At 34.2% G+C, this 472,254-nt stretch overlaps 14 protein-coding genes and 1 long non-coding RNA gene across 19 annotated transcripts; 7 read left to right on the top strand and 8 right to left on the bottom strand.

Annotated features, from left to right (window-relative positions):
- Nucleotides 1-3,446: 3,446 nt before the first annotated feature.
- LOC112637613 lies at nucleotides 3,447-6,160 on the top strand. Its single transcript, XM_025407667.1, has 8 exons — nucleotides 3,447-3,632; nucleotides 3,787-3,881; nucleotides 4,025-4,198; nucleotides 4,390-4,616; nucleotides 4,829-5,046; nucleotides 5,602-5,852; nucleotides 5,967-6,087; nucleotides 6,152-6,160. Exons 1-8 carry the CDS (start codon nucleotides 3,447-3,449, stop codon nucleotides 6,158-6,160), a joined length of 1,281 nt encoding a protein of 426 aa, XP_025263452.1.
- LOC105248784 (probable 39S ribosomal protein L45, mitochondrial) lies at nucleotides 4,880-12,823 on the bottom strand. 2 transcript variants are annotated; one of them, XM_025407403.1, is made up of 7 exons: nucleotides 12,621-12,823; nucleotides 11,898-12,218; nucleotides 11,507-11,658; nucleotides 11,294-11,342; nucleotides 11,049-11,198; nucleotides 10,657-10,967; nucleotides 4,880-5,040 (listed from the first exon to the last, which is right to left on the bottom strand). In XM_025407403.1, exons 1-6 carry the CDS (start codon nucleotides 12,666-12,668, stop codon nucleotides 10,671-10,673), a joined length of 1,017 nt encoding a protein of 338 aa, XP_025263188.1. In that variant the 5' UTR covers nucleotides 12,669-12,823; the 3' UTR covers nucleotides 4,880-5,040; nucleotides 10,657-10,670. The 2 variants fall into 2 exon arrangements, with proteins under 2 accessions (XP_025263188.1, XP_025263185.1); XM_025407400.1 differs by lacking the exon at nucleotides 4,880-5,040 and having other exon boundaries at nucleotides 10,656-10,967.
- On the top strand, nucleotides 7,354-10,175 carry LOC112637608. Its single transcript, XM_025407661.1, has 6 exons — nucleotides 7,354-7,509; nucleotides 7,806-7,900; nucleotides 7,993-8,069; nucleotides 8,747-8,964; nucleotides 9,090-9,343; nucleotides 9,883-10,175. Exons 1-6 carry the CDS (start codon nucleotides 7,354-7,356, stop codon nucleotides 10,097-10,099), a joined length of 1,017 nt encoding a protein of 338 aa, XP_025263446.1. The 3' UTR covers nucleotides 10,100-10,175.
- A 313-nt stretch (nucleotides 12,824-13,136) lies between the features above and the next one.
- LOC105248792 (tRNA pseudouridine synthase A) lies at nucleotides 13,137-15,530 on the top strand. The gene is made up of 6 exons (XM_025407393.1): nucleotides 13,137-13,272; nucleotides 13,569-13,946; nucleotides 14,228-14,564; nucleotides 14,644-14,902; nucleotides 15,132-15,277; nucleotides 15,375-15,530. Exons 1-6 carry the CDS (start codon nucleotides 13,206-13,208, stop codon nucleotides 15,466-15,468), a joined length of 1,281 nt encoding a protein of 426 aa, XP_025263178.1. The 5' UTR covers nucleotides 13,137-13,205; the 3' UTR covers nucleotides 15,469-15,530.
- Nucleotides 15,531-15,919: 389 nt separating this feature from the next.
- Nucleotides 15,920-20,762, top strand: LOC105248783 (modular serine protease). The gene is made up of 8 exons (XM_011253767.3): nucleotides 15,920-16,064; nucleotides 17,152-17,191; nucleotides 17,287-17,676; nucleotides 17,766-18,175; nucleotides 18,346-18,567; nucleotides 19,333-19,631; nucleotides 19,721-20,051; nucleotides 20,327-20,762. The coding sequence occupies exons 1-8, from the start codon at nucleotides 16,019-16,021 to the stop codon at nucleotides 20,566-20,568; spliced, it is 1,980 nt and encodes a 659-aa protein (XP_011252069.2). The 5' UTR covers nucleotides 15,920-16,018; the 3' UTR covers nucleotides 20,569-20,762.
- Nucleotides 20,763-21,150: 388 nt separating this feature from the next.
- Nucleotides 21,151-23,263, bottom strand: LOC105248782 (charged multivesicular body protein 7). Its single transcript, XM_011253766.3, has 4 exons — nucleotides 22,642-23,263; nucleotides 21,634-22,411; nucleotides 21,370-21,562; nucleotides 21,151-21,311 (listed from the first exon to the last, which is right to left on the bottom strand). The coding sequence occupies exons 1-4, from the start codon at nucleotides 22,923-22,925 to the stop codon at nucleotides 21,223-21,225; spliced, it is 1,344 nt and encodes a 447-aa protein (XP_011252068.1). The 5' UTR covers nucleotides 22,926-23,263; the 3' UTR covers nucleotides 21,151-21,222.
- A 2,719-nt stretch (nucleotides 23,264-25,982) lies between these two features.
- On the top strand, nucleotides 25,983-29,024 carry LOC112637522 (modular serine protease-like). Its single transcript, XM_025407427.1, has 5 exons — nucleotides 25,983-26,107; nucleotides 27,143-27,182; nucleotides 27,291-27,680; nucleotides 27,769-28,199; nucleotides 28,365-29,024. The coding sequence occupies exons 1-5, from the start codon at nucleotides 26,062-26,064 to the stop codon at nucleotides 28,787-28,789; spliced, it is 1,332 nt and encodes a 443-aa protein (XP_025263212.1). The 5' UTR covers nucleotides 25,983-26,061; the 3' UTR covers nucleotides 28,790-29,024.
- A 200-nt stretch (nucleotides 29,025-29,224) lies between these two features.
- On the top strand, nucleotides 29,225-33,492 carry LOC105248781 (flap endonuclease GEN). Of its 2 annotated transcripts, XM_025407417.1 has the most exons (8): nucleotides 29,225-29,510; nucleotides 29,600-29,713; nucleotides 30,618-30,796; nucleotides 30,929-31,208; nucleotides 31,287-31,570; nucleotides 31,663-31,824; nucleotides 31,907-32,072; nucleotides 32,156-33,492. In XM_025407417.1, the coding sequence occupies exons 2-8, from the start codon at nucleotides 29,678-29,680 to the stop codon at nucleotides 33,320-33,322; spliced, it is 2,274 nt and encodes a 757-aa protein (XP_025263202.1). In that variant the 5' UTR covers nucleotides 29,225-29,510; nucleotides 29,600-29,677; the 3' UTR covers nucleotides 33,323-33,492. The 2 variants fall into 2 exon arrangements, with proteins under 2 accessions (XP_025263202.1, XP_025263208.1); XM_025407423.1 differs by lacking the exons at nucleotides 29,225-29,510; nucleotides 29,600-29,713 and adding an exon at nucleotides 30,452-30,527.
- Nucleotides 33,493-38,407: 4,915 nt separating this feature from the next.
- On the top strand, nucleotides 38,408-84,603 carry LOC105248780 (D(2) dopamine receptor A-like). 2 transcript variants are annotated; one of them, XM_025408580.1, is made up of 7 exons: nucleotides 38,408-38,801; nucleotides 77,921-78,146; nucleotides 78,446-78,583; nucleotides 78,963-79,075; nucleotides 80,065-80,401; nucleotides 83,196-83,496; nucleotides 84,234-84,603. In XM_025408580.1, the coding sequence occupies exons 1-7, from the start codon at nucleotides 38,776-38,778 to the stop codon at nucleotides 84,356-84,358; spliced, it is 1,266 nt and encodes a 421-aa protein (XP_025264365.1). In that variant the 5' UTR covers nucleotides 38,408-38,775; the 3' UTR covers nucleotides 84,359-84,603. The 2 variants fall into 2 exon arrangements, with proteins under 2 accessions (XP_025264365.1, XP_025264360.1); XM_025408575.1 differs by having other exon boundaries at nucleotides 38,409-38,801; nucleotides 84,183-84,603.
- A 2,808-nt stretch (nucleotides 84,604-87,411) lies between these two features.
- Nucleotides 87,412-89,499, bottom strand: LOC112637829 (pheromone-binding protein Gp-9-like). Its single transcript, XM_025408414.1, has 5 exons — nucleotides 89,380-89,499; nucleotides 89,065-89,161; nucleotides 88,365-88,480; nucleotides 87,925-88,036; nucleotides 87,412-87,667 (listed from the first exon to the last, which is right to left on the bottom strand). Exons 1-5 carry the CDS (start codon nucleotides 89,416-89,418, stop codon nucleotides 87,477-87,479), a joined length of 555 nt encoding a protein of 184 aa, XP_025264199.1. The 5' UTR covers nucleotides 89,419-89,499; the 3' UTR covers nucleotides 87,412-87,476.
- A 2,409-nt stretch (nucleotides 89,500-91,908) lies between these two features.
- Nucleotides 91,909-96,804, bottom strand: LOC112637929. Its single transcript, XR_003122839.1, has 4 exons — nucleotides 96,735-96,804; nucleotides 96,442-96,539; nucleotides 95,165-95,280; nucleotides 91,909-93,431 (listed from the first exon to the last, which is right to left on the bottom strand). It is a non-coding gene; the product is annotated as an uncharacterized LOC112637929 (long non-coding RNA).
- A 2,837-nt stretch (nucleotides 96,805-99,641) lies between these two features.
- Nucleotides 99,642-101,361, bottom strand: LOC105258433 (pheromone-binding protein Gp-9). The gene is made up of 5 exons (XM_025407646.1): nucleotides 101,258-101,361; nucleotides 100,841-100,949; nucleotides 100,473-100,588; nucleotides 100,035-100,146; nucleotides 99,642-99,778 (listed from the first exon to the last, which is right to left on the bottom strand). The coding sequence occupies exons 1-5, from the start codon at nucleotides 101,297-101,299 to the stop codon at nucleotides 99,642-99,644; spliced, it is 516 nt and encodes a 171-aa protein (XP_025263431.1). The 5' UTR covers nucleotides 101,300-101,361.
- A 3,444-nt stretch (nucleotides 101,362-104,805) lies between these two features.
- Nucleotides 104,806-106,803, bottom strand: LOC112637306 (pheromone-binding protein Gp-9-like). Its single transcript, XM_025406710.1, has 5 exons — nucleotides 106,683-106,803; nucleotides 106,351-106,462; nucleotides 105,680-105,795; nucleotides 105,269-105,380; nucleotides 104,806-105,011 (listed from the first exon to the last, which is right to left on the bottom strand). Exons 1-5 carry the CDS (start codon nucleotides 106,719-106,721, stop codon nucleotides 104,902-104,904), a joined length of 489 nt encoding a protein of 162 aa, XP_025262495.1. The 5' UTR covers nucleotides 106,722-106,803; the 3' UTR covers nucleotides 104,806-104,901.
- A 2,664-nt stretch (nucleotides 106,804-109,467) lies between these two features.
- LOC112637387 (pheromone-binding protein Gp-9-like) lies at nucleotides 109,468-111,271 on the bottom strand. The gene is made up of 5 exons (XM_025407059.1): nucleotides 111,173-111,271; nucleotides 110,761-110,863; nucleotides 110,387-110,502; nucleotides 109,935-110,049; nucleotides 109,468-109,667 (listed from the first exon to the last, which is right to left on the bottom strand). The coding sequence occupies exons 1-5, from the start codon at nucleotides 111,212-111,214 to the stop codon at nucleotides 109,528-109,530; spliced, it is 516 nt and encodes a 171-aa protein (XP_025262844.1). The 5' UTR covers nucleotides 111,215-111,271; the 3' UTR covers nucleotides 109,468-109,527.
- Nucleotides 111,272-117,290: 6,019 nt separating this feature from the next.
- LOC105258434 (protein slit) lies at nucleotides 117,291-447,766 on the bottom strand. 2 transcript variants are annotated; one of them, XM_020029755.2, is made up of 30 exons: nucleotides 446,425-447,766; nucleotides 147,595-147,666; nucleotides 147,167-147,310; nucleotides 140,382-140,453; nucleotides 139,881-139,952; nucleotides 139,562-139,775; nucleotides 139,059-139,222; nucleotides 138,500-138,571; nucleotides 138,316-138,387; nucleotides 138,168-138,239; nucleotides 137,747-137,890; nucleotides 137,425-137,588; nucleotides 133,855-134,005; nucleotides 131,507-131,653; nucleotides 130,641-130,712; nucleotides 130,479-130,550; nucleotides 130,223-130,386; nucleotides 129,593-129,794; nucleotides 129,443-129,514; nucleotides 129,284-129,355; nucleotides 128,817-128,888; nucleotides 128,578-128,741; nucleotides 127,761-127,980; nucleotides 126,019-126,328; nucleotides 123,658-123,871; nucleotides 122,872-123,333; nucleotides 121,794-121,994; nucleotides 121,269-121,427; nucleotides 120,929-121,068; nucleotides 117,291-120,471 (listed from the first exon to the last, which is right to left on the bottom strand). In XM_020029755.2, the coding sequence occupies exons 1-30, from the start codon at nucleotides 446,715-446,717 to the stop codon at nucleotides 120,385-120,387; spliced, it is 4,536 nt and encodes a 1,511-aa protein (XP_019885314.2). In that variant the 5' UTR covers nucleotides 446,718-447,766; the 3' UTR covers nucleotides 117,291-120,384. The 2 variants fall into 2 exon arrangements, with proteins under 2 accessions (XP_019885314.2, XP_025265577.1); XM_025409792.1 differs by having other exon boundaries at nucleotides 137,431-137,588.
- Nucleotides 447,767-472,254: the final 24,488 nt, after the last annotated feature.

The following is a 472,254-nucleotide window of genomic DNA, read 5'->3' as shown; positions in this document are numbered from 1 at the left end:
AATGCATAAATAAAAATAATGTCTAAATTACTTGTATATATACATCTTTATATGCATATTAATAATCACATATATTCTAAGCTTAAATATTTAACTTAATTTAATCTGCTCATTTGAAGACATCATGAGGATTTGTGAGTTTTATATATCAATAATATTTTTAACATTAATTTTTATTATATTCTTAAATATAATTTTAATATTTTGAATATGATTTATTACAAATAATAGCTTCTAATATTAAATAATTTATAGAAATACATAACAAATAAGATGTTATTATATACAGGGTGTATCTGAAATGATGCACTAAACTTTAGGAGCGTATTCTAGAGATCCTGCACCGGTGATTTTAAAATGTTTTTCATTATGAAGTTACACAGCGTATTACAGAGCATTGATCTGTAGAATACACAAATATATTTATTTAATTTAAATTAAGAAAAGTTCAAACTATATTTAATATTTCAAGAAGTAATTATTGCGTGCATTAAAATTTGTCTTTTATCGAATATTTTATAAAAAATAATAAATAAATAATAAATTATTCACCTCATGATTGCTTTGTTGTTATCATTACAGCTTGTTATCATTACAACTCCTTATTCCTTTTCTCTTATTTTACTTGTCACTCCTTTGTGGCATTAAAAAAATAATTAATTACAATTAAGCATACATTCGCAAAGGAAATTAATTAATTATGACTACACTGATCACATTCGAATATAATTTATGCGCACGCGGCACTTTACACAAAACTTCCGATTTTAATGGCAGGTGCATTTAATTATGTCGAGAATGTAACGCGAGAAAAAACGCTCGTTGTATTTCACGGTTATCCGCGATATCTTTAAAAAGATTAACCTCGCATGCGCACGAACAATAGAGATTTCAATAAATCATCGATGGTCACACAAATATCATATTTATACGCTACGCAACAGAAAAGTATTAAAACATAATATTATTACATGACATTCATTGGAAATATATATTATGAGATAATGGTTTATATAGATATTTTGCATTGATATTTATTCAAATACATAAAGCACACGAAATATTTTATATATTTATATATATTATATATATTTTTTTCGATAAACAGCTGTCGCTGTGATACATTAAATCATTATAAGTAATTACGCCCCGATTGATACTCATTACTTGTACATCATGATCTTCGACAAGATTTATCTTTTTGCAATTGAATTTTTTCTTTTGTTGTATCACATAGCAGAAGAACCTAATTGGCGTATGTTTTATAACATTTTAGTGATATATATATATATATATTATATATATTATATATGTTCTAGTTACTTGAATAAGTATCGACGTGATATATATATATATATATATATATATATACACATATATATATATATATATATGTTACATCGATACTTATTCAAGTAACTAGAACAAAATTGTTAAAATATAATTTCATTATACATAATAATTATTATAAATATAAATATATAAGTTTATATAAATAGTTTATATAAATTCCTATCGCATCGAAATCCACTTTATAAGCAATACATAAGAAATACATAACATACAAAATATGCAAAGTATACACATAAAAACATGCAACACATATAAAATATGCAAAGTATTTACTTCGAAACAAAATCGTCTTCTTGATACACTTATGAGTTAATTCATCGTATAAATTATATAATTGTGATATAAAGTAAAATTAACATAATTGTAATATAAAAGTTATAATTTCGCATTTTTATAAATATTATGTGTCACACAAAATTTGACACAATATAATCTTTAAAATCTTCATATAAAGAAAAAAAATAATATAAAGAAAACAGATACTTTGAATACATTTAATAAAATACATTTAATATATTTTAATAAAAAAATATATAAAAAAACATAGAGGTCCACTCAAAAAATAAATATGTTTCACGCGCAACTGAAGTTACGATAAGATGTATTATAATCTATATTTTGTTATAGATTACATATCTAACTTTTTAGAAGTTCAAGAAAGTTTGTATAATTATTCATGTTGTATTTGTATTGAAAATTACGACATATAAAATTGACTTCTATCGCCTTCAATACACGCATTAAAGTTTTGTAATAACATATTAATGTGTCTTTAAATCCAATCGAAGCAAAATTCTGCAAATCGTGATAACGATTAAAATTAATTAGTCATGATAAATAGATTATATATAGATATAATATAAAATACTCGATTTTTGTGAGATATTTCTCCCGATCAAAAATAAAGATTTTAAAAGTAATAATGAATATTTTTATACAATGATTTTATTTTACTCATTGTTATTACTTGTTTTTATATATTTGCAATATACAACTATTTTTGCATATATTTAATAAAATGTAGAAAATAGAAATATATAGATAAAATAATCTAAAGAATATGATTTGACATGTACGCATAACGCAATTTTTCAAAAGAAATAGATCTTATCTAAAATGACACACTGACATACCTTGCTTCACCTATCACAGAAAATCGACCTAATGGGTCACTTGGTCACTTTTTTCTTCGATATTAATCTTGAATATTAGTGGACATGTAAATTGTAATTCTGCCTTGATACCAAAATAAGAACTTTAAATTTTGTAAACGTTAACAATATTTTTTTATGAAATCATTATTATTTCTTATATTGTATAGAATTCCATCGTCTAAGAACGGTATTATTTGGAATAAAATCCAAAAGACTTCTGTGCCGATGTCCAATGTACCGAATTTTGCAATGATAAAATAAGAACGTCACAGAGTCGAGCACGCAAGACCCACAATTTTTAACTGTAAAATTTAACTATAAAATACAAAAATATATATACTTTTCATTAATATTATTTTTTCAATATTTATTAATTAATAAAAACATAATAACTTATTCTATTTTTATGTAAAATTTTTGAAATTATAACATTTGAAATTGCAAATTTATATTGTCTTAAATCTCGGTCTTAAATGACATATTACTGAAAGAATTCTGTACATTTCTGAAAGAACCAAATTGTGAAAGATTAACATCAATCATTTTGAATATTTATAAAAAAATAAATTTTTTAAAGTATGTTTATAAAAAAATAGCAAATATATTTGATTGAAAGACAAAATAAGACATTACTGGTCACGGTGAATACCATTAAAATAAATTATTATCGATGAATGCGATTAATATCTGACATCCATTAATCGAGAAAAGTGATTACGTGATATCAATTTTCGACGATCTCGTAATAACTATGCATTAAAAGTTATATGAAAGGAAATAATAAACCGTATCGTAATATCTTGTTAAAAATTGCAACTTAATATATTCTCAGTTATGTTTATAAGTTTAGTTTATAAACTTCATGTTGCATGATCAACATAAAATTGGATTAACGCTTAAAAATTTACGAAAATGATTGAGAAATGCATATTAACAATTATGGTTTTTCAACTTGCAATCATTGGCTGTTGTGCTGTGAGCGGAATAATTTGGTTGAAACAAAAGCAGGAATTTGTGCAGTTGTTTAGTATCCCGCAATTTGCTGCTCTTCAAAAGGAAAATTTAGCCAAACGTGAAATAATAAGTGATATGAAAAATGAAATAGTAAGAGCTGTATATTATGAGGTGCGAAGTGATTCTAAAGACATCAACAGTACCAAAATTCGCAAAGTTTTATTTCTTTATGTTATAATATTGTAATAAGAGTATGTTACAATATTGAAAAAACATATATTTATAATAATGTCTTTCTATTATAAAAAAGTTTTTTTGATTATAGGAAAAAAATATGGTAATGTTTTATGACAATGACACGAAAGTTAATGGTATTTGTGGCGAAATATGGTATCTTCTTGCGGATTATCTCAATTTCACGTATATAACGATACATTTTTTTTCATACATCATTGAATAAGAACAGTACACTTATTTTTGAAATATTGTGCATTCATTTAATTGCACAATGGAGAATTTATTAATCATGAATTAATCATTAATTAAATTATCGCATTTTTCAGATTTATTCCAATGAAAACGACTAATCGAAATTTTGGTGAGAGGCTTAAAAACGGCAATTATACCGGCATAATTGGTATGCTAATGAGAAATGAAGCACAGGCAATCATGAGAACTGGATATTTTATAAATCGTATGGATCTCTTGGATTATACAGTACCTCTTTGGATAAGCGAGTGAGATTTTACAATATGTATTTGATAATAAATTACTGAGAAATTATTTTCAATGCGCATTTCTAAATTATTATTTGAAGTTTTCTTGTATAATCGAGTGAAAAACAAAATGATGTAAAAAGAAATATTGTTTTATATTTTTTTTATTATCTGCAGTATAATAATGAATTGTTGATGAATTGACATTTCAGATTTCACATTTATACTCAACCGGAATTGCAATTTGATAATACATGGGTATTTACGCTATTTTGCCCAAAAACATGGTATTCTATAATATTCCTGTTTATTATCCTAAGTTTCATTGGTTATTTTCTGCAAAAATTACTGATGGATTACAAGCTCAAAAATAAAATTTCCATAAATTTCAGCCTAAATGATCATTTTTTTCATTCTTTCGCCATGATGTGCGCACAAGGTACATAATACAATTAAGAAAATTAAGTAAAAACGCATTAATCTTGTTGACAAAATAATTTTATCAAAACTTTTTATTAATAGAATTTTTTAACAACGTAAAATGTAATAAAGTAAAACGAAACTTCCAGTTATAAATAATTATGCATTACAGTTTACAGAACAATTAATGCTACAGGAAGATGAATTATGATAATATATGTTTTTTTATAGGATACATACCTGATGCTTTTTACAACAAATTTAAGATTTTGTCAATATCAAAAAGTATATTCGCATGGCTGGTATTGTTAGCTTTTAGTTCTCATCTCATATATCGCATGACGGTTAAAGAAACGATACTACCATTTAAGGATGTAGATACTCTTTTTTCCAATACAAAGAAAATCCTGTTAGCATTTCGTGGCTCCATCATTTACTATGATCTTAACGTAAATATTAAAAATTATTTACATAAATTTTTTTTCGATTCAAATGTAGGAATTTTAATTAATAAATATAATCTGTTAAACATCTGTAGCAAAATTAATTTTCGTACGATATCGAAAGAAATTTTCATATTATAATCATTCGAGAGTTTATTTATATTCTAACAGATAATATATATGTATACACACACACACACACGCACACACACGCACGTACGCACACGCACGCACACGCGCCACCACGCCACACACCACACACGCCACACAAAATTTGGTAGACATATATATTATATGTTATATATATATATATATATATATATATATATATATATATTTGTAAAATATAATATAAATATTTTGCAAAATGATTTTTAGAAAATATTATATAATAAATTATATAATTATATAAAAAACATTTAGAATATTTTATTATATGCGTGTTAATATTTTCTACAAGAATATTTTATTATATGCGTGTTAAATATTTTCTACAAACCAATTAAAAAATAAATTAGGAACAACAACATGTACATTTTAAATTATCACTTATTATTTTAGAATAAATATGGAAATAATGTGAATGGTAAAAATCTACTTGAGCGTGTTCAATTCATAGATATTGCAGAGGATATGCATAACACAATTTGCAGTAATATAAAGAAGTATGCAATGTTTGAGATTGACGATCGATTTATGGCATTGAATAAAAAAAACGATTGCCCGCTCATAGCTATTGGTAATTACAACAAGACTTATATATCATTTGGATTTCAGAAGCATTATCCTTACAAAAAAAATATAGATTATGCGTAAGTATTGCACAAATATAAACGTTAGAATTTTAATACATTGATCATTTAAGGAATTATTAGTCTAATTAATAGATATCACATGTTTTTTCATTGTCAAACTGTATTTTCCAGACTCATCAAATTTAATGAAGTTGGATTAATGGACGCTCTTAAAGATCGTTGGATGGATATAAGAATGGAGGAATATAAGAATATAGAAGAAATACAGTTCAAGACGATCGACTTGCATCAAGTTTATCTAATTTTTCTAATACTCTGTTGGGGAACGCTTATATCATTTGCGATACTCCTTTTAGAAAACATAATGTACTATTATGAAATAAAAAATGTTTTGCATAGACGTACGTAAATAAATTTTGGATACACTTAGAATAGAAAAAATATATTACATAACTAGAATTTAAAAAAAAATGAATAATATGTGTATAACTTTTTCAATAATAAAAATTTTTTTCTTCTTATATCTTTTCAATTAATTAATTTTTCTTCTTTAATTTCATAATAAATAATAGTTTCTAATATCAAGTAGTTTATAGAAACATGTAATAAATAAGATTTTAATATTGCATTTATATTCATTGCAAATTTAAATGCAAACTTTTATATTAATAAATATTAATAATAAAAAGATATGATTATATAAGAAACATAGACAGAAACAATAATTATGCATCAAGCAATTGAAATTACGCGACAAAATGTATATGTCATAATTTATGCTTTTTAATAAAATATATATCTAACGCTTTTCACAATTCAAGATTTTGTATGTATATAATTATTCATGTTACATTTATATTGAATATTTCGATACGTAAAATTGATTTCTTTTATCTTCAATGTCCGCATTAGACTTTTATGATAACATATTAATGTGTCTCTTTAAATGCAATAGTCGAAGCAAAATTCCGCAAATCGTAATAACGATTAAAATTGATTAGAAAATTGATTGATATCACGATAAATTATATAGATATAATATAAAATTCCTGATACAAGACCTTTTTTCCGATCAAAAATAATGATTCTAAAAGCAAATATTGAATAGATTATGTATTTTTATACATTGATTTTATTTTATTTTATTCATTGTTATTATTTCATTTTTATATATTTTCACTTTTTATATACAACTATTTTTGTATATATTAAATAAAATATAGAAAATAGAAATATAGATAAAAATAGATAAAACAATCTAAAGATTATGTTTTGACATGTACGCATAACGCAATTTTTCAAAGAAAAAAAAAAGAAAAAAGATCTTATCTAAAGTGACATAATGACATACCTTTCATCTATCATGGAAATCAATCTAATAATGATCATTTTTTTTCTTGGATATTGATCTTGAATATTAGCGGATATGTAAATTGTAAATAATTCGAGTCTTGCTACCAAAGCTGAACCTTATAAATTTTGTAAGTGTTAACAATATATTTTTATGAAACGGCTATTGTTTCTGATTATATTGTATAAAATTCCATCGTCTGAGACAATGAATGGTATTATTTGGAATAGAATGCAAAAGACTTTTGTGCCGATTTCCAGTATACCGATTTTTGCAATGATACAACAAGAACGTTACAGACAGAGCCGAGCACTCGAGACTCACAATTTTCAACTGCAGAATTTAACCGTAACATCTTACAAGGTATAAAAAGAAAAAATATATATGTATACTTTTGGTTAATATTATTTTTTCAATATTTTCTAATTAATAAAAGCATAATAACTTATTATTATTTTATCTTCATATAAAATTTTTTAAATTATAAAATTTTAAATTGCGGTATCTTAAATTCCAGTCTTAATTGAGATTGTAAAAATTTACGTGAAAGGATAAATAATTGATAACAGAGATTGCTTGTAGCTTACTAAATAATGACCTATTAAGAAGTATGAATTAACGACAGATTGAATGATAATTTCATCGATTATATTTTTCAGGAAGAGTATTTTTTTGATTTTTACGATAATGATACAAAGATTACAGGAATTAACGGTGAAATATGGATTCTTCTTTCCAAATTATTGAATTTTACGTAAGCACGAATTAGATCACAAAAACAGATTTTCATGTTATGAAATCAAAACTAATAACAAACAATAATCAAATGATATTTCATTCTTTTAGATTGCAGCCAGTGAGAGTAAACGTAGACGGCATGGGTGTTCCAGAGAAAGACGGAATTTATAAAGACGGATTATTAGGTATTATTTCTCGCAATGAAACGATTGTAATACCAAGGGTCGATACGTTTGTTGAGCGACTTATGGTTCTTGATTTTACAATACCTTTTGGAATAAACAAGTATATCAATTTAATTTATCAAAGTTCTTAAATTTTAGTTTTTCTTTGTTTTTTTAATTCATTGTTATAAAATGTATTATAAATGTAATATAAACTACATTACATATAGATAATTATAATAATTTTAAAATAATTTCATAGTTATCATTTCTATATTCGTCGTGAAATAATACATGACAATGAATGGATGTTAAGAGTTTTCTCTTGGCAAATATGGTTCACTATATTAATAATGCATATACTAATAAGCGTATGCACCTTTTTAACGCAAAATATTTTTGCACGGAATAAAGATAAATACCGAAACACGAGTTTCAACGAACATTTATTTTATAACTTCGGAAATCTCTGCAATCAAAGTATGTAAAAATGATTGATTAATACGCTGTAATTTAAAAAAAAAAATAAGTTAATACACTATAAAATAAATATATTATTTAATCATAACAATGATAAAATAAGAAGTCATTATTAATTTGTAATATAATAATAATAATTTATATAGTGATATATAATAATATTATTTAATTTGTAATAGAATAATAATTGTTATATACATGTATATTTATATATGAAGGTTACATTCCCGAATTCTTAAATGGAAAATCAAAGATATTAGAAGTATCACTAGGTCTTTTTTGTTCTTTAATATACATAGCATTTGGTGCTCTATTATTCATTTATATGGCGAGGAATGTTTATGTATCACCATTCGATAGTTTCACTTCTTTAATAGCTAATACTAAATATAGCGTTGTCACTCTAAAAGGTTCTACTGGAGCTATGATGTTTAAGGTATTTTGATAAATATATGTTTAATAATATTACATATGTGTGTATTTAAAAAATATTATTTAATGTTTTAGAAATACGCCGTTGAACATTTTATATATTAAATGTTTACTATTTAAAATTTATAGGGACACTCTGATCCGCGAATTGTGCAAGCAAGAAAGATAAAACGCTTGTTTATAATATCAACTATTGGAAAAATGGAAAAAATGGCATGTTCCCTGCAAAAAAACAAATATGCTATATACGAAAGTGAAGATGATCACAGAATGAGAGAACATACTATGTGTCATTTAATTCCGACTGGTAGACCTTTAGTAAAAATATGGATTGCTTCCGGCATTGTGAAAAATTTTAAGTATAAAAGGACAGTGGATCTTGGGTAAAGAAATATCTGCATAAGATAATATTTTAGACAAAGTTTCAAAAATTATAAGAATCAGCAATAAATCCTTATAGTATCATAAATTCTTCAATAAAATAATATGTGATAACATGATTTGCCCAAATGTATGCAAAATTACTTCTATTTTGTAATTTCCATTATATGAATCACTATTTCCATTATGTGAATATTTATCTAACTTGGGTTAAATCGAATAATAGAAAAGAACTATTATACATGTTTGTTATTGTAATTAGATTTCTTAATTTTCTAAATCTATCTAAATAATTTTAAAATAAATAGAAACAAATAGCATATGGACATAAAGTTAAATAAGTTAATTATTGATTTGATTAAATTTATTTGTTAAGAAAAGAAATTTATTTAGAAAAGATCAATGCTACGATTTCATTTTTCAAAATATTCGGTATATTGTTTATTTTATAGTTTTATAAAGCAACTTTATAAAGCAATTTTATAATCATAATCACATATTACAGTAATTTGACACATAAACAAATAATATTTATGAATAGGATTCTCAAGTTAAAGGAAGTTGGACTGTTGAATATATTAAGAGATCGTTGGTTGAAACAAAAAGATAAACAGAATTACGATGACAATACGCCGCAACCAATTGAAATATATCAAGTTTGTTTAATAATTGCAGTGTTGTGCTGTGGGATGATAATTGCTTTTATTATCTTCATAATCGAAAAAATCGTATTCATTTATAAACTCAAGCAATTGTGATTAAATGTGTTTTTATATCTTTGTGAATATGTGTAATCTACAAAAGATTTATTCACAAGTAGGAATTTAAACACATGTATTTTATAAAAATTATTTATCATTAATGATTAAAATTTTAATAAATTTACAGTAATACTGTGAAGCATAATGATATAAGTAACTACATATGTATGTGAGTAATATCAAAGAAAACTTTTAAAGAATATTTTTTGTATTCTGAAGTGTTATTATTGATTACCCCCCATTAATGAAAATTAAAATTTAGAAAAAAATAATGCATGTATTTTGAATATATTATCAAATTTTGTTGGAATACAAATACATTTTGATTATTAGTATGCCTTCTATTAAATATAAACATTTTAAAATGTTTCAAACGTATTATTAAACGATTAATTTTTTTTAACGGTCATTATAAATCTTTTTCTCCAAAAATGTAAATTTTTGTTTTGTTTCCTGTATTACAATCACAAAATAATCCCAAATGTATTTTGATATATAAATTGATATATTTTTACTTTATCAACAATATATAATACAATCATTATCTAGCATACCTATTTATTATAATTCATGAAGATTGTGCACTCGTCACATTTTTCGTATCCTTTTCTTCTACTAAGGTAGTTTCCACAGGATGAGGTTCACTAGGTTCAGGATCATATTTTTCTTCCGAATTTTTCAAAACATATGTGCTTTCTGCTATGTCTGTCGGAGTCATCCAAGATGGTATAATTTTACCATGAATCCGCCATGCGCCATATTCATTAGCTAAATGCTTTTCAAATACTATGTATTCTAATACATCTTTCCTCAGAATCTCGCTTCCTTGTATTAAACGACCAAATCTATCATAAACAGCTAATATCTGCAAAGAAAGAGGAGCTTTTTAGTTTAGAAATCATTAATATTTTATGAAAGAAGTAAATTACAAAGAGTAATATGTTACCTGTTGTGTGTGGAATCGAACAGTAAGTTGTGCAAAAACATTTTCCTTTGTTATCACATCTGTAGTCCTTGCATGGACAACACGAGCTGGTTCTAAAGATTCTAAAAACTTCCAATGTATAGTTTTATCCATCAAGTTGTGTATCATTTTCTAAAAATGTAAAAATTATCTTAATATATATTATTATGACATAGATTTGTGTTTATTCTAAGTTAGGAGCAATATAAAATAAATTTTGAACTTACAGGATATGCTGATTCTGTAACATATTTTATTAACATTCCTTTCTTTTTTCTGAAATTAAAACAATTATTTTATTTAATAACGTTACTCTAAATAAACAAAGACAATATTTATTGATTTTTCATAATTTTTTAATTTTATTTTTTCATAATTTCTTTAATTTTTAATATTTGTATGATGGAAATTATAAGAATATTATATATATTGTGTCTTACGCAGCTAAAGCTTCATGTGCTTTTTGATAAATTTCTGTAGCCTCTTCTAGAAAATATGACGTCTTAAATGTATCATCAAATGTTTTAATTTTTCTAATAGCCATTAAAGATTTGCCCTTTTTCTCCAAAAATGTAAATTTTTGTTTTGCCCCCTATATCAGAAAATAATAATTTAAAAAATTCATATATATATAAAATTTTTATTATATATATTAATTATTATATTAAAACTCAGCAATTAATGTTGGTGAAAATTTTTTAATAAAAAATTAGAAAATAAACATGTATTTTATAAAACATGTACCTTATGTATTTTATATTTTCCAAATTATGTTATATAAATTACTGAGATGAATAATATTACTGAGTTAAAAAAAGGGAAAGAAAATACCTCTTTTGTGATGGCAGAATATTTTCCATCTCCTTCAGGAGCAATATAAGCTTCAAAAATCGTAGGAGTAGAGGTGATAAATGTTGATCTCTCTTGCCAAGTTTTTTGGGGGATAAAACCAAACTCTTTCATACGCGATCGTATTTGTTCCTTATACATTTTCATAGGATCATCATTATCTTTATTAAAATTTGGAAGCTTTATTTTAATAACTTTTTCTCTTCTTAATTTCTTAAATTTTGGATTCCAATGCTTGTTGATATGTCTGACTTGTATAAAATCATTAGGATAATTAATAGCACTAAATAATGATAGTTTGTTCTGAAACAAAATTATATCCGTTTAGGTATCTCACCATTTAATACACTTGTATTACAATTTCTTGTACTTGAATAAATGATTCTTTTATTATATGAAATATATTATATAAAAAAAAAAAAAAAAAATATATTATATCTATATATAATATTTAAAAAATGCTTTAAAAATTATAACTACCTATATATTTAAGTTAATATAGACAATTTTTAAAACAATTTTATATATTTCACAAAAGAAATCAAATAATTTGATTATTATAGTAATGTTCCTTTAGAAGAGTTATCTTAATATTTAGAGAGATTCTTTATTAATTTATTAAATTTCATATTATAATAATTAAGTAATAAGAATCAGTTATTGCAAATTTTTTAGTTCTCTAAAGAAAAAGATGCTGTATCTAACCTGTATAAATTTTCCATAAGTAAATACTGAATTTACATATTTCAGCATTTTTAAAGACTTTATTTATTTATTAAGAATTGTAAAAGAGAGAAACACGATCACGTAAAACTTCGTGTTTTTATTTTACGTTTCAGAGTTATATCGCATCAGCGCGAATTATAATCAATTCTAATCAAATAGAATCCCAACACATCACAAGCCATGATAATATTGTGAAAATGATATTGCCGACGAAGTGGTTATCCTCATAAAAATAGATGGCGCGATCAACTCGCTGCGCTGTTGATAATTTTACCAATGATTTTATCGGTAGAGTAAATGATTCCACTCTCAAAAGTGAATACGATAACGCGGCTTTACGAGGAATTTAGGAAACAAAATCTCGTATTAGGTTAATTTATATGTATATATTGTGGATTTTTAAAACTCGTACATTTTTTCTAAAGTGATATATACTATAAATGACGTGAATTTCAATTAATTAAAGGATAAGAGAGAGAGAGAGAAAGAGAGAGGAGAGAGTTTGAATTTATTCTAATATAGAATATATATAATTTGTAAAATAGAAGAATTAAGAGATTGCTAATGTTGTATAAGACAAAACATTGTCTCTTAAATAATTCTGCACTTCACTGGTTAAAGATTCAATTAGGTATACGATATTTATTTATTATTATTATTAATATTTACTTATATGATATACAATATTAAATAAAGATATATATAAGCAAGATGATTTTATATAAAATAAATTTTTGAAAAATGTGTGCATATATATATATATATATATATATATATATATATATATATAAAAACAAATATGTATAACATATATACAGACTTGAAATTAATGAAATGTTTGTGTCATTTTATTTTTTTTTTCATTTGAATCATGCTTTGACTACAGTATTTTATCATTACCTAATGTTTATATAAATCTTTGTTTAGAAAACACTTGTCATAGAATTATGTCGACTACAGTCGATCCTATAGCTCAGCCTGATATAAATACTATGCATGGAGAGAAGAGACAAATGTTAGATGATGGCAATGAGACTGAAGCCAAAATACAAAAGACAGAGATAATGCAAAAGATTAAGAGAAAAAATCATGCTATATTGTTAGGTTATCTTGGTAAGGATTATTATGGCATGCAAAGAAATCCTGGTATGAAAACTATTGAGGAAGATTTGGTTACTGCCTTATTGAAGGCAGACTTAATAACTACAGAACATTTCAAAAATATACGTTCAATCAGTTTTCAAAGAGCTGCACGTACAGACAAAGGAGTATCAGCAATTAGGCAAATTGTTTCACTGAAGCTGCGTAAGACAGATTTTTAATAATATTAATCTATAGATTTTTGCCTATAGATTTTTTACAAAAATTTTAAATTAAATTCCTTTTAATTTATGTTTACTATATTATTTTATATTTTATTTTATATTTTAATCTAATATCTTCATGATAATACTTTTTATTAAGCTATTATTCATAATGAAATTCAGATTTTTGTTATTAAATTTAAAAATAGTTGAAATATCTTTTTTTATTTAAAGTATTAAAAAACTATTATTACACTATTAAATATTAAATATATTTTACAGCGGAAAAGCCTGACAAAACAGTAATAAATAAATTTTTACCTGATGTAATCAAAATATTTGGAATAAAGCGAGTGACAAAAGGTTTTAATAGCAAAAACCAATGTGATGCGCGTACTTATAGATACATCATTCCTACTTTTGCATTTGCACCAGAGGATTTGACATTGTTAAAAATCGGAGAAGAAATTAATGAAGAAGAAAGAATCAAACAATTATCAACTATAGATGGAAAGTCATATGTTGACTACAGATTATCTCCAGAATCTTTAAATAGATTAAATTCAATTTTAAAACTTATGGAAGGCACACATAATTTTCATAATTTTACATCTAAAGTGTAAATAGTATTATTTTGATAGTATTTTTTTATTTGTCTTTAATATTCAAAACTAAAGCACATGTTCTGTTTTATTCAGAAAACCATTAGACCCACGGGCCCAACGTTACATAATCAAATTTCATTGTGTGGAAACGTTTATTTCGAATGGTATGGAATTCGCAATATTAGAAATTAAAGGACAAAGTTTCATGCTACATCAAATTCGAAAAATGGTCGCAGTTGTAGTTGGGATTGCGAGGAATATTATATCTGAGGAAATAATCAATGAAGCATTTAAGACAATGGATAGGTTGGAAATACCGATTGCACCTAGCTTAGGATTATGTCTATGTCATGTAAGAAATTTTGTTATATATTTGCAATATTATGTTTAAAATATAGAATTTATATTATTTATCGTTTGCAGTTAATATAATATTAACAGGAATTATAAATCACTATTTCATAACTTATTTATTTAAACATTAAATTGTCTAAAACATCCATTATCCAAGAAATATATATATTATATAAATATATATATATATATATATATATATATATATATTATATGATTATTGACAGGTGCACTATGATTATTATGGTAAGAGATATGGTGCAGATGGTCTTCATGAAACATTGGACTGGAAAGAATGTGAAGATGAAGTAGAAAAATTTCAGAAGGAATATATTTTGAAATATATGGTGGATACCGAGATTACAGAACAAACGTATCCTTTTAAATGTGAACAATATTTTTTGTATAATTTTATTTTATTTTTGCATTTTCAAAATTTTCTTTCATTTGCCTTAATCAATATTATGTAGAACATTAAAATGGATAGCAGGTCTTCCCTCTCATTCATTCAATAATAGAGAAGAACTTCCTATGGAAGATAATGAAGACCAAGAAGGACAATAATATATAAAATATATAGTTTTGTCTCTGTACCAAAAAAAAAATACAATAAAATATTCAAGGAGAAACAAATATTTTTATTTATCAAACGAAAATTTTTAATTATTTTTTATTCAAGACTATAATTATAATTTCGCGTAAGTATAATTTTTAATTAATATAAATATAATTATAATTTCTTGTGCAAATTTTTGAATGATTCTATGCAAACCTGGAACACACACAGAGAGTAATAATTCTTCAGTCGTGTATTTTCATATACATATCATCTTTTTTGTACGAGTTCTTTGAACTAAATTGTGAAAATGTGTTCACATACATCATCGTTGTGTTGATGCTTGTTGATTTATCTGTAGCATATTTTAACACATACATACTTTCATTGTGCATCCCCGCACATTTACGCACACACAGAGCTGACGCGCATGTTTTGCTTGGGTTATCCCCAGTCATCTCAGTCTTGTAGCAACAGGTTGATAATCGCAGTTAGTGATCCAGCGTCTTATAAGAAGACGCAGATCAACAATTCTCGGTCTTTCACTAGTGCATTATCATGCAGATTATTAAGCACGTTTCTGCACTACTAACGATTGCTTATGGTAAGTAAGAATCTTATTACATATTTATGAAAGTAAGAATATTACGAAACTGTAACTGTAAAACTATAATGTTTTAGAGAAATTATTAATTTAATTTTTTTCTCAAAGTTTTTTATTTATTAGTATATGATAACAGCATAATATATAAAATAAACTTAAATTACATTAAAATTAGGCTTATGAGAAATCTTTTGAAGCATATTACTTTAAAATAGCATTGAAAAACTATCTGAGAATGCATAAAAATATGGTTGTTTTTTCACTGATGCCGATTGATATTATCTTATATTCATTAATGAACTTCTAGACATTCCATAGTAATGAAATCATATTAATAAAAAATAACATCACATATAACATAGAAGTTTTGAAAAAATATTAAATATATTTCAAAATTGTTTAAAATTATTACATATTTGTATACATTTATATATTTTCTAATTTTAATTGAAATCAATGAATTATATTATTGCATGTATATAACTGATTGATTGAATAATTTCTTGTGGAGAGACAATTAATAAAAAAAATTTATTTCCATTTATTTTTATTTATTTTGCATTTATTGGGACGAATTTTATGCATATATGCGCTAAACTTTGTTTTATAATAATTAAGAATCTGCAACAATTTAACTCAAATGATTTGCAAAACGTTGTCGTAATCTCAGCCAGTTTTATAAACCAGTTTGATGTCCTTGACCCTCCAGTAGAGGAATTTATATGTTTATATATAGTAGATAATAAACGAAGAAAATAATCGCGAAAACGTGATGTGTGTTATCTCTATCATGCGCATATCTCTGTCACGTTTATTAAAATTTTGCTTTTAAAGATAGAAGTCGACATTATTGTAATTGATTGATTTTGTCATAAAAAAATTTATAATCATCAAACAGGATTTTGCATGCATATTAATACAAAAATTCTAATAATATTTATAAATTTTTTAAAATGCAATTTTCATTTATATATACACACACGTATAATTAAAAAACGCATGTAGTAAACGCATGTATATAATGTGTATAATAAAGAAAAATTAAATTCTCATTATCTAATAAAATTGTTTCTTGGATTTTCCATAGTGTATATTGATTCCGGGTATGCACAAACTAATAATTGTGGGTGAGTTCATGATTACATAATAAAAAAATCACTTTGATATATACATAATACCTATATACAAATAAATAAATATTTTTATTCCACTGTTCAAATAGGTACGGGAATTTTCAATGTCGCAATGGAGAGTGTATATCAGGCGAATTGTTATGCGATGGTAAAGTGAACTGTAAGGATTCGTCCGACGAGACACAGGCCGAATGTACGAAATCGGAGATTTTATGTCCTACATATGCTTTTCGTTGTAAATACGGTGCGTGTATAAATGGAGACAACGTCTGCAATGGCATCCAGGACTGCGTCGACAATAGCGATGAAACGCAACCTGAGTGCACGAGAAATAATCAAACATCAGCAAGACCTCTATGCCGATATAATGAATTTACATGCACTGATGGACAATGCATCAGTAAGAGTAATCTGTGCGATGGAAATAAAAACTGTATGGATGGCTCCGACGAGACGTCAGTACAATGCGGGTCATTGAAGTAAGACAATTTTTCTTTTTTTTTTTTTTGCTAATTCTAGGTCAAATAATAAGCAAACAGATATTTTACAATCGACAATTTCTTTGCAGTTGTCCACCGACAGTTTTCCAATGCGATTATGGAGCTTGCATCAACGGTGATCTACGATGTAACGGAGAAATTGATTGCATCGATGGATCAGATGAGACTCCAAAATCGTGTGCCGGAGCACCGCCGGTACGACCAACAACACAACCAGTACAGACACCAAGGCCTTCACCTTCTGTTCCATCAGGCACAAAAACTTGCAAAACTCCACCGCAACCGCAAAACGGTCATTGGAAGTTGCACCGATCGCAATGTTCAAACTCTGAACAGGACTGTGATATTTCGGAAGGAATGAACTTAGGACCAGGCTCTCATTTAATTTACTCCTGCAATTCGGGATATGAGATAAAAGGTTCTAAGGATGTAAGCTGCAGTATTGAAGGAAAATGGCTTAATATACCACGTTGTAAAGGTATGATAATAATAATTACACACATACTTGTAAAATATAAGAAAATATGTAGAAAAAAAAAATGTTTAGAAATATGATGGTCACAATGTTGAAATATTATAATTTAATATAACAGGTATTTTTCATGTGCAATTATGTATTAATTTCATGTTTAAAATATTTTTTCAAAGAAATACGCTGTGAACCTTTAAGTACAGCATCAATTAATGCCGAATGTACATACAACAATGAGTGGGTGTCTTGTGACTCTCCAGTTTTACCTGGAACAAGTGCCAAATTGTCCTGCCGAGACAGTTATCAATATGAAAGCAGTACACTTTCAATACGAAACAATTTGGTGAAATGTAATGAGAATGGTCAATGGGTACCAAAGCCTATACGATGTGTTCCAGGTCCGCTCACAATAAATATTTATCTTAATAATACTAATATTGCGTTGCATACCACTTTAGATAGGAAAAATGTAACATTTATTGAAATTTGGAATGACACAGTTATTATACATACAGATACTAAAGATCCAAATTATCCAAATATAGATGTTAGGATGTCAACATCAAACAATGATTTAGCAAAAGAAAAGCCTTGGACATAGTCTTAAAATTATGAGAAATAATAATAGACTATAAATAGTAATTTTTAAATAATTTTGTTTCTGTAGCTAGCATATAATCATATTATATTCATATTATAATCATATAATCATATTATATTCATCGCTCTCATTGAGATAATTCACACACAAATGTCTTTCTATTTTATAATTCCTATTTAAGTTATACTTTGAAAATGTTTCCTAATGAACCAAAGCTTTAATGAAGTATTATTAAACTATACTCTATTTTTCTAGTATATAATGCACAAATTTATATATATATATACATGCATATATACATATATTTATATATTAAAATTATGCTATAAGCTAAGCAAGATATATGCAATAAATTTATTCAATAAATTATTTTTTTTTACAAATTTTACATTAATTCCATCTTTTCTTTTCCTTATCCTTAATTGTAGAACTATATGTCAATCACATTGATATGCAATAGAATTACAGTTACTGTGAATTATCTGCTTTTATAACGTAAATACTCAATTTACTTTTTTGTTTTATGCTAAAACATCTGTTTCAATTAAAATATTTGTTATAGTTTGCGGTATACCGCCCCCCAATGTTACACCGCTCATTGTAAACGGTCTTCCAGCCTATAATATTACGGAATTTCCATGGCATGCCACATTGTACCTCGATGTACAAGGCAAGTCAAAGGAATTCTTTTGTGGAGCATCAATCATTCAAGAGAATCTCTTGATAACAGCAGCTCATTGCATATATGAGGAAAATAGTAGACAAGTGATTAATCCCAAGAAGATTTACGTAGCAACGGGAAACACTTTCCGTGATTATGAATCTAGTTATCACAATCCACAATATGTTAAAAAAAATCAGGTTTGCAAATTTATATATCACCTAACTAATTTATATGTAATATTATCAGTTTACATATTTGAATTGTTTACATGTATTTTTTTTTGTAGGTGAAACATATTTACATTGTATGTAATTATCTAGGCCTTGCAGGAAATTATATCAGGGATATCGCAATATTAGAACTCATGCAACCATTTGTATTGTCATCTACGTTAGCTCCTGTGTGTATAGATCTTTCCAGCGATAAAGCTGTGTTGGAAGCAGGTGCGACTGGAAAAGTTTGGGGATTTGGTAGAACTGCAACTGGTGAATCCAGTGCATTCTTACAGGCTTTGACAGTACCGTATGTTCCATTCAGTCAATGCAAGTCTGCAAGTCAAGATGCCAATACACAACCATTTCTTACTCTTGATAAGTTTTGCGGAGGCTATACCAATGGTTAGTCAAAGAACAACTAATGTTAGTTCTTAATATTATCCTATATTTTCCATAAAATTGATCAATAATATATAAGTGAAATATGTATACATATACATATATATATATATATATATATATATATATATATATATATAATTTTCAAATTATATAAAATAAGGAAAAGGGAGGAAAGTATAATTATTTTTCAATCATTTGTAATAATTATTATTCTATAAAATTGTAAGAAGTAGAATAATTTTTTAGTTATAAGCATTATAAGCGTTATATTTCAGGTTCTGCCGTTTGTGATGGTGATAGTGGTGGAGGATTAGTTTTTAAAACTAATAATCTGTGGTATCTCAGAGGTATTGTTAGCGTTTCCCTTGGCACGATATCAGAAGGTGGAACTGGTCATTGTAACAATAATTTATATACCTTATATACACAAGTATCTTATTATATTGAGTGGATACAAAATGTAATTGCTAATATAAAAGATAATCAGCCATATACTTTATGCACAACGAAGACTTGAATATTGTATACTTTTTCAAATTTATTAATGGAACTATTGAGATTATTATAGAGAATTTAAAGAATCTTAATTTTATGCCATATAATACTATATCATTGATAAGTATGTCTGCTTTAAGTGATACTTAATGTAATTATGTAAGTATGTCTGCTTTAAGTGATACTTAATGTAATTATGTAAAGAGAGAAGTTGCATTTTATTGAATAATTAAAAAAAATAATTTTTTTATATATATAATAAATATTAAAATTATTTTCACAAATTTAAGAAGTGTTTATTATTCCAGCGTTATATTAATTTATTGATTTTAATCCTTTTATTATTTTACAATAGAAATATAGATATTGTGTACAAAAAATAGACTGGAATATATAATATAAATGAACTCTAGTTGCTTTATATACATATATATGTATATTTTTTATTTTTAATTTCAATTATACTAAGTCACAAAACAGTTTTGATAATTTTCGAAGTCGCGTTTTTATTTTCCATATATTTAATTTTATTTATATACATAATATACATGTATTCTATTTTTCATTATGTGACAATAAATGCAGTAAAATGTTTAAAAGAATAGAAAAATAGAATCTCTTTAATAAATTGGTTTCATAGAGTTATTATATAATTACATGTTTCTCGTTGTAACGATTATGAACATTGAGATGCTTTTAATATCTTTTCCTTGGGGGATGGCACAATTGGTAGTACAGATGTATTTTTGTCAGATTGAACTATACCTATATTATAAATATCCCATTAGTTTATATGAAATATAATAAATTACACAATATTTACCTTCCATGTGCAAGTCTTTCAAACGTTGCTCTAATTTTTTAAATTCTGGATTTGATTCAAAAATTGCATTAGAATTATCTACATTGTCTTTATTCAATAATTCTGCTAATTCCTTTTCCAACTCGGCATCCGAGTCTGTGAGATTCAATGTTTCAGATAAAACTGTGTCTATCTCTTGTTTCTCTTCTAAAATCTGATTAACCGATAATAAATATTAATATATCTCTCTTGTTACACAATCATTTACAAATACAAAATAATTACCTCATTAATATCATCCATAACATCTCTAACATTGTATTCCGTTAAATCATTTTGCCCTATTTTCTTTAATACATCAGAACCAGTCTTGTAAGCAGATAATACAGCAGAATTAGAATGTGCATCTTCAATATTGGTAATTAAAATACGTAGGTTTGCAAGAGCTTGCGCACGTTTTTCTATGGTCTTTTCCAATTCGATCTTTCTTCTTAAGCGTGTCTTTGCCATCTGACGCAATTCTTTTGTCAAATATGATTTTGCTTCATTGATAATATTAAGTTTCTCTTGTTCCATAAGTTCTATCTCCTTAATCAATTCATTTTCCTGCTTGATCAATTTATACATGCCTTCTTCTACTTCTGTAATTTCATTTACTGTTTGTGTAGAAATTTTAACTAATAATTCATTATTTGAATTGAAACTTTTCCTGAAAGTAACTTTTTTTCTACGCCTCAGCCACTCCAAAACTAATCTCACTGTATTGTCCGAAATCTTCTTCTTAGTTTTGCTCTTGCAATATTCCACTATTTCAGAAATCAGGAATAAAACATTGTCTTTTTTAATATCAACAATAGAAAGAATAATGTCACCCAATTCCTGAACAATTCGCAAATGTATGTATCTCACTTCTAAATTATTTACATTCTGACCTACTATATAATTTTTCACTTTTGAGAAAGACCAGCTAATTGGTTTTTTTATAAATATATCAATTGACCATGCTGTCCATGTTTCACATGGTTCTTGAAAAAAATCAGTCTCTTTAATTATTTCATTATTTCTGGAAAATTTTATAAAATACACATATTAAGATATAATATTAAAGACCATATCAAATTAAATAATATATATTTTTTGAATTGATAACAGATATACAAATAATTATTTTTATTATGGTAGACAATCATTGAATATAATAATGATTAACAATTCACTAATTAATTCATGACTGATTAGTTTTTACTAAAATAAAAATATTTAATCAATGTGCTATATAATAGAGAATAATACCTGAGAAGTTCTTCAATAACAGTAACTAGACAAAGGGGTGTACAACCTCTTCTTTTAAAAGCTTCATTTAAATCGATGATAGAAAAACTGCATTGCATGGTATATTCCAGCCATTCATATATTAAATTATTCCAGAATTTGTACTTAGAAATCCAATCTTGTGGATTGGCAGATTTACTGCGAAATGGTGAGAACAATGCACTCATTCTTTCTTCTTGATTCCAACATTCTGGTAATTTTTCTGCTGGTAGCAGAAAATTGTCACTGATGTTTTTATCAACCATCTTATTGTTAATGCTAATTTTCTAAAGTTAATTATATAAAATCTCGTGTAGTCTCTGCTTCTCAAGTTAGGTTATAAAGATTACTTGGCTATAATGAAGGCCTTCTATTTTTACATATGCAAATCTTTTCTCTGCTCCCTCCCCATTTCCGTTCAATCTAAATGGCGAGATTTATGCTATACAAATAAAAAAATACAACTTTTTGAAATGTAAAATAAATGACTAACTAATAAACACTGAATGTCATTTCAAACTCAACATTTTGATAAAACACTTGCAAGTTACAAATTACTTTAAACGATGCTTTGTCGTGAGAAATCGATGAACTCATAACCAGAGTCCGGCTTTAAGCCGAATCTACATTGGTCGTATCAAAACGTCGCAAGTCGTAAGTCATTAGCAAATTAACCAATCATGGTTGATTATTTTTGAAATACTCGACTATGGTTGGTCAATTTGCCAACGACTTACGACTTGCGACGTTACTATACGATCAATGTAAATCCGGCTTAAGATCATCTTAAGCTCTCATTCCACCAATCAATGGCTGCATTGTAGCTATTTGATTGGTTGAATGAGTTCTGAAATGTGAGACCGGACTATGAATACCGGCCTTAGCACATTCGCGAAAAGCAGTATCATCTATACCGGTTTAGTGACGGTAGCAAAGAGGGCACCGTCGCGTAGAAAAAAAATATGTATATATTAACATAGAAAATATGTTTATTTAATATTATACATAAAATAATATAATAAAATAATATATATACAGGGTGTCCCAAAACTCATAATCAATCTTTCAAAGACAGATTCCTGGGATCATTTGGAGAAGATTTTTCCTCAGCGAAAATGTCGATGAAGGCCATCATTTTTTGCATGTTCCCGATTTTTCATATATCTCATAGTCATCATATATCTTTGCAATTAAGTCTTAAATTAAAACTCAACTAAAGTAAACTCTATTTAAAATTAATCGAAGAATATAGTTTTGTTAATATTTTATTTCTGCAAAGCTTAGTTTACGAAAAACCCCTTATTTCCAATCACTTATAATTCGAAAATTATTAGTGCCTCGACATTTTCGTTGAGGAAAAATCGTCTTCAGATGATCCCAGGAATCTGTCTTTGAAAGATTGATTATGAGTTTTGAGATATCCTGTATATATATATATATATATATATATATATATATATTATATGAAATATAAAATAATATAATAAATTATTATATTTTCTTTTTCTACGCGACGGTGCCCTCTTTGCTACCAGCACTAGACCGGCATAGACAGTACTGCTTTTCGCGGCGCTCGGCCACTAGCACTTGGAGTGGGGAAAACGGACTCAAAGTTAGCCCCCACTTTCACTATTGGAAATTTTTTTTACCAATCGTTTGGTGATTGATTGGTAATATGTGGGCTTTCTAAAATTCACTGCCAATACTCAAAAACCAAAGTGTACGTCATGTAAGCTATAGATTTTCAGTATTGGCAGTGAATTTTGGAACGCAGCTGATATAATATTCAAAATTTTTGGTAATCTTTCGTTTTTTCAGAATATCATAAACAAATTTTTAATCTTCTTTTAGCCCCATCACTTTGACTATTAAGCATTTTTTTTTATCAATCGTTTGATTATTGATAAATAGTGTTTGGTATTCAAAACGGTTTATAGGAAAAATCTTACGAAACACTAAAATTAACAGTTTAGGATCAGGAAACTTGTCATACCGACTACATGTATTTATTTGTCACCAGTAGAGCGCATGAAATTTGAACTTTATAATACTAAAAATGATAGATATCGAGAAAAGATTAACGAGGATCTTACGCAAGGGAAAATGTATTATAAATTTCGCACTGAAAGCACAAGGCGGTGTGGATTGAACCTTGCTTCGTGTGAAAAATTGCAAATCTATGTGGAACCGTACAATAATTTAGTTATAAGCATTATAAATAGTATATTTCAGATTCTTCCATTTGTGATAGTGACAGTGGTAGAGGATTAGTTTTTGAAACTAATAGTCTGTATATTTCAAAGGTATTGTTAGCGTTTCTCTTGGCGCGATAGTAGAAGATGAAACTGCTCATTGTGACAATAATTTATATATCTTATATAAACAAATATCTAGTCATATTGATTGGATACAATTGCTAATACATATATATATATATATTCATCATAGTGTACCTGTCAATATATATATATATATATGATTTTATATATGATTATTGACAGGTACACTATGATTATTATAGTAAGAGATATGGTGCAGATGGTCTTCATGAAACATATTGAACTGGAAAAAATGTGAAGATGAAACAGAAAAATTTTAGAAGGAATATATTTTGAAATATATGGTGGATATCGAGATTACAAAACAAATATATCCTTTTGTGAATAATATTTTTTGTATAGTAATTTTTATTTTATTTTTGCACGTGCAAAATTTTCTTTCATTTACCTTAATCAATGTTATGTTAGAACATTAAAATGATTAGCAAGTCTTCCCTCCCATTCATTTAATAATAGAGAACTTCCTATGGAAAATAATAAAGAACAAGAAGGAAAATAATATATAAAATATATAGTTTTGACTCTGTACCAAAAAAAAAATACAATAAAATATTCAAGGAGAAACAAATATTTTTATTTATCACACGAAAATTTTTAATTATTTTTTATTCAAGACTATAATTATAATTTCGCATAAGTATAATTTTTAATTAATATAAGTATAATTATAATTCCCTGTGCAAATTTTTGAATGATTCTATGCAAACCTGAAACACACACATACATACAGAGAGCAATGATTCTTCAGTCGTGTATTCTGATATACATATATATCATCTTTTTTGTAGGAGTTCTTTGAACTAAATTGTGAATGTGTTCACATACATCATCGATGTGTTGATTCTTGTTGATTTATTTAGCATATGTTAACACTTACATACTTTCATTGTACATCTTCGCACATTTATGCACACACAGAGATAACGCCGTACGTTTTGCTTGGGTTATCCCCAGTTATCTCAACCTTGTGGTAACTACTAACTAGTAGAAGATCGCAGTTAGTGATCGAGCGTCTTATAAGACGCGGATCGAACAGTTCTCGGTTTTTCGCCAGTGCTTTATCATGCGGATTATTAAGCACATTTCTGCGCTACTAACGTTTGTTTATGGTAAGTAAGAATCTTATTACATATTTATGAAAGTAAGTTAAGTAAATTATTATTAATTTAATTTTTTTCTCGAAGTTTTTTATTTATATTAGTATATAATAACAACATAATATATAAAAGAAACTTAAGTTACATTAAAATTAGGCTTATGAGAAATCTTTTGAAGCATATTACTTTAAAATAACATTGAAAAACAATCTGAGAATGCATAAAAATATGGTTCTTTTTCACTGATGCCGATTGATATTATCTTATATTCATTAAGAAACTTCTAGACATAGTAATGAAATCATATTAATAAAAAATAACATCACATATAACATAGAAGTTTTGAAAAAATATTAAATATATTTCAAAATTGTTTAAAATTATTACATATTTGTATACATTTGTATATTTTTTAATTTTAATTGAAATCAATGAATTATATTATTGCATGTATATAATTGATTGATTGAATAATTTTTTGTGGAGAGACAATTAATAAAAAACAATTTACTTCGATTTATTTTTATTTATTTTGCATTTATTGGGACGAATTTTATGCGCTAAATTTTGTTTTATAATAATTAAGTATCTGCAACAATTTAAGTCAAACGATTTGCAAAACGTTGTCGTAATCTCAGCCAGTTTTATAAACCAGTTTGATGACCCTTGACCCTCCAGTAGAGGAATTTATATGTTTATATATATAAAGATAAATAATAAACGAAAAAAATACTCGCGAATACGTGATGTGTGTTATCTCTATCATGCGCATATCTCTGTCAGGTTTATTAAAATTTTCCTTTTAAAGATAGAAGTCGACATTATTGTAATTAATTGATTTGGTCATAAAAAAATTTATAATCATTAAACAGGATTTTGCATACATATTACTACAAAAATTCTAATGATATTTATAAAATGCAATTTTCATTTATATATACACATACGTATAATTAAAAAACGCATGTAGTAAACGCATGTATATAATGTGTATAATAAAGAAAAATTCTCATTATCTAATAAAATTGTTTCTTGGATTTTCCATAGTGTATATTGGTTCCGGGTATGCACAAACTAATAATTGCGGGTGAGTTCATGATTACATAATAAAAAAATCACTTTGATATACATAACTTTGATATACATAATACCTATATACAAATAAATAAATATTTTTATTCCACTGTTCAAATAGGTACAAGAATTTTCAATGTCGCAATGGAGAGTGTATAGCTGGCGAATTCTTATGCGATGGTAAAGTGAACTGTAGGGATTCGTCCGACGAGACACAGGTCGAATGTACGAAACCGGAGATTTTATGTCCTGCATATGCTTTTCGTTGTAAATACGGTGCGTGTATAAATAGGGACAACGTTTGCAATGGCATCCAAGACTGCGTCGACAATAGCGATGAAACGCAACCTGGGTGCACGAGAAATAATCAAACATCAGCAAGACCTCTATGCCAATATAATAAATTTACATGCACTGATGGACAATGCATCAGTAAGACTAATCTGTGCGATGGAAATAAAAACTGCGTGGATGGTTCCGACGAAACATCAGCACTATGCGGGTCATTGATGTAAGAGAATTTTTCTTTTTTTTTTTTTGCTAATTCTAGGTCAAATAATAAGCAAACAGATATTTTACAATCGACAATTTCTTTGCAGTTGTCCACCGACAGTTTTCCAATGCGATTATGGAGCTTGTATCGACGGTGATCTACGATGTAACGGAGAAGTTGATTGCGTCGATGGATCAGATGAAACTCCAAAATCATGTGGCAGAGGATCGTGGTTTTTACGATCAACGGTGCGACCAACAGCAGAACGATTACCAGTACAACCTTCATCAAGTCCTTTTGTTCCAATATCTGGCACAAAAACTTGCAAAGCCCCACCGCAACCGCAAAACGGTCATTGGAAGTTGCATCGATCACAATGTTCAAACACTGAACAGGACTGTGATCTTTCAGAAGGAATGAACTTAAGACCAGGCTCTTATCTTATTTACTCCTGCAATCCAGGATATAAGATAAAAGGTTCTATGGATGTAAGCTGCAATATTGAAGGAAAATGGCTTAATATACCAAGTTGTATAGGTATGATAATAATAATTACACATATATTTCTAAAATATAAGAAAGTATGTAGAATAAAAAAATGTTTAGAAATATGATGATCACAATGTTGAAATATTTTAATATAACAGACATTTTTCATGTGCAATTTTGTATTAATTTTATGTTTAAAATATTTTTTAATAGAAATACGCTGTCAAAAGTTAAGTACAACATCAATTAATGCCAATTGTACATACAACAGTGAGTGGGTGTCTTGTAATTCTCCAGTTTTACCTGGAACAAGTGCCAAATTGTCCTGCCGAGACAGTTATCAATATGAAAGCAATATACTTTCAAGTCAAAGAAATTTTGCGAGATGTAATGAGAATGGTCAATGGGTACCAGAGCCTATACGATGTATTCCAGCTCCGCTTACAATAAATGTTTACCTTAATGATACTAATCTTGCGTTTCATACCACTTTAGATAGGAACAATGCAACATTTATTGAAATTTTGAATGATAGAATCATTATAAATACAAACACTAAATATGCAAATTATTCAAATATGGAGGGTGCCAACATCAACAATGATTTAGCAACAAAAAAGCCGTGGACATGGTCTTAAAATTATGTAAAATAGTAATAGATTATAAATAATTTTATTTCTATAGCTGGCATATAATAAAAAATTAATTTCAAAAAAAGAAAAATTATTTTTTACTCTTAAGCACGTGGAGTTTCGAGGCTAATATTTTAGGGAATTGTAAGATCTACCGATAGAAACTTACAAAAAAAGAAAAAAAAAATTTCAGCCCTATACCTGCGGAGTCCGATTGGGCATGCTTATCCGGCTACGGCCTTTATTCAATAAATTAATTTTTTTACAAATATAACGTTAATTCCATCTTTTCTTTTCTTTATCCTTAATTGTAGAATAATATGTAATCATAATGCAATAGAATTATAGTTATTGTGAATTATCTTCTTTTATATTGTAAATATTTAATTTACTTTTTTGTTTTATGCTAAAACAACTGTTTCAATTAAAATATTTATTATAGTTTGCGGTATACCTCCAATGTTACATCGCTCATTGTAAACGGTGTTCCAGCCTATAATGTCACGGAATTTCCATGGCATGCCACATTGTACCTCGATGTACAAGGCAAGTCAAAGGAATTCTTTTGAGCATCAATCATTCAAGAGAATCTCTTGATAACAGCAGCTCATTGCATATATGAAGAATATAATGGACAAGTGATTAATCCCAAGAAGATTTACGTAGCAACGGGAAACATTTTCCTTGATTATAAATCTATTTATCACAATATGTTCAAAAAAATCAGGTTTGCAAGTTTATATATCACATAACTAATTTATATGTAATATTATCAGTTTACATATTTGAATTGTTTACATGTATTTTTTCTTGTAGGTGAAACATATTTACATTGTATGTAATTATCTAGGCCTTTCAGGAAATTATATCAAGGATATCGCAATATTAGAACTCATGCAACCATTTGTATTGTCATCTACGTTAATTCCTGTGTGTATAGATCTTTTTACCGATAAAATGATCGACTGTATAATTAATTGATCGGTGCATAAATGTCAATTTTTTTAATCAACCGTATCGAATATAATGTGTACAATAATAATAATAATAATAGTAAATACGTAGCTATAATAATAATAATAATAATAATAATAATAATAATAATAATAATAATAATAATAATAATAATAAATCCCTACTATATAAGTTTAGCTTTTAATTTGCTTTAATTTTAACACATTATATTCGAGCTTTTGATACAGTCGATCCAAATAATTGACATTTATGTACCGATCAATTTATTATGCAGTCGATAATCTCCCACATAATAAAAAGGTTGAGACGCGAAATAAAACTCACCCCTGTATATATATATACACACACACACACACACACACACACACACACACACACACACACACACACACACATATTTTTAATTTTAACTTCAATTATACTAAGGGCCGGTTGCACCAACGTTATTTCAGCTTTAAGCGAAACTTAAATATATGTCTATCTTTATTTATTTAGAAAGAAAGATAAAGATAGATATATATTTAAGTCTCGCTTAAAGCTAGAATAACGTTGGTGCAATCGGGCCTAAGTCATTTTATACTAAGTCACAAAACAGTTTTGATAATTTTCAGAATCGCATGTTTTTTACTTTTTACATATTTAATTCTTTTTATATACATAATATACATGTTAATTACTTAAAATGAACTCATAATTGTCTATTTATTCTCTCATTCACTCTTCACTGCCTCAGATGATCGATAAATGTAATCACTTTTATCTATTGCAGGTAAGAATGTAATTTGACTATTGTATTAGCTATATTGATAAGATGTTAGATGGCGATGTTGTAAATCCTTTTGAAAACATACGTTCACAGATTCAAAATACTTTATACAAGATGGGTGTGAAGGATTTATGGAATATTTTATCGCCTTTATGCGAAAGAAAACCGTTATATGAATTACAAGGAAAGACTATTGCGATTGATTTAAGTGGATGGGTCGTTGATAGTCAGACGATCGTTGACAATGCAGTACAACCAAAGATGTATCTCAGGTAAATTTATTCGTATTACATTTTCTACCTCGAAATGGAACGCACGATATTAATTAATATATAGCATACTTTCTTCGCCGAATTATGTTACAGTTAATAAGATGTTAATTATTGATTTAAATTGCATTGCAGGAATCTATACTTTCGTACAGCATTTCTTCTTATGCAAGGAATATCTCCAGTATTTGTATTGGAAGGAAAGGCTCCTACTCTAAAACATAAAACTATTGCACGAAGGAATGATGTTCGTAGTGGATTTCAGGAAAGGAAGGAGGCTGCTAAAAAAGGAGGGAGAACACAGTTTAATCGAGTTTTAAATGAATGTAAAGAAATGCTAAAATTTATGGGTATTGCTTGTGTACAGAGCTATGGTGAAGCAGAAGCTATGTGTGCATATTTGAATGAGAATGGGGTACATATAACTTGATTTTCTTTGATAAAAATTGACAAATTACTGATAATCTTAGTTGTAAAAAATATATGTTTTTAGCTTGTAGATGGATGTGTAAGTCAAGACAGTGATTGCTTCTTATATGGTGCAAAAATAGTATATAGAAATTTTTGTACAAGTAAAGGAAACAATGGAGCTACTGCAGGTTCTATAGATGTCTACAATATGGAAAAGATAGAAAAGACATTAAACATAGGACGAAATAAAATGATAGTATTGGCTTTATTGTGTGGTTGTGATTATAGCGAAGGAGTGAATGGTGTTGGAAAGGAGGCTGCGTTAAAATTTTTCAAGACTGTAGATGATGAAAATGTTTTACAAAGGTTAGAATATTAGATATATTAAAAGATTATGTACTAATCAAACTTATAAAATTTATTTATTATAACTAAACCATTTTTTCCTCTCTTTTCAGGATTCAAAATTGGAAAACTGACACAAGTTTAGATAGAATTGAATCAGATTTATTAAATCCTAATTTATGTACATCATGTGGTCATCAAGGTAAACTACAAAAACATAACAAATCAGGTTGTGATGATTGTGGTACTGTTGAAAAATGTAATGATAATTTCAGGTAAATTATTAGTGCATTATGTGTTTTTGAAATGTATATTGTATTTAATAATTTAATATATTATGCTTTATAATATATGCAGAGAAAAGAGAGCACTAATGTTAAATGAAATATCATTGAGAAGAAAAATACTCCATGATAAAAATTTCCCTAATCAAGAGTTAATAGAAGAATTTCTTAACAAAAAAGATCTGATTTCATCTAAATTGGATATAGGTTGGAAGCAACCCCAAGTCTATCAATTTATTGTAAATATATTGTTACATATACATTATAAAATAGTCTTTTTATTAAATATACTATTAAATATATATAATCTTTTTTGTATTAGGATTTTATGGAGAAACATTTATGTTGGGAACCACAATATGCATTTGAAAAAATATTCACATTAACTACTAGATGGCAACTTTTACATCTGTCAGATTTTACACCTGCTGAACGTTTGTCTATGTCAAATTTATTTATTCCTGATCAAATAAAAAAGATACGTAATATCAGATCTATAGCCAGTTATGAAATTATTTGGAAGAAAGAACATAGTGTAATAGAAATGTTGAAAGAGTACAAAGAACAAATAGAGCTAAATGATAATGATATAGAAGGCATTTTACTAACAACTATTGAGCCACAAGACTTGGTTTTAAAATGTTATCCAGAATTAGTTGAAATATTTGAAAATACTAGAAACGTAAAAACGAAGAAACGAACTACTAATTCTCGCAGAAAAAAGGTTACTACAAATATAGAAGAAAATAACATTGAAATAACAAATATCGCAAAATCAAGACAAAAGAAAGCAAAAAAGAAAACATTAGGAAGCAAAAATAATAGAAAGATTGAAGATTTTATATCTAGAAATCATTCTATGTCGTTAGAAGAATCCTTTGAGGACATGGCAATAACACCAAAAAGATCAAAGCAGAAAAATGCTTTGAGTAACATAAATAAATTAAAGAATGTATCTGAAAATGTTGCAATGGACATAAAACAAGTAAAACGTGGGCCACAGTTTAAAAAAATTTTGGAAATGGATAAGATAGATTCAAAATTGAATAATACGATTGATAGGATATTTAATGAACTTTCTCCTAATGATTTTATGAGTGAGAATGAAGACAATGATTTAAATGTGACAAACATAATAGATAACATATGTGGCAAACAAATTTTTCAATTTAGCGTAAAAAATTGGCAGTCCATTGAATCTACTAATCAAGGAAATGCGGAAAATTTTCTAGAAAATAAAATTGATGAATGCATGATACAGAAGGAAGAATATATTTATGCCGAAAATGAAAAACAGAAATTAGATAATTCTGATGATGAATTTGGAGATATAAGTGAATTGTATATCCCAATTAATCGAAGGATACAGGAAAAGGTAAAAGTAAGTAAGGAAAGCAAGGAGGTATGCAATCAAATAAAAAAATGTAGTTGTGCTTTTGAAAATGTTATGGACGAAACTGATAATGAAAGTATACATTTAGACACGTGATACTATATAAAATACTATTTTTAAAAACTGTAATTACTAAATGTAATGGAAAGTTTTATCATATATGAAGTTTTACAATATAATTCAGTTTTATATTATATTTGTCAAATTCAGGTTTTTAAAATAAGATGTATGATAAAAAAATCAATGTTATAATACATGATAGTGGCATGTGGATCACATTACATTATTCTTAGATTAATTTTTAAATATATTATATCATTATTGTATTTTTTAAAATTATAATTAAAGATATAATTCTATTAAGGAGTAAATATTTTAATTGTTTATAATTGTAATTATAATAAAAAAAATATAATTTTTCAATATATATTTATATTATTATATATTATTTATATACGTGTTTAATTCGCATATAAGAAAAAATCTGAAATATATAAAAATTCTGCAGTATCTAATATGGTTATCATATTTGATAAAAATTTGTACATGTTAAACTTTATAAATTATGTAATAATTTTTTATTTTTATATACGCAATGTGCATGAATCTGGTTCATATTTGATAATATAACTATAAAATGATATATTTTATTTTTACATATTTATGACGTGTTAGATTATTTCAAAGGTGCGTATATAAATATCTATATACATTTACACGTGTAATATCTCAAATATTATTTATATGTGCATCAAATACATTATTTTTAATAATTTAGATGCAAGATTTTTAATATTCTGAGAAACATTTTATTTTTTTCTCTTTTCTCTAAAAATTATTAAGAAATAACTATTTTTAATTATCTTTATTTTATGTTTGTTCTTTCTGTCGTTTGACCAATTAGAACAAGGAAATTTTATCTTGGTTATATCATATCCGCTTGCGCATTGCGCGTTATGACTTCCTATTTCTTTTATCGCGGGACATCACATGAAGCAAAGCATTGAAGTTATGGTATTGTCGGAATAAATAAGTTGAAAAAGAAAAATAATTGAGCTAATATATAGATATGATAATCAGCGTCTTTTAAATTGTGAGATTATTAAGTATAATAATTTTGTGACATATTTGATCAGAATTTCGAAATACGAAAATCGAGCAAGTCTTCGGTTCGAATAACTGGCCGTTTTATCAATCTATATCAATTGCGAATTCTTTCAATCTTTGCTTTCAACAATAGAAATCGTTCATTAATATCGTTTTTATTAATCTTTTGCATCCTTTATAAAAATTCTATCCATTTGATTTCGTTATATTTCGACGGTAAAGATTAGGGTTATAATTATATAAAAATCTTCGCGATTATCATCTACTATTAGCTCAGAGATAGATTGAAAAATAATGGTTGCCTCGATAGATCAAAATATATCTAATAAATATATTTACAAATATTTCTTTTATTATTTACATTGCTGTACAAATGTTTTGAATATCGAAAAATGATCGTCATCGCGTACATCTTAATAATAGTAATAATAATAATAGTACTTTGCGACGTGAAAAAGAATTCGATATTGGGAGAACCGTTGTCATTCTCTCGCGTAATCCTTTATTGATTACTTTTTAGCATTCCCCACATTTTTTATTGTTGGAATAATAAAAAGCTTAATTCCATTGTCATCTCACAGTTTATGCAAATGTAAATGTAGAAGAAATAAAGTTATTAATAATATTTGACATAAATATCAATTGATATTTTTAATTGTCGAGAAATTTATCGATCATGCTGTACGGACGAACTACAGGCGAATTTTACATTGATGTTTGATAATTTCATATTTCGTTATAAGAAATATTATTTGTTGGATTTCCACGGTTTATAGTCTTAATAATTTTGATAAAATTTTTATTGATTTATATTAGGTTGCTGTTTGAATCTTTGTAATGAAGATGATCAATCTGCTTTTAATACATTTATTTGTACAAACTGTATTTGTGTATTATACAAACAATAGCTCTTAGAAAGAAATTTATCTTTATAGCAAGTAAAAAGATCAATTAGCTAAACACATTATTAAACTCTTAATATTCTTCGTGCATCTATCCCTTTATCAGTCAATAACTTCTAGAAATGCTTTACCTTATTAAAATTATATCAAAGCACGATAGCATCCTAATTTAGCATTAAATAGGTCAAGCATGGATCTGGAAATTTCGACAAAATGTTTATATTTGCATAAATTAGATGGCGATGATATTATAAATTTCAATATTACTAACAATATATATATATATATATATATATATATATATATATATATAAATAATATAATTTTTATACATTGATAATCGCCATAATCTGAAGAATTACGAAGAAATTATGGGCAAAAAACACAGCTGTTTCGATATTAGATTCTTTGTGATACAAAAAAATACAGATGATGATCATAAGATAAAAAATAACGAAGGAAAATTAAGACATTAAAACTAATTGTACAGTTTGAATGATCTGAAATATAATTTTAAGATGCAATTATAAGATTTTTACTAAAAGAAAAAGAGAAAGAAAGAGAAATGGGTTCTAATTCAATTTATTTACACGAGTATGTACGAAAGTATGTAACTGTCAATATAGTAGTCAGAGTAGTAATCGGATTTTACGAAGTTTTAAGCAGGATACTAGTATTGATTTCCGACTATGCAACTACTTGTGCGATAGTTCGATTGAGAACTATCACCATTGAGAGAACCAATCATCGTTTAAAATATATTTACCGTCTTATTGAAATTGAGAAATGTCTATTTGTCGATAATTATATATTCTTATAATAACGTATTATGATTGTACAATCAGAAATTAGTTTGAAAAATACAACTGCGAATGATTGAAACACGAAATTAGAAATAGATAGAATAAATTAAAGGCAAGAAGATAAAATCTTATTTTTCAGGAGAGAATAAAATTTTATTTTTCAAGAATATAATAATGTTTCGCAAAAGTGAACTGAAAAAGTGAGAGAGAAATACTATTTATGATGTTTTCTGTAGTGATTGTTAAATTTTTAAAAGTCTCTCTCTCTCTCTCTCTCTCTCTCTCTCTATATTATATACAGGGTCTACCAAAAGTGTGGAAACCCCTAAATATCTCGGAAAATATACGTTTTACAGAAAAGTGTTTCCAACAAAAGTTGTAGGGTTTAAGAAGATCTATATACTGATTCTATCAGTTTGACCTTGGATGGCGTCGTCAAGGTCAGGTCAAGGTCACATTGACTTTTTTAAATGACACCCCCTACATTTGATTGCATATTCTTATAGCTTAATTCAAGAGCTTTCCAAAACACTATAATAATGTTCATTTTTATTAAGTACTTTGCGAGTTATGAGGGTTGAAATAATTTCTTAATTTTACATAAACCATAAAATATCTAGTAAACCATTCATTTTTCGATTATCTTACCTTCATACTTTTATGTACAAAATAATGAAGGAATCAATTGGTGTAAAGAAAACATACAGTTGTTTTTAAGAAAAAATATGGAATTGTTAATTGCAAATTACATATTTTTTCTTAAAACAACTATGTTTTCTTTACACCAATTGATTCCTCTCATTAATTTGTACATAAAAGTATGAAGGTAAGATAATCGAAAAATGAATGGTTTACTAGATATTTTATGGTTTATGTAAAATTAAGAAATTATTTCAACCCTCATAACTCGCAAAGTACTTAATAAAAATGAACATTATTATAGTGTTTTGGAAAGCTCTTGAATTAAGCTATAAGAATATGCAATCAAATGTAGGGGGTGTCATTTAAAAAAGTCAATGTGACCTTGACCTGACCTTGACGACGCCATCCAAGGTCAAACTGATAGAATCAGTATATAGATCTTCTTAAACTCTACAACTTTTGTTGGAAACACTTTTCTGTAAAACGTATATTTTCCGAGATATTTAGGGGTTTCCACACTTTTGGTAGACCCTGTATATATATATATATATATATATATATATATATATATATATATATATATAATACAATATATAAGTACATCTAAATTTTTTAGATTTTTATTTATGCATATTCGTGAAACATGTAGAGTGCATGTTTTCGTTTAATTTAACTTTCAACAATTTAACGGTGAGTAGTTCATTAACTAGTGCGTAAACTGATGCATTTAATATTCGAATCACTGATGCAACTCAATCAACGCCTAATTGAAGTAGGTGACATTATATTTTCTGAATGAGATATGTATAGAATAATTTACAATAATTTTTACAAATTCTTGAGCCTCTCAGTACAATTGTCATAATCACGAATAACAATCATATGCGCATTAATACATTTAATTTTAATATAATCTTTCAAAGTTTTAAATTTATTATTAATTGAATAATTAATCTAAAAATAGTTTATATATTGCATACATATATGCAATTTTATGCATATTTAAGCAATATATATATATATATATATATATATATATTGTATTATATATAATTAATTATATAATTATTATATATAATATTAATTTGTTGATTGTTTCTTTTTTCGATTCAATGAGCAGCAAATATTGCCTTCATTAATATTTAATAAATATTAAATATGTGAACACAATACTAAACTGTATAAAAATTATCGGTACCAATTTTAATAATTAAAATTCTTAACTAACTTAAATCGCCTACAAATACAATAACCACTCCTCGAAGTTTGTGTCTAATTTAATTCGTTTTAACGGATAATTAAAAATAATTTATATATTATATGATATTTTTTTAAGTATAAATTATAATATATTATGCTTTCTCTCTCTCTCCCTCCCTCTCTCTCTCTCTCTCTCTCTCTCTCTCTCTATATATATATATATATATATATATATATATATATAGAGAGAGAGAGAGAGAGAGAACATATATTATAATTTATACTTAAAAAAATATTATATATATATATATATATATATATATATATATATAGCATAATATATTATATTTTATACTTAAATTAGACAAATAATTTACCGATATTAATAATAGACCGATAATTTTTGTACAGTTTATTATTGTGTTCACATGTTTAATATTTATTAAATATTAATGAAGGCAATATTTGCTGCTCATTGAATCGAAAAAAGAAACAATCAACAAATTAATAAACAAAATATTCGTACAAGAAATACTACATTTTACGGAATTATTATAATTGCATTCTTGCTCTTGTTCCACATGAATATGCAGCCCATGCGTTTTACACGTATTACGTATACATCGTTGCCTGTATTGGAACGGGGGCGGACAGCGAGGGTCGATGGGGGTGGTTGCTGGGATTTTCAGTACGCGCGCGATCTCCGTGCCGAAAACATGGTTCTTCCTGAATATTTGTATCTTGAAATCCGCGTGTGCGATTTATGACTAGTTGCTAATAAAATAATATAAAAAATGATATCCGATGATACGCATTGTACTTAACGTATTGAAAGTGTGTAAATTTTGTGAATTGAAAAAAGGATAACTTCAGTAATCATGTGTCTTTAATTCGAATGCAAGTTGGAACAAGCATTATAAAGTAAGATGCATAAAAAAATTTTATTTTTAATTAATTTTTAAAGACATTGTAATGATTGCATGTGAGATAAGATGATAAAATGTGATTTTGAATGTTCTTCAGAGGACAATTAGCTGCATATCTACATACTAATGAATTAATCACGCCAACAGTTTCCGTCTAAACTCCGCTATAAATTCAGCAACCTGATAATAGATCGAATAAAACGATAAATAAATTTATCATAGATAATTAGAAACGCTGTAAATAATGCTGTAATAAATTAATTATTAAATATATCACTAGATAAATTATTATATTTATATATACTTATATAAAATTCTTTATTATACATACTAAAAAATACGCACTACAAATAACACTAACATTTTACATTGACGATTTTACAAAATTGATAATGCAATTACTTATTTATGAAGATGTGAACGAAAGAATTAAGAATTTAATAATATTTTTAATAATATTTTTAATACTTAACATATACAAAATTATATCATATTTATTACAAAAATAATTAAGATATATAATTAATAATAAGAACATTTATTTTTATTTTTATTTTGTTTTAAACGTGCAAACATAACAACTTTTTTAAGTATTACTCATAAATCTATTTTAACTACAGTTACATCTAAGTATATAGTTTTTTCATAAGCTAATTTTTATAAGGTCCCGGATATTGTATATTATGTGCACATAATATATGCACATGATACGAAATATGCAACATTATATAAGACTATATTTTATAAGCGACATACGACGTGCTTGATGTTGGTTTTCGAGCACTTTGCTATATTGCAAACACTTTAATTAATAAAGTCTTGTAAGACGGGAACACAAATAATTAATGGGATGCTATGTTAACACTTGTATCATGATAGTATAACTCATAATGTTATATTTATATGTATTTCATTATAACAATAATTGCACGAAACATGTTAAACAGATTATTTATGTAAATTAATGACTGATATATTAATAGATTATGTATTTAATTGTTATTTATATGTTAGTAATGATATAATTAATTGAGCAAATTGAATTTACATTGTGAGATAAATTTTGATTGATACGTATGAATTGCTACATCTGGTTGTTAATTATTTGGTAAGTTATATATATTTAGTATTAATATTTTAGTATTAATATTAATATTTATTCAATCTAATTAAAGTTATATAACAGGCTATAATATTACATTGTTGACTTTAAAAAAAAATATTTTAAAGAAGCATAATATATATAAAAAGACAATTTTTAACCTATAATAAAAATATAGAAATTATATTATGAATTATACTATTAATTGTATAAATCTTAAAAGCAAGAAAATGGAGGAAAATGATCAAAGGTTAGCTTAAATAAGATAACAGTTTACAAGTTATGATAGGCACAAAAGCAGTGTCAGAATCAAAATATCAAACATATAAAAAATCTTAAAAAAAATTATTTTTTAGATAATATTAAGTTACTTACCAATATATAAGAAACGTTATCTTAAGCCTTTTTTATCAAGATATTAATATAATATAAAATAAAATTTTATATATAAATTAATGTAAAATTTAATTTTTTATGCGCTAATTTTAATCCTAATAAAATTTTAAATTATTAATTGAGAAATTTTTTCATAATTATTTAAGAATTTTTTTTCATAAATATAGATCCATAAAACTTATGTGGTAACAGCTACTACAGATGACTTATTAAAATAGTGTTTAAACTTTCAAAATCCGGAGAAAAGATCATGAAGATTGAAAGAAACTACAATCTAAAAACTTAAAAATATAGATATTTGACAGATCGAAACCACGATGAAGATATGGTGTATTTGGTAGCCGCTACTGGAGAGTGTAAATTCTCAGAGATATTTCAAGATTTTCACAATTTAATATAAAATTGAATAAATAGTTTTCCAATGCTATTTTCTTTATATTTGACAATATTAATTTTTATATTCTCTTAATTTTCAAAAATTAATATTTTGTGCTTTTATACAAATTCAACAAGGCAAAAGTTAATTTGACATTAAATTTTTTTGACATTTTTTATAATTTTTTAGTTAGATAGATAGATAGATAGAGAGAATTTTAGAGAATGAAAACATATATGGGATTAAACTGCACTACTAACAAACTTCTTATTGAAATGCTGACCATAATTATGCGCCCTTCATAATTGCATAAATTAAATTAGTTTGAGCTTATGAATAACTGAAGCAACTCGGGGGAAATCATATTAAAGTATTATATATAATATCTATAGTTTTTTCGTAGATGCATCGTTAGCAAATTTACTATCTTAATTAATATCGAAAGTACAATAGTATTTAACAACATACTTATTCTATAATTAATAGTTTTATAAATAAGAAAATTTAAAACAGAAGTCACATAAATAAAATTGTAATCTCTATTAGTTTTGTGTGAATTCAAAATAAGTAATTGTATTTCAATATTCAAGGAATTTCTCTGTGCTGTGTCTATTATTAAGAAAGTTGATTCTAGTATTTTAATTTCTTAGAAAGAATCAAAATGATAAATTAAATTATGACTATAATTGGAGACTTCAAGAATAATTATTTATTAAAAATAATTATTATAAATTGATTTGTCTACCCAACTTTACGTGTCAAACAGCTAAAATAATTTCATAAATCAGTGTTGATATAATACTAATGTACAATTATTTTTAAAATAATCGGATAGGATGTGTTTAAAATTTCATGAGACAATTCATCATTAATGATACAATTTTACAAGTAAATTTGTATTAAAATCAATGCGCAAGAGACTTGAGTGCAAAACACTATTTACATTTACATGAACGACGTGTTTTTATGCAAAATCACCGCATCCTTGTCAAGTATATTTGAAGAATTATTGTAAATTTATTATTATTGTTTTTGTAATGTCGGTATTTGAATATTGTGTCTTCAATTGAAAAAATTTTAACTCAAATTATTACTCTCAAACTATAACTGCGTATAATCATTTAATTTATTTTCTCTTATTCTGCTATTCACTTCATCACTTGCACTGTTATTTAATCAAAAACATTACAAGTTTTATTCATTAATCGATTAAAAAATTTAGTTAATAGAAATCGAAGATTTTTATTTAAATTATATATTGATAGAGATAATTGAAAGAGATAGAGATAATTGAAAGACATATAATTATAAGGTTAAGATTATATATATATATATATATATATATATATATATATTTCTACGAACTAAACATTAATCGATTAATAAATAAAATTTGTCCTGATTTATATGTATATTTAAAAACATAAATGATACTACAAGTATAAAAGATAAAGAAATAATTCTACAAAATTATTCTTTTTGTGTCATTTTTTAATATGAGAATATGTGTTTTCTTATTGTTTTTATGCTTTTTTTATTTACATGTCATATATAACGCACTTTCAATATTTAATATCAAATAACTTTAATATTAAATAACTTTATTTATTACTTTTGTATTGAAATATTTTATTGACAAGTATATAACATAAAAAAGATAAATAACTTTGCTTGCTATTTTTTTAAATTACCCGAATAATATAAAATGCTTGATGCGCTATTTTGATAATTAATATTTATTATTTAGTATTTAAATATTAATTAAAAATTAATTATTAAATATATTTCATTTTAAATGTTTCAAATTTGCCACACATTTTCTGTTTTTTAAAGAATTTAAACAGACTTCTTCAGTAAAATCTGAAAAATGAAAATTTATTTTATTTACACTTATTAATATTTTAAAATTAGATACTCTTGTATCTCTATAAATTAAATCACTGTTTAGAGAATCGATAAAACTGTGAAAAATAATGCTATTTAACAATAAAAATAATTCATTATTAGTTATATCAAAACATTTTTAATCTTTTAGACTTAATCTAGTACTTGTTAAGAAAATAGTAGAAGTATCATAGAAATAGTAATTTGTTTTTTCTTATTTTAATGTAAATATAAAAACTGATGTGTGGTATATCACGTGCAAATATTTAATGTTTTTTCAATAATTTATATATTAATAGTTATTACAGTTTTTGTAAATAATATATTTATAAAAAAATTAATTTTGCATTGGATAAAATATATATGACAATGATATTACTCAATTTGAATTTTATTTGATTCAATTTGCATTAAATACTTCGATCTCGAAGATACGTTCTTGCATATCAGATAGATCGATTTCAAAAACAAGCTCTTCAGGGCACCTTGTATCTTATAACAAGATCGCCATTTTTATCTGCATTATATATCGATTGCAATTTCCCATAAGATCTCTCATCTTATCGCTTTAAACTGACCTCAAATTTTTATATCACCAAGAAATATGTATTAAACTCGCTATACTAGATACAATTATTCTTTCTGTTTTCATAGTAAAAAGAATGATGTGATGAGATATTTAATTGTTAGTTTAATATTAATTGACTAAACACGGTCAGTTTCGCTTTTCAAATGAGAGCAGTTGTATTATTGATAAATCCAGATTATGCTAATCTTTTGTTATACTAGAGCAATCTTACAGTACACTTTTCAGCTTTTTAATATTCTTGTGCTGATTTCTGGTTTCTTGCATTGTTGAATTGGTTTTAATTCGCAGTCACTGCATATTTTTTACTGCACAAGCAGTGCATCTCGAATTAGTAGAGTGCATATAGTTGTTTAATGAAAAGTCTCATCTTAAAATGGTGACGATACTCTTGGGAAGAATCGTTGTTTCATTTGAAATACAGTAAATATGCATGCATCCAATACACTTTCAAGTTTTTCGAGGTATTTTCTCAAAGATATTAAAGCAAAGATGATGTGATAAAAACAAATAAGAAATGCTTATTCTCATTTTGTGATTTATTCTGTATTAGATCATTGTGTATTATTTTATATTAGATATATTTAATAATTTTTCAAGGAATATCAATTTTTTCAAATTAAGTTTGAATCATAAGAATGATTTGGCTCAATTTATTTCGATAAAAGGAAACATGCATTTAAAATTAATTGATAAGAAATTAATTGTTAAGAAATTTATTGTTTTTATATATTTTGATAATTTGGACTATTTTTGATAAAATAGAAATAATTAAATAATAATAATTAAATTTAAAAAATTCAATTTTAAACTTAATTATTGTTACTTAATTAGAAGAAATAATTTATTAGAAGGAATAACAAGAATTTAATTAATGAAGTAAGTGATTTCTACTCATATGCATAAATATAACATATAATTTACTTTGCTCAACACATACTATAATGCAAATATAATAAATAATTCCAAAATTTTTCTAGTAACTGCATCAATTATTAATTGTAGCATATAATGTTTTAATTTTATAATAACGTTTAAGGACATAAATTGATTTATCAGTATAAATTGTGCACCAATACAGTAAATCTGTTATTGAATTAAGTTAAACCAATTGGCGGGTGAGTTAATTAAACAAATAAAAAATTATTTTTGATGAATTAGTCTCTTTTCTAATCTATGCGTTGAAGAGCTTTATCGAAGTATTTTTCAAGTTATTCTTAGATTAAGTTATATTGATATTAAATGTTATTAATATCTTATTAACTTTAAAAGGAAAGACTATGATGTTATAGAATTTTGTTATAGAATTTATATAGAAATTGTTTAAAGGAAATTTAGAAAACGAATCGAGAGATAGTGCCTATGTTGTGAATGGAATGTTAATAAGTGCAATTATCCTGTCGATAAAGCTCTTCAATCGATTTCCGTTCATAAGTAGTAAAAGGTTGGTGCAGATTTGTTCCAAAAAGTAATTAATAATTAATTCGAGTATTTTATTAATAACCAATAGTTTCAATTGCGTAAAGTCCTATGATTGCTAAAAATTTTAATATATATTGCATATTTATCGATACATCTAGAATTTTTAAACAATATATTAACATCAAATGGAATTATTTCGTCAAAGAATATTTAATAGCATTCTGCAAATTATGTAATTATTCACTGATTATTAAAATCAAATATATAACAATTTTTTTTTGAAAATATTTTATGTGTGTAGTTAAATTTATTTTATGTGTGGCTTTCTCTCAAAAATACTTATAAAAGAAGTTTAAACAAGATGTTTGATTTCTACTTTTTTTGGAATACTCAAAGTTTTGCTACTGTAGTGGCCCACTGCTATTTGATCGGAATATATCACAGTGGAACTCAATACTCATATTCACATACATTGAAAACGCATTATCTTTATTGCCAATTGTTTTGAACGAGCAATTTATATTCCTAGACAATGAGATAAATAATAGCAACTATACAATGTCTAAACAGATGCTGTAATACAGTGAATAAAATAAATCTATATTATAAATATAAATAATTATGAATGACATACAATACATATTTATCTGAAAAGCAGAATAAGATTCATTATTAATTGATTTGTAAGAATGATAAAATATATGATAATAGAGGAAAATCTAATGAGCAGAGAAAGAGAAAGCATGAAAGAGAAAGAAAAGAAAAAAAATATAGATAAATGAAGATAAGTTACAATAAAAGGAACCAGTCAGTATAATTGAAGCAAAGGAAGGATTTGTCCACTCAAGTGTAAACTATCTTTGTGATAGTAGAAAAATTGTCTTGAATAAAAACAGCGCTTATTATAAAAGTGAAAGAAGAAGCTTCACTGTTCATTAAAATGCTTTAATAATTCCTTATTTAGCTCATCGTGAGTCATTACGGATCACATTAATCTTTTCTAAATGATTCATGAATTATTAATAACGGTTCTCCTCATATTTCATAATTAATAAAGAAATGAAAGCTATTTCAAATCGTTTAAGTTGGAATAGCTAGATAAATGCAGATTTATTGAAAAAATTTAATAATTTATGTCAAAAATGTAATTTATATAGAATTTGCATAATAATATGTATTTAAAAAATTATATAATAAAAATTATGTAATAAAAATATGTAAAAAAATATAGGCATATTATTGTATAAAAATGTAATACAAATTATTTTGTAATCATGCATTATAATTATAAAATATATCCTTAATAATTGTGATAGGAATATTTTCGTATTGTGCACATGCACAATGTTTTGTCAAATTTCAAACATAATATCTTATCTTTGAATTTATTTAAATACATAAATAAGGCAAAATGCAGAAGATAAAATAGATACATAAGCATTGATAGAAAAGAAGTTTATACAATAATAATCCTGATTTTTCCTTAAAGCTAATAAAACAATTACAATCGAGAGAAATTTATTGGAGACATTTATTATCAAAGAAGTTTTTAAAATACTGCCAGAAGCGGTAGTATATATATATATATATATATATATATATATATATATATCATATGTGTACTAAATATATTGTTGATACATAAAATTAGAAATATACGTTAAAATTACAGAAAAAGAAATATAATTGAAAGCGAAATCCTAAAATTTCATACGAGTGATTTATATAACATATCAAGACGTAGCGTATAAAAATAGACATATAAAAATATATAATCTTAGAAGTCTTAAAATATTAGATAGAAATCTTCGCAAAATTTTAAATAAATATCTAAAAATTTTTTCATTAACATTATCGATTTTTTTTTTATAGTTAGACCATCAGATTTATATATACACTATATCATCATTCAAAAGATATAATTATTATTTAGTTAATTTTAATATTAATAGGATCTCATTTTTTTATATTCGACTATTTAACTTTAATACTGCCAAGTGATAAATGAAATTGACTATTTATAATACTATAAAAAAATTGCGAATATATTTATATCGCATGATTATATGTACTTTTAAAAAAGCTTGAATAGCTTATTTTACACTTTCTATCACTGAAATTCTGAGCATATAACATATATAATGCAATTAATTAATGAATAATTAGGCAATGAGTTTTATAATTATATAACAAATGTTTCACAAGGGCATTATAATGAAGAATATAATCATGATTATACATTTTGATTTCCATTTTAATTAACTGTTTATTATTTTACGCATCTATTAACTTTTGAAGAGAAAATTTAGGATTTAATCGATCGCTATGGTCGTAATTAAAATTTAAAATGCGTCATAATGTACATATATTTACATAATAATTTATACATTGTACTTTTCTGTATTGATATTGAATATTAACTAAATGAATTGAATATATTTAGTATTAATCTAAGAATTTTTAATAAAAAATATATTTTTTACTTTTTCTATCAAATAAAATAATACGTCGCGTATCTCATATTATAGAGTATCAACTACATATTTATATTATTTTTATATATTAATGTATATATTTATATGTATGTAAATATTTGATAAAATACAACTTCTATTATAATTATTTTTCATAATATTTTGTGGAGAAAAACTTATGTAATATTAAGATAATTATGTGTAAAAGTTGGGAAAATATGGAAACATATAAGAATTTTATTTTTACTGACTTACATCATTATTTCGTTCAATAGCTTATTATATTCCTTCAAAGTTGATAGTCAAGAACTGAGACTTAATCAAGAAAAAGTTATTAATGAGATTTGGATTTTCATCTATTGCACTGACTTTTTAAAAAAAAAATCTGTAGATGCTTTTCCTTATACTAAGTTTTTCAGTCTCCGGTTGGGTGATATAATTTATGAATCTACAACACGCGAGAGAAATCAACAAGCAGTGAGTTTACTATTGCAAACGTAATTTCCATCGTATCTATACTGAATCATTGACATAGCATAATCATGTTATATTCACGTTTGAAAACCTCGTTCGCTTTTCATAAATATGATTCCAAATATTTCGTGAATTTTAATGTCAAATTTTTATTTATAACTAAATAACGTGTGTTTATTGCTCTGTCAGGTGTAATTGACATAACTTATGTATTTTCCTTATACGTTGAGCATTGATATGAAATTATAACATATGCAAGCTAAAAAATAATAAAATACTAATTGTTTTATTTATATTAAGATATGTTTCAATTGATTATATACTTTCAGGTAAATACATAGTAATTATACACGCTATTCAATTTTCTCTTAATACATAATTTTTACTGTAACTTCGAAAAGCAGGTGCAAATTAGATAAGTTTGCGGTAATACGTGCGCGTCGGTTTCGCTATATCGTATTGTATCATATAGTATAGTAGAAATCGTTTCTCTGTTGGTTACATCATTTGACTGTGAATTAATGTGTTGTGCGTGACAATTGCTTTTGTCGATAGCGAGTTTAGTAGAGCACAGAGAAGAGTTCACGAAGTTACGTATGACATGAATAGATCGATGAATACATGTCATCTATAGTGAGAGACTTACACTAAAAATATTCTATAGTCTATTCTTTAAAACAAAATTCTATAGTCTATTCTTAAAATTTATTACAATTTTTTGCAGAAAATGATAATTTATAATATATATGATGACATAATCTTCTCTTAATAAAACTTGATAATACTAAGCTTATATATTCCTTCTTATCTTACTATTTTACGTATACTACTCTTTTTTATTTACTTCTAAAAAATAATTGTTAGCTAGTAATATCTCTTATAATTTCTGTTCTGTTATACTTATGTTCGAAAACACATTGATCTATGTACAATGAGATCGATTCGATTATCAGATTAGATAGTAATTATTTTATACTTTACTTCTTTTATACAGTATTTCAATCATTTTAAATCGACCAATTTTATTAAAGAAGTGATATTATTATGAATAATATTTCTTGGAACTTTTGTAATAGGTAGAACATAATAATTTATCTCATTGTATAGGCTTATATAGCGACCTGATAAGATAAATAAAATAAGAGATAATGCACATAAAAAATTATATCAAATATAGGAAAGAAAATTGCGAAATATATTCTCTAATAAAAAAATTTTTGGAAGGAGAAATTTAAGAATGCAAATTTAATAAACTTGATGAAAAGTATCAATATGAGACTTTTTTATGAATATAAAACGACAAAGAAGCAGAAAGAGAAAATAAAGTGCTTTTTTTAATTTTGGAATTAATTATATTCAATCTTATTCTCAATAATAATATTCGTATAATATTAGATTTTTAATATCTGCAATATAAATTATAAATTTGTTATCTTCCTCTTTTTTTCTTATTTTATTCTTACTTTATTCTTTCCTTATTTTTTTCTTATTTTATTCTTATCTATTTGATAAATATTATTCTAAAATAAATTAAAGAATTAATTTTAAAGAAATGTCATGTTATTGTCTATATTTATTGTATATAGATTTTTATAAACAAACAATAGAAAAGACAAACATTCTCTTTTATTGTCCAAAGATAAATTTTTAAAAAAATTTTTATTTTATAGTAATTTATTATACAATTTTCATTATTTATATATAAAATAAAAAATAATTAAAAACAATTTATCTTTTGCAATGTTCTTGTTTATATTTTGATATCTTATATGCTTTCACACAGACACACACATACAAACATATTTTATGTTCTTTTTTGATATCTTATTTTTTAAATATATTCTAATTTTATCTTGAAGAATTTTGCTCGAGATTAAGTTATATTATTCAGATTTTTGCTCGAGATTAGGTTATATTATTCAGATATAAGCAAATACTTGGCATTTATTTCGCGAATGTATTTTTTGAAAAATTGCGATCATAAATGATTATTTTAATATTTTCTAAATTAAGTTGGATTATTATATTTTATACTTTTTTCAACTTTACATATTTGCGCAATAATTTTAAAACTTTCCTATAATTATTCATCTACAAATTATGAAACTTTCTGCTTGATATCGAATTGCAATTAGTACTTTATGTCATATCCAGTTGCTTTCATTTAAAATGTATTTTTTTCTCGTTTTGGAATTCTCTGAATTCTAATTTCGAAGTTCTTTGCCTCGGATTAAAATATATCCAATATATATATATATATATATATATATATATATATATATATCTTTTTATTTTATGGATATATATATATCCAAAAAGACATTATGAATATTATACCGAGTTGATATTTTCATATGAGAATAGTATTATATAGTTCTAAAAGCAAGTGATTACAAATTTCTATATTTACCTTTTCTACAGAAGAATATATTTTTAACAAGTAGGATCTTGTATGACTAAAATATATAGAAAAATACAGTAAATTATGTGAGATTCTATATATTTCTTTTATCTTATATCCGTATTTAAACTTGTTACAATATGTCAATATAAATTGTATAGTCATGCGTAATATAATTCTACTATTTATATTTGCACAGAAATGTCAATAAGAGTATAATGAGGATTAAATCAATAAAAGAACGTTTATTATATGTATACCATGTTGAATTTTAGTAGAACTAATTAAAAATTTGACCGAAAAAATGAAAGAAGCATTGATCTCTCGATTTAGATGTCTGACTATTTCGATTCTATTCGAAATGTGTTTTAATTTTTGCACGCTTAATTGCTCATGGATCAAATTGAGTATGGTAATAGTTTAGCAGACTTCCGTTTGTTTGGATTCGTCTGCATTGCGGAATATCACACTAAAGTGTCGATGAAAAACAAGTCAATACAACCAATTTTCAGTAAAAATACATCAGGCATAATTGCTCGCAATTCTGAACTATAAAGGGCGATTCGATTAAAAAGTTGTTGCTTTAATGCATTCAAAATGCATGTTAATTTTGCAAATTTTATAAATTTAACAAATTGCCAATTTTGCAAATTTTCCTGATGTATATTTATACTTTTAGAGACAATTTGTGACAACTATTTGGGATTATATAATCATATATTTGCCGAAGTAAAATAGGTACTTTCAAAGAGTTAATTGCGACTACTGACAGCTGTTATAATATACAAATGTGTGTTGTAACTTATCGCATTTTTACAAACGTGTTGCACGCGCGGTGTTGCTAATTAAATTCGATAATTAAAGACTTGTGGATATTAATTCTCTTTATTTTTCTTAGAAAATGTATAACAATATAAAAAATTATTGAGCATTAATTGATCTTATTAGCTTCTTTATTTAACTTTTACATTAATTAATGAAAATTCTTCAAATAAAAAGTTCAATAAAATCTATTTATATATTATATAAGAAATAATAATAAATATAACTATCGTTATATTTATCGTATAAATATAATTATCGTTGTATATTATAATCTTTACAATATTTATATCTGATATAAATATTTAATGGATAAGATTGAATTGAATAAGACAATATATAATATTGATTTTTGATGTAGTAGTTGTATAAATTTTATCACTATCTAGAAAGTGCAAAAACACTTTAAAAACTATTAAAAAAGATAGAAATTGTATACTTTGTATGCAATAATCGCGTCACTGTTGAATGCAGGATTACCGTCGTTGCATGTTTCTGCGCTTTATTTATGTCATAATGGGATATGTAGAACTTATACAGTAAAATATACATACGTACTCTGCATACAGGATACCCATTATCGGCATTTTGTTTCTCTAGAGAATGTGAAATGCTCAAAAGTCTACTTTTAATGGTAAAGATTGATTCACGTATTATTATCAGGAATTAAACGGATTACCATCGACTAATCGGATAAAATTTTAATTAATATACAAATATATATGTTCGATGTTAATTTTATCTTTCTTTAATTAAATATTGTTTTGCAAATATAAGAATTATCATTCATGATCTTTTATTTTATATTGAAAAATTGAATACTATAAACAATATAAAACTTTAACCTTGATTAATTATATATATTTATATATAGAAAATATATCCTTTTCAATCTTTTCATTGATAGTTTTTTGAATGGGGCATTTATTTTTCCAACAAAAATATTTATAGCTTTTTAAAATTTTTTAAAAATATTTTAAATTATTCAAAAAATCACTTCAAAATCTATTAAAATCTTACTATAGAAATGTCATGTTTCAAACTTATCACAGAATATGTACGAATTGTAAAGAAAACATAATTAATTATAGAATGAAATAAGTTGAATTATTTCTTTATGTTGAACTATCTGTTGAAAATTTAAATTGCTAAATTTGTAAAAAAGATTCTATGACATTAAAGTATTATTCCGGATTAATATTATTATTCTGAATCATTCTGACTTTGATTCTTTGCTTTTCCTCTTCGCAGATCGTGGAAATTCGATGATATAGAAAGTTCAACAAATTTTATTACGGTATTGAGATATTGACAAATGACTTAAAGCATTGATTGACCTATATTTTCGTATAATTTTAGAATTTTTTATCGTAATAACAATGTTTCAATTTTTCTCTCAAATAATACAAACTGTAATATATCTCTCTGATTTTATTACGTAATATTCAATAAATATTGTTTAAAAAGTTAGAAAAAAATTTTTTTTAAAGAAGGAAATAATATTAACTACATACATGTAGTTTCTACTTTTTTATAAATTAAATTTTTATTTATATATTTCGTAAAATAGTAGAGAATGAAGGAATATCTGCATAATGCAATTGCATAATTGAATTGGCAGACTTGTTATTTTTAATCTGTAAGGAATGTAATTAAGTAAAATAGGTTAAAATATAATTGATTAGCATAGATACAATATTTTCAGATAATTAGATTTTATATTAAAAAAGCTTTTTTTAAAAAAATATTGAGTTTATTATTGGTAGCACATCATGGCATAATATTAGGTTATATTATATGCTCTTATATTGTACGGTTTATAAAGGATATCGTAGTTATAGAGGATTAAGAACACTTTATCATATCAATAACGATAAGATATTATTTGTATTAGGCATAAATGGAAAGTTACTTAATTATTTATAAGTGATAAATTCAAGTAATAAATGTATAAATTTTTAATGTTATTAAACTACGTAAGAAATAATTGTCTAGCTGCTATTTGCCATATATGTGCATTAACCGGCAAAATAATAACTTGTAAAATATGATTTATACGGTTCTTAATTAACTAGAATTGCATTCTTTGTCATCAGCATTACTAGCAACCGTCACAAAGCGACTAACTTTCGCTGAAATGCATCAGATGTTATGGCAAAGGTTATAGCGACAAAGGATATGACATATAAATGCTTTTGATTCTCATACCATAGATAGCAGAATCGTTTTATCTATTAGGCACTATAGGTTGCCTAAGGCTAACAAAGTGCTTGGAATTCAAAAGGAATATATTAAAGTTGAGAAATAAAAATCCGAATTAAAAATTGCAATATAAGAAAATTCATAAAATTATAATTATCTGAGAATAATAAGTTTCTTTAACTCTTTAAAAAAATTAGAAAAATTATTTTAATAAAAATATAAATTATATACTTAATAGTTTAATTTTTGTTGTAAAATTTTTGAGTGAAATCTTTTAAAAGTTAAACTGCTGAAATTTACAAACAAATCTACTTGAGCTCTTGTAGATCTTTAATTATTGATAATAAAATTATGTATACACTGAATAATTTAATTTAATTTCTGATTGTGTAATGATTAAATATAAAAATAATTATTTATGCAAGATATAACTATAACATTTTAATTATATCTTAGAACAGAATAATTAAAAATATGAATGATTATTGTAAAGAGCAGAGAGAGAGAGAGAGAAGAATAAGTAATGGCATAAAAAAGATCTTCGTTTTCTTTTTTATTTCTTCTTTTTCTCTCTTTTTCTCTGTGAAATAATAAAAGAGGTTTATATAAATATTTTATATATTAATATTTTGTGTTTTTTTTTAAAAGATATAATATTTTCTGCTTTATACATATACATATAATGATTTATTGTGTTATTTCTGTTCATGTAATATTATATTCAATGGTTGTTTATCTTTTGAAACCTCAAATTCTTGAATTCAAGTGGAGAAAATAAAGTATTATAGATCTTCCGTCGGGAGAGATAGAAGAAACATTTGCAGGAAATATCTCTGAGATATATTTCATGTATAATACATGTTGTGGTAACAAGTCTATAAAGTTACATACACAAAATTTTTTTTCTTTTTGAATATTTTATTAAAATTCTACGTTGATCAAATGCTAAATTAAATATTAATAAATAGTAAAAATAAAAGTGACTGTAGATATAAAGAATGTAAGATCTAAATATAATATGTGACAAAGAATAAATCACGCTTACCATAAGAATTGTGATGCCTTACTATGATGTAAATTACTATTCTCTCAGCTATTATCTGCGAAAATAACATCGCACGATGACACTGCGTAGTCAGAATTTTTATCGTCGCGTGAACGAAAGCCCGGCGGGGAATTTTATTTTATACTGTTCCTCTATATACAATTTTTACATGCTGATCTGTACCAACATACAGCGCCCAAACGTTGCATTTGACGTTCGGTAGATTTTTCATTGAAATGTTTCGCGCACCGCATATATGTACATATACGTTTGATGAAAAAAAGAGAGAAAGCTTTTAGAATAAATATTATAAGAATAGTCTAATTTTTCCGTCCAGTAATGCAAAGCGTAAAATTTCCATAGATTTCATGTTGAAATACATAAACTTATATGTGATGTACATATATATCCTTTGTATTAAAAGAGAATATTTTGCGAATGTGTGAATGTGAATATTCATTTAATAGCGGAAAGTGTACAGAGAGCGTGGTATTTCTGGCATATACTTCCGTATTCTGAAATTCTGACAGCATCGTTTCCATTCGAAAGAAAAAGCTATCATAATAGAGGAACTATGCTTAAAGATTTAAAGAAACCATAGTTGTACAATAATAGTATTATATCGAGTGTTTTATATAAAAGCTAATATTGCTTGATATTAGATTTCTATGTAAATTTTCATTCTTGAAAGTTCCTTCATTTAACGTTTACAAAGAAGTAATTTCTGCTAAGAAACTCTGACGCGGTATGGCAGGATATTAAAATGCTCGCGGTTACCTAACATTGAAGTATGTGTATACACATATATGTATAGGTGTGTGTGTGTGTACAGAATTTTTTAAAAATTTTATCGTCAATTTCTATTATCAATTATTCTTAAATATTGAAAATTAAAAAGCAAACTGTATTGAATAAAATTAATATTATATCTAATATGTACGTGTAAATATATATTATATTTATAAATATATTATAAAATATAAATATATTATAAAATATAATTTTATAATAAATAATTAAAATATTATATAATGGCATAGTTTATTGTAATTAAATTTTGAAGAGAACATAACGAAGCATCATGAATCGTAGTTTCTTTGTAATACGAATCGGTTGCTGATTACGTGTCTTGGGATGCGTAAATTTGTATGAATTGCTAATAGATTTTATGTTAACAATTTTATCAGTTTAACATGCATTTTATGTTAACAATTTTAGCAGTTTAACATGCATTAAAAAAATGGTTGCTAAAAAAATTGACAAATAAAACATAAAAAGGAAAAATGTAACGGCAAGAAAAAATAAATTATATATATTATAAAATAAAATACAATATAATATCTCAAATCTCAGAGATATTATTGGGGAATCTGGCGAGACTTTCGCTGATTCTAATTAATTACTATGTCGTCGCTTCTTAATCCTATCATATGTCATAAATATAATTGATGTTAGTCTCTGAATCCCAAATTGATAGTCTCTCAAACTAATATTGACAATTTAATATCGAGCAATTACATAAAATTAAAAAATGGTTTATATTTGATACACTGAAACAAATTAAAAACTAAAAAATATAGAAAAAAGTAAAATATAGCCTAAATTTCGCAAATTATAATTTGTTTTAATTTGCTTTTTTCGATGTTAATTGATTGATTGCTAATTATGCGATTGATGTGAACGAATCCTGCCTGATAAAAAGTTCCAATATTGATAATTCAATATTTATATGTGAGGAGAAATGATTGATTGAAAACAAGTAATGAAAGCGAGACATAAAGTGCACGATAAATATAAAAGCAAATTAAAAATAAAGTAATAAAATATATTTTATAAATAAAATAATAATATATGTTGGAAGAAAAAAGTGTTTATATAGTTTAATAAGTGGATTTTCATGTCCTCGTTTATCATTACATCGTATTATTTTAAAATTTCTTATAAGATTTATATCTTAATCAAATTCTTCAGATGCAATACAAGGAAGAAAGGAAAATAAATTCCGTGAAAAATAATTTTAATTTATATAGATATTAATATATAATTAATGTAACATATTCACAATATCTAACAATAACAGTAACATTCAAGTTAATGCTGCTTCCGTTTCATCGTTTCCGTTTCGCCTCAACCATTTTGCCCCTCACCTCTTTCATCGCATCCAATTTACCGCAAACCAGTTTCTGTCGAGTACACGTGGCATACCTTGTATTGTTGTCGTATGCATTAAACATCTTGTACCTGTAGGGAATAGTAAGTAATGCTAAGTAGACAGAATAGGAGCAAAAGTGTAAATTATTGAGCCAATTCAAAATTTATATTTGATTTAATAAACTTATTACAACACAGTACGTTTCAAAATATTAAAAATTTTAATTTTTTAAATAATAAACATGTTATTAAGGCCTTTTTTAAGGCCATCCTTTTAAATTATCTTATTTTGCAATTCTTAATTAAAAAATAATATTGTTTCGAATTGCTCTTTGTAGCTGCATAATTTTAAAATTATGATAACTTCTTGCGACAATATGATATAAAGAATGATAAATACGTCGTTTACAAATAGGAAACAATTAGATATTAAGATTGTTTCTGCATAAAATAAAAATGAATATTTAGGCTTTTCAAGAATTAATATCCTATCTATTTCTTTAATATTCATTTAGGAAAGCTTGTATATTACTTTACCTCCTGTAAATTAGGTTTTTGCGAAGAAAACAGTTTTGTATTTTACTCTATATGCTAATTTTAATGATATTATAACGTTAAAGCATAGATAGATGTTGTTACATATAATATGCAATTGTATGAGTATACTTCATGGTAACTACTCGTACGCCCGTAATATGTAAACTTATAAGAAAACACAAATTATTCGATATACAATTCAAATCATCACTACTTGATACACATTTATGTATATTATTATAGAAAAAAATATATAATTTTTTCAATAATATATATAAATACGTATCAAATAGTAATGATTTGAATTGTATATATGTATATGTGTGTGTATATGATATACATATAGAAACTCCTTATAGTATGTGTCAAGTTGATTGTGATATACATTAACATATGTACACTACAAAGTTTATATCAATTTATCATCATAATGCTACTATTATGTTAACTATATGATAATGTGACATGTTCATAACACATCGTAAATATGTTTTGTTTATTATGTGAATATTGAATAGAGTAAATGAATATTGATTAGAAATGCTATGATTGATAATAAATTTGAACATTTAATTAACATATAAATCAAAGAAAATTTAAGAATATGTGAATAATTGAGAATTTTTTTTTTCTTTGTAGATGCTAATAATTTTACTATATCAAATTATTTTCATCATTATATTATCAAAACTTAAGATTTTATCTATTAATGAACAAAAAAGAGGGAAAGATATTTTAATTTTTTGTGTATAAATAATTTCTACATACATTTAAGAGAATTACGGTATATGCTTTCATTTTACATGTGTAGGAGCTTTGTTACGTAAGCTGGTAACAGATCTGATATGTAGAGAATAAACGTAGACTGGTATATACTCGAATTTCTCACGCAGTGGCGAAAACAAACACAACAAAACGGCAAAGGAGAATAGCTTTATTTAGTATTAAATGCGATGTAGAAATTATATGTTGTATATATAGAATGTTTTATTAGATATATTGCTCTTTAACAACAAATTTTTCGATTAATTAAGCACTCGATTTTTTCTTATTATAAATTTAATTTACAAATTTAATAGAGAGCTAAAATGTGTCAATGTATAATAGAAATTTTTATCATAATTTTTTTAATCAATAACGTTTACAACTTAATTAAAATTTAATTAAAATAAAATTAATATAAAATTTAATTAAAATAAAATTAATATAAAATTTAATGAAAAATAAAACATTTATTTATTTCAGTTTTAATTATTGATAATTTTAATCATTAATTTTAATCATTTATAATAATCAAAATATTTCTATTAAAATGAACTGATGAGACTTTGTGTAATTAATCATCTTTATAGCAAAAGGAAGGAACTTTACGGTTTCTACAAATGTAAGAATCTCACGAATCTCATAGCTAGTCTGAAAGTCGGTCAATTAGACACTGCTAATTTTATACGAAAAAAGTGTTGCAGACAAGACGCTCTTTAGGCCTGCAAACGCGATGTATCGTCGTAATCGTCGAGTTCTATTTAGAGTTTTTTGAAATAAATTCGTGAATTTTTCGACTTATTTGTCACAGAATTTTAATGATATGAGAAGCATTCGAGATTTCCTTATTGTTATTCAACTGCGATATTTCGAACAATGCAGACATAAGAATATGATACTAATCAGGAACATGTAATTTAGCGATGTTGAAAATTATCCAAGTGTAGAACACTATTACGTACGTAAGTAATTTAATTCTTTTCTTCGATACACAAGCGTGAACGCAAGCTACGTGAAATTCAAACTCGCTTTTTACTACGAATAGAAGCGATACGTGACGAAAGTGAAGAACTGATTAATTCGTATAATGTATAGAGAACGTCCAATCGAATTTTAAAAGCTATTACCAACTGCAATTTGTAAGAGAGTAATTTCCTACTCTTATAAAATGCTTTTCAATCGACTTTATACTTCTGTTGCTCTTATTTCTTGTTCCTATTTAATTTTTACCGCGCGTAACGCATTTTAATATTTTTGAACTGTAAATCTCTATTTAATGTTTTAAAATTTGTTGCCTGTATATAACATAAAGGAAAATGCGAGCTTAAGCAAGATCTCAACAATACTTTTTTTAAAATTGTGGTGCAAAAAAATTTTAATCTCGCACGATGCATACTCTTACTTTTCATGAAATGAATGTCGCAACATGTCATTATAGATACAACTTTTCTGTTAATATTGCATCTGAAATTTTTTTATATTACAGAATTTTCTCTTTTAGAAGTTTTCAAGAATAGCTTTTAAAACGTAGAAACTTGCTGTTGAATAAAAGTAATATCATTATTTTTACGTTGTTTACAAAGTATATGACTATGAGAGGGAAGTAAAGAACTGATTAAATCAGAATATCGATAAAAACATTTAAACGTGATCAATTTTTAAAAAAGCTATTGCCATTATCACGACTTGTAAGAAAGCATTTTATTATTTTTGTTAGTTATATTTGAATTTGTACACTTCAGAATATTTCTTTTCAAATGTTGCTTTTTATATATGTATAATACATTTTAGTGTTCTAACATTAGATATCTCTTTGAAGTCTCGAAAAGTGCTGACTGTGAACAAGCGCATAAAAAGAAATGTAAGACCAAGGTCTTCAGAAGTATTTCTTTGTGATAAAAAAAGAATGTCTAGCACATTGTCCTTATATTATCATTGTTTTAATAATTTAAAATTGAAATTGTTAAATATAAGCAACGTTATTATTATATGAAAAAAATGTTATTATTATTTTTTAACTAAATTTTTTAACTAAATTTTTAATTAAATCTTAATTTATATTAATGTTAATTACGTACGTATATATATTTCTTTGTACGAAATATTTTATTTTATACTACTTGTATATAATAAATTTGTATAATTTATATATCTTAAAGATGATGTAAGAATTGCTTAACTTTTTGCTTATCTTTCCATTTTTTAATTAACTGAAAAACACAAATAAATAAAAAATAAAGTAATATATGTAATAATAATATATTATAAAAATATAACATAATAATCTAATATAAACAAATTGTATGTTAAAAGATTATATTACAAGATAAGTGAGTAAGATTAATTAGCTATATAAATTAATATTAGTATAATTAACACACTCTGAAATATGTGATGCATGTCTTGTGTTATAATATCCTTCAGACTATAGTATATTACATGTGTACATTAAGAAAAATTAGAATCTGTGTGCATAAATGTCATTATGTGCTTTACAAAATATGAAAAATGGGTTTGCGTTTGTTTTGTTTCTTCATTGTTGTGCTATTTCATGCATTATATTTTTTGAATGTAGTGATAAAACGCGGTTATTTGGCGCACTCACTTTTTTTCGCAACACGTTTGCAAAAGGGTGCAACGCTTGCAAAATAAAAACTATTGCACAGTCGAGATGAGCGATAAGCATCAAGATCATAATCGTGGAAGCTGTTTTATGCGATATAAAGCGATGAATAGTAATACCAAGCAAAGCGAGCAACTTTTAAAATTCTAAAAGTTTACTAGCTTAAGAAAAAAAAGGTGAAAATTTATTCTCAAATTGTGCAAATACGAGGCGCGTATCCAGCAAGAAATATTAAATAAGTGTCAGATTAAAGACGAAAGCGATAGTAAGTGTTATGTTATATAAACATGCAGATTTATTTGCACAATACATTTGTGTAAAAAGGAAACATTTTTAGGAAAAATTACATATATAATTCCATATATATGTAATTATATATATTTTATTAATTATATATATTATATATATTAATTATATATATTATATATATTATATATATATTAATTATATATATTAATAATTATATTTTTTGATCTCTTTCTCCTATCTAAATACTATATATTTTTTTATTATTTTAGAATGATCAATCAGGAATCAAGATATTTAAAGCAGTAAAACGTATGTTGAAAATAATAAATATTATTCTTATTATTATTTACATATAATAATAATAATTATTATTATAATTATTATTATAGAAAGATATGATTTTGTTTGTGATATAATATTTATAAAATTTATTTATAAAATTATTTCTTTTTTCCAAAGTTAGTTTATGTTACTTTCAAGAATAATCCTTCCCCTTTAAAAAGTAGACATGTAGCATTTGTAAAATCGATGCCTCCGATTAAGAGTCGACTAGTTTTATGTTGAAATTCCGTTCCGATATCCGTATACATAAATATATCATCTTATTTATATTCCATTTTTGTATTATACTTGTCGATACAGATTAAAAATAAAATCACATTGTCTAATTTTGCATTTGCGAATCTTTGATTAAAGAAATAATTTGTGTACATTTATTAAGGGAATTAACCAAGCTCAGATAAAAGTAGATAAAATATCTTTGATAAATTATCTCGTATTTTTTAAGTGATAAAAATATAGCAACGGATAATCACAAAGGTACTCAATTTTCATTAAAAGATCTGACATTTTTGGAATAAAGTTTTGAAATTAAAACAGATATTATGTTTAGATTAATTTTAAGCAAATTTTTTTAAAAATAGATTATACATATATACATATATATATATATATATATATATATATATATATACATATATGTGTGTGTGTGTGTGTGTGTAGTAAATGGAAATTGCTACATATTTATAATACTATAAAAATGGTGAGAACAATATAATAAACTTAAAACAACTTAAACAATATAAGTAAACTTTGTTTAAAAATATGATATTATATAAAATAAAAAAATAAAAATGTATAATTAAAAATATTATTATTAAATGTGTTATATATAAAATAAAATAATAAATACAATACAACAATAAATATATTGGAAATATATTAAATAAAGAAAGAAAATTTACTATATAAAATAATATCGTATACATATATATATATATATATATATATATATATATATATATATAAGAAAAACTAGAAAGTGTCTGTGTGTTATACATATATTAGATATTGAGCGTGAACCGCAAGTGCACAAGAAATGCTCTGAATTATTCAAGGAATCTTGCTATATGGTATGCGAACGCAGATTTACGATCATTCTGTATATAAATTGGAACTGTGTATCTCCTTTCGTGCAGTTATGTAAGCAGAAATCCTTCGTTCTATGCATTTATATGAACGTTCATCTGGCAGTTAACTATAATATCATTCATTTGCAGTTTGCCATATGTCAATCATGCAGTAATCAGGCTTTAGTATTTGCACATACATTGCTGACGCTTAAATGCTATCGGTTAAACATGCAGCAGCACATACAGCTGCCACACATGCGAGAACACACATCGTATTAATACTCGACTACTGGTGTCGTGATACTGGTGTCAGAAATATGTAGTTCACATCTGATATCTCATGCATCTTGTCAGCTTGCAAATTCTATTCACTTTCTATCCAATTTATTATTATAATCATAATTAAATTTTAAGAGAATAATCAGATTATACGGGGTTTACATTCTTTTTAATATAATTTAATTGTATATTTTAAATTATAGATATAAATTATTTTAATTTTTTAAATGATCAAATTATCAATTCAATTACATATTCTTCAAAAATCTGTGAAATATTAATACATCTTAATATTAATACAATACAATATATATTATTATGTAGTATTTTAATTTTAGAATAACTTTTGTTATTTTAAAAAATATGATCATAGAGAAAGAGAGAGAGAGAAAGAAGTTTATATATAGAGTGAGTTTTATTTGGTTGGAAATACTGCAACTACCTAGAGAAAAAGTTTTCTCATACTATTTCACCCACAGATGTTAATCAACTAAAGTGAATTGAACTTTATAATTTATACAGAAACTTTTATAAAAAAAGCGGCTTTACCACATTTTAGTTCTGTATGTAAGTCTGTATATTTCAAATATATATGTTCAATCAGATTAAAATCGACAAAAGAAGAATATAAAATAATTCAGTTTTAATTGTAGCCATTTTATAAATAAGAGACTGCATAGTGCATTTTTGAATGAATATCTTTTATATGTATTCGCAAATATATATATTTGAAATATAATCCTTAATTTTATAAACCAAATGTACTAAACTTACCAGGAACTTATCATAAGTTTCAACTATGTTAAAGTAATCTACTCTTACTCGAGTAATGTATCTGCTGTAACATAATGTGACAATATTTCTATAGACTATAATAAAACGTTACGCGCTTTAAACTTTTACACAAGTTATCAAAATTTGAACATTAATTTAAAAGTAACTGCCATTTGTGGTTTACGTTTAATATGAATCTGATATTATAGAAAGTTTAACATTTTTTAACTTCTTTTATTAAACGTGTTATGTATATTTGCGCGTATAATACATATATACATATATTTGTATACATAACAATTTTTCATAACAATTTTTCATTTTTATTTTTATATCTTCCATATTTTATTAAATAAAATTTTCTTTTATTTTATATCAGATGTTTCATTATAAATTTACAATAACATTTTAATTAAATTTTATTTTATAAAATAATATAAGCCGGTAAACTGCGATAACACAAAATAATAGATAAATGATTATGCTGAAAAATATATAAAATGTATTAATAAAAATATTTATATTATATATATTTTCTTTCTCGATTTATACTTTAGTTTTAAATATTGTACATATTATTGAATAATTCCCTTCTATAAAATCGAAATCTTGTCTGGTAAAAAATATTGATTTTTTATTTAAAATGTGTGCGCCATAAAAAATTCTCTCCCATTTTCTTTTTTAGCATCGCGATCGTATCATAATAACTGCACATATGCAGGATATAGACGTGATATACTGTCGCTTCATCCATTTTCGATAGTTTTGTATCGATTAGCTTAGTAATCATTTTTATATCGCACTTTCGTGATTATATATTCTTTTGTATATATATATATATATATACATATATATATATATATATATATATATATATCCAATAAATAGTTTATTTTACACGATTTATTTCGATAACTGCAATTTTTATAAAAATATTTTTTATCTATAAAAAAATTTATTTTGAACTTGCAATATTGATATATATATATATATATATATATATATATATATATATATCAATATTGCAAGTTCAAAATAAATTTTTTTATAGATAAAAAGTATTTTTATAAAAATTGCAGTTATCGAAATAAATCGTGTAAAATAAACTATTTATTGGAGATACCTAAATTATTTGGATTATTCCGTGTATATTTTTATGCATAAACTTTTAAACGTTTAAAAATTTCAATATTATCGATGTTTTATGTTTGCATATAAAAAAATATCTTTCCACAAAATATTCAATTCATGCTTGATTGGTCTTTAAAGTAATAAATAGATAAATAAATCTTGTTCTTATTAGAAAATAATATACAAATTTGTGAACAAACATTATCATTAATAGTTTTTGTTGACAGGATTTTCAACTATATGTTTGTATGTGTGTTTGTATATATGTCTGCAATATATATATATATATATATATATATATATATGTATGTATGTATATTGCATACACATATATACATATATATATGTAACATGCCAGACGATTTAACAGCTCGGTATGAGCTCGGTAGGGAATACTGTATTTCCGTGGTATTTCCTTGGTATTTCATATCTATTCTGAGTAGTTGCTGCTGCAGTGTCTACGAACATGGAGCAGTAGCATATGTAAATATACCTTACAGTGTATATCCAATTATGTCCATGATGAATGCCATTCTTAACGACTGTAAAGCTTAGGATGCTAGCCACTTGACATTTATACGCTTGGAAGATTATTTCAGCCGTGAAATTATCCTTATAGTTGAACGTTATATAGATAGTTAAGCATGCATGTCACACGGCCCATTTGGTATATTTTTCTTCGCTTGATTTTAAGCGAAATTTGTTAGAAAGATAAAGAAGAAGAGAAAACGTATATAGAAATAGATAGAAAATAAATTATATTAATAAAACGTTAAAACTTGGCTTATATATTTTAATTTTCCATTTTTACGTGTTAAATTTATTTTTATTTTTAATTATGGTTTTCATCAAGATTTATATTATATATATATATATATATATATATATATATATATATAGGGTGTCCCAGTTATCTTCCGTCATCTTTCGAAGATAGATTTCTGGGATCATCTGAAGACGATTTTTCCTCAACGAAAATATCGAGGCACTAATAATTTTCGAATTATAAGTGATTGGAAATAAGGGGTTTCTTGTAAACTAAGCTTTATAGAAATAAAATATTAACAAAACCACATTCTTTGATTAAATTTAAATAGAGTTTACTTTAGTTGAGTTTTAATTTAAGACTTAGTTGCAAAGATATATGATGACAAAAATCAGAAACATGCAAAAAATGATGGCCTTCATTGACATTTTCGCTGAGGAAAAATCGTCTTCAAATGATCCCAGAACTCTGTCTTTGAAAGATGAAGAAAGATAACTGGGACATCTTGTATATAATATACATTATTCCAGACAATTCTTTGAATATAATATTACTTTTAATATTATTTATTTTGTATATTGCTCATGCATAATCGTAAATTTTTCATAAAATCAAAAAATATTTATGGGCCCATTATTCTTGATACTTTAACAAAACTATATGATTTTTAATAGAACTTATCATTAAAGAATATCCGAGAAAGAGTTTTAATTATTACCTTCTTGCATAAATAGAAAACTAAAAAATTTAGAAATATTTGTGAATTATCTTTCTCTTGTTGATGAAACTATTTATGTTATTTTTTTAAATGCAATGCATGATTTGGCGATTACAGCACGAGCAGAACAATTACGAGTAGTATAGTTCTGCAGAAATATAAGAGATTAGTCCGCCGTCACCTTAAACGCTTGAATAGATCATACATTTATAATCTGTACGAAGATATGTACTTAACTGTGTAACTCACCTAATATTTAAGAGAAACATTGCACCTACTTCCACTTCATGTAACATAGATACCGTGACCCTTTAAGCTTACTACCCTTATTACTCTTACTGAAAATATATTCTTTCTGTATTACACATGCAGATAATATAATATTTATACTCGTATAAAAAATTTTGATAAATATTAAAGTTAACATAAATATTAATGCGCCTTTTTTTATAAATATATTTTTAAAAATTTATGTAATATATACACACACACAATGTTTATATGTAATGCATTTAAAAGTTAAAGTCATTGATCTGATGGAGAAGCTATTCTTAGGCATCAGATGAAAAGCTATATATATATATATATATATATATATATATATATATACATATATGTTAAATATTGGAATACGTGACATCACGTTTCCATTTGCACCAAAAGTATCAAGGGAATCGAATTGCATAGATTTTTAAAATGTCGAAATCTCTTCTCCCAAGTCGTGGAAACTTTCATGGATAATCACAAATTTGAATTTTTTTAAAAAGTTTTATTCTATAAAGATTTATAATATATTGCTTGCAAAAATTATATATATATATATATATATATATATATGTATATATATATATGTGTATATATATGTACATATATAAAAATCAAATTTTATAAATATTAATTATAAATTATAATATATATTATATTATATATTATTAATTAACGTAATAATAAGAGTATGATTTTATACACATAGACACACATACATGTAGAAAAATATTGGAATTGTGTTAAAAAGATTATGTAATTCTTATATACAATATATAGAATCAGTTTTTCTTTTGATAAATATAATATTGTAACATTTTAATAATAAAACATTTTATATTTTGTAACATTTGAAAAAATTAGAAACGTGATTTTTAATACATATTTATAATGTGCAAAATGCATGCAGCGTATATTAAGAAACATTTCTCCCTTCCTCTCTCTCCCTTTCTCTCATATAAATATATTTACGAGCAGTTAGTCTATATCTGCAAGGATGTTGTACATCCTTTTTCGCTATGTGATGAATTACTGAGATAACAGCTTACTATAATTGAGTATTGAATAACACATGTAAAGCAATATATATTATACAATAGATAAAGGTTAATCGTAGCACGTAAGCACTTCTGCTAATCACTACTAATGATGCAGGTAATTCAATTTCATCATTAATTAGTTAGTATTATTGACTCATTATGTAATCACGTCGTATTACATGTCGCGCATTATTTTCCATTGGAATTCTTCTCATTTCAATTATATATTTTCTTTCATCTCGTAATTTATTTTACCATATAATTTTAAATATTAAAAAGTAACATACTATTGCAAAATTGGCACGCGGCTCAATCTAATAACATTATCGAAAATGCACGTATTGATTTTATATGAATAAAATTTCGCGCATGAGCTAAATAATATAAATTGCACTAAATAAATTGCGAAATTTATTAAATGGAAATAAGGTTCGTTTAATAACTATGTTCCGGGCAATTATGACTTTTCGATGAAAGACTAATAACTATCCAACTAATATCCGGTTTGCTGCTGGCACTGAGGAAGTAGAATCCCTTAATGAGGAATATTCGTTTTGGTTTAATCTTCGATGGTACCGACCACTTGCGGAAAAATTACGGACTGCAATGAGAATTGCGAGCTTTCAAAGTGCCAGCAAGATAATTCCCTTAGTACTTAAAGAAATGAATTAAGAAATATCTCTGCTGACCTAAAATATTATTTTGAGGTGGCATTTGGCTGTGTGCGGTAATTAATTTTTTTCGAAAGGTCTTTTTTCTTAAGATATTTTTTCGAAAGGCCTTTTTTTAAGATATTACACACACACATATACACGCACACATGCACGCATATACACATACACGTACGCACGCACGTACATACGCATTCACATATATATAAAATGTAACATTTTACATTTTAATATTCAAGATTTTCATTTTACATTTACGTGTTTTTTACCTAACCTATTTTAAAATACACATATGCAAAAATAAATAAGTATAAGATATAAAATTTGAAATATTACAATATATATTTATAGTTAAAATCGATTTGTAAATAAGATTTTTATGAAATATACCGATCGCGTATATATTTATCAATATATATTTCCTTTCCATTGCGGTCAAAACTGCGGTCAAAGTTACCTTATCTATATTCTGAATTGCGGCGAAGCAAAATGCATTTAATGGTCAGTTGCATGCGCTTTCAACAAATTCTATTCTGTGATATCAGGCTGACTAAAGTATCGTATGTAAAGTTTATAAATAGCATGATAAACACAATATTACGTTATAAAAAAGATTAAAAAGTATTCGAAGATTAAAATTATATTTGAACTTATCGCATGACAAATAAAGCAAATGTACTATATTTTTGTCATAGATGGATATTTTTTTACATATTATATATGTATATGTAATACGGTAGAGAGGGAAGGGAGGAGAGAGAGAGAGAGAGAAAGAGAGAGCTATTAATTATGTTCAGATTTGTTTTTAAGGTGTCAGCCTTCATATTGTTATGTATATTACCTTGATTTCAATAGAATATAATATTTTTGTATTCATTGTTTGTAATATTATTGGAAAACAACATCAATTATGTCATTCCTGATGCATATAGAGAAAAGCAGATATATATACACATATTGTAAAGATAATTCATATACCTGGAGCACTACAACGTGTTTAGCATCCTCGAAGCTACAATAGAATAAGACGAGAATTATGCTGGGAGTTGGTCGTGTTATTTATCAGAATCTCTAGTTTTGCTATTTCTAAGACGCAAAGCAGTATATATATATGTATATTAACTGTACAGAATATCTTGTTTTTAGATTGAATCTTAAATAAAAAATTACGATATAAAAATGCACATTTTTTAAAATTTATTTATCCAATTATAAAATCTAATTAATCCTAATGATCTCAAAAGGCAGTTACGAGCAACTATTATTTGCGAGCATCCATGCTTGCTGCCATGAACTGCTGCTTTTGAATGCAGTCTTTTCAAAACAAAGAATCTTGACGGTGGATTGATAAAAGTCCTTAATTTTTACATTTACGGGAAATTCATTACAATTGAATCCGCATATCTGCAGTTCCGATGTTATAACATGCGTACAATGCAGTTTTCGTTTCTGTTATTAACGTTATTTATATCATCGACAGATTTCCGATAAAATATATATAGATATAGAAATAATTCTTCAATTATATAACTAAGATACGTCGTATTTTATTAAACTATTTATATGATATTTCTAAAAATATCGTGAAAACCTTAAAAAAATATAAAAGTTAATAACAATAGTAGCGGTAATATTATTTCATGCACATATGCATCTGTAAATATTTTATGTATCATATATTCTCTACTTTTATTAAAATAAAAGCGCAGTGAAATCATAAAAGTAAAAGTGTTTGTAAAAAGACAATATATTTAAAAGTAAATCTATTCAATAAGAAATTAAAGAATATAATGAGTTCTAATTAAAAGATGGAAGAAAAATTATATAATTCGTTATATTACTAATTAAATAATTCATTATATTTATCATATTATTCATTTCAACTGTGAAGTTGAAATAAATATATAAATTCGATAAATGTTTAGGTATCAATATTATAGATATATGAGAAAAGGATGTTTTATTTTTATTGATAACAATACATGTGTAACAATGGAACAATTAGTGATAGGTATATTTTATCATGGAAATCAATCAACTATGGAAAATTGAACGATTTTTAATTTCTGTTTAATTTCAAATAAACAAACAAGGATGATTGTTTAATTTGCAAGTTATCCCAGGAATTTTCTTTTTATGGTAAACATAATTAATAAAAAATAAAAAGATAAGGATTGTGATTAAAAAGTCAATCTTTTTTCTCACAATATTTTCCTATTTTTTATGTATATCTTATTTTAAATTACATTTTTTAAATTATATAAATTCAATAATTTAAATTTTTATTGAGTTTTAAAATTTTTAGATAGATATATTTCGCTCTTTTTTTTTAAATTTACATACATATATATTAAAAAATTAATTTTAACTTTTTATGTTATTTTCATTGAGTATATATGTTTGTATGAAATTTATTAAATAATATATTAAAACAATATAGCAAATGAAATAAATATCTATATTATTTATTCCTACATTTAAAAACTTTTTAAATAAATTTTATACAAGTACATATACTTAAAACAAAATATTATAAAATTATAAAATACAAAAGATGATAAAGTATTAAAAATTTGGATAGTTAATAATTAAATGTAATAATAATTTAATTAAATCAAATAATAATATAATGAAAATTTGTTTGTATGCTGTACGTAATTTAAATATTTGATCAGGTACATAAATGAATAAATATTAAATTCAAAAATGTTTATAAAATAGTAATTATTAATATTATTACACGTTTAATATTTACATTAAAGAGAAAGATTCACAATGAAAATATTTTTAGAACAAAGATTATTAGCAGCATTTTTTGTACTTTCTTTTTTTATTAGGATAATAGGCAAAATTGTTGAAGAACTCTATTTGCATTAAAATTGTTGTAGCAAAAACTTTTGAAATTTTTGCGTGTTTCTTTCTTCTTTCTCTCTCCTCTTCTTCAGATTTTGCGTACAGTTGAGCGAGAAGTTGCAGCAAAACTTTTTCAGAGTAGTTAAATATTCTTTCTTAAATATTATTCAGAGTAGTTAAATATTCTTTCTTAAATATTAGAGGGAAAAGGAGAAAGAGTAAAAACGTGAACATATGCATTGATTCGCTACATTTTACACATTCAATTATTCATTTATATGATATACATTCATAAAACATTATTATGTAGTCATTATATTATGTAATAAATATTTAACTTGTATCTATAATCTTGAAACTTTTAGACATATGTCTGTTTAGATTGCTCTACTACATTTTATCTTGTTCCTTTGCATTTGCATGTTATCTGTATGATATGCTAGAACAAAATCTGAGAATAATCGACACATCGAAAAATTCACACGAGCAATCCGAGCAATACAATTGTGGTCAACCCAAACCATTTGAAAAGATTCTATTCATGTTTAATGCAATGTAGTTCTAATCGTAACAATGAATATATCGAATTCTTTTTATACACGTGTGCCAGATAGGATTAAATGTTAATATAATAGTATTGGTTATTGTGTATATTTCTATAAAAAGTGAACATTGACAAAAGTGGAGAGATAAAATATATATCGTGATACGCAAGATTCCATTTCTCTTTTATGAAATAGATAAACCCACTCATTGATTGCAACGTTCTAAACGTATTAAATATTAAAAATGATATTTTGCACAAAAGAAATGGCAAATATTTCAAAACCTTTATAGTATTTGACCATAATTAGGAGATATGCATTATGTTAATGTAAAGCTGCTAATATAATATAATTTAATTTTTCTAATTGATACTTATATTTTTTTAGATAACCTGATTTCAATACATCTTAGTTATCTTAGTACATGTAGTTATAATGTAGTTCAGTAAAATACTATATATCTGAGTTTTTAATTTATATAATATAAAATAAGGAAGTAATATTTTAAGAAATAAAAATTTGACTCGAATTATATATATTTTATTATATTCTTCTTCTCGTGAAGATAATGCATCTTGTCTCAACACAATACACTACCACACAAAGTCTCTGCGAAATATTTTATTACCTCAGGAAATAGAATGGATTCAGAATTTCTCGTAGTAATCCATCCTATTTTATCCTTCAAGGTCGATAATGATCGTGTGCAATTCATCGGTCTATTCATCTTATATATCCGAGTTTCACAAATACTATCACTCAAGTTTTATATAATAAATTATTCCCTTGTTTGCGTGTTATTGACGATTATTTATGGCTGTGTGATTTCTCCCATTGTTCCAAGTGAGATTATTCTTATCAAAAATTCATTGATCGACCTAATATTTAAATTGTTTTCCAATGCAAGCACATATCTCGATATTTTCACATATAAATATTTTTTTATATAATTATAGCATTTTCATATATAATTTCTTTTATTTTTCTTTGATATCTCATTATAAACGTGATTTTTACAAAACTATTCGATAAAAATTCAATATCTTTAAACGTTTCTTATGTTTTAAAGGTTGAATAAGGTGTGAATATACAGATATAATAGATGCAGTATTGTTATTGTATGTACATATAGAAAGTGCATTTCGTTCTTATACTTGAAATTAATTAAAAATCCACTTTAATAAATAATTTTTAGTTTATCAAAATGGCATTTTTATATGAAATTTTTATAATAGTAACGTACTCTCCTATTCATAGATACAAATGTGATAGAGTTTAAAAAATGCAAAGACATACATTTTATGTGTTTTAATAAATAATATATATAATTTTTGTAAAAGCCGAGAGAAAAAAAATTACGAGTCGCAGTTATTTAAAATTTTCACTTGCATATAACTAGAATATTATCTGAAAAATATTGGATGTATGTTAAGAAATATTATATAGTCTCTTTAAGCTACTTTATATTGACGCATGAAAGACACTATTTTGCATTGCATGTTTTTTTTTATTTCTTACGATTAATTTTATTTTTTACAATTTAAAAATGCTTGAAAGCTTGACGACTCGAGATATAAAGAGAAATAAAGAAAAGGAAATTTGCAGTTAAAAAGCAACTAAAATTTACAAATTTAACAAATGCAAAGAATTATAATGCTCATTAAATAACATCTTATAATCTGACATTGCGTTTGTTACTGATGATTATTCGAGTTAAATAAAATAGTTATTAGAATTAAGTGCTTGGAATTTCATTTTCTTTAAATTGCTTTTTACTTCAAGTTGCTATTATTCAGTCACGCCGTGGTAGCGGAAACATCGCTATAATTTGCTTAATTCGACGAACCGATGAGAATTCTATTTGTTGCTCGAACCTAATAATAATAATTGGTTGTTGATTATAAAAGATTAGAAATATTTTAGAAAAATCAAAAAAATAATAAATGATTGAATTATCGCAATATTATTAATTATTAGTCAATTCAGAAATGTAATTTTATTAATGCAAATATTATATTTTCCAATGTTTTCGATCATGCGGTTATATTAATAGCCTTTGAGTATATCAATGTGATTGGATATTATTGTAATTACAATTTAAATAAATTCAAGATTATTAATCTCTTTATATGTAAAAAGCGATAATTTGTTTCTTTAAATAATACAAAAAATGTCAATATCTCTCTCTATTAAAGAAAATATACAAATATAATATCTTGAATACATAACTGTAACGGCACTTTATTTTCAATTATAAAGAAGTAAGAAAAAACATTACATATTTACGGCTGTTGTCAGTGCAAGGAAACTGTTTTAAAACAATATTATTTTAATTAAAATGAAAATCGTAAGAAATAATATTGTCACAAAAAACTATTTTACTGTTTAAAATAATATTATTTTAATTTCTATAAGTAATGATATCACGCACAATTGATAAATTAATAAATAATGGCTTTTTAAATTTTCCTAAAAATAAATTTATTTTATTTTTTTTTAAATAATTTAAATTTAATTTTTTAAATTTTCTTATAAATAAATTTAAATTTCATATTATTAATATATTTAAATTTTATTTCTAACATTATTGGTATTCTAATAGCTCTGATATTTCTGTGTTAAGAAAGTTGTAATAATCTCAATAGAACAATCTCTTACTTGCTGTCTAAGGCAGCGGGAAACCGAGATTTGGAGAACGTGACCTAATCTCGTGAGCTAGTTGCATGCTCTAATAGCATATCCTAATCAAATGCGTTGGGAGTATTTCATGCTATTACATGTAATAAAAAATATGTTCTCCAAGATATGCTTCTGTTAAAAGTTTTTTTCATATCTTTCGCTATGCATTCTAGCCAATATTTGCCACCTATTCTTTGCATAGCTTGTATCATTTTTTCAATATTGGATTTATCCTTTATCTTTCCTGACTACGTTTGCTTTGACTACATCTTTTTTTTGGCTACATTTAGCTATTTTGCCTTCTACTAAAACTCAAGGTTGGAAAAAATTCTCTTTCTAGCTCATTACCGTTATCGATAGATAAGCATAAACATTTTAAGCTTTACGATCATGTGATCTTACGATCATGTAATCTTATGATGATTGTTCATTGAATATCGTTTTCATGTAACTTTGTTTTAACTGATGTAAAGCCAAACTATCAATTTCAAAATTGATTAACTAAAATTCTTATATTAAAATATATAATATAATTTATAATAAAATTTAATATAATTATAATTATAATTTATAATTATAATTTATAATTATGATAAAACAAAATTAATTAAATTTTTCTATTATTTATTATCACATTGCATGTAATTTAATTAATTGATAGCTTACTTTTATAATAATTAAGATAATATTTTTAATATGTGAATATAAACGAATAAACTATAAAAAATTAGAGTCTATACAATCATTAATACGTTTTTTATGAAATAAATTAAGTAAAATTGATTCATTAAAAAATGTTTTCTATTCTTTATCTATTATTTTACTTTTGAAATACATATAAAAAATCTATATTAAAAGTTATTCAATCTAATCTGTTTTATCCGTTGTGGGATAATTGATCTAATCTAGAATATATATCTATATCTATAATTTCTATAAATCCATTATCTTAAATAAAATAAAAACTGTCACTCACTAACAGATGTACAACAGCGGAATTAATGATAGTTGATGGATTGAAGTAAAGCTACATTGATTTCTAATATATAAATAGAAAATCTAAATTGTTTAGTAACATCCAAAATAATTAATATTTTAAAAAATCATTGTACAAATTGAATTTTATAATAAATAATTAATTTTATAAATTCTGAAATGATTCTATTTCTTATTAAAGTAAAATTTTTAAAGAATTATAGCTTTTATATGTAAGATTTTTTTTCTAATTCTTTCTCTCTTTTTAAATTATTTAAATAAACAGATCAAATTCGCTATTAATCATAAAATTCAAATCTTATGTGCATGCAATTAATGTATATAATTAATATGCAAATAATAAAATATTCACCTCAGAGTTACTCTGGTACACGATGCCTTTCCTAGACCGGCTTTTTCTCTCAAGTTATCAAGATTGTCAAGATTGTCAAGGGTAATTCACACTACACGATACTTTAAACAGCACTCCCGCATTTAGATGCACGATATTTTGAACGGCATTCCCGCACTTAAATGCGACACTTTGCACAATCTCGAATTCTGCAATCATTTGAAGCAATATGTTGTTTCGCACGAGAATCACACTTCGAATCGATGAAACTTCGAGCAACAATTTTAATCGATTCGGACCAAACCGCGTTGGAATAGAGCGTGCTCTCATTGAGCGTTGCCAAGCAATATTTTAACGAGATATGCCATTCCCTTAGCACTGAAAATTATTGGCGATGGTTACAAATGCAAAAAGAGTTCGATAAAATAATACTTGCAAAATTTAAAAACTATTAACTGCGTTTGGGTATTTAAAGGAGAGGGACGATAAAACTTTTCAGGTATTAAAACTTATTCCCACTAACAAGATATCGTTGACAGGATTATAGTAAATAATTTTGTAATATACAATATATGTAAAACATATATTTTTTATAATTTGTTTTACAATAGGGAGATTGTATACCTATATTCTATTTTAACATAAGTGAATAAATTTATAAATTAAAATGATAAATATTCGTATTATAATATTCAGGAATATAATTAAACTTGCTGATTGTTTATACGATAAATTACTCAAATAAATTTTGCGAGAAATGTTACATGCATATTATAAGAAAACATGCATATTATAAGAAAATGAATATATTATATATTGTAAGAAAATGAGCGTATCAAATAAATAAATTCGTTTTTATCATAAAATATTATAACGCAATACAAAACAAATTTATGCATCGAATTATTATTCTATGTATAGAGAATTATTTTTTTGAATTTCAAATTAATTGTTAAATGATTATCATATTACTACCATTTATATTAATACATTTACTTTAATTACTTTAATCGATTTTGCAATTTATATTTTATACAAGCTCGCTCTGAATCACAAATTACATTTAAATCAGTAAAAAATTTCAACATTGCATGAAATATATGATTTTCTTTTTAAGCATCATTATGAAAATAATTATTGTCAAAAATCGTAAGAATTAGAACAGTTTTAAAACTTTTATAGTTTTTTAATAATTTTATAACATAATTTTTATAAAAAGATTTTATAATTTTTATTCCTATCGCTTAAATTTTGAAAGAATAAATAATCGCACGAAATTCATATTTTGATAAAGACCTGTTGCCGAGATACAATTTCATATTATTTATAAAAGTTAATCAATTATTAATTATAATAAATATAACATATTATTTTGTAATATTTGTCGCAATTGGAAAAGAAATTCGATAATTTACGAAGTATTTCACATTACTTTACTAGTTGATAGTCGCAGTGCGAATGATAAGAAGCATGTAAATAAAAGCTAAAATGTTATCAAGGTCGAACATGATATTATTATTAATTCTTATTAACAAAATATTTTATGCATTATAAAAATATATATATATGTATGCGGATTACTATATTTTCAATTATAGATTATATGTATGATTATTTATTAAACGTGATTAATGTATCAATTATAAGTTCTTTTGTTATGTTAATTATTCGATCCTGCGATTTGTATTTTATATAATATATTGTGTTCATAATTCGAATTATAATTAATTTAAATCATTAAAAAATCGAATGATGTAGCTTCGAATGCAATATTTAACTTTAAGCATCATTAGAGAAATAATTATAATCCATAAAAATTGCACAAAACAATAATATATAATTTTCAATTCTTTATTGCTTATAATTGAAATTATAAATGTAGTGAATAAATGACGAGAAATACGCACTTTGATAAAGGGTTGTCACAATATATCTACATATAATTAATGAATCATCAATTGAATATAGTGAATTATTTTGAGATATTTCGCACAATCGCGTTTCAAAAAGAAATTTAACTTTAATGTATGGAGCGTCTCGTACTACTATTGCTCGAGTGTCGCCGCGTGACTGACAACACATTGAGTGCTTGCGATAACAATAACAATATAATAATATGATACATATAACAATATAACAATATAATAATATATTATATGCCGTAAAGATTGAATATATATATATATATATATATATATATATATATATATATAAAGATTGTACGTAAAGATTGAATATATATATATATATTCGATCTTTACGGCATATATATATACATTCTAAAAAGGTATGTCAAAAATTTAAGGATATATTCTTCACACTTGAAGGATGAAAAAATGTTATATGAACATAGATGCAGAAATGCTTATTTCAGGAGTTATGTTGAAAATATTGTTAGCTGTATTACTTACACAAGGAAAAATTTAGGATTAATTATTGTAGACGACAATTGCTTATTTACATTTGGTTTTAATATGACCTTGAGTATGTTACAATAAATGTTGAAAATATTCACCATTTTCCTGAATACAAGCAATGACACGTCGACGTATCGATTCATGGACCCGTTCAAAAATGCCATCAGTACGTGATATTCAAGATCTTCGTGACCGTATCACTGCAGATTGCGAGATAATCCGCTGTATGCCAGGCATTTTTGAACGTGTCCGTGAATCGATGCGTCGACGTGTCATTGCTTGTATTCAGGAAAATGGTGAACATTTTCGACATTTATTGTAACATACTCAAGATAATATTAAAACCAAATGTAAATAAGCTTAATTATACGATTGTCGTCTACAATAATTAATCCTAAATTTTTCCTTGTATAAGTAATATAGCTAACAGTATTTTCAACATAACTTCTGAAATAAGCATTTCCGCACCTATGTCCATATAACATTTTTCATCCTTCAGGTGTAAGGAATATCTCCTTAAATTTTTGACATACCTTTTAGAACACTCTATATATTTATATTTATCAAAATAATATTTATTAATAAGGATAAAATTAAAATAACAATACTGTAATATAATACTGTAATATATAATATACTGCATATATTTTACCTAATTTTTTTTATTACACAAATTGAACACAAAATGCACAGTATCTTATGTGTCATATTTAGGATATAAATTTTTCTTAGAAATCATCATGTATCAAAGTATACGCACCGCAAAACAGAAATTATCATCTATGGATCGAAGGTAAACGTCATGGCAAATCAAACAGCTGATTACCATGGGGACATTTGGAACCAATGGAATCGCACAGTATTGGCGGACGAAGAGGATGCGGAAACGGAATATCTACCCAATTGGACCGATCTTGTTCTGGCAGGATTATTTACAATGCTGATTATTGTTACCATAGTGAGCATAAGCATCATCTGATATTTTAATTTTTATAAGTATTTCTATATCAAGATATTAATGATTAAATTTTATTAAAGTGCAAAGCATTAAAATATAAAAAATAAAAAGTGCAAAGCATTAAAATATAAAAATTCGTGTTTAGAATTTTACATACAGAATAGAGTTTAAACATTGAAAAACTTCCTGAAATATTGTATATGGAATCTCAAATATGTAATAATTAAAAAATTTTTAATATTGTCTAAACTTGCGTACATGTTTGCAATAATTTAGACTTTTTCTTTCTATTATTACAGGTCGGCAATACTCTAGTGATCGCGGCTGTAATTACTACTAGGCGATTACGGTCCGTAACTAATTGTTTTGTATCCAGCCTCGCAGCAGCAGATTTATTAGTCGGTCTAGCTGTGATGCCACCAGCAGTTCTGTTACAGGTACATTTGTTGTTCAAGATCTAAATAAATGTTCAATTACACAAAACATTTATCTTTAATGCTAAGCTATGAGCTTTCATCGAACCATTATGATAAGATTTTATTTAATATGTTGCAATTGAGACACATACATTATTGACAAATTGCGTCACGCATATTATTGTGACGATATTTAGAGCATTTAATTACTGTTGTATTGTTTGTAGCATTTAATAACCCTGCGGGCAAATGCTTGCAATGTTGTTGACTTTGACTTTTCATCGTCGATATTATTACTATGTAACAGAGAGTAGAGAGATATCGTTTGTTTTATGCAAATTTTTTTACCGTGAAAAAATTAATTACACTTTTATTAAATAAAATTTCTTCTTTAATGAAGCTTACAGGAGGTACTTGGGAATTGGGCGAGATACTATGTGACTCATGGGTGTCCCTTGATATTCTACTCTGCACAGCTAGTATTCTCTCGTTATGCGCCATATCTATAGACAGGTAAATTTGGTAGTGAATTTTGGTATGAATTTTCAAATCTCATCACGTAGATAGCGATATTATTGGAGAATACCTTTAGCCGTATTACCTTTTGTGAATAGATTTTCACGTCATTAGAAAATAAAATTTCACGTATAAATTCTCCAACATTCACGCTTTACGAGTTTTCATGCGAGAAAACGATGATGGGAGCAAACGAATCTTTTGGTTGATAGAAAATTTGTTCCAGTAATTTATTATACTTTTATTATACTTTTGTTAGTTTATCGTTATAACCAAACAAGTCAATATTGCTCGTTGAAAATGATTATCCTCTTATATCCTTTTATCATTTTCTATTTTCTTTATATTTTTTATAGTTATATGCTCTTTTTTAATAGATATTATATTTGATATTTTGATAGATATAACATTTAAAATATAATAATATATACATACATATATGTGTATAACTATGTATTATTTTATTTTTTGTATCATATTGCAAGATAATGAAAAATAGATTTAATATGAAAGTTTACAATTAAATCAAATTTTTAGAAGTAAAGGAATTACTTAGAATTGAAGTTTTCTTAGTTTTTTCTGCAGCTTTTACTTTAACTTTGAGTTAATTCTTGTATTATATTTTGTGCATGATGAGATACTTCTAACTTTATATGTATATTACTTTAATGGTTACAGACTAAGTAATTTGTTCAAGAAGTTAAAATTACCATACGCAATTAAAATTGCATTTCTCAGAAATATAATTTTGAATACGCGTTTCTTTTTTCTGCAATATAACTTTGGAAATACAATGCTCCAAAATGCTATAAGAATTCTGCTCCAAAAATTCTAGAACAACAGAATAATTCATTCGACACATCGTTAATAAATCATATCTTTTTTAATATTTACGATATTACATTTCCGTGTATTTTTGATCATTCAACATAGATATCTGTTAATAAAATTATGCGAAATCCATCACGTCATATTCTTTGTTCAAGGTATTTGGCCGTAACTCAGCCATTGATATATAGCCGTAGACGCAGGAGTAAAAGACTGGCCGGAGTAATGATCGTGGCGGTATGGATAATGGCCGGTGCCATAACAAGCCCACCTTTATTAGGTTGTTTTCCACGTGCAACGAATCGTGATGTCAAAAAGTGCTCCTACAATATGGACTCCTCGTACGTGATATTTTCAGCGATGGGCAGTTTCTTCTTGCCCATGCTGGTAATGCTATATGTATACGGCAGAATTTCGTGCGTCATAGCGAGCAGACATAGAAATTTGGAGACCAGCAACGAGGTGGAAAATGTTCGTTCACGTCGTAAAATCACGGTGAGAATTACATGATTTAGTCTTTCCTATAGACGCGATCGAAAATCATCAGTGTATGACCAGTGATATTTCTTGTTATGTGTAATAGCTTTTTATTAAATATATTTAATTTGATAAAATCTAATACAGTGGCATCGTATTTTTTATTTGAATAAATAAATTTTTATAATTAAAATAGTGAAATTCATCTGGAATTAATATTTTATGCGAAATATCGTGATACGATTGATTATGTTTATCTTATGTTCCTCTTACTTTTTACAATTTTGTAAACAATAGTATTATTATTTATTTGAATGAGAAAATTGAATTCTATTATTATATAACAAAAATTTTTTGATATAATATTGATAAGATTAAATTAAATTTTCCTATGTTTACACCTGCCTATGCATTAATCTTTCTAATATTATGCTTTGTTTGTTGGTTCGATGGATGATATTGCAGGCTCATTCTGACGGCAAGATATTAATCATTCATTGCTGAGATTCTGTTCAATCAATATTTGAGTTTATTATATACCTTCGAAAGATAAGTGAATAAAATAAAACTTTTAAAATATAAGAGTAAAGATTTGAATTATTATATATTAAAAATATATAATATTTAAACAATATTAAATATTCATTGAAATCTACATATACACGTAATATGAAAATTTGTATGCATAGTCTATTTATGTGTTCCATGCATAATTGAAAAGAAACTTTCTTTGTTTCTTGAAAAAACTCTTAATTATCTGAAATGTTTTTTCGTTCTTGAGAAATATCTTTCTACGATGTTCATTTTATAGATAAAATATGATGTCTTTTCATTTCTATAATTAAATTTTAAAAAGAATACTGCAGCGTTTGTACAGAAATAGGATAAAAAGACAGCAAAATGAAAAATAGACTAAAGTGCTTGCTATGACAAATGTAGCAGCAGAGAGTTAAACGTGAATACGAAAACGACAAATTTGTTGAGTTATGAGTTTGTTCCAAATTTAAAGCTCACTTTTAATCAGAAAAAAATCATTGCAGAAAGAAGATTTAGCTTGCTTTTAATGCAAAAGATATCGTGATTTGTGCAATGACAATATCATTCTCACAATTTAATTGAAAAAAAGATTAGAGAAATCAATTGCTCTTTCACGCAAGCGATAGAGTGGTCCATGCTTTAAAAAAAATGCGAGACGCGGATTTCACACATTATCCGATCTTATGCAATTAATATATTATAAATTATTTTATACAACATATCTCATCTGGATTTCATCGTCGGACTTGATTTATAACGATCTATAAAATTTCTTTACAAACAAATACCTATCATTATTTTCATAGAAAATATATAAAGAGATATATAAAGATTATACATAAAATCTTATTGTTACGTTGATAATAAAATCATTAAAAATATACAATTGGATCATGTGATATTATTTATATTTAAATTTTACTATTATCTTTTCCTATTTTATAAACACGAATATACATAAGAATATATTTAATTTATGTAGTATTTCTAACTTTTTTATTATTGTTTAAATAATAAAGAAATTAATTAATATTAGCGATATATATATATATATATAAGATATTTTAATAAAAAAATTTATTTATAATAATATTTTTGAGTGAATACTTGACAGCTTAATAAAAAGTTTTAATTACAATAAAAAGGGAATTAAAATCTTTTGTATATAATTATAAAATATTGATATAATTTGTGTAACTTCAATACGGGACAAAATTCATACATTCAAATATATACCTTTATTTAAACGCCAATAAATTTTTAAATATTATCTTGTTTGTTTTATTCAAGCAATTATTGTTAAAATAATTAATAAGAATTATATGTATATATCTTTTAGGAAATATATAATTTATCAAATAAATTTTGAAAAGTAAAATAATATAATATTATGAAAAATTACTTTGATGCTTTTGTGTGTGTAAAATTGCTTATTCTCTCTTCCTCCGCTCTCTCTCTCTCTCTCTCTTATAGTTCTCTTAATTCAAAAAGAATTTGATTATGTCTGAAGTAAATATTGAAATTGATTTAATATAAAATTATATTTTTGTTATATGTATATGTATTATATGTATATTATATGTATTATATGTTATATGTATTTATATAGCAATATTTAAAATTTCGAGATATTACTTTTATATTTATTATTTTATTAAATAGAAAATAAGAAATTAATATACAAAAATATATGTTTTCTATGAAAGCATATTAAATTCAAAAATTGATATTGATTGTTATATTGATAACATTTTGTATAAATTAATTATATTTACTGTTGTTTATATTTTCAATACATATATAAAGTTATCTATAGGTTTTGTAATTATTAAATTATTAGAAAATTTTCTTCTTGCGTGATATTTTTGTAAAAAAATTAATATTTTATTATATAATATAATATTTCTGATTTATAATTAATTTTTTCCTAATCTATATAAAATTTAAAAGACAAGAGATAGCAAATTTTGTAAACATTAATGGAACAACATATCAAGCAAAGCGTAATGATAGTTTTCTTATCTCCAGTGAAATGATAATTCTGCTATTAAGTATTTAAGTCGTCTAAACGATAAAGCTAACTTATATGATTTTGCTAGTCATTTTGAAAAATTTGCATATATTTACTTTAAATATTTACTTAAAATAAAATATGTTGTAATTAATATATATATATATATATATATATATATATATAGATTAGAAAAAAATATAAATATAATAATTAGTTACATACAAGTGTATGTGCGGAATTCTCGGAATTATTTTTTAATAGCTTGATCGTGGGAAGAGTATTAAAGTGCAACGTACGGATTGTGCCGAGAGAAACGAGACTTGTAGCAAGCCATCCGAAGAAACCGAACCAACGAGCATGTGTAAAAAGTTGGGCACAATTCGAGGAAATCAACAGAGCTGCATTAACAAAGTCGCTAGGGAAACGAAAACTGCGGGTACCCTGGCCGTAGTCGTGGGTGGTTTTGTTGCATGCTGGCTGCCATTTTTTATTCTATATCTGGCAACACCTTTTATACCTGTGCAGCCGCCGGATATTCTTATGCAAGCTTTGACGTGGCTAGGTAATTTCTTTTTTTACACATACATACATACATATATATATATATATATATATATATATATATATTTATATATATATAAAATATATATACATCAAATAAAAAAAACAAACATACTTCAAAATATCTATCTATATAGCTATCTATATATCTCTATATATGTATATATATATATATATATATATATATATATATATATAGATAGATAGATAGATAGATATATAGATAGATATTTTAAAGTATGTTTGTTTTTTTTTTATTTTATGTAAATCTCTCTTGACAGATTTAAATTCATGTAAGACTTAGTAAATTATATGTTTTACGTCTAAATCATATGTACATCTAAATCATATGTTTTTAATAACAATCACATTTTTCACATTAAATTTTTTTTTTATATAAAAAGAATAAATTTTTTTTTATATTTAAATCATACATTAAAATTAAGAGAACAGTTTTTATACGTATTAGTTTTTTTAAAATTGAAGTCGGAAATGGATATAAATTGAATAAAATCTAACACAATTTCATTTATGTTATGTTTGTATTTTTAGGTTTTAATTTATTTCTGTAATTTTTAACTTTTGAAATCATAATATAAATCATAATATAACAGCAATCAGTTGATAATTATTATTCTAATATTTTTATGGGAAATAAAATGATTGGAAGTGATTTTATATGTTTAGGGTGGATCAATTCGGCTATCAACCCGTTCATTTACGCTTTCTATTCAGCAGACTTCAGGCTCGCTTTCTGGCGACTAACATGTCGGAAATGTTCAAAGAGTAGACTAAACTTGGATGGTATGAATCGGAAATTACCCGCTCCAGTTAACTGGAAGAAAGATACGTCGAGAACGTGAAGATCTCCGCACAAGAGTTTCAAACTTGTTCAATTATGTGGCATCTCCGGTATTAGAATGACTATGGTTGAGTTGCGTTTATTCATAATCGCGATACACTAATGAAGAATGACGTGTATCAAGATTAAACGTGTATAATTTCAAGTATGTATGTGCTTATAATCAATAGCTATTATGTGATTTTATAAAGTATAAATGTTTCACTACGCACAATACATTAGAATACATATTGAAATAGTTATTCTCAAAAGTCATATAGATATATGTATATAAGTTATTCTTTTTGTGTATGCAATATAATTAGTCTTCATAGTTTTGTTCAATGTCTATTCATATTGGAATAATTTTGTGTGATTATGTTTAATTATAAATTAAATTTTAAAAAAAATTTAATTTATTTAATTAATTTTATACATATGTATCAGAAAGTAAAATATTAATATATTATAAAATGTATTTTTTAATATGTCCATCATTTAATTTTTTGTTCTCCTCTTTATTAAAGATTTTTTAATATTGCGTATATACAATTTATTGACTGACATATATTTGTTGAGTGATTTAAATTAAATGCACGTGAATATAAGTTAAAATGCAGTAAATTCGTAGCATGTAGCAGATTCTCTTAACGAAAACATTTTAAAATAAAAATAGGAAATATACATGAAATGAATATAATATAATGAGATTAATTTCGCAAGAAAAACAATGTACAATGGATTATACAATTATATGTACGACTGATAGCTATATACTTAATCTGTGATTGATATCGATGTCGCGTCATCTTGTTGCATTTATTCCTGAAATCTATTTACACACGGAATAAAAGATTGAAAATTTTCTTCTTCCAGTTTCTCTTCATATCAACGTGTATATGACATTTTTACGTACATTTTACATCCTTTTCCAGGAAAGCTTGCTACATGCATCGAATTTTTAATAATAATTTTATACCGCAAAATGTGTGCAAAATTATTTTAAAATATTTATATATTTTATTTTATTTATAATATTTTATTTATATTTATTTATATAGATTACATATATAAGAAAATAATAGCAGGACATTATATATACGTATTAAAATTACAAGTTTATAAATTATGTAAAAGTAAAAAATTATTTATAGATAGATACCAACTTAAATAACCAAAAAGTTATTTATAAATAGTTTAGGGAATATTAAATTATTTTTTAGAATTATATAAAAAATATCTAATACTATTCATTAAATTACGAATGAAAACTTTTACGCATATTTAAGTGAGAAAGATATTAGTTAACTGAGAGAATATTGATATACGTAAATTTCATATGTTATTAAAATTCATCAACATTCTAATTAAAGACTGTAAGTAGATATTCTACATAATGTATTTTAGAAAATAGGGAACTCTTTGATGAGGAATATATAATCTATTTTTAATCTGTTATTAAAAATAGAACTGGGTATAATATTTTATATATTTTCTAAATTTTATTTCCTATTGCGCAATTAATTTTTTAAATTCTTTTCTATATATTATTGCTAAACGTATCATTTATTCTAGTCAGAAAAAGGTTTTATATTACATAAGTCGAAGACGCATAAGTATATAATTAATAAGCCAAAATTAATAAATGATTTATTATAATTTTCAATAATTCAGTATATATTTTGCTTTATTATATTGATATTTTTATAATAGTAATTAAAATAAATGCATATAAGTGTGTGAATTTGATGCACTAACAAACAAAATAACTTATTTACATATTGGTTGTATGTATTTAAATAATTAATATATAATTCTGAAGAATACTGTATAAATTATGAAAATATTATATTTTATAACTTGCATTTATGAATTAATTTATAATTTATATATAAAATATAAATAAATATTATTAAGTATAAATATAAATATTTTAAATTTTAAAATGTACATTTGTAACATATATGATAATGCAACAGTTATTAATTTATGTGCAGATTATTAATAAAAATATATACTTTATACGTAATTACATATAATTAGAATCTTTTGAACAATGTTATATTCGTGAGAATCAATAATTGAGAATTAATTGCTATTATTAAAATCGCAATATTTACTAACATTGCAATATTTTTGATTAATACATTTAATAGTTATATTTTATTCATTATTTCATAATGCCATCAATTAAATAAGTAGTTATATATAATATGTATAATAAATACATTAAAAAATGTTCTAGTGTCACATTTACCTAATCTGTTATTTTTATTTTATTATAATGTATTGGAAAATGTCTATATAAAATATAAATATAAATCTCTATTATATCTTTATGTTAAATATAATTTTTATTGTGAGTAGAAAAATTATTCACGGCTGTATTTTTTCATTTACAATTTTTCGATTAATATTCTTGTTTTGCTTTTCTAAAATATTTCAAACATTGATAAAACAATATCAACAATGCTATGAAGCTAATAATAACAGGCGTATTGGCTTAATTTCTTACAAATATTGCAGTTTTTAATTTATAGATATAATAATTTTTATATGTTTAGGATTTTCATATGTTAAAGTAAAATGAGATACAAAAAGTTTAAAAAAATTAGTCATTATAAACTATATGTTTAAATATGGATACAGATGTGTATTTCAAATAACGCGAATAACAACAATTACATAAGTATAAGAAATACAAATATAATTCACAAATCTATGCATTTAATTAATCTTACAATTTATATTTTAAGATAAAAATACAGACTTATATCATAAGAAATAATCTTAATGTGACATGCATTACATATGATTACGTATTCTTATTAATCTGTGAAAACAATAATTATAAAACAGAAATCATAATAATATAATATAATTATAAAAAGAGAAATAAAAAAGAAGATATATACTCTCTCTTCAATTATATTTTCATGTATTTATATAATTGTCTTCTTATTTAAATAATTGATTTATATGATATAAATTTTAAAAACATGTACTAATTTTTTTTAATAATTTTAATTTTAAGATAATCAGCATTTTTATTTTATTAAATTATAATATACACATGAAATTCTGTTTTATATAAAAAGTTAAAAAATAATTCCAGAAAATCCAATTATTGTTAATTGTATTTACTGTTCATGCTCATGATCATGTTCATGATCATGTTCATGATCATGTTCATGATCATGTTCATGAACATGATGATGTTCATGTCCCTCGTGATCTCCATGTTCTTTTTGAGACAGAAACCTTTCTTTAGCTTTGAAGTAACACGTCACTAGACCAAAACTTTTTTCGCATTTATCTGTAATATCTTTTACTACAACACAAAAAAATTAGTAAAAGAGAGGAAAAAGTAAAATATATATTGTAAAATATAAAGTATTATATACATTTAAGTATTAGATGCATGTTATGCATTTTTTGCTAGAACATTAAATTAGCAAAATGTAAATTAATTAACCTATTCTGTTTCTGAATTTATATAATGAATAATATTATAAATATTTTTCTTTAACGTAGCCAATAACTTTATTTTTATTACAAAATTAGAATATACATATAATATTGCTTTACCTTCTTTTATGCAATCATCCAGAGCTTTGTAAAGAATGTGTCCTGGTTGGATATTTGTTTTTTCAGTAAACTTAGTATGTATTGTTTCTAGGTTTAATTCCGATTCTCCTATCTAACATTATTTAAAAAATATAAATGAGAAGATTAAAGTATCAATAAAAATTAATCTTTTTCTTAATGTTCAAGTAAAACATGAAAAGTCGTCCTAAAAGTCTCAGTTTATTATTATTTGAACATTATTTATTGAACGTACTATATAATTTCTAGATAAAGTTAATAATTAATATACTGACTTAAAAAAATAAAAATATTATAAGATTATTAAATAAAAATATTATAAGATTATTACATTTATATATTTAATAATTTTTTATTATTTAAAAATATAGTTTGCAATTTTGAACATCATATGTTATAAAAAACTATCTCAAAAAACTTACCATATTCTCTTTTTGAAACATGCAATAGATTAAGCAACTATTCTTTCTTAGTTTTTCTTGATTTTCGGATTGTTTATGCCTCTCCTGTATTAGATCTCCTAGTGTGAATATATCATCTGTAAAACAAACATTCTAGTAATTAAAAAAATATATATTATCCATTATATATTATAATATCTATACAATAACTATAATTTGCTATGCATTTTATAAAAGATTTAAATATTTAAATAAAAAAATATCTAAAACATAATACGTATTTTTAATATTATATGTATTAGTATATAGTATTATATACTATTAGTATAGAGTAATTAGTATAGAGTATTAGTATATAGTATTATATATATATATATATATATATATATATATATATATATATATATTATTTTAACAGAATTTGGATTTCGAAATGCAAATAACTGCGCTTTTTTATTGAATTTTTAATAAACATTAAAGGAAAGTTTTTAAATAATATTTTAATATATATGAAAGAGTAAATCTTGGTTATATATTAAAAATTGTGTGAGAGATTAAATATAAAAATAAAATTTATTTTAAAAATTCGTTGGCTTAATCACACAATTCCTAAAAATGCAAGTTGAAAGAGAGAGAAAGAGAGAGGGGGGGGGAAAGAGAGAAAGGGGAAGGAGAGAGAGAGAGAGAGAATAATAAAGTGTTGTATAAATTAATAACTTACTATCAGTGGTACCGGTTTCAATCAGGCAAGTATTGTAGTAGTTTTGGTCGGATGCTAGTTTCTTATTCACATCTAAAACTCTAGCTAAGATAGCAGGCTAAAATATGTGCAATTATATTTTGTATTATTTTCATTAATTTTACCTTCTTATTCTACATTATTCTACATTATTTAATTATAGTATATTAATTATAATCTAGTATATTTATATATTAATTTTAATTTTAATTAAAAGTTCCCATTTACTTTAAAAATATTTTTAAAAAATCTTTTTTACTTTTAACACTTTCTTTTATAACAAAATAAGATATTTACAATGAATGCGAAAACGATAATGTAAAATCCACGCGTCATCTTGCTTATATAATTACTCTGTATCTAATTACACTTGTTCAAGTACTGTGCGGAGCATAACAGCATCATTATATTTATAGGCTGCAAATATAAAATGCGTAGATAAAATCGCCGAGGTCATACATTATATAAGCATAAAACATATGATGTAGAAGAAAACATATTGATAACATATTTTTCCGACTGGTGTAGATATGATATAGTAGAATATGACATGACATATACATACATGTTATCAAAGGTCAATGTACGGTCACTTCTTACTTTGACTAGTCGATCTTGAGAATTGACTAAGTCCCTTAGTCAATCTTCGAAATATTTTTATATTTTGGCCTTTGACCAGGACGTTTTCTGTTGATTCTAGAATAAATTAGCCTGGTAAAGGAAGAAAATAAAAAAATATTTTGGATCTTGCCTGTCAATCCTAAGTATGCTTTTATTCGGAATTTGATTAATAAAAAAAATTATATTTCTGATTATTATTTTTATCTTTTTCTTTGTTTACTTAATAAATAGTTACAATTTTCGTTCTTGAATTTTCAACTACCGACAAAACGATTATATTTCTTTTATTTTCGATAATATAAAAAGTAAGTAACTTGTAAAACTAATGGACAGGCTTATTATTAAGTAATCTTTTGATACATATCTTATTAATATCTAGTAAGTAACTAGTAAATAACTAGTAATACTAGCTAATATCTAGTAACTAATATTAGCTAATATCTTATTAACAACCTTTACGTCTTATTAACAGCCTTTATATTTATTAACAAAAACTTTGTAGTAATAATTGAAATCACATCAAATAAAGTAATTATAAATAATAAAATTAATTAAAATAATAAAATTAAAATAAACATATTTTTATTAAATGAAATTTAGATATCTTTTAAAAAAAACGTATTAAAATGATATACTGATATAAAAAAGACATAACATGTACGACAAACAAGATATCACGATTTGTCTACCTTATTCCAATTTCACCTAAACTAGTCAAAGGATGAATTGGATTATTTTAATTTCTATCTTTGACCGGCCTGTTTATTCTTTCCTAGGATTGACTAAAAACATATCAATCAAAGGTCAAAATTTAAATCTAATTCGGATTTTGACCAAAGCCGTTGGTCGGATTGACTAGTTATTAGTTTAGTTATTCCAAGAAGGACTGTGTTTCGCGAGTTTTACCTATACATATATACAGGGTGTATCTGAAATGATGCACTAAACTTTAAGACCGTATTCTAGAGGTCAAAATAAGATTACTTTTTTTCTTATGAACATGGGTCCGCAAATTAACTCCCCTCCCAGCTAAAATTCGAAAATGTGTGAAATTAACCAAACATCCGTAACGCAAATTTATTTATCTCTCAAAAGAGAGTAATAGGTAACGTCAAAACCTTTTTTTTCTGAAATACAGCCAATTTTTAATTTTTTCCCTAAACTTTAGGGACTTCTAGCTCGGAGGGGGTTTATTTGCGGACCCATGTTCATAGGAAAAAAAAGTCTTATTTTGAATAAGACCTCTAGAATACGCTCTTAAAGTTTAGTACATCATTTCAGATACACTATATATATATATATATATATATATATATATACATATATATATATAAAATATATGTATATATATATATATGTATATAAAGTACAAATTATTTTATTTTTGTATTTAAAAAAGAGGGCGAAAAAGAGAAAATTATTTTTTATTCTTTTTATATTTAAAAAGAGAGAGAGAGAGAAAGAGAGATAATTATTCGATTCAAATATTTTATACATTTTTTAAATAATATAAATTAAAATTGAATGAATTTGGATTGATAGAGTTAATCTAAACGGATAAACACTCTATTTGCATGTTTTTTTTAAAGAAAATAATTATAATTTTTTTTTAATATTTGGTATTTTGAAACAGTTTGTGCGTTAATGCAGCAATCTTGCAGTAATTTATTCTAGGAAAATAAAAATGTAGTAAACAATAATGTGATAAAAGAAACATGAGATTTTTGCAATATTAATTAGGGGAATTGTGAAGAGATTATATTATTATACACACACGCAAATTACATATACTAAAATACACAAATACATACAGTTCTATCATTCCAAATTTAAATGTATCATTACGTCTCAATAAAAATATCTAGGATATAATAGTTTCTAGAAACTGAAAGACATTTTTATTCGCGTTTTCCTTTATTTTCTTGTGTGATGAAGTTTATCAGTACTATTAATGGGTTCAATCATGTCAAGATTATCTATTCGTGTTATCAGCACAAAAATTCAATAATTAGAAGTATAAAATTTAAACAATAATTATCTAGCTCTAAAATATATTACATTTGCTTTCTTATCTTTTATATAATATGTATCGACAAATGCAACTTAACTTAATTAAAATATTAACTTAAAGGAATTTTTGAAAAATGTTGAATTTCTTCTAATTAAATCTCTTATGGTTAAGTTTTCTACAGAAATACACGGTTTTAAATCATCAAAAGTATTAGAATTTTATTCATGAAATTGTTGTTAATTTTAAACAACTTCATATAAAAACTGATTTTTAAATATTTTTATTGTTATTCATTTATTTATGAAATTTAAAATATTAGAAAAAGTAATATTGTTTTTATATTTGTTGCTATTTTATTGAGGAGGGCTTCAGATGCCTACATTGCCGATTTTACCAACTGCTTCGTTTTCGCACAACATTTTGCAGCTTTTTTGTCAACATTCCCGATTGCCTACACCCCCATTGCCTACATGTATTATTGCACACAGGAAAAAATAAAGAAACGAAAGTACGATTGTACACATGACATTATTGCGCACATATTGCACACATAACATTATTACACACATACACATTACATACATGACATTGCTCACATGCACATTGCACACATAACATTATTGCACACATATAATAAGAAAATGACTTTGCATAATTAGAATCCACGATTAAAAGTGCAGACTGATACTGGATTGCTTACACAATCCCATCTTAAAATCTTTAATCAATTTGATGATAAGATTTCCGTATGCGTCCCATTTTCGAATTCGATGAACTTTTACAAGCATATAGTACTAAATAAAGTCGAATGTTATAAGAGCGAATGTGCAGAAACGTTTATTTTTGATATTTTAATTTTAATTATCTTCTTAAATAAATAATATTTAAGATTTCCATATAAAAAGAAATATTAGAATTCAAAAATATTTTGGACTTAGGACTATACTTAAGAAATAGAAATGAATCTCGCTTCGCGTGAAAGTCAATAACTCATGTGAAACAGAACAATTATAGATTTCATTTCAGGCCGCATTATGTTCAATGACCCACTAAGTTCTCCAAAGAACCGACTTTGCGCTTACAATCGAAAAATTCAACATAATATAAATAACATAAAAAAGTATAAAAATAATAAAAATTTGAATATCTTAAGAACAAAACGTTTCTGCCTATTAGCCTTTGACTTTATTTAGTACTGTATGTCCGTAAAAATTGATCAAATTTGGAGATGAGTCGCATACGAAAATCTTACCCAAAGCATTTAATTATATTTTTATTTTTTACATGAAATAATGTCATGTGTGTAATCGTACTTTCGTATTTTTATTTTTATTTGTGTGTGCAATAATATATGCATGCAATCGGGATGTAGGCAATCAGAAATGTTGACAAAAGAAGCTGTTGGCAAAATCTTGTGCGCAAACGAAGCAATTGGCAATCGGAAAGGTAATAATAAAACGGGACTTCTCCTACATACGCATGAATATTACATAAATATATTTTATTAATTAAAAAATTTTGTTTTATATAAAAAATAAAAAAATAATTCTAGAAGATTCCGAATTATTGTTAATTGTATTTATTGATGTTCATGTTCATGATGGTGTTCATGTCCCTTATGATTTCCATGTTTTCCTTAAGAAAGAAGTCTTTCGTTCTTTGAAGAAACACATCGTTAGAGCAAAACTTTTTTTGCATTTATCTCCAATATCTTTTACTACAACACAAAAAGAATTAATAAAAGTGAGGAAAAAGTAAAATATATACAGGGTGACCCATTTTAACTTAGGCAGCCAAATAACTCGAAAAATAAGCACACTACGAAAAAATGGTTAGAATCAAAATTTCGTCATTTCGAGGGGGACGTACAATGACGTTAAAATCAGCCCCCCCACCCCTCCCCCTGGGCGGTGAGGGGGGGCAAGTTTGAAATCTTAAATGGGAACCCCTATTTTTGATTGTATATTCTTATAGCTGACCTCGAGAGCTTTCCAAAACACTATAATAATATTTTTCCCTCAAGCATTTATCGAGTTATGAGGCTTCAAATCATTTCTTAATTTTACATAAACCGTAAAATATCTTGTAAAATATTCACTTTTCGATTATTTTACCTTAATACTTTTATGTACAAAATAATGAGAGGAATCAATTGGCGTAAAGAAAACATATAGTTGTTTTTAAGAAAAAATATGTAATTTGCAATTAACAATTCCATATTTTTTCTTAAAAACAACTGTATGTTTTCTTTACACCAATTGATTCCTCTCATTATTTTGTACATAAAAGTATTAAGGTAAAATAATCGAAAAATGAATATTTTACAAGATATTTTACGGTTTATGTAAAATTAAGAAATGATTTGAAGCCTCATAACTCGATAAATGCTTGAGGGAAAAATATTTTATTATAGTGTTTTGGAAAGCTCTCGAGGACAGCTATAAGAATATACAATCAAAAATAGGGGTTCCCATTTAAGATTTCAAACTTGCCCCCCCTCACCGCCCAGGGGGAGGGGTGGGGGGGCTGATTTTAACGTCATTGTACGTCCCCCTCGAAATGACGAAATTTTGATTCTAACCATTTTTTCGTAGTGTGCTTATTTTTCGAGTTATTTGGCTGCCTAAGTTAAAATGGGTCACCCTGTATAAATATAAAGTATCATATACATTTAATTTAAATATTATATCCATATTATGCATTTTTTGCTACAACATTAAATTAGCAAAATGTAAATTAATTAACCTATTCTGTTTATAAATTTATATAATGAACAATATTATAAATTTTCCTTAACGTAACCTAAATAATTTTATTTTCATTGTAAAAATTAGAATATGCATATAATATTATTTTATCTTCTTTTATCCAATCATTCAGAGCTTTGTAAAGAATGTTCTGGTTGGATACTTGTCATTTCAGTAAACTTAGTATGTAATGTCTCTTGTTTGAATTCCGATTATTTTATCTAACATTATTTAAAAAATATAAATGAGGAGATTAAAGTATCGATAAAAATTGATTATCTTTAAAAATACAAAAATTTTACTTTACATTATGTTTAAAGTAAACCATATTTTTACATCAATATAAAATATGATATATAATTATATTATTAGACTATATAGCATATTATTAGAATATTAATTAATGTTATTAATGTTATTAATTAATGTTATTATTAATGTTCAAATGAAACATGAATTAAAAGTTGTTCTAAAAATCTTAGTTTATGTTATTCTTTTAACTTTATGTTATTCTTTTACTTATTGGACGTACTATAATTTCTAGATAAAATTAATAATTAATGTGCTGACTTTAAAAAAATAAAAATATTATAAGATTATTACATTTATGTATTTAATATTTAATAATTTTTTTGTTATCTAAAAATATAGTTTGCAATTTTGAACATCACGTGTTATACAAAATTATCTCAAAAAAACTTACCACATTCTCTTTTTGTAATATGCAATAGACAACACAACTATTTTTTCTTAGTTTTTCTTGATTTTCAGATTGTTTATGCCTATCATGTATTAGATCTCCTATTGTGAACATATCATCTGTAAAATAAATATTCTAATATTTAAAAAAATATATAATATCCATTATATATTATAATCTATACAATAACTATAATTTTCTATTCATTTTATGAAAGATTTAAATATTTAAATAAAATATATCTAAAACATAATATGTATTATTTACGTATTAACAATAATACGTATATTTTAATATTATATATATACTAGTATATAATATATAATATTGTATATATCTATATCTATATATATATATATATATACAGGATGGAGCATCTAAAACAGGTCACCTAAATAACTCAGCTGCTTTCGATGAGGTAGAAAAAAATGCTTTAGACCACATTTGCTTGGGTTTACGAGAACTATAATCTAAGATGGTTTTTTTTGTAGGTGAAAGGGTGGAGAAGGTCTACGAAGGTCAACTTTGATTTTTTAAATGGAACCGCCTACTTTTTATTGCATATTCTTGCAGCTGATCTTCGAGAGCTTTTCAAAATACTATAATTAAGTTAATTTTCATTAAGTACTTTCCGAATTATGAGCTTGAAATCATTTCTTAATTTTACATAAACCGTAAAATATCTTGTAAAATATTCATTTTTTGATTATCTTACTTTAATACTTTTATGTATAAAATAATGAGAGAAATCAATTGGTGTAAAGAAAACATATAATTAGTTTTAAGAAAAAATATGTTAATTGTTAATTGCAAATTACATATTTTTTCTTCGAAATAACTATGTGTTTTCATTATATTAAATTTTATATTAGATTATAGTTCTCGTAAAACCAAGCAAATGTGATCTGAAGCATTCTTTTCTATCACCGAAAGCAGCCGAGTTATTCAGGTGGTCTGTTTTAGATGCTCCACCCTGTATATTATTTTAATAGAATTTATAGATTTCGATGTGGAAATAAGTAACACTTTTCTTATTTAATTTTTAATAAACATTAAAAGAAATTTTATTTAAATAAAATTTTAATATATATGAAATAGTGATCTTCGAATCTTATGATAGATATTAAAAATTAGGTAAGAGATTAAACATATAATAAAAGAAATATTTTTAAAAATCGTTGGCTTAGTCATACAATTCCTAAAAACACAAATTGAGAGAGAAAGAGAAAGAATAATAACATCTTAATATAAATTAAGTCATGTATAAATTAATAACTTACTTATGGTATCAGTTTCAATCAGGCAAGTGTTGTAGTAGTTTTGTTAGATCGGATGCTAGTTTGTCGTCCATTTTAAAATCTTTAGTTAATATAGCAGGCTAAAATATGTGCAATTATATTTTGTATTATTTTAATTAATTTTGTCTTCTTTTTCTACATTATAGTAGTTAATTATAATTTAGTATATTTATATATTAATTTTAATTAAAAGTTTCAATTTATTTTAAAAATATTTTTTAAAAATCTTTTTTTTACTTTTAACTCTTTCTTTTATAGCAAAATAAGATATTTACAATAAATGCGAAAATGATAATGTAGAATCCGCGCGCCATCTTGCTTATATGAATGCTCTGTTTCTAATTATTATACTTGTTTAAGTACTGTGCGAAGCATAACAGCATCATTGTATTTATATCGGCTGCAAATATAAAATACATAGATAAAATCGAGGTCATACATTATATAAGCATAAAATATATGATGTGTAGAAGAAAGTATATTGATAATTTACTTTTTCTTACAGTTGCAAATATGATATACTAGAATATGACATGACATATACATACATGTTATGGTCAAAGGTCGTAACACGATCACTTTGAGTCGATTCTGAGGATTGACTAAGTTTCAATCTTCGAAACATTTTTATATTTTAGCCTTTAACTAGGCCGTTTTTGTCGATTCTATGATAAACTAGCATACCTGATCAAAGGCATGCTTTTATTCGGAGTTTGATTAATAAAAAAAAATTATATTTCTGATTACTTTTATCTTTTTTTTATTTACATAATAAATTGTTACAATTTTCGTACTTGAATTCAAATATCAAAAAAAACGCTTATATTTCTTTTATTTTCGATATAAAATAATATAAAAGGTAAGTAACTTGTAATAGACTTTTAAAAAGAGGTATTAAATAATCTTTTGGTACATTCTAATATCTTATCAATTTTTACATTTATTAACAAAAACTTCGTAGTAATAATTGAAATCATATTAAATAAAGTAATTAAAAACATTAAAATAAACAAATTTTTATTTAATAAAATATAAGTATCTTTTAAAAAAACGTATTAAAATAATATACTGATATAAAAAGAACATAATATGTACGACAAACAAGATGCACATCACGATTTGTCTATCTCATTCATGCAGTCATATCTAAACTAGTCAAAGGAACTGGATTATTTTAGTTTCTATCTTTAACCGGCCTGTTTATTTTCTCCTAGAGAGATTAAAAACACATTAATCAATGGTCAAAATTTAAATCTATTTCGGATTTTGATCCAAGCAATTGGTAAATCTACGGATTGACTAGTTATTCCTAGGAAGGACCGCGTTTCGCGAGCTTTAATCATATCACATACACACACACACACACACACACACACACACACACACACACACACACACACACACACACACACACACACACACACATATATATGTATGTATGTATATATGTATACAATTTTTTTATATATACATATTTGTATTTTTATTATCTTGATGTCTATTTTTGTGTTAAATTTTAATAAATTATAGCTTTCTATTCAATAAATTTCATTTAGCTTTCTGATACGTTGGAAATGTTTGAAGAATAGATTAAATTCTTGGATGACACATATCGGAAATTACCTGTTCCAATTAACGGGTAACAAAGATGCATCTGAAACTTTCATGTACATGAGTTTCGAACTTGTCCAATTATGCCGTCATCAAAATTACATTTGTGATCAACTTACATTTTCTTGTTGTCCATAAACTTTATTAAAGGATGATATATATATATATATATGTGTGTGTGTGTGTGTGTGTGTGTGTGTGTGTGTGTGTGTGTGTGTGTGTGTGGTGTGTGTGTGTGTGTGTGTGTGTGTGTGTGTGTGTGTGTGTGTGTGTGTGTGTGTGTGTGTGTGTGTGTGTGTGTATATAAAATATTTGTTCGATTTATAAAGAAATAGCACAAGTTATTTTATGATTATTTTTGTACTCAAAAAGGAGAGAGAAAGAGAGAGAATTCTATTTAAATATTTTATATATTTTTTTAATAAAGTTGAGTTAAAATTGAATGAATTTGGATTAATATAATTAATATAATTAATCCAAATAGATAAACATTCTATTTACATGTTTTTTTCAAGAAGGTAATTATAAATCTTTTTTCTTTTGGAAAAATATTTAGTATTTTGAAATATTTTATGCTTTAACGTTAATGCAGTAATCTTGCAGTAATTTACTCTAGGAAAACAAAAATGTAATAAACAATAATGTGATAAAATAGATATGGAATTTTTCCAATATTAATTAAAGAAATTGAAGAGATTATATTATTATATACACACACACAAATTACATGTACTAAAATACACGAATACATACAGTTTTATCATTCCAAAGTTAAATATATCATTGAGCATAAAAAAAATCTCTAAAACATAATAGTTTCTGAAACTAAAAGACATATTTTAAAAGAAAATCTAGAAACTGAAAGACATATTTTATTCCTTTTCCCTTTTTACTTCTTGTATGATAAAGTTTATTTTATCAGCACTATTAATGAGTTTAATCATGTCAAGATTATCTGTTCTTGTCATCTTAATGTCACAAATTCAATAATTAAAAGTGTAAAATTTAAATAATTAAGTTAGGTTACCTAGTTCTAAAATACTTTTGCTTATTTATCTTTTATATAATATGCATCGACAAATAATATATTATATATATGCAACTTAATTTAATTAAAATATTAACTTAAAGAAATCTTTGAAAACTGTTCTCTTAAAAAATGAATCTCTTTTCGTTAAATCTCTTATGATCAAGTTTTCTACAGAAATACACGATTTTGAATCGTTAAAAATATCAGAATTTTATTCATGCAACTGTTAATTTTAAACAACTTCATATAAAAACTGATTTTCAAATATTTTTATTTTTATTCATCCATTTATGAAATATAAAATATTAGTAAAATTAATATGTTACTTAAATTAAATTAAAAATTAATAATTAATTATTTTACATTTGTAGCTATTTCATCATCAGAATTATTATAGCAGAATTCATTATATCAGAAAATCAAGAATATAATTCAAGAGAAAAAATATAATTGTTTATTTAATATATAATTGTTTATTTAATATATTTTGTTGCAAATTTATATTAATAAAAACACATAAATAATGTTCAATTAATGACATTCAAATAGTTTGTTCTGTTTCTTCATTTTCATCAATTTCTGGTCTTTCATGTCCTTCAAGTATCAAGTTATGTATAGCTTTTACAGTACAAGTAAATAGAGAGAAGCACTTTTCACATTCTTCTGTAATATTTTTTACTAGAATATAAATAAAAATAATATAAATATAATTAAAAACTGTCGAAAAATTTAAAAATATATATTTTTTTATTCTTTATATTATATTTTAACACAAAATATAAGATCTGTTTTTATTAGCTTATTTAAAGCTGAAGCAAAAATTAGTGCAAGAATATACACATATCGTGAAACTGAGTTTGTTTTCTCTTATTTCCTATAATATTTGTAATATATAAAATTTCTTATGTTTATAATAGAAATAATAATAAGTTACCTTCTTTTATGCAATTACGTGCAATCCTTTGTGCTTCGGCATTGCGAGGATGACCAATAGATATTATATCTATTATTGCATAAGCTTTCTGCTCATTCTTTGAATCTTCCATCTATATTATAAATAAAATTTGTAAATAAAATAGGAAAAACAGAAGAATATAAAGTTCTGAGTATTTTTCTAACTTAGATATTCATAAAAGTAAAGTAAATTCATAATTACATGTATGTACTATTAATAATGTATAAAATATCGATTTTTATATTACTTTATAGTGAAATAATATTTTATTACATATATTGATGTCTTTATATCATCTTTATATTATTAAAAAATTCTTTAGTTTTTTTAAATTAAAAAATTTTATAACTAACAATAAATATCATATCATCATGTATTATACACAGAGAATAAATTTATATAGTACAAAAAATTTACCAAATCCTGTTTTTTTAAATAACAAGCTAGGATGCAACCTAGTTTTCGTGACTTTTCTACATTTTCAGGTTTTTTATGCACGTTAATCAATATTTGTACCGCTTCGGACCAAGCATCTAAAAAATAAATTGTAGAATTGCAAGAAAAAGTGCGTATATTGCTTATTTTAAACTTACTTTAAATAGATTGAGTAAATATAGAAATTCTATTAAATTAAAGAGAATTAATTAAATAAAACACTAAAAAATTATGTTAAAGAAATATTTATAAATAATGCAAAGCATAATTTGTTCAAAATTGTTAAAAAAAATTTAAATAATGAGCTGTAAGACAATTCTCCAATATATACTATATATTATTATAGTTACCGAAAGTTACATTATTTTCTGTCATACAAGTCTCCAATTTTTCCCTTAATGCACCCTCTGCTTCCTCTGCACTTTGTCTTATTGTTTTATTTCCAACTAAGTCGGATAACTAAGAAATAGTCAATTTTATTTTATATACTATTTTAAATAATTCGTTTTCCTAAATTGTTATATAATCATGTAAAATTACATTAAGTATACCTTAATTAAATATAATATTTTTATAATTTATTTAATTTATTTTCTTTAAATAATAATTTTTTTTCTTCATATATATCTGGATATTATATTATTTAATATATCAAAATCTATAAAATAATGTATAAAATAATAATGTATTAAATTATTTTTACTATTATTATTATTATTATTACTATATTGTTATAATTTACATTAAAATAATATTAAAATTCTTACAGCAAATCCTAAAACACAGACGCAAAGCACAATAATCTTCATTTTGCTAAGATTATTTCACTTTATTACACACAATTTTGTAGAATATTTGTAGCCATTGGAAAACATCGTATTTATACTGATTGCAAATATAAAATGTGTGGGTTAAAGATGTAAGTATATAGATTATATATTAAGTGTAAACTATGCAAAGCAATGATAATTTTCCGTTATTATTTTACTGACTAATGTTAGTAAAGAACAAAATAAACGGCAATAAAACTATTGCTCTAAATTATACAATATATTATAATACATCATAACTACATATTTTAATCACAATACAGGCCCTCACTATAGAGATTTTCAGAAATTAATCCTATATTTTGATCGTTTCAACAAGATTTTTACACAGTATAATTTCCATATCCTAGCTGGAAAACACTCTATATTAATACGTCTATGATTTTCATACATTCATGCTTTGCATACATTTATTCCTCGACTAAGATGTATGTCGTGCACGACGTTGTGTTCTACGCAACACACTTCCCTCGTTGAGAGGGTACCGATCAACTACGTGTTCGTTGATCTCGCATGAATATAACGTTACGAATGCTTATATTATAATATATATGAATAACAATGTTCTGGTAATAGACATAGTTTTTGCAGCTCTCTTTATTTCGTTGGTGGCAGTTTTGACAGTAGCAGCTCGAATTACTCCTTTTTCGCCTGGATGTATTTCCTTAAGGATTCTTAAGGACTCTAAACAGCCAAAAAAAGAAGCAGATTTTTGGAATTTTTTTTAAAGAAAGTATTTAGTCAAAGTATCTCAAGCTTTAGTAGTGTACTTTACGTAGTACTTTACTTAAGAAAATAAAATATAAAAATATTTTTTTTATTAAGAAAAGCATGTATTTAAATATAGATATCGACGCCCGCCTTCAGCGCCTTTCGGCGTCGCAGACGGTGTGCAATCTAGCATCCGCTGCAATAGTCTAAAATAGAAAAATAAAAATTATTTATTAATTATAGATCATTACGCATCGCTTGAACCTGATTGAGCAAGAAAGAAAACTAAATTGAAAAAAATAGCGATATTTGAAAAAAAACTTGCAATTTTTCCATAAAAATTTTCATCTTTATTGTAAAATAAAAATTATTTACTTTAAAATTTATGTTAATTTTTGTGGTTCATTTGATGAAAAATATAATTTTCTACATGTATAGTACTGGAAGAAACCAATTGGTCAAATATTTTTTTAGTTATCCTGCACACAGTTTGAAAAAAGTGATTTTGAAAAAAACGCGTTTAAAGTTTTTGGTTATAAAAAGTAATACTTTTTAATACTTACAGCCCTAATCGACGATTCCAGGGCCATATAGTTGGCCTTCCACATGTATTAGAATTGATTTAAGCAGAGAAAAAAGAAATCGATTTTTTTAACTCGTTATATGAGAATCCTCCCTTAATCCTGCCCAATGTCTGCTGTGTGCATGGCAGATTTTTTCCTTTATAAGTATGACGGTACCAACGTCTAAATTTGATCCATCCTTTTGCCATTTATTGCGCATCTGAAGTTCATTCAGATATTCTAGGTTCCATCGCTTCCAGAAATCCTGTCGTATCTTAGTAATGTCGCCAGGTAAACATTCGATTGACTGGAACAGACGAAAGGTCAGTTTCTGGTAGGAAGGTTATCGGTTTGTCGATCAAATAATGAGACAACATCATCAGGTCATTTGGATTGAACGAAATGGTCGTAATGAGTCTCGATGATTCAATTCTTCGAAAGTGAATAAAGTATATCCTATCACCTGTTTAAAGTGATGCTTGAAGAGTTTTACTGATGATTCCCACCTAACCTATCGAAATGGGGTGCGACTGGTGATATAAAGTGCCATGTAATTCTACATGGTACTTTATATTTGCTCGAAAAATTGTCTATGATCTCCTTATGCTTCTCAGAATTGAATAAGGCGTACATTTCCTTTAATTTATTATTCGCGCCTACAAAATTGGATCCGTTGTCCGAATATATATGTTCTGGTATGCCACGTCTCGCTATAAACCGACGTAATGCCGCTATAAATCCATTAGTTGACAAATCGCTTACGATTTCAAGATGTATAGCCTTGATTGCCATACATACCAACACACATACATATGTTTATGTTTTAATCCGCGTTCGATTACGGTATTTCTTTTCTTTAATAAAAAAGGGGCTACAAAAATCAATACCCGTATTAGTAAACGGTACAGAACTGCATACGCGAGTCGGAGGGAGATTGCCCATTTTATAATCGATGGTATTTGCCTAAAATCGAAAACAACGCAAGCATGTACGCACAATTTTCCGTACCTGATTCCAACCATCTGGTAACTAAAATTTCTGTCTTAGTAAATATAATGTAGTTTGTATACTTGTATGATGATGTGCCTTATGGATTTCGCGAATAATGTGATCGATTAAACGATGACTATTAGGAAGCAGTATCAGATAATTTTGACCGAACGTTAGACTCGATATTTGCAATCGGCCTCCTACACGAATTAAATCATTGTCATTTAGAAACGGGTTTAAATTCTCAAATCTACTTTTAATCACTGATATTTTGCCCTTTAATCTTTTGATTTCGTTGGGAAATCTTTCAGCTTGAAGCATCTTTATTATTCGTATTTCTGCTTTATTAATTTCTTCCGCGTTCAACGTTCCAGAATGCTTGTTCCTGGCTAAGACGCGAAAATAATATGCTACTATTCTTAATAATTTTGAATAGGACGAGTATTTATCAAAAATTTTAAAATCGTTATCTTTGATCGTCATGCAGGCATTCTTTTTCAGTTCTGGTATCTCTGTTATTTGTGTAATTTCGTTGGGCCAATCAGTCTCATTCTTCACTAACCACGAGGGTCCTACATTAGATTTTGCAAGAAAACGCGAGGTAACTGACCTCTCGAGATCGCATTCGCTGGGTTATCCTCCGACCTAACGTGTCGCCACTCTATCGAATCGATGATTTCTGTTATGGCTATGATGCGATTTGCTACATAAATCTTTAATAAATGTGGAAACATTTGTAGCCAGTAAAGCACAATCGAATCGCATCAAAATACAACTCGGTTGTGTACAATCTCTGTTGTGCCGCTTTATTTCTGATTATTATTTTTATTTTTTCCTGTGTACTTAATAAATTGTTACAATTTTCGTTCTTGAATTTTCAACTACCGACAAAACGATTATATTTCTTTTATTTTTATATGTTTAGGGGGATTTTTATATGTTAAAGTAAAATGAGATGATACAAAGTTTAAAAAAATTAGTCATTATAAACTATATGTTTAAATATGGATATAGATGTGTATTTCAAATAACGTAAATAACAACAATTATATAAGTATAAGAAATACAAATATAATTCACAAATCTATGCATTTAATTAATCTTACAATTTATATTTTAAGATAAAAATACAGAATTATATCATAAGAAATAATCTTAATGTGACATACATTACATATGATTACGTATTCTTATTAATCTAAAAACAATAATTATAAAACAGAAATCATAATTATAATAATGTAATGGTATTATAAAAAGATACATGTTCATGATTATGAAGATCGACTTCCTCGTGATCTCTCGTGTCCCTCTCCTCTAGGAGATCTCCTCTCTATGTTCTCTTTGAGAAAGAAACCTTTCTTTAGCTTTGAAGTAACACGTCACTAGACCAAAACTTTTTTCGTATTTATCTGTAATATCTTTTACTACAACACAAAAAAATTAGTAAAAGAGAGGAAAAAGTAAAATATATATTGTAAAATATAAAGTATTATATACATTTAAGTATTAGATGCATGTTATGCATTTTTTGCTAGAACATTAAATTAGCAAAATGTAAATTAATTAACCTATTCTGTTTCTGAATTTATATAATGAATAATATTATAAATATTTTTCTTTAACGTAGCCAATAATTTTATTTTTATTACAAAATTAGAATATACATATAATATTGCTTTACCTTCTTCTATGCAATCATCCAGAGCTTTGTAAAGAATGTGTCCTGGTTGGATATTTGTTTTTTCAGTAAACTTAGTATGTATTGTTTCTAGGTTAAATTCCGATTCTTCTATCTAACATTATTTAAAAAATATAAATGAGAAGATTAAAGTATCAATAAAAATTAATCTTTTCCTTAATGTTCAAGTAAAACATGAAAAGTCGTCCTAAAAGTCTCAGTTTGTTATTATTTATTAACATTATTTATTAAACGTATGCTGACTTAAAAAAAATAAAAATATTATAAGATTATTAAATAAAAATATTATATAAGATTATTACATTTATATATTTAATAATTTTTTATTATTTAAAAATATAGTTTGCAATTTTGAACGCCATATGTTATACAAAACTATCTCAAAAAACTTACCATATTCTCTTTTTGAATCATGCAATAGAATAAGCAACTATTCTTTCTTAGTTTTTCTTGATTTTCAGATTGTTTATGCCTCTCCTGCATTATATCTCTTAGTGTGAATATATCATCTGTAAAACAAACATTGTAGTAATTAAAAAAATATATATTATCCATTATATATTATAAATAAAATATATATTATCCATTATATATTATAATATCTATACAATAACTATAATTTGCTATGCATTTTATAAAAGATTTAAATATTTAAATAAAAAAATATCTAAAACATAATACGTATTTTTAATATTATATATATTAGTATATAGTATTATATACTATTAGTATATAATATTAGTATATAGTATTATATATATATTATTTTAACAGAATTTATGGATTTCGAAATGCAAATAAGTACGCTTTTTTTATTGAATTTTTAATAAACATTAAAGGAAAGTTTTTAAATAATATTTTAATATATATGAAAGAGTAAATCTTGGTATATATTAAAAATTGTGTGAGTGATTAAATATAAAAAAGATTTTACAAATTCGTTGGCTTAATCATACAATTCCTAAACACGCAATTTGAAAGAGAGAGAGAGAGAGAGAGAGAGAGAGAGAGAGAGAGAGAGAGAGAGAGAGAATAATAAAGTCTTGTATAAATTAATAACTTACTATCAGTGGCACCGGTTTCATTCAGGCAAGTATTGTAGTAGTTTTCGTCGGATGCTAGTTTCTTATTCACTAAATCTATAGCTTCATGTGGAACTGTAGCTAAAATAGCAGGCTAAAATATGTGCAATTATATTTTGTATTATTTTCATTAATTTTACCTTCTTATTCTACATTATTCTACATTATTTAATTATAGTACGTTAATTATAATCTAGTATATTTATATATTAATTTTAATTTTAATTAAAAGTTTCAATTTATTTTAAAAATATTTTTAGAAAATCTTTTTTTTACTTTTAACTCTTTCTTTTATAGCAAAATAAGATATTTACAATAAATGCAAAAATGATAATGTAGAATTCGCGTGCCATCTTGCTTATATAATTACTCTGTATCTAATTACACTTTTTCAAGTACTGTGCGGAGCATAACAGCATCATTATATTTATAGGCTGCAAATATAAAATGCGTAGATAAAATCGCCGACGTCATACATTATTATATAAGCATAAAACATATGATGTAGAAGAAAACATATTGATAATTGACTTTTTCCGACTGGTGTAAGTATGATATAGTAGAATATGACATGACATATACATGTTATCGTCAAAGGTCAACCATGTACGGTCACTTCTTACTTTGACTAGTCAATCTTGAGAATTGACTAAGTCTCTTGGTCAATCTTTGAAATATTTTTATATTTTGGCCTTTGACCAGGACGTTTTCTGTTGATTCTAGAATAAATTAATCTGGTCAAAGGAAGAAAATAAAAAAATATTTCGAACTTTGCCTAGGTCAAGGTCCTAAGTGTGCTTTTATTCGGAATTTGATTAATAAAAAAATTATATTTCTGATTATTATTTTTATCTTTTTCTTTGTTTACTTAATAAATTGTTACAATTTTCGTTCTTGAATTTTCAACTACCGACAAAACGATTATATTTCTTTTATTTTCGATAATATAAAAAGTAAGTAACTTGTAAAACTAATGGACAGGCTTATTATTAAGTAATCTTTTGATACATATCTTATTAACTAATATCTAGTAATTAATATTAGCTAATATCTTATTAACAACCTTTATGTCTTATTAACAGCCTTTACATTTATTAACAAAAACTTTGTAGTAATAATTGAAATCACATCAAATAAAGTAATTATAAATAATAAAATTAATTAAAATAATAAAATTAAAATAAACATATTTTTATTAAATGAAATTTAGATATCTTTAAAAAAAACGTATTAAAATGATATACTGATATAAAAAAGACATAACATGTACGACAAATAAGATATCACGATTTGTCTACCTTATTCCAATTACACCTAAACTAGTCAAAGGATGAATTGGATTATTTTAATTTCTATCTTTGACCGGCCTGTTTATTCTCTCTTAGGATTGATTAAAAACATATCAATCAAAGGTCAAAATTTAAATCTAATTCGGATTTTGACCAAAGCCGTTGGTCGGATTGACTAATTATTAGTTTAGTTATTCCAAGAAGGACTGTGTTTCGCAAGTTTTACCTATACATATATACAGGGTGTATCTGAAATGATGCACTAAACTTTAAAAGCGTATTCTAGAGGTTAAAATAAGATTACTTTTTTTTCTTATGAACATAGGTCCGCAAATTAACTCCCCTCCGCGCTAAAATTCGAAAATGTGTGAAATTAACCAAACACCCGTAACGCAAATTTATTTATCTCTCAAAAGAAAGTGATAGGTAACATCAAAATCTTTTTTCTTTTTGAAACTCAGCCAATTTTTAATTTTTTCCCTAAACTTTAGGGGTCTCTAGCTTGGAGAAGGTTCATTTGCGGATCCATGTTTATAGGGAAAAAAGTCTTATTTTGACCTCTAGAATACGCTCCTAAAGTTTAGTGCATCGTTTCAGATACACTGTATATATATATATATATATATATATATATATATATATATATATTTTCTTATATATACAATTTGTATTTTTATTTTTATGTCTATTTTTGTGCTAAATTTTTATAAATTATAGCATAGTTTATATTTATTTGCGCTTTCTATTCGATAAATTTAGCTTTCTGACACATTGGAAATGTTTGAAGAATATATTAAATTCTTGGATGATACATATAGGAAATTAACCTGTTACAATTAACGGGCACAAAGATGCATTTGAAACTTTTATGTACAGTGAGTTTCGAACTTGTCCAATTATGCCGTCTCCAAAATTATATCTATGATCGACTTATATTTTCTTGTTGTCCATAAACTTTGTTAATAAAGGACTATATATACATATATAATATTTGTTCGATTTATATAAAGAAATAGCACAAGTTATTTTATGGTTACTTTTGTACTCAAAAAAGAGAGAGAAAATGAGAGAATTATTCTATTTAAATATTTTATATATTTTTGATAAGTTTAGTATTTTTGATAACTTTAGTATTTTTGATAACTTTAATAAAGTTGAGTTAAAATTGAATGAATTTGGATTAATAGAATTAATCTAAATGGATAAACATTCTCTCTCTCTCTCTCTATTTACATGTTTTTTTTAAAGAAGATAATTATAAATCTTTTTTCTTTTGGAAAAATATTTAGTATTTTTAAAATAGTTTATGCTTTAGCGTTAATGCAATAATCTTGCAGTAATTTACTCTAGGAAAACAAAAATGTAATAAACAATAATGTGATAAAATAGATATGGGATTTTTGCAATATTAATTAAAGAAATTTTGAAGAGATTATATTATTATACACACAGGGAGAGTAGAGGAGACGGGAGCGTAGAAGATGGAGAAAGGGAAGAAGAATGGTGGAAGATGGTGGAAGAGGAAGAAGAAGAAAGAAGGAAGAGGAGGAAGACTGGGAAGAGAAGAGGAGAGGAGAAGAGAGAAGATGAGGGTTGAGGAGGGGGGGGAGTAGGGACAGAGGAGGAAGATAGGAGAGGGAGATAAGGGAAATGGAGGGGTCTCTCTCTCGTTTAGCTAGGTTAAATGGGGTAGTTCGTAAGGTAGAATGTAAGGATGTATTTGTTTTTTTGTTGTAAGAGGTTCGGGTACGCTTCTCGAAAAAGCGCTTTCAAACCCCAAGAGGACGAATAAACATTCTATCTATCTATCTATATTTTGTTGCAAATTTCTATTAATAAAAATACACAGATAATGTTCAATTAATTACATTCAAATAGTTTGTTCTGTTTCTTCATTTTCATTTATTTCTGGTCCTTCATGTTCTTCATGCTTCTGTGATTTATGTACAGCTCTTACAGCACAAGTAAATAGAGAGAAGCACTTTTCACATTCTTCTGTAATATTTTTTACTAGAATATAAATAAAAATAATATAAATATAATTAAAAACTGTCGAAAAATTTAAAAAATATAATTTTTTGTATTCTTTATATCATATTTTAACACAAAATATAAGATCTGTTTTTATTAGCTTATTTAAAACTGAAGTAAAAATTAGTGCAAAAATATATCGAGAATCTGAGTTTGATTTCTCTTATTTCCTATTATATTTGTAAAATTTCTTATATTATTTATATATTATTCTTAAATTATTTATAATACAAATAATAATGTTACCTTCTTTCATGCAGTCACGTGCAATCTTATGTGCTTTGCCTTCGTCACGAGAACCATCATATATTTTATTTATTTTTGCATGAACTTTCCCTTCTTTAATCTTTGAATCTTCTATCTATATTTATAAATAAAATTTATAAATAAAATAATAAAAACAGAAGAATATAAAGTTCTGAGTATTTTTCTAACTTAGATATTCATAAAAGTAAAGTGAATTCATAATTACATGTATGTACTATTAATAATGTATAAAATATCAATTTTTATATTACTTTATAGTGAAATAATATTTTATTACACATATTGATGTCTTTATATCATCTTTATATTATTTATATATTATTAAAAAATTCTTTAGTTTTTTTGAAATTAAAAAGTTTTGTAACTAATAATAAGTATCATATCATCATATATTATACATAAAGAATAAAATTTTAGTATAAAAAATTTACCAAATTTTCTTTTTTTAAAAAACAAGCTATGGTGCAACCTAGATTTCTTGTCTTTTCTTCATTTTCAGGTTTTTTATGTACATCAGTCATTATTTGTTCCTCTCTGTACCAATCATCTAAAAAATAAATTGTAGAATTGCAAGGAAAAGTGCGTACTTTGCTCATTTTGAACTTACTTTAAATAGATTAAGTAAATATAAAAGTTCTATCAAATTAAAGAGAATTAATTAAATAAAACACTGAAAAATTATGTTAAAGAAATATTTATAAATAATGCAAAGCACAATTTGTTCAAAATTGCTCAAAAAACCTTAAATAATGAGCTATGAGATAATTCTGCAATATATACTATATATTATTATAGCGATAGTTACCGAAAGTTACATTATTTTCTGTCATACAAGTCTCAAAATTGTCCTCCCTTGATACTGCACTTTTGAATTGTCGTTTTATTTCATCTTCAATTAAATTGGATGACTGAGAAATATGCAATTTTATTTTATATACCATTTTAAATAATTTTTTTTACTAAATTGCTATATAATCATGTACAATTATACTAAGTATACGTTAATTAAAATATATTTTTATAATATTAATTTATTTTCTTTAAATAATTAAAAAAAATATTTTTCTTCATAAATATCTGGATATTATATTATTTAAGATATTATAATCTATAAGATAATGTATAAAATTATAAGATATTAAATTTTTACTATTATTATTATTATTATCATTACTATATTGTTATAATTTACATTATAATAATAATAAAATTCTTACAGCAAAACCTAAAACACAGACGCAAAGCACAATAATCTTCATTTTGCTAAGATTATTTCACTTTATTACACACAATTTTGTAGAATATTTGTAGCCATCAGAAACATCGTATTTATACTGATGATAAATATAAAATGTGTGGGTTAAAGATGTAAGTTCATAGATTATATAAATATTAAGTACAAACTATGCAAAGCAATGAAAATTTTCCGTTATTATTTTATGACTAATATTAGTACAGAACAAAATAAACACTAATAAAACTATAGCTCTAAATTATACAATATATTATAATACATCATAATCATATTTTAATTACAATAGAAGCCCTCTCTATAGAAATTTTCAGAAATTAAACTTACACTTTGATCATTTCAACAAGATTTTTACACAGTATAATTTAGCTGTATAATTTAGCTACACAGTATATCTTAGCTGGAAAACACTCTATATTAATACGTCTATGATTTTCATACATTGCTTCTTCAAATGCTGTCATAATTTCCTGTACAGTACACAAGCTTGCAACAACATTGGTGCAATATTACATCATAAGATTGGAGAAATATAACACTATAGAATATGGAATATAATATTATAACATATTTTTATATTTCTTAGAAATTTAACAAAAATTTAATTACATATATAAAAATTAAATTCATATATAAATATATTTCTATTGTATTTATATTTTAAAAATGTACAATTTTAATTCTGTATAATTTTATTATGTTAATCAAAATGTATAAGAGTGCAAAAATGTATATAGATTTATGGATGTAGATTTATTTTTCCTTCTTGTTAAATTACAGTTTATTTTTACAGAATAATATCAATTATTAACATATAATATTTAGTTATTGAAATTCAATCCTGTTCTCCAAATATTAAGGATTGTGATTTTCATCTATACCTTTTACTACATATCATTGCTGTAACGCCTTTTTCACATTTTTCTTGCATAATATTTTTTATTAGAATATACGAACGCAATTAAAGAACATTAGAGGAAGTAATGCATTACTTTTAAAATTTTTATTATAAAATTAATGTGATAATTAGGATAATCAATTGCTTTGATGTTAAGATGAGAAAATTAAAAAATTATTTAAAAGTAAAAAAGTAAAAAATTAAACATTTATCACAAACAATTTTGTTAAATATATAATTAATTATGTACACTTTTAAACTTATAATAAATATAATAATAGTTTACCCTCTTTAACAATTACGTACAGTTTTTTGTGCTGTAGTTTAAAACAGATAATTTCGTTATATTTGCATAAATTCTTTCTTCCTTAAGTTCTGTTCCTTCCATCTTATATTAAGAAAAAAAATAATATTTTAATAAGTACAATTAATTATATTTCGTAAAATTTAGCGTTTTCTCATTTATATTGTAATAAATTTGCATTAAGTAAATGCATAAATATAATGTTATTTGTGACGAAATCAATTTTTAAATATTTATGATAAAACAATTTACTCTTAGAATATTAGTGATTTTTACATTGATATTATTAAACTTTTAATGATTTAAAATTATATTATTATTTGAGCAAGTTATATTGTCGAATATTGTTATGCAAATTATACAATAATAGATTTTAAAATTGTAAAAAATAATGGTATAAAATTTTACCCAGTCAAATTTTTTTAGAATGCATTCAATTGCACAACCATGTTTTTTTCTTTTTTCTTTCATTTCATGTACGTTAATTTGCTCATGTATAAAAATTTTTATTTCAAATATCTTCTATATTATAGGCCTGTTCTGAAAAATAAATCGTATTTTTTATAATACATTTAATAAATATATATAATACACTTTATTTTATATATTTTATCATATTTTTTCATTTTTAACAATCTTTCTTAAAGTACAAAATGCAATTTATTTATTTTATTCTAATTTTTATTAAATTTTAGAAATAAGATTCCTTTTTCACTTAAAAATCAGTTAATTTATTATGATAGAAAGATATTTACAACACATTGTAATATATAGGTGCAGAGTATGAAAGCTTTTATTTTACTAAGATTATTCTTGTGTATGAACAGTATAAACACTTTTATGAAATCTTAATCGCGGTTATTAGATGCTATTATATTTATACGCATTGAAAATATGAAATGCGTAATAAGGTCAAAAATATAAGATTACAGAATCATATTTTATGAAATTGTAAATCTGGATTTACGATTACTATTCCTTATCATAATCTAATTATCTTATATTATCGTATCACAGTAAATAAATGAATCATTTAATAATAAAATCATAAAATTAAAAAATTTGATATATTGTCAAATAAATATTTGATTAAGTTTTTATGGTGAAAAAACAATAAAGAATAATGAAAAAGATTGCTTTGCTATTATGTTTTAGAAGAAATTGTTACATCTTCTAATAAACATCTTAAGTTCTTGTGCTTTAATTTTTATTTTATAGATAATTCAACTCACGAAAAGATGGGTAAAGTTTTAATAGGTTAAGCGTTAAGCCAATAGTTCATTAAAAAGATAAATCATGGTAACTTTAAATTTTATATACAAATGTGGACAAATAAAGATCGCAATACTTGATTGCGACACGCGTAATTTCAATCATTGCGATATATAATTAATATTATTGCTCTATATAACAATAAAATTGGTTTGATAAACAATGAGTATTTTTTTATAATTGCATCATGTTATTATAATATGCATGACGAATCAAACGTAAAAAAATATAGGTTTTAATATAAAAATTAAATGTGAAAAAAATTATTTTGTAATATGCTATTTTATGTAAATTTCTCGTAATTTAGATAAAATATTAATTAAAAGATAAAATATTTTAATTTACGAATTTGATGATAATAATTTAATCACAGATCAAGGTTTTTTTCGGATGGCACGCCTCTTAATATTCGACATATCGATACATACATATATACATATATCTTTGATATCTTTTAAAAGTCTTTTAATATAAATTTAATATTATTGTAACACACTTTTAGTGCTTCTTTGATTATTAGTCTTTAACAATATATTTTGAATTATGACAATAAAAATATTCAAAAAGAAGTTAATATTTATAATAATTATCTTATAGTCATTTTTTCTTTAAAATCTACTGAAAAGCTTAGAATTACTATATGTATTATATTTTATATATGTATCATATTTTACGTCATACATATAATATTTTGATCGTAAAATGCATTTTGTTAAATATGAAATTGGCAATATACCTAATGTAGATAATATTGTGTATTATTGATAAAATTGGATGTATAAATTATTACATATTAAATATAAATATATAAATTTGCTTATTATTGCAAGTATTATTAAAGGAATATTTAATAAGAATATTTTGAAGTACGCATATACATTACAAAACTCCAAGATATTAATGTACTGTTCGACTCTTTCACATTACCAGCTGAGTAAAAATACTGCTCCAAACTCCTTTCTCTTTACAGTATACGATATAACCAAACTTAGAAAATGTAGTGGTATAACACAATGCAGTTTCACGCCCTTTGGTACAGATGGATGAAAAGGATTTGTATCATACAAATATAAGCTATTTTTAAAAATATAAATAAATAAATAAATAAATATATATATATATATTTATATTTATATATAGTTAAATAAAATTATATATCATAGCGAAAAAAGCTGCAGCAAAATATAAAAAAACTTTTATACATTATATAAAATTACTTGTGTAATACAAATGATTGTGTAATGATAAATATAAAAATATCATCATCAAAATGAATAATAAAGAAACTAATCTGTTTATAATTGTTTTTATATAAAGAAGATGTTTTATGTATCTTGAAAATTTTTAATATAATTCGATATAATTTCGATATATTTAATCTCTCTGTATCTCTCTGTATCTCAATAAAACTTTTTCCAATGTTTAAAATAACATACGAAAAAAATATTTTATAAATATTATATTTAATTAGTAAGTCTCGGACACTCTTAATTACGTACCTATTATATTATAATTATAGCAAATGTTTGTTTCGATTTAATTTTCACACATATATGGGACTATTAATAGCGAAACGTTTGTTAAACTTTACATACGTTTATTTAATAGCGTTCATATTTCGAGAATTTATTACATTATATAAACATAGACATTTTGCTTTTTTACGCTAATTATCTAATTTGATATACCTATGGTATAGAGTTAGAGTACTTCTAGGCATGCAGTATTCCATCATTATTTAGTAAAACGTGCTTGCACGGTAAACACATTTATACTCATTGCCTTGCACACTCCCTAATACCTTGGCATACTCATTTGTAATATTTTTTTTACACTCATATAGTATTCACTGACGCATACATTTTTTCGCACTGTTCATTTATTCTCATCAATTCATGCCTCGACGATATTATCGAATATATATCCAAAAATGTCGCTAAAGTTTTCATTAAAAACGAAATGTCAGACTTTCACTGTGGCATTGCATTGTAGCATAACCTTGGGGAGTTTGAAAATAAACTTATTGTAATGTATTAAAAAATTTTATCACAAAAACTTGTAACTTTTGAAATTTGCAGAGTCGATATAATCAGATTAAGATACCCGTAAGTATACAGGAAACATAGTTTTCATAAAACAACATTTATTATCTATTATTCATAAAGTTAAAAATTATTCATCATATTTTTATATAGTTGCAATATATGAAGTTAAAATAAATTTAATAATTTCGATTATCATCTTACGATTATATTACGCTTCCAAAAATTTTCTGTTTCCGTAAATACTAAAAAAAAAAGAAATTACACGAATCAAATTTATTCGTTGTTAAGATGCAATACATATTCCTTTTAATTCATATCTGCATTCTTCATGTGGAATGTTATATCACCTTTGTGCTCGCATAAGTTCTCTAAAAACTTGAACTAAATTCAAATTAAGTAAAGATTCTACAAATGGAATCTATAAAATAGAATTTATAAGATATATCCATCGCATGTAAGATTACGTATAATTTGAATTATCACATGCATCTAATGTTAAATATAGCTGCTTTGAGAAATATAATTATATATTAATATTTTTATATATTAATATGTCTGTGCATTTTCAAATATTGCAAATATTTTCATATTGAATATTGACATAAAATATGAAAGTTCAATCACATTTAGTCAAATTTGCACTGCAAATAATATTACATAATTTATGTAATGTCAATTTTTCTCTACACTATATTTTGTTACGAACTAAAAATAAATAAATTCATATCAATAAATTATGTATTAATAAATTATGTATTATCAATCGCAGATTTATTTAATCCCGAAATAGTTTAGTAACAAATCTTTTCTACTTGATCTGATGCTTGTTATCTATAATTTGTTTCTCTTTGATTGTTCGCGTATACGATTTAATTAAATTCTCGTAAGAGATTTACGGGCGACAAAGTAGTTTCGTCGATTCCTGCATCGACTATTTTACAAAGCATCAAAAGACAAAGTGTCTTAATGCTAATGTATCTTTCGTTGAGTGAATCGGTGCGCAAAATTCACGGAAGCGAACAACCCGATCTCGATAAAGAGGTGCTTTCCGAAAAGACTTTCCTTCGTAAAGTCAAGTGAAAGATTTCGTTCCCATTGCTAATGTCTGGCAAAGCCGAGGCATGTATGTGTCCTTCGAAGCGTATGATTCGATAACTCGACGTAAAAGTGTTCACTACGAGAATAAAAGTCAAATGGTATGCGTCGGTCGCATGCGCCAGTCAATCGATCACAAAATATACATGAAACATTTTCGTCAAATAAATATACAAATACACAGTTATACACAGGAATTCCGAGGCGCACGGCATGAAAATATATTACGATATTACGAGCATTCCCGCTTTTATTATTGTCTAATATATAACTGTATGCATGGAGAATTCGTTATAAATATTTCTCTACATTATAATTTCATATGACATAAACATGTCACAGATTTTCCGTAATGTAATGTAAAGTCATAATAACAATTTTGCGTTTAAGCACTGAATCTGAATATTAATTTCAAGCTGAATAAGATGGTTTCTTTATATAAATAATATATTTTTACATATTTTATATATTTCGTCCAAAATGTATTCGTATTTTTTAGAGCCCGTAATAATATTTATTAATTGTACTTTTATAACTCTTCACTTTAATGCTAAATGCATAAGCGATTAAATCATATGTTGCGATGGATTATTGATACGACGAGTCACGTATGCTTGCTTGCGTATGTTTATTTATATTTCGTTGGACCAAATGTACAGAATCGTGTTACAAAAATCTGTTCGACATGCGCCAGTTTCAAATGTTCCATAGAAATTAACTGCGTGAATTAACTGAATACTGACAACCGAATGATTCGTAAACGTAACGGCACAGAGAACTTATGCGATTACTAACACTATCAAATTATATTTTATATTATATCATACGATCATGATACACCTACCTTTTCATTATGTCATATAAAAAAATAAAACGTAAAGACAAAGGATGATCTTCAGTCCTGTCTATCAGTATGATGAATACCATCGTCCACGTTTATACGGTTCTTATAAATCTTTTATTATTCGTCTCTACTTTCGCTTTGCATCAAAATAAATATATCTTTCATACAGTATGAAATTAAGTAAAAAAAATGTAAAAAATATGTCAAAAGTCTCCTGTGTGTCTTTAAGTCGACAGATAATTTGTTTATCGCATTTTCTCATATATGGCCAGATAAATACGTGGCAGTTGTTAAGCATAACAGTCGTATAAACGGCAGTATAACGGCAGTGAAATCCGAAAAAGATACACTACAATCGTGTGACCGTTGAATGTTTAGCGACCAAAGCTATGTCTATATAAATCCTACGATTGGTACTTTCTCGCGAGGCGCACGCTAGATGATAAGATCGCGTCGATATCGTGAAGAATGATAGCGAAATACGTCGAGAGATATTCGTTAGGTGTACATTTAAAAAAATAGTTTAACACACAAATGTTATCAAATAAAAGAAAGAAACGGAATAAATACATATAAATACTGGCAGTGGAAGATGCGATGCAGTTTCCCGGGATGGGAGAGGCTGGGGGATTGGGATAGATATAAATAGATATAGCATAGGTACGTGATACGACATACATTAATAGAGGCTTACGAACGAATTACGCTCCTTGATTAAACTAATAGCAAATTAGCTTAGATATAAATAATCCGCTTATACAAAAATAATTACGCGGTTTTGTATCGGCGAATGCCGTTTCGAATTTACTGATCTATATAGTTACATTCGTCTCGCGATCGGCTAACCAAATGTTTATACGCAGGTTCTCCATAATTTGTTTTCCTATTATCGATCCGTAACGCTCGCATGCGACTCTTCCGTTGCTCTATGCAGCTTACAGGCTGCATCTCGTACCTCGAAACGTAATATTAGGCCGTAAAGTGAAAAATTCGAAGCGCGCCCTTCGAAATTCGCGATGCAGTCTGTCTCGGCGATTTCGTCGCGGCATGATCTCTTGGCTTTTTCAAAAATTAAGCTACATTCCCACTGCTGCTGTCGGTGAGGTGAGGTAAGAAGATGTCGACGGCGTGACTTTCAATTAAATGTTCCTGCCACGCTTAAAATATAGTTTACATTTAATTAGACATTTATCAGTGATTTATATTCACACACTTGTGACCCTACATGACTTTTTAATGGCATAACTGCTTGTCTTCTGATTATCGTACCATTTACAAACGGTCTAATATGCTAGCTAAAGATCGTGCAGTTAAAGTGATAGCTGGAACGCTAAATTAGCAGCACTGTAACTAAACTCATGAAAAAGACAAGAAACACGTCGCTATTCGTGTTATTATTACACGTCGCCGACTCATTTAGATTTATTGGCTATTATAACGATGTTACTCGCATGTGTATGGTACAAGCGAAATGTCGATCGCCAGATCAAACAATCTGCAGTAATAGCAATATTGGCAATCATTCGCGTCATTCGCACAAACATTTTTCTCTCTCTTTCTCTCTGTTTTTATTTCGCTATTTTTCACGTATTTATAGATCTTTTTTTTTTGCAAAAATTCAAAGACCATTTGCTCCGTGGATAGAAATAGCTATGCGGTCGAAGATTCGCGTTTAGTGTAAAAATTCGCTGGGAGGAAGGTAGACCTAACGTGGGATCTAGGCTTCGCGATATAAACACTTATAAAACTTGTTCGAGAAATTACGATTGTCAATAATTTTCATTAAATATGATACTTTCATATATGATATTAATAAAATTGATATCTTGTTTTTCACGAATAATTTAAATAAACGTATCACAAATATATTACTCTTTCTTTCAGATATTTTCAAATATCCTCATATACCGTGATGAAGGATAAATAATATATTTTTTAAGCGATGACTTTTAAAAGAAGCGGACCGATTACATTGGTATATTACATCAGACTTTCAAGGGAGATTATAATCACCATCGAGGGGGAGAAATGTATTAAACAAAATGCGGTGCGTATAGATCCTATAAGAAGATTACGGAAGCCTGTTTACACGCCGCCGCGAATCCCCCATTACCAGTTAGGTCCATTCCGCGCTAAATCAACGACGTAATCGCACGCACTCGTGCGTACGATGTTACGAACACGCAAGCGCCCGCGTGCGCGGTCCGCGATCGCAAATGTTGCGGACACGTTGTCCGCGCGCGCGCGCTCGCGTCTCACCCTTTCGTTCATTTTATATTAACTATATCGGATCATTATATACGAATAATACCTAGTATACGTTTAACTGCTTCGATATCGATAGAGTCCGTAGCTATATATACGTACAATATAATCTTGCTTCTTCTTTCTTTCTCTTTCTTTCACTTTCTCCTTTCACCCTTTCTCTTTTTTTTCTCTTTAATAATACATATCACACTGAGCCGGCTATGTGTGTGTCCATCTCGTTTTGGCCTGCACTTCGTCACGCGCTCCCTTGCGTTTCGCGAAGGGACGACGCGTAGGGATGTCGTGGACGCGTGGTAGCTCCTCGGTCCTCGTCATCCCGCTGCCGCTCCCTTCGTCATCTTCGCATGGAAGCACGGGCGGTGGCAGTGCTACGGATCCGGGGGTTTCTTCTCGGTCTCGTTTCACGTCTCGACGCGCGTCGACGAGACTCGGGCCGCGATGCGTCGACTGGCTAGTAACATTTGCGGGTGCACGTGCACTTACGCACCAGGTCAACGTCCTTGGTGTACCGCATGCCATCCGTGCAAATTAATCGCACCTGAAATTAATATGTAATTGTTTGTAATGGCCACATATTGGTATCATTGCATAACCATTATCGGCAAATAACTGCAGCGAAATCAACCAGCTTGATGATCATAATTGCAGTAATTGACGCGGTTGCTTCGATCGCGGTTCATTGCGCGATCGATCACTTTGGAAGACGTGACATCTAGTCTACTTCACCTCGCGCCGCGGAATTTGACACCAATTAACAAGAATAAGAGCGATTTGGGCTTTAATATTCAACGACGTTGCCCATTGTTGACCGGAATAATAGTAGGTCTCATAATATGTAAATGTTGATGCAACATTAATTTACTCCGAGATTTCACGTTATGCAGGGAGAATATCCCCAGACAATTGAAAATTATACAATAGAATCAATGCATTGTAGTGTATTTCGCGGAAAACCATATCGCGAATTTCAATCGATATATGAATATCCTATGTACCTTGCGCCGCTTAGTCTTCCGCGGTAAACAGCAGGAATTGCCGCAACTTCCCCAACATTTAGCAAGCTTCACCGGTCGCCGACTTCGACAACCATTCTCACTATAGTACTCCCTTGTATGCTCCTTACGACAGGTCGGTGCTGCGATAACAGTGTCAATTATTTTTATTTCGAAAGACGCATGCACGATATTACGAATTAAATATATTATATTAATAATAATAAAAAATATCTTAAATAATAATTTATAATATATTTATACATTATTTTTTTATTACATAAATGTATGCTTATCCTCTATATTTTTATATTCATAAAGATAAAGGATGCGTGACATGTACCTTTCTCACAGTATCGTCCTTGCCAACCAGTTTGACATCGGCAAGAATAACTGGTGCCGAACGGTGATGGTACGCATTGCGATCCTTTTCTGCACTCGTGTCCGACACATGCGTTCGACACATGCGAAGACATCAACCCAGTTACCGACATGAAGATATCTATAATTAACATAAATTATTTTTCCAAACAATATCAAATGTGATAATTTAAAAACAATATTTCAAATTATAATTTATTAATTTCTTATTTTAATTCTATTTAAGATGTATAATTTCTCGCGTTACATAATCAATTCAACATATTTTATAAATGCAATATCGTTAACAAATATGATAAGCATGTTGATTAAAAAAATTATATAATGTCGTGATTATGAAATAATTCAAATTTTTTTAAGCATATGTTTTATAAGTTGCTTTTTTAAAGGAATATTTCTTAGAATATTTTAGAAATTTGAGGATCCAAATGTACTCGATTTTTAAATTTAGCAAGTTGTATCATTAGCAATTATATGTTTAACATACCAGAATGTTCGCGAGGTATATGTTCTTGCGGCATGGATTCCTCATTACTACCGCTATTGTTAATTCCCTCAGCTACAACAATATCTCTCGCCTCGTCGGCCTCCTCTTCGCTAGCAGCACATCCGGGAGTAACGCGATGCATCTTTGCGGCGTTGCTGAAGTCTACCAACTTATGATTGATCCACATCTCGGAGATGCATCCTGAGATAAAGCAAGAAAACTTTTAATGGATCTGGCGAGGGAGAAACTTTTGCTTTATCTTATATAAAGAGTGGCGGCACGAATGTGTACTGGACGTTATATCATGCAATTGGGTAAGATAATAAGTAAGCATGTATTCTGCGTGTGTGTGCATTTACATAAATTTTTATGTAAAGACTACGTCACACGTGTAAGATCAATGCGATTGGTAACGATGATGTTGATGTATACTTTCTCTCACTATTAATAACAATATCATTATATTAATATCATTATTTTATAATAAAGAAGAAGTTTAAAATACAATTATAATGTAAATTTCGCTATATAATATATTCCACATGTGTGATTACAAATTGCACATATCGTATTGTTACAAAACTTTTCAAATCTAGCTTCTCTCTTAGTTATAAATACCATGCTACATATTATTTCCTACACCATATGCAAACATAGTAAATCAGTATTGCGCCGAGGGACATCAAAAATGTAACCGAATATTAAATGAGATCTCCGCAAGTTGCAAATTTGTGGCTGATATTCCGAGTTTGCGACAACTATCGTTTCCCTGAGGAACCGCAGGATATTGGTGTTGGAACTAGCAGTGGCGGAGAGCACAAATCAACTGTGAAATCTTCGAAATTCCCAACTCGATGGTTTTGTTAGAATATTATTATGACAGTTTTTTTTATAACTGTGTAAACATAATTTAAAAAATAATTGTGATAATTCAATAAAGATGATTATCTAAAAAGACTGATCTAAATAAGAAATTGATGAATATTCTATTTTTAAATCTAAATATTATGGTAACTTTATAAGGATAATGCAGAATTTCATCAAAATTTGATACGATGTTTTTCAGAAAAGAATTTACCTTGGAAGCTCGTAGTGTTCCTTAGGTGAAACTCGGTAAATGCGACTTTAGCAACTTCCGGCGCTACGCCACCGATGAACATCGGCGTGACAAGCTTGAGATACTCCTTTGGACCGTCGTTGATGATGCTCCTGGCGGGGCCCCTGTCGACGCTCATTGTGAAATTTTTCTTGATAGCCAGCAGCTCCGCCATGTGAGGCTTGCCATCGGCCACCATCTCGTAACTGTACATCGTCGAGGTAGGATAATTACCCACGTCGTATGAAACCCTGACCCGCCCATTAAAGAGCTCGACGGCGATGTGCCCGTCGCTTTGCCCGTCATAGAGAAGAACCCCGTTTTCCTGCGTGGTCGTGAATATGATGGTCACGTTCGCCTCGGGCCTCGTGCGTAGCGGTTCCAGCTCGACCAGCGAGCTATTGTCCACGAAGCTCAGACTCGTCAGGTACTCGCATCGTTTTCCTGAAATGATAGGTGGTCTCGCTTGTCACGCAGTTTATCGTGAAACGCCACGCATGACACGCAAGAGGTAATAGAAAATTATCTTGAAATCATGAAGAAACTAAATTGATTCTGGATTTTAAAGAGAATATATCAAATTTAATTTATTAGAAAAAAAATATTCGTATAGAGAATATTTTACGAGAATAATTTTAAAAAAATCTTGCTTTATCATTGTTCAAAATTATTATAATATTTATAATATATATTGTATTGGGGTTTTAAAATGAAATATATGATCATGTTATCTATATATTGAGATGAACTTTTTCTTGAAAGACTTACCGGTGTAGCCGGGGTGGCACTGGCAAAGATAGTCCGCGGCGGAGGCAGGAGCTGGCTGGAAGCAGGCACCGTGCTGACAGTCGTGGTGGGCACACGGACTGGTCTGTGGATACAGCATGGCTGTCGAGGGTGCAGCCTCGCAGTATCTCCCTGTATACTCCGCCGCGCACTTACATTCATAATTATTTATGCCGTCAATGCAAGTAGCACCGTTCTGCGAAGCAAATAATTTATAGTTTGCAAAGATGCAAATTTGTCGATAAAAGTTTTTAATTAAAGCTCAGAGAGAGATAGAGAGAAGAATAAATTTAACTTAAACCTTAACTTCATTTATTATAACATTTTATCATTCGAGCATCTTTTTCGATATTTTTATGTTTTCAATATTATTTTTAAGAAAGCTTTGCTTTTTTAAAAATAAAGAGAAATAAAATATAAACATTGAATAAATTAAAAGGTATTTAGATATAGATATTATGTTTTTGATAGATTATGCTTCTAGATAAACTATATTAATAAAAATGAATTATAAATGGGTTATTAATTTATAATAAAAAATTTCTTAAAATTACTATACCTAGAGATAAAACATCACAGAGAAAATAAATAGAAATAATAATTTGGTTATCGATGCATTTCTAATGTAGCCGTGTAATTAATGTCTACTAGTAACTTTACGGATAAGATAGGAACGCGCGCGCAAACTGTGTGGATGCAGCTAACTACTAGCAGAGGGTTACAAATCATCGAGCAGACCGCCAGTTTCACATGCCTGGTCTAAAGTCTCAAACTAAAGGCCATGTATTCCGGCTTAAGTCACATATGTGCAATACTATATCCCCTCTGCGAGTTACACGTGCTAATCTTATCAATAGCTGAATCCTGTTTGAACCAATGGAAGCAATTCGAAAGTTTGACGTTATATAATGTTATAATATAAAGATCTATAAGCGTGTCGATCACAATGATTACAATTGATATAATTAAAAATTTAATGTAATAGGCTTTGCAATTAACTGATATATAAATAATATATCGTAAATTTGGTCTATTAAGTTATGTTAATTAATATGCAAGATCGATATACGCAAATGGAAGATTTAATGGAAGAGCCTCTGTAGGTCAATTTTGCGCCATTCATGAAAGCTTAGGAAGCTTGAAACGTGATATAGTATCGTGGCTTTAGAGCTAGCACCACAAAACCGAAAACTCCACACGGGCTTCCGCTATTCCAAAACCGCGCAAACACTCCGATGAAATTTGGCTAGTATTATAACAGTGTGAAGAACTTTCGCGTAAAATTTTATGCGCCAACTTTGCTTCTAGGTCGTGGATCTTGTAAAGTTTCTTTCGGTCGGAAGATCATATCTATTCGGCTGAGATTCTATTTAAGAGTCGATAGTCAAATAAAAGTTTGATTTTCATGAAAGTCAAGTTATGTCGCTGTTTGACTTTTCATGTTGATACTGTGGTGAATTAAATTGATACTACGTTAAGTGATTCAGCCAAGAAATACGTTTCAAAATGTAATTTAAAGAATAACATGTCGATGTATTAAATGTCATCAATATACAACGCAATTAAAAAAATAATGATTATAAAATACATATAATGTCACATAATTAAAATATTTCAAAGTAACAAAGAGCACTATATTATTACAATTGCTACAAACATAAAAAGGAACTGATAGTGTGACAGCGAGAAATTAATTGCGATTGTCGCGACTGCTAGCGATATGAGAAAATAAATTTGTACGATATACTGTAAATGAAACAGATATCATCGATCTCATGTAAATAGGCACCGTCGTGCACGCGATTTCTCCAGTAATAGTACAATTACTTATTTTAATGAATTTTACATTGAATAACACTGTGATCATGTATTTATAAATGTTTAGAATTAATTGCACATAATGTAAATTAAGAAAATATTAAAAAATGTATTAAGTATCCTTTGCAAAATTTGTCATAAAATCTAAATCTGTTTGTTAAAATCGCGCTCGGTATCGACATTTAAAAAATGGCGTAAGAGAAGAAACATGAGAAAATATTGCTGCAAAATTAAATTGAAATTATTCAATATTTCGTGACACTTGTTAGTAGAAGCATATAACAACACGCAAAATATTATGTACTTTTGCCAAACAATCGTCGTACACTCGAATGCGGCACAGAATATATAACAATCCGATAATCGATATATTATTCCAACAAAGCACGTTATGTTATATGCTACGTATAATAGCTTCATCGCACGGAAAGACTAGGAAACGACATTAAATTGGCACAACGCGCAGAGAAATTAAATCCGGCAATCGATTGAACGCAATATTATTGAAAGATATCACGCACATACCTGGCACATATGATCGACACAGTCATCCAGGTTTGTGGAACAATTGAGGCCGGCGAAGCCGACTGGGCATTCGCAGCTGTAGTGGGTCTTGTGGTCGACGCATCGGCCTCCGTTCTCACAAGGGTCGTGCCCCTTTGTGCAAAAGGGTATCTTCTCCTCGCAGTATTCTCCCATGAATCCTGGGGCGCAGTCGCATCGATAGGCCTGTATGAGGTCGACGCAGGTCGCGTTATTAGCGCACCTGTTGTTGGCACAGTCGTCGACGTTGCTCTCGCATCGAAGTCCCTTGTACCCGGGGGCGCAGTCGCAACTGTCACACACCGACTGAACGTCAATCGAGACATTGAGCCCGACATGCGATCGCGGTAAATCCGCCAAACGTATACCGCGGGCGATAAACTGCCGATATATTTGCGCATCTCTTTTCTCTTTGTCGCGCGTTTCCAACGCATTAAATTTGACGATTGAATGCTTATATTGTGACATGATATACGAAAAAGAGAAATTCAAAAATATTCGTAAATTTAATGATATATATTGAGCGCTTCGAGAAAAAATATATTAACTTAAAAAATTTGTAGTTTCATGAATGTAATTATTATTACAAATTTATATGTGTGTGAATTATTATTTTTATTATTATTGTAAGCAATAATATGTATACAAAAATAAACTTGTTTAGAAAAACAAATTATTTTTTTATCAAAAATATCGCGTGAATTTTACGCAACATTTTTAATTTGAGTTTATATTGAGCACACATGATACACACACATTGAAAATAGCAGACGTGTAAATTTGGTTCTTTGATTTTTCGATAATTGTAATAGCCTCTTTGTTGAGCAGGTTATTGACAGCGCTGTCGGCAGTTTATAGCCGGTAGTCGTCACTCCTCGGGGCTCATGTGCAGAAGGTCCCGTTTATTACGCGTGTTGGGAGCTGGAATTTGACGAACGCTTCGATCGGATTCTACTCCAGGCGGCACTTTAGCAACACGACGCATTGAAGTTGTCAAAATAGCATAGCGACAGAAAAACGATTTTTTTATTGCTTTCTCACGAGCCAATCAAACTCGAGCTACGATATACAATCCATCTATATAAGCGTTTTCTATCGTGCATATTTAAGTCTACTTTGATGTCCACACTATTTATGATAATCTCAAAGAACTATTTGGCATACTCTGATGTGAAATGATGTTGATAACGTGCAAGTTCTACTGATATAATATCTACGATCATATCATCGCGATGACATTGTGTTTTTTTTATACAATTTTTTATACAAATTTATTTTATTATGCAAATCTATTTTAAATATTATTCAATAGTTAGGCAATATTTAGATAATTTATTTTGATTATTGTCTTAAAAAATATATGTCCTTATATTTTTTATACGATAGATCTATTTTGCAGTGTTATTATTACTTATTTGATTTTCTTTGAAAACAATAATCAAAGTAATAAAATTCGAATGTCATCAATTTTTCGCTTAATTATGCGTTTGATTATACATAGTGAAAATTCTACGTACTTTTGTAAGAGCAAAAGGCGCTAATGCGAGAAAGAAGAAACAGCTGTAAGGCATTACGCAAGAGAATCTCGAAGCAAGTCAGTTCCGTCTGGATATAATACGATATAGCAAACGCTGTCTATGGGTACCACTGAACGATCAACTCTAAAGTCAGCCCGACGAGCCACTACTTTGATCAAGACTCGGATTGTCGCGTTTGGTAAGTACCTGAATCTTCCTTCCTCCAGTACTTTGCAAGTTCCGGAGTTCCTGCAAGGATTTCCATAGCACGCGTCAATTTTATGCTGACACCGGTCCCCGTGATATCCTGGCGCGCACTCGCAACGGAATTGCCGGTCCGGAAGCGCCTCACAAAATCCTCCGTTTTCGCATGGCGAGGTGTAACACAGGTCGCACTTGGCCAAGACTTCGGCTGGCTGTTGCTTGGCTGCGCGGAAGAAAGGTCTACGATTAATGAGCAATTTTAGTACCCTACCGTGATACTGGGCCAAAAAACCACGAACTAAACAGACTGCGTCGCGTTGTACTACGAAAAATTAAAAACATCATCACGTGCGACAATCAATAAGCGATCGCGGATCAGTAATGGCCAAGTATTGAAAAAGCTCTCCTCTTGCCTCTCTTACAACATTGTATGACTCTACGTATCGACACACCGTCAAATAACATTATTAACTAGAACGAAAAGTCATGTATTTTTCAGTTCTAATGGAAAATCGATACTCAATGGTCCGTTTTACAACACAGCTATTTTACAATGAAGCAGAACAATGATCTGTATTTTCGCTTCTAGTGCTAAATATTCTATTAAACAATATTAATGAGCGTCACTGTATACTTAAACACAATAGAAAGTTAGAGTAGCAAATATGACGTAAATGATCGTTGGTTTCTATATTATTTGTATCAACAAATGCATATTGTTATCGCATTATTCATGAGTAACAATTAATTAATTTGATGGCAAGCGAAGTCTCTTGGCCATTCTGCTCGCAATCGAGATATATGTTTATAAAATATTTACTTTTGCATTGAAAGGCACTAGCCGGTGTCGTCAAGAGCAATTTGTCTCTCATTGCAGGAGGCTCCATGCACCTGGCTATGCCAGGCTCCACGTAATCTTTCTTCACCCATTCGGCCAACCATCGCATACTACAGTCGCAGTAAAGCGGGTTGGACCCTAGGGCGCTGTAAATATCGTCATCGATAAATGGCTGGTGTCGAAAATCGAGTTCATGTGGTTACGAACGAAACGATACTTACAGATGCGTTATAGACTTGAGGTCTTCAAAAGCTCCCTCTGGGATGACTGATATATCGTTGCCGTGCAGTGAACTGAAAATGAGATTATCGTGCACTTTTTGCATTATCGGTAAACATTAAATTTTATTAGATTCAGATATCGATTAATAATTTGAGACTTTTAACATTATGCAATTTTACTTTATCAGGATTAATGGCTCTATTGTGTTATAACGAATCAAATTAAAAGTTTAATATAAAATTTTATTCGCATTTTAATGCAATTAGGAACGTTAAATTTTATTTCTCCCCTGTTAATAGATTCGTTATAGAGAGCTTATTAAATGGTATCCGTTTAGTATAAAATATCGATCCGACAATTGCGACGTAAAGTGCATGAAAGCGTGTGCATAAATCGTTTTGCGACGACAATAAAAGAGGCACGTCACGATAAAAACTTTCGCCGAGTGTTTGTAGATGTAACTCACATTATTCGCAGGTTTTTCAATCCCGCGAGGGCATTTCGCTGCACGCATTGCAGTTTATTGTAACTGATGATTCTGCAAAAGAGATTCATACATCGTACATTACATAAATCGCTTCGCGGGTCTCACGAGAACTTTCTGCGAAGTAAATATTCGACTTACAGGTGCGACAGGTTCGTGAGATTCCTAAAGGTATCGTTGGACAGCATTCCGATCTGGTTGTTGCTCAGATCCCTAAAAACGAAGCGGACGTTAAAACATGGCGAAAGCCGCTCGAAAGATATACGGACGGTTCATGCGTGTTTTATTTACAGTCTGGTGAGAATCCTCAGGTGGTTCAGCCTCTCCGGCTGGATCGTCTTGATGTCGTTCACGTCCAAATACAGCTCGGTGGTTTCTGGTGGAATCCCGCGCGGAATCTCTGTAAGCTGAGACCTCGAACATCTCACCACCGAGCCCGCGCAATTACATTGAGGCGGGCAGTAATCGTCGCCTAGGCAACCCACGCTGTCGTCTGATGGGTGTAAAACGGTTGGTGGATCGTTAACGAGGATTTGCAATTCAGATCGCGAATATTATTTTATCGAAGCGAATAAAGATGCGCGGTGTGAAAGTAATTGGCTTATTTCTGAAATTTCTTCGCGATCGCCATCCGAATGACATGTAAATCGAAGACACAAACAAATTCGTTAAAAGTTCAAATTTAATTGATATGCAAACTGATATCGATTTTGTAGGACGTGTCCGAATCAGTTTGTATTCAAAGCTATATACATCGATTTTACGGGATACCTATCATATTTGTATTCTATTTTAAATTCATAGCGATCTGATGGACGATAAAACGCGACAGTACGAATTATACACGAAGATGGATGTATCTATTTACAATTGCACAATATTCAAATGCGATTAGACAATAATAAATTAAATAGTACGCACTGTTGCATTTAAACTCATGATGGGGAATGTCTTTAATGATGGCGTCCTTTAATCGTGGCGGATCATGACAACGGCCAGTGATTCCAGCTATATCTCGTTTCCTTAGCCATCCGGCAAACCACGCGAGATAGCAGTTGCATGATAGCGGGTTACTTTGCATGTTGCTGCACCGAGAAATATATCAAACGAGACAGTAGCAAAATAAGAAATAAATTATACTTTTAAATGATTTTTTTACCGATAATTGTTTACTTACATAGCGCGTATATGCGGCATTCCATCAAACGATCCTGGCATAACGCACGTAATGGAATTACCGTGGAGATTCCTACGCAGAGTGAATTATACGAATCACCGTTTGTATTACATGTAGCGTTTTATCAACAAAGACGATATGTTGTATCAACGAGGCACTTACAGCGTTTTAAGGCTCGACAGGCCGGCGAACATCTTATTGTGTACTTCTCGTAGCCTATTCTCAGACAGAAGCCTGCGAAAAGAAAGCTCGTCACTTCGCGAAACGAGGCATAATGAGAAAAGATTGCGAACTGAGTTGTGCCGCAAATTACAATTTGCCGTCGTTACTTTTATGAGTCGATAAATATCATACAACGCGTATGAACATTATGAAAGATATGAAGGTATGCGAAACATTTCGAAGATAATATCACGCGTGATATGCGCATGCTTTAAAAATATATATAGCTATTAACTATGAAGAATTTATGATCCTTGCCATCTATTGAATTATAAATTGTACGTAATAAATGTCAAGAAGGGCTAATATAGTATCTGTAATTTAAATTCTTCCATATTATTTACTTTTTCATAAGACGCGATAAAACAATATTTAGATATTATTAAATTAATTAATATATATTATATTTATAGATCAATTGTGACTACCTTTGTGACATTGTAATGTAATCAGTATCAGATATATAAACCACGTTTTGGAATAAAATTTCACAACCCGTTAAATAGATACTCAAGATACCACTCTAATCTTTAATGGAAAATCGTCGGCATTGTTTTAATAATTTTCTCGAGGACAATGCAGCCTTCGAAAATTCGCCAGAAGGTCGCTTCTCTAAAGTTGAAAATATCGACTAAGAAGGTCGCGCAAAGAAAACAATCCTGGTGTTACACAACGGTACTTTTAGAATGACTTCTATTGTGCCAGCAAAAGCGAAGTTTTCCGGAAAGACAACGACGACGACGACGACATCGTGAAGAAGAAGCCGGCTTCTTGTACGAAAGCGGCGTAAATTCGGGTTGACTTACAGGTCGGTGAGATTGTGAGCCCCTTGAAAGGCGGACGCCTCGATGCGAGAGATTTTATTTTTCCTGAGGTCCAGATGCTGCAACTCCGGCAGCTTCTCGAAGAGGCCGTCCGCTTTGATCTTGTCCAGCTCATTGTTGCTCAGCAGTCTGGCGCAAACACACAAGCGGAAAAAGATATATGTAGAGCAAAGTCGCGACAACATGATCGCGCCGAAATGCTTGCGTGTTTTGCGGTATGTATGTATCGTTAGTCAAACAGCGAATAATAAAAAAAAGAGAGAGAGAGAGAGAGACCGAGAGAGAAAAGAGCGAAATTGGTACTTGCCGTTCGTTACTCCATCACTTGTTTTCGACTACCCGCCGAGCAATTTATTCTCTCTACCGCGTTATAACAATGCACCGCCCAATAAATTTTGCGAATTGCACGCTGGAATAACTCTCGTGCAGAAATTGGTGTGTTGCAGAATTTTCGTGCGATATACCGGGCAATAGTGTAACTTGTGCAGTTGATTGTTTTGCTTCGTTCGTAATTAATACGTTCTAACGTATAGCTACAACTATTAACTTGGAACCTATCGGGATACAAAAATGTACGCTACGCGCACATGTGAAATAAAGTAAAATGATAAACGCAATTCCTATAACAATTATTACCAGCGTTCGTTGTTTAATTTTCGAATATATAAAATTTTAAAATTTTTCAACGCGAAAATATCTGATTGCAAGAGAGTAGAGATAAATCGTTCATAAATATATATATCAGATATATATTAATAAATTTTAATGTATAAGCAATACAAATAAGATAATAAAAGAAAATTAAAAGGCTATATATACATATTAGAAAAATAATTTGACGAATATTTTTATTTTTAAAAACTGATATATATGCACGAATCTCTCTCTCGTTAAATAGTATCGAGAAATTATTTTCCAAATCCGATCCATTAAACGGGCAGGATGCATAATTTACTGGGAATAATAGTCGGATCTCTTCATTGTCTTTTTTCCATCGCATTCCACGATTTAATCAGGTGATTATCTGGTTCAACGATCGAATTAATATTCGAACGAAGCGACGAGGAATTTTCTACAGACGAATGATATTCATCCTAACCACTCAACTGGACCGTCCCGACCGATCGATCGACTTGTCCGACACTCGAAATAAACATTTCCTCATAAAAAACTATTCCAAAATTATCTAGTAAAATGTGTATAATGTTAGATGAAGCATTTTTGTCAATCATGTTATATGAAACATTATTAATTATAAATGACAATCCTCAATATTTTATTATCTATTTTTTATCATTTTTTATTATCATTTTTGTTGCTAAATATATTTTATCATACATATTTGAACGGTTTAATCAATTCTTTGGTTTACTTCAATTTATTTTCCTATGTGTACTTATATCGTTTTGCAATTGCAATCTGCAATTTATACTAGGGATTATTAATGCACATATATGTTCGTATTTAACACGTTAATTGTTGCCATTAGCTAAAAATAATTATCATTCTGGTTGACGCGCCAGTTGCATTTAACACCCATATTAATTACTTTTATAATTTTGCCCTTTAATATTGCTAATAATATTATGGCTCATGTGTATTCATTGCACGCTTAAATATGATGTCATTATTTATACTTATCGCGAATTTCTGTGTTCAATAGATAAATTTTACATGGTAGATATTATGATAATATAATTATATTACACTAAATATATATTATAGCATATCATTTTTGTTATCTATTATTTATTAAAAGCATTTTGTTATAATTTTAATTCTGAGACAGAATTGTCTGGCAAAGGTAAATATAACAAAAATGATAATAAATTGCGCTATTATTTTTACCTTAAATAACAAAATACTTGATGGCAATATCTCTCTTATTTTAGATCGACCAACTACCTCTTTATCAACGCGATGTCATATAGTATTTCGGGAGACACTAAAAATGTTCGCGATGCAAGTGCGTTCAGCGTGACAAACATAACTGCATGAAATATATTGCGGATGCTGCTACATCCTGTATGACATAAATTGAGTTTGCCTTTGGTTCTTTCATTTTATACGCCTACGTTTGTCGCTCTCGCGATGTAACGACAAGTAAAATATTGTTAGAGGAAGCTTTAACGGAAATTAACTGGTTTTTTATCTGTCAAATTTTTCCGTTATCAATGGAATTTTTATTTATCAAGATATAAAAGAAAGTAATTTATAGAGTTTTCCGATAAAAATCTTTTGACGTTGTTTATAGCCAATTGGAAGGATTTAACCACAAGTGTTGTCTTATCGCGCGCAAGTTTAACATGTCGATTAAGAGATGTACTTACAGAGTCGACGTGTAAAGCGGCAGATCTTTCGGTATCGCAGTTAATCTCTTATTGGAGCAATCAACCGTTGCACCGTTGCATGTGCAGGGCGCGGGACAGGCACCAGGCAGAATACACTCCCCGGCCCTTTTTGTTAACAGCTCCTCATCACCTGCGGACAAAGTTTCGAAATAGAGTCGAACTCGAACAATCGCGCCTGAGCAACACTTCCGCACTCGATCACGATCTTTCTCCGGGTTAAGACGCGAATAATGTATGTACACGTGTCGCTCGAAGAGCGTCATTTCATATTCCGGTCACGAATGAATGAAAATTCGATCAAACGCAATTATACGATAAACGTGATGATGATGATGATGATGATGATGATGATGATGATGATGATGTCGATTCATTAACGATAAATTTTGATAATGAACAGTGTAATTAATGACGTCGTTAAACGAACCACTCGTACGCGTGATGCCGTATGTGCTTGCACGTTAATCGAGTGTTTAACGTCGTGCGTTAGTGTTGAGGACTAAATATGTTTATGTATGAATGCGGCTACGGCAGAAATGATTTATCATCATATTATACACCACATTACAATTTGCCGGGTGTGATGTACGCATACGTAATTATATTGACGATACACATTGTATAATGCAGAGTTATATGATGTATATCGATTGTGCTCTCTCTACGGTAGTCAAAATACAATAGCAATTTTTATTCGTTAAGACTGTTAAAAGAGAAGAAACCAAGAATTGATTTTTCTCCCTTCCTGTATTGATTTCACACACATGCTTATTTTCTTTGTCTTCGATGGCGCATTTTGTAAACGAATAGAATCACAGATTAAAAACTGATATTTAATGATGTCAATTGAAAGAAGGAACTATCAATTATTTTTCACACACGCACATCAATATAATATAATATATAAAAATAAAGCAATTATCATATAATAAATTTATACTTGTTCCGCATGAAAATGTACATTATTTTATGTATGTAATTAAGGAAAATAAAAAGCGTAAATCTGTTAAGTTACAATTAATCGATTAATCTCCGTTTTTTGATTCACCTTTCGACCATTTCTGATGATATTCTTATAGAGTGCTGTTTACGGAGCGACATTCGTTTCCTTCTGCAAAGACTAAAAGCACTTTTCTCCTAATTCTCGCGAAATCCTTCGTAAAACAGAAGCAAGGGTATTGTGTAAATTTTTGCCGTAGCCAGCGGCGCGCAAGTTGCGAAAGTTGTATACAAGTTTTACGCTAGCAACGTAAGTTCTTGTTTGCAGAGCTACACGTAGCAGTTATGCGCGTTTATACTGGCATATATGTGTGCACATATGTGTGCTACCAACATGTTTGTTTTCCACTAACTCTGAATTGAGTTTTGTATAAATACATACGGGGTAAGTCGTCAGAGATGGATATCATCTTTTCTTCCAGTAGCATTAACTGTGCTCGCATGTTGCTTGAATAATGCAACGCAATCTGTTTTATATTCTTTCTTGAAATGTGAATAAATCAATATAACAATATAAACAATATAAAATTAAATATCGTTTATTTTTGAAAGGCAAATTTCTATCTTCAGCGATATCAATTTTTAAATACGGTTATTGTAACGCATATTAAAGACTAATTTTAAATTTTGATTATATTAATATTTATGACGAGCATTTTATACCAATACTTATGCAAGGATGCTAAATTTGTTTTTTAAAAATATATATTTACATTTATGTTTAAATTTGTATTATATATATATATATATATATATATATATATATGCATAAATTGATTAATATCATAACTCGTAAGACAATTTCTTCCCAACGATACTATATCAAATTTGTTTGCATTTAATTATTTGATACATGCTCAAGACGTTAACAAGCAAGATATTACACAGTTCTCAGTTTTTGCATTTCACATCTATATAACTGAATATATACTTCATACAGCGGTATATGTATATGTACGTTTTTTTGGAATTATGTGGCATACAAGGAAAATGCATCCGAGCGAAACATGGAACCGCAAGTAGAAATGTTAGAAACTTCAAGATATTATTGTCAAACTATGTAGCGTATAGCAAAACACGAATTGCTTGGTAAAAAATGTCTTATATGCTGCATTTCACAGAAATGTGATGACATTCGTATACTTTCAATAAATTTCTTTTAAATTATAAAAGTCACGGAAAGACGAAACAAATGTGAACGACTGCGTGATGGAAAAGTAACCGAGATATAAAATTCTTGTAATTCCAGAAGTCACATATCAAAATTTGTGAATTGTGATATGATGATAAGAACATTGTAAATCATGTAGATATGTGTGTGTATATTTCGTAAAATTTAATATTCATCGAAGATATAAGTGACTTTAATCATAGAAAATATAAATTTGTCTTATATATAAGATTGATGCAATATTGTTGAAACATTTTTAACTGTCTTTTTAAAATGCGGAGAATATCAAAATGACAATGTATATTAAAATTTCACAGTTATACATAAATTATAGTTTCCTTATCTACCAACAGCATCGTTATATCTAACAGTATAACGTGCTGGAATATTTTCTTATGATTTTCTTCCGTGAGCTCAAACATAAAATTTCATGTCAACAGACAGATAAAATGTCGAAAAATGCAACCTTTCTATGGCACGTTTATCTACATCTATCATTTGTATGCAGCTTTATTTCGGTAAATGATTATCGTCCGTACGAGCACGAACGAAACGAGTTTGCGAGCGTGCCTGCAAATGCACATAATAACATCGGCTGACATTAATGCATACCTACCGTGTTATATTAGATTAGCGAAATACATCCATCGGCAATTACATACGCCCGGCAAAGTGACCGGCATTTATCAAGGGATCCTACTGTGAGAGAACACCTATATAGATCGTCTGGTCACCTGTTCCGGACGTGTCGACAAGAACGAAGAAGAATCGAGACAGAGAGAAAGGAGAAGACGTACGTGTCTGGATATGGGATGCAAGAAGCATTGGAAGTAACGGTGGGTGATTTCACACGAGCGAAAATGGAAACCGAGGATCGGTTCGGAAATGGCACACCGTGTGTTATCATCCATCGAGTGATTGATAATAAAGTAATACGATCGATCAATTTCAACGATTCGCGTAGACTTTCAATATCCTCTTTCAGCAAGAAAAGAATATTTACATAGATCTTAAATTAATTTCAGAGAGATTTTTTTCTTCTAATCTCATATTTGCATTTTATATTTGCTTTCTATTTAAGATAAGTGCACGTTTCTGATCTTAATGAGTCAAAAGCTAAGATGAAATGAATAATGACAATATTCACCTAAATTGTGTCAATGAAAAGATGATTAAATCCACACAGATACATATATATATATATGATAATACGAAAATTCGTGAAGATGTGTGAAATGTAAATGCAAGTCTGAGCGGATAATAGGGGCCTATTTACATTCATCGTGCAATATATCTTCCTCCATATAGACTACCGACCTGTATACTATCCTGCCGAAGTGTTAAGAAGAGATATACCGGAAAAGTCGAATTGTGCTTACCCTTACATTTGAACTTGTCGTCCCGCATCGAATCGATCTTCCGTTTCTGCGCTCTTTTTGGCGTTTCACATTTAGCGCCGGATGTCTCTATAGGGTGCGCGTGAAGATATGCGCTCAGCCATCGTAGATTGCAATCGCAGATGAATGGATTCCTCGCCAAGTGTCTGTGGGAAAAGAATAAAGTTACTGGAAAGGTGCTATAAAAATTGCAAGAAAAATACTTTCTTGATCAATTATTTTAAAAATAATGCTTTTACAAAGGGATGTTTTTAACATACTAGTGAAAATATTAGTAAAAATATTTTTCATTAATAATACGAACAATGTTTTAATGCTTCGCAGGTTGGCAAAAGTCCCATTAGCTAATGAACGTATATTGTTGTCGTATAGAGACAACAAGGTGAGACTGGTTAAGTCTTTGAACAGGTCTGTTCGTATGCATGATATCTCATTGGCATTCAGCAACCTGAAACAATAAGTTTCGCCATAATTTCCAACAGTTGCTTCGTTGCAATACCTCACGGGAAAGCGAGAACAATACGTAAGACCATGAATAAAAACATTTTCTTCAGTAGTTATAATATGAATTATTAATTCTCCCGCTTTCTTAAAGTTGACCTCGCTTCATGTGAAAAAACTATCTATATATACTTTAAATTATTAAATTTCGACAAGATTTTTCCATGCAATTTTCATGTTTTGGTTCTAAACTTTATGTTTTGTAATTTTCTGTATCTACTCACAACAATTGCAAATTTGTCAAGCCTTGGAAAAGACCAGCTGGTAGCTCTGTGATTTTGTTGCCGTACAAAACTCTGCAACGAAATACATCGCCGGTTATTATTGTATAAAATAGGAGATTTTTAAAGGTATCAATAAAAAAATACATACAGAGATTCGAGTGACTTCAAACCGTGAAAAGCGTCGGCTGCTACTTTTTTTATCTGGTTGTTGCTCAAGTCACTGCAGACGAAAAATCGGAAACATACAAAATACAAACATACAAAATTAAACGTTTCGTGCATGATTGAATAATAGTGTGTAAATATATGTGTTAAAATAGGCAGTCACTCACATTCTTCGCAATTTTCTATATGGTGAGAAGGCCTTGGGTGGAATTTCCGTAATACTATTCTGTTCCAATCGCCTGTATGAATAAAAAGAAAATGAATTACAAAATTATATTGACAAATTTATACATTTATGTTAGCGATTCCTTAAAACATCGGCTATAAATCGTTTCTTGTCTATTCGTATTATTTTAGGTTTCATTAATCATTTTAATTTTCCACAGGTATGTACAAAGATAAATTTCTTCTTATGCACTTTATATGTATTATTAATGTATTATTGTATTAAGATTTCATCTGTGATTGTCTTTATGCAAGATTACGTGGAAATATTATTAATAAATTAATTATTAATCATGAATTTAAAAAATTACTAGTATTATTTTTTGTTATCTTTTGAATAAATAATTACAAGCGTCCAATAAAAAGAGAAATAAAGCAAGTTTGAGATATAAATCTGTTGAATCTCAACTCGTGTTATCGATAATATTCAAACAAGAAACAAATTTCAGACAAAGAGGAGATACACACAATGCGCGAACATGGTATGACGGTTTTACTTACAACTCAGTGGTGTCCTCGGGGAGGTGGGTTGGCACTTTCGTCAAGGAGTTCTCCCTGCAATCGACGATCCCATCAGCGCATTTACAAGGATGCGGGCACTGAGGTTCAGCGCTGCATTCCGATCCCGTTCGCTCAACCAGGCCCGAACACTTGAACTCGTGCTCCTGCAAACAATAGGTTTATAAGTCGTATCAAGTATGAAGTAGGTTAGCAGGAGTATCGATAAATTTAATAATTGTTAAAATATACTATTGAAACTTTTTTCTTATACAATTATATTTGGTTAATAATAATAATTAGACTATTCTGTTTCATTAGAAAGTTTGACAGTTATGGACATGTAAATAATTTAATAATTTATAAAGTTGCATTTTTGTACTATTATTTGTCATATATTAATATATCAAAAATATATGTAGATCAGAGTATCTATATAAATTCTAATGAGAAATGTTTGTAGATTTTGCAAACTAAAGTTTAATCGTCTATTTAATCAGTCTCACCTGTAGATCGGCCAGATTGCGATCCTTGAGATGAGCCGGAGATGCACATCGTGTGTGTTGCCCTAGGCGAGGATAAGTTCTCAAATGACGCGATAGCCATGCTAAATGGCAATCGCAAGCGAGAGCGTTGTCCGCAAGCTTTAAAGTTCGCAAATGCGACAAGCCGTTCAGCATCTCCTTGCCAAGTGTTACGAGTTTGTTGTTATTTAGCATTCTAAAATGGATATTGACCACATGTTTATCTTCCATCACAAACGCAAAATTATTTCTATAAAATATCCACTCTAAATAATCTTGACAGACACATTTATGTACTTACAATATTTCTAAATCTTTTAATTCTCGTATCGAAGCTTCATCCATGCAGGTCAATACGTTGTTGTCAAGTAATCTGGAAAAGAAGTAACAATTGATGTTTGCCAAATAAGTAAAATAATTTAATACAATGTAAATAATAAACTTTTAAAAATATACTTGTATCTCAAAGTTCTGTTTCTCTGATTTTGTTTCTTTGATTTTTTCTGAAATTGTCTGATCATATGCAGAATGTTACTACTTAAATAAATAACAATGAAACAGATTTATAACGTAGGAAAGCTGATACTAATATTTCTCGACATATATATTTGAAAAGTAGATTCAATCGTAGATTTTATCTAGATTTTTGTTAGAGAACATTAGTTGCATAATGTGAGTAAAGTCGTTATATATAAAATATCTTAGTTTATAATGGACTAGTGGACTTTGACTAAATAGCCTGCAGAGAGATTGTCACGAAACAATCTGTCTTTGTAGCAAGTATGTCTGATAAGATACTTACAAATGTCTAAGAGCGGACACTCCTCTGAGTGTCTTTGGTCCTATAGTGGCAATCTGATTGTGACTGAGGTCTCTGTAATATAAAACACAATAATTTTTCTAAACGTCAGATTTTAATCTATCAATTAAATCATTTAGTCAAATTCAATAATTATTATCTTGAATATTAATCACGTAGTTATATTATTATTAATTTTCATTAATATAATTTTTAAAAATGTCAAATACGCAAATAAAATATACAAAAAAATGTTTCGTTAACTTCGACAAGCGCAATTCAGATTTTTTTCTATCGAAGAGATATTAATAGAAATATTAAAAACTTTTTTTCCTGTCCAATTTCGAAATCCATTAAAAAAGAGAGTTAGAAATTAAAAACTTAAATATATTTTTATACAATACATTTTCCAAAATACATGCTGTGCAATGTAATACACATCTATGTATACATGTGTGTATACGAGTCTGATTCTTTTTTTAATCAAATTAAATCAAATTTCAAGCATACTCGAATTCAATAGTGCTTTGCCCTAATTTCTCGTACACGTGTATGTAAAAACTACCAAAATCCATCAGCGTCACGTTCGCCGGAACCACGTTACAAACTCGCGACTGTCCATTGACCTCTCGACCTATACGTTCTCGAAGGCGGATGACCACTTTCATCATCGGTGCAACACCCGCCCGTTCCACTTTATTGCAGCCATAGTCGCGAGTTCGTCCTACATTTTCGATCAATTATTCAAGAGCTTTGAATGCCGCGGCAAATGTACCTTCTCCGCGCGCCTTCGATTATCCCACGGAAAGTTGACGCTAGTGCGTGTGACCGGCCACGTGTATCAGACTGTCACGTGAGTGACTATAGACTTACTCTTCATCGCGGCTGGACTCATTACGCGTGTAACGAGAAACCATTTCCACGGTCTCACGCGACAGCCGGCTTCTTACAAGTGTCTTGACGTACTTCATAATCATACGAAGTTCAAAGTTACTTTCACGTTACGTTAAAATCGATTCACAGGAAGAAGAGAGATTTAAATCTAAAAAGGACTGTATTATATTAATATAAAAAATACTATATTGATATAAAAAATATCGGTTGTTACTCCTCTTTCCAAGAGATTAGAAATTTAATCTTTTTTTTGTGTACATTTTATTCATATTACATGTCTTATTAATTACATGTTTTTGAATCAAACGAAATGGTATATCACAAACATAGAAAAATAATTATACGTTATACTCAATACTCATTTATGATTAAATACTAATGAAACAAGGAATAAGGGTTAACAAAATAATTGAATCGTCTCCCACTGATACGAAAAGACACCTCTGAACCGATCATTAGACAAATGGCGCGGTTGGAACCTCTCGAAAAGCACGCGAATATCGTGGAACCTCGAAATCTCTCCTCCAAGTCCGAGTTAACCAGAGGCTTGTGATGATAGGTTAGTGGTCTCGCAGTACGGCTCTTGCCATTGACCATCCATTGGGTTGGAACTCGTAATCTGTAATTATGTTTGCGAGAGAACGCGAGGAGGGATCGTGGGGGATGAGCGAGAGGAAAAGGGGGAACAATAAAAATGCGAAACAGAGAACGGGATAGCGATGGTAACCGGGAGAGAGAGAAAGAAAGACGACGGGGGGAATGTAAGGTGAGAGTGTGAGACTGGGAGATTGAACTCCCAGTTCGCTCGAGCCAATCCAGAAAGTAATTACCGAATTTCGACGCGCGGCCGCGTCTGCACCGAACGCACAAAGGGAACTCGCGTCATTCGCGTTCGAGTTCGATCGGCGCGAAATATTATTGTCCCCGTAGAGTTTGATCGTGCCATCGAATAAACGTTTGTCACACGCTGCGCAATAAAAGTTTGTCTCTCTAGAGTTCTACTTCGCGGAACTGAAGCAAATTAAAAATTGTATAGCTATCGATTATAGGTCAGAAATTATATATATGATATCCTTTTCATGCATTTTTCATCGGTAAAAATATTCGTCTAAATTATTTTGAGTAACGAATATATACATTTGCTAATGAACTAGAAATATTCTACGATATGTTTAAAAAAATTGGAAAGATGCAAGAAGAAAAAAATACGAGAAATATGATAATAAAAAGTTGGAGTATTTTATATAAAAACTTGGAATATTAAATTCTCAGTGCGCTCGGTCCAATCGCAAAAAGCGATATTCGAATTTCAAAATGACTACGCTAATTCGACAAAGAGAGCCAAAGCCTCTGTTTTATTTCGAAATACCATTCGTTATTTCAAGCGATTAATTACGAGGATAAAAACAAATCTGGTCATTACACATATATATAATTAGAGAAAAATTTTAGATAAAAAAAGTTAATTTTAGATAAAAGAAGTTAATTAAATACAAATCAATTTACATTTACGGAAACAATGCAAATGAAGACTTAATCATCAAGTAATCAAATAACGTAAAATTACAAAGGTAAAGCTTGATAAACGCGACACTCCATGTTTGAAATTCACAGAAGAATGAGACATTATTCAAAATAAATTCATTATGTACGGCATCGCGTCTTCTCAAGCTGGGCGAACTCAAAGAATAGACGACGATAATGAGCTGCGACAATAATCAACAGCGAAAGCGAGCATATCGAGCATTCGCTTTGTGCACTTTCGCGTCGTGGCATGTAAGACGAGGGAGCTGGAATAACTCCCAGTTCGCTCGGGTCAATCCAGAAAGCAATTACCGAATTTCGACGTGGCCGCGCCCGCGCGAAATTAACAAAAGGACCTTGGTGGTCCTCGTCTCTCGCGACCAGTCTGTCCAATTCTGAATGTTGCCGGGACCGCTAACTGCGTTACCGCGATAAGAACGGGACAAAACGAGATCCAACGAGAAATCTTGCTTCTGTTCGTAACAGAAGACCCGCGCCTTACAATCTTTTCCTATGGCCGATGTGGCATAATCGCCTTCTCACGAGGGATTGCGAAATTTCGAGGGAGAGACGTCGACGCGCCGAGAATTACAATCGACCGCGCATTCCTCCGATGCTTAGAATGTTACGCAGAAGCATTCCTGCGTATGCGGTTTTAATGATCTTTATAACGACATTCAACGTCGAGTCTTGGTATTTTTTGCTTAGCATATTTGCGACTTGCGAGTTGGACAGCAGTTTGAAAACTTTTCATTCTCTCGAGTAGACACTCCAACTCGTATATATTCGTCTCCGTAATATGGAGAATCGAATAAAAATGAAGCAACAACGAATTTACGATGCGTCAGCCGATATAATTACGCGTTGAAGAATATATGAAAATGTCAGATGAAATTAACGCGATTTTACATCCGGCTCATATATGATATAACACCATACGTCAGGATGAGAGGGATTTACTGCAAGGGCCATGAAGGCTGCATAATACAGCGTATTACGATCGTCGGGATACACGATAACAACTGTACGATAATTATTACAGCCGCTCGAGCGATAAACCGGGAGTTGAGTGCACGGCTCCTTGTATGACGGGCCTATAATTTGTCGACGCTGAAAAGCACCGCGGTCTCTTCGGGTTCTCGAATTTTGTCCTCTAAATCATTCGCATGGTCGCGCGACTTCGGTTCCATTTGGAATCGGACGTTTGTCCTGGTTATTATCACGCTTAAACATAACAGTGGACAAATGTTTTGCAACGTCGTAAAATATAAGCTTGCACGTTGCTGCATCGCGTTACAAGCGCCACAAATACGACCGTGCGACGGAGTGATACTAATCAGCGAAGTGCCCGCGCCCCTTTCCATTGTGTCAAACCATTTATTACCACGTAGGTTTCATCCTCTTATCGTATGGAATACCGTATCTTTTTACGTTTGCGCGATGGGTTAATCATATGTTACGTTCGCCGCGATCTGCCCACATCCCGGCGAGTCAACATCGAATTTACGAGACGAGCACATAATTAAGTCCACGTGGCTTTCGACCGTGTATCAAGGAGGGTTTAATTAATTGTCTGTCCATTTATCGCTCAATTATCAGGCTCAAGATTCTGTATCCCGGCGATGATTTTCTATAAATCGCGATTAATTGTAAAATAGTTTAATTATACATTGAGAAAGTATACACAAAAAAAGGAATTATATATATGTAAATAATGAATATAGTATGTAATCAATTTTATCTTAACATTACAATATTGTGTAAGAAGAAAAGGTACAAAAATAATACTGCAATATGACATTGCTTCGTTGATTCTTTCGACAAAAAGCGGAGAATCCCGTATTTAGAATCTTCACAAAGAGAAAAGGAAAGATAGAGCGAGTTTTGTAATGCGGGAGGGTCTGATTTAATTATAAATTAGAGAAATATCTTGGAGAAGGTCTGCAAAGCAAGCTGTCGCGGAATTACGAGTTTCTGAGAGTTTCTGAATAGCGGCCGGAGCAATGCGCGAATTAGCATCTTCCACTTTACGATTTTAACGCCGATTTATCCGCGCCGGATGAAGGATTATCGGGCATCCAAACGCTCGTGGGAATCTTGCCGTAAGGTCGTAACATAATACGTCCTTTTGTAAGGTGGCTGATCCAGCCTTATCGTCAGAAACTGCAGGTTATGCCCGAGCGAAGCGCAGCCTCCAAGAGGGAGACGGGAGGTTTCGAGTCCCGTCCATCTTGCCCACTTTGCAGGATGATAGATGAACGATCTCCTCCTCTCCTTTTTCCTCATATTTTTTTCTTTTTTCGCTTTCTGCTGCCGCTCCTCTTGTCTCTCTTTTTTTTGCGCCTCGGCTCTCTTCCCGGATCCCGTCGTCCTGTCATCCACGACGAGAGGAGAAGACTCGTGCACTTTTCGACTGCGTGGTTGGCAGCTGCCGGGAACACCAGGAATCTCGGAACGGAAACGGTTCGTGCCCCTCGCTCCATCGCGATAAAGACGCGATATCGTTGCTCGTCGACCCGGCCTGTCTCTATTTTGTTTTTCTCTACAACCGAGGTAGCGTCGTGCCGCGTTTGATTGAGATTCCGGATCGTGAAGAATGTTACGGCGCGCGCGTTCAGAGGAAAAGCATCGAAGGCGGGACAGCGTAATCACGCGGGATCGGTATTTCTTATGAACGTCAAGGTGGCTGTTCTCGTTAGTGAGAGGCGAACCGTATGTCGGATACGGGGAGGACCAGTCATGTCGTTGGAAAAAAGTCGGTTCGCTTTCTCGATGGATACCTTATGGATGAGCATAATTTGTGTGTACAGAACGGTCGCGTGTTCTTTCGATATAATCACTTTCTGAGATCAATAGCCAAGAGTGGAGTATCTTTAATAAATTGAAAATAAAATTAATGATCATGAATCAAAAGTACAATATTTTTTTAAATATAATTTTATAATAATTATTTCTCTCGTGTGTAATATTCATAATGATTGAATATAGAGTTTATTCTCTTTTAATGCGCCAAAATTAATGAGTTTTTTGTGTGCGTATTAAAGATTCATATATAAAGTTGCATGAGAGAGATCTAAACTAGTCTTGATATTATTTTATTTATTTTATTATTTTAGTCTTGATCTTATTTTATTTCGAAATTCGAGACGAGATTTTGAATTAATTGTCAAAACAATAAAACTAAGATTGTAAGATTAAATATTGTTTTAAACAGCTGTTCGATATTGAATAAAAATTGTCTATAAAATCGAAACAAGACAAGATGAGAGTTTTGCTGTAAAGGTTTATTTAAGATCAAGATAAAATTCAAGTTTTAAAAACTTTTCAATACTGATGTAATATTTTTCCAAATATTATCCTGGCATGAATCACGCGCAACCATATATGAACAACGCGAGGCGATCGATTTTATCATATCTAACTAATGACTTCATCAATCTTTGTACATGGCAAATGTCTAAAATTGTGGACTCTCTCCCGTCTATTCATTTTGCCCTCCTCCAGTTATCGAATCAGGCCTCGCTAATAAGACAGTCGGTGAGCGATAGCGCACCCCGTACTCAAGCAACTGGTCACGGAAGAGTGAAAACACTTTAGAGCGTCGCGTGCAAAGACGAAAGGCAAACGTCGGGACGGCGGGTTACATATCGAACGATCACCTTTAAGAAACTAAACCCCGGGGTGAAAAGTCGCGTATGCAGCGTACATTCGATCGACTCGCGGCAGGTTACACAGGCTTACCGGCTTGGCTTGCCTCTCGCAGTACATACGTACATGTACAATAGGTATGTAGGCCGTCGTCTGAAAAGTTTATGCGATAAACCTCGTCGTCGCGCTTAACACAATGACGGGAGAGAAAAAGACAGAGAGAGACAGAGAGACAGAAAGGGATGTAGAGGCGGCAATATGTACGTGCGTATTGTGCGTATATATCTGGTATATGAAACTTGACATTTGGACTGATCTCACATGTAATTATTCTCCCGAGATTTCGCTTCTCGAGAAATACGCGCGCACAAAATACCGGCGCGGATGTTGCTACGATATTACGAACTTTCATGACGTTGTAGACTCGTTGCAACATCGCTCGTATCTCGCAATGTTGCTGCGCTATTTAGTCGCACGTTATGTACCGTATACCACTGACAGATTGCATAAACCCAACGACATGTTACCGGCTCTTAACAAATTCTGCTGTACTTGTTTGTTCGTCGATCTTTCACACATGAGATGTCTCGAATTTGCAAAACTAATGCAATAATGCAAGTCTGTTAACAAGACGCTAAAGTCTAACGTTAATAAATCATAAATGTCAAAAGATTTATCATGTAATTATATAATATAGATGAAATTCATAATATTGTACTCACAGGCGTTTTAAGTTCATCATATTGCTAAAGAGAAGATCGGGCAAATGGCGTATTTGATTGTTATTTAGACGTAGTTTTTCCACTGCCACCAAATCTTGAAAAGCCCCTCTTTCGATGGTGTGAATTTGATTGCTAGATAGCAACCTGTAATATAAAAAATCCTAATGTACAATACCAATCGAAAAAAGATGGTTATTGCAATGCGAATATAATATAAATGATTTTCTATATATTGATATAGAAAAATAATATACCACAACGTAATTTTTGCATTTTATGATTAACGTTAATTAGAAATTAAATAGATATATTTCTGAAATAGTTTTTTTATGTTCAACAATAAAAATTAATACAATAATATAATTAACAGTTTATATTAATTTGACAAATAATTAAAGATTTGATCAAAGTAAAAGATTATTACTTACAAAACGTGGAGCGTTGCCATATCTTCAAAGTCTGTTTTGAATATCACCGATATATTATTTCCTTGAAGGTCTCTGCAACAAGAAAAACAAAGCCAATATAAATATCAGTTCTTAACAAGTAAAAAATTAAATAAATTAATGATAATTGTTAAAAAATTATTTGTACGATAATACGATAAATCGACATGTCATTTCAGGTGTACATGGCATATCGTGCAAGAAAAAAATAAACAACTCTTAAACAACTCTTCTTTCTAACATAATGCATCGTCATTGTTATAAGATTCTTTAACAGGTAACTATCGATTCAACGAATCTAGTTCTATACCTCGTAACCCTTGACGCAGAATAAAAGGCGAACAATTGTACCACGAGGGAAAGAGAGAGTAAGAGAATGAGTACACGGTATCGCTGTTCTGCCAATAAAGGGTTATACCACTCCGTTACGAGGAAGCGTGAATTTACTCTTCACATCGAAAAAGAAGAAGACCGTGAAGTAGCCGTCAAACACAGCCGTACGCCAAGCGTCTACCTCTCTCGGGGAAGTTTTATTAAGGCCTTATTAAATTGGTTCCTTTTCCCGGGGAAACTTTTTTACCTGACAAAAAGCTCAGGATAAGAACGAGTAACAAAGTCAGCCTACGAACGCTTTTTCCCCTCAACGCAGATTTCTCCTTTCTGGCCTGACGACTGGCGTAAATTATTCCCTCGTTTTCGCCCACTGACGTGTAATTCTCTACCGACAATAAAATGGCAGAAATGTACATTCGAAATCTACATCTCGCATATAAGATTTAATTCCTGAGCGAATACTCAATGAAATTATTCTCATCGACTTTCATCATAATATTCTTCTTATTTGTAATTATATCATATCTTTGGTTTTTTCATTTCTTATCTCAATATTTATGTTTTTTATCATGTACGATTTATTTTTTGTATTTCTACAGAATTTCGCCAATATAAATATAGTAGAAAAATATTTGTCGAATGACACGATACATTTTTAATTCTAAAAAATTCTTGTACAAGCATAAAAGTTTGAAAGTGAGGGGAAAAAAATCACTCCCGTTGAGTCGTTCGCGAGCTAGTTAATTATAATACCCTAAGATAACGACTACGAATACTTCCCGCTAACTTTATTAAGATATTAAACGCCCTCCTTAATACGTTGCAGGTAATATCTAATTACAAATCATTATACTTGAAGGAAGCTGAAAATACCTCCCGCGGGAAGAGCATGGCCAATCGCATTATAGAATCGAGGCCCATCGAACCTCGACGCATAATCCACTTTATCGACGATTCGATTAATTCTCGACGGGATAAAACGGTGACGGCTACCCAGCGTCTAACGAGAGCTTTAGGAGCTACCTAACGAACGATGTCACTTTTCCTGTTAACGTTGTCACTACTCTTTCCATGGTTCTCTTGTAGAATGAGTGTGATGAATGCCGTTATGATGAACAAACAATGTCATCGGGAGAATAGATGACAATATTATTTTAGTTTCGAGTTTCATGTAAAAGTTAATTTGATTAAGTTCTCTTAATCTTAATAAAATTATATTTTATTTAAAAACTCCCGATTTTTTAATATCGATAATTAATCGATTAATTTATCTGATTTTTTTCTAATTAAAATATCAAGGCTTTACGCGCTGTCTAATATATGTGTGTGTATGAGATAAAAGCTACATTATTTGATCATGTACGATGAATGGTCGCGAACGCAATAGAAGTTTAAACCGCTGTCTCCGTTATTACTACGATTATTCAAAGTCGTCGACGACATCCTCTATGCGAAATATCGTGGTTCATGAACTAACCGCCAGCTCGCAGAATAAGATAGAAACTTGGCGTGTGCCGTTTGCACGACAGATTTGCGCTTCTAGGAATTCTAATGTGGCCTTTCGCGGAGAGTCTTGCCATCTTATGTAGTGTTACGCTCAATTAAAATAGCGCGATATCTTCTCGGAAAGCAATAACGGCGATCGTTCGGGATAATCGTCTTGTATGGAGAACCTTTGCTCGACGAACTGAGAGGAGTGTCTGAGCGATGCAAAGGGTCGATCGCCCGAAGCGACAGTTCGTAATTCGTCGTTACGATGAGACAAAACTTCGCAATATGCCCACGTTCGTTGTGCTTGTTCTATAAATATCTTAAGTTCTTTTTGACAAAGTTTTTGATGAGGGACGTTTGTGAAATGTCACCTAAGAGCAAACGTCAAGACTAATTTTTGCGCGGTCTTTAAAATAAAATGACACTTTATTTATAAAATATAGTCACTTGAAATTAATATGAATGTTTAATAAAAGATCTCTTAAATCAAACATTGAAAATCTGTTTGAAGCGCAGTGATATTTAAAATTGATACATCGCTCGATAAAATGAGAATGCATATTACAACACAAAAGTCGTTAAATGAACGCGAAATAATTTGAATTTTTAAATTTATGTCACATTTATATCGCGCGATGGAATAAATTCCATAAAATTTGAGTCGCATGCATCATTAAATGCGCTTCGCGTTCAATGAAATAAATTGTCAGTCCAAATTCACAAGTAATTACAACAGTTTAGTAACATGGTAGACCGTCCAACAAAAATGCATAACGATTTAGAAAAAAAATAACTAATTCTGAAAGATATACTCGCCGCTGCGATGATAAGTGCTTATCATTGCGGTTCTACGATTCAAGTCGTATGGCTTGTCGTTGATTCGATTCGATCGCTACAACGACGTCGTAAATCCAATAGCATTCTAGAAGACGCAATTTTCATCTTGCACTTTTGCCAGGCGACTCACGTAGCGGCTAACGAAATTAGATCTCGCGTCGTCGACCGGAACATCCGCTAAATACGTTTCCATGGGTTTTCGCGAAGACGGGAGGACAGAAGCGGCGCAGAGAGGAATGAAAATGGCGGGAGAGTCCTCGAGAATGGTAAATCTGGTGGGACGAGGGATAATGGTGTGGGAATCTGAAAGAACAAAAAGGGGCAGTTACACAGGGTGACGCGGGCTTGGTAGTCAACGTCCAAGAATAAGGTGTTGGTAGTACATGTCTATATTTGAGTTGTGGCGGGATGAGAAAGCATAGAGGGATGGGAGGACAGGCTGCTGGCAGATGTAATCAAAGTTTGCAGACAACCCCAACCCGAAGGAGAGGCTCTGCGAGAAACAGAATAGGGGAAGGAACGTAAGGGATACCGCCGCGGGATCGGCCGGATATCCGATCGTATCTCACACGCCGCACGTTGTCGATACGCCTGCTTAATGTCGTAGAAATGTCGCGGGTGGAAATAAAGGAGAGAAACCGCGACAGAGTAAGACAAAGGATCGACGCTGCGCGATTCCTCTTGCCTCATCTTCTTGCCGAGATTTGAGAATCGAATAATTTATAGGCGATGATTATATTCAGATTATGCATATGCTTGCTGATACCATGTGTATTTGTATATTAATAATTTTAAAAATGCTAGAAAATGACATGATGTAATTTGTCATATGAGCGTGTGCATATATATCATTCTAATTATTTCAATTTATCCGATACTGAATAATGTAAAAATTCGCGCAATAATGTACTTCAATTTGTTTATGTCTGATTGTAAGTCGTACAATTTCCCATGAAGTTAGGAGGATCTATAATGTACACCTTGTGGTAGTAATATCCGCTTGCAGACCGATTTATTTTCCCTGAGAAAATATAGTCTGCTCGCCCGAATAGATCGCATTCTCGATTTTTCCAGCGCATTCGGAGCGTCTAAAATCGCAAATCTAGATAAGTTGAATATTGCATTTAGAGCGACTGTTCATTTCTGCGATCGAATTCATGGGAATTTTGCAGCAAGTTAGATAAAGGATGGACGGAGATAGCTGCGCAATGAAAATATCGTGTCAGATAAGAAAGAAAGCTGCCGTGATAGGAAATATAGTCTTCTACATGTCAGCGTAGAAATGCAAATGGAATCTCTTGATTGAGTTTACCGTTGAAATATCAACGCCTTTGGTCTCTTCAACAAGAGTGGAAAAAAGCAAAGGTATCGAATTGATTTGATATATCGACGGCTTTTCGTTCGACTTGCTACTCTCGAATAATTGTAACTAGGAATGACAGGAATGTGAACGGTATGCAATGATTCATTCTACAAACGAACAGTTAAATAAAAGTTAGTATTCAGATTACTTATAATTAAAATCTCTCTTTTAATACTATTATTTTTTATATTAATATAATACATATTTATTATCTTATAGACTTGTTGACTCTATGTTTTTCAATAATAGATAATAATTCACTACCACTATTCGCTATCATTATTTTGCAAAATAACAAGTGATACTTAGTGTCTGTGTATATTTCGAAGTAATGGTAGCAAATTGAAGACAGAGACAGTTAATTCATGGTATAATAGTTTGACATAGAAGGCAGATGGCTTTTACATTACTGTCGTTTCCTCTTCCGTCCCAGAACAATGCAATTAACAGTTTAGTGTTTAAACTTAAGCTTTGTCCGCATTACCGTGAAAACTTATTGCGGCGAGGAAAGTTGTAACGCAACAAATACATGTTGACTTCTAAAACATTTAAACGGGATTCTATGCTGTAATATAGTGTCGCTCAGTCTATGCTTGAATTTATCAAGCTGGCATACATCCAAGATGAAATTTCTTTTTTGTTTCGTGGCGAACAGTCGTTCCTCACCTCGCGCCGCGCACGTGTCAACTCAGTAAAATCAAATATTAACGATCGCCGGGATGTAGAATCGCGCTCATATGCTGCGTATTTATGGTGCGATATGGTGACGCATCAACTGTGCTACACCAGCTATGTTTTATGCGAGATGTATGATAAAATAAAGAGTCTTAGAAATACGAAGAAACTGTCTGACAGATGAAAAATGCGTAAAAATCCAAGTGTTTAAAATATAACATTTGTCATAATGATATTGAGAGATCGATTTTAGCTCAGTTTTTTATCCGGCCAGATTTAATCAGACAGGAAGTCTATAAAGGTAGGAAAAATGTTACACTGTTATTATATTAAAATGTTACGACTGCTCGTTGTTACGTTGAATAATTAATAATTCATTGATTGATTATATTTGTCAATTCTCCGTTTAATCATATTATTTCAAATTTATTTTGCTTAAACTTTATCTTTGCTTTCTACAATATCTGTTGTGCGAGGAAAAATTAAATAACAAAATTAACTTACATTATTCTAGTAATTTCAATATTTGAATAATTTAAAGATATTAATATATATAACATTTCTCATTATAATACGTTAGCATATATACACAAACGCATATATATACCTCATGTATTCAAATATAATTTTCAAAAAATTATACATTGTATGTCAATAAAATATAAGTATATTATTTTATTATATTATTAATATATTATAAAAACAAATAATAGAAGCATAATTTTTTAAAACATTTTAAGGGTAAATATATATGCATATATATTTCTTTTGCATTTGGATCAATGAAATTTTAACCGACCAATCTTTCCATGACCAATAATATTGCCTTCGTCATGACATCAATTTACAAGCGGTCATTGTCTTCAACAAGAGAATCGTTTGAGTCTTCGAACAGTGCAATTCAAAGCAAATGTCGTGTTTCTTAGACGCAGTCCGGAGCAGTAATAACAATCGCTGCTTTTGTAGCGTAGAAACGTAGACGGTCACTGAGTCCGCTACATGCATTTTAGCATTTCTCCACCAGCTGCGTATGATGGTCTGTTAGCAGAATCGATACTAAACATCTCTGGTTATGTATACGAGAGGAGCGCCAAACTATTGTTTCACTTCCGCGGCTGTCAAATCGGGATTCGTTTGCCGACGCAAGTAGTTCAGCAAAGATAAATGCAGGGTCGCGTATAAAGGAGCTACCTGAACTGACCTAAAATACGGCGAAGAAAAGCTCCTTGGAGTTTGCGCTAAGAGTAGTAATTGATCGATCGATTTGTCATTCGGGCGGCAAATTACTTCCTAGTGTATTTCTGTGTTCAGAGTCTTGAACGAAAACTAATAGCAAACATTTCATGGAGATTATAAATACATTCTCTTGCTTTAAATTACAGAAGGTGTTTTAAATATTATTGCTTCACGTATAGACGGAAATAAATAATTTATAATTATAATTATGATTGCAAATGTTTCGAAAATGCAGTATGCGTTATTAAATATGTAAATATGTTATTTATATTGTTATTAATTCTGTGACTGTGCAAATATGACAGCTATTTGTATCAAAATATATAATTTTTTATGATACTCTTCTGATATAATCTTATTATTGAATATGTAATAATCTTAAACATTTTTTATATCATTTATATCAATATTTGATGCCCTACAAATGCTTTGTTGGCGCTAAGATATTCATTCTTCATTATTTTAAGTAATGACGGTAATAGTTGCAATGTAACCGAGAGCAGTAAAATATCGTTTCGCTTGGAGGATATATTACACTTTTAAGAATTTCCGACAGTGTGGGTGGTTCGTTAGCGAGTGTAACTAGTCAAGCAAAACCTACAACCTTTTTACAATTTAGATAAGCGTTTATTCGAATCGGCGATCAGTCGTAGATTCAACTATGTGCGACGAGAATTTATATCGGCAATGTTAGATAATACATATATTACTTCATAAATATTTAATGTCAAATACCATAATAAAATTAACGAAATCGATCTCTTATTTATCTTTTATTAACAGATCCTAGAAATAAATTTACGTTATCGAGCAGATATTTCGATTGTATTATCTGTGTGTGATAAAATGGATGCATTGATTTCTGTTCGCGTATAAATATGCAAAGGTAATAAGATTTGAAAAGACATTGTCAATAAATATGCAAAAGCAATAAGATTTCAAAAGACATTGTCGATCATATAAAATATAAAATTTTTATATTTGTAACATGCAGTTATGTATAATTTTAAAATCGCTTATGTAGACCTATTTCATGGATATATATGTATTTAATCTAACTATATTTAAATAATCTATACATTTCACAATTTCGAAAAAATTCAAGATAAAGTTTTATTTACAATTTTATGCAATGTATTATATATAATATACATATATATATATATATATATATATATATATATATATATTGATATGCAACGAATTGCAAAGTGTCTACAACAAGTACAAGAGAACGATTTTTAAATGGAAATAAAAAAACAAGTATGGATTATGTTACAATGAATTATAAATAATTCATATTTTTACTAAACTAAGGAATTGACATTAATTAATACATTGATAATAATTGATATATTTCGTTAATACATTGTATAAGAAACGTGTGAATTAATTGATAATAAATATTCAAACGAAAAAATATGTGAAATGTCGCACATTATTTTTTCTATTTTTCGCTTTCGTGACCTGAAATGCTCCAAAGCAGTAATTTTTATCGTTTTATCCAGCGAAAGCGCATGCATCTCCTTCAAGATTCCCTGACACTCGTATCTTGGCCAGAGCAACTGGTTCAGAAAAGATAAATGCACTAGTATGTATAACAACCGACATGGACTCGCTATAATGCAGGAGAAATTACGTAGAGACTCTTATGTTAGATAATTCTTGTATGATTTTTCTGTTCTTTCTCCAAGTAGACCGACCCCATATCGCGAGAACATAAAGCGGCCACGATGGTCCATGCGAGTTTTATCGCGATAGCATGCATCTCGCGAGCAGAGCATCCTCTCGTGCTGTAAAACAGGATGTACGGTGCGTCTATTACGCTGTTCGTGTAATCCAGGAATGAGATGGAATGCGTTAAGAGTTGAACGTGAACAAGATAAAATCTGTGTTTCTGCATCAGCAAAAGTAAGAATATAATGCGTCTTTCATATGCATTATATGAACAAAAGAAGCAACAAAAGAAAAAGTGAAGTTTAGTAATTGTTGAGAACACGGTTTTTTCTTTTATACAATCTTATTAATTTATTCTTTTGAATAAAATTATGAAGTTTATTTATGGAACCCGACAATTCCATTGCGTTAATTTGCTTTATAGCCATCATAAGAATTATATTTTTTTCCTATATACACGTCATAATATAATAAAGTATGTGCCATATCGTATATATATGTATATTATATATACATAATATTCCATTTAATGGATTTATGAAAAATTGTATTACGAATAAATATACATATAACGTTTTCTTTCATAGATATACTGCCTTAAGCAGTGGAAAAATAATTAAGAACTTTGGTACGAGGATCAAAGGGCCAAGTTCGTTAAACGACCTCGACGGTACTTTTACCTCCGCGCAATCAGCGAATCGCGAGGCAGCATTGTAATCAAGATAATTAAACAACGCCGCGTACACTCTCCGCGGGCTTACTGAAATATTAAAATCGCTCGAGCTCCTTTTCGTTCTTTTGCGTCAAGGCTCGTTGTTACGTGCCACAATATTCGATAAACAGAGTGCGTTGTTCTTTTTCCAATATGATATAATTGTATCGTAGACGATGTTCTCCGGAGGTTTGCGAATATCAGCGTTTCGCATTTTCCAATGCAATGTCCAACACAGATGCATGCACCAGTACCGAGACATTCACGACTATTTCTACCAGCTGTTACAGTCTACGAAACGCCAACTGTTGATGTGAATCATGCATCACAGTGGTTTCGAGATTCTGGTAATTCTCAAATCATTTTTATCTTGATGTTAAAATAAAATATATGTATATTTGGGAATATCGGTACTTATACATATATATATATGTATATATATATATATATATATATATATATATATAAATTAGGAATTTTTTAAAATTAGTTTAATGCATAAAATTAAAAAAAATAATTAAAGCATAACATAAAAATTTATATTTTTGAAAAATATTTGTTATTAGATTGGCTTTAATTATATTTAACCAAAAATAAACATTTCTTGTATGTGTATATATATCTAAAGAACAAATAAAATAAAATAAAAATCATTAATGTTTCAATTTATGTGATTATATAAATCGTGACTCGTTAAAAATATGTGCGTTTTGCATGTTAATTAATAAATTAATAAATTGCCAAAATAATTATAACAAATCTAATCTCTATCAGTATTTATAATAGTACAATTTATTACATTTTCACAATATTCGTATTATTTTCAATTTTTCAAATAAATAGAATTTATATCTGTATATATTCTGTTAGCTCTAAACTGTATACTCGCAATTCGTTTATAATTTGTGAATAGTGTGTAGATAGAAGATTCATCAAAATTTGATTAATCAGATTTCTTTATATTATTCATGTATCGGGAAACACGAATCGCAAATACGCGAATAATCTGATGCTAATATTACTGATTACTCGATATAAAACCAGCAATGAGAATATTTTAAAATTTTGCGTAATTCCATAATTTGTTTTTATATTTTCTGTTAATACCGATTTACATTCATTTTTACTATCTCAAAAATATTACGAGAGAAATATTTTTGTACGAGAATTAAATTAGAACATTGCATACAATAGAAATAGTCTGTAATATTATTTTAGTATTTGATATAAAGCAAATATGGCTAAACATACTTCTCGTTAGTGCTTCAAAAAAATTCAGCTTGAAAACTTCATAAATGAAAAGCATTGTTGATGAGAACAAAATTTAAAAAATTCTGGATATTTATCTATAAATAGATATATATCTAAAAAATTTTTTAAATATATTACACGTTAATAAATAGTGTTGTAACAGCCAATATTTTGATTAAAATATATTTAAGTAGAGTTATAATAATTTCTTATAAATGTGATTATTGTAATTTTACTTCTAAATTAATATTTAGTATATTTTTATATTTTTGGAAAAAGAACACTATTGTGTTGCTCATAGGAACTGCAATTATTTGTGTAATTAAATATGTATAGCTACGACTTTTTAGCTTTTTGTTATATGTAAATTGAATTGAAAGACACCAATTATATAATGTGTTTAATTTTAATCTATCTAATCTATCTAATCTTACTATAACAAACCTTTTGTAAATCTTTTATTTGTAAATACTTTACATGTTATAATTTTGAATGAATATTTTTGTTGGATGACATCGTCATTGTGTTTTCTTTTGTGAAGAGTTTCTATTAAATTTACAAATAATTTCCCAGCTTTTATTGTATAAAAGTCAACGTGCAATATTGACGTTGAAATATATACGAAAAGCGCAATAACTATCATTTTTTTATTTTTTGAAGAACACACGTAGCAATTAACGAAAAACGTCTCGAGGCGGAAGTGCCTGTCAAAGTCGTGCATTTTAGCGCTTCTGTTGATGCTATTTTTTCCGCATGGAAGAGCACCCGGGAAAAAATGCTTTTGCCTTTACGTCATTTTTTTCGTTTTTGCTCTTTCGTCGTCACGTCCTTCGTTTATCGTCATACCGCCATTCCGCGTGCTCATTATAAACGTACATTCTATTACGCTTACCTTTCTTAATTACAATGTTCAAAACGCAATGCAATTTTTATTATTCTTATCCTCAACGTGAAGGCATAATGTAGTTTTAATTATTGCGATTTCGCGAAATAATTTTGGAAATTACAAATTTGTGCAAATTTCTTTTAAACAAATATATATCGAATGTTCATTCATAAATACGATTTTTGCAAGTGTGATTATTTTTAAATAGTAGAAGAAAAATGTGACGTAATTAAAAAAAATATTTTTATGTATGTGATCTGTTATTATCGCATCACATTTATCGTATCATTATCGAATCATTTTATAACTAAAAGTGAATGGAAAAAAAATAAAGGATAATTAATGTCCGAAAATAATTGCGATAAAATACGAATAAAATACGTAGCCTTTATGATAATACGATTATAATTCCCAGACAGCTCGCTTTTATATTTTGCGGAGTTAAATCACGGACGATGTATATGTCGCTCATCGGCTATGAAGTTACACGCATGCTCACGCGTACATACATGAACGCAACGTGCACGTAACACCGCGAGCCAAACTTGAAAGGGTGTATGAGCGATACACGGAGAGAAAGAAAAAGAAAGTAAATATGCGGCGTGCTTTCATGCTTGGAAATCAGGCGTCTAAATCTAAACGGCGTCGCAACACGACGCCTCTGTTTCTCCTCTCTGGGCGACGACTAATTACCGTTAACGCGAACCGCGTAATTAACGTCAACATTAATGCCGTCGATTTCCATGAGCGATGCTCATTTCAAGCTCTCATTCAATCGCTGTCTGTTTGAGAATTTATTTTACTGATGTTTCAATCAAACATATTTCATTAAAGATAAATCGCGAAAATCAACGAGAAATCAAAAAGTTTTGATAAAGATCGAATGATCCTAAATTTTTCATTTGTTTCGTTATTATGCCGTTATAAAATATCGTCATCATAAAATATAAGTTATAACGGAGCTAGCGCATTTTGACTGCGTAATTTGTCGGCGAATGTACGGAATATATCATATAAATTGCGTAGCCGTAAAACATTTACATATTATTTTTTAAGAATGTGGTCATAATACACAGAAGCAGGAAGAGGAAAACACAATTGGTTACGTGAGCAATGGGATTATTTCGCCAGTCGATTTCACGATAAACCAAAAATTGAGCTCGCGAATAATTGAAACGCAGCGTCGAGGGCTTATGTATTTTTATGTTGTTAACGGCACCCGGATAAAATTCCGCGCGTGAAGAAGCGTGGAGGGAAAATGCACCGGATCAGTCAATAAATATGGACGTATCGGATTTTTGTACATTTTTGCATGGGGAAAATCCGCTGCCTCTGGAAATAAAAGAAGTGACAATGCCAGATTTTTGCCGGAGGTTACGATGGATTTGTATTTCAATTTAAAGTTGAAATTTCAATTCACAGATGCCTGTGTATTGTTTGCAATAACGATATATTGCAACTTTGCAGTGTCGTCCTCTCGATATGTAAGGCAAATCGAACACAAAGTTTATCACTTGCTATTGACATCCAGTATTGGATGTGTGCGTGTATGTGTGCGTGCGTACGTGTGTGAATGTGTGTATGTGTGTAAGAAAAATCTCTCTTTTTGAATATAGTATTGATCTGGTAAAACAAAATGAATAAATAATTCAACAACTTGATATTCGTGCGCACGTTGGTACTAATTTTAAAATAAACGATGTATTTTTTGCAATGTACATTTTTCAGAATTATGTGCGCGTACCTCGTCTCTTTATATATATCCTTTTATATTTTGCACGAAATCCATGGAAATAACGTCATAATCCTTCTCCGCAACTGTATGTACAATTTAAACAAGAAAGCGAAACTCACGTGTCTGAGTATAATCAAACTTGGTATTGTAGAGGATTCAGTAATTAAGGAAAATTGTCCGCTACTACTTGAAATGCATGCTCGTGTAATTGAGCGTATGTTTGCGTTTTTCTCCCTGTCGTGTGACGTTTCACGAACGTTATCAAGATGTTTTTCCAGCACGAGAGAAGGATTAATGTCCTTCATATTATATGAAAGGCTAATCCTCAGGAAAATGATATCTTTTTAAAGGAGAGTTCTTAAGTTTTTTTTTACAATTTTAGATATCGTAACATTAATACGTGACCAATAAACTTAATTATATTTTAGAATATTCTTTTGAACTAAAATTTAAGTATTTCTTGCTTAATACATTATAAAAAGATAAGTCTAAAATTAAAATTTTATATTGTTTTTTAAGTAACCAAAAAAATTTTTAATTTTAAAAATGAAATTTTTTTAAAATTAATTTGAAGTTTTTAAATTTATCTAAAATTATCTCTGTAGTAATAATATTACAAATATACTTATTAAAATGTTATGAATATCAAATGTACATGATCGGAAAAATATTTATATAAAACTGAAATGCTGATTGACATTAGAAGGCCTGTTTAGTCTAAAATGATTCTCCTGAAATTCTCGAGCATTTCTCGAGTAAAATAAATTATAAATTATTATATAAATAGAATTCCAAACTCTCATTTCATTACGTTAAAAATGTGACGATAGGTTAATCGAGTAAGGTAAATTAATAAAAAAATTATTTATCGCTGTTGATTAGAATTCTTTGAAAAATGAAAGAAATGCTCAGAAAATATATATTTGTGTATTGTGCTATTTGTCTTTATTTATTAAAAACTTTTATTAATTTTATATATTTTATAATATTATATAATAAATTATATTATGCTGGAAAGAAATATTTATCTTTCTGATGAATAATTGGCCTAAAATCCAATGTTACAATTGGATCATAAAATATTAATGCATTTGTGGAATATCCATCTTGATTTACCGGAACTTAAAACATGATACATTCGTTGCAACGTTATATTGCGAATGCTGCGTTGCACTATTAATAGCTATATTTATAGTTCGTGCTGCTTGTGCTTTGTGAAATATAAATCTCTGACGATCCACGCTTGTAATATCACGGTAATGTTACACTGTATAACGTATAGTTAAAATTGTAATATCATGTTTTTATGACATGCGCAGCTACATACCAAGCGCATTTCTCTAATATAAATTTAACGCATTATCATAAATATCATCGCAACCGATCGCGCAGCTTCAGTCGAATATTTGTCGCTGATGACTACAAGCATTTTGCAGTTTAACATTTCGATGACATTTATTTTAGCATTTGTGCGCATTTAGATGCCTATCTTTAATAATAACGCAATTGCATAAAATCGCAATTAAATTTTACGCAAAAGTTTTAATTTATTCAATATCTCTTTCTCTCTTTAATTATAAAGTAATTAAAAATATTACGGGAATTTATATCTACAATAGCACAAACATTAACACGTTATAAATTTCTCTCTATAATGTTATAAATTTTAATAATTATTGTTTTGAAGTGTCGCAATTTATTCGACAAATTTACAAATGGCATTTAATCATTATGGCCAAAAGCAATACATAATCTGCATGCGTAAGACTATAAACGCCGTGCGAGAGAAAAGCACATGGGGTAAATATGCTTTGATCGAGTCGCGGTTCAAACATTTGGGACGGTATTTGCGCACAAAGAGACGTGGAGAACAGGAGGTTGAGGCATGCACAATACATCTATTTTTCGCGCTGTTCGCACTATTGATTACTCTTTCCCCCCAACATGTATACGTGATCGGGTAAACTACGTTGTTCATTTTGCGTTTATTTTGTCACGCGATATCGTGTCATCGGCTCGCGCCTAATTGCTATTCTAGCGAGCTTACAGCATTGTGGTAAAATACGATTTCAGATATCTATCAATGAATTAAAAACGTTAAAAGATATTCCAAGTCGCGTTTATTTAATATTATTGTGATTATTATCGGAAAATCCACATTTAATAGGCAATTTTATTTTAATAACAAAAATATTCTCTTGAAATATATAATAAGTTAAAAAATAATCTTGTAAACGCGACAATTTTACATATAGAGCTATTTCTATACTTATATACTTATTTATATATTATTTATATATTTCTATACTTATGTACTTTAAATCACAAGCACTTAATTCCAGAACATAATCAATTATACGTGTCGTATCGTAAGGGAAGCTGGCCAAAACGGAATAGTTATTAACCTAATGCAATAAGCAATGCATTGTCCTTAGTAACCAAGTTTCAGTGGTTCTGTTATATAATGTTCTCCGCAACTCGGGTAATATGAATTTCGCACCGGTGCCATTATTGAAATTGCGGTTTAATTCCACATACCGCACATTATATATGACGCATATATATTACGAAAAATAAATTATAGAAAAAAAAATATATACATACATGCGTATATATATATATATATATATATATATATATATATATGTATGTATAAATATATTTATATATAATATAATATACGTCTCATGGTTTATATATTGTTTGCATCCCCTCTAGCAAATGTTCTAGCTACCGCATCGTTGCGTTATCACTTTTAATTTTAAACTCCACCGTTTCGGAAGTTTTAAAGCGGATTTCACGATTTATGAGTTTATGCGCGCATACACACCGAAAGCACGGCCCTCTCTTGTACACGTGTCACCGAGTAACAGGTACACATTTTATTATTGCGCATCCCCGGAAATAAATTTCGCGCCACGCAACAGGAAAATTTGGCTTTTCATAAACGCGGCAAATATTTATGGATAATAAAATTTTCCGGGTTTCTAGTCATGTGTGCATGCGCGTGAGAACAACTCTTGCCGCTTTTTTTTCATTTTACGCGTTACTAATGTAAACGCGTCGCTCTATTAATTCCGGTCCTTTGCGCGCGACGGATCATTTGTTTCGCACTCGTGTAATTAAAGTAAACGACTCGTCGACTGCACGCGTCGAGCCGTCGACGGAACGGAAGACGGAATAGTGCGATGCCGTTGTTTTCTCCGAGAAATCGCGAGCGCTAACGAGCCGGGAATGCCTTCAATAAATATCAACGTTTTAATTAACATAATGCGGCGGCTTTATTGCCCGACATTTATCGTTGTCGCGTAAGATGAAGCACGTCGCGTTTTAATTGCACGGTATCATTATAAAAGCCACTACCGTCATATAAGACTGATCAGCTGATAGCAAACATTTGAAAATGTCTACAAAGAACTGATCATAAAAGAGCTCTTATTTTATATTTCTCGAGCGGATATCGCTTAAGACTCCATCAAGAATTAAAATATTTACAATATGGATTAAAACGAGAATTATTCCCATAAATGTATAAACATCGATATAAATTCACATATAATGTCTGATTATTAAAGCAATTAAAACTAGAGGAGATATTTAATAATGAATCATAAAGAATAACAATCAATCATCCCTCGTTATCTCGTATTTTCAGCGCGAATGACATTATTAGATAGCGTATCGAAGAAATGCATTGACTCTCTCTGTCCACAACAAGCTGCACCTCGCGTTATAAAAGATACAAAGTAGGGACGCCCATTAGAAACATTAAGGAATATTTCAACCTCATCTAACCGTTCCTCGCTAATGGATTCATAATCTTAATACAAGCTAATCTCGCGTGTCTATGCTCGATTCGATATTATCTTACCACAACTGCGGCCGGTCTCTTTTCATTCGCTTTTTCTTACCCTTGCGGGTTGCACCCTTCCCCTCATCGTTTTAAGATACTGCTGGGAATTAATCGCGATGGTCTGAGCACTCACGTCCAACGATGGATAAAACCTTTTTCCGCGCGCGTGACGCGACTATTACCATTGGCTCGAATCCGCTCGGTAACGAATGTTCAGGAATTAATAATACATGCACACGTAGCTCCACTAGCATGAAAAGTCAAGAGATAACGTAGAAAGTCCATCTGTTCCAAACTCCCATCAGCATAAAGCATTTTTATAACGGAAAAAGACGGAAGTGTCGCTGAGAGAGATTGCTTAGCATAAATAAATTTATGTATTAAAATGTCTATATATAATTATTAATTCATAAATTTCACTCGATTATAAAATAAGAAATCATTAATTACAAAGAGATAAAAATAACAAATCATTAATTATTAATTATAAATCCTGTAATAAAGATATTTTTTATATTATACATATATATAACAAATATTTAATATGTATCTGTATTATTTTTTAATTACATATTCTAATTAGAAATAACAATTATAGAGTGTTGATTTGAATGTTGTTTTACAAATCGGAAAAAGCCTTATTTTTCACAATTGCTCAGCCCGTCACATGTAAATGCTGCTGAGGATAGAGTTAATTAAAGGTTTTACACCACCGTGTACACGATAAACCCGCAATATCGAATTGATATTAATTAGCCGCGAGGAACCACCATAAAGACATTACGATGGTGTACCGCGGATCGGCGGGTAATTATTGCCGGTTTAATACCCCATCGACCGAGAACCCCATGGAATATCGTGTGTGAAGCGAGAGCCTGTTGTTTCCCAACAAAGATACCTAGTTGGAGGATATCGTTACATGCTTTATCATTTTTATTCTCTTTTTTTAAATGGTATTTGTTATATGCCATTTTAATGAGCGATATGCGACATCGATTTCGCTGCAGCATCCTGCTGGCTTTGAAAATATCTCAATCAAACCTCTCTTCGCGTTTAATAATTTTGTCGCGAAATATTACAGCGTTGCTGAAATTCTTCAAGTTTTATTAGTGCTTGTACTTGGATGGACAGATTGCGATGTTGGACGGAATTTTCATTCTTTCTGAGCTACGTTTATATATTAATAAGAAAAAATTGAGTCTTTACGAGTTAGTTTTGCTCCTATTACCTTTTACATTTTTATGAAATGTTACTTCATGATAAAACTCCGATAAAATTTAAATACGAATTTATATTTGTACATATATATATATATATATATATATATATATATATATATATGCTATACAAATAATAGCCTTTCTTGTAATTTTATTAACAAAATTTTGTTCAGAAATACGTGGTTCGCGTTAAATCTACAAACGTGAGAAAAAGTCACTATTTATGCACTCGCTTTTTATCATCGGCCGCATAATTATGGTAACAGAGCTAGCGGTAGTCCATTAACCGTAATAATTCCATAAAATCTGCTTTGCTAGCGCAAAAAAAAGCAGAGTCCTGTTCGTTGCGAGTTTTATCGCCGGTTATTCCCTACCTCCCTTCTTTTTTTCGGATCTCCCTTTCCTTCCATGTCCAGAAATTTGCGGTCCGCGTATCGTACTCTACTATCAACGTGACGCGTTGGTTTTATAGCGTCTGTTGAAACAGATAGTGGGCTGTTATGCCAGCGGGTGCCATACCGGTGCCTGTAGCCGCATTTACTTTGTGGTATGTGGGAATTCGATACCTGCCCCGTTTGCACTTGATCCATACCTATAGGTCGTACGTGCTGCGAAGGATTCCGATAAGATCGTTATTACGCGTAACATGTAGGGGCCACGTCGAGACTATGAATCTTTTGCCAAAATCATTTTCTATCATCTATCCTTGTTGATATCAATCATTTTTCCGAGTTGCACAAATATTCGTATTCTTCCACCAATGGTACAAGATGGAAATAATGATAATAATATTCAATTTTGATTATAGGAATGATTCTTTCTCGGTAAATACAAATTATATGCGATAATAATTAATTTCCGCATAGAGCACGCATAGATCACACGCACGTAGAAACCGCATGCTCGGATATTCCTGTCCCGGCATGCGATAATATTGGCTCGCATGGAGAGTCTGATACGGTTTTGGTGGTAACCCCTGGGACACGCTATTACCGGCTTGATACACCGTAATAATTTAATGGCGCGAATTGGGTCAATGCCGGTGAGACGACAATATTGCTTTTATGGCCGTGCTTTCGTGCGAGTACCATGACAACGCCTGGCCAAGGAGATTTGCATTACAAAAGAGAAATCTGTTTCGGTCTTATCGCAAGTCGAAGCTCGTGAAAATCAGCGCGCCGCGTGCTACCTAAGTTATTCCATCAAGCGAGCCACTTTTGTGTGTGACTTCATATTCAAATTGAAATTAATTGCTTTCTTTCTCTTTTTTTTTTTATCGAAATCGCCTTAAGTTTACGAGTGCTAATCTTGAAGAAAAGTACGCCACAAATGGAATTCGCAAAGTGAAACTTGGCAATCGCTCAGGGTCGCTCGATAAGCTTTCCGAGCAAATTGTATTCATGCATTTGCGTGCTATTAGGGAGTTAGGACGATAATATGATAAGTCACATGATGAAAAACTTGTGGCAGGTCTGCTGATCTATATTTATTTATAGCTTTAAATGTATAGACTCTATTTTAAAATAAATCTTGCGTTCTCTTTGCATGAATTATATATAATCGATTAAAAAGTAAATTATCGAAAGTTAGACCAAGAAGATAGCTAATTCTCATTACTGATTGATAGATTCTTTCTAAATAATTTTAAACTTTTTACGGAAATTTTAATTAACGAACTGCATATTTTTCTTTAAACTGTGTTTGTACTGCAACTCTCTCGAGGCAAAACCGCGCAAAAAAAGTCTCTACATCGGACATCTCGAGAAATACGAAGAGCATTCTATCGGTTTCGCTTTTTCGCGCTTAAACGGCTAAAGGAAGCTCTCTGGCCTCGTTAAGTGTCGATTTTACGGTTTTCTAGGAATCGCATGCACGTGCAAAAGCCACGGCTTCTCGGCCCAGTCACCGTCGTAGGCGACGTCGCATTTAAATATAGAGTCTCTAACGTCTCGTTGCATCTCCTTTTCCATTCCGCGGCATCCTCGGGATGACACCCGCACGCCAGGGTAGGATAAGCACGACTGAGCCGCGGCACGGTTATGGCGTTATGTCACGTTAATAACATCCCACGACACGGCCGCCCTTCTTGATCTCGTGTTCGCTATCCGCGGCATTCGCGGACGCGACTTTGAAGCTTTTATTAATGACGCGCGGCGGACAGGCACGCCGAAATTGCGTCGGTCCTTCTCATTTGCACGATGGCGGCAGGCATGTCAGAACGCACGACAATAAATAATCCTCGCGGTCGCGAGGCATAATCGTTGTTACGCCGTCGGTCTCGCTACCGATCGCTGTCCAATCCCGGAGTAACGAATGGCCATTTTCGCGATTCAGCTCGGCGCACTGTTAACTCCATCAATAGAGCACTTTGATTCATGGTTACGTCGTAGTTTGTGAATTCTCGCGCAAAAAAACGCAGGCTTTATTGATTTTTTTGTTCCTTTTTTTTAAATTTTGTACATTATTATCTAATTTTCATAATTAAAATATGTAGAATATATCCTAAACTTTTTGCAGCGTTTTTCGATCGATAGATTTTTAATTAATTTAGAAATTAATTTTAAAAAATTGTTTTTTGAGCGGAAACATTGTATGAATATCACTTTTGTATGTTTCAATTTTAAATGCTTTTAGCAATAATTTTTAAAATTTAGCAAATTTAATAAATTTCTGCACTTAGCTATTTTGATGTTAACTAACAGTTTTGATAGAAAATACGATATCTATTGAATTATATACAGTAATATATAATTTTGCATGTTCGCGCGAAAGTGTTGTCAAGATTCCCAGGACACCCGGTGGATTTCGCGTACAGCCAGACTCTCAGGCACGATAATCGATGGTGATCGACCTCTCGCAGCCTCGAGAGCCGCCCTCTCAGAAGTTCAACGAGCCGGTTGTTCACGGATAGGGACGAAGAGAAGCCACGTGCAATTCGCGAAAGATGGTCGACCGAGTCGGTATTTATAAACAGCGCACTCGAGAACTTCCCAGCCGGCGCGGAAGATCGGGTCGACGAGGGGGTGAGAGGAGGAGAGGCGAGGCGAGTCGGACCGACGAGTAAAAATGAAGGAATGAAACGGCGCGGCCCATCGAACGAGAAATCATCGACGTGCTCGAAATCGCGGCCGGATGCGCATGCAAATCTTTACGGGAGTCGGCCGCCGAACGAAGGAACCCGCAATTTGCGTCCCGGCTCGGGAACGTCTGCCTCAAACCGAGTAATTTCGCCATGAAATCGACATTGTGTTCGAGAGATTAAAACTTTCCAATTTTCAACGGGGTTCAACGACTGTCGAGACTTTACGAGGATATATCTCGTTATTGAATGGTCGTTCGCTCGCTTGCTCGCTCGTTCGCGCTTATATTGCCGCGCCAATTAAAAAGTATTCGTTTTTCAAAGGGGCTGTCTGCAATTAGAATAAATCTGTTCTCTTCATAAATCGTCATTCTGCCGCTTGATTTGTCCCCGTGGGATTGAGGATGATACGGCATGAACGTTTATCATCACGTTTATCTAAAAACGGAAGATAAACATTCATGCATTCGGTAGTTTTCAACTTTTTATTTTAAAGACTATATATAAATTATTGCACGGGTGTAAAAATACAAAATGTTCTCTTTTCGTAAATTCATTCTTCATTTTGCTTATATTTTATATATCTGCTTTAATAAAAGAGTCGAGGGATGATTATGTATTACGCGATATTCATGAAGCACGCAATATTCATCGCGGTAATAATGCGCGTCGGAATAATCGTCGCTTATGCTTCCATGTAGTTTCGTTTATTGCCCTTCCTTGTAACAAACCAAGTGTTTCGCACGTGATTCTATCTACTGCCTTGAGATCAGTCGAAAACCACGTACCACCGTATTGAGCACGCGATTACAACGAGGCGCTATAAGAATACGGCTTAACCGAGACGAAGGGATTCTGTAATACCCCGCTGTATACTATGTAAACACGAATTACTGTTCCCCATCGATGCGCGCTATTTTCACGGCTACCGAAGATGAGATATAAATTGGATGCAGATATCGGTATTAAGAGATTTACAATACTTAAAGGTATATTGAGAACTATGATTGTATCGCAGAAAAACCAATAAGCTCAAACAAAAGCCTGAAATGATTCTTTTTTTTTTTTTTAAGTATTAGATCATATTATTTCAAGAATATATATTATCGGTTTTTTTTATCGAAAAATATTAAAGTACTTCTAATATAAAATAAAAATTAGTATTGTTGCACAGTTAGCTAATAAATTAATTTTATAAAATATTTTATGAATACGCGCGTGGCCACGAGGAAGATACGATAGAGCCTTGCATTTCGTTTTTCTTTGTTTTTTTTTGCTTTTAACATTTTTTATTTCTTTCTAAATTTTTAAATTTTTTGTATTTTTTATAATTTTATAATTTGTTAAAATTCATATTTTAGTTGGCTTACGGTATGATAATCTTTAAAATATGATTTTGTTCATGACGCATATATGCGTCAACTACACTAGGAGCTCACCTTTCTCATGCATATGTGCGTCATCTACAATGTTAAGAGGGGGGGAAGGGGTTAATATAAGAAAAACAAACTCAAATTTAAAATGCGAATTGTATAAACAATTAAATTCAAGAAAATAATTTATTCTTAATATCGTTTCTAAAATATTTTTATATGAAAAGTGCGTCTATCTTAATTTGAATTTTTATCATAATTTAGCATTTCAGCGAGTCAATTATGTATGAGCAATACAACGAATATATTCAAATATTCGTTATACAAAATCACCACCTTAAGTTTCATGCAGCCTCGCGTATAGGATTTACAATTCTCGGCGGATTTAAGCGTTATCCGGCTGCAGTTTGGAAGTAAATGCGCACGACTTTAATCGAGCATAAAGTTTAAACGGGGCATAAACTCGGCCGCCGTCAAGTCGATATTATACGTAAGCCGACGAAGAGGCACGATTCGCGTTTCCAAGTTATTTTCGGTCCCGACGCACGCTGTGGTAACCGTATGAATTATTATTATTCGCATGCCCTTGGAAGGAGAGCAAATTGAAACGCGCTAACCAGGTGGTTCGAATCTTCTTCCTCCGACCATTCGCTACTTATTTTCGAGCGAGAAATTTTTCTTTTCTGCGAGCATTACTTTCAAGCGGCAGCCTTCGAGAAGTAAAAGTTGGCTTCAACACTTCAGAGAGGTAAAAAGTAAAAGGATGTGTCCAAATATTGATACTACGTCAACTTTTAAAGTCATTTTAGTACCTTTTCATTCAATTGTCAAATGAAGGAACTAGACATAAAATGGAATAACGAACTTTTATATTGATATTATTTGATTATGCATTTCGAAAATTTGGAATCTTTTATATTTAAATCAATAAATTTGTTCGCATAAGTTATTTTTAGCAGAGCATATCTATGAGATTTGACTTGAAAGTTATACTAAAAAAGATAAATTCAATAGTTATTTTTATAACAGAGAATCAAAGTAATAAAATCACACAAATCGAGAATAAAAACCGTGCACTTTTGCCTTTGAATTTAAAGTCGCTTCATCGAGAGAATATTCCTCATTAAAAATATGATATTATTGAACGATGTTTTAATCAATCTGCAAATATACGATGACAAAGCGTAGTGAAATTCACCAATAGGAGCAAAATGCGATCGGATTTCATTCGAAAGTTACATTGTCAGTAAAGCAAAATGCGTCTGGTCGTCACACATGCACTGGGGGACTGCGACTTGATGATTTTATCAGCTAATGCAAATTATAAAAGACGATAATTTATTCGGTAGAAGTCGGTCACGGTAGCGTGGAAAGGAACGTAGTAGCGCTTATGTGTAGACGTATATTTTTGTCCGCGCCTGTTAGTTGTTCAAGTCATCCAGACGACAGCTCTGTCAGACGGGTGCAGCTTTTCAAAGTCAGCTGTCATACCACGAAACGACGAAGAATAGAAGATCCGAGATCCAAACATCGAGCATGCGTGATCGTTCTTTGATCCGGAGAGATCTTATCGTTTCGTTTTTTTTTTTCTGATCTAGGTCGCGCGATGAAATTAATTAAAAAGAGCGCAGTAAATGAGAATCAAATATTGTTAAACGTGTATTAATCGTGTTATTAATTTAATGCATTGATGACGATGACAAAGTACATATTGAAGAGTTAATATTTGAAATCTTCGCAGAAATAACATTCCTTAATTATTCAGGATCCAAGCTTCAAAACAAAATTCTTGCTGATATATATAGAAGAACACTTTTAATCTTTGCATATTTGATTAAAATACAAATTACATTTACATTTTATATAAAATATATAAAGATGACATTTATAAAAAAAATCATTAAATATCCTGTATAAATATTCTTTTGAAGGAAGATTATGTTGCAAGTAATAAAAGAGTTTTATAATATCAATAATTATTAATTATTAATAAGTAATTCATGTAATGTATCTTCTTATATTTCCATAATTTGCAATAATACTTTAATTTCACATCATACATATTTCCTATTGTATAACTGTGATATTTAATACAGTTCTTCTTTCTCTTTATACAAGTGGAGCATTGAAATAATATTGCTCTTTGTTAAGCTGCATATATATATATATATATATATATATATATATATAAAACAAAGAATGATAGTTATTTTATTCAATTAATTCTCTGTAGAGAGAGGGATGCGAGATCTAACTTTTCAGCGAAGCATACGGCCGTTCGAAATTGAATTTTTTTCGCACGTTTATCTTGCGCGAAAAGTGGCGATTGCGACTACGTAAATCAGTTTATATAAAAGCACGACAGTTCAGCGACAGTTCAAATAAATATTCTACCTCAAAAGTTGCGTGTGCAAAAAACAAGCGTGTAAAAACGCCCGGGCGAAATTTAGCGGAGGCAAAACTTAACTTTCCGCCTCCTCTCTTTTTATCGACATTCTACTTCCAAGTCGTTCGGTTAAGCGGGCTCATTTCATTTTGCCGGCTGATTAAAAATCACGATATTAATGACCCGCTCCGAGAGTTAATATACATGCCGGAGAATTCTCGCTGACGGGATCGCCCTCCAGCGAGTTGCGGGCACAGACGCCGTTTAATATAACATAGACGATACCAGTCGCGCACCACGTAAATCACTCTGATGATTGTTAATTACTCGATTAATCGGCTGTACTCGTTGAAACGTAATAATACCCTTATTTAATTACGAGCGAAAATAGATCCTGTTTGCTTGTGTAAGCTTTCCCCTCGCCATTGATAACTGCTAGCATATTGTGTATCATCGCGTTTGTTAAAGTAAAATATCCGATGTAACTATAATTCAAATTTTGCATTGTGTACCTCTGTCACTTTCGTGACGGTTACTACAAAAATTGAAGAATATATATAATAATTTAAACTCTTTTCACGAGATTAAATAGTTTTGTATCAACACTATAATAAATTAAGTAAAATTAAATTTTTATGTTTGTGTTTTTATGTTATGCGTAATCTCCCAATTTCCAGTTAATCATAAACTAATTCATTAAGCAAAGTATGCCTATCGGAATTAAATGTACTTCTGACGAATGCCGTAATTTTGCCTTTTTTTCCCGTATATTAAAGTAATCGCTTCTTACTTTGGTATGCTTTCCTTAGAGATTAAATATCAGGATACTAATAGCGCCCGCGTACGGCTGACGTAGGTCTTACCATACCTACTCCGACAGGATCGTCTTTCAATGTGCGCAAGATGTAGTTTCTTAAATCTGCATGCAACGTAGCAACGTGTCGTGCAAACGAAGCAGCTTATAATGCTTCCTGGCAACATATTTTTTGCATACCTAAGAAAGCAATCCTTTATCTACAAAGATTAAGTTAAAACAGTGACTTACAGAGCAAAATTTATAATTGTGAACGCTTTATGTAAACGATAGAAAGAAGATTATCATCATGAATATTTGGAAGTTAAAAAATAAAAAAGAATTGAAATAAGAAATATTTAAATTTAGTATAATTAAAATAGTGATAAGTGTAAAAGTAATAGAAAAATTACAAAAGATTTGAAATATTGATAGAAATGCAGACTTTATAAAATAAAATGCAAAAACGTGTTAATGTAAAATACGCTTAAGGCTGTACTATAATCCTCTACAAGTCTCTCTGATGGACCATTATAGTATACATTGCAATTTTCAAGAAATGTGCGATATTGAAGCACTCTGCTGGAAAATGATACTGCGTGTATAGTGGTCCATAACGTAAAATCGACAGTGAGATCGTAATATCTACACGTATAAATACAAAAGTATACAAAAGTATACAAAAGTATATTTTTGAAAACCGCGTTTCACTTTTCGAAATAAATAAATAGTGATATTTGTTCGATTGATACATATAAAGATCGTTTTTTTTTTTTTATATATTTTACTATTATTCTTTTCACATCTGAATGTAGATATATCTCTAGGTAAATAATTAATGTTCAGATCTACTCTATTTTTCGAAACAAGCAAGATAAAATATAAATATTACATGTTTACTAGAAATTATGATATTAAATGCTAATCTTCTTTAATAACTGAACATGATAATTTAATTAATATGTTAAAATGTTCTCCGGAAAAAGAGAGAAACAGCTCTTTGTATATTAATTATTTCATATTAAATAAAATAATTGATAAGTATCTTTTTACATTTTAGATATTATTAGCATTATTAATAATTTTACAATCTAATTAATCGGATTGCTAAGTTAATTTCTGGATGCTTTTCGTAATCTAACGCAAGTTCTTTTCTCTGCAGTGAAAATACTCGGATCTTGTCTGTTCCGGTCAGAGGTAATCCGACCGTTCTGAGAGATACGGAAGTCCGTGGGAGGAAACCAGAAGTCGATAGTTTCCGCGAGGTAACGTTTCCATGCACTCACCGCGTATTAACCGTTGGGTTATCGGGGCTGAAAGCAGGAGCTGCAATCGTAACCTCGAAATACCGGGATAGCACGTCGGCAATAAATGCCGGTTGCAATTATGGTCCGATAGGTCGTATTTTTATTGATCTTCGCAAGCGCACTCAGTTGCTGACAATCGTTACATTCGCCGCGTAATTCAGTGATTGCCATCGCGATATAATATGTCATCCGCGATCGCAAAGCCAGGTGGATTCTACGTCCAGTGGATTCATCTGGTAATGGACCGATTATCGTAGCTACTTTCGATGGGAGAGCTCGTTGGGATTGATCTGTCACAATGGAGTCGATCGACGGGCAAATTCGCAGGGCGATTGATGCGTCCTTTGTTTCGTAATGCGTGCGCTATAGTAGCTACCAGATTGTTGTGAATCAGTGATAAGGGAGACTGCGAGAATCGAGTAATTATCTACTGCGCGATATTGCAAAGAGAATTTTATCGAACATGCTTCATGTCGTAATTTCTCGGTGTAAATCGTAGTTAGATGAAATAATACAAGAGTAATAATATAAAATAACGAGTGATAAGAAATTGATAAAATTTCGCTGAGACTTGGATATTTAATTTTAGAAATTAAAAACCTATAAAAAATTAGCTTTAATTTTTATTAACTAACAATGAATATAAAATTTTATTACAAAAATTTGTCAAGAGCTAAAAAATACATGAAAAATCTATTAAAAAATCAGTAAAAAATATAATATCTGCTTGTATAAAATTCTTGTTCAAAATACGTGTTGCTATATGAGCGTCGCGAATAAGTTGGCTACGATAAGTTCCATCTTGCCCCTATAAAGACGAATGTGCGAGCCGAGATTTGAATACACATGAAGTATAAAACGAGCGCGAAAAGTTCGCGTCAAAGAGACTTTCCGCCCACGGCCGGAATAAAACCGAGATTGCCGAAGGTGAACTCGTTCGATCGGTCGATCTCGCCGTACAAAGTACTATAGACTTTATTAAAACCGTTTTGCTCTCTTTAGACGAGGCCGTCAACGACGTTAGTGACGACGCCGACGATAACTTAATGTATTTTTCGTCTCTGAAAAATCAGATAAATACGTATAAGGTGGAACAAGGTGCCAGGTAAAATCACGAATTTATCGCGAATTTATGTCGAGCGATGATTTATACGCTTTGCATAATAAACAGCTTGATTTAGTCGTACAATATGCTAGTGATGGATGCATTAAATTCCACGAATTGTCATGATAAAAATGATATATGATTGCAAAAAGTTAAATTTACTCTTGCTTTGTAGGATAACATCTTTTTGTATTAAACGAATATATAAATTCTATGCAAGAGACTTTAATACATATAAACGCGCGTAACTATTATCTGAATTATAAAGCTATCTTTAAACAATGTTAATCTGGATTAATGGATGTTAATGGATTTTAAAAATTACTCAGTAGTGTGGAAAGTATATTAAAAATGAAAAAGTGATTCATCGATTCCGACGAACTTATTCTCGAACTGAGAATAAGAAAACATTGGGATTACTTGCTCGAGAGGATTCGAGGGTAGAATGACAAGGGTTCGTGCTGTCCGTAGGGTGAGAACTAACGCGAGAAAAGTGATAACGATATGTAGATCAGATCTTAGCCATCAGTTACCTCCTCCCCGATTATATGCTATTCATCGAAGCGATAGAGCGATAAATCGTGTTCAGAGAAGCTGACATTACCGTACTCCTACAACGGTGTGCTTTGTTTTACGTCGATATAGTTCGAATCGATTAGTTTAAGTATTTGACAAATTTATTTTTAATAACATTAATCTTCACGTAAGATCCGGTCAATATTGCAATAAAACTTAACTAGGCTATACGGAACGCAATGATGGTGCGAGCAAATTTACTTTGTCAAACGATTTATCACGCTGGATAGTACGTTTACTCTGAAATTACTTTTTGAAAGCAACCGTGCAATTAATTATGGGAAATCGATCGCGGGTCTATAGAAACCGCGGTAACTTACAAGTAAATTAACGATAGCTTTTGCAACAACTTTCTTTCGTTGAACTTCATTCGCCCTGAAACAGTTCCTCTATTGGCACGCGATGCAGAAATTAATTTAATTAAACATCGCAAAGAAAATGAATTGTGATGCAATTACAAACTATAATTACTCAGTTTCATCCCTCTCTCTGTCATGCTACGTCACGGGGCAACAACTAAAACGTGATACAGATAATGGAAGGAAAGAGGGGGGAGGGGGGCATGAGAACCGCTGCTTAAGTAATGAGTGTGGATAAAAGAGATTAGACGGTCGAGCGGTTCTATGCTTCGAAGGCATAACTAAGGTTTATTAACGGCCTCCCCGTCCTCTTCTACAACCGGACTCCTTTCTACTCAGTTCATCGTACGATATTCATCTACCTTCTTCTCGCCATCCTGAGTGCCACCGCTCGCGCGACTTTTCGTCATTTCTCGTTTCCGTCCGGCTTTTCTTCTATTTTTTCCCTTTGACAGCCTTCGCTCTTAAAGGCCGGCCAACAAGATCGTTATATTACGACGGTGTCATCGGTTTCCGGGCATGTGCTAAAGCCGAGCGGAGCTGGCAATTTCGATGCAGATTTTGCGAGCTTCTTTTGACATGCGGCACAGAAAAAGGCAAAGATCGCATGATGAAGAATCATGATTTACGAGGTTTGATGCATTTTAGTGTTGAATAATTTTAGCTATTTCGTATTTCGTGCATAAACTATGACACACTTATATAGATATTTATTTCTTCCGGGTTAGCAAGAATTAAACTGTTAATGAAAATATGATTTGATAAAGAGAGAAAAGAAGATATACTTAGCACTGATCAAAAGTATTGCATCACTCTCAAAAAATACAGAAAACACAAGTAAGTGAATAAGTTTTTTTATTTTTTTCCTTATCTATTTTACTTGTTCATAAAATTATTAAATACATAAAAATTAGAATATTTCATTTTCTCAGATAGTTTGAAATTATTTGAATAATACTACATGATAATATCAAATCGGTTTTTTTACTAGAACGATAGACCTAGTTGTATGCAAGATTTATTATACATGTATATATCAAGAGTTATAATGAAGTTTATGTATCTGTAATGATCTATAATAGATCCGGGTTATAAACTATGGCACACCTATATAAATAATTATTTCTTCCGAGTTAGCAAGAATTAAATTGTTAATGATAAATATGATTTGATAAAGAAAGAAAAGAAGATATACTTAGCACTGATCAAAAGTATTGCATCTCTCAAAAAAATACAGAAAACACAAATAAGTGAATAAGTTTTTTAATTTTTTTCCTTATCTATTTTACTTATGTTCATAAAATTATTAAATACATAAAAATTAGAATATTTCATTTTCTCAGATAGTTTGAAATTATTTGAATAATACTACATGATCATATCAAATCGGCTTTTTTACCAGAACGACCTAGTTGTATGCAAGATTTATTACATATATATATCAAGAGTTATAATGAAGTTTATGCATCTGTAATGATCTATAATAGATATCATTGTGACGGTATAAAGCAGGGTGAAAGAGAAGCACGATAATCAGATCTTGAAACGTCATAGGCTGATATCTTGGTAGACCGGATTACGTCGTACTTGGCAACGTCTATCCGCGTAACAAGTAGTCGGTGCGCGACTGCCATGCCGTGCTATTGTGATGCGAAAGATTCTGATGCACGTAAGCGGCAAGGTGCACCTGCCGTGTAAAGGAGAATCGTTGCCGAGCGAGGGCTAGCCCGTCTAACCGGTACTGCCCTGTAAAATTCTCAACTATGCACTTAGTACGGTCGAACGATCTATAGGGCGGTTTAAAATAAATAGCTGGCGCAGAAGGAATCCGGACACGTCGTGTTGCAATTCGTATTTTTTCATATTCTCTGACCTTTTTATTTGCGTGATCAGAAAGTGAAAAAAATTTATATCTTCAAATGAATCTGAAGTTTTTCAGGTGTATCGCGACATCAGATATCTTGTAATAAATAATAACGTTGGCGAACAAAGACTTCTCGAGACGGTTTTAATCACTTTTTAAATTACTTTGTAGAAATTCAAGAAACTTATTAGCAAGTAAAATATGAAATTTAATTCGATATCACACACACATTTAATAATGTCTCACATTTAATAATGTCTCACAGTCTTTTTTATACACATCATAAATTCTCCGTTTAATTCTTGAACATTGCTTTAGAACATTGAAACAATCACTAAGTCAAATCAATAACTAAAAATAAATAAACGTAAAAATAAAACTATTAACGAGGCAATAAAATAAATAATTGTGCTTTAAAAAATTATTGCAGGTCTATATGTGTGTGGATATTTCAGTTTTCTTAATTCGTCTTTTCCGAACTATATCCCCAATAAGACTTGGTTTGTTCAATTCATCAAGTTCAAAAATATTTGAAGAAAGCGTTAGACTGTGATCAATCGCTTTCGTTTATAAACGTCCACCGGTAATTCGTACTTTTCAGACGCAGACGTCGTTTCGTCAAAAATACGCGTCTGCAAACTTCGGTGAAGTGTTTTCCGCGGCATTCGAGCTCGTATTATTAATGCGCGATAAGGAGTAAACGGAAACGCGGTAGAAACCAACCGAAACTTTTGGTGCGCGTGTTAAAACATTCATCAGTTATCATCGTTCATGCTTTGTGGAACCGCTCGCGGACTCCCGATTGGATTAATTCGGGTACCGGCGAATAACGGAATGAGAAATTGTGCCCGACTAGTGGCGACGGTCGTCTTATTTTCTTGTCGGTGTCCCGCAGTCTCGCATTCAAAGGAGTTAACGGAAACCGCGTGCAAGCAGACGGAAGAGGTTGTCTTGAATGGACGCCATCCTCCCTCGTTGCCCGCAACCGATGGAGCGCCAACGCGCTAGGTTTGCGTTTGTAATTAAATATTTGCCGGTGGTTAATTGAGTCGCGCTGTGCTTTTATTCCAATTTCCGGTTTAAATGAAACGGCACGGCCGTCCATGGCGCAGACATTCTACCGGGTGTCTCGTACTTTCCTTACTCGATCGTGTAATTAAGGGACTCAAAAATTCGCGGGACAAAATAGACAAAGCGCCTTTAACGCCAAATGTATTGCAAATCTGGTTTTATAAATTTTTTGCATTCGGTAGAAATAAAAAATGTGTCATTAAACTCTATAATTATATAAATGCATCTATAAAATGGTATCAATTTTCACATATTAGCACATTAGTAGTTGAGAAATCAGGAAATGTCAGGAATATAAACCGGTATAATTTGAAATTCATGCGTTTGACATATATTTTAAAATACATGGAGGATAATTTTACTTAATTTACTAATTATTCTATTAATGTTAAAGAACATAAAATAATTTCGAATCATTAATTTTGTCTTTCTGTCTTTTTCTTTCTCTCTTTCTCTCTCAGATATACTAAAGCTGATTCGCACAATTTGAACAAATGTTTGTTTCGAAGAACTAAATCTTCTCAGGCGAATCTGGCTGCATTCTGGCTAACGTGGTCAAACACGCTGTAACTCACACAGAATTGTATAGTTACGTGAAATTACTTGGAGATCAACGAGTCTTGACGTGCCGGACATTGCGAAGCTAACTCGTGCAGCGAAATAGCGTTTGTTTCGAAGAACTAAATGTTTCGAGCGGATACGGATGCTTTTGCGGTTGAACAAGCTGTAATTTGCTCAGAACTGTTAATTGACGCGAAATAACTTGGACGTTAACCAACGTTCACGCCTAACTGCATGGAAGTTGATTCAATGTACAATGAAATAGAGTTTTTGTCTTAAAAGTATTTTCTTATTTTCTTCTCGGGCTCCAGTTCTTCTTGTTTTCGACCAAAGCTTGACGTGACATATTTATTGCAATGAAAAGACCATGATAAACAGATTTTATTCATATCTTCTCATTTTAAATAAAACTTTCGAAAGATTCGAAATCTCAGAAGATATGTTAAAATTAGAAGATCGATAAAGAGCCAACGTGTCACGATATTTAAAGAGATTTATTTGCAATAAGGAGAAGAGTTTACATTATCGTAGACGATTGTCCGATTCTGTCATAAATCGCGATTCCCATCGATTCACTCGAGATCGCGGAGTCGCATGTCATGTATCTTCGATCTCTCTCGTGGGACCAACCCTGATCGATATGCGCGATCGATATGTACGGAGGAGATGGAGCGAGCAATCGGATGCAATCGCGCGGGTATAATTTGCAAAACGCGATGCGCGCGTCTTATTGTGATATCTCAATAAGGCCGACCCGTCATTATCTCGATGCGCCATCCTCCCGGACTTGTGCATGTGCACTTATGCAACGCGACCGGATCTCCGCGCCCTCGAGATAGATGCGATCATTGAATCAAGCGCTCGCGGAAGCTGCGCGTGTAAAAACATCAACGTCCGCTACCGTGTAACATGTTGCAGCTTGCGAAGGGAGGACTTGCATGGCTCGCGGCTCCACGTTAAACGTGTTTGCTATTAGATACGCCGGCTTCTGCGAATAAAGCGACGAGAGTGCTTTTACTTAGGCTAATCGAGATAAATGCTCGATGCCGCACGTGTGAATACATTTAATTAAGCAGGCTGTTCATGGTCGAGCGCGAGCATCTTTTGTACGGTATACAGTATAACGTGTGTCCAGGATATCAAGATATACTGATACGTGTGGTATAGCAATAAGCTACTGTAAAGTAAATCGATTGGTTGGTGGCGTATATAAAATGCCCCGTTTATTTTTGCAATGAAATAGCGTACAATGTGACTTTAATTCCTAAATATCGAAGAGAATATATATACAGGGTGTCAGGGTAATCTCTTATCAAAAAAGCTCTTGTAGCTTACCTCGAGAGCTTTTCAAAACACTATAATCGAGTTATGAGGCTTGAAATAATGTCTTAATTTTTACATAAACCATAAAATATCTAGTAAAATATTCATTTCTCGATTATCTTACCTTAATACTGTTGTGTATAAAATAATGAGAGTAATCAATTAGTGTAAAGAAAACACGTAATTGTTTCAAAGAAAAAATATGTAATTTGCAATTAACAATTACATATTTCTTTTTCGAAACAATTATGTGTTTTCTTTACACCAATTGATTCCTCTCATTATTTTGTACATAAAAGTATTAAGGTAAGATACTCGAAAAATGAATATTTTACTAGATATTTTATGATTTATATAAAAATTAAGAAATTTTTAATTGCAAATTGCATATTTTTTCTTCGAAACAATTATATGTTTTCTTTACACCAATTGATTCCTTCCATTATTATGTATATAAAAATATTAAGGCAAAATAATCAAAAAATGAATATTTTACTAGATATTTTATGGTTTATACAAAAATTAAGAAATTATTTCTCATAACTCGAAAAGTACTCGATGAAAAAATACTTTATCATAGTATTTTGAAAAGCTGTCGAAGTAAGCTACAAGAGTTTTTTCAGGAAGAGATTGTCCTGACACTCTGTATATATAAATTATTTATATAAAATTTGTAATTATATGATGACATGTTCTCTCGAATAGAAATGGAATGACGCATAGAAACGTGCGTTTAATTTTTCAGATGGATAATGCGGGTTCCCATTATTTTCGTATTCACCCTAAGCGATCCATTAACGCGACCGGAAAAATGGTGCATTTGCCAGCATTAATAACGAAAGCGATGTACCGCAGAGTGGTTCTTACACCGTTATCGGAACAATGTCTCCGAATAAAACAATTCGCGGTGTGCATCGACAAACGTGCACTCGGATAAAAAAAAAAAAAGGAGAAAAAAAGGTAATATCCGCGGCTATCTGCGAATTAAAGTATTATGAGCTGCGACATCAAAGTGAAAACTGTAATTTCATAAAACCCTCTTCAGACTTTGCGCGCTACATCGTTGTAACGGTAAATCGTGCCGAAGTAATTGTATGGATAAGTGAAAAAAAAGAAGAAAGAAAGGGAGGGATGAAGGGGAGGCGAAGGAGAAGAGGGACGCGCGTTCGTCGACGATAATTAACGGCTGTTGCGACGCGCAGCCATTTTAACAAATCTCTACGACCGTAATGACCTCATCAACTCCGTTGACGCGCTAACTCGGCGTTATCGCGAAAACTCGGCCGCGCCGGCAATTGCTGTTTCATGCATAGCGAAGCGCGCGCAACCGTGGACCGCAACGGCAAACATTTTCGTCATTCTAACGTCGTATAATCCGCAATTTGATATCGCGTCGTGTGTACCGGCACGCGCTAGCTGCTGCTTTCAATTCCCCGACAATTCTCGCGATAATATCGCTACGGAATAAGCAGGCGGACGTACGACGGAGAGAAGCGTAATTAGCGATTAGTTAATAGCACGACGTCCAGGGTTACCGCCATAATCGATGTAGCTGAGACCGGGGATGCGAACAGATGAGGTAGTTTTAAGACAGAATTTTAGATCCGTAAATGAAAAAAAAGGATCTTAATTGATTATTATTTTAGACATTTGACAGAGGACAATTTTATACATAAATTATATATCAGTATGTGATGCGAATTGTTTCCTTTAATTAGGATACATTTCATCTTCATGTTTTTTAATTATATGATTTATTATTATTATTATTCTCTTTAATAACGCGCGCGGTTTTTTCCCAATTTAATATAGAATCCGTAGAATATGTTCGTCATCATTTTTCGACTGGTGAAGCATTATCGCTTGCAATTCCGCGAAATCTCGAGTCCCGTATGTCGTCCGTCATGACGGAGATATTTCCATCAGCGAGGGTAATTTCCCTCGCTCTCGTGGTGCACGTCGAGAGGCACGTGCAGACGTCACGCCGTCGCGCCGTACCGACCCGAGGATCGCGCACATGCCGTCTCATACTTGCGCCGACTTATATATAAGGGCGCACGTAAATGCGGCAAATTGCTCGTAAAACGTGCCGAGTGTGTTAATTCGCCCAATAACATCGAAATAAATACGAGATTACTTTTCGAGCATAAGTAATACAGATATGGCTGTGTGCGTCCCGTTAAGAAAGTCGTCGAAATACGGTTGACTAATTAAAATGTAAGGAGTAAAATATTTTGCATTCGAAGTCGTCGAAATACGGTTGACTAATTAAAATGTAAGGATTAAAATATTTTGCATTCGAAGTAATGATGTCCGTTAACGCGAACATTAATGAGATGACTGAAAATGATTAAATATAACTATGCACAGTTAATTCTCGTTTCTTATTAAGAATTCGTAATTCTTTTTTGAATGAAAATCTGCAGACATTCGTAAATTTGAAGTTGAAAACTAAGTTATTGAATAATTTCTGGCAATTTACTCCGTTAAAAGTATTTTAATCGATGTATTCATTATTAATTTAAATTGAATTCTCGGTGTTTTTTTTTTATTGAATTTTTTAATAATTTTTTAATGATTAAAATTCGTATATTAACGAAACGTTAGAAAAAATATGATTTCATATTTTATTTAATTAATCTGTGATATACCTGTATGCAGAATATTTGACAATCAAAAGATTCCTTAATACAAATAATCGCATTCCGTTAGAAGCAGCGAAGGAAAGAATTGTTAAAAAAAAAACTGTACTGAAACTGACGTTTATGACGCGCACATTCAACCCTTGATATATAATGTCGAAAAAAAAAAAAAACTGCAAAGCCGCGTAAAATCCACGCGTCAGTTTTCGAAACGAGAAAGTTTTAATCCCCGCCACAATTAAAGCCCGATCGATGTGCTGATCCTTCGGTGATCAAATTGCACATCGCAGAAAGCGAATTCTGCGATCGACATTTGATGTTCGCGATTGTGAAACTTTCACGTTAAAAAATGATTGCGATCCATACATAATATTACTATATGCGGTTGTAAACAATACATCATGTTATTTCGAATATGTTGTAAAAACATAATCCGTTATGACGCATTTCATTAATCCTTAGAATAATTGACTAATGGACAAATATTTTTGTTCTCGTACAAATCTCATATAATATACATGTATGGAGCGTAATCAGCTTTGCCAAAAAGCGCAATTTGCACGCTTTCTTTTACATTTTGTATTTTTTTCTTTACAATTAAATAAAAAATATTTAAATGCAATTACAAAAGTTTTACGCGGCCAAAGAATTAATTGCCGTATTTCTCGTGTATTACAAAATTTCAGGGACACGCGCACGCGCAAAAATATCAACTGCTACGTAGAAATAAATTACCTGGCAACGCAGTTTTTCGTTTTTATCTCCGCACTTGACACCGTACGTGACTCGCCAAGTTTGTCGACCTTTATCTCGTTTTATTTCATGTGTCGCTGTACGTGTTAAAATCGTGGCCCGTCGGACGGGGAAGTCAGGTCGCGGCGAATAAAAAAAGCTTGATGGGGAGAAAAAAAAGCGGAAGGGTGGATACACAAGCCGCGCGGAATCCTCGATAAGTATCGCGAAGCGCACAATATCGGAGCGAAATCGTATGCACGCTGAGAATCTGAGAGTCATTGTCGATTAGGGCCTCTAAGAACGATAACTTTCATATAAAGCGGTACTTTCATAAAGTCGTTCGATAATGCTACGCTCGCTAATTGTCATATTTTAGCAGCGAGGGTGCGAGGCGAACAGTCTTGCGAATCTCTCCAAGGCGACCTCGTTCGTATCTTCTCAAGGTATATTTAAACGGAACAATATTTCACCGATATTGTGCAATAGCGAGCCGTATGCACATACAACTCGTAACTCTCGCAGTTTTAAAATTTCACATCGCGTCGTATCTTATATACATATACCTGGGCTTGCGTGGCATTAACATAAATTACATCTCTCGCGATACAACGAACGGGAAAGCCTTTCGTGGATACAAGATTTAATCAATCGACGGGACCGCCTCTCTGTCACCGGGATCGATCAAAGAGCGATTTTCGACGGCGATTATGACAACATATCCTTTAATTATCCACGAGCGACGGACTTGCTGGCGAAAAAAGAAGGCGACTCTTCGCGAAGCGTATTATCCATTCAGGCCGCACAAGAGCTCGTTTCCTGTTGAAATCGCTATCTATCACCGAATCAATTAGTGACTTCTCGATTACCACCGACTCACCGTCCGCCGTGGTGATGGCCGTGCAAAATTATGCGACGGATCGATGATCGAACGATGAGTCGTCGCACACAAGATCGAATTTACGAGCGAGACGCGTTTGATTTATGGGACGGCGTTCTTGCTTGATCTACGATCGATCTACGAGAGAATCGAGGAAGGTAGCAGTGCCACAGACAACGTAGTACACGAAGTTAATCGTTATTCTTGTCCGGGAAGCTACGTCGATAATTAATAGCCAATCAGCGGGCATGTTGAGCTGAATGTTAAGTAGAAACGCACCGCCGCTTCCTGGATTCGCTCCGTGGTCGGTATAAATGCCATCGATATCGATAACGATCCGTATCCGAAAATCGCCGATCGTGCAATATCGCGCCATGCCGTTTTGCGCGACGACCGTGCAAAAATCGAATAAAAATAATCGCGCGTGATACCGTCGCGCGCTCGCAGAATAATATTTTTGCGCCCGCGGGTCGGTGTAACAACTTGTATTCGCGAGTTTATTTGCAAAAACGCGACGGAGATAAAATTCATATATACCCGGTATATACGCATCGGCCTCCGCGCTCTGCCTACATTATAACTAAATTCCATGAAATAATTAAATTTATACAAGTTTGTTAATTGATGCGTTATGTATGCTCGCTCCAAGTTAAAAATTCAAAAGGCTGCCGCATGTAATCATTCTTCAAACATGATTTACATTTTTGAATATCTTCAACGTTTGTTCCCACACATTTCCCCCCCCCTCCCCTCTCCCTCCTCCTCGCGCTAAATATATTCCAAGGTAAAGGGCTCTTTTCAAAATAATCTCATATTAAAAAGTCTAATGGTATATTTCATTCTTTACACTTTAATATGCCATCGCGAAAAATTAAAATTTTAAAACAAGATTGCAATTTAAATTGGCAAAAAAAAAATTAAACCACTCGATTTACAATCTCTCACTGGTGTCATGTTTCGCGATATTGCCTCGTAACTCCGTAAGGAAGGAACTTCGTGAATATAATCATCGATTTTGATTTCGCGTCACGTCATACGGCTCCGTCTTAGCTATGTGGTAGGTGTAATTTACCAAATCGAGCTATCTGGGCCACAACGGTATCTGAGAGAATATCTGAAGGGCTCGCGTCACATTAAGGTCCCGGGTGTCGCAAGAGCGTCTTCGGAGATGGAACGTATCGTTATCGCGACGATCCCTTGGAGATTTTAGCATTTTATCAAGATGTAGCTTAGCTCACGTCGCTCTTTCGCATGGTTGGCTATTTACGGTCGTCGCGACAATAATGCCGGCACGGTAACGACAAGATGCACCACGACTGCATATTCCGGAGCAGATAGAGGTGCTCAGGGAGCAGGGGAAAATTCTCAACGAGACTAACGTAATGTACGCCGCAAATAATTTCGATGTGCACAGGGCGTCTTTTCGCATGCAGCCGCCTCTTTCCTCTCCGTCTTATTTCCCAACGTCTTATTTTTCGCACGGTGACCCTATTACGTATGTATACTCGAGTAAGCATACGCCTCCGACGCGAACGTTGCACTGTTCGGGGCTCGTCTCGATGCGCCAGATACGGAAATACTGCGATATTATTCAGCGATATGATGATGCACCGAGCATCCGCGGGTCGGTCTGTCGGGAATCATAAAGCACGAACTTATGAAATTACGAACTATCTTGGCTGCTTTTAAAATCCGATTTCGTATTTTTCTGCATGCTTACAGCGACGATCAAATCTTGAACAGGATCGATATATTAAAGTGTACCATACCTTGTCTGCATATTAAACTTTATCGGAAATAATCGTTTATTTCTATTCAATCTTTAGTTAACTTGTTTTGTACAAAAGATGCGTTTTCTGCGATTATTTATTAACAATATTGAGTGTATATAATTTATCTTTTTCTGGGTAATTATTATTTAAAAATTATACATAAAACTCAGAATATGTATCATAAATTGATACAAAAGTGCCAATTGATTTTAATATATGTTTGCCCGTTTCAAATTCAGAAGAAAAATACACACATGATAAGAAACCAGAAAACAGCAATACTTGCAATATTTTCAATCTAAATTCAAAGTTGTTTCTTTAACTTTTGGTTTGGCGGAAAGAGGATGTTGAAATTTTTGTTTCTTATAACAAAAAGAAGATAAGTTTGTAGATTCGCAATTCTTGCAATTTCAAATTATCATGCCAGAAATAAAATCGAGGACTGCGAAAACGCAGGATTCTCAAGCGTGTTTCACACTGACGTGTGTAAAACGTAAATGCATCCGCGGAAGATATCACAATTTGTTACTTTTGAAATATTGCCTCTCATAAGGAGTATCTACACTCGCAGCGACTTTTATGCAGCGTAATAAATCTGGAGCTAGCGCATTTTATTCAAATTTACTTCACTAAAATGATCTCACCTACCACGTAATTTGGTTTCGCGCCGGTCGATTTCATGGAAAAAAGCGCCTCGATTCTCTAAAAAATTTTAAAAATATTCGCACCAGTAGATTAATAGTTAATAAATTATATCCTCTTCTTTAAAAGATATATAATATCAGTAATTTATATATATAATTATTTATATACATGGCTTCCCCTGTTTCGTCTATATATACACGTTATGTGTGCAATTGTAGACAATTGCATTTGGTACAATATCTGTTACGATATCTGTATTATCTCCTAATGCCATTAATGCGAATTGCAAGTAAAGTTCTTCCTGCGCGACTATCAGTGAAAATGGATCCCTAAGGAGGTACGCGTTTAATGATAACGCATTTAGCTGGCAAGAACCGGCATTTCTCTCGTCGGCATGGATAATGATCCCTCGAGCGGTACTCGGCACTCATTTAATTCCGAACTTTTCCTTTCACGGTCAGGCGAGTAACGCGTAAGGAAAGACATCCGGGGGAGAAAACGAGAGGGAGAAAGCGGACGAGTAACGAAAGCGTAGAGGAGGATTCGAAAGCAAGGACAATACCGATCCGATCTCCAGGGTCGAGACCTTCGGATAAAACAAGAAGAGGAAAGGGAAGGGGAAAATACAGGACGAGAAAAAAAAAAGAACCGCGGGAAGAGGATCGAGAGGACACGAAAGACAAGCAGCTCGGCAAGGCGAAACGGGTCTGCCAGGAATAAAGTTTCCTGTCGAGGTGAACGGGCCCTCGAGAGACTCCAAACACGAGGCGAGTTTCGACCCACCCTCCCCCTCATCTCGATCGCACGGGGCGCCACCAAACTAGCAACTCGCCCTTTTCACATCGTCCTCCCCATCCATCCCCATCCAGCGTCAAGTTGCCCTACACGGTAGTTGTTGATTGTTTCCGGTGTAATTATAACTTCGACTTCGGCGGACTCTCCTCAGATATAATTATTAATTACCGTGTTGGGTGTCGTGCGCGTCGAAGGCACTTGTGGTCGCAAAGTGGGACGAGAAATAAACGCGTGGGTGGAATTACATAACATTACTAACATCAAGGATACTAACAAAGGATCATTGTGTGTCGTAAAACCGATCAGACGTCAAAAGCCGAACAAATTTCAAACACGACGAATAGATTTCGTGTCTTAAGTAAGTATTATTTACGTTTGGCAAATATATGATGACTATCGGAAAAAAAAATGTTTTAAATATAAATTACGTTTCTTTTTTTTATTTGTAAAATTGATATTGATTTATTTGTTTCATTGATAAATTAAAACAAAAATCTTTAATTTTGAGAAGAGGAGACATTTTTAATATATTTAACAAAAAATTTTAGGACAAGCATACATTTTTCATATTTATATCAAGTTTTTTTTTAAGATTCTTTTATTCCGCGCTACTATTATTTTCGAGATCTCGAGGTGAAATTGAATAATATAATAGACTAGATAGATTTCTTATCTCCATTTTGTCAGTGAAGAAAAGTGAGTTCTTTAGTGTGAAAGAGCTCCTTTAAAATTCATAGAATGGTGGTGAAAGTAAAGAGGGGAAACTTATTCCTCTCTCAGGCGTTGATCTGGAATTGAAAGGTATGATTCCAAAACTCGCTCCGTCCATTTGTGGAAGCTTTTAGATTCCATCACTTTTGTTTTGGTAAATATCCACACACGCACCTATCTTTCAAATATAAAAATGTATATATTTGCTTATCATATTGCAATATCTTTAAATAATTTTATTAATAAATATCAATATAAATTTCGAGATAAGCAAGAAAATTAAAAATTCGATTAATCCAATAAACAAAATGAGATTCAAAGTTAGCTCGAAATGTATATAAACAAATCACAAATATATACTGATAACATGTAGAGATAAAACATTTTAAATTATTCGATAATTTTGGCATCTCTCCGCCATGATTGTACAAATCGATGTAAACTCTCTCTCTGTATAATCTCATTATTTCAATGTGCCTGCAAAAGGTTGTCGCGAACGCTTGAAATATTACAAAGGCTAACCATGATTTATAGAAAACCATATAAAAGCACGCGGGATTCCCGCAAAATTGTCGCTCGTTAGAGCACGCGTGCGATGGCACACGTACACACATACATACGTATCTAACGCGTCATTATGCACGTCGCCGTGCTAGGTATTCCGGGAAACGCTAATGAACGTGTTGCGTCGCGAAAACACCCACGGATACTCACAATCGTAATCAAACAGCGATCAGCGGCGCGTTGATGCACTACCGCGCCTGATTAAACAACGAATCGCCCCCGTCCGCAAAATGCAAATACCGAGTCCGAATCACTCGAAGACGCCCACTAGTACGTGAGCTTCGTGTACCGTGCCATATGTTACAATATTCTGCGGTTGAATTTGCACACATAGCAACCGCCTGCTTGCCCACACGCAGATGCGTGTACCCGGAGATGTGTGTAGTGCGTACGCGCACGGCTGGCGACGTCGGAGCGTCTCTGAGGGTTCGCCGTATCTGCATGAGCAGTAAGAGCATCGATCACACACCGGGGACAATATTGGCATGATAATCGGAAGGGATTCGGCACGGTTACGTAGTAACACGGGCCAAGGGAGAACGGCCCTTGTCAGTGCGCGGTTATGATCGCGGAGGCTGTTTACTCCCCGGTAATTATTGTGAAATATGTCGCGGCGGATCGACCGTGCCTGTGCACCATGACGTGTAAATTATTGCTGTTGTAAACGCATACGTGTGCACTTTCGCGCGTATTGATTGAAAGAGAATAATAGATTTCTCAGTCTTCGTCGAATGGACAATTCAACTGCGATTAAAATCGATATTATTGAAAATAAAAAAATAAAAAAATTGAACGTGTGTTACTTTCCAATTATCTTAAATAGCTGCTTTTATATCGCAAGATACGAAATATCTTCAGCCGGACTGGAGATTTGAAGATTCTAATATAACATATATCTTAAAGAAAGAGAGAGCGGTTATCTGTATCTTTTGTAAAGCTATCTTTTATAATCATTATTTGACAGCAGAGAATTTCCTGGATTTTGCGATAGCAAAATATCCTTGCCCTTTTCCAATCTTGTACCATCTTGATATTTTAGCGAAACCCCTCGATAAAGGGTCGCGTATATCGAGACACGCATTTCGTACACATCGACACGCGGTTCGATGGCGTGTACACCCCGCTGTCACATAAGCGCGCGCGGTGCAGCGAGCGTTGTGGCGGGAACGGGGTGTATGTGGCGCGATGTGTTGTGTGGTGAATCATGTACTACCCTCGAGGGATCCATCTACGATTAATTCCATCACTTGACACGCTCCTGCGCTCCAACGTTCTCGCGCGCACCCCACTTCCGCGCTCGGCAAACATTTAAGCGGGGCATAAATGCCACGAGCGGAGTGGAAAATGAAGAAAGGCGATGCCAAATGCACCGTGAAGCGCGGAAGAATTAGATGATGCCGCGAGAGCGGCTCAATGAGACGTGGAGCTGATTCGCTCTAATGCACGCACTTGATCCCCGTGACGTTTCCCATTTTCTCAAAGTTCGTTTCCGTCGCGATACCCTCGTAAGAGTTACCCCTCTTATCGTTCGACGGAAAATATCTTCGCGAAAAAATGCTATAATAGAGAGTAGAAGACGTATTGTTTTTCAAGATATGTTGGATTCTTTTCTCATCTCGTCAAGTGTCGAGAAAATATTTATGATTATATTTACAATTAGTATTTGTAACTATAAAATATTCTACAAGGATTATCCCTTATCATTCGACGGAAAATATCTTCATGAAAAAAAATGCTATAAATAATAGAGAGTAGAAGACGTATCGTTTTTCGAAATATGTTGTTCTATTCTTATCTCGCCAAGTATCGAGAAAATAATAAAATATTCTACAAGTAGAATGTGCTAACAACAAATTGAAATATTTTCTCTATACGAATGTTTATCAAATGCAATCGTAAATGCTTTCAAACGCTTTTCAACAGCTGTACGGTTTTAATGCGTCTTTTTATACATTTTCTTTATCCTCAGTTCTTGCAATTATATTTTCAATATTTTTTTATTTCAACTTGTATAATCGCTAGTTTTATTTGGAAAGATATGACGAAACAGCGCAAAACCATTTTATTTCTTTATAACTTGCTTCCGCGCGGCTTATTTTTTATTTAATCTCCGGTAAAGCAAAATATGGTGGAAAGCTCTTTGCTAAAATGCAACATCGTGAATAACTGTTTCTAAAGGTGCGTATTATTTTTTCTCGACGTGCAAACCAATTAGCGCACGGAGGCGCAAGGTACCAACTAGTTAACGCGGTGCAGGTGTGCTCGCGCTGCTTACAATTTAAACTGATCTTAAACTAGGCTTTAGTCTTAACTTAAATTAAGCTCGTGCGGGGTAGAATAACAGAACTAATTGGATGGACGAGCTCGCCCGCTCTACAATTAGCGGGGGTAAATCATAAAACGTTCTCTCGCGTAATTCATACGGTTTTATAAATCTGTACTCGTACTTGCTATTATATTAATCGCTTGTTGTGCGAAAATTGGTCACGAGAAACGGAAACTGTGTAAGCAACTCAAGAAAATTAAACGATAGTGGAAATAAACAGTACAAATATTTGCAACACGCTTATTTATTCGCAAAGCTACTCCGGATATTTTTATTTTTTATTTGTTTTTATTTCTATTTATTCAATTAAAACAAATCAAATATTAAGCAATCAAATAATTATAATAAAATAAAGTGAAAAAAATCGATTCCTCACGTTCATAATTTAATTAATATTTACATCAATCAGTAAAACGGTAAGGTAAAAGATTACTTTACACCCGCTAATTAATATCAGCTATGCGCAAAAAATAATAAATAGCTGCAATTTGCAAATAATATGCACATATTTTTCCATTTATTCATTTATTCTATGTACATGTTCTTATATATGTAAGTATTTTTCACTCAATTTATTAAGGACGAGACAGCCTGATATAATAGTAACTCGAAAATTGAATAAAATGTATCAAATTATTGATATCAAAAGGGAGAGATTCTCTCAAATAATTCAAATAAAATTATTCTCCTAGATCACATACACTTGTATCTTCAATAACAGCGCTGCAAATATGAAAAAAATTGTAAAAGAGAAAAAAATTTTAATTTGTACTGTGTTTCATAATTTCTCCTCTTTTGATGCATATCTACAAAATTTTATTCATCGCGATTTTACCTCTTAAAGGAAGTTACAATAAAAGTATATTAACATGTTATTTCCCTCGAAGAAATATCAAGTAATGTGCCTCGACAGTGTACGTGCGAAAAATCACATTTATCCATTCTTATTCACAGTTTCACCGTGACGCAATTTTTTTTTGCTCGACCACGCCGTTACGCATCGGGGCACGTGCTGTTTTACGACTGCGCGCGTAACGAGCGAGACGCGCGCGAGAAGATCGAAAACGAGCGGGTGGATGGGCCGCGCTCGGATATCGAAAATACGAAATTGGCCGGTGGTTATAAATCACTCGGTCGGTCGTGTTCCGTTTCGTTCTGTTCCGAGGCCACCCTGAGCGCGTTCGCTGCCTAATCAGTTTAAGTGATTTCGAAAGGCGCTGCCGCTGCTGCACCTCTCTCCGTGTAACGACCGGTTACGCGTACGCGTCCCGTGGTGGTCCACGTGCGTGGGCGGATGCGCTGCACCGTGTTACGCGCACGCATACACACGCGCTCGCACACACGTGTCTGTTCCATTCAATGACAGCTCCGACGTTTTCTGTCCTCCTCACGCACGATACGTCTGTGTTCCCCTCTCCTGCCTCCTCTCATTACCATACTAATTGCAGTCAAAGTACTAGCCAACGATTTATCGGAATGTCACTGGTTTACTGTCGATGAAACCTTTCTGCCTCGATGCATCGCAGTGCATATGCAAGTACCTGCTGCGTTGCAATCGTCAGGCTAATGTCATTTCGAATTGGGGACAAGGCATTCTTTTACAAGCGAGAAATTCTATGAAATAATTTCTATGATGCAATTTTTTTTCACTGGTGTATTGAATTCTCCTTTCTTTGCATTAAAAAGTTTTAGAAGAGATTACAATAGACACTCTGTTACTTTCGTAATTAAAACAATATAAATAATTGAATAAACATTTATTTAATGTAATCCGATGTTGTGAAAATTAAAAACACACAAATGTATATCATCGGATATTTTGTATGCAATATTAATGCATGAATCACCGAGTGTATGATATGCCAGACAATAGCGAGTGAAAAAAATAAGGGGAGCAAGATAGAGCTTACCTATCTAAAGTGCGAATGTGTAGAAAATCGAACGCGGAGCGAGTACAAAAGTACATTAAGAAATGAAATTCGAAGGAGAAGCCTCGACAAGGATCGATAATGCGGAATCACCGGAGGCATTCTTCAAAAAGAACTCGCGCGCCCTATTGTCACATTGGATTCTGTCTGTGCGCGATGCAAAAATTCCCCAGCGAGGCGGATCGCATCCCGAGGGAGGAGTTTCGTGCAAGCTTCGCACACGCGGGGAATTAGATTAAAGACATTAAAGTCACCCTCTCACGCACGACATGTAAGGCCACGCAATGCTATTGCCCCGCCAGTCATTCCGTGATTGCCTCTCGGACGGAATGAGTGCCCGCTGGACCGCGAAACGAAATTAGAATCTTAATAATACGCGGAATTTAAAGTCGCACGTCCATGTATGAATAACGAATGCAGCGGGGTGCGTTGCTGTTGCTCATTTTGCTCCTTGTATGTACAAAGTCAATACGCGTGATATCGATGCGATGATTATGTGTAAAGAGATTGCCTGTCATGATTATTTATGCAATATGCGCTGTGTCAACGGTGAGCAATAAATTTATTTTTGGCTATCGAAAGCAAATAACACGATCATCGATCGATAAATGTTTCATCATTCGATTTATACGAAAAAGGAATTTTATATTCTACATTATTTTAAAAATTTGACGTGTTTTTAGATTGTAAATTTAAAATTTCTGCTAGTATAAAACAGATTTGAAAACATGCTCACATATAAATTTAAAACCATGAAATGAAAATAAAATAAAATTATGTGTGAAAATATAAAATTCAAGTAGATAAACAAAAGAGTTAAAAACATGAAGATTTAAAATTTCTACCAAAAATCATAAAATTTTGTATCAAAAATGAAAAAATTATGATATTCACATTTTTTATGATATCTCATAATAAAAAAAGATAAAATAATATAATGTTAAAATTTCGAAATATCTCTTTAACAGCTCATTTTCTCTCTCTATTCTCATTCGTGCGTGCATACAACGGTTAAAAATTTTTAGTTGTTCTCTTTGCATTTTATATTAAAAAATGTAAATATCAAAATTTTTAAAAATTGTTTACGATTAATTATAAACTACTTACATAAAAGCGGAAAAATTTTGTCTTTAATTTAAAATTTGATTTTAAATTATGATCTTTTTAATTAAATACCTATTTAAAGATTAAAAGATTAGCTTTCTGTAATAATTATTTTTCGATATATTGACTATATTGACTATTTGTTTTATATAATCATAATACATTTTATATAATAAAAAGTTTTACATAATTATAATACACTTGTATTTTACAAATCACGTTACTATATAATCTCATTGTTGTAATATATTGTAACAATAATTTTTTATTTTTATTTCAACGTAATTTACTTATGCATATTATGCTACTCCGAGTTTTTACTTTCTTTTTATTTTCTGCTTTTTCATGGCATTATAAGTTATAATTAATTAAATTATAATTTTCTTACCTTACAGTTGATTTGGTTGCCTCCTCCTCCTTCCTCTTGTCCGTCGTCTCCTTCATGGCACTTGCACACACTCGCGAAATTACATTAATTAATCGCACGGCATTTTGCACGGCACTCCCGATAAATCGCGCATTTTTGTACAGAGAAAATATTGCGAGAACTATAGGAAAATTATACATAAAATTATGATTTACTTAGCAGACGACATTCACACATCGCTCTTTGCGACAACGCTATATTTGTTGCTAAATAATAGTATATTTTATTACTTCATGTTATCATATAACAGTGACCAAACACACAAATTAAAATTGAAGATATAAACATTCGCGAACTGCAATATATCTGCAAATATGTTTAAGTCTGTCGATTATTTCCACGACATATATTTTCAATTAAATAAAATCGCTCTGGCAAGATATACATTTTGATAATTTACAACGATATATAAATCCCGATTTTATGGTATACGTTGTTAAATTTTGAAATCTTGATTAATAATGATTGTAATAAGATTAATTTAATGCAACATGTCGCTTTATTATCGTTTTATTATAGCCGTCTCTTATTTATGACGTTCTTTCATTGACTGAGAAATTGGAACTGATACTTGTGAGTAATAACAAAATATGTCCTTGGTACACGTAGTTATATTATGACGTAGGCATCGCGAGAAGGGGAAAGAGACTAACGCGCGGAGACAAAAAAAATGGTTATTCTCTCTACCAATACATTTAGGATATATTGTTATCAAAATTCTTGTTCTTTGATAGTGGCCTTCAAAATCCTTTCGTAAGATTAACTTTTCATACATATTGATATCTAAGCATTATTAAATATAATTATTCTTTCTCGTAAAAATTATATAAAATAAAATCATAATTTATATTTTCCCGTTATTTCATACTCGGAATTTATACATTTCACACGAAATACTTGGTTTGATAAATGCTGGTTGTTTCGATTTGCTGACGATCATCGTTAATCGTTAATAAATTAACGCAGGTTAATAATCGTTAATTTTAATAGTCGCATTTGGTATTTCTTGATATGATCGCGTGTTAAGAGATAATACGATACAAGAGTGCGATGCGTTATAACCTTATTACTCGCTCCATGTGAGATTTATAAATACTTTAATCATTCGGAAAGATTGGAATAAAACCATAATTCATAGTTTTTGTTCTTGTTTCAAACGGGAATTGAACTCGGATTGAAAACGCAATACGCGAGTAATTAAAATAAAATCATAATTTATGTATAATTTTCGGTTTTCGTTGTTATATATTTGAAATGTATATATTTAAAGAGGCACGATATATCTCAATTTCGTTAATGCAAAATCCGATAAGAGTTCAGCGAATAGAATATCCCGTGTGAATTCATTTTATAATGTATTAAATATTACGAACTTTAATAACTCTCAACGAGAGAGAGAATCACTTGCTCGCGTAGCGCGATATTGTTTACATTCCGCGGCCTTGTATGAAATACTACGCGATCCACTTGTACGAAGTACGCCGCGCGACGCGACTCGTGACGTCAGCAGTGACGTACGTGCTCCGAGTGTCGTCGTATTATCCTTCGAGGCGCAGTCGCGTCAAGAAGTGCCGAGCGCGATCGTTCCTGTCACGATTATAAAATTAGCAATTATCAACTTGCGTGATTAATTTATTAATGATTAAGCGATGACGAAACGACGAGTATCTTTTGAAGCAGGTATCTCACGTAATGTATTCCAGACGTGAAACAACGTGAGGAGAAATGATCAATTATATTTTTATTCCGATCTTTACGGACGATAATCAATTAGGTTAAAATGAGTTTAATACTTTACAGTCGTCATTAATCAAATATGTTTGTCAAGCATGTTATAAAATCGGGATTTGTATATCATTTTAATTTGCCGAAATGCGTATATCGCGAGAATTATAGCATACGCTTCGTTTGAAAGACTATTTTCACTTCAAAGCGGTTGATGAATCTAACCTAATCTGAGCTTCAAGGCGAAGATTTGACGCTTAAAATTAGAAGGGAACGTAGCGTTAAGCGGAGTGCACCTTTAATCCATCAAAATCTATACCGTGAAAAAGTCGGTAAATCTTGAATATTATCGTGGATATTTGTATTATAAAGAGAATGAAATTATCCAAATATATATACTATTTCTCAGCAACAAATGTAACGTCGTGGAAAATAGTGCGTGAATTTGCCTGCGAGAGAATCATAATCTTATTCTCGCCTTGTCCTTCTCCTTCAATATAAATGCGCGATTTATCGCGAGTGCCGTGCAAAGTATCGCGCGATCGTAATTAATGTGTTTTCGCGAGTGTGTGTGAATGCTATAAAAGGAGCAATAGAGGGACAAGAGACAAAGAAAGAGGAAGAAGAGGAGGAGCAGGAGGAGATCCTAATCCAGGAGGGACGACGACGAAACAATTGTGAGGTTAGATAGATAATTATAACTTATTTAACACGTTGAATGCCGGCTCTAATTCGCTTATCTTTCATTTACATCAGAATGAAATTTTCACTGTCAGATCTCGACAAAATATTACACGATATAATTGATTTCTGCAAAATTATTATTCGTATGATATTTATCTTTCTATCAATCATCGGTGATCGATGCAGAATGGTTAAAAGTATTTCACGTTTATTTACGTTTATTACGTATATCTTTCTAGCAATCACTGGTGACTGACGCAGCATTCAACGTATTAATATAATTATTTGTAAAACTGATTGCTCGTCTTTTCATGCACGAGATAGTGATCCATTTTATTTTATTGCAATGCAATGTATGTAAAATATTCCTTTATTTTGAAATGCTTAAAATATTTATTATAAAATATACATACGGCAAAATTAATATTTAAAATATATTTATAAATATAAATCAAATATTTCGACATTGTATCTAAGATTTAAATTATACAACAAATGAAAATTTTTGCTTTTTATCACGTTTATTAAAAATGAATATCTCATAAATCCATTGCTTTAAATAAATAAAACAAAATAGATAAATTAAAGTCGAATATCTCATATTGCCTTAAATAAATAAATAAAATATTTCGACATTGTGTCTGAAATTTAAATTATACAACAAATTATAAAATTTTTTATCACGTTTATTAAAAATGAATATCTCATAAATCCATTGCTTAAAATAAATAAAATAAAATGGATAAATTGCAGTTGAATATCTCATAAGTCCATTGCTTTAAATAAATAAATAAAATGGATAAATTAAAGTTGATCTTTGTACAGATCTCTCATTTAGACTGTCACATATGACGTATAAAATATAATAAGCAACCATCTTTTACCGTGCTTACCGCATATGCACATATATTAATATCGGCGTCGCAGTATGACGCATGAGAGCGAGCCACGTGCTGTACGAGAAAGGGACACTTAATCTTTTCGTAGATTCCCCGTGGATTCCGTCGGGACCCCTGAATATTTTCACACTCCCGCCCCCGCAGTGGTATCCCCCCCAAAGAATCGAATGCGGCTTCTCTATCGCGCTACCGACCCCCGTGACGTCTGTTTTGTAACTATTTTCCGCCACCTTTCTTACCCCCCGAGTGCCCCCTCATCCATGACTATGCGAGATTCGTAACGAGGGAGTCCACTTGCCGCATCTCATATATGAAGAAGGAGAGGGAGGGGGAGGGGGCAGCATCCATACAAGATGTAGGAACATACGCGTCTATAGGATTAAGCTGGGGGGTTCGTATGGTTAATGGACAAAGGGGGAATACGCGTCTGCGGATCCAATTTCGAATTCTATGCTTCGTGAAATTGACGGGTGCGTTTGTGCGGGCGAAACGCTATACTTTTCCTTTGTTGCAATGCGGTCTGCGGATAGACAATATGGGAAACATCTCGGTCGCGCGCGTCCGAACCTAATACGAGTAAAGTAGAAGAACGGGATGCTACGTAAAAGAGAGAGAATCGGTAATTTCTATCGAAAGATGATAATTTGCACGATACTCGACGCTTGCAAAATTTTATATAATCTATTTACATTTAGTTTTCTTGTTAATACCACACGATGATAAGAAAAAAGAACTCTCAACAGGTGTTTAAAATTAGCGAAACAAATGTATTTAAATTTATACCGGATTCTTAACCAACGATCATTTAATCCTCTTTACTTGTATCTCAATGGAAAGTTTTTATTTAAGATATAGAAGATATTGACATGAGATAAAAATATTTCAATTCGTTAAATTTTCTTAATAAATTTTTTTATCTAAACTTTTAATATCTTTTTTATTATTCGGCTTTAAAATCTGTTTATAACTTTTAAGGTTTTTGTATAAATTAAATTGCTTTTATTATCATCTTCAAAATAAATATAATTTTCATTCACTCTTGCACAATTATTGAAGTAATTTGCCAAAAAGCATTCAAGATTTTTGCGAATTTGCAGCTTTCTTCAAGTACGCTGCATAGAATCGGAGCAATAAAGTGCAAACTAGGAAGTTCACGTTCCGAGACCATTAAACGCGATGAGCTATTGAATCATTGACGGCACTAGCGCAAAGATCAGCAGTAATCGGCGGGAGGAGATGAAATTTTCTAACAAATAGGGCATCCGGAATTTCACGATTCGCCAAAGCGAGAATCCTGAGGGCGATAACATCGAACGGCGCTTAAATATCGTTTCCCGAGCGAAAGACAAAAGCGGCACCTGCCCCTTCCCACGACTCGTACCGCGCATCTTCCCGAAGTGAAGGACGACGGAAGATGTGTGGGAGGAGTAAAGTGGTGCGCGCGATCGGTCCTCTCCTAATTCAATCCCGTGGGATATCGGCAGCCCTAGGGCGAGGTATCGTGCCGAGGCGTGAATCAGCACACCCGTGAATTATCCACCTCGTTTATCGAGAAAATTGTAGCCCAGAAAAGATACCGGACGAGTCCCATTGTGTCTCGTAACTACCGCGCGCGGGCCTATGCTATTGCATAATACTCACAATTCAACGGAGATGCGTGTTCCTGATGTCGATGCACCGACTCGGGAAACTATAGTACACGGCCTCTTAATGCCGGCCCGTAACTCTCGTCCGTCGATTCTCGATTATGCGTGATTAATCACTCGCTTCGATCGCACTCTGACATCTTTGGTAGGCAATTACGCAGTCTTAAGAGCAAGATGCTAATAATTCAACTCTGCGTTAACGTGAAAAATAAGAGTAACACGAACTCGAGCGATATTAAATTAAATAACAAAATTCGGATAAAGCTATCGGGCAATAATGTAAATATTTAATAAAATTAATCCAATACCAGATAGGCAATTACAAAGTCTTAAGAGCAAGATGCTAATAATTCAACTCTGCGTTAACGTGAAAAATAAGAGTAACACGAACTCGAGCGATATTAAATTAAATAACAAAATTCGGATAAAGCTATCGGGCAATAATGTAAATATTTAATAAAATTAATCCAATACCAGGTAGGCAATTACGAAGTCTTAAGAGCAAGATGCTAATAATTCAACTCTGCGTTAACGTGAAAAATAAGAGTAACACGTACTCGAGCGATATTAAATTAAATAACAAAATTCGGATAAAGCTATCGGGCAATAATGTAAATATTTAATAAAATTAATTCAATATCAGGTAGGCAATTACGAAGTCTTAAGAGCAAGATGCTAATAATTCAACTCTGTGTTAACGTGAAAAATAAGAGTAACACGTACTCGAGCGATATTAAATTAAATAACAAAATTCGGATAAAGCTATCGGGCAATAATGCAAATATTTAATAAAATTAATCCAATACCAATCGTGACATTTATATAAAATGCAATTATAAGATTTGCAATTTATAAAATACGCAAGTCCACATATGTCAAGCGGATATTATAATGTAATGCAAGCTTATCAATTTATCTACATGCGATATTATTTTAATATCGTATTTAGAATTAATGGAAATCCTACGTTTATAGTTAATCATATGTTTATCTCAGCGAGCTTTCTTAATGCCTTGCAATTTCTAGTTACTCCGCACGTTATCTAAAGTATGCACATTATGCATGTTGCTTGCCGTATAGCTGGTTGGACTCGATAGATACCGGTATTCATATATTCATTGAATAATTGCGGGATATGCGTATCGTTTCGCCGCAGAAGAGGGTCCTCTGTGTCGTTCCCGTAGGACGGCACGCCCCGGCGATCAGACACGCGGCCAGAAGGTAGGGTTACTTGGTGAGAAGAACGACTTTCACGGGTCGGCGGACACCTACGGAGGAGGGCCCTTTAGGGCGTGAAAATCAAACTAGCACCTGTTACCGGTAAAACACGCGTTTCACGACGATATTCGCGCGCGTTCAAGTGCGATTAATTTTTACAGGCGCGACTTTCAGCGTCGTGTTTCAAGCGTATACCTGTTTACGACGAGGGCGTGATAATGTTTAATTCATGAAACATCCTTTAGCAAGAACGAGAATGACAAGACATAGCGCGCGGAATATTGAATTATAAATTAATTGAAACAAATTGATTTCATTATAAATATATTTAATGGCAGAGAGTAGTCTATTATATATAATCAAACTTTTTCTACTCTGCAAAATCTTTAATCAGTTTTCCTAGATTAAATCTATACAGCACAGAACATTGTTGTAACATTGCAGTAATATTGCGGCAATATTACAATGTTGCCGGAATATCCGTGCGCTTGTATATGTGATATGATGCAGCACATTATCTTAAAATTTAATAAATTCAATTCAATTATATACCCTCGTTACTGATGCATGGATCGATATCGAGACTTTTTTTATCGTACAAATGATTCTTAAGATAATGAAAATGCTCTTGAATTCGAAATTCTTAATTTGACTTTTGATTTTGCGACAATAACGTAGCGGAAGTTAGATTGTATGTCGGGTGGAATGTATCTCGATCGATTTGACGAGAGGCCTCGCTACGCATCGGCATTAATTTTGGCGACGGTGCTTCATTATCATATAGACGAGTGTTTCGTCGAGCGTTATTGGATCTCTCGCGTCACGACGGAACGACACACGCACGTGCGTATACGTGCTTAGGGTAAACGCGCGTAAGGTTGCCTGTTCATGGCTTCCGGCCAAAGAATAACGATCGCTGCGGATGCCAACGTCGCCCGACCAACTATGACGGGCGACTCTTTGTCGGGTTAACTCGGCATAGTAATCACGCTCCGATCCTCGCCAGATATGTCTTTTATCGCGCGTTTTGCTGACGGTAAATAATTATGACCCGTGCGTATCTTCGCTTTATTCGTTATAATAACGTTGCATCGTAGTTTCACGGTACTCACGATGCAACGTTATGCGCTTTAACTAAGTAACATCAACGACGAGGCGATTTCAACCGACCAGGTTCACGTTTGACATTCATGTCACCCTCGTTATAGCATAAAGCACGTGTCATAAAGATCGTGTATTGTAATAAGAGTGCGTAATAATTCCTTATATATATTTTCGTTATAATCTTCATGTATCTTTTTGTTACCTTCTCATTTCAACGTTAATATCAAAGTACAAAAGCGTATCGTTTTTCGCAAGTATGTCATCATCCGATGGGTAAAAAAGAATAATGTTGCCTCCTAAAACTCACCGTTGATGTATTCCCGACTGATATCTGCCTTTATATGCCTTCCTCTTTTCCGTATAATATCAGCGATACATCTTTCCGCTTGTTCAATACTTTTTACAAGATGATCAATTCCACGAGCACGATCTACATCTCCGCCACTGTCCGGGCCAAAGTTCACGATCAAAAAGAGCATAGATTATAAAGCAGCAGTTCGATCACCGTTACTGGCGTCGAAGCATATCCGGCTGTCAGCGGGTATCACGATCTCGAAAAGGGCATAGATTATCAATCGTTTCGATCAAATTTCTCTGTAACGGGGCTCAAGGGTGCCCGCTGGGACTCAGCCAACTCGAAAGACTCGGTGCGTTACGATATACATACGAGCACTTTCGTAGGCCCATGTCGGATGGACCAAGTGTAGGGTGGACTCCCTGCATAGGAAAGTGGAAAGGCACTTACACCATGTTTCCTACGAGGGAACGATCCTCTGCGCGCGAGCGTCCCGCGAAAATCTATGACATTTCCTCCTGAGGTGTAAGTCACAGTCGCCTCCGCAACAGGAACCTTATGAAAGTCAAAGCGCGTTTCGTGTTTGCGATCGTCTACGGTTCGCAACTTGTTGCTGAATTGGCTTGGTTGTCGAGATAAAATCGTCTCTACGTATCACCTGAGTTGAATATTTACTCGAGATTTCATGGAGGACGCGATTAAAATATAATTGGCGGAATTTTAACAAACAAATGTTGCGCTTCGGAAATAAAAAGTAACGGTGCGAATCGTTTCCAGTGACCCGGGGTATCTTTGAAATTACAATTTGCGCTACGGTATCTTCTTCTGATGAGAATCTCATGAAATTCAACGAGCGCTGCGATCAAGTCGCATGCAAATTTGCGAGGAAATGAAGCGCGAGATTTTTTTCAAAGTCCAAAGTTGACTCGCGTTAGCAATATATTTACGGCGCACCGTATGTCTTTATAAAATCATGGCCGGTTGTCGTCGACGTTGGTCGTATGACGTGATTATTTCCTACCGCAGGATGCTCGTGATTGTTGTCATCCGCGTAGGCTGCTTATGACTCATACTACTTCAGCTTATTCCGCGTTATGATTATAGTTCTGAAAGAGCGACAGCGCGCTTTGTGATTCGTTAACGACGTGAATAAATCGCGCGGCAAACCGTCGCTTCTTTCTCCTTTCGCGTGAATTTCTTTTCAATTTACGACAATGGGTTATGATTTCATAAAAATATATTATCTGTGAGACATTAATATTTAGTTATGCAAAAACGATCTGCAAAATCACGTATATGAACGTAATGCGCGATTAATTTATATTCTTTCATGAAGTAAAAATAATTTAATACGTAATCAAAAATCATCGCGATAGAAGCGTTTTCAAAGTTGATATTTTCTGCATCTCGTAAAATGCTGATTGTCTATTTTCTATGTGAAAAGTGTTGCGCAAGTATTGGCAAATATAGTCCATAAATATGATCGTAAATCAGTTTATATGCGAAAAAGATGTAATTAAAGTTAGTACATATTGTAACAGTTATAGTTTCCTGGTGAAAAGTTAATTATTTTTTAATATTTTCTTTAAATCTGTCTTTTATTTTCACGCTTCTTATTAACCATAAAACCGTTGTTTATGGGAAAAATATAATTACTTTTGGAATTTTGCTTTTAATTCTTCTTATTTAAACTATTAAATTAATATAAAATAGAAGCATATGTTTAAAATAATGCTACGTTTTCTGTGAAGCTTTCTATAAGACCTTGATGTTTAATAAAACTTGAACGTGTCGGGAGCGAAGGTACCAGGTCACTTGACCTGATTTAAGAGGACCTCGTATACATTGATGAGAAACGTGACATTATTCAAGTCCTAACTGGAATTTTCAGTGATAATATATCAGAAGTAGCGACACACTTGACAGTAATGTCGTTAGTAGTGACGGTTTAACTATGTCAAATACTAAAGTATTTAGCGCGTCTCTCCTCCTATGTGCAATATAACGTGATCTCGCGTATCACAGCAATTATCATGGCAAAGATCAATTTTATATAATGTACGTGCAATGAGAGCTGCGACAATTTATGATCCCACAAAGCATAAATCTGTCCAAATTAATCATTGAATATTTATGGTTTCATCTTCAAAACATGATTCGCTAAGCATTGTGCACGTGTACCACTTTAATTATTATGCTAGTAAACTCAAATATTAATTGGCAATTAAATATAGTATATCAATGCCAACTAATTGTCAACTGAATGTCAACGAATCATAATTAATTAAATCTTTGTTTATTTAGAATCAATATTAACATTTGAAACGATATTGATCTGAACTTCTAGAGTTATTTGGTGAAATCGGAACTTGGCGTTGCATTTTCGCAAAGTATAATTTTCAGCTTCTACCATCTAGAAAACGCTGTAAATCTCACGTATTACACTAGAATCGTATAGTAGCGTTGCAAATTGCATTAGCTCGGGCTATTCATGCACACGTGTATCAGTATATCTCCCATATCTTACTTAATGTAAATTATGACTTCCGTGTCAGACCTATTGAGACGTCTCTCGCACTTCCACACTGGGAACGCACGGAATTTGTTAGCATCAATTTTTGTATTAGAGAAATAGCCGCGCGCACACTTGAATAATCCCTCTGATTACCTTTAACGTCCGCATCTTGACGCGTCAAAAGGAAATTTAATTTCACGCCGCACGGCACTCTGAATTCAGCTACATCAACAGCTTGATTCCTCGACGCGTTATAAACGGGCAGTCCTTTAGTAGCTTCCGGGAAACTGAGATTGCGAATACTTGCCAACAATAAGAACGTAACATATTGCCCTCGTCGAGAAGTCCGCGGTATTACAATGGCTCACGTAATCGACTAGCAACGAAGCGTACATAAACAAATGTAATGCGATATACGGGACCGCATTCCTGGGTGCGATATACCTACCACATGTGATAACGGCCACCGAGGGATCCAACATAAGCGCGGGGATTGAATGAGCCGGCGAAACATGCTTGAACGAGACGCTCGATATATATTTTACGTAACGCTAAAATGGTACACGACATCACAAGGGGATTATGTAACTTACGTTACACATACTTTCGCGCGGCATTTATCGAGCGAGGCATTACCTAATTCCCATTAGCGTAACTCTTATTTCTAATCTGCTTGATTTACTGTGCATTATACTGATTGACGCGAATAACGAGAGAGCGTGTGCCTCATTCTTTTACGAGCGTTTAACGTAATATCGTGGCCAGAGATAAATGACGTTTAAAATTCGCATACGCCGATAAAGCACTTGCGTATATACACAGAAAAAAAGTAAGTATCAAATGAAAACTTACATACTTAAACTAACGCGTTCATTGTTTCGTATATACGCGACAATTTATAATCTTCTTAGAATTTAATAATTTTAAATTTCAATGATATTATAGTATCTTAATTTAATATTGTAATTGTCACTTCAAGAATATATAATTATTTAATTCTACTTTAAGAAAATTATAATCTTTGATTTAAAAATGTTATTTTCTATCTAACATTCTTTTCCATTCAAGAAAATTAAATCTTAAATCATAGGAATATATTTTTCTTGACTGAATTAAAATGGCTTCATTCAAATAAGCAATTATATTTTTTCTTTAATTAACGCAATATAATCTCATTTCAAGATTTCCATGTTAAAACTAAATATTTTCAAGACAAGAATGTCCTTTTTTTCTGTGTAGGACCTGTGAACGGAAATTAGCAATGCTATTTAAATATCTAAGTTCGCTCCAAGAGCTTTCTCTCCTATCTGATTGCTTTCTATATAACATTCTTATACAATACACGAAGATATAAATTTAATGGAGAAATAGATTGTTAATATCACCATTGTATGATATCTCTTGTATAAAAATAAATCATTATGAATAATTACATAAAATACAGAAACGACATGACGTAAATCAGGAATATATTTCGCATTCAAATCTTTTCTCCATAAATAATACACTTATAGTGTGCATAGTTTATCTTGAAATTTAATCAGTGCACGCGCAATTGCAGACGAATTAATGTCGATTTGCTTCTTTTTGCGATACGCCCCGCAATGCAAAATACAGTACCGGCCAAAAATAATCACCTTTATGTTTTTTAGGATAATTATTAAAAACTTAATTCAAAGTGTATATATTTGATTAATTTTTCTTGAGTTGCTGTTTTCATTATTGAATGAAAAGTTTATTGTTCAGTAACTTACATACTTAGTATAAAACATATTTGACTAGACAGAAATATATGTATTTTGAATTAAGTTACCCTCAAAAAACAAAGATATATTTTTGATATATTTATTTTTGATATATTTTTATTTTGATATATTTTTGATCCACACTGTACATATATTTAAATATACCGAGCGTCGGCCCAAAACGGCTCTTTCCAGCAGCACGCTCGGGGAACAACGTAGATGCAGAAATTAATGTCGCCTTGTCACGGAACGATCGAGTCGTTGACGGCAGCCGACGACGACGAGTCGATCTCGCTCACGAGACGACGTCTGGCGCCGCGAGAGGCACCCGCGGATATATCCCCGGCTCTCCTCTCAATTCAGAATTATTCCCGTTATACCCGCGCGATATACCGTGATGGAAATTGTTGGAGAACTTTGCACGCCGTCGGACGGGGACTTGAAATTCAGTTGTGTTAATTCCTACGAATTTTCGAGCACCCTCCGGGCCGGGGATCGGCGCGCTTAGTGCATTTTCGCGATTAGTGCGTACACGTCAGCGCGACAAACACTCGTCCTCCTCCCCCGCGTGTACGTTTACGCGGTCGGCCGACGCGCGAAGGTCGCACTCGCTGCACGCGCGTGTGAGTGAACACGGCTCTTTGCGAATCCATTAGCCGAATCCTTGCTCGGTCGTTTCCCTTCGGGCAGCCTGATGATTGAGAGAGAAAAAGAGAGAGAGAGAGAGAGAGAGAGAAAGAGAGAGAGAGAGAGAGAGACACTAATGCTCCGATTTCCAAGCTCGAGCAAGCAGCACGCGATTAGCCTCCTTGAAATTCAGATCCGTATTCGTGGAAAATACTGTAACAATTTTGATTCCGGATGTTATTCTGATTCAACTTTGGCAGTTATGTGTCGAAATATAGGCCATGGCGGGCAATAACGATGTCTTTCGATAGTGCTTGCGCGCGACTTTAACGATCAGCTGTTGTATTAATTACGAATAATTGATATATATAGCGAATATTTGATATATATTTGATATATATATTTGATATTTGATATATATATGATATATATAGTCTTCTTTTATATAGAAACTACACTTTTATTGAATATTACAAAGATAATATTGAAATCTATCTTATACGTGAAATTATTCGGTTTTAATTAATTCTCGAGCACTTTTTATCAAAGGATTTATATTTTTTTCCCCTTTACTTTATAATCTCTTCTTTGTAAAGGAATCTGACGGAAGATAATATTGCATCGATAGATAAAGGAAAGAGAAACGGAACAAAAAAAATATTATTGCTATAGGTTGCCGTGGAAAATTAATAACGAAGGGTGAAACGAAATTGACAGCAATTGGAGTAAGCCAACCGCAGTGTGGTTATGACCGCAGTAAAGTTTTAGTGCGTCGGTAAAACTTTTATTTACGCGTGCTCTTCTGCCATTTTATCGCTGTAAGAATATTTTGCTAATTGGAACTATTTTATCCGAGTGATCGTGTCGCTTTATCGTTATCGTAGTGAAATTGCAATTTCACTTTTATATCACCCGAGAGAAATATGAAAAACAATTGCGCCGGTAAGCCAAAATCCATTTTCCTTCCTCTTCTCTCGCTTGCTATTATTCGAGCTCACTTACCTGAAACAAAAATAAAACAAGATTAATGCTAGAGAAATTACATGAAATGTTTCGTTTTATTACAAAGTCATTGTCTAAGATATATATAGATATATATAGAAATGCATATATGTACATGCATTTCTATATTTTTATTACTAGTTACAGTACATTTCGTTTGCAAACCGTCTGCTAAATGTGTGCAAATATATAGATAGTTTTCGCAACCGACGATTGATGCACGATTTTCGTAATTAAAGGATTAATTTATCAATTTTTCGATGCAACTTATGAGAATTTATATATATATATATATATATATATAAATTCTCATAAGTTGCATCGAAAAAAATATATATATAGATGAATATATTACAGAAAATCGTGCCATCATTAGAAAGTCATAATTGAAAAAAATAAGTTAGATTTATTACAAGTCAAGCTTGTTCACACAATGGAATTATACAAACGTTGGCTATTCATGGTATATTTGATCGGACTAATTATATTTGTGAACTCGAAAGTAACTTTGTTGGTTAGCTGGAATCTGAATGCGGTGAAACGCGTCGAACTAACTTGCATGTTACATATTGATTGCCCGACCAGTCTACGTGTATGAGTTTCCTACAAACTTATTCGACGCCAAATAGTATTCAACAGGTTTTCGTGTATCGCGTGTAAACGTTAGTTTGTTCATGTTTCGCGAACTGTTGATATCAATGTGAATGTTGCGTCTCGATGTTGGCTTTATTAAAACAGAACTAACGAGGGACGTTCGAATATTTGCATATTCATTGTGTTCCTATACCATATATAACGGCATTTTAATTTGCGTTACTTATGTCGACGTTACTTTTTGCATCCCATCATTCGTTAATTATTAAACTGTCTCATTATAACTTTGAAAAATTCGCGGGAATGTGAAATATTTATTTTAGCAGAAATGTGAGATTAAATTGAAAATAAAAAGAAATAAGAGTTTTTAGAATTTCACTCAATACTTTGCGCTAGTAAATCGCATAAACAAACTAATTGCACTCAGAAATATTTATTTAAAAAATGTTCAAAAATATTCTTATTGTTATTTTTAATTTATTGTATTTTTTTCCTTTCACATGATAACTTTGAAATAATTATGCAATTAACAATTGTAGCTCAAACAGTTCAATCATTGACATAATCATAATAAAATTGAAATAATAAAATATTTGTATGCAATTAATATTATCAAATATTTTTCGTAATTTCTCTGAAATAAACATTTTGAATTAAATATTGTGTATTTTAAAATGATACAATTACTATAAAGTAATTGCATTCATATAGAGTTTTCATCCATATCATGTTAATGAACGGAATAAATTTATAATTTTATTGCAAATATATATTCTAATCGAAAATTTTATTTTCCAAAAAATTTGAATCATTTCTATAAATAATTTATTATTCCCTTTAATCGTGCGATTTGAATTACTCCGACTCCAAAACTCGCCTGTGGAATTGCGATATTTGAAAACAGTCGTTGGAATCTAGAAGATATCGTCGCATATGACGAATGATGAATAAATACCGCATAAATCACACAGTCACTCGGAAGACGCCGACAGCGCTGAAATAATCGTTATCGGCTACCGACAGCGTGGAACGCCTGACAATGAGACGTTGTCTCCGATCTGATTGGTGCTGGCACAGAGAAACGATGCACACATGCGCCTATCGCGATATATCAGCCTGTTTACCGAGCGGTTAACGAGTATAGCTCGGCCCGTGCGCCGTGAACGCATTATCCGGTGAATGAGGCACCAATCTCACCCCTGGATCTCGAAGCGCGAGCAGACAGCGAGCGAACAGTCGTTGGGCATACAGCGCTTTTCAAGGCCTACGCAAAGGAAACTTATCGTCCCGACCTGGTCCGGCCACGGAAGACTCGCCACAAGTGCGAGACACATTTGCATTTCATGAACACGACGTGTTCAGTTTTTGTGGCACTAAAAAGTAAAATTCGTCTAACCCGATAACTGAATGATTTATGCAACACAAATTATCCTTAAATATTTTGTTTTGGTAATTATTCACTGCAATTTTTGTTTTATTTCTTGATACTGATAATTTTTTTTTACATATATATAAAACCGAAAATTAATATATTTAAATACGTTTAATTTTTTCTCATCTGTATATTCATTTGACAATTATAAATAAGATTTCACAGCATTTAACCTACTTCATTGATGAAAAACGGAATCTTTGATCTTACCAGTTGCCTTGAAAAAAAGAAAGAGAGAGCGATTTTTTGTGCGATGCGCGGAAATTATTTTATAATACGCAATTGCACGCTTTTACAAAAATGATAAGAATAACAGATTTCGTAAAAAAGTAAATAAATCTTCATTGCAGGTCTAAAATCCGGACAGTGTCGCAATTTGCAAAACTTTCGTGGTCAGTATGAAATTAAAACATTATACGACAAGCGCAACTTAAACTACTTCACAATTTACGTTAAACGGGATATAAATCTGTACCGAAAATTGTATTGAATGAAAAAAAATGTTCTTTAAGCTCGTTAGAAAACTCTCTACGTATATTTAATCACGTGAGCAAGCTAAAAAAATTAATTCTGTTTCAATGTCTGCAATTCTCGAGAAAATTCCGGTGTACTTTAGTCGTTCGATATAACCGAGGATTAAGTCATGTCATCTGCGAGATTAATGTAATTTATATTTGCATAGGGTATATATACGCGGACATAACTGCTCGGATTTGAAACGAATATGTACCATACAAATATCGCGATGATTTCGCGATTCAACGTGCGCTGCTCTCGTAGAATTTTGTACGAAATACATCTATAGCTCGAGTCGCATTTAGATTATGAAGATCCCTTGATGAAATTCCATTCATGAGTGATACATCATTTCGGCCAGGAGCTAGACCACGGGAGATCAGATTACGGAAAGACACTTTCCTACGATTGTTTGGCAAAGTTCCGTGCGGACGATTACCGGGCCATTTCGAACGACAGAGAGAAAGACGGAGGAGAGAGGAAGAGAGAAAGAGAGAGAGAGAGGGAGAGAGCACGTTCCTCGCCTCTCGATATATCGGTGCGACTATTTAGCGCCGCTAACGAGTGCGGACCGTGCGGACCATCTACACGTATAGCTCGTTCTCCCATGAATGGAGCTCGCAATCTCGCTTGTGGATCTCCCAGCCCGACCGCCGGGACCGGTGAAGTGAACAGTTGGTCGACGTCGGAGAGCCTGCTCCACTCGCGGCGATGCGAGCTACCGTTTGAGATTAGCATCTTTTATGCATATACATGGATGATCTGCAGGCGGCTTGCATATAGATATAGGCGCGCTACCCAATTCCGCCTCGTGCACCGAAGAAGGGGAGTACATCTACGCGCGTACATATGTATGTATGCACGCGCGAATGCACACAATCGCGAAACTACGCTCGCGAAGGGCCAGAAAAGCGCGAGCTCTTTCTCTTTCTCGGCTCTCTTTCACGACCTCGCTTACGCCGGTCGAGTCCCTCTCTCGCGCGGCCCGACATCATCGTACCACGACCAGGGGAATCTCGGCCTTTATGTGCCACGCCGGTCCATGCCTTTGGCAAGTGGCCTCCGATCTTATCTCGCGACTCGTCTCCTTCGAAGTGGAGTCCCCTCGATTTAAATCCAGCTGCGCCTCCGATCGCACTTTCCTGTGGCAGTGCCACAGTGGAAGATGCACGCGGGACGCCTTCCAAGGGTGACGGGATAATTACACGGGTTTCACCCCGGGGAGAAGTTGTCGTCGCGCTCGCTCGCGAAAGGAATCGTCGAAAAGCCATCTAGCATGGTTGCCGGCTGCCGCAGCTAATGACGATTCCGCTCGATCGGCATTCCGCGATTAATTATTGAACGATTAGTCGCTAATTAGAAGGGCGGGATCTCCAAGGTTCGGAGGCTCCATGAAATATGTAAATCCGAGAACATCAAATATTCATTCACGTTTAGGCAAGCGGTAAATTGGTATAATGAGCAACGTGGAAATTTTTTTAAAGGTTAAAGAGCTAAACGATGTAAGTTCTTGTGCCAGTGAAATTCATGGATTCGTAGAAACGTAGGAGAAATTGAATAATTTTGATGATACAATCTGCATTATACGATGAAATTGAAAGCCGCAATTTGACTTTCATACCGTCATTCATTCGCAGCCACGAAAGCGATTGTGTATCGCCTGCAACGTGCAATAAGGCTTAAGAGCGTTCCTTGTTAAAATGCAATTATTCCGGCGCGTATCCAGCGTATTCGTATTGTTAGAGCTAGCGTTGCGTGCGAGCGAGATTCTCGCCTGCTGTGAAAATGATTTGTGGGCCTGCACCTATGATAAATTCCGTACACACTATCGATAAAGGCTCGCGTGGGCGATCGAAGGTGCTTTCCAGACACTTTGGGTGTTGGAGTAATCGTGCAGAACACCGGGGAAATGTTGTCGTTGAGCGTAGGAGGCCGTCGAAGGAGACGGTAGCCATTGGTAGCTTTTTAGATCATTGCCTCATTCATAGATTCGTGCTCGATTGAACAGCGAGCTTTTCGCGTAATCGTTTTCACTTTCGAGATTTAATCTCAAAAAAGCCGAGATATCGAATAAACTGCAATTAAGATGAAACCGCGCGCGTTATATCGTCCGAGAGGATTCTCGGCCGATCTCGGTCGATTTAGTTTATTGAAGGGAGAGTATCGCGTCATATCGTCTGCATAAAAGTTGATAAGACAATTTAGACCGCATATTTTAGCATACAGAAAATATAATTGAATTTAAAAGGACAATCATCCGAGAAAATCGCGCGAGTCGTCTCGATTTGGCGCTGTTTATGTACCTATAAAGTATCGTCGGTAATGATAGGCGTGCATCGAGGTCTCTTTGTTTGCCATATAATATCAGCGATACATCCGCGTCTTTATGCGGCACATGAGGGCGCTCATATAAAAAAGCATTCATGCACAAACCGCGATTATCTCGCTCGAAGTGCGCCCTGTACGAATGGCATTGTCGAGACTGAAATTTGTACGTACGCGCGGCAACACGACGATGACATTCGCGTGCCTGGAAATATGAAAGTTTTTCTACTGCTCAGACACACACAGGCCGGTGCCGTAATCGTATTCACGGTATTCTGAGCGTACTTTGAATACCGGTTTCCCGTTTCTCGACATGCGTCGACTGTGAGCCAATTTATATGCAAAATTATCTCGCGCGGTAACACATGTTCAAAAGGCATGGACGGCCATAAAAAATTACATTATCACATCGTCACGCGGAAATTTGTATGCAAAAACGTACAAACGCGATATCGCGCCTACAGATAGGAAGCATCGCGCGGACCGAAAAATGCTGCATTTATTCGTATCTATCTCTTTTTTTCGGTTGACCAAAAAATTTAGACGGAAACAACGCGAGATGCTCCGCGGATGCGTCTTAAACCGACAGACGCACACGATGATACGCTAGACATATTACACGTACGATAAGTCAAATTATTTATGCACGTCTTTTGCTTTATGCCCCAACATTTTCTTTATGCATTCGTTAATTATTCCGTTTTGCGCGTCTGCATTCTACCGTAATCGCATGAAATTGGCGACTTAATTAGAAATCTAGTAGAAAGAAGGCGCGTCCCACCGACGTAATAATTGCGTCGTCGAGTTAATGAATCCCACGATCTCGGTGTGGGACATCAAAGCAGCGGCAAGCGAGTCTCGTCCGACCATATGTCACGATTGATTCGTTGAAGCGGATTGTAATTATTTTCGACGTCTAATTCGTTGATTCACTATTGATTGTCGTTCGCGCGCGAAAATCCAGTTTGTATTGTAATTTAACGAAACTGATGATTAGTAATAATGATGATAGTAATAATGTTACATAACAAGATATATCGATTTGAAAGAATCCCTTTTATATCCCTGCCGCATAATTTTATCTTACAGAGCAAGAGTCACATGCTACATGATTGATATTTCGGTCTTACGTTAAATTATTATATAATACATATTGAAAAATTAAAAATGTTAATAAACCTGGTCTTTCGATGTTAGCCATAAGATGAGAAATTGGACGAGATTTGAGTCCAGTCTTGCCTCTGACTACGTAACGCTGACAGCGGTAAATTGTAATTTTTTATTCCGATTAGAATTTGATAAATAATCGTTTCGTAGAAATGGAATGCTCAGATTGCCAATTATTACGCCAATATTTACGTAATATTATTTTCTTGGCGCGATATTTTTTAAACTTATTCAAAAACAACTTATCATTACGTAAGTTTGCAAATAAATGGCCGATAAACTTCGATCGTACGTTCGCGCCAAGTTCGTGTGTACCTTGGAAAGTTATCCGCTTATATTATGCGTCCGCGAAAAAAATATGAAAGTTTGCCATCGACGAAAGTAATTCCGTCGCAACAACGCGAAGGTAGACGTTATGTAAATGAGTCGGCTTTATTAAACGAATCGACAGGATCGAGCGAAACGGGCCGCCGGTACTCGTCGTTCGTTTGTTCATTTTTCGGTGGAATCGCAAAAATAGCGGGATTATGCAAATACGGCGTTTATCCGTCCGAGACCCGGCAGCGCTCGTCGATCTTCCACGGTCGTTATAACGCGAAGATGTTCAGCAAACGTCGCGAAAATCGCACTCGTTAATCTTCCGGAGCGTTCTTATCGGTCTGGCGTTATGAATTAAAGCCAGTCGCCGTCGGGGTGCAACCGGCCGATGCAGGAGTTTAAATAACGAATGTGATCGCGTAATAACAGGTCGATCGGCTTCTGTAGGCCGGCATAAACTCCTCATGCACACACGTAGCTATACGTATATTATCCATGGAGATGAAAAAGCGTTTCAGCGAAGAACACCTGATTGCGCGAGGATCTATCGAGGGAGAGGATAAGTTTGCCCGTGATAGGTTTATGTACCACATTATTATTTGTATTTTTTCTTGACGGTAATAACGAAAACCATGTCGCTATTGTATCGTGATTGTCGCTTTTGATCGTCTATTTATAGCTGAATTGTCTAATTTATTATATGATGTGCATGTATTTTGATTAATGGAGAGGGAACTATCTATTTGTTCGTTGAGATGGCAAATTACTATAATTAGCGTTGCGTCTGATCTCGTATGAATTTATTACAGCTGTGTTTTATTGTAAACGTCAAAGGCATTCCAGTATTCAAACGTTGATGTAAGTACCACCGGAATTTCCGTTTAAACGGCTACGAGGTAAACCACCTACTATAAAGAGAAGCAACATAAAGCGATAGACTGAAAGTTCTATCTTAAAGTGAAGCATCATATTTTGTGGGATAATGTAAAATTCTTATACATATATAAATAACATTCTAAAGATTATTACAGTTATAATAATACATATATATATAAATCTTAATATTATAAAAATAAGTAACTGGAAAGCACGGTGTAAAATTTTCCAATTTAAATTTTTGAAATTGTAAAATGTTTTTTTAATCTCAAAATTTTGAAAAACATATGATGTCTATATAAATATAAGTTATATGTGTGATTTCCTCTAATGTAGAATTTATTACACACAAAAGAAATTTATGACACACCGACAAACTTGTATTTAAAAACTTAAAGATTCATAATTACTTTAAACTTAGAATTTTTTAGAATTTTTAGAAAAATGTTTTTTTTATATTATTGCATATTACGAAAAAGTACGAGAAAAATAAAGATATATCATATACATATTGAAATATACATATTGGATATCATATTGAAGGAGTAGCGGAATTGCGTTGATTGCTTCTTTCTAGATTTAATTTTATTGTGTATCACTAAAATGATAATTCACATTGAGAACTCTCGACCTATGAATATTTTATAAATATTCATTGAGCACATATTAGAATATCGCCAGGATATTCTCACAGGTACTCGAATATTTTTAAAATGCATATAATCCATATAATATCCAAATATGACGGTCAATCATATGAGGCATAAAATTTCGAAAAAAGACCAAACGACATAAAAAGGAAGAAAAATCAATACATATGTTAAATATACTGGAATACGAGTTAAAATATTGACTACTAAATCAATTACAGACAATTTTAATACAGTTTCCCTTTACTGAATTAATAATATTTGTACAATATTCCTATATTATGCAATATTCCTATAATATTTCTACACATTACAGTATAAATTTTAAAATTGAATTGAAATTTTATTCTTGATATGGACAAATAAATTTAGTGAAATAAATAAAATGATTACGCTATATTTATCATTTAGCAAGACGTTTGTCATAAAATTAAAAAATTGAGCACTCGTTCAGAAAAAAGAACCTAAGAGCGCGACGAGAGGTTTTCTCGTCGTAAATAAATAGGGTTGAATCCTTCTATCCTTCTACGCGATCACGAGAAGCTGTCAGCTCGATGAAACGTCAGCGTAATCAAATCGCGGGAGCTGAAAACGTCAGGCGGCGACGTATCGTCGCGTTTCGGGGGTCCAATCAAGGTGGCATTGAATGCGTTTGTTACGATGCTTCGCTTGGTTCGCCCCACGGTCTGGATAAGTGCATTATCGGGGCCCACGAATGCCGGCGACACGCACACGCATTACGAGAGACGTGCGCGGGCGTACGAATGAACGCCCGAATGGAAAATCCATAGGCGTCGCCGCTGTTTTCGCGCGTATTCTGCGATTCTAATGAGGCGTACAGTCGTCGTCATTTGCCGAGATTGGCGCGAAGAGACGGAAGGAGAGGGGAGGATGAATGATGGAGCAAAAGGAAGATCAGGCATCATGAGTGAGAATTTAATCTCGTAAAGTCGCGGCATAATAAGCAATTACGTTCCGTAGGAATCACGCATGGCGCCATCAGGATGGAAACTGCATTTGTGGAATCTCGATTAAATGCATGTTAGATACCATTAACCCTTTCAACCTGGTAGCATTAAGGCGTGTAGGGAAGTCTACGTTATAATTGTCGCGATCCTCCTCCGAACGAAGGTTGTTGATGCTATTCAAATCGAATTTGGGATTGTGTCTCATGGCAAGACTCAAGCCGACAGATAGTGGTACGAGTTGCCGTATAATTATTCTTCGAAACGCGGTTGCAACAAATAACAGAAAACGCAATTATTCCCTACAAACAATTTTAACTCAGTTCACATGATTATTAAACTTGTATTGCTTATAATTTGTAAACATATTAAAGCGATGGCTATTTATTGTACAAACATTTATCACGAGCAAAATAACAATCGATTCATCAGATTAAATAATATTTAAATAGAAAACACTTGATAGGCTGTAGAATAATACACGAATTATAGAATTGAATGTTTTAAAAAAGCCATGATATCCTAATTTGTTTGTTTGCGTTATAATTAATCAAATGCGAGAAATATAAGTAAAATTATTTTATAAAGCATGAAATATTTGATATACAATAATGTTTTGGAATGATAACAGTTCAGTTGGCACATGGCTGTATAATTTGTCTACGCCTACGCTATGTATGCGTGCTATAATGTTCGTATAATAAAACTCGAGTCAGCAGGTAGTAACATGCAATTCGCTTCATATCCCATTTATCAAAATGCAATGATAATTAATTGTCGATTATATGATTGATTATTTAACCTATGGTTAAAATTCTACGATTAAAAATTTATCAAAATATATCAAGAATGCTACTCTTTACCGAAACAAATACTTCGCACAATTTATTAAGTAGAATTCGATGTAATGGAGAATGGAAATTGTAAATTACCGTTCTATTTCGATATATTTACACGTAATAATTATTTGTTTAATAATTACATTATAATGATTACATAATTACATTATAATGATTACACTACCTATACATTTCTTATACTTGAATATAATCGAATTATGATATCGAATGTGATTGATAATCAATTTTTAATGTTAAACATTTTAAATCGCATTCGATATCTATATTGTATAATTGGACAAAATATATGACACATCCTGTAATTTAAATTATGTAATTAATTTTATTTATATAATTTAAATAAGGCAGAATTAGAGAAAAATAGTCTTATATAAAAAAGCTATAATCTTGCAAAAATTTATATTTTTAGAGGATTATAACTTTATAGAGTTATTAAAAACTTATTAGTACTCTCTTTCCAAAATTTATAAAATTATTTCACTAATTTGTTTATATTATTATATGCGTCAAATACAAAATTGAATGCATATAATATTAATTTTAAAATATTAATTATTTTATGCTACTGCAATTTAGAATTTATTTATGTTACAGATCAATGTAGCTGACGAGCTTGATAACCTAAGAGGAAGAGGAGGCTTAGAAGAGGCATCCGGGCATCAGCGAAGCTGAGAATTTTGGGGTGAGTAATTTATTTTTTTTTCTTTGTATTAATCGCATATCCATGAGATTTAAACTACGATATTGTATTGTAAATAAGTCCATTGTCTTAAAAAATGGCTGGGCTACAATGAATTAGGCTAAATAATTTTTAATAAACTCTTTTAATATGCATGTAAATGTATTAAACACAATACAAACACAAATAAATTAAAATATAAATTATAGAAATATAAATAAAAAATATAAATTTAGATTTATTTAATAAAGAACGCGTTAATAATTTTATTAATATTATTTGTAATAATTTATTTTTATAACGCATGCTAATTTTATTCTAATTTTTTGTAGTCCATTCTTTTATTATGTAGCGTGTAATGTACCAAAAAACTTTGCTTTAATTAATGCAAATCCAAGTTATCGATCAATCAAAGTTAAATCATTTATTATATTTAAAGAAATATGTCATTTGTTATATTTGAGCAATTAAAGTATAAGTGAATGATATTCTCTGAAGTAATGATTCTAAAATATAATGATACAAATTTAAATAAATGTTTAATTAATTTTTTATTATAAAGTTTATTGTATATAATATTATATATATTATTATAAAAATATCAAATAATAAATTTTAATTGATAACTTGGTATTATATTAATTAAAAAATTTATATTAAAACATATAGAAAATATCTCAAACGTCTTATATAATCACAGAAATATGAAATTATGGTCATGTTCCAATGATATTAATTGCCTAGTAACGAAAATAATTTTTCTTCCTTATTGATTTTTATATTACTAAAATTCCACTCTTCAGTAAAATTTTAGTAATATAAAAATTACATATACATATATACACACACACACACATATATATATATATATATACACATATATATATATATATATTCAAAACCTTATATATATAAGGTTTAGAACATCTCGCAAAAAGAATAATGGAGTTTAGGTTCTGCATTTTATGATCGATCCATTTCATATGTATATCGACATATATACCGTTAGTGCGACATCACGATACATCTACGATCGAGGTTGCAAAGGTATCGACATGGTAACATCACCGATACTATTGAAACCGGATACTCTTGTTCGTTGAACAGAACGATCTCTGAAAAATCCGGCTATCATTGATATCCCTACAGCTGGATCGCGCTTGCGTTAATAACGGGGAGCGTTTGGTTAAAAAAAAATAACGAGAAACGTATCGCATATATGCCACAGGTAATACGAACCTGACGCATGGATACGCAAAATCTGTCTTCGATGAACATTGAAATAGTTTGGAACGATGGTACATTATACTTCTATGTGTCTCTATAATTTTTTTTATATATAGTATAAATTTTATGTCAAGTACATATAAAGTATGTAAAACTAATCATTAACATATAATTTATAAAATTATTATAAATTTTAACCAAAATTTTGATTTATTCGTTCGCAAAAATCTCGGATCATGAATATGAATGAATTTCGGGATAATGTCTTTTCTAAATAAAGATTTAAAAACATAATTCTATATAATGTATCATACGTTACTTAATTTTAGTAATATTCTTAATGGACGATATTAAGAGTTAGGTAACTATCTTGCCTTTTATTGCAATTTATTGCGAATTTACGAGTAGCTAGACTACTTAAGTTTTAACAATACTTGCAAGACTTTTAATTATTTATCATCCGTGTCAACTAACTCGTGAGTTTCATCAAAACAGGCATAAATTTTAAACGGACACGCGAATTAGCAGAGTTTTCTTTAGCATTAAAGAAGTTTGACGGATCGCCATACTTTCTTCGCGAACTTTTAAATCGCGTCGTTTTATGTCCAGGCCTTGTACCGTCTTTCGAAATTTAAAGTCTGCCTGTCGTATTTCGACTTTGTGTGGGTGAGGCGAGAATTTACAACCGGGTTTGGCAATGCACACGTATGGGTATAAGTCTGAAATATGTTTTGAAGCTTATCCAATGTCACAGCCGACCAAGAAACATGCGTGCAAAGCAATAACGCGATTCGTCTCTTTTACGTTCATACTTTTCGATATAATACCACCCGTTGTTAGATTACGAAATCCACTTTAGTTTTACCGTTATTTCATAAATATAAACGGCCATATAATCTATGCATTTTTTGCGAACATTATTTTATATATAGAAAAAACTAAAGTCGAACAATTTTTTTTATATATTGTATTGAAAGTTTCTTTGCGATATGTACATTCTTGGAAATTTTTCTCGGAAGGAAAAATTTGTATTATACATATATAAAAATTGGCAGATACATAATGATGCGTAAAACAATATATATACGCACGTGCGCGCACTCCTGAGTTGGTTAATGTACCGCATTAACTTAATGAACTTTTCCTCCCTCTCGCGAGAGAAAGCGAGTTATCTCTGAATTACATAAATCGATATGCATCCGTCCAGGCCGTAAATCAATAAATTCTTGACCCTCCGCTGTGCGTCGACAAACAAAACACCCCATTTCAGGTTCGCGCATATCTGCACACACAGTGCACACAAATATACGCCCATCCCCGGGTTTCTCCTCGGAGCTGAATATGGCCTTAAGCAGCCGTTTTTTACTCGCGTTAAAATGCACCCCTGGTAGGAAGCTACGGCGCCCGGGCGGCGACAGTCACCCTCACCTCCTGAGCGACTCGGCCCCCATACCGTGTACCGTAGAGGGCAGGGGTACCAGATAATTCTGTTTTAGTTTCGCATTACAACACGAGGCACGGCAGCGAGACGGACTTCTCGTCCCATCAGGGCGACACCCTCCGCTCCTCGCAGTCGCCCCCTTTTTCATTTTCTTCAGGGGTACCGCGAAGAAAGAAATTCTTGTTTCCTATCCTTCTTTAACGTAATTCTCGCTCCCTGTTTTTAACGTTATACACTTCTGTCTCCCTACACCTTTCTCTCTCTTACTTTCCCCGCAGCTCAACGCAAAAGTTCTCGCGAGAGGTAGCTGCCGAATAAGAATTTGACTAATGTAATCGCCGATGCTAAGAAGCCATTCTCGTCGGCTATTGTGCCACGTTATCTCCTTACTTTTACTCCTTACCTTCTTCTTCATCCCCTATGGCAAAGAATAGGAAGGTACGAAGAGGACAGTGAGCGGGGGAGGACATTTTGTCGAAAGTATACTCGCGCACTTTGTTAGGGGAAGTAGAGAATTGCCAAGGGAACGAGATTTTTAAATGTTTACATTGAATGGCGACTCTCGCGCGAAGATAAGAATATGTTCCTTTTATGCCATCCATCATTTTCCCGCGCGTATGATAATTATAATAATTTGAATATGTAATATTTTTAAATTTCGGAGGAGGAGAGCAACAGCGGGGCCATCACTTTTTTCGGTGAATTTCTGTTTAATCATTTTTTATTTTTAATATATATATATATATATATATATATATATATATATAAATTATGTGTCTGAATAAATTCAACGTGCCTTCCGTACATTCGTGTTGAATAATAGATGACAGATCGGTGCACACGTGTTATTGCAACACGCGCTTTACGTATATACGACTATCAGGAGTTAGTTGGACCAGTTTATATTTTACTTCAAGCATTTTAAATCTAAATCAAAATGATTAAATAATCGAGTCGATGGCATCTACAATTGTGCTATTATGAAGGGTGCTTTCTCGATTTCTGACCTCGAGATGATATTAAACTGAATTCCACGTTCGCCCAGGCGCATTCCACAGTCCATTCCGAAAACAAAACTCGCTTTTCAATTAGTAGGCGAGACAAACGGAAGCAATTTCGAGTTTACGCCTCGACAAGGCTTAGCGCGCCAGATGCGCATCTCATTTCGCAGCAGTTAAAACATTTTTCTTGAAAACGAGCATCTACGAATTAATTCGCGGAAATCGAACTACGCGTTGCATCCGAGAGTTAAATCTTTGACAATTGTCAAACGAACTACGTGTGAATTTGTTACGCATTTGAAGAGTCGGATAAAGTAAATCTCTGACAGTCAGCGTGATGCATTCCGCCGATTCGTCCAAACGCGAATTGTCTACCTATCGGTGAGCAGGAATCAATTCCAAACAAACAACGAATGGCTGACTGCGTTTTAAATATCGCAGCTCTCTCGGAATCCTCTTTTGACAGCTCGCTAGAATCTGAAACCATCGCAACGCCATTCTCCCGGCGTTACGTGCGCGTGCATTCGCACGCCGAAACGTTCATCGATTTCGGATTCCTTCGTGTATAGAATGAAACAATCGAACGATCGAAATAATAGCCGTGCCATCCGAAGGTGAAACGGCCTGTGCATGTTACGTAATAGAAAAATCGTAGTTTATGGCGCCGCATTGTCGGTCTCTGTCGTCGCGACATTACATGACCTAAATAACTGCCGAATCGACCCACGTAAGCATCGAGTATAAACCGTCTTTCTTGGATTTCTGACCTCGGCACAAAATTAATCTGGATTCCGCTCGCACTGGCACGCGGCGCGATTTCACTGGCGATATTTCGCGCGCGGTCGATACGCGCGGCAAATGGAACCAATCCCGAGTTTAACTCCGATAAATCGTGACGCAAAATACTGCTCCTCCCGTCGCGGAAAACATGAATTTCGCTGCTGAATGCGACGATGTTTCTTGTCCAAAGTGACATACCCAGAATAAAGCAGTAAATTTAGAGTTACGTAAATGAGAATGCATGTCTTTTATAAATCTCGAGCAGTTAGTATTTTTTCAAGACTACTCTCCTCTGGTTATGTAATATATTTTTCTTTCTTGGAAATTATGCTTCTAAATTAAAATATACAAGTATAAATTGTAACAAGCTCCAATTTATACAGCCCAGTTTCTTGATTTTCATAATTTATAACGTTTAGACGTTTATTACTTTAACATTTGATCGATAAGATTGAATGACATTTAAAGCATTCTTAAGATAAAATGACTTTTGCTACGAAAATCTAATATATAATAATGTAAAAAATCTCTCTTCGATGATAAAAATTCTATCGCAGGAAGTGAACTAGCTTGGTCGTTACTTAACAATACGAGAACGATTTCCAACATCATCTTCGGCGCGCGTCTCATTCCACCGCGAGCGGGTTTCTAGATCCCTGGAGTCGTGACGGCGTTCCTTCCGCAATGCGGCCTGCGAGGGGGTGCAGCCCGGGTAGAGGGTGGTTAATCCATCCCCCGCCGTGAGTCACGCGCCAGCGTGGAATTTACGAGGCGCGTCGTCGCCGTCGCTCCTTGGCTCCTCTGATCCGTAGGATTATCTACTCGGGCCGACTGCGCCCGGCGTGTCCCCGACACCGACGCCCGATGATTATTATGCGATCAAAATGTGGCGCCTAGTTAGGAGGCCCCTTAATTATAAGGGGCTGATCGATCCAATAGATCCGACCGAATGTACCTCATCTCCCCCACCGAGCGAGAGAGAGAGAAAGAGGATATCTTTCGTCCTATGCGCGCGCGCAATCTACTGTACACGATGATTATTCGACCTCGGGTTCGAATCTCATTATGGGGACCCAAAATTCGCACATTTATTGGGGAGAGAGCCTTGTTCTGCCTTGTTATTTGTTACGACAGCGCGTGAGCATGTGTCAAGAGTTTCGTGTATCGCACATTTTGCACGTTTCGATATGATTGATTCGCACGCGGCACGAGTTGCGGATACATACGCGGCTTATGATACAGTTGACTCGATCAACTGAATTCAGGTGTGTTGATTCAGCGAGATTTGACGTGCATGTCAAGATATACATGCATCATCCTATACCTTGATGTATATGATGGGAGATATGATACCTCTCGTTAACTCGATAACATCGTTTTAATCAGTGTGTTCAAATTATCCCCTAATCACTGTCAAATAATAGTCGTGAATCACAATCCTCGTTAAGAAGATAAGTTTGTCGTGCAATTTGAAGCCTTAACGACAACGTAACATTTTTCCTTAGAATCTACTCTATTTTTTACGATAATTAATGAATTTATTACTGAAAAATCCTTCCGATTCTATTTGATAATTGACTTTTACTGGACAATTTACATTATTGCACAGTTTCTCGTTTAACAATTTCGAATAGTCTGCGTGTAACTTGCGCATAAAATCATGCTGTACATTTTCGTATTACGCAAATGCACGCGCGGCACCAAGCTCAGCGAAATATTACGAGATGGGAAGACCGCGATCATTTAATTACTGGCAATCAATCTTTGTAGCTATCGCCATCCCTGCTGCTAGTGCCACCCACAAGGTTATCTATTCCGAACCCGCTATTCTGCCCTTTCCTCCACGCGGGTACAACGATCGATTATTACACCATTGCATCGGAATACGGCGCCTTGTTTATCCCCCTTAATTACGTCGCGTGCTGATCAATAGAATCGATTTTCCTAAATTTATCTCACAAAATTGTGAACGACCTGCGGTCGCCTCTGTATTATCTGCAAGTTTGAGAAGTACCGGACACCACTGCACCGGGATAGATAAGACTTAGGAATTGAATAAAATTGAATAAATAATTACACGGATTAAATTAAATAATTAACTTTAAATTTAATTTAATAATTAAATAATTAAATTAAATAAAAATGATTAAATAATTAACGAACTTCTTTCGATTTTTCTTTCCCTTTAGTAAAAAGATGTGATAGTCTCATGGTCAATTAAAACTATTTAGTACTACTAATAATATACAAAAAGATAACGTATGAGTAGATTTTAAAAATGTCCCCTGTTTCATAATCGTAATAATTTTTAAAAAAGTACAATACTTGAGTATTTAGTATAAAATTTATTTAATATATTTCGAATTTTTTAATGAAGGAGTATTAATTTCGAATAGCGTGTCGACGTCTGCAGAGAAAGGAACAAGACATCTATCTTGTCGGGCAGGCATTAATTTCCGCGGTTTGTTACAAAGCGTTGCGAATCAGCATCATTCTGTGTCTGTTATCAGTCTCCATTACTGTTTTATTACCTTCCGCGGAAATGAAGGAATGAAATTGCATCGCGGCGATCACGCGTATCTGGCGTGGTAAAGCTGTATGCAAATTGATGAGCTTGTCGGTGACATTTCGATTGATTCATCAATACCTAATGGTAATAATAAGCTTTACCAAGTAATCTATCATGAAAATAGTATTAATGCATGATTTGCCGACAAAGATGTGATACAGAGCAGGAATGAAATATTTCATGAGCTGAATATTCTAATTGCGTAAATCCGTGGCACATTATCGCGAGCATGGCAATAGAGATTAATAATTGTCAAAATGAAAGTATTTATTTCAATCTATCGACTCGTGAAATAAAATCTGACTATTCTAACAGATTACGTCATTTACACAGTTTTCGAGAATAGAGAGGAAAATGTGTGAAATGCCATTCACATGTTTTATAGCATCTCATATCTAAATTAATTATTTTATCAAAGCTTAGTAAAATGTAATTCTGCTCGCTTGAAGCTATAGATATAACTCATTAACTCGTAATCAACCGTGAAATGAGCGACTCTATGCAATCGAAGGTGCATCGAGGTTTTCCGATTAAAGAGGACGACATCGTGATTCTACGAGCTCAACCTGTCGCTTCGCGCGACTTAGGAAATATATTCAACCAGGATTCCTCTTTTTCCCTTCCCCTGAGACTTCCCGAGGGAATATGTGATCCCAAGGCACGTCGTATAATGCGTCGGAGTGACGCATCGGTGGAGTCTGCATAACTGCATATATATCCCCATAGCGATTCGCATCATGCAACCGGGGAGCTTCGTTCTTGCTCCTCGTCCATCACCACATCCACCCTCGCCCGCGTCTAGTCGTTGCACAGGCAGGGAGGGTGGTCGCGCAAAAAGGCGATCAACCCCTGACGAGATAAACGGCAGCCTGTTCAATTGTTAAATTCTTGACCCTACGTGAGGGTAGCGCGGAGAACGTGAAGTCATTTAATGTTGAAAAATGCCCGGCTCCTCTTAGGAAGGGGTATATGTGTACTTGCTGCGTGATTAATGTTAATTGCTCAAGTGCTGATAATTGATTTGGGAATAAAGTGAAAGCATAATATTACGCGCTCGCGCGAGTAATATTATCTTGAATCTGGCGATATAAAAAAAAGTTGTTTAATTCCTTGAAAGTTTCTCGTATTACTTTCCGCGATAACTCTTTTAAAAGCATGGTTATTATGCGCTACTGATGTAATAATTAAAAAAATTTGAGACCGTATCTTGCGTCAAATTGCATGTTGAAAGTTCAATATTTACAACTCAATATTAAACTAATACTTGCCAAACGAAATTACCGCTTTATGTAAACGATATTAACTTCCAGGAATACTTATGTACGAGAAGGTGTCACAACGTTTACGTCACGACGCGATAATAACTTTACATTGTAAAACTTGCGAGCCAATCCTTTTAATTTGCCTCGGTCACGGCATTAGAATGAGGATTTCTGTTTTTGCGACGTGAATACCGAATAGCGTGTGTCGTTTTCATAATTGCACGAAATACAAATGTCTCCGGGTCGTTGACTCATTTTAGATCTGAATTACGAACAATGACACATAATATCAGTGTAGCGTCATGATACGCTCACGGAATACGGATTTTGTTCCATTTTTTTTTAGCATGAAAATCCGACGCGATATTATACGACAAGGATCTTAATTTCTTGAAAAAGCTCAGTATTGCGGATGACATCGCGATTTTGTAAGATTTCCGTAATCGAGTACCGCAAAGTAAGTACTCGGCCATAGCTCGTTTTTCAGGGCACTCTTGCGGAAAAAGACATCGCTCCGACTTTCGGCCGAGATTAGACGCATTTTTAGTCGTTATCTTTTTGCGCAATTTATCCGTCGCCGGGATACATAGACAGTGGCCATCGTGTAAAAACATGCGCACGTTGATGTGCGTGCATGCAAGATAGACGTAGAAAAAAGGAACGAATGGCCGGGTCTGCAGAGCCCACGTAATCCTGTGACTGATTGTAGGTAATTACGCCACTCTGGTTGGCTCCATGCCGCCACGCGAGCGTCATGAGTTGAGGGTGTTATCTCGGGCGGAAATAAAATCTCAAAGACTTCCACCCGACTACCTTGCGGTCGCGCGATTTCTTGCTTCGAAGTCGTGTTAACATTTTCTCGTTTGTCCGCTCTTCTTTAAGATCTGCACATTTTTCTCCTCCCGTTACATCCCTTTCGCGCATGATTATATTTCACACCCGGTACGACTGGTTACTATTATGTCGAGAGATATTTTCAGAAATATTTCAGTACATTTTTACCATTACTTTAATTTTGTTCTTTTAAAATATATTATTCTTAGTACAATCAAAAAATTAACGTACATATATATCTATTATGTATGATTACACGTGTCAAAGAAATCTTATATTTTAATTTAATCAATGATAAGAACTCTCTAAAAGTGAATCAGTGAAAATATCACTAATTTAAACAGTAAAATAAGATTTCACTGAGAATCAGTGAGTATTTTACTGATTTTCAGTGGAAACGCTTATTTTTTGTTATTTTAACTTATATCTCTCTGATTATGTTAAAATAAAATTCACTGTAAAATCAGTAAATTTCACTGTAAAACCAGTAATCGCTAGTTCATTCATTTACCGCTACGATCGCTATTTCTTTCATATTTAATTTTACTTATAAGAGTTATATAAAGTTTGCAAAGAGCGACATTTAAAATTAGAAGTATTATTTCGATTTAATTTCTGACAATCTCATAGAGAGGCTTTAGATATTAAATCGATAAGTCGGACAAATAAATGTCTGGCGACTTAATGAAAATTATTTGTTCGTTATCTATTTAAAATAACAAGTTCAATATGCATGTAATATAAATAAAATAAAATTTTTAATATAATAAATATTTAGTAAATATAAATAAAATTTTTAATTTTATATGAAATAGATAGAGAGATGAATTATAGTTTAATATTACTGACAATAACGAAAGAAATATTACTGATATTGAGAAATATTACTGATTGAAACAGTCAAAATTATTAACTGATTCTTTCAATAAAATATCACTGATTTACTTATAACTGCTGTAATCAGTGACTATTTACTGTTTTTTGATATTACACTGATTTGATATTTCACTGATTCACTTTTAGAGAGAATAAATAATATCTACGCGAAAGGTAGATCTGATTTAATTAATAATAACAAGAAATAAATAATATCTACGAGATATTGAGCTTAATCCTGATAAAAATGGAAGCTAATAATAATAATTCCAGTTAATTCAGACATGAAACTGATATCTGATTCTCGTCTAAACCAAACGCTTTTGTCTTTTTTAACTAGTATCCACCGCGAAAAGTTCAAAAAGCAAAATTCAATTCACGCAGACGAAACAAACGACATTGCGCGATAGCCGCCCGTTCGTTCGTTCGTTGAACCTCCGCGTATTGAAAAAAAGAGTCCAATCGCGCACGGAAATAACTTTGACCGGCACGTTTCGCGCTTCTGCTATTCTCGCCACCGTCGATCCATCTTGCTGCCTCAATTTCGTCCTAGTCGGGCTTCAAGGCGAAATGACTCGCGCGCCTGCGAGTCATTCTCGTTCCTGCTGGTTTTGACAAACTAATTTGTCGCGAAACAATGACGGGCCCGTCGTGCTTGACGGCGACGATGAGACGAATGGAATGTGTCCAATCATCGGGTCGGACAGGGACGCAGGGACTGTCGACTCCGAATATCTCGAAGCATTCAACGTTGTTCGGTCCCCTCTTCCTCTCGCTCTTTGCTCGCGTTGCATCCCGCTGGATCTCCGTTTGCTTATTCATCCGTCTGTGCGCGTATCTGTTTATTCGTCCGCATATTTAATATGCCGTTTGTCTGCGCACGTGTTTATGAATTTACGTTTGATAGCGAGACAGCGCGGAAATTGGCGGGCATAAAATCTTTATTTAATTTAGGAACCGCGCATGGAAAATTTCACACTGATCGTGAATATAATGCAAGAATTCATTCGACAGCGTTGACGCGATTTTTAATAGTGTTCTTTCGATTTATTTAAATTTGATTCAAATTTTAGCGCAGTCTATTATAATGGATCGAATTGCAATGCGATTAAGAAACGAATTAAATTAAACGCAAACATATTTATATATTCTCTTGGAAAACGTCATGTGCTTCTGCATATCAAATATGAAAATCAAATATGTTTACGTTATTTTTCTCATCTCATTATCGAGCCATTTATTAATTCTTAAATATCATCAAATAGATTATTTTCTCAAAGCTTTGCTCAGTAGCTGTTACAATTAAATGCATATAAAATAATTATAATAAATGGCATGCATTGTACTCTAATATGTTATGTCATTTACACATTTCAAGGCTAGAGATGCGCATAAAATAAATCTTGCCGTACATATTGACTCGCTCGCAGTACAGCGAGCAAATTTGTCGATTTAGGAGCGTGTATGTTGCCCAGATCTGAGACGTGTATACGAGCATTCTGCCAAAATTCGCTCCAATTTATGGTGGAGTCCATCATGTTTTTGTCTCGGTGTACTTATCGTGGCTGTCTATCTCTAATCTGTGCACGCGCTATCGCGTTATGCATCGCCGGACAGAGTGTCATTCCGTGTTTGTCAGATTGCACAGACCTCGGCGCCGATGGTGGGGAAACCAGGGTGAAGCCCGATGAGGTATGGCAGCATAATCTAATTAAACCACCGATGGACATAGTCTCCGCTCTCTAACCCCATTCCCGACGCACGCACGGGTATATATCGGCTGCAATTGTCTGATTTGCATGTAAAGCAACGCACACGTCTCGAAAGCGCCGCGATTATTAACACGGAGACACGCGTCCGCGTCGCGTCGCGTCGCGTCGCGTCTCTTCTCGTACATGCCACTTCGCTTATGTGGATAGGTACACGTCATTGGTACACAGCATCCGCAGACGCATCCGGTGACAATCTCGTACGATGCCATTTCACTTTCCATTATGGACAATCAAATCCGAAACTGCGACCGTAGTACGCGTAATCTCTGTTAATCCTTGCTCTCTCTCTCTCTCTGTTTCTATTTCTATGTTAAATAAAAGATAAATACATAAAAAAATGCCGATTTTAATTTAGAATTATTTTTGAAAAACTGTAGAATATATAATATTTTATTTATATGTATAAAAGTGATGCTATATTTGATCAGCTTTTCCTACGATCTTAATTGTTGCTAAGTTTGATTTTGTTAACACAGCATAATTTATCATGTGTGCAGTTTTATCACATTATAGTACGAGCTATATTTAACACGTACAGAATAATTTATAAAACACTTCAATTATTAAAAATGATTCTATGTAGTCAGATTAGAAAAATATAATTAAAAAGATTGATCAATTCCACCTTAACAGGAAATATATTTTTATTCATAGACCATTGATTCGCTTAAATATATACCGATTTTATGGCATTCACGAAAGCTTAGCTGTAAGAATGCTCTATTCAGAATGAGAATTCCTTATTTTTCTACAACAACGGTACTTCCCCCTTAAATTTCTCGTTTGGTGTTTTCGTAAACGTGGACGCTATTCACCCTCGACTACTCATCCCTCCCTTTAGATTCGTAGTCACGACATTTACATCCGTTCCATCGTGCTGGCTTCTTCGGCAGCGAATCTGCACGTTTTACGACAAAATACGATTTGCATAGCGAGAGTTCTTGGAACCGCCGATCGAAGATGAAAGGGAAATATTCTCAACGAAAAAAGGGAAAGGAAAAGGGAAAGGGAGAGGAAATTGAGGAGACTATTCGGTCTTGAAGTCGCGACAGTACCGCAAGCACGTGCAGTTATACTTCAATTCAAAAGTGTAGGCAGAGAGATAGGTACACACGTTTACGTGGTTGGGGTTGAAAGGCGCTTCAAGTAATTCACGTTTCCACGGTTCTGCACGAGGGAACATGCGTCTTCACGTCAACGCATACACGAAGGAGAAAGGTTGGCATTGGCTTCCGATACATATACGACACATCACAATAATGTCGCACTAGAGCCTATTCTCGTCAGATTCCTCTCTCACTGTATTCCAGCGACATTGAATAGCTTCTGTATCTGTCATTTTAACTCTGCCGACCGCGTAAGTAATTCGAGCAAAAAAAAAGATTGATCGATTCTTCCTACTGTCGTACTTCATAAAACCGAGAATTTTTATCCTTTCGAAAAAAAGAGGTAAAGCAGAATTTTTTACTAAAAAAAAAACATATACAGCGTACAAACGTGCTCAATAAGCATCGTTAAAAATGTGTACTATTAAAACTGATAACAACGTGGTTTAATTAAAATCATTAAGAAAATATAAAAAGTGTAAATCGAATGCGCGCGCGTAATAATAGAACTGGTTTTTTCTTCACGTAAATGTTTAAATGTAACAATAGCATCGTGTTGTGCAATGCATTTGACAAATACGATAATTATTTCAAGAGAATTAACAGCAGCTATTGTTTACGCAAATCGCTACTGAAGGTTTCATTCTCGACTGATCGGTAGTGGTTGCAATCTACACGCGGCATTGTGTACGATTAAATTGCATCCACATCGCATTCGAAACCGCTCGTGAAGCCGTGTGTGAAACGCGCAAGGAAATACGGAGCATTGGCACATATAAATCGCATAATAATTTGATCGACCCGGCGCAAAACCCGGCCGCAGCGGGCTTCTTAATTCGTCGATGCTCGGATTACGGTTAGCCGGGAAATGCTTTCGCGGGGGTGGAAGTGATTTATTCGTCGCGAGTGGTTTGTCAAACGGCCCGTCGGGCGGAAGTGCCGCGGAATTTATGAGCCGGGGGGGAGGAGCGGGAGGACTTCCGACTGGAGATTTTATCGTTTATCAATAACGTCCGAATAAAAGTAATGCGGCCGCGCGTACAGCCGCGGGGAGAAGGATATCCCGGCGGCCGTAGGCTTGGCCCGACGACAAATGGATATTCCGTAGACCGTATTATGAAGTCGGCCGCAGATTCGATGTAGTCCATTTCTCCGGATCCTCGCCCTCACCTCGAAAACTCGGGGTGCGGAGATAGTGCTCGCTCTCTTTCTCGGCCCGTTTCCGTACCGGCAGACGATTTAACGGTCTGCGTCGGACGTTTTTCTTTGAGAAATAATGCAGACGAGGTTTTTGGGCAAAAAATTAATAAGAGGTACTTAAGGGGGACAGTGTCGTTAAATGTAATTTATTATTCGAGTTTTAAAGAGAGACTATTTATATTATAAAGATATTTGTTAAACGTCATATTGTTATGATGTTTCATATCTAATTCAATATATGGTTATATAAAAATAATTTACTTATATTTCTAGAAATAACTGTTTTATATCTACGAACGATATTAAAAAGAAAATTATTGCAGAAGCCATTTTTTTATTATCGTTATGTAAAATGCAAGCTATTTATTTTAAAAACATTGCGTGATTTTATTAAATAACAGTGTATTAAAATTGTTGACGATTATCATAATTTAACGCAGACATAGAGAGAGAGAGAGAAGAAAATAACTGCATTAAAATTATATTATTTTCTTTAAGAACAAGTTTATTTAAAGCCAGAGAAATTACCTTTATTTTCTTTCAATTATATTTTATTCAAAATATATTTGTGCTAAATTTTTTTAATTTAAGCAAAAAATTAAAGAATGTATAAAATATCTGAAAAAATATATATTGCCATTGTGAGATAAAATTAACTATTCCTGAAATTCATTTCTTTGATTTCATATACTAAAACTTAATACATACATATGTGCCAATATCCTTGAAGAGATTAATAAAGAAAAACGCGTTATTACAAATAAAGTATTTATAACTGTGTTTCAATGGAGCAAAAATACATACGTGCTTATTTTTAATAAAAATAAAAATAATCGCGATTTACTCGGACAAATGAAAACATTCGCAATTTGTTTGTATTATTCATAAATATTAATTACTATGTATTAACGGATTTTATTCATAAAATAAAAATATTCTCGCCGTTGTATTTTCCAATCGCAAAATGTGAGAAATTTGCATTACTTATAATTGAACCGACACTTTTCACACTGATATTCAATATCGGCTAGAGATGATTCCATTAAAGTCGACGCTATTCGAAGCGGGGCCGATTATCGGGCGGTCGATCTGCTTGTTATAGATTTGCCATCGCCCTGTCCAGCGGAGCTTTATGATCCGTATAATGCGGTACAATGGGAATTAATGTCCCCGCGTGGTCCGATAAAATCTCGCGCACCATGCATATAAGTATTTTATGTATATTCATTCGGCTTGTGCGTTATGTCGTCGCGTCACGCCGGGCAAAGTCAGGATGTGATTTATGAATTACCGGCACATTGCTATCTAAATGCAACGAGAGAGAAAGATAGATAAATATATAGAGAGAGAAAGAAACTCGGGCAAATTATGGAATCGCTGTAAAAAATTTAAATACTTCCGCTTGTTTGCATTTTATGATCTCGCGACCTCTCGCCCAAGAATTATTACAAGCTTCAATCTGATTCGTCGTGGAACGGCATCTGAATAATGCGACGAGGTTTCGCGATTCGATCAGTCCAGTTTCAGAGCGTATTATCTCTCGGCGCGTAGATACTTCGCGTTCAATTTCGCATAGTGAACAAATTAATAGACGATCGGCCGATTGTTTGGATAGGTTCGCGTTCGATCAAAATAGCGCGCGATCGCCACGCAAAATTTAGCCGAGCATCGTGTTCGATTGTTGTGCCTTGAATGCTACGAGTTAATTAACTATTGTAACTACACCTCTCTAAACAACGTTGCCGAGCATTCGTGATTCATTATACGCGCATGAGATGAATACGTACTCGATTCACACTCCTTTCACAAGGAACAATGTTGCGATCGAATTAGCGTTAGGGACAGTTTTGTATAACCCAAAATAGCTGTATTTCAATTCAAAATCGAATTCTATCGAAAATTGCGTGCTCGCGCAATTACGTAATTAAGGAAATAAAATAATTCCACGAATTAGGACTTTTTTACGTTTGCAAAGCATTGTTTATATAACATTAAAAGCAAACGTATATAGCAAGGGATACAACCCAAACATGATCCGAAATTGTTGCAGCAATATTTACCTTGCTCCGTACATGGTAACATTAATGTTTGTTGACGTACGATGCACTTACCTGAAACAAAAAAAGACAGAAAAGTTAAATGCATGAAAAATGAGGTCTTCTATAGAGCACATATTCTAATTCATATAACGGAGCCAGGAAATTAAGTCTCCGTTGGAAGAAAAAAGTTTTCAGCGAGTCATAATTACTCGGAGTAAATCATTTCGCGGACGACATTGATAACTCGCTGACCTAATGTCTTAGGAGAAACCAGTAGTCGTTAGGCTTGAACACACGTCTGTCCAGCATCGTGTCATTTTATGCGAGACACATGCAATTTGTCCTTATTACGTTACATACTTGTGTTGGAAGGTATCACTCGCCTCTACTTAGGCGTACACGCGCAATTGCAGTTACGAAGGAGGGCAGGAGGAAGAAGTACCTATGCACGAGACTATACGTCGGGAATCGTTGAATTATTTAACACGAGAGACATCGATCATCGCGGTCACGCGATATGCTGGGCCGGCGTAGCCGAGTCCCACGTAAAGTTTAATCCAGTGATTTGACCCCGTGTCAAATCACCGTTCTCGACTATCGCGACCTGTGTTCCGGATATCGGGCAGCACTTATCTTAAGAAAATATTCAAAGTCGCGGATCGCGGACCCCCATCAGAAGAATTGCAGGCAACGTCCGTTCTACATATGTTTACGTCTACTTAGTTATCGCTGAGAACGCTTGGAAAACTTGTTGCCTGTAAACCGGAATGTCAGCTTAAAGCCATTGCTTTTATAAGTTTCAACCTGAAAAGCCCGAGGACGACAGGTAAATGTGTTATCGCATAATTATTTTAACGCTACGCTGGTCATCTTTGCCTTTCCGATTAATTTCACGGAAGAGCAGATAGATACGAAATTACACGTTGTTCCAGCGGCATAATACTTAAATGATATACATCCTGAAACACGTCGGGCTATCCGCTACCGGCGTGCATTCGCCGCGCTTTTCATAAATTATTACAAAATTATCCCTCACGTTGTCAGTGTCGATTATTCACGAGCGCGGATAAGAGAGTCGGATCTCTCTATATCTGTAGAGGCGATTGGGAAAATATTATCGCGCGGATAAATCACAGTCGAACGAGAGGTGATGCGTGTGTGTACTTAGGACTTAGCGGGATGATTACACCTCGTCGAGATGGGCACGGGTCGGCTTTCGAGAGTTTTACAACGGCGATACGTGTGAGAATTTCTGGTCAACGGTTATTTGCCTTCGACACCGGCGAATGCGCGGAAAGCCGTTTTAATAGACGCCGCACTCCGATCGGCATGGCGTAAATCTCATGCGTTACGCACCACCATCGTCGTTGTCATGCTTTTATTGCGCGTCCCTGTCCGTTCGTTGCTCGCGAGGAAAGAATTTAATTAAAAATACCAAATTCGCCCTCTCTAACGAACCTCTAATAATGGGGGATAACAATGATAACGGAGATAACAGTGAATAAATAAATGTCATTTGACAGTATTTAATTACTTTTACACAGTGTCTTACTAATGGAACTCTTTCAAAATATTTTTAATGAGATGTTATTAATAATTGTGATTGGTATGATATAGTTCGACATAGTAGCGTAAATATTTCATAAAACAGTGTTATTGTTTTATATAATTATTGCAGATTTCTAGCACTTATTAATCTTCTAGTTTACTTATTATAAATATAAGCAGAGCTTTGATGCTCTCTCTCTCTTTTGTATTTAGAATATTATAAAACGTAATATTTACTTAGTTGAGAGAAACATTTTTGATAAGTATATAAATAAATAGAATAAATAAGATAAAAACAAATTTATAATGCAAATTTATAATGCAAATATTGTATTTTTTTCAAATATAAAAAATTCTGAAACTTGTCACAGAATGCGACATATCGAGAAAAATGATCATATAGCATTAACTGCAGGATCAAAACTTAATGCGTCATTATATGATTTTTAGCCAGAGCCTTAATTACGCCTACCATCTCATATGAATAGCGCTCGACGTTACTGTACGAACCAGTCTTTTAATGAACGCGTATCTCTCTCGTACGCGTACAATATTTCTCTCCCTCGCGTTTACGCAAAAAATCGGAGATAACGTATATCTCAAACGTTCAATTATCAATTATCCGACGTATCTCGCCATGTCAGTGAAATATTTAGATATGACTCGTTACGCCACATGACGGAAACAACCGGGAGCAACGTGCTCGTAGCGCACAACAAGCAATTTTCATGCCGGCGAAACGCAGTAGCAGGCTGTTCGTTATGCTCGTACGTATCCGTGGCTATGTGTGTCTACATGCCTGACCGTCGAGCTTAAAAGAGTAACTCTCCTCGAGGCCAATCGACCGGCTAGAAAGTAAGATTACACGGTTTCTCGCCGCACACACTCGCGAGCTTGTTCGCGCGGCATTGTGTCAGACGGCTCGTCCTCTCTTTCTCTCTCTTTCTCTTCATTTTTTTTCTTCCTTTCCTTTTTTTTGTTAAAGCGAAAGCTGCAGCGTGCGCTGCAGCAAGCCTGTTCTTTTATTCCGCACCTTACGTTCGCTGCATGTTCTGTTGCAGCGTTGCTTTATGCTCGTCACTGTCAGATTGATTCTGATATCTCTTTGAAGTTCGATTCTCTGAAAGTGCGCGAGAGAATGTTTATTTGTCACGCGGGAAGATTAACGCGAAATGTGTTCGATGTCGATGAATCGTAAAAATTGATGCGACTTCCAACGAAAGAACTACATTGAGAGAAAAATCGGATTGCATTAATTAGAAATCTGATAGATTCAATTAGTATGTCTGTTGGAAAATAGAAGAATCAGAATTAGAAGAATCAGAATTCCTCTTTAGGAATTATCAGATGAGTATGATTAATTTCTTTCTTTTAAATTTACCAAATTTTCTGGGTAATAATACTAAATTTACAAAAAATGCCTCTGTCCATGTTTAATTAATATAACAAGAAGTTTTAGATAGATCCAACTAGAAAATACTAACCAAATCCTTGTAGTAAAGACTATTAAACTATTCTAATTATAAAAAATCGAATCTTATTATGATAACCAGAAATTCTGCTTGGTTTAATCAAAATGCCTTTTATCAGATACGTCTTGTTGATACAATCAAATGATTTTTCTCAGCGTATGAAATAGTGTAGCGTCTTGCAATAACGCACGTAATATTTTTTTTCTAAACATATGTATACCTTGTAAAATTGCCTTACAAAGTATCAGTGTCCTCTCGCTATTATCAATCAATCCAAGCTTTTTCCTAGTGTTCTATTCGGTGCTCATCACGAGTTTTGGAATTACGCGATAAAGACGCCAATTTCCGCATTTCTACGTGCAATCGCGTACTTCGTAATCGACCAATGTGCGACATACGTGGGTCCAGTACTCCATTTGCATTCTAGACAAATCCAATTTCCTAGGAACAAAGCTGACGTGCCAAAGAGGGTAGTCGCCGCGGGTCGATTTTCTCTCCCAACAAGAGCGTTGTCGGTAATTGTTCAGGTCACGCAAGATAGGTGATTATTGGAGTAAGTATATTGAAGTACCGCGGCAAAAATTACATGGAAATACGAGCGATAGGAAGTACGAACTACACATACGGTGATCAAAGGCAAAAGTTGTTAAACGGTCGCGCGAATCTTTTGACGATCGAGGCGTAATGAATCTACGTTAACATATTCTTTATTCGCGATCTACTTGCGTCATTAAAAATGCAACGTTATTTTAATCTCATTGCTCATTTCAATTATTGATCATTTTTTTCGTTAACCTTCCAAATTTGTTCTCTCTACTATAATTCAATATTTATTATCTCATAAGAGACTCAAAGCACAATGCAATTTACTTCACACTTCGATAAATTCTGGCTGCAGGCATTCAATCGTTATTAATTAATTTCAATGAACAGAGATATGGTCATTGTGTAAATTTCGGCACAGCATTAGTATTCTATCAGTATTTTATATCGTTATATTTATTTCTAAATATTTCGTAAGAATATGTACATGATATTATATCTGATTATTATTTTACAAAATATTTATATTTTTACCTACAATTATACTTTAAAAATTATTTCCAAAATTTAAAGTAATGTAAAATATTTTTTAATGATAATTATTAAGACTGAATTATATTCCTCTCAGATTGTTTAATTAAATCGATTGAATACCAATGCAATCCTTCTGAGAAAGCGCGACATTATTTTTATAAAACAAAAGTGTCGATAGGCAAGCGTATACAAACGAACGACAGTTTGTTTACAAACGGTATTGTAAATTGCTTTAATCAACCACTCACACAGTTGTACGGGAAACGTGCTGATATTTGCAGATAACTGTACGGTTGTTTCAACGCGTTGCTCGAAAACATTATGGCGTGTTCATCGATTTTCGCACGAACGGATGTTAATGTTTGAATCGTATTTGTAACGTGTATGGGAATCGCATACATGCCTTCGGCCACATATGTTCGGTTAAGGCGTTCTATCAATATCTCGAAGCATACTCGATTTTATCGAATACCATTGGAAAATAGCATAAAAGTGCGCTATGAATCTCTCAGTTTATATGTGTGTGTTTGTGTGTGAATCACGCTTTTCATATAAATAATAAAAACCTGAAGACGCAAGACAAGTGAGATTAATTTATCGTTGAGGAATATTCTGTATAAGAATTCTTAATGTATAAAGCAAATAAAAAAATATCATTTTAAATTGCAAGTGAATATAAATATCATTTTAAAGAAGCCGTTTTTTCCATGCCAAGTATTTAATTATAAAATAATATTTATTACATATATAATATATATTTATAATATATATTATTATTATATATAATATATATTTCATCTTTTTTATAAAAAATTTTATTTGTTGCAATTTTATTTTTTTACAGAAAAATAAAAATATCATATCACATATTATTTGACTAACACATTAAAACAAGCCCTATATTTTAATCAATAACATAATAATATCAAAAATAATAAATACATACAATTATACATATTGTACTTTTTAGTTCGCGAAAAAATAATAAAAACACAATCAGTAATATAATTATATTAAGGTAAATATATATAAATGACAAATAAAGCAACATATTAATGTGATACGTTTCGTAAATTTTTATTTAGCATACAATAGTATAGCCCGCGATGATATATCCCTCTTTAAAAATAGTGGCACCGGAAGCAATTACAAGAAAGTCAGATAAAGATTTGCATCTAAAGTGCTACTATCTGTAAAATGCTCGGTTTCATGCGTTATTATTTAGAAGTTTTTGAGAAATGTAATCGTTATATATCCCGCAAGTTTGCCTGCAACCCGCATATTAATGCAATGACAAAATTAATAGCGTTGGTTCTAGCTAATAGTGGAAAATAATAACGGCGAGGCCATGTCGACTTGGAAACTCTTACGTACTTTTATTACAAACTTTCGCTCATTCGGTTGGTATCTTCCCGGGTTATATTTCTCTGATGTCGACGGACACGCGATGAGCCTTTCTCCCACACGAGAAACTCGAGAAACAAAGTTCTTTGACTTGCGAAATTTAAAGAGGAAGAACTCTAGCTCGTCCGACTTTTGTCGCCGCCTTCGCTCGTTGTGATAATTTCGGCCTGTTTAAGAAAATACATCCGTTTAAGATGATTTGCATTTGCTTATTAATAAGTATACACATGGCCAAGAAAAAAATCTTGTAACTGTACGAAATCTTGTTGTAACGTCACTTGTGTGCTATAATTGAACATTCGTATAAAAATTCACTCATGAAATAATTCATTGAATTTAATAAATAACATGCGGCATTCGGAGATTCTTATTTCTTACAATGTTCGATAGTCTTTAGGAATAAATAAATATTAAATTTATAAAATGAATCCAATGGTCTAAAATTGTGAGTTGTAAAATCTTTAGACAATTAAATTTTACGTGTCTATAAAAATAGTAAACGTTTTAATTAAAGAACTTGCAAGATCTCTATATATTTTGAGAAAATTTAATAAATTTCCAATTTCCAGGAGCGAAACTCCCAAGAAGATATCAGTCCAGGAAATAAACTTAAATTTTTAATACGAACAAGGTTCGTATCATGAATCATTAAAATCTCTTGTGAGAAGAGCAAATTAAATATTACGTTAAAGCTTCTCCGAAATGGCTCGACCATTTCAATGAGATGGAACTTAAATAATTTCGAAAGCAATTATAATCAATCCTGCAAATTATGCTCATAAAACACAGGCATGTTAATGTCTCTGACGATTTTTCTAATCCACTTACTCGGGACATAATTCACTACAACATAATGTCGGGAAACTGCGAGAAAGTGCCTAACAATTCCTATACCGAAGAAATTTCAGTCCAGAAAACGCAGGGACCGATATCCGGAGTGACGTGCGGCCTATTTCCTCGCTCGCCGGCTTAAACGCGTCGTAAGTACTCGAATCGTAAAACGGAAAATATCTCGAAGGGGCAGTTCGATCCCAAGGCTTCCACGGGTCTAAGTAAATGCGCGATGAATAAGTTAGAAACGACTCGCAACATCGTCGCAAGGAGAGAGTACCTCTCGGGTACCTGTGGATGGGGTCCCTTGGGTACTCGATAATCGAATAGTATCTGATGTACGTGGCACAATAACGTTGATACGACCACCGAGGAGGAGAACGAGGGGTTACGGCCGTTCCGAGGGTATCGGAGAGTTGATAAAAAGCTGCCGAAATGTACACCAACCGGTAGGGCGGAAAGAAAAATTCTTAGGGTGACTTGGCAAATCTATCGCGAATCCGCAAGATTAGTTCTATCGAAATTCAATAGATATTAGATATTTTATCGAGAGTGTACGTGACAAATGTGAATATTGCGGAGCATTCGAAATCGATTCCGTGACATGGCGGTATTTGCGGTAATATTTTTGGTAAAAAGAATTCCATGATACATTTTTCAATGTAAAACATGTGTACGTAAAAATGTATGTTGGTAGAATTTTTTCTAAAAAGTTACGTAAAGCAATGAAACAGTTTGTGCAAATATACACGCCAACTACGTGTGCGCGAAAAATTTCTACGCTTAAAACTACCGAATAGTTTTGTATTGCATGCGGGAAGAGAAATTTCTGGAAAACAGAGAATTTTGTACCGTATGCGGAAAGAGAGATATTTCTGCAAAACGGGGAACGGATTACCGTAAAAAAAGTGACAGTCTAAATTAAGCTTGCAGCGGAAGATATATCTCACAATAAACGCGAATAAATGCGAGTAAATGCGAAAAATCTACTCGACTCATTTCAAACGTCCTTAATATACTTATGCGGCACACATCGTTTAATGCAACGGCGACAGTATTGTCTACCTGCGATACAATAGCCCTCCGTAATCGCGACAAGGACTAACAATAAGCACTAAATCATTAAGCCGGACATGCGTATGTGACAATAGAAATTCCGTGTCGAGCGGACATGATCGTCGCTATTACGACCGCGCGTTGCGATTATAGACGATCTTGCTTCTACCCTTTGTCTCGGCGAGAACCGAATCCATCGTCAACCCTTGCGTTATCGACTTCCTCCTCGTCGTTAACTCGGCGAAGAGGAAACCGCTCGCGCCCACGCGTCGATGCGTCGACGCGCCTACTTGACGCGCGTCTCCCACGCGTCTCGCTTTTCCTCATCTTCTCGCCGACGATCGTGATGGCAAAAAAAGCCTTTGCACCGGTAAGCGCAATTACGACGAGTGTCTGACTGATGGATCCCCGGCTAAATTAAATCCATAGCGATTCACGATCGTGCCGCCGGCAGTCCGCCTTCTTCGGAGCGCCACCCTTCGCCCTCTCCCCCTTCCATCTATCTATCCACCCACCCTTGCACCTCGCTCATTTGCATTCGGCTCAACGCGTCTTCCGAAGTGTACACGTCGTCGCCCGAGGTAATAGTGCGTTTCCTCTCCGGGTAGATTTTTGCCCGTGTCATCGTTCGCGGAGAGACCTAGGCCCTTACCTCTCGAACACGGTAATTTGCATTCGTTAGGGGGGTTTATGCTCTCTTCCGAGCGCGCGAACGTATCGCGTATCGAGTGACGCCGCTGTCAGATATACGGCGTGTCGTTCGCGTTAAAGTGAAGAAAAGAAAGAGGCGGTTGACGAGGGAAGTAGCCTTGGAAACGGGCCAAGAGGTAATAAAAAAGAAAAAAGGGAGAAAAAGAGAGAGAGAGATGATGGAGAGAGCGAGGAGGGAAAGACGCTCGATCATCGCGAAAACTGGAAATATTTTGACGGGCGAGGCCGGACGTAAGAGCTAAATAAAATACTCTGGATAATTGTCTCTCGTTCGGAGCGAGGACTGAGGCCATTAATTCGTTGGCGTGACTCCAGTGTCTCAACGTTACCGAGATCCTCCTGGAGTTCATTCCGCGTGTCTTCCACCGCGTCGAGGGCCTCCCCTTCTCTCCTTTCTCTTTATCGCGGCTCTTCTTTTTGCGCTCCTTTATACGCGTGCCTCCTTAAGACGCCGTGGTCCGACTTACGACCGAGAATCACGGTATTTATACAACCCGCCCACGCATCAGCACGTATATACACATCCTCCCTCGTTCGTCTTCTCATTCGCGAAGGCAATCCGACGGGTGAGATCTGTGAACTGTTCCTATGTATCAAGCGTTTATTGCCGTGACTATGTACGATTATGTTGGCGAGGGAATATACTTCCAAGAAGGAAATTTAATTTATCGAGCATTAAACGTTTTCATTATCTCAGCTGTCTTAACTTGTACTTTCATCACTTTCAATTATCGATATATCCCTTCTTTTATTAATTAATTATTACTTTTAATGAAATTAATCAAGGGAAAAGCAGAAAACAAATATCTCGATTAAACTGCACGTTACGTCAAATTAATACATTGTAAAAATTATCGACATTAAATATATCGATTCAATGTGTTTTTATGTATTTGAACCAAGTACTCGACGAATAGCGATCAGAACCTTTTGCATATCATAAATACTGATCTAGCAATATAACGGGAACATATATTCACGTAAGCAAGTCATCTCGTTCGTGTCATGTTTCATCGGCGTACATGAATATACGACATTAAAAAGAATAAATTTTCAGGCTGGATACTGACATGACAACAGTGATATGTTGCGTCGGGTTACTCGCGAACGAGTTCCAGAAGCTCCTCGACTTTTATTAGTCACGGTACGATCCACTATGAATCGGCTATCGTATGAATTGTCGTCCATGCAAGTGTCCTATATAGCCTGTATTAGCCGTGGATATATTGTTCGCGCGTAATTAAAATGCCAGGCGCGCTGGAACAGTACGAATCAATCGACTTTTTCCCTTGACAAAAAAACGGAACAGTTCCAGTAACGATTGCATTGGCATTGCTATTGGCAAATGGCGGATTGTATTCGGATACTTTGGATCTCAATAGAGATTTGTCTAATAATACGCGCGAGCTATGCCGCATTACATCGAAATTTAATACGTATTGTTTATATAGCCTCTCATTGGCTGGGTAATTCATATTACATTATTGCGCCGCCGAATTAATAATGCCCGATATGCGCGCATAGAGGATGAATATTATCAATGCGAGGAAATAATATTAATAAAATATGAAAATTAAATTAACATTAATAGGTATTTATTAGCTATGATTATATATAGCGTTATATTAATGTATATAACGGAAGGAATGCGTAGCCTGATTATTGGCTACAGAATTTGCATTATCTGGATAAACATGTCACATGCAAAATTTCAATACCTGCCACTTTGTTAAAGACGCGAAATGAAAGCTTTACAATGCGCATTAAATTATGACACGATATAATATGCGATATAATATGCTGATTAATCTTGTAGAAAAAAAAAATTGAAGAAAAAATTAATTATAATAATATATTTAGGAAAATATTGTATTCTTTATTACAAGATCTGAAATATTTCATGATGTTAATCGAGTACGAAATATTATCTAGAAACGATAGCGTTGCAGCTGGTGCCATAATTATGTTTCACAAGAGTCAAGATTTTAATTAATGGAAGAAAATACTAGGTAGTTTCTGACGATGGTAAATGTTGTATTTGGGCGTGATATCGCCCTAATGACCGTGGTGAGATAAATCATAATAAATATCGCTGAAACGGCTTCACGCGGTTGATTAAAATTTATGCATTTGTTAGAATTATATCTCTCGCGCGGCGAATAAAGTTGGTATGCACGCGCATCCAATTATAACCGGTGGAATTCTCGTTTCCTTTTCGACGCACCGACCTAAAAGTATCTTCACACATTGCGGGCGAGCTTTTAATTTTACACGAGCTGCGGACTTAACTGACGTTTACCGTTAACAAAACTATGTTGCTCGCAATTTGCGCATTGTTTGTGCCCGCGGTGTGTACAGTGCAGCCATTAGAACTAACAAAATAAATAAGTAAAAATATACAGCGTACGTGCAGTTTTTAAAATATTTAGAAACATTAGAGAGGTACGTATTAAAGACGCGCATTTTACGCACAATTCGAATAAATTATAACACGTTGGATTTATTTTTTCAAACTTTCATGTAACAATTTCACATTTACATTTCGCATTATCTTTATTCCTTTAATGAGCTTTCGCCACGGTTACTTTAACGACGAGCCACCCGCGCACTCGGGCACCGAAATGGACATTAAGTTTCCATGAATTAGCAACCAACCGCAAGAACAAATCAAGAAGGAAGCCGGCGGGAATGTCCGGGAAGTTTTTCGCCGCACCAGCGCGTTGTTGTTCGGAAACGGGAGAGGGAACTTAATTGCATTAATTATCGCGCCGGGTGCATATTTACGCCGCTGCCTCGTTACGCGAACATCGTCAGCCCTTGTCTGCTTGTTTGCCCTCCCGGGGACCTCCTTTACGGCTCACTAAATCTCAAATCAGCCACTTTGTTTTCGCGCCGTCCGTGCGCTAAATCTTTCGTGTCGCTTCTGCCGCATGTTGCTCACGACATTGATCTCCGTACGCATTCTTACCGTGAATGTTTTATTGCATCTTGCAAATGTTGGCGACCTTTGTGCTCGTTCTCGAGATTTCTTTACACACGACGCTAGAGACATGCAATGAAAATAATTTATGACACTGTATACACTTGAATTTGCACGCAGAGACGGTGCCACGGTTAAATTTCACTTTCAATGAAAATTTATTATCATTATTCGTTATTCTGATTCTTCGCGAGACGAGTTTCGAAAGAAGCAATTGAATCGGTAGAATAATAATTTCATTTTAATAGCGCGATACAATTTAAAGGCGGCGGATCTTGTGGCGCATCTCTTGCTACTGTCGTGTGTAAAGGCAGAAGGAGCAACGAAACGCGGTGGATGCAATTTAAACGGCGCATCGAATGGTCTACAATCTTTACAAAACTCTTTTGCGTGACAATAATTTTCTTGCGAAGCAAAACGCGTCGCGCGGCGGAGCGTCAAATGTAAATTTTCTGAAAGCTGTCTCATCTCGAACCAACACCCGGTGAAAATGATATTCTGAAAGTAAAAGAGGCAGAGAGGAAGGCGTAAATACTTTACTGGATTGCAATGCTAGTGAATTACATTGAAGGCTTGTCCGAATGACAGCGTTTATCCGGTTGTAAGCCGTTGGGGCGCGCGAACGCGGAATAACTGGGCGAATAAATGCAACCTCGTGAAAATTTGCGTGCTGAAGAAATGTTTACGTACGCATAGGATAACCTCGTATACCGCACACCTAGTGTATAGAGGATACATATCAAATTTCACGATCCGGTTGCCATTTATCGATTATATAGCCAGGCCATAACTTCAACGCCGACTGAATCGTCAATCGTTAGTTGTGAAATGCGCATAATTTATATGACTAATGGTGTTCATTTTCAATTGAAATACTATCGTACAAACGTTTACCTACAAATGTAATTTTGCAATAAAATGTGCATAAAATTTTGCATAAAAAATGCAGTATGCGTGAGATATGCAGCCCGCAGCGTATAATAATAAATGGTATCGTAAGCTCTGTCAGATATCTAATTAACGTATCACGTCGTACACCGATGCCGGCATAAAAATAATACTCGATTAAAAAGAGATTGCAATCCGCGTGTGATCAGTTCTAAAAAAGAGTCTCCTACCATTTTTCATTTCAGTTTTTTGTGTCATTTATTTATCGCCGCACCTGGTCGATATATCGACTACCCACAGGACCAGAGAGAGAACCGTGCCAATGTAATCTCGCTACGTGTTATCTAATCGACGGGTGCAGCGAAGAAATCGATAAACCGTTTAAACGCGTTGTCACCTGGACGAAAGCTTCGTTTACAGGCACACTTATCGTCACATATATTTACGCGGTAGCGTGCGCATATACATTGGGCACATGCACCACTCGATTTTCTCGTATTACGATCGAAATCGTAAAGCGCGAGCTTTCGTGCCGAATCTCAGAAATCGTATTAAGATTACTGCCACCCACGAGCGAACGAGAAAACTGTGCTTATGTCGATCCAAGATAACGTCACGTGTTAACGGAATACATTCATATGTCTTCATAAATCGAACGAGGCGAAGGAATTGTCGTTAAACTACGACACGATTTGCGCAAAAACAGTAAAATGAATTTTATTCTTTCTTACTCAGTCGCTCTATCTCTCTTTTTTTATTTTCTGTTTTGGATTGTAAATATATATATGTCGATATATGTACAAGGTGTAGACAAGACAATCTCTTACGAAAAAAGCTCTTGTAACTTACCTCAAGAGCTTTTCAAAACACTATAATAAAGTATTTTTTCATCGAGTACTTTTCAAGTTACGAGGCTTCAAATAATCTCTTAATTTTACATAAACCATAAAATATATATCTAGTAAAATATTCATTTTTCGATTATCTTACCTTAATATTTTGTACAGAAAAGTATTAAGGTAAGATAATCGAAAAATGAATATTTTACTAGATATTTTATGGTTTATGTAAAAATTAAGAAATTATTTCAAGCCTCATAACTCGAAAAGTACTCGATGAAAAAATATTTTATTATAGTGTTTTGAAAAGCTCTCGAGGTAAGCTACAAGAGCTTTTTTTTGTGAAGAGATTGCCCTGACACTCTATTATATATATATATATATATATATATATATATATATATATATATAAAATATTTATATTTAAAAATAAACAAAAATCGACTTTGATATTTGATGTGCAACTCCTACGTCTTTGCTGCAGCCCAACAAGCTTTGCGGTGCCTTTTCCAACGCGCAACAAGTTTCTCGATGTGGTCACGATAGAGGGTCGTGTCTTACTGATGGTACCTGCGTTCCACAAGTGTTGGGACTCTCTCCATCGTATGAGGAGAAACTTTCTTGAAAGGAGTCTCATCGTGTACCATGAATGCAGCGCTTCGCTATAATTTAATCTTGATTTAACGATCATTGTACACGCGGATATTGGCTATTTAAAGAATCTTGTAATCTGTATCTGTGTATATGTATATACATGTTTCATTTAACGTGTACATATCATATATATCTTAAAAGAGTCTCGAAAATATTTCGTTTCGTTGATTATCTCGTCTCTACATTTTCAAGCATAATTTTAATTTTATACAAAAAATGATGCGATACATGAATATGCATTTCATTAAACTCTTATATTATTTCAAAATAAATTTCAATAGCAGTTGTTTACGTGAGAGAAATCGCGAGAAATTTTCTAACGTGTCTCTCTCCTCAAGTTGCATAGCTCTCAGTGGGATTAATTCAAGTTTAATCAAGACGGAATTGTCCGATGCATAATGTGCAATTTTGTCGTACGAGTTTATGCGTACGAGGCTCAATCGTCCAGTGAGTAAGGAGGCCACCCTTTTCGTAATGCAATAAAACTCTACCCAGACACGCAAGCGCATAGCAATTTATTGCAATCAACGTTCTGCGTGCGCCTCGCGCGTGTCCGTCGGACGAAGTAAAAGCAAAAACAAAGTGAAGGAATATCAGCCCCAAAGGGTCGACTCGGCTTCTCTAACAAAGAGGAGCAGATACATCGTGTTACACGTGCATGCGGCCGTAAGTCGATTCGCCGTGTGTACGAAGCAAAGACGAAGGTTTCGCATTGATCGAGACGTGCGTGACCAAACGTACACGTTCTATCGCTTTTGAAAGCAATTCGAGGCGCCCTAAGAGAAATTAGTCCCGATTTATCTGATCGGTTAAGAAAGAGTCTCGTTTACCGTGGAACTAGAATCTCGGAAGTGTTAAGACTTTCTTCGATTCTCTTATATGATGTTTCTCAAATCAGCTACGAAATATAACAAACTCTGTATTGTTTATCCGATACTGAAATTAGTAATATTATTCATCAACGATTATTTGATACATATTTTGTCGAAAGTAACATTATCGTGTATTAAAAAATAACGTAGTTTTTTTTTCATATATAAATCTTATGCCATGTAGTATTTTACATCTGAATAATATTAAATTTTTATGTTTCTTTTTGGAATTTATTCGTTGAAAAATTCTAAAATAAAGAAAAGAGAGCACATAAATAATCGTAAAGTAGGAATATAACATACAAATATTTTTCGATATTCTCATAAAAAGAATTTTATACAGGTTATAAAAGAGTTATAACAATTTTTATTTATCGGTATTCTTGTTCCATTAATATCGGTTCTTCAGTTATTACTTTGTTTTAATTATATATAATTTTCGGAGGGAATCTAAGGAATGTCGCAAAAATAATAGAGTCCTGAGGTTGAAGAGATGAGAGAGATGTTTATTCATATTCAAGCATGTCTAAAAGAGACCGAGAGGAATCCGTGGAGAATATCCGACATTTGCAAATTGCACAGGTGCAGCTGCAATGCGGTTATCACGGTATTAGCGACGGATGGCGAGGCTTAAACGAGAAAGTAGAAGTGATGGAGGGCAGAGTAGGTTGGGATGGACGAAGTTGGGCCTTCGTTAGAACCCGTCAATTAACGCGAATCGAATTAAGGCGGTATACACTCTCTTCAACGAAGTCGTAGCGGCACGCGCTGCGGAAGTGTACTTCCACTTACTTTCCACTCGTTTGCGTCGTTCGTCCCGTTTTTTTCTTCCTAGATTCGAGAAGTTGCGGCGTCAACTTTATCTCATTTAATTTCGCCGATGAACGGTACAGCCGGTATCGCTTGGTGAGAAATGTTACAGAGAAATAAGAAAAAAAAAAGAAGGATACACACCGGGATTCAAGTTGTATCGTGTCCTTATCGAGAGATATGCATATTACAAGATCGAGAAAAAGACGAGGAATTTACGCCTTGCCTTACGGTGTTAATTTAAACTTGTATAAATCGTTTTTAATTGACGTGATAAATAATTTCTATTTTAAAAAGCTCTAAATAGATATTTTATATGTGAATTTCAGTTTATTAATTTTAAAACATATCTTTATGAAAACAATAGTAGAGATAATTTAAATGTTTAAATTCAAAAAGAGAGAAATTAAAATAGAATCACTGACGTGTGACTTATATAAACTTTCAATATATTTTCATATAATGTTTCAATATATTTACATATATGTATAAAAATACGTCGGTATATTACATATTACACTAAAAATTCTACAAAAGTTAGATTACTGTTCGAGAGATTAGTTTTTCACGCTAATTCAAGTGAAGAAGCTAAAGAGTCAATTTACTTACGCGCTCTTTAGCCATGAGCTTCCGTTGTTAAACGAATCGACAGCACAGCTCTTTACGTTACCAAACTGTGTGTAAGTAGCGGCGCAAACATAATTTTTTTTTCACACGTCCCGTTTAAGTGGCGAACTGGCTTTAAGTGAAAGAAGAGGGAGAGAGAAAATGTGACAAAAAGATACGCCATAGCTGTCGGGAAGAAATCGAACGCGTACCTTTTGTATTCACCGTCGTGTTGTTACATGGAGACGCTTCTTGGGAATGTTTGCTGTGAAAACACGTACCTCGCCAGGTTCCTCGCGAACGAGCGAAAGATCGAACGAGGGGGATGAGCGGAAACTGGAGAAAAAAAGAGGACAGAGAAAGAGAGTTGGAAAAAGAGGATATAATTCTAAATCTAAAGCGACATGCTCCGATATGCCACATTCCGCCTATCGCTTCACGTGTTTTGTAGAGACTTCCTCTCGTGTGCCTTCAGATTCACTTCCGCGTGTGGCCCTCTCTCGAACGCAGTCCGACAGTCATCTCGGCGTTCCATCTGGTAAGGAATTCTTTCGTAAGATTCTTTCTCGATAATCTCTCTTTTTCGACCAGACGAGGATGTAAATGTCACCGCGATAAGCCCGTGGAAATCGTTCTCAAACTCAACATGTTTGTTCTCCTCCGTTTGTGTCAACTTCAGGGAGCTACTTATAAACTGAGATCACATACGAATGTTTTTACAACTCTTTCCAGTACACTTTACTCCTTAATGATTTGTTGTAGTAAAATTTCTTCTTAGAGTTTTATTAAAGGAGAGAGAAAAAAAGGGAAAAAAAGAAACAAGGAAAGAAGAGAAAGAAGAAAGAGAGACATAAGAAAAAAAATCACATTTATCTTCCATGTGTATTACACGCATGTATATAAGGAAAAATAATATAATTTTAAATGTTGAAAAATATTAAAAGAGAAATAGCGAGAAATATCTAGAGCGTAAAAATAAATTCCACAAAGTCGATGTATCCCGATCGCGCAGAAAATTTTCACTGGATAGTGAACATATCGCAAGCAACTGAACCGTAAAGTAATTTTCAATAAATTTTCGCTCGAGGAATGTCGTCTGTCGTGTCCGTCCCGTTCGCAAGAGATGAGCTCAGGTTCTTATATCCCGATTTTTTTTCTTTCTTTTTCTTTTTTTTTTTTTTTTTGAATCGGTCGCCCTTCGATTTCGCGACTTCTCGGATCGTTCCCCTCGCGAAATTCCGCAGTGTGCGCGCGAATTAAATTCCGCGATCCTTCAAAATTCCAACGAAAGCGACATGCAATAACCTACCGCGCCCGAACCCATTTTAATCGTCCCTTCTTTTTTTTCCTCCCAGCATTCGATCTTCTTAGCTTCCGCGTCCAGCGAGATCCGAGTTCATTATATCTCGATGATCGGATGTCCATTAATAAGAAATCCCGTCTAATAAGAGGTAGGGTAGCGCATCTGCGCCTCGTTACCGAGGTAATTCGTGTGACGGCCCTCCTCCTCTCTTTCGGCCGTCTTTCCCCCCTGACGTGTCGAGCATGAGGATATAAATCTGCCGAAATTAATTAGGGTAGGTAAGCCGCAATTTAGCGTAGCGCCAACCAGTGCCGGGACAAAGTTATTCCTCTCTTCCTTTCTCTCTTTCTCTTAGTTTAGTCCCCTGGTCCTCAGTCTTTCCCCATCCTTGCCCCGCCTTCCCCTTTCCCCTAGCATGGTCTAACGTTGCTAGACTGCGCTTCGGGAAAGCTTCACTTGTCTACTGCAGCATAATATCCCTTATTAGAACGCGCTCGGTAGAAATTGCGGCATGCGGATATCGAGGAGGTGCGCGAGAAACGATGAAGGCGAATGGAGACGGCGCGGAGGAAAGGGTGGTCGGAATGAAAGGGAGAGGCTAGAAGGCTCCAAGGGTTGACGGTGGTTTACTTGGCAAGTCAAACATCCTACAGCTTGCAATATCCTGCTCTAGCCGAGCCTGTAAGATACCGTTAAGGGCGAATCGAACGCAACCGCTTCTCCGCCGCTTTTCCCTCCGCCTCCATCGAGGGCTGCCTCGACAACGAATCGAGGTGGAGCCTGGGAGGTTTAGTCGTGACCACATCAAATGGACGTTCCTCTCTTCAGTATGCAAAGTATGCTTGCCGTGCCGGAGACGCGAAGTTTGCCCGACGTAGGCTTCCGCAATGAACGCAAATTCGCGCCAAAGCCGATGCTGCCGCTGCTGCATCAGTGGCGTTAACTCGAACGGGAAGCTGCGAGTGAAGGATGCTGACGGGTGGATGAAATTGATTGGTGGTTGCGGCGTAATCCTTCCCTCTTCTTTTTTTATCTCGAACCGACGCGAGCTGACAAAAGATTAATTAATTTACAATACGATGTGTGATTCCACTCGGCGCACGTGGAAAATCTCATTCGCAATCTGTATTTATGCTCGGCGAGAGCGAATATAAGCGGCGGGCGAAACATTTCATACGAAGTATAAGCGCGATAATTTCGCGTATATATTCGCCATGGTTGCATGATTAATACGCAGAAACTTCCTTTCGACCGTGCGTGTCCCGTGATTTCCGCGCTCGGTATACCGGAAATACATAAACGTAATTTTGCCCCGCAATCGCGGTACATCATACTCGTCCTATATGCGGGGAATGTTTCAGAATCCTGGGAAAATGAGGTTCGACCTTTGCGTACGAGCCAGCCGCGTACGCATTATATTGACGCGTGACGCGCGAGAGTCTCTACCTGCGTGTTGGAGTACTCACACACGGAAATTTTCATCCTGAAGGATCGCATGGGTTGTCGAAAAGAGTAAAACGAAAAATTCCAGGCGATTCGCCATGCGAGCGAGATTGTTCTCTTTTCTCCGTATTATTTGCTATAAATAGATATCCCTCTTGTATATTTCAAATTTATCTTTGCTCGATTTCTACATCATTTCAAGCTCTTCGTTTCCACTCCTGAAATAAAAAATTTAAATTTGTTTTGCTAGTATTAATCACAGTAAACAAAATTTTATTTGTCCCACTGTTTTCACAGCATCCAGAGAAACATAAACGTACGGCAACAGGTTGATGCTTTATGTTAATTGTAAGTGTAACATGATCATGTAATGGATACTAGTATGTTTACTGATTTTATCTCATTTCTCATTTTATAAAATTTTTTAAATAGAAGCAAGTCTTTGAATTCAAATCTATAGCCAAAAAATATGCATATTATATTATTGTAAATAACATAATTTTTCCCCTCTCTCTGTATTTTTATTTTATACTTTTTCAATTTTTTTATTATTTTTATGCGAGTTGTATATCTTCAATGTTAAACTAGTATTTGATTTATATTCACAAAGCGGATTGTAAAAAGATTAAACTAAATAAATAAAATCCTAGATTTACCATAGGCAAAGTCATATTCGAGGAAGGCTTACAAATTTAACTGCGACAAAGTTTTGGATCGCGCTGTATCTTTACGGTTTCGAGTATCTCTTATTCCACGCGACGATCCCGGCTCGAAATCAAATTCTAGTCTCAATTTCCAGGTCTTCTTTCGCTTTTCTCACAAAAGGGACGCCAAGAAGGGAGGAAAAGGGAACCGGCGGTAGATAGCGTGGTCCCGTTCGAGGGAAAAATAAATTGTGCGCCCACCGTCCGATGGGAAGTTCATGTCAGAATATTGATTTCCGCGGGAGATGAACATCGAAGAAGGATGACTTTTAAAGAATATACATGTATATGTCATGATGCGCGCATATATAGGGTCGTAAAGAAAATATACACATTTAATGCAACTACAAAGAAATAAAATCGATAGCGCAAATACTTTAGCTATTAGAAATATAATTAATACGACGAAAATTGTGTCATCAAAGTTTATCATTTCTATTTATTTCGCAATATTATTTATTTTATCTCTACTTTATTTGATCTAATAATAATTCCGAAACACCGAGTATATATATATATGTGTGTGTGTGTGTGTGTTTGCGAGCGTTGCCGCGCCTTCGATTTTCACCGCGTTGGCGGATGATGCCGTTCATGGAACCGGAAGTCTATTCGATTCAGTGGAAAAGAGTGAGTATAGGATTCCCGTTCCGCGAGAAATTTTTGCACGAGCGACGCCGAAATCGCGATAAGCAGTAAGCTATCTCCGCCGCTATTCGTTTTCGAGCGGAAGAGCATCAGACAAGACGAAAATATTTCTCTCAGTGTCCACACTCGATGCGCTCGGGGAAAATGACTTTCGTGACTATTGAGTTATGTTACGTTTGATTCGTCTTTTTTAACAACGTAAACCGGTCGTTAAAAATTGATACGGCAGTTCCGTGTTCTATTTCAGATGTTCCATTTCAAATCGTGAATATACAGTTGAAGAAATAGTCATATACTGAATAATTACTTTCTGTAATATATCTGTCAGAAGATAAATCCAAGTATACAGGATGTCTCAAAACTCAATGAATCTTTCAAAGACAGATTCCTAGGATCATCTGAAGACGATTTTTCTTCAACGAAAATGTCGAGGCACTAATAATTTTCGAGTTATAAGTGATTGGAAATAAAGGGTTTTTCATAAACTAAGCTTTGTAGAAATAAAATATTAACAAAATAAAATATTAACAAACTCACATTCTTCGATTAATTTTAAATAGAGTTTACTTTAATTGAGTTTTAATTTAAGGCTTAATTGCAAAGATATATGATGACAAAAATCGGGAACATGCAAAAAATGATGACCTTCATCGACATTTTCGCTGAGGAAAAATCATCTCCAAATGATCCCAGGAATCTGTCTTTGAAAGATTCATTATGAGTTTTGAGACACCCTGTATAATCCGTATTTACTTTTGTTAATATCCATATTTATTATTACATTATAATTCCAGCGTAATAATCGAGAGTAATTTAATTTTTGTTAATGATCAACTAGAGTTAAAACTAGAGATATTCGAGATAAAATCTCTTTTTCGAAAAATATTCTCTTATTCTAGCCACGTCTTAGACCACGTGATAAATTTATCGATGTGCGATCGTACTTGGCACGTGACTTACGCGAAGAAGGTACATAGATCCACTCTTGTGATCTTGTGGATATGCTAAATAAATTGATCGTGGGCAATAACAACGTCTAGGAGGTTCTTGCGGCGTTCCCTGGATTCCTCAAAAAGATCGTCGGTAGAGTTAAAGGGCTGGCGCAACATAAGGATGCCCCGCCGCGTTCACTTCCACAGGCACATTAATTTTCGACCTGGGACACTTGCCATCCCGTGCATGTTTATTCAATTCTTACTGGATCCTGCCCCCCCGCGCCGGCTACCTCCGGACAGCTAACCGACGTCATAATGGATTCCTCTCCACCCACGCATTACGCTCTCGCTTCTTTTTTCGCCATCTCCCCCTGGTCTCTCGTCGCGCGTTTTCTTTTGCCGCGGACGAGCATGATCGATGCGTCGTTTTAACGAGATCCTTAAAATACAGTGGCGAATTCGCGGCATTGCAATTCTCCGCGATTTCCCAGAAACCTCCTTTCCATATTTTCTCCGCACTGTGACGGGGCTGTAAACGTCCGTGAAACAAGCGCGCGACCGCAAACTCACGACTTCGCCGATTTGCGCTTTATGTCATTTTCTCTCTGCCTACTACTTTAACTGATTTACTAGAACGAGCGAGGTTTCTTTTGTAGAACGTGTGCTACGAACTTGGTTTCACGCGACACTTTATTAACTCGCTTATTTTATATGACGCGGATCGTTAATTGTCATGTGCGTCTTTGGACACGTGTTCATTCGACAGACACATTCGTACGCCACAACATCCAGGAAATTGTTTCTCTGTGGCATATCTCTTTCTTCTTCGCCATTTCATTTCACGAGATACACAAATGACCGTTATAAAAATTAAATACTCGAACGATAAAAGTTTTGCGACTATTTGATTGGGATACTTTGATTGGACGTATGAGCGATAACCTTAATAGTAAAACCTTAATAGTATCATCCTCGCAAAGTGGTGACTTTCTGCCGTTTTTATTGCAAATCTCATTATCGCCGACATATCAACGGCGATATGTAAATTAACGTACTGATTTTTCTGCTCTAATAATCAACGTGACATTTAAAAATTGTACGAGTGCCTTTTTTTCAGTTTTATAGATTTTAGAAGTTTAAATATAGGACTCAAAAATTACAATTAGTCTCTCCATTTTACATAAAATATGATTAACGCTTGGTAAAATTATCGCGAAATGCATATTCTCCTCGTGCGAGATAGAAATAATGATATTACTCGGATAATTTCAGTAGTTACAATCTCTGATATGTTCACAAAGACCTTCATTGCATCAATTATGAGCTACAATGATGAGCTGTACAAAAACTATTAGATACCTGATGGTCTCTTTGTGTTTGGCATCTGCAACCGATCTTTTTGTCAATACCTTCCCTATAGCTGTTACTGGTGCAAAATGCTTCATCAACATTCAGGTCAGCTGCCCTTCCGCGCAATTAACTTCATATATTTTGTGCCTCAGGTTTAATATTATATATTAAATGTTTAATCAACATACCGATGTTAATAATGTCTCTTCAGGCAGGAACTCAGCAAATTGTTTATTAACTTGAGAAAAGAGGGTCAATTTCAACACGCGTCTTAATAATATCGTTTTATGTCAGAATTAAGCGTAACTAATTCAAATTTCATTCGAGTACATCTCACGCGACTTGATTAAATTTCTAAGTCTTGCGGAAAAGAATTTGATTTGCAAATGGAAATTTATTGTAACTCTGTTTGAACACAAGCGTAAAATAATAATTAGGACAGCGTGCGTTAAAGGAATTTTTAATAAGCGCTAACGGGGCTTTGCTTTATGACTTCAATCGTTAAATTTCACGGAGATAAATTTCCGGCTACATGTCCTTTCCGCGAGGCGTGTCGTCGCGATACGTCACGAGATGCTGTTGTAACAACGCCGAGAGAGTTTCTTTATACGCAAATATCGTCGCGAAACGTTTGTTACAAGCGTGTCGTGCGCGCGACGCAAAAAACGGAATCGAAGAAACCACGGGGCGAAGGAGAAACACGAAAGAACGGCTGTGGCGTTTTCAGGGCCAAACCATTTGTCACTCCGCGAGCGTCTCTCGCAAGGAGTCGAGAGGGATCGGAGAATGTATTCCACGAGAGTCTCCACGACGAACCAGTCTCCAATTTGGTCCGAGGCAAACACAGGTATAACGGGCTGTACCGCCTGATAGGATCTCTCTTCTAATATATTCGATCCGTTCGTTTCCGCTCTCTACCAGTCTACCCTCTGCCCTCGTGAAGCTTGCTCATCTCTCTGTATCCTTTTCTATCAGCGTTGACCTGAGATTTCTTCTCGATTCGCGCACTCAAGAAAAGAGCCTTTTGTTGCAACTTGTAATTACGAATCACATAATTATAAATCGCGATTGAGTCGAGCTCTCTCTTATCTTCGTAGAAAGCAATGTGTGATTTTCATTGTCGTATTCAAAAGTATAATAAGCACTATATTCTCGCGAACTGGGCATTATATAATATATTCATATTGCACGTAATTGCGAACGTGACCAGTCAGCTTGTGCAAATAGAACCGGTGGTCCGCAAAATATTAATATGATTACCTTTGGCGCAATTTTACGTAAAAATTCATGGAAATAAAAATGGAATTTCATCTCTAATATTCAACGCCGCACTCAAAATTTATACAAGATCTGACAGAAATATTATATTGACGTCTCTTGTGAATTAAAATTACATTGGCAGTATTTTCATCGCGTTCCAACCCTGATTTATGTGATGTACATTTTAATCGGCACGTTATGTGCTAAAATTCTATAAGAGGGAGAGGGAAATTGGTTAAAAAATTAGAGGGGAAAATTTGATACATAAAAAGGTAGCTGCGTTCCATTTAAAAACTTGCTTCGTATACACGTCTCGAGTGCCTTCTTCCGGTCTCACGAATCACATGCACGATTGTCCACAGTCTTAATGGCGGTTCTTTACTATCGTGTTAAAGATAAGCGCTTATTACCGCCTGCTGCGAGCGGCTTTACAGTTAACTATATATTCGTCTAGCATTTCTCTAAGGAAGGGTCAGATACCGTTGCGGAGGGTTGAGTTTTTCTCAGACATCACATGTGTACGTACAAGATGCTACAAGAAGTTTAAATTATTCTCAATCGATGCAAGGAAAAGATATATTGATTATTATTTGAAGATTACTTGTACCTTCGGGAAAGAAATATATTATTAAATATCCTCTTTTTGAGATATCCTTTTTAAAACTTGACAAGTCGACAAGCGTGTATATTTAAAAAAGAAATTCTGAGTACTTTCAACATACAGATTATTATAGATTATCATCGCGTGCTCACCTTTTAAATTATTCAAAATTGTCTGGAACAAAAATCGTTATAAAGCAGTGTATTCATGTTTTCAAATATGTATTTTCAACATCCTGTAAGATCGAGGTCGAGAAGGTCGTACAAGATATCGTAGTGGTAGTGGATATTATACTAATATGATGTGTAAAATAATTGACTGTAGACCTCGAACGTTATTTATACTCATCGCTAACATACTGTTTGTGCACGATGACGAAGCCGTACGCGCTTTATTCTACGCGTGCAGAAACTCCTCGATGTGATATTACAAACTTTTTACTGTGGAAACAGGTTTCTCAGCCAACACCGTTGAACCAAACATCACGTTAATGCTTGTGAGTTGAAATCTCTATACTTTGCCACTTAGAGAAGAAATTTATTCGATTCACAAAAAGCAGCGAAATATATGCGATACTCTTGATACGTAAAAATCATTCTGAAAGCAGTGGACAGAAAAATAACGAGATTTCCATAAATAAGGAAATCCGAGCTCCACACAGAGAAAAATATCGTTTTACTGTCAAGAAAAGCGATTACTCAGTTTATTTTTCTTTTTTTAAGTAATAGTTTTCTTCAATAAAGAATATATTCTTGATAATAGTCTTAAAATATACTCGTCACAAGTGTTAAAAAATCTCATTATCATGTATTCAAAAGAAGAAATTATTTTCTCTTCAAGAATATTGTAAAGTTGTATCAAAGAAAAATCAAACTTACTTTACGCCAACTCATGTAGTGAGCAAACCAAATTTTTGTTTTAATTTAATATTCTGGACTAAAATACTGCACTTACTAAAATTCAGAATGTATTCAATGAAATTTAATGCTTGTGGTGAACTTATAATATATTTGCGGATATACAAATTTATGATATACTTAAAATAAATAATATTTACTTGAATACAGTATACATTTTCCTCTGTGTATAACGAGCTTTAATAAAAGATTAAACGTCTCATTAATTATCAACCGGGATTAACCGAGCAAAGTCGACGACTATCTTTGACCTCGAGCGAGAACGTCGCGTAGTCTACATAAGATTTCGACTTTTCAACCCGAGCGCGTGGCGAAAAACAGTCGGGAATAGAAGCGAAAGGCTTGATCCCGGTTGACGAGAACCTCTGGCTACGAGACTCTAGGCTGAAAGCTGCTTCTCGTGTTTAAAGGCTGAGCTCGGGATCCGCGTGTCACACCGCGCCGAGAATTGTGCAAGGAGAGATTAGAGGGGGAGAGAAGAAGAGGTGCAAGTACGACCTGTAACAGAAGCGAGAAAATAGGGGCGAGGAAGGAAAACGGAGGCTCGCGCGGACAGCGAAACACGGTCTTACCCTACCTTCCTTTCCGCACAAGCAGCAGGCATCGTTTCAAAGATACCTCGCGAGAGATCTCGCGCGAGAAACACTTCGGGTTTCATCCGCGATAGGGATGCGCGCGTGTGCGCCATCTTTTTGTCCCTCTTCGCGCCCTTATCCTTCTCGGCGAATCCGTCTACGGATTGTCTCATCTCGGTCGTTGATCCTTTCTACCGGCTTTAAAAGGATGGAGCACTCCTTAGTTGAAGCGACGTCAACGGTTTCAGCTGGAAACGGATTACCAATGCCCGACTGAAATATTTAGCGCGCCACGCTGAGAGAAAATCGCTACCGCCGTTGCCATACTCTACAAACTTTTGTTGCAAAAACTTGGAATAGAAGCTGACAACGGCTTCTTGTATGAAATTACTTTCAGAGAGATAACTCGCGAAAGATAATTTAAAGCGATTCTCGAGAAGGATGGAGTTTATCGTTTCACTTGACGTTTGCATTAATATTTCTTAATGATATCATAATTCTGATTGTCTGCAGTAGATTTTCATGAAATATTATTTCGGATCATAAAATTTATTATAAAATATATTAAGAACAAAATTGTGTTGGGAGATCTGCGTATTATCATCGGCCGAATTGGATATCCTATCTAAATTTCGATAGTTGCTCGAATGTTTTAAAGATTGGATTGTGGCATCAATCACTCGCGATATCAAATGAAATTTCGAATATTGGAAATGAACAGTACCACATGGAAAATCATAAGCGCGTGTATCCGGTGAAACCGTAATAAGATAAAAGCCAGGCATCACGGACACTGTCGCGGATGATGATGATGATGATAGTAATGGCGATAAAATGACGATAATACTCATGATGACGACGGAAACGCCGGAAACACGAAACAATCAGCCGAAGCCTATTATCGTCGTAGATTCGAATCAACAATAATTAGAGGGAAGTGAATCTAAATGGATGGGGACCTGGTGGGATTGTCCGTTGTCGTCGAAAGGCTTTAAAATTGAGTGCATACAAAGGTAGGCAGGACATGTTTGTACGCTCTGGTTTCTGGTCAATAGAGTTTCCACGTTCTAATCAGCTCTCTCTACGTTATTTGTATTTCCTCTCTGTTCGGCTTTGTGAATCGCGCACAAGATGCATCTCGCCCATTTACGGATTAATTATGTTGACAAAATTATGATTTTTAGATACAGATCAATAATATCATATTATTTTATCTTTTATACTGGAATGCATTTTATTTTAAAATGCTAGGTAAATATTCAGTAACAATAATATTCGCAATTAGAAAGTATTTGCAATTCGAATATAATTGCAAACAATGTAACGTTTCTATTAATTTTTAACAGTCATTATTGTCGCCATTATTACACGTCACACTGTTCGAATAATTTCGTAATTTAATTAGCATGCTGTGTGTATAGATATCTTTCACTAAATACAACGAAATTTATTTACATTGATAATTTGACATAGATAATTTATTAATATCTTAGTAATAAAAATATTAAAAAACATTCATATATTAAATATTAAACATGATTATAGGAAAAATGTCTTTTTTTACAAAATTTATTTCTCTTTAATCTCTTCATTGAAAACATTTTTCATTATTATTCCTTTCTGTCTCTTGAAGATTAATTAATTTATTATATACATTGATATATTCCAGTTCACGTGTAGCAAAGTACGAGCAGCGATTTCACAAAAAGGAGCGCGATGTGATCAGCAGAATTAATTCAAACTAACGCGCAGTCACTCGACATTGACGTAAGCAAAAAGGCTAACGTCCCAATTTTGGCGTACGTTGTAAATTACATCGCGTCCCGCGTGCATCCCATTATTCTTCCTTCTCGCTGCGAGCACTCGATCGATTCGTTGACAGTACTTGATCCGGCATAGAGTGCTCTCCGATACACTTCCCGCTTCCATCGAGAATCCTGATTCTGGCACGGTACCTATACCTACTTGGTCCAGATTACCGAGCAGCGATCGCTAGAGCCGATCTACATACGTTTACACGAGGCAATGGAGTAGACAGAACGGAGGACGGGAAACGCGTTGAACGAGGCCCGTTATCGATAAGCGGTTCGTACGCTCGATATTATCGAGACACGGCGAGTGCGTGAATGGCTCACGCTTCCTTCAGATATGTGTACACGTGCACATTGGCGCATGTCCCGTCCGTGTGTCGACCGATGCACGCATATATAGCTTCGATTTATCGAATGGCCAAGATACTGGTCCGGCAGAAATATTTCCGAAATCTCACTGAATCTCCATCACCGTCCTGAGAGAATGGGAAGAACGCGGAATAGTGAGTCGCACGGATAGTATGATAACGCCGAGAAATACAAATCGGTACAGTTTTATTCAGCATTTATCGGAATCCGTGTCGCTTTTCTAGCGCACGTTAATCGTCAACGGAATTACGTTTTTCGAGGATATTCGGTAGATATAACGCGCACTAAAATGATCTGCAATTGAATTAAAAGCGCGACACTAAAGCGAAAATGTCGCTCGAGACTCGTCATAAATTCTCCAGCAGAACAAAGTTTTCAACGGGAGAAAAAAGAGATATATAACGCGCGTTAAAAACGCGTCAAAAACTGGCAGAAGAATTTATATCGCTGAAACGGTGAATCGTACGCTCTAAATATTTTTGACAAATATAGCGTCAGCGGATTATAATCGACAACGCGTGCGTCGAGCCTGAACAATTCGCGAAATTGACACGGTACGTAACTGGCCAAAGGCAGAGATTTCGAGATAAAGAAGCGTTTTTTCGATCGGTAGTCAAAATTGCTAAATTCGTCCATGCGAATTAGACCCCAATCTCACGAGGTAGATCACAATACGTGGAATTAGAGTTAATTATGTACTCTTTGGTCGGACTTGGCGGATTGAGGGTGCCTTCGCAATATCCCCATCCTCCTCTCGCCCGTCTCATAGAGATGGAGAGATGCGCAGCACGTGGTGCGTTACTACCGATGCTCTAATTACTGGCAATTACCGTTGCCTAATCAATTACGGTAACGCAATCTGCTCGCATACCTGCTACCGGCTGACCAGGTACGGTAATTGAGGTACCCTTCTCGGATCATCGCAACGGAATGTCGTTCGTATCAGCTATGACGGTAGTATCGCGTCGATTCTTATTTCCGACCTTCGCAATCGCGTCCCTGTGATTCTTCGTGTTCTGACGATGGAGCGCGTATCCGCCGCGGCAATCTCGTCTGGAACTTGGAAATGTAATAGTAAATCGTGAACGGAATGCAACCGTACAACGAGCAACTGCAATATAAGAATATATTTTTATTACTTTTTGCGTTGTATCTCCGTCTATTCGTACATGCTGCTTCTTGTTCGGCAAGTTTTTCTTTATTTCTAGCTTTTATTACGTCCACATGAATCTGACAAGAAAAATATATACATATAGGTACGAGAAATTAGATTATTAATTTTATAATATGGTATTCTCTTATAGATATTTTTATTTAACAAGATTTTTATGTCAAAATACATATATCGAATTTATACATATCAAATGTTTTTTTTAAATATAGTTTTACAGTAAATTATTTATTAATAATATCATTATTATATTACAATTTAATACGCGTTATTAAAATTATTGTTAAATGTAGATTTTATTTTATTATTGTTAAATCACAGAATTCACGTTTCAAAAAAATAATTAAAAAATTTGAAAATAATAAAATATATATAAATTTTTCCCTATCTTTTCAGTAGCTTTATTTTAATGACAGAGATTTAAGAAAAAATGTCCTAAATAGGGTGCATAAGTAATTGCCGTTTATAGCAGGTAGCATGGCGAGTCGCGTTGTATCTCGTACGATGAACTATTTTATGAGCAGTTTCTCGTGTTACGACAGAGCCTGGTGTTTTGTTTAAATAGATTGCGTTACGATTTCGATAAGGTGTGTACCAGATGTTCTCAGTACACACCATACCTTGAACGAGAATACTCCGGCGATCAGTTTACGAGCTCTGATACAGACTAAAAGGTCTGACTAAAGGTACTTAAAGCTTTTCCGGAGGGAGAGAGAGATGCCACGTTTCGATGATGCTCGGATCAAACTTTCGCTCAGTATTCACGATTCGAATTTAAGTATGTAAAATGCTTAACAAATGAACAAATTAGCTATTCTTGATTATAAAAAAAATATTAAAAAATAAATATAAAGATGAGTAAAGGATTCTGAAAAGGATATTGAAATATTTATAAAAAAAACAATCTTTCGAAAAAATATATTATTATGTGTAATAAATTAAATTAATTAAATTAATTAAATTATTTATTTAGGATTATATATATGTACACAATATTGACCAAAAGTATTGCATATAAGCCTCAAAAAAATACAAAACACAAGTAAATGATTACGATTTTTATTTTTTTCCTCTAGCTGTTTCACTTGTAAAATTATTAAATATAAAATAATAGTAATGAAATATGATTTGGTAATAGTTATATATATTTTTCTATTTAAAATAAATCTCCTGTTTTTATAAGTAATGCAATACTTTGATCCGGTATCGTACATACGTGTGTAATTTTAATGAAATTTTATGGGTTACATTACAATTACAATTATTTCCATTTTTTACATTTGTTTCAACAGATATAATCGGCTTATGAGCACATTTTTACATTTAACGCAATATAATTTCGAATTTCTTTTATATAACCTTACATATACAAAAATGTTAAATATAAAAATTTGCTCATAAACCGATTATTAGTCGAAATGAGTATAATAGATGGGAATAATTCATTGCTGGTGTAATGCGAGTTATAAAAAATTTCATTAAAATTCCACTAAAATAATAAAAAGTATTTCGCGGTTATATAAACATAAATTTAATCCGTCGCGTTTCTTATAGGCTATAAAACGGACGAATGGAGCGCATAAATCCACCATCGCTAATATATACGTACATGCATACATGCGCGAGCAATCATCATTATTTAAGCGTACGTACGTATGTACACGTGCGCACAAATACACGCGGACATTTCGCCTGCAATGTAGAGCATTTCGTTGTCGACATCAGGCACCAAGAGGCATGAAGTGGCTTTTGCACGAACACGATAAGCCGCGTATCAATCATTGCTTCGGTCGTGTAATTGAACAAGAATGGGGGATACCGGGGCGGACGCGAACGGAAAAAGAGGAAGGCTCTTCGGCGGAACGGAAGACAGAGATAGAACGTCACCGTAATGATCTTTTTCCATGGTCGCGTGGGAGTCGTTGGGATACGAGACGTGTACCTGTAAGCGTGTACAGAGTGTTTCGAAAGTGCAAGCCCGGGACGACGAGATTGCATTCAACACCCGAAGCTCCCGATGGGAAATCTCGAGGCGGACTTGAGAGCATTAAACGGCCCTTTAACAAGGTAACGCACTTGGAAATTTACGAATGCACCCCATGTGACACACTAACAACAAGTTCACTCGGTCTGAGGAAGGGGAGACAGGGAGGGGAGGGGGAGAGGAAGGGTCGTTTTGCAAACTCGCAAGCTCACTTAACCGACTTTCTCCTAACGGAACCATTCCGCGATTACGTACCCGGAATTTCGAAAATCTCGCCGTTACTCGGGATGTAAGAGAAGCGCGCACACATCACGTCGGTTTTATACGTGATGCCATTTCGGACGACATTCGGATCGTATATGTAACGTTTATCTCCGCATCCATTTCCCGAAATAGTTTGTCTTCGGGGGAGAGAATGAAGGAAAATCGATAGTAGCGTTTAGCGCTTCCTCTCCTAAGGAAAAACTTGTTTAGAAAAGTGATCGAGAATAGATTATAAGGAAAAAGGCAAGGAAAGAATACCAGTTACACGGCAGATTGAAATTTCACGAAAACTCCATCTTCCACAAAGTAAAGCTTCTTCGATCATGATAAAAGACGTCCGTTATTTGCGGATACTATAAGCATTAAGCGTACGCTTATGAAGTATAATGTGCTATTCGAAAGTAATATACCGATCGGTCGGCAAGATGGTCAAACGGGTAACAAGTATAAAGCAATTACCTTGGCATTATGCTCGTCCAGCTCGGGATCACGGTTGGTACGATGTTGGCCCTGATCGATCGAGAGACCAGGCTATTAATTATCCGAGATAGGTTCGAGCCAATGCACGTCGGGGTTAAGTGACTTCCTGGCACTGAGGAGGAGCCATTGTTTTGTCGGACATCTTCCTCCGTAGGAAAGGTTCGTGGATGAGCCACGGATATAATCGACCTGTGCTTAGATACAGTCGACCCTCGACGAGTCGTGACCGAGTTCGCGCGATTCGATTGAGCTTCCGCCGCTTTGCGATCTACGTCGAGGAGGAAGATTGCCTCTTTTGTTCGTTAGGACGTTTCCCTCGAAAAGAATAGACTGTCCGACACTCTGTATCGCTCAGATTAAAGATCTCGTTAAGAAATGAATAATGGGACCGAGATTCCGCAAATAATGAACGACACGGAAATCTTTCCTGCGATGTCGCGAAATGATAGCGATGTATAATTTCGTTGAGACAAGGATAGAATTATCTGCAAAATGTATTCGACTTAAATGAGAAAATCATCAATGATTCGCTTCTGAATAAATTGATGATAAGTTGGCGTTATAAATTTCTAACTCGGAATTTGATTATTTTCTCGAATTCCCGGTGCAATATTAATGACGTCAGGAGTAAGTAAAAGCTGTAATATCGCGCGCGATATTTTTGCGCGTTATCAGCGTCAGGCATTCCATCGACAGAGGATCAATTTAATACGCACGATTAACGTCTGGGAGTCTGCGAAGTGTCTCGGCACTTTTTCAGGTTCTTCATAATGAAGAAGTCCGATATTAAAGTAGAAGATAGAAAGTAGGAAGGAACTGAGAGCAGGAAACGGGTGATACCTTTATGTCGCGTTACGATGTAACGACGTTACATCGAAGTAATATCGTTATGAGCTCGAATCGTTGCCGCTATAATTGAAAAGACGAAACGTTTTACGCTGATTATCCACTATTCTCCTGTAATTTATTTTTAATTATTTTCTGCCAATTGCAGGAAGACATCGATCTATCGTTGGTTAACCAATTCGATCCGATGCGTCCGATGTACTCAGCGTGTTGCGGCACCGCATGCGCGTATAATTTAGAATTTATAACAATGTGAATTATATATGACTGTGTCGTGCACTATTGACAACGAACTTAATAGTAGTAGTTAGTCAACAACGTTAATTATCAATATACATAATCAACATATTTTATCAATTAAATTATGTTATATATAATTTATGTTATATATAATTAATTAATATTCATTTAAACGACAATATTCATTTAGATATTTGCTATTTGTTTCCACGTGCTCTAGCGATTATGCATATTTGAAATCGAGTTAATGGAATTTGGCAAATAGTTATACGATATGTCAAAGCTGTCATTATTATCTCGACTTAAAAGAGGAGAAATTTAAATGAGCAGATCTTATGTACTCTGTACTATATCTGAAGATTTTAATAAGAGCGCTGAGTAAAGGAAGAAACAGGATATAAGAGATCTTAGTATTTGAGGATTTTATATTAAAGTTCTACCGTTATACACTCTTTCCTTTTTAAAGCAGAATAAAAAAAAAAGATTACATCTTATTGTACACAGACGTTAAAAGTGCGACTTTTAAGTATAATTAATTCCTTTAACTGCATTGCAATCTACGTGATCTTTTACCGATGTACGATTTAATACTTTAGAGAGTCATCGTTCAATATCGCGTTCGCGTGCAGATAACTACGTGTACCTCCTTAATGTCAGTTGCAACGAAGAAGCGCAACAAGAAACTCTCGTACGCTGAAAATAGATACGGAGCATACCGTTAAGTGAAACACGATATATAACAAGTCTCGAAGCGTGGGCCAGGATGAAGACTCCATTTCCGCGTCTTTCGTCGGATCGTCCTTATCTCCGTCCGGATGCGATCCCTTTGAATAGAGCGTAATTTAAGGAACACCTCGCTCCGTTATCCCAACATCAAATTTAAATCGAGCGGTCTCATCCGCGGACGTATCTCCATAGATCGCCTCTCACCGAATTTATTCCGAATTTAAATGGCGCGTCGACGACGGGAAGTCCGCGATACCCGCGATGCGTGTGCGCAAGAATACCGGAAATTGCAGCGTTCACCCACTCGCTCGCGCACAGACGGTATATTATATATTATTTAGTCGCGCGGGTAAACCGCGAGAGCTCTGAAATATCGCGATCCCCCCCCCGCTCTCTCCTCGACCTCGATCGATATCTACGGGACGAGCCCACGCGAACATAATTTGCGAAAGCCTCGGTTTTCCGTCCGAGCCGTGAGAGACACAACGGAATCCACATGCGAGCTCGCGGAGCACCGACAGAGAAGAACGCGAGAAGAGGAGAACGCGCGCGCCTTGTAACCGTGGTTCAAATGGACCATTGTTCTAGCCGATGGTTCGACGACCACCCTTCGCCCAAACAAAACGATCGAGACGTCGAGATCTATGATGCCGGACCGCGAGAGGGTCGACCACGTGGGCTGTCTTGACCTATTCGACCGGTAAACGCTCCTCTCTCTCTTTCTCTCTCTCTCTCTCTCTCTCTCTCTCTCTCTCTCTCTCTTCCTCTCTTTGACGACTGAAAAAAATAGAAGCTACATATTCTTAAAATTCGAATTACCGCCGATAATCGACGGCCAAATATAATTGTCTGGCGTGTACGATGCTCGTTAATTAGAAGGCATAGAAATTGTAATTAGACCTTTATCGCAATGCGCATTGTGTGCATTGTGCAGTCTAATTACGTCTGACTGTCGTAACTGCTGTTGATTGTAGCGCGAACAATTATGACGAGTGGTAGAAGATGAATGCGATAACGGCGTGTGCGCTTCATATTTACGGCTTTTTGTGATTTATGCGTTATTTAATTTGCGCGATTATTGCGAATGCTTTTACCGCGCGTTTTTTTTCCATTATGATTTATGAAATGCAGACGGGCAAATTGATATTCTCGACTGTGTGTACGAACGTGCACACAGGTGTGCGTATAAACTTGGAGAAAATAATTGTTAATCACACAGTCGCATATAATTGGTCAGAGACGATAACTACTTTGATTCTCGTGCGAATATTGTCAGTTGGTGCTCGCGTTAATCATTAGTCGGTTTAATACACCGAAAATAGTAATTGGAGCGAATTATGATCGATTTCCTGCGTGGAAATAAACGGATGACGAGGAGGGCGCAAATCATCCAACTCGAAAAAGAAGGAAACTTTAACCCGGCTTATGCTCAACGAGCGTAACTTATTCCCTGATTTGAAATTCAGCACCATATCTACCATTTACGTCTATAACACGTGTGCCTGTCGATTGTTGTTCGTGACTCCGTATAAGCCACGTATAAGCCACGTAACTATATTGTACATCTTCTTGGCTTTTTTCACGAGAAACAGAAGATACCTTAAGGAAACACGTCGGGCCATCGAGTATCTCGTTTCACTTTTATTCTCGTACATCCTTTCCTCCTCTTTCATGACTGTTTTATTTTTCAAATAATAGGATGGCTCTTGTTTTTGTTCATTTTATAGATCTTTTTTGTTTTTAAAAGTCTCTTTAATTTATTCGCAAAATATCTGTAGGCAAGATTTTCACGCTGCTGTTACAATTTGTGACTGTTTTTTTATTCTCGTTTTTCTTCAGTGAATTATTAGACCGTTTAATTAGATAAGAGTGTTATGTAAGCTTGACGATGCGAATACATTCAACTTGCTTGAAAACAAGATACAAGGTGTGCCACAAGGAAGATAGAGAAGTAGCGTGAAAGGTATGCATGTATTACATCGAATTAATTGTGTTGGTTTTTTTAATCACAAGCAAAACCGCTATTAAAAGAAACTAACACGAACTATTTTAACGTACGCGCTATTGTTTCCGCATTGTTTTCACGGGCATTCATGGATAGTGACGCTACATTTAAAACATTTTCCATCCAAAAAAAAACGAAAAGATCAAACATTGCAGACATTTATAACATAATTGTAACACAAAAATGATAGCATTGCGATTGTTTTTCCATTAGGGGTGGGACGTGTTTAAGTGAGATTGATGTCATGATTCGTATCGAGTGCCGAAATATCGAAAACGATTGAAACATTCGTGGGGGAGGATGTATCGGTGCGGGATACTTGAGCTTCGGGCTTGTACGCCACCATTTCGTACACACCGGTGCGAGGCGGAAAGATTATTTGCAAGCGCGAGAAACAAAGGGATCGCCTGTGCGAAACGAATCGAGATACCTCTTTGCCTGCATCTTCCGTGAGTTTTTTTTTCTGCGTCCGCTTTTTATTCCCGGCGGGCCAATCGGTCCAATCGGCGAGCTTTGTCCGCGTGCCGATCCATATGTCGGATACGTACGTATGAGAAACGAAAAAATTGCGAGTGGGGGAAGAGGGGATCAATGCGTAATGGAAGACCCTCTCTCATTCCCTCTCATTCTCCTCTCCCACCCACCGGCCAGCCTTTCGCGGCAGTCACGGGCGAGTCACGATGAATGGCCGGTATTACTTTATCGGCGACCAGGCTAAATCGAAAATTGAAAAACGGACAGCGCGCGATGAAAGAAAGTAGGTCGTGCTCCGGGTGCTATCGACGTCGTTCTTCCCCCTTTGTACTTCTCGCTATCTCGCGTCTTGCCTAACGTGAACCTTTCTCTTCCTTTTCAGCGACTAATGCCGGCAATCCTTAAGCTGCTTCCCAGTGACGAGGCCATATGTTAATTGCGCGGAAGAATAACGGCTTAGCCGATGAAGTAGAATGTATATTACAGATTAACAGTTAAAATTTATTTTATCGCTAAAATATAGGTATCTTGAAATCTGTATGTTTTGATTATCAAGACGTTTCGTAAGGATGTAATTATTTCATTATAACTTTGTTTTATTACTTTGTCGATGTTTGTGCTAATGATAAATGTATCTAGTTAATTTCTAACTTCTATCCGAGTGACTGCGTTCCTTAATATACAGGGTGAGTCCGAGGAAATATTTTAAATCACTGCAGATCACTCGGTGCCAAACTTTTATTCTAATCTTGTAAATATTTCGATAATAGTTAGATTGACTTTTCGAAAATTTTCCGATACAAAAGTTATTAAATTTATCGAACTATCGAGGAAATACATATAACTCAAAAGTATCCCTTTCTATTTTAAAAAAAAAGAAATTTTAGTGTAAAAAAGACATTCACTATAGCATGTCTTCTTACCCTATAATTTTGATAATGGGCATCTGCCTCTATTTTTAGTAATTTTCGAGAAAAGTGAAGTAAACTTTTTGTCAGGCTCACCCTATATATACATGTATATACATGCATATTAGATACTTGTAGTAATTTTATATGCAATTAATAATAAGTGCGTAGCAATTATGCGTAATTTGCAACAGAATTTTAGTAGGTGCATAATCGTAGTTTATTGCTCCTCGAACAGGTGGGTACACACGTGCGTTACAACTTGCTTAAGACTGATAGAGCCAGTTTTTCCGCAACTAGTGCAACGAATACTGGCGATTTACCGCGGCATATAACTTAAACAGGTGTATGCATAAGTCAATCTGTCAACCGGTTAATTTCCCCATGGATAACACGGACATAAAGATTAATCAGAGACGAAGGCATAAAGCATGTTCAGCGCAAGAGCTTATAATTATCTCCTTTTTTAACTCTTTCCTACACTATTCCCTATATTTTTGTTATATATACGCTGATACGAGTTTCTACAGAGAAATTTACACTGGCCTATCGAATACTTTCGATTAGACCCGACTAGGATGATCGGGAGGAAAGAGGGGAGAGATAAAAAAGCAAATGGGGCAACATGCGAAATTCTCTTTCTGTCGTTTGTTCGACGGCCCGGGACGACTTAAAGAGGGACGGAAAGGAGTCTCCGTGCCATCATCATTAGTCCCGCTCTACCGGTAATCGTGATCGTTCTTACGAACGCACAAATTGCCTTTCAAATTGCTCCCCCCTGAGAAAACAGGGCCCGGTGCCAGAGATGCCCTCTTTTTAACGCGGATGAGAGGAGGAAGAGCTCGATGCATCGCATAAGATGATAAAGCGAGATAGGACGAACAAGATAAAGAGAAAGAGGGAAAAGGTTCTCGTCCTCCTGCGGTTCAGGATCCCTTCGTGGAAAGGCGGTAATAGCGAGGTCTTCTACGATCGTTTTTCTCCGTTCCCTTTCAATGATGCTGTATCCACACTCGAAAAGGGGGCGAGATCTTTCAATTTTGTACATGAGGAAAAGTTGTCTCCATACTACACGATTGTATCTGCTGTTTACACGGAGCAACATAAGACGGTTGAAATCAAATGAAGACCGCCCGGCGATTGGTTTCTTGAAAAGAGCCGTATACATGGCGCCGGCAAATCGTAAACGAAAATAAATTGTCTTGTGGTCTCTCAGACGCGATTACATTTAATGCTTCATTGAGAGCTTGCGCATCTATTTATATTCATGAGTTAAGACTGCCATTTGCACTACAGTTTATTCTAATGTTTATTTATTATTATATTAATATTTATTTATTGCCGGAGAAAAACTATCCATTTTGTTTCTAAAAGAAAAGTCTAAAAAAATTTTTAGAAAATATATAATTTTTAGAATTTAATATATAATTTTGATATGTTTATATTTATAATTTTTTTATTTTTATAATTTTATTACATTTTTAGAAAATATATAATTTTTAGAAAATATATAATAAAAAAAGTAATAACGTTTGATAACAAAATTTCTTAATTTAATATTGAGAATTTACCCACATAATGGAAGTGCATGTTCGTCGTGTATGTTCCAAATATATGGAATGTCGCTAAGTGATACAGCGATATCATAAGGATCGGCTGGCGTCATTAATAATCGTTACCAACTATCGGATCTCAGCGAGACAGCTGCATGATATATCACAATCTAAAACTGCTTTGGTGAGCCAACAAAGAGTGAACTCCAATTCATAAACCTCTCGCCAGGCAAAGTCGATGTTCTTGTCAATACGTCCGGCCTGTGAAGCCATAAAGTAGATTCTCCCGACCGCCGGTATCTAACGGCCGTGATCTTTTTTTTCGAGATCACCGTTCACGGTCTACAGCGAAGCCTAACTAGCCAATTAAATGAAAAGCGGCTATCGTCACAAGATGAAGGTAACTATCCGTGGCACCGCGCAATTACCGGGAAAAAGCACGGTGCTAAAAGATTCATAGCTGCTACTGGGATTCGTGCCTCGGTGTTCCTTCCCTGTTGGCCAAAAATAATTTCTTTGTCAATGCTTGTATCTACTCCCACACAAACGCTCTGTTTATTTTAAAACCGTTTTAAAACGTTCAATCTTTAAGAGCGCCGGCTCTTTTAATATTCTTCAAAATTTTCACAGAGGATAACGATTGTAATTTTTATTTTAAATACGTTATCTTAAAATTTCGCTTATTTGCATAATTAAAATTAATTAGTACGAAATTTTTATTTTCCCTTTGAGAAGTATTATTTTCAAAACATAACAAGCTAGAAACAATTTCTTTCGCGCGTTTCACTCGGAAAGACAAGTATGCACCCGACGCACGTAATTACCAGATAAATTTCACAGCGTTAAAAGATTCATGCGTGCCGCCGGAGTCGAAATTTCTTTTTCCCCGCACGCGCAAGAATAATTTTACTTTCCACATTCGTAGTGCACGCGTTTCGCAGAAATTACCTTTACCTTCGTGAAATATACGCGATTCGATCTGCTAGATTTATATCCTCGGTATGGTCCCCATTTTTTCAGATAAGCGAGTGGAAAGCGTGGATAGAGAGAAGATTCATTCTCCATTAGAATGTCAGATGAGCGTAACAGGATGCTACCTACGCATATCATTCAAGGAGCGCGATGTCTCGAGGATCCAGACCCTTCTCCAACAGCGTTGATTTCACTTTCGACATGGCAAACTCGGTATAACGTCTCTGACTTTGCATATTTAGAGCGAAGGAATTCCGGTAGATAGAGAAAGTTGGTATTGGGCACAGATATAATTTCGTACGAGTTAACGGGTATATTTTGTACGTGTTAAATCTATCCTTTCCAGGATACAAGAGGCAACGCGGTGGTAAATTCTTATCGCGGAATGTTAGCGGAGAATACCTTGCTTGGTACAATGTTTCAGAGAATAAGCTGTATGTTTTAGGGAGAAGAACAGCGTTCCGTTTTACGAGCGATATCGCTAAGAGTAATGCTTCACAGGTAGAACTATGTCGGACAGTAGATAAGGTAAACTCCACTAGACGGGCTGGAAATTTGCTTCGTTATTAGATATGGCCATTACTCGCAATATCCGTTCAAAGCGTTATTCATGGTGCTCCAAGATAGATCGATTATAATTTTCCTGCTATTTGTTATAATGTAATTACACGGACTTTTAGTCAAGTATATTAAATTTATAAAATGCATACATTTAATACGAATAGACATATATTAATACGAATAGACATATATAATATCATATGAATAGATATTTAATAGTTAATGGTCGATATAATTATATAATGAAATATTCTCTTGCAATTATGTAAAAAGATAAATGAAAAATTATGTACTTAAATTTCCATTATATTTTATATATGCCATATAAATTTATATTATAAAAAGAAGTGTATAGAGATATGAACAGAATATATACCTTGTACGATGCGATTTTCTTAGGTAACGTGCTATCTTAGTAACTTTATATGATATACGACGTATACGGAATAGTAATTTTCTATGATGTATGCGGGAATATTTCATGATCGAAAATTCCTACTTGTGTGTCTTGTGAAATATTTAGTGTCAAGAGCAATTAACTAGTTTTCTTTAAAGTGCTGATCACGGTACGCGAGTCAAAGTTATTTTTATAAAGTGGCGGTTATAAATATTTGTGGAATTTATACATGCATAAGAAATTATACGGAGACGCTGAATGTTCACGAGAGTTATTTCTTCGTCCCGAGAGACGAGCTTCTACGCGCCGTCGAAGTTGGCGCGTGTACATTTTATTTTTAAAGCCGTGCGTACATGGAGTATGCAAAGGATCATTGAGAATTTTAATTAAAGAAATTAAGCGTGCCGTTATGGGCTTTAAATTTCTGTAAATACGAGAAAACGGGTATACGTTATGCCGCGGGCTCTCTAGAAGACACTAATTGTGTTTACGATCGTTTAAGCCTGGCCCCTTTGACGTTGTCGCTCGTAAAGCAAAACCTAAAGTCGAAATTATGGCGCCTCCTCGGCTTGGTTTCGCATTTTTTTTCCACAAATTAAGTACCCATAAAATCAAATTATTTTTTATGTCTCCGTGGGCTTGAGTAATGCCGTGGGATTCGAATCGGCGCGAATGCGTTCCTTTGCGAAGGTTATCACGACCGACCTCGATTAATTTGTCCGGTTAATTAAGAATCGTTCGCGATAACGCAAGACGTATCCATTGAAAAAATTAATCGAGCTCCTTCAACACGTCATCAAAGATAATACGTCGTTATTTTCGATCTTTGTCAAAATTTTACGAGCGTTCCACAGTTTCACGTTCGCCATCGTATAAAACGCCTTGAACCCTTATCCCCCTAATCTTATACGTTATATCCACTCGCTAATACGACCGCGTCTTTTTCTCGTACGCCCCGCAGCATTTTCCACCGCGGTATCGCATAATGTAATCTTAGGTCCAGCAATTCATAGATTCCACGCTTGATAGAAGTTCGAAAGTTTCGCCGAGGATCGTATGTTTCGTTTTGTAGCGCGCTCTTTATCCGCGGAGATAATCGCGTTTGATATACTTTAACGGGCCGAACAGGTTTTTCAAGAAGCGCGCATAGCCATTTACGCAGGGAATTTGTAATGATATAATTAAGTTTACATGAAGGAGGTTTCCCACATGTTTTGCGATACATGCTAAAAGATGTAAAGAACCTCTCAAGGTATCGTGTTGTCTAAAGATTTTTCATCATGCGTATTAATCTGATTGAAGAATACAGAATAAATTTCTTTTTATTCTTCAATCAAATTTTATTTAACAAGTAAAGATATTTAGCAAGTCGATAGTGAACATATTTTTACTGACAAACGTCAATTTTTTTTTATTAATTAAATTTTATTATTATTATTATAAATAGAGGGAAAATATATTAATTAGATGTAATAATTCATTGCAAAAAACTCTCTCAGATAATTATAGTTTTTTAAGTTAATTTAATTATTAATGTAACTGTTAATGTAATTGTTAATAATTATGTCAATGGTTTACATAAATTATCTTCGATTACATAATAGCCATAATTCAACTCAATGGCCTGATTTGACAGTACGCTATGCATCATTGTCGCAAAGCACGTGCATATGGGGCACATATCGATGCCGCTACGCAAATGCCACCCAGAAGTTGATCGCAATTAAAACACGATACGAATGGAAAGAGGGGAAAGAACGTATCTGGACATTCTAGAGAGTCGACGACGGTGCCGGAAATACGGTTCTTTTGGCGAGCGTATCGAACCAGACGCGACAGTGATAACTCCAATAATTGCATCAAACGGAAACTAGAACATGCTAAGTGCGTCTCATCTATGCGGTAGAATCTATTTGCGGTGCCGTACAGGTGCGAACATATCGACGGCGCATAGGGACCCGAACACGTGCGCTGCCCGATGCAAGCGACCACACGCGTCAGCATCCAAAGGCAAACGAGGTGCCGACCAGTCGGGTCAGCGTTGTGTATGATCAAACGGGCTATGCATACGAATTTACATTAACGCCGTCTCCTTCATGAACATCGATCGGCCGCGCGATAGGAGGTACGGATAGAAATTTGCTGCCACAACAGGTCTCTAAACGGCGTTCCGTTTCGATCGGTATGTTTTTGGAGGTTGCTCGTTACTCGTAACTGTCTCTCTGCGGTAGGTGATGTCGAAACTGATTAACACTCTTGTTCTCTAGACGAGAATGCGATAATTTAAGCGAATTATTAATGTAACGAAAAGAAATGGGAGATATCTGTATTACGTGCGTTTTGAATCAACACAGGTAACGTAAAAATATTTCGGAACTCTGCTCATTTTCTTTACTGTGTGACTGACGTTTTGTTTGATTATTAAATCGTAAGCATTGATCGATGCAAATTGACATATTGGCGCTCGTGGAGATAAAAAGGAAAGAAAAGATGGATAGCGTGTAATCCGAAGATGAAGTTGTGAAGAGGAGTGAGAAAATTGTCAAGTTTTGTGGGCTATCCGTGTTTACACATCGTGTAAATCTGGTCGTCTGCAAGAGATGGTGAACAACGGCTGCCCACGGTCAGGTCCCCGGAGGCTTTTCATGAGCGGAGGAAGGGCAGGCTGGTCCATGCAAAACTTTTCAATGGACCTCCATCACAATAGGATGGCGGTTTACATTTATTAGACCCGCGGCGAAATGCTTAGTTTGCATTTGAAACCTGCCGTCCACCCTCATTCACGGTGCTTCGTCGCGGAAAAGCGCCAGCACCGAATATCTTTGTGCCGAAGGGTGAGGTGCCACGCTCCTAGAATAAAGTTTATCTCCCTCGTTAAATGGATCACTCTTGGGCGTGAATGATCATCGCGATCATAGTCGTTCAATCTAGTTTCATAATTACCAATTAATTGATACGAATGATATAATCTTTGATTGATTTAATTTAATTCATGTATAGTACCCGATAATTTTCTCTTTATTTAAGATACCCGATACAGTAAAGTAAAATTTTCTAACTTTTTTTTATGGAAATTGTTAATTTTGCGTACGTTAAAAAATATCGTAAAAAGTAAAATGCATCGTAATATAATTTTATTTATCAAGACATAATATAATTATGTAATTAATTATGTATATAATTAATGTATATAATGTAATTAATTATGTATATAATTAATTGTTTTGTCAGTGTAAATATATTTATTATAAATAAATAAATATATATATATATATATATATATATACTTTTATTTCTTAAATTTATGACATCAAAGCTATCATTTTAAAGCTATAATTCTCTTTAAATATTCGCTAATTACTATCGGCAATAATGTTTTTATATAGTAGAGTAAAAGAAGATTATTCATTATAGTTTCTACAAAGACTACAAAGAGATTATTTCACAATATCTATTTTTTAATTAAAATGTCAATACTTAGCTATAATAAGAAAATACGTAACTAATTATGGAACGATATAAAATATTAATATTAAAACAAAACAAAATTTATTCAACTATCGCACATTTATTGTTCGCGAGTTTAATGACACGATTGTTTGTATCAATGCTGCGCTTTTAATCGCGGTTGAATTTCAATAATACGAATCGTAAAGGCTTTGTCAAGCGAATATCCGGCGAATATCCGGTGAATAAGCCTATCGCGCGAAAATGGATTTTCACGCAGTTTCATAATTTACAGTTGGGAAATTTTCTATCTCGGACACATTGCATATCGGCTTCTTGTTTAATCGAACAAAGCTCGCACTCCTGATAGCGCAGTTTACTCGCAATAGTAAACGAGAGAATTTAACTGTCAGTTCGCGTACAATGCAATATTTCATTTATAACGCTCGCCTTCATCGTCGTATTTGTTTTTCTTTCAATAAACGTCCCGTGTATTTTATGAACGTGGCTGACGCATTTTTATGTCATGGACTGTTATTATGTATAAATTATATGCGTCCGTTCGTAGATTTTGACCGAAAAGCGGCAGCTGCCGTATTTGTCGTTCATTGACCGAGTAATATTGACGTTATTGACCGATATTATTGACCGAATAGTATCGCGCACGTCAAATTATCGGAAAATGTAACAAGTGAATTTCAGAATATGTGAAGTGGCGCGTTACATTTTTATTGCATTCTGACGAGTGGCTTCATTTCTGAGCAAGCTGGCTTAACGTTTCCATCGATTCCATCCATCTCTCGATTTTTATGCATCATGAAACTTTCATATGCCATATACTTAACGCCTCGAAAAATGTGCGAGTATAAAAAAAGATCTTAACACTAGCGGGAGAATCAATTTTCATGCAAAAACGGATTGTAATAATATAATATATAATATAATATATAATAAGCATAACTGACATTCAAATATAGAAATATAAATATATAATATATAATATATAAAAATATAATATATATCAAATTATATAATTTCATACATATTGTTTTAAACTTATATCAAGAGAGACAAAGCCAAATGTATTTTTGTTATTGTTTCTTAATTTTCTATGCCTTGTATAATTACGATTACGGACATCAGAAAATAAATTATCTTTTATCATCTGTCTCTATTGAATAAAAAGCGCGGTCTGTGAAAGAGCACTTGTGACTGAATGCGTGATTATAACAATAATTTTCTCAAGTCCCTTTATGCGAGCAGCCGCGAAATCGTCCATATGTCGTCAGACATCCGTGCGCGAAACGACGGATTATTTCGATGGAAAGCCGCTACGTTGATGCAGCGGAGGAATACGAGTATAACACGACGACTTCACTATTGTACGATCCCTCTTCGCCGTCCGTCATACTCATCGTCACCGCTATTGTCATTGTTGTCATCGTTCTGCGTATGCGGCGCCTACACGCGAATGTAGTTTTACGTACATAGAGTGAAAGGTAGACAGGAATAAGTCATAACTTATGGGTAGTGGGCAGCATCAAATGTTTAAGACTAGCACGTACTATCAACTGAACACAATATTACTGTAAGCTCTATAATGACACTGATCCTTTCTCATATTAGTTGCAAAAATGAAATAATTCGATGGCTATTTCTTTGATGGTCGTTTTACTGATTGTTTATTATGAAGAAGAATACCTCCTGCTGGAAAAGTTATGAAAATTAACCTTTTAATAGTATGTTTCATTTATATTTGTAGAATAATAATTTTTTTTTTTTCAAAATACGATTTTCAAAATTATTTTATGACTATTATATGACATTTGGGAAAAATATGTATAGAAAAGAATGTGAAGTATCGCGCCAATGAAATATTTTATTCGACACCCACACAGTTCATATTCGCTGAGAAGATCATTGACGGATACTCTAATATTTCACGAGCGTTCATTTGCACCAAAACAAGCGTGAGAAAAATGTGCAAATTTAGGTACAAAATAAAAAACTGTTAAAAATGCTCTTTCTAAAGCAGTAAAATTTTTAAAAAATTCGAAAGGTGATTATAGTTATCACATATCTATAAACAAGACTCATTTTACAATATATAATTTTAAACAATATTTGATAAATAATATATAATATATAATTTTAAATAATATTTGATATTTAAATAATTGAAAGTATGTATAATATTTGTGAATAATTAAAAGTATAATATTTATAATGTAATATTTGAATAATTATGTAAAATAAATACGCATAATTTATATTTTATAAATAGTATGAATGAATTTAATCTAATAAAATATTTAAAAAATATTTAAGTTGAGAAGTATAACATTTAATATGATTGTAGAGAAAATATTAGTTCAATCTATCTGCTGACATATTAGATAGATATTCTTTCGTAAAATATTTCCATTTCCCTCTTTTTTCTTTCTGAGCATAAATTTATATTCGTTATGTGTAGTCATCATTACTGACATAATAATTTTCCGCAGCGATGACAGTTGAGCATATCATCATATTAGCAAACGCTAACAAGGGGCGCTCTATCTCTTTAGCATAGCCTAAGGCAACAATTCCTATTTCAATATTGAATTGGGGGTTGAAATTCTGGCCAATCAATAACGAGCAATTTTTAGCTTAGAAACTGAAATAGCAAAGTTAAATTGACTTCTGTTAATTTTGATTATATTTCATATTTTTTTCTAAGAAACGTCAATAAAATGTATATAAAGCTAAAATTAACGACCAAAATTAATGTAAAATTACCAATCGATTAAATGAATTGATTGATTGAATACCGCATTGATGAAATGAAATAACAAGAATATATCATTTTTTCAAAACAAAAAATAGAAAAAGCAATTGTGGATAATTCCATGACTTTTAAATGTTACAAATATCTTATATTTTCTAATAAATGAATGTGATGTTTTATTTTTCAATCCATTGTGCTGAAAACCTACCAAGAATTCAATGAGATCGATGACAAGGGTTCCGTTTCCTTATTAGCGACTGTCACGAGAACTTATGCTTTCTCGCATTTTCACTCTTCTTCAACTCAACGGAGAGGAAAGAGTGTGGGTCGAAAGTTGAGCCACCCCCGCTCGGGGGTTATCTTCGTTTTATGTCTCGTGCGCGCGCGCGCGCTCGCGTTATTTTTACCCGCCGTCTCTCTTTCTTCCGCGTCCGCGACACTCGACTGCAGAAGGCAGAAACAGGAGCAGCCTTCTGGAATAACGTTGGAACGTTAAAGGGAGAACCGAGCGTAGGAGTAAGCTGGTAGCAATGCGCCACAAACGATTGGACGACAAAGAGGGAAGAAAGGCGGAGAGGAAGAAAGATATTGTGCCGGCTAGCAGGATGTGCAGAACGCGAAAGGAGCGACAGGACGAGGAAGGCAAAAACAGTAGGGCCGTCGAGAAATGTAGTCGAAAGTAGAAAAGAGAAATACGGAAAAATCGAAAAAAAGAGTGGAGGAGAAAAGAGGCGCGGAATACTGGAGCGCGAGAGAAGGACTAAATGTGAGGTAGAGTTATCGACAACAGAGAGGGGAGGAGAGAAGAAAGACTGACAGAGGAAACGCAAAGGTGTAGAAATAATAGAGAGGGGCAGGGAGAAAGGGAGGACGTATCGAATTTTCCCCGTGGAAAAAGAACGGAGGGTGGTTCCCGGCTGGCGAGGAAGGAAGACGGAAAGAGATGGGACTAACGAGAAGATAGCAACGAGGGAGTTGAAGTAAAGGGGAAGAGAGACTTGGTCCCGTCTCGTCCATCCGTCCGTTCGTCGCGTCGGTCCACGGGCGCTCGCATATCTCATCTGCATAGAAACAAGCTCGCCGGGACAATAGGGTCTCCGTCCATTCTGAACACTGCAAACATGGTGCAACCGTGTTCCCCCGGACCAATAGGAAACCACTTCAGTATGCTCTGCTAACCCTTTCGACGCGGCGAGGGCCTATCATCGACCCGACGTTATCCTTTGTATGTCATACAATAATTTCGTACCTGGTAACGTTTTCGTGATCCACAGGGGCTGCCATGAGGGAGGCTTAGCCGCGTCGAGCGGGGAGCTACAGAGATGCCACGCGGATCCCACCGCATTGTTTGTCTCAACGTTCACGTGCGCACCGTGGAAAAATCGCTCGTTGGCCGTGTCCCGCTCTACAACTCGGTACTTTAGTGTTCTTATAAATATGAAAATTGAGTCGAGTTACCGCTCGATAGGGCACCGAATGCCCGGGTGCGCGACGTGAGGTTTATATTGTGACACGCGAAAACGAATTAATTAAAAAAAAATATTTAAGGATCGAAAAACAACAAGCATGGTGCGACTGTTTTGCATTATATAATATGCGATATGAAATAACCAATGCAGCACGTGCATTGGTTATTTCACAATAGATTGTAAAAGTAAGCTTGTGCAATTCGGCTTTTATACACTGGTACGTTTCATTTCAATGTCGTATTATACGTTGGATTTAATGAAATTATTCTCGTAATTTTAATGTCGATAATTGCATTATTTATTTATAATATTATTATTACATTTATATTTCAAGCGACAAATTTAAAAATAAGATATATGTGTGAATGAATGTTTAGTGTAAAACTCTTGCTACGTTTGGTCTTTCGATTCATAAATTTTGAAATTCCTGGAAACGTTCATATATTTATAGAATATGTGCGATGGATATACGATCGCGCGCGATCACGTTTTAGATTCTTACATCTATAAAAAAATATTCGCCCGCTTTCAAGAAAACTCTGTTAGCCGTAGTGCAAAATTTTGCCAGTGTTGTATATAGCTTTTCGTAAAAAAAGAACACTTGCAAATATAGCGAAGCTTTTACCCCGTATATTCGACGCAAGGCTAAGATGGTTGTACGAAAATTTTATAAAAGAGTTTCTCTGCTGAGAAGAAACGTGCGGAGGTCGAAAGTAATATCGATTCGTATATATATCTCGAAAAATACCTACATATATATTTGGCAATATCCGGAAAAGCGAGCGACGATAATATTTTATTGGTATTAAGTATGGATGCATTTTATTTATATCAAACTTGTCGGAGTTATCGGAAGTTCCATTATATTGAGATATCGAGATATAAAATTTTTGGAATTTTAACAGCCAATCCCGACAAACTGCGTTTTCTTTTCCTAGCGCGCCATCGATTTTAGTGAAAATTCCACTTTTATGTCAAACAAAAATTTAAAATACCCTATATATCACCATCATACGACTCGCTTCGTACGACACTTTTGATACAAAACTGTCTCTCATATTTGTCATTTGTATCACGGCAACGAGATTGCGAATATTTTTTCTTCCAAGCGAATTATACATCTTGGAATTGTAGAGACAAGAGTATATATGTGTATATATATATATATATATATATATATATATATATATCTTGCCCGACAAAATATTCTCGATGCATCCTATGCGGCACGACGAGCATGAAGAATCGAGGAAACGAAGTGCGAGCCCTGTATTCCTTCGCGAAACTTGGCGCGCCAAAGTCGGAATTACTGTGTCCGCTTCCAGTAGCATCTGGATATCCGCCCCGGGGCCTCTACGACGAGTTTGCAAGTAGCAGATAGTGAAAAAAAATTTGTTACAAATTCTGAGAGATTTTCAGCCGACAAGTTTCGAGAGAACTTGCGCTCGGACGCGAACGCTGTTCCCGTAGATATTCCTAACCATCTCGCCGATGGAGAGGATGGGTGAGGTGACTGGCCTGCCTGCGGAAACTTTGCCGTTTATTACCGCCGCGTTAACCGGCGCCCTCATCTAGCTGGTAATTAATCGGAGAAACTCGGATCGTAAACAAGGCTCCGTCCATTAAGATTCCATTCATTACACCGGAAGTAGACGCGAGTAAAGCCCACCACCCTTTTCTGCCCGTCATTCCGTCCGCCTGTCTGTCCGTTCGTCGCGTCGGTCTCTTTTCTTCTAGTTTCCACGTCGGTTTCCAGAAGAAGGGAAGCAGGTGGCTAAGAACCTGCTGGAGGATCTCGAGTGAGAAAACAAGAGAGGCAGAGAGAGCGGACGGAGAAAGAGCGACGCGAGGGTATATGCGAGAGCACGCCGAAGACTTTCAATAATTCTTCGGAATAACTTTGAAGCGCGCGGACCTAGCGAGTTTCAGCAAACTTTCCGCCCCCTCCTATTTCACCCTTTCCCACCGTCTTTCTTTCTCCTCTCTTTATCTCTCTCCTTCTCGATTTGGTCCTTCGGTCGGGATACCGCCGCGGGAGATAAGTTTCGGATCCCTGTCGTCCTCTTCGTGACCGTAGCAGAAGCGAACCTTCTCTTATCTTTTATGCATTATCGGCGGTCTCTACCTTTCTATCGCCCCTCCACCGAGTCCGGCGACGTTGTCCTCGTTCACTCATATTTCGGAACCAATATTATGCTAATACCTGCCGGTGCACCCGTCGCGCACCGATGTTTGTCCCCGCGGGAGAAACGAAACATCGATGTTGTATGCCGATGGTTATCGGCGGATAAGGATCGTGAGACCGCCACCCACATACGCCTGACGCGCATGCTTTCGTGAATAATTCCGGCGTCAACCACGACGACGACGACAACGACGACGGCGAAGATGACACTTCTCGTTTCCTACATCACGGGACGGTACGTGACAGCTTCCTCTCGTCGCGAACAGGCCATTGTGCAAGACAGAATGGAGACTTGCGAAATGTGTCTCTAGAGGTTACCGATTCCATGGATGATGTCGAGACGGCCGACAGACTATTTATTTTCTTTATGAGATACGAGATTATTGAAGGAGCAGTGACAATTCAATCACGCGGCTCTTTTTAGAAAGATCTATTATCTAATATGTGAGTCGCTTTTTAGATCACCAAGTGAACTTGAATCTCGAGATAATAATCATCATGAATTATTGAGAAACATTTTATAGAATATGTGATAATATACCGCATAATATATTTACTTAAATTTTATAAATATATAAATTGATTGCTCATCAGTTGATTAAATTTAAAAGATTTTGACAAATTTATTACGATAAAAATATGCCAATTCATATATATTAATCTTACGTGCATTTATGATCGTGGACGCAGTAGGATGTGTACTCACCTGAAACAGAAAGACATAAAACAAATCAATATACAAAATTAATAATATTGAAAGTAAAGGAAAATATCTTTTTCCTTATATATCTAAATATTTTAACATTATTATTATCGGCAAAAATTCAAGGTAAAATGAGAAACTTTGTTATAAATTTAGAATTATGGATATTCCACTAATATCTCATTATTGATCTATAAGTATGCAAATTCTTAAACTTATACCGATCAATTTATATTTATGAACTCATCTTCCTGGCGTTATCTATAATTTAGTCGTTTGAAAAATCTATATACAATATTATTATTATCGGGGGGGTTAACGTAACAAATAAGGGTCGATTAAACGATACAGTTTGCTCCAACTAGGATCGGATCACAAGGAGGGTAGCAAAGGTAAGTTCAAAGCAATTGGCAGCTGAGCAATCTCAGCCTAACCGTATCTCCCTGCTTCAGGCTGAAATACATAAAAGCGTTATCTACTATATATGGTAATCACAGTACGCTGTACTTAAAGCGAGTAACATGGCGAAAGGAATTCGGCATTCCTGTTTACAATTTTATTAAACATTCGTCAATCCCTCGTGTCTCACTAAGCCTACATATTATTAAAATTATCTAAAATCTATATAATGCTACACAAGATTTTTCATACACTTTTTAAACAATCTATCTCTTCGCATAATCTTGTATACTAAAGCCATTAAATCTTGTCCCTCCAATATCTTGCGCCAAACACACAAGTTTGAATCTCGGCGATATGGAAGTGCACGCGAAGGAAGCTATTGTTTGACTATCGGAAGTTCTCCTTCAAGTTACGGCGAGGTCAGTACCGGCCTTTATGTGCGGCTCTCGTCTAACCCAATTACCTACCGCCATCCGCGACGGTAGATAACTGGAACTAGCTGGAAAGAACAATTAACAGATGAGTAGCAGCTCTCGGTTCCGGTTACTGCGATTGACGATTCATTTCCGCGAATCGGATAAAAAGATCGGAATTGCGAGGGGGAACTCGAGCCCAAGGCACGTCGTTCACGTCGATGCGAGCCTGGCATTGTTATTATGCATCATTCCGAGTTCTCCGACCGGACAGCAGCACACTTTTAATCACCATTCGGGCGGATTGCGCTAAACGGGACGAGACGGGACACACCGGTTTGCCACCACCGCGAGGCAAAACAAGGGTTGAATGGCGCAGCGGGGCGTCGGCGGGGCCAGGGTTACATACATGGCGCGAGCTATTTGCGGCGCAAAAAACGAGTCGGCGAAACGCCGTGCCGGCGCGGGAAGGGGGCAGAGGGTGTGAGGAGGAGAAAGAATATGAAACGGAACAATTGAAATTGGGCACGGTGCCAACGTGCGCATACAATATCCGCCAAAAGTTTGTTAACGCTTCGCGACCTCCCGGGCGCCGTTTCGGCTTTTCTCGCCACGTTTATCTGGCACCGGCGCAAGTTCGCGAAAGAGAGAAAGACAGGTACGTACGTATCGTATAATGGGATACTTCCGCTCGTCTGTCGTTGTTACGCGCGGTCTATTAGCGCGGTCGAACTTTGTAACAGAGATTTCTAGCACTTTTCTTCGCACCCCGAGATATATCGTCCAACTTTCCCTCCCCGTACAACGCACCGCCGACTCGTCGGGAAAGGATTTATCGACGGTTATACGAAGTTGAGAGATCGATAGCATTCTCCGTGGCAACGCCTGTTAACAAATTATAAAACAATTCCGCTTTTTTCTGATTATGTTCGCGATTTTATTGGACTGCGAAAAAAGTTTCTTAGATTATCTTTCTCACGTACTTTTTATTCTGATTGATATTCGATTATTTCGTGACAAGTTCATACGTATATGTAATATTAATATTTTCATCTTACATTATGTCTATAATTAAAATTGACTGCTTGACGCGTGTATTGTTACAATTGTAACTTTTATAAAAAAAATATCTTCATGAATAATTTCTGATCTATTTTTTCCCGTATGAAAATCTTTGTATTTTTAATTAGAAATATCTAAAATTGTATGCAACACTGTGATTTTACATCTTTCATATTATTGAAAAATTTGTCTTTCATTACGTAACATTGTCGTGACATATATCGTACCATAAATTTTAGTCACCAATTTTCCGGAAACAAAATGTCTGTATCTTATTGTAGTCTGCAATATTGACGCATGTACAGTGCCATGTACCTACATGTTACGATACTTGATTTATGCTATACTTTTCCTTTGATCTCCTCGTTTACTATAGGGGAGACAAGCGAACAATTTTCCAAGGAAAAAGGCGCGCACATTTATTACTTACACGCACTACGACAAATTACAGGGTGCGCTGACCACGATTCTGTCTCGGCTCCTGTAATGATGCGGGGGCGAATTTCCGCGAAAGTAGCACGCGCGGTTGCAAACTTTTTAACCATAGTATCTCCGACATGAACACGTATGCGTGGATGCGGCTGTGCGTGTGTGCGTGCGCTGGCTCGCGTGGCTTTGCCACGACTCGAGCTTGCAATTTGTGCGGTGGTCAAAGGCAACGGCCGGTGTGAGAGAACATTACCGCAGGTAGTTCCGGATGAAACCGGAAGGGAAAGAGAAAGAGCAAGAGAGAATGCACGATGTACTGGAAACGGGAAAAGAGAAAAACATTCTCGATGTGTGTGAGGATTGTATCTTGCAACCGCGAACCTAAACTGTGGTTATCGAGGAACGATCGCGCTTTGCAATGAAATTCTCCATTGATACGACGCCAATGAAGGTTTTAATATCGAGATGGTGACTTCAATGGCATCCTTTGAGTCTTCATTCTATCCGAACTATGTGAAACTAAGGTTAATTCACTATTGTTGGTAGTAAGAACATGAAAGAAAAAATGATAGTCGGCATTTTTGGTCTTTGCGGAGCATTTGAACGTTTATTCTAATCTCTTTAACATTTTTAGTACTTTAGCTCCAACTTTTCTCTTTCTGTACAATGCAAACATATGTGTGCTATTTCATGAAATAGCGCAGTTAAAAGGAAAAAATACTGTGTGCACTTTTGTGATGACTCTTGGCATATTTTTCATTAAATGTGCAACGGAAGTTTTACTATAAAAATGGAATACATTCATTTGTAAAATACATACGATAAACTATCTACATATTTTCTGGAAATAGAAGTATAATTAAGAGAACATACAGCGGAAATATGGAAATTATTGAATGCAATCAATGAAGAAGGAAAAAAAGTTTTGAAATGTTAGTACCAATTTAATTATACTCGTTTCGCGATAACTATATTTTAGCATGGAGTAGAAAAGACCTGAAGGTATTGAAGTGGACGATTTATCAATAGAACTGTGCGGAATAGTTACAGTAATTGATTGATTCTCGATATCCGCAAGAAAAATGAATGCTTCCCACGAGAAACCTGTTGGGTATTCAAAGCTTCCGATTATTGATTCCTTTGATTGCTTACAATCAAACGTAACTAAGTGACTTTCAAAATAATATTGATTGGTTTGAAATGAATACAATTATAAAAAACAATGAAAAAAAATGTATATTATAATATTTCAGTGTATTTAATGATAAATTATTTTATCTACTTCTCGTTGTATTATATTTAATTTCTAATTTCGTTTAATATAACATAAACTTAAAAAATTACATATCTTGCATGAACTTATAATAATTACATATATTATAAAAATTATATATAGTATTAAGTAATAAATAAAGAAACAATCGTCGAGTATTTTCACATTTGTATATATAAAATACGTTTCAGCGCATTACACTTGTGTTAACACAATAAAATGAACTTTGAAATTCGATAAATGTAATATTCTCTCGCGACAGGCTATTTCCGAGACTTTAATATTTAAAGAGAAGCAATGAGAATAGTAAAATACTAGGAAGGACGAATAAACCAAACAATCGATGAACCAAAAAGTTATATTGAAATATATATTGTCGCCAGACCAGAGGAAATTCGAAATATTCCTATAGCGTTAAAACCCTTTTAACTGCTACTTGTTGAGTATATAATTTATTCGTTTAGCAATGGCTAAATCCATTTAAAAGATAAAATTGGAAAGGTAACGTAATTTGCAAAGTTTATAAATAGAAGAATTGCAAACTTTGCACTGACTGAAACATGAGAGCTATGTTATTTTAAACAATAAATGTTATTAGAACAAAGATTATTAAATTTTCCTCTTGCAATAAAACATTGAAAACGAAATATTAACACTTGCTCATAAGTCAATTATATTTAACTATGTTAGATCACCTGAAATAACTTATCTTTCAAATTATTTATTTCTTTCAGATATTATAAATCGATCACACTCGAAAAGAGCTCGGCGTAACTATTAGCGGTGAGAGAGAGAAAGCCACATAAATTGAATGTGCAATCACGGCAAAACCGAATCGCCATGAATAACGGCAATAAATGTCGTTCCTTCCTCAAGGTTTACAAAGAATTCTCGTGTGAGCGAAGGAGACGAAGAAGGCGATCCTCCGAGGTGCAGCGCGAGGTTTGCAAGATCTCCCTCTCTTTTTCCCTTCGAAAACAAATTCATATTTCAAGGCGGAACCCTCTACGGTGTATTCGTCTACGAAAAGAGACGTGGTCTCGGAGATAAAAGTGAAATACGCGGGTTCGCTATTGAAGGCGGTGCCGGAGAAGGAACGCGGATACAAAGCCAGAGACAAGGGATCACGGTCATTCGTCATTCGACGTCGCCCTTTGTCTTATATCATCATAATAGATTGAGCTTGACAATCGCTTATCTCATTTGAATCCGTTCTCTTTCTCCCTCTCTCCTTCTTTCTCTCTTTCTCGTTTGAGGGAGGGGCAAATCCCGGTCGAAAAGCAATTTAATCAGGAAGATCGCCTCCTAGTCGTCTCCGAGACACCGCGTGAACGTGAACATCGACGTCCATCGTCGAGATGACGAATACTTTTCGCGGGGAATACTTGTCTGAAAAGACAAGAAACCTAATGAACGTCATTTTGATTCATGATCTGAAAAAAGTGGGCCTCCCCCGCGGGAGGATATACGCGGCCGCCGGTCGAAATTCAATTTGTATGCCTTATGATTTATTTTCCCTCCGCGCGGATTTATCTTCCAGGCGATGCTCTCCGATGCATTTTACAGCGTCATCCTCCATTAAGTGGGCTATCCATACGTCGGGCCGGCGGAGAAGATTACGCGTCTCATCCGTCGCCGTTAATTATTAAAATGCGAATTATCCTCTGCGGGGAGTTATTTCGCGAAGCGTATCAACGCGAAATTGAGGTTTCCTCTCGGTGGTCGCCGGGGAAATACGCTATAAAAAATATCGACGATGCGGGTGCGCGCCGGGCGGAATACCTGCCGTTGGAGATCTTCCAACGAGATGATACTCGGCGATGTCGAGTGCAGTTGCGAGAATTCCGGCGTTAACCCCGCGTTCTCAGCGATTGCGCAATCGGTCGAGTGTAGTCCATCCATTAGACACGCTTCGCTCATTACTCCGCTCGTTACTTCTAACGCGGCCATTTACATGCAAACTTACACGCGTATCGCATGGACACGACTTGACTCGTGATCGAATCGAATCTGCTATAGAATCGACAACGGAGGGCGAGCGAACGGAATGTATCATCCCTCTTTCCTCCCCCGATTTTTTCTTCGGATAGAGATCCGAGATGAATACGAGGCGAGCAAACGTGGGACGGGGGGGGGGGGATCTCATCGGCAGTCTATCGTTCTGGGTAAACAGTCCCCTCGAACAAAAGAACGAGCCAGCAGCGTCAACACAAAAATCCCATTTACGTCTCTCGCGCAGACGTAAGCCGGACTCGAGCCAGGCAATCACGGTAGCGGGCGCGCACTCGAGATATCCGCGTTAAATAAATTTCAGCGACCCCTTTCGCGCCCCGTGCTCTCATCCCTTCCCCCTCTCTTACGTATCCCCCCTCGGCTCGGATTCGCCGACACAGGGAAAACATCTCGGGACGATATTTCTTCTCCTCCATGGACGGGAGTGTGCATGACGGTGGTTGACGTTGACGGCACGCTGTCTAAACGCTCCGAGATTGACAGCTCGAGTGCGCGCACGATCGTTTCGAAAACATGGCTGTAAGACGCGCGTACGTATCGCGGGACGGCACATATTCGCACGTATCTATCGAGGAGCGAACGCACACGAGCGACGCTATTCGCACGTACGGGACACGCGATTATGTGTCGCACACGCGCGCGCACAGAAATCCACACGAACGACTGTATAAACACAAGTATACGCAGCGGGAGTATAATGTACGCGGCGAGCACCATGGCACATCGCGTTATCCCTACACGTCTGTCCATTATTGCGATAGCAGCCTGCGTCAATATTGGCCCAAAGGGTTTCGCTGTGATTGTCTTCCGCGCGTACGTACACATACATGTACAACGTTAGGCCCGACTCGTACTAGCGTTACTAGCCTAGGCTCTCCGATCGACAGCCTCCGTCGCATTCTCCGCTTCCTCTCCTCTTCTCCTCCTTTTCTCTTCCCTCTCGCAATCCCCCTGTATCCCTCTCTCTTCCCCGTCTTCTCCATCACTGCCGTTCTCCTCGTCGTTTACTCAGCTTTGCACGAACGGTCGCGTCGAAAACGGGCACATCCGATTTCATGATAGCCTCCAATAGTTCGCACCGTTTCTTGTTCATTTAAGCGGCTAACGGTGGTGCTCGTTTATTTGCGAATGCATAGGCAGGCCATGGATGCATTCATCGGAGATACAGACTCATCGGGATGCTTTCACGGATTATTTATTCAACGTTCGGCGAAATTGTCAAATAAGCCGCTTTTTATATCATTATTATAGCGATAACGATTAAATTCTACAAAAAAATAAATGAAGAAAAGATAATACTTGTAGAGGTATATTTTATATTTACCGGATTATTTTATTGGATTTTAATCGAAATAGGATAGCACGTGTAATTGAACAAAATTTTGATTAGAAGTTCATCAGTCCCTGAAATTCAAGCATATACAGGGAGCATATAACGCTCGATATGCTTTGGATTGTACGGAGTAGCGAATTTCCAATTCAGTGACATGCAATTGAAGATTATATCTCTGTACCGGCTTATTACAGATTTCCCGTCTAACTAACCGTTTCCGCTGCACTAACGAAGATCTGTGCTTGCCGGCAGTGTTTGTTCACCGAATCAGAAGCATTAGATGTTTCGGTAGAAAGACAGTGAGTCTACCAATTCAACAAATGATACATGATTTCTGGATAATAATTTCAATAATGTATTTATCTTATGCTTATCCTATTTTATTTAAATTTACTTTTTATAATTTATTTTATTTAAATTTAATTAAATCTTAATTTATTTAGTAATTATTCAATCGATGAATTTAAAGTAAATATATCTTTGACAGAAATCTGTCAAGAAAATGAAAGCCTTCAGAGATATTTCTCAAACATAAATTTTAAGTATTCCAAAAAATTTACATGTGCGGCCGAAAACGCGTAATTTAATAAACAGGATTTTGATTCGAGAGTCCCTTCAATTTCTTTATAAACGTGCCAGTAGAACGCGACGCGTTGCCCAACCTCGTTAGAAATTCTGTGCATAACTGACTGCCTCTCGAGAGCGTAGATTCGCACCTGTTCCCCTTGTGTCGGACGTTTATCTTTCGCGGGCGAGGGAGGAGGGTAGAGTTGTTAGATGCCTCGCGGAAAGAAAACGCGAGGGCCATCCTCCGCAGCTGAGGATTGTTTGTCGTGTGCATACACACGACAACGGTCCACGACAGGCACACAGACAAGAAGTGCGACGGGACACGTACGATATAACTACCGGCACCTGGCGCATGAAGCCTCGCACGGCATACGTTATGAGAGGGCCTTGCTGTATGCAGCATAGCCGTTCATATTTTCAACTCGCGTTTCCCTGGACTATACGTTTTTACGATACACTTGACTCGGCTAAAACGCCGGGTTTCCTCGAAGCCGCGCATCGATAATATTGGAAAGCGTAATCAAGTACTTTGTGTATGACCGCTTTCGAAAAATTATTATTCACGTATCTTTTTCTCCAACAGCATTTTTTTTATTACATATGCTGACTGATCTGAATTGCAAGAGAGCGTAGATGCATTAATTTAATTTATGTGGCAAAGATAATTTTCTAAAAATTTTACAAGAATATTTCCATATATAGAATAAAGCATATAATTTATGAATATAAAGAAAAAGCTTTTCATACATGTTATTTTTTGTGCATAATTAATTTAACAAAACACTGTTCTACATTTTAGGAAATTAAGAAATAAAATAATCAAATTTTATATTATTTTTGCAAATTTGTTTATTTTCTGTGAAACGAGAAAAATGTAATTTAATCAATTAATTCATTTAATAACTTAATAAATGCTACAACGTTATATCTGTAATAGAATAGAATCAAAATGATAACAATTGGATAAAAGCAATTCATATTTTACATTTGTAAGGTAGTTTTTATAAAAGAGAAAATCATGTAATATCAAATTTTTTTTTTATTTTTAACATATTCAGTCGTTTTCAATTTTGATAAAATCTGACCGTTGCATAACGTAAATTGTATTAAAAAAATTCTCTTATTAAATGCCGTTATGTTTGAAGCAATCAAATATGTCATGAGATCTATAGGGTTTAATAAAACTTAATAACTTATAAATAAAAATAGAAATTTATTACATATTATTTTCTTGCATAATTAATTTAAGATTATGCATTTTATCCTTTTGTAGAATCATTGAAAAATCCCGCAATAAAGTACTTATAGATTTTATTTTTATAAATTCGTTCATTTTCTGTGAAACGAGAAAAATATTTAATCAATTATTTTGTTTAATAACTCAATAAATGCTACAACTTTATCTGTAATACAATAGAGTCAAAACGATAACAATTGGATAAAAAGCAATTCATATTTTATATATTTGTGAGAGACACTTTTTATAAAAGAGAAAATCATGTAATATCAGATTTTTTATTTTCAACATATCCAGGTATTTTCGTTTTTGATAAAATCTGACCGTTATAACATGAACTGTGTAAAAAAATTCCTTTGTTAAATGCCGTTACGTTTGCAGCAGTCAATGTTATATGAAATCCATAACGTTTACGGCTGATGTATAAAAAAATGCATGACTAAAAGAAGAAAATTATTAAAAATTTGATAATTGTAAATACTTTTGTTAAATACCTTTATATATATATAGTTGTATTAAATATCATGTCTAATTACTCAATTCTATAATTTACCATTTTCATGAATAAATTTGTGAAATAAATGAACGAAATAATATCTGATATTTGATATAGCAAAGTGCAACAGTATTCTAATGCAGGTTCGAATTATATTTGCGTATTAATGCAAATTAATCCTATAATTATGTCCAATCTAATTTATTTATTATTCTGTTTTATGTACTATGCAACGTTTCTCTTTTAACATTACATATTTTCAGAAAAATATATTTTAATTTATGTGTTTCAGTAAAGGTAGAAAGTATTTAATAATCCAAATCATTATATATGAAATGTGCGCATAATAGTACACATGCATAATGCATGCATACGTAGTAGAAATTTTTTCTATGGTTTTTTCTGCTATGGAGAATAAACTTTGCGATGAGATTTGTTCGCGTTGCGATAAATTAGATGTTCTCTTTTTCTCTCTCTGACTTATTTTTTTGCAGTATATTTTTATATATTATTAAGTAAGAGTATATTATTTATAATATTGATCATCTATAAGAACGAATTATATTCCATTCTTGAAAATCGATGTTTCTAGTCAATATTTCAAGTTGTCCAGGGCCGGATTTAAAGGTGTGGAGGGGCAACGAAGAGGTGAAGACCCCTAACCATTTTTAAGCCAAAATCAAATAGAAATTTTTACGTTGTTTAAATAATTTATTGTGAAATAACAAAGTCAAGCAATATACATAGACTTTATAAGTGTTGTATACCATTCAATAAGAAATTTTACCCAAAAATTTGTGTTGAGGCTCCCCTCTTGTGGAGGTCCCTGGGCTTCAGCCTTTATTGCCCCCTCCCCCCCAAATCCGGTCCTGGTCAAATATAAATCATTCGTGACTCTTTATCTATTTTTCGATTATTTAAATGTAATTCAGATGGAGATCATGCAGTAAAACGATCGACTCGTAAATATAAATATATATTTAACATAATGAAAATGATCCTTCAATAAATAATCATATAATTAATGTATATCATTTAAAATCTAAATTTCTATACTTTAAAATATTTCGCGTATATATTTGTCAAAATATGTAAAATATTTCGAACAGATAATAACACAATGTTTGGTCTTGACGGCGTATACAATAACGCGCTAATGTTTACATTTCGCGGTCTTGGTATCATTCACACGGCGACACTCGAGCAAGATGGTGCGAAACGATACTCTTCGTATATTATCGAATTTATTATTGACTGAACGATTATCATGATTTTCAATTAGATTAATTTTTTGATTTTATAATTTTGCGTATATATTTGTCAAAGTACGTAAAATATTTCGAACAGATACAATAATACAATGTTTGGCCTTACAATAACGGCGTATACAATAACGCGCTAATGTTTACATTCCGCGGTCTTGGTATCATTCACACGGCGACACTCGAGCAAGATAGTAGTGCGAAACGATACTCTTCGTATATTATTGAATTTATTATTAATTGAACGATTATCATGATTTTCAATTAGATTAATCTTTCGATTTTATAATTCCTGTTAATATATAGTAATATTAATAAAACGGAGCATTTGTAATGAGTAGTGCATGAATTTGAAACTTTATATAAATATCGAACGAAAATAGTACTTCTCTCGTGTCTTCTGTTTCTTACGATACGATATGTAAAAAGTGCGTTTCTCATGTAATTATTCCGCGATCGGAAGTGTCGTGCAAAGTGTCTCGCGATCGTTCCATATATAATTAATTATTATTATTCATATTTTCGGAAGTCAATGTGAGTGCTACGAAGAAATAGCAAAAGACGAAAAAGAGACAAAAGGGAGAAAAGCATCGAACAAACACATACGGAGCAACGAAATATAAAATGTAAGTCATTTATAAATTATTTATCATTCATGTTACTTTTAGACATATTGCTTGTTCCTTTTTCATTTTTTCGAATTTATTCTTAATTATCATCTAACATATAACGCATATATAAAAAATATTTCAGTTTTTATTTTAAAATATTCTAAATAATATAATAAAATATTTTTCATGTTAATTGATATTTTAATATTTTATAAAATAGTAATAGTATAAAGATAGTTCAATATTTTATAAAATATTTTACAATAATGTAATTATTATATATTTTATATATAAGAATTAGATATTTTTAAATAGACTGAATTTTTATTAAAAGTTTATATTCAAGATAATACTTGATAATTATAATTTAGAATATTAAATATCTGTTTAAAAGGCAAAAAAATCGATTGCGTATAATAATTAATTTTACAATCAATTAATTTAGATACTTAATTTTATTAGAAAATAGATTTATAAAAATATTAAAATTGAATGTATTTGCATTTAATTTGTGCTTGGCCTTTGCGTAACGATTAATATTCGCGTTAGATATTCCATATATCGGTAGCATTCCGAATTTTTCCTGATCTAAATAATCCGCGAGGACTGCTGAGCTAAATACTCCACGCGGACTCAATCGATAGCCAATAATCATAGTTCCTCGATCCTTAAATCCAATAGAAAACTCGGATTTTGTCACTCGCCAAGTATCTCGCGTCTTATTCGCGTTTCTTCTCGCATCCTTGTCGTACCCTCGTTGCATCCTTTTCTCTAATTGCTTTTAAAGGACAAGCTCGAGCGAGCCTCGACTCGGCTTTATCTATTGTAACTCGATATGCAGATAAAAACTAAACCAAAATAATACCGATTTTCATGTCCGCCTGTCATCACTTTCTTATCGCGTACAAGATTTATGTCTCAATTTAGTTACTCGCACAAATTTATTTCATATATTTCAGTTACTTACACATTCGTTTGTAACGGTGTAGTTTTGAGCATTTTCTCTTTAAACTCGATTGATTAAAGATGCACTTTATATATTATTCATATATTGCAATTAAAACAATCAATATCATCTGTATAAATGTTCAGATATACATATATTCTTTTGTTTTTCAGCTATAAAATATTGTTGTAATTGACGTACATTAATTCATTGATAATTTCGATTTGCATTTAGAAAAAAATATATTTAAAGCATTTTAACTGTATCTTCTAAAAAATTATTTGCAGATTTTAAAAACATTTATTGCTCTATATAAATAATTCGCAAAAAATGTTATAAAAAGACACAATGCTTACTTAAATGAGAGATACGTTGTGTTACATTTTTAATCGATAAAAATCTTTATTGATTCAGTTTAAGATAGTATGTTGTATATACAATTAGACAGCTTTCTTATCCAGTTTGCTTTTATCTTTCAGTCGATTTCGTATATAGAAACAGAAATAAATAATAAGAAAAAGAGTTAAGCAGTTATGTATTAATATGAACGCTGTTGCAAATCTAAGGAGCAGCAATTGTGATAATAATTATTATATATAATATATACAATATAATATTATATACAATATAATTATTATATAATTTTCTCATTGCTATTTATTATTCTAACTCTGTGAATTAGATTCCAATTTTCCTTTATTAAAGAAAATGATCGTCGTACCTAATTTTTTATTCAATAATATTCATATAAGTAGACATTACAATGAGAAAAAAAAATTTTATTTTAACAAAATGCTTACATACTTATTTCGTACATGACGTTAAAATCGGAAGCGCTATAATGAGTCAGATTATATTATTGAATGATATAATCAATCCCACACACAAATTATATAAAATTATATATAATATAAATTTCTCTCTTTCTCTTTCATATATATAAATTATATTATATTATAAATTTATATAATGCAACCCCCCATGGGTACACCTTGACGCGGTGGGGTGGCTCAGTACTTGGATGGTGTCTTGAGATTTATTTTAAATTTTTTTATTTAAGATAAATCTCAAGGAGCCTGAAGGGGAAGCCAAGTACCCAGCACAGCGTTGCCCCGAGTCGCACAATAGCTCATATGTGGCACGCACATTTGATGCGTTGGACGCATTGCGTCGTCGACTTTTCATCGTTGGTGCCGTCAACGTGTCGCGGACGGCGGCGTTTCGTTACCGCGTTTTCGCGTTTAGCTTTCTCGCGTCATCGCGTTTTCGCGCTTCCGCGTTGGACTTTTCGTATAAAAATCTCAATTTCATTATTGTCATGAGTCTCTACTTCCGATGCCAATTAACTAGGATTTTGAGTTTGCACACGTTGCGCTATGCAACGTACACTCGTGCTTCGTGCATCGTCACGTGATTCGGTCCGAATTGGTTAGAACTCGATCGATTGTTCGGAATGGTTGTCAATGGCATGTCCCTTCTCTTTGCTCGTCTACAACTACACGCACTGCGTGTGTTAACCCTGTCGAGGAGTCGAGTGGATTCCCCTAGGTACGATTTTCGCTCGATAAAAGAGATTGCCTCCCCATTTTCTAAATTGCGGATTGCTAGCATTTAAAAAATATGGGTATCCTCTTCTTTTGCCGTCTACCAGCCTGGTGTAGCATATAGCAACCGCGAGAGGCATAATATGTCCGGGGAGCACCTGAAATCGTGCTTAGCGGGTTCAGCTTTGATACGATAGGATAATTATGCGCGAAAAAGAATTAGTAAACTTCATTTTCCTCTACTTCCGTCAATCGTTTCGTCTTCTTTCTGGTTTGGACTTAATCCATGCTCGCTGTATTGTTGCATTCCTGACCTGTTGACTCGAAGCTGATTCTCATAAATGAAATTGGATTTTCGTTCGTACCGAAACCGGGAGTGTCGTTCAAAGTATATACATATTAAGTATATACATCGCGCGACTAAATAGAAAATTTTTTTATCGTACCGAAATAGTGCGGGAAGCGCTTAGTATCGCGCGTAAAAGTGCGAAAATAGCGACAAAAATATCGCTCGTGAGTGCGGGAGTGCCGTAAAGTATCGCGCGTCCAAGACTGAGAGGAGGAGGAGGCCTGAGAGAGGCATCGGGGTCCGGCAGAGCAGTCTTCTGGTAAGTAATTTATTTATTTGTAATTGTATATTAAATATTAAATATATTTATTATAATTTAAAATAAACAATTAATCGCGTAATTTGATTTTTTATTTATATAATTTAAATAAGAGAGAATTTTGAAGAAAAAGATTTTTATATAAAATCTATAATCTTATAAAATTAGTTATATATATAAGCTTTGATAACGTATTAGAGAATTATTAGTAATGTTTTTTTCTAAATGTTTTTTTCTAAAATTTATAGAATCATTTTATTAATCTGCTATTATTACATGTATCGAATGTAAAATTCAATACATGTAATAACTTTTAAAATATTAATTATTTGGATGTTATTACAATTTAAATCTTTTATTTGTTATAGATCAACCTAACAATCCTGATGATCTGAGAGGAGGCGCAGGCCTAGGAAAGGCATCCTGCATCGGCGGAACAACCTGATGGTGAGTACTATTTATATTATTTATTTATATTAATTATTATATCGCGTACACATACTAATTTGAGTTTATTTGAATGATGAAACAAGATTCAAAGAAAAAAAGGTTGTAAATAATCCTATAAAACTTTCTATTTTAAAAAATAGGTTTTTCAGAATTTAAAATATTATTGCATATTTATTTATTTGTTTATTATGGCACATATCGGATATAAAATTCGGTGCGTACAATAATAATTAAATATAATGAAAGATTAATTATTTTAAGAGCTGCTAATTATATGAATTTTATATTTGTATGTTACAGACAACGTAGCTTCAGTATTGACAACTCCGCTGTTGCGCATCAGTGTCGGTAAGTGAAAAATTTTTATTTAACTTTAAGGTAACGGATTTGTATAAAGCTTGTAGATGTGGATTGTAGATTGTAGGTCCGTTACCTTAAAATGAATGGGCTAGAACAAATTAAATCATATAATTTTTTGAAGTTTTTTTTTCAAGATACATTAAAGCTTATTAAAAATGCAAAATTGAAATATTAATTAAAGGAAAATTTCATTTTTTTAAATTAATTTTACATTATAATCAATTATTTATTTTATTTAAAATAAATAATATACATAAATACAAAACATAAAGAACATACTAGTAATTTTATTTTTTAACACTATGTAATAATTTACTTTTATAATGCATACTGACATTATTTTAATTTTTTATAGTCCATCATTTTTATGTAGTGTAGCATATTAAAAAACTTTGCTTTAATTGATATAAATCTAAGTAAGTTATCAATCTATTGAATCATATGTAATGTTAAAAAGACCAATGAATGATGCTAGAGTGAAAATATAATAGAAAATGTATAAATAATGTTAAATTAATTTATTTTATCGTAAATCTTTATTATAAATTTTTTATTATAAATAATATTATATATTGTAAAAATTGCAATTATTTAATTTTGATTAATTTGACACTATATAGCATTATATTAATTAAAGCAAAGTTATATTAAGACGATAACAAACGGTCATAATATTACGACTATAAATGAGCGTAAAATTATGCTCATATACCGGTGAAAATAAGTAGCCGACAACGGAACGGGTTTTTCTCCTTCATTGACCTATGATACAGGTCAAAGTTACTTTATCCTTGGCTAAAAATAGCCAAATGCCTGGATATTCATAAAGTAAGTTAATTTAAAAGCGTGGCACATAATAAACGCGTAAATTAAACGGATAAAATATAAACGGGTACGCATAAAATAAATAATAACATATAAAAATAAACTCAGAAACTCGCGAAAAATAAAGAAACACTGCGTTCGTGTAATAAAATCCTAATTATAGGGCATATTCCCCAAATCTAAAAAAATCGCATATTTCCTCTGATTTAATTTGCAGAGCAATTAGGGCTGTTAGGATCATTAAAACTACTAGGATCGTTAAAGTTGTTAGGATCCCTTAGTAGGATTGTTAGGTAGGATCATTAAGGTTGTTATGATCGTTAGGATTGTTAAGATCACTAGGGTTGTTAGGATCACCAAAATTGTTTAGGATTATTAGGATTGCTATATATAATATTTTATATAGTAGAATTATTTATTTATTATAACTTTATTATATTATAATTTATTATACTTAATTTTAATATACTATAAGGCTTTTCTTATAGAATATTAAAATTAAAAGTTATAATGTAAGATCAAAAAATTATATATCATTTTTACAAAGCTGTACAATCAAGATTGATGTATAATGTTCGACATCATTCTTGATTTTTAAAAATATTTGGTATGAAATAATGTATTTAAATATAATATTAATAATAAAAATTGTACCTCTTCGATGGTATCTCTACCTTAACGAAGGTATATGCCGGGTGAGGAGGTTTGAGTACTCTAATGAACCGGAGAGCTATGTCGACTGTAAGGCCGGTATTCATACAATCTGTTCTTATATTTAATCATCTTAAATATGATCTTCGATAGCGTCTTAAGATTCTGTTCAGCTAATGAAAAAAATATTTCCAAATTTTACTTAAAACGATCTTAAATATAAAAATAAATATGAACACCGGCCATAATTACTGGTAGGGTCACCCATGTCGGATAGGTTGAAGGCGAAGAGTCAGACTAAGAGAGATACCGTAGTTATAATTATTAGATTAATATTTTTGAATGAGATGGAAGCAAAGAATGATCGAGAAAATAGAGAAAAGTGGCTTCAGTGATTTAAAAATCTTTTACCTTAGCCGGATTTAAAGATGTGGAGGCCCTGGGGCAACAAAGAGGTGGAGACTCCTAACCATTTTTGAATCAAAATCAAATAGAAATTTTTACGTTGTTTAAATAATTTATTGCGAAATAACAAGGTCAAGCAATATACATAAACCTTGTAAGTGTTGTATACCATTTGATAGAAAATTTTACCCAAAAATTTGTGTTGTAAAGGCCCCCCTCTTGTGGAGGCCCCTGGACTTCAGCCCCTGTTGCCCTCCCCCCTAAATCCGGCCCTGAAGTTGTCAATGAAATTTTGAAGCAATCAGATGTATTTCCGAGATGCACAACGTAAAATGACTAATACTTTTTGACATAAAGAGCAGGAAACGCGCTGTCTTGTTTAACATTTCCGCTGTTTAATGAATTCTTCGTTATGTGTGCAAGTACACATGAAAAACATCCAATTATTTGGAATAAAAATAGAGATGGTAAAGAGCGAGTAATCTCTAGCATTTATGTTCAACGTGTATTACTTAATCTGCGCGGAAACATCTATCAATGACCAATAATCATAGTCGTTTCATTTATAGTCTCCTCTGTCTCTTTTCTTGATGTGACGTTCCGAATTTCTCGAACTGGCGGAAATTGGCAAAAATAATTTTAAAGCATATATTGCGTTTTAATATTGTTAATTAAAGCTGTAATAAAAAAATTAATATATCGTGGAAATAAATCCACACGTATATTAGTATATGTATATATTTTCTTAATACTAATATATCTAGAATTATAATTCGTTAATATCTAATTATTACACACACGCATTATTGCACATTATATTATATTAAAAATATAATTAAAAATTTAGACTTACATTTTATGTACATGTGTGTGTGATATTTTTTTTACTTACTAATTAGTTAGTATCTCTCTAGTTCAGTGCAACAGGTGAATAACATTATTCTACGCTATGCAAATTGCAAAGTGTTGTTGAAGTATTGAGTAACATCTACACGTGTTTGCGATAAGCAATGCGAAGCGCATGCGATTATCGCGACAATATTTGCTAAAGACATCGTTTGCATCATGATCTCAAACTCGTACAAGTGATGAATAATATTAATAATATTTGTTTAGCATTTTTTAATTCAATTTTTATTCGCAGTAATTAAAGATTACTATTTAATATGTTGAAAATATTTTTAAACACATGTAAAGTTGTATATATCTCTCTGCATTTTTAGTCATATATAAAGTTAAAAAATAAAAGTTAAATAAAAATTGATAAATTACCCACGATTCAGCTGTATCCTAACATTATCTATGATCAGAGCCGATCGCTGGATTACAATGTTGTATCTGGGCCGAAACGATTCGACATAATTCCTTAATTATTACGTCCATGAGATTATCGCGTACCTGAGGAACAGAGTACGATAATCGTGATTCAAGAATTATCTCGAATTATCTCGAATGTACGAAGGAAGCATTCGATCGACGATCAGCCGTTACAGCTCTCATACGTTTCTTGCGCACTTGCTTTCTATTAAATGCCAGGTATAAAATTGCAGGCTATAGCGGTCCATTTCTCATACGTCCGACCAAGCATGACGGAGAGGAACGAACCTGAGCGAATCGCTGAATGAAATGAGTTTCGGTCGCGCTAAGGTCGTAAGTACCAATCCCGTTCTTCCAGTTTGGCATTCTCGTGTAAGCGTGTGCGTGCGTGCGTACATACGCACACGCATGTCGCATGGGACCTGCTATGCTGATCGAAATATTCAACCCAAGTTTTCGGTCAATGATAAACTATCGCGACGAAAGATGAAGATAATTATTTGTCGAATATCTGAGTTTTTATTATCTATGTAAAGTATGACATTGTGTACAGAATAGTCTACCTTTAAAATTTGTATTACACGTAACGACGTTGTATGTGTATGTTTTATAATTTATTATATTACTTATCGATAGAAATAAATTTCTTTCCAATGAAACATGTACAATTGTGAAAGAACATTTTTCTGACACAAAAGAGGATATATTTTATGTATTCACTTTATGCACATAATTGCAAAAGCTCAATTAACAAGATAATTTTCATGAAAGCCTTTTATGAGATAAGAAATATAAGAGTTGAAAGTATTTTATCGGATTTGATATATTTTATATCGTTACAAAAGTACAATAAAACTCATTCTACATCTATAAGCCCTTCAGCGTAGCGTGAAAAGGTTAAGCACGAACAAAGCAGAAAAGGACGTTGAGAGAGATATGTGCTCTGCGTGCTTGTACATGAGAATCCGTTTTAATCATTTATTGCCGTTACGATCGATCGGCGCACGTTCAAAGCGAGTCGTAATGTATTATTTCATGTGCTAAAACCACGAAGATTACAAACTACCGGAGAATGGTTTCGTAGATGAACGCGCATGTTGGCGCTAGACGGTGGCATAAAGCCGCATCGCGACATAAATTATTGCGAGCTGATCCATCAGCTAAAACGGCAATCAAAGCTAAATTTCGCAAAGGAGACATATTTGCCATAAATTATATCTGCGCATTTCAAGATTTAGTCAGTAAGTTTCTTTTATTCAATTTCTAGAAAAAGAGTTGTGTGCTTAAAACAGAAAATAATTATGGGGGAAAAATATAATTGAAAAAGAAGGAGAATAAATAAGAATACGGAGTTTACGATTCTTTAAAAAATTTTAAACGAGAGAGATTACTAGTCTGGATAATGGAAAATAGAAGTGTATCTTACACAGGAGATTTATTAGTTAAAATATAGCTACTTAAAATCCCACCGCTCAGCTCGATTAATCCTCTCGCTTAGAATCGCGTCTCGTATGCACGGTACGTGCATACATTGCCGCGATGTCGCAATTTTTTAATAACGCGGCCCTTCTGCATGAATTGTAAATAAGGCGATCGCATTTGCATCCTGATGGCGCGCGACTCCCTGAACTCATCAGCGTCACGATCACGCCGGGCGCGATATTTATTCCGCGATCGTCGGTGGACCGCCGGCATCGCGTCGTCCGACCAAGCCACCAACTTCTCTATCCCTCGGGTGGGACGAACGGACGCGGTACTAATTACAGAAATAATTAATGCCGCAACTACCCCTGCGCGTTACGCGGATCGGTCTGGCGAAAGATGAAAGCGCGATATAAAGCCGGGATGGGAAGAGGAGAGCCCAGCCGGGTAAATTAGCGCGTCTCTAAGGTACACACGGTGCGTCTCGGCCCTTGGTATAATGGATCGGGAATGGATTAATGGCGGCGCGAAATGTACAAGAGAGCCACGTATATACGCGGACGGCGTGGCCGTCGCGGATCTCCCGAAGCGGGTCCCTTGGCAGCGTGTTCTAATGGACACAGTCGCCGTCCACATTAGCTCGAAACAATTGCATTGTTTTTCTCACAATGAGGGCGCGCGCGTGCGTTCTGACCGCGGGGGTGGACGGGTTTTCACGGAATATCGAGGGTTCTCTCCCGCCCGCGCGTCTACGTGAAACCATCCCTCAGCCGCATTCGTTGTTGGGCACAATGCTCGTCGTAAAGGATATCGACGACGACGATGACTAGGCGCAGGAACACCCTCGTCGAATTAATTGTTATTGTATTCGCCTTGCGAGGAATAAGTGGATTAACCCTGAACTTGGTAGGATCAAAAAAGCGAGCTGAAAAACAACGGCTGATGTAAAGGAAATAGAAGTAGAAAGATTGTAAAATAGAGGGCAATTATGACAACTGATTGAAAGACGTCACACAATTAATTTGCTTTCCTCTGAAATTCGAATTGATTCATTTATCGATATTGTATTTGAATGTATTTTGCAATTTCGAAAAAGCATAGGTGAAATAAGATACATTATTGATTATAAATAATTTAGGGTGAGTTATAATTTCTCTTTAATAATTTACTGCTGTGCGGACATTCCCTGTTGAAAATCGTGCAAAATCGTGCGAATTCTCAATCCAATTCGCTAAATGGAGCCGGATCATCCGTAAAAGTACTCGATACAGCGAATGGCTATCGGCCGATAAATTCGTTAGTGAATATTAGTTTTAATTAAAATTTCGTGGGGATGAGAGGATTCATCATTGTCGCCGCCGCCGTCGCCGCCGCTGTGCGTCGTTAACACGGCGGTTCGTCTATTTCGTCGTGTAAATTATGCCCAGACCGGCGACTGCACCGGGGGTGTGTGCCAATGATAAAGTTTGTTTTTTAATTAAAAATCTGCCACGCGCTCGACGGCATTGGTGGTGAAAGGATCGTCACCTCGCGTGACAGCCGCTCTCAAACACGCGCCGGCGCGACGTACCGTTCGTTATGCGAAACGCATTTCGATTTTGTCGCGGAACGCGACTCCCCTGTATAAATATCAGCCGCGTCGAGTAGTTATGTCCGCTATGTTTAATCGGCCGAAAGAGCGTCAGACGTGACGCTGTCCTCCATTCGTCATTACGCGTCAGAAATTGCCTGTCATGGAGTCTCTGAATAGCTTTACGCTATTTGCGTGAGAGAAAATGTGCGGAGTATCCTAAGATATCTCGTAATACATGGATGGATGAAATATGACGAGCAATCTTTTATCCTTTGTCTCGATACCTAATTTTATTATTGCATTTTATCGTACTTTATTAAATTTGAATTTTATAGATGCTTTTTCGAATACGATTACATTAACGATTTTTTATTAGTACTAAAAGGATATGATTTTTCAAATAAAGTTCTTTTTCCAAATTGCAGCGTAAAGTAATCGGTTCCGACACGTGAACAAAATTTTAAATCAAATTAATCACATCATTTATCACATTATTCATGAATTAAATAAAATCCCAGAATATCAAAACAGATGGAAAATTGTAAGCAATTTTTATTTGTCCATTTTCATTTGAGAGAGAATACATTTTCTCTCCGCTTTTGTTGCTATCAGACTCGAATTAGCTAACCGAGAAATGTTTTCGGCAAACGAATACCAACGTATATAAATTGATATCGTTGCAGGACGTGTATCGCAGCGCGCTAGAAAACGAAATTTCGAAAGCTTTCTGGGAGAGTAATCGGGAGAAGCAATTTTCCATCACGTCGTCCATTTGTAGTTCTTCGGTGTACAACGAATCTTTGTCCTGTAAATACACGGAACTCTCATTGGCACGCGTCGGACACCGTGTTTGCCGCATCGGACGAAATACCGGGTCGCACGCCCCATCAGAGAGAGAGAAAAAGAGAAAGAGAGAAAGAGAGGACGTCAACTGAAATTTAAGCGCGCGTTGCACCCACCTCGTCCGCACATTTCGTGACGATCCTGCGGCTCGAAAAGCTGCGAGATCGACGATGGCCGTTCGGTCACGATTTATGAGGTGTCGAAATTGCACGTTGTTTCTCACAAAATTTATGGGATCGGCGTCGTACAAGTATCCGATATCCTTGGTATCGGTTGCCTCTTAGGCACACAGGACGAGGCACCTCTTATTATCGTGGCGGGCCAATTTATCGTGCACCTGTCAGCGATCGCGATCTCTTTGATGCCCCTCTTCCCGAGCAAGGACCCATCACTATCTCCCCCTTTATCCTGGCGGACGTTAACTTCAAAGGCAACTTTGAAGAATGGTTCCCCGGATTCCCGGGGATGATTGTCATAAGAAAGGGGTGGAATGTTATTAAAGGACGATTTGAGGAATTTGGCGTACTTCTCCGACATCGTCGAATCGCTCCAAAGTTATAATGAAAGAAAGCTGCGTCTAATTAACGTTAAGACAAACAATGCGAAAGAGTGGCCGACAGAGAGACTAACTTGATTGCGTATGCGTCGATCTTCGTGTCCCCGATGTTATTACTCTCGCTCATCTATTTAAACTTTTCTTTTATCTTTGTCAATTTATCGCACTGTTTCCATCCTTGCTCGCATCAAAATTGCTGCAAACTTTCAGCTCTCGTGTTTGTACTTTACTTAAAAAAAGAACTGTATCCATACTTTATTACACAAAAATTCAAGATTTCTGTTCATCTATACATTATATTCGGATATTGTACAAACGCGTAGAATTTTATTTCAATTTTACTTCAATAACTCTATATTGAGGAAAATTTTATTTGCAGAGTACATATACGATCATTTCATTTCTGCGGTAGCTATCGGAGAATTTTCAAGTTGAACAAAAATATTGGCGGTGGCTTTTAGTCGGGCGATCGGATTCCGAGAATAAATTCTATTTTAATTCTCGACTTTTCTCTGTAGTACAAGATATTTTTCAAAGTCATATATTAATCTCCTAAATATGCGCATTTTTAGCATATGTATTTGCACATCTGACAAAAGAGCATGGCTCGAGTTCGCGCAAGCATCGAAAATCTAAATCAATTTTACATTTTTCGCGGTTTTCGCGGTTGCGTATGAAAAGCTCTCATTCTTCCTCTTTTTCCCTCGGTCGCGATCGCCCGCGGAAATTCCAGACGATCGGTCGAGATTTACCGCCGTCGCTTTTGAATTGCGCGTACCATTGAGAAGAACATTTCACGTCCGGCTTCGTCGATTGTGTTTGGCCGCTCGCACACTCTCCGGATGCGCCGTAATTGCGTCCATAAAGACCGGAGTTGCTGTTCTGTCTCTGCGCTGCGTGCAGGACGTAATAAAGGAAAAGATCACAGATGCAATAAAGTGGCGGGCCACCTTATAAGCGACCGACGAGAGGACAACGCACTAGATAACGTAGGCAGAATGGAATGGACAAGAGAAAGGCAGAGGAAAGGGAGAGAAAGAGAGAACGTAAAGAGGCCAAGGTAGCGGGCGGAGAATTGAAAAAAGGAAAACGAAGAAAAGCAGTAGAAACAATATCGAGTGTGCTTCTCCTATCGTTGGTACCTCTTTCATTTCCAGCGACGGCACGTAGAGCGCAATTGCTTGGAGAGCAAGTACATCTCTCTTCTTCTCTCCCTCCCTCTTTATCTCTCTTTGTCTTCCTCTTGTGCTTTACTCCGCCAGCCATCGTCTACTCGTCTGTCTATCTCGGTTTACCGCGCGAGCTACCGGTGTTTCGCAGCGTAGCATCACGACAATATATATTCCAGGTACTTATGGCGACGGCACATGCTCGTTCTCACCCTTATTGCGAGAAGCACTCTAGCTTTCTCTCTCTCTCTCTCTCTCTCTTTCTCTCTTCATGACTCTCTCCCTCGGACTTCCCATCCACTGCGTGCATCCGAAGCGCCCTTCGCTCGCGGGGCGTTCTCCATTCGTATAACCGATATTGCCATCGAAGAGAGGACCTTCCTTCGAAAGACCTTCCTGCGTAGATATTACGAGTATAAAATATTCACAAGCCTCACGTGGATGCGCCACGGACTTGTCCCACGGGATGACGGACTAGTAACGACAAAGTTTCAAGTCGTAGAACACGTAAAATAGCAATTTTCAACTATCTTTCGTGGTTGTCATTCACGTCAGTGCTCTACTTCGAGTATTTCGAGAGTTAAAAAAATCCAAATTAAAATAATTCAAATTAAATATAATTTAAATAAATGAATAAGTTAATTTGTCCTACGGGATGACGAACTAATAACGACAAAGGTTCAAGTCGTAGAACACAATAAGTTAATTTAATAAAATAAATCATGTCACATGTTCTTTTTAGTTTGTGAAAATATCGGGGAATATGAAATTTTATTGAGAAATTAATAGTAGGTTTCTCTGTATTTATTCGTTTTGCGAGCATGGATATATTACGCGAATAGAATTGTCTTATTTCCGAATACAAAGAGCGATCCTTTCAACCGACAGTGAGATTATGGCTTTCGATGCACGCTCCAACGGAACGTCGTTGTCGCCCGAAGTTCCGTTGCTGAGCACGTGCAAAGATTTGCAGAGTAATTCGGATGTGTTTGGCTGTGACGTGAGACCAAATGCAATTTGCATTCGGTATTCATGGAAGAAGACTGCAAACAGACGCTATTTTAAGCATAATACAAGCCAATTTTGCGAATAAACTATATAGTTAACATTTTAACACAATAATATCTAATTAATAATTTAATTTCTAGAATTTTTATGTACAGTAAAATAATATTTTTAATAATTTTATTCATGATTTTGTCTTTATATGCTTAATTATTTTATTAATTAAATTATATAATTAAACTTGTACCTTCATATGTATATTTTTTTATAAACTAAAAGAAGTAATATAGATTTTGTAGATAAAAATTTGATTTATAATAAAAAATACACAATGTGATAGGGTTTCTAGAAAAATAATTGATAATGATTATTTTCAATGCAATATGTACAATATTTAATTCTGACAATATACAAAATTTTAGGAAAATTATTTAATAAAATTCAATAAAAAATTTTGTAAAATAATATGTTCAGAATTACAAATTTAAGTTTTTCATATTAAATACAGAAATATGATTTGCAGAAATAATATCATGTGCAATATCGATACAGATAGGATAGTCGCGCACGGGAGAATGCATTTCGCAATATATATAAATTTATCAACTTATATAATCAAATCTTGATGTTCAGTTTATCATGGCAGTTTATCAACGACAAAATTATGTCGACACGATGCTAATTAACGATATTGACGTTGACAATATTAATGCGTTGAAAGTGAATTAATCTAATATAGCTTGTGTGCTGAAAGATTATCAGCCGTGCAATATTGCAAAGGAATTCTAATTTAACACTAGCCTATATTATCATCATAAATTTCAACATATATAAGTTAACCAATCAAATCCAGTCGATGACATCTGAAATATTCTATTGCGATATAACACATATTCGCATAATGCGAAACAACTGTAAATTTAATTGCGTGTGTTGAAATATCTCTGTCACTAGGAATATAATCAGAAAAGATGTGAGGCTTGCAAAAGCGTATAAAAGGGAATAAAATTAAAAAGATTTCAAGAGCTAAGAGAAGATTCGAAGCGGAGATATTAAACGAGCACTTTAATTAAGACGAGTCTTAAGAGAATCATGGTTTTATTGAAATTTCTTATTCCTTTATGCTAATGAAGAGTCACAAGTAAACAGTATTCATCGGTGTTTATGCAACTTTTTTTACGCAAAGCGAAGAAATGCCGTGCAGGGCATGTCTGTTGAAAATGAGTAAATCATTCTAGTCAAATTAACGCTTACTTTACACACACACACACACACACACACACACACACACACACACACACACACACATATCCACAAAAGATATATGTGCATTTTATCAAAGCACGTTAGACTCCACTGTAGGTATACATTTAATTACATTTCCTTAGCTCTCCATTCCATCGCCTTCGCTTTTGACCCTCGCTCAAGGTAGCCACCGAGTTCGATTCCGGTGATGGTGAAGCCGACCAGGAATGCTAAAGGTCGATGTTCTCACGACCTTTGAACTATTTCGTGTGCGTTTCGCGCTGAACTTCCATGTGTCTAGAGTATCAAGAACGCTTAATCATCTATTAAAGCACCGATCAATATCAGTGAAAGGTGCCTGTCTCATCGATATGCTCGAGAATACGAGAAATGTGATATTCAACATCATTAGTTTTAATTGAAATTAACATCATCAGTGGGATCTTTATTTACAAATGCAATTACGAGGCAAGAATATGAAATAACGAATAGAATACAAATCAAATTGAATTTCTAATTGCGCGATACAATGGATATTAATTTGGAAGTATGTTTAATCAATATTATTTCGTTCCATGAATTATGTCGTAACTTGGCGCGAAATATCGCTCCGAGTCCGTAAAGTATATTTGAAACGCATTCTTCTTGCGGTACGCAATGACGTGTTATGGTCGATACTTCTTTCACTTGAGTCGCAGCCACGGTGATCTGATTTTTTGCTCGCAGTATCGAAGTTAATTGGCCACGAAGTACCGTGGTTAACAGTGAAATATGAGATTCGTTAGATCGAAGAGGGCCAGAAGTGAACCGGTTCTTTCTGAGTGCTGTTCGTAATAGCAAACACAATAAATTTAATCAAGAATATACGATGAATTCTCATGTCAAAATTCATAATTTATAAACGTATTTTTTACAATCAACATTATTCCTTAAAACAAAGTGTCACGAAATATTTTGTATAATTGTAAAATAGTGTTAATGAAAGAAAAGTATAAAATAAAATTATATTCTTTGTCAAATGTTAGACGACGTAAAATGAAAGTAGAGAACGTAGAGACAAAGAAGAGATAATGAATGTAAAGAAGTAGAAGATATAAAAAAAAATACGTAGAACATGTCTGTTAAGCGATCTCAAAGACTTTTTTATGTTTTAGACGTTAGAGTCGTATTAAAAGATAATTTAAGCTGATTATTATTATATTTATTTTTCGAAATGAGGTTGACATGAAAATTGTATTCTTAATTGTTTTAAGAGATGTTATCATGAAATATTATAAAATGTATAAATTGCGTTTATTTTGTTCTCGTGAGTTTTTATAAATTGCCAAATTATATATATTTGTCTTCTTCACAATTATTTTATTTTTATTTTATTATTATTTTATTATTATTTTATTATTATTATTTATTATTATTATTATTTATTATTATTATTTATTATATATATTTATTATTATTATTTTATTATTATTATTATTTTTTATTATTATTTTTCATATTTCAAAAGTAAATCAAACGATATGCATTGCACTAAATTTAATTCTTTAATGCATATTTGTCTTAAATGAAATCAAAATTATAATTTTATCTTGATGCAATTCTCTCTGCTGGCAATTCTAATTTTATTTTCATTGTATAACAAGCGAACAGTTTCTCGATATTTATTAATCGATAATATGACGTGCACTTCTGAAAACATCTTCGAGGCGATGCATATGATACATGTGGTTAAAAAAAGTTTCATTTATCAATTAAATCATGTTTATTATCCGAATTCAAAATAACACGTTGACATTATTTTTGTTTAAATTTGACATTGAGAGTTTTCGATTAATGAAATTTTGAATTTCATCAATAATATTGAAATTACAAAATTAATTAAATTAATAATAATTGCGAATGTTTAATATAAAAAGATTGACATAACATCGAACAAATTTAATAATTAATGACAGTTAATGATAATTACACTTTGTAGTGCAGTGAGTGGCTAAATGCGTTTCAAGACGGTTAACAGTGTTTTAACTTGTTTTTATCTTGCACTGTGACAAACAACTACGAATTATATACATTGTGCGGTTTGAATAAGTATCGATTGCGAAGTAAGGTCGACCAACCCAAAGCTATAAACTATGTACAGCCGTTCATGATTAGTGAATAACGCAACATCAGTAGGAGCCTTAGCCTTTTTATTCACCCTAGTTTCGTGTTGCAATAATAGTTACTTAAAATTTTATAAATGTTCGTTTGCTCTTACGCGCTCCGTAAAATGTCAGATTTCGTTCGAAGCGAAAGAGTTCCAGCGTTTTCGATAAACCTTTTAGACGGTCTATTTCTCACGCTTTTATTGCGCAGCAGTTTATAGTTGGCAGCTGATAAAAGTTACGGCAAATCAAATTATCGTTCAACGGAATTTTCAAAATAAAAGGCTATCAACGAACCATTTTATTCGGACAGTACTGCGCCGACAATTATGCTCAATTGCGAATGGAAAGAATAATGCTTTAACAATGTTGAAGACAGAATTATAACAGAATTTATACATAAATTTACATTGGTTACATATCTTTCGTAAAATTTCGACCTATTTTTTAATTCAAGAATAACAATTACAAAATTACTTTATTATTAATAGTTATTGCACATTCGTGTTATATAAAAACAATAGTAAGATACTATTTCATAAACAAATTATAGTTATGTTGTTAAAATAATATAATCAATATATGGAAATTAATAACATACATATCGATTAAAAATAATTAAATAATAAATAATATATAATTCAGTTTTCAAATTCAGACATTTCAGTTTTTGTCACACTCAACGGTTTGTTTTATTTATAATCCAAAAATTCTCTTAGAGATACTTCAGATTATTCCTGGCACGCCAGACGGAACATCTCGAGATTCGATAATGCGGGACGAAAATATTTGGCTGATCCTCAAAGAGGACGGACGGTTGCCGGACGCGGTCGAGAGGTGTCTGCGGATTTAATGAAAATTGTCGACGAATGAAAATTTCATTGTCCTTCTGCGAGACGCCCTATGGAAAATTTGTCCAGCGAATGTACGAGTAAGAACAGAGTGGCAGACAAATGAAAAACAGTTGGAACGAACGAGTAATGTTTTGCGGTCGGATAAAAAAATGGTTTATTTTAAAAGTCCAGAGCAAGAGATGAATAAAACCGTTTCGTTCGCGACCGAATGCGACCGGTAATTTCGGAAAAAAAAGCTCGGAAATCGTTTCGAGAGTTCCTTTCTCCTATCGTAAAATCGTTAACTGAAAACTGTCGATGAAACAACGGACGCCTCGAACGAATCACGTTTCTCCCCTGATTTAATCTAATCCTATTCCGGATCTTACTTCATTAAATGATTAAGGCTTTCGCCTGTCAATGAATCCGAAGCTACTTCTGCCGAAGCGCGAATTCTAATTATTATTTAAATTTCATTCCTATGAGTCGCGCCTCACAAAAGTCCGCCCGCGTGAGTGCGTCAACCGTAAAAAGAGGAAGGGTGTGTCTTAGAACGGCTGTGGCGAAGGGAATGCGCGCGAATCGCGATGATATGCCCGGAGACAACGGCGCTACGTCGTTTACACCGAATCCTCGGTTCCGTTTCCAACTTCCCGGGCATGCGGCCAACCGAGATACCCTTTACCCGGAGACCTTAAACGGGGGAGGTCAAACACCCTTTCGGGACACCCTCCGCGTTGCCGGTCTCGAGGGGTTGTACGCGTCTCTGATTCTCTGACCGGTGTTCATAGTCGGCGCTCGCCCGTGTATAACTAATGGCGTTCCCGCGGGGCGTCTGGACGGTGGCACTCATCTCGCGGTTTTTGACCTGTCGAGTGCCAAATGACGCCGCACGCAGCCCGATTAATAGCTTCGGTAATTGTATCGGGCACCAGGGCAAAAGAAATCGATGCGAGTGCGAGCAGCGCCGCGTGACATTGCCATCGCGAGCACAATGAAGGCCGCTCGCTGAATGCAACGGGTCTACTTCTATTCTTAGGCATATTCCGTCATCGGCTGACTGACAAAGAGAACTGCCAATAGCATTGAGAATAATGAATGGAGCAAGTTGGAATTGATCGACGTTACAATGAATAAATATGAAAAATTATCGAGATAAATATCGAAAATCGAAGGATGCGACGAAAAATATATGCGCTTGTTATTTTCAAATTTATTTCATTATTATTACTCCCAGTTATATAAGAGATGCATTATATTTATCATATTATCCTAATTTTTATTTTGAAGAAAAGTAAAATAAAAAAGATGTGCATATTTTTAAGGAGCAGAACTACTTTTTAGTGGGATTTATCGTTGTCAAAAGTAACAAAATAAACAGGAACGCTCGAAATAGTAAAACGAGTAAATCTCGGGTCTAACTATTTAGATAAGAAATATGCCAGAGCGCGTTTCGTATGTGAATATTTACAAGAGCGTTCGACGGGAAGACCTTCGTAAATTATATTTGCAGTTAATCTGTGCTCGTCGTGTTAATTTAACTCTGCGAAATTCGGAGGAAACCTGGTTAGCTTCCGCGCGTACGAACTCGCATCGTGCACGGCTCATAAAGACTAATATCAGACGTTGAGGAAAATACTCTACGACGAGTCGGGCGAAGAGGAAAGTGCGCCAGAAACGTTTGTGTGTCGCTAGATTACGGTCGTTGTGTGTGCATTAAGACCCACTACAATTTGTCTTCTTTCCGTGCGAAATTAGCATAAGAGTTACGGCGAGGATGTGCACAGAGAGACGCCCTCGTAATATTTTTTGTAAATTTCACACTCGGGTCATCTCTCTCCGGCAGCTTCGTTACTTTTGGCGGAGCATTTCTGTCGCGTTGCATCGCGCTGCATCGCGATTCGCGAAAAGCCAGCGCGTACGAAACGATAAAGCTAATGCAACCGAGTTGTATATGACGGATAAAAACGTTCGAGCAATAGATAATAATTATTACACGGTAACGAAGGAAACGGAAGCTCGCGTGCATTCGAAGAAAAACGGATAAGGCGCGCCACGCTCCCCCGCAACACATGCAACTATGCAACTTGGCAATGAGTCGTGATAATGTTTATTTCCGTCCGTGAAAGTGCACTAATGATGCATTAATGCCTAGCCTGAAATACGAGCGACGTGTTTTATTTTTTTCTTAATGCTCACATTGGCATTTTTTTATTGCGAACAAGAGATTTTTTGTTGATACCGAACAACTTACTGCGATAAAATATACTTATTTAATATGCTTATTATTTTTAATGCTTGCAAAATTCTAATGCATAATTATATGTTATCGTAAAACGTTGTCACTATTTTGACGAATCATTTGTTGTCAAAGAATGCTACGTTAGATACAACTTTTCGAAATAATAGTACGCATAGATAATTGCAGAAAAGTACAGCCATACATTAATAACAGTAATTGCAACATTGTTCTTTTACATAACGAGGGAAAGAATAATATTACTTCTTATAATATATTACAGAAATATCCTGAGATCGTTAGAAGAATAATATTCACACGGCAAGACGCGATTAGCTTTTACGGTACCGGTCGAATGGTAACTAGACACGATGATCGATGCGAGAATCTCAACATTATGCAATTCAGACGATTCTCTTGAAATTTTACGCGCATGAGTGAAACTTAATTTTTCGACATGCATAGTTTATTCCATAATCCGCAATTGTTCGAAAGAACCTTTTTAATATTCAGTAACTGTACATTTCGTTTCCAGCATTACGTCAATGATAAATCCCCGAAGAAATGGAACTTCCGGCGGTCGGGCAGTTGCTCGAATAATTTTTTTTTTACCTTTCCGGTAGCAGAGTGCGCGACTTAATGCGCCGGGTCCCAGTATCGGCTTAAACCACTCGCATTATTCATAGATCAGATGTAGATCGGTATATTTATAATGCACGAGCGTGACAGCTAATCAGCCACGTAAGGGACGTCATAAAACGTCGAGATAATAATGGAAAATGCATGCCTTGTACACTTGCGACCGGCTTATTCACCGAGTATGCGGCGCGCGCGGTTTGAGAGAACTTTATGAGAATTTCTAGAAGAAGAGCGCTTAACGACTCTCTATTCTGAAACGTTATCTTCACGCGAGACGTTAATGAAAATGAATCTAATGTCGAGTTAATGGTACCTTAGATAATTAGAGCCGTCGTTTTTTAAAACGAGATGCGCCCGCGGCGTCATCGATCATCGTTTAAAAAAGTATTATGCGATACATTTATTTTAGCAAATCTCTCAAGTCACAAGTTGTTTAATATAATTTTCTACCAAGAAAATTATCTGATATAATTTAAAGAGTATTATTTTGAAAATTAATTAATTTAATTCGAAATGTTTGTCTCGCAATTAATGCGGTGCTTTCGAATTTTCGAAAAAGGTACACTAATTGAGTCCTTATTCACCTAACTAATTCCCGAAAATAACATAATTGCTTCGCTATAAATGCATTTCGGTTAATCAGGATCGAATTAATCGCCAGTAATTATAGGCGCACGAATTATTTATCGGGTAATGAGACTTGTAACACAGCGCTACATAGAAAGTTCACGTTTGATGGGGCAACTATTGTGAACAAAATTTGCGGGCGCGTGAACAAGAACATTATCCTATTATAGGTAAACGTTATTACGCGCGATGCAATTATGTAAGTAAGCAAGTAATTAAATCATGATTAGCCATTCGCCGTCTTAGATTAACAAAGTTTCGCCGCATGACGGCCCATCGGAAACGCGTTTAGCGACTCGGGAGTTATACGCATAAGTATAAAGGACGTAATCTTTCCTCGTAAACGTCGAGAACGGCGGATATTTTTTGTTTACAAGGAACGCCAATCGTCTTCCGAGTTACCGCTGTTATTCCAAACAAGCCTGTCGAATCTCCTGCAATTCGTAGATGCATTGCAGGACCGAGTGCCGGATGCAATAACAACGTTCAACTAATATTCGTCGAGGGTAAACGAGAACGCGAGATATTTCGAACGGCGTTCCATTTCGCGAAAATGAAGAACGGCCGACATAACTCACGGGGAAAGAGGGAAAAGAAAATCGCGGTTTACAATTCAAATGGAGCAAAATCGTCGTACGAAGTATGCACCGGTGAAATACATCGCCGCGTAATGGAAATACTTTGTGCCGGTTCGTGTCGCGGTAATGTCCGTGGTATGCGTTGGAAAGGGGTCGGAAAACTTGTTTCCCTTTCTTTTCCTTTTTTTTCCTTCTTCTCGCCATGAACCGCACTGCTCCCGGTTGTCGTCGTCGTCGACGCCGCCGCAAACCCGCGGATAAGGGTGGTTATGGGTTACGGGTACCTTCAACTCCGAATACTCCGATTGCCGCAGCTCCTCGGTAGTCACCGCGGATTATTACTGCCAATAAGGGCAAAAAGTGAAACGTCCTCGACAGTGGGAATGTAACTTCCATTTCCAGCTTACCGAAATACCGCGGCGAGTTTCCGCTTCCCGCTACACCGTATCTTTCGTGATGTCCACCCAAACTTTTTGCCTTCCCTTTATAGCGCGTTTCTAGGTAGCCATAATTTTCTCCAGTAACTAATTCTTAATTACATAGGAGAAAACATACCGTTTCACATTATATACTGAATAAAATTATACGAATCTAATTACAGCTGTTTCGTTATCGAGATTGAAAATAAGATATATGAAAAACAAATGTAGATTAAAAGCTTTGTTTCATGCTAAAGCTAAATAAATCACGATAAATTAAATTTTATTAAAAACTTAATTAAAAATTTTTATTAAAAATTTTATTAAAAACTTAAAGTTAAAAACTTAAAGCAGAGAAATATATTATTTATACATATATTGCATGTTTAGTATGAGCGTGTTAGTAAAGAGAGAGAGAAAGAGCATCGCTTATTTACATATCTCTTTTATTTATATTATTTATTCTTTATTTTGTGCAATTAAAAATTATTTTGTACACAGATCGCTCTTTATTCAAAAATGTCTACATCTGATATACATATATGCCATTTGATTCTTCAAATTAGTAGAGCTCATTAATATAATATATTGTCGCAAGATATAAGAACTTGAGATCATCATCAGATAATTTCATCATACTTACGTATTTCGAATACTATGTGAAGAACACATTACATTAGGGGTGCTCCATAAGCATCGCGTCATTAAGAACGTAATCACAATAATTTTGCAATTACCGTAAAATCACGCTACATCCGCTCGAACAATCTTCTCGGCGACGGTTGGATTTCTATAACGGTTACGGGCAATTAGGAGACGCAACGAGCGGAATAAACGTCAGAAGGACGCACGGGGACACCTCCTACGTGTGTCTACTCTGAAATAGCCGCGTTTCCATTTTCTTTTCTTTTAGCAGAGAGAGGGCACACGTCTTCGTTATTTGTTCGTCTGTTTACGCGACTTTTCCAGCACGCGCGGGACAGTCGAGATATACGCTAGAGCAAATTTGCGAAGCTGCACAGCACACATACCCACACACATATACACAAAACTGGCGGTGATTGTCAAAGATGGCAGCAAAGTGGCGGGTGAGTTGAGGCACAAGCAGGGGGGGCCCGACTTGTTTGGACGTAGCGTACTCGTTCCCTTTGTTTTTTCCACGATTCACGAGCGTGCAGACCTCTTCCAGACAGTTTTTACGAGCGTTGCATGCAACGTACCCTGCAGATACGATGTAAACGCTGAACGGCGGATCGCTTGAATTCAAAAGAATAGCCGGTGCGTGTCCGCCGTCTTTTCGTACCGTGAAAACGAATTTCGGTAGGTATTTTTACGGCCGCGAAGAGGCTCTTAAGTATAAAAACTGCTGCATACGCGCGCGCCCGCAATATTAGCTCTTTAACTGCCTGTGAAAATTCTTTTTTAGAGCCTTTCTTCCCATGGCGCCGTATTAAGCGCCGTTACTCGGTACCGCCTTCGCTATATTTGGCACAGTAGCTTTTTTCGATAATGTCGTAATGGTGTGTGCCACATTAAAACGTGCTTCCTCGACCGTAGCATCTTTGATAAAAGAAACCTTATACACGCATTTTATTTTATATTACCATCGAGAATTTTTCCAATATTAATTCATATAGAACTATCATAAAGATTAATAAAAAAAATTATATTACCTGAAAAATTAAAGCACATGACAATAGTTCTGATTTAATTTCTACTGCATGTGATAAAAAATATTTTGCGTAATCGATACATCTGTTTCCAGTATAAAAAAATTGTATCTGTTTACTTCAAAATGAAATTCAATAAAAGTGCCACGAGCGAACTGCCGAATGCTATCGGACATATCTGTACAAGTCAGTTTTCGAATTCGTCGCACGACTGATTTCGAGATTTTTTTTTTTACCGCGTAGAATACTCTCAGATGCACAGTTCGAAGTTCAATTGCATCAGATTTGTTTCACAAAGTCCTTTTGCTGCGTTCGGCATATACGTTTGCGACACTGATAGCGTGCGTCCTCTCAACCGTATAACATATCAAAGGAAAAGGGATCGCATCGTATTCGTGTAACACGAATTCGAAATCGAGGATAAAAAGAAGAAATCGGCAACTCATATTACACGGAAGATATGGAAAATCAAATTGCGTAAAATGGTTTAGGTTGAGTAACGACTTGTGATCTATTTATATCTATCATCGTTTATACAAAATGTTTCTACCTGCTAAAAATTTCGTGTATGATTTAAGTTGTGTATATCATATAGTTTTATTGAAGAATCCAATCTCTTAATGTTTATCTTTTTCAATGTTAAAAAATTGATGTTATTTATTATATATAATTTATATTATTGCATTTCTTTCGCTTGCAGAAGGCTGCACTTGCAGTACTTCACGATTACCATAATTACTGGACTGCAGAATTCCATGCTTTTTATGGGATGTTTTAATGCTCTGCTGAGGCATCCAACGTGGTAATTAAGTATTCCAATTTTGGGATGGCGCTCTTTATGTGGAGATGAAATATAGCCGGCGCTCGACTGGTTAAAATAAAAAATATAAACGTATTGAAAGGCCGACATATATTCTTCCATAATCGACGGCTCTCACAGTGCCTCTCTGCGAAAGCACGAGATTCCGCAGTAAATCAGTAAGTGCAGTAAATCTTAAGTTAAAATATATTTCCGTCTCTCTTTCGACGTCATGTCAAATTTAAGAAGAATTGATTATGAACAAATCGAATAAATGAAGAGCTTCATCGTATTTCTTATGCATTTCTGTCTTTATATTTGTTTAAGTCTATATACATATAATAACTTTAACTGCCATTTTTATGTCAAACATTTTTCTTGAATAATTATTCGAGTAAAGTCTTGCTATTACTTAAAATGAAAAAAAAAAACGCTCGATGAAAAAAAGCTATTAAAAGCACATTTTTGCACAAAACAATTGGAATTCTTTAAAAATTTATAGCTGGTAGATATCTCAAAACAAATTTTGAAAACAGCGCTTTGCGTTTTTTCACAGTGCTGTTGGTCGGTTTTTTTTCAATGAAAAAAATAACTTGGACAATATGGCACTGCCCTTTTTTGCCGAGCTTTCAAATAAAGGCGTAATATGTCGAGTTTATCGTGCGGTAGTTATCACATTGCGAAGTATGTGCGCGATTTCATGTATTCGGTGTCGCGTCGAGTAGCGATTCCCGTAGCGGCTCGCAAACATTTTTCGCGCGCTCACGCTCGGCCGACTGAAAATTAACGATGAACCCCGCATTTAGCCGTGTAATTATCCTATGCGTGGCTGCGGGAGAAAAACGTCGCGCGATTTTATCTGCGAAAGTGGCGCTGCGAATAAAGCGTAAGGGAAGGACAGAGAGGTGCGAGCGAGAGAACACCGGAAGAAACGGCGGGGGCGCGGTGAGAGGCGAGGGAGGCATTTATGGGAAATCATAACCCATAATCGGTTAGACTGTACGCGTACATCGCACTACAACTTGGTTCAGACTTTGACGGGCGGAGAGGGAACTTCCCCGGCTCCGACTCGGCGCCACGGAATCCGTGAAGGAAAAAAAATGACAGGGTTGCGCGACCGATGCGTAAATGCGGCGGAGTCACGCGAACACGCGCGCCTACGCAATTCGCCGAACGCTTCGTGTATCGTTGAGCTTTCGCGGGGGAGGAGAAGGGTGAGTAGTTACGCTCATGGCAATCGCAAAAACGAGCTGTTCCTGCCATTGCGGCGACGAGACTCCCTTCGTATGCTTCGATCGGTCGTGAAACGACCCTTTGAACTTGGTCGGCGGCGATCTGCCGTGCTTCAGTATCCGAGCTAAGGGTGAGCTCGTTGTTAAGGACACGTCTAAGGGGATGATGCGGTTGCAATGATACCTCACGTGATACTCTGATTAAGAACGAAACGAAGAGCGACCGTTCGAAGAATAATTAAGTTGATATTTCGACTTAAATTTTATTGTTAATTAATTAGGAGATATTGTAAGATTTTATTAGCAAAGTTAGAGTTGCAAAATTTTCAATCGAGTGTGTCATTCTTAAAACTGCAAGATGTTCACTTTCAAAAATCTCTTTAAGATCAATGCAAACATCTTATTGAAATGTATGTCTTAAAAAAATATACTACATTATTGAAAAAAATTCGATAATTATTATACTTCACTTGAAAGAAAGCTTGTTTACAAAAATATGTATGCTTTGTTCTAATTTAATTTATACTTTGTTAGCAAGAAATGTGGCTCAAACCTGACAGGAATTAATTAATTATATTAAAAGAAAGACAGAAGTTAATTATTTCTGTATTGTATTATCGGAATATTATTAAGATTATTTAGTTAACGCTATATCTCAGTTTTTGCGCATTTTATTAATTTTATCGCAACAATATCCTTTTGAATTTACCGTGTTAATCGAACAATAATATCAAGCAACATTAATACGACTTAATTAACGAGTATTACTAAATCGGTCAGAATTTAATACGTGTTTATTGATTACGAGAATATAGATAGATTTCGATAAATCCTGTCATACATAGACGGATTAATCCTTTCGCATTGGCTTTCAGGAGAGAATCAATCCAAAACCGCGATACTGCTTCGACATTCAGAGAGAATCCATTCATAAAATATCAACTTGGCATATATACGCGTATACTAAATATCAGTTAATTTTATTCCATCGTTTCTATGTGTATGATGCAATATAAATCTGCTAAACGATATCTCGTGTATATGCGTATGTGGGCTGGGCATGCACATGGATGAGCAAAGTGCAATTGTTTATCTGGTTTCGGAGGAATAACGCATTAAATATTTTATATTTATTCATTACGCAAATAGAACCGCGCGTTTCAGCAACGCTGAATGCATCCGCAATAGATCGATTCGTATACTGATTGTATAGTGAGCTTGAATCAGTGACATTAATACGTCAAGATATATATTGTATGTATGCGGAAGTGGAGCATTAAAATATGAGTGGTTTTCCTAAATAAATGTCCGCAAGCGAAAGAACATTATATTGATTCTTATCGTGCGTTTAACAATTAATATAATTGCATTTGTAATTGGATATAAAATTATTTTATAAATTAAACCAACTCTGACTGTATATTATGTATATTTATGATATTACTTTTTCGTGTCATATATGTAATTTTGAATATTTGTTACTTATATTAAAATCATTCAGAGATTGTCAATATAAATGTTAAATGCACATGAAAGAATTCTCCAACAATTTTTTACAATTATTACTTTTTATTGAAAAGTATAATGGAGAAAGTATGAATTACTAATAGACATTTCCTATTTTAGAAATAAAATACGCACACACACGTACGTACGATAAAGGGGAGCAAAGCTTTCAAATGTATAATTAATCTAATCTTTTTCATACGCCTTATAGTACTGCTTGATCAAATATCGACCATTGAAGGCACTCAATATTAGATACGCGGATACGTCAATTCAATGAGCTGAACCGCCCTCAATGTACGATGTATCGAATTCCGTTCGCGAAAAATTCACTTCCGTATCGTCGAAACCGAATATCTCGTTATCGTCGTTTCATCGACGAAACGGCTGGCATCATCGTTCGCGAGATCTCGAATGGGAGAAGAGTGGTCGAAGAAGGGGATAGGAAATGCGTAGAGGATTCTGCAAGTGAAGCAGGATGAAGATGAGTGGACAAAGGGATCTTTTAGGCAAATGAAGGACGAGGGAACGATACCGAAAGGGAGGCCCGCGGCAAAAGAGAAATGGGATAGGCGATCTGTGAAGGGAATCCGAAGAGGAGAGCTCGATGGCCATACCGCGTGTCTGCATTTTTTAGACCGTAAATAAAGCGTACATTCCCTCGCTCACCAGTATCTCTCGAAAGCGATCCACTTGTGCCTCTTGAGATTAATGCAGTTCTCAAATAAATAAATCCTGATCTTTTTGATGTGGTTGCGCAAGTTTCAGTAATTATATCTAAATTTGTTCGGAAGTAATTTTTTTTTGAGAAATAACTTTAATTACAAATTCTTCCCCACATTGCGTAAAATATTTGTGAAGATTCCGAATAATAAAATAAAAGTATAATATACACGGAATAAAAAAAGAATAAATAATTGTACCAATTTAGAATCACACGTGTATATTTTCGCAGTACATAGAGATATTAGAGTAAGTAAAGATAGTAATTAACAATTTGATCTGTACACGATTTCGCATCCGCAACCGTATGCACACCTTAACGTTCATCAATGCATCTTCCAATAATTGCCGCACATGCAATTATGTATACGGTGTACGCAGCTAAGCTGTACACAGCCCAAACAAATGCAATCACTAATAACGCAGCTGGAGCACGCTCGTATCTGACGCATATAGTAGCTACCGGTAATAGCTGTTCCATCGATATCGTCGTTCCTAGTAATTGCAGTTCGAAAGCGGATGCCAAAGCTCGCCTGTATAACGCCCACGGTAACGTAAGTGTATCGGTGAATTGAAGAAGCATTGTTACGGTTCACACGGAAGAGCCCGGAGACACCGTGAGTAGACAGCGCGAAGCATATAGAGGCCGAGTGCGGTGATGGATGGCCTTGTGGCCTCGGGCACCATTAACACCCCGTTGGAGCAGTGAAACACGAGGCGAAAGGGCCCAGACTGAAAGCTATACTCGACTGCGCCGTGGAAAATCTGGCTCTTTGTTTCCTCGCGGAAGGAACGCTCGGTTCGCGCAAGAAACCACGGCTGGTTCTTGTGCTAACATGAGGGTCGAGTCGAAGCTGATCGGCTCAAGTACGACTAATCGATAACGTCCAAGAGACTGTCGGCGCTACGAAGTCGTCGTGTGTATAATCGAGAGAGTGGTTCTTGTTGCTTTCAATGCCTTCGCGAAATTCCTTTTTAATCGACTTTACTCCGACTTGTTTTTATTTTAATGAACATAAAGTTTACGCTCTATTGTTTACACCGTCGAGTAAAGCAAGCGAAGAAAGAGATGAAGTCGGGGAAAAATACAGGTAAATTAATGAGTAAATTACTCTGAAAGAATGTCAGAAGCAGGAAAGCTGTGTTACGGTGTGAAAATAGTAATATTTTACATAAAACTACATAATGCTGCATTGAGCGAGATAGAGCGAAAACAATGAAAGCTCATCAAGTTAGTAAATTAATGCGCGCATAATGCGAATTCACGGTTGAATTTTCCAGAAAATTTTGCTTCATCACCATGCGATATATATGCGCATCCTTTTTTCAAGTTGTAAATGTTAAAACGTAAACGATTATGAAGTAGTTAAAGCTTTTGTTAGAAAAATATACGAAATTATTTACTTGTAAAATGTAGAAAAATGATACGATACACGCGAGAGATAAAACAATGAAATAAATGTTAGCTGCACAACCGACTGTTTCTCAGTTTTAATAATTTGATATTTTAATAAATTAAAATAATAATAATAATAATAATATAATTTTATTTAATAAAATAAAATAATACACATAATAATAATGCGTTATTACATATGCTCTATAAACATTTGTATATAAATTTAATTTTCTCATTTTAAAAAGAATATTATTGAGTGGTCTAAAAAATTGTGTCGCTTTTGAAAATATTATGATTTATACTGTTTGTTTATAATTATGAAATTTATGTTTTTCTTTTAACATTTTTTATATTTGAAAAATGACAAGATCGTATATTATCCGTGATTATCGTATTTTAATAATCTCGTCAAGTTCTTTTGCGCGGCATAAATTTGGGTTACAGGAATGGGAGGAAATTTGTTGATTGCCGTTCTCCGATCGATCAATTATCTTTGGGCAAGCGATAAATAATCGCCGCTTGATCCGCGGCGCCGTTTCATCCGTTGCGCCATAATGGCCGTCGTTTTTGCCGAGAGAGCGGGCCCGAATGTCGCCTATTCTTCATCTCCCACCTACGTAAGATATGCCGACGACACGTAGAAACGTTGTGTGACCATTTGTAACGGCTCGGGAAAAATAAGAAGACCCGTGTTGATTCTCAACGCATGTTGACCGCGCTACTAATGAGCTATCATTACGATCCGACAGTCTGTGACAGGTTCCAAAACCGGCACCATTATAAGGCGGCGCAAACTCGTTTTCGTAGTTCGTATTGTATATGTTTACCGAGCGTTTACCTGCTGTTGTGTGATTTCGGTCTCTACCGGTCCACCGAACTGTTACATTGAAGCTTGACTTAACCACGCGGTCGTATTCTAGCCCGCTGGTACTGACGGCTTAATTAATTCAGAGCGAGAAACACGTGCGCGAGATAGAGATGAAACTTCGGCGTAACCCAGATACAGTTTGGACCTAGCTCAGACGCGCGCTAACAAATTGCGTTTGCGTGAAAGGTAAGACGGGACTGGACCGTAATTCCGCTAACTCAGGCGGGCAGAATGGTGCGCTTTTGGCCGAAATCTTAAAGATTTATCGCAATCTAGTTAGGGATTAGCAGCGTCATGACTATATGTACAGTATTAACAGAGGAAAAAATTAAAGTGCTACATTTTAATTAATTTATCGATGAATCAATAAATATATATGTGTGAATTAGACTGAAAGATCTCCAGTATAAAGTTAAGAATAAATACATATAAAAGCAATAAATTGAAATAATAATATTTTAATATGCAAATAAAAGTAATTGTATAAGACTTTCTAGATAAAATAATATATAATACGGATATGTGCTTAATCAGGACGTAATCGGGAGCAACGAAAACGACAACCATACAACAAGTATTAATCCCTCTCATGTTAGGGGCCATTTGAAAATCGGATTGCGATGAAATCCAAGACTAACGCGCTTCCGATTTAACGACTAATCCTGAAAACAAGAATTAAGCATCTCTTCTCCCGGCTTTCATACGCCATCGTGATTTCCGTGTAGTGCAAAGGACGTCACGCCAAAATCTGACATAGCCACGTGTTTGGATGCCGCGCGTTTGTACTGACGGCTTAATTAAGTCAGAGTGAGAAGCACGTGCCGGAGACAGAGACGGAGCTCATCCCAGGGACATGGTACTTCTCTCTGGCGCCTCTGCTTTCTCTACGCTCTCTCGCCTCGGCTCAACACTCAGGGAAATCGGAGAGAAAGAGAGACATAGATGGAGCGCCGCAAGGAACGAACCAAATATTTATAGACTCTGTCTGTGTTCGAAAATTTATGGACATGCTCTATCCGCCTTCTATGAAAAAAAAACAGAAGTAAAGCGTTTCGTGCGTTTATTGTCTTTAAATGTACCGTGGAGAGCCTGAAGCACGTGGTTCTTCTTGTTACGTAGAAAAATCTACCTCTTTGACCTAAAAGAATGAATTCATCAACTAGAATAAAGCTTTTTACTATGTAGCGAAAATGTAGTAGAAATTAAATTAACGAAAAAAATATAGTTTTTAAATATAAGTATTAATTATAAGAGGAAATGTTTTATATTTATCTATTTAGTTTTAGCAAAATTATTTCATCTTTAATCATATCATTTATCATTTGAAAACGTTGGAATGTTTTAAAAATGACGTAAAGCGATTTTTATTCAATCTCGTATTAAAGTACGTGCTAATTAATATTTTTTTAAAGAAGTGTATTAAATTTAAAAAAATGATATCTCTCTTTTCTAGTGCAGTAATGTATCTCTTTTCTAGTGCAGTAATGTATCTCGTATATATTATATTCCTCTAAATGTGTAAAAGCGTAAGTAGAAAATATTAATTTAATACTAACTGCCATAATAAATACTAACGCATTTTTATAATTAGAGAGAGGGGAAAAAGAATGAAAAAGAGCCTCTACTAATTTGATTTGTCTATTATAATTCTGCAAGCAGTACTTCTTGAATAAAAAATTTAATATTTTAGTTATACAGAGTAGGAAATTTATACGTTGCGTAAAATAGGATGTTTAACAGATTTTATAAAAATTGTCGTATTCAATCCATATAAAACTCTTCCGAGTTCGATGAGTTTGTTATACGGTCGACTCGTTGAAATTTTAATCAAACTTTCAAATGAGGTTTTGTGGTGAACTCGGTGCATAAGCCATCAAGAACGTGTTACATTCTTGCATTATGTTTCCCATATCCTGAATAATCCCCGAACAGAATGTATTAAAAATTGCAATGATGCAATATCTCGATAAATTTACGAGAAATATGATATTTTAGTCTACAAATCGTTTTGTGCTGAAATAATTTTGCTGTTATCGTATTTTTAGCATGCAGTTTAAAAAAAAACGAAAACAATTGATTACGTATTAACAACTGTTCAATTTAAAAGATTTTATTTCTATGGTCACAAAAAGCAAAAATTTGTATCGAATATCTCGTTAACTGTCCATTTTTTGCTCAAATTCTATTTTCTCGTAAAATCAATACAGAAATGACATGTTCTTATTCTATTGGGAATTCGTTTCGATGTTCCAACTTTTGTTTTTTTTTCCCCTATTTCGCGAACGTAAAAAAAAATTATTAGGTAGTTGTTGGCACTTTTCGTTAAATAAATAATAAGCAGATCGTTATTTTCCCACCACTAACCGCGCAACCGACCAATCGATGCCATTCCGTGTGCTTCATCCAGAAAGCACAACGCTATATACGTTCCCCTTATCTTGACGGCCTCTTGAGACACTATATAAGACCCGAATCACTCCCTTATTCAAGTAAGAAAGTTCCATGAAAGGAAATCGATTTCAAATTAAGGGATTTGCACCATACACATACCTATTAATCATATGATAATGACAGCATATTGACATACTGTTTGGATTATAGAGAGAATTGTGTTAAGCACACAAATTAAATCTTTAATTAATTTAAGATGTAATAAATATTGTTACTAAAATATAGATAAAATATTTTATAAAAAAGTATAACAAATAAATAAGTAATCTTACAGAGAACTTTTTGCAGAATTAAAATATTTTTTAATAGTAAGAATAATTTTGCAATTAATAGTTAAAATATATGTACATATAATACTGGGATAAAAATATTATTTCACATTGCAATCTTTTAATATTTTTCCATGTGACAAATATGTGAAATGATCGATTCAATTTGCCTTTCGTAATCGGTGAAAGGCATATTCGAATAGTTTATGATTATTGATCAAAGTTCTACTTAAAATTGAGAGATAATGCTAGATTTTGCGTTACCCTTCCACACAAAGTCCAGCGATGATAATCCGCCAACGACGAGCGGGCAAAATCATCGTCGACAAGTCGTCGTTCCGCAGCCATTTCCCCGGGAATCAATTAACAGCGCCGCAGCGAATTGGCAACGCGCCTAGTAATTATCGCGTCCCGCCACTTCGTGGTGGACGCGACTACGTCGACGACGAAATTTCGTGTCACCAGCAACCTCGAAGTTGCGGTGTGACTGACTAGTACTGGGATAGATTTATCGAAATTATATGAAAAGACCCTTTAATGGTCGATTCTGCTACGAACAAAGTTCTGTGTAGGACATAACTAAATATCCCTTCCTGAAGAAATACAAAGAAAGCGATTTCAAGTACGTTGTGGAAGTGAAAAAATAAGAAAAAAGAATACAACTAAATAATTTGGAATTATTTGTTAAATTTTTTTTTGTAAAAATTATCGAAAATTAAGAGCCAGGTGTTAAAAGAAACGTATGCGTACTTTTCTATATTTTCTACAAGAATGTATATTTAAAAAAAAAATTGATTTTTTTTTTAAATAGAATAAAATTATTTTGTGAGGTTTTCCAATGAGATCTAAAAATCTCAAGTTTTATTAATTTTCATTGTTCAAATCTTCATCAATGACATTATATTCTTTTAGTTCCAATAAATAATTGTTTTTTTTTGTCGCATCTCTCTCTCTTTTATATCAAAATTTATTTTTTATTCTTCGATTATATGCAAAAATATTTTTTATCTTTCGATTATATAAAAATGATTAAGAAAGCAGATTTTAATTGGAAGGACAAGGAAATGAAGAGATCTCTAGAGTCATGGATTTTTTGCAAGTTCATGTTAGATTTCTCGTTTGGTCGGAAAAACCGAGATGGAAACTGATTATACCTGATAATTAGAGATATTCCAGTTGTGAGAGCAAGCGGTAGTTCCGCTCACGATCGTGTTGAGTATCTCGAATCGTTTTAGCTCGACTCCCAAGAGGTGCTAAAATATGCGTACGCGTTCGCGGAGCTTCCATTTCGCAGCACGACGCTACCCACCGATGGGGGAGCCTAATGAATTATATGAATTTAATGAGCGAGCGTGGCGCCGACAGCGCGCCGTGTAATCTAATTTTTATTTCTACCTTCGGATATGTACCCGCGAGAAATGAATGTGAAGGTCCGTATCTTTTAGGTACATACGGTCTACCGGCGAGTAGGATGGTAAAATGGTAGATGTCTACCTGATAGCTTAATGAAATTATTGCGATTGTTTCGCCGTCGCTGGCAACGCGCGCACCGCTTGTTTCCTCTTAATTGCGTTTATTATTTCATTCCATTTTCGCATTCTCCTTTCATAGGATTACTGGCTGCTGTCAATTAATGAAAATAGTAGTATTATATCACAATGTACCCCTAATTAATATTTATACGCAATATTCTGTATTTTTACTTCTTGATATAAATACCTCGCTTTATTACATTTTACGAGCTCGTGAAACAATTCTGGCGTTAAGGTTTTTTCGCGAGGAAACTTGGTACGATATACTTGCAAGATATGCTATGTAATCTAAATAGATATCCAGTTTCAATCAGGCAGGTGGAAATATAGACGACAATCCAGTGTATGGTCCGCTGACGCGAAACGTCGGGTTGTCGGCCGCCAATTAATAATAACGAGAGGACGTTACGGCATTACGGTGAAATGATCGCTTTTAACCATACTCCCGTCATGGTGGAATCGTATCATCGTCAAGGCCATTAATCCGTCCCCTTTCCTCGTTTCATTGCAATTTCGTATAGAGGCCTTGCGCGACAGCGCAGGAGGCGAATTTTCATCTCCGTCGATTTAATTAAGCAAATCTCGTTTAGTTTTTTGAAAGGCACTTTTAACATTGCGGCAACTTTTTACCCGGACGGCATATTCGCGCGATGGATCAACGAGCGATTTAACAGCCGCTAATTAGGTATATTTCGATCGTTACGGATCGATTAGTAATTAACGTGAGCTCACTAATTGACGTCATTGCAGATCGATAGATGAACGTTTAATGACCTGCGTCAATTGAAAGCTGAATACAAGTTGGACATTAGCGATCAAATAGCTAATCAAAATATGTTTGATCTTATCGTTAGTGCGCGATTGTATTATCCGGGAAATTCATTTCAAAAGCCTGAATTTGTGATGTACAACATTTTTTTTGGAAAAGTGAATTATTTAAATCACTTAATAGGGGGGAATTATGAAAGTATGCCCGCCTTTTTCCCGAACGTGTACATAATACATTTGATGATTACAAGCAAACATTATACCAGCTCTCTTGCAGTTATATGCATTATTATAAATAAAAAAGAACGAGCACATCCTTGAAAATGCGCCTCGGGCGAAAGAATTGAGGGACCGCGGACACGAGGCACGCAATCTTTTTTTCCCGGTTGCCGGAGAACTTTGCGAGTCTCTCCAACATTGCTCGAAATAAGCGACGCTTAATCATACACTCGCGAGAAGGTCGCCGACGTCCTCGAGCGTAACGCTCATTAATTGCGACCATCGGCTTTTTGTCGGTGCACCCTCTCGTTCAGAGACGCTCCCGCGATTTCCTGTTGAGCGCCGGATACGCCGCATTTCGGCTCGCGCTTCTATTTGCGAAAGCGGCAGAAACAAACGAACGTGCGCTGCGCCTAGCTGAATAATTAGTACGCTGAAAATGAAAGTCGTCCGGCGATATTTGCCAGCGGGCTTGATCAATCCCTCTCTTTCTCCCCCTATGCTCTGCCGAACCTACATACATCGCCATCCCCGCGCACTATTATAGAACGGTGGCACGGATCGCTGTGATTCCCCCTCCCTCCGAGACCTCTCGACCCGTCGACCTCACGAGGCTCACAATTTCGGCTTTATCGCAATTTCATTGGACCCTTTTCATTGGCGGAGCGTGAATAATCCGGTTAAACGACGGGCGTGCTTTCCGATCGGTTGACGCACGCGATTCCGATATTCGATGGATCGGCGCGACACCGGCTGACTCGTTATCGCAGGAATTTCATCGGCGCGTATGACGAGTCGGCGATCGTTTATTCTTGTAATTACGCGATACGCGAGCGCTTTAGATAATGAAATGTGCGCTCTTGTGAAACGGGGCGCTCGGACCGGTCATGTATCGTCGCGATCGCGCCGCACGATCGACAGGGGAGTCGATAACGAAGCGCGTCAGCGTTTGTGAATACGATCGGCGATCGACCGCGAAACGAGGGAGGGGAACGACAGATAAGACGAACGAGTTAAAGTCACGGTTAAAAGCTTAAAAGATCATTACGAGCGGATCGGAACTTGTTCGCGACTCGAGGTGTGCGTACGATCGACGCATATCGCTACGCACCGGAAATAGTAACGTGATGTAACGAGAGATTACATCTAGTTTAAGGGACATCGTGGAAAAGTAATTCGAAGTTTGAAAACGATGATTCCTATTTTTGTACGATGACCGGTGAGTTAAGCCATCGCGTTTCTAGATCGCTTCGTTGATTCTATTTCTATTTATAATTTTTTATTAACGAGAGAGAGAGAGAGAGAGAGAAAGAGAGATATATTCGCGCGAATAAATTATATATTATTGTGAGATAACATCGTTTAAAATCGCAGAAGTTGTCTCATTTGTCATATTTGTCGCGACTTCCATTAAATAACCCGCAACATTGATTCAATTTACAATCAACCGGAATCTAAAATAACTGGTTCTCTCGCGTTGCATCGTAGCTAAATTAGTATATTTGATTTATCGATTCTATGCAAAATTAGAGTAATCACATTATAATCACATTATTTGAGCCCCTACTTGCTAACTTTCGCAAATATCTTCAATTAATAAAAGAGATGTTTTCTTTTGCATATATCTTCAAATAATAAAAGAGATGTTTTCTCGTGACTTCACGTTTGCAAAATAAACGGCGCATTACTTTATTTGCGCTGAAGCAGCAATTATCATGTCCTCTCATCCGTTGTACCAAATAACATTAATCATTGCTCAACATGTCAATTTAAATTTCCAATTCAAATATTGAAGGGAATATTGTAAACTAATTTAAATATAAAAATATTCAAATATAAAATTAATATGCAAATGTAATTTAAATGTAATAAATATTGCAAATTTAAAAATTATCTCTTTTTATATAATTGTAAAAAATTTTAAACCTAGCGGATAATTCAGATGTCTTATATTATTTCATCATTATATTATTCAATTTAAAGTGATTGATACTTTTCTCTCTCCTAAGCGTGTAATCGTATCAATTTTAATCCGATACTTGAGTAATAATAATGCAATATTAGTGAATTAAAAAAAAATAAAACAATATTGTGTTTTGTGTATATATATAAATTGTAATAAAATAATCGCATTTCTTGCGAAATAATGTGCATGTTACACGAGTGAATTGTAACGAAATGACAATTTTAGAACTGAACCGTCGCAGTTCTCGCGCGAATTCCAGCGAGATCTGGTTTAGAGATATCTATCGCTCGGCAAATGGATTGCGAATGTATACTCTGCTTATGTCAACTTGGTTATCTGTTATCAAACCGTATGTCTACGAGAAGCTTGTACAGAGCGTGCACACTGTCAGAAAAGACGATGTCGCACGATATGTCCGACTTCGTGATTCAATCTCGTTCATATCGCGAGAGTCTCCCTTGGATAAGAGCGATATTTGCGTTCGAATTGCAAATAAAGATAACACTCGATCGGTCGTTTTTAGGAATGCCCGATTCCTTATTCTATTTAAACGATATTCTTAATTGTATTACCATCGATAATATGCATTTTCCAAGGTAAAAAGCTTACGTGTGTACGTTGAAAATCATTCGGCGCGTTTTAAATTATGTTTCCCTCACAAGAGACGCGGCTGTACTTGTAGCATTTTCGCGAGAATATCGCACAGCCGGATCGACCGTAAAATATCGCATTAAAATTCATCTGATATTGGTCCACGTATTAATGTTATTCGACTTTCAACTTGAATGATCGAAACGCATAAAAAACATTACAGTTACGGTGCAAACGTCGAATGCGCAGATTATCGTAAATGCAACATTCAATTATGCACAAAATACGAATCACTATTCGCACGTAATTATTTAATACAATCATGAAGATTTAATATATACAGTGTGTATATTCAGATTTTATGCATTTTTTCTATCTAATTTATTGAATATTTGAAGATAAAACTTTTATTAACAGAAATTATTAAAATTTTTACAAATAAGTTTTGAATGTTTATAAATGTAAAGATTATATTTACAAAAAAATAGAGTTTAATGTAAAATTATATAAATTGTATGTTAAAAGGAAGGAAAGATATAAAAAAGAAAAAAATTTTTAAAGGTAGATTCTATATTAGTCGAGATATCAAATTGTCAAAATGTCATGTTTAACAAAGTGCAAAGTACTTGGAACATCTTATGTAATTTCTAAAACATGCTTATTAATTAGTGTATGTGCTTATAATTAGTCGTGACATTTGAGTGTTAAAAATTTAAAATGTACATGGCTTGATAGATTATTATTCATGATCAATCCATTTAGATAATGATATTAACGATGATACGCCGTCAAATGGAATCTATTATTTCCTCGGTTATAACATTCAATTATGAGAATTTTGTAACATTTAAGGCCGATCGTTATCGCGCTAATGCGTTACAAATTCTTCGCGTTACGGAACGCTAATGCCACATAAAAAAGAAAACGAGTCGGAGAAGAAAGTGACGGCGGTCATAAGGTTGCATCGCACTGCTATGGATTTTACCAGAGTCGCAGTAAATCCAACGACTTTTTCCTGTGCACAGCCCCGTGTGTTTAAAGCGGCCGCACGTTTAACCGCACTCGAGCAACCATGTTCATTTATGTTGCGGTTACATGGAACGTCTCCGGCAAATCGTTCGTACCGTGATCTCGGGCGTGGATCTTTCTTCTGGACGTTTCACGGTCGAGAAACGGGAATAAAGGCGTATTAAAGTACAAGCACGAGGCGATAAAGTGTCTCCATTTTGGATTGGTACACGAATGGGCTCTAGGAAAGAAAGAAGGATCATTCATCATGCTATCTTACAAGTCGTCGTCGCCATTTAATTAATGCACTGTGCTAGATCGCGTATACTGCTAAGGCTGTTATATATACCGTTAAAAGCAAGCTTACTGCTGATTTTGATAAATTTTAATCTTGAATATCAAGTACCTCGATAATATTAAAAATATTTCAGATCTCGAAAAATAAGGTTTCTTTTAAATTAATTAAAACATGTAATAAAATTTGTTATTTATGTCTCTCTCTTTTTCTGTATATCCGTTTAGAGTGGTTGCTTAAAATCAAATTTCAGCTAATCTAACACACATAAGGTGATTCTTTAATCGCTCTAACTACGGAGCGTAGAGAGAACAAAGGCTTTAAACTTTTTGCGCTTTGTTTACGAAAATTGACGTTTCATTTCGATTCGCCGCAACGAGTTTCGTCGAATCAACCGGCTCAAGGAGAAACTCCGCAGCCCTCGCGTAAAGCGCTTTTCACCCGAACCGGCTTATATCGCGAAAGTTTCGAACTCTCTTTAACCCACATACGTGCACCGTATCATCTGCCGAGCTTAAGTAGCACGAGAAACAAGCAACGAGCAAGTTTCGCGAAACCTCTCTCTCTCTTTCTTTGCCCTCTTCTATATTTCTAAAAATACAAATTTCAACGAATGTGCGTAGGAAACTTCCTAGTTACAAGACAAAGGCAATACAATACTATAATCCTAAGAAAACACGAATTTTCTTGCTTGAATTTTTCCAACAACTTAAGCTTTATTCGGACTTTTATTTGGGCGAAACATGGTGTGTAATTCACGCTCGGACGAAGGTATCTAAATCTATGGTCCTTCGTTTTCGCGTCAACGGCAATTAACTAAATGCGAACCGCATTCCCAGCAAGAACAGTCGGAACAGATTGCTCCCTAAGCTGGCCTCGAAATGTACAGAAGGAAACTCTGGAAAGTAGGTAGCGTTTCGCAACTCGCGTGATAAATCTTTATTATTTATATTTATCACGGTCACGGGAAGCTCTCTGGAAATGCAGGTATATCCGCGTTTTGCTCCGGCAAATCCACGATAAGGCCGTTCGCTCTCGCGAGAATATCTCCGCGTATGACGAAGACGAAGTTATTTCTCGATTTGCGAAGGCACGTCGCGTGCTCGGGCCGGATTTCGCGCGGCACCGGCAACATATCAAGAGCCCGGATGAGGCGTAAAAGCGAAGGAACGGGTAGGTGCAAACGCGAGGCTTCGCGAGGATCACGGGCTGAATCGTGGCGCTTCCGTGCCGTGAAAACAACGCGGCTGTACGGTTTACCGGGGCGCGTATACACGGCACACACCGCCGCCTCCTCCTCTTCGTCCTCCCCCTCCCCCTCCTCCTTCTCCTCCTCCATCCCTTCGTCCACCCGCGCCTCCGTCTCGCGTTAACCGAACAAGCTCACGTCGTTTATGAATAATGATAATGGCCCGTTTATCCTCGCGGGAACAATAGACGAGTTATGCGCCATCGCTCCGCGTGGGTGGAGGCTCTCGAAAAGATAACGGATGTGTAAGCGTGTCTTCATCGCCCGGCCGGCGCTCTCATCCACGTCGGTGCTTAATTAAGGCCGCCGTGGTTTTACTGCAAAGCGAATGCAAATGAAACGCATCGCTTATTTTTTTTCCTCCCTCTTTCCCTCGTGAAACACGCCAGGCTTGGGCCGGCAGCTGCGTTTCGCCACGACTAAACGCGTTTCTCGCGGTCGAATGAACGCGCGTATAGATGTAGGTCTCTGCAGCTGATACGCGATTTATCGCCCACGAAATTAACCCCTTGATTTTGCGTGCTATTAGTATTATAATGTGTCGCGAAAGAAATACTGACGTAAATAAAAATTTAAATGAACGCTTTAAATCTTCCTCGACATTACCTATTAATATACTTAATGATGTTAAATATTCAGCACGCTATTTCATATAATTGATTATGCAATCGCACTAAAATATTGCGAAAAAATGTAGTATATATATTTATTTAAAAAAAATATATATATATATATACATATCATTTCTATAGATCGATTCTACAGATATCACTTGCATTCATGCAAGAAAAAAATGCTGACACCGTGAAACTCCGTAATCGCTCTCACACTCCATCAAATATCGGCACTGATTGGCCGCCTTCAATGTTGCAAAGGCAGCGAATTTCGCTATTAAATTTGAAAAGAATTTTAATGCAATACGTAGCTGAAAGCCCTTTTGATACACGTGCATTTCGCGTTTCAACAACCAACGAGATAAAGCAAAATTTTCGATTAACGATAAACGGCGACGGATCTGCAATGCTTACGCGGCGGAAAGTAATTTATCAGCCGTCGCCCATTATAAACCGCTTTCAGAGGGTTTGCGTGATTCCAAACATCCAGCGATTCGGTAAATCGCAATAACAAGCGGCAATTAATCATCGGTATTTTAACTATCGATGAAAAGCAGTCCTTGTCCAAATACGAGCACCGCTAAACGTAGAACAGAAACTCACGTTAATAATCGTCAGTGGAACGACTGGATTTTCTGTCTCGTGAAACCAAAGCGTGGACAGATCGGACCGATCCAAATGGGTGATGAGGCAGACAGGAGAGACAAGCGCGGATAATTGTCCGTCGAACTGCACTTCATAGGTAACCGAATCGCTGTCCTTCATGCCGTAAACACATTTAACGGACATATCGCTTTGGAAGCGTGAGACTAGAACCCAGTCTCTCTCGCAGGGTCGTCCATGTCACAGGATAAATTACGTACATCACGGTAAATTCCATTTTGCAGGGAAATCATATCCGTCTTTGTGATTAAGTTACTTTCTGAAATTATTGCCCATCGTGCTATATAATTTAATTATTTGTGAAAAAAAATTGCATTGATGAAAGTTAATTATCAGTATAAAAGTGGCAATTCGCTATTAACTAAAAATGGCGAATAAAATGCATTTTACGTAAGAAACTTATTTCATAGAGAAAAATGTATCTTTTGCGTAATGTTTACTTTGAATATGGTTCGATTTATATATTTAAATTGCTTAAAATATATAGCATTCGGTTATGCATATTTTAACCGCCTATACATTTTATATATATATATATATATATATATATATATATATATATATGCATAAAATATAAAAATGCCTCACTAGCATTATGTATTCGCACGGAGCCATGTCATTTCCTGCTGCAGGATCGATAAGCCTCGAGTCTATTTCCCAGTCAGTCGCAACTCACGAAGCTATTTAAGAAACGCGACAAGCCAGCCTGTCTGCTTCCCTCGAAAGCGATGCTGCGAGAGGCTCGGTCGTTTCGCGCGCGCATCTGCATTTTGCATGCTCACGTCCTCGCTAATTTATTCCGAAATTATCTCGCATCGGTTCATCATCCGCGAGGCGATACGCGCTGTGCGTCTTGCCTGGGACTTAGGGGTTACGGTTAAATTGCTAGTCCCGCGTGACAATCTCGTTGCTTCAAGTGCTTCATCTTGCCTATGACTGCGCCACGATTCCGAGGGAACCGGGACTCTATACTTAGACGTTCCGTGTCTAAACCCTCGGTTCTGCTCCCGCGAAAGACCGGAAAAATATATGGCCCGTCAAAACATGGCCGGGCGTAACGGCCGCGGCAACAGACTCGCAGAAGTGGCGTGTGTCAGGTACCGTATGTCGTAGGTGGGATTCAAAATATATACTGGCGGCGCGATATTATTTTGGCTGCGCCTAGTCGTCGCGCGAATTTGTGATTCAAACTGGGCTCCTTCTGCGTTCGCGTTTGGAATGCTCCCTCGCATTATTCTTCGTCGCCAAGTGTGAAGATCTGCATTCTATTTCGGTAATGGAAAAGCGAAATCTCAAACAAGTAACAATGTCACGGCCTATGAAGTAATTGTATCTGCTGCTCTAGCTAGAATTGCACGAGAGGCCAAGATCAGTCTTAATGTCTCGTCTTGTCTCGAAATTTGAGACGAAAAATAAGATTTTGAATTATCAAGACAACACCAAGGCTAAGATTGTCAAGAAAGATTATTGGTCCTGTCAAGATTATTAATATTTTTAAAATATGTATTTATAAATTAGATAAGAAAAAAATAAGTATATTATATACGAACTAAAAATTTTATTTAATAAATAAAAACACATAAATTTATATTAATAAATTTAGATATAATTAATACCATAAATATACATATTAATACAATAAATTTATGAGATAAATAATATAAAGGTTTGCATAATTTATAAAAATTATTAATAATTCGCGAAAAGACAATGCAAGATGAAATTTTTATCAAAATAAATTTTTATAAAAATTTATTCAAAATCAAAAGACAAAATTTAAATTTTCAAAAATTTTTAATATAATATTGAATCTTTACTTATGCCAATAAATGTGAGAATTCAATATAAGAAATAATTATTCATCTGACAATTTGAGATCGTATTATTTATTTATATACGTAAGGATGATACTATCATACTTATTTATGTATTTTCGATAACACTATGTGTATTTTATAATTATACTTGAATTATAATTATTTCTCTTAATATATTATTAAGTATTATAATTATTATTAAGTATTAAGTATTATATATATTATTAAGTATTATTTTATTAAATATTATTTTGAATTCTCTTATTTCTCCTATTTACAACACGGGAAATTCCTCGTCCTCATATTTCGTGAGAGACACGCAAGTTCGAGCGCATGAAATCCGATTTATCTGGTCGTTCTTCATTGTCGTCGAAACGGAAATATGCAGTAGAGCACGGCCAATAAAACGACTAATAGAGCCTGTTGCGCCGCAGTTTCTATCCGTACAGATTGTAGTTACTTTTACTCCAACATTGTCTTTAATGACACCGTCTAGAAGGCACTCGCTTTAACGATACGAGGTTGCCGGCGCAATGGGTGCAGTCGGTGAACCAGATAAGTGTAAACCAAACGATCAGCATGGTGGCAATGGCATCGAGATTGCGGTGAGGGAAAAAAGAAGAGTAAAGGACGAATATAAGAGGAGAAAGATACGAGGCGACGGATGCGGACGCGAACTTTATAAAGGGGGATGCAATGTGCGGACGACAAGTATATCGATGGAACGCAGCTTGCAAATTGTCGGTCGTAAAAGCTCCTACGGAATATAATGATAACGGCGAAATTGTAAACTCATTGACGGCCCTTAATTAAATGGATGATGCGTTCCGAAGGCGGCCTTATCGCGCGTTATATCCCGCAGTAAATCCTCTATAATTGCGACACTTAAGTGTTATCCCTTCGTTCCTGCCAGTCCATGAAGCTATCGGCTACGGTAATTCGTCGATTAATTCAAACCGTCCGCTCTAAGGCACGGATTGCGTTCTACTATTAACGATAATTAGATGGCCCGATTGCGCGACGCCCCGTCTCATACATTCGATCCTGAAGATTCTTGAAAAAGTAATGAGTGTTGCTTATTAAAGATGCAGTCATTATAAAGCATAAAATTATTGGCTTTTTCCGACTATTATATCGATTATATTTTCGATATTTATAATCGTCGTATATTTTCCAATATTATATTATTGAATTTATAATGCTATGTATTCAGTGCTTTCTAAAGATTTTTAATGATTAAATTATGAACTGAAAAAGACAACACGTAAGAAATTGAAAAGTAAAGAAGTACTATCTCTAATATTTTTGTTCTCCGATATATAAAAAAAATAAAATTTTATTATAAATTTTTTTCTCTGCAATGCACAAAATTTTAAAATACGTGTCTCATCAGTTATTATGTATATTATAGGATTAACTTGATAGCTTATTATATTTTTAATTTCATATTTAATTCAACAAAATCTATTATTTTTCTCGTCCAAGTGTCTTATAAGTAAATAATTATTTATTATTTGTCGTTTTCAAATATCAATTAGAAAAAGAAAGTGTAACCTTTTTTCCTTCTTTAAATTTGATTGAAAAAAATAAAAACATATATGATCGCGTGATTATTGAAACATTTTTTCTTTTTACATATAATTGCAAAAATATTACAGCATTACATAGAATTTATAGTTGATGTATAGACACAAAAATCAAGAAACAAAGTTTGAGGAAGGCAGCGACGGCCTCGACTTATTTATCAATCGATCTAGCAAGTTACTATTGCGTAGCACCACGTGGACGATCCTATACCGTGTAAGGGAATAGCGTAATCGCGTTTGTTTGTAATTCTAAGCCGGGAAGCCCCGATGCAATACCGCACATTGCGGTGGCGGCGACTGACATTAGCAGACGTTGACATGTAGGTGCCACTGTACAATGTGGATGCCATTGTGGAGACGCTGCGAATATCGGAATGTTCCGCAATGCTTCTAGGAGTGATGTCGCAAATGACATTATACCGTTTCGATCAACATATTATAACGCTTGCTTTAATTTCGTACGTATATTGTATAAGGGGGGAGGGGGACACGTATATATATTATATAGCATTAAAATATCAATATTAATTTTCTACTGCGTGTTTGCAGTTTATGAAAGAATATACCTGACGTATCATAAACTTTGCAATTGAATATTTTTAAAATATAATATCACATGTATTAGCTCTTGCGATATTTATATTCGAAAAAAAAAACATGAGAATCCACAAGATACTTTCACCTCGTAGGGATTCCTGGATCGCGGGAAATGCGAGCCATGGAAACGCAAACAATAGTGTTATAGGTGCACGAAAAGAGATAGAAAAAAAAGAAATATTTTACATATAAATATAAATCAGATTTTAATACTTCGAAAAGAGCGCGACGCGAATGGGAGGCATTGCCGATCGTCAACGTGCATAGTGTTGTGTAATTTAATAATTATGTACGTACATGCGCCTCTATGTATACTATTTGATCGGTTGTAACCGTGCCAATTGAATTGACGAGCAATTGTACACAGTCATCTTGCAATTGAGAACGCGAGAGATTTCCCAGTAGACCGGTTGAACTACAACGTTACCAACGTCCAGTTCGTTCGTCAACAATGGTAAACGGTAAACTCTATTGCACACCGTTCGATAAATATAGAAAGACATAACGAATCAATTAAAAAGAGTAAATCCAATCGCAAAGAAGATAGTGTTGTGACTGGAATATTCATTCGCTGTGAATATCAATTCTGGGATGTACACGTTTACCTTTCAATCTAGTTTGCATTGGAGATTCAAACGATTCCCGATGGAAAATATTATGTTTTTGCGCTTTATCTCATATGCATGTTTAATACTATCATATGCCGTGTCACATACAATTTGTATATAGAAATCACATAAAATCATTAAAATAATTTCATCACAGAGAGAAATAGATACATATACGCATTTATTCTCATAATGCATTACACACATGTTTCGACGTACGAATGCCAATTTTGCGGGATTTTGGACGGAATTTGGGAGGGAGGCGACCGAGTCGGGACGCGAATAAAAATCATCGAAACCACGCTCGCGGCTCAACGCGTCATCACGGTGTCATGCGCGCTCTGGCATCGAAAACGAGATTTATCCCTCGCATCGTTGACGCGCGCACCTGCGCAACGATATACACTTACCTGTGAATAAATTCGCGCCTCGCTGCTCGCGCACGGACGACGACTAGTAGCCGCTAGCCAGATAAAGCCGGAAATCCATTAATTGGAAAACGCTCGTCGGAGAGCCGCGCCGCGTCGCTTGCTCTCGCCGAGCGTTTATCATCCGAAATGCTCGGTCATTTGTTATTTACATATAATTCCGTGCCCGGTGTCTACGTATTATTATTCGGCCGAGCTGGCCGACGTTGCAATTAACGTGCGATCGATTATTTTTTCAACGCCGCGATACACATTAGCGATCCGCTGATAAATAGAAACGCGGCTCGGCGAGCAACTAAACAAGCGGATAAATGATCGAGGGGTCCGGTGGATTTTTTGCCGCCGGATTGTTTTACATAAGTTGAAAGTTGCGATTTGCGCGTGGCAAGCGATAAATTGTCCGCGCCCGACCGATCGAACGATCGCGAGGCAATCGCGTTACAATTACGCTCGCATTGTTTTTATTTACTCAACGGGCCGATGTGGAAAAACATTTAACGTCGGGAATGAGATGATTGCATTATTCACACTTTTTTCGATGTTGCCCGCTAACGACACATGCAAATCCTATGCCGCTCGCATGTGATACGAGAGATATACATATGTATGTGCTGTGATATATATATTGTAAACGTTAAAACCCGTGTTTTCCGAAAACACAGCATTTGCGGTTTAAATTAGTGGATCAACATGCATCAAACGATATGATGAATATGAGCAACGTTAATATGATCGAGCACGCGTATGTGTGAGCTATATACTAATTTCACATTGCGCCGGAAAATAATTCCTTTCTCCGCCCTCGCTCAATGTACATATATATGCGCTCAAAAATCCGTACCGCATTCCTGCATCCCGGCGTTCCGCGCTAAACGAGAGAGGTACACATACTCCATACTCATGTGTATGTATTTCACGTTCTCGGCAGAGCTGGCGGGCGCTCTTCCAACGCGGCGCCATTCTCTTCCACCCGCCTAATTCTCGTCGGGTCGGAATGCCCCCGTAGGCGCCCATAGGCTCAAATCCACTGCGGGCAATCCCCGTTAATCTTTTTATCGTCGTCATTAACGCTCAACGTGGAAGGTAAAAGCTAGGAGATAGAGAGAAAAAGAGAGAGGGAGAGAGAAGGCGCACGATGCTCGAAGAGGAGTTACTTGGGTAGAACGAAAGCGGGAGAGGTAAAGAGGCAGCTTACGTGGAACACGAGGTCGGTTACTGAGATTAGGAGGAATTTTAAAGTGGCGAGTGCTCGAGGCTAAACGTCAAGTCCGCCTCTGAGCTAAAGGAGAAGATCGAGGAAGAGATGGGAGGAGAAGAGAGAGAACGATACGGGGAAGAAGAGACCAGACAGAATATAGGTGTGCGAGGAGACGGAGCAAAAGAGACGAGCCTCTTCGACTGTGCTTCCAGTAGTGCGCTTAGACACCACTTGAACCACTCTGAAGGGTAAGAGAAGGCGGGAGAGGGGGTTGTCGAGTCAGGTATAGGAGGAAGATTCGTGAGAGAAAATAGAGTGAGAGACGTAACGGCAAAAGAACCGAAGAGAAGACAGGAGAGAGAGGGGGAGAGAGATAGACAGACGAGGAGAAGGAGACGCACAGGAGATTAGTGGTAATTCACTGGGAGGGGGGAAGGGATGGAGAAGCGACTCGGGCAACCCGAGCCAAAGACTAAAGACTGGTTCTCTCTGTTCCACGAAGGAGACACGCAAGCGGGGGGCTCAAAAGGAAGAGGTCTTTCGATTCTACAACCCGAAGTTACACTCTCCTCTAATCTGTTTCTTGAACCGAACGGTGTCCTCGAAGATTCCCCCTTTAATTGAAAGCAACGTCTTCCAACGATGTATGAGAGAGAATCAGGAGTAAGCTGATACATCTTAAATCTCACCGAGCCATCCTGAGATACGGCGAAGGAACCGACAGCTTTCCATATTGCATTGCATACCAGAACACATTCCGAATGTATCTCTCGACACCATTTCCACGTAAAGTGATTTTCCACTAGCTTTCGATTGTTGATTATACATAACCCACTTTTCGCTGATAAGCGTTGTGAAGCATAGAAAGCTATGTCGTGACGAGAATGCATGTCTCTCTCTCTCTCTGTAATGTAAAGCTTGCACAAATCAATGGTGCATATCCCATCTAGATTTTATTTATTATATCGTTACTTGGATACTTTCTACGATAATCACATGAATATGCAAGGCTAGACTGATATTAAATCAAGAAATACATGCTATAAAATACAATCATGATGAGAAGCGCTACAACAGAAACACGGAGCAGAGTTACGGATCATTAGGTAACTGCGGTGTAAATTACCATTCGTTTGCTTATAGACTTGATTCGGTTCCCTCATTTGCGCGGAGTACAGAAATACCGATAGCAATTCTAGACGACGAAGTGGAAAGCTTTATTTGTGTTTATCAGCCACGTTTCTCATTCGCGAACTCAAAAAAGGTACTGTCGAGACACGTTTCCGCATTACTTGCGCGAGTCAATCGATCGCCCACGCTTGAAAGGATGAGGAGGGATGTTTAAAGAGGCGGGGATTAAAGGGGTTTAAATAAAACATCTACCTTTATGCAAAATATAAAAATACATGTCGATTTTAAAAAGTCTTGTCGAAAATGTACACACTGAGAAAAAAGTCTGGTTGCATCAATTAGAATTCTGGTAGATTCAATCAGTATGTCTGTTGGAAAATGGACGAACCAGAATTCTTGTAGGAATTACCAGATGAATCTGATTAATTTCTTCCTGTTAAATTTACCAAATTTTCTGGTTAATAATACTAAACTCACCAGCACCAAGTCGTCTAAAATTTTTTCCATCTAATCTCAAAAGTCTGTTTAATATTCTGAATTCCAACACGATTATTGCAAAAAATTCAATCCAGATTATTGAATAAATTATTTTAAATTGAGTTTGTTAGAAATTAAATTGATAAACAGTGATGCAAAAAAAGGATGCAGCTCAAACACACACACAAACAGAGAGCTAGCGTCCTCTTTCTGGTATTACTGCTCGTAAGAAAAAAAATATACTTGGATTTAATGTTAATACTAGTTCTTTATATACATTTCATGGCAAATATTTAATACGAGTAAAGTTAAGAGTGGCTCGCCGCCTAGTGTAGCAAGCAAAGAAGTTAATGCAACAAGAAATTTTATAGATTCAACCAGAAAATACTAACCAAATCCTTATAGTAAAATCTATTAAACATTCTAGTTATAAAAAATCGAGTCTTATTATGATAACTAGAAATTTTTGTTTAATTTAACCAAAATGCCTTTAATCATATATGTCTTGTTGGTACAATCAAACGATTTTTGTGCACATTTACATGATTTATACGATTTCTTTGCATTAAAATAATTTTGCTGTAAATATTTTCTAGACGAGTTATTCGACAGCAAATTATTCTACTAACAAACTGTTAGTATTTCGTTATATACTAAGTTGTCTCGTTGATGTGTTTTATTTAATAGTCCAACACGGTTTGTAGGGCTGCAGATAGTCACCCCTCGAGTAAACTATCGATCGAGAATGCACGAGAGTCGATTGTTCAACAATCCGTTAAATATAAGCAACTTGAAGAGTACTCGGTTCAAAGAGAAACTCGTGACGGCGCACCACGTCGAGGAGCTGGATCCTCTTCGGATCCAGTCTCCTCGCGCCTCATCGCGATCGCGCGATCGTGAGGTTGCATTAACAGTACCCCACGTTCACTAACTGAACGCCGTTTCACGCGAGGAAACTCCGAGAGTATCTTGACCCTAATGTATACGCGCGAGCATATCTCTCTCCTTTTCTCCTTCGAGAATTGTACTTTACATGTTCGTACATGCGTATACGCAGACGTGCGTATTAAATGCATTTAAGACCATATCTTACTAACACGATTAAACGCACTTGCCCCGTGCAAATATACTCTCGCACAGATTTACGTACGTAGTGGAGAACAAGAAAGAAAAGAGAACAAATGAGAACAGCCATAAATATAGGTATTGAGTCGTCCATTGTGTTCCATGGAGCCCGAGTATCGGCATTTTTGAGGTCATAATGTACCAAAGAGAAATAAATCGATCGGCCGCATGTATTATGTTGCTTCGAAAAATACAATGAATTAATCGTCAATTAATAATGGAAATCAGAATTTAAGATATATTTGCGATGAAAGCGTCGATGAATCGTTACATCTCGTGCCTTGAGAATATTTTCGAATTGAAAATATAATACGGTGACCATGAGATGATGGACTTAATTATTAATGAAAACATCGTTGATACGAATCTACCGAAAAAGGAGGCAACAAGTACAGCGCGAGTTTTAATGAAGCGAGAGATTTATAGTCCTCCAAGAACGCTGGCTTGATTATCGCGTTTTTATTATTCTCGTTGCACATCGTGTGTGCCCTCTGTACAATCACGAATCTTCTGTAAAAGAAAATCAATCGAGGATGCTGCGGAGATATGCAATGGCATGGTATCCAAGAAGGTGGAGGTGACTTCGATAGGAAGACGAATGGTACAAAAGGGTTGGCCAACGCGAAACGTGTATAACGTGGGCCTAAGGAGAGGAATGGAGAAATAGCAGGGAGTCCACCGGGTTCAAAGATCACCTACGTGTTCCCGCTCTTTGCCTCTTCGACTTGCTACGTCGGACTCCGCTGCAAAACACACCTGCCCTGTCCGAGACTACGATCGAACTCTTTACTCACGACGGTCGGAGTTCATTCTCTTAAATCGGGTGTCACGTAACGAAACAACAGGCTCATTAATTTTACGTGTCAGAATTTTCGCGCAATTTACTTGAATATTTAATCTATATGTGACGTGTGCCAGAGGCGATTTAAAATTCTTATCGTCCCAGCGTGTCATCTATCTCATTCATAAAGGAAACATGGCATAATAAATTTTAAGATAGCAGAATAATACAAGTTATTTATACGCTCGACGGTAGGCAGATGAGGAATACGATCACAAAAGTTGGAGTAAATTGGATAAAGCCGCGGCTAATTATAAAATGACTCTCGTACATTTTAGGAATGCTACGCAGCTCGCGGCCGATTCGCGTTAATTAACGATTCCTCTTTCAGGATATTTTATATTTACGATGGATGAGATCTAATTAGTGCGCTCGCATTAATTTGCGAAATGAGTTTGGTTATGCCGAGTCATACAAGCGCATGACAATTTTCTTTTTCAATTTTTCTTTTCTTTTCTTTTTTTAATAAGGACAGAGGAACTGCGTTAGGATATAACGAAATTTATCTGAAAACATTTATTATATGAAATTGAAATTTATGAATCTCCAAGATATCTGCAGGTAAATCTTACTGGCGCACAAGCCATCGCTCGGCGAGATCATACTGCGGAATGACTGGAATATAGAAATGAATATTATACTTTATGCACTGCATTACGTTCCCCTGCAATTTCATAATCATTTATCGTTGCTGGCCTTAATTCTTTCTTGAATTTCAGAGTTTCTTTTTCAGAATTTTTTTTCAGCCGCGTAATACCTCGTGTTTTTATAGCTCGAAACATCATATCGACATAAAGATGTCATATCGACATAAAGAAAGAAATAGAAGTTATTAAAAAATCATGCACGAGTTTTAAAATTATATAATCTTTTATACATGACACAATATATAAAAACGAATTAATACAATATTATGAAATTCTATCATATATTAAATAATAATACAATCGTATAATAAAAACTACAAGATCGTATTGCGATTCAAGACGTTGGATGGCGACAGAAAGAATGAAAAAAGTGATACGATATCTCCGAGATGGCTTTTGCGGCGGTGACTTGAAATGCGGATACTTATCAATTTCAATGGCGACTTCGTTAGATTGGATTTTCACGAGCAGCTTTGCGCGAGAGCATCGTGTGTATTGAGCCACGTAGGCGTAAAGTACGGTATCGTATCTCTTGCGAGACAGAGAGAGACAGAAAAAGAGTCGGGGAGAAAGAGAAAGAGAGGAAGAGCACGTTCGGAATGTGCCATCGTGAGTGCTGCTTTATACGCAATATGTGCGGCATTACGGCCATCCGCGTTCGATAGATACTTAAGCTGGCACCACCTTCTTAAAGAACGGCCTCTGAGCGCCACAAAAGCAGTAAAGCTGTCGAAAGACAAGACAAATGACGACGTAAGCAACTTGGAGAGAAGGGCCGTAAGGATCGTTTGAGTTATTCTCGCGGCTTACTCACTGAACACTGTAAAACATGAGATAATTGCGTTGACTTAATATTTCGAGGTGCTCTCGCTATTGCTGCCAAAACAGTATTCCATCATTGCCTACGCTGTATCGGCTTGATCGATAGGACGCACTATTTCACCATTACGACGCTAACTATTCCTCATTATCGGAGTTGGATATCCGTGCAGACATTCAATATACTCTGGTTTACATGGTTCCGCGGAATTAGGCAAATAGTAATTAGACGCTTTGTGTCGTTGATAAAATAGAAATTGAAATGTCACGTCATTAAATATCTCATTAAAGTAATGAAGAAAAGTAGCGTTGCTCTATTAAATTTTTCTATTAATTTTTTTTTAATAATATAGCTTTGACAAGTTTAAAATTGACTTTACGAATAATACGAGAGGAAATATTTCATGCGAAAAAACACACATATTCTCGCATCGGCGAGGAAGCCAGCGTAGGAGTGTTGTAAAAAAAAAAAACGCAATTTTCATTTAGCGAAGCGACCGAACTTTCTGTTGTCCTTTAAACCCTCGCCGCGCTGCACTTTGCCCCCAATCCTCTCTTCCCGCCTCAGACACCAAGTTTCAGCAAAGTTATACAATACCGGAACGCCGCAGGGTAATGCAGAATCTCAACGCGCGTTAACTGCCGCTCGTGTTTTATGCCAAATAGAGTTTCAAGATTTGCGCGATCGCGAGAGATGGATGCTCGTAGGAATGTGTATAGCCCCTTGCCCCCCGGCCCTCCCCTCCCCTCGGCAATTTCCCGAACTTTGGAAGTGTCGAACTTACAAAATGTTGCGCGAGACGAAGCAGGAATTAGCTGCGAGAACAGTGTGTCAAGATGATATTCGGGACCGTCTGCATGCAAATGTCGCTTTTAATTCCTAATATCTATGCACCCTCCGCAGCGAGCATCGAGGCACGCACGTCGTAACATGTTGTAAAGACCTGACAGCGTCGTTGTCGATCCATGTTGACGCCGCGATTCGATCAGAGGGAGATGACATGTTCACCTAAGCTGATAGTTTAACTTGATGATTTCTTTTTTCAGCATATGGCTTTCAATTATTAAAGTAGGACTTTATATTACAAATATGGAAAATACAAAGCAGAAATTTAATTTTAATTTTCTATATAATATAATTTTCTATAATTTTGAAAAAAAAAATCTAATTTAATAATATTTTTTAATTTGATTATAGTTTAAATAATTCTGAAATTTTGCTTTTTAATCAAACATATTATTGTAACGTATAAGAGAGTAACAAATTAATTTTTGATCTTACGAAAAAATACGCCTTGCTTCTCGAAAAAGAGATGTATGCAATTTTGATTAAGAGCCAGCTTAAATTAATGGATCGATGTAGTAGACAATAAAACCTATACATCTACTATAATTTATCAACGCGGAGCAGTTCATTCAAGCGATCCAGACCATAATAAAAAAAATACAAGAAATCTTTCTCGTGTAATTTGCCGTGCGAAATAATTACGAGCGTTAAAGCGCTCTTAAGCCTATTGGATTTAATTCCTAAAGAACCCAATTACGACATTTATTATTAATAAATTGAGCGCGCGGTCGCTTTTAATTCGAATCATACATTTTTCCGAATTTCGCGCTATTATAAGGAATATTCTCCTACAAAGCATAAGAGAAAAGAGAGGGCGATATGATACCGAAGGGAAATTGCTAGATCCGGGATTCGCGACACCGGTCGGCGTAGGAGAGCGTCGGTTCTAACGAGATAAGTAGGTAGGGTAAATGCGACGTGTATAGCTAGGTACTCGCATGGTCTGCGAGTATTTGTGTGTCGCAGAAGAACCGAGCGGAACCAGATACGAGGAAAAAGACAGAAAGAGAGAGAGAGAGAAACTTGCTGGAAAGCGAGGGAGTGAGAGTTCGGATCGTTGACTGTATGCATCTACCCACGCGAAAATAAAAGCATCTCGATGCGCTCTCTCGCTCTCTCGATCGTCGATTGACTGTCCTCTCTCCACCGAATCTCTCTCTCTCGTTCCGATTGCGAGTGAAAGCCCTTATACTGCTCGCGATACGCATACAATCAATGAGCGCGTATCGAGAGCAACAGGCGCTTTAAAGAAGCGAGCCGAGCTCGTGTGTTGTTTGATTAATTACGTAAAGAGAATTGAACGGTGAATGAAGTATGGCTATCTAAATGTCAACGCGTGCAATTTTTTTTCTACCAAAGTGCGTGGATTAATAAGCGTTATTTGAAACGATTATTTTGTTAAAGCGTATAATATTTAAAATGAAATATTAATCAAATTTACGTTATCACGTTAACTTATTGTTAGATGACACAAGTGTCTTCGTATATTGTTCGAACACCTAATTCCATACACACTCGTAACCGCATTCAAGGAGATACCATATTTTCACATTTCTCGGTCTCTTTGGATACGTTACATTCCTGCGTTCTTCCATTCTCCCACTGTCCCCATTCTCTCTCGCCCTTTGCCCTCTTTATGTGCAAACAGCACGGGCCGCGCAACCACCGTCGGATGAACGAACTGGAACGAGCCAGAGGGAAACGTTGATTCACGAGCGGGAGGATTTATCGCCGCGAGCACGGATTTTGAATTTCCCACTGTGGCGCGAGAAACCGAGGAACGTGTGGGAAAAGCACAACGCGGCTCTATGTTTTAACGTTACGTTATAACGGGCCTGTGTCGCATTATCGAATTAGATAATTGGGTAGAACCGTTTCGCCACGCTGGTCAAAGCGGGAAGGCTTTTTAGGAGAATGTGAGAGAGCACCAGATTACGCGATATGTAATCATGGAAACGCAATTAATCTCGCGACCGAACGCGAAACTGATGTTATTAAAAATTGCCACTTTGCAATAATACGTATTTCCCTGACGTATGTTAATACGAATAACGTACGTAATGAAAGCGTCGACAAAATTTTACACCCATTAATTTATATGATTTGATATCGGAAATAATATTAGAGATGTAAAGTCGCGAAGAGATTATTACAGTAACGAATTATTTAATTTTTTCTAAAATATGCAGAGAAGATGACGAGAAAAATACTTGTCTTTGTTTCCTTGTTTCTAACAACTATCGATTAAATTCTCGAGATATCGTGCTATTATTAAAGCGTGATTGCTACATTATTACTGTGTATTATCAAGTAAATTCAGAAGCACATAGTATGTAAAAGAAGGGCGTAATAAGAAACGTAATTGAAGCAATGAACTAATTGCACGTTTCATCGTTGCATTGTCCTCGCAGCAGACACGGTTAATAGGATTTACAGATGGCCTTTGACCTCGGAACAAGCCGCCTGAGAATCAATTTAGTATCGTGACAGATCCCATTTGCATGCTTCAAACATCATCATAATTATTTCCTAACATCATCGGTATCGCTCAATCCTACACATGCAGTGCATTTATGCAATCGTACGAGCATCGCAGAATTGTGTAATTATCATTCGCAATCTGCGCGCAATTGCCGCGGAAATTGAAGCAAGTATTGCGGGTTAATGTAAAAAAAAATACATTCCACGGTAATAAAAAAAAAATAAGACTTATAACAACTTGCACAATATTCCTACCGTGATTTCCACCCAGCACAAGCATTGCCGCTCGACTCGGGCGTGCGCGCAAAATTGGATCATCCGGATAAGTGAGCCGCGGAGATAAATAATCTTTTTCAGGGAAATTAAGGACATTTTATGTCGCCGGTCGCATTTCTGCCGCCTCCGCTGTCGCCGTTCTCCCCCTCCTCCTCCTGCTCTTCCTCCGATGGCGGCAAGACGCGCGGCATTGTAATTCCGCATTATACCGCGGCACGTATTTTCTCCGTTGCTTAGGCAAATCGGTGCGCGTGCCCGCGGTATAAACGTACATCTCTTTTTCCAACTCGCGGACTAATGTGCAACGGCGTGGCAACTCGCGGCTCTGTCGCATGCGAGTCGCATGCACACGCCGGGTCCCGACCGCAACGAGATTTTTATGTGCGTCAAAGCGTTGACATGCAACCGTGAGTTATCGTGGCGGCGCCGGTAAAATTAATTTCGCCGACGAGGGAAGAAAGGGAAGGCGAAAAAAAAGGGCAGAGTATCAGAGAGGGGTGTCAGGCAGGGCGGTTGCGGTGCCAGGATGGGCCGGAATAGGTAGAAAGGGGGTAGCTAGGGGGGGTTGCGCTTCCAGTCCGCTTGCTCGTGCAACGTACCGTTCGCCGCATCGCAATTCAAACCTTTTCGGCCCATTTTTTCGTGCCACCTGCCGGTGAACTCTTTCGTGTTTTTTTTTTTTTTTTTTTTACTCCGAACCGAGCGGGAAGGGTGTCGGGGATTGAACTACAGTTCGCGCGCCATCGCGGACAAAAGCGCAAACCCACAAACTTGGCTGCTCGGTCGAAAAATGCTTCGCGTCGGGAAATAAAAAAATATATACACACACACGTATTCGATTTCAGCGCGAGCTTACTCGTGAAAAGATCCTCTTGTCAGCCTAGCGAATGCTATTCATGCACGATCACGTGCGAATGCCGTTTTCAAAGAATGTATGTCGAAGTTTGTTGATCAAAAATATCGATTCTGGCCGACTGGTAAGCGACACATTTCTCCCTATTTTATTTAAAATGCACCATGACAGGAAGAAAGAGAAAAAGAAACGCATTTGGATAATGCATATCTTGTCTTGATATAGTTATTACCCGGAGTATAGTTTCTCAACATCGTATACACCATCTCGCAATTTTCTAAAATGTGTAAGCACGAACTGCATAGCATACATGTTTATTACGTATTTACAATCTTAGTTTTGAAACAACGGGTGTCATGAAAACTGAGTGCGGTATACCGGGACGACAAGCGGTGTAATGCATTCTTTCCTTCCCGTGTTGCAAGATTTATCTGCGTTTCCGCTTGCCATAGAACTTAGCAAGACTGCGTCACTGAATATATCATAATGTTTCGCTCACACAACAGACGCAACCATTCAGAAGTTGATATTATTTTCAATTGCAATAGTTTGTTATCACATAAAGTTTGGAACGAATAATGCATAAAAATATTCATTTATCTCATAATTAAGATTTTTTTATATGTCAAAATCTAGATTTTTACATACGACTTATATTGATAGAAATCACTAATTCATTTATCTCGTAATTAAGATTTTTTTATATGTCAAAATCTAGATTTTTGTATACGACTTAAATTGATAGAAATCACTAATTTATTTATCTCATAATTAAGATTTTTTATAGGCAAAATCTAGATTTTTATATATGACTTATATTGATAAAAATCAATAAGAACAAATTTTAAAGAAAAAAAAGGACATAAATAAAATAAGAGACAAAAAGAAAAGGAAATAAATTTATAAAATTTTACATTTTATAACTATTTTCTATATAGTAATTATAAAGAGAAAAACGAGAAAGCATAAAGCTATTGTATCATTTTGCCTTAGAGATGCAATTTAACTTCTTTTTCAGTATATCTGTATAATCCTGTATAATCGGTGAAATAAAAATAAAACAGAAAGGAGATGTCATAAACACGAACCGCGATTTGTGTCACCGTATTTTATAAATTTAAACTTGGCAATTGCGTTCATTCCGCTTTTTTCTTTAAAAATAGACGCACATAACAATTCAAACGTGACCTATATTACATAACTGCGAGAGAACGTGTAATTGATTAATAAATAACCTGTAGAATTACCCGACAATGCAAAATTACAAACACACAATAACTAATAACATGTCGATTTCTCGCATTAATCGAATATTTCATCGTAAGCTATCACTCATTCATCCGACAAAAGCACACGGCATACGTAAATATAATTATCCATCCAGCTCATGTTTGATAGATGAATAATATGACGGTTAAAACAGAGGAAGCGCGAAAATTAATTCGCGAGAAAATAGAGCGGGGACAAAGGGAAAGAGAGAGAGCCGGGCGTGTGTTTCGAAAGGTCGACGGCTGTGTTTGATATCGATGGACCACGTTATCGCCGATCTCTGAACTAGCAGCGGTGCCGAGAGGCGAAAGGGGGCCATGGGGGGGAGGAGGGACGTGGTCCGTGTCGAACGACGAGCGAGTCGTAATTTGCAAAAATCGCCAGCCGATCGCGATAAGCCGTCCGCGGGCCGATGTTTGCCAATTAGCGTGCCAAGTAGCGAAGGAGAGAAGAGAAGAGGCTGCGTGTTGCCGTTCCCCGCGTAGTGCGACAACGGGTGTCGGCTAATGGCAAAGCCGCGTCTCTCTCGACGGCACGATTCGTTGCTCGACACCCCGAGAGAACGCGAGAGGCTGGGGAACGCGAACGAGCGTGCATCGTAAGCAACCGCATCGCGCGATCGCGTTTTGCACCTCTAATGAGAGCGAATCGTATGATCGCGTTACTTTCACCGGCTGAGAAAGGCATCGCGCAATCGAGAAGGTAATTACCGGACTCGCTGGATTCGCGCGTGTGTCAACGAAAACCGCTGCTGACTGGCTTGTCAGTTTTTTCCCCTGGCTGCACCGAGCGCGGTTTGCACGCGAAAAATTGGGTTTGAGGGCAAACAATAACTGCAAGAGGATAACGTAAGCGCGATTGGTATTGTTGTTGACTTGATAAAGTTAAAAGGATCGTCCGCAAACCGACGGTTAACACATAATGGCAAAAATCCTAAAAAAATACAGTGTTTGTCTTGTTTTTCAGCGATATGGTGGTTGGCCAAAACGATCGGCGAAAATATTGCAAGATGGAATGTGAGATGGGATGTGAGATACACCGTTAGAAAATATTCTAGTGCGAGCCGATCACGGATATTTCGTAACTAGTGCTATCAAACATTTACCTTGTTTTGTTGGACTCGCTTAATGAAAAAACCAATGGGACTTACCTGAAACAAATGAAACATAGCGATTAATAATCGTCGTCAATTGTCGACCAGTAAATTTAAATTTTTTAAATGAACCCGGAGTATTTTCTCAAATTTGTTAAATTATTTTGCGTATTCATGCTGTAAGTTTAACGTCAAGTACGACTACATGCCCGAGGCGTGAGTTGAGACTTTAATAAAAAACGCATTACACGCGTCAGGTGATTTTACCCGGGTTTCGTTCCTTCTTGTATGTAAGCTACGCGTATATAAACGAGAGTAAGTATATGAGAGAAACTGAGAGTGGATATTGCACTTCTGTGCGATACATAGAGGGTGTCCCCTTCAATTTCGTGTGTCTCCGCTAGCAAATATCGCCCGGATCCAGCAAATACTGAATGCTGTTGCGTCGGATATTTGCCCGCATTTTTGCATTTTTCGAAATCTCTCGGGTACGTACGACAATATCAAATACTCTATTGAATTGATAATATTAAACATTACAAGAATTTTAATTAAAAAAACATTACGCCATGATTTTCATGTTATAAAACTTGATATATAAGATATGTGTATACGAGAATCAGAAATATCGGAAATTTTAATACGCTTTTAATCGCTCAATTACAGTGTTTTTACAACATGTAAAATATTTCATCTTTTTAAATAAAGTATTATTAATTTTAAGAAAACGTGAGCCAGTTTAATATAATATTTAAAAATATAATTACACGTATAATTAATGTCAAAATAAGTAAAAGAACCCGTGATATCGATGCAAGCCGATAGGAAATAAGAGAGTTAATTTAAAGGCACGTGAAGCGTATTCATGCGCGGTCAATTAAGTCTGCGATATTTCCACGTAAAAGCTTGTATAATCTCGAAGGGTACGTAACGTTATACGGTATTCACTGCATTTATACGCGTAACACGCGTTCGCTATTGTATAACTGGTAAGATCAAACGGGCGTAAAATGCTTTCGCGGAGGGAAGGATGAAAGAGCAACCGTGCGGCTGATCGTGAAATATGACGGGATGCTCGGAAACGTTTGATTTCCAAGCGAAGATTATGCTGCTTATGAAGACGTCGCACACATACCACGGACTTATCCCAACAAAGCGTGTACACCCTCAAAAATGATTACGTCCGGCGTCCTCTTTGGATTTGCATTTTATGCAGCTATCGCGCAAACTGTGATTTTTCATCTTTACCGCATCGTTGCGACTGCAACTCCAATCCAAACTTGTAGCTAAGGAGACATTGAAAAACCGTAGACAGCTCCTCTTCGAAAACTTCCGTGGGCCAAGAGAGTTTTCCCACGTACCGAGTGTCAAGGAGAAGAAAGAGTGTGCTACTGCATGCTAGTTTTTCACGAGAAGTTCGCAAGTCGAAGTAAGTTCATCATATGAGAGTTTCCAAGGACGTGCTAGAAATATATTGAACTTTTTCACTAGTCGCATCGCAAAGGAAACATCTACTGTTGCAAGATTATAGAACGTTATTTCATTACAGCCAATATAATTGTCTTGTAGCTTTAAGAAAAAGTGGCGTTTTATTCAGAGCTCAAACATTTTAAATATTTACGTATTTATAGAATATACAGAGGCAATCTCTTTTCCAGAAAAAGCTCTTCTAGCTTATCTCGAGAGCTTTTCGAAACAAATAATAAAGTATTTTTCATCGAGTACTTTTCGAGTTTTGAGGCTTGAAATAATTTCTTAATTTTTACATAAATCATATATATGTAATCATATATTTTATGATTTTTATTATAGATTATTTTATCTTAATGTGTTAATTGCAAATTACATTACATATTTTTTCTTCGAAACAATTATGTGTTTTCTTTACACCAATTGATTCCTATCGTTATTTTGTACATAAAAGTATTAAGGTAAGATAATCGAAAAATGAATATTTCAGTAGATATTTTATGGTTTATGTAAAATACTTTAAATAAAATACTTTATATTACATAAATATATTATATAATATATTATATATTATATAAAATATTGTAGTGTTTTGAAAAGCTCTCGAGGTAAGCTGCAAGAGCTTTTTTTTGGAGAAGAGATTGCCCTGACACCTTGTATAAGATAAATTTTGCGCACAAAAATTTTTGTATGTCTCGATAAAATCTCATATCATTTAATTACGATAATTGGCTCTCTTAAATCTGGCGAAAACGCGAGCGCATCGTTGAATCTGGCGAGAGTAACGAGGCGAAGAAGGCGAATAAGTGCCGAAGCGACAACGGTCCGGTAATACATATTCCTTGACACCAGCCTGGGGATATTAAATAAAGAGTCCCCTGCAGTCTCCGGGGAAACCCCGAGGCAACGGTTTCCCCCATTGCCGATCATCCCTCGAAGGATACGTTCCTTCGAAGGAGCCTTTAGTACTACCTACTTGTATTATGACTTCATTCATGCCAAGTTACCGAATATCTAGTGGTATATTAGGCGGCCCCTGTATTATCCTACGCTGCACCCTTCGTATTCATTCTTTTTCTTCGCTCACCGTCAGTACATAATATTGGCTTTTCCTACGGGATGGCGAGTATTGCGATATTAATTATGTTTGAGTTTCCGGCAACATTTTCGGTCCCCCGCGTGGTCCGCTGAAAAGCTTAAACGAGGCTCAACGGGGAAGAGAATTAAAACGGAGACCTAATAACATGAAAAAATTATTAGCGACTTTCAATGGAATTTCACAGATTACAAAAAAATCTTTTTCTAAAAATCCTTGCCACAAATACCAGGTATTAAAAAGTTTTAACTATGAGAGAAAATAAAGAGAAAAATATTTACAAATTTATCTGTAAATAGAATTTTAAAAAAATATAGATAAAAAATAAATATTTGAATTCCCTGACTAGATAAAATCTAGTTCTGTTCTGATAAAACTGTTTGAATGAGCATGACAAATGTTTAAACCCGGTATTTTTTTATAAGTAATTTCAACACTAGTTACATTGAAATCGGCAAACAGTGCGATTACAATTCCAACGAGAGTATCCGTCGCCGAGTTTTGACGTGAAATCGAGCGCGAGTCACAATGGTTGCTTGCACGCCCTGTGTGTGTGTTTTCGCGAATCAGCGCGTCGCAAAGGGGAACGATAGAAAATCAAGACGACGAAATTGTTTCCTGTCGGGACGAAAATTCTGCCGGAGCCCCGTCACGCTTTAGCACCTACACCAGAAGACTCGCGCGTACTCTTTCCTAAGCAGAGCGGAACAATTCGTGGCGCCGAGAGCGCAAAAGACGAGACGAGACGAGACGAAACGAGCGGGCCAAGCGAGGCGGTGACAGGGGAACGACGGCGACGACAATGCAGCCGAGCGAAATTGCTTGAAATCTTGAATATCAACGGGAAGCGTGAGTTAATGTCGAAAAGCTTCTGAGTGACTTGCTTGAGGTTTAATCACTAGGTGAAACTTGGGTAATGGGAGCTGTAAAGTGCTCGCGCAAAGGAGGCTAATGCCTCCCTTGTATTTGGAGTCTATTGCTTTGACGTATTAAAACTTGAATAAACGCATGCGTACGCATTTGTAAATATGCCTAGGGCTCAGTCGAGTTCTTGTCTAACATAATGCAACTGGATACTCATTACGTCGGTCGCGACGTGAAAGCCGCGATGAAATGACTGCAGGAACGACAACAGAAAGGTACATTATGACATTATCGTTGTCGACGAAAATTGCAATAACGCGTCTGCCGACTTATCGCATATCTTTGCTAATACATTTTATACCATTTCCCTTTTAATTGGTCTAGCAATCGCGAAAACGCATGATATTACTTGATCGGAATACTGATAAATCGAGCTCTGTTCATACAAGCTTTTTAATTCTAAAACAGGTGATCCTCTGCCATCCACTCGGAAATGAAGATAAAATGGTCGCGCGCCTTCGGATTTATCACAATTTTCTCTTACGATATTCTCCTGGCGTAAGTGGGATTAAAAAAGTTCCGACAACACCTGACCCCAGCTGCTAGGTAAAGAACCGCGCGGCGCGTAAATGCCGGCGGATGCATAATTTTATTCGCTCCTAAATAATTTTATTTCGAGATTTCCTTGTCCACGTTACTGCGAGATGAGAGGAATACTTATGTATTAAAACGAGATAGCGCGGGCGTGTACGGTCCGCAAAACTTCAGGCAGCTAAGCCGCACGTGTGCATCCGTTCTCTGTTCCGCACGGTGCATGTGCGGTTTAACGGATGTAACGTGTTGCAGCCACGTCGCAGTAGCACCGGCGTCAAGAACGTGGCACGGTAATTGGCGCCTGGCGCCTTTTACATGGAGGCAAATTGTATTAATAAATCGTGCTCCATAATGCACCGGGTAATTTACGGTGGGACTCGCAAAGAGCAAGAGAGAGATAGAGAGAGAGAGTATAGAGTAGGGGGAGTGCTTGGCAAGAGTAATTAATTTATACAACCCAGAAAATTATCGTTGGACCGGCCCGGAGATCGATTCCGCTTAAGTACGGTACTTTTGCGCTGTACTTGCGCGTCCGACGAGCGCTTTTAAGCCCCGTCGAAACGATCACTTTGGGTATAAAGGCGCGTACGAGCCGTGTGGGCCTCCTCGCATCGATATTTCATAAAAATGGCTCGTCCGATCCGATGCGATACGAATGATTTACATGGCGGCTAAACGATCTTACGAGATGAATTACGACGTGTATCGTCTACTCCCCCGCAAGGTAAATTTCCTTTCGCCGAGGAATAAAATAAATAAAAGCAATCTGTGATTTACCGCGTGAAAGACGACGACAACAACGACGTCGGCGCCGGCGACGCCGATGACGACGTTTCGCGTAAGAGCCCTCGTACTAATTTCGAGAAAGGAGTTTTAATCTCGAGTCACCCCTCGTTGGCCTATATGCATTACAATTATGCCTGGTTGAATTTCGTTTTAGGGAACCCTTCGCGCACCCTCCGTCGCTTCAGGCCGAAGCAAGTCGTACGAGCTACGCATAATTGGTATTTATGCTCGTAGCCGCGCAATGCCATGCCGTGATTTGTGGTTGAAAGTCTGTTAATGAGACGCACGTGGCCGTTAATTAACCAAGACATCTCCCGCGCTCCTTCTCACTGTCTCTCGTCATCTGTCCTTCTCCCGCCGCCTGCGCGGCGTCCCTGGGAATTTTTCATAAGAATTAGCTCTCGCTTTTTTTTTGCCCCTCAGTGGCTGGAAACCGTTAAGCTGAGCCTCGATATCGCGGGAATCGTCCCTCGCAGCAATTTTTTTCAATTACAGATTCTTTCACAACACGCGTGCTCTTCATCAATCTTCGAATAAGTACGATCATCCGTTTCTAGCGTACGACGCGTCACGAGAGAAGGTAAAAGACGTCTGTCATTTCCTTCTCGACCGTTTAAATGTGACGCTAAGGATCCTCGCAGAGCCGCTTCCAATGTTAGAATACGAAATAGAAAAAAGTCGCGGTGGAATAAAGCAAGATGGGTGCGAGATGGGTCCTTTTATAAGGATACGGCGAGGGAGTCGGATGGCCCATTCCGCGAAGTTAATAAAGAAATATACAAGGTGACCAACCTCGGCATTTAATATCAATTTGCTGGTCGCCGCTCGTTCCGTTCTACGATGCCCTCTGCGGCGAGGGTGAGAGTGCCGCACGAACGAGGGGTGATCCGCAGGAAACGGCTATGGCAGGCGACAAAGAGGGAACAAGAATGGCGAGGACGATAGGAAAATAAGGGAGGGCGAGCCACGGCGGAGGGCGCGTGACGGTGAAAAAGGGCGGATAGGTATAGTGTACAAAGGTGGTGGCGCGGGAAGCTCGCGAGGAATTTCGAGGCAAAGTCCTTGCCTTCAGGGGCTGAAAGAAAGTCGGGGATGGAATGCGTCACAGGGCTGCCTCACCGAGGACGAGATAATTGTTAAAACGCGTCTTCCAAGACGCTTGGCAATGATTATATTTCATATTCTTTTGCCGCTCACTTTTTCAGCTCATTATCGGATCCTATCGTTTCAAAAAATTCGTTGATGAATATAATATAAAAATTCAATAGAAAATGAATAACGCACTAACAAATTTTTTACGGAATGTAACAAGAAAGATGATTGATATCACGTTTTATGGATATTATAGTTTTAATTTTCTCTTCAACTCATCCCTATACGCGTCAAAACGAGTGCAATCCTCCCGATTAATAGCTCATCCAATGTCGAATCAAACGAATCCGAAATTAATTCCGTAATCCTACTTTGCACCCCTTTTGCGGTTGGACATGAATTATGCGCTCTGTCGAAGAAGCGCACCTGTCGCACATGCTCCCCCAGTAATTGTATTATTTGCATTTAAAACAGTTGGAAAAAGAGAAGGGAGAGAGAAGGGAGAGAGAACGAGAGGGAGAAAAAGAGACAAAGAGAGAGGAGAAGAAAGATACATACGAAAACTGGCATTTCTAGCGGCCATCCTCCTACTCTCGACCACTCTATCTTCGAGACATAGAAATTTCCAGTGGCATTCCTTTGTGGCGGCGCTTGGCAGACTCTTATTAAAGCCAGCAGCCTTGCTCTGCAACTCCGACGTCAGCGGCGGCTCATCAAAGGTGAGGTTTCAAAGACTCAAAGATGGTTTGAAAATGTCCGAGAAGCCCGACTTGGCAACTGCATTAACGACGCTATTCTCGCGATTTCTCTGCCACGCGCGTTTGCTTACGTTAACTTACCGGAAATCGTAATATATTCGCTCGCTCGTCTATTTCTAGGCGACTCGGCAGAATGATATCATCGAAATGTTCCAGTTTTCGACAGATGTTATGTATCGAGAAAATAAGGTACGTAAAAAAATTGTATACTTAAGTATCTATTTTAAAAAATGTGTACATATAATATATCAATGTGAAATCAAAAGAAAATTTTATTATCTTATGAAAAGAGAAAAAGAAGAAGAGTTGAAAAAATATTTATATTAATACTATTTTTGTTATGTTCTATATTTTTCGTTTCTATCTATATTTTTTCGTTATAGTAACAAATTTGCATTAAGTACGTATTTGTATTTTTTCAATTCAATATGTAATACTTGTCGCAAATTATACGTTTCGTATATTAGAAAGTGCTTTTGATTATTGTTATTATCATACATTTTTAACAAGATTGCAATGTGTTCGATTATTAACCAACTCACGGTCTCTTTGATTTTATCGCGAATAATCGTTTCCCAGACTAAAGTTATACTACTTGGCTAAGATTATGAATCACGCGTCACTAAGCAGCTACTTGCTACATAGTTTGGTATTCTGTTCTCTATACTACAACGTCTTCTTGTTCATGCTTTGCCAAGTTCGATTTCACTTCGTGAAATGTAGCGAGAATCAATACAATGTCGGTCTTCGTTTCTTGCAGACCGGGATTTTCTTTTATGAAATTGAACTGTAAAGTGTCTCCTTCTTTCCTCGCAATGTACCCTCTCGTTCGTTCGAATATTAGTCATCTTTTTATTGCAGATGAACACGAAGACTTTATATAATTTATAATTAGCAGAAAAATATGCGTATATATGTGCAAACATATTTAAGATTATAAAATTAAATATTATTATTAAAGTTAGAATTAAAATTATTCATACTTTAGTTTTTATATAAATTTATACAAAGAAAAAGTCTCACGTATCAGTTTCAGAAATAGATTTTCAAAGAAAAACGACTAAATGTTTAGTATACATGACTAATGTTTAAATATACATGATATTTAGTAAAAGATTAATATCTAGTCTCAAAAATTCTTTGCAAGTTATTTATTGAGACGAAAATTCCTTTTCTGCGCGGAAGGGGGAAGCTGGCGCTCACTTTGTTTCTCGATGAAGCCGAGTGAGTTATTGACTTTGGTCTATGCCTCCACAAGGAAGGAAGACTCTGCCTGCACTTTCGACCCCGTCGTCGACTTCTGATCTTTCCACTACGTTACAGCAGAGGCCACCTCCGGGGTCCATGAGCTTCTGACGTAATTGATTTTGCGACCGCCGTCCTTCGAGGCAGAAACGACTACCCTTAATGGGCACCTACCGACGTTCCGTCGTGTCTTTTACGGGACATCCTATACATCGCCATTATGGTACGTACATATAGTTACATTCAAGCTCTGGTGGGAAATACTGCTGAGAATAAAGAGAGGAAGGATTTGCTTCTTGTTCAAGCTTTATTACACACTTTTCCGAGAAAAAATTCTGTTACAACTGCAAAGACATTAATTTATTCAAAGTGTGAGAATCGTTACGTTTAGCAAGCATGCTTAGAATGATTATCACGAGAGTGTTAACCATTATATTTGACGCGTATTAGTTGGCAGATAATTTTATGCTATAATGTTACTTAATGTAAATGAAATAGTTTGCCTATTGTAAGAATTAATCGTTATATTTGTTGATTGTCTCATATATTTTTAACGCAGATATTACTTTGTTGATGGTCGTATAAATTTAGAAGAGGTCGTTTCACAATTATGATGTAAAAGTGATATTAAGGATGTTTTGTACCTATTTTCAAAATATCGAGAATTTAATGAAAATTGTACAGAATGTCCTTACATATATGTTTAGAATCTTCAGTACAATTTTTAAATCGATTCACTAAAGCGTTCACAAGTTATAAGGATTTTAATTTGCACCGAATTAACATGAGTTCTTATGGGAAACGTATAATCACGTCGATTCAAATGACAAAAACACATGGAAATAATATTCAGAATTTGTTTAAAATTTAGGTACAGAGCAAAAGTTTAGGTACAGAGGAAATATTTGGTCAAATAATATTATACAAGTACTAACTGGTTAAAAAGATATTAAATATATATTTAATGAAGTTAGCCATATATCTGTCACAAGGCGAAATTCTCTCCAAATTTTGTTAATCATTTCGATTAACAAAATCAAAAGATTAAAAGATCAAATTGTAATATTCCACGCAATTTCTCATACTCAAAATAGTAAATATATTCGTCAATATTGATTTTCAGCTACTTTTTGCTGGGATTGTACATACAAAACATCCTTAAACTTACCAAAGGCGTCAGAAATAAAAGCGTTAAAATAATGTACAATCTATATTATCGTGTAATATATATCGTATTTAATATTTAATCTAGCAAACAAACAATTGATTGCGAGCGTTGATACGTTTCGAAGTGTCGATAGCCAGTAAACTGTCGTCGGCCGTCGTAGACGACCGTCTCAAAAACCGTCCTTTACAGCTGTTTTCTATATCGCGTTGGCATTACGATGCACACAGACGTTCACATTCATAAGATATAGACTCTCGCAGACGTGTCGCGACACCAGTCTCCGTATCACGTTATGGACCTGTAAATACGCCGGACGTGTTTACACGACCATAACCGCGGCAGTCTTGTAAATAAGTTAACCCCGTTGTCTGAGAGCTCAGGTAGTTTTACGAGGACGACGACAAAGTACCGATATAATGTAACCAACGGCGAGTGGTTCCTCCAAATGAGAATTTCCGCTGCCGACAAATTCATCTCTATTATAAATGCGATGAGACACTCATCCATTGAACAAACTCTCTTGCTCGAACGTTAGACACTATCCCGAGAAAAGTTCTGAATATACGAGAGAGACGTTTAAAAAAATCTTGTAAATATTTAATCTATCAACTTTATTTTATTCAGTTTATATTCAGTTTATAATTTATATATAATGGCATTAAATGATGTCGAGAAAATTAACCTTAATTAGTCGTCAACAAAGTCACGTAAGAATGGCTAATGGATAATTGAAAGCTGATAGCTCTTCTTTATGTTCTGCCCCTGCCTCTATATCTAGCATGATGCTCTTTTCTCTTTCTCTTTCCGGAACATTATACCCACACATATCGCTACACAAGTTATCCGAGATGACGCGTGAAATTGAATATAATATCCGGAACTAATTGTTTATCAAAAGCTCGACGTGTTTACAGCGAAGAAAGCGCGGCTGTACCGTGAATAAGTTAAAACCCATCATCTAAGAGTGCTGGGTTTACGAGAACAGAGTGCCGATATAACACAGCCCTAGGCCGGATTGCTCAATGAGACAGGTTCTCGCGGACCAATAAATTTAACCGGTATAGCTTACGGCTATTGCGATCGATCACGGATTGCCAGATATTACTCGAGCGACAGTGATTGCGAATGATGTTCCTATTCAACAACGTCATTATACTGTGAAAAAAATTCGATTTAATATGCTTGACAGCGAGTTAATTACAAAAGAAATATTTTAAACTGACAATGATAAACAGATGTTTCAAAAATAAAATTATATATTTATTTTTTTATTTATTATATTATATTATATTATTTATTTATTTTTATTATATATTTTATTATTTATTTATTTATTTATTTTTATTATATATTTTATTATTTATTATATTATTTATTTATTTATTTATTTTTATTATATACTTTATTATTTATTTATTTTTATTATATATTTTATTATTTATTTATTTATTTATTATACTTATGATTTAAATACATAATTACTATGTGTATTTCGTATGGCAATATATATACTGTGACATTTGGGACTAGGGTTTTCATCGAAGTCGCGAAAGTTCCCCTCGCGTTTACATTCGAACGATTCTCTTCTCCATTCAGAACCACTGCAAACATACTATCTAAGACGCGTAATCGAGAAGGGACACAATCCGTACGGCATGAGAAGAGAAGAAGGGAGGGAGAGTAAAGGAAGAGATATTTCGGAGCAACGCGAAGCCTTCAGCCAATTTCCAACCCCGAGTTATTAGTTCTGGATATGTAGTAAAGCGTCTCGTTATACGTACACGAGGACGTATCACCCACGCATACGCACGCGTCGCGAATTCTGCGTACACGCAGAGATTCCTTCTCATGTGCCGCATAGGCTGCGCGACATAGGAAGGCCTGGATATGAAAGGCAGTAACCGGAAGTCGGGGTCTCAGGGTGTCTTCCGTTCCCTCCTGCGCCCTGCTTCCGGTACACCAGGGGAGGGTAACCTACCCTTTGTTCACCGGAGATAGTACGATCGTCGTGCCACCGCTGCTGTAACCGCCAGCAGTGACTTCGATCTCCCTCTTTCTACCATCCCCCATCTACGAGCGTTCCTCTTCTCTCGATTCTCTCGACTTCCAGCGCACCCTCTCTGTGCGAGTCCTCCATCTTCTTAGTTACCGGAACCCCTAACCCACCCCCGGCCTCCCGACGATGGGTTGCCAATTCGTTTCTTCGCTCCTTGCTTTGTTCGTCACGCGGAGGGGGAGATTCGCCCTATTACGCGGCCGGTGAATAAGCAGATACGCCACGTCGACGGAATCGTCGAGTCGACGAATACGTCGCGGAAGTCGGCGTCGATGTTCAGCGGGTGGGCAAAGCTCTCATTTACTCGTCGTTAACTTCTCTCGATGAAAGCCCAGAGCGAGCGACGAGCTCGATAAAGTGTAAATTGTTTTTTGTCGAAAACTATTTGTTATAATTAGCGAACGTGCGCAACCTATTAAGTTTGTTTGTCGACGACACTTGACATCCATCCAGACCAAACTGCTGGGGTTGTTTGTCTAACTCCAGCAGGTCTATAATTACAGAATTCATTTAAATAACAATGATTTGAGGATTACAAAGTACCTCTTTTCAAACTTGGTACACAGTCTTATCTTGTTAATACAGATAAGTAAATAAATCGTAGTAGATGATTAAAATTATTTTGTCTTTTTCTCTCTTCGTTTAATAATGTAATGTTACTTTTTGTGCACATATATAAAAGTATTGTATTTTATATACAAAATCGATTCAGTGCATATATTTATTTATATATATATATTTATTTATCCTCGAGAGAGGCAGAAAGTATACACAGAAAAAAATAAGCGTCAAAATTTATATACTTAAACTAACGCGTTCATTGTTTCGTATATACGTAACAATTTATAATCTTCTTAGAAGAATTTAACAAGTTTAAATTTTCACATTATAGTCTAGTTTTAATATTGTAATTGTCACCTCAAGAATATATAATTATTTAATTCTACTTTAAGAAAATTATAATCTTTGATTTAAAAATGTTATTTTCTATCTAACATTGTTTATTTTCCATTCAAGAAAATTAAATCTTAAATCATAAGAATATATTTTTCTTGATTGAACTATATAAAATGGCTTCATTCAAATAAGCAATTATATTATCCAAGCAATTATATTTTTCCTTAATTAACGCAATAAATATAATCTCATTTCAAGATTTCCATGTTAAAACTAAATATATTTTCAAAACAAGAATGTCCTTTTTTTCTGTGTAAGTATTATATATAATATTTTTGGAAATTATTATAAGAATCCACTTGACATGTATAAAAAGAAACATTTCAGGCAAACACAATTTTACTTTAAATCCCAAAAGATTATATTATACCGTAGAACCTTTCACAATCATAAAACGTAGAAAAAAATATCAACGCCGACTCTCGTTTATATCAAGATTCATGAGGATTACTCTACCCGTTCGAAGAAACCGGCGATTAATTCACGCGGGAGGTTAATCGGCAGCGAAATAATTTGGCGATTTGGCAAGAGACGCGGCCAAGGAAAGAGAGGAGGAAAAAGGAACAGCAATTCGGCAAAAAGTGGCTATCCAGTGGCACCGGGGGTGGCTACTTCCATCGGCCCCCTAGCGCGCGTATTCGTACGAAAGAAAGAAACGAAGAGAATCTATATCGGGGTCCCTGCACGCGCGCGAATTTACGGTGCGATTATTTCGGTTTTTTGCTCGGACGCGCGAAGGCGTAACGCAGAAAAATGGCACACGAGCCCGTTTTATACGACCTATGCCCGCGATCGGAGAATCTCGTTTTTCATCTTCCATCGACGAAGATGAAAGCGGACAATTTGTTTCGCCGCGCACGACGCGCACCCGCAAAAACCAGAGATCAACGCTCGTCATAGTCGACTGGCCGCACACACGCCGAAAGGATGATGACGGTGACGATCGGGTCGTGACGATGCGGTTCTGCCGGTGTTTCATCCATGCGAAAACGCGACTTCCGAGAATACAATTTTTCACCGGGGTATTCAGAATGTCGCTCGTTACGAGGCAACCCTGGCTTCTTGAGATAAATCGCGAGAGAAAGAAAGAGAGGCAGCAGAGACTACCTCTTAAATCATTGTATGTATAAAAACATATTTTCATGCAGTATTATCGAATTACGAATTTGTTTCGGACAGTTATTGATGTCTCTTAACGAGGCTGCAAAAACTGTGATAAATTTCCATTAAAAGATGCTCTATCGGAATGAAAGATGGATGCACGCAAGAAGCGAAAAGAGAGTCTGCGATTATTTTCCATGAGCAAGATGTAACATCGATATAATTATCGTCTTTCAGCGATCCTTCGTTGAATTATGCTTGCCAAGCTTATGGAAATTTTAATAGTCTTTTTGGCCTCGCAAACAGCCCACGGGTAAAAACGATAATGCGACTGTTCGACTCCAAATGAATCGTAGAGAAGCGATTTAGCAGCTTCCTGGCAGACGTACCTCCGGGCAATTCTCCCAAGACTTTCTAGGCACGTGTTTGCCGACATACACATAAGCGAGCGTATCATGCCGAAGACTGACACACACTTGCAAGATTACATCGGCTTCTGTTATCTACCAGTTCTCCGTTATCTCGGAGAATGACATGCTCGATAATGCCAATTAGAGTTGAGACAAATGTTTCATCTATGCTCTTCATCGACGGAAATATTGAATATGCAACATTGATTATCTTAATTACCATGTAATCAAACTGAAAACTTATCTTTCGACAGTTTTCACGTTTCGAAACTATCTCTCTAAAACTTATCTGAGATTCTCTGATTTCTTTTTATAGAGATATAGAACTAGAAATGCGCGAGGAGACACAATCGTATGCAGAGGAATATAAAATTTGCCGCGCGTGTTATATATTTCGTAGATATGACAGCCATATTCTCGAATTCTCTGTTGATATACATAACTTGCCGATCCGAGTCCATAACCGAGATGACATCATGCTAAAATCAACGTTGTTTACCGGAATAAAAGTCGTAACTACGAAGTCGTCGAACTTTCGAACTATCGGAGATGAGTAAGGTGATGATATACGAAATGGGATCGAAGTCGCAAAAACGGAGGGAGGAAGATAAAGAAGTTCGGGGAAAAAAGAGGTAGAACTTTTCCAAGTTCGCGACGAAGATCGTATAATAAAACAATCGTATTCCGCGCCAACGGAGCGAGAAGCAATAAGGGGTGCGCGCTGCAAGTCCGAGGGTATTTCTCAAAACAATATTTCGCAGTGTCCGATGGGCATAGACGACGTCGATCCGCCACGCTAAGAACATATCGACGATTCCACGAGAACGACTTTCGGCGGCGGTGATGGAAACTTGTCGTTTATGGATTTTCGATGCCGTCAAACCGGCGCGTCTGACGAGTCGAATCCCTGACACATACTAGGCGCGCTAGGGGTTTCTTTTAAAGAAGTAGCTGTCGCCTTTTATCGCCAAGACACTCGCCATGCGGAGACGTTCACGGACTTGGAGATGCGCGAAGTGACAGTCGCGATAGCGCCTGTCACTTTCACGTCTTCCATTTTCCATCGAGTGTTGCATAGAAGACGGCTACGGGCAACCGGCACCAATTTTCTACTAATAGAGATGCGTGCTGCGTAGGAGACGGCCATACTTCAAACCTATCGCGCGTGCCGCGAAAGACTTATTTTTTTTTTCGACACGCCAACGATTGAGCGTGTACGTGTACGTTTCTCTCGATGGCGAGCATGATACTTTTTACAATGACGGAGATAGGCAAAAGGAAGATGTAGTGTGACCTCCTTGAGCTTCTAGGATGAAATATCGCGCTCGTAAAATTCTTAATGGCTTCTTAAATTCTCGCGCTCGTACATTGTACAGCATAAACCTAAAAATAGAAACTCTCGCGAAAGAATATTACTTACTACGTCGCTATATGTTGCAGAAAATTTACATATATTTGTAATTTCGCTCATTTATGCGTAATCTCTCGTGAGTATTGCATATTATATCAACATAAAGTGTGCCTCGCAAACTGCATATGCAACAGTAATGTATTAGAATTATGAGTAGAGGACTTGCGTTAACAATATTGGTTTAAATATTCTAAAAGATTACAAGAAATATTATATAATTCTAGTGTGTTTTATGAAATTAAAATATAATACACATGCTTGAAATTGGTTTGTCACACAAAAGAACTCTAAAACTTGTTAATTCGGTTGAATGGTTCTATCCTTTCCTTTGAGGTATTAGGAGCAAAATATCGTAATAACGGTCGCCAGAATATAACTGCGACGTTGAACGTTGGGGCGGTAAACGGTGGCAAAACATATTTCAATCAAAGTTCCCAAGAGCTAATCCCAAACGGCTCTACTGTGACCGAGAAAGGAAGGATCAGGGATCGATCCTCCGGTCCGCTATATAAGCGAAAGCAAACTCCTCGACAGTCCGTACTTTCAGGCAGCTTTTTCCCCGGGACTACAGTGTATTCGTCGCTTAAAACCGAAAGGAACCCGATCTTCTTCCGAGGAAAGGCACGCGGATTATTTCAAGTGAAATTCGACGATGGTGTATACGCACTCTCTTTCTGTACGAACGTCCTTTAAATATTCCGGTAGAGTATAAACTCGACTGAGAGTTTCCAATGCGTTCCTTTCGAATGCGATACTATCAGATAGTAACGCGTGGTACTTGAAAAAGAAAATAGACATAATATAAAGGACGAGAGGATCTTTTTAACTTTCTTCTTTCGAAGAAGATCCAGAAGCTGAATAAAACGTGTAGAAAGAAAGTCGAGACGACGGATGACGTGTTATAAGCTATTTTTGCATGTAGCAGTAAAATCTAAAAAATGCGACGCATACACGAGTGAAGAAATATTTTATAGACTATAAAAGATGGATGTATGTGATGTGGAAATTTACAATTTTATTTTCTTTGATATTTTATCCATTCCCATACATGTATGAATGCACGTAAAATTTTTATTGGTATTTATTTCATCGAAATAAATACCAGCGGACACACATTTATTCATGTCTAAAAATTAAATTGAGATAATTTCTTTTAATATATGATTTAATAATTTTTTATTTTTTGTTTTTTACGAAATATTTTTTAGATTATTTTTTATGTGAATTTATATATATACATATGTATGCTCTTGTGAACTATATTTTTAAATCCCCAGTCAAAAGATTTTGAACTCAGCTCGATAAAATGTAGTTTTCGACAAGTAGTAAAACGTAATATAAAAATTCAAGATCTAAAGTTTTGTAATACTTTGTAATATAGTAATATAATATTGTTTTGAAGCATAAGTATGGAAAAAAGTAATCGAAACACGAATGAAATGACAGAGAGAAGAAGTCTATATCAAAGAAGTCAAAATTCAATTTCGCCTTTACAACATGAGGCTTTAATTTGTTTCAGAGAATTGAATATAGTAGAAATATAATAAAATAAGTGTTACAAATAAAATGTTTGAAATAAAATGAGAATAATTTTTGAAAATATTTTATTAAAAGATAAAATAAAATGATTTATTTCACATTTTAATATTTTATTTTCATATTGAATATGCATATAATAAATTAAATACAATAATTTAATTAAAAGGAATAATAAATTAATCATAATAAAATAATATCAAAAAATATAACAATTATAATTAAAAAATAAAACAATTATATATAAAATAATACCAAATATAAAATAATACCAAAAAATATAACAATTATAATTAAAAAATGAAACAATTATATATAAAAATACCAAAAATATGTAATAAAAAAAACATAAACTTTTTAAATGGTTGATCATAAATTAAATAATGAAAAAAGCTTTTATTATAATTGCGTTCTCTTTCAATTTAGAAAAATTGAAAAGTAATTTTAATATAAATGTTTTAATGTATACTATATATAAAATGTGTGTTTGTTACTTATTTAAGACTTATTTACGATGACCTTTACTTTAATTTTCTGTTTCTTTCTCTCTCGTTCTCTTTCTTTATTTTTGCACAAATAAATAATTTATGCAATACTAATTCAATTCCATTAACTTTGCGGTTTGTTCTTCTACAAAAAAAAAATTCCTATACTATACGCTGTCTGACAATGGCAAATCATAAATGTAGACAATTACGAGAAAAACATAAAAAAGTTCAAAAATATTTCATATTGAGTTTAAAAAAAGATAAGCTACTTTTACATTCGATTCTACGTCAGAACAATAGCTCTACCATTCGAGGTCCTCGGAAAGGCTGCTGCCCTCGGGGCACTCTCAGCCGGCTATTGTAGTAGCTTTAAATCGACCCTGACTTCTCAAACGAAGACAGTTTCTCACGTTTTTATCCCTCCCTCGAAGCCACGAGTTCGCGATTCAGGGTCGCGCTGCTGATTTGAGATTCGCCTGAGTTTGTGCCTCTCGCGCCAATCACGCTCGAAACGATATATCTCCGGCGTATGGTATGCGGCTTCTCTCTACCAGCTCGGTATGATTTTAACGATCAGCGTTCTCGGTGGATCCGCAGCATTCCGCTCGTATTCCCGGCTGGTGGTTCACGAAGAGGCGCATTAATAATTTATGTCGTCCGACGATAGAACGCTCCCGGCGCTCTCTCGACACGATCGCAGCGCGGAAATCGTGAGCGCCGATACGATCGTCTCCCGTCGCGGAAACCCGACGACGGCGGAGTCTCACGCGGGGATTCCGCTGCTTCCACGAGATCGAAGGGGGCTAATAAGGAATTAAAGACACGCGCACGGTCATCTGCGAGAAATCCCGGAATCGCTTTTCACGCGATCGCCCGACAAATCCATCCGGTTGCGGCGAGCATGTATAACGTGGGGACGCGCGGAAATTTCATCTCCGAGATTTTCCCCGAGAACTTCCGGCGAGTGACTTTGGCTTACTTCGGTGGCAACGGCGGCCCCGCTTCCGGCATCGCCGCGCTGTATCGGATCTGACAAATCCGACGGCTCGCCACGCGGATGGAATTAATAGAATTGACGTTGCGAGAATACGTCCGATCCTGGGGCATTACGTTCCGATATTGGCAGTCACGTTTTATCTCCACCACGATATTTCCGAGCAGGGCACCTCCATATGCGAGATTTACATGGTATTACAATCAGAGATTTTATTCCCTTACAAAATATTATTCTTGAAAAATAAATTTGCAAAATATATAATTATGGGTGAAATGAAATAAAAATATGGATAACGTGTCGACATCAAACATCACATTTTATTTTATTTCACAAAAATTTAATTTATTTAAGTTATTATTAGATTTTTATATTATATTAAAATTCTTTTAGCTATAACTTTTATTTCATTTGAAATATTTCTCATATGTTGAAATATACTAAAAAATAAAATTTATAAAATTATCGTTATTTTAAATCTCGAAATAAATTAACCACCAGTAAAAAATCAAAATATATAGAAAAGTTAGATAGCGTCCCATAAAGTCAATGTTTTCATTAGTAGGTTAATGGTATTATAATCGATATATTCTATAGCCATTGAGCCCTGTTAAAGCTACATGAAATGTGATATGTGAAAGCTAATGAGCACAATGAACATGACGTACTAAAGCCGGAATGTAAAAAAGCAACAAAGTCTGTCTTCTCATAACATTGACAGAAACCAGAGAGGGTATATAACGCGATAGGTTCCTTTAGATTAAATAAGCCATGTGATTAGAAAACGGCTGCTAGCTGGACATCACACAGCGTGTTCGCTTCTCGTATAAGTTCACGCTGATTCATCGGCGTCATCATTTATTACATACGTTCAATCTGTAATTGGGATCCGAAATTAATTTTGTCTGACAAATTGTTTGACCGTAATTTTCTAAAAGTCACGATTCGATGCAATCGGATCGAACTTTCTCATCCTATATATATCATCCTAAGATCGACATAACTGTCATGAGATTTAACATCGCGATTTATTAGTGAGAATGGCAAACGAATATTTCCAATCATTTTTTTAAATTGCTCGATTGCTTTCATCAAATTTGTGTATTATACATAAAGTATGTGTAAAATTACGCTAATTTTTCTTCAGAGGTTTTCCGGAAAATTAACAAACAATATATCAAACAGACACACGTCTTCTATCTTTTGAATTCACGAAACAGTGTTCTATTTAGCTACCGTTTTAATCGTAAAGCAAGCTAGAGTGATGGACGTTTTAGACACGGGCATATGTTTCTCTTCCGATGCTATCGTTTGTCACTGCCGGCTTTAACTGATAGTAGCATCTGGTAAAGTCTGTCATTGCAGGTTTTGACAGACGTTACAATCGGTCCAAATCGCACGTACGAGATTCTGCCGATTCGTGTTCGTCCATATCTCCATTGAATTGATCAAACCATTATATTTCGTCTCTTCGAATGCGAGAATTTTATGATCTTATCTGTGTAAAATGTATAACATGTGACAATATTTCAATATAATTACGCAACATATAATTATCTTGCTTTCGATTGAAAAATGCAACATATAGTGCGTATTTTCGATAATTTATAAGATTCTAGAAAAAATAGTAGTATTTTATGGAAAAAATATAAAAAATCCTTTATATTTTAATTATTAATAATTTGAATCTTATGTATTTTATAAAGATTATATATATATATTTGCCAAAAAAGTGTCATCTATATATAGCAACAAGTAGAACATTTTATGATTGCATGTGTATGTTATTTAAATTACACGTTTCCAGATTATTGAACCATAAAACATCTCTAACAGTTGCTCGAAATTTGTTTCGATTTATTTAAGCGAGATATTTTATATATATATATATATATATATATATGTGTATATATATATATATATATATATATATATGTGTATATATATATATATATATATATATATATATAATAAGTGCAATTACATTGAATGTTGTCTTATTTATTTTAAACTATAGTATATTTCTAATAATCTCATAATTAAACGTCTCTATTTTTATGTTTTTATTAAGCAAAATAGGCTACTTGAGCAGGCTTGAGAGTACTTGAGAGTAGCACAGAATAATAAATCTAACAAGAGATTTCTGCATATTTCTTCAAAAATAATATCGCGATTGCCCAAGTGCATCGCGATCTCAAAATGCAATTGGTCTGTTCTTATCATGAGAAATTCGAAAATATACGACGAGCTTTGTCTCGCGGTATTCACCGAAAGATCAGGCCGATATTTATAAATTGCGTCGATGCTCGTCGACATGTGACTAATCGATTCACAAAATGTGTAATCGCGTTCGGTTTTAACGCACGGCCGAGAGAGCGGCACCATACGCGCCATCCCGCGAACAGAATTTTGCTCGCGCATTCTCGGATGAACGAACATAAAGGGGGCGAGAGGGTGGCGGCGAGTTACAGTGCGGAAGCTGCGGCGTGGTATGGGACACTCGCTTTACTTTTTGAAATCCACGTAGACAACGGGAAAACGACGAGCGTGATCGTAATTAACGTCATCGACCCCGATCTGCTCTCGCCAGCCTTCACCGACCCTTCCCGTCCCTCCTCGCCCGTCATCGTCAACACCCTCCACCTCTCCACCTTTCGTCGACTGGTCCATCGCGCCCTGTCGACGTTGTACCCTTTCCATTCGCGTATAATTAGTGTCCTCTGTACGCCACGCGCAATGTTTCCCTCTCGTTCCCGCCGCGTTAATAACAGCGCGCTGGCTCGATCGCGTTTGCGGCTTTGCTTATCCGTTTGAAAACGGGATTCAATTATGATCGCCCGGAGGTGCGCGGAACAAAAGGGCAAGTATCGTTCTGTTTTATAGAGATCGCGCTTTTATCGCTCGCATTCTCCCCGTGTGTCTTCTTCGTGGCTGATTCTTTTTGAGGGCTTTCGTGGGTTGGTCGACGCGGATTAAGGGCAAAGTGCGGCTGGATTTAATAGCATCGCATTAAACGATTTAATAGCATCGACAACGATAGATTTCCCCTGTTATTGGTTCGTTTTAATAAAAGAACAACTTGTACTCTTTTAATTTAGAATAAAATTGCATCGATATGTCTTCGTGTTATAATTTGCTAACAAAATAAAAGGGACTTGGATATAATTAAAGCGTAATATTATTATATTTCTTGCAAGAAAATATGAAACAGAGAGGAAATAGTTGAAATTTCAAGATCACTAAGAAAGTTAGAGTCAAGAGTACCAAGTAGACTTGCTACTCTTCCGATGAACTTCGCGTAGATCAGTTACGACAAAAGTTTTAACGAGGATGAAATGACGTGCAATTATAATCGCTGCACTTGTGAAGTACATGTATTCCCAAGAGAATTATTTCTAAGACTGCAACTGTTATTGCATTAAAATGCAGATAGAAAAGAAAAAGAATAAATATATAGTATTGACAGAGCGCTATTCCAATAATGATTTAATAAATTTATTTTATAAATATTATGTTAAAATAGTATTATCAAATTACAGCGAGATTTTAAAAGTTTTTCATTTATTTGCCATGTAATTATTATGCGTGACACACTTTCATAAAATAAGATACGTTCGATGTAAATATTAAAAATATTTTTTATACTTTCATAATATTTATATATTTATTTTTTTTTATTTTATTCGATATAATCATTTTCGTATTTTCAGTTAAAATCTAAATAATAAATATCCGATAATTCAATTTAGTATTTCAAAAATGCGCAATGTAAAAAAAAAAAGAGTAGAAAGTAAAACGCTATCTACAACGCATTTGTAGTGTGTCTAGCGTGGATACCTCCCTTGCTAATATATCAATAGCGAAATAACCGATTATTTGAAGGGCCATGTAAGCTACTAGTCGTGACGTGAATTTATTTGCTCGATTTGGAAGCCACCCAGGGGCGCCTTGCCGCTGACGGTTCTGACTGATAACGGCCACTTTGCGCCACTCCTGAACCTCCTATTTTAATACCGGGCTACCCTCCGCGAATTGCTTAATATTCTGTCGGTGCAAAGGTAGGGACTAAATTTAACCGAGGGCAGCTGCGCCCGAAAGAACGCATACGATTCGAATTCTGCTTCTTCCGCTCGGCTTTCGATGAGGCAAACTATCGAGCACCGCTGTGCAAACACTCGTTCGACGAGGCAGGGTCTTATAGTGTCCTCGCGTATGCTCTCCTTTAAATCGCTAGCTAGATTGACCCAGCCGATCAGTCGTTACGTTTTTACCGCCATGGAATTCGAAATGCAGGGGACTCTCTGCTTCATTGCTCGGCAATTTGTATCCGAATTGGATGCTTTAGAATTTGATGTACCGTATACGAATGTTGAATGTTATTTTCTCTGATAGATAGTATCATGTTATCAAGCATCGCAAACGTTTGGCAAATTAGTGTAATTTTAATTTATTGATTTTGTTCTCTCCAAATTTTGCTCCAATTTGCTCAATGTTTATTATATTTATTTAAGCTATACAATTTTGCACTTTATGACATACTCGTATATTTGACTCCTAATATGTAGATTTGTAACGAGTGGATTAAAAACATCAATCAAGCTATTAAAATTGTATATAATATAATTATTGACAAGTCCATACACACAGTGATCTGACAAGTTGCATGCTGTATAGTTTTACTTGATCCTTATTTTTTATTTTTTATGTAACTGATAGATTCCTTTAGGATTTAAATAGAAAAATTTAATACTATTTTTAAAGTAAGTTCTTTCTAAAATTTTATATATATATGTATGTATATAAAAGAAAAGTTTATTGTCGCGTGGTTAGGTACATATCATTAAAATTATTAACATATCAATGTTAATGTAATCAATCATATTTGTTTAATAAATAATATTCATATAATTAATATTCATATAAAGATTAAAATAATTTTTTAATTTTAAGCAACAGAATCTCTCTCCTTCCAGGAATATAATAATTGCTAAAATTTTGACCCTTATCTGCAAACGCTTCTGATTTAAATGGTACAAGTAGAATCGCGTACTCTGTTAATTATCAGGGATGATGTTAGCCGCGAATAAAAAGCGGCATCCAGCGTGCTTGGCATTGAATACAGAAGTGGGTGCTGCTACAGTTAATATCGTGCATATTGTGAAAAAAGACCAATGCGCCAGAGTTGTGTATTCGCAGAATGCCGCAAGGCAGGTGTTAATTGGCCCGACTGTGCCCTGCTGGAAAACATACGAGAAACGAGACGGGAAATCGCAGTGTTGGTCGACGGTTGGCGTGTCGCATGATATGCGGAGACTTTTATGACTTCTACGAGAAAAATAGGAGAGAGAGAGAGAGAGAGAGAAAGAGAGAGAGAGAGAGAGAGAGAGAGAGAGAGAGGAGAGAGCGGGAGAAAAAGAGAGATGTTGTGGTTAGCGATGCGAGGTGTGGTTTCGCATGGTGGAGTGAAAAAATCGATTTCGTGTATGTAATGGCGAAACGAACCCTTCCTACCCAAGGTGGCTACGTATATCTGAACTTAGAGGGTTACCTCGTAAAGTTCGATCGCCTGTTCTCGCCTTCGAGTTTTTATAGAGGAAAACAGGGGCGGGGGCACAGATGATAATATCGATCCGCGCACGTAATAATACGGCCTCTTTCGCAAGGCTCTCAGCGTGAAACAGGCTTTTACCTACATGTGTTTAAATTTTATTCATTCGCCTAATTCAGAAAAGTTGATGAAGAGATCGAAGAGAGAAATATGGTTTATGAAGCCCATTTTTGAAAACTAAATTAACATTTTAATTGAACATTTAATTTTCTATGTGAGAATGTTACATTAATGTTATAACAATTAAATTAAAAAAAAAATATATATATATATATATTTTTATATTATAAGAAGAATTTAATAATTTTAAATTTTAACAATATATTTATATAATTTAAAATTTAAAATTTAAAATTTAAAATTATTAATTATTAAAATTTAAAATTATTAAATTCTTTTTATAATATAAAAATGTATATATATTTTTGAAATTTAATTGTTATAAAACTAATGTCACATTCTCACATAGAAAATTAAATGTTCAATTAAAATGTTAATCTAGTTTCATTTATTATATATATTTTTATATTATTTTTATATTATTTTGTATATATATATATATATATATATATATATATATATATTGCATCATTTCACAATTAAAAGATTCACGATTATAAGAGATATTATGACAAATTATAAATAAATGTAAAAATCTTTCATGTAAAACTTAATTTTCTAGGATATCAGAACGAAAGCAAACAATGAATAAAAAGGATGAAAATGTGCGCGTATCTTTTATAGTTAAATGAAAAATTTTTATTAATACTTATGTTGTCTTAGATTCTCCCTTTCTTCTCTCTCTTTTATTTTATCATATTTATTAAATTGTAACAGTTATGTCTTTATTGCGCGTCAAGGCTTTCGAATAATTCATATATGCGACATTGCGTGGAAAGCGAAGGAAAAGTATATCATGGATTTTTATGTGATACAGAACTGCATCTCAGGAGACCGATTTTACGTTCTTGAATAAAGCGCATAACGTGAGACATACCATCTCCCGCCGATATTTACGTACCGCCGTCTTCTGGGACATAAAATTTTCCATCTCTTCATGAAGTATTTTTCAGTTATGTATTCCTTCGGATCTTCCGATTCTGAGATGAAAACAAAATGCCGCAAAAAGTGTATTGCAAGACTTTTGCCCCGCGATGCGTACCGTGTCCGTTGTTACAGCGTCAATCTCCCGTACAACTATAACTTTATAACATCTACGTACGTATTCGTGCACGTTGCTCATTTCATAACGTGTGACATCGGCGTTACGACCCGCTGACACGAAATACGTGCGCAATTTCGTGGTCGCGACGAGGAGATGACGACAACGACGAGACCGATGACGACGACGAGGACGACGAGGACGACGATTGCTGTATATCGATCTCGTGAATCTCGTGTTTCTCCCACCGAGATTTGATCGCGTACTTTATCAAACGTGCGCCTTCACGATAATCACCTAGAACGCGTTTATAATTCGCCTCGAATATTTATGCTCCCTGCGGCGGCTAATTGTGATTCACTGACTGCCGTCACGAAGATATGTCACAAAGAATTAAGCTTTAAGGATAAATGATCCCGTTTGATAACAGGTGTGCAAGGGGTTTTTAGACTATCATAGTGTTTTTTTATTTGGCCATTGCACGTTATATAATTTATAGAAATAGAAATAATAAAATAATGTCGTAAATTTTTCTGCATAGAAAAAAACAAACATTCTTGTTTTGAAAATATATTTAGTTTTAACATGAAAATCTTGAAATGAGATTATATTGCGTTAATTAAAGAAATATATAATTGCTTGAATAATTGCTTATTTGAATGAAGCCATTTTAATTCAATCAAGAAAAATATATTCTTATGATTTAAGATTTAATTTTCTTGAATAGAAAAGAAACAATGTCAGATAGAAAATAACATTTTTATATAAAAAATTATAATTTTCTTAAAGTAGAATTAAATAATTATATATTTTTGAGGTGACAATTACAATATTAAAATAAGACTATAATATTGTTAAAATTTAAAATTATTAAATTCTTCTAAAAAGATTATAAATTATTGCATATATACGAAACAATGAACACGTTAGTTTAAGTATATAAGTTTTAATTTCACACTTATTTTTTTTGTGTACGCTCTTATGAAAAAAATAAATCTCACTGAAAGGACATACGTACAAAAAAAGTTAAATATAAATTCGATCGTATTAAAATTAAAAGCAGTAAATAATAAATGATTTGGCGAGTAGTTATTTAATATTAACATGCCACGATAAAAAAAATTTGATCTGTATGAAGGCCGCTTTTACGTCGTGCAATCTATTTTATTTCGTCGAATGTACATTCGACCATTGCCTGGTCATCAGCAAAGCCCCTTTTTCAAAGCTCGATTCTGGCCATGACGTTGCGTTTCGAAGTAACGAGACGAAATGGCCAAAGGTAATGGACCCGGCCACTTCTGGACAGGCCCCAGCAATGAAGTATTGGAGATATGTGGCACTAAGTTTCGAGATAAGTACCATCGGCAAGCAGCATCACGGTTGATTTGGCGCAAGATAAATCCAAAGATAATATACGTCATCAAATCGACAGTTTCCAAGATCCATTTTCAAACGAGTTTCTACAATGCTTAGCCGATATGGTAAACGGTTTATGCGAAATTGAGTCCTGCATCGTACTATAGGGTATCCGCAAATTTGCGGACCGAGGTTACATAGTAAAGTTAAACGAGTGAAGTTAGCGCGCGGAAGTGAAATTGCAATAAATTTTCTAAATTATTAATTAATTTCGATAAATCAATTTTATCAAAATCAATTTGTGTAAAGATTGTTATATTTAATATTGATTACTTCAAACAAAATATAATTATTATTTTTTAATATGATTTCATATATGTATTTTTAATACAAAGCTTAATAATTATATTTCAAATAGAAAAGAGCATTCTCAATTTTTTGCAGTATTTATATAAAAAAAAATTAATCATCACAAGAAATATTTCTAAAAAAGTATAAATTGTACAAGTAAATTTAGAAAAATGTAAAAAAATAACGTGGTTTTTGCGAATCTCTTGTGTATCAATATTTAGTCTGAGTTTATCACAGTTGAAAATATTTCATTGGTTATTATTACAGATTTGTGAAATTCGTTCAGCGGAAAAGTATTCCAGAAAGCCAGGAAAAATCATGTTTTTCTTCGGGTCCAGGAAAAGAATCGGTTTATTCTCGGTGGATAGAGATTCGAGGAATCCGATTAACGATAAAAACCTAATTTTGAACCCCCTCCGTTTGAGGGGATGACCCGGCTCGAGTGACAACGTGGGAGAAACCGAATGATGTCGGTGCACCGGCTGCATGGTGGAACGTGTGTCAGTTTGGGACATCAACGAGAACGACGACGACCACGTGTTGTCCGTACCAGTGTTTGGTAACCGAACGTCACTCCGAATGATGGATGACACGCTAATCGTTCGTATTTACGCACCGCATGTGCCCCGCAACCTTCTTATTTTCTCGTCCATTTTAAGACCGCGGTGGGCTCGTAAACAGACGTCGAGCAGAATTTTGCTACCACCTAGATGGATTACGGTTAAGTCATTTATTCGATTTTTCCAACTCGGCCAATAGAGATAATCTGCGAGAGCTTAAATCCATTGATAAGAAATTTTGTGTGCGACGAATCCTCCGATATTCCTCTATAAATATATTCAGAATTATTTGAAATTATTTATGATATCGTAATATATTATGTAGACACATCGCAAGGGATTAGAGTAAATGCTAAATTATTATTACAAATACGACGGATATTTTTGATTCGAAAAGTTTCTGCGATATTAAAACTTCTTCGTGATTACGAGGCTTTGGCAAGATGCGTGTGTTACTGACTAGAATGTGCGTGAGCTTGGCATGCGCGCCGTGCGTGTCTAACGAGTTCGATGATCGAGAAAGGTATATACGACTATGGGAATTGACGTGAATCGGGTTATACAGGGTATATCGTATTACAACCTTGTCAGAATGTTTCCAGGCTATCGGATTTACGTAACTATGTGGGACGAGAGAAATATCTACTATCTTTTCGCTATGATCGTCTGATATGTCTACGATGCACAATATTGAAAAAAATATTGGTAAAATTCGCAAAATTTTTTCTAAATGTGGCAATAATTGAAAATCAAACTTAATAATATATCCTTTAAATTATTAAATTATTTACTTCATAATTATCTAATTTTTTATATTTTTTAATAAAAATATTTCTTTCTTGATTCGATTAATCTGATTAAAAGTTAATGGATGAAGCTATAATTCAATATAAATATTATTCAATATATATATATATATACATATATATATATATATATATATATTATTTTAATTTAATTTTTATTTACGCGAATAGATAAAAATATCAATATGCGATATCAATATAAATTTACGAGTCAATAGAATGCACAGAATATTGTGTACAGTTATACAGATTGCTCTTGAGATAGACAGAAGCATGACGCAATGCGTAAGTATGTAGAATATGCAATTTCCGTAAGTCACGTTTACAAGTACAAACAATTTTATTCTTTAATTCCCAAAATTGCCCTCTAAAATTCTATTCAAGATTTATAACAATCGTAGCGTAATTTTAAATTGTTTCTAAAGAGTGCATTCTTACATCGGGTTTAATCGTACGTATCCTCGGAAGTGTTGCGCAATACGATTCCACAGGATATTTGTGGTGTCGTAAATGGCAGTAAGTTTACTTTAGTCGAGCGAACTTTGAGAGCGCCCATCTAAAGCCAGCCATGCTTGATCGAGCGTTTGCATTATTGCGTGCTCGCTTGAGAATTTATTCTCCCCGTAGAATTAACGAATCGCGAAACGCGATGCTTCCATTCGCTGACTTAAAGAGCGGGCCTAGATTATGGGTCCTATACGCTTTGGGAACCTATACTACTGCGTGACCAGCGATGCGTGTCGCCAGAACGTATACGTACGCTCGATGGTTTGATCGATCGGCCTATCGCTCAGTATTTATTTATATTCCATCGAGTGCTCGCACCTGGCACTATTAGCTCTTTCTCTCTGTCTCTCTTTTTCTCTTTTACGTTCGACTACGTACATACGAGGGGAAGAGAAAAATATGAAATCCCCACGCCTACACCCTTTCCACGCACTCTATCAATTTTTTCAGCGTGGCACCACCGAAATCTTTACCAAAACCGATCGACTGTCATATTCCCGCCAGACGAAAAAATGAGACGGCGAACGTGCCCAGCTTGTTAACGCGACCCTTCGTTTCGGGAAACTTCCGAGTCGGGGAAGTAAATGTGATGTGATAGAATGAATCTTATTCTTGCTCGCACGCAATTCAATCAAATTTATGACATACGGCCAAAAAACTATTTAATCTAATAAACATGTGTATAAGAAATATTTCTTCGCAAAATGTCTCCGTTGATAATTCTCTCTCTGATATACACATATTTTTCTATTATAGATTTTTTTATTTTATTTTTTGTACAAGAAAAATTTGAGAATACATGGTATATATTGTAGATGTAAAATATTAATATTTATGAGCGTAAAGAAGAAAAAACTGTAAGGAAGCGTGCAATAGTTAGAAATTTATTCTTACCATTATATCAATAATATATTCCGAGTATGATTGACGTTAACCTTAATCCTACTCCGTAACCTGAATCACGCGAGCCATAAAGTATTGTTCTCTATATACGCGAGACCTAAAATGATAAAACAAATTTATGGTGCAATGTAGCGTGTACGAGAGCTCTCATTAATATCTTAGGTAAATCTGAATTCATCGAAGAAGGCAAATAGCTCGCGCGACTATGCAAGGCATCGTTAATTAAAAGTTTGTTGTTTCACAGTTTTAACTAAGCGCGAGTGATAGTCGCGCTCTATCCACAGATCCAAAAACTGCGCTTCTTAGGTTGCTTCCGGAAAGCTTCGGGAGTTTTAATGAAGTATACCGGCAAAAGAAGCGAGCGATCTGCAAATCGTTGACTCGTTTCTTTGAACAGTCTTCTGGATACACAAACGAAGCGAGAACGGACGCGAAGCGAAGCTCAGGGCGCGCGGGAGAAAATCGGAGGGAGAGAGAGAAAGCGAGAGGGTAAACTCGCCGTAACAATTAATTTACTTCGCTTACGCTCGGGTAATTGAAAAATTGTCGATAGCCCGAAGAAAGTCGGGACCGATACGTCCGCCGGAGGGCCGTCAAGATAGGAGGGGGTAGCATGAAGGGAAGAGAGGAATAGAAAGGGAGAAAGAGAGAGAGAGAAGGATCGCACGAGGAGGATGAGAGGCGGATACGACAAGCGATATAAGAAGCGAGAAAACGGAGTTAATTAAACCGGCAGCGAAGGGACGGAACTCGAGACGGCGCGGGGCGGAAATTAAAAATGTAAATCTGCGTGATTGGAAACCACAGAGCCGTCATGGCAGACCGTCGCAGCGGTCCCCCTGTCACCCCATCTCTCGTGCCGTCGTCACCGCCGATGGTCTTCCTGCCGATTTGCGATTTTTATTATAATCGCCTCAATCGAAACCTCCACCCTCGCGAATGCGATCTGACTGTAAAGAGATTTCTTTCCGTCTGTCTTATTACCCGAGGCTGAGATTATCGTAAGCGCTAGGTTGATTCATACTATCGAGAGATTCGTACTATTTTTCTCGAAATATCATTCAAGAAATCAAACTGAATGAATTCCAATGCCTTGAATATTAAATGATAAATCGATAGTTATTATCTTGCAATACGTTTGCTCTTATCGGAATTGGATAATCGATTTTATACCTTAAATATCGGCAATTAAAAATTGAATATAATACAGTTAAAATAAGAATGCATCTTTAATAACGTTACTAAAAAGAGATTTTCTGGAAATTTTTTAAAACATTTCATTCTCTCTTATCATCTGACAAAAGTGACGTAATGAAAAGTGTAATGTACAATATATTCTTGTCATTGTCTTATTTTTTTTCGTGTCCTAAAATGGAGAATAAATATCCCGTAAGTGATACGTTGGAACGGCGCTTAAGCGGTAAGCGAACTTAGTTTAGATCACGTTGCTGAACTCCAATTTCGTAAAATGGGGTAAGTCACTTTATACCGCCGCTTGCATTATTTAGCACGTATAACGGCGTTACATAATTGCACAACGGAACGTGTCTCGTGCTCTGTCGCGTTCGTACACACCCCGGCGTGTTACGACACAATTTATTTACTATCAGCGATCTGTTTTCCGGTCCGCGCGTGAAACAATCCATCAATTACGCAGCGCGAATCAAATCTGCATTAAAACCACAAATATCTTTTAATCCTTTCCGTTGAAATCGACGCCGGTTTCCAATATGCAAGAAGTAGAATCGTCCATGCAATCGAATATTAATCGGATCAAATGCAATCGAATAGGATCGCCGATATCGGATTCATGGTGGCCGGCTAGTCTTACGCTTTGAGAGTCGTAGCTTCATCAATTTCCAACACTAATTCGATACCCTGACATAATCACGCCGGAATTTCCTGTCACGTCACGTCACTGTAGCCGTCCTCTTATCCTCGCTCGAATGCGATTTAGAGATCCCCGATAACGCGATCCAAGTTGTTTGTACACCATCCATCGCACATGCATGTCGGCTTTCGCGGTAGCCAGGCATGCGTTTCATATAAATCTGCATGATCATTAAGAAGTAAGCGCCGGTAGTTACACTACAATCTGTCGTAAACCACTTTTACTCTTCACGTTGCAGCGTCACGACTAACACATTTATCGATTCGTATCAATACACCGGATTTTCTACTAGGAATTACATCGCAAACATTTTAATTACATTGTTGTTAATTTTAATTACAGGTTAATGCAACAACTGGATATTGAAATTTACCGTTTTTTATTTATTGTCAAGATTAATGATGCCAACGGTATAAAATATTTTGTACACCTTACGTACTTATTTATCTTTAATAACGCGTATCGATTACAGCATTACATATAAATTATCCACGTTAGTTGGAGTGTGCGGTTTGATTTTCCTAATTTAATATACCCAAGAATTGAACGCCAAGAGAAATATTAAGTTTCGGTACTTAAACCCAACATTGGTACAATCACCAGGGAGCCACTTCGTAACAGACTCTACGGGAGAGATGGAGAGATGAAAATCTTCATATACATACCAAGGAGGAGGAAGTTAGGTTCTTGAACAGGAAGCGATTAAAGTTAACCAATCATGCTGCCCGTAAAACGCGCACTCAGGTACACCGCTGGGAGCAATCGAGACCCGGTAATACACTTTTTATGTCAAGTACACATCTTTCCCCGCTACTTGCGACGTCGTATGTGTATTTTTCTTGCTTTAAGGCAATTCGATTGGTTAATTTCCTCGCGGGCACGTTGTTTGAAATTTTTAAATCACCCTTAGAATCTCGCGACGCGCGTGCTTTATCGCGAGAATAATTTATACAGCGTCTTGTGCGCCAACTCAACATTATCGACAACATGCGGGTCATCGTTTATTAACGTAGAGACTTGTATAGCATTATTCATACGAAAGATACTCATATAAGTTTATAGAAAAGCACAATCTACGTTTAAATATAATATACTTATCCGACAGAATGGAATATTTTTTAGAATTTTAACGGTGAGGAAAGAAACACTCTCTCTATTCCATAGATATATCTTGACACAGGAACTTATGTTTGTACCGCAAGCCATGTGACACATTTGTAATGCAGATAAACGAATTTGCATAGAGTAACTTTGAAGTAGGTGTGGAAAATCTCATTTTGTCGCTCGCATAAGATACCTTAAAATATGCATATGCATGCGCGCAACGATGTGAATAACTCTGCCTATCGGTTATAATTATGACGGACTAATCTTCATTTCATTAAAATGAAGAATAATGAATGTATCTTTCGTCCGGTTTGTGAGAATTTTACGTGGACGTGAATGTGGAGAAAAAGCCAAGCTTGGAAAAATGTCAATCTTGGCTCGCTTGCGTGGAAACGCAAGGGGGATTTGCCGACGAAGCTACTTGGCTCCGGTCGAAATAACTCGTAATCGAAATGAAATTTCGGTCGATCAATAAGGGCACAATCGGAAGTAAATCGGCCGGGGTGCTCTCCCGGAGACTGAGAGAAATGAGTAAGCGACGACGACAGGACCATCGACTACAGGAAAGTCCTTTACGAAATCCCCGACGAATAAGCAGCCGTCTGTCGCTAAAGGTCTCTTTATGAAATCCGGCAACGACATACACAACGACGTGTTCGCGCCCTTCGACACGGCCCTCTTCTTCACCCTTCGGAAGGGCCTAACGCAGCAAGACGATTTCCGCGCCAGCTCCCGAGTGCGTTCATGCGTTTTCCGCTTTATACGTTGAAGTGCGTGGCGGAAAGAGTACGGCAAAGCCGAGAAGGGATATGCAAACGTATGTCAGAGATCCACAGTTAGCGATGGAATCGATATTCCTTGTGTAAGGGCTATCGACTGCCTTGACTGCCAATATGCCAGAAATTCCTGATACATCAAATAGCTCCCATGCTTCGACGCTCATGAAGATTAATTGTCCGCCAATCGTGCAAGTTGGCTCGCTGATAATAGATATATACGTTCCTCGCGAAAGTAGGTTGCGCTTATTTCACCGTAAAACAAACATTTCAGATTTTATCTTATTGTTATGTCCCATTAAGCTTTCGTTGTAGAATAACATTAATTAAAAATGTTACGGATAAAATTTATTTATGGTAATGTATGCTAATTGTAAATTAATGATAAAAAGAACCTAGGTGATGTTGTAAATTAATTTAATGTAAGTTGCTTGATATGAGCATGATAAATTATTAAGATTATTGTATAATGAAATAATAGTGCTTATAAAGACGAGATATATAAAAGAAAAAGAAAATGGAATTTATATTCTTCTATTCACACTTTCTTCAATAGCGCATATATTTTATCAATTGCATTAAATGCATATATTTTAATTCCATCGGAGACCTTCGAAATAATCGCCGGTGGATTGGTGGATGTGCTGATTCATCTCAAGGTTGAGAGTCTCTGCATGATTTAAGATCTTCTTCGATATCGCCCAAAGTGTATAATTCTCACGAGAGCTCGCAAACAAAAATATTATCTTTCCTCACATTCTCGCTCATAGCTGAAGTGTGCCTCGAAGGTGTCGTAAATCCCGATAAGAGCCTATAACCGACCTTTATACACTTCTCCGTACCTTCGATGTTTGCTCTTCTATTCCAGGTTATCAAAGGAATATGCAATACGTCGCTCGAAAACCGCATGGTTGGATATCGGTTTCGGGCCATCACTATCGACGATTACACACACGGTGTTGGAATCTTTTGTAGAATATGAAGGCGGACGGCGTGTACTTTAAGACGAGAGCCATAATGCCAGTGAGAGAGTCGAGCGCGAGCGTTAATTCCGCTCGCATAAATTCCGGGATTAAGAGCATACGTTATACTTAGGGAAATGCGAGTTTCGTGCTTTTCGCTTCTCTTCGACTCCCTTAGCGCGTCTCCTTGCTTCCCTTCTTTATTCTCTCCCCCTTTCCTTTCCACCTTCCATTTCCCGTGCCTACGTAATCTTTTTCTCCTTGTATACTTCGTACCGCCAATCATTTTACCCCTTTTCTCTTCTGTCGGTTTCTCTTATTGTCGCATAAATTAAAACATATTACATACGAGAAAGATTTAAATCTTTGCTGCGTCAAGCGATAGTGACATAATTATTATGTGTGATATGAATACTCTATAATCAACTATCATTTTGATCTGTTCTCGAAATATCACATGGCATGTAATTTGCATAGACAGGTTTTTCAAGTGACAGATTGTTCAAAAGAAATATATTAATTTTGCAAAGATAGAAAATATTTTAGAAATTCAATATATGTATGTATAATAACGTTTAATCAAAGCTGAAAATTGTAGAATAATGATTTATTTCTCGATATTTTGGGAAAAAAACCAATAAAGCAAAAACTTATGAAAAATTTAAAATTGTCAAGGACTCAGAATGAATAGATTAATTTTACGAAGATACATAAAATTTTAGAAACTCAATATATACATAATACATTTAATAAAATTGTAGGATGACGATTTATTTCTCGATATTGTGAGAAAAAACCAATAAAACAAAAACTTATAAAAAACTTAAAATTGTCAAGGAATCAAAACGAAAAGGTTAATTTTACGAAGATACATAATATTTTAAAAACTCAATATATACATAATACATTTAATAAAATTGTAGGATGACGATTTATTTCTCGATATTTTGAGAAAAAATAAAACAATAAAACAAAAACTTATGAAAAACTTAAACTTGTCAAAACGAAATTTAATCAAGTGAAAATGAAACGTTCAATATGTATACAAGCAGTTTTGTCAAATCGAGTTAAATCGAGCGACAGTTTTGAAAAAGCGAGATTGAAATATTATATATCCGATACACATATAGCGATTGACAGATAAGCATAAGCATGGAAAAGTTGGCTTTGTTAAACTGTATGACATGACAAATATTTCTATATGTCTGATTGCGCACACAAGATTTCCAGACAACTCATATAATTGATATTACTTTATTTCAAGTATTATACAAATGCAATGTAAAAATTATATATGTCTGATGTATACAATTGATGAAATAGCAAGAAACAATCGTGTAATTTTTAAAAATAGATTGAAAACGCGGAAGTCATTAATCAAATAAACAATCGTGTTGTCGGATATTTCGATTAAATTGATACATTGGCGTTTTTGATTTGATCAGATTTTCGATATGTTTGATGTTGTCGCGCTTCGTGCAGTTGTTGGTGCTGTTCCATACCGATAAATCGTCGTCATGACAACCTCATATAAATCACTAGGATGTGCCAAAGTTGGCCAACATTCCAAATAATTTGGATTTCGAAGAATTTTGAGATATTAGGGAATCGAACCGTGATTCAATTATCCGATTTCGGCATAAATAAACCGCTTCCACATATCAGTTTACAAATTAACAAAATTAATCAGTGAAGAGTGGAACAATATACGTATTAAAAAATGGATCGATAAAATAAATTGTAGAAAAATAAATCGGTGCTTGTAAAAACTTTGTTTAAAGTAAGGCTTTTTACGAAACTTATATATCTTACTTATGTTAATATTTGCACCATCTTAGTCTATAGGTTTAACTTTAAGCTTAATAAACGTGTCGAGGGGATGGTGATTAAGTGTTTGCTTAATGAGTTCGTTAAGTTTGTTTACTGGATAGTTTGGATAGCGGATAGTTCCGAGGCTCGAACAACAACATACTTTATATACAGTACGTAAACGTGCTGCATTCGTTCCTTTAGCATAAGTTCGAGCACGTCAATGGCTACCATATCAACTTGCCCTGGTAAAGTGCTTCATGAAAAACTGACGAGAATTTATTAGCGAGCACTAAACTTAAACAGCAAAGTTTACGTCCAAAATAACGAAACAAACTTACCTCATTTTCCAAAACTACGCCAACGGACGCTATACCTGAATTGAGTTTTTGCATCCTGAGCGCATTAGTCCTTTTTATGATAAAATTGATTCAAGACGCATAAATATTCCGTTTATTTAAAGAATATTGCGGATCGAATGCGGATAAACACAGAATACGATAATTGCTAAAGAGGATAAACAATTTTGCGATAATTATGATATCAGTGCTCTTAACAGTGCGCACAGAGACACTATCGGCACTAATGTGCTTCATACTGGTTATTGGTTAACTCAATTACTGTAATGATTGCGATAATTAATCTCTGCGGCTTTTGCTCCAAATCCTGAATGTGGAAACTAATGATGCATATATATATATATATATATATATATATATATATATGTATATGTATGTGTATATATAACAGAACGTATGTTTAATGGTAACAAAATAGCGATAAGTCAACATGATCCGATATTATTTCACAATTCATTAACTGCTTACTACATTACATCATTAATATTAGTATCAATCGCATAATTCTCTTCCACATACTACATTACATCATTAATATTAGTATCAATCGCATAATTCTTTTCTAATAATTTCCAATATATTTTTATCCACAATGATGCTCCACAAAAATATGAACCTTCTCATTTTCTATTATTAAAAATTATTACTCATTATATGTTGCAGCTATTAATCGAATAATTTTCCAATTTATAATAACAAAGTTATAGCGTTACGGAAATTTTTAGACCATTAAAATGTTGTCTCTCCCAAGTTCGACGAGGCGGTCTATCGCCTCGATGAATTTGCTCGAAACTCGCGTACCGATAATGGAGGGCCCTCCGTGGCGAATCGGCGGCACGATTTAACATCTTGGGACGCTTAGTTAGCGAGTCTTATGGCTCTACTTCTCGTTCCGATTACACTCGGAATAAATATCAGCGACGGGGATTAACGGCGACAGCGGATTCGACGCGACGATCCGGCACGGTACGAGTGCTCTTAACGAAGAGCGAAGATCCTCGCGGGATCGAAGGATCGATCGGAAATCGCCTGGTACCGCGCCGTCGAGCGTGGAAGAAAAATGTCTAGCATCAGCCGCGATAATAAATCCTAACTACGCCGATAAATGTCCACGCGTCGATGTTTGATGGTGAGCCGATGATAATGGCCGACGATTCGGCGATAATCCGGTCTAAATCCAAGGTATATCGGGCGCTGCCCGATTTATCCGCGTCGCGGAAATAAAGAAACTCTCTCTCCTCGCGCTTCCAACACGACTGTAAATCATTATTTCAATTACGGCACAGTCGAAGTACAAGCTCGTCGGATGAACAATAAATAATTTCCTCTCTCTATAATCCTCTAACGTAACAAATTCTCGCGCCTATCGATACGCGCTTACGCAACAACGTTCGACTCGAGTAGCTACGCACACACCTGCGTTTAATTGCGCGCATTTCTCTCGTCCTACCGTAGATCCCGATCCGCATATCGAAAGGACTCGATCTACCTGCCTTTGCTTTGTATCCAATTACCGATATATTCGTTGCAATTACTTGTGGTTATAATAATAATGATAATAATATCTTCTCTCGGACGACCAACTCCGTGAAAATTATATGTTTCTGTCTTTAAAAGCAAATAAGATCCCGATCGATATGCAGAGGTGTACGTGCGTGTATTACCTTTCGCTGTAGCACTTCTGTCATGCAAACGCACGACCATTTTCATACATTATTCGCAAGTATATGACATTTACGCACAATTTATGTGACTTTTCAAGTCGTTTCGCGGAGGTCTACAAGGCAATAGTACGAGACGTTGCTCTTGATTTTTACGAGGCGGTAATCAATCGCTGATCCATCGTTGCGCGAGGAAACAGGCGTGGTCCTCGTTACGTCGTACAGGTCGAACCGTACAATTTTTATAAAAATCCACCATTATATTCGTTCGCTCGAACGAGAGTCTGTACCTCGAGCTCCATTATTTTCAACGACATTAAAAAAAGAATCGATATAAAAGGAGGAAAGCGCGGAATCAAAGCCATTTCGTTAGATGTGCTTTCTTTTTATGTTGCTTACGACAATCGCATCATCTCGTCGTTAGTTCGTTGAAACGTGACATTTCAACGGATCTATCTATGAAAAGTGCCTTAATCTCGATTATAAATTTCACAATGCAATAAAAGTCGTTATGCAACAATAGAATAATGTGCAAGTTACAGAAGCATTCCAGAGTAGTTTTTAACGTCGTCTATAAATTTGTTCACTCTATCACTTATGTAATACAAGATTGAAAATATTTACCTTCAATCGCAAAAGTAAGTGAATATTCTCGATCAATAATCTCCATTAATTAAAAATTGCACTTGGTGTTTATATCTTTAACGGTAAACAAGAAGCAATTTAAAAAATACATGCCGCATATTTCGGCTCATCTTCGTTTCGAGACATCACGCTCTTCTATAATTTTACTGGCAAGAAATAAATCGTATTATTTTATTGTATAATAAAATAATACGCTTTATATAACAATATTGTATAATATAATTATCTTGATATTAGATATTAATTTCATGATATATCTGTCCTGATTTATTTTGGCGTATTTTGGTTATCTGGCGCGATATTATTGTTATTATTTATTTTGGACATTGCTTCCAGATGTAATAGACACAGAGATATTAAAACGTCAAATATTGCTGCAGGACAGATAAAATGTCCCAATTTTAAAAACCGATTGCCTGTCACAAAGTCATTTAAACTGAGTCGAGTCTTTAATAGATATCGATCGACTTTAACAATGCCAATTGAAAGATTCTAGTTTGATAGCAAAAGAAAGTGTGAGTTGTGTGAGTGGGAAATGCACTCTTTCTCCGTATTACGGAGCTTGACGATTTAGATTGGAATGATCGCACTTTCAACTTGAGACTATGGATTCGTTTGATCGAAGCTTTTAAAACTCCATTTATGGAAATAGCAGGAATAACTATCAATCGAAAAATCGTAAAATATTAACGAAGAGAAATTCTAAAATATTCTCACGTGAATAATTAAATCTTAATGTTTATTTATAATATTATTTTTATGAGCTATAAATGTCTCTTCGAGACATGTCATTTTTTATTATTAATATTTTTAAGAAATTTCGTCACAAACTTTTCGCTTAAAGTGATTAAATTGTATTTTTTCAATTTTTGAAACGTATCGTTGCACATATACGTGTAAATTAATATGTAGTGGTAATCCGCGTGTTGTTCTTAAAACCATCAGGCAGAGAAATTTATTACCACGTCCGAAATACGCTAGAGGAAATGCTCGAAAGAAAGTGTTAACAAATATACGTTCGTACACAAGCACTCGTCACGGCGTCGCTCACGGACGTAATTAACGACTCGTTAAATATTAACGAGGTAGCGACATTTTTCGCCACAAGAGAACGAGGGCTCTCTCGCCGTGTAATTACCAAAAGTTTCGACGCGACGTGCTCCCTCCCGTAGGGTGCGGATTCTTGGCTGCGAGAAGGCGCGAAGAACTCATCGAGGCGTCGTTTGAACTTGGTACAAAGAGCCATGAAGCAAATCGTCTGGAGGATACATGTGCCGAAGGATACGCCGTCGAGTTGTCGTGAAATTAAAGAGGGAGAACAAGAAGATGGGGACAGATGGTGAAAGATCGATATAGGAAGCTAGATAGTTACATCCACGATGCCGTATAGATCGATAGATAGTTATTTGGAGAACGATAGAAGAGAGGGAGAGAGAGACGGAGATCCTGATCCACGAGGGTAGATATCCGCACGGGCCTCTCAATTAGAGGATCGGAAGTGGCTTCGGGCTAACTGCGCGCAGTCTTTGTTCTCCCTCGTTCCCTCCGCGTCTTCTCGGCGCAGGCAGGTCTACTATCACGTGTCACCGTCCATCGAGGAGAGGAGGAAGAGGGAACGATCGCATAGATCTTATGGAGAAGAGGTGGGTGGAGAACACGGAGCGTCTCTCTGAATTCGAGGGGGTGGCTCGAGTTCGCCTTGTTAAGACGCGTCCAAGTCCCTTGCAGTGACACGTAGCTGACCTGACCCTGTGATATTTCATAACCCAGACGACGGACGGCGACGGCGACGATACGAGAGCCCGTCGCGCACGTGTGTTACCCACAGACGCCACAATTCGCTCTCACTGTCCACCACCAGCGTCGGTCGTCCCTGTGTTCACGCCGTACGTGGACATGTCACACGTGGCGAACAGAAAGACCAGTCAAATTTAGCGAGGCCGGTGGACGAACTCGATCCTCTTCGCTATTCCCCTCCGGCTTATCATATTGCCTCTTCATCCGTTTCTCCACAGAATTAGTCCGTTTAATCTATTTGAGCTAATGTCCAATTTAGAGGTAAATGATACCGATGGTTAATTATACTCGACTCTCTCTCCTAATGAGAGATCCGAAATATAATCCGTTAATCGAAAGATTGCGCGAGATGTATCCTTGGCAAACATTTTTCCATCGACTCGAACGGCAATACATCAGTCGTCAGTTCATCGAAGCGGTCATGTTTCACGAACACGACGCGTCAAATTTTCTCGTACCGACATGAGCATCCGTGGGATACCTGCGCGTCGTTAGTCGGATACCCTCTCCGCCAACTTCGTCGCCAGTTTACGCTAACAAGGCGTCTGCATGTCATGCTCTCTGCGACGTCCTGTACACCCGTTATTTGACGCGTCTACCGTGAAGCGTAATAATCGAGAAACGACACTGACAAAGTGTCGAAGTCCCGCGGACAAAAGTTTCATTTCGCCGAGGACGTGTGTGGGTGCGAGACATGGACACGTAAGAGCGTGGCCGAGAACGAAAGTGCTGATCGATGCCGACGGGCCAGTATAATCGATGAGCGCGCGCGACGGTAATAGATATCGCGATCGCCAATGTCCGGCAAGTTGTCAGAGTCCGGGTCGAGAAATCGAACCGCTCAGCGTTTTCTTTCGAATCGGACGGCGCGCGCGCGCGCGCGCGCGGAACCGCTATTGCTCCGACTTTATGGATGATATATAGCGCGTCGAAAGGAACGTGTCGTTTTAACGAGCAGATTTTACGGCAACGCGCACTACCGAGCCCGCTGCTACGGGCCCGCCAGAAACCGAGTGTGTTATTGGGTCCTTTCGCAGAAGCGTAAAATTCGCGCATAAGGCGAAACGGTTAAGAGTGTCGCGCATGCATTATAAAGTCTCTTGTAAAATATAGGCGCAATATTGTGCGCAGGAATGCGACTGCAGTTTCGATGCCAAACGATAAATGTTTTTATTATGCGTAAATATTCGCGGAACGCAAATACGTATAAATTATGTAGTATATTTCTTCCTCTACTACGGTCCCGTCTTATTGTTTTATTGCGTTTGGTAGCGGAAAATAAAAGCTAAGATTTTCGACTAAATGCACTTTATCGACTAGCATATGTATTTAGGTGCTAATACTAGTCTGATTCAAGAAAAAAAATTTTAAACTACCATAGAAGAGAAAGAACTGGAGTCTCATCAAAATTCACGACAAGTACACGTGGAACATCTTCTACAATCTCTCTCATCTTTCTTATGTAAGGGAGGGATAATACTTAGTAAAACGAAAAAGCGTGCTGAAAGTTGCCGCTTGTACAGTTTCAATAAAAGACGTGATAAATAATTATGATGCAATTTCGAGAGCTGCACACCTGCATCAAGCGTTAACAAGAATCGAGAGAATCCGAGAGTTTTTTTCCTTCGCTAACGAAGCACTTTCTCGTTTGCGGTGTACTCGAGTGGTCGGTCGAAGGCTGGTGGGCGAGATGCATAGCGGAAAGTGGTGGCCACGGCTTAAAGAGCGAGTGCGAGACACGCTCCGGATCTCTCCTACGCGGCAGATCGACTGTGGGATAAAGCGGAAAAGAAAAAGAGAGAGAAAGCGAGAGAGAAAGATAAAAGTAATGAGGCGTCCAATTATCAGGGCGTCCTGGCGCGGTGTGACTTGTCACCTCTCTCTCTCTCTTTCTCCCGGGGGTGCAATCCCCTAGAAGCACATTTTTCCTGTCCTGGGATACGTTGTAAAGGTGTCTTCCTCTTTCCTTGCCGTCGCGTCGTTTACTCTGCCGTCCGAGCGCGTCGCGACGCTTGCAACTCGCCCCTCGATGGCGTAGAGCTTTATTCAGTTTCCTGGGAATCTGACAAAAGAGAGAAAGAGAGAAAGAGAGGAACAAGAAGAGAAGAGAGAGAGACAGAGGGAGAGAAAGAGAGAGAGAAGAATTCTACGAGTCGCGCTAACGATCCTGGTGAAAAGTTCCGGCGCGGAGACGAGGAGTCGGCTGAAAATTAAATAATTCCGCGGTGTAGACGGGTCCGGATGCGGGCTCTCGCTTACCGCGGACGAGAAAAAGCCGTGTTTTGCCGACGGAAGTCCGTCAGCGATGAAAACCGCGACGCGTTACCTCGCCGACTTTACGTCGCGACAGTTAATTGACTATTGGGCCGCTCCTTTTCAATTCGGTTGTTGCGCGTTCAGGTAGGATTTTTCATTTACTCGCTTATTTGGCGGATTAGGGGTCTTCCGTTCGCTCCCCAATGAATTTCTCGCAGTCGTTGATCCGAAGTACGACCTCACGTGCACAGCGCGAATATTAAGTTGTTCGAAAGTCTTGATTATAAATAAAGGAGAACTTTTCTCCGTATTTTTCATCGTAATGATCTAAGCAGTTCTCACGATCGCCTTCCTATCTGCACGAAGTCGCGCGGAGTTTCTTCGTGTCGTGACGGCGAATAACATTATTTATTCGTTTCTAGATTAACGCGACACGTCTCGTGGCGCGACACGTGAGCGAGTAACCAGCAAAGTCACGCTTTTATTTGCAGATACCGTGAACGTATCGAATTGATAGGCGACGATCCAGCAATTCCAGCGCGAGCTGATGCGGCCGACAATTAGAGAGCAATCGGCGAGTCAGGGCAGGTGATCGCTAATTGGTTCCTAATTGTCGAGATAAGTCGCTCGATTTCGTCGAAACGATCGGGGGTATCCCAACCGGGGGAGGTTTCACCGGTTTCCGTCCGGCGATACGTGAGTTGCCGGCCGGTATCCTTCGCGGTTCGTTTCTCCACGGAAAGTTTCGAATGGAAAAAGAAGGCGCAAGTACGACGTTCTTTCCACCTGATATCTCATCCCCCTTCTTTCGTCCGAGCCGCGTCGCGATCAACGACGCGATTTCGAGAAGTACGGACTACAAAGTTTGGCGGCTCGTTAGTGTCGCATACAGACCACCGAACTCCTATATTTACTCGCAAATTTCCACCAGACGCCTGAAATATACGTACCACGGGATACACGCTCGGGGTACGTATTTACTTGTTCGCGGGCGAACTCCACTTCGAAACTCTTCCGCGCCTGTATCTACTGATTAACGTATCGGAGAATGAGCTCGTTGACCCGGCGTAATGAGAAGCGGACATATAGTTATATCTAGAGAATTGTTAGCGCTCTAGTTAGCGAAATCATTTCGGCGGAAAGAAAATTTTTGCGAGTGTCCCTATATCGTGTTGTCGATACGTCTCTTGTATGTACATGTGCCGGAGATCCTAATTATTTCTTTTTTAAATCCGGATTATTTGTTTCCCTCTGAATAATTTTATTTTCGATTAAATTATAATTTTAATCAATTTATAAAATATTTTCTTGTATTTTAACAATTATATATATCACGATATTTTCGTTCTAAATATTATAAATATTGCTCGATTAAAATAAAAGAAAATTAAAAAAATATTATTTATCCACCTGCGCATTTGATTGCTTCGCAACGATTTTAAATTGAGAACACGCTTAGTTAATTGCAGAATGTCAACACGCTCGGAATGTAGTGAAAAGCGACTTCCGATTTTGGGGGCTCCTCGTCATAACCTCGACAAAGGCGTATAACATCGTTTTGTTCCTCCCGTCAAGCACAGGTCGTGAAAAGAAGGGATCGTAGCGTCCTCCGATCTGCAGCTTTAACCCGAGGGTATAACATCAAAGGGATTATCCTATAATTAATATCGAAGGTGCGACGTATGCGTAACCGCCAACGAAAAGTTGAAAGAGAACTCTTTCTCACCCGTTCCATTTCCTTCTTTGCGAGGGAAAGGATAAAGGGGGAGCGAGGGGGAGGAAGGGGGGAGGAAAGGAAGGGACTACCGGATTGTCGCCCAAGATGCACGGGGATTAACTCGAGGAAGACTCTTGATCCGATTACAGCGTGTCTGTCGATAACGCGCCGCGCGCGACACAAACCTTTTAAAAATTCAACGGCGCGTCCCAGCTTCATATATTGCGAGACACCTAAAAGCGTCGCGATAAGAGAAAGATCTCGCTTAAGAGCGTCCCAGCTCGCGCCTTAAATCCTTATTGCGGGCTACGCGAGCGGAGATAAAACTCGACACCATGTTTGCGCTCGAGATTACGGCCGTGGCGGTCTCGAAGCGTTTGTGTCAGAATCCATGGCGAAGTTTGTATTTCGCTCCGCAATCAGCCCGAACCCCGTGCAGTTAAAGCGAAATTGAAGAAACTCCGTCGGGGGAAAAGGAGGAGCCCGTGGTGGAAAATCTAAAAAACAAACCCCGCGTACGGGAGAGCGCGGATCCGGTTTGTAAACGAATTTAATTGTTCGGAAGATAGATAGCGGAAAGTTTCGTCCCGCGAGGAGTACACACTCCGCACGCGCTGCTACCTCTGCCTCTTTTCGCTCCTCTCATCTCTGGCTCAGAAACATATACTATTGAAAGAGAGAGAGGAGAGAAAAATAACGTGCCGCAAAGAAAACGCCAATTGTACCGAGAGACTCGAAACAAAAATCGTTCGTCCCTTATTGCAAAAACGAGAATGTCATGGATTAACCGCAAAGATGATTCGGTGGCCCATTAAACTGCACTGAGAAAAATCCTTTGATTGTACCAACAAGACGTATATGATTGAAGGCATTTTGGTTAAATCAAACAAGAATTTCTAGTTATGATAAGACTCGATTTTTTATAAAAACGTTTAATAGATTTTACTATAAGGATTTGATTAGTATTTTCTGGTTGGATCTATAAAATTTCTTTGTTACATTAATTTCTTTAGCTAGGCGGCAAGCCACTTTTAACTTAACTCGATATTAACTTAATTCAATATTTGCCATGAAATGTATATAAAGAACTAGTATTGACATTAAATCCAAAGTTTATTTTTTTTCTCTTACGAGCAGTAGTACCAGAAAGAGGACGCTAGCTCTCTGATTGTGTGTGTTTGAGCTGCATCCTCTTCTTGCATCACTGTTTATCAGTTTAATTTCTAACAAACTGAATTTAAAATAATTTATTCAATAATCCGGATTAAATTTATCCAATAATCTTGTTGAAATTCAAAATATTAAACAGACTTTTGAGATTAGATGAAAAAAATTTTAGGCGACTTGGTGCTGGTGAGTTTAGTATTATTAATCAGAAAATTTGACAGGAAGAATTTAATCAGATTCATTTGGTAATTCCTACAAGACTTCTGGTTCGTCCATTTTCCAACAGACATACTGGTTGAATCTACCAGAATTCTAATTAATGCAATCGGATTTTTTTCTCAGTGTGACATTCCATTTTAACGGGTACAACTACTTTTGCACAGCAAACTAATTTGCGTGTACAATAAAACAGCGTGTAGAGTTGCGAGCCAAACACCGAAGACAAGTGCATGACGTGGTTAAAGATTCAAATTTCATTAAGGATCGTGGGCTAGGGTGCCCCGGCAAATTACCGTGTAGTTTGGAAAGACAAACGAAACGGAGGATTTACATTCGGTTCCGATCGATGATTAGACGCTTGCTTAAGGTTGCTTCGTGCCTCGACGCACGGAGGTTGTTTGTTTCATGACGGAAATCTCTCTTATGACGTGCGGTCCCTCCTCTATGTTGTTTCACGCCGCTATCCCATTTGTTCCACCCACCAGCTTAACCGATTCAGCCTATGTATGTGATCGTACGCGCAATATAACATCCAAAGTAAAATTTATATCGCCGCTCTACGAATGAACAAACGTCACGAAAACTTTGCGCGACGTAGATCCGCGAACGATTAGCGGATTAGCGGGTGAAGCCGTGGATACAAAGCAAAATGCACTCGCGCTCGATGCGTTCCATGTCAAATGTGAATTCTACTGTTAGAAAAACGCCTGATTACGGTCTGATTCGGGTCGCGATAATTTGGTTTAATGCTCTGCAGAATTTGTTCGCGGTTTTAACGTCGTCTCGATAAAATTTTTAACGGAGTTCGCGTAAAATTTAGGTGCAAATAAAATTATAGTCACGCAAAAATTATGTGCGAGACATTTTGTTAAAGTAGATCAAAGTTGTTTCGAAGAAGATTATAAATCTTTATAAAAAGATATTATTTTTTTCTAGAACGGATTCGTGCATTTTGGAAAACTAAATCCATATGATATATAAGCGCATTCGAGAGATAAATGGTGAACATGTCAGAGATATTTTATTTCTCTATCAGGTCCCTTTTCAGATGTGCTGAGAGACGACTGGCTCTCAGATTATGAAACACCGGATATTATATTGGATATACCAACTAAACTCACATTGTCTTTTATTATTCATTCTCCGATCGATTCATTCTGCAATTCCTATGGGGAATCTAGAAAAGCAGAGTTTAAAAGCGCGACAGTGAGAATAAAATACTTCGATTGAAACACTAAATAGAGGATATTATCTGTAAATCAGCAGAAAATGACAGATTTTGTTAAGAAAAAATTTCAAATTGATAATTTTATTATCAATTGAGATATTCTATAATGCATTAAAAACGTCATTGTAAATTATATCACTGTGATAAAATAAAAATATAATTGATTGCAAAATTTGTTAAAAATGTTGATAAAAATACGAATTTAGAGATGTAAGAAAGCATCTCCAATTCCAAAAGAATATACGATATTAAGATTTGTATATATTAAATATTTTTTGCTAGATACATTTTATTACATTCCAAGATGCATTAATGGAATTGTGCATAACAAATTTGTAGAAGAAACATTGCGGAGCATAAATTTTTCAAAGAAACGAAATGGAGGAGCGCAGACGTTTCAAGATAAAATGCCAACTAAAATTTCAACGATAAAATGCCAATCTTATATATAAAAGGTGCTAAGTTGCCTTTTTCAATCGCTGGCATCAAACCTCGATTCACCTTGGTATAACGCTCCCTGTCGTTCGCGTAGACCGAGCGTTAATAAGAACCTTAACTTGACGTTTTGCGAGGTCGTTTTGCGCGATGCCCGTCGAAGGTTGATAGCTGTGCCAGCAGAGAAGATGCATCGCGCGGGACTGAGGAAGGTCGAGTTCGAGGAGAGTAAAGCCCTCTATCGTGGCATTGATACTCGGTTGGTGGACCAACCCGAGGCAGCGGGAGCAGGGTAAAGGAAACGCAGCCGTAAATCGCGCGGTGTAAATGACTTTCGCCTCGTAAAAGCGGCAAAATCTGAGGAACGAGTAGAGCGAGAGAGAGAGAAAAAAAGAGAGAAAGAGAGAGCACCGGTGCTTAGCGGCATCGTGTCGATTCGTTGCCCAAGTGCCAGCGGTGTTTGCGGCCCTTCGTGCCGAGGACGCCGACGACGATACGAGGCCGCCGTCACCATCGCCCGCGATAGCGAATAACTCCGCGGAGTTTATGCCGCGGTTGCGCTAAACTCAGCGTTATACGGCAGGACGAATCTGCATAATGCCGGTCGTCTGTAGCGCGCCGCATGTATGCGCTTAATTCACCGCGGAATCGCCGGGTGGTACGTCTAGTCGCGCCACATGCGACGCACGCCGCACGCGTGCGACACGATCTCGTGTCGCGTGCAGGTATGAGAACAATGCGTTATAAATGCGACGCGTTAAAGGCACGAGGATTTTTGAAATCGCGCAGCAATAATTCGAATGCTTCTCCTGACATTGAATTTATCAAGTTCGCATTTAAAAAATGGCGTAATATTTTTTTTTATTTGCATTTCAGATATTATTGAAAGAATTACAAGTGGGTCAGATATTTAGGAAAGGCGAATGGCTAATTTGAGCTTCCAAAATTAAACGAATCATTTAACAAATGTCATATGATAATAATTTGCATGTTATTTTAATCTGATACAGAGAATAAAACCGAGATTATTTTAATTTCAGACAAAATTAATTTAATATTTTAATATCGTGCTCGCTTCTTCAAAACTTCAATTAAGTGACGATAAACCTCTCTTGAAATTAACTTAGAAATTAAGTTCAAGTCCTTCGTATCCAATGCAAATTATTCATATTGCCGGAGGCAATCAGCGAGTAATTTGCACAAAGTTTGAGTAACGTTGAGATTTGATTCTTGATTGTAGTATAGTATTTTGAATGTATGAGAGAGATATGTAGAATTTTAGTAATAACAGAGAATTTTGAAACAATCACGAATTGTAAAAGCTTTCTTGCAAACTAATGGAATCGGCTAATATATTATACTATAATTTTTGTGAATTATAATAATAACTTCTTATTAATGTATAATAAACTAGGAAGTTAAAAGTCATGATTTGTTTTGTTAATATAATTGTGGATATTAGTATTAAAAAGCATCAAGAGAGTAAATAATAGAGATAATTGTAACGCTTTGGAATCTAATGATGAAATATATTAACAAATGTTAATCCCAAAAACCCATCCTTTCACTCATAAACTATTATATGGAACAGTTACTTAACGTGGAACATTACATATTTGTCATGTCTGCTTAAGAGATTAAAGGTAGAGAGACATAAGATACAGAATGTATAATAACAAGTAAATGCCGTTTATAATAGCGCTAACTCGCTGTTGAGAATAGATGAAGAGAAGATTTTACCTGTGAAGAGAGAAATGTATTGTCTTTAGCTACATTACGTCACGCAACCATTACTCGTGTAAACGCATCTTGAATAAAATGAACATGACATTTCATATTGTACTCCAGGGAAATATAATTTCCTACTAATAACTATTGCGGAAATTTCAAATGAAAACGAGATGGATTACACATTTTCATTTGTCATATTAAATAATTTCGCGATAACAAAAGGAAATAAATTTTTTAGCTATTTTTTTTGTTGTTTAATAATCCGCTGTAAATTCATTAAAAAATAGATATAACTTGGAATACCGTAATCAAGATGCAATAGCTGGGAAATCCGTATTCTCATTCACGAGCTAGAGAATGTAGAGAAATATTTGTTGTCGAGCAATATAAAGAGATCATCCTCGATTATCTATTGTGCAACTTGGCTTACTATTTTCTAAAACGATTTTTCGTTGCAAAAAGACTATTAGTTTATTAATTTTTCAATAGTTTACATTTAAAATATTATTATTATAAAATTTATGATAGAGAAAGTATAGAGAATTTATGATAAAAAATATAAAGCACACAAAATAATATAGTCATAACTTATGTAAAACAAAGTAAACAAATGTACACTTTATAACATTGTATACTTATATTAATTCATTTTTTATTATGTTCTCTTTTTATATATTTAAGATTCTTTATCTCTAAATATTATTCTATTTACTATAATTTTTATTTATAATGAAATTTATTATATCTTTGGTAAATTATATTGGCATAAAATAATAACACTGTGTGTTTGGTAAAAGGTCGATTTCCATTTACATTATAGTTCAAAATGTATAATTAACATGATTTATACGCTTAGCGGTATAGAACGAATTTACTACGATGTTAAAATACATCATTAAATGTTTTTTGTTTCTATAATATTCAAATATAACTCTGTTATTTTTTGTGCGAATCGACTTTTGCTTCTTCATTACCATTTCGAATCAAACTTTGGTTAACATTGATAGCTAAAAAAGGTTAATGACGCTAATCATCAGGAACACGCTACGATGTTTGATGTCGTATCATTATAGCCTGGTAGGCATTACTGTAATTTTATACGCACGAGAATTTCGGGAGAATGATTAAGGCGTTCCTTTGATGGTGTTCACGAAGCTCGTCGCTAAATATGGAGCACCGATTGTAGGCGAGCAGCTGTAGCGCGCACTGACGTCGCCGTCTTGTTTCATCGATAATAAGTCTAAAAAGCCCACGTATACCAGGGTATATTACAGAATCACGCGGTAGCCGCCATCCCCGGCTACGAAATTCAATTACACGTGCGCTTGAATATGCCCCGAAAATGACCCGTTATTTTGGCATTCCTTTCCCAGGGTGGTGAAACCGATGATTATTCGCGATACGTAAATACAACATTTGCATATTTACATCGTAACATGTCCGCAACTATGACCTTTATTCTTGAGCTAATAGTTTATCATGCATCGCGCAAAAATATTACGTGAATTTAATCGTCCTTTCTCTCTTTAAAATTTACATACCATTTGTTTGATAATATAATTGTTTCAATATAAATATAAAGATGCATGTAATTGTATGCATAAAGTGAAGCAAATAAAAGGAAATTATTATACATTTTTGTTGTTGTTATATGACTCTTGTTATTTTTATTATTGATTATTATTGATTTTTTATAAAGAAAATAAATATTTAGATAACGAGCAGATAACGAGTAGACTGTACAATTTTATATCTTAATTACACTATGTATTTTTATATAATCTCCTTTCTCATTTTTTATGAATGGCTATGTGTGCAAAGATACGAAAATGCTTAAATCAGTAAATATGATCATTAAATTGTAAGATCAATTACCATCATGAAAAATATACTTGCAATAATAATCTCCACTTAAAAAGAAATTACAATAACCACTCGTTAACCACAGAAAAGTCAATTCTTTTTGTCTTCTTTCTAACGATCTCGGAACGACGTTTATTGTTGGAGGCGTTTCTCAGCTCCTTGTCGCTCTGTGGTCTTTATTGGTTTCCAGTTAATCGAACGACCAACTGGACCGTTATAACGAGCGCCAAGCCAGTAGATTCCAAGAGCAAAATCCTTGCGATTGCTCTCTCGTAGAGAGAAAATCAGAAAGTACATTTTGAGGCTCTCGAAACGCGCGAAATCCCTCTATCTGGCACGATTTCGTTGAAAGGATCAACTTCGTCGTCGTCGTTCTCTTTCTGACGGGGCCAGACGGTACTGGGGCCGTTGAATGTCTCTCATTGTGCCAGAATCGGAACCCCAAAAGACGGGGTTGCTCGCAAGAGAGAGAGATCGCACAGCGCATAGGGGCGGTTATAAGCCGAAAACAATAGCGGGCGCGCGGTTGCACCCCGTGTGTCAATGCCATACATACCGTAAGGCGCTTATGCAATACACTCCACAATTGCTACAACGACCTGGACGGTTAACTTGATCCCAGCTCCCGACGCCGCAGCATGATATATAAATCCGTTGAACCATGCTGATCGAACACATTAGGGGTAAACGAGATCAGCCGCCGTGGCTTGTTGAATGCGTATGAAATTAAAATGATGAAAATCCACGGATTAATATTTACACCATCGCTACACGAGACCTTATTAGAGAAAAAAAATAAGAAGAAATTAAAAAACTAATAATTGCAAATAGGGCATAAAAATCTTGAAGTCAAAGTAGTAAAAGATTGTTAAAAATGCGCATATATAAGAATGTAGAAAGAAAAGAGAAATTTTTTTATGTAAGAATGTAGGAATAACAAATTATATAGTGACAGACTAAGATAACGCAAGACACATTTGAATAATGATATACTGGACAAGAAGCATGAGTAATGGAAATGTAAAACAATAGAGGATAAAGGAGCAAGAGAAATGATTTAATATCTTCCGAATGATTTACGTGACAATCGTTTAAAGGAAATAATAATAATTGAAGCTGAAAGAAATGCAAACTTTTTATTCCAAGTTATAAATAATTTTTGGTGAAATAATGTAGAGATATTACGTTCAATAATATATGCGAATATGGATTGATTGAGCGGCGATAAATGAAGTCAGAGTGCATAATTTGTCTTGATAACAGTTTGTGCAAAAATCATCATTATTATGCAGCATATGCTGAATATGAAACATATACTATTTCTACAGCATCGTTATGCCACGGATCTCGATTGCCCAAGTTTCAAGAACAAAACGTCAAGATTACAGATTAGAAACTCAAACATTCGTAGGAGCACAGCCGTCGTTGGCGAGATATTTGCACTTTGCAGCTTCGAGTTTCAAGGCAATGCGGCATCTACTCGTCGAGAGCGACGAGTTTTGGAATTCAGGCCGCGTAAGCGGTAGGCAGTAATTAATAGCCACGGTAGGATAGAGTTTGATTACCTTTTCGACCTTATCCGCGAGGTGTCTCAACCCCGTGCAAAGTTCCCATCTTCTTCTCGCCCCCGCATTCTATCTTTCTTTCTCATTTTCTCTATCTTTCGTTCTCCATCGCTTTCCTCGCTCGCTTCCTCGCAATTGCTCTTGTTCCCATCAGCAGACGGCAGCACGCGCCAAGAAATTAGCTAAGAAACTCCGCGGCGAAAATCGAAGAAGGAGAGCGAGGCAAGACAATGGACCTCAACCTGGGAGGGTTTTTGTTAATCCTCGGTGGAAACTCGATGGAATACGATTCCGCGCGTAGCCGTCGTTCGCCCGCACGCGGCTTTTCTCGCAAGCCGTGTTCCTTTCCTCCCCTAGCAACTTTCTATCTCTCGCGCGTCGCTCTAGAAGCCCGGAAGCACTTGGTTGCAGATAGGCAAGCCGGTTTAATTCGTTTACGCCGGGAGAATTTCCGGATTCGTGGGCGTGTAGGCCAGCGACGGCTATAAAAACACGAGAAACGCGACAGACCTCCTCCCCTGCCGGGTAGCATCTGGTCCTTTCTTTCCTTTTGTCGTCGTCCGACGCGGAGCCGCTGTAACTTAATTCAAATATACGCCCGATTCGCCAAGTGTATGCGGAATAAATTGTGTTGGGAACTAGCGACGGGGAAAATCCTACGCGAGGAAACTTCTATCGGGGTCAATTATTGGGAATTATCTTTGGCAAAATATTTGTCATCGGCATCGGCGCATGTAAGATAAATTACTTCCGGATGAAACTTAATAACGCAGATGTTGCAAGCGGAACATGCGCGATTTTGAATGAAACGTTAAAATATTAACTTGTTTCTCTCTCGCGATTAATTGTTATATTTAACAGTATAAAAAAAAATTAAAATATTAAAATATTTCAAATATATCTAAATATGATAATATTTGCAAATAAATATGTAACAAATAAATTTTATATATAATTATGAGCGATTTATATAAAATGAAAGCATTTTTTCGATTGGATGAAGATGTTTGCTTCTTATTTCGACTCAGGCATAAGATATACACCTGAGATATCGGGCTCGATCGCAAAAATAGGTGCGACGCACGTGTTCAGACAATGCGTCAGCCATAACGCGAGCACCATGTGGTAACCTTATCCGTCTAGATCCACGGATCCCTTTTGACAAATTCGGTGAATCCTCCTACGGTCTCCTTCATCCATAATGTAATTCGAGACGGTAACTACTCCGAACATCTCTCGTAGAAAGATTATATATTCTCTCCGGGAAAAGTCTATAACCGCGCCGAGGAATTTCTCCCGGCTAGATCCTCACCGCCATTACTCAAGCGGATATGATTTACTAATAGGGTCGAGGAAATTAAACAGCGTGTTAGGTAAGAATCTCGCTTGAAACGCGCCAAAGACCTTCACCTGCGGGCATAACGAGCTCCGGCAATAGATCGTCACGTTTACGGATCGTAGCTCTATCTATCGCAACTCTATCTTCCCGACATTATATCGCAATTAATCGACCGAAAAAAAAAAGAACTACGATTATATATACGACAGAACGCGTAACGATGTCCGTTGGGAACGGATGCACGAGGATCGGCTGTAAAGGAATAACAAATGTTGACAAGAAAGACATCTCCCAGGGTAATCTAGATCGGACAAGGTGTGGTCGACGTTAATAGAAATAGATGGAGATGCGTGCAACGACTGCCGAACAACTACATCGGCCATCACTATTAGCTTCATACTTCGGTGTGCATCGTGCAATTCTACCACTTTGATATTCCAGACGTCGCGCGAGAATCTCGTGAAATTGCAAAATTACACGGAGAGGAAGATGAGTTTTCTAAATGTACAGATCGTGACAAGCAACGAGCATCGGTCGCGGCCATCAGATTTCTACTAAATTAGCTGGGGAATAGGGAATTTCTTTCCATTTCTCTCCCTTTCCTTTTAACAGTTAACGCTATATTCTTGTGCGGTGAGTGAGATTGCACGTAATAAAAAGACATCTTTCAGGCCATCAAGTTCAAGAATTATTATTTATAAACGATTAAAAATGATAAACAGTCATAGATTGTTTTTTATACTTGTATATTGAAGTAAAGGAAGATTTGCAACCGTCATTATTGTGGATATGGGAAGAGCACGTCATTTTTATCTAAAGCGTGTAGGCAACAAAAAAAGTTATTTATCACAGTCCAACGGACTGCGTATAATATCTACTCTTTAATACGCTCTAATAAGCGGTCGTGCTAAAAAATATTACAGCGGACTCGTTTGACCTCGATATTTCGAAGCTGCGTGTCGTCAGGAATTCCTGCCGTCCATTTCGAAAATAACTGATCTGGTATCTTAATGATACTCGGCGTTACAAATCGTGTTAGATGCCTTCATCGTCGCCTCATTATCGTCGTTGCCTGGATTTGTATTTGCACAAATCGAGTTTATATACGAAAAGAACAAAATATTATTTTTATTACAAGAAAAAGGCTGCACGGCGTGTAATTTAAGTTTGATTTCGATATATTGACAAAATATCATAATGTATCGAATCTCTCAAGACGATACATCGAGGCCATATCTTGATACGAAGAAACGCCATAGCAGATGCTTTGTTGTGACTTCGAGTGGACAAACGGTACGGGGCATCAACGTAAAAACGTCGATTTCTCGGTTATTGCCGCGTATTGTGGACAATCGTAGCAGGTGGAAATAAAGCATGAAGCAGAGATCTCGTCGCCGAAGAGAGAGATGACAGTCGAGGAGGTGGAAAGCGAGAAGGTAAATCGAAAAAGACGAGGCTAGAGATGAGCAGCCGTCTCCACTCTCGAGTGTTACAGTGACGCTGCGGGCGGCGGAGTGCAATAATGTGATATTGGAAGGGCAGAACGAGCGGAGTTAATAAAAGCGGAGAGGGCGGGGATCGCTATAGATGACCGTACGATTAATCTTGGCGGCCATCGCGGCGCGCCACGGTGCTATCAATAAATAGATCGGCGCTCTTTAGGGAGATGAGCTCCGCGAGACTCCCCGGTCGCCGTCAAGATGAGAGGTTGGGACGCTGAATTCGACATGGATGCTCTCCGCAAGTGCTCCACTCAGAGGAAAAATATGACGAGAGAAAGGTAGTCGCTACTTCCTAATTACCCGCCCTTTTAAAATGAAACGAAGTAATTAAAGTTGGAGGCAAGGGAAGAAACGCTCCGAAAGATTACCTCTCGCGCGTTCAATGGCGACTCTCACGACGCGACCGGCCGCCGAAACGCAGCGCGATGGATTACGGAGAAAAAAAGAAACTACCGACAAAATCGAGGTTCCCGGTGCAAATTTGTTAATGGAACTGTCAGTCGCAGGTAAAATTCTGTGAATTGAACTTTCCATCTCGAGACTGAAAGCTGTCCTAAGTAATTTATCGTTAGACGTTGCGCATTCCTATCAATTATGTAAACTGAAGGTTGTGTTCTGTGAAAACTTGAAATGGAATAAAAGCATATTGGGATACATAATTCAATAATAATTCAATAATATTACGCATAATTTAATATACAAAGATTTTTGATTATTTTTTAAATTAACAATTATTTTTGATTATTTTTTAAATTAACATAATTCTTTTTTATTATTTCTTAAAATAATATAATTATTGTTGAGAGAGAAGTACATTTAAAAAGATCAAAAAATGAGCTTGGAAACTTACGAGGTTACATGCCTATCATTCTGCAAGAATAATAATTACTCTTACAAGATGATTGCAGCAATGTTCTTCAATGTCATATGTAACCGAGCTCGTGAAGAGCGTGAGAATTCCACAGCGAATTGTGCGTAAGCGCGCGTAAGAGTGCGTGCCCACGCCTTGAATACCTCAATCACTGCGGGCTGATTGTGCGTATCCAGCCGCGTCACGTCCCCCTTTGTGCGTGTAAAAGTGAACGCGTGCTTAGGTGTGTCGGTGTATATGCGTGTGCGTGCATTGAGAGCGTTTAAAGAGGGCCGAAATTGTCTCGAGACACCGACAGAATGAAAAAGAATGTGAAGAAGAAAGAAAAGAGAATGAGTCGAAACGAGGTGAAAGGGACTTGAGAGAAGGCGATATTATGTGCCGTATCGATAGCAACTCCTCTTGTTGCAATGCAATTTGTGTACGCTTGTCAAAATGCTTTCAAATGAAAAAAATATCGTCAAAATTGCCAATTTATTATTATGATTTTATTACAAATGATAGATTTTTATTATGTAAGGAAACGTTAAAAAGAGTCTATTGATATTTTCTATCTTTTTAAATTGACAGATTCTAGATTAAGATATTTCTAAGATGAAACTCTGTCGTAAGAAAAATTGTATTCTACTAATTAATATTTATTTTCTATTTATATTAATATTTATTTTTTTGCCATATGTTCTATTTCGCGATATTATGAGAATAAATTTTAAATGTAGATTGTATGATTAAAAATATTGTTTAGTTCGTAAATTTTATACTTTTTATTGTTGCAAGTACTATAAAGAATACAAACAAAAAATATTATTGTATAAAAAAAATAATAATATTCGTGTTTGGTGACAAATGATTGACAGTTTCCATGGAATACCGTTTACAGAGCGCCCCCCTTTTTCCGGCCCCGGTCAAGTTTTCATTTTGTGAATCGTTTTCTGTTCTGCGGTACAAGACAATTTAGATCGCGTTTCCTTCTCATGAATATCGGTGCTCGCACGCAATTCGACTGGAAACAAGGACGGAAGTTGGAGTTGCGGGTAATTGAATTGCTCGCTTTAGAAAGGGCCTCTCGTCGCCAAGCAGCAACTTTAGGGCAACACGAGAAAACTGTTTGCTCACTCTCTGTCGTACGTATCAACAATATACGTGTACACCACTTCGCAGGTAGAGTACGTTCGTGAACAAGCATGTATTTGATACATAAGAGGGCCTGCATGCAGGCACATTGTTAACGAAAGACTTTTGTTTTGAAAGGCGTAAGACAATAGAGGTACCGAAGCATGTATCCTTGATACTCTAATTTTGCTAAATCGTCCATTGCAGAATTGAAACATGGTCGTGTAATTAAAGACTTGTATAATTTTTATTTTAAAAAGGGTTTTTACTCGCAGAAAACTTTTCTCATTATTATTCTCAATTGCACAAAATATCATTAATTTTATGCGTAACATATATTTCACTTAATTTTCCTAGTAAAAATTTCGACGAGATATGAGATAACATCATATATAATTACGAGTATGATTGGTATAATCACTTGTCTCAATTTCTGAAAATGAATTAAACCATCATTTACCGTCTACACCTGTAGCTTTGAAATTATACTTCCTTAGTTCTTGCATGCTGCGTCAACTTTCACGTACACTCAACACACGCATGTGCATCCGTGATATGTGTACGTGTGTGTGTGTGTCGGAGCGCGCGCGCAAATGAGTACATGAAAGATTGTTATTATATTCGAGCCAATATAATTTGTGCGCGCAAGACTTCGCTCGCGGACGTCTCAATCATTCACGTACGCGCCTTGAAGTACGAAGGCGTCGGAATTGCCTCGCAGTTGAGAGAAGAAGAGGAAGATGAACAAGAAGCAGGGAGAGCGGAGGCTTCCACAGCGTCGTTCATTACCAATTTGTTCCATCCTGTTGTCGAAATGGGCTATTGTTCGTTACGCGCTTCCAAAGTGACAAGTATGTCCTCCACGTCGCGCTATGAAAGAGAAATCCCTCTTTCGAGTGGCCGCGTTATTTGTACTATCTTCGGTTTCCATTTGCGCACGATCGTTAACATTTTTGAACTAAGTGTCAAATATAATTTTAAGTAACAGCTGAAAAAGGAGAACATGTGTCGTGATAAAAATGGTTACTTTGTCTACGTTAAAGATTTCCTCAAGTCATTATACATATTTAATTATTATACAATTGTTAATATAAAAGTCGAAAAAGTCAAAATAATATGTCAGTAATTTTTATAATTTATAATATATATAATTTAAAAATATATAATTTTTAATATATATATATATATTTATTCATCAATATAAATTATATTTTTAATATTGTTTGACATTCCATTTTTATCAGGATAAAAATTCCACGTTAAAAAACGTTTTGTTTCTTACGGGGTTATATGTATAATTTTAGAGTAACGATCGCGTGAAACATCCATCTAATCATGCAAAACTGGCAGACCTAATGCCCCGGAATCGAGACATCGAATATGCAAGACGGGGGAATCCATGCATCTAGATTGTAAGGAGAGAGAAAGGGAAGGAAAGTGGGAGAGAGGGAACCGCAGTAGAAAGGCTTTTCCCGGAGGTTAGCATTGCAATCTCCATCGCACGATTGGTGTTTCCACTTCACTGGCGTGCACCATCACCGTGATAAGAAATGCAAGCCGTCTACACCGACGTGCAAGACGCAGCCGTTGGTCGAAAGTGCTTTCCGAGAGATTGGTAGTCAGTGGGCGGTGGAGCCAGATTAAAAATTCGGGAGTGGAAGAGGAGGAGAGGGGCTGAGCGGATGATGTCGCCCACGTTTTAGACGAGAATCCGTGGGTCGATAATAGTTTCGAGTGGTTGCTGACCATTATGGATCCCCTGCCGCGTACCAAATGAGCATTCCTTCTCGTAATTGGAGCACAGGGGGATACAGTGTACCTACGAATGGTCCGGAGAGAGGGAGGAGGAACCGTAAAGCTGGAGGAATAGTCAGAAAGGAAAGCGAGGGATCCCGAAGCACTCTTGGTCCGTCTGAGTGCCGAGGGAGGATGAGGATTGCGCGCGAGACGAGGAAGAGGTAAACCAGACGAGTGAAAGCGCCAGGACTACCCTCGGATCTCGCCGGGATCTCGTCTCTGCGCTTCGGCGAACGGATGACCATTGTCGTTCGGGAGGTTAATGCGCCTTTCATGAGAGCACTGCGCAATGACGGAGATTCCACTGTGCATAAGTGCACGGTCGGAAGTTGGGAGTAACTCGAGTTTGCGAAATCGAGTTGATACTGTCGAGCGTATCTGTTTTGTATGGGCTAGCGTTTGCCTCATCACGTTACACAGACTAATTACGGTAAAATGTCGATTTAAGCAGATTTAGCTCCTAGAAACTTCACGTAAAGCACGCAGAAAAATGTGCAATTTTTACTTAATTGTCAGAAGAAATGTTAACAAATTAACAGCGTTTGAATAGATATAAACTTTGCTATAAAGCTCGAAGAATTAAATGTCAGTTATACGCAAAATTTATTATTTAATGATAAGAAAAAGTTATGTCGTGCATGCGAAGAGATGAGGAATATTTGTGTAGAGAACCATATTGCACTGAGAATGTTAGCAAAAAATATAATGAATTTATTTTGCACGTCGCAAATACATCAAGCATTCAACGCTGACAAAGAACGATCACCAGTAATGATCGTTGGAGAGCAAATCTGTGAGTATCGAACGTATGGATCGCGCCATACGTTCTCACTTGCATTAACGAGACATGCGAAAGACGAGGTAGCGACGATCGTTCGCAGGCATTAGTCAAAGAAAAGGTGCGTTGATGCGTTGGTGTCGTTATACGATGGCGGCAGACGGCAGCCTTGCAAACAAGAAAGGTGAGTAAAGAGCAAAGAGCACCCGAGACTGCATGTGCAAGCTATATAATGGGCTACGTCTTCAAGACGTACGCATGCACACGGTGCTCTGTATGTCGTCTGCCATTGAGAATGCTGTCGGAAATTCTAGGTTGAAAATTTTATGCGAGCTGGAGTAGAAGCCCTATTCTCATCCATATATAATGTACAATGACGAAGCGCTACAGTTACTTCATAATATGCCATTTTCTAGATTGATGGACGAATCTTGCCGCTCTTAACTTTGAGTTTTTCACTTGCTGAAATTGCTTATAAGATGATGCATTAAATACATTTGCTTCTTCTTAATATATTTAATTGATAGTTTTGGATTTAGAATTATAAAATAATTATACTAATTAAATAATTATTTTTTTTAATTATTAAATTAATTTACACTAATTAAATAATTAAATAATTAAATTAATTTATACCAATTAAGTAATTAAACTTTTAACTAATTAATTGTACATAATAGGACGTGAACGTTGAATTAATCAAAGGCAACGATTAAAGGGATATAATCGAAAATTTGTAATCTTTAAAAATTAATATCACCGAGAAAACAAGAAATGTCTGTACGCGAGGAAAATGTTCTAAAGTATCTTTCAACGTAATCCCTAGAGAAAATGTAACCATAAAATACTAGGGAACTCGTTCGTTTTTACGACGCGCAGTCTCGTCTACCTAACAATTCTGAGGAAGTAGCAACATGAGCAAGTAGAACAATAACTTCGTGGTTCCAGAAAAACGAGTTAACCTTGTGACGTCGTGAAGAAGAAAGTGTTGAAGTCGATGAAGGTAAGCATATGAAAGCGTAAACCATATTCAAAGGGAATAATGTGCGATGAGTTATATGAATATATGTATGTCAGCATAGAAAAGCTTCTCAGGACTTCACACGCCGTCGAGGTCCGAGGAGGACCAGACGGACCCAGACGATCGTTAAGTCACACGGGGAGTGGATTATTTTGCAGAAACAAACAACGCGACTCCTCGTATGCTCGTTCTGTTCGGTGACAAGCGTTCCCTTGTCGCCGAGAGGGCAAGAGGGGGCGGATTTTATTTGATCTGCCAGTCTTGGCGAACGTGTCTTTTATTCCACCGGGAACATTAGCTGTCCGTCACACCTCTTTAGAGTCCCGTGAGCAGTATTTCGTTACTTAATAACCTTTTAAGAACAGAACGGTTAGTCCTTCCCCATAAAAGTCGGCCTTGTCACTAGATCTTTACTTTACCCGAGTTTAATATGCGCGTTATTTTGTAGAGATGTGCGGTACTTACACGAAAGATAAATTATGTATATAATTTTAAGTACATGTAATATTTACTTTTGTAATTTTGAAATAACAAAAATGTAAAACTTCTTCTCGGAAGAATGTTTGCATGATATTTTTATATGCAATCTGATGAATGATCGTTCAATAAGTAGAAATAGATTCTTCAAAAATAAAATAGAAAAATAGAATAAAAAATAGAAATAAAAAATAGAAATAGAATAAAAATAGAATAAAAAATAGAAAAACAATAAAAAAAAATAGAAAAACACTTGTGTCATATTTAGATACTCAATCATTTCTTCTCTGCCCTTTTAAAGCGTCTTTAAAAGCGCATACAACAAATCACGATAAATCGAAGAAAGATCTGAAACTGACACGCTAGAAAAGACGAGGAAACTTTTCTAGGGAGACGAGTAACCATTCGAAGAATCCGGAGCGTCACGGTTTAATTACTTTGACTCTCGCGAGACGATCTTTTAATTCTGATTTACGATCGTTGATGAAGCGGAAACGCCGATTGTGAGTGGAGGCCGTAATTTCAGCGGTCACCAGATGGTCTCGGGCAACAGTGAAAAGCTCATTCCGCCGTGCATTTACGCATCCGTCGCCGCAGCAGCACGTGCGTCTATGCGTCTCTTATAAATGCAAACGCCGAAGGACGTGGAACCGCGTGGTTACCGCGACGTAACGACGTCGTTAACGGCGGCGAGCCGCGAAGACGGACCCTTCTTACCGGGCTCCTTCGTCGCGGCAATAATGCCTCGGAATTGCGACGAGGATGGCATTTCGTACCCGACCGGAAAATACGAACTCGTACATCAACGTCGCAATGTATCGAAAGGAACGTCGATGCTACATTTTTAACGATCCGCCGTAACATTTCTAATTTGAGCTGATTGTGTTACGATACTTGAGACTTAGCGGAAATTAATTCCGCGCAATCTATTTTTCTCGTAACATTTCAAGTTGTTCGAAGCACGTCCGTTCCTTTGTCCGATTCTTTCCAAAAGCAAGGACATTCTCGCTTTACGGAAGTTGAACAATCAACTTTAGCCTTTGTAATCGAATAGTATAGATTTCGTAAAAGTTCCGGCAGCTTTCAATTTAGATATCGTTCTACAATGATAATAAAACTATTCGATAAAATTATTCTCTGGCACAAATATCTAACGTAGATATTTGACAAAGATACAGTGCGCCTATAAGTTTTAATGAGAAAGTGTTTAGTTTTTTATTAATTAACATTTAATCTACATTCAGGAAATGTAGAGTATAGGAAGTGATTCGAGAAAGATTGTCGAGGTTGTCGATTAGTTTACCGAGAAACTTGTTTATATATTTAACTTGCATGAACTTATTAACAAGAAAACTTAACTAAACTTATATATATATAAGTTCAATTCATATATATATATATATATATATATATATATATATATATATATACATACACATAATATCTTCTTGTCATGAAACATTTATTCTCCTAGGACAAACTTCATTCTCATTCCAGATGTTCTACAAGATAAATTTTAAGAAAAATGCAATTTTCCTTTCTGTTGACATTCAAAAGACCGACATTTAATATCTTTCTCGATACAGAACGAAAACTGTCATAATATAATTTTATCATAGTAGAAGAATTAAATTTAATAATAAATTAAAAGTAAGTTTAATAGTAACAAATAATTATATAATATACAATAAATTTTTAGTTTAATAATAATTAAACTAAGTATATATAATATATATATATATATATATATATATATATATATATATTATCTTGCACTTTAAAAGAGATTGAAATTATTAGTAATTTTATAAATTTTAGAAAATTTTAAAATTTAAATTATTTAAAATATTTATTTTTATCAAATCCATTTAATTATATTCGCCATTTCAGGAATTTTATTTATAAAACAGCATTCATGTTTGGATGCAGTAATAATTGCATGTAATAATTTTCATTGGCAGAACAATAAATGCAATGATATTTTGAAATTGTTTCGATGTAGTTAGACTTATATACAGTATTTGTAACTATTAACGAGAGGCTTATAACCGCGTATTTGTCACCGACATCGTCGGAATTAAACTGGCGGTACTGTTTGCCAGCTAGACCGTATTTAATTGGCCCAATCGATAGGAACTGGTCCGATGTCTAAGTCGACCTGAATCAGCTCAGCATTAATATAGAACTTCCTTCCACGAGACAAGATTAATTAAAGTTGCAGAATACCGATAACATACACCGATATAGCCACATATATATGTATGAACCAGGAAGGATCAATTTAAGATTCAATAAAATTTGCAAATACACATGATCGTAGACGTTAATAAACAATTTAAATAAATCTGATTACCTTGAAATTAATCAAGGAAGCATTGATCTCTCAAGAAGATAGCAATATAGGAGAACATGCATTTTTATATATTTATAACTTTATAAGAAATAAATCTACATATATGCATAAATTTTTTGTTGTGGCTTATATTTATATCTAAAAAAGAAATTACAACATACGAATTTTTCAAGTGATTTTTAAAGATATTTTCATCTGTTTCTCGCAACACTGTGTATTTTTTAAAATGAACAAATTATTTTTTTCACATTGTATAACAAATATAAATTGTGAAAAGTTATATTTGAGGTAAAGCGTTGATCTTTTCCATCGATCGCGATTTAGGCGGCAAAATAATCACATCCATTATCCTTACCAATAAATTACAACAAATGTCATTAAACGATGCTCGTGCGTTTGCCATAATCAATCAGCTCAAAAACATTTAAATCCGCTTTTTATACGCTTCAATCGTTAACACGAACGCTGCGCCGTTTTTGCAAATGCTCGGATATAAATGCTTTGTTTATAATTCACGTTGGCAAGCGCGGATACGTTAATTGACTCAAATCCCCATCAAATCGCCGAAGCGTTTACGTCGGTGCGCACACATTGTGCGAAACACAGGTTAACCAAAACCGGGCGTCGATGATGACACCCAGATGCGGGATGCTGCGATGTCGGATTCGCAGACGACGTCCGCCCGCCGCGTTTATATTACGCTCCCACCCACAGTCGAGGTGTACGTCGCGCAGCTGGCTTCAAAGTGACTTCGAAATTAATTATTACTGTAACTTCGCATGCCGGCGCGTCCCACGTACGGTCTTGTGGAGCGCGCGCGAAAAGAGACAAGCGCCTCGTTTCAAAGCGACCGACTCATTAGCTGACGAGCGCCGCTCTCTGCATGTTCTCTGCCACCTAAAGATCTCCGACGTTCCTCCCTACGCCACAATGATCAAGTACCGAAGTCGCAGCGTGCGTTATTAAAAATTCAACTTCGCATTCCCTTCTCAGACTCGTGTCTTCATTATGCATCGATATCAATAAAAAATTCGAATAAATAATTTAATATTTGCGAGGAATTGCTGGGAAATTATAAAAATTTTGTCACTCGATTAATTAATTCCGTTTCAACGAGGTTTTGAGGTGCTTGAGCGTATTTTTAATAAATTTTTCCTTCGTATATATTATATTTATTGAATAAAAATATTTTGAGATAAGAAAAATTTTGAAAATTATAAACATCGGACTCTTTTCTTTTCTCTGAACATAAATTTAAGCTATATCGCGGTCGCGAGAAGGATATTCAATGCTGCTACGCTAAATAAACCTGTTGCATTGCATCATACTTTGTATTTTCAATATTTTCTCATTGCAATAATACGCGGTTGTCTGACAACCGAACCGCTATATACATATGTGATTTCATCCATACAGTTTCCGGCAGATTACACGCTGTTTCGTCGAGCATCGGCTCGTTCGAGATAGGACGCGACAGTAACACGATATCGTCACTAATGTCTCGACTAATGCGTCGACGATGGCGCCGACGATCTTTTGCCACTAACATTTAATATCCTAAATCGTGTTTACGTTATGGAAAAATCTGATCACCATCCCAGGTGATGCACGTCACTTATTCATTCTACTGAATGGATATTGCAAAGAAAATAAGATAATATTCGCGAATAAATTATACGACTTTAATGAGATGCTTGTCGCTTCATTTCTTCAATTTAACAAAGGAGATCGCTTGTGAGTCAAGTAAATAATATTATTTACCGAGGAAATATAGTTATACGCATATTAATAACTGATTAATAAAAAATTAATATTTTAATTTATTAATTAATTTTAAATTTTATTTTTTATTAAAAAAATATATATATAAAATATGATAATCATGTCGAATTTTCATTAGAAAACAAATAGAAGATATCTATGTTCTGTCGTAATTATCGTTTATCAAGTGTCATTAAGAAAGTTTGCATTATTAAATGTGTTATATGTGTATAACTATCCTAGATTTCATTTCGTGTTTCACGTATGATAGTTGTGCTTCGTTCATATTTCACTAGCTTAGTCGCTCGTGATACATTATTATAGGACTTCACAACTTTACATAAAGAAGTTTATATTGCGCGCGCGAGACTTTCTCCAATTTTGTATGCGTTCCACATTGAATATCTGGACGTTAATTACAGCGACCGATTTAATGTCCGCAGTTAAGACGCGATAAAGTTGGTCGTGAAGAATTGAAAAATAAATTCGTGCTCGATGACACGTGCGGAGGCGGCATCAGTGGATTTACGTAAAGTATGGAAATAACTCGTAACATAAACTCGATGATGTACAGCCGGAGAACCGGCGTGCGAGGGTGCATTTTTTCCTTCAAGACTACGCTGTTGATTTAAGGGCCAACAAAGATGCGCGTTTTTACGAAACACAAAGCAGAGGCTGTCTCTTTCAAAGCGGTCTCGGCATGCAATTTCGTATTTTCTCCGGTCGAACTAAGTGCCGATATAATTTGCGAGTCGACTATCGACCATCCTTGAAAGCGAAAAATATGTTCTGATGCTCGTTTGTGCATGAAAGTGTGCGTTTCAAAATTCCATTCACCCCTCTGGTAATTTACTCCGTAAGAAATAAAACATAATAGGCACCATCGATACAAATGCTCGATTCACGTATGTTCTTCCCTCTCCCTTTCGTCGAGTTACGTTTTGCCGAAATGACGTTCGTACATCAAACGCACGCACCGACGTGTGACGATCTTGTTCTTTTAATCGCAGCAATTAAAAATAATCACCCGTAACGCACCCGGTAGTAATTAAAGGCCCGTCGCAATTTTTTATCCCCCATACCCTCCTTTCTCTCTTATTCGCGATATACTTCGTCGCGCATAAATTCATCAGGTTCCATCTTATCCTTTTTCCCCCTGTCTCTCTCCGTCGCCTCTTCCTGTTCCTGCTTCCCTGTACCTATTTCCGATTGTTTTCGCTCTTCCGCAAATGTCATCTACGTCGTCGCGTCTGTCATTTCGACCCTCTTTTATTCCACTCCCTTACAGAGTGAACGAGCTAATTACAAAAATGTTTTGACCCGCGTACGAGAGAATAAATGGAAATAAACAGCTACTGGCGTTAAGAGCGCTTTCGACGAAAACGAGAAGAAATTCGACCCAAAGGGAGAACATTTCTCTCCTCACACTTTTTCTCATGTAAATCATTTTTGCACGACGTAGATAGTTATTCGACTTCGTCGACGAACTCGTTTACAGCCGACAGCCTCGTAATATTTCTTCGTCCCTCTCTTCCTGTCTTTTGGAGCTAATTAGGGACGCGCCTAATAATACCTATTTAAGTCAAACAGAGTGATGAGTCTGGGTATTCTACGAGAAATTATTAGGTACGCAGGAAATACCTTATCTTGTTCGTTAGAAAATCATAAGCCCAATAATACGAGTTACATAACACAATATTAAAAAACATTATGTATATTAATAGTGTCGGATTCTGCGGTGTGTGTTAATAATGTCATCACTCTGCAACTTTTACTTATTATTATATTATTTTATACCGTCTTATACCGTATTCAATCAGAAAATTGTATAAATAATTGGTTATTTGCATATTACATATTTATCAGACATCAATAATATTGATTATTGGAAGAGAGAGCTTGCTATTTGAATCAGAATAAAACAAATAATTAATATTAGTCTGGTCGAATAATCCACTGTTAAAATAATCAACGCTTAGATGATAACTTAAGGTGATTTTTCAAAATGAATGAGAGTAATATTTTTTTTTCACGATGTGAGTCTGAGAGGGCCTCAGCGCTATTAATTATAAAACGGTATTCGGCGCAATGAGATTTATGCTCGCCATGGGTGACGGGCAATATAGTACCTATATTACACGAGGATAAACGAGGATGGGTTACGGGTTCATTTTCTCGTATCGCATGGCTTAAGTTATAGGGTACCATGTGCGTAATTTATATCCACGAAAGAACGCATTATCGCGTGAGTGCACTGCCAGAGACGTAACGATACGTCCTGTAACGTTCAAGTGTCTACATAAAAACAATATTTAACGACATGCTATCAAATTAAGATTTTCAATTTTTTTGCTCGAACAAGACAATGTCTAGTTATCGCCATGAAATATGCGATAACACTTGCGATAATAATTAAATTCTATTATTATATCAATGTTATCATTATCCGGTTTTAGTCATGAGAAATATAATGATCATCATGTGAAATGATAATTTCATATTAAATAAATGCTGATAATATTATTAACAAAAATCGATATTAATTTCGCAATTTAAACAGCTTCAGAAAATTAAATTATTAAAAAGTTTTAAATTAAAAACTGACGTTATGCACATTATAATCTTTTAAATATTAAACATTTTTCATTATATTTCTAATTTTTCATATGAATAATTAAATCTATTCACATTCATACAATAATGGGTAAGATTACTTACGCAATGTCCGAGTCACAAAATTTTTCACTCGCCTTTAACCTCAGTTTTCAATCTATCTATTTTGATATCTATTTTGATATTTTAAGTACACAGATTATCCTCTTTTCAAATTATTTTTAAATTTACTCCAAATATCGCTTTTAAATTTTTAAGTGGAAGATTGTTCGTTTACTGCTTTTATTGAAATTCATTAATCAAAATCTTTTTCCCGTTTTTGTCCTCAATTTTCAATTCAACATCTATTTTGATACTTTAAGCACATAGCTCGATTATCCTCTTTTGAAACCATTTGCAGATTTGTCCAAAGCTTCTATTTTAAATCTTTAAATGGAAGACTATTCGTATTGCTTATTTATCGGAATTCTTTAGAATCCATAAACGTGAAAAAATTCAGATTGAAAAGAGGACCAAAATTTTTTTGATTCGGATACACGTTATGTAAAACTACCTTAAAAAATAAATACCAGTTTATATGAAAATCAGCTTAAAAAAAAAACAAAGAAAAAATACATTTGGAGATTATTCGCGGCGATACTTTGGAGAGACAGACAAATTCGTGCGACGCGTGCGGCAATCGATCCTCGTTTTAATACACGGAGTCGAGTGGAATCCGAAACTCATTTGAAGCGCGACGTGATTTACGAGCACCGTGCTGCCTTCCATATTGGCCTACGGCCTTTTTCTCGCCGATCATGCGTAAGAATGAGCATCGGTAACGACCTAATAAATGCTTACACGCGTCAGCACAATGCATCTAAGAGGATCGCCAAAAGGCTGCTGCTGCCGTTGCTGCTCGCTACTCCGACCTCGTTACACGCCTAATTAACGCGACAAATTACCCAGTGAGAAATATATGTATGTACGGTTAATCATTCGACGCGCTACGCCCTTTTCCAGAAAGACGCCACGACGCTCGACAAAAAGGGCGCCGGTGCGCTCGCTCGCTCGCACCCCCACGAACAACTTCTCTCGTGACATTCTTGTCTTTAAATAAACCGCAACAACGAATACGGCGAACAGCGAAAGCGAAAGTCATTAAGGGTTTTGAGAACGGAATGCAATTTGCCGCGGAATTCTTAGACGAGTTTAAATTGGGTTTCTTGCGTTGGTGGAGCAAGAGTGATAACGTACGTATGTCGCGAATACTCTATCGATCGTGAGTAAAATTCGCAAAGTTTGTAAACAATATTTTTAGCGAAATAGGATGAAAGATAATGTAACTATGTCAATTGTTTCGAACACGCATAATGTTATTTTTGATTCGCGAACTGAAGTATGAATTGACAAGTATAGAGATAAAAGTATTTGCTGCAGAGATATTTAAGGAAAACGATTGTACACTTCGTCAAACAAGTTTGCTTTCAACGTGAATCGGTGTATTTTTGAAGCTGTGATTTTCTTAAATTGTAGGAAATCTGATTACGCAACGTTTGTTGACGAGGTAAATTTGATTTCAACATTTGCAACGGAAACATAATAATTTCCGATTCAAAATGTCACTGACGAATTCTCTTTCTACGCTTTCGCGCCCCCTAAATTCATACTGCAATCTGCTAAAAGATCCAAGAAAATCGCGAATATTCCTGTCCAAATTTAGGATCCGCGTCTCTTCATCGTACATATTTACAGACCTTTACGACAAACTTGCTAATAGGTCTCCCTTGGAAATGGTAGTCGAGACGGCAAAATGTGCGCGCTTGCAGTTATATCATCGTCGAGATATCCTTTGAGTCGCAACAAGAACTATGAAGCTAAATTAATGCCATTAACCTCGTATACGAGTAACCTAATTTGTACTGTTGTTGCATTTCCCTTGAAATATCGAGCGTGCAAATATTTAGATAGAAATTAGTTCACAAACGTCGCATGTTACATCGTACAGCAACATGAAATATTGCACCTCTCAGATATTATATCTTAAATATTCACTTTAAGTTTTATATAATTGATGCATCATATATATATTCCTGGACAAAATAACCGCATAATTTTTTTCACTTTTTCTTTAAAAGCTGATATTTAAATTTTAACGAAAAATTTTAAAGAAAAAGAGAAAAAAAATATGCGTTAAATTTGTTCAGGAGTATATATATAATGTGTGAAAAAATAAAGGAAAATAAAAATTACTAATTAATTAATTCATTTTAAAATAATATGTATAGTATATAATATTTTCCATGGCAGTATGTTGACCAAATTTTTTTGCGTACTTTTAATTGTTTCTCTAGTTCAGTGAAACATTATTATAGTAATTAAGGTTGGTGAAATTTCAGCCATAACATGTGAGATAGAGATAATACATTTTCGTTTGAAATTACACAACTTTAACATATGTTCAAACAAGATACTTTTTAACAGAGATACGTGATTTACAACGAATCAAGAATAATATGTAATTTGAATATTTTCACTTTTTTAATTTTAATGAAAGACTTTTTTAATTTTAATGAAAGACTTTTTGAATTTTAATAAAAGACTTTTCTTGCGATACATAATATGAAGTTAATTATGTTATAATTTCAACACATTTTTCACATATTATAATTGTTTTATTTTCATCCATGTTATAGCCGTTATTATTATTCACAAACAATCATAATCTCGCAATATTTTTCAATGCATCATTGTGTAATCATTTTGAAAATATCTTCTTTTACTTTCTTTACGTTATAAATTCAATATTTCCATGATGTAATCATATCTTATTCTAAATAAAAATGTCTGTAAAAATCTGTAATTATTATATCAAATAATAAATAACAAATAATAAATAATAAATAATAAATAATAATATAAACAGAAACAATTTATACAAATTAAGTTTGTAAAGAAATGCATCGCGTTTATATTGCCGCATAAACAATGTGCTGTTAGTTTTACGGAAAAAAAGCATAAATTCTTGCTTGCATAGAACAAAAATTTTATTGGCATGGAGCTTATCTCGCCTAATAATAATAATAATAATAATAATAATAATAATAATAATAATAATAATAATAATAATAATAATAATAATAATAATAACAAAATAAATCAGACGTAGATGAAAGCTGCAACTCAATTTTGCAAACTCTTATCGCAACGTGAGAGGCTCGCCTTCAACTACGGTTTACATCGTCATGAAACGCGTGACTATCACGAGAGGCGCCGCGTCGAAACTTTTAAATCGCGTTCCGAATCCGCAACGCGCTTATTCACGCAAACTGCCATTTTTCAACTAGCACATTAGATTATATAGCGGTTAATCGCATTACTCTCTGAGTTCGAGGAGACGCCCACTTACGTCGTAGCCAAATGTGGAGATTGAGCGAGGACCGGGAGCAGCTGCAGTCGTGCAAAACTTTGTCCCAATCTTATTACGACTCCTCTTAACGAATTTAGCTGTCAAGCTGTAACTTGACGTTTGAGTTTCGCTGCCGACAGGGAGTGAGAATCAGGCCGACATCATGGCGAACAGCAGCCGAAAATGATGCCGACTGTCCCAGAATAAACCTCGATTTGTGCTGACGCATATCACTTATGCGCTCTTGGGTTTGCTCAAATGTTTGACAAGTGATATTGACGCGAACAAAAACTATTGTCATTTCGTATTCTTTCTTTGTTAATTATAAAATGTTCTTATATAATTATCCATTAATATCAATATAAATTTGCCTTTATCGTATTTAACCGTATTCAATTAGATTAGAAATCGATTCAATGTTATTTTAAGCATTTTAGTGTTAAAGATTGAAATTGAATTTTTATTTTTACAAGAAAACTATTTTTATGTGAAGTTCCTAAATTATAAATTTAAGATAGATAAGGGAAAAATACCATCATTTAATAGGAATGAAATGTATCGACATTTTATCACGTAAAATATTCAAACGCTCAATCTTTAAATAAGTTATCCTAAATTTCACGTGGAAATATTTCGTCATGTAAAATTTTTCGCACATTCCATATCCGTTGTCATCGAAAGCGCCGATTCAGCAGAATTCATTCGCGCTTTTTCGAATTTGATATTCTTGTCCAGCCAGGTAGCTATTTCAATTATTTCAACGCGTCTCGCCGATTTTGTTGTCTAAAACGATAAACGTGTCTGTGTCCTGTGCGGGCTTGATAACCCGACGTTACGACGTACCATATGGATCGCCTTCGGGGCGTTTTACGGGATCCAGTATCGACGAACGCTCGGCGATAAATCTCACCTCCCGTTTCGGGAGAACGGATCAAACCGAAAGCAATTATCCCATCGTCTCTCGTATCCGGTAAATCGGCGTACAGGTGGTGCGCGTCGAACACGATGAGAAAAGAAAGATAGAGGGAGAAGGAGAGAGAGAGAATTAGCAGGTCTTTTAACGGTCTGGTCTCGAGTAATAAACTTAATCGCGGTCGCATTGTGCGGAAGGCAATTCCAAGCGCGATACGGGAGCGCGAAGAAATCGAGAGGGAAGGATCGGAGAAGTCTCATCGTGACTTCTCCGATACACACACCCATCTCGGGTGCGGCCTCTGCCCGTAAAACCGGCCTCGTGCTGCGAGTATGAGTCGCATCGAAGAATCATGATATGATTCGATGCATAATGCTGGATAAATGAATCGAAGAAAAGGGGTAGCTGCATTATCCGATATTATCGTGACTGTAAATAGACGAAAGTATAGCAGATCATCGGATGTTTTGTAAATTTATCAATATGATTATATCATAAACTAAATATGATATTATCCAAGCAAAAATTTTGTGTCTCTCCTGAATACGATAAGCTATTTGCATAAACATATGGTAGTACGGACGTATGAATATTTATTGCTTTGAGTTATGCTATACATTAAATATAAAAATTTTAGACAGATAATAAAAATTTAATATCATATCATTATAACGCATTAAAAAATATTAAAAGCAAATTTACATATTTAAATAAACCATTGCGCAGAAGAAAATTGTATAATTTTACAGATTTAAAACGTGGTTTATATCCCATTTTTAAATGAGAAACATAAAAGGATTTTTGTAAAGTTAAGAACAAAATAAAAGTATCATAATATGAATATATTACGCAAGTAATAAATTTTAGCAAGTAAAATAAATGTGAGTATATATAATATATATAAGAAGCTCAAAAATGAAAAAAAGATTTTCCTTTAAACATATTCAATTGAATCGTTAGAACTCTTTACCGTGATAAATTCAATAAAAATCTGATTTAAAAAGTAGACAATCGAGGAAGATTAAATTCAAGCAATTCGTATCATTACGGGCAATATCGTGCGCATTACACGAAACTTTAAAGTTTCCTCGATATTTCATCAAGCCCTGTAATTAACCGGTAAGCACGCAGAAGTTTTTCAGTCGAGTTCGTTGCCGAGAACAAAACTGAATTCTAAGTTAATTAGTTCTCCGCCATTTACGTAAGTGCCAGCTGGGTAATTGTTTGCCTTCATTTCTCCCTCCGGCCAGTCGTCGGCCTACCGCTGAGTTTTTCTCCGGATAATCGGCCTGGTTTTCGAAAAAAAAAAGAAAATAATCCGCGCGGCCAACACACTATTGTCTATAAATCCCGAAGTCACCACGAGTATCGAATATCGACAACGCGGACTCGCTGCTATTTCCCATGTTTTCCACGAAAACGCACGAAATCGCACGTTTCGCTTACGTGTTCAAAAGCGGCGGACACAATATCTTCGACGGCGCTAAATCATTTCGCGGCGTTGTTCGGATTAAATGGCACAGAAGTGTTGCATATGAAATTCGCGCAGTGCATCATTTTCTTTGATGCGCCCCTAACCCACGCCGTATTATTTACAATTTCCTCTTGACACCCTCCTCTGTGCGCGCATACATTGATTTTCTTCCTCAAAATTAGTGCGCGTTCCTACAAAATGCATATAAAAAAACAAAATTTATTTTAATGCAATTTTATAGTTTAATCCATAATCGATAAATTTAAAATTTATGATAATTATATTAAGATTATATTATATATTATAAGTTTAAAATAATTATGTGTTAAGATTATATAGTTTGTTATGCATACGAGAGGATTTTTAATTCGATTTGTAGTACAATAAAAATATCAGTTCGCGTTTTCATAACTAGTTAAATGTTAGCAGATAAGTTTAAATCATTATAAAAATGTTTAATTAATATCTACATAGTTTTATTAAAGATTAAAGGATTAGTCTAAACTAAGTTTCAAAAATATAATTAATTAAATGAATGAATTTTTAAAAATTTCAATGTTAATTTTCGGAGAAACTTTAATTATTTTAATGTTATATCAGCTTATTTAATGTTGAAAATCTTATTAAAAGTTACTTTCAATTATAACTTATGGATTTTCCACTTTTATTAAAGAGGAAAAGTCTATTTCAAATTTGCTCAGTAAACTGTAGAAAGAATATGGAATGCGTTTCAGTTTTAATACAACCACATTATTCCAGTCTCTCAAACATTAAAAATCGTTCGTTGAAGCATTTTTACGATTCCCGGCGGAAATTACATTCGATGACGCAAACCTCAACCATTTACGAACAGGATTGTCCGAAGTGCTTCCCAAGAGAACAGCGTTGATTTTCCAGACAAACTAGCACCACGTTCATTATCGGATTGCAAATGCGAATCGCGTCTATTATCAATCGCCGAAAACGCGATGGTAATCGCATCACTCGATCATACGATTAGGTTATACGTCTTAGGGTGCGAAATTAGCTTATTGTAGAGGCTATAATCACAATGACCACTGATATGCCATCGATTATCGTTCGCATTGTCATCGAAATACTTCTCTACTCCCTCCTCATCATTCTGTCGTTGAAGAAGATGCCGCGTCATTTCGCGATATCGGTGCGACGAAAACGCTCGTCGATGTCAGGATATCTGACGTTTTATCTGATGCGTACCGACGGCGCACTAGACGTTCTTTTTTCTACTCCGGCCCCCGAAAGGTCGTTCCCTCTTCTACAAGGGATGGTAATTTTCTCAAGGAAATGATATCCCGAATGAGAGTGAAGCGCTGTTACCGATAAGACGTAAATATTGTGTCTCCGATGCGTTGCTCCCGGAGATACCTGATGCTGAAGAATCTGCCGTCGAGACGTGTATCTCCCCGTCGAGGCGTGTATCCCGCCGACGAGACGAATAATGGACAGACAGCGTGGTCGAGACTTTAATAGACCGCGGATGTGCTTTATTTCTCCCGTTTCATGCTTTCTTTTTTCTTCCCTCGGTATCTTGGTACTGCCGCGCACGCTATTCTACCCTACCTTGTTCCATTATTTCTCAACTCCGGCCGCAGCTTTTTCGTACGGCTTTTCCTTCCCGTATGTCTCACTGCCGCCTCTTCCGTTATATCCTACCACCAGCTTTTTCTCCTCCTCCACGTCGTGTCGTTGTCGCTTAGATTCGTAAAAGAAACAATAATGGTCCGGCGCGAGGAGAAACTGGTTTCGATTCTTCCTGTGTCGGCGAGGCATTCGATGGTATCCGTTTATTCGTCGCCACATGGAGGAGAACAGGAAGGGGGACAGGGTGAATGGACGGAAAGAAGCCCTCGGCCATCATAACTTAATCCGGGCTTACGACCAAATTTTTTTAAGGATTGGCCGGCTCTCTGGTACTTACCGTGCTCTTGATCGATTTACATCGCGTGAACGAAGACGCTGCGAAATCTTTTTAATCCTCAACTTTAAGTGTTCGATGGTCTTTAAAAATGAATCAATTTCGCGATGGCTGTATTCGTTAGAAAGGAGATGTTCGACACGGCCGATTAACATCGAGCTTTGAGATCAAAAACGCGTTATCGCGGCTCTCATATCATACATGACACATCGATTATAAAAATATGCTGTATGTTTGATAAAAGATCATGCAAAGATAGGCCGCGATATAAACGTATGCGTATGGTAATGCGATGTAATAATGCGATGCAATTGAATGCGTACCGTTCAACGTGTCTCCTCGTCAAGTAACGACATAATAACATAGCCAGGAATGAATTCCACACCTCTCGCGCGTAAGAAATACATTAATAATCATTAAGTTGACCTTAAGAAGTCAACGAACGGATAGTTCGTTGTCAGCAGGAGGGATGTATATCAATCATACGTCAGATTTTTTTCCCTTCTTAATATCAATACGCTTTTTTTTTTGCAGAAAAAAAATTTAATATCTAGCACTTTAAAGCGCCCCTCGTGTTTAACCGATCCTTCGATTAATCATTTTCGATGATTCAGTTAATTGTGACGCATCGATCGCGTGTTATGAATCGTCTCGGAGACGACCAGAGACGAGGTGGTGACCAAAAAGATCTCCAACGAAGCACCGTCACTTGTTTTGACAGACGCCAGAGATATACGAATGCATTTTGTTTGCTCATCTTTTCTTGGCCGACCCACTTCCCTTCGATCCTCCATCATCGTGTCCCCTTCCTCTTGCCCTTGTTCGCTTTCAGTTCTCGCGTTCTTCCCCCATCCGCCTTCTGTACATCTTCCTTTCCTTTTGGGCCCCTTTCGATTCTTCGGCTCACCCTTCGCGTGCATACACTTATTTTTTTTCTTTCTCGCCACCGCCTGGCATAAATCTTCTTTCTGCTCGACGCCGAAGTTTCGGCACTTGCGTTTAGGCTTTCAGCGCGTTTAGCGCATACGAGCGCACTGAGATGTTGTTGATTGAAATTGCCTTTGAATTTGGAGGAAACGAATATCATCACCGCTCGATTTTGATTACATTTACGTTCGCAGCACATATGTTATTTATTCCGTCGAGAGAGAAAAATAAAGTACAAAAATTTTGTTTATTTTGCAATTTTTAACAGCCATTACTAGCGAGCTATTGCGATTATCAACTGCGAATGTCATTGTAATCAATATTAAAATATTTATTAAAATTTATTAAAATCAGCATTTACATTACTATTCTCTTGTTATTCTCGATGTTATTTTCTGTGATATATCCCTTAAGCACAACATTACTTTATTGGAATCTTTAATATGCAATTGACGTAAGCATCTATAATCAACATCTCGGCGAATGCACGTTATAAAGGTGCGATCGATGTATGTAATTAATTCAGTGTAAAAATCGAAGTAATTACGGAATACATGTGCATGTGCGTATTTTTCTTGGTCCCCATGGCGCGGTAACATGAGTTCCATAGTATCGACTACCGGAGTACACGATTGTCAACTTGACGAAATTCGCACGATGATCCCCCCAGGTGTGCTCTTCGTGACTCTCGGCACGATCCACGAGAATAATAAAAGGTTCTCAGGATCGTGGAGCGTGGAATCGCTCCGAGCTCCCGGCGGGCGGTCGGCATTGTCCGAAAAATGTGGATCGGGATCAGAGAAAGCGGGAAGCGGAGCAATATAAATGTTAATGCTACTGGACTTGAAAAGGCAAGGATGCGGACCACGGGGTAAGGGAAAAATTTAAAAAGGCGCGTCGGAAAATAAACGAAGACGTTACGATTCGCTCTCGCTGATGTGTAGCTGTAATCCGCCCATCGCGAAAAAGCGCGCGATAAAATATATGAAAATATCTGATACATGGCGACATTTTTTTTTTATTTTTATCCCCTCAACACAATTTCGTTCCCCTCTTCTGTCCAGCGCAGGATTGTAGAGCGGATTGTAGTCGGACGAAGAGCGAACGGAGTCGTACTTGAAATACGCTGTCACGCGTAGTGGAATTCACGCGCAAAAAGCAACGCAAGCATGTCTCTGTGTGAGTTACGTTTCCCCCTCTTTCTCTTTTTCCCTCGAGTAAGCTTGTAACGTGACGCTATAATAAATTTCGACGACCGAGGCAGCCGCAACAACGTTTTCGCCGCACTTGCGTGGCCGTCCCGTAGAAAAAGAATTCCCGACAGACCGCGTACAACACACCAAGCACGCTCCTTTTCCTCTCTTCTTCGCTCAGTCGCCTTTCCTTTCGTAGTCGCGGCACTTACGACCTTTTGAAGGTAGCGTCCACCCCCCACACGTGCGCGCACCTTTTCATTTACATGTGCCACGTGATTCATGTTTCTCGAGGCAAACGCGGTAGAATTTCGCTTCCCGGGGCAGAGGACACGATCCAAAAATCCAAGGGCGTGTTTCGCGGTGAAAACGCGACGTGTCGTACGCTATCCCGCTGGCTGTTATTTATGTTCGCCGTGTCTGCCGACATATCGTCGAGATTACAGATATTCCTCGAAAAATTCGTTTGTCGAGTACCCCGGGGACCGTCAAGGATTCCGGGCAGTGGGCAGGAAAATTAAGAGAGCAGAAGTATACGAGAGCACATCTGAAGAGACGAATCCTCTCTTGACGGTCGGATTGCTTTATTAAACGAATGCGTGAGATAAACGTCGTCATGGGAATTTTTTTTAAGAAATCATTTTACATGATGTTTGCTTAATTGTATACTCGTTTTAATACTTGTCATATTTTTCACTAGAAAAATTTTAATCTAGTTCGTTACAATATCAAACTATGGCATATATCGATATTAATTAATACTATTTTCATTTAATTAATTAGTATTATTTGCATTTAATTTTTTACATATTGCGATTAATTTCTCTTCGAAATATCGATAAAGCACGTACATTCTATTTTATTATTTTTCAATTTTTATTTTTTTTTGTAGAGATTTATTATTGCCAGATAATGGAAAATCATGTTAATTATTTTCAGACGCATTATTTCCAGACTCTGAATATAATTTACAATGGATGAATAATGCTCTTCGCATCTCTGTTTATTATACTTTTTTCCATAATGTTCTATGTCATAAAGCGGACGTTGTCAATATCCGCGGATTCGATCAATACGAAAAATCAGTACGAGTGACAAAAGCACAAATATAAGGACATAAAGAGAAAAGTAATCTCTTCAAGGAAATAGAATATACTGGCCATCATTAAGGTTATTTTTGAATCGCTCGTCTGATAATCCCACAAAATCGTCCACTCTCTTCAGAGAGTCGTCGCTTTTACCCTTCAACAGGTTTTCCGATTGAAAATTCGAAATCTTCTGATCTCGACGCGACCTCCGTTTGGGTCCATGGAAGCCAGTCGGAATCAACTATGGGCGCATAATCCGCCGACAATGGGCGGCATCTAAACGGAGATTTATCTATTGACAACGGAGACCCTATGCTCAGATCAACGTCGTTTGGTTAAATCGACCGTATAAGATGTCTAAGCCTTAATTCTGATTTATCGACAATCTGGTGCAGACTGCGGCGAAAGTCTTCATCATTGGCGTAAAGCGATCGCGGTTGCATCAATTCTTTATTATATTACTTTTGAAATATAATCTTTCGTAATGACGATCGTTAGGCCGGCTTTGATAATCCAGTCTCTCCTTAAAAGCGATTTAATTAGAGCGACGATGAAATTATTCTCATTTATGGACATTCATTAAGAATAAAGTATAATTTGCGTCAAATTAGAAGTTTTATTCCTCATAAGATATTTAATATATCTATAGGTATCAAAATATTATCATATATCGTTTTTAAATAATACATTTTAAATGCTTATAAAATGTATCGTAATATTGAAATATACAAAATGTACTTTTATTTTTTTTTATATAAAAGATACGAAAATTCTTTTAAACTAGAATATATTTTCTCTTAAGAATTTTTATATCTTTCTTTTTTCTCTTTTTTCTCTTCTCGTATTATATCAATTTATCACAGGAGTATAGTTACTTTCAAAGTTTCTCGAGATGCATATACTAGATATACGGGTTGTGAACTTGTAAAGCATTCCGCAGAACGGAAGACAGATGTGGAGTTTGCGGCAGCCATCGAATTTTGGAAACGTGCCCGTGCATACATGTAGCAATGGACGCGGGACGAATACAATATTCTACAAATTCGAGAATGTCGACCGTCAATGCATGGTCACGTGCCACGCGACTGAATCCACCATGTGTGATAATTAATTCAAAAAGCCGCTCCTCCAAAACTTACCGCAACCGCGAATACTGTAATAATACCAACACGTAATCGACCCAAGGAGCCCGCGTCCGAAAACCGCTCAGCGGGGATGCTATTATGTCGGAAATGGAGGAGATCGTGAAACGTGAAAAAATGCGGCGACTCCTTTCACGAGTAATTCATTGCTTGACCTACGCGCCTTCTTGTCGGGTAAAGCCATTAATTTTTGCGTTAAAATGGATCGCTCATCCCTTTATCGTATATCGTCGTAAAAATGTCTCGTATTGTTTCATTTTAAACGTTTAATGAGCGCATATTAATTGCATGGATGAAGATAATAAAAAATAATGTTACGAGCAAACTTAACTTGGGTTATAAAATAATTAGACGTGATGCAGCAAAGCAATAAAAAAGATTTTAGCAAAAAGCAAATGGTTTTGAAAAAAAATTCCACAAGTATCTTTTACATTTTCTATGTTAATTATTTACAATTTTAATATTTGTTTTTATCGTTTTATGTATATTAATAAAATATTATATAAACAAATATATAAGTTAAAAATTACCATTTTGAAAGTGAAATGTTGGGATTACGAAGGACGGATAAAACAGGCGCTTGAATTATTTTGAGCTACAAGAGCTCAATTGCATCTGGCATGGACACACATGTAATATACTATCAGAAATAGTACTATATACTTCCGAACAACGCAATAAAATGCAATAAAAATGTAATTTCCGTAGCCTCTCCACTTGATCCGAAAATAGATAGCCGCAATTTTTCACCGCGAGGGTGGCCAACGGGACAATATCTGATGGAAAGTCGAAGGTGTGTGCAAGATCCGACAACGTGAAAAAATGCAACCAACCCTTTCCCAAATAATTCTTTGTTTGACCTGCGCACTTTCACGTCCGGGAAAGCCATTAATTCCGCTGTCAGAATGGATCGAGCAGAACCAGGTAGAAAATCGTTACGCCCAGACATATCGACACCCTTCCTGAATTCCGATAGAAGCTGCACAACGTCTAATGGAACTTTCGCGGGTTTCGATAGAAAGTGCACTCTTCCATGTATATATGTATGTATGTGTGTGAATTATATATATATATATATATATATATATATATATATACACACATATTCAATGCAGACAATAATGAAAAAGAACGTACTCGGAATGTGAGAAGTCGCGTATGAATGCGTCGTATCGATTTGCTCGTACATTATGCAATACAACGATAATATATTACTTTGCATTAATATAATTATTTTTATTAAACATTATATTTTTCTAAAAATAATAAATTAATTTAGAAACGTGAAATATTTGTCAAAATTTAATAAATAACTTCTACACAAACTTTTAATTACTGCAAAAAATCAGTAATAAAAATAATAATTTATAAGTTCATGATTTGAAATTATTATATTATATTCAACATGGACATTGGCATATACTTTTTGCAAATACTGTACCCGTAGCAAGGCGCTGTTGGTATACTAATTACAATATATCTCGATCGATCCGCACTGTAATCGTCTGTAATTGTTGTTGGAGTGATGATTAATTGTTTTGCTGATGCGTACACCAGCAAAAGCGCGTTACGCACGACAGATTGGTGTGTTATTATAAATAATTATACAAATCATTTCTCCGACACCTCGTTTATCATTGAGTTAATTATCGATGGTCGGATTAATTATAATGTTGACAGACTCTGACAGCTAGACATAGCTTCACTAACGCATTTGGATGTATTTTGAAAAGAATGTCGTCAGTTAATCAATAAAAATTATACCGATACCGATCATATCCAATTTATGGCATAAAACTAAAAGGAATAAAATACTGAAAGCATTTTTAAAAAATTTCAAGGTCTTGAAGTGTCTCGATAGTACTTTGTAAGTTTTGAAAAGTTCTTAAAGTTTTGAAAATCCCTCAGAGTTTCCAAGTTTTTGAGAGTCTCGATGAACTTGAAAGGTAGTTAACGTCGTGAAAAGAATGAACGGTCAATATTCTATGAGAAGCCACTATTTGTTTGAATGCGCTGGAATAACTCATAGATTTAATATTTGCGATTATTAACGTTCTTCATTGCAATAATTGAATTTCTTTTTGCATCAAAATATAAAATGTGTCAATAATATATAACACCAAAAAATTTATTATATTTAACAATTCCCCGCATTCTAATAAAAAATGATGTTTCCTTCGAATGTGGCAATTATTATTAATCCATTGGAAAAGTAGTATTATTCGAGATAAATCAACCGGCACATCTTCACAGCTCACGGAATTAAAAAAAAATTTACACCCTGAGTGGGAAATCTTTCGTCCGCATTTACATAAATATTCAGCCGGAATCTCGGTATGCTTTTAACACTGCGCGCCGCTTAAAGTTGGTCTGCTCATCCTGGCGAACTTGGCGGAACGTTATTGCATTTTATATTTCGCGGATCTAAGGATCCATGTGTCCGATGTATGTGTCGGCCGACTCCACTTTTTCGCGTATGAGTCTAAATTAAAGTACGTGAGGGATTCGCCCGAAGGTGCCGTAAAATATTCGCGCTAACTCCCCTCGCGTCGCGTCGCATCGTCTACCCCCGTACTGCGGCAGCAAAACGCCGCAGCCCCTACCATCCTTACTATACACGCTCTCACCATATACTATGGCGTACCTATTATGCGCGATGTCGGTGAGGTAACCCAAATAACTGCGTGATGGAAACCGCCAACTGCGTTTTCCGTAGGCGGTGCTTCGTCGCTACGCTTCAAAATTGCCGGGCGCTTATAAACGATTTTGTGAGCGATCTCTATCTCTCTGTCTTGCTCTCTGTCTCCCTTTCTCTCTCTCTCTACGGCAGAAAGGTCCTAAAGCCGCAACGCGCGAACGTCAAAATGAAAATATTTGTGTAACCCTTGACGCGACGTGATCTCATCGTCGTAACTTCCGTAGCAAAGCGTTATAAAGTACAGAATATCCGACGATTCCTACCGCATTTCCGCAACCGTCTCGAGAATGTTATTTCGCATTCGTTGAAAGTCCCCGAAATCAAGTTGTTTTCCGATAAAATTGATCGCGATGTGAAATTGTTAGTAATAAGTATATAATATATTATTAATATTTTTATACCCGTAGGTCGGACGCTTTACACGATTGCTAATTACACCAATTAAAAAACTTTCAATTTCTGCAAGAAATTATATAATATTAATAATAATAAAGACGTTTTAGAATTACTACATTTTTGAAGAAATTGAGAGTAGTTAAATTTCATTTCGGTTTTAACTTAATCCAGAATAGAATATCATCATACCGCACTGCAGTACTATCGAAACGCCATGTATATCACTTTCTCACATTTCCCATTTCGTGTAACGCGTAAAGCGAACATGGTAGTTTCACGCCGCGCGAGCAACTATGCGGATCACTGCATTGCACTCGAGGAATTTGAAGGGAACCGGCTACATATCTTACCCGATTTCACACGTCGCGAAACATGGGATTGCACGTAAAAAAATTCTAATTAAAATCATTGATCGTCATGAGGGTCACTGACTTTAACAATTCGCCAGCGGTACGCGACTGGACTAAAAAAGTGTAACGCTTGATAAAAAAAGTGTACGCTTGGAATTTCTTAATTAAGTTGAAATGCGTATCACCTTCATTTCATGAATTTCCACCGTTTTCTTATATTTGAAGTTTTACAGAGTGGAATGGTACAAAAACATAATTTTAATGTTTTGATTTAGAAATATCACAAGAATAGAAATTTCTGATTTTACAGAATTACATTAAAATGTCTCTAATAAATTAATTTTGTTACATTTCCAGGGTCTGTGTAATTGTAATATAATATATTTCACATGTGAGCTTTGTAACGGTCATATTACAAGAACGAGCGATTTTTCAAATATTTTATTATTAAATTGAGAGAAATTTTTCCAAAATTTCTAAAATAAAAAATAAAAATCGTTTTTCGATATTCAGTTGGTATATTAAATTATATCTTTATAAAGCTCTTATAAAGCTATATATATTTTAATAACAAATCTGCAAGTATTATCATGTAATATAATATTACGATATCTTCGCATTGTTATAGATTTTTGAATTAATCTGAAAATAATGGAAATGTGAGATATATTTGTCGATAATGTATAATCGGCAGTTCCACTCCGAAATTATAATTGACATGTAAAATTGGAAGACACTCCGAAATTATAATTGACATGTAAAATTGGAAGATACTCGACAATATTTTCTGCGATTGTATAAATATAATGGAACAATGCTGACAGGAAAATATGTATTTAGCGAGCGGGCATGAAGATAGTCGGTAAAATCTGGCTTACAAGCGGTTGGAAAATGTAAATATCGGGAATGGTGAGGGATCAACAAAATGGCTGCCACACGTGTCGATTCTAATATTTACTGCATCGTAGTGCGGTAGCTACAAGTCGAGGTGAACTGAATGTAGGACGTTACTTTACGGACGTCAGTTCGTTGAATGTTAGTTGGCTGAACGTATCGGAGCCTTGCCCAAACACTTGGCCCATGCTGGCAGATGTTTAGCTTACCGTGTACTCTGTTTACGTAGCTTAATCGAAAAATCATAAGTGCAGGCGATATCGCGTAGACGTACGACTATTATACAACGGCGTGCTCCACTCATGAAAGCAGAACGTTACCGGAAGCAAAGTACGGCATCGATCTCAAGCTTCTATATATTTGTGAATTTCTGAATGGTTGCTTCGATGCGAGAAAGAATATGTTACATTAATCGTCGACACATTATTTTATTAAAAAAACGAAAATTTTGGATATAAACAGGGCGATAAAATAAAGTTTAGATTTGTCGCTAATGATTAAATAATAAAATTAAAATAGAATTACTATTGTATTATTTTATCAATATTCTCCTTAAAGTAAAATTTTATTGAAAATTATTCAATATTGAAATAAAAAATATTTTTACAATCATATAATAATATAATAAAAAATATCATGTCATGTAGAAAGAATATTTCTTAATTTAGTACTAGGATATATATATATATATATATATATATATATATATATATTCCTTGTTTTCGAAATTATATTACCGATATAATCGATTGATATCAATTGATAAATTTCACATGACATGATCATTATATGATCATAATAACGTGTTATGAAATATTATTATAGAAAATCCTGTTAACGCATAACATAATTATGAACTTGATATAATCAAGATAATAATTTAATTCACTACATATAATATTAAACTACATATAATATTAAATATATTTGTGCGCGATATACATTCTACCCAGGATCTTCCTCAGGCGTGTTAGATCATGTACATCATAGCTTAGAACCGTCCCCGGAGATTTATTCGAACTACTGATAGCAAGGTATGGCTGGTAGTGACACCAATCAATGTATACTCATGTATAACATGGGAACGTTTAGCCATCTGCAGGCTACGGATTTAGATAGGGTTGGCTATGAAGAGGGAAATCTAGTTGCCTTGGGTTCCTAATTATCCCAAGATCGACTCGCTGCGGGTGAACAGGTATAAACAGTGATTCTCAGTTGGATAGTGATCAAAGTGGCTCATCTATATCGCCCGTCTCCTGTAGTTGATGATTTTGCCGACGTTTATTATAGCTTCATTGATTAACGCGAATTTAGGAACATAAATTGATATGGAAAACGTAGAGAATGTGTATTTAAAAAATTTAAGAATATATTATTCAAAAATCTTTATATAGGTGAAGTGATATTTTATAATTTTATAATTTTATAATTTTATAATTTTATAATTATCTCTTGCGTTATTATATAATAAATATTTAAATGTAAGTAAAAGATAAGATTTTAATAAAATATGATAGATATATAAATATGTAAGATATTCTTATTTATTCAGATATGTAATATATGTGTAAGATTTTAATAAAATATATGTATATGTGCAAAATTTTAATAAAATTGATAGAAATTATTGGATGTTAACAGTTTTAGTAAAAGGAATGTAAAAATAAATGACGTTACTTTTATACCATAGTATTTCCGTTCACCGCCCGTCTCTCGAATCTTTTCGCTCACCGTATTCGTAGTCTTACTTTATACATGCTTGCTATCAATCACGTCACTTTCATACAAGCATATTGACTGCAATCATTAATCTCATTTCGAGCGCTCGCTCTGGCATCGATCGTAAATACCGATATCATGCATTCTCGATAGTGGTTTAAATGTGATAATGTAAGCTAGAGCAATGCTACTATAAATTCCTTCTATGCGACATATCTTACGTATTTTTACTTCTTTTTTAGTTAAATTATAATGTACTGTGTTAGTGGTATCCATACGTCGATGTTCCGGATATATTACGCGACGTATCTGCAATATATCTGCGTCAAATATATATTTCGAGCCAATTATATCGGTATCGATCCGATGGTTTCAACAAATTTCAAAATACGCACGTGCGTCCACATAACAGTACACAAATAATATATCCACGCGTGTCGTCCGGCGTACGAATAAAAAAAACATGTTAATATTTAACATCAATATCGTACGCGCATTTTAACGCGATGTGTCATAGTCGCGATGCTCGATTTGATGTTCTGAACTTAATTTACAGGCAGGACACGCGCGCGCATATTCTTTGAGATACGAGCGGTCCGTGCTTACGAGACGTAATGAATTTCGTGGCCCGCGCCAACACATTAGGCGTTCGTAATCTCGCGTAAAAAGACGTCGTCTGTCGATTCGGCAGCTATTTCGTGTTTCGAGTCAATGGTATTTTCAAGATTGGTCCTTCGAGCATTCACGATGAGTTATCGCGTGTCAATATATTTCGAGGATTTAATTATTTCTGGTATCTCTCTACGCTCATCTACGGCATATTAATCATATGCTAATCAAAAGCCGTTAATGTATCTACATTGAACATCACAGATTTATCGACATGTGATGTCGAGATCGTCTCAAAAAAAAAAATATGATAATGAAATTGAGATTGAGCGCACGTATTTTTTATAACTCAATTAGTCTACGGGACTGATTTTAAATATCTACGTAAGCAAACACTCAGACAATACATCAAAATTCATATTGCATTCATTAAATATTTACCTGGGTTTTATTATTACCTTATTTACTATTGATTTAATTATGATCATGACATTGTAATATCTCATTGAAAATATACAATACGAAAAAAAGTAAATACGTTTCTCGCAAATTGTGCAATATTGCATCGGTAAATAAAGATCCGATAAAGAGTTAATATATCATTTCAATGAATGTCGGTGCTTTTATTTGAATTGCGCAGATTGCGTAAAGCAGAAACAAAGCATGTTCATTCTATGGACTCCTGACAATATCGCTTACCCGAAAATCGGGATACCTATTTCGCGTCAAATCAATATAAATATACCGAGACATTATTGAGCGCAATGTGCGGATGTGCGTGGTACTATAATATTCGAGACAGTATTATTGGTAAAAAGGGAGCACTGCAATATTTCTGAGAATTCTTCGGGAGAACGTAAGGCATTCTTTATATCTCCTTTTATTGCCGACTGTAATGTATATTATAGCGTTGCCCCCCGGTTTTATTGCATTACCTTCTGTCCCAACCGGCAACAAGAGCGCGCAGTTGTTAAATAGTCGTTATTTCGGTATCTCGATTCGATAAAAATATGCAAATATCATGACTCGAAAACCTCCGTCGTTGAATTTTTCGCGGTGTTCGCTGTTAAATTTGGTTCAATTAAGTATGCGTATACAAATACACGAGCGAAAGGAACTTATTGAGCCGCGGCAGAAGCCAACGTTCATTATATAGCAGTTGCTTTGCAAAAAAGACGATGTGGATTGTTTCCCGAAGGAATGGATTGCGAATAACGAAGCGAACGCTACGATCCGCACAGGCGAGTCGATTTTTTTTTATCGCCATATCGATTATTTGACCGACGATATTTTGAAACAGTCTCTCTCAAAAGCAAACACGAATTTAGATTTCCGGTTGATTTATAAATAAATTGAAAATATCTGCCGCGTAGTGCTACGGCTCGTCATGTATCGAAAACGAAAAACCGAAAAATGCGAATGTTAAAAAACATCAATTATATAACTGAAACACACGCGCGTTATTATGCATGAATGTGCTTTGGGATCATGGCGTAATATTTCGAAATTTACGCGTTGAGTCCACTTGTCCCGTATTCCAAATTAATCTTCGAAAAGTCAAATAAAAATCTCCCACTTGAAATTTTTAAATGAGACGTTAATTCGACACGGTTGAAATCATCATTGACGATTTTTCTCGAGAAAGTAAAAACTATAGTTACACAAATTAAATCTTCGGCTAATTTTACTCTCGTATAATTATAATACCGACATTCTAATTATGTGTAATGTTACAAGTGAAGTAATTATTACGTTTAGATATTTTTAGTAGCTTTTTTTAGAAAATCAATACTCAAACAAGACAAGAAAGTCAAATTGTTGTCTCTTCTGAAATTTTTAAATGAGACGTTAATTCGACACGGTTGAAATCATCATTGATGATTTTTCTCGAGAAACTAAAAACTATAGTTACACAAATTAAATCTTCGGCTAATTTTACTCTCGTATAATTATAATATCGACGTTCTAATTATGTGTAATGTTATAAGTGAAGTAATTATTACGTTTAGATATTTTTAGTAGCTTTTTTTAGAAAATCAATACTCAAACAAGACAAGAAAGTCAAATTGTTGTCTTTTCTTTTAAGACAACGCGTGTTTGAGTAAAATTATTTTATGAAAGAATTCATTTTTCACACGCAAACATACACATTAATGCATATTATACAAATGTTTTTTATAAGCACAATCATATCATGCACTCTCCAAATTATAATAATTACTTACAGTTTTTCCGCGATGAGCAAGCTCGCCAGGTCACCAGGTATTTGCGTCAGGCCGCGATAAGAGCAGTCGACCTCTTGTCCGCCGCACGTGCATGCCCAAGGACACCTGATTGGATTCAAATCGTCCATCGTACCCGTCATACTACCGAGGCCGAAACTACCGATCCCGGTGCCATGCGAGGCGCCGCCACCGAGCACGGATAATATTAGCAAAAGTCCCCAGGCGCAAACTACGGAGCCGCAGCTGACGCCGAGCAGACGTAGCGACCAGGCGGGCGTCATGGCACGTGCCATCGCCAGGATCTTGCGATTGATGTCCTTCACGGCGCGATTCGGCCCGTCGAGGAATCTGGCGATGTTGCCGACGTGGCTCTTGGGCAGAATATTGTCCGGATTGTGCTGAGCGAAACAGGACGGCTCACCGCCGGCGAACTGACTCACGTTGATGCCCGGGTAGACGCAACTAGGCCCAGCTGGCTCCAGAAAGGAAGATATCTCCTGATCCTCCGTTGGAGGACAACCGAGGATGCGCACTGGACGAAGTATCGGATCCTGTTCTAATCGAATGATGGCGTTCTCCGGATCGTGGTATCTCAGATTCCGGTGTTCTGGTCTCTCCGTCGATTTTCCTCTCGGGCAGTTCCGTCGGCGATCATGAACACGACAAGGTCGGCTTCGGTCTCTTCGGCAGGGTGGCTCCGCGTGGGTTCGTATTATGTGACAGGACACTCTGTGCCGATGAGCAGCGCAGATTCTCCTCGCCGGTTGCTCGTCGTCGTTGCCGTCGTCGTTGCCGTCGTCCAACGTCTTTTCCGAACGCTTCGAACGCGCGTCGGAATTATTACCGGTCGATTGTAGCTCCAAGGCTGCGCCGTTGAGTTCCTCCGGATGACGTTTGCAGTGTATCAAGATCGGGACGGCGTTGTCGATCGTCGACACTATGGGGCTTTGCGGCCGCTTTGTTTTCTCGCTTCCGATCCTTTCATTGAGGTCTACACCTTCGTCGATCGATCCCAGCCCGGTGTCCACCGCGGCCAGATCTGAACCGTAGTCGGTATCGGAGTCCTGCGTCTCGGTCGTTTGGATATTCTTACCTTCTTGCTGATTAGGTCTCCTCGATGGTTGCTCGCAGGCTAGACCATCCAGCGGGCCCTTTCGGGGGCCGTTTCCGTGGCCCCCCTTCTCGCCGCTCGCTGGTTCTTCCAACGAATTGTTATCCACCACTAACAGCACCACCCGTTCCCGCGCATCCTGCGGTGCAGCTCCCACTGACTTTATCTTGATGCTGGTTTTCGGCCAAGGATCTACCGTACCCGAGTGGGTACGTGGCTTGTATCGCGAAAAGATCTTCTATCGATACTTTGCGGTGCGTAGACAATCATTTACTGTTTCAAATAACGCCAATGATATTAGATGTCGAATCGATTTCAGTTCGGTATCCAATGATCGGATTGATTATGAATGCACGACAAAATTATGCACTAGATGAAACAAGTGCGTCAATGGATGGAGAATAATCGGTACGTTGTCAACGATTATTTCTTACATGGGCATTATTAGCATTAACGAGCCGCTCAAATGTATCGATGAAATGGCCAAGAAGTTTATACGGGGAAGAGGCATCACCTGCAACAAAGTATATACATCAAGATTAAAAAATATTTACAGAAAGATATAGATTTCATAATCAATTTATAATAATTTAATAATCAATTTCATAATCATTTATAAATTTAAATCAATTATGACAGAGATTCGTTAAACACTTGATATAACATTTAAATGAAATAAATATCTTGCATTCGGTCATAGGAAAAATAAACGGATCGCAAAAACTGCTTTTGATATAGGTACAAATGGGAAGAAAGTTCTGTGTCCTTTGTGGACGCACATGGCGCACCTTGCACGGATCGAGGAAAGCGGAGATTCAATGGCGCACGCAGTTATAAAGCGAGGAACTCGCCGGTGCAATATCGGAAGTACGAGAAAAATATGCTACCGAAGCACAATCAAGGGGCTCAGATGCATTCCATGCACGGCCGCCAGAATTTCGAGGCATATTGGAATTTTTCTCTGACATTTTCCGAGGTTCCTGCTTTTCTTCCCAACCCCCTCCTTCTCTCCTCCCACCTATCCCTGTTCCTACCGCCCGACCGCACGCGGTTTCTGCGCGAAGGAACGTGCCTTGAACACGCTTACGCGATGTCTCATGTATGTATTGTATATGTATGTATCCATCGCGTAAGTGCTTCCCTTGAACGTTCCTGCGATTCATCTTTACCTGCGGACACCTGAAAGCAGAATGCGGCCGGAATCTTCCGTATTCAGAGAGAAATGCGTTGCGGCATTGCTATCGAGCTCCTAAAATTAGATCCGACGTATGCAGGAAGGAAAAAATCACTCACTTGTAATAAACTAGCTCTTTGCTAAGCGATATGATGGAAAAACAAGTCGCGACTGGAAATAGAAAATAAAAAATACTCTCAAAATAAAAAATACAGTCGAGACTTTTTTTAAAATCGTATAAATTTAATGTCTCCATGCAAGTAATAATTCACGATAAATGTTTTGAGAATACTTCTATTAGACATTAATTAATATATAATAATATATAATAATGATAATAGTAATAATAAAGAATAATAAAATAATAATAATAAAAGAATTATAATACATGGATAGCACGCGTAGAACTGGCATTGCATAGAATCATATGTTAAATCATATGTATAAATGTTAACAGTTTTATTATAATAATTTTTTTAAGCAACATTTTTCAAACATTTTTTGTTTATAACATTATACTGCAAATTAACTTAACAACCGTGCGCATTTGATATTGGAAAAGCTATCAAAATACACAATTTCTACGATAATGGTCTTTCAATGTGTTATTTGAAACGCGAGAAGAATGTATTACAATTTACTACGTTCTTCAAATGCAAAAATGTGTGGTATTAAATTCATATAAAATTAATAAAATTACTTACACAACAACTTTAACATTCAAGCTGTAAAATTACACGATTAAATTACATCGCTTAATAACAGATCTTTCATCGATACGGAAAAACACATAGCGTATCTATTGAAATAAGCAATTAACATAGGGGAAAAAAGCAACAATAAATTGCGATATTTTTTGTTCAAGGATAGATTCTTGAATAATGCACATATTTTTATAAATATGTAATCTACTTTCGTAGTATATTTTAGATACTATTATTTGTTAATTTTCGTAGTATACTTTAGATATTATCATTTGTTAATTTTCAAATTTTGTAATAAAAATGCGGAAAAAGACATATGCGATTGTCATTAAAGCAACAATTTTGACGCCGCAAATTTATTTCGACATAAATCTTTTTGCTTACTATCACATTGACGTTCTCCAAAAGAGGAAAAGAAGTCTGCCTGTTGGGCTTCGTCGTACATTAAAATTCGCGGAAAATCTAATATTCGCTTCGAGAACGCGGACAGGGATCGATAATTCGATTAGCAGTAGTCGCTACCGTCTAGTGGATGCTTCCACCTTCCTGCTTTTCACCCCCTCCCCCTCCCTTTTACTCCCTCTCCTCTCTATCATCCAACGTCGAGTACAGTTAAAGTAGCTGGCCCCGATAGGGTATGTACACTACGCACGTATAATATTCTCGAGCACTTTCCTACAGATAATATCGCTCCAGAAGCCTCTGATGTCGAAGTTAAGGTGGCAGGGGTGGCAGGCGCCAACTCGGTTTGAATGCGACACAAGCCGCTCTTGATGGATAGACAGACGAAAGAGGAGAGAATTCCTTGTCCCTTCTGCACGTCCTCGTCGGTCACCCGTCGTGGCTATGCCGCATTAATTAACGTTGTTAGCGCATATTAATTAAAGCAAAGTAGCGCGACGATAAATGGGCACCGGCAGTTTGAAATCTTTTTCTTGCCCTCCCGTCGTACACACGAGACCTTTCCAATAGCTCAGAGGTCGCAAAAGATTGTAGGTAACGCCAACGAGGGAGACGGTGAAAAATCAATTTCTGTGTCCTATACTTTATGGAAATTTAATTTATTCGCTACGTACGACGATAACTAACGATATTATGTTCATGAACATGTAGCTGCGATGCGTTTTACAAAGGAGACTAACTAACTCTGTTTTACTTTCTGCAGAGAGCAAACGTATGATTAAATCCGTCAATGGATTCACATGTCCAGCATGCTGAGACTTCGAATGTTGTACTTGCAAATTGAGCGCTTGTGGACTCGCGTAATGTGATTTAAAACATGATTAGTCATATGGGATGCATTGAGAATGGCGAGACTAAAGTGTAGCTTTCGGTCGTCTGTTTGCGAAACGCATTAAAGCTTCTAAAAATCGAAGACATACGTTAGCCGAACGCGTAAGTACACCCCCCACGCGTGTAAAGAGAGGGGGATCAATATTGACAAAAGTTCGGAGCTGTCGCGACCCTTCGGAGCGTCTGCTCTTGAGATACGTCGCGGTGTAAAACGAGAAAATAAAATACGAAGCATATGTTACATCTTCCAAAGAAATTTAACGGACAAACATAATAATCCTGTGGATTGTATATACAATATTATCTTTCCAAACAAAATTATGTCTCTTTTTTCTATTTACTCTCTTTTTCTCTCCCTTTTTCTTTTTTATAAGTAATTAAATTTATTTTTAAATTTATATACATAATATATTTTAATGCCTGAAATAATGCGTTGAACATTATCTTTTATGTTTTTTATAATAACAAATATAAATATAAAATTTATTTTATGCAATTTGCAGGCTACATATTATATTTACAAATACAAATTCTGATAGAATTTAATGACAGCATATAGATTTGCATACGCACGAGTTAATAATGTAATATAAATTAATGAAAAATGTGCGTTTAATAATTAAAAAACTAAAATATTTCCACTAATGGTCTATTTTTCTTTTAATTTTTTATCTCGTTACCGAATTTTAATTATCGAATTACGAGACGATATAAAAATTTAATCACTTTTTATTCTGAATTATATATTTTATTCTGAAATATATAATTTACATCGAAGAATTAAAAAGAGCTTTTGAATCTTGAAGTCTTTGCAGGAAAAAGTTCTTATCGTTCAAAATGAGATTGGACTTATTTATCGTTCGTAACAGATCTGTTCTTATTCTCGGAACTTATGAAGTCTATAGGCAAACTGCAACCAATTTCCATTGAAATCGAAATATCGTGCAATACGATCATATCGAAGACTCGCGTTTGTTCGACAAGTATTTTTCGTTCGAGGAAAAAATGTACACATTTTTTAAGACGATGTACACGCTCGTGTTATCTGCGATACTTTGTATCGTCGGCTTTACGAGATCTCGCGTACAAGTAGAAGCGATATTACTTCGTCGCTTAGACATGACGAATGTATGATACGTACACGTCTATGGAAGCAAATCCCTTTGAGAAGAAAAAGGGGGCGAGCAAACCAGGAACGATTCAAGAACAGCCAATACAACTGACTGCAGAATATTACGTTTCTATTGAAATATATTTGTAAGCCACTTCGGAAGACAATTTTGTCTGAAGGATATGGATGTAGACAGGTGGATAGAGATATTCCTGGAGGGCGGATCGTTATAGCGCGCGAAGGGAAAAGCAACTATGGTGTTGGTGACTATATAAAAGAAAGAGGGAGAAGAGCTCGTTTATCCTGTTCGCGGCTAGGATTACTTTCTTCACGGATATTGTACGTAAGACTCTAATCAAAACTTCACATACGTGAGATTACGTCTCGCACAATTTTTAGCTATATTTTATTATTACGTTTTACAGTTCTAATTTGTACCGTTATATTTCTATCTTCGGTAGCAAAAAAGTTACACTCTATATATTTTGATATTTATTTAACGAAAGATAAATATTTGAAATGTCTCTTTCAAATACACCGATATTTTTGAAAATCAATATTTCACGCAGGCCACTGTGTCATCACTAATTCTTGACATTTCCTAGGCAAATATTTGAAACTCTTTCGTCTCTGTCTTATACTGTTCTTTATTTTCAACAAGTTCTAAAGATTCAGATCCCTATCACTTTTGCCACTACTCAATAACGTAACGCTGACATTATCGTGAATGGCGCGTACATACATCTTCACTTTCTTCAATATTTCCGCATTCTATCTCTCATGGGTTTCTCCAGTAGACGGATCCGTGCCCTACGAACCGAAGAAATTCGACGACTTTTCGTGAAAAACCTCCGGGGCGCAGTTTACTTTGGAACAAGAGATGTTTGGCTAACATGTGTGCCTAATGGCTCGTGCAAAATGGATTTTTAAGGTCTTTCTTTTAAAATGCGCGCACGAGCTATCTATCGGAAAAGAATGTCGCGAGATATTGCACGATCAATCGAAAATCGATATTCCACATTAAAAGTGTAACATCATACGTCAACAGCATCGAAAAATCATCACGCAACATTGATAATAACGAAGCAGCGCTAATTTGTATCTGAAATTTGGAAAACACTTGTGGAATTAAAATATTTTCGAGAATATAAAGTAATGTAAGATTAAAGAGAGTAAAGATTAAAGAGTAGTAAAGAATTCATATTTTAGAGTACTCTAAGAAAATGAAAATGATAGCTTCATCAAACATTTTATGAAACAGTTTCTTTAAAGCTATTTCTCCTAGATCTTATTATACTTACAAGGATAACGTGCATGCCATACACTCGAGAAATGTAAACGCTCGAGGACAACGCGCGCGAGATAACGCTCGTACGCCCTCTTAAAGCTTTTACAGATCACAGTAAGAGAGTGAGAAGGGAGGACCCTCGGATATATTAGGTTTCCCAGTGCGGTTTTCAACCACCCACTCGATCGGTTGATCGGTCGACTTTACCCCGGGGAAATCACACTAGATACGAATTGGAAGCTAACCCTCTCCCTCTACCTCAGCTTCAGCCCACTTTTTCCTTTCACCTTCCGACGTGCTTAAGAAGAGGACCAAGAGTGCGGTGCAGTACACGGTCCTTGGCGACATGGAGCCGGTGCTGTGTATTAATCGGGGGAAGGATCTTCTTTCATTCCTCGTGGCATCCACTCGGTCCCCCGAGACCGGATGAGATGAGAAAGGATTACCGCAGAAGTAGTATTTCTCTCTGCTGTATCGACACTTCAGTGATTGGCGGAAATCAATATCGATTTTTTCTCTCCTAAAATCGCGCGAAACTTCGTGAACCTTACAAAGCCGAAGATCTGATCAGTGTGTAAATCGATATCGTTGCTAGTTCGATAAAAAAGTATCATCAAATAGTTATCTTTAGCAAAGCAACATAATAAAGTCTGAAATTCTTTGTCTCTTTTTCTCTCTTCTTCTCTATCTTTTATACAATATTTTCATAACATTTCATCAAATATGTATACTAAAAATACGTGCAAAACAACGCTGCTTAATTATTCTATTCCCGTTAAAATGAATTTTTGCCTGCGACATCTGTTTTTTCACAATATTCGAAATTGCATTTAAAGCTTTTCAAAGAAATAACGGGTTAAAGACAAGAATTAAAAGCAGAATTGAACTCTGTTTCGCTCATCTCTTTCCTTGTTAGCAATATTTAAAGAAACTAAGAGGAGTTCGTTTATTCCTTCCAAGAGAGTTTATTTAATAAAACGTATTAAACTCGTCTTCCGTTTCCTTTTCTACTTAAGATAATTTAAAGAAAATCTTTTGACAAATAGAACATCGCGTCGTTTCTTTACAACTGTTGTAAATTAATAAAATGCAATATTATAAAGAGTAAATTACTTTAATTACTTGTATTACTAGATTTTAAATAACTGCCATTAATCGTTTGCTATGCGGCAAATGTTCATTTGAATCATCTATTACGATGTCTTAAATTACAAGCAATTTATAATCTAGTCTCTATACTATATTAATTACCAAACAACTCGTTTCATATTCGTATAAGCATTAAATTTGAGAAACAGAAAAATTTAGTAATTTTATTAAGTTTAATTTTTTAATAAAAATATTAATTATAGTGCAAATTGAAATCGTGGAAATCGTATCTACGATAATACAACTCGTAATTACTGCAATTTAATGAAATGAGTTGTAATGAGTTGCTACATTTACTTGTGTTTGACAATATAAATTACTCCCATTTCAAACTACAATATTTAAGTAATTGAACTTTTATAGTATTTCCATGATCTTAATTTACGCTACAGTAAATATCTCTATTAAAAAAATTACTAAACTTATATCTTTATCATGATTTTAATTCACGCTATAATAAATATCTCTATTAAAAAAATTACTAAACTTAATATCTTTATTAAACCTGTTTCAATGTGATAATTATCGTTTCCATTTGGTCGAGTTCATTAATTCGAATGGGATCTTAATGTTCCACGTTCACTTTTATTGCCGATAGCCAAGACGAGTTGTCTTGTGGCGAAACGATCATCAGAGAACATCCCTCGAAGCGGGAGGAGCCGCAGGAAGCGTGTCCCTAATTTCTCATGTCTGTCCACGGAAATTTCGCATTCGCCCGCGACCCCTCGTATCCATCTAGGAGCCTGTCGGCTATTAAATCTTGCCGGGCGGCAAAAACTCCTTCCGAATTCTATTTGTCTTTCCACCCTTCCTCTTATCCTGCGACCGTGGAAGAAATCCAGCCACTTCCGTCGGTTTTCCGAGCCCGTCTCGAAGTTCCGGCGACCAAACGCTAATCGGTCTAGACTCCGTTTTCTGCTCGTCCCCCCATTCCTGTCTTACGAAATCCTCGTTTTCCTTCCTCGGCTCTCCTTCGTCAGGATATGGCGAAACGAAGCCACGAGCACATAGTCGAGAGACGGCTTTCTTGCCTCTCGAGTACTTCGTCCCTTCATGTGACGCGTCAGCAATTGGTCGACGGAATAAACGGACAACTCAATCGGTTCCTTATGACACGTGCGAGTTTCTCGGTCACTAAGCACCCCGACGATACATGCGTTCGTTATTTTCATTGGATGTGCGTTGACAGATACAAATACTGCCAAGGTTAATCCTATTTTATCGTGTGTCCGATTATCGTGGAACCAGATAATCAATCATAGATATAGATATTAGATCTAAATTTGTGCAAAATAACTTATTTTTTCGTGTGCGAATTTTCTGAGATGAAATATTAGATAAAAAATACATATTTAATGTGACTGAAAATTCACAATGTGAATGTTTAACTTTAATTGCCTATGTATTCCGTATTGTATCTTATGTGCATAATGCAAACATTTTTTTATAAATATTTAATTCGATATCTCATTTGTGTTGCGAGTTGCACTATCGCGATGTTTACCTAATAATAGACTCCTCTATTATGCCACTGCAAATTAATAATACACTTGGGCTTTATATGAGAAAAGTTTATGTTATATATAATGCATAGATCTAGAAAGATGTTATGTATATAATGCATACATCTCTAAAACTCTAAAACTCTAAAAACGCATTAAAATCAAGAATCAGGTAAATATTAATGCATTTATGTATAATTAATCCATGGTATTTTCCAAACCACAACATTAAATATTTAACAAACAAATGTATTACATTATTCAAATATGAATCAAATGTTTTTTTCATCGATTAATTCTTCGCTTTAATTGTTAATTATTTTTCCTAATTTCTTTCTTTCTTTTTAAATATTTTTGTTCTAAAGTCATTAAACTTTTTCGCGCTATTGTCACACAGATATCGATGACGGAGTAGCGTCATATGTTCAATATTGACACTGCTTATCATTCGTACGCAACATTAATCACGACGGCGTTCCGAACACGTCACTCGCAAGAAAGTGTATTCTCTAATACACTTTTCGCAGGCGTATCTAACCGATAATACAGTGCGAGGCGAGTAGAAAAAGATGCTGAAGGAAGACCGCGGGAAGCGCTCTTTTTTCCCTGCGACTTTTAAATAAAGTCATCTGGCGGGCACGCTCTAATGGCAAATCTATAATGGCGCCGCGCATCTTTTTTCCCCTCTCGTGCAATGTCCTGTTCCTATCATTCTTTGTTTTTGCACCTCACTTTCGGTCGACGTTTCGTTTCACCTCCGACGCGGCGACACGGCCACGACCAGGTCCTTCCTTTCTTGTCCACCGACACCAATTCTCTCTCCAGCTCTCTCGAGAAACGTCGAGTGGCGCGACGCAAACGGCGACGCCGGCATCGATCGATCGTCGGATGCAACGTGATAATCCCGCGTGGAGTATGCGGTCGCGTATCTAATCTCGGCGCGGCGGATGCGGCATATATGTGTGTATGTGCGTGTGTGTGTGTGTTTATGTATTGAGTGCAACAAGGTATATAATACGCGCAGTGATATATCGTGTGTACGGAGAACCGATCGTACTTCGGCGTATCCGCGCGCCCTGTTTAAGATCACCGGTGATTGATTTTCTGGAACGAAGAGAACGAGCCGCGCGCGCCTCGCCGGGGAACATATCGTTTAATCTACTTGATATAATTTTCACGGCGTTAACTATTAAGTACACGACACACTGAGGTGAATTTTTCGATTAAATAATAATCGATCTTTGTAATAAATATTCCATTGACTATTTTCCTCATACTTTATTAATTCTTAGCTTAGAATGAATATTCGGTAACGAAGAGAAGGATTATGTTTTATATTAATTTTTCAAACACAGCGCAAATTTTTGCGTTCTAAAAACTTATGAAGCGTATCGATATAATTTTATAAATGAAATAACAATTATGCAAAAGAAATATTTTAATTTGTATTAAAATTATAAAATTAAATAATAATAAATTTACATGAAGAGTAAAATATTATAAATATTATGATGTTGCAATCAATTTATATTGTTTCGCGCATCAGTGATAGCTATTGAAATTTCCGTTAGTTAGCACAGCAGTGAATGCATGACGGTAAAATTTAAATGGTCGTGACATAATCAATAAATACTTTGACATACAAAATATTAAATGCACATATCAAATCAGGTAATTGAAACGAGTAAATGAGCACGTTTATCGGATCGTTAATAATTATCGGACGAATGAATAGTTATCGAAAGGAGAGAATCGAGCGTTATACCGAAGTAAACACTCTAAACAGCGTAACGTTGCTTGAAGGAATACTTGTGACATTTATGATGCAAACGGGGATGTTTACGATGGTAATAGACAAATGCGTAAAACTTGGAAGACCGACTAATTTGATGAGGGTTCCGAAATGAATCGTTTCGCCGAATTGGTCGAATGTTTCGACGTGGCTTATGTTACCAGGTCCCGCCGGCTGGACCTTCTCTACGGCTTTATCTTCGCAATGGGGTACTATCTTGAACACCGTGGTCGAGATTGCCACGCAGGTCGTTATCGTTTTATGAATAACAGTTCTCGAAATTACCTCTGCCAATGTACATACCCTATCCCGATCTATGTAACTACACACCACGTGTATTTAAGTATACTGTGCGCTTTGCAAGGGCTCGTTCTGGTGCCTAGCGTGGGCTATCGAGCGAAATACTTCAAAATGGTACACCTACGGTTGCAGATGCATTATCTATGACGTATAATCGTCCGCACGTAAAACGTGGAATATATTTTGCCGTTTAATAGTGCACTAATACACTTGTATGGAGTTAATATCGACGGCTAGGTATTCAAATCGTATGTAGTTGGAAAATGTTAAAAGTCGAAAGTGATTTGTATACATGATACTAGTCATAAAAAAACAATTAATCAAATGCTATGAATTGAAAAAAAATTCTAAATAACAAATCTTAAAATATATTAAAAAGTAATATGTTTCAAACTACTTTATTTTTATTAATAATTAACGTATACGAGAATATATGAGAAAATGAAAAAGAACCACTTTTCCTCTTTTTTTTGCCACGACAAACCTTAAAAACAGACCTGTAAACTGTCAAGACGAGTTGAAGCAAAATAATATAGATGTCTCGTCTTTCTCCCCTTAAGCAATAAATTTCCTTTTCCCCGGCAGTTGCGCTTACCGCGGTCGAAAAAAACCATCTCCCCGCGATTCGGCATGAAAATAATGCATGACGCTAGGCACGGTATAAAGAATGTACGCATTTTCCAAGCTATCCACGCACCGACATCGCCGTACGGAGATCCCTCAGTACTCACACTAACGCAAAAAGTGAGGGAGGAACGCGCTCGTACACGTGCGTATCCGCGAGACGTATGCAAGGGAAAGTAAGGGCAAACCCAGGGAAAAGGGCCGGCGAGACGCACGCTTTCGCGATAGATAACGATCGCGCGAAGTGAGTCCCGAAACTTTATTTTTTATTCCGCAAAAGGATTGGAGAGATCAGTTAACGGAACAAGAACACAATGGAAAGAAGAGAAAGGAGAGAGAAAGAAAGAGAGAAGAGGAGTGAAGAGGTACGCCTCATGAGCTTTCAGAGGAAAGTATGTCGACCGCTGTGGATTGTGATAAATGTCGCAACTGTGATGCTGCGATTTCAGAGGTACCTGCCACCAATGCCGGTACCGACCATGTCTCCGAGGGCTGCTTTTAACCCTCGTCGTTCTTCCCGATCTCCTGTGAGACGCGTGCCATACATACAAAAGCTCGGCAGGATCTTTCTCTTTGTCGGAATCGTACGAGTGTTTGTCGTAGATATCGTATGCCTTTCGTGCGATTCTAAAAAAATGACGTCATTCAGATGAATCTCGAACGGATAATCTGTTGGAGATGTGTGCGAGAGATAGAAGTGATGATGGACCGGTAACTCGATGGTTCATGATCGCTTGTGCCGGAGAATCGCCCGATAAATGGGACGTGCAAGCACAAAGTATCGGTTAGCACCGGGTAATCGTTTTCGCGAAAACTCGTTGGATAGGACGGAAGGGGTGGACAGGACGAACCGGCGATGATGCGTGATCAACGAGCAAACGCGCTTTTTTCTCCTCTTTTTAGCCCGAGCAACGCGCGTAGGGGTGCGTTGATCGCAGCTTGATTGCGCGCGACACAAGCCACTGCTTGTAATTAGTGCGCGAGTCGATTTGACGCCAGAATCGTTTCTTTACCTCAAAGGGAGCTGTTAAGGCCAAGTGGGTTGCAAGAGGAAAGAAGGGTGATAGTTGGAGGAAGAAAAACGGAAAGGGATGAAAAGCGTGATACAAATCGAAAGAGGGAGAAAGAGAGAGAGAGAGAGAGAGAAGGGGGGATGGAAAGAGGGAAGAAAAGAGGGAGAGGACTGGCATACCCAGGGCAAAACAATTACCTACCCTTCCTGCACGCCGGGGGCACATTTTCACCCTTCAAAACGTGGGAAGGAGAGCCATCGCTTGAGGTATGCGAACTACTCCCTACAAAGCGCATGTATATGTATAGATGCGCACACACTCGCGCACGCATATCCACGCGTCACTCGTATGCTCGTGTGCTTTCTATATACACTAGGGCATTCCTCATCCTCTCGACGAGCATTACCGCGTCCCCACGAGACCGAGGTAGGGTTCTCGCTTTACGGGTACAGCACGACGAAAATACGATGAAACAGACAGGTGAAAGAGAATGTGTGCGTGCACGCGCACGCACGCTTCGACGAGAGAGAGAGAGAGAGAGAGAGAGAGAGAGAGAGAGAGAGAGAGAGAGAGAGAGAGAGAAAGAGAGCAACAGATAGATCGATACGCGATGGTAAAAATATGGGGATAGCTGAAAAGTAGTACGCAGGTAACTGGACGTCCATGGATGCTTAACAGTTTTATAAATTGGAATTTATACGGTCGTCTCCTTCCATTTCTTCTCCCTCCCTTGTTCCTTATCATCGGTTCGGAGCGTTGGTAACATGAATAATTCAGCTGCCACAGTAAGCTCGCACGTTGCTCTTTTCTTTCCCTATCCCCGTTTTTTCATCCTCTTTCTGTAAATTGAACCCAGAGGCGATTCACTAGCGCAACGATACTCGTCAAAGCCATTAGTCCCGCACTGCAAGTTCCTCCTTTTTATTTTACCTCATCATGCATCTTGAAGTACTTGTCATGCGAGGCAGTTCAAGCCGAAATCTCCTTGTAAGAAGTTTGTGATACATATCAGATGTCGAAAAATATTAATATTAATTAAATTAATTTTTAAAAGTTAATATATTGCGAATTGAGTAATTTTTCCATCATATATATATTAATTAAAAAATTATGTATATATCTAATTTAATAAGTATCGAGTCGAAGCATTTCGCAGAGATCCGAATTAAAGTACAAGATTTGTACATGTAATTTGCAAAAATAAAATAATGGTGCGATTCTTTTTATTATACTGATCGTGCCCTACAATATCGTACAACGAAACGATAAGCAAAATAAAAATCATATCATTCCTCTGTTGTTTTGGCATTCCCAACTGAATAGCGCTCCAGGCAATTGGTCGGCCAACCCGAACCTCAATGCGTCCCTGATCTTTATCGAGAGTTGACCTTTTTACTTCTCTCTCAATTGTACCATTTGTACCGTCTACAATTATCCCTAATATATGATTTATTCTTAGCCAGAAATACATCAGCCGGAAGGGAAACGCGAAATGTAACCGTTGATAACAGCATTTTTACATGTAATATAAAAAGCGATAAGAGAAAGATCCAAAGAAAGAAAGAAGTGATTGAAACGTGACAAATTACAGGAATGTGAATCGGGGCACGCTGGAGGAATAGAACAAACGCAAAAGAGAGAGGGAAAAGAGAAAGAGAGAGAGAGAGAGAGAGAGATTTATCGGCGAACTGCACTGAATTTCGTAACTGCCATGTGGGTGGAGGCCGGAGTTGATTTATCCATCGCCGAGGGTTATCTATATCGCCGCAACTTACTTAGCCCTCGCATATTTGTACTGCTTTGCATTTTGCTTAATTCTATTCAGTGAGGTACGAACACTCTATCAATATCATGCGTACAACATGTACACGCCTACATTAAAAATTGCTTGTGAAAATCTGATATGCAAACTATGCGATCATTTGTATCGATGAGATTAGCGATTAAAACAAATCTGTTTAAAAAAAAAAAAGAAAAAATTCAAATCAAATTAATATCAAATATTTGAATATTTTATTTCGAATATCATACTCATTTTATATGCGTTATAAATATATATGTCTCTTCAGAATAAAAATAGATAGTGTTCTTGAATATTTCAGCAGAAATATTTTCTTACTAGAAATAATAAAATATTTCTATTTAAATATTCGAAAGCTGCGTCTATTCTTATTCTTATTCTGGTCATTCTGTATTCGCCGCCAGATACTTATAATTCACGATTTTTATCGTCCGCATCGGCGCTGCGTCCCTACCAAGGTTTTATCCCGCTGTAATCGCTGTCGAAAGCAGCGTGAGTCGTAAATCGCCCAGCATTTAGCTGTATTTCTCCGCGAAAGACCGCGGCACCATGAAGTTAAGTAGACGACTGGAGGAACAGCCAGCGAATCGAAGAAATGGCCGAGTAAAGGTTGCGCGAAATAAGCTCGTCGCCGATAGAGAAAGGAAAGAGGAAGTACGATTGTAGACCAAAGCCGATGAATTTTCTCGATGCTCCTTTATCGTCGCGCCTTCGTTCGGTATCGTCGTTCTGTGCCAGAGAAAGTATGAGAAAGTCGGCCGTACGTACAACCCCGTGCAACCGAGTATTGAGAATTACGATGGGACCGGATTGGTTGTGAGATTTCTTATTTTATAGTTTTGAACGCGATCGAGTCAATTGCTTGCTCTTCCCGTTTGTATTTCACGATAGTGGCAAAAATACATTTTAACTGTATAGAAATAAGCATAACAATTATCCGGGAAATCGAGAGAAATACGGTTAATAACGCGGATTAAAATATTACAATGATTTATGCTTTCCTCTTTTCATAATCAGTATGACTGATAACATTAATGTTTGATTCAATAAATGCATTTAATAATATTTGTATTATAATTTTGCATATTTATTGCATGTATGAAATGTTTTATAGAATTAATAGATTATTATCCTCATAATAAGAGATTCACTCATGTAATATAAAAATATGAACGAAAACATGCAGCTGTATTTGTTGAAAATTATTGGAAAACAACATTATTGGAAATATGCTTTATCGTTATGCTACATTTTTTAATAATTTCTTGTTATAAAATATAACAAAATTTATAATTTAACATACTTTCAGATGTGTGAAATTTTTTTCAATCAAATAAAATGGGTTTGTTTACGTCGCATATATCCATAATTGCACTGGAAAAGAAGCACGTCAAAGAATTTGATTAAGCTTCAAGTTCATTTTTTTTTAGCAAATATAAATCAAGCAAGAGACGTGGCAATAAAGCGTGTATTATGAATATATGCGTGTATTGCATGCAATGCAACTCAATGTTCTGTGCGTAAAAAATGAATATGGTTCAGCAAAAATGAAATAAAAATAATATAAAAATAATAGACCGTTGTATCGTTGTTATTTTTACGAATCGTATTGAATGAAGTTATTATGCATCGCCACAAACCTTCCGTATCGATACTCCGAACACACGATTTAATAGTAATCGAGTGAAATTAACGCATACGTCCCCGCTCATTTTGAGGAAAAGCACTTGCCCTCTCTGTAAACGATGATGGGTGGAGAAATCGCCGCCGCTGTTATGCACTGTGGCTTAAGAGGTAAATGCGACGCTGGAAAATTTCCGGGTAATCAATATTGACTATCGACGCCAACCAACCGCTTTTCACAACAAGCCATTTCGTATGCAATTCAAATAGAAATGTTGAATTCGTGTTAATCGGCACACATTTGTAAATGTCCGCGAAAAATACAAGTTAAAATGTCTTTGATATTTTTATTTTTTTAGTTTAATACTTGTTTATCCACAAGCCCATACATGTAGTTATTGTTGCCGCAATAATTGTTTATCAACGCGAAATGTGCAAAAGCATAAATTATTGCGACGCGCGATTACTTTGTCGGATATACAATATTAACGAAATTTTCAATGTAAAGTTCAAACAGAATCAAATTTTAATGAAAATGAAAGATCATTGTATTATTTAACACTGCGAACACTATATATTCTCCAGATATGAAACCTGATTTCCGAATCACGAAGCACGTTGATCACTGTATAATGTTTACAATCAATATTGCACCAAGTGAGATATTGTTCATTTGTTTCTAAATGATGGGCGAACATTTGTCAATATTTGATACGACCAATATTAATTTAAAAGCAAGCATGTATATCCGATGTCGAGACATTGCAGATTAAATCACAACCTCAACATTACAACGATTAATCTGTCTCGCGAGTTTAATTATTTCATAAAATGCATTGATCGATTTTCGAGCAAGAATGCCCGTTAGGTGCGGCATTATTGAAAATTAGTCAAGTATAAACCGCACGGAAGATTTAAAATTCAAATCGACGTCGATAAAACACGTCAAGGTCTTTCCCGTTTTCTGCTTCGCGCTACTCTTGGAGATTTTATGGTGCAAGAAATGCGAGAGACGCGACGATGCGAGCGTTTGAAGTCTGATGATATTTCTTCCCCTTTCGAGATTTGTCTGACGATGCTTCTGATAAAAATCGGTGTAGCGTGCGACAAAAATATATGTCGGTTTCGGTAATTTATCGACATGCGGCGACATCAAAAGAATTCATAGTATTTGTACGAATTTCGATTACTAAAATATACATACATTGGGGGGAGGGATTGACATATAAAGCACATTCGACACAATCTTAAAATATATGTATACATAAGAATATTTTTACTACCTAAAGAATAGAAAATATTTAACTTGATTATTTAAAATATATATAATTTCATAATCAATATACGTACTTAATCTTCTAATATTAAATTTTATCTTATAAAAAATTCTATTCTATTAAAAAAAAATTAATGTATTTATAAACTGTTCAAACATATATTTAAAAATATGTTGCTCAATATATATATATATTCTTAATACTTTTCAATATTATTTATACTATCTACATCTTCTATATTTAAACTTTTTTTGCAAGATAAAATGGAATAATGAAATATTTTTAATGCAATATTGAAATATTCATACAAAAAAATTTATGCTGAATGCATTCAAGCATTAAAAAAACTCAAATTTAGTCATCGTGCATTTATGACAACAAGTCATAGCTCTGACACGTGTCCTCCTTGGTGACGGATGACAGATGTCCGTAACACGTGTCGTCGTGTACGTACAAAAAAAAGATCGCTCTTCGATCGAGGGTCGTGACATGCTGTCTACTCTCGGAAGTAACGCCTTTTGAACGTTTTAAAATACATTGCATAAATATATAAAACGGAAGCAACTGGGATAATCGAAATTCATATTGATAAAGTAAGTTCGAAAATGATAAATTATATAAGTACAAGATATATACCCACATTGCCAATGGAATATCTTTGAAATAATGCATAGAGAAGTATAGAGGAAGATAGAAGGTTGAAGAAGCAACATTCCCGCATGGTGAAGATCAAAGAAAAAACGTGACATACATCCATATTAGAAAGAAAAATTGAGCAAGGAAAAAAGAAAAAGAGGAGGGGATTTCTTCCAGCAAAACTCAGTACATCAAAACAACTGTTAATGTAATTTTCGTTCCGCCAGTTGATTTGTATTCTAGAAGAAATAATAGCTCTTCATCAAAATTAGATTATATCCCAATCAGTGCTGAGAGAATGATCTATAAAATTATTAAAAGAACAGATAATATTATAGAGTGAAAAATTCTTGCATATATATTGATAAGAAACTTAAAAATTTACACAATCTGATTGTTTATGAAACATTTTTATAACTATCAATAATCGCTTTGAGAAATGGAAGATCGCAGTGAAGATTTAAACAACTTTAAACGAGATACGCGGTCGGGAAGGGCTAACCGTATTAATTCCCACGTCAATAAAATTTCTTCGCAGGCTCGTAATTTCAATACGCTATGAAGTAATTCTCGGACGAAGATACTTCGGCACTATACTTCGTCCTAGAGCTCGAGTTAAGTAAAAGTTGGGCGTTACGGCGCCTTATAAATCAGAAGCCCGAACTTTCTCACGGGATAACTCCTTAAACTTACTTTTTAACTCTAGCTTTTCTCGAGAGTAACAACCCAATTTATGCAGATTATGGACGCGGATCCGAAACCGCGAATTTCAGCCAACGCGCAAATTGCCATTTCGACGAGCCGTGCGTCGACGTTGTAAAATATTCAACGTCGATTCTAAAGATAGCCATAATATTGGCGGTTATGGTTTTATACGGTTACTCCAGCCTGCTTGATGGTGGAAGTTTTGCGATTCATTGAAGAAAGGGGCGATCGTTGAGATGCGTTTTTAAAGTCGCATCTCTCTTCGATCGTTAATAATAGATTTTATAAGGATCTTTATTTATATACGAGACAGCCACTTTTATCGCACAATTCTGACGATAAATACTGAATGTTGTGTAACGAGAGATGAGTTGCATTTTTTCGTTTGTGCGCACTCTATATTTTATTCTTTATATAACAACGCGAAAGTAATGGATATTGTATTAAAATATCATAAAATATAACATCTATTTTACGAAATATTTTATTTTATAAATAAATATTTATATGAATGTCTGAAAAATAAAAAAGTACGGTGCTTGCAATGTATCTCTAACTCAAATAACAATGTGATTTTACGTGACATTTCAAATATAGCTTCTCGAGCATTTTTGACAAGTATCAAAATGTAACAAGCATTAAACTAATTGTGAGACATCCAAAGCGCGCCATTTTTCGTTTTATCGTTACCATCTGCTCTCGGCCAATTGGACAAGTTTTTTTGGTACACAGATTTTAATGTGATTTTAACGGAGGTCAATAAATCCGTTAACCGCGAGTGGGCTTCTCCCACCCGTTCGTCCCAGAATTCGTTCTAATCAGCGGCAAAGGTCGGGACGTGTTACACTCAGGGTCAATGCGCATTGCTTAATGAGAAATTTCGAGAAAAAGAGAAAGAAGAGGCAGAGAGAAAGAGATAAAAAATACCAGAAAACTAGATGGCGCGTCTTTCTTGCCGGGTATCTAGCGCACATCCTCATTTAAATGAAATAAATCTTGTTACGAGTAATTTTCGTCCGGTTGGCGGGCCTGAGATGGTAAAGAGAGGAGATGGAAAGGCCTTTTAAGCCAGTACTCGGGCGATGCGAGACAAATGGATTTCGCTCCATCACCCTGGGGACCCCCTTGCAACAATGAATGCTCTTGCGTGCGGCATTCAGGCGTTGCGTATTCTTACGTTTAGACAAAACCTCGTTCCAAATTTAATATCCGCTAGCTGTCCGACAATGTTTGTATTGTTCGAAATAAAGACGGATATGCTTGTACACCGGGTATATTCATAAACCTGAAACTGATCTTGCGGAGTGTATATTCGGGAACTTCCTTCAAAGCGGCTATCAGTAGTAAGAGTCTCGTACGTACAGCCAGTCTCAAATTCCCAACAAATAAGAGACAAAATTTTTGCTTTCTTTTTAAAAGCAATCATCAAAAGTTAATTACGACATGAAAGTATTATATTATTAGTCACGAAATGTGCGATTTTTATAATAATTCAATAAGTCGATTTTTATTTAAATATTAGATTCAAAATATTAGGTCCCATAAAATAAATATCTTTATATAAATAATTATTAGTTATTAATTATTATTATCTTCATATAAATATTAATAATTATTAGTGTATATTAATCTATATTTAACAAAAACGATATAATAATGTAATAGATAATGTACAATTAATTATTTATTAATTTAAAGAAATGTCAGCGAATTATGAATACTCTACGAATTATTTGATATGAAAACATCCTCCTCTGGAGTGTAACTTTAAAAGCGTAACTTATCGCAACGCGTTTTGGGGTGGTTTTAAAAATTTCAAATGCTTCTGAATATTGATGATCTCCGAAACAGCCGTCTATGATCGCAAGTGTATCTTACTCGAATATGACGTTGCCTGTGTATCATAAATGTTACTAAATTCTCAAAAGAGATATGAAAGTGGAAACATCACGAAGATGATACTATCAGGACGGTCTTCTTGGAAGCTCGCGTGCCTGTTTGCGGTTGGCACGAATTACCAGAAGCTCCTCGCTTTGCGCAAGGCATGTATCGGAACAAGGTATTAATTTGATGCGGTTGATAGCCACGCAAAAAGTATAATCAACGATGGAGAACACGGTCAAATCATATTTTAAGAGTGGCTTCTATATTGAAGTGCATGATGCGCGAGCAGCTATCGCTAAAAGAGTTGATGCTATCTAAAAGTGAAATTCATACCGCATATTAATTTTGTATTAGAGGCGTTGATGTGTTTTCCAGAAGATTATACTACACAGAGGTAATGATTTTAATGTTATAAATAACTACAATAACGATAGAAGATAGTGCGCGTAATATTAATCAAGTTCATAAAACTTCATAAAAGTCGGCGATATAATCATATTATCGAGCATATATATAAGAAGATAACAAGCTATAAATCTAATTTGCTTTTTTGTGAATTATATAACCGCATTATAAATCTAGTTGGACAGATATCATTGATAATTCATAAGTCTAAGCAGTGTCCATTGCATGACAACATGTCGATTATCTGGAGCGTAAGACGGGAGTTAACCAATATATGTAGACTAGTCGCGAATGCCATAATTAATAGCATGTAAAACGCAAAGATTGTATCGATTCATTAATATTTCTGACTACACCATTTATCAACCACGATATTCTGTAAATTTCATCTTATGTGACATTTCTCTCAGTGAAAAATGCATATTAAATTATATATTTTTAAAATGTCAAATAAAACATATGATAATACGCGAGTGTAATCTCTAAAAGGGAAATATATAGAATCGGTCAGTAATTGCTCGAAATATTGTTATAATTATTCGAAGAAAGAAAGAGAGAGAAATAAAAAGAATGAAACTTATTTTAGACATCGTTATAATAGCTCAATATTTACCGACGTAGAATGGTGTTACGTAAAAATAACAAAAAGTAACTTCCACGGAAAAAGCCTTTAAACACGAGAACGACAAAAATATTGAATCCCTCTCTCGTCCAACGCGTCCCGTGTCTTTCTTGCACGATTCAATTTATATACGGTAATACGGTTTTTTCCTGAGCCCGCGCCTTTGTTCGTCTTGCCTGGTAGTCCTGCACGAAGAGGCAAACGGAGTAATGAAGAGAGAAGACGAAGGAGAAATCGGGTAAGCTCTTCTCTCCAGAAACGGAAAGCTTGCGTTTTGTTATTTCGTTTTACGCGCGTTCATTTCGTCCGGGTGTCCGAGGACCGTACATCTTCGACATCCGGCATACGAACAGTCCGCTACTACGCTGGGTTCGTTGAACCATAACGTATTTCCTGTATATTTTCGCAGACGTTTCATGAGACGGGTGTGCGGATATATCGTAGAGAGCGATAGGTCTCGCGCAATAATAACAGGTGTTGTACTTGTAATATATGTATAACTTAAATCAGCGACAGAGAGTTGCTCTTGCAGACTGAGATAAATATGTCTCATTAGGCTTAAAATTATGCTTCGTAGAAATTTTCATGAAATGAAATATTAATAGACATTCAGAAATGTGAAAAATCGTTTGATTATATAATTTAGTAAAATTACGGTCGCGTATAAATTTTTTATTTAAACGATGTTTCAATAAATTTTTTACGATACGAGTTATTTAGAAGTCAAGTTTTTTAAAATTATAAATGAAGTAATAAAAGAAATATTATAAATTAAATGTTATAAATTAAAAATAGATACGGCGATAATATGTGCGACATTAATGAATAGCAAGAAATTCTTTTTGATCGTTTATAAATAATCGTTTTATTATATCAAGAGTTATATGAAATATAGATTCGTTATTTTATTTTGACGGATTATATCGTCACCGATAATTCTCAACGATTCATTGCCATTTATGAGCATCTCTTTCTCTCTTTCTCATTACACATTTGCTATATAATTTTGTAAAGGTCTTATTGTTAGATTACCCATATGATATACCCATCAGATTTAGGCATGCGATATATTTCACACGACGAGCGAAAAATAATGCAGTGAACGGAGTTCGTCGCCAAGTGGATTGCACCAAAACCCTGGTTGAAACAAATGTGATCGATGGTCCATTTGCGATACGTCAAGTAAAATCGAGATAATGTTGCATTTAAACGACATATTCGTGCGTTAAAACTGACGTATCTTAATTATATGTTTATTATAATATATGCAAATCCACAAACTGACTTTGATATTTAATCGACTAATTCAGTAGTTCAAAAAGTGCATAACAACATAATATATATATTACTATTTTTATACGCATGTATTTAATTGTATATATTTAATTTATATTGAATTGCTGTTATATTGTCACAATCATATTTTGATTTTATTCTCTCTCCTATTTTTTTATTAATATATTTTTAACTTTTTTCTAAAATCATACATCGGCGAATAAGCTATCAAAAATGATCTTAAGATCGAATATTAAGAATTATTATTTGTGTTTGATATATAAAGTTTCCCCCTAAAATTTGTCCGCGGTTTTCTCGTTTTCGCGCACAAAGAACATGGAAACCGTTTGAAAGCGTCACTTTCCTCTCTCTCTCTCGCGATAAATGCTATCGAGGAAGGGGCAGGAGGGTTCTATTCTTTTAGGCTACGAAGTTCTTACGATCGAAAGTAAACATCTAAGCACTCTACAAACGTACCCGAAACTGTATGAGGCGGGGGTGAACGCGCGGGAGATTTCTACTGCCTCAAAAGCGCGCCTCTGGTGCTCTCGTTCGCTTTAAAAAGGGTCTCGAAGAACCCTCTTCAAGTTCCGTCGGTCTTTTATGGTGACAAAGTGGATCGATCTCGTCAGTGTCTGCTCGCTCGTCCTGCCACTAGATATCGCCAAGGCCCAGATTCTCCATTCAATCCTCCAAAACTTTTCACTCAAAGTTTTGCATCGCACGGGTTTCTTTTTCGTTTTGTTTTCCCTAATTCACCCTATAATTTACCTATCAACGGTAGATTTTTGATACAATTCAATTATCGCATTATATCATAAGAAAAGCATCATTTTAATAAATTCAATTTAATTTTAAATTCAATTTTTCAAAAATTATTTGACTTAAAAAAGTAAGATGTAGTGAGATTTGTGTTAAACCATATCTTTCAGATAATTGTCAATTTTATAACAGTATCTTTATTTTGCATTAAGAATCTAATATATATATATTTAGCTTTATTAAAAAAAATTACGTTATCAATTTATTTATCTCCTTAGAAATCGTTTTAATGTAATAAATAAGGATTATGTTCGCCTATTTCTCTCCTTCTTTTTGCCACCTTCTTGCTTTCTCTTTATAATATAATAAAACATGATTATAGAATTTTTGCAAGTATGTTCGGGAAATATGTCATGATTGCACATTTGCATATCTCGCGAAATTATAACGTAAGACTCATTTTAATGTTTCATATAATACTGTAGGTATGATATACTGCTAATAGTCAGCTATACTTGGAAAGAGCTAGAAAAGTATTACTCGGAGCGATATGAATTTGTCGAATGTTCGAAAAGTATTAGTTACGCAAGTAAAAATGCAAATACTTGTACGACTTTTAAAAGTAGATACTTTAAATTTGCAATATATGCACATATAATATCATGTACATATTTAGAAGATCTCAAAGATTTTTCAGTTGTAAATTTATTCGAAATTTTACGCGCATATAAGGCATATTTCACTTAAATAAAATAAAAAATTCCGTTTCTTCATAAATAATATTAACATCAATGACATCAATATCAAAAACAGTCTGCATGATTTAGAAAAATATATCTTAATAATTTGATTCATTTACAAATAACATAGTTTGTTCACAATTTTCAAATTTCATATTGGATAAATATTTTATAATTTTCATATAGAGTATATTGCTGGAATATACTTGCGGGTAATTTCTGCGTGCAACCAGACATTATCTTAAAAAGCGCTCATTATACGTCTTCTTTCTCAGACGCGTATTTGCACGCTATCCTAAAGAGCTACGGCTGCGTTCTCACCTCAGAGAGGCTTAAAACCTCTTTAGAGGAAACGTGTTGTCTCGTTATAAAATATCATTCAAATATTCTTTTTAAAATGGTGCTCTTAGAAGAGAATGGAGCAAAAATTGAACTTTGCCGATTCTTGCAACCATTATCTGTACACGAGTTAGCACTACTAATTACGATTATTGTTATGAAATCATGTGAAATAATTTTATCCTTGAGCAATCGTATAAATACTTGAATAAAAAAACCCTCCAATATGTCATACGGCTTGCAATTCGATATTTTTTCGATAAAAGAAAGAGAGAGAGAGTGTGTGTGTGTGTATGTGTGTGTGTGTATCATTCTCTTGCTAAATATTTCTTCGAATGCCCATTTAAGATTCCGCGCACGTACTTGACAAGTCACTGACCGATCTCGATTAGTCGATCAGCTGATTGCACAATCGGCTGTTATTTTAGATTCGAAATTACACGCAGCTTGCCGTCGTGGCAATTCGCGTTTCTCGCCGTGTCATAATTGATCTCGAAGTCCCGCGGTCGGGAAACGAGCTTTGCCTCCCGGGTAGAAAGTCAACGCGTTATAACGACAAGCAAGGCGCTACGGGCACGAAATCAGATGTTAATGGCGTTTCCGTGCTAGGTGAATTACACAGCGCCCAACGTAATTGCAGACGTTCGCGTATCGTGAAAATACGTGTGTGTCGTACTTAACAGGGAAACGCGAATTTGCG

Source organism: Camponotus floridanus, unplaced genomic scaffold, assembly GCF_003227725.1.
Source record: "Camponotus floridanus strain SB8 unplaced genomic scaffold, Cflo_v7.5 scaffold1, whole genome shotgun sequence".
Lineage (NCBI taxonomy): Eukaryota > Metazoa > Arthropoda > Insecta > Hymenoptera > Formicidae > Camponotus > Camponotus floridanus.
Note: the sequence above shows the minus strand (reverse complement) of the source record. Positions and strands in the feature narration are given on the sequence as shown.

Coding starts and splice junctions, on each gene's coding strand:
- LOC112637613 (XM_025407667.1), top strand. CDS start 3,447: ATGGTTTTTCAACTTGCAATCATTGGCTGTTGTGCTGTGAGCGGAATA. Junction 3,633..3,786: donor TAAGAGCTGTATATTATGAG/GTGCGAAGTGAT, acceptor TTTTGATTATAG/GAAAAAAATATGGTAATGTT. Junction 5,853..5,966: donor AAAAAAAATATAGATTATGC/GTAAGTATTGCA, acceptor TGTATTTTCCAG/ACTCATCAAATTTAATGAAG.
- LOC112637608 (XM_025407661.1), top strand. CDS start 7,354: ATGAATGGTATTATTTGGAATAGAATGCAAAAGACTTTTGTGCCGATT. Junction 7,510..7,805: donor TAACCGTAACATCTTACAAG/GTATAAAAAGAA, acceptor TATATTTTTCAG/GAAGAGTATTTTTTTGATTT. Junction 9,344..9,882: donor AAAAGGACAGTGGATCTTGG/GTAAAGAAATAT, acceptor ATTTATGAATAG/GATTCTCAAGTTAAAGGAAG.
- LOC105248784 (XM_025407403.1), bottom strand. CDS start 12,668: ATGCTGAAATATGTAAATTCAGTATTTACTTATGGAAAATTTATACAG. Junction 11,343..11,506: donor GCACATGAAGCTTTAGCTGC/GTAAGACACAAT, acceptor TTTTAATTTCAG/AAAAAAGAAAGGAATGTTAA. Junction 10,968..11,048: donor TTCGATTCCACACACAACAG/GTAACATATTAC, acceptor CTTTCTTTGCAG/ATATTAGCTGTTTATGATAG.
- LOC105248792 (XM_025407393.1), top strand. CDS start 13,206: ATGTTGTATAAGACAAAACATTGTCTCTTAAATAATTCTGCACTTCAC. Junction 13,947..14,227: donor AATTGTTTCACTGAAGCTGC/GTAAGACAGATT, acceptor TATATTTTACAG/CGGAAAAGCCTGACAAAACA. Junction 14,903..15,131: donor TAGGATTATGTCTATGTCAT/GTAAGAAATTTT, acceptor GATTATTGACAG/GTGCACTATGATTATTATGG.
- LOC105248783 (XM_011253767.3), top strand. CDS start 16,019: ATGCAGATTATTAAGCACGTTTCTGCACTACTAACGATTGCTTATG. Junction 19,632..19,720: donor AATATGTTAAAAAAAATCAG/GTTTGCAAATTT, acceptor TTTTTTTTGTAG/GTGAAACATATTTACATTGT. Junction 20,052..20,326: donor TTGCGGAGGCTATACCAATG/GTTAGTCAAAGA, acceptor GTTATATTTCAG/GTTCTGCCGTTTGTGATGGT.
- LOC105248782 (XM_011253766.3), bottom strand. CDS start 22,925: ATGGTTGATAAAAACATCAGTGACAATTTTCTGCTACCAGCAGAAAAA. Junction 22,412..22,641: donor GTTATTGAAGAACTTCTCAG/GTATTATTCTCT, acceptor AAAATTTTCCAG/AAATAATGAAATAATTAAAG. Junction 21,312..21,369: donor GAAAGACTTGCACATGGAAG/GTAAATATTGTG, acceptor TTTATAATATAG/GTATAGTTCAATCTGACAAA.
- LOC112637522 (XM_025407427.1), top strand. CDS start 26,062: ATGCGGATTATTAAGCACATTTCTGCGCTACTAACGTTTGTTTATG. Junction 27,183..27,290: donor GCACAAACTAATAATTGCGG/GTGAGTTCATGA, acceptor CTGTTCAAATAG/GTACAAGAATTTTCAATGTC. Junction 28,200..28,364: donor TAATATACCAAGTTGTATAG/GTATGATAATAA, acceptor ATTTTTTAATAG/AAATACGCTGTCAAAAGTTA.
- LOC105248781 (XM_025407417.1), top strand. CDS start 29,678: ATGCAACCATTTGTATTGTCATCTACGTTAATTCCT. Junction 31,209..31,286: donor CATATTTGAATGAGAATGGG/GTACATATAACT, acceptor ATATGTTTTTAG/CTTGTAGATGGATGTGTAAG. Junction 31,825..31,906: donor AAATGTAATGATAATTTCAG/GTAAATTATTAG, acceptor TAATATATGCAG/AGAAAAGAGAGCACTAATGT.
- LOC105248780 (XM_025408575.1), top strand. CDS start 38,776: ATGCAAGTTGGAACAAGCATTATAAA. Junction 78,584..78,962: donor CACCAGCAGTTCTGTTACAG/GTACATTTGTTG, acceptor TCTTTAATGAAG/CTTACAGGAGGTACTTGGGA. Junction 79,076..80,064: donor TGCGCCATATCTATAGACAG/GTAAATTTGGTA, acceptor TCTTTGTTCAAG/GTATTTGGCCGTAACTCAGC.
- LOC112637829 (XM_025408414.1), bottom strand. CDS start 89,418: ATGACGCGTGGATTTTACATTATCGTTTTCGCATTCATT. Junction 88,481..89,064: donor TGAAACCGGTACCACTGATA/GTAAGTTATTAA, acceptor TTTGTTTTACAG/ATGATATATTCACACTAGGA. Junction 87,668..87,924: donor GGATGATTGCATAAAAGAAG/GTAAAGCAATAT, acceptor TTTGTGTTGTAG/TAAAAGATATTACAGATAAA.
- LOC105258433 (XM_025407646.1), bottom strand. CDS start 101,299: ATGAAGATTATTGTGCTTTGCGTCTGTGTTTTAGGATTTGCT. Junction 100,589..100,840: donor AGAAAATAATGTAACTTTCG/GTAACTATAATA, acceptor TTTATTTTTTAG/ATGCTTGGTCCGAAGCGGTA. Junction 99,779..100,034: donor ACGTAATTGCATAAAAGAAG/GTAACTTATTAT, acceptor TTTATATTCTAG/TAAAAAATATTACAGAAGAA.
- LOC112637306 (XM_025406710.1), bottom strand. CDS start 106,721: ATGGCACGCGAATTCTACATTATCATTTTTGCATTTATT. Junction 106,463..106,682: donor TTATCATTTTTGCATTTATT/GTAAATATCTTA, acceptor CACATATTTTAG/CCTGCTATTTTAGCTACAGT. Junction 105,012..105,268: donor GGATGATTGCATAGAAGAAG/GTAAAGCAATAT, acceptor TTTGTGTTGTAG/TAAAAGATATTACAGATAAA.
- LOC112637387 (XM_025407059.1), bottom strand. CDS start 111,214: ATGAAGATTATTGTGCTTTGCGTCTGTGTTTTAGGTTTTGCT. Junction 110,503..110,760: donor AGAAAATAATGTAACTTTCG/GTAACTATCGCT, acceptor TTTATTTTTTAG/ATGATTGGTACAGAGAGGAA. Junction 109,668..109,934: donor ACGTGACTGCATGAAAGAAG/GTAACATTATTA, acceptor TTTATATTCTAG/TAAAAAATATTACAGAAGAA.
- LOC105258434 (XM_020029755.2), bottom strand. CDS start 446,717: ATGGCACGTGCCATGACGCCCGCCTGGTCGCTACGTCTGCTCGGCGTC. Junction 129,795..130,222: donor TCATGAGTTTAAATGCAACA/GTGCGTACTATT, acceptor TACACCCATCAG/ACGACAGCGTGGGTTGCCTA. Junction 128,742..128,816: donor CTCAAGTCTATAACGCATCT/GTAAGTATCGTT, acceptor CGATATTTACAG/CGCCCTAGGGTCCAACCCGC.